Genomic DNA, 576716 nt, shown 5'->3' with positions numbered 1-576716 from the left:
AGAGAATTAAAATAGTCCTCTATAAGTGCCTTGCTTCTAAAACTGGATGATGGGAATACATTTTCCATTATGTGGACTTTTAAAAAAATATATAGACCTACTTATTTGATAAGAGAAACCAAAAAAGATATAAAAACTTCCACTTCTTCTTCACAATATGATGAAGTACAAAGACTTAAGCAAAACACAATAAATAAAACACAGACAGGGGGTTGTGGTGGTGGGTTGGTGGTAGAGTGCTTGCCTAGCATGTGTGAGGCACTGGGTTCGATTCTCAGCACCACATATAAATAAATAAAAAATAAAGGTTCATTGACAACTAAAAATATTTTTTAAAAAACAGGCAAATTTGCCTTACAAAGGAAATTTATTGCAGATAATCTTTCCATATGGATGTAATAAATTATCACTAACAATCTTGGAAAAGTTTAGAAAATGTGTTCAAAATATTTTCAACTAGACGTATTCACTTTACCTCTCATTCTTCCACCTGTTCAAGCAAAATTAGTACTTGCTGGTAAAAAATAAAACAATTAAAAAAATAGTTGTCAATGAATTTATTAAGGCAGAATTTTTCAGAGGAGTAAAGCCATCATCTTTTCAAAAAACTATACTCACCTGGATAAACATATTTCTTTAAGATGTCCAGAGATGTGCCTGTTTTGCACAATTTGGATATGAAATATTTTTTAACAAATAAATATTGTAGTAATTTAACTTGTAATCTGACCATTTATTAACTGCTACAGTTAAATATTATATTTAATTTGTTACTTTTCCAGAATAGAAAAAAAATTTCATACTAGCAATATGAGAAATTCATAAAATATATACAACATTGAAGATATAATAAGAAGTGTAGAAAAAGCATATTTAAAGAGGAAAGTAGGAGAAACCCCAATGAATGCAGTTAATGATGGATGAGTTGTTTTCCACCATAGTGAATCAGGATAGTCAAAGTCAGCCCTGTGTATTTTTTGTTTTGAGACAGAGCCTTGATAAGTTGTTATGGTTTAGATTGAGGTATCTCCCAAAAGCTCCTACATGAGACAGTGCAAAGGGGTTTAGAGGTGACATGATTAAGTTATGAAAGTCTTAACCTAATCAGTGTATTTATCCACTGATAGGGCAATTTTAGGCAGGTATGGTGTGGCCGAAGGAGGTGGCTTTTTAGTCGCATGCCTTTGGGGTTTATATTTTGTGAGCTGATCTCTCTCTCTCTTCTCTCTCTCTCTCTGTCTCTCTCTCTCTCTCTCTCTCGCCCCCCACCCCCTGTCTCTCTCTGCTTCCTGGTACCATGTCCTGAGCTACTTTCCTGCACCATAATCTTCCACCATGTTTTCCTGTCTCATCTCGGGCTCAGAGCAATGGGGTCTATCATCTATTCACTGAGACATATGAAACTGAGAGCTAAATAAACTTTTCCTCTTTAAAAAAAATTTTTTGTCAAGATCTTTTGGTCACAGCAGCAAAAAGAAAAAAAAATGACCAAAACAATTACTGAGGCTGGCCTCAAACTTGCCATTCTCCTGCCTCAGCCTCTGGAGTCACTGGGCTTATAGGTATACACCACCATGTTTATCTGTTCCAGCTTTGGAGGAGAGGTTTAGCAACTACAGTGTGAATTTCTCTTTTTAGTCATCAAATGCTGAAGGCTTCATTGACTCTAAACATTTAATTGGGTTTCAGTCATTGGAAATCCCTGCAAGAAAATTCATATGGCTACTTAAACCCTCATTCTCCTTAGTTTCTTATATATTTAATTTATTTAGACTTACACATTGGCTGCTTCCTTCTGCCTAAGTCCATGCTTCCAAACAAAGTCTCATGGGGTTTTTTTTTGGATTATTTCTCTATTTTCTTTCCATGCCTAAGGGTGCAAATGACTCCAGACACTCAAGATTATGAGATTTTGCATTATTCTTCATTTATTTTCTTAAACTCAGTCTACACCTATGTGGATTTTTATTTAATGAAACTCTCATAACATTTCCTGATTAGACTATAACATCTCTTTCTGCAGGGTTTCTAACCAATGTAGTAATTAAGAAGGCAGACCTTAGATTCAGATGAAATTGGATTCCAATCTAAGCTTGATGCTACTTAATAGCTTTGTGACATGGCAAAGGTAATTAAGTTCCAAAGCCTCAATTTCATCATCCTTGATAAATCCCAAGAATTTACTATGTCAGGTACCATGCAGGCACTGAAAAAGTGTAACCCTTAATCGAATCCAATGAGCTTAATCTATTTTTGTTCATATTTGATTGTTACCAGTAACTTAATTAACTCATCTGAATTTGTACAGCCCAGAGGATTTGGGGTCTTTGAAGGGAAGTCCTGTTCCCAGAACACATGTACTGCTTATTGTCCAATGTACCAGTGCCCATTTTCAAGTCTTCATGTGAAAAGACACAACATTTAGGAAAAGAAATTGCTCAGACTTCCCTGAACTAGGTCTCATCATAAGCTCTTCAATTCATTATTTATAATTTTCAGCCCTAATAAGATAGTTAGGCAAGAAAGTATAATAGGTACATTTATTTTAATAAGAAGGCTTCTCTTGACTAGAAATAAAAGTTACTTTTTGGAAGAATGAGGAGCTATAACATTTTGAATTAAAAGTTATTTCTACTGGGTTATCAACTAAACCCCTCAAAAAAAGGCAACAATAAATTTGAAATATTATCCAAAAATTCTAAAATGATTCATAAGGCATAGGAGAGTCCCAGGAATAGCCGCCTTTAGTAATTTCAAAATGGTATAATCAGAAAAAAATATATATTCTTTTCATACAATATACTATTTTAAAGGTTTAATCTGTTCTCAACCTAATTTGACTTTAGCCTTATTTGAAAATTAGTTAAAGTTTAAATGAAAAATAAGACAGGTGAGTCATGACTGTTCCTCTTTTAATGTTTTTGCAACATTCACAGACATAATTTTTAAATATAGAATATTTCAAAAGAGTTTTACAATTTTCCAAAAAAATGGGGATAAAATAGATGCTTTTCAGTATGTAATATTGTTATTATTTGAGTCTTTGTCTTAATATAATTTAAAAGAAAGAGTTGACTTTATATTTTCAAGGTTTATTCAGAATTTAAACTAGTTTCCTCAAGGATGATAAACTTAAAAAATCTGAAAATATTTTTTGAAATGTTGCTTTAAAGTCTTGAAAGTACTGACAAGATAGTAAAAATTCAAGATAAAAAATAAAATAAATATAGAAGCAAGAAGAGCATTCCCCTGAGCGCATTTGCTGGTCTAAAGAATGTGGTTTTATATTTTGAGACTTTCTATGGCACTTGGGAAAGAGTCAGAATCCAGCTCACCTAAAATTAGAAAAAGAAGAAGATTCCTTTGCTCATTAAGCTGGAGTCAAAATGCTGCTACCTAAAATTAAGAGACAACTTCCACCAACAAACAATAATAAACCTACATATACGTACACACATGGGTGGGCAAGAAATAAAGCTTGACCCTCAGCAAAGCAAGGTGAAATGCTGAAACACTGCTTAATAATGAATCTTCTAAGAGATTTTCCCACAGTTTTGCAGAGTTCTCATTAGAAACAAAAATAATTCAGATAAGTTCATTTTGCATAGGTTTAGACTGATAGCACCAGGAACTTAATATAAGCATTCGTAAATCTGTTGATCCCCCTCTTCTCCTTGTTCCATTAGGATTTTTTACATGCTGAGGGACTCTTGTATAAGCTCCTGTTGGTGAGAAAGCATCTATAGAGGTGTTCCATTCACTATGGCCTCCAGAGACTATATGAATCTCTTCTCAGGACCAAACAATAAATACATACATACATACATACATACATACATACATACATAACCTCTCAAGTTTCCAAGGCTATTACATGTTGAGGACTTATAGAAAGAAGCTGCAACCTCTCTGGTCTGCAGAGCCTGCATGCAAGACGAGTTAATTCACTGGTTTCAGTGAATACATAGGTTACAGGCTCTGTTGTGACTCAGTGTCTGCTAAACAATCCCATTGAACTTCATCCCTGATAGGTGATATTCTCAATGATCATTCTGAACAAAAATTTAAGTTTTAGAAAGTGTTTTCCAAAAGGGCCAATCTCTAGCAGTCTCCTCTCTATTTCTGGACAGGGAGAAGTGCCCTTGGCAGGCCTTTGGTCATGTGATTGCACCTACAACGATGACTGGGATTCTTGGTTGTTTCTGTTTCTGAAGTTCAATATATTTTGTATTCCATTCGTTAATACCAGTATTCTTCCCTTTGAGCATCATCTACACCTAGGTAATTCCCCAGTTAAAATAGATGGAGGTATCTGCGTTTTTATTTTGGTACTTGAAGGCCATGGAAAACCTTCTGGTCATCACTAGGGGACTCTCATGGCCTAAATATACCATGAAATTATTACTGAACTCCCATGTTAAAGTTCTGACTCTGGGGCTGGGGATGTGGCGCTCGCCTGGGTTCGATCCTCAGCACCACATACAAACAAAGATGTTGTATCCCCGGAAAACTAAAAATAAATATTAAAATTCCCTCTCTCTCTCTCTCTCTCTCTCTCTCTTAAAAAAAAAAAAAAAAAAAAAAAAAAAAAGTTCCGGCTCTCTGGGCTGGGGATGTGGCTCAAGTGGTAGTGCGCTCGCCTGGCATGCTCTGGGCGCTGGGTTCAAACCTCAGCACCACATACAAATAAAATAAAGATGTTGAGTCCACCGAAAACTAAAATATATATATATATAAATATTCCCTCTCTCTCTCTCTCTCTCTCTCTCTCTCTCTCTCTCTCTCTCTCTCTCTCTCTCTCCTCTCTTAAAAAAAATAAAATAAAATAAAAAAATAAAGTTCAGACTGGGGGTGACCAACGAATTAGGTCCAGTTACTCATTTCCTGTTGAAAACAGGAAAGCAGTTTTAATCAGTGTAGCTATACTGGGAATACAAGAAGGACTGGTATTCTTAGTCCTGTGTACAAGGGACTGACAATGATTTTTAGGTTTTATACATTACTTTTTGTGTGTGTGTAGTGGGGATAGAACCCAGGGGTGCATTACCACTGAACTACATCTCAAGTCCTTTTTTTTTTATTCTGAAACAAGCTTTTGCTAAGTTATGGAGGCTGGCTTCAAACTTGTAATCCTGCTACCTCAGCTTCTGGAGTCACTGGGACTACAGGCCTGCACCATCATGCCCATATCACTTTAAGGTTTTATAGAAAAGGGAATGAGGGCAAAGGCTGGGAGTTTGCACGGCAAGAGGGATTGCACAGTGGCCAAAGCACTTGATCTTGGTCAGGCACGGTCTGTGGGTCATTGTGTCAGGATTTGTGGCATGGGTCCTTGTTGTGCTAAGAACATTGCCAAGCTCTTGCCTCAGCCACAGTTTTGACTCTTCTCACGAGATGTTGATTCTTAAGACAAGCTGTCTTAAGACAGCTTAAGCTTGTCCCTGGAATCCAAGATGATCACTGTGAAGAATGACTCAGAAGTGGAGGGAAAAAATGGCAGAAAGACAAGATGGAGTCAAAATGGAGTTAGGTCAGAGACTAATCCCTTTTTCAATACCATTTATATATAATACTGAGTATCCAAGTGTGGTTTGGGGCATATTTAGATGTAGAATCCCACTAGAATTTTATATTGAATGGGTTACTTTCAGATTTTTCCCTGAATCTAACTATTGTTATCAACAACTCACCCCTCTTACATGTATTTAGGCCATATTTGGAAGAAAATTGCATATCCTCTTCAAGTTGTAGCCCCTATTTTTACCCTAATCATTAATTTTCCCTAATCTCTGATTAGGCCTCGATGTTTTCCTCCACACGTGAAGTTCAGAATATTTTCCTATCTCCAGTGACAAAATTACCTATACTCTATCCTCTTTCTTACTCTAACACTTACTGTAAAAATTCTGCCTTGAGTTCTGTAAACTCCATACTTTCTGACATCTAAAATATAAAAATAAAGAAAGAAATAAAAAGGCTATCACTTTTTCCAATGATAGCCCTTGCTTTCACGGCTATTTTCTCCAAAATCGATTCAACATCTTTTTCCAGAAATTGAAAAGTGAACATTCTCTTGTATGTTCTGGGTTCTGATGTTCCCTAACAAGTGGCTTCCTCCACTTGAGTAGATGCACTGTGTCTTAAAAATATGAGAATAGTTTGCGTGCAATGGTGCATGCCTGTAATTCCAGCAGCTCAGGGGCTGAGGCAGGAGTGCCAAGAGTTCAAAGCAGGCCTCGGCAATTTAGTGAGGTGCTAAGCAATTCAGTGAGACCCTGTCTCTAAATAAAATACAAAATATTGCTGGGGATGTGTCTCAGTGGTCAAGTTCCCCTGAGTTCAATCCCCAGTACCCTGACCCCAACAAAATAAGAATATAAGCGAATGTATATGCTGTTCCAGTTCACAAAGAAAACACAGCAAGTGCTCTTTTTGAGAAAAAACTAAGACTTTTGGAGGACCACCCCACCAACACTGGGGCTACTCTAACAATGATTGATTCATCCACTTAAGAGATTTTCTAGACTTACAGGTTAATCAAAGCAGTCTTAAGGTTCTCTCCTGCCTAAAGAAATTTTAGAAAAAAAAAAAAAACTGTCTCTAAATCTTTGACTTCTCTTATAGCATTTATTTCAGAAATTTTGTATAAGAAATTTTTATCTGTTTTATTTTTTCTTTTTATTAACATCCAAATCTTTATAAATGCCTCTTACCTGGGATTTAACCTGCCTGTAGTGTCTTTCTCAAGGAACCAGAGAAGACCATCTCTTCAAAATGTAATTATCAAGGAAACAACTGCTGCTTTAACTCTTAGTTTCTGTGGAGGGTTGATGAACTTCCGTTACCTTGCTCCAAATTGTAAAAAAAAGAGAAAATTTCCTGGTGTGTGGTACATGTCTATAATCCCAGCTACTTGAGAGGGTAAGGCAGGGAATGTAGTGAGACCCTCTTTCAGAATAAAAATAACAAGCCCTGGGGATGTCACATAGTGGTAGAACACTCCTGGTTTCAGTGGCCAGTGCAGGGTGAAAAAAAAAATCTAAGAGAAAATTTATTTATCCTTCAGGTAAGTCCAATTAGCAAATACATGGCTTATGTCTCCCATCCCAGCTCTTCAAATCTCTCCAGTAGGTTGTTTTATGGAGGTGTCTAGTCTTGCTCTGGGGTCTCTCCCCTATTACTAGTAATAAAATCAACTTTTCAGTTCTTTTGTCCAGTGTGATAATATTGCTTAACAGAGATAGATCATGTGTGGATATTTGAAAGCTAGACTTTTGAAGGGAATGGTTCTATCAGATATATCAAAGGTAAGGTTTTATTTTTATGTATCAACTATGAACTCACAGTCAGGCTGAGTACAACCATTTGCTGTAATCTTTTTACTAGGTCTGAATATTATTTTATTAGAATATCTTTCCCCTAGAGTTGGAAAGGTCTGGTTTCTCAAGTGTGCCTTGAATCCCAACTGTAATAACAATTTCAGTTGATCTAGAGGTCAGTTAAGAAAATTATTTTTGTTTGATTGCAATGTAATCATTAGATGTAGATCTGAACTCAACAAGGAATATAGCTCTGTGTTTTAAAATATAGAGATAATTATGTGAACCATTATAATTGCTAAGATTGAATGAAATATTAAGTAAAAGTTATAGAATGTCAAAGTTAGAAGAGCTATTAAAGTGACACTTTCAAAAACAATTGCTTATATTAAGCATCTAAACTAGAATTTCTCATCCTCTCTTGGTCAGGATCATGTTTTCATACCTAGGTTCAGTCCTGGAAAAGTAGCTACATTATTCAAGGCATTACAGGTAGTAAGAAAATAAGTATGTTAAATGTGGGTATCTAACATTTGCATCTATGGACTCTTTTTTAAAGTCCTTAACACTACAGATATCCAATACATTCCCTTTTCCAAATTGTGACTTTTGAAAATATATATTTGGAAAACATTATCTCCCTACTCATATGCCTGTCTAATTAACACATTCATTCTTCACAAAAGAAAATTACGTTTTCTTGGAAATTATCTCTATATACTCCTCTAAATGTTTTTCATGAAATTAATATTTAAATTACTTAATTAAGACTCTCTCAAATGTAATGCCCTGGAATTTCCCATTATGATGTTTAAAATTAGTAATGAGAATTAAATATAACATCCCCAGGTATTTCTGAGCAGAAATATTTAAATGGAAATAACATAGTTGGTTGAGTCCTGCTGTATTTCAGGCTGAGCTTGTCTGATTAGCATTCCTGAATCCCACATCACAGAATAACTCATATGGAATTTGCTGTCCTATAAATCACTGAAGCATTTTTGTCACATGCTGATGTTAATTCAGTACTGACATCATTTGCAATTTGAACAAAGTATGGGATCTTCCACGTATGCATCTTTACTATATTTAATTTACTCAATTCAGCTCATCATTATAGGTCATAAGGATTTCAGGATTGTTATTGTTCTGCAGTGTATTCACTAACCCTTCAAGCTTCCAGTGACCCACAGATTCAATGCACAAATAAGCTCACTCTCTGTTTACTCATCCAAATTTCTTATTAAAATGTAAGAAGGATCTAATGTGCTTGAATCGAATGTATCTGGGTTTCCTCTGAAGAGACAGAGTTCTGAAGCCTCTGTTCAAAATTATAATAGTTTTGAAATCTTTGTTTTTGGTAATTTTACATTTTAATAAGTTATTAATGCACTAATTAGTAGTCCCTGCAATTAGATTACATGATGAAATGTGTGCAATAGTAGATTGGTAATAAACAGTGAGAAAGTTTTCCATTAAAAAGACAAACAAATGATAGTTACTGATTTTTTTATAGACTTACATAAAGGATCTATAAACAAATCAAATGACAGGTGAATATCAGATTTTAAACCAATGGAGGCCATGGCTCATGCTAAGCTGTTCTTAAAATACTGGATTCATATCCATGGTTCTAAGTTTACACAAATATATGCATTTTGGGGAAAAATTGACTCTACACACTTGATATATTTCATATACATTTTATAACCTGGGGTTTTACTCTTGGAAAGATTTGAAAGAAATGTCTTTAAAAATAATAATACTCCCCCAACTACACCCTATGGGAAATTCTGATATTATTTATTGCACCATGAGCAAAAGTGATATGGGATATAACTTTGTAACGGGGGGAGAAAGATGACAATATATTTTAAAATAAACTCATTTTACAATATATTTTTAAATAAACTCATTTTACAATATATTTTAAAATAAACTCATTGTATATACTTGAACTAAATAGCCTGCTCTATTGTTCACATTGTAGCACTTTGACCTTCAACAAGTCTGCATTTAATTCTTTGTCATTTATTCTAAGTATGATTTTTGAGCTATGTTTGAATCTAATGTGCCTCAGTATTCTCATCTTTAACATTGGGATGATGAAAACACCTATTTCATAAAGAGTGTGAGCACAATGTCACAAATGTCTGTAAAGTGTGACGCAGTGACAGGCCTAGAAGAAGGGTTTGTCATGAGCTTGCCTCCTCCAGTGTGTGTACTTTTAGTTTTATGATGTACTTCTTCCATTCTTTATGAAGTCTCTTCCTCATGTTGGTTAGTACTCAGTGTCCAGAAAACACAGAAAGCAGAGGATGTCAGGGCACAATGGACATGGATCAAGTTTCTCAGGTTTTTCATGGATTAATAAAATAAATATGAAAACCATATGGCTTTGTCTGATTCAGGGTTCTGATCCTACAAGAAGATTTGTGGTCCATTGGTAGATACCCTGACACACATACATGCTATGTGGAAACCATGTAGGGGGTACATGTGGGGCCATGATTTGTCACAGTTATTTCAACAAAGTGTTTTATAGAGCACCTGTTCTCAAGGTTGGGTCTTTAAAGACCATCAGAGAATCGCAACAGATCACTAAGTCATCTAGGTTGCTTAATACTGTGCCGAAGTTCTTCATATTTCAGTACATTACCCTAAATAAATAAGCTTTTATAAGCCCTTACCTTAAGTATTTTAGTTGAATTGTGTCCTTTAGTATCCCTATTATCATTATGCCTTATGGTGAAACTCTCAATCTACAGAACTCTGCCCATGGTGATTTTATAAATCTTGGTCTGCATCCATCAAGTTGCCTTTCAGAGATAATAGGTATCAAAAATGAATAATGTAAAATTTAAAATTATGAAATGTAGCAAAAGTATAAATAAAACCATGATTATTTCTAAAAATCACTATCTAAATATAAAGCAGTCCATATGGTATTTATATTGTTTAAATATTTAATGAGATTGTATCCCTAATTTCTATTCTTTTATTTTCAAATGAACAATGATTTATCTAAATTACTTGGCTATCATCTCCTTACATCCCTATGTGCCTGTTGCTTTTATTTTTCTCTGAAATACCAATAATGTGTAAAAGAATATTATTTAAACAATACTTCTCAATTTATCACTGGCAACAGCTTTTAAAATAGATGACTACTTTATTATGTGCAAAATACTATATTGTTTCTAACAGTCACAATAATGAATGTTCCATAATTAAGCACTTTCCTTAAGCATTTTATAAGATAATTGAGAAAAATATTCACAGTTTAAAAAAGAAGGTTTCATTCTCACAGATAGCAAATACGACTTCTTTTGCAAGAGTCTCAACATTTTCTGGGCTAGAGTATGGAAATAATTGGATATTCATGCAGAATATGGTTTGGATGATAGGAACTTCATTTATAAAGTTAAAATTAATTTTTGGTTCATTTATTCATAAATTCAATGAAATACACTGGACTCCTGCAACAAAGACAGCTGGTTGTATACCTTTATCTATCCCAAAGATTTTTTTTTAATATATTGCTCTAAAGAAGAAAGGTCTGTCATTCATGTTTTTATGTATAGAACATAAAACAGTACATAGGATATAGAAGATGCTCAATAAATGCTACAGAAACTAATTAGAGTAAGAAATTGAATCTAAAAACCATATGATTTAGAAATTTTGTGAGTTAAATGTTCTGTAAAATATAAGAATAATTATTGTCATGAATGTTTATTATTTTCTAAAATATATGCTGCAGTAAAGGCTGTATACCATCAAGAACGTCAAGGACAAATATTTGCAGCATTTCTCTGCTTTTTTGTGTAACAAATATGAGCCAGATTTTAAGACATTGCTGCCTGTACCCTATATTATAACTAGGCAAATCTAGTTATCATTCATTTCACATATTCTGCCCTCTTCTACCTCTGTTCTTTATTTAAATTGTCCTTGACATTTGGAGCAAAATAATCCCTACATCTTTTCCCTTCCACAGCCCTGTCTTCTGCAAGCACTCAGCCCTCATTTTACTTATTCAGAGAGCAGTCTCTCATTAACCCAGGCCCAGGAGCCTTCTCATGCTTATCAGAGAGAACAATCAATTCTAATTTATATGCACAGGGATGTCTGGCAGACAATGCTTTGGGCAACCTCAGTTTTGCCCATCATGGTTTTGAGACAACAGTGACTTGTATTTGTCTACACCAAGTTTTATATCTGCAGTTATCATATCATTCACACTGGTCCTTTTGAAAAATCAGCAAATATTAGATCACTCTCTCTTTGGTTACCATGTGAATAGACTAATGGCCAAGACTATGGAAAAAGTTGAACTAAAAACGTTTGATTTAAAATCCAGTACACCGTTAAATGGAGGCCAGATATTCATTTTCTTAAAACGGTGATTCCTTTTAATTTAATGTACATTTTCATTATTGTTGTGTGACAAGGGGAAGCAGATGTGCAGAAAGCATTTAATACCAAGCTGAGAGCACCAAGACAATCTCCCTCAATGACTAACCAAGCGTGTGTAGGAGTTCATTTTAAAAACCATGATACTAAAGCTCTGAGGAGGTAATCAGGACTATTTTTTTAAGTATGTACATTCTAAGAATGTTATTTACAATGGTAAAATTACATGTGTATATACATGCATGCATGAATGCATACTATTAAATATATGTGTGTATATCAATATCCATGTGATATCAGTAACATATAATCAGTTGCTCTTTTAAAGTTTCTTTCTCCTGCACAGTCCATATTTTATGAAAATTGTTTCTTTCTCTTTGTTTTAACTTTGTCCTCTGTGGGCCCACCTACAATGTCTGGCTGTGTTAACTGTGTACTCATATTTAACCTGGTCATTAAGAAGTTGGTTGTGCATCTAACATGTGGGTGAGAGTCTGGGCATCTAACATGTGGGTGAGAGTCGACAATAGTTATCTTCAGTGTAGAATTATCTAACTTGGCCTCTGAGAAAAAAATCATTTCAGGATTGTTATCAGAATCTTTCTGGCCATCTTAGAAACTGAGCTAAGTTCTACTGTTTTCATTTTAAAAGACAATGTATTTGTCTGCAAGGAATATACAGATGCTGGCCCTAGAAGTCCTGGCTCCTTTTGACATAATAAGAAGTCTCCCTGCACTCTGGAAAGGAGGCAAACACTAAGAAAATGTTTTCTTTCTTTTTTTGTCCTAATATCCACTTTCCCTGTTTAAAAGATTTTTCTTGTCCTGGAGCTTTTCTGAGAGTGAACCAGTTTCTTCTATCTTCTTTCAAAACTGGCTTTGAATAACATTTATTTTACTACCAATTTGACTCAATTTTTGGAGCAGCAAGTGCTAAAGCCTCACTTTTTCCTCCTTGGGTGATATTAAAGCCACCTGGTATTAGAAGTAGAGAATTTTTTCTTCTACAGATTAATAATTCTGCTGTCGTTCATCCTTCTCTAACCACCAGCTCTTACATTTCCTGCTCATTTACTCTAGAGCACTGATTCTCACTACATCCTCATTTAGTTTCAGTACATCTATTCTAGGAGTTGACAAGCATTTTCCATAATGGGCTAGACATACCCATTAGGCCCAGAAGGTACAACATCTGTCTTTCCTCTCTTCCTTGTTTTCTTTCTTCCTCTCACTTTCAACTCTCTCTTTCTGTATATGTACATATGTTTATAAATATGCACATATACATATAAAATAAAAATTATATAATAAAAGACAATATATACTTATATTTATACATAAACATGTAGAAAGGTGCCACAAAATAAAAATGTCTAGGGTTCTCTAAAGTAGACTGTAGCTCTTATGTCAAAATAGCTAATGTTTTACTTTTTTGTGGGCTGTGTGGTCTTTACAATTGTATTATAAGATCATTCATGCACATTGGTAAACAAATAGGTATCGTTATGTTTCAGTAATATGTTATTTATAATAACAGAAGATTGATTGGATGTGGTCTGTGAGTCATAGCCTGCTGACTCTCTCTTATGTGTTCATCCTACTTCCTTTCAGGATCCTTATTATATACTTGTTCTCTTGTTTCCTTGGAATAAATGTCATTGTCAGTCAGTTGAATTATTCTGTGGACTACATATTTATTCCTTTTCCCTTTATTTACTCCATTTTTTTCTTATTGAGTGAGCAAAACCTCACCTCTGGCTAAATACAATTGTATGCCTACTCTGTACCAGAATCTATGCATCAGGTGTGAAAGCAAACTAACCCAACTTTGCATTCATGTCTGGTCCCACATTAAACATATGGCCATCTGAACTGGGCTCTTAATGCTACCAGTTGTTCCTACTGAATCTTCCTTGACAAACACACTACCATTCTCCTAGATGTTAATTTCACCACATCTCCTTCACCTAACACCTACGTTTTCCCCCACCTCACTCTTAACTGATGATATTGGATGATTCTTCACTGAGAAAACTGTAGGAGTTGGAACTGAAATTCTGTTAGCAGGTAGATTCACATATTTATTCTCAACATTTTGCTCTGTACTATAGTATCTTTGAAGCCATAGAAATATGGTATTATTTCTCCCATTTAAAAAAATCTATGTAAATATTCCCCTCTTGACTGATTTTCCCTTTACCTACTTTTTTATTCATTTGTATCAGACTTCTCAAAAAAAGAGCTTGTATTTGCTCACTTAATTACTTCTTTCTTTTATTTCCATTAATTCTGCTTTCTCCACTGCTTCACTAATGACCTCCAACTGCTAAATCCAATAATTTCTTAATATTCTCTTATGTAACCCATCTGTATCAACTGACATTGGTGATCACTTTTTCCTCCTTGAAACTCTTTGCTTGGCTTCCATGAGAGCAGCATTTATTTTTTCCCCTGTTGTTGCCCTCTCCTTATAAGTCTCTTTTGCAAGTTTCTTCTCTATGTTTTAAAAGTTTAAATGTTCCAAGGTGCATATCTCTGATCCACTTCTCTATCTACAACTCCTCCTCTGTCATCTCACGACCTCACGACCACAACCTCAGGACCTCAATTTTCATTGATTTATTGTCTATTTAATTTCTGGCAAGTTCATCTTCCCAGCTGCTCAGGACAAAAACATTGAAATAATTCCTTTTTAATTTTTTTTTAAATTTCTCTGCAATCTCAAACCTCACTTCCCAGAAATACTTGCTTCTAAAATAGTTTAGAGTCTAAAAAGTTCTCGTTTCCTTCAATGCTATACCTTTTCCAAACCACCACCATATTTCCTTTAGATTGCTGTGCCAGGTTGTTAATAAGATCTCTGCCTAGTACCCTGCAATGACTTCCCATTTAATTGAATGAAAGTCAAAGTTCTTGCGCCTCAACAAGCCTTTTGTGTTCTGGTTGGTGCTTACCCTGACCTCATTTCCTTCCAATTTCACTTTTCTCCCCTTCACCAGTTACCATGGCCCCTTTGCTGTTCTGTGAATTAGGTAGGTATATTTCTCTATGATTTTGCACTAGATGTTCCTTCTGTTTGGGATGTTTTTTCCAACAATATTTCTTTGATTAATTTCCTTGTTATACTTTGAATCTTTGCCATCTTCTAAGTGATACCATGAACAACCCAGCTAATACACCAAACCAGTCCTTCCACTTTCCCTTTTCCTGCCCTCACTTATGTCTGCTCTATTTTCTTAACAATAACCTTGTAACAAACACATATTTATATTATTCATCAGATCTGTTTATTTTCAATACCCTATGATATAATAGTAATCTTTCTGAAAATACGGACCTTGCTTTTTTGTTGTTGTTGTTGTCTCTGGCTGAAGTGACTGACCAATGCTGATCATTAAATAAGTATTTATTGAATGATTATGTTTAAACAGGCTTACATCAAAGAAAAAAATAATGAAATTAAGGATAGATGAATAAGTGAAGAATCATATCATTTGTTCTATTATCTTTAATTTGAAAATTGAAATTAAAATCAAAATATTTTTATTTACTTATTTCTAAACACACACACACACACACACACACACACTTTATTGCAGCATATATTTTTTAAAGTACAGGAAAAAAACCCTTGGGGGGACTAAGCATCTCAAATCCTCTATTTTGTTTATTAGTTTGTTTGCTTATTTATCTATTCCTTATTCAATATCATCAGAACTTTTGGATTTCTTTTCAGCCTGAATGGAATAGATAATGAAAATGACTCATGGAATCTAGATGAGGAAAGATTAAACAACTCAAGTTTCACCATGAAAGCTTTACAGATGTGTATGTCTGCTAAATATGGATTGCTTTCAGTCATCAGAAATATTGAAGTGACTTAAAATATTACAGGTGACAATTCAGTTTTCACTTAATATGCAAAGCAATCATGCCATGGCTGTTTTAGCTTTCAACTGGCTGCAAAATTACTCCTATCAAAAGAAAGACTGTCTTAATTTTACTTGACTTAATTCAACTAAAAATTGCTATGTGATCTATGGTCCAGGTTACTGAAAAGGGGACATGTTCAGGTACACTCAATAGTTGAAGCATTCCAATATTTATATTTCTCGTTGCACATGATAAAATTGATACTGATATGTGCTAATAATACTCAAAAGCTATTCCAAACTGGTACCCTAGAAATCATTACATATATTAAAAGGTATGATAAAATTATGCAAAAAGATAAAACAAAAAAATTTTTTGACTATCATTTTAGTAATACAATTTTCATTGAACTTTTATTCACTAAGCTTTGGAGTATGTTTCAAATTGAGATTGATGTTAAAATTACTTTTTACCTGTTTCATTCTATTTATAATTTTGGATTCATCTTAGAAGATGTCCATAATGGAAGTATATGCTCTTCATTTAAAAAAAAAGTAAAAGAAATAAAGAAAATCCTTTTGGCTATAATGCCTGTTGGAACTCTGTAATAGTGTCTATAGGCCAACTTGTGAATCTGTGTTGTCAAGTTTACCTTAAGGATTTCATACATGTACATTCCTTGGATTGTCAGTCTTATGTATTGTGAAATTACTATACATAGTTGTATGTATGGTGCGATCAGACTTTACATGTTTTTAATTTTGAGTTTGCGTCTGTTTATAATATAGAAGAACATTAAGGATACTGACTTCATACCTGTTTTGTGTGAATATTTTCAAGGCAAAGAAAAATTCAAATCAACAGTTGGGTGCTAACCAGATGCACATGCCTGTAATCTAAGCAACTTCAAAAACTGAGGAAGTAGGATGATAGGTTTGAGGTCAGCCTCAGCATCTTAGAGAGACCCTCTCTCAAAATAAAAATAAATAAATAAGCAAGTCCAGGGATTTAGCTCAGTGGTAAAGAACCCTTATGTTCAATCTCCAGCACACACACACACACACACACACACACACACACACACAAGCACACACGTACAATGTATATGTAATACTATGCTATGTAATACTTTAGCTCCATCCAAATTAAACTGAATGAGTATGAAAGTGCACACAATAAAAGAACAGCAAGAGAAGAGAAGGAAAATCAAACCAACCAAATGTTTTTGTGGCGATTCATATACTCTGTTCTAGACATTAAAATGATAGGTTAGTTAAATGTTAACAATACAGTTTTAAGAGGTTTTTACTAACCTATCTAAATGTTCTGGCATAGCATAAATAATGCACAGTCTAGTCTATCTCACTTATATATAAGTATACACAGTTATCTAATTAATATCAATTATTTGATTTCCAAAATAGGTATAAATTGACTATTGTTTTTATCCCTGAGAGTTCAAGTTTACATAAAATTATGTCATTTACTATATTGGAAGATTAAGGAGAAAAACTACCAAATATTTTTGTGAAGTAATATAAATAATATTATGTTCATTAAATTGAAAAAAATAATATAAAGTATAAAGAATAACTAAAACCTCAGATTCTTGGTAGGCTAATGAAGAAGGATCATAAATTTGAGGCTAGGGCAATTTAGTGAGGCTCTGTCTTGGGGGAAAACAAAAAGATCTTGGAGGTGTACTTCAGTAATAATGTTGCTGAGGCATGTTCAGGGCCCTGGGTTTAATCCCCAGTACAGCAACAGAGGGAAAAAAAAAAAAAAAACAATGATAAAGGATAATTCAATCAAACGGAACAAAAAGTAAGGATTTTGTTTTCTTATAACCAAAATTATTTAACTGCATTTTTTTCCATACCAAGGATTGAACTCAGGTGCATTTAACCACAGAGCAAGGTTCCCAGTCCTATTTTGTGTTTTATTTAGAGACAGGATCTGAGTTGCTTAGGGCCTTGCTTTTGCTGAGGCTGGCTGTGAACTTGTGATGCTCCTGCCTTAGCCTCCTGAGCCTCTGGGATTACAGGTATGTGACACCATGCTCAACTTTTAACTACATTCTTTAACCACAGAAATATCTTCCAACAATGTCCTATATTACTTGCTAGTTAATGCTACCAATTTTAATTCAATAGGAATTCTCTAGTGTTTTTTTTAGATATAGAGAGTTTGAAATTAAAATGACAAAATATGATTAGAGGAAGATGAAATATTAGTTTATATAAAATCTGTTTGACAAGTTATTCACTATTAGAACCAATATGTAAGCTCAGGATAAGTCTACATTAAAAAAATATTACTAATTTGTATTTAAATCCAGTAGTGTCTATATGCATAACTAATACTCAGTTTGGGAGAAGTAGTCACAAAACATTAAATTAAAAGGGAATGAGTATATTTAAAAGATGAGCAAAAGTCCTTCTTGTTACAAAGTTACAAAGCACTGGAGCCAGAAATATAAACTATATAAATTACTATAGATATATTCTAATTTAAAAGGTGGAGAAATTCAAACTCATCAACATGTTAAATCTGCAGTTAGCAACTGTATTAGTTTTATATTGTTGCTGCAATAGATTACCACAGATTTAAAGATTAGAACAATATGAATTTAGTACATTACCAGTTTATAGGTTTTAAGAACCAGTATCACTGGACTAAATTTAAAGATTGAAATCATTATTTTCCTTTCTGGTTTTCTAGAGCAAAATCTATTTTTTCAATCATTTTTTAATTTCTAAAAAAATTTACCTCCTATTCTTTGACTCACTAGTCAATTCCACCATCTCTAGAGCGGACAATGAGTAATGACCACTCTGACCATTTTTCTCTGATCCACCTCAACACCTCACAACCACCAGGGTATTTACATTTGTATACTTAGTTGTCTTAACCTAACCCAGCAAAACCTGGGGCAGTTGTTCAGGTGTAACTGGAGAGATACCATAACTCAAGTAGCCTGGCCCAAATGACTTAAATATGACATAACATATGCTACATTTATATGAATACACATAAATGATAAGAACAACAAATAAACTGAAACTCTCCTGATACATGGTAGAAGTGAAACAAATGGTACCTTAGTTGGATTTTGTTTCTGACAGGCTTTTTCAGCTACTAGTGCCCTCCTTCTGATCTGTAGGAAACTGAAGCTGAAACCAGATTTTCAAAATACCTTTTCCTCTGTAATTCCCAATTAGAGTTTGTCAAAAAAGAAACTAGGGTGAAATTCAAATGTCATTCCAAATAGAAAAGGCTAGATATATCTGGCAGGTGAAAGCAACTGTGATTCATGGTAGGTTCCTGCCAATGACTTGAGCATCACTTTGAAGCTGCAGTCTGAGATAGTTGGAAGAAACTCAATGAATCTTGAATATTGCTTCAGGTTCTTTATGACTGTAGGAGAACCATAACATTGAAGTTTTCAGTTAAAGGATCCAGAATTTGCTTTTTTTACCTTCCCAGATGCATCTTCCTTTACTTCCTTTGAGTCTCCTCAAACTTCACTCTTGCAGGACTTCCTGTAAATTCTAATAATCATTTAAAATATTTGTTTAAGAACAAATCTAACTGATATAATATCTGGTAGAGAAATGATAAAAAAATAGAAAGAACAATATCATGCTATCTGGTTTAAAATGATCTGTACTTCTTTCATATTAGTAATAACTAAAGCTCCAAGTTAAATAATTTCTAAATCTGAAAAGAACTATTTATTTTTAGCAAAAAAAAAACATTTTTAAACATTAAGAAGGACAGAATATTAAAACAGAAATAATAAAGCAGAAATTATGAGTTAAAAATCAGTAAGCTTGTAGAAAACACCCCTTATGTCTGTATCTACTATTAAAAACTATATAATTTTAATAATTATAAGGGTCAGTATTAAATGCAACTTCTTTACATTGATGGTACTGATTTCAATTTTGATAATGTTGAATAATAAAAGTTTTAGTAATTTGGATATATATAGTGAATTGTTGTATAAAATTTTGGAATTTTACAATGTTTTTCTTCAAGTAAATAGTCTATCTATCTGTCTGTCTATCCATCTCTCTTTCTCTCTCTCTCCTCCATGTAGCTGTGGTTTTGAGATCTGGAAACACTAAAATGTCATGTGTTGGAGAAGTGGTTCTCAATACAGCACCGTCTGGAAGTGAAGCTTTTAGATCATGAAGAGTCTGACCTCATCAGTGGATTAATCCACTGATAGCTGAATGGACTCCTGGAAGGCAATTAAAACTGTAGGAAACAGGATCTGGTTGATGGCAGTAGATCACCTGGGGTGTGCTTTAAGAGGGCTTTTCTTTTCCCCAGGCCCCTTCTCTCTCTCTCTCTCTCCCTCTCTCTCTCTCTCTCTCTCTCCCCTTTCCAGCTGTCATAAATTGAGTAGCTTTCCTCCATCACATCCTATTGGTGCATTATATTTATACATAATGATGGGATTTTTGTTACATATTCATACATGCATACAATATAAACATAATTTGGCCAATATCACCCTGCAACACATTCTCCCTTCCTCATCATCTCTCATCACCTGGTCCCTTTCTTCTACTGATTTCCCACCATGCCCTTCTGCCCTGCTGTTCTTTGTTAACATTTTTAATTTTTTTTTCACATTTGTTTGTCATATTAATGAAGAACATTGACTAACAATATATGTATTCTTCATTATAACAGTATATGTGTTCTTCATTGGCAAACAATATATACATGTATATATAAATATATATGCACATACACATATATACAAAGAACTATACACACACACACACACACACACACACATTTATCATTTATATTTGTGGCTATGTCACTTCTCTTAAAGGATGCCCTTGTAGTTTACTCCTGTAATTAAAACATTCATCATTGAAATAGTAATTAAATTTTTATGTAATTTTATCAATTGGTCTCAGGTATACTTGCTATATAGGTAAAAAAAAAAAAGGCTCAAAAGTTATTGATACTGAGTATACTTTTCAAGGCATGCGGAAGAGAAGTGAATTTGAAAAGGATTAAGACAAGAGTAACAAAGTTAAACAACCCCAAATATCAGTGACACATCATGACATTCTTGGTCCTGTCATGGCTGAATATGATGGAAGCAGTAGGAAAGGAGTAAGGGCTCTGTTTTAGACATTAAGGAAAAAAAAAATCTCCTTTGATCATGAGGTTCTGCAGCATCTGGGCTTGCCTGCTCTTACATATGGTCAGTCAATGGTGGTAGAGAGTGAGCAGCATCTTCTGTGACCTTGTCTTGAAATTGTGTATGCTACCTGGGGTAGTACCTTATGGGATACAGATAGTTTCATGGGAGCAGCTGAAGGCAAGGAACACTAGGGAATAAGATCTATAGGTAAGGAAACAAAATGCAACACTGGATTATATGTATAATGATACATTTATAGCTTCCTAGGTACATTTATGTTGCATATGCATCCATTTTAGGTTTGTAGGGGGGCTAGAAGAAATTACAACAAATTTAGTGGATTAAAACATGACAAATCTACTATCCTCTGGTTCCATAGGTAGACATTGGGTTTATTTCTTTGAAGGTCTTAGACAAAAGCCATTATTTTCTTTATTTAATCTTCTAATGGCTGCTTGCTTTCCAGGCTCCATGTCCTTTCCTCCATCCTTAGACTCAGTAGCACAGCATCTTCAAATCTCTCCTGGACTCTTGACTCTGGCCTCTTTCCTCTTCTTCAGTCTTCCATTTTAAAGGACACTGTGATTAAATTATAAATCATCCTCACTATGATTGGGCCCTATAGGATAATGTGAGGGTAATTTTCCTATTTTAATATAATAATATTGCAGACAAATTTACTTTAATTTAGAATCTTGGTTCTTCTTTGCCATGTCACAGATCCTACCGGGAGCTTCCAGGGACTCATGCATATTTTGGGGAAGCCATAATTCTCCTTATCATATCTATATAAAGTTATGGCCTGATATAAATAATTTGTAAAATTAATTGTCCCCCAGCAAACAAATTCCTAGAGTACCTTGTCTTTATAGTTTTATTTTTATTTTAAAATATAGCTATGGATAAACTGTTATGGAATTATTGGTTAATTTTGGTAATATGTTCATAGCATGATATTTACCTTTGAATTTTGACTCATTTTAATTAATTGAAACAGAACAAATCACATCTCGATAAAAATGAGTGTTATTTATTATAAATGTTTGTTGATAAATAATTCAATAAAAATGAAGAAATTCATCTATCTTCTAGATATAACTTATCTGTAAATTTTAGTGCAATAAAAGAAGAAAAATAACAGAAGAAAAACAAAAGTATTATTATTAAGAAAAAAGCCATGTCCCCAAAACAAATAACATATGGAAATAACATAAATAACATATGTAAATATGTTATTTACATAAATAACATATGTAATCTACAATTAATGTGTAAATAATATAAATAAATACATATCTCATTTTAATTCTTCCTTGAAGAATTTATTAAGTGTCACTCAAATAAAAAGGGTAAGAGTCACATGTGTGTAACTTGAGATAAAGATAGCAAGAATTGTCAAATACATTTAAAATGGAAGAGAATACACAGAGAAAATTCTACCTTCACTTTGAATTTAGAGTTCCTTCTGAGCTTCAGGGAGGGGAATTTGTAGCACCTGGGAAGGAAGAAGTTCAATTATAATCCGCACATTTTCCCATCTCCAGCAGGAGGCTTTTGATCTGAGGTTGCCACACATGGTTTATGTTCTGTGAAGGGCAGACCTACAAATAGAAAGGCTATGTGCTAATCCTGGACAAATGCCTTGAGAAGGTAGGAGGGTGGCATAACAAGTCAAGTTGTTGCTGTAAAGACAGGATGTTTATGTCTCTTTGTACCAATACAAATGACTTTTCTGCAAAAGAGGGAGAAATATAAGGTGAAGAAGAATAAAACAGCACAAGAATCCATTTAAATTATCCTTACCTTATATATTTGCAAATTTTGATATAACTGTAGACATTAAAAATATGCAACATATATTTACACCTCAAAATGAATTATTCAGATAGTTTTCTTTACAGATATATCATAGAATTTAAACTTCTTATAGTCAGTTTCACATAGTCAAAATAATTAATTTTAATGACCTTAAAAGAAAGAATTATGTTCATATTGAGATTTTTCTGCTAAAGTTGTTAAAAGCTCTTAAAATTTAGTTTGAAACCTACTTGTTTTTTGAGGTGGAGGTTGTAGCTTAGTGTTACAGCACTTTCCTAGAATGTGCAAAGGCTTGGGTTCAGTCCCCTCCTTCACTCACAAAAGCAAAATGGTAAAATAGTCGGGGATCTTTTGGTGACATGTCAAGTTTCATTATGACATAGAACTCTAATGTGCTATGAAAGTATGAAAAATGATACTTCTTAAGTAAATATAAACTTGACAGTGAGATCTATGTTGTGTTTTCATAAAAATATTTAGAGCAGTTTTCAGACCCTTTCATTTCTCTTTAATTCTGTTCAGGTTTGGTATCTTCATTGCTTTGAAGACTCTCAATGACTATTAAAGATCAACCTAAGAGATACTTTTTTCACATGAATATTCACAGTGCAACTATTTCAACCTTTTGTTTTTAGACTGCTTTATAAAAACAACATAAGTGTAAACATTAGGGTAGTTTATTTATCTTTATTCAGGGAAATAACTGAGATATAGGGATGAATATGGACATTCCATCTTTAAAAACAAAAGGAAATGTGGAGTTTCTATTCATCACTTTCCTATTCCTTTTGTTTTTAATTTTGTTACATACTCAGCAATATCACAATTTATAAAAGGCCTGTATTTAAAACTAGTTGATAACAGGGCATTTTTTTTCTTTTTTTTTTTACCAGGAAAATTTGATTCTATTTTAGAGAAGATAAGAAAGAAAATATAAGAAGACACAACACAATCATATAGCTAGTTAAATTAGTTATTATTATTATTATTATTAACAATAATAATAATATAAAATTAAAAAGCATAATCAAGAAATTCTGCAAATGTAGGGTGACAAATGGAAAAAGAGTGGTGATTTACTCTGAGATCCCAAGAAAATTAAATAAAAATAAAAAGAATTAATCCAGAAGCATTTATTTTCCCTTATACTAGTTGTTTTTTTTTAATGATACCTAAGATACCTTTTTTAAAGGGTCTTAAATTATTGCCATTTTTAAGCTGTGTGGTCAGTTTGGCACACCACAGTTCACACCATCGTTTCTGTTCTTCATGTTCAAATCCATCCTGTGATTGCCTCACTCTTTGGTACTCCTTATATGACTTCTATTTTTACTCCCTCCAATTCTTCTGGATGCAACTGTAAGAGGCACCGTTTAAAAAATATAACTTGGCTCATGTCGTCCCTGGCAAAAAAAATGATTCTAACTTGAAGTACATTACACTTGTGACTTTGGGCATTATCAAAAACAACATAAACCTTACAATTTATTATCAGGAAACTTAAGATAAAACATTGAATTTGATGAATTTCAGAACCAGGAATGGGAGAGATGTGTGGAGCTTTATTTCTGGTAGATAAGTGACCAGACATGCAAGGAACCAGAGCCGAACTCACAATTCTAAATTCCTCACTGGTGATTCCCTACAGCACGCAGGAACAAAGGCCATCAACAACCTTCAAGTGGGCCCATGGTTAGGATTTAAAACAAAAACAAAAATGTGGAAATAAAAACTTTTTATAACGAGTAATAAGCAGGAAAATAAAGATTCCAAAGCAAGACAGAAAAAAATTAATAGTTAAAAAGAAAGCCAGGAAGAAAAACAGTTGAAATTTTTTCATAATTTACATGAAAGTAATTTACATGCAGTTCAATAAAAGAGAATATGAACATGATTTTAAAGTAAGTACATTTATATTTCTTAAACAGAAGAAAGGTTAAATAAGGTGCAAAATATCACATAAAGATAGAAATCAGGAAATGGCATAAAGTAAAGGGAGCTTAGAGATAATGGTAGAGAAACAATTATCTCCTACTCTGGAGAACTGTGCTGAATTTAACTCTCACATCGCTCCTTAATTTGAAAAAGCTAGCGAAGAAGAAATATCATTAATTTGGACAAATTCACACACTTAGAGACAGTAACACGCACAGGACACTGTGTCCAAAGAAAGAAAATCTTGAAAGATATTTTTAAAAATCCATAAAAAACAAACCACTGGTCTGAAAGTCTTTAGTGATGTTTCTAGGAGGCTCTTGCTCCTCTACCCCCATCACAGGACTCTGTCCCTTGGACTCTAGCCTGCCATGCTATCTTTGCTCTTTTACCAGAGTAGATGGAGTCATTGCAGAACCCAACATCTTCCTCTATGCCATTTGCTATGGCAGACTCATACCTATTATCAAACTTCTCATAACTAAGTCCCATCTATCCATCAGATTTCTGCTTAGTAGTTGCAGTCTTAAAAGAAAGCATTCTCAAAAAAATCAATTTAAAACATTTTCTCACTGATGCATTCTTACATTATCTCATAGAATCCAGACCTTTTCCTTTACTTTGATGAATAGAATGTTTAATCACTCAATTGTGTTCATATTTTTAAGAGATAATTGCTTACGAATCATCTGTCAAATTGTAAGATTCATCTGTAGTTAAACATTTTTGTTCATACTTATTCAAAGTATGCTTTCTCTTTGAGGATGGAGATATATCCTTCTCTGACTTGGCCTAAGTTTCAGACCTTCTTGCTCAAGTCTCAGAGGAAGGTGACTTTCATAGGGAATTTTATTTGGTGGAGGGGTATTGGAGATTAAACTCAGGGGCACTCAACCACTGAGCCATATCACCAGTTCAATTTTGTATTTTATTTAGAGACATGGTCTTACTGAGTTGCTTACTGCCTTGTTTTTTGCTGAGGCTGGTTTTAAACTCACAATCCTCTTGTCTCAGCCTTCTGAGCTGCTGGGATTACAGGCATGGATCACCGTGCCCAGCAATAGGATATATTTTTATTCCTGTTCTTTTTATATCTCAGTACTTCTCAGTACTTCTACCCAGTGTCTTTATTGTTCTGCTGATTTTCTGACTTCTTACCCAGTGTGTCTCATTTATGGAGGCACAAAGTGGTGTAAACTATATTTTTACATGAACATGTAATCTCTGATTCCATTTTTTTAAATTTAGGATATTGCAAAGTAAATCTAAGTTCCTCTAAATGGAGTAAGGACAATGCTTTTAGCTTTCTATTTACTATAAGCATATTTTCTTATGGATGTTCAACTTTTTAGCAAATCTATGAATCTATATTTCTTTTATAAGATCTCATAGATACTTGTGCATGGTGATCATACTCTCTTACCATATTATCAAGAAACTTATAATTTTGAGTGTCTGGATTTAGCCAGAAGTTACAATGCACAGATGTTCCTCTCATAGATGGGATCTGAGAGCTCAGTTTATAAATTCTTTAATGCTAATGAGGCAGAATTCAGCATTGAAATATTGTTTGTCAGGTCCTTGGGATTTATAAAAGTGTGTCTGATTCTACAAAGCTATAAGATACTTGCTATAAGATACTCCTAGGAAAATCTCAGATCACTAGCCAACCTTAGAAGAACATTGATTTCAATAACTCAGGTTTTGGGAATCTGTTTCCTGAGTTAGATTTACTTAAAGGGAGTTTCTTTTTTCTTTACTAACACAATAACTAGATGACAGTGTTCATGCATATGTCTGTATTTTTTGGACTTCTTTATCACATATGCCCTATCATAAAAAAAATTCCTGTTCAATTTTAAATATTTTCTTATCTCTTGAACAACTTTTTCTACAATAAATTCAATGTAATAGAGACTATAATTTTGCAACCATTTACATTTACTACTCAGAATACAATAGGTACTCAATGATACTTTGTTATGTATACATTCTAATCATTTTCCTCTCAGTGGGCCTCCTGTAACTCCTGTTTTACACCTCACACAATTTTACACAGTATCATCCAAACACATTTTGCTCTTTAACTCATTTGCAAAAATGTCCACCACTCGCCTACTCTGAGTGAAATTAGTGACTCCTCCAATTACAGATGCACTTTCAACATTTCGCTCAAGCTTCAGGCACTGCAGTCCTGAAGCAGCACTGGTAGAATGCAAAAATTTCCATCCACCCCATGTCAATTCTCACCCATGACCATGACTTTCTACTCAAGTGCATTTTCCACAAAGCATCCAGAAAGGAAAGAAGCATCCTGGATGACCTGGGCAACTGAAATAGAAACCAGTTAACTCCTTGGATCTCCTTTTCTATGGCCAGCCTAACAGTGGAAAGAAAGGCCTGAGAAACGGACAGTACAGGGGATGGACTGCATAGCTTGTCATCAAAACAGGGGCACTCGTTAGAGTGAAAAGGGAGGAAGAAATTAAACAATATGAGCTAATAGCAAAACATTTTGTTTTCACCACTATATTAATTTACTACAGGAGAGAGGGTAGTAAATCTTTGTTTTACAACCTTCCAAAATAAAATAATTTCTGATACAGAAGCACAACATTGTCAGCATAGTAAACAGATTTTAACAAAACTTCTCAATTTTGTTTTATTAGCAACAAGTTAAAAATAAAATGAGAATTAGTATTCTGCATATTCATATTCAGATGAACAAATCAGTTTCTTAGTTCTAATTATTTCTACGATCTAAATTGCATTTTTCTTATAAATCCATTTTTAAGATGACCATATTAGCTTGTTTTTATAAAAACACAAGAAATCATCTTCAAATTTCTATTTTATTTTTGTAAAGTGTGAAACTATTTTATGTCTAAACTATGTTTTTATTGAAAAGACAATCTATATAAAATTGCTAAGCTGAAAGAAACTTCTACTAATAAACTATTTTTTCATAATAATTTTTTTTTACTTTAGAATACTTTAGAATGTGAAAATTAGCATTTTCACAGATGTTAAATTTTTTCTCCCCTTAGAGTATGTTTCTTTGATAAATATTTTATAAGATTACCTTAAAGTGTTTTTCTTTGACAATTATTATAAGATTTTTTTTGGTGTAAGATTTGTATATTTATGATTATTTACAACTTTTTCCAGAGTTGCATGCTAAGAAGTCAAAGTCTTTCTCAGTATTTTTTTTTTTCCCCATTTGTGTAGTGAGCTGCTCTGTTTGAATAGGTGTTCCTCAAAGGACATTGGTCCTTTGGTGGCAGTATTAGAAGATGCTATGGAACTATGATAGCCGGGGCCAAGGGGGAGACCCTTAGGTCCCTGGAAGTTAGACCTCCAAGCCTTTGTGACACTCCACTCTCCTCTCTCTCTGCTTCCTGACTCTCACTGACAACATTGCTCCACCAGAGAATTCTGCTGTCATCAAAGGCCCAACCTTATTCGGCAGACCAATGTTGTACCTGAACCTGCAAAATTAAGAACCAAAATAAACTTCTCTTCACTTTTTAAGTAGCCTTTGTTAAGTATTTGTTATAGAAATGTAAAGCTGGATAATACAAGAATATTCCCCATTATAATTAACAAAAAAGTGTTCTCTAAAAAATATTTTCCCCACAATTTGTGATATTTGAAATTAAAACAGGCACTGTATCTGAGTTCTCTTCATTTAGCATTTTCAAGTCTTTTTGTTTGTTTGTTTAGGGAAAGCTGTATGTGGCTTTCTGTTTGAAATAATTGTTTTAATAACTATAATTCATGGAAAACTTCAAATTCCATAATTGTTAACATTTGGAATTATGGAATATTTAAGAGGTATCTCATACTGACATTGAATGGAAAACTACAAAAATATAGAGAACGACTTTAGCAAAATATACATGCACCAACCCTGTAGCATGTAGATTGATTTATAAGAGCTTTCCAAGGACTGAAATATTTCTAAATCTGATTGATGTCAGGCAGTAAAATGAAAAAGCATTGTTACATTTGAAATAATCATTTAAAAACAAATTTAAATCTCTGCTCATGGAGACATCATCCACTGACTTCTATTGTTGCACTATGCACATTTTTGAAAGAAAGCCTGGAACAAAATGTGAATGTAATTGTTTTAGAACAATAATTATTTGATCTAAGTGGAAATATAGGGTTCAAAAAGTTATGTGTACAGACAACTTTTACAGGATCTTACAATCATTCTTCCTTGGAGCCACTATTTTAAAATAAAAGTTACCATTTCCTCTTAGTTTTTTGTCTTCTAGTTTTCCTCTGGTCAAAGTCATTCCTACAGCTTCCAAGATGGATGTGAATGAAAACATTTTATTTAAAATTTGAAATCTAATATTTAAGTTTGAATTCAATGCACAACTTGCTTTTGCAAGAGAAATTTGCATTATTTTGTATCTGGAAAAGTTTGGAGAAGGAAAGAAAGAGAGTCTTGTTATAAAAAGAAATAATCCGGAAAAAAAAAAAAAAAGCCGAACAGGAATTTAGGACAACATTATTCATTATTAAGAAGTACTAATAATGAATTTTTTTCTGCTTTGCACTGTAATGTGGTATTTGAAAAAAGAAAAATCTTTACCTCTGACTATTGCTTTCATGTAAAGGTATAAAAACATGATTTAGTGGTAAAAGAAAGCAACAATATTTATTAAAATATGTGATTTGATAGAATTTTTTTTAGTATTTACTCTTAATATCCAACACAAGGTCTTTAATTCTCAATTATTAAATTTCAAAATCCCTATAATATATTATCTCCTAAAGTTACTACTGTGAATTACAAGGTATGGCACCTAAATTAACATGTGGAGGAAAAGAATCCTAAATACCCCATATTTGGAAACAAAACTTTATTATCGAAATGCCATTAATAATCTCCCATTTTCGTGGCTCAGCATCATTTTTAAAAAGATACACAGAATTTTAATTTGGAATAGAAGAGTGTTTGTGAACTTTTATTTCTTATTCTTTTTATTTCATTTCAAGGACTATCCTACCAAATGCAGAATGAAGAATAGAGCCTCATGTAATGATTTGATTATAGCTTGTTAAGAATAGGCTTGCTTTTCACTCATCATTCCCTCTTCAATTTTTCACTGAGCTGTGCTCTTTTAGAAATTTTGTTGAGTGGGAAGATGTGAGCTTATGTAAACACGCATTGAACAGCTGAACTGAAATGTTTATAGCCCCAAACAGGAGATTACTCCCTGGCGCTGGTACAATGCACAGGCGTTTTCATGCTTGGCCTGTAATTGCAATATTGTATTTGAGGAAAAAATGTGTTTGATAAAGAGTGAAAATGACTACAGTTGCTCAGGAAGATCCCATTGGTTAAGTTAAACGATTCAATTTTGCATATACTTATTTATATTTCATAAGATTTAGGGAAAATCATTTTATGAATCATATTGAAATTTTTAATCATAGTTAAACAAGACTTGGTAAAATTAATACTAGTTTATCTAACTGAATCTAAAACAATGCTTCTTAAATTTAATGTATATATAAATCAGTATTATTTGTACAGAAATAACTCAATTGCTTTGATTTGCATTTTACTATGTTTCCATTGTTGAAAAAAATATTATCAATTTTAATCCCAGTGTTTTGATCAACTTATTAAAACACTTATTTTTTCCTAGAAAAACACTGAAATCACATCCCCTCATTTGAGTTAAATTAACTTGATTTGATTTTCTCAGAGATTTTTTTAAAGATGGTCACTTAAATTTCAAGATTATATTTAAAAACAAAAGGAATGACTAATTTGATCAATATATTTAACTTATAAACTATTTTTAAATGTCTTCTAAGAAAAGATTGTGTGTAGTTTTCAGGTTTCTGTATTTCCTCTTTGTAGTTTTTTTTTTTTTCCTGTACTTGGTATAGCTTTTAATACAGAAGAATGAGGAAAGAAAGAAAGAGAGAGAGAGGGTGGGGGGAGGGAGGGAGGGAGGAAGGAAGAAGGAAAGAAGAAGGAAAGAAGAAGGAAGGAAGGAAGGAAGGAAGGAAGGAAGGAAGGAAGGAAGGAAGGAAGGAAGGAAGGAAGGAAAGAAGGAAGGGGAAACAATAATAAAATGCATCACTGCAAGCATTAGTCACCACCAACTACAGTGGGGTAAGTAAAGAAAAATAGAAAAAGAAAAAAATTCTAGCCCTGAGTGAGAGTGTAGGTGTGAAAAAAAAATCACTATATAGCTTAGAGCAGAATGAATGAGACAAAAGAATTCATGCATGAATTAGAAGACAGAATTTTAAAATTACTAATCTTAATAGCAAAGAGGGAAAAAAATAAATAGATGCAAACAATGAACAAGTCTGCCAGACTTGTAGGAGTATAACAAAGAACATATTATTTGTGTGATTTGAGTTCAATAATAAGAAGAGAATGAGTATAAAAATAAGAACATGAAGAAAGAATAGTCAAAAAATCTGAAATATAAAAAAAATGATGTAGAAACCAAAAGAAATAAAACAGACATAGTAAACCCCAAATGGAAAAGTCCAAAGAAATATATACCAAGGACATTATAATCAGCTTGATAAAAAAAATGAACACACAAGAAAATCTCAAAAGCAGAGAGGAAAGACATCTTACTTATAGGGGAAAACACCATAAATAAGATCAGATTTCTCATCAGAAACCCTGGAGATAGGCAAATGGTGCAATGCTCTTCTAGTGCCAAAGGAATAGAACTGTGAATTCAGGCTACAAACTCTGTCAAAATCCTTTAAAATGGAGGTGAAATTCAAGAAATAATAAAAAGAAGATAATTTCAGAGAACTTGCTGCCACTGTGACCAATTAAAAAACAAATATCCATCAAACCAAACTGATGTAAATGATTGCATAAATAGATTGAGATACTAAAAACAAGACCTTTCTTACAGAAGAGTTTTAACCCATAAATGCAAATACATGAATGAGTTAAGTAGAAAAACCAGCCTTTAGTATTTAATAAAAACTGCTAAGGGCTGATGGTCAAAGACTTTTAAGGAGATTTAGAATAGCTGCATAGCTTCAAATAATCTACCTCTAAATATTTAATTATAAATTTAATTCCCTTCTTCTGTATGGATTGAACTTAATAGCTTGCTTCTACAAAATAAGTTTGGAAACACTAATGTTAAAAGAAGAAACCTTATAGATGCCGTATTAACTAAGTGAGCAGGGTTATGATGACCAATCATGTGTCATGGTAATGTCTTGAACCTCCTATTGCATTGGGAGGAGAAGACACATTTCTACAGCATACAGACATGTGCAAGTAGAAGATGGTTCTATTAATTATCTGACCAATACCCTCAAATGATCATGGGATAAGAATAGAGACAAACTTGGATAGATGAAGGAAGCTAAGTCAATATGACTTCTAAATGCAGTCTAATATCCTGTGAATTACTGTACTCAGGAGAGAAGAAAGGACATTCCTGGAAAAACTAGATAAATCAAAATAGAGCTTGTAATTTAGTTATTATTATTGTATCATAGTTATTACTAAGATTTGAAAATCAATAATTTAAACCTAAAAAATCAATTGAGGATAAAACCAAGGAAATACATTCCAGGACATATTATTAGACTTTAATAATAATGGAGGCTGGGAATGCTGTTTTATCTTTGCTTTTCTAATAAATGACAACATTATTTGTAATTTTTTTAAAGTTTAAAGAAATATTAAGATGAATATCTGTAGTGTTTCCATCTGCAATAGTTTTCCTTAATCCTGTTCTCCTACCTTTTCCTTGTTTTTACTCCTTTACTTAGTTAGATTTGAATTTTGAAATCAGCAAGAAATCTTAATCTAGAATTAATTTCTACTCTTTTTCTTGCTTCTAGTTTCAATTGATTTCACTTTCATATGGATCACTAAAAACAAATAAGAAGAAATAAAGAGGAAAATATTTCCTCTGTGTGAAGTGTTGCACTTTTTAATGTCTTATTCATTCATATGTTTACTTGGTAATGTGAATTTATTAATCTGGCTTTGAAGAAAAACTTCAAATATTAAATGCTCTAGTAGTTTGCTGTATTTCACATTCTTTCTTGAAAATTAGTAATTTCTTGCAAGAATTAAGATTTCTTCTATCTAAAACATCCCTCACTGCTAAAAATGCATATATATGTTCAAATATTAGTTTTGAAAATATGAATAGATAACCAAATAATTTGGATTATGGTTTGAAGAAATCAAACAATATGTAGAATGTAAATTATTGTTCAAGCACAAATGAAAATATTTATAGAAATCATGAGACTTGTACACATTGATAGATTATGCTAAATTTATATTATAATTGCTTTGGTGTTCTAATACAATGCTCTCCTATTGCAAAGCTCTGCAAATAATTAGTCTGTAGCAAATGTCTCTGTCACCCACCAAATCTTTAATCACCTATAATAAATGAATGGGATATTCAACTGAGGTTTAATAAAGCCTTATTAATTTCTTTCTGCTTTAGTATTTTGTTTGTTTGTTTTTAATGTGGATGACTTTTTAATCACAACTAGGTCACCCATAATTACTTTTATTTCCCCCAAACATGGATCAGTTCTTATTATCACAGTTGATTTACTGGAGCAATGAAAAGAAAATTAGTTCATGATGTATTTGTCTGACTTATCTTAGTGAATATTTGCATATATTGATTAGCACTCGTGAGAACAGCATCCTAAAACTCTTTTCAGAAGGTCAGGGCACTATAGTGAACACCTCTGGTACAACTGAGAATAATGGGGAATTTAGCTTATTAGAGAAATTAAAGCTCATGCCTACTCTACATGTGATTTTCTTCATATGTACAAAATCCTTCTTCAAATTGATTTCACAGAAGCATGGGAGACACTGAAGACACTGATCTTATGTGCTTTCTGAAATAGTCAAGAGTTTGTTTTGTTAATTTTCCAAGCTCCCCGTTTTAGACAGCAATATCATAATATTTACCATGAAACTTGGCATCCACTAAAATCTGATGTGTGAGACAATGCAAGGGAGTTCGGAGTTGAAGTGATTTATTTATTAGAGACTTAATCTAACCTGTCCCATAATCCACTGGTATAGATTAATATGCAAGTAACTGTAGGCAGATAGGATGTGGCTGGAAGAAGTAGGTCACTGGGGGCATGTCTTTGGTGTTTATGTTTTGTTGGTGTTAAGGAAAGGTCCTTCTCTCAGCTTCCTAGTGGCCTTATCCTGAGCTTTTCCTGTGCCACACACTTCAACCATGATGTTCTGATTCACCTTGGGGTCAGAAATGACCATGGACTTAGACCTCTGAAACTGGGAGCCCCAAATAAACTTTTCCTCCTCTACTTTGCTTTGGTCAGGTCTTTTGGTCACAGTGATGGGAAAAAATAATAATAAACTGACTAAAACAGTTAGGGTTGTTGAATATACAACTCAAGTTAGATGTTAGAATGAAATTCTTAGAAATGATAATCTTTTATTTAAGCCCTTAGCATTTAACTTTATCCAAAAAAAATATCTTTAGGAAAAATTCATCCTGAACTATCTTCACAATAAATGTGTCAATAGGGATCATACCTCTTGCACACACATCTACGGTTTAAAACATATGTCCCTAAATAGAATACAGTAATTTTAAATTTTGCTTTGTATTAAAAATGCCATTCACACTCCTTTTCTTATGATTTTCTTTCTTTTTAATTAGTTGCACATGACAATACAATGATCTTGACATATAATACATTTGAATCAAACGGGGTATGATTTCTCATTTTTCTGAGTGCACACTCTTAACTTTCTTTTTATTTTATAACCCACCCTTGGTTTAGGTTATATGCTATCATTTTCCACTTATTTTACAGTACCTTCTCTCAACTCAACTCTGTGAACTCTTTCTGTACCCCTCCTTAAGTTTTTGTTTTTCTCTGTTTTTGCAAATTTTCAAGTTAACACATTTTCCATTGGAACATCCATATACTCCAATTATTTTGAATCAAGCATCTCTCTTTTCTTCAACAGTTTAGAACTATCCTTACAACAAATATTTATGTACAGATATTCAGACACAAGGCATCCTAACTTTTGCCATCAAAGCGCCAAGCTCTCCAAGTAAACATACCTTCCAAAAACTTGGTACTCTACTTATGATTCCATATCAGTTACCCACCAACAATCTTTTTATATTTAAAAAGAGTCTGCAGGGGCTGGGGATGTGGCTCAAGAGGTAGCGCACTCGCCTGGCATGCGTGCGACCCGGGTTCGATCCTCAGCACCACATACCAACAAAGATGTTGTGTCCGCCGAGAACTAAAAAATAAACATTAAAAATTCTCTCTCTCTCTCTCTCTCTCTCTCTCTCTCTCCTCTCTCACTCTCTCTTTAAAAAAAATAAAAATAAAAAAAATAAAAAGAGTCTGCACATCTTGTAGTCTTTGTCTTTATTTCACTCTGTGATTATCTAATCAATAGAAATCTTATCATTTCATTCTTCAATATCTATAAAAATATCTTTACAATTCTTTTAATATTCAGATATACTTTACTGAACAAGACACCATCATTCCATTGGAATTTATTTTCCATTCTGCACTTAGAATAATTATTCACATAACGTCAATTTATTAAGATCAACTGAAAATTGGTCTCTCTCTCTCTCTCTCTCTCTCTCTCTCTCTCTCTCTCTCTCACACACACACACACACACACACACACACAATAAACTTGGACTATAGATTATATTTTTATTTGTAATTTATATTTTTATTTTCTTTGCACTATAAAATTATATTCTGTATAGTTGAGAAAAGTACCTAGGTTTAAGAAGATTTTTTCTGGATATAAATGTTTCCATAGATTAATTCTTAAGTAGTAATAATAAGTGATAAAGGGTTCCCCACCTCCTTTCCATTCAGGGGTATAATTGGTTCTAAATATAAAAATTATGCTTCAAGTTGAAAAAAAACATGAAGTACAGAATGAGATATCCACTATGAACTTTGGAGTTACAAAGTCTTGTTTCAGTGTAGACTATAAAGTTGACTTTGAACAAGCTAGACGGTATTTATTCCCATAAGTAAAATGTACATAATGTTAAATAGACTGAGTATTTTGCATTTTTCCTGAGTTAGAGCAAAATAAAAGAAATATTTGTTGGAAGGAAAATACTTTCTTTATTTATGACTTCAAATAGAAAGGAAACTTCAATTTATTACTGCACAATAGAGAAGGTGTAAGATGTAACACTTTGAACTGTTCTCTGCTCTCTCAGAAAAAGAAATATTACAAACTAAAAAATTTATATTTTCTAATGCTCACTGCTCTTGAATGTTGCAAGCTTTTGCTTGTAGGACTCACATGAACATTTGTAATTATAACAGGAGACAAAGTTGCTTCTGAGTTTAACATCGTTAACTCCACTCTTATATTCCCTAGATTGCAGAAAGAGAAAAATTGATTTCATGCCTACAGAAATATATAAGAATTTTGTAGTACACATAATGGTCATAATTGTTCTTGCCCACACTACACTATAAACAAAATGTGCATTTAAAAATATATTAAGAAACAAAAAAAATATTCTTCACTGTGGAATAAAATATATATTCAACAGGGCAAATATGTCCTTTCACAAACTGGATCTATCCTTTATTTCCAGTATTATCGCTGGGTGTTGTTTCAGTTATTCCCTGGCCATTTTAGACTTTCAGATTTTAAAATTTGCTGCAAACATGTTTACCTTCTAGAATGTGTTATGTAGCTCTGAAAGTCTTCCAAACACATAATTTGTTGCAGGAATGCCATATTTTTTGCTATGATTGGTTCATGTATAATTCCCCCATACAGAGAACTGTTAAGTCACAGCAGATTAGACTACATACTTAAGTTTCTGGCCTCAATTACTGGACTCCCACACACATGTAAATTCAAGATTTTAACAGGCAATTTGAGAGCTCAGGCTGTGAGAATAGCTCTCCCACCAGAGTTTGAATTATTCTTTGAAGACTTGCCCATCCATTCTGACATCTCTACCAAGCAACTTGGATCTTGCGTATCATAGTGGATCTCCACTGTGTTTGTCAAAACTCTTCTTCTGGGAGCCTCTCATAGAAATGTGTGCCTCAAACAACTGGTGGATTTTACATCCACAGAGCACTGCTTCCGTGTTAATTCAGTAACTAGATGTTAACAATTGGATCCTAAACAAAATTGGAACCTATTCACTATGTGGTTAACTCACCTCATCTACTGAGTTTTTTTCTGTTTTTTCTTTTCTTTTTAATTTGTTCTCCTTATTGTCTCCTTTTAAAAAGTATTAAAAAAATAATTTAAAATACTGTTCATATAGCAATAAGTCATGTGACTTATAAATTATGTTTAGACCGTATCCTTATTTAAACTTTGGGAAAGAGCATGCTTCTAATTTTTTTTTTTTTCCTGAAACTTGGGAATGATGTATTGAGTGAAAGGAATTGAGGTGTGTAAGCTTTTAGTTTCAAATGTATGTGGTTGGTAGTTGAGCTTCGTTTATTTTTTGCTGTAGGTTATGTGCCAGAGGCTTAGATTTTCTTAAGTATCTTTGTTTTGGTCTCCCTGGCTGTGTATGCATTTTCCTAGAGCTTCCTAAAGTGGAGTCAGATTTTGCAGGTCTTTTATCTGTAATAACTTGCTGTCATAAGAAGCTTTATTGATGTGGGGGTGAGTTGTCGGAAGAAGAAAAGCATGCTATAATTTCATGGTTAAGTCTTGGTCTTTTGGTCTTTCCATCTATCCTGAGTTGGATATTTGAGTAGCCCATGTGTGGACTGAAACCTCTGAAACCATGAACATAAAGTAAAATTTTCCTCCTGTAAATTTATTTTCGTCAGGTCTTTTGATCATAGTAGTACAAAAGTTCACTAAAACATTAAGTTTCAGGTAAAGTAGTTCCAATTCAGAAGAAGCATTGTTAAGGAGAAAGAGAACGCTCTCTTTTACTTTTCTTCTCCCTATGCTTGGTCAATATGGGATTTTTCTTCCAGTTGACTGGTGAGAACTGTTGGGGCTCCTAGGTTTAGAATGTTGAAAAGTGTGAAGGCCCCAGAGACTGGGACCCCTTGGAGTATGTGACTCTCAAGCTGTTTTACACTTAGCCTCCAGAAATTTATCACGTACAATTGAAGTCTTTCTACTGATGCTGGCTAAAGCTCTGGGCTTTTTTTTTTTTTTTTTTTTTAATTAATCTTAGACTGTAGAATAGCTGTGTTCTCCATCCACCTGTCTGTGGCTCTAGATTTGAGGAAGCAGTTTGTTCATTGATGTCAGATACCTAATTGATTATCATATAAAAGAGCTGTTGAGTTTCATTTTTAAAAAATGTTTCTCATGAGCTTTGGAGTGGAACTTTCAAACTTCTTTACAAGTCAAACCAGAAACAAGTAGAATCTTTTAAATATTTGCTATTTATTTTCCACACTGTCCACCTAGATGAGTTGTTTCATTTGTTTGTGAAGAGTAGTACAGAATTCATTCAGGTTAACTCAAATAACTTAAAACCATTAATTTAAGGTTGCATTTAGGAATAAAGAAACCAGGAACTCAGACGCAAGCCAGAAATAATGAAGAGAAAATGATCAGTCATGGCTAAGAATATACAGTTAGTAGAGTGCTTACCTTGAATGCACAAGGCCCTGGGTTCAAATCTCTAGCACCCCCCCAAAACAAACAAACAAACAAACAAACAACAACAACAACAACAAAAAAAAAACCTAGCGAGTACACAAGTACAAAAGAGATCTACTAGTAATGTTACTGTTGTTGTTGCTTTTCTTTCTTTTTTCTTTTTTTTTTTTTTTTTTTTTTTGGCTTTTGTGGTAGGATAGTAGTTGACCCCAGGGGCTTACATGTACAAAGCAAGTATTCTACCATGGAGAGATGGTTTTTAGCAGCAATCTCCTCCTCCTCCTCCTCCTCCTCCTCCTCCTCCTCCTCCTCCTCCTCCTCCTCCTCCTCCTTCTCTTCCTTCTTTCTTCTCTCTCTCTCTCTTTTTTTTTTTTTGAGCTGATTTTGCTAAGTTGCCAGGGCTAACTCTGAATTTGCTATCCTCCTGCCTCAGCCTCTTATGCCTGCCTATTAATATTTTTTCTAAGTGCCAACTCCATCATCTTCATCACAAGCACTCTCTTCTGTGGGCTAAGTTAAGTCAACTAACTGTTCCAGTGGTCTTTCATTAGTATGACTCAATGATTTCTACTTCTGCTTCTCCTGTTTTCCCACAAGATCAAATCACTCTTCATCTTTAGCTTTATGCAGCTTTTTTCCATCAATGATTAGGTTCTTTTTTATGCTTTTTAATGTTGACTCTGTTGGCAGCTAATAGCTCTCTCTGTATGTTTATGTTCAAAGCATTGACTCTTCATTAATGTATTCAATCCAGCATGGATGGAAACACAAACACATAAAAGGAAAGATACAAGAATATAAAATATAATGACTCTAATCAGAGTATCAGATAAATGAATTCCAGGTAAAGAATAGAGGAGATGGACTTTGAGAAAAACTACCATAAAAAGTTAAAGAAGGATAGGGGCAGAGCGGTGTATTCCTCTAAAAGAGGGGTGAGGGGAAGTAAATAAAAATGAATTATATTTTTTCTTTAATATAAACAACATTTTAGGAGAACTTAATGACATAAACACCAGATTGATGTGATCAATTTAAAAATAAAATGGAAGGAAAAATTCTTTGTTTTGCCATAAAAGGGAAGTTGAATTCATCACAGCACAAAACAGGTGTTAGATATAACACTTTTTCTCTGCTCTCTCAGAGAAAGAAAAATAACAAACTAAAAAAAAAAAATCTAGCAGGAAAAAAAAATAAAAATTAAACAAGAAATCAATGCTAAAAAGAAGCAGCTAGCAAAATCTGCTATAATTTTGAAGAGCAGTGAATAGAAGATAGGGTATGTGTGAATGGGTGTCTGTGTGTGTACATGTGTGCATGTATATGGAGCATTGGTATGTACATGAGAGAAATAGAAAGACAAAGAGATGGAATAAGTGAAAAATATTTGCTGTTTTCTTTATGATCCTATTTGACTGGCTGGCATCTGTGTTGTGATATTGGGAACTAAAAGAAGGCAATGTAATCCTACCATGTCATCATTACAATAAATATTTATTTTTATTATCAATGTAATTAATGCCATTTAGTTTATAGCTTTTGTAATTGTATGTAATTTTTAGCTAAAACTAAATTTTAAATAATGATGAACAAAGAATTGAAAACACAAATGTTAAAGTGTTAGAAACAGAGAAGTAAGGAGAGTCAGTTTATTCTTATTGGAAGATACTCTGGAAATTAAATTTATAGATCCCCAGTTCCTAGATTAGAAAACAACTATTCCAAAGGTTTAGCTTTAGAAAATTAAATTATTTCTAACAAAGATTCTTTTGTAGCTGGAAATTCTTTTTGCTATAATTATGTAAAAGTGAATGAAATTTCATGGAAAAAAGACAAAAAAGCATTAAATTGAAATATAATAAAATGAATGTAATACTTAGACTCATGAAACTGGAAAAAATGCACATAAACTTTATGAGGTGAGCAGAAACAAATCAGGAGTAATGAAATCATTAAATTAAATAGTAATTTTGTCTACAGGTACTTTGAATTTTATTTTTATTTAGCATGAAAGTCAGAAATAAAAATGATATGCTTTTTCTTAGTGTTAAATATTTTTCAGGGATAATTTTATTGTTAGTCTCTTCTAAATTTAAAAGAGGTGATAAACAACAAGATTATACATTCATGAATAAGGACTAGTTTTCGATAATTGTAGCAATAATATCTATGGAAATCATAGGAAACCTATTCTACTAAAGGCAATTGACCTCTTTTCTCCAAAGTGTCACCTGCATCACAGTCCTCTGTCCAGCACCATAGTCACAAAATCTCAGACATTTATTTTTCTCACAATGACTATTGTTAAAGTAAAATGTAACTAACTTTCAAGTATGACTTCTATAGATTTCATCTTATAGTTTCATACAAAATACTTCCAGTAATAGTAGTATTACTCAATGTGGAGTTTTGAACATACCTCTATTCTCTAGTTTTGTTTTGCTTTTTTTCTTTTGAGCAACAATCTGTGAAAATAATCATTTTAAATATTTATCATGGTAGACAAGATTTGTCACATACAGCAAATGATTTTGCTGAATAACTTAAAGAATCTATATGCAAAAAATAGGATAATACATATAATTTATTTATTTTTTTTCTTTTTGTCATTTCTCAGTGCTAGGGATCAGATATATGGTCTTGTGCGTTCCTGCAAGTACTCTACCATGGAGTTGCATTCTGAGTCCTCAAATAATTTATTCCTATGCAGCACAGTCATGGTCATAGTTTAATCTCCAAAGAACTCACATTTTGGAAGCTTGGCCCTCAGTTTGGTGGTGTTGAGGTAGTGGAGTTCTAAAGAGATGAAGCCTTGTAGAGGAGGTCTAAGTCAGGGGGCTGTTCTTGACAGAGAATACTGGAGGATTGCATGCAGTTCAGTGTCAGAATACTTGCCTAGCATCCCCATCCATCCCCCCCCACCAAAAAAAAAATGAGAAGGAAAGGGAATTTTGATATAGTGCAAGTAGTCTATAGAAGAGTGAGTTTCTTATAAAAAAGAGCAAAACAGGTCACTACCCACTTTCTGTTTTCCACCATCTGATATCTCCTTCTTGCCTGTTCTTTCCCAATTATGCTATCTGTCATCTTAGGTTGACAAGAAGTCCTTCAGCAGGGCAAAGCAGCCATTGTGACTATGTTCTTAAACCTCAAAACTATAGGAAAAAATAAACTTCTTTTTTTAATATATATTAAACAGCCTCAAGTATTCAGTTATAGCAGTGAAAAATAGATTAATACAAGTAGGGACATTCTACAAAAATAATTATTATTCTCCAAGGAAGATTTTCTTGTCATTACCTCTTGGTTTCTATAGGAAACTAATTTCTGTACTTTAGAAGCAAATTTTGTACTATATTAATTACTTGTTAATTATGCTCAAATTACCTTTTAACCAGTGTTGACCCCTAATTTATTTTGGATTTAAAATCCATTAAACTTTGTAAATCTTCTATTAATATTTATCTTTATTGCCATCTATTTTAAGCACTAAAGAAACATATAATTAGACATTATAAGTTAAGAACATATATTTCAACACAATTTTAATAAATTAAGAATTTAAAGTCCCTTATTCTTGCTTAATTTACAAATTTATATTTGCATTTTTAAATTATATGCAGCGATGAAAAGACAAGGTGAGATAAAACACCATTTTCTTTGAATAGTACAATGTACAATTTCCAGGCTCGTTTCTCTTAAAATACAACTGTCCAAATTTAGTAAGGGGAACTTTTCAAGATGTAAAATAATTTTTAAATTATTTTTTCTTACAATATAATTTCAAGGAATCTGCAATAAAATGTGGTGAATTATTAACAGCAGAAATGATTCAGGGCTAGATGGTACCTATGTTTATCTACTACTGTGTTAATATGTTTATATAAAGTTATTTCAAAGTCTACCTAGATTTCAACCTGAAATAAAAAGACTTAAAAGTAATAGTGGATGAGAGATTACAAACCTCAACTTACTGACCAATATCTGAATTTCTCTGTTGCTCACTGATACGTGACCGGTAGCAATTTTTTATCTGCTCCAGGGCCCGATGACTGTTTTCTAAATGGCACAGATAATTATGTGAAGAATTTAATAGTTACAAAATCATATAAAATCATAATATACTTAAAAATTTATTTCTAATAGATCTTGTTTTGATTTCATGAAACTCAATGAATGTTTATTGATTTTTCTGAATAAGAACTTTTAAATATTAAATGATAATTATTTTCTTCTTCCAAAGAAAAAGAATTCTCTTAATGTGATTCCTCTTTAGATACAAAAACACATATGCACAGAGCATGTGTATGCCTATGTAACATCGTATTACCACAAGGAAAGCCACAAACATTGACATCAGCCCTGGATAATTTGTTTCCATTTTCTTCTTTTTTCATTTAATGAGAAATGTCTATAAAGACTATAAATTTTTATTCTGTCAATGATATTTTATTGATACATCCCATAATTATCTTGTAGTTTCAAGAATTTTTAAATTCATTCTATAAAGTCTATTATTTCCAAAGGAAATCAAATATATCAATGGGATAAGGAATAGATGGATTCGAGCAGTGGGAAAATGTAGTTAAAGGGATACTTCTATAAACTAGGCCTACTGTACTGACCCACAAATGATATTTGTAAAAAAGCAATTTACCTTCAGTATTGCCTGACCCAAGTTGATAGAATATGTTATATTCCTCAGCAAATAACCTGGTATATGCAGGAGAAATGCAGACCTGAAATACCAAAAAAAAAAAAAACAAAAAAAAAAAACAAGTTACCCTGAAGGGGGGAACAATTGTGACCCTTACATAAACCAGATCCCACTACTGTTGGATATAAGGATAAGTCCCACAGCCATAAAATTGGTAAGAACAGGTTCCAATTTGTATCAGGATGGGTCAAATGAATTAGAGTTATCATAAGGAGTGGGAACTTGAAAGCTGGGTGTCATTCTGCTACCAGTCAATGTCAAAGGTAGACCTGGACAGGGCTTTCTGGAAACTTCTCTGGGACCCCCAATAAAACTGGAGGGCAGGAGAGGCATTCCACCCCTTTCCTCTCTGAAAGAATCCACTTTCTCCCTGAGAGTGTCCCTTTTTACCCTTTCCTATCCCAAGAATAATCATCAGATTTTCTTTGGTTCTTAAAAAATGGTTTATTGGTTGTCACTGAAATTTATAAGCAATAATTTGAATTTAGTATTGATAAGTTATTTTTTAGCCTATGAATAAACTAGAATAACTGTTTTAGATATAAACTAAAATATTGCCCAGAGAGAGGCAATGAATTTTAAGCTATTAGAAAATATTTTCTAAATAAAAAATTATATCTTTCTTTCCTCATGAAAACTATAAATTCATAAACTTAGACTTACTTAGTAATATATGTCTATTAAATATATTTTCTAGTGAAAAATGTTAAAATTTGGGGCACTTGTTAATATAAATTAACAATATTCCAAAAATTACTTTAATGTTAACATATTAATCTTAAATGTTTGTTTCCAAACAAATAGTATGTGAACATAAAAAGTGTTTGAGATTCAAATTATATGCATGTAATAACTGAACTATATATTCACATTCAGATAAACACACATCTTGTCAAAACATGCAGGACATAAAAATCCAATTTTCTTTTTAAAAATTTTCTCATTATTTTTTAAATTATTTTACTTGTCAATGGACCTTTTATATGAATTTAAATGTGGTGCTGATAATTGAACCCAGTGCCTTACACATGCTAAGCAAGTGCTCTCCAATGAACTCTAATCCCACCCCAAATCCATATTTTCTTGACCATAGAGTTATAAGACACCTAGAAAGGATTCATTGCAGAACTTGGTCAATCAACAATTTAAGTTCAGAAAACATTCTGGGAATGACTTTATATCCTCTGTAACTGTTTTTTACCTCATGTAGGCAAATACTGATCAGAAAAAAACCAGAATTATCTAGAAACTTTATTCTCAGATTTCCTGATTGTCATCATACATATTACTTTAATTTCTTGAATAGCTCATGGAGAAACTTTCATTTGCTCAAGAACTAGTAGTATGAAGTGCACATTTGTACTGTAGTGTTTATGCCAACTTCATGTTACACACATTTTTATTTTAGCAAAAATAAAAAAAAAGGTTTTATAGACTGCTCACATGATAAAAGTGACTTGGATTCTGTTTTGCTTTTATAAATCTCTGATTCTTTGATTTGAGTTAATTTGAATTCAACTTTCCATTATGACAGCACTTTACTTTGAAGTGGGATATTTGAATGTCAAGAATAAAAATCTCCTCCTTGTTGGTTGACAATTTATTAAAGCAAGAGGTCTCAGGAGATTAGCACACATAATATTGTAAGACATAATGTCATAAGGCTTGTCATTACAAAACAAACAATTTAATATAGATCAGAATGCACTTGAACTTCTCTTTTAAAAGTCAAAAAAGCTATTTAGAAGGATAATGTTTACTATTGATATGAATATATTATATTTTCTTTTGAAAAGAAAATGTCAAAAGTATAAAAAACTTTTAAGTATGCATGCATTAAATCCTATTCAAGTCAATAAAAATTGGCCATGTTCATACTAAAAAGAAATTTTCTGAAGAAACTTCAATAATGGGTTATCTTGCCTTTCTTTCCCACACAGAATTTTAATTGGGCCTCACCTGTTCCCATCACCAATATTATACTTAAAGTTTTACCATATTTGATTACCAATCATCTCATATTTCTTTAGAATAAGTCGGATGTGATGATTGTCATAATCCAACTTGTTTTATACCACTCAAGTAGCAAGTTGAGGACTTAAGCTGAAGTACAATTTGAATTTGAATGTAGAAATGATTGAATTGCATAGTCAAGAATTGTGCTGTTATGCTGTAGCAGATCCTTCACTTTTAGGTTTGTTAAAGCAAAAAAATCCATCGATATATGGATATATTGCCTGAGCCATACTAGAAAAAAAAAGATTATTCAGTGGTCATCAGAAGTGCATTTGTATGTTACCTCACAGAATTACTGGAGTTAGATATTTTAGGAGATTTATAAAGAAACTGGGTGGATTTGGGTGACAGAACCTTTAATATGTAAGCCATAGTATTGGATAAGTACATTTAACATTGTTTCAGTATAAGGTCAAGCACTTAGACTATTTATCAAAATAATAAAGAAGCTCTCAAACTAGGTTTTATTTATTAAAATAGTGTAATACCAAAATGTACATGGGAATTTATGGGGAAAATCATAAAATAAACAAACGTGTTTACTTGGTCCTTGGTGTTTCTTTTTTTCCCTATGTAGCTATTTCATCTATTCATTATTTTTTTAATTAATATATGACAGTGGAATGCATTATAATTCTTATTACACATATACAACACAATTTTTCATATCTCTGGTTGTATACAAAGGATATTCACACCAATTTATGTCTTCATACATGTACTTTGGATAATGATGACCATCACATTCCACCATCATTTCTAACCCCATGCTCACTCCCTTCCTTTCCCATCCCTCTGCCCTATCTAGAGTTCTTCTATTTCTCCCATGCTCCCCCTCCCTACCCCACTATGAATCGGCCTCCTTAAATCAGAGAAAATATTCAGCATTTGTTTTCTTTAGGATTAGCTAATTTCATGTAGCATTATCTCCTCCAACTCCATCAATTTACCTGCAAATGCCATGATTTTATTCTCTTTTATTGCTGAGTAATATTCCATTGTGTATATATGCCACATTTGTTTTTATCCATTCATCTACTGCAAGACATCTAGGTTGGTTTCACAATTTAGATATTGTGAATTGTGCAGCTATAAACATTGATGAAGCTGTATTCCTGTAGGATGCTGTTTTTAAGTCTTTGGGGTATAGACCAAGGAAAGGGATAGCTGGGTCAAATGGTGGTTCCATTTCCAGTTTTCTAAGGAATCTTCAGTGCTTTCCATATTGACTACACCAATTTGCAGTCCAACCAGCAGTGAATACCTTTTTCCTCACATCCTCGCCAACACTTGTTGTTTGTCTTCCTAATAGCTGCCCTTCTGACTAGAGTGAAATAAAATCTTAGAGTAGTTTTGATATGCATTTCTCTAATTTCTAGAGATAATGAACATTTTTTCCATATATTTGTTAATTGATTGTATATCATCTTCTGAGAGGTATCTTTTCAGTTCCTTGGCCCATTATGAATTAGGTTATAACTTTCCATCTTCTAAGGTCTTCTTTGATTTCTTTCTTTAGGGTTCTGTTGTTTTCATTGTATAGATCTTTCACCTCTTTCATTAATTTGATTCTTTTTTTTTTTCGAGGCTATTGTAAATGGGGTAGTTTTCCTCGTTTCTGAGAATTTGTCACTGATATACAGAAATGCCTTTGATTTATGGATGTTGATTTTATATCCTGCTACTTTGCTGCTTTCTTTTACTAGTTCTAGTAGTTTTCTGGTGGAATTTTTTTGATCTTCTTGGTACAGAATCATATCATCAGCAAATAGTGCCAATCTGAGTTATACTTTTCCTATGTGTATCCCTTTAATTTCTTTCATCTGTCTAATTGCTCTGGCCAGTTTTCAATAACTATGTTAAATAGAAGTGGTGAAAGAGGGCATTCTGTCTTGTTTCAGTTTTTAGAGGGAATGCCGTCAATTTTTCTCCATTTAGAATGATGTTGGCCTGGGGCTTAGCATAGATAGCCTTTATGATGTTAAGATATGTCTCTGTTATCCCTAATTTTTCTAGTGCCAAATGACTTTTCTGTGTCTATTGAGATGATCATATGATTCTTATCTTTAAGTCTATTGACATGATGAATTACATTTATTGATTTTGTAAGTTATACCAAATTTCCATCCCTGGGATGAACCCCACTTGATCATGGTCCATGATCTTTTTGGTATGTTTTTGTATTCGATTCTCCAGATTTTATTGAGAATTTTTGCATCTATGTTAATTAGAGATATTGGTCTGAAGTTTTATTTCTTTGATGTGTCTTTGCCTTGTTTTTGAATCAGGGTGATATTGGCCTCATAGAATGAGTTTGGAAGTGCTGCTCTTTTTCTATTTCTTGAAATAAATTGGAGAGTATTGGTATTAAGTTTTTTTAAAAAAGGTCTTGTAGAACTTGGCTGTGTATCCATCCACTCCTGGCCTTTTCTTTGTTGGAAAGCTTATGATGGTGTCTTCTATTTCATTGCTTGAAATTGATCTGTTTAAATTGTGTATATAATCCTGATTCAACTTGGTCAAATCATATGACTCTAGAAATTTGTCTCTGCCTTTGGTATTTTCTATTTTATTGCAATACAAGTTTACAAAATAATTTCTAATTATCTTCTATATTTCTGCAGTGTCTGTTGTGATATTCCCTTTAACATCATGTATGTTAGTGATTTGAGTTTTCTCTCTCCTTCTCTTCTTTACATGGCTAAGGATCTGTCAATTTTATTTATTCTTTCAAAGAATCAACTTTTTGTTTTGTCAAATTTTTCAATTGTTTCTTTTGTTTCAATTTCATTGATTTCAGCTCTGATTTTAACTATTTCTTATCTTCTACTGCTTTTGGTATTGGTTTATTCTTTTTTTTTTTTTTTTTTTAGCGATTTGAGAATGTGTTGTTAAGTCATTTTTTTGTTGTTGTTGTTGACTTCTTCTTTTAAGGAATGAACTCCATGCAATGAACTTTCCTCTTAGAAGTGCTTTCATAGTGTCCCAGAGATTTTGATATGTTGTATCTGTGTTCTCATTCACTTTTTTTTTTTTTAATCTCCTCCTTGAGGTCTTCTGCAACCATAGTTCACTCAGTAGCATATCATTTAGTCTCTAGGTCTTGGATTGGATTTTATTTCTTACTTTATCATTGATTTCTAATTTCATTCCATTATGATCTGATAGTATATCTCCTTTTTTATTTTTGCCAAGAGTTGCTTTTTAGCATAATATATAGTCTATTTTAGAGAAGGATTCATGTGCTGATGAGAAGAATGTGTATTCTCTTATTGAAGGATGAAATATTCTACGTATGTCAGTTAAGTCTAAGTTATTGATTGTATTATTGAGTTCTATAGTTTCTTTGTTCAGCTTTTGTTTGGAAGATCTATCTAGTGATGAAAGAAGTGTGTTAAAGTCACCCAAAATTAGTGTGTTGTGGTCTATTTGACTCTTAAACTTGAGAAGAGTTTGTTTGATGAACATAGATTCTCCATTGTTTGGGGCATATATATTTATATTTGCTAAGTCTTGTTGTTGTATGGTTCCCTTGAGCAGTATGCAGTGTCCTTCTTTATCCATTTTGGTTGACTTTAATTTGAAGTCTACTTTATTTGATATGAGAATGGAAAACCCTGCTTGCTTCTGCAGTCCATGTGAATGGTATGATTTCTCCCAACCTTTCACCTTCAGTCTGTGATGTCTTTTTCTATGAGATGAGTTTCTTGGAGGCACCATATTATTATGTCTTTTTAAAAAATCCAATCTAATAGTCTATATCTTTTTTAAAAGAGAGAGAGAGAGAGAATGAGAGAATTTTTAAATATTTATTTATTTTTTAGTTTTCGGCAGACACAACATCTTTATTTATATGTGGTGCTGAGTATTGAACCCAGCACCTCGCACATGCCAGGTGAGCGCACTACCGCTTGAACCACATCCCCAGCCCTAGTCTATATCTTTTGATTGGTCATTAATATTTAGGCCATTAACATTCAGGGTTATTATTGAGACATGATTTGTATTCCCAGTCATTTTTGTCTATTTTTGGTATTTAATGTGACTTTGTTTCTCCTCTGATTAGATTTTCTTTTAGTGTAATACCTCTCTTTGCTGATTTTCATTCTTGTTTTTTATTTCCTCTTCTTGGAATATTTTGTTGATGATGATCTGTAATGCAGGCTTTCTAGTTGTAAATTCTTTTAACTTTTGTTTATTGTGGAAGGTTTTTATTTCATCATCAAATCTAAAGCTTAGGGGCTGGGGATGTGGCTCAAGTGGTAGCTCGCTTGCCTGATATGCATGCGGCCCGGGTTCGATCCTCAGCACCACATACCAACAAAGATGTTGTGTCCGCCAAAAACTAAAAAATAAATATTAAAATTCTCTCTCTCTCCCTCTCTCTCTCTCTCTCTCTCTCTCTCTCTCTCTCTCTCTCTCTCTCTCTCTCTTTAAAAAAAATCTAAAGCTTAGTTTTGCTGGATATAATATTCTTGGTTGGCATCCATTTTCTTTCAGAGCTTGGTATATGTTTTTCAATTATCTTCTGGCTCTGAAAGTCTGGGTTGAAAAATCTCCTGAGATACAAATTGGTCTCCATCTGTATGTGATGTGATGTGATTTCTCTCTCTTGTGGCTTTTAAGCTTCTATTATTCTGTATGCTAGGCATTTTCATTTTAATGTGCCTTGGTGTAGATCTGTTGTAATTTTGTACATTTGGTGTCCTGTAAGCCTCTTGTATTTGGATTTCCATTTCATTCTTCATGCTTTGGAAATTTTCTGATATTGTCTTATTGAAGAGATTGTGCATTCCTTTGGCTTAAAAATCTGTCTTCCATCCCAATAACTCTTAGATTTGGTCTTTTGAAGCTGTCCTATAATACTTGCATATTCTGTTCATGGTTTCTTACTGTCTTCACTGTGTGATCAACTTTATTTTTCAGATTGTATACTTTGTCTTCATTGTCTGATGTTCTTTCTTCTGAGTGATATAGTGTGTTGGTTAGCTTTCTATTGAGGTTTTTATTTGGTTTATTGTATCCTTCATTTCAAGGATTTCTGACTCTCTTTTTCTTCAGAGCCTCTCTTTTTCTTGAAGTTAACTTTTGCTACCTGTTTTCTCCTTGTTGGAGTAATATTTTTTTTTACCTGTGTTTTCTCATTTAGTTCATTCTTAAATTCACAGATCATTTTCATTATGAACCTTCTGAACTCCTTCTCTGACATTTCATCAACTTTGTTGTCCATGGGTTCTGTTATTCTCGTATTCTGGTTGGTTTGGGGCACTTTCTTCACTTGTTTTTTCATGTTGTCTATGTGTCTTTCTTTCTTTCAGTGTGAATCCTGGACCTGGGTCCCATGCAAGTTGGTGAGGGCAGATATGTTCTGGGCCTGCCCTCCTGGTAATCTGTTGATTGAAAGGGGCAGTCCTGTTCCAGATGCTGGGCTCCAGAGGGTATCTGGCAGTGGCGGGATCAACATGGGCCCAATGTGAGCCTGGGTCCAGTGCAAGGCTTGTGTGGTGGATATCCTTGGTGTTTCTTTTACCACAGTTAACCTTGATAATAAATTTTAATTCAAATTCCTTATATGTAAAATTTATGTTTGAAAGCTAATGTACAGTTACTAATATATATATAAAAGGTAAAGGATTTACAGTAGACTATTGTTATTTGAATTATGCAATAGCCAGTTAAACTTAAATCTGTAGATTTGAATATATTAGTGAACAATTAATCTCATCTACTTCTACCAAAAATGGAAATAGAATTATATTCAGGTACTTAGTTTTTCCCTACACAACACTCATGCCTGCTCTGCTCTTTCCTTTTCTCTCCCTGTCTCTCCCCTCACATCTATTTTAGTAACCCTGGACAATATAAACATTTAATTCAATAAAATGTATTAGAGAAAATTTATATTTAGCAACTATTACCTGTCAATAACTGTAATAGATGTATATCATATATAAAAATATCAGGAGTAAATTGCTTAAGGTTGTCATTGATGTGTTATATATCTTAAAGGTATTTATGCTCTATATTATTTGAATTTCAAGCCTATGATCATGCTTAATAAAAAATTCAGGATCTATTTAAATGTGGAGAAAGGTTAATCCAAATGTACTAATTGGTGATTATTGGTGTAATTAGACTGCATCATTTTATTAATTCCATACTTATCAATTTGTACATGTGTTAATCTGGATATGCAAACTGGAACATCATTGGACATCATATAACTAATAGTGAGTATATAATTATCCAGTCATTCAACAAATGCCACAAAAAATCTATTAGATTCTAGTTATATATACATTTACATATGTGATAAACCTACTATAAATTAGTTTTCAGTGTGGAATATATGAAAAATGAATGAAAAATTTAACATATAAAATTTGACATAAAAGTATCATCATCTTTATCAGTCATAAATGAATAGAATTTAGTAATATAAACATTACCAAATAAATTTAAGAGCATATACAACTAGGAAAGTTGTCAGAACCAACAATATAAATAATAGGAAAGTGTATTATAACTGTGAAGTCACTACTAAAACTGTAGTTTCTATATATTTAAAAGCTTTACATACAAATAACTATAATTTTTACTGTATTCAATAGTCAGGCTGCAGTCAAAAATACTGACCTAACTAAATGAATAGCAATTTTAAGTATGAAATTAAGGCTGCATATTTAACGGTTTATTTTATGTTTTAATTGGCTGGACTATAATATGCTCAGATATCTGGTAAAATATTATTCTGCATGTATCTGTGGGAGTGTTTCTAGGTGAGATATCATTTGAATTGGCAGATTTAGTAAACTAAATAGCCCTCTCAAATGGAGGTGGGTTTCATTCATCAATTGAAGAATACCAGAAAAGTTCATCCTTCCTGAATAAAGGGAAAACATTCCTACCTTGAACTCAAACTTTATTTCCTCTTGGGCTTTCAGTCCCCTTGAACTTAAACTGGATCGATACCAGTTCTGGTTCTCAAAGTTTACTGACTTTGAGTGGAACTTTGTTCCATTGACATTTCTGTGACCTCAAACACCATCCCAGAGTCATTGAGACATGTCAGCCTCCACAAATGCATGAACTAATTTCTTATAATTAATTTCTCTTCTCTCTCTTTTGATAATATTTATAATGGTGTACATAAATAAATTCATATACGAATATGTACATATTCCCACACTCATGTAGTAATTATCCTTGTTTCTTTGAAAAATTATGTTATGCTATAAAGATCATTCTTACAAAGAATGCATACTGCTCCTTAATAATATTTGTTTTCCTAGGTCTTCATCCATTTCTTAACTAATTAGCAATTGCTGAATTAGAATCTCAGAAATATATTTTTATTGATAAAACAAGTCTACCTGTAATCTCTTGTTTTAATGTAAATTATAATTGTCAACAGTCATTGGCAGCATCTCTTTTATTCTGTTCTAATTTTATATACATTTTTTTCTATCACCATAAGATATTAACATAATCAATACTTAAGCAAATTTCAACACACATAGTTTAAAGATTTCTCAGCATGATTCATGAAAATTTTTAAGAAATGGATTCTTTTTTTGTGTTTAAAGCCTTTGGGGACATATATGAATTCAGTTTTTACCCTAGGAAACCTTGATGCAATGGACAAGAAATTTATTTTATCCAAAAGTATGGAACATAATTTAGTGAAAAATTGTTCACTGTAAAAATACTGATGCTGAGGAAATGTATTGAATTTGAAAATTTGTCTCTAACATTTAACTCTGCTGTGTGTGACTGCGACTTAGGAAAGTTTTATGAGTTTCCCGAAGATCAAAAATTATTCACTTCCTCTAAAGAATTCTTATTTTTTAGGCTTAGAAAATTGTACAGTCTTCCATTAAAAAAAAAAATACAAATACTTTATCTACAGTTTTTGTTGTTGTTGGTTTTTTTTTTGTTGTTGTTTTTTCTTTTCTTTCTTTTATTGATTGTTCACAAAATTACAAAGCTCTTGACATATCATATTTCATACATTAGATTGAAGAGGGTTATGAACTCTGAATTTTACCCCAAATGCAGATTGCAGAATCACGTCAGTTACACATCCACAGTTTGTTTGTTTGTTTGTTTGTTTGTTTTTTACTGAGAGAGTTTTCTTCAGTATTCCAGGGGATCAGTAACGTCTCTTGATTAATCTTGACTCAATTGTTAAGGACTGTTCTTAAGTAACATATGCTAAGAACATTATTTGAAACTATATTTTACTCTTAGTTAATACTATTATATTTAAACATCAAAAATATTTGCACTAATACATACAAATTCAGGAAAGTGAAATTATAAAAAAATGTTAACATAAAACATAAACTTTAGTTTTTAGAAAATTAAAAAGTAATAAGTATTAAAATTGTCTTAATTTAATTTCATAGAAGATTATGTTAATTAAAATATGCACATGATATCTATAAAATTTTGCTTATTTTTTTCCTAAAGTGGAATAAGTTGAATGTTGTTAATTGTTCCATGGAATCATGAAAGGGGACTATTTTGAAGGTACTGGCAAGAGAAAAAAAAAAGTAATTGATTATAAATTAAGTATACAGGCTGCAAAGAAATTATGGAATTCAGTAACTATGTCAAGACTTATTTATTTCCCTGAGAAAAGATCTCTTTTCCACTGTAATTGCTGGCAAAAGTAAAGGAATGTTAGTGCAGATATTCAGTTGTAAATTAGGATTCAACAATATTGAATTTACACTTCTCTGCTGTCATACAGACTGGAAACCCAAGAATAATTTTACTCAGAATTCTAACCAACATAACACTAGAATCAAATTCCCACATCAAGAGGTATTTATGTAATATATACTAATTGAAAACTATAATTTTCTTCCAACAGGATAAAAATCCCATGAAGAGAAAGTAGACATTAAATTTTGCCTTAGTTCTGATAATTCTTTTGGAAATAATCTCTGTTATTGCTATTAGTGACTGAGACCATTGGAGAGCGTTTATGTTCTGAATTCTGGTAGCATATTCTTTCTATCACTCAGGTGGCTTTCCTTTAGATTTGCCAAAGCATAATACATTATATATCATCCCTTCCAGTTTGATAGCTATAAGACAGTTTGTGTATTCTTAACTCAATATTGATTGATGAAGGAATGTGTTTGCAAATAGATTTATCTTTAAAATGGTTAAAATTTGAAGCAGTTTTCATATGAAATGTAGGAAGCAAATTTTGAAGTAAAAAGAGAGAGTTAAACATCTATAATCCACAATATTTCCTTGGATAGAATAAAGGAGGAAAAATACTAAAAAAAAAAAAAAAACTAACTTGTCAAACATAGTATAAGTCAACAGACATTAAGAAATAGATAAACATGGAATTAGTAAATAGTGACAAAATGTAATTGTTTTTTCAGCAGTAATTCCCCTAGAATTCAAAAATAAAATAAGGAAAAGGATGTGTTGGCCAGGCCAGAAAAGCAAAGAAGTTAAAAATAACAGATCAAATGATGGATGACATGCCCCCAAAAAAGTAGGCCCTAATTTCAACATGTGGGATTTAGGTCCCAACTACCTTAATATGAATCCCATAGCACAAGAATTTAAACCAAGAATTAATAAATGGGATGAACTCAAACTAAAATGTTTCTTCTCATCAAAAGAAACAATCTATGAGGTAAATAGAGAGCCTACATCTTGGGAGCAAATTTTTACCCCTCACACATTAGATAGAGCACTAATCTCTATGGTATATATAGAACAAAGCACCTAATAATAGTAATAATAATAATAACCCAATCAATAAATGGGCCAAGGACATGAAGATGATATATAATCAATCAACAAATATATGAAAAAATGTTCATCATCTCTAGCAATTAGAAAAATGAAAATCAAAACTACCCTAAGATATCATCCCACTTCAGTCGGAATGGCAGCTATTATGAATCAAACAACAATAATTGTTGGCAAGGATGTGAGGAAAAAGACACACTCATACATTGCTGGTGGGACTGAAAAATGGTGCAGGCAATATGGAAAGCAGTATGGAGATTCCTCAGATAATTGGGAATGGAACCACCATTTGACCCAGCTATCCTTGTCCTTGGTCTATACCCAAAGGACTTAAAAACAACATACTACGAACACAGCCACATCAATCTTTATAGAAGCATAATTCATAATAGCTAAACTGTGGAACCAACATAGATGCCCTTCAGTAGATGAAAGGATTAAAAAATGTGGCATATATACACAATGGAATATTACTCAGCAATAAAAGAGAATATAATCATGGCATTTGCAGGTAAATGGATGGAACTGGAGAAAATAATGTTAAGTGAAGTTAGCTAATCCCCCAAAACAAATGCTGAGTGTTTTCACTGATATAAAGAATCTGATTTATAGTGTGGTAGGGGGTGGGAGCAAGAGAGAAATACAGGAACTCCAGATAGGGCAGAGAGGTTGGAGGGGAAGGAAGGGGGCAGGGGATTAGCAATGATGGTGAAATGTGATGGACACCATTATCCATAATACATGTATGAAGACACGAATTGGTGTGAATATACTGTGTATACAACCAGAAATATGAAAAATCATGCTCTATATGTGTAATAAGAATTGTAATGCATTTCGCTATCATGTAGTTAAAAAATAATATAAATAAACAAATAAGCAAATAAATAAATTTATAAATAATATGATAGATGACAGACAGAGAACATGGGTTTCCCAAAGGTTAAAAGTATATGTACTTTGGAAATAATCAAATTAGTACACGTAGAGCATTAAGAATTATTTAATGTTAGAGTCTCTAAACAAGTCTGGATGGCGCCTGGCAAAATGCCAGAGGGATTGGTTTGTGAGGTGATGCCAGCAAGCCATCAAGTGTGGAGATTCCTTATTGGTTGACTGCTGTATGTATTTTATGTTAATTAAGAAAAGCTGTGTGGAATGTATAAATACCTCTGTTGTCCTACAATAAAGGGCTCCCACTCCTGCTGTATCAATGTACACAAGTTGTTCGTCACCCTCCAGTTATTTTGCTGCAGCCGGACTGCGGCAATTTAAATATTTTTAGATTTTTTAATTAAGTTTTTATTTTTTTATTTTTTGACCAGTATTTTTTCAGTTGTTGACCAGTGTTTGGGGGAGGTCAAAACCTGTAATGCTACCACAACTTTGGTGACTAAAGTATACCATAAGCAAACTGGTGAAGTAAAGGAGTGTGAACCTAGATTAGTCACTGAGAATGACTCTGACAGTTGTAAAAGACAGAATGTGACATGTCATTTCTTATTAAATGAGGCAGAACAACTGGGGAATCTAAAATTATAGAGTGTAAAAGGTGAGCAAAATTGTGGCTGAGTAAGATCCTGCACCATGTTTCTCTTTACAGATGCAATGATTTGAATAACTATTCGTCTACCAAGCTACCCTAAGGAGATTGGAAAATTAGTCAGAGGACCATAATACAAAGAAAAATATACCAGAGAAGGCAAGAAAAAATTGTTGAGTTCACCTCTACCCCAACATCAGGCAGCTTAAAGAGAAGGAACTAAATCCAAGCCTTAGACTTGAAACTGACTATCAGACCTACCATAGTGAAAAACAGTGCCAGGCAACAGACCCAAAACTTGGTTGATGCAAAACAGCTCTTGCTTTAAGGTAAAAGAGAAATAGTTTGTCCCGAGTCAAATATAACAGAAGAAAAACAAAGTTTCAAGTTCTCGTGAGTATTCTGCTCTGCTGTGGTGGATGATACATTCATTTTTATAGGCACAGAACAAAACAGTCATAAATTAATATACTCAACAAATACTTTAGTGAAGACTTTAGGCAAACTAACAACACAAGAGGAAAAATTTTTCTATAGGTTACCAATGTTATAATTCAGGATTTTTACTTTAATGTTGGTGGAGGCTAAAAGTCTTCTAAGCTTAACAATATTTCCTGAGAGATATACCCCCAATAATTATGAGAATATAGGTCAAATACTGTTTTGGTCAGCCTTATGTCATTGTGACCAAAAGACCTGAAAAACTCAACTATATGTTTCTTACTAGAAACTCACTACAATGCGAAGGACACACATAGAGGGAAAGTGGATGGATTGATTCATATACTCCTTATAATTAGAATCTAAAGTAATATAGAAGTAGACATACTTATATAAAAATAAGTTTTAATCAAAAGTTATAGAAAGAGACATGGGATGTCATTATTTAATTATAAAGGCATCAATTCATCTAGAAGAATTAACAATTCTAAGTATGTATGCACCAAGTATCAGAGAAAACCAAGTACATTAAATAAATGTTAATAAACCTGATAGAGATATAGACTCAAACACAATAATATTAGAGAACTTTAATACTCCACTTTCAACAATGAACAGATCATACAAACAGAAAATCTACAAAGAAATGGCAAAGTTAATTTGCAACCCAAACCAAACAGACTTAACTGATATCTACATAAACGTTCTACCCAAGATCTTCAGATAAGCTTCTCCCTAACAAATGGAAAATTCTTCAAGATATACTACATATTTCTCACAAGACTATTTCAATTGAAATTATGTTGTTATATATTTTAACACAATTCAATCAAACTACAAATCAATAACAATAAAAGCTAGGTACTAGATAAATGCATGGAAACAACACTTTTACTTTTGGTCATCTTATGGATCAAAAAAGAAATTAAAGAGGAAATTTTTTAAAATCTTGAAACGAATGAGTATGGTAACATGGAACACCTAAATCTATTGGAAACAGCAAAACCAGTATTAAGTGAGAAATTATAGTATTCAGTGCTTACAGAAAAATACAGAAAGACCTGAAGTAAAAAAGCCTAACACTGTATCTAAAGGAACTAGACAACAAGAACAAGACACACCCAAAATATATAGGAGGAAAGAAATAAGATTAAAAAAGAAATAAATGAAACTTTAAAAAAAAAACCTCAAGAGATCAATAAAATGAAGAGCTGTTTCTTTGCAATGATGTTAGAGAAATCCTACCTAGACTATCTAAAAAAAGAGAGATTTAAATTAATGATGAAAAAGATGTTTAAAAATGACAATGCAGATATACAAATGATCGTTAAAAATATTTTGAACAACTAAATTTCAACAAACTTAATAACCTAGAAGAGATGAACACATTTTTGTACATATTCACATTACCAAGATTAACTAAAAAATAAATAAAAAGCAAAACACAGCAATAACAAATAATTAGATTGAGTTACTAATAAAATGTCTTCTATCAAAGAAAAGTTCAAGACCAATTGGCCTCACTGATGAGTTCTATCAATCATTTAAAGAATAATTTGTACAGAGATGGGGCTGTAGTTTGGTGGCAGAGCAATTGCCTCGCATAAGTGTTACACTGGGTTCTATCTTTAGCACCACATTAAAATAAACAAATGAAATAAAGGCATTCTGTCCGTCTACAACTATTTTTTTAAAAGAATAATTTGTACCAATTTCCTATGAAAACATCCTGTCATGACAGGATTGCCTGATACCAAAAGAGTCAGACATATAAGAGAAGTAACTATAGGCCAATATCCTCCATGAAAATGGATGAAAAAACTCCTGAAAAATACCAGCATGGAAATTCAATACAAACTGAATTTTTTTTTCACCATGATTAAGTAGAAGTGATCCCAGGGATACAGGATGGTTCAACATATTCAAACCAGTAAATAGTATGATCACATCAACACAATGAAGGACATAACCATTTAAAATGATATAAATACATGCAAAAAAGGCATTTGAGAAAATTCATCACTGCTTAGTCATAAAAAACTTTCTAAATTAGATATAGAAGGAATGTACATCAACATAATAAATGACATATATTATAAATCAACAACAAACATTTTGCTGGATGGCAAAGAACTGAAAGTATTTTGTCTCAGATCTGGAACATGACAAAGATTTTCATTCTACAACTTTTATTCAACATTGTTCTAGTCAGAGCAATCAGATGAAACAAAATTGTTACTATTTGAAGATGACAATACCTTCTATAAAGAAAACCCCAAAGATTCCTGTACAAACAGGTAAATACTAATAAAACAAAATCAACAAGTTGCATGATGCAAAATCAGCCTATAAAAATCAATAGCATTTTATATACCAATAGATGTTTATCTGAAATAGAAAGCAATTTTCCACTTACAATAGATTACAAAAAGTAGAACAACTGGAAAAAAGTTTAACCAAAGAGGTGAAGGTCTAGGTAATAAAAACTCTGAAACATTGATGAAAGTAATTAAATCAGACACAGAAAAATAGACATCCATTGTGATGAGTTAAAAGAATCAATATTATTAAAATGTACATTTACCACAGTGGTCTACAAATTTAATAAAATTCATATTTTTTACAAAACTATGAACACAATTAAAATTGTTTATGGAAAAACAAAAAAAAATCCTGATTTATAAAGTCCTCTTCAGCAATAAAACAATGCAGTTAAACTACATGAGTTCAGTGTATTTCTAAGGTATAGTAATCAAAACAGCCATGGAATTTATATACAAACAGTCTCATGCAGTAATGGAACAGAATAGAGGGCCTAGACATAAATGCATCCATCTATAGCCAATTGATTTTGACACATGGTGGAGAAATAAATCTTTTCTATACAAGATGCTGTTAAAATTGGATATACACATCCAGAAGAAACCAGAACCTTAAGTCTCATCAGTTATAAAAGCCCATTTAAAATTGAATAAAGGCTGGGTGCAGTGGCACACACCTGTAATCCCAGTAGCTGGGGAAGCTCAGGTAGGAGGACTGTAAATTCAAAGCCAGCCTCAGCAATTTAGTGAGGCCCCAAGCCACTCAGCAAGCCCTGTCTCTAAATAAAATACGAAAAAGGGCTGGGAATATGGTTCAGTGGTTAAGTGCTTCTGGGTTCAATCCCTGGTATCAAAATAAATAAATGAATAAATAAATAAATTTTAATGAAGATTGAAATATAAGACATTATGCAAATACTAGGAGAAAATGATGTAGGAAAAAATGATTCAGGAGATTGGAATAGGAAAGTTTTTTATTTGGTTGGTTTTCTTTCTTTTCCTTCTTTTTATCTTTTTTTAACAGTACCCCAAAAGCAATAGATGAGTTTACATCAAAAATTTTTGGCCCCCAAATAAGCAATTATTAGGAAAAACAAACCTGAATGATGGGAGAAAATATTTGCATATTTCATATCTAGCAAGCAGTTAATGTCCAGAATATATATAGAAAATACAAATAGTAAAAAAAAAAAAAAAAAAAGCTGGTTAGAATGGATAACATATCTAGCAGACTTTTCTGCAAAGAAAATGTGCAAATCACTACAATGTATATGAAAAAATGCTCGCTATCACTAATCATCAGGGAAATTCAAAACTGCAAGGAGATATCACCACATCACAGTAAGAATGTCTATCATAAAAAAGACTAAATATAACAAGTACTAGCTAAGATGGGGGAAAAGGGATCCCTGCAGATTGTTGGTAAGATGCAAATAAGGACAGCTATAATGGAAAACAGTGTGGAATTACTTTAAAAATTGAAAGAAATTCCATGTGATCCTGCAGTTCCATCCTTGGGTACATATCCAGAGGAAAAAGCATCAATATGTTAACAGAAACCTGCACTCCTATTTTTACTGTAGCAATAGTCATAATAAAAATGGAGACTAAAGTGTCCAATTGATGAATGAACAAATAAAAAGCTGTACATATACGCAGTATAATATTCTCGTACCATAAAATGTGAAATTTTTGAAATAACAAGAATGGAACTGCAGATCATGATGTTAATAAAATAAGCCAGACAGAGAAATATAAATTCTACATGACCTCATTCATAGATGAATGTAAACAAAATGATCTTAAAGATAGTGAGAGTAGAATGGTAGCTATCAAAAGCTAGGGGGAATAGAGGGAACAGGAGGATGGATTGATTGTGGTTTCTAAACTGTAGTTAATTGCAGCAAGAAATCTTGTTGTGATATTGAACAATGGAGGGAAAATAGGTAACAATTATGTACTACACTGTTTTTTTTAAGAGAGAGAGAGAGAGAGAGAGAGAGAGAGAGAGAGAGAGAGAGAGAGAACTTTTTAATAGTTATTTTTTAGTTTTCGGCAGACACAACATCTTTGTTTGTATGTGGTGCTGAGGATCAAACCAGGGCCGCATGCATGCCAAGCGAGCATGTTACCACTTGAGCCACATCCTCAGCCCATAGAATACTTTTTTCTTTTCTTTTCTTTTCTTTCTTTTCTCTTAATTCATAGAATTTACTTTTGGGTACAGTTAGTTCAAGGAATAAGTAATGTTTTCTTATCATAGATGAGAATTTTTATATTCTTTTAATTTTTTGTTTCTTTTTAAAATTACATATTACTTCAATGAGACTGCATATTTCTTCATTAAGTGGTATATGGTCCAAGTTATGGTTCTGGCATTCTAATTTATTAACTGTATCTTAAATTGAAATTATATGAATAATAGTGATTTAGTTGCAGTGAGTTGCCTTGTAGTCAAGACAAGTGACAATAACAACCTTAGAGAGTATTAAGGGCTCACTAAAATGGCTGATATATTAAGATGGCATATAATGAGTATATAAATAAGAACATGTAAGTTTTCATTAGGTACAACAGATCATTTTACTGAAGAAACATTACCATATATACTTTCACTCATATTCTACATGAAATATTAAACTCTCAGAGATACACCTAGCTAAACATTAACCCAAGAAATATTGTTTCTGATAGTGGGGTCAAGTGCCAGGAAAAGTACTCAAATTATATGAAAGAAAGATGGGATTTAGGAACAATATCATTTCACCACATGATTCAAAGAAAGAAGAGTTTCTATTCACATGGGCTAGACAAATTCCTCTCTATGCCTTATCTAGGGAATATGACTCCTATTTTTCTCTAATACATATTTCACGATCTTAGGTACAAATGGAACTTGAGAAATATTTGTTAGTAGAATAAAACAGTACTTAGTTTCTATCTCGATTGTTTTTCCTACAAGCTATCTGACATCACAGAAACTAAACTTTGTTATCTATTTGATCTTTGATTTTCAGATGTAAAAATTTAGTTAATAAGAATGCATAAAATTATACTGTAATTTAAGTGAGATAAAACTGTAAATCACATTAATAATTAATAAAGCATAGTAATTTTCTAATTCCCTTTAGTCTCATTAGTAAAATAAGTTTTACATAAGGTGAAATCTGAGAAACTAGCAGGCATTTAAATTCTCACAAATTCAGAGCAGAGTGTTCATTACTCAGTGAAATATTTTCCTATAGATTTGTTTAAAAATTCATACTGAAATTTGTTTTAAATAGTGTGAAGACACTTTATATATCACATAATTTACATATATTTGTAACTGTAAAAAATAAATAAATATTTTATATATCACATAATTTATACTGTAATTTTTGGATTGTGTACATTTAGATTTGTTAGTTTACTATTTATATTTAATGTGTATTTTTGAGGGTTTTTTTGTGGTTCCATATTTTCTTTCATGACTAAAGTTATTTAAAAACCTTGAGTCATAACTAATCTTTTGTGTTTTTTGTTATTATGAATATAATTGTAGAGTCCATCTTTAGAGGTTGCTGTAGAAATTTATATAAAGAGTTAACCTCTTAGCATACTTAAAATAAATATTTATAACTATGAATGGAATACAAATTCTATGATTTTTTTTCTCGATCGTTCACACTGTAGTGATCTTATGTATGTGTGCAAAATGTATGTGCATGTGTTTATATATAAATGCACATATGAGCTAGCTACAGATAACATTTACATCTATGATAGGTATATGTATATACTCTATTTCTATTACTATTATAGGTATACTATATCTCTATTGTTATATCTATGTCCATAGTAGGTATATCTACTTCTGTATATCTCTATATATCCATATTGGCAGTAGGCATATCTATATGTGTATATGTATATCTCTATACTGATATGTATACTTCATGTTACTTGCTTGGTTAATTTTCCTTTTCGTTTTGGTGTTTTGGAGAAAGTGTGTTTGTCTTTAGTTTTCAGTAATTTAATCAAGATATATTTGAATGTATATATCATATAGATGATAAAGAAAAATAGATATATGTATAACATAAAATTTTATATATTTTTGTTTTAAATGTCTCATGTATTTTTAGTAAAACGATAGTATTTTATATAGACCCCATCATTTAATCACTCCATTGTTCTTCTTTTAATGCTGTTTCCCTCCCTTTCCACTTTGTGTTATTATTCTTCCTTTAGAAATTATTCTAGTGTATCTGGTAAAACACTTTTGGAAAACATTCTTTATCTGAGAATTTCAATAGATGTGGGACTTAGGGATGTCAGTTTCTGTTTTGAAGGAGTTGAAAATATTATTCAACTTTATGATTCTTGCTACATGAAGTTCCCTTTCCTTATTGGTTCTTTGTAGATATTACTTTTTCCTTGTTTTTCAGTGGTTTAATGATGATGCATCTGAGTGTACATTTTTAACATTTTTTGGACTTTACCAAGCTGTGTAAAATTGTAGGCTTATGTCTTTTGCCTAATTTGTGAACAGGATAGCCAGAAATCTTTCAACATTCTTTTCCTGTTATGCATTTTTCTGCTTTCTTTCTGAAACTAAAGAAACATAAATTTTAGAAATATTGGTGGTAACAGCAAAGTTGTCATCATCATCATCATCAATACCACCAAAATAATCACTGTATGAGCAATGGTTCTGCCAAAATTCAGGAAAATTAAGATATTTATTATTAAATAAATAAAGTATAAATATGTAAATGATTAAACTTTATTACATAATATATGTTTATTGCTACATGGGCCTCATTGCTTAAAGAAGTTGACACAAAATTTACCATTATTATAACCATTATTCTTTATTTTCTGAATGCTCTGGTCATTTGTGAAAATATCCTTCTCTTTAGTTTCTCAGATTGGATAATTTCAATTATTTCCTTACTACATTACATGACCCTTTTCTCTATCATTCTAATACAAGTATTAGATCCATCTTTTGAAAACTTTTAGTTCAGTTATTAAGTTTTTAGTTTGCATATTCCATTTGGTACTCTCTATTTTCTTTGTTTTGAGACTTTAGTTTGCTGACAATTTTTATCTTTCTGTTCATTTCAAGATCATATATTCGTGCTTATTGTAGCATTTAAAATATTGAAGCTACCGTAAGTTATTTATCAAATACTTTTATATCTATTCCATGTTGCTGTTTGTGTTTTTTTATTGCTTTTTCCCCCATGTTAAGCCAGAGTTTCTCAATTGTTGGTAGGTTGAGTGATTTGGTATTATATACTGAACATTTTTAATATTTAAAAAATTAAACTTTGTGGCATTTTAAGTTCCTATAGATTGTTATTTTTTTAAGAAAAGCAAGCACTTGATCTGTTTGATTAAGTGTAAGACATATCTTTGATCTGCTTCTAGGTTGTGATTCAGCTCCATTTTCAAAGCTGTGTTGATATGCACATTGTTCATACCTGTGTGACATTCTGTGGTCATTCTATTACTAGAATGGTGATCTGTCTATGAGTTCATTTCTCACAGTTTGTTCTATTCAAGGGCATGTCCAAAACTGAGTAGCCTAGAGGGAGAAAAACAAACAAACAAAAAACTATAAATAAGTTTAAGTTTTGCTTTCCCAAGTTCTTTCCTCAGGACCATTTCTCTGATACTCAATGTGCCCTGAAGTACTTCCATCTCATGTTCAGAAAGGTAGAATTTTAGTTAACCATTTCTGTTGTATTTTCAACAACTATGTTCATGTTTGAGACAAAACATTGGATAGCAAATTTTCAAAGCAATGGAGGTTCACCCCATACTCTTTGGGTCTCTGTTCCTCAATCCTCTGGTCATTGTACATGAAACAACAAAGTAAAAACAAAATGGGATGTGTTAGCTCAGCTTGCAATCCCAGCATCTCAGGAGGCCAAGGAAGGAGGATTACAAGTACACACCAGTCTCAGCGACTCAGTGAGGCTCTAAGCAAGTTAGCAAGACTCTGTCTCAAAATAAAAAAGAATAAAATTTTAAAAAAAAATAAGGGCTAGGGATGTATTTCAGTGGATAAGTGCTTCTGGGTCAAACCCCCAGTACCAAAACAATACAAAAACTGCAACAAAAGAAAATTAGGGAGTTCCCTATTATCTCTGAGCACCTGGAGTTATAATCCCTACCTACAGGACCAGATCTAAAGGATTTTTGCATTAGTTTCATGTGTATTGGTAAAAAGTTACTTAGACTTGGTGATTTAAAACAGAAAAAAAAAAAAAAAACATGTTCTCTCATAGTTCTAGAAGAAAAAGTATGATATGAGTATTATGTGCCCAAATTGAGGTGTTGGCCGTGTTAGTTCCTTCTGGAGAGTCCAGGGTGTCATCTATCCATTACTTCTTCCAGCTTCTAATTGGGCTGGCAAATTCTCCTTTCAGGGTTTCCAGGGATTCCTATCTGGTTATCTATTAGGACATTATTCATCCAATTATAGCTTCTACTGGAGCTCTGATATCAGAAGCCCTGTACTCACTTTTGTTTATAAAGCCTATTGCAGTATAATTAGCATACACAAATTGCTTGAATATATTCAATTTATTGTGTTTAGAAATATACCATCAATTTATTACCACAAATATATTTAAGTCAAATGTTCTTACTACAAGACACACACACACACACACACACACACACACACACACAGATAAGATGAAGTTCTGGAAGTGTGGATATTTACGGGTACACTAATAGTTTTCAGATATTAAACAAACAATACATTTGTGCTATAATCCCATCTAAAATTATTTAAAAACTTCATTTGAAGAATACTCCAGATCCAAATATCATCAATGATGCACTACTGTAATTTTAATGACAAATTAATACCAATCTTCCTTAATTTAAAAATAGAAGAAAAGGAAATAACCCCCACTATATGTCACTAGGCCACGATTCTCATGATTACCATAATACAGAAGTAACCAAAGAAGACTATAGAACAATATTCCTCTTGACTGTAGAAAATGAAAATCTTCAGCATAATGCTAGTAAGTAATATATAAAAAAAGTATTTTATACATGTGCTCACTTTGTGGTTGAATCTGCACTGAGTTCAGACAAAGGTGTACTGGAGGGAGAAAAAGGCAATTATAATTCATTCTATGAAACTTTGAATTCTGGCCTTCTTCCCCTATGTGCCTCATGCTATTTAATTTTAAAGTGGTTGCTTCTAGTCTTCTGTACAAGTTTAAGAGCACCATGTAGTGGAAAAGAAAGAGCAGTACCTGCTTATATCATCTTATCAACAATTAGAACTTACCAGATCTATTTGTCAACTTTTATTTTTCAATCAATATAATGGAAAAATAAAACTTAAAGCACCAAATACATTTTCAATGGTTCAAATTCAATCAGCAGTTCCCTATTCTATCTTATCTCTGACCTGACATCTGCTAACCAGATGCTACATTTTCTACATTTTTTGATTTTTTTTATATATAAAATCCATATTTCTGAGTATGTGTGGCTTTTCAAAATTATATGTTAGTACTATAAAAAAGCCATTAGTGAAACCTTGTAAAATTTCCCAGTGTATCCTTGCACACACGCACAGGCATAGCTCCATTCTCCTTTCCTCCAAGAGGGAATAAAAAAAAGGCAATAGGATTTAAAAAAACAATTGTTTTTTATACTATCATTACTATATAAATTAGTATTTACTACTAAGCATGATAAAAATAAAACCCCAGTGAGTAAAATATACACTGTGACTAAATTGCCTTTAATTTATATTTGTTTTTTTCTGGAGAAAATTATTTTTAAACTTTTATTATTTTTTCTCTGTACTTTTCATTGACTATTCTACAAAATTTCCATAAACCTTTCTTGTTCTTTGAACACATTCTGATCTGTCTTCTCATATTTCAGAATGCTTTCTCTCTCTCCCTTCCCACCTCTCTCTCTCTCTCTCTCTCTCTCTCTCTCTCTCTCTCTCTCTCTCTCTTTCACACATACACACACACACACACACACACACACACACACACACACACGCAATATCACCTAATCTCATTCATTTTTTAGTCAGGAAGTCATGTACTCATTTACTTTATAAACCTCTGTTTCAAATAACTTTCCCTGAAAGTGAGATGGGATGCCCTCTTTTCATGAATATTAACATCTTTTTAAAATGTGTTTATCTATAGGACCAAAACTAGAACACATGTTCTCTTTCTTCCCTCCATGTCTCCCACTCTCTTTCATTTTGATGTAAATAATTTTATTACACCATATTTCATTCCAAGTTTCTATGTGTCATTTGAATTAGAAAATCACAAATGTTTTATAGCAATGTAACATTTTTCAGAATTGTATATTTGATATATGCACATGTTTTTCATTACATCCCTTTTAACTGAGACAAATATTCTTCGTTTGAGCTTGTGTGCTGCTGAAGATAGAACCCAGCTCTCACATTCTAGAAAAGCAAACTGCCACTGAGCTACATCTTGAGCCTTAAAACATGTTTTTCATGAACATTTTATTAATAGTGTGCAATAATGAATGTCTATTAAGTAATCAGTGATGAGAGTACATTAACAAAGCATTGAAAAATATAAAACATCAGATGTATCTAGGCTTTATAAGATACTTCTTATATTAAGATAAAAAGAAAATGTAAGTTTCATTGTTATTGAATATCAAGTATTATGTCAAAAAATTGTTTCTGCCATCTTTAACACTTAAAATTGATATCAAAGAAGTATTCATAAAATCTCAAACATTAGCAATCTGTTTTTCATCTACTGTAAATATACATGCATTTTTGTGTGTGTAGATGTGGGTTGTATTTCTTTCTCTATTACTCATTTGTTCATTTTTTTTGTTTTTCTTTCGTTTTAGTGAAGTAATTTTTGACATGAAATATGGTGTGTTACAGACATATTTAGTTTCCATATCAAAAATTACTTAGCATATTGGTTTCTTAGTTTTATTACTCAAGGCTACAAAGGGTGGAGGAAGGGATACATTATCATGGAGATGTCAAAATAACCTATAAATGTAATGAGAAATGTCACTTTCATTTTAATTTCGCTTACTGGAACTCCTCTGACCTTGAGATGATTCTAAAAGACATGAGGAGTCCAAGGCTAAGCCTGTTGGAATTTTCTCTTTCTGAGACATGATCCTAGAAAGAAAAACCTCAAATTGCTTTAAAATACAGGATCAAGAAGGCCTAGTCATAGTATTAGTCTAAATCATGGTAATATGAATAGATTTACATGGAATGTTACTAAAAATCATATTATGAAAGGTAGGAGAAATTACTTCATCACAAACATTCTGAATTAATGACTGAAAAAAAAAACATTAATACACATAAATGTAGCAAACCTTTGGGAGAGTTTCAAATTTTTGTATTGTTTTCTCTCAGGATCATGAAAAATGCAAGCAAAGTCTATTTAAATTACTGTTTAAATTTGTTAATCTCCTTCCACATGCATTACTTCATTTTTACATCTCTCTCCATAAAAATTAGCATTATACATACAAGTGTCCTAACTACAAGTGTTACCAGTAGTAAGTATTATAGGAAACAGACAATGATTTAAAGTTCAGAGCACACTTATACCGTTGCCTATTTGTTAAGAAGAGAAATAATATTCTGCTAGGGTACAATATTCACTTGCTATGGATGTCATCATTTGTTATATGTATTCCTATGGATCTAGAGAAAACAGGAAAAACCAATGAGACTACGAATGTATTTTGCAGATGGGTGATCCATGGTGGGTCTATCTGTTCATGCATCATGTCTGTGTGTGCGTACGTGTGTGTGTGTGTGTGTGTGTGTGTGTGTGTGTATACGTACGTATGAATATTAGGAAGAAGCACCTGCATATACAGAGAATGGATACTACTTCTTCATAAAACTGCATGAGATATTTCATTTGTGAGAACATGAGTAAACATGGATGACATCATATGAAATAAAATGAGCCAGGCACAGAAAGATGAACATGGTATGATCTCACTCATAATGTGAAATCTTTAAAATGTTCACCTCATAGAAGTTGAAAGTGAAATAGTTATTACCAGAGAGTGCTGAGATTAGCAGGAAAGTGATGTTCCAGGTTGATCCACAAGTACAATGTTGCAGTTAAATGGAGGAATGCTCTGGAGTCTATGGCACAGTAGGGTAAGTATGGTTAACAGTACGGGGCATACCTTGAAAAGGCTGGAATAGAAGACTCTAAATGGACTATCCTTAAATAAATGATAAAAATTTAAGGTGATGATTAAGCTGATCACTATGATTTAGTCATTTCTCAATGTATTCCTGAATCTAAAGATGACATTGTATATAACTCATATGTACAATTATTATGTAACAAAAAAATTTTAAATAATAATAATAACCTTTGGGGAGATTTTAGTGGGTTTCATACTTTGTTCCCCAGATGCATCTTGACCTCATGAATCAAATGATCTTCCTGCCTCAGTTCTCAAGGAACTTAGATCACAGAAGTATGCCACCATGCTCAGATTAACTAATAGTCTTCAAAAATTTGCATCTTTATTATAGTTTTTAAACATAGGCCTAGCTTGATTCTTTCTAAAAATCTTTTTTTGCGGTGCTCTTATTTTGTAATAACTTGATACTTTTAATATACTCTTGTCTCTACTTGTAGCACATAGATCTTAACACATTCTCTAAATTAAAATGCAAGGAAAAGATTGCATTATAATTATCATTTGCCTGTATCACTATCATGATTTGATGATTTTAATATTGGCATTCCTTTTCTGTTTGAGCAGTAACTTACTAAACTTTATGAATATTAGATCATTTCATGTCATATTTTATGTGCTAAGTCAGTGAACATTTTGTAGCAATAATCATTGTCTCTCTTTTCTAGAAAAGAGTGAAGCTCAGGATATTCATTCTCTTGTTTATTATCTTCTTTTCCCTATAGCATATAGCCTGGTAATTGGAAAAATGTTCAGCCACCCCAAACTCATTTTACATGTGCTTTTCCTTATCACTGATTAATGATTCTAACTGTCTCTTTTCCTCTAATGTGTGAAATTAGGTCTTCTTATTCTGACATGGATTGTTAAAAGAGAGATAAATGCTACACTCATGTGGCATGATGAGTTCCAAGTATCTTGTGAAGCAATCATTTAAAGGGTCAGGCACCCTGGGTCAAATCAGGCACAAAGGTATGGGAGAACTGAGCAATGACATCTAAAGTGAAATGATTTTTTAAAATTATGTTAATTACTCGATTTTTAGAAGTCACAGAGGGCTATGAGTAAGGCAGGGACTACATCAAAATTCCATTTTTCAGAGCATATTACTTGAAAATGAAAGGTCACAATGTGAAAGTGCCTGGGGCATCCTATGGTTTTAAACTGGGCTGATTCTTAGATACTTAAGATACATAAGCTTCTACTATAAATTAGTTTTTGAAATAACCACTTAAGTAGACACTAAATTTAAAACAAATGTATAACATGAAGTTTGAAAGTAGATATTAGGTCAGGGGACTAGATGATGTATTTTTACAAACCACTTTTGATTTTTTGTGCAAAACTTTACAATTTGGAAATGAGGGTCTAGCATATTGGGTAAATAGAACATCTTTATGTGTCTGTCAACAACCTGCACTATATTTTTATATGATAATGTGAATTTTTCTTTTTTTTCAAAATTAAAAGTCATGTTTTACACAGTAACTTTTTCTAGGCATATGATAAAAATAAATTTTTTATATAACATCTTGCATTTGTAGCATGGGTACTCAGTGGGAAGGTAGAAGTATTTATTGAAATATGCAATAGAGAAAAAATAATATTAAAAATTATTACTAATAGTAAGAAAAGAAATCTAAAGGTCTTGAACTTATAAATTATTACTACATTTCCAAAGAAAATAGAAACATCACACATAAAAGCAAATATAATTCAGTTAGGTACTATATATTATTAAAGATATATGAAATATAATTTGCATAAGAAAAATGGCAGAATAAAATAATATAAGATAATATATGAGTCAACCATTTGAAGATGAATACTCTGAGTGTGTGTATTAGCTAGAATATAAATTTCTCGAGGAAAGAAATTTAACTATTTTTCTGTAACTCATAAACATGAATAATACAGGTATCAACAACAATGATTCATGTATCAAAAACATTCAATGAATTAAAAAAATTGTTTTTTTATTACAACTTAATTTTTATTTTCTTTTACTTAGCAATTTGTCAGTTATATCAAAACATGAATTTGTGTTATTATTAACAATGATATATTTAACCACTGGTAACATGAATTCTCACTGTAATGCAAAAGAAATCCTTGTATTTCTTTTAGAATTTAGAATACACTATCCAGCACTAAGTTTTTTAAAAATCAAGAAAAAAAGATTATTATATCTCAGTATTAGAAATACAAATTTTCTTGAATAAAAACACCCAAAACTGTAAATTTTTGAAAAGCAAGATCAATCATTCATTCATTCTTTCATTCATTTAATAAACATATGATGGTCAGCTATTGTGCTTTGATACAGAAAGTAATGTACTGTTTTCTTAGTGGATTTACAGGTCAGTGGAAGATGAAGACAAATGAACAAATAGGTATAAGTGGTAGGAAATGATCAGTGTTACAGGTACTTAAAGGACTAGTCAACAGTGTATACTGACAGCAGTAGAGACAAAGAATCAGAGAAAGTGGTGAGGCTTCATCCAAGATTTAAATGATAAACAAAAATAAGTAACAGTCAAAATCACTTCAACATATATAGGTAAGAGTGTATATTTATATTTTTAAATTAGAATTCATACATGAATGTACATCCTCTGTACTCTTTATAGTTAAGAGCGCTTAAGACACTCTTCAACTCTCAAGATTATCCTAAACAATAATTTTTTTATGGGTAATTCTAAACAATTTAATCCCTATCATAAATCTTACCACCATTCTGGACTATTTCAATGTTATTGTGGAAAAAACAAGCAATCACTCAACCAAACAAAGAAAAACCTTGTGCTTCTCCTTGTTCTCAGTATTTTGAGATAATTCTTCATATACATTTTACTCAAGAAATGTCTTCTGCTGCTTGTTGGGAACCCTATCACCTCCACTTGTGATTTCTTGTCCTGAACTATCAATTTTGGTCCACAAACACTCATTAATTATCTAAACCAATTCTGCATTCATAGTTATTTTGTGTTTCACAGTCATCTTCGGTTCCTCCATGTCCTTATTTTCTCTTTGGTATTTTCATTTCTTTCCTTACACAGCTTGAATTCCATGGTGCAAATTTTTAACCATTCTCTTAATTTGATCGACAGTTTGTTCCAGAGTTGGTTTATAGACACTAAGTAGGATTCGGAAAAGAGTGAAAACGGAGCAAGGAGAAAAGAAACAAAATAAAGCAAAAAGGAATGGAACCCACATTATTTCAATAAATAGTGGTTCCATTCCAAGTTTTCTGAGGACTCTCCATACTGCTTTTCAGAGTGATTGCACCAATTTGCACTTTCACCAGCAATGTATGAGTGTACTCTTTCCCTCACATTCTAGTCAACATTTACTGTTACTAGTATTCTTGATTGTTGCCATTCTAACTGGAGTGAGATGAAATCTCAGTGTAGTTTAAGTTGCAGTTCTCTAATTGATAGAAAAATTTTTTTGTCATTTATTTCTTGAGCATTTGTTGAACATTTTTTACATATTTGATGACTATTCATATTTCTTCTTTTGAGGTGTCTGTTCAATCCCTTTGCCCATTTATTGATTGGATTATTTGGTTTTTTTGGTATTAAGTTTTTTGAGTTCTGTACATATCCTTCACATTAATGCTCCATCTCAGGTGCAGGTGGCAAAGATTTTTTTTCCCATTCTGTTGTCTCTCTCTTTATGCTCTTGGTTGCTATGCAGAAGCTTTTTGCTTGATATCATCTCATTTATTGATTATTGATTTCATTTCTTGTGCTTTAGGTTTGAATGTTGGCATATCCCAAAATTATTATGTTGAAATTTCAACACCCAAAGTGATTTTATTTGTGGTCAAGGATTTTAGTGATATAAGTGAAGTTAAATGAGGTCATGAGAGTGGAGCCTGATTCAGTAGCATAAATATATTTATAAGAAGGCACTCTAAAGATCTTGCCTCCTTTCCAAGCAAGCACAAAGAAGAAGTTGTATAGACAACCAGGAAAAAGTCAATCAAGAAAAAAGCCCTCACCGGAAATATACCCATCTGACATTGATCTTGAACTTCTTGCCTCCATAATTATAAGAAAATAAATATCTGAGGTTCAAGGATTTTTGTCTATGATATTATATTTTTGTAATCTAAACCAATTAATAAAACAAGTATCAAGGAAGCACCTAAACAAGTAATCTATAAATGATTATAGTTGGAGATTTTTTTGAGAAGTCAACATGTTATTGACAAAATAATTCAAATTATAATATGGACTGAGTGGTTTCTAAAATTTTTTTTTGAAAAAAAATCATTGAATCTGAATCTTAAGAAGACTATGGTTTACAGTGGGATGGATAAAACAAAAAATGGTACAAATATGAGAAAAAGAGAGGTGGTTGACAACCTTGACAATTAACCAAACATAACAGATGTATAGCAAATATGAGGCCTACCTAGATACGGTCAAGAAAATTTGTGTTCATTTTCCTCCCACATAGAAACAATATTAGTCAACTGAAAATGTGAGCTCAGTCATGATACATGGATGGCATTCATAATAGCACTCTACTTCCTGTTCTGAATATTCTTTCTCTTGGAGTAGGCAAGACAATTTGCCATCTGCTTTGTTGTGTGACTAGTAAGGTCAGGTTAAAGGTTTAAAACTGCTTGAGTACAAAATCCCAGGAGAAGGAAAACACATGTTCTGTCTGCTTGCAATAAGTTTGAAAGGTAGAATACCAGTGGCCTGAAGGCTGACCTCCAAGTGAGCAGGGCCAGCATATAGCAATATGGGTTCAGAAAACACATTAGTCAGGAACACCTTGGAGAAGAGGGCCCATCGGGGTGGGATCAGGAAGGTCAGCATACTGTTTGCAGGAGGGATATATTCCCACAGAAGTCAGCATATGGTTTTCTTATATAACAGGAAATTTAATGCTGTAATAACACTACTGAGGAGCACCACAACCTTGTTGAATTATCTGGGCTTAGCTATTTCTTCAGTGCCTTTGGTTTTCTTTTTTTTTTCATTTAAATATATCAGATTTCATTGCTTTTTGGTTTTCATATTTGAGATTTTGAAGATTATAGGATAAATTTTCATAAAGAATGAATCCCAAACAGGAAACACACACACACAAATAATTAATTCAATAGAATTTTATTTTTTTCAGATAAATTTCCTGTATAATGTTAAGTGTAAAATGACCTAAGCCCAAACAAATACCATCAATTCTTTATATAGCACACATCCTTGGGTTATACCATTGGACAAGTGCTCCAGTCAGAAAGTTGGGTCCCCTACATTCATATGCTGAATCTAAACCCAAGGAGGTGAAGATTTCAAGAGATAAATAGATCACGAGGGAAGAGCACTCAGGAGTATACCTAGTGTCCTCATGAAACCAGCACTACATAATGCCCGCAGAAAGTGAACCCTTACCAATACCTTACCTTACCAATACCAGAACTGCCTGTGTCTTGATACTGCACTTTACTTCCCCCAGAGCTTGGGGAGATCAACTTTTGTTGTTTAAAAGCTACTCAGTCTTTGGAATTTTGTGGAAGCAACTCAAAAATCTTGTAGCCAAATTAATCATTTAGAGTTAATGTGACTTTGAGCTTTCCTTGTAAAAAAGCATTCCTGAGGAATAGTTGAATTCTAGATAAGGAAGAGGGGAGGGAGGGAGAGAGAGAAGGAAGGGATTAACAAGGATGGTGGAATGTGATGGACATCATTATCCAAAGTACAGGTATGAAGACACAAATTGGATGTCAACCTACTTTATATTAAAAACAGAGATATGAAAAATTGTGGTATATATGTGTAATAAGAATTGTAATGCAAAAAAGTACATGTATGAAGACATGAATTGGCATGAACATATTTTATATACAAAGATATGAAAAATTGTGCTCTATATGTGTAATAAGAATTGTAATGCATTCCTCTGTCATATATTTGAAAAAATAAAATTAATAATAAAAAAAGCATTCCTGTGACTTAGACTGAAGAACCCCATGAAATCCTACTGGTTTTCTATTCTATCAGTATCCCAACAACTACTACTGAGGAGCACCACAACAATTGGGTGAAGCCACTATCAATGAAGTAATTTTAATTTGTAATCCTATGCTTTAACTTAAAATTCTTAAAATCACCATAAAAATATACCAGATAAGCATAAAATTAGGATAAGAAAGAGATGAAAAACTAAACTTCTTATACTTTCCAGGGTTAAAATCTTTCTCAGCTGGATAGGTAGAGATGCATTTTGAAATTCTGTATTTCTGTGAATAACACTTCCATGCTTAGTAAAATTTCCTTTGGTAGTTTTTGTTTCTTAGATATACTCTTGTGAAGATCAAATTCCCATGTTGGTTTATGGTCAAATTTTCACTGAGGGTTCTGTTGTTGATCACACGGACAAGTTATCTCCTCTATAATGTATTCATTGATTGATTGTGCTTAAAGAGATCGATATAACTATTGATGCTTTCTAGCTATTAATACAAATAATCTCACCAAATTTTTAAATGAGACTATTAATTATTTTCTTTAAATTTACAATTGAAAAACATGTACACATATATGTATCCTGCTTTATACATTTATTTATGTAAGAAATCCCTGTTGTGCACTCTGGTGAACACCTGTCATCCCAGTGGCTAGGGAGACTGAAGCAATAGTAGAATCACAAATTCAAAGCCTGCGTCAGCAATGTAATGAGACATTGATAATTAAAAAGATATGGGGATGTTGGCTTTGTGGTTAAATGTTCGTGGATTCAATTAATGGTACAAAAAGAGAGAGAGAGAGAGGGAAAGAGAGAGAGAGAGAGAGACTACAATACTGATAACTTCAAAAATCACTCAATCAGAGAACACAGATCTGCAGCAAATGGCATTCTTCTCAGGATCATGCAATCAGCAAAAATTACCGAATTTCTCCATTTTGAGGTCAGCAATGAGTTTTGTTTAATGTATTTGTACTTCCAATTTATGCAGAAATATATTCTGATGAATTATCAATATACTTGTAAAATTTTATGCAATGAAATATCTTCAAGAAATGAGTAAAGGGGAAAATTGTCAAAACAAGATTCTGGAACTAACAGAGATAATTATATGATAATTAAAACTTTCTGTTCTTTATAAAAGTATTTAAGAATTAAAAAGTGAACATCTTAAACTGATCAAAACTCATTCTATTTTTTTGTTGTTGTTTTCTATGATATTAAAAAAGAGATCCATTCATAACTGGCTTGCTCTTTGGTGTCTAAAACTGAGGGAGCATTTCAGTCAGTTCTGGTCTCTGTGCCTGAGCAGCCCATCCTTAGAAATCTGGGAATCAGGGGTTTGAAGTGTTCAATAAAAATTAAGTCTCTAAAGCGTATTCCCTAATTTGGTTTTGCCTAAAAATGTATGAATCGGTGTCCACTCGGAAAGATGTAAAAGGCAAATCTATTGGAAAGGTGTCAGTCATTTGCATCAATTGGGTTTATGTTAACTTCTTTCTTATAGGAGATGAAGGGAAAATGATAGAAAGAAGAACCAAAGCCCACCTGTTTTTTTTTCCTAACATATTCAAATACAGTAATAAGCATCATCATCCACAATGCCTCCTTTTCTCTCTTTCTCACCCACTCTAGTCCCAAATGTAGCCAATTTATAACATTTCTCATTTTTTGTACATTAAAAGTAGCAGAAATCTTTAAGGAGGCTTCCACAATTCTTCATATTGATAGTACAGTGTTTCCTTTTGTATTTCTGTCCCCAAATTTCTCTTTATGTCTCCCTCCTGTATCCCTTTTCCCTTTTCCCCCCTCTCATCTTCATTTATTTCTAATACAAGTCACTTAACCTTTTCATATACACAGGGATTAGTGCTGTTTTCATTCTGGCATCTTGGTTCAGAAACTTTCACAAATCCTCCTGAAGCATAACAATAGTTAAGCTAATACCTTGGCTTAACAGACTTCATTAAAATATTGCAGTCAAGAATACTGTTCTCAGAAAACTAAAAGCAAGGTAATTACCTTTCCCTACAGAACCCTGCCTGGGAAAGATTTTTTCCTATGAAAACTATGATTTTAAAGATTTTCAATTTTCTTTTCTTTTTCTTTTTCTTTTTTTTAGTGCTGAGGATTATACCAAGGGGAGGGAAATCTACCACTGGCAAATAGTTCCAGTCCTCTTTACTTTTTGTTTTGAGACAAGGTCTTGCTAAGATTGGTCGTAAATTTTCAGTCTTCCTGTACCAATCTCCTGAGTTATTGCTATTGCAGGTATGTATCACCACATCTGGCAAAACATACTTTTATAATAGCAAGAATAATGCAGGTTAAGTAAAACACTCTTGACTTTAAAATGCTTACCATATATTTTTTTAAAAAAAATAATATTGTGACCTATCTTATGAAATGTAAAGTAAAAACTTAAAATAACCATGCTGTATTTGGGGATACATTGTATCCTTCCACATCTCATATTTGAAATCCTAATGTCTAATACCTCAGAACATGACTTTATTTAGAAATAAGGTTACTATACACGTAATTAGCTAAGATAGAGTTGTGCTGGAGTGCACTCTAAGTCCACCTGATTGGTGTTCTTATCAAAATAATGAAATGGGGAAAAAGCAGACATGCACACAGGGGGGATGTCATGTAAACATGAAAATGGAACTTGGGGTGATGATATGCATACCAAAGGAAGTTGAAAAGTGAGAAATTCACCAGAACTCAGAGAGATGCTTGGAACAAATTTTCTTCACAGCCCACAGAAAGAACAAACCCTATTTAACATCAGATTTCTAGCTTCTAAAACTGTGAAACAACATGTGCCTCTTGTTTAAGCCACACAGCTTGTGGTACTGTGCTATAGTAGTCCTAGGAAACTAGCACAATTTTGATTTACTTAAGCAAACACCTTATTGGTAGGATACAAGTCTAGTTAATAATTCAAAACATGATATAAGAAGACCTCTTCTCCCAAATATTTCCATTATTCCAGTAAGAAAAATGTCAAGCTTAAACATTACTTTTGAGACAACTCATAAGGTTACTTGGATATAATTTTGATTTGATGATCAGCAAAAAGCACTATTGGCTTTAACATGGCTGACAAAATCATTTTTTTTAAATTGTTGGTCGTTCAAAACATTACACAGTTCTTAATACATCATCTTTCACAGTTTGATTCAAGTGGGTTATGAACTCCCAACTTTTCCCCGTATACAAATTGCTGTATCACATCAGTTACCCTTCCATTGATTGACATATTGCTTTTCTAGTGTCTGATGTATTCTGCTGTCAGTCCTATTCTCTGCTATCCCCCCTCCCCTCCCCTCCCCTCCCCTTTTCTCTCTCTACCCCTTCTACTGTAAATCATTTCTTCCATTTGTATTATCTTGTCTTACCCCTCCTTTCCTCTTATATATCATTCTCACTCCCTTTCCCTCCCACCTCTCATCCCTGTTTAATGTAAATCTTCTTCTCAAGCTCTTGTCCTTACCCTGTCCTTGTTTACTCCCCTTATATCAAAGGAGTCATTTGGTATTTGTTTTTTAACGATTGACTAGCTTCACTTAGCATAATCTGCTCTAATGCCATCCATTTCCCTCCAAATCCTATGATTTTGTCGTTCCTTAATGCAGAGTAATACTCCATTATGTATAAATGCCACATTTTTTTTATCCATTCATCTATTGAAGGGCATCTAGGTTGGTTCCACAATCTTGCTATCGTGAATTGTGCTGCTATGAACATCGATGCAGCAGTGTCCCTGTAGCATGCTCTTTTTAAGTCTTTAGGGAATAGACCGAGAAGGGGAATAGCTGGGTCAAATGGTGGTTCCATTCCCAGCTTTCCAAGAAATCTCCATACTGCTTTCCAAATTGGCTGCACCAATTTGCATTCCCACCAGCAATGAACAAGAGTGCCCTTTTCTCCGCATCCTCTCCAGCACTTATTGTTGTTTGACTTCCTAATGGCTGCCAATCTTACTGGAGTGAGATGGTATCTTAGGGTAGTTTTGATTTGCATTTCTCTGACTGCTAGCGATGGTGAGCATTTCTTCATGTACTTATTGATTGATTGTATGTCCTCCTCTGAGAAGTGTCTATTCAGGTCCTTGGCCCATTTATTGAAAATCATTTTTTTATATGATATTTCATGACATATTTTCAAAGATTCCTACAAATGTATTATAATAAAATGTGTCAAGTGATGATTTTTCACCACAACATACATGAGACAAGTCTCTCAAATGAATGTGAATAAAAATTTAATGGACTTAATTTATTTAGAAGTAATAGAGTTAAAAACAACTTAGAAATAAATTCACTGTTAATATTTTGAATAGTATTAAATGTATTATCAATGTATTAATTATTGATAATAATAGAAATTAATGTATATCAATGTATTATATCTATTTATTGAGGAAAAATAAATAAGGCATTGTAATGCAAATTTAATAATAAATATCACCAACAATTCTACAATCTAATAATTATATAGTATTTGTAATAGGCTCAGCAATAACATAATTATTTATCTTGAGATATCTTATATGATAATGGTTAAGTTATAAATGATAGAACATACATAATTTTTAAAACTCTTTAAAATTACTTTAGAAGTACAGTACTTCTATGAACACTCAGTCATAACATATAAATGTATATCTCTATATTTTTTTTCAAATGATGATTATGTTCATGTTTATGTCTCCAATGTTTTAGAACTCAGGTAATATATAAACATTTTAAATGCTGAAATGTTTATTATGCTTTCAATTATTTTCATTTATGATGTATCTAATGGAATACAATTTATTGACTTTTTAAAAATTTACCATCTAAAATATTGACTTTTGTTGTATAACTTCATAAAATTTAAAATTAACAACTTAAATGTGAATATTATAAGATTATTTTTTGGCCCCTAAGTAGATAGTGTTCTTTGACCTATCAATTTGATTTAATTCCCATATAAACTAAATTTTTATTATTAAATTGTGTTTATATGCCTGAAGTAAACATGAGCTTCCTGTCCTCTTGCATTTATACAAAAAATGTACCTAGCTGGGTGAGGTGGGAATGCCTTTAATCCCAGTGGCTCAGAAGGCTGAGACAGGAGGATGGAGAGTTCAAAGCACACCTCAGTGAAAACTCAAAGAGATCCTATCTCTAAATAAAATACAAAATAAGGCTGGGAATGTGGCTCACTGGTTGAGTGTCCCTGAGTGCAATCCCCTGTACAGAAAAAAAAAAAAAAATTACCTAATGCTTCAAACCCTACTTTTTAAAATTCCAAATACAACATAAAACTTAATGTGCATCAGTAACCTGTATTACAGTCCACAGTTTCTGACTTTACAAAGGTTTGAGTTACAATTTTTCAATTTCATGAATCTTTGAGAGTTATATGCATTCACATAAACCATACTGTAATTTTGAGTTTTGATTTTTTTTTTCCCCTGGGCTAATACATGTGGTAAAATACTGTCTTGCCATGCTCTTCAGTGACAGATAGCCTCAGGTCCCAGTCAGTCACATGATCCCATGGGAAATAGTAATCCTCTATAGTGCACTGTGTTCCTCTTACGATGTTCTGTAGGTTAGGTGTATTAAATATATTTTTTTTATTGGTTGTTCAAAACATTACAAAGCTCATGATATATCATCTTTCATGTTAGCCAATCCTTAAAAAAAATGCCAAATGTCTTCTTTAATATAAAGAGAGTAACTAAATACATTTTTGACCTAGAATATTTTCAATGTGCAATTAACCTATTAAGACATAATCCCATCTGTAAGTCAAGAAATGGCTGTCTTTTGTATTATAAAAAACTATTTGGTAAAGTTTATACTTTTCCTTTTGAACTATATAAAACTTCTCAGAGGACTAGGGAGAGGGCTTAGGGGAAGAAGGAAGGTGGAGATGGGATACAAGAAGAGTGCATGGGGCTTGGGGTGTTAGCTCAGTGGTAGAGCACTTGCCTAGCATGTGTGAGACAGTGGGTTTGTTTCTCAGCACCACTTATAAATAAGTAAAATAAAGGCCCATTGACAATTAAGACAATATTTTAAAAAGAAGTGGGGGTGGACATTGTCAATACATGATACCTTCATGTATGGAAATGTCACAGTAAACACCATTAATTTGTACAATTATGTGTTAATAAGTGTAATTAAACATTTTCAGAAATTTTTAACCTAGATACTTTCAGGATACGTTTTTTTTTTTCTTTAGAACAATCATGTTATATTATCTGGGTATTTATAGCTTTACATAATCTTTCCCAAATAAATTTATTTCCTTGGAAGGGTTCAGAACTTGTGCAACTTTTGTTTGTGTAATGTCTAGCATTCTTTGTTGTTGATAAAGCATACTTATGGAACTGTGTACTGACTGATAATCATTCTTTTTTCTTAAAGAGAGAGAAAGAGAGAGAGAGAATTTTTTAATATTTATTTTTTAGTTTTCGTTGTACACAACATCTTTATTTTATTTTTATGTAGTGCTAACGATCGAACTCAGCGCCCTGCACATGCCAGGCGAGCACACTACCACTTGAGCCATATCCCCAGCCCGATAATCATTTTTCATTTTTCCTTCACTGCATTTTTTGTGCTTGTGCACCTGTACCCTTATGTACAACTGCTTCCTCTATTCTTATGGTGGAATAGATCCCTCAAAATGAAACTGCAGGTTCAAAGATATTTATATTTTCCATACATTTTTTAAATGTATGGAAAATAGAAATATCTTATTTAGAAATAACATTTATACCAACATGTAAAAAGTACCATTTTTTTCATAAACTTAATGGAAAATATTTTTCTCTCATTTAAAACTCTAATTTCAATAGGGCAGACATCAAAAAAATGGACAAATCTATCTCACCACATTAAAAAATTTTTTGAAGTGTGACCACATATATTTGTTTACTATTATTTATGCCTGATTTCATACTTCAATGACATAATTTACTCTATGTGAGAGAGATCATATGGACTATAAAACCTAAAATATTTCTAACCCTTTACCAAAAGAATTTTTCAGCCTCTAAGATAGTATATGATTACTTTACTGAGAACAAATTTTGTCAATTGGTATTTTTAATTTTTTTTTTGCATTTAGAAGTAAAAAATGAACATTTATATTTTTATATTACTTTATGGCTTTTTCTTTCCATTTTAATAAGGTTTTTGTTCATTGTATTTTAATAGTATTTTTGGTATAATTGTATTCATTAATTTATTTAAGAAAAGTACTCAAATTGCTATATTTTGTTGTGTATTATTTTCTCTCTTCTTTCAGATACCTGGTTCCCATGGATGAACTGGAGGTTTTACTACTGACTTATTACTCTGTCGTGGTTGCTATCAGGACAATATAGTGCCTTGGATATAACAGTTTCCAGGATGTAATCAGAAGCAATGATATCAACATTTTGTAGTCTTGGGGTGGCACCAGGAAGAACCACATCTCCTCATGTGTGGTAAGAGAAAGAACTCTTCAGGCAAGGCAGTGCTGGTAGTTTCTCCCAGAAAAATTCAGTTAGAAGAGCAAGGCTCTTGCTCTCTTGGTTCCTCTCATGTTAAAAGAGCTAACTCTGTGATTTTCAATTGGGAAGTTACAGGAAAAGTTAATTTGCAATACTATAAGAAATTGCAGGTATCTATAATTTTTGAAAATTTCTGTTCAGTTGTTCAATTTTTATCGTTGTATTTTATAAAAAACTTGTGGGCCCTGTGAAATACCAGTTTTACCCCTGAGTTTGAAATGGAAAACAAATTCAGCAATACTCACAGATAAAACTTGGTAGTCATGAGCACTGTAAACAAGTATCTGTACATGTAAAAAGAATTATAAAACTTCAAAACTACAATGATTTAAAATAGATGAATTTATTTTAAGTTTGAACTAAAATAAAATGAGTCACTCTGATATATAGAGAGTTACCTGGGTAAGAGAAGGTTTTTCCTATAGTTAAAAAGGAAAAATTATGGTTTTTCAAAATTCACATTTATTTGTATACAGATCAACAATTTTTACTTTAATTAATTAACCCTCAGGGTGCTAGCCATCAAACCCATGGAAGTGTTCTACCACTGAACTACAGCCCCAGCCCAGGAATTTCATGTTTGGTGATGTACACTGTGTTTCCAGAGCAAAGGACAAACCTGTTTTTATACACTCTTATATCTCAAATATTTAGCACAGTATCTGGAATAACATAGACTTTTAATACATTTATTTTAATATTAATACTATGTATCTAATATAAAACTGCTCAGAACATAAAATAGTTAACACATATTAAACTATGCCTGGAAATATACTGTGAATAGGGTTTGCTTATAAAACTTAATGGATTGCAAAATAAATTCTTACCAAGAAAAAATAAAATAATTTCCTTTTAATCACATAAGAGAAATATTTCTGCAGAGAAAATAATAATAAAATTATCATTAGTATAGCCATAATATTTGAGTCCATATTCAGTGCCAGATGTGTTCCCAAATCCTTAATGGGCATTACACATAAAATTATGTGCAGCTAAGCACTAATTGCAAGAAGAAGGTGGGGACTGATATGAATGTAAGAAAAGTAGTGAAAGTGATACTTTAAATTTGGCAGCTTATTCATCATATTATGATGAAAAAATTAAAACACAGCAGCTGGGAGACTGGTGACAGTTTTTATCTTTAGCCAAGTATTTGTTGCCCCAGAAAAGAATAGAGTAGAAAGCCTTTGACTAGTTATTACTACATCCTCTGTTATTGCAAGGACATAATATGCAGATTGCTTCTCACATTTTTTTAAATTTAAATCGCCTTATTATTTTATTATGTGCAGCATAAATATAAATACATAAAATATTTATATGTCAACAAGCATAATTTAGAAAGACAGAAATCTGTTTTATATCTCAAATTTCTTGTACAATATGGAAGATAAGTGATTATTAAACAATGAATTATATACTATATTAAAAGCATTATTTGTAGAGCTATAAAAATGTCTAAATATTTAATTGTTCTGGAAATGATACAAACATTTTAAAGTAAAATTAGGTTTTATTAAAAAGAATTATTGAAATATGTCAAAAATATTGTGAAATTTGCCTTTTTAAAATATGACTCATTAATTTGACAAATGTGTAATTATGTGACCAATATCAAATTATAAAAAAATGATTTTTAAAAATTAGTTTCTTGCCTCCAATCCAAACTGTGTTAGCTAGTGTTCTTAGTTTTTCCTTGCAGCTTTACCCTTTCCAGAATATCACTGGAACAAAATCATAGTATAGTGACTTATTTGATGAGTTTTGCTTGCCCACTTTGAAATATATCATGTGTCTTTCCATAGTATTATAGTGTCTTTGTCAGCTATATAGTATTCTATGATATAGATGGTCATACTGAAATATGTTCAGGCTTTATCACAGGAAGGAGGTTTTTCTTCCAGTTTATGGTAATTTTGAATAAAACTCTTATATACTCAGATACTGGTTTTTGTGCAGATGTCTCTTTTTTTTTTTTTTCTTTCAGGTAAATATCTAGAGACAGAAGTAAAAGGCAATATGGTAAATACAAACTTGCTTTATGAGAAATTGATCATTTTCAAAAACACACATTCAATTTTAAACTGCCATAAGACAGAAGTAACAAAACTCTTAGTTACTGCACATTTTCTCCACTACTTCAAAGCTTCAATGTTATGGATTTCAGATATCCTAGTACTATTAGTGTTATTACACAGTGGATTAATCACCACATACATAATGATTAATGATGCTCACTCTCATCTCATTTTACTAAAAATGGAATATATAAATACATATAATATTTATATGAATTTATATTAATTATTTTATGTGTATGTATATGTGTATATATACTGGGATTGAACTCAGGGGCACCCAGCCACTGAAAAACACTCCCAGCCCTCAATTGTATTTTATTTAGAGATAGGGTCTCAGGGATTCGCTTAGCACTTCACTTTTATTGAGGCTTGGTTTGTCCTCTGGATCCTCCCTCCTCAGCTTTCCACATGGCTGGGATTAAAGGCGAGTTCCACTGTACCAAGCCATTGTTTTCAAATAAAATAATTCATCATGATGTTAAAGTATAGATGGATGACACAGTTTCTCAACATTTTTTACAGTTACTTTATTAATCTTTGTGCTGAGAGTCGGAATGGCCCCTGGCATTTTGCCAATAGTATTGGTTGAAAGGCAAGCCATTAAGATGATGCTGGATTGATTCGGTTGTATATTAGACCTTTACTGTCTGCCTTGGCCTTCTACTTTGGAGTTCTCATTGGTTGGGGAAGTGCGGGAGGAGGGATTTCCGGAAGAGAGATTTCTGGTTCTTGGTTCCTGGAGGAGCCACGTGGCGTTCGGGAGAGTTCCTGGGGAGCGTGTGTGAAATGTGCTGGTGGAGTTCAGAAATAAAGTTTGTTCCTGCTTGAGTGGCTCTTGATTTGTGCCCAGCCAGACTGCGGCATTTTGGCTCACTATTTAGTTTGAAGAGTTTGCCATCACAGTAGATTTTGGGGAGGAGAGGGGGGTTGTATTAAAATGATTTCCTGTTTTTTCTGTATTTGTGGATGTCCATTAATATTTACTTATTCTGCCCTAAACCAACTGTTGTTTCTTAATCTTAGGACTCATGTTTGTCATTGCTTCTAACATACTCTATCTGGATTATATCTCCAGTTTTCCAACTGGAGTTTCTGTCATATGCTCCAATGTATTCTTCCTGCTTTTAAAGTAATTTTTAAGCCATAGTTTTGAATCATGTTGTTCCCTTTCTTTTAATTTTCCAAGACCTCTCAGTAAAGGTAAGGCAGAGTCCCTCCTAGGAAGCACAAGTCCTGGCTTAGCCACTGGCTGCACTAACGCCCTCTTGCTCATCCCAGCTCTCCTCACACTTATGTTCCTACATGGCAGCATCAGTCATATCTTCATAGGAGATAATCCTGCCAAAACCCAGAAATGTCTACTTGGAAGAGTTTTAATTATATGTAGGTTATTATTGACTGATATTGGATTTTAAAAGATGAAGTAATTAGACAATGAACAAATCAATAAAAGGGATTATATCTAATGAAATTTTATTGTCCTAATCAATTTATTGTCCCAATATCTGGTACATGATAGGTGCTTAAAAAACCCTGGTTCAAGGGAGTGTGATTGACTTAAATGAAAAATGATTTTTAAAAAAAAGTTATGTATAGGTAGCAGGAGATACAGGAATACATAAAAATAGGTAACCTGAAAATTATAAATAGAATGTTGCAAAACTTTAAAGAGATTATAAAAATTGATGGAAAATTTTAAAGGTATTAAAATGCATGCAAATGTGACTAAAACAGCAAATATTCTTAATAGTGAATTTTATAAAACATTCAACTTTTAAGCCTATTGGATAGTGTGAGAAAATTATATTTTAAAATTCATAAATATCAGTTTTTGAGATGAAATACACTTAAACTTACTTTTTTTTCTTTAGAAAATGATGAAACGTCTATTATATCAGAGTTCTGATTTCCCTGCATAAACTGTAGTGGCAATTACTATAAAAATATAGAGTACCTGATAAAAATGAATCCACTGTTTGGAAAAAAAATCATGCTTTTTATTGAAGTCAAAGTCATCACATTTCTTCTCCCTAACTTTTTGAATAACAAGTTTCTACTTTCTTTAATGTTCTAGAAATATCCTTTCTGAAAACCATAAAGACATATTTTCATGCAGAGTAAAAGATGAGGTCTTATATTGTGAATATGCTGTAATATTCCATTTAAATAAAGTTGATTCAGCACAAGTCTAGATATTAACAATTTAATGGCGAAATAAATGTAAGATACTTATCTCGGTTGGCTTTTTCATTAAAAGCTTTTCTTCCATGAAAGACTTATTCAGAATTGCTCTTATATTTTCAAAGAAAAAATATCTTATTATTTTTTTTTTGAGTTCTAAGTTAAATGTACTCAAATACACCATTGGCTATTGTGTTAGTCATCTTTTTTTTTTTGCCTGGGAAAAAATAATTCATACAAGGAGAGGTTTATTTTGACTTATGGTTTCAGAGGTTTTCACTTCCAGGTTTGAGAGTTTCATTGCTTTAGACCTGAGGAGAAGGGAGGGTACTAGGGACTGAAACCAAGCCCACCTCTTATAAAGTCAGAAAATGGAGGGAAGGAAGAGAAAGAGAGAGAGAGAGAGAGAGAGAGAGAGAGAGAGAGAGAGAGAGAGAGAGAGAGAGATTGGGGTTGGGGAGAGAAAGGGCCAGGACAAGATACAGTCCTCTAAAATAAACCTTGAGGACCCAATTTCTTCCACTAGGTCCCACCTCCTGTAGTTCCCACCAACTCTCAATAGTCTATTTAGCTGTGATTTCACCATGAAGCCAGATCCAATCATGATCTAATCCCTTGCCCAAAGTCCCATTTTTAAATATTAATTTAGTGAAAAAACAAACTTTCAAAGCACAAAAATTCCATATATAATCCCCAACAGCTATTAAAAAACAGTTGCAAAAATAATATTCTAATGGTGCCCTTACTGACATTGCTAACCATACTTATTTTAATTTTTATATGTTCATTTTTCTATTATCTGTTGGAAATAAGTTTTTGTTCATTATTCAAAAACTCAGGATCTTAGCTTCATTTCTTGTTAGTTTCAACATTGGATCTCTGGGCTATACAGGGGTCACTCCCTTTTCTGTGGTTCTGAAGTTCACAGTTGCAGTTACCTGATGTCAGCCTTGATGTGAAAACAGTAAAAGGAAAATTTCACAAATAAACATTTCACAACTTTTAAATAACAAAAAATGACAGTGATATTGGACCCAAATGTTTATTTTGCTTACTAGTTTGAATCTTCACAATATTTTCATAAATTTATTTCAGTTTTGAATATGTCTAAGAATAATTAATTACATTCAAGAGTAGTCTAAATTGTTAAGGCAATCCTATATGGTATCATTTTCCTACATTATATTGACGAAATTTAATTACATTACCTATTTGATATAATGATAAAAATTTTAGTATATTTTAAGGACAAATATCTTTTTTCATAAAATGCAATTAACAAATTTATATTAAAACAACAGATGTCAAAATTTTAGTCTATGGAGTATATGATTTAGTGAGTGTTTTCATCAGTCTTTTTGCTGCTATGACTGAAAGACCTGACAAAAACAAATAGAGGAGGTAAAGTTTATTGAAGCTCATGTTATCAGAGGTCTTAGTCCCTAGATGACCGACTCCATTGCTCTAGGCCCAAAATGAGTCAGAACATCATGGTGGAAGAGTGTGGTGGAGAAAAACAGCTCAGAAGATGGTCATCAGGAAGCACAGAGAGAGGGACAGCTTCCCCACCATGGGCAAAATATATACCTCAAAGGAAGGCCCATAGTGACCTATGTCCTCCAGCCATTCCCAACCTGCCAACAGATATCACCCAGTTAAGCTATCCAAGTGGAGTAACGCAATAATTAGGTTAAGGTTCTCATAACCCAATCATTTCACCTCTAAACTTTCTTGAATTGTCTTACCCATAAGATTTTGGGGGATATCTGAACCATAACAGAAAATACAATTCAAATCAAAAGCAAAAGACAAGTCCTGTCTAAAAGTGATGCAGTGAAAGTGAAACAAACTGTCCACACTATTTCTTTATTGGGGCTGGGGTTGTGGCTCAGTGGTAATCTATTTCTTTACTGGAATATTTATGAGTCTAAACATTCAATAATAAGTCCAAACATTAATACTTGGCAGAAAGCACTCTATACCATATACATTTTTATTTTTAAACTTAAATTAGATATAGTTTTTAACTAATCTATAACAAAAATGTTACAAATTTATGGGGTACCATGTGACATATTGATACATATAGGCATTATATAACATCTAAATCTTGATAAACAACATCTATCTGTTCAAACAACTACCGTTTTGTAAAGTTAAAAACTTCATAATAGTTTCTTATTTCCTCTTCACTTTTCTCCTCCTTATTCTCTGCTTTCTCTCCACCCCTCCTCACCTTCTTCTCCTTCTTCTTTTCCTCTTCCTCTTCTTTCTTCCTCTTCTTCTCCTCCTCCACTTTCACCCCCTCTTCTTCTTCTTCTGAATTAACAATGAGAATTATTATTCATTCTTTAAATGTTTGGTTGTATCCCATAGTGAAGTCATCTGGTTCAAGGCTATGTGTGTGAGTGTGTGTGTGTGTGTGTGTGTGTGTGTGCGTGTGTGCATGAATGCACATACACCCTACTGGGGATTTAATCACTGAGCTACAAATTGTTTTAATTTTTATTTTAAGATAGGTCTCACTCAGTTATTGAGGCTGAACACAAACTGGTGATTCTCCTGCCTCAGCCTCCTGAGTAACTGGAATTATACGTATGTACCACTATGGAAGACTCTGAGCTATTTTTTTTAATGAGATCATTTTATCTCCATTTTTTTTATACAGAATAAATCTTGGTATTTGTTATTGTTCTGTTCAAGTGTTCAATTTTTTCATTAGTCAATTTTGGTAAAGTGTATGTCACTTAATTTGCCCATTTATTCTACACTATAAAATTTGTTAACATAGAGTTGTTCTTAATAATCTCTAATTATTCTTTCTATTCCTGTGATGGCAGTTGTATTGTCTTTGATTTCATCTCTAATTTTAGTTGAATATTCTGTCCTTTTTCTTAGAAGTCTAATTAATGGTTTTGTATATTTTATTTATATTTTGAAGAACCTCCTTTTGTCTGTGTGTATTTGAAATACTCTATTACATGGTTTTATGAACCATGTTTACAGTAATAGAGTATTTCAAACTCACACAGTTTCTTTTACCACTGAGTTTTATACCTTCCATTGTTTTATTTTTACTCACTAGCATAACTTTCTTCAGTCTGAAAAACTTCCTTTAGCATTTCAAAAAGGATAGGTCTGGCAGAGATACATTCCCTCTGCTTTTGTTTGTCTGGAATTGTATTATTATTAATCTCTCTTTACTTCCAAATAATAGCTTTGTGGAGGTAGTGTTCTTGATTGACAGACTATCTTAACACAAGTGCAATCCTACTGGGCTACAGACCTCCTGGTGCCAGGGCAGATACAGAGGTTCCACGTAGAAGCACTGGCCTTGGATAGCTGAATTACTTTAGACGCAAGAGGGATATTGGAGATAGTCTCTTCATTACCAAGGCTCCTATTAAGCTGGGTTTTCCTGAGTCTTACTACTGCAGGGACATGTGTATTCTCTTGGGAGTATGATCCATATTCATTTCAAAGCTGGCAATGGTACAAACCAAAAATATGAGTCTGTTTCAGTAGGGCACAAGTCTCTGAAGGATGGTGGGCACATTTCCAAGCTCCGTCTGTGTGCTGTTTTGTGTATTAGTCTTTGTTATATGACTAGTGCTTGGTCTCTCTGAAACTGACCCAGCACTGAACTCCAGGCAAAGCCCTGTGCTATCATTTATGCCCTGCTCCCTCTCTGGTCTTCCTCCCTCTGCCCCCACCTGACTTTGGCAGAAGAGTGAAAGAGGCAGTCTCTTTGCTTAGGGTCCAAGGAAGATCCAGGGGACAGATGTCCTTGATCTCTCCCTCATTCTGGGTTTCACTGTGGCAGGCCTAGTACTGGGTTTTAAGTTTATGTACTGGGTTTAAGTCTCTCCCCAAACCAGGAGTTATATCTCTCCAAGATGCTTGGAGTTGGGAAAATGTTTCCCCCATCCACCTTCTTCAGTGTATCTTTTCTTTTTTTTCTTATATGAACACAAGGCCCTATGGCCATTCACCTGTCTTCTTTAGCTCTTGGTAAGGTGGTGTGATGTGGGAAACCTCTATGTAGGTTTGTCAGTGGTGAGATGCTCACTGGAGAATTTCAGCCACTCTCTTGCTTTGCCTCTATTCACACATTTTACCATACAAGTGGGTGGTAATAAACATTACCCATTTAGCACTTGTCTTTTCATATCAGAAAGGATATTATTATTAATATATTAATTACTATATTAATTACTTGAATTTGAGTAAATTAATACACCTCTGATAAATTTATTACATTTAAATTTAATGAGAACATTAGTGCTTACTTAAGTAAATTATGATGGGGTTTAATTGATATGTGTAACCCAATAATGCTGCATACAAATGAAACATTCAATGTATGTTAGCTTTTTTAAATCAATAAATATTTTTAAATCTCTACTTTGCCAGATAATCTTTTTTATGAAAGCATATAAAATTAGTAAGTGTTGCCAAATTGAAAAAGGGTGAGAAACATAAATTACATAAACCTTAGGCTCAGAAATGTCACATCATTTAAAATGTGAAATTAAATGGAAGCTTATGCAAAACACTGCTGTTTTCATATACAAAGACCTACTAGCAGAACTTTGGTCTGCCTGGAGGTGGTCCATTGCCAGGTAAAAATATTCAAGTGTTTCTTTTTCATGAAACCAGATTTGGCTATATTATAGAATGTTGGTCAATAAAGGTGTTAGTAGTAATCCTTACTGTAATCTCATTAGATTTAATTTTCTTTCTATACATAGGGGTAGTAGTAGTCATTTGGTAACAATAATGTGACATATAAGAAGATGAAAAATAACAATTAAAAAGTCAAGATAGATAGAACCTCGGTCTTTGTTAAGCAACAGCACCAAGGCTGAGATACCTATACTTAGAACCCATGATCTTATAGTATACACTGTATGTTTAATTACAACAAAAGCTTCTGGTTTTACAGATGAAACTAGTCTTACTTCACATAAGACTGATGGATGAAAGAAATGATAAAGGTGCAAAGATATCCCATATGTAAACTAAAAATTTAACTCTTTCTTACATTAACAGTGCTCTGTCGAACAGTATTCTTCCACTGTTACTATTTTACTGGTCATTCATTGGAAATAACACCTCACCTGGCTTCATTTTCATCTGAACCACACATTAGTTATCTGTGTTTAAATCTTTTTTTGGCTAGCTTTATCTTCTGCATGATCACTGAGGATTGTGGCAAATTATTAGAGAAATAATCCTGCTGTATCATGTTTTCTTGTATTCAAACCCATTTTTAGCTTCCAGGATAGCCACGAGACTCTCTTCAGAAAGCTAGACATTGGCAAATATGATGAAGAAGTGTCAGGAGTTGTTATTTGAATCATGATCTCTGACTGGCAACAAGGGTGTGCCTACACTGGGAACTTCTTGTGAAAAGCAAGAGTCGAGACTGCCCAGTTGCTATGGTGACACCCTGCTAAAGGGAGATTCTATGCATGCTGAAGTTGTACTATATAGTTAGATTGTCTCCATTACTCTCAAATGAATATCACCAAATTTTTCTCTCTTTTATTGTACAGTACATTTTCAACTGTTTTCTCAACATCTTTGTATGACTGTGACCTGTACAGTGACTTGAAATTAAACATCAAATATTTATTACTAAATCTTTTTAGCACCCATTGAAGACTGATGTATGTCTCCTATCAAAAGAAACCACAGTTACTAAGCAAATAGATTAAACAAGAAGCTGTCAATTGTTATTGCTGTATTTAACCAACTTACAAAGTTCTCTAATTTAATGAAACAACTCCGATTTATATCAAATTCTCCAACTCCATTGCTGATACCCAATCAAAGTGAAATTACCTGTCTTCATATCTATGGCAATATGTATATATATACATACACACATACATAAGTACTATATATATATATATATATATATATATATATATATACTTAATGGCTGTATAAATCATTTTTCTTCAGCTTATTCTGGAAACCATATAAAAATAAATTATAAAATGTATTTATTTTATTATTAGTAGTAGTAGCAATAGCAATAATAGTAGTACCTGGGATTAAACCCAGGGGTGCTAACCACTGAGCCACATCCCCAACCTTTTTTATTTTTATTTAGAGATAGGATTTCTCTGAGTTTCTAAGTACCTCACTAAGTTGCTGAGGCTGGTTTTGGACTTGTCATCCCCTTTCCTCTGCCTCCCAAGCCACTGGGATTACAAGTGTACACTATCAGATGTAATTAAATTATATTCCATTATATCTGTTGCCTTTCAGATAAAAGTCAAGATATTTGTGTGGTTGGGAATATTTTAGAAGAGTTTCCCTGTCCACTTACAAATCTTAAATTTCAGCAATTGTTTAGATTTTTTTAAGCTTTATTGGACATTTTTTCATTATAATTAATAATCATGCCATTTTGTATATCTTTGCTACTTTATCTTCATGCTAGTTTATCTACCAAGAAAATTCATCTATCAAAATCTATTTCATCTTTCTCTTACTACTCAACTTGAGCATCACTTAATTCAAGAGACTTTTACTGAGATGTTCTTCAGTTTCTGTCCATGAACATTTTACATTACAAAGGATAATGTGATAAGGATATTTAAAATCAGCTCTTATATGGTAAAAGAAAAGTATTTTCAATTTAGCATTTATCAACTTTTATGGTGCACATACCCACAGCATGTTTGATTTCAAATAACATAACATGATTTCAAATAACAGGCTTGCAACATTCTTAAAAAGTTAATAATTCCTGAGCATTGAACAGTCTGTTCTTATGCACTGCTACATGTCATCTCCAGTATATCAGTTACTTCAGAATTGTATGTTTTTCTGCTAGCATACCCAGTGCATTGTTAATATGAAATTTCATCATGTTGGAGTCCATTTCTTTCCTTCTCACTTTTGAATTCCCTGTGTTTAGCATAGTGCTTAACCCACAGAATACAACATATGAAAATGTAATGAAAAAAAAAAAAAGGAATGCATGAATGCCAATGCTTCCTTGTTCTCCAGTGCTATACATCATTAGAGAGCTAGAGAAGTGACTGGAAGCAATGATCTTCATCCCTACTCATATTTGGGAAAGAAATTGAAATGAGTAACTATAGGAAGAATTTCTCAGCTAAAGATTTCCAGTATTGAAAACAGTATTTAAAATCAGATATTTTTTGATACATATACCTCAATCAAAGAGGATATAGTATGAAGAAAATGTTTAAGACTATTTTGAAGTCATATTATGCAAAGGTTTTGTGTACTTACTATCAAGACAGCTGAGTTTTTCAGTTATTAATTTGCACACCTAAATGACTGGAAAAGAAAAAAAATTAAAACTAAATGATGCTGGATGCATAACTCATTTTTAACCTCGGTATCATTTGTAGTCTTAAGTGTGTGTTTGAAATAAAATGATCCAGATTACTTTAGAAATACTGGTGAAATATGCTATATTTAAGAACTAGTTTTCTACAAAACAGGAAGTCAATAGAAGAGGTAATGACTATAAGTGTATTTTTAAGCACTAGAAAAATAAGTCAAATTGAATAGCACATGGTCTGATGACCATACAATTAATGTTTAAATATTTACTTTCCATGTTTGAAAGTTAAATGATACAGATTTCTTAAGGAACAGTGAAAATACCATTTATCAAATTGTGATATTTTCATGATTCTAAGGAACATATTTTTAATTTTCATCACTCTGAAGTTCATGTGCAATAAGTAAAAGAGTTTAAATTTTAGTTTACATTGTAGGGTTTGCTTTCATATTTCTAACACAAAAAAAATAATGCATTGTTTAAAAGAAAAATACAGTAATGGTTTTATGTTGTTCTAGATATTTTACAAACAGTAAGTTATACTACAATGTTTGTTTTTAAAATCCAAAACAACAAAATAAGATTTGAGGTAGTAAATAAAGGGTTAAAATTAAAACATATTATCAGATTATCATGATTTGGAAATGACTAGATCTTCTGAGATGTAACCTAATTGGTGAAACAATCCATTTGATATGTAATTGGTTTGATTGGACTACTGGACGGTAACTGTAGTCAAGTGGGGCATAGCTGGAGGAAGTAGTTCACTGGGAGATTATCTACTGTTTCTGTCTCTCCTGTGCGCCCCCTTCCTGACTAGCATAAGCTGAGAAGACTTCCTCTGCCAAATAATCTGTCATGATGTTCTTTCCACACTGGGCCCAGAGCAAGAAAACTAGCTGACCAGGGACTGAAACCTCAGAAAACACAGGCCAAAAGAAACTTTTCCTCTTCTAAGTTGTTCTTCTGTTATTTTGTTCACTATGCTGAAAAGCTGCCTAGAAACCATGACAGGTGAACATATAGTTATGACGATTGCAATAACCTTTCTGTAGTTTCTGATATGGTTCTAAGGAATTTTTCAAAAAATGTTTGGTGCATACAGTAACTTCAAAGTTCTGGATTTTGTTTTGTTTTGTTTTGTTTTTTGCTAAAAATAATCTTTCATGATTAGTTTATTGAAGAGGGAGACAGAAACAGAAAACGATGGGGAAGAAAACAGGTTTTATTGACCTAAGTGTTTAAAAGAAAAGAAAAGATGGGCCTGGGCATTTAGGATAAGTAGTATTTCTAAAAATGTCTACAGGAGTATCTATTGTACTAACTTTATGTGCTTGTTAAAAAATGACAGAATCTCTGACAGAATCCTAAAAAATCAGAAAATCTGTTAATAGTAACTAGAAATCTTCATTTTTAAACAAACTTCCTAGCAAGTTCTATGCACACTAAATTTTAAGAAAAATGATTTTTGTAGAAAAAAAATATAGATAAACCAAAGATTCAGGCAAGCACAATTACAAAGCATGGAATATAATTTGCTTTAATTCATTTCCCAGCATTTTCTCTTCCCTCTACCTCCCTCACCCTGCTCCCCTCTCTCTACTTTATTGATTTTTCTGCAATTGATTTATAGTTCTTTTAAGTTAGTGTCTTGTGTACTTACGTGATGTTGGGATTCACCATGCTACATTCATGTATGTACACATGAAAGTTCAGTCAGATTCATTCCACTATTCTTCTCTTTTCTGGTCCTTCCTTTCTTCTCCTCAGTGTCCTTTATGTATTCATCTTTCTTTCAGTTTGATAAAATTTCCTTTCCTTTTTTTTTTCCTTTCTCTTTCTTTTTCTTTTCCCATACCCAATCCCCAACTAATTTGGATTAGCTTCCAAATATCAGGAAAAAAAAAAAAACATTTGAGTCTGGCTTATTTCACTTAGCATGATAGTCTCCAGTTCCACTGATTTACTGGCAAATGCGATAAATTCATTCCTTTTTATGGCTGAGTAATACTTCATTGTGTGTGTGTGTGTGTGTGTGTGTGTGTGTGTATATATATATATATATATATATATATATATATATATAATCTCACATTATCTTTAGCATTCATCTGTGGAAGGGTACCTAAGTTGATTTCATAGCTTTGCTATGGTGAATTGTGCTGCAACAAACATTGATGTGGCTGTGTCACTGTCATATACTGAATTTAAAACTTTGGGACATATACTGACTAGTGGGACAGCTGGGTCATATGATGGTTCCATTCCTAGCTTTTTGAGAAATCTCCATTAAACTTTCAAGAGTCATTGCTCTAATTTGCAGTCCCATCAATGATGTATGAGTGTAGTTTTTTCCCACATCCTGGCCAACACTAATTATTATTTGGATTCTTGATAATTTCTGTCCTAAACTGGAATGATATGAAATCCAAATGTAGTTTTGATTCGAATTTCTCTAATTGTTACAGTTGTTGAACATTATGTCATAAAATCTGTTGACCCTTGCATTTATTCTTTTGGTAAGTGTCTACTTAGTCCATTTCCCACTTATTAAAATTTATGGGGGGCTGTTAAGTTTTTTTGAGTTCTTTGCATATTAGGAATATTAATGCTTGGAGGATTTGGTGACAAAATTTTCTTCCATTCTATTGGCTCTCTCTTCCTGCTTTTACTTGTTTCCTTTGCTGTGAAGAAACTTTGTAATCCATCCAGTCCTGGGCTTCTGTTTGTTAAAATACTTTTGATGGTTACTTCAATTTCATTACAAGAAATTATCTATTTAAGTTCTCAAATTAAACTCATTAATTTTTTCATCCCACTCATTAATTTTTTATTTTATTTGTGACACATTAGGAATCTTATTAGGGAAGTCAATTTCTATGCTGACATACTGAAGTGTTGTGCCTACATTTTCTTCTGGCAGTTGCAGAATTTCTGGTCTAATTCCTAGGTCTTTGATGCACTTTGAGTTGGTTTTTGTGCAAGGTGAGAGGTAGGGGTCAAATTTCCTTCCTTTATATATGGATTTCCATCTTTCCCAGGACCATTTGTTTAAAAAGGCTATCTTTTCTTTTATGTTTTTGGCACCTTTGTCTAGTATCAGATAACTGTATTTATGTGGTTTTGTCTCTATGTCTTCTATTCTATCCCATTGATCTTCATGTTTGTTTAACGCCAACCATACTGCTTTTGTTACTATAGCACTCTAGTATAATTTGAGGTATGTTATTGTAATGCCTCCAGCCTTGCTTTTCTAAGGATTGCTTTGTCTATTCTGGGTCTCTTATTTTTCCAAGTGAATTTCATAGCTCTTTTTCTAGTTCTGTGACAAATGTCATCGGTATTTTGATGGAGATCATGTTGAGTCTGTACAACATTATGGCAATATGGCCATTTGGCAATATTAATTCTGCTTAGCCAAGAACGTGGGGCATCTTTTCATCCTCTAAAGTCTCATTCAACTTCTTTCTTTAGTATCCTGTAGTTTTCCTTGTAGAAGTCTTCAATCTCTTTTGTTAAATCGATTTCCAATGATTTTTTTTTTTTAGGTTATTGTGAATGGGATAGTTTTTCTAATTTCATTTTCTGCAGATTCATTATGGGAGTGCAGGAACAAGATTGATTTATGAGTGTTGCTCTTGTATCCTGCTACTTTGCTGAATTCATATTTTAGAAGTCTTGTGGTGGGGTTTTTTGAGTCTTCTAAGTATAAGATCATGTCTTCAGCAGAAATAATTTGAGTTCTTCTTTTACTATACATATCCCTTTAATTTCCTTCTCTTCCCTGATTGCTCTCGCCAGAGTTTCAAGAATTATGTTGAATAAAAGTGGTGAAAGTCAGCATCCTTGTCTGGTTTCTGTTTTTAGAGGAAATGCTTTTTGGCTTTTCTCCATTCTGTATAATATTGGCCCTTGGTTTGTCATATACAGCCTTTACAATTTTGAGGTAAATTCCTTCTATTCTAAATTTTCTTAGTGTTTTAAAGATGAATGGGTGGGGTACTTTGTCAAATGCTTTTTAGACATGTATATAGATAATTCTGTGATTCTTGACCTTGACTTATTTATGTGGTGTAATAAATGTATTTATTTTCATATGGTGAACCAACCTTGTATGCTTGGGATGAAACTCATTTGATCATAATGCACCATCTTTTAAATGTGTTTTGCCAACATTTTATTAAGAATTATTGCATGCATGTTCATCAAAGATATAGGCCTGAATTTTACTTTCTTTAATATGTTTCTGCCTAGCTTTGATATCAGGGAGATTCTGGCTTCATAGAATGAGTTTGGCAGTGTACCCTGTTTTTCTACTTCATGGAATAATTTGAGGAGGATTGGTATTAGTTCTTCCATAAAGTCTAGTAGAACTCTACTGAGAATCTATCCAGTCCTGGGCTTCTGTTTGTTGAAATACTTTTGATGGTTACTTCAATTTCATTACAAGAAATTATTTATTTAAGTTCTCAAATTGAACCTCATGATTCAATTGGGTAAGTTATATGTCTGTGAATTTGTTAATACCTTTAAGATTTTCTATCCTATTGGATTATATTTTTCAAAATAATGTCTTATGATCCTCTAGATTGCAGTCATGTCTGTAGTGATATTTCTTTTTTTCACCTCTAATTTTGTTAATTTGAGTGTTTTCCGTCTTTTGGTTAGTTTGGCTAATGGTTTCTCATGTTTACCCTTTCAAAAAAACGACTATTTTGTTCTTCTTTTGAATATTGTTATTTTATTCACAGTTCTATTGATTTGGGCTCTGATATTAATTATTTCCTGTCTTCTACTGATTTGGGTGCTGGTTTGTTCTTTTTTTCCCTATGTCCTTGAAATGAAATTATATATTATTTATTTTGTATTTTTTTTATTTTGGTGTGTGGATTTAAAACTATAAAGTTCCTTTTAGAATTGCCTTCATACTGTCCCAGATTTTTGACATGTTGTTTTACTATTCACATTTACTACTAAGAGTAGAATTGAGTATATCATCTAATTTCCATGGGGTACACCCTAATTTTAATCATACAATATAAGCTTTCTAATAAATATGCTACGTAAGAGCTTACACGTTCACATGAGAATCTATTTGAACATGTGTATACTCAACTGACTCATGAATAATCACATATAGAAACAGTGGTAGCAGAGTGTTCAAGATCATATTAAACTGCATATGTTAATGACAAATTTGACCTATTGCTATATTCATTTACTCTTGAAGATTTGAAATTCATTGAATAATTAAACATACATTGTCACTTGCTTTAAGAAGAATTACATACTCACAAAATGTTCACAGTATTGCAACTTGTGTGTTTTGTTTATGTGGAGACATTCACAATACTGCAAATTATAAACAAACCCAAAATATTATGTCTATATCAGATTGTTATTAATACTCTATTCATCATATATAAAATATTATACATTTTCAAAGTAGGAGAACCAGCGACCCACAGGCAGGTCAGGCCCAGCAATCTGCGAAGAGACAGAGCTGACACACGCGCCTGCAGGGAACAGGGTCCTGCGACCCACCAGCGGCCTTCTGTGGGGCAGGCCCGTCCCCTCCCCCAGTGCCTGCAAGGTAGGAGGGACTGTGACCACGGGCAGAGCAGGCCCAGCGGCTGGTTGGGGACGGAGCCGGCCCCACCCCCAGTGCCTGCAAGGTAGGAGAACCGGCGACCTACGGGCAGGCCAGGCCCAGCAATCTGCGGACAGACAGAGCTGACACACGCGCCTGCAGGGAACAGGGTCCTGCGACCCACCAGCGGCCTTCTGTGGGGCAGGCCCGTCCCCTCCCCCAGAGCCTGCAAGGTAGGCGGGACTGTCACCTCTAGCAGATCAGGCTTAGTGGCCTGCTGAGGGGCAGGACAGTCCCCTCCCCCAGTGCCTGCAAGGTAGGCGGGACTGCGACCAGCGGCAGATCAGGCCCAGCGGCTGGTTGTGGGCCGGAGCCGGCCCCACCCCCAGTGCCTGCAAAGTAGGAGAACCGGCGACCCACAGGCAGGTCAGGCCCAGCAATCTGCGAAGAGACAGAGCTGACACAAGCGCCTGCAGGGAACAGGGTCCTGCGACCCACCAGCGGCCTTCTGTGGGGCAGGCCCGTCCCCTCCCCCAGTGCCTGCAAGGTAGGAGGGACTGTGACCACCGGCAGAGCAGGCCCAGCGGCTGGTTGGGGCCGGAGCCGGCCCCACCCCCAGTGCCTGCAAGGTAGGAGAACCGGCGACCTACGGGCAGGCCAGGCCCAGCAATCTGCGGACAGACAGAGCTGACACACGCGCCTGCAGGGAACAGGGTCCTGCGACCCACCAGCGGCCTTCTGTGGGGCAGGCCCGTCCCCTCCCCCAGAGCCTGCAAGGTAGGCGGGACTGTCACCTCTAGCAGATCAGGCTTAGTGGCCTGCTGAGGGGCAGGACAGTCCCCTCCCCCAGTGCCTGCAAGGTAGGCGGGACTGCGACCAGCGACAGATCAGGCCCAGCGGCTGGTTGCGGGCCGGAGCCGGCCCCACCCCCAGTGCCTGCAAAGTAGGAGAACCAGCGACCCACAGGCAGGTCAGGCCCAGCAATCTGCGAAGAGACAGAGCTGACACACGCGCCTGCAGGGAACAGGGTCCTGCGACCCACCAGCGGCCTTCTGTGGGGCAGGCCCGTCCCCTCCCCCAGTGCCTGCAAGGTAGGAGGGACTGTGACCACCGGCAGAGCAGGCCCAGCGGCTGGTTGGGGACGGAGCCGGCCCCACCCCCAGTGCCTGCAAGGTAGGAGAACCGGCGACCTACGGGCAGGCCAGGCCCAGCAATCTGCGGACAGACAGAGCTGACACACGCGCCTGCAGGGAACAGGGTCCTGCGACCCACCAGCGGCCTTCTGTGGGGCAGGCCCGTCCCCTCCCCCAGAGCCTGCAAGGTAGGCGGGACTGTCACCTCTAGCAGATCAGGCTTAGTGGCCTGCTGAGGGGCAGGACAGTCCCCTCCCCCAGTGCCTGCAAGGTAGGCGGGACTGCGACCAGCGGCAGATCAGGCCCAGCGGCTGGTTGTGGGCCGGAGCCGGCCCCACCCCCAGTGCCTGCAAAGTAGGAGAACCGGCGACCCACAGACAGGTCAGGCCCAGCAATCTGCGAAGAGACAGAGCTGACACAAGCGCCTGCAGGGAACAGGGTCCTGCGACCCACCAGCGGCCTTCTGTGGGGCAGGCCCGTCCCCTCCCCCAGTGCCTGCAAGGTAGGAGGGACTGTGACCACCGGCAGAGCAGGCCCAGCGGCTGGTTGGGGCCAGAGCCGGCCCCACCCCCAGTGCCTGCAAGGTAGGAGAACCGGCGACCTACGGGCAGGCCAGGCCCAGCAATCTGCGGACAGACAGAGCTGACACACGCGCCTGCAGGGAACAGGGTCTTGCGACCCACCAGCGGCCTTCTGTGGGGCAGGCCCGTCCCCTCCCCCAGAGCCTGCAAGGTAGGCGGGACTGTCACCTCTAGCAGATCAGGCTTAGTGGCCTGCTGAGGGGCAGGACAGTCCCCTCCCCCAGTGCCTGCAAGGTAGGCGGGACTGCGACCAGCGACAGATCAGGCCCAGCGGCTGGTTGCGGGCCGGAGCCGGCCCCACCCCCAGTGCCTGCAAAGTAGGAGAACCGGCGACCCACAGGCAGGTCAGGCCCAGCAATCTGCGAAGAGACAGAGCTGACACAAGCGCCTGCAGGGAACAGGGTCCTGCGACCCACCAGCGACCTTCTGTGGGGCAGGCCCGTCCCCTCCCCCAGTGCCTGCAAGGTAGGTGGGACTGCGACCAGCGGCAGATCAGGCCCAGCGGCTTGTTGCGGCCGGAGCCAGCGCCACCCCCAGTGCCTGCAAGGTAGGCATACCAGGGACCCATCGGGAGGTTAGGCCCAGCAACCTACGGAGAGACAGAGGTGCCCCTCGCGCCTGCTGGGTAGGCGGACCTTCGACCGGCCAGCAGAGCAGACCTAGGGCCCGCCAGCGTGGTAGACAGATCGCACCAATTGGTGGAGGATCACAGCCACCATCTGTCCTGCAAGGGAGACTTTTTCAACTATACAAGAGCAATATAAATAAATAGAGGGAAAATCTCAAAAACACAACAGCTTCACCAAGCAGTAAGAAACGCCAGCAGTATGAAAAGACAAGGAAAGAAAGGACCACAGGCAATGCAGGTCAACTCAACTCTAGAAGAGGTAATAGCTGCAACAGATGGAATGTCAGACAGAGAGGTCAGGATATACATGCTTCAGATGATCTGGAGTCTCAAGGAAGACATGAGACAGCAAAATCAGACAATGAAAGATCACATTGACAAGGAACTTCATAAACAAATCCAGGAAGTAAAAGATCAATTTCACAGGGAGATAGAGGAAATAAAAAACAAACAAATACAAATCCTAGAAATGCAGGAAGCAATAAACCAACTTAAAAACTCAATCGAGAAAACTACCAGCAGAGTGGATCACTTAGAAGATAGAACATCAGACAATGAAGACAGAGTATTTCAACTTGAAAAGAGCATAGACAGCTCAGCAAGTCTGCTAAGAAACCATGAGCAGAACATCCAAGAAATATGGGATAATATCAAAAGACCAAACTTAAGAGTCATTGGGATACAGGAAGGCACAGAGCTCCAAACCAAAGGAATAGACAACTTATTCAGTGAAATAATACGAGAAAACTTCCCAGACTTGAAGAATGAGACAGAACCCCAAATCCTAGAAGCCTACAGGACGCCGAATGTGCAAAATCATAAGAGATCCACACCTAGACACATTATAATGAAGATGTCCAACATACAGAATAAGGAGAGAATTTTAAAAGCTACAAGAGAAAGGAAGCAGATTACATTTAGGGGTAAACCAATCAGGATAACAGCTGATCTCTCAACACAGACTCTAAAAGCTAGAAGATCCTGGAATAACATATTTCAAACGCTAAAAGAAAATGGGTTCCAACCAAGAATCGTGTATCCAGCAAAATTAAGCTTCAGGATGGAAGATGAAATTAAAACATTCCATGATAAACAAAAGTTAAAAGAATTTGCAGCTAGAAAACCATCTCTTCAAAAAATCCTTGGCAAAACACTACAGGAAGAGGAAATGGAAAACAACAATGAAAACCAACAGTGGGAGGTAGGACAGTAAAGGGGGGGAAAAATCAAAGAGAAAAACAAATCAGGTTTAACAGCATTAATAAACAAATATGGCTGGAAGAACAAACCATATCTCAATAATAACCCTAAATGTTAATGGCTTAAACTCACCAATTAAGAGACACAGGCTAGTTGAATGGATCACAAAACAAGATCCAACAATATGCTGCCTTCAGGAGACGCATTTGATAGGAAAGGATATACATAGACTGAAGGTGAAAGGTTGGGAAAAATCATATCACTCATATGGACTGCGGAAACAAGCAGGAGTGTCCATACTCATATCAAATAAAATAGATTTCAAACCAAAGTTAATCAAAAGGGATAAAGAAGGACACTACATACTGCTCAAGGGAACCATACACCAACAAGACATAACAATCATAAATATATATGCCCCAAACAACGGTGCTGCTGCGTTCATCAAGCAAACTCTTCTCAAGTTCAAGAGTCTAATAGACCACCATACAATAATCATGGGAGACTTCAACACACCTCTCTCACCACTGGACAGATCTTCCAAACAAAAGTTGAATAAGGAAACTATAGAACTCAATAACACAATTAACAACCTAGACTTAATTGACATATATAGAATATACCACCCAACATCAAGCAGCTACACTTTTTTCTCAGCAGCACATGGATCCTTCTCAAAAATAGATCATATATTATGTCACAGGGCAACTCTTAGACAATATAAAGGAGCGGAGATAATACCATGCATCTTATCTGATCATAATGGAATGAAACTAAAAATCAACCATAAAAGAAGCAAGGAAAAATCATGCATCACTTGGAGAATGAACAATAGGTTACTGAATGATCAATGGGTTTTAGAAGACATCAAGGAGGAAATTAAAAAATTCTTAGAGTATAATGAAAACACAGACACAACATATCGGAATCTATGGGACACATTGAAAGCAGTTCTAAGAGGAAAATTCATTGCTTGGAGTTCATTCCTTAAAAAAAGAAAAAACCAACAAATAAATGATCTCATACTTCATCTCAAAATTCTAGAAAAAGAAGAGCAAAACAACAGCAAAAGAAGTAGAAGGCAAGAAATAATTAAAATCAGAGCTGAAATTAATGAAATCGAAACAAAAGAAACAATTGAAAAAATTGACAAAACGAAAAGTTGGTTCTTCGAAAAGATAAATAAAATTGACAGACCCTTAGCCATGCTAGTGAAGAGAAGAAGAGAGAGAACTCAAATTACTAGCATAAGGAATGAAAAAGGCAAGATCACGACAGACACTTCAGAAATACAGAAGATAATCAGAAATTATTTTGAATCCTTATACTCCAATAAAATAGAAGATAGTGAAGGCATCGATAAATTTCTTAAGTCATATAATCTGCCCAGATTGAGTCAGGAGGATATAGACAACCTAAACAGACCAATATCAATTGAGGAAATAGAAGAAACCATCAAAAGATTACCATCTAAGAAAAGCCCAGGACCTGATGGGTTTACAGCAGAGTTTTACAAAACCTTTAAAGAGGAACTAATACCAATACTTTTCAAGCTATTTCAGGAAATAGAAAAAGAGGGAGAACTTCCAAATTCATTCTACGAGGCCAACATCACCCTGATTCCGAAACCAGACAAAGACACTTCAAAGAAAGAAAACTACAGACCAATATCTCTAATGAACCTAGATGCAAAAATCCTCAATAAAATTCTGGCAAATCGGATACAAAAACATATCAAAAAAATTGTGCACCATGATCAAGTAGGATTCATCCCTGGTATGCAAGGGTGGTTCAATATACGGAAATCAATAAATGTTATTCACCACATCAATAGACTTAAAAATAAGAACCATATGATCATCTCGATAGATGCAGAAAAAGCATTCGACAAAGTACAGCATCCGTTTATGTTCAAAACTCTCGAAAAACTAGGGATAACAGGAACATACCTCAACATTGTAAAAGCAATTTATGCTAAGCCTCAGGCTAGCATCATTCTGAATGGAGAAAAATTGAAGGCATTCCCTCTAAAATCTGGAACAAGACAGGGATGCCCTCTCTCACCACTCCTGTTCAACATAGTTCTCGAAACACTGGCCAGAGCAATTAGACAGACGAAAGAAATTAAAGGCATAAAAATAGGAAAAGAAGAACTTAAGTTATCACTATTTGCAGATGACATGATTCTATACCTAGCAGACCCAATATGGTCTACAAAGAAACTGTTAGAGCTAATAAATGAATTCAGCAAAGTGGCAGGTTATAAAATCAACACGCATAAATCAAAGGCATTCCTGTATATCAGCGACAAATCCTCTGAAATGGACACGAGGACAACCACCCCGTTCACAATATCCTCAAAAAGAATAAAATACTTGGGAATCAACCTAACAAAAGAGGTGAAAGACTTATACAATGAAAACTACAGAACCCTAAAGAGAGAAATTGAAGAAGACCTTAGAAGATGGAAAAATATACCCTGTTCATGGATAGGCAGAACTAACATCATCAAAATGGCGATATTACCAAAAGTTCTCTATAGGTTTAATGCAATGCCAATCAAAATCCCAACGGCATTTCTTATAGAAATGGAGAAAGCAATCATGAAATTCATATGGAAGAATAAAAGACCCAGAATTGCAAAAACAATACTAAGCAGGAAAGGTGAATCAGGTGGTATAACGATTCCAGATTTCAAACTATACTACAGAGCAATAGTAACAAAAACAGCATGGTACTGGTACCAAAACAGGCGGGTGGACCAATGGTACAGAATAGAGGACACAGAAACCAACCCACAAAACTACAACTTTCTTATATTTGATAAAGGGGCTAAAAGCATGCAATGGAGGAAGGATAGCATCTTCAACAAATGGTGCTGGGAAAATTGGAAATCCATATGCAACAAAATGAAATTGAATCCCTTTCTCTCGCCATGCACAAAAGTTAACTCAAAATGGATCAAGGAGCTTGATATCAAATCAGAGACACGGCATCTGATAGAAGAGAAAGTTGGCTACGACCTACATGCTGTGGGGTCGGGCTCCAAATTCCTCAATAGGACACCCATAGCACAAGAGTTAACATCTAGAATCAACAAATGGGACTTACTCAAACTAAAAAGTTTTTTCTCAGCAAAAGAAACAATAAGAGAGGTAAATAGGGAGCCTACATCATGGGAACAAATCTTTACTCCTCACACTTCAGATAGAGCCCTAATATCCAGAGTATATAAAGAACTCAGAAAATTAGACAATAAGATAACAAATAATCCCATCAACAAATGGGCCAAGGACTTGAACAGACACTTCTCAGAGGAGGACATACAATCAATCAACAAGTACATGAAAAAATGCTCACCATCTCTAGCAGTCAGAGAAATGCAAATCAAAACCACCCTAAGATACCATCTCACTCCAGTAAGATTGGCAGCCATTACGAAGTCAAACAACAATAAGTGCTGGCGAGGATGTGGGGAAAAGGGTACACTTGTACATTGTTGGTGGGACTGCAAATTGGTGCAGCCAATTTGGAAAGCAGTATGGAGATTTCTTGGAAAGCTGGGAATGGAACCACCATTTGACCCAGCTATCCCCCTTCTGGGTCTATTCCCTAAAGACCTAAAAAGAGCATGCTACAGGGACACTGCTACATCGATGTTCATAGCAGCACAATTCACAATAGGAAGACTGTGGAACCAACCTAGATGCCCTTCAATAGACGAATGGATAAAAAAATTGTGGCATTTATACACAATGGAGTACTACTCTGCATTAAGAAATGACAAAATCATAGAATTTGGAGGGAAATGGATGGCATTAGAGCAGATTATGCTAAGCGAAGCTAGCCAAGCCCTAAAAAACAAATGCCAAATGTCTTCTTTGATATAAGGAGAGTAATTAAGAACAGACTAGGGAAGAAGAGCACAAGAAGAAGACCATCATTAAACAGGGTTGAGAGGTGGGAGGGAAAGGGAGAGAGAAGGGAAATAGCATGGAAATGGAACGAGACCCTCGGGTTTATACAAAATTACATACAAGAGGAAGTGAGGGGAAAGGGAAAAATAATACAAAGGGGAGGAATGAATTGCAGTAGTGGGGGTAGAGAGAGAAGAGGGGAGGGGAGGGGAGGGGAGGGGGGATAGTAGAGGATAGGAAAGGCAGCAGAATACAACAGACACTAGGATGGCAATATGTAAAGCAATGGAAGTGAAACTGATGTGATTCTGCAAGCTGTATAAGGGGCAATATGGGAGTGCATAACCCACTTGAATCAAAATGTGAAATATGATATATCAAGAACTATGTAATGGAGGGGTAAGACAAGATAATACAAATGGAAGAAATGATTTACAGTAGAAGGGGTAGAGAGAAAAGGGGAGGGGAGGGGAGGGGAGGGGGGATAGTAGAGAATAGGACTGACAGCAGAATACATCAGACACTAGAAAGGCAATATGTCAATCAATGGAAGGGTAACTGATGTGATACAGCAATCTGTATACGGGGTAAAGTTGGGAGTTCATAACCCGCTTGAATCAAACTGTGAAATATGATGTATTAAGAACTGTGTAAGGTTTTGAACGACCAACAATAAAAAAAAAAAAAAAAAAAAAAAAAAAAAAAAAAAAAAAAAAAAAAAAAATATTATACATTTGTTACATAATACTGAATATTAGCCAGAAACTTTGAGTTAACTTGTTAACACCAGGTTACATAAGAATTTCAAAACAGAAATCATTAAAAATATTCTGTTAAAGAAACATAGCGTGGTATGTAGGTAAAAAAATAATTTTAAAATAAAAATAGTCTTTAATTAATCAATTGAATTTTGAAATACAATTGTGAAATGTTATAAAATACAATACTTTTGTCTCAATTGTTAAAACTCATGCACTACATTATTTCTTAAACTACATAAATTAATCCTAATGCTTTGTACTCAGTCTAATCCCATTTTCTTTCACATCCCAGATGTGGAACCCTTATAAAAATCGAACTTTAGCATAAAAAATGACATAACTTTTATCATGTATATGTAGCAATAAAATAACTTATGAGAAACCACAATTTTTTCTTAATTTTTATAAAATGCAATGCAAATTCATATCTATGTGAGTCGGCCATTACTTAAATAAAAATGTTTTCTTCACCTAAGCACAGGTTAATATTTTAATTTTTGTTGATATTAAAGTATTTAATGTGTATGTCTTACATTAGCACAACTACCAATGAACTACCAATGATTTTAGTACAATTAAGGAGATTTAAATTAGCATTGATAACCTTTATTTATCTGAATTTTACATGAAGAATCAAAGACAAGAATGAAAGCTTAGTGCAGAAAATAGGATGTCTTTGGTCTCTATTTACTGAATAGATATTTGATCAATATCATGTTACTCTTATTTTTCCTAGACCAAGATCAAGTAAAGCAATGTCATTTCAAGTCAAGATTATGCAAGAGTAATATTAGATGTGAATTAGTGCAGATAAATTTCTAACCATTTAAAATTGTTCAGAAATGCATTAAAGCCACGCATGTGAAAGGGAAAATGTTTCCAAGCCATTTTTTTTTTCTTGATTTATGAGGAAAAGCAGGTAAAAGGAAGTCAAAGCTTAATTGAATTGTGCCTTTTGTACTTGTCCTTATTTAGTAGAAATATTAAAAGTATAATCCCAAAGACATAAGAAAAATGGCATTAGGACATTAGTAGACATTGCTACATTTAAATAATTATGTATTTTGACACTTATAACAAGAAGATTTAATACAGTTTAGAACTAAAGTGAATACTAAAGTCATTTCTATAGAACTTTGCCCTTGCTGATGGCTATAAAAGTTAATTTTAACTTTCTTACACTGTGTAACAGATGCATATATGTACATTCACACAGGTGAATATGTGAGCACACACACACACACACACAGGGACACAAACAAGCACTTGAGTTTTTCTATTTTATCTTAGATTTAAGAATGCTGCTGGACATGGTCTTCTGTTTTACACTTCTACATCTATTTTTGAAGTAATATTGGTGTAAGTAGTATAAAAAGCAATTTTATAAAAACTAGTTCGTATATCAGCAGGCAATGTGGAAGTTGGTAACTGGAAACATAATTGTTGTATTGCTCTTTTCAAAGATTTTTTCATAGATTATGATTTTCAATGAAAAATCTACCCATCTTCATTTCTCATCAGCAGACAATATCATACATGTACAATGTCATTATCATATAGAACACATTTGAGCTCTTTGGAGAATTCTGCTATTCTGCTACATTATACCAAAGGGGTTGGGGGAGACTAATAACACTTTCAGCAAAACCAGTATCATTCCAATCTTGCATGTCATTAGTATGAATGTTAATGCTATATCTTTAAGTAAATGTTTCTAAAATGATTCTCATTACTTCTTTTACATCAAAAATATTAATAAATCACAAAATTCACTTTATAGAATTATGTGTTTTTTTTCACTATGAATGTGAATGACTTCATGTAGTCAATTCAAACTTTGTTCATGAGAAAATTATATCTTGGGACTGTCAAAGAAAGATTGCATCCCATGGATTTAAATAGGCATGGAAGACTTTGTTCATGACTATTACAATATGGGAGAAAAAGTAAACCCATTTCTGCTGAAACAAATGGCAGGAGAGTTATTAAACCCTGGGGTAAGTAGAAGTACTGGAAATATTAGGAGAGACTAGGTGTGAATAGACCATCTAAGTTAGTTGATTAGGGCGTTTTGAAGTTATCTATTCCTGCCATTCCATGGAGACTAGGAGGTAGGGCCCTATACTCCTTGGAGATCACATTTCAAAGGGATGTCTCCCAGGTCACTAAGAAAAGCATTAGTAGATTATAAACATGGCCAAAGGCTGGCAGAAGATGTACATCTCAAAGAACACAGAAAAATATAAATTTGAAATTTTTCTTAAGTAAATGCTCAGGAAAAACAAAAGAGATAAGGAGGCTAGAGTCAGGAAGAAACTTGTCTAAATGTTTGTTAGTTTAACTAAGGAAAGGTTAAGGCCATCTTGCTGAAATCAGGAGTATGGAACCTTTGGCTACAAAGCAATTTCATTATGTACTGCCTCTACAGAGGATACTAGCGGTAGGTGGTCCCTGAGAACACAAGACAGGTCCCTGTCCCTCCATGTCATTTTTCTCCACCACATCTCATCTGTGAGTCATTTAGTTGTTTGCTTTTCACTTTCGTTTTTTTTCTTTTCCAAGAGACCTTGAAAATACTCACAGGCTCTTCCCCAATCTGACTTAAATATTCTTTCTCTGGACAACGAATTAAGAGTATCTTTTTCAAAGTTCTCATCATGAGAAATTTAATTTTACAGGTCACTTTTCTGTCTTCCTTATTACACATAGGAATTCTTAAAGCAAACTATTGATTTTAATTTCTGAATCCAAGCAAGTACCATAGGTATATACTCAATATGGGTAAATTAAAGAAGCAGTCATTCACAGTAGATACACTTTAAAGTTTGGTAGGGTGAAGAGAGTGAAAGATGGGCAAAGGATTCTAAAACGTCCATAAAAATATGAATTTTAAAACAGTTTTTTTTTGTTTCTTTGAGCACTGAGGCCAATCTTATTAGGGAACATTATAAATGAAAAATATGCACATTTTTTTATAATAGCCCAGTTTTAATGTGGATTTATAACAAAATCAAATATGAGTTTTACTTTGAATTTCTTAGCTTTTATGTTTCAAGTTAAATCCATGATACTATTTGAAAGTATCTTTTGGAATGCAAATTACCACCACTACTGCTGAGCATAGTAAAAGTAAGTGAGACTAATAACAGAAAGGATCTTACAAAGTCTACCTAATTCTGTTTTAACATAGTAAAGTGCAGTGAAGGTGGTTTTTATTTGTATTATGATTAAGTTTAACATGCAATACAATCCTACTTATCATTTAACCTAAAGTAAAATCAGGAATAAAACAAGTTATATAATTTGTAACAGGAAGAATATATAGAATACAGTCTAAAGAGTTAATAAGATGAATTTTACATTTTACCTAAGAGATGGTGAGAGTTAATAACTTCAGAAAGTTTGTTTCATAGAAAAATGCTTACTGTATTCTGAACTTATTTTAATCACTTTTTTTCCTAAATTGTTTATGAATTATAAACTACATGAATAAAGCTTTGGACATTGAAAGTCATTTTTGTGTTTTAATATTCTTATATCGAAGTGAAACTTAGAAAAGTAATATTTCAAAATTTACTAAGTTCAAACAATCATATATGTGAAAAATGATTTCAATTTTTAAATAAATAATGATTGAATCTATTATTGATAATCTATTGAGAGACTGGGGTTGAGAGGCTCAGTGGTAAAGCGCCTGCCTCGTATGTGAGGCAATGAGTTCAATCCTTAACACCACATAAAAATAAATAAGGATATTGTGTCCATCTACAACTAAAACAAAACAAAACAAAAATATTTAAATAATTTACTAAAACCCCAACAATTATTTTCATCATAGTCATTTCTCATGGATTTATTTTTGCTCTAATCAACAATATGATTTATCTGTCTCTGCTTCTATGACATTTAAAAGATGATGATTTGTAATATTTCCCAGAAAACAAATGCTTTTTAAAATAGAAAATGTATTTTAAGTATATTTTAATCCTCTACATATCTGTGAACATTTTAATTCAGTGAAATTTAATTTAAATGGTGGAACTATCTTTTGCCATGCTCAATTTGTACACAGACTTATTAGAAAGAGACATTTTTATTCGTATAAGCTTCTGACTTTAAGATTATATAAAATACATACCAATTGAAGAAAAATATCATAAGAGAGAGAAAAATAAAATGCAAGAAAACTAGAAATTTAACAATCACACACACAGGGCACGTACCTTCCCTATTTTTGACTTGTGTTCTTTCTCACAAAATATTGTTTGTGATATTAAAAATTATAGGTATCAACATTATAGATATCTATGAAAACATAGATTTCAATGGTCTTCTAATATTTTATGTAATAATCAAAAATCACCTATCTAGTGATTCCACTAATGCTGCAAATTCATATTATTAACAGGAAATTATTAGTGTATTTTCATTCCTGCAGTGTGTTAAACTCAGCATTTATATAACAATTTTATGGCAGAAAAGTCATTGAAATACTCTAAACAATGAGGACAGAAGCATGATAGTTACTCAATTGTTTAGTTAGGAAGTTTGAAAAAGTCATAGAGCATTTTTTGTCTGTGAGACATGGTTCTTTGCCTTTATATTCCAGTGGTCATGGGTATCATGTGCTAATAAATTCATCTACCAGCAGAAAGTGTTTCCAGCCTAGAAAGGAAAGGCTCCTATGTAACCTTCTTCAGAAGAATAGCCATTAAAATTCCGGAAGTCTTCCCTCACATAGCACTGGAAAGACTCTCAACAATGATCATGTCCAACACTCTTTGTTTGGTGCAAGTTTCCACAGTGACGTTTTAGAATAGTGAGATTCCACACCTCTAATAGGACCAGGCCCTGAAACTTGTCAAAGGATGTTAGGAGAATGGGGAAGAAAATTAGAGATCCCATACATATGTCTGTCTTCTTAGTTTTGGGGATTGTTATAATAAATTTCATCATGGTTTGTAGGGCTTACATAAATAATAAATATAACAAATTTAGACACTTTTACAGAAGTATATAGAAACAGAGTTAAAGTTATTTTACTACATAAGATGGGAGAATTTTATAGAAATTAATATTCATGAATTTTACTTCTAATGAAAATGAGCCAGGCTGTTTGCAGTGTTCCTACAAGTTATAATAAACAACTCACTCATTGCCTTATAGAATATTTTTAACATGACCATAATTAATATAGTCATGTTTCTGAATTTTTTAGCAGAAATACTTTAGAGTAGGAAGGAGCATTATGAAAAATGACTTGCATCCAAGTTAGATAATGCAAAATTTTTAATCATTTGACTCCAGCTATTCCTCTCCTCATAATATACCCCAAAATCTTAAAAACAGCATACTCCAGGGACACAGCCACATCAATGTTTATAGCATCACAATTCACAATAGCTAAACTGTGGAACCAACCTAGATGCTCTTCAATAGATGAATGGATTAAAAAAATGTGGTATATATACACAATGGAATATTACTCAGCAATATAAGAGAATAAAATCATGGCATTAGCAAGTAAATGGATAGAGTTAGAGAAGATAATGCTAACTGAGGTTAGGATTTGCAGGTAAATGGATGAAGTTAGTAAATACTGTTTTGTTACTATTGTTCTGTGGTATAGTTCCAGTCCCAATTTTCCAAGAAATATCCATACTATTTTCCATATTGGCTGCACTTTGCAATCCTACCAGCCGTGTATGAGTGTACCTTTTTCCCCACATCCTCACCAAAACTTATTGTTGTTTGTATGCATAATAGTTGCCATTCTGACTAGAATGAGATGAAATCTTAGAATGGTTTTGATTTTCATTTCTCTAATTGCTAGCAATGATGAACATTTTTTTAAATATTTGTGGATTGATTGTATACATCATCTCAGACGTGTCTGTTGAGGACCTTGGCCAATTTATTGATTGGGTTATTTGCTTTTTTGGTGTTCAGCTTTTTAGTTCTTTATATACCCTAGAGATTAGTGCTCTATCTGATGTTATGAGGGGTAAACATTTGCTTCCAAGATGTAGGCTCTCTATTCACCTCACAGATTGTTTCTTTTGCTGAGAAGAAACTTTTAATTTTGAGTCCATCCTATTTATGGATTCTTGATTTTAATTCTTGCTCCACAGGAGTCTTATTAAGGAAGTTGGGGCCTAATCCCACATGTCGGAAATTAGGGCCTACTTTTTCCTTCTATTAGATGCAGGGTCTCTGGTTTTATTCCTAGGTCCTTGATCCATTTTGAGTTGTTTTGTGCATGGTGAGAGATAGAAGTTTAATTTCATTTTTTTTTTTTGCATATGGATTTTCAGTTTTCCCAGAACCATATGTTGAAGAAGCTATCTTTCTTCAATGTACATTTTTTTGTCACATTTGTCTAATATAAGATAATTGTGATTTTGTGGGTTAGTTTTTGTGGCCTCTATTCTGTACCATTGATCTACCAGTCTGTTTTGGTGCCAATACAATGCTGTTTTGTTACTATTGCTCTCTAGTATAGTTTAAGGTCTGGTGTAGTGATGCCACCTGCTTCACTCTTCCTACTAAGGATTGCTTTAGCTATTCTGGGTCTCTTATTTTTCCAGATGAATTTCATGTTAGCTTTTTCTATTTCTCTAAGAAATGTCATTGGGATTTTGATTGGGATTGCATTAAATCTGTATAATGCTTTTGGAAGTATGGTCATTTTGATAATATTAATTCTGCCTATCCAAGAGCAAGGTAGATCTTTCTATCTTCTAAGGTCTTCTTTGACTTCTTTCTTTAGGGTTCTGTAATTTTCATTATATAGATCTTTCACCTCTTTCATTAAGTTGATTTCCAAGTATTTTTTTTTTGAGGCTATTATAAATGGGGTAGTTTTCCTCATTTCCACTTCTGAGTAATTGTTACTGATATACAGAAATGTCTTTCATTTTTGGGTGTTGATTTTATATCCTGCTACTTTGCTGAATTCTTTTACTAGTTGGAGAAGTTTTCTGGGGAACTTTTAGGATCTTCAAGGTATAGAATCATATCATCAGCAAACGGTGCCAGTTTGAGTTCTTCTCTTCCTATGTGTATCCCTTTAATTTATTTCATTTGTGTAATTGCTCTGGCCAATGTTTCAATAACTATGGTAAATAGAAGTGGTAAAAGATGAAATCCCTGTCTGGTTCCCATTTTTAGAAGGAATGCCGTCATTTTTTCTCCATTTAGAATGATGTTGGCCTAGGGCTTAGCATAGATAGCCTTTATGATGTTGAGGTATGTTCCTGTTATCTCTAGTTTTTCTAGTGTTTCGAACATAAAGGGGTGCTATATTTTGTCAAATGCTTTTTCTGCTTCTATTGTGATGATCATATGATTCTTATATTTAATTCTATTGATGTGATTAATTACATTTATTGGTTTCTGTATGTGGAACCAACCTTGCATCCCTGGGATGAATTCCAAGTGATCGTGTTACATGATCTTTTTTATATGTTTTTGTATTTGATTTACCAGAATTTTATTGAGAATTATTGCATCTATGTTAATTAGAGATATTGGTCTGAGATTTTCTTTCTTTGATGTGTCTTTGCCTGGTTTTGGAATCAGGTTGTTATTGGCCTCATAGAATGAGCTTGGAAGTGCTGCCTCTTTTTTTTAATTTCCTGAAATAAATTGAAGAATATTGGTATTAGTTCTTCTTTAAAGGTCCTGTAGAACTCGGCTATATATTCATTTGGTCCTGGGCTTTTCTTGGTTGGTAGACTTTTGATGAGATCTTCTATTTGGTCACTTGAAATTGTTCTGTTTAAATTGTGTACATCATCCTGATTCAATTTGGGCAAATCATAAGACTTTAGAAATTTGTCAATGCCTTTGGTATTTTCTGTTTTATTGGAGCTTAAATTTTCAAAATAATTTCTAATTATCTTCTGTATTTCTGTAGTGTCTGTTATGATATTTCCTTTTTTATCACATATGTTAGTAATTTGAGTTTTCTCTCTCCTTCTCTTCATTAGCATATCTAAGAGGGTCAATTTATTGATTTTTTTCAAACAGCCAACTTTTTGTTTTGTCAATTTTTAAAATTATTTATTTTGTTTCAATTTCATTGATTTCAGCTCTGATTTTAATTATTTCCTGCCTTCTGCTGCTTTTGGTATTGGTTTGTTCTTTTTCTAAGGCTTTGAGATGTAACATGACTTTTTCTTCTTTTTAAGAAGGATCTTCATGCATTAAACTTTTCTCTTAGATCAGCTTTCACAGTGTCCCAGAGATTTTATTATGTTGTATCTGTGTTCTCAGTCACCTCTAATTTTTTTTTAATCTCCACCTTGAGGTCTTCTGCAACCCATTGTTCATTCAGTGGCATATTATTTAGTCTCCAGGTGTTAGAGTGAATTTTTTTTTTTTAAAGAGAGAGTGAGAGAGGAGAGAGAGAGAGAGAGAGAGAATTTTTAATGTTTTATTGTTTAGTTCTCGGCGGACACAACATCTTTGTTGGTATGTGGTGCTGAGGATCGAACCCGGGCCGCACGCATGTCAGGCGAACGCGCTACCGCTTGAGCCACATCCCCAGCCCTGAATTTTATTTTTTATTTTATCAACAATTTCTAATTTCATTTCATTATGATCTGATAGACTGCATGGTAATATCTCTACCTTTTTATATTTGCTAAGAGTTATTTTGTGGCATAGTATATGATCTATTTTAGTGAAGGATTCATGTGCTACTAAGAAGAAAGTATATTCTCTTGTTTAATGTTGGAATATTCTGTATATGCCAGTTTAGTCTAAGTTATTGATCGTATTGTTGAGTTCTATAGTTTCTTTGTTCAGCTTGTGTTTGGAAGATCTATCTAGTGATAAAATAGGTGTGTTAAAGTCACCCAAAATTATTGTGTTGTGGTCTACTTGACTCTTGAACTTGAAAAGAGTTTGTTTGATGAATGTAGATGATCCATTGTATAGGGCATATATATTTATAATTGTTAAGTCTTGTTGGATTATGGTTCCCTTGAGCAATATGTAGTGTCATTCTTTATCCCTTTTGATTGGCTATAGTTTGAAGTGTACTTTATATGAGGATTGAAACCCCTTCTTGCTTCTGCAGACCATGAGTTTCCCAACCATTCACCTTCAGTCTGTGAATGTCTTTTTCTATGAGATGAGTCTCTTGGAGGCAGCATATTGTTAGGTCTTTTTTAAATTTTTTGATCCAATCTGGTAGTCTATATCTTTTGATTGGTGAATTTAGGCCATAAACATTTAGGATTATTATTGAGACATGATTTTTATTTCAAACTATTTTTTTGGTATTTAACATGATTATCATGTAATATTTTTATTTCATCATTAAATCTAAAGCTTAGTTTTGTTGGATAGAAGATTCTTTGTTAGCAAGAATTTTCCTTCAAAGCTTGGTATATGTTTTTCCATGATCTCCAGGCTTTGAGGGTCTGGTAGAAAAATCTGCTGAGATACAAATTACTCTCCCCTTATATGTGATCTGATTCCTCTCTCTTGTGGCTTTTAAGCTTCTATCCTTATTCTGTATGTTAGGCATTTTCATTATAATGTTCCTTGGTGTAGATCTGTTGTAATTTTGTACATTTGGTGTCCTGTAAGACTCTTGTATTTGCTTTCCAAATTTGTTCTTTATGCTTGGGAAATTTTCTGATATTGTCTAATTTAAGAGATTGTGCATTCCTTTGGTTTAAAACTTTGTGCCTTCCTCTACCCCATTAACTCTTAAATTTGGTCTTTTGATGCTGTCTCATAATTCTTGAATGTTCTGTTCATGGTTTCTTACTATCTTCACTGTGTGATAAACTTTATTTTCCAGATTGTATACTTTGTCTTCATTATCTGATGTTCTTTCTTTCAAGTGATCAGTCTATTGCTTATACTTCCTATTCAGCTTTTTATTGATTTATTTTATCCTTCATTTCAAGAATTTCTGATTTTTTTCCCCAGAGACTTTATCTCTCTCTTGAAGTAATCTTTTGCTACCTGTATTTGATCCCTTATCTCCTTGTTGGCATGATCTTTTTTTTTTGCCTGTATTTTCTCTTTTAAGTCATTCTTTAATCCACAGATTATTTTAATTAGGAACTTTTGAACTCCTTCTCTGACATTTCATCAACTTTGCTGTCCATGGGTTCTGTTATTAGAGTGTCCTGGTTTGTTTGGGGCATTTTTCTCCTTTGTTTGTTTGTTTGTTTGTTTGTTTTCAATTGTCTTTGTGTTCTCCTTTCTTGCAGTGTGGATCTGAGATATTACAGTTTCTTCCCCATGTTCTTAGAGTACCCATGGAGATCACCTGTACCTTACTTTAATGTTGGGCTTCCAGACTCTGCTGGTGTAACTCAGTGTATGCTACTGCATCTAAGGTTGGTGGCGGCAACAGCAGAGGCAACTCCAGATAATAGTTAAGGTATCCCAAGATGCAAGTAATATGTTACAGAGATGGGGCTGAAAGAGTAGGCCTCACACTCCCTTTGGGATGCCTGCTCTGAGATGCAGCTGTTTGTAGCCCCTGTTTGTTGTCAAAATGTTAGGGGCTACTGTTTGGGGAAGGCTATGACAATGAATGCAGGGTCCCAAGATGGAAGTGGGTTAGGCTTAGGCTCCCAGGTGGGGAGGGGGTGAACTACTATCTATCGTAGACCAAGGTCCTGTTCAAGTCTGTGTGGACAGATTTATGTTGGCCCTGGATTCCTGCCGTAGTCTACTGATCAGAAGAGGTAGTCCTGTGCCAAAGGCTAGGCTCTGAGGGGTATCTACCCTCCTGATGGAGGGGTGGACCAGGGCCTTCTGTGAGCCTAAGTCCCATGAGGGCTGGTGTGGGCGGTCTGTCACCAAAGTATTTACACTGGATGGTTATGTACCTGAAAAAAATGACTGAAGGCACATATGCAAAAAATGCACTTATATGTGTGAATATGAAAGTGAATGTGAATTAGTTAAAATATATTATATGGTGACTAAACCATAAGCATAAAAATTTCTGAAGTTAATGCACACAAACTCAGAGTGGAACTGTGAAGGAAACAGACATGTAAGTACTAATTTCTGGTCTTTATAAATGAATGTTTCACCTTTACATATGACAATGAGAGGAAAATTCATACAAGACTTTCTTTGAACTTGAAGGAACTAGAAACAGAGAAAAACATGGGGAAGAAAACATAAAATCGGTTTCCATGCATTTGGCAACTGCAAGTGCAGAAATATGATTTCCAACAGAAAAGAAAAGAAATGAAAACAAATGCTATAATTTTGTCCATCCTAGTCTTTATAAAATTTTTCCTGAATTGAGGTGCCCAATCAGAGTCTTGGGGCCTTGTACAGTTGAGATAGCAGGTTGAAATTTAAAGAGCCCAGGTTAGTTTGTAACTTGTAGAGCAGAGCAGAGCAGTAGAGAGAGCTACACAGAATAAAGATTCCCTGAATTCTGCACAGGGTTCATTAGATTCTTTAAGTACCCACCAACATGTATGTTCAAGGTGAGAACACACATGTGAGTGGCATTACAGAATCCTAAATTTCCTGTAAGAAAAACTGGCTGATTACAGCTACTTGGGAGCTAATGTTTGAAATGATCCCCAGAAGGTACACAAGACTTGGGAGTAGTTCAATTAACAATGCTGTTGAACACCTATGATCTTCAACAGAGACAACAGAATTTTCATGGTGAAACTAGATCAAAGCCTATATTTTTCTTTTGTTCCTAATAATATATTACTACAAATTTAATAGCATTAAAAGCTACATTGCAGTATTTTATAGTTGTGGATATCTAAAGTTTGAAATGTGTTGTGTTGGGTTAAAATTATGTTATTAGCAATATTACTTTCTTTTGTGGAGACTAGGAAAAATCTATTTTATTGCCTTTGTCAGCTTCTAAGGGTCACCCCCATGACTTGGTCATGGTCCACTTCCTTTTCTAAAGCTAGCAGTGACCAGTTGAGTCTTTCTCACATCTCACATCTTACTAAAGTGGCAGTGACTACATTTATTGCTTCCCTCTTTTACTTTTATGGATCTGTACCATTACATTGGACCCAACTGAAAATTCAGAATAATCACCTTGGTTTAAGATTAACTGATTAGCAACAGAAATGCAGTATTAATCTTAACTCACTCCCTTCAACACATAGAATAATATATATTCACAGGTTGTGAAAAATAGTGTATGAACAGCTTGTATAGGAAAATCAGGCATTTTTCTATCCTCTGCTGTTATTTTTAGCACATATTAACAAATATTGAACAGTTATATTAGAAAGTTAAAATAATCCCTATGTAATTTGGCTTCATGACAAAATAATTTTCAAATCATAAAAGAAAGTTAAAAAAAGTCACTTCCACAAATTGCCAATATTGAACTTAAAGAGGATACTGTAGACTTTAAAAGGATTATGAAGACCTCTAATGAATAATTTAAAAGCAATACTGAGTTAAAAAATAGAAAACATGAGTATATATACAAAAGTTTAAAAATTGAATTTATAACAATACCTGACCACCAAGATTCACAAGCTACAGGGGTGAATTCTTTTATTCATTTATTTTTAAAATTTGTTTTAATTAGTTATACATGACAGTACAATGACCTTGACATATCATACATTTGAATCAGATGGGATATAATATCTCATTTTTCTGATTATATAGGTTGCAGAATCACATTGGCCATGCATTCACAAATATACACACAGTAATAACAATGTCTGTTTCATTCTACAAGGGTGAATTCTATAAAAGTGTGATGAAGACATTCTAAAAATCACATATCCTAATTTCAGAAAATCTAAGAAGCAGGGAAAATGTAATTTTTATGAAAATCGATGCTATATTTTGTACTACTGTTTATAAATATCCTTTAAAATATATTTAGGCAGGCTAAAAAAATGGAAGCTTATTTTAAAAAAAAAAAACCTCTATGATTCCATGAAAAAAAAAATTAACCAGTCTTGAAATTGTAGAAATTCTTTAAAAGAAATAAAATGAAAAGACATTAATAAATTTGGGAAGATGATATAGGTGCTACAAATGTCAAAACCTAATAAAATGAACATTTTAACATGTATTTAGAAAGAGGCCTGGAGCTGAGAGAGAACCAAAGGTGGCGACTGGGCATGCCCTTGCAATCTGCACCAGACATTTGGAACTAAACACCATCCAGTCTAACCCCTTTGGAAAACTAGCCGTTTCTTCTGAAATTAAACTGTACATTTATCCTGCTGCATGCAGAAGACCTGACTAAAACAAATTTGGGAATCCCTGTTTCAGAATTTTCAGTCTATAAACATCCAGCTCTATTCCTTGGGGCCTGAGGAGAAGCAGAACATCATCATAGAAGAGTACAGGGGAGGAAAGCAGCTGGAGACCTCACACCAGGAAGCAAAGAGATAGAGAGCTCTGCTCTTCAAGGACACAATATGTACCTCAAAGGCACACTCCCAGAGACCCACTTCCTCCAGCTACACCCTACCAGCCTCAGTTATCCCTATCAGGGGATTAATTCACTGATTAAGTTAAAGCTCTCATAACTCAATTATTTGATTTCTAAGCCAATTTCTTGCATTGTCTCATACATGAGCTTTTGGGAGACAACTAACATACAAACCATAACAACATCATTAAATTTAAGTATAAATTTATTACCATAAAATATAAAAACTACACTATTCTTTAACGATAATGTTAACCATATCTATATGAGACCTATTTTTTAATAAATGTGAGCTATATGGGCAATATATGTATAAAAACCAACCTATTATCATTGTTCATCAGGGATATACAAAATAAAACCACAAGGAACTATAATTAAACATCCACTAGAATGGTTAAATGTAAAAGGAATAACAGTTTATAATGTGATCCAGGATAAGAATTGAACTCATATAATACTGTTAAGATACAAAGTGCCAAAACTGAGCTGTTTGTCATTTTCTTGTGAAGTTAAACATACTCGTTTTAACAGTGCCACTCCTAGGCATTATTCCAGGAGAAATGAAGACACATGTAAAAGTGATAGTTGTGTGTGAATGCTAATAGCAGTGTTACTCCAAAAAGGCCCAAACATAAGCAACCTACATTCATCAACAAATAACTGAGTAAGCACATTTTTATATATTTATTCACAACGCCATGTAGTGATAATCAAATATATATGCAAAAAGGTGAGTCTCTGAGATATTATACAGAGTGGAAAAACCATAAACAAAACAGTAAATATTGTATAACTTCTTTTATTTGAAATGAAAAGACAAGTGAAATTTATTTCTTATGGTAGAAAGCAAATCAGAGAAGATGCATATAAACTGACTATGGATAGGAGCTGAAAATTCACCTCTGTTTTCAGCAGTTCTTTTTCTACTGAGCCTGAGAATTAAATTTACATATGTTAGCTCAATAGGATAAAAGCATATAAATTTATTTAATCTATATTTTACATGGCTCCGGAACCATTTTAAGAAATGAAGACCCCAAATGGTAGGTGGAATCAAGCATATTGAATTGGACAATAAGTGATGAACAATGGAGAATTGATCAAGCAAAGGCTCTTGGGCAAAAGTAGTTAATTGGCTAAGGAACTGGCCAAGAAGACAGGGCTGTTGGTAAAAAATGTCGTTGTCCCAACTTCTTGTTCTTGATAAGTACATTATTTTCATAAGGAAGAGCGATGTCACATAGAAATTTTGTGTACTGCTTTTAATAAGCAGGACAAAGGTCAGTGTGATCTTGCACCTGCTTCTTTTGATGTTACTTTAGCTCAAAATAATTCTTATTACAAAGTGCACTCTTCAACTGTTAGGTGACATGTGTAGGGATGATAGTATTGCACTCTATCTTGATTATTGTGATTGTTACAGATACATATATGTATATATATGTTCAAGGCCTTCCAATGATACCCTTCTAAAACATTAGCATTTCAAATGTTTTATGTTTTCCAAAACATGCCTTAATAAAATTACTTTAAAAAACAGGAAAACCAACTTGACAATAACAGGAGTAAGGCATCAATAAAAATGTGCAAAAATGTTGATCAAAATAATAAATGATTATTTATAAGAATATATGAAGAACAAGAAATATTATTTATTTACTGTTTGATTTTTACCTGAAATTATCATAATATATAGACAACTTTTCCTAGAAAATAATTAAAGGAGTGTATTTTCTCTGTGTTCTGCTGATGTAGTCTGGAATCCAGAGCAATTATCTATGAAATAGATATTAACAATTGATGACTTGTTTAACTTTTTTCCCTTCAGTAAATCACCCCAAGGGTATCTATTCAAATAACAGCCAAATTCTCCTTGAAAGCAAATTTATCCTATTTCTCCCACAAAATATTTTGCAAAGTTGAAGTTCATACATATCAAACATAATTATCAAAAAAATTAGTAAATCTTTGATGATAATCTCTTCCAGGTTTATCAAGTAACCTCTTCGTTAACATGTAGCTAATAAATCCAAGTATATATCTATACAAATTTTATTCAGTAACGGAATAGTCTTACATAATGTTTGACAAAATAATTTGGTGCTTTAGAAACAAAACTTCATAATAATGAATATTTTAAATTGGCCAGACATTTTGTTTGCATTCAATAAAATGGGCTTCAACGTTTATCCCTGCAAATGTGTTGTACTTATTGTCTAACAGAAAACAGAGACTCAGCATTTATCATGAAAGAAAAGAAGGTAGGATCTGTTGAACTAGTATATACGACTCCATTTGTCTAATATAGTGTTGTGAAATTGGTGTGGGATTAACTGGAATTTTCTTACAGGATATAAACTATTCTAAGATAGTGAAATGTTTATTTCTCACTGAAGTGGGCTTATTCAGAGGCCTAATAAATTGACAAATTTCCATCAAAATTAGTTATTTACTGAAAGTACAACTTAATGTATAATTCACATCACTGTAGAGATTCACAAGTAAAATATGAATTAATAACTTATGACCTTATTTCATATGTAATATAGAATGCATTTCATATAAATATTAGCATTCATTAAGACATTTTTCTTTGCAGGCATTATGTACCAGTTATTTCTTATGATCTTCATAGCAACACTTTGAATCGTTATAATTATATTCCATACTTTACAGATAAGAAATTGAAATTCAGAATTAAGTAACTCACTCAAGTTGGCTACATGGGCCCTTGATTGAAGGCCATGCAGTGCTCTTTCTCAGGTCACATACGTTTAGCTTTTGTGTTTTTGAACCCCGAAACTCCCAACATTATTTTGCTTACTAATGTATATATATGAAAACTTTAGATTATTTATGCATTCAAAGTTTATGCTGTGCAGGAAAGACTTTCTTCTTTGTCTTTCTTTTGTAGGTGGTAGTCAAGTTTCCTGTCAAAAATTTACCAAGACCTTCCCTGAATAAAACACTCAGGATCTCTTGAACTAACAGGCAGTGGATATAGTGAACAATTCGTTTAATATTTATGACCTTGACCTTGAACAATTCTAGTGACCAAATGGTTTAACAAGTTTGGTAGAGCTTCAAACACCCTAAAAAATACTAGAAATCTGATGTACCGTTTTAACAGAAGAAAGGACCATCATAATAGATGGGCCCCAAGCCTACAGGGAGTCATATAACTATTTTGAGATTCATCCATGTTATGATATATACTAATAATTGATTATATTATTGCGGAGTTCTATCATTTGATGTATATACACTAGAATTTATTCAGTAACCTATTATTGAGCACATGAATTGTTTCTAGTGTTTGACTATTGTATATGTAATTCTCATTAGCATTTGTATTTCATAGAAATATGTTATTCTATTTCTTTTAGATAATTTCCTAGGAGTTAAATGATTCTCATATATGAATGAATGGATGTATGCATCACTTCTTTTAAAACTGCAAAAACTATTTTCCAAGTGAATGTTATGTTTTTTATTACTTTCATCAACATATGGTAGCTCTTCTAAATTTATATTCTGATAAACATGTAGTATGACCAGTCTTTTCAATTTCCGCTGTTTTAATCTGTTTGTGGTGAAAACTCATTGAACTTTTAAATTGCATTTTCCTAATGCCTAATGATGCAAAACTTCTTTATTTTATTTTCCATCAATGTATCTTCTTTGGTAAAGTGTAAAAATCAATGGCATTTTGTAAAAACTGAGTTGTTGGTTTTGCTATTGAGTTTTGACATATCATATCACTTTCAGTTATGAATGGCAAATATTTTCTCCTAGTTTGTGATTTTTTCATTCTGTTAAGTGTCTTTTTTTATTCTTTTATTTATTTTTATGTGATGCTGAGGATCTCGAACCCAGGGCCTTGCACGTGGAAGGTGAGCACTCTACTGCTGAGCCATAACCCCAGCTCCTCGCCAGGTTCTGAACAGGTTGAATGTTTCCCTGAAGTAAGAGAGGGCAATATAAAAAGTTGACCAATCCAAAGGCCAGTCTCATGTGAAAACACCTTCACAGACATACCAAAAATAATATTTTATGTTTTTCTCTTATAATTTCTTCTAAATATTTGATATATTTAGATTTTGCATTCTGGGCTATTTTCCATTTTGAGCTAATTTTTGTGTAACTTATAAGGTATGGACTGAAGTTCATAGTTTTCTATGAATAATTATTCAAAAACACTTTGTAAAGACTCTATTCTCTATGTTGAATTGCTTTTATACTTGAGTAAAATTATTTATCTATACATGATGGAAGATGTTTCTGAATTCTGTACTCTGTTCTGGTGATTATTTGCCAAAATTTACAAAAGTTCCACATTGACTACTGTAGCTTTATAATAAACAGGTAAATGAAATTAGAGTTAGTCCTCCAACTTTGTCTTGCTTGTGAAGGATGGTTTGGGTATTCTAAGTTTCATTTCCATGTACTTTTTGGAATGAATTTTTCAATTGCTCCAAAAGAAACTGATGGGATTTTAACATTTTATACATAATTTTTTCGAATTTACATATCAGTTTGGTGATATTTTATATTTTAATTGATTTTTTTTTGCATGTGTGTAGTGCTAGGAATTGAACCTAGGGCCTACTGCTTTCCAGGCAAGCATTCTCCCAATGATCCACTTCCCCAGAATCTTAATTGATAATTGATTTTTAATATTGGACTTCTGACTTATGAACAAAGTGTAACTCTTAATTTATTTGTTTTTTTTATTTTTACAGTGATATTTTGCAGTTTTCTATGGATAAATATAGTTAACACCCTTTGTGAAATTTACCTCCTGCCTTGAAGATAAAAAAAATTATTGTTTTTAGTTATATCAAGAAAAAATAATGAACTAAGAAAACTAGAAAAAATATGTTTATTAATTTATGTTTAGTTTTATAAATCTTCATAAATATTTATACTACAAAATAAACTAACAAATTAGGTAATATTGATCATATGCTTCTCAAAATCATTTTCCTATTTCAATTTGGGTTCAGATACCTATATTTTATACATATATATATATGATATGCTTATCACATAACATTGTCATATAATATTCTCTAAATACATTTATTATGTTAATTATTTAACTGTGTTCATAATTATAGTTATTCTTTTTATTAAAAGTTCCTATTAAGATATTATTAATAATTCCTTCTCTAATATTCATTTATAAAACAATAGTAGTAGCAAATTGCTCAGCCATCACATATACTTTTGCATACAGTTTTTACTTTACTTAAATTACTTTGTTATCGAAGTGATGTTTTTCTTACTTGCAGTTACTGTTTTAAAAAAGTGTCTCACCAGTCTCATTATTTGCACATGTGGCAGGTAAAGAATGTCTTTATAAATGAATAGAGAAAATGACTATAAAACCACCAGCACATAACGCTAGACGTCTGCATGGTAATAAGCCAATTTTTGAGGAAATGAACTCACTAATGCTAAATTTTTGCTGACTTCCAACTGATCCGAAAACTGCTTTACAAAATCCAAGATGCCTCATGAATTGTAGAAGAAATGAGGAGAAAGGGAATGAGCCAACCATAGCTAAGCATGTTTCATTCATTTGGCTCCCTATAAACTCCCCTATAATCTACAGTTGAGAACTGGAGGAAAAATGAATACAATTGATGAGGGTAACCAAAGTTTCCATGAGAGTGACACCTGAAGCTTCCTGTAAAGCCATGCAAAGGAGTTTAGTCATCATGTGCGATTTGGCTTTGATTATTTATTAGCATTATTGTATCTTTCTTTGCACTTCAGATTTTCACACATTACTCATGAAAGTGTCAACTTTCCAGAAGCAGATTTCAGTGAGCAGAGGAAACACATTGAGGAACAAATACAACTGGAAAAAATAAATATACAGTACATATAAGACTAAGAGGAAAAATAGATTTATTATGTTTTATTACAATACTTATTTAAAAATCATCTTAAAATACAGGATAAAATTGATAATTTTGTCTATAAACATATAATTCTATAATTAGTAAAATAATTTATTTAAATAAAGATAGTTTTTAAAAGAACTGATATTCTATGGCTATGATTATTTTTATATAAATATCTCAATACCTATATGGTCTGTTTTAAAACACATCAAAAGTTAACGCATGTTAAAAGGATGGATCTCAAATATATAATTTTCAACATTGTAATAATCAAAGCAATCAAAAACTTGGTCTTTTCCAACATATCTTGAAGATGGGATGGGAAATTGTTAATCTACTGCAAACCTTCAGAACCTATTCCTTGGAAAAGTAAATTCAGAAAAACCCAACTGTATTTTTTTCTTTGTGTCCAAGGTATCTGATTGAAATTAACTGATTTAAAACTAAGAGAATTAAACTGCCAACCAAACATAATATTCTGGGCTAAGGTGCCACAATTGTTTCTATTTTTATTTACATTTACAAGGTGTAAAAATTATATGGTACAGTTAAAATAAGATGGCAAAGATTGAAAAAATGTCAAGCAAAAGGAAATGCAATTTCAAGTAATCCCCTGGATCTAAAATTCAGCTACTATACACGGAGACGTGATTGAAGTTAAGCTCAAGACCTCCAAGACGCTATTAAAATTATTGGAGGATCTAAAGACATTTTCTGGTAAGTAAGTTGGCTAGTCAAAATTTGTTTGAACAAGTAACTTTCAAATTTCTACAATATATGAAATAATAGTATAAAATATCTATCTAATAGTATGTGCAAATAAAGTTATTAATAAAAATGAGATAGTCACTAATGAAATTACTAAAATTTAAGTTAGTTAACTAAAAATATTTCAGTTATTTTGTTAATCTCAGTCTATTTGAATATTAGTGTATTCAGTATCTTGAATATCATAACAGCAAAGTTGATGTACTTTAATAAATATAATTTTATTACATACATTAATTACAACTCATTTGTTAGACATTCAAGGAAAAGAAAAGTAATTAAGAAATGTGTGTCTGGGTATCATTACCCAATTATTGAAAGGATGCAATATGCTTATCTTTAATGTACTCACTGTCTCCACCTAGACTTTTTTTTTCTGTATGTCATTTTTTTTTTCTGATCCTGTATCCCAATATTTCTTCGCAAATTTGTGTTTAAATATTGTTTTTGTTGTGCCACTATTAGCCCCTTGCTTTTATATTAGCTGTATTATTGGCTTACTTTATTAGAGGTTGTCTTAAAAATAACAATATATAAAAGTTTATTTCCTGTTAATAGTGACCTAATTTTTGTCAGCACCTATATTGCTCTACTGCCTTCTCCTCTCCTTTCTATTATTGTGATATAATTATATCTTTACATATTATATGTCCACCAAAAAAAATTTAATAACTACTCTTGTGTGGAGTTGGTTTTTAGATCAAAGAAAGAAATGTGTTTTAAACTTTCAAAATAAAGCACGTAGAGTTACTTTTTATTAGTACCTCTCCTCTCTTCTCCCCTCCTCTCCGCACCCTTTCCTTCCCCTCTCCCCACCTCCTCTCCTTTCTCCCAGGGTATTTTTTTTTTCACTTCAGCCTGAAAGAATCCCTGTGATAGTTTTGGAAATAGGTCAACTAGTGCTGAATTCTTTAATTTTTTTTTCTTTACTTGATGTGGTGATAACTTATTTATCCCTTCACTTTTTTGGATAGTGTGTTAGTAGGCTTTTCCTTACTATGTCTAAAATACCTGACACAAACAACTTGGAAGAGGAAAGGTTTGTTTTGGCTTATGGTTTCAGAGGTTTCAGTCTATGGCTACCTCTATTTTTTTCTGGGCCTGAGTTAAAGCAGAATATCATGGTGGAAGCCATAGAAGAAAGAATCTTCTCAACTCATGGCAGCCAGAAAATCAGATTGAGGGTGTGAGTAGTGAAGGACTTTACCAGGGACAAGACAAACATTTCCAGGGCATACTCCTAGCTAGTTACTTCCTCTAACTAGGTTCCACTTGCAGTCCATTCAGCCACAGTGGGTGAATCCACTGATGAGGTCAATCTTTTATCACTTCTCAAAGCTTCACCTCTGGACATCATTGTTTTGGGAACCAAGTATTTAAGTGCATGTTTTGGGGAACATTCCAGATCCAATCACAACAAATACTTTTCCTGTATAATGATTTTACTGCTGGCTATCTTTGGGCTCTTTCAAGGTTTCACCATTTTATTTTGGTCTTCATGATTCCTGGTGAGAAGTCAACCATTAGGCTTTTTGTTTTTAGAATCCCTTTTGCAAGATAACCAATTTCCTTTCTTCCTCCTCCTTTCAAGATTTTTTTTTTCTGTTTTTGGTACCTGTTAATTTACTGATGATATATATTATGGTGGATTTTTCTGAAATCTATCCATAATATCCAAGTTGCATTATTGTGCAAAGAAACTAATATAGTTCATGAAATTTCTTTGATTTGCAGATTAATGTACACAATCATATCTTGGAAGTTTTAGCCCATGTTATTTTCTTCTGCAGTCTTCCTCATTTACTGGTAAAACTTCCATTTTGTTGGTGTTGGTACATTTCTTTCTTTGTTCTGGAAGCTCAAATAAGCTAGAGATCTTGTGAGTTTTTTTTCTTTTTCTTTTTCTTTTTTAATTGGCCTTGCCTATTCTCCTTATTTGTTCAGTTCTTTCTGCATGGTTTCCTATAGTCATTTGAACTTATTTTAAATAATTAATTTAAAGTAGGTATCTAGTGATAATCAAATCTGTACTTTTTAGAAGATAGTATCTACTGACTTTATTTTTATTTCATATGCTCTAATATTAATAAGTGAATAGGAAAATTAAATAAAAAACTGAAAAGCTTATTATTCTTACCCAAACTCTGCAATTTATTTTTAATAAATCCTTCAAAGATTGTTGTAATACTTTGGGAATTTCAGAAGTCTGAAAATGTTGATTTTGACAAAATGTGCTAGTGTTCTCTTTGCATTTGTGGTGGAGTATGTGCTAGTGTTCCCTTTGCATTTGTGGTGGAGTAGATTTCCAGAGGTCCACACTGTACCATTCCAACCAATGTTAGTAACATTTGTTTTTAGAGAGATTTTAGGCAAAAATATTGTCTGAATTATGCCAGCACATCAGAGGACAGCAGGGTAATTAACTTCTTATGTAATAAAATACCACATAAATGAGATAATACCATTTGTTAAAGCAATTCAAGAAAGATTTGGTTTTCCTTACATTCTTCCAAATAATATACAATAATCTTCACATTTGTTGCCAGTAGAGATAATGTAAAATGCATTAGTCCCAAGTCAGTTGCAAATTATCCATGCACATATGAAATAACAATTCAAACATTTCATGAACAAAAATTAAATCAAATCTTGTAATGATTATTTACGAAGTATGTATATTTATACAAGGACAAACAACACACTAGTAAATAGGATGGTATGGTAGCTAGAATTAAGATTAAGTATTTATACAATTTGAAAGAGAATTCTGATCCTACTACTTACTAATATAGAAAATTGACAGTGTTTATTAGTAAAGTGGGTTTTTATTCTTATTGTTAATCTATGTAATACATTTATCACAGAGTTGGATACAAAGCAAAATTTAGAAGAATATTTAATCATTGCAATAATTTTGAAATTTTGCACTTGTAGGCTGATGATTATAAATTAAGTTTCTTTATAAATATGTCAGTCAAAATAGCTAGTTAACTACTCACCAAATATCTGTTAGGAACTGTAGTACATATTTTTTTTTATTACTTTCCCTTTTTTCCCATCAAAATAACCCTGGTATCAATATATTGGTTTTGTTAATTTGTTTTATGGAAAGTAGTAATGTGAAAATTTACAATCACAAGTTAGTTATAGCTCCTCAGTAACTCCTTCTCAGTCATGCATTAATTCTATGAAATTTCCCAGGAGCATTGAACCCATTGGTGGAATGAAGGGGCCTTATTTAGAAAAGTAAAAGCTAAGAAAGTAAATCAGAGAAGATGAACTGTTTATGAAGGCTTATTTTCACTGAAGTGCCTGTCATATAATATCAAGGCATCCCCCCTACCCCTGGTCTTTTTTGCCATTTATAAACTATGTACAAATTTTAAAATATTTCTTACAATACTCCACAAATTAATGGAGGTAAATTTTATGTACCCTTAGTCTTCAAATTCTCTGAGAGAGGGAGGTAATTCATTGAAGGACTGGAATTGGAATCTTAAACTGAATATCTGTTAAATCATACTTCCACGACACTCAAGCCAACTTCTCCTGAGGGTAAAGACATAAAATATGACAAGAGAACTCTCACTCCACTCCAGTGACAGGACTAGCCCAGATATGTTAAGGAATCTTGAACTTTTAAAAATCATCTTAGAGGCAAGGGTGCAAATATTTCTTTGTAAAATAAGATCAGAAATAAACAGATTTTTTTTTTTAGAGAAGGGCAGAGCCCTACTGTGCATTTCATCACTCAATTTTCAGTGTAAACCAATGTGAAGAAAGAATCACATTGTGCTGTGAATGGATAATCATGAATGTAATGCACTCCACTATTATCATGTATGTAAGAAATAAATAAAAAAAGAAAAAAAATATTCCACTGTGTATAGGTGCCACATTTTTTTTATCCATTCATCTATTGAAAGGCATCTAGGTTGGTTCCATAGTCTAGCTATTGTGAATTGTGCTGCTATAAACATTGATGTGGCTGTGTCCCTGTAGTGTGCTGTTTTTAAGTCCTTTGGTTATAGACCAAGGAGAGAGATAGCTGGGTCAAATGGTGGTAGCATATATACACATTGGAATATTGCTCAGCATTAAAAGAGAATAAAATCATGGCATTTACAGGTAACTGGATGAAATTAGAGAAGATAATGATAAGTGAAGTTAGCCAATCCCAAAAAGTCAAATGCAGAATGTTTTCTTTGATATAAGTAAGCTGATTCATAGTGGGATAGGGAGGGGGAGCATGGGAGCAATAGACAAACTCTAGACAGGGTAGAGGAATTGCAGGGGAAGGGAAGGGGTATGGGGTTATTAATGATGGTGGAATGTGATGATCATCATTATCCAAAGTATAGGTATAAAGACACAAATTGGTGTGAATATACTATACATACAACCAGAGATATGAAAAATTGTGCTCTATATGTGAAATAAGAATTGTAATGCATTCTGCTGTCATATATAAATAAAAATTTTAAAAAAGAAATAAAGAAAGCATCACATATTATTTAAGAAACAAAACAAAACAAAGAATAAAAATTTTAGTGGCTCCCCATAAGCTGACGTGATGAATTTTAAGAAACAATCCACACACCTACTCTTTTTTATTGAACTTTTACATATTGCATGGATATGTCTAAGGATTGGGACATTGTCAGGGCCTACATGAACAGGAGCTGAGCAGGTACCCTTAGCCTTGAGCGGTGTAGGTGTGGAACTGGCTTCCACTCACAGTGTGAAAGCAAGTGGACTTTGCCTTTGCTCGGCAAAGAATTACAGCTCTGGGAGTGGGCATCACCCATTGGGACTGGGCTACAAGCCCCTGAAACCCAATCCCTTGCCTCATTTAAGTGTCTTCTCCTCAATAAATAGGGCTTCAAACTTGCTCTCTCTCTCTCTCTCTCTCTCTCTCTCTCTCGCTCGCTCTCGCTCTCGCTCTCTCCCTATCTCTCTCTCTTTCTCTGTTTTGTCTGCTCTCTTGTTTCCCTTGTGGGAGCTGTAGTGGAAGAGCATCACTGGACCCCAAGTAAAAGGTACTTTCTGTGTCAATGTGATTAAGTGCAATCCCAATTCATCTGGAGTGACCCTGTCATGGCAGGACATCACTACAGGGTGCAGAAATATCCTACTTCCCCCAAAAGTAGGACTTTCATTCATTAACTGCAAAGTCATACCTTCCTAAGGGAGGAAAAGGTCTGGACACGTAAGAGAAAAATCTCAAAAGGTGCAATGTACTCAGACCACACACTCCTACACATCCTGTATTTGCACATCTTAATGTCCTGACTCAAGATGCAGCATTCACTCTTGGGGAGATGGGTACATTGAAATTATTTTCAGTCCATCTTGTCCTCCACCTATTCTCAGGCCAGTGGACAATGATGTAATTAAAAAATAAATAAATAATGTTGCTTATGACTTTAAATGTTGGCCCCTCTAAGCCAAACACTTGACATTTTATCTATGGTTACAACTCAAGTGATTTCACCCATTTTAATTAGAGCAATATTCTTTGTTGTTTTAGTTCATTGATTCACAGTTTTAAAGAAAGCGTCATGTCACTGGAGATACAGAGGATGTTGGAAACAAATAATTTTTAATTATTTTGGTAAATCATTTATGTATATACATCTGTCAATTTTCTTTTAATAGCATGTTGTATGGATATATTATCACTATACTGAATGTATTCAGTGACAGTTTATTGAAAATATGTATTGATCACATCATAAAATATTTTTGCTTTTGATTAGATTAACATATTTTTGAAGAAATTCATATATTAAAATAAAAATTTGGTGTATTTACAATAGTTTATTCTGCTGGTGATGACAAGGGGTTTTTTTTGGCTCTTTTTAACTACAAACTAAAAAAAAATACAGTTTTCAATTTTTATATGTGCAAAACATTTCTGGATGAGGTATATTTTTCCCTCAACTAAAATAATATTCAAAAGTTATTAAATCTGATCTTTTATATGATTTTATTGAGTTAATAAAAACTTTAGCATAAGAAATATAGTGGAGCCTGTCTTACCCAAGAATGTTCTTGGAATTTAGGAAAATATTGAAAGTGATTTTTTTTTAATTTATTGTCTTGATCTCAAGAGAAAACATAGAAGAATAAAGACTTTGTTACACAATTTAATCATGTCTAGATGGTATGGTTTTGAGCACAGTGAGAACACTTTTAAATTCATGTGTCTTCATCTTCATAGGAGCAGATATATATATTTGCTTAAAATTCTCACCAAAGCACAGTGAGAGTCTATTCAGACTACAGCTTAATCTATTTTTTTTTTGAAAGGGATGTTTCTTTGACATCATTTTTTAAAAAAAATAAGTCATACTCAATGTATGTATACCTTTATTTTATTTATTTATTTTTATGGGCTTCTGAGGATTGAACCCAGTGCCTCACATGTGCTAGGTGAGTACTCTCCCACTGGGCTACAACCTCAGCCCCAGATTCATTTTTAATAGGCTGGCTCTGAGAGTACTACCTGGTTGCTTGACATTGTCCCCACAGTGATAGCCATTATGTAATGGTTCTTTGGTGGTCAAAACTCTTGCTTTACGAATTCTTTTTATTTGGCTGCCTCATGAATATCTTCCAATCCAATACAGATAAGCTGAGACAGAATTCCTACAGATATTTCTACTCAGAAGACAAGTTGACATTCTTTCTCTGGATAAAGGGGGTCTGGTATATTGTGTGTAGAAAGGCATTTTTTAGGGGAGCAAAAGGGACTTCCATGTGTGTTCAGATTAAACCCGAAGGTTGTGCTTTTCTATAGTGGCAAATCCTTTTAGTAACGCTGATTTGTTTCCTAAAATTTTAGAGCTTAATTCCCATAAGTTAGGCCCTGCAAGTCTTGGTTCCTCTATTGGGTTGTAATTTTACTTTCTATTGGGTGTTAGAAATTTTCTCTCTCCATTTTCATAGTAAGATTCTTCCCTATATCAACACTTAAAGGAAAAATAAATCTGGAGGAACTGAATAGTTGGCTATAAATCTGAAAACTTAAAGAAAATGAATCGATCTTTTCTGTTTATGGACCTGGAGCGTTCTCCCTAGACCTGTTTTAATTTCCTGGTAAGCCGGAACTGATTGGTTTAACATGGTGTATCTCAGCTTATTAAAATCGCCATGGTTGCTTTTTAAAAATACCCAATTCACTGCATCCTACCTCTGGGTGATTAAATCAGAGTCTCTGGCAACAGGGACCAGGCATTCTAATATGATTCTAATGTGACACTCAGCTTGATAACTGCAAATCAAAGCATGTTGCTGTCCCTGAAGTAAGATCTCTTCATGAGAACATTTTTGCTTTTATTTTGGAGACAAGTGAGGGCAGAACTGATCCTCTTCAGAGACCTAAATTCTAATATTGGTGAAAGGTATATTGGATACTTTCCTCTGGATAATCAGTTTAGATAAAAGTATCAAATTACATTTAAAAATAATGGCTCTGAGTTCAATGATATGATATAAATGCAAAACATTTTCAATTGAATCTCCATTTTGGAACCTGTATGGTACATTCCCTCATAATTATTCTTTATATATTGCAAGCTGTGTAGGATTACACTAGCCCAGGTATAAAGTGGTTTCTAATTACAGTTTTATAAACATGTGGAGACTTATGTTAGGAAGAATATAAGGTTGGGGCATTATTGACTGTTTCCAAGTCTTTGATATGGGAGTAAGCAAGTTACAATAAGCTGAAGGAAAAGAGTCAAACAGAGGCCTCTGGATACTGATGCTTCGAAAATAATTTGATATTCATGGAAGAATCGATGCTGATGAAAATCGTTTTTGATGAGTCAAATAGCAGTCTTCACTAGAGAATTCTATCTCTCTCACCTTGTAACTCAAAAATCAACTATAGTCTTCTGTTTATCAAAGATCCTAAAGTATAGATTATAGTATATAGTGTATACTTTATTTGTAATTATTATACTACAGTCCTTAACTGGCTTATGTTAAATAATGAAATAAAAGAATGTAACCAGTTTTAAGCCAGTACTTCATAAAATAGAAGAACGGAATATGAAGATAGCATATTACCACCCCTTCAGAATTGCTTTTACTGAATTTTAACTGGAAGTTAACTTTAGTAGGAATGTAATTTTCTTTCTCCTAAGGATCTAATTTGATTTTATTACTATCATGAATTATTTACTGTGCTATCTTTATTGCTTTAAGTTTGAGATTGTTTGAGACAATCTGTAATCATTCAATATATATAGATTTGGAAAATATATATATATATATATATATATATATATATATATATATATATATATATAATATAGTGTGTGTGTGTGTTTTGATTTATATAAATCAAAACACACACTTTGAGCTCCCTATTGGTTTTGTGTGGTCTCTCTCAATGTCATTTTTCTCTTCAATCCATTTATTTTCCAAATTATTATTTTCATGTGTCCTTCTGTTCTGTTTCTAAATCATGTTGAATTCTTTCTGAAACAAAGTGAGACCTCGATAAATAAACGGAATAACCTCAGATTGTAAAGTAAAATCGTCTTGAAAAGACAGTGAAATTTCTGCCTCAAAATGATCAATACTTGAGAAAAACGTAAAGAATTGATTTCCTATATTTTTTTCCTTCTGGGAATTCATTTGTCAGTAAGAATTTGAGATAATTTTACTGGGGTTCAAACCCGATTATAATGGTTATCTACAGTACCAGATGTGCAACTGTAATCAGCGTTATCCAATTGCAAACATATTCTTGTTATGTTATACATGCACATTACTAATTAATTGTGGATGTAATTGAATTTGATCTGTGAAAAATCTAACAGCCTTCATGCTTAGAAAAATAATCTGTTTTCAAAGTTGTACTAGAAAGGTGATGGGGAGCCAAGAGTCAGTGAATCAAGTCAAATAGCAAATGAAGCTGAAAATAATGGAAAGAACAACAGAAGGAAAAATGATTTTCTCTCAGCACAACAATTTAAATAAATTGAATGCACTATCAGAAAGGCAGTGTGCTATTTTCAGGAGTTAGAAATTGTCAGAACAGCCTTTTCTAGATTTGCTTCAAGCTGCTGGCAGCCTCATTCCATTCACCCATTAGGCTGAGGATGAAAAGCAAGCCAGGTGGCTTATGTATGCATTCAAAAACAAAGTTGTTTTATCCAAATGTGAGAATGGACAAGAAGTGAAAATAGTTGTGTGATCTGCAAATGAGAATGGGACTTCTTTCAAAAAAGACTTTTTATGTTGAAAAAAAAATATTGAAACAGAAGAAATTTTTGCTGGCAAAAGAGAAGCTGGCTTATTTTGGCCGGAGAAGGACATGCCTGCCTAAAATGCCTTTTCAAGTTTGTGAAGGCTTACATGTATTGATTTAAAACAAATTATAGGGGCATATTTGAAATACTTGCCGATTAACTTTTAATTACCTCTGTGTGTCATTTGAAGTCAAAAGGACGATTACTTTAAAATGAAAATGCTTCCTGCTATGATGACTAAAACAATAAAAAGTGAGAAATATGAAATTTTGAGTGGGAATATGGACTGTATTAATTAATATATACATATATAAAATCTAGAAATATTCCTTTCCTTTGCAGTATTATTCATAAAAAAACATAAGCTGTCTGGATTGTAGAAAACATCATGATTGAGAACACATCTGATTTCTAGGGAACCTTGTATTCCTTGCAATGTTGACAACATTTAATTTTTACTATCTTATTTACATCATATTTATAAAATTCTTAGTTTTAAAGAGAAAAGTAGAAATTAGGAAAAAAAACCATAGTTTTGATTTCTAACTCTTCAAACTAAACTGAGTAGCTCTTAAAGGATCAAACGCTGCAGCTCTCCCAAGGTCTCCTCCATTATACATGTTTTAGGCAGAAATAGTCATTGCTTGCCCTGCAGGTGGTACAAACACATAAGAAGTCATGGACATTTGCAAAGGAGAAGGGATCAAAAGTATGCTAAGCATAAAAAAAAGTAGAAAAATAAAACAAAACCAGAAACAATTTATTTTTTTTCCTAGTTTTAATCCTGCAAATATTAGAATCCATGGACATTTGGCATTATGACTCATACCTAAAGCAGCATGGTGACAGGAGAGGAAAAATACAACAGAATTTATTTCATAATATTAAAATACCTACTTGAAAATATTTTTAAAAAGTTTACTTGCTCAGTTAAGTAACTGAATAGTTCCTTAAATCAACAAAATCAAGCACTGGTTCAGGGTCAGATCTTTTAGAACTTTTATGTGCTAAAAGTGTAAATAATGTCTTGTGGGTAGAATCTCGTTCTAGGACTGCATTGTGCAAAGTGTATTGAATTTTTTTCTCTTTCCATATGTCTTGTCTTCTGTCTGCCTCTCTGCCCTTTGTCAGATAAATGTGCTACTAAATTCTTAATGTTGAACTACTGAGAATTTCTAACTGGGATTCTGTTGTGATACTCTATTGTGGAAGGTTTCCTCCTCCCTGCTTTATATTGTTATTGTGAGTAAACCTTATTACCACTGCTGTTTCAATGTCATTAAAAGGAATTGAAATCTTCTGATGAGACTGGAAAATTCTGAATTTATAGTTTTAAATCACTGGACTTACCCTTTCAATATTCCAGTTTAAAACTTTATCACCTTTTTAGGGCACAGCGAGGAATTCAGATTTCTGTAATCATAATTGGTAATATTCACAAGCCTTAGTCTCCAGATACTTGGCATGTCCTTCTTATAGTAACTTCTCTAATCCTGTGCTTCTCTTCAGCTGCTGTACAACTGCACTGGTGATCCCTCCACTGACCTGAACATTCATGAAAAGAAAATTATTTTATTTATGTTTCTATAAATTCTTAAAGGCAAAAGATTTCAGGTCACAGCTAAAATTTAAAATGAGAAAGACAGAACTATGAGGAGGCCATGAGTAATTTAATATACTTTTATTATAATTTAGAAATAAACTTTAACCTCAATGCCCCAAATTACCATATTCCATGTTTGAAGTTTCATGGATGGTTAAATTTTAAGAAAACTTGAAGGTGCATAGGTACTACCTACTTTCCTTCACTGTAATTTTTAGATATTTAGAAAAGACACTGAACTTAAGCCATTAAAAATATGAGTGCCTCAGCAGGGACTACACTGACGTTTCTAACTCATGACCCTTGTGTTGCTTCAAGTAGAAACATACCCACATAAAACCTCTCCCCACCCCACTCCCCTGCTACACACACAGGTCACAGTGCACAGCTAATACATGTTCTGCCATAAATCCCTTTCAATACTACTCCATGGTTGACAATACCACAGATTCTGCAAAAGGTTTTTTGAGTCATTTTCTGTGCCCATTTCAGGTATTTTAATACTGCTGGCCAATAATTGACAATGTGTGCATATGTTGGAAACATTTCAAATGTGGAGAAATTTTTTTAAAAATCTAAAAATATGAGTTCTTTTCTAAAATTTGTGCTACTAGATGTGGTACTAAATTCCTAACATTGGACTATTGAGAATTTCCAACTGGGAGTCTGTCACAATATTATAGAAGGTTTCCTTCTCTCTGCTTTATACTACCATTGTGGGGAATACCTTATTACCACTGTTGTTGTTTCAGTGTCATTAAAAGGACTTGAAATATTCTGATGAGGTTTCATTGTATTTGCATTACTTATTACCAGTGTATGAGTATAATTAAATTTTAAATTTCCAACTTATTTTATTTAACACATAGTAAACTATAAAATCAATCAAACCCATATTTTTTTCTAACTGGCTTTTTTAAAATATTCTTTTTAGTTGTAGATGGACACAATGCCTTTTTAAATTTATTTTTATGTGGTGCTGAGGATCAAACCCAGTGCCCCACATCTGTGAGCTACCACTGAGCTACAGATCTAGTTCCTCTAACTAGTTTTGATCACTGTCATAATTTCTGTTTGTTTGCTAGTCTTTGGGATTCCACCCACCCTGTGGTCAGAAAATCTTTCATATGATTTAATATGTAAAAAAATAGAATAAAAAATAAAAGGCAAAAAAGAATTTTCCTTGAGGAATTCCTATTTCTATCACAGTGCATCCTATTTTATGTTGGTTTTGAAATTATTTTTCCAGGTGCTAGCACATTTTCAATATTAGTATAAAATATTAATGTAAATCACATTTTCCTTAATGTATATTCAAAGGCCTTCCTTTTATTATTTGTGTTAACTGGAAAGGACTATTTATGGTAAATGTTTGAAAATATCCTGACTATTATTTAAATTAATTATTTAGCTTAGCCTGGTGTTTAGGAAGGTGAAAAATGCAGCTGTCTGGTTGTCAGCATGCAAATCTATAAGAAGATAAATCCTCTCTAACATTGTTTCTGGTAAGATTACTGTCACTGATTTTTCAAAAAATAGCTACAGCTCAAGACACAAATAGAGCTAATAAACTGATGGTTTTAGTGCAGTGATTTTTAAAAAGTTGACCAAATGTTATCAGTTTATAATAGGTCCATCAAGGGAACAGAAACCTGGAGTCTTAGCGGAATTTAATTTGGTCCAATTACTATATGTAGTTCTTAACAATAGAACAGAGAAGGCATACTATTTATCATGGTTCTGCTGTGTAAGAATGTTCATTGTAAAGAGATTTTTAATTTTCCAAGGGTATTTAATTTGCTGCCCCTGGATTTTGTACATGAACTGTCAGATCAGCCTCTAACCCTTTAGCAGATAAGGGATTAACAACTCCAAAAGTTTGGCTCTATCAACTGCAAAGCTAATGAAAACAAACAAACAAAAAGTTTCATATGCTCTAGCTTTTATTTCATTATCTGCTGCTTTCAGAAGTGTATGGCATTGTAGGATCTAGAAGTAAAGGTTTTCAAGTAAAACTAAAATCATAGAATCATAAGAAGTTGAGGGAATTTAAGCTTTCTTCTATTTTTTCCTAACGATCCAAATAAACTAAACCAATTCAACATACAACTATCATAAAATTTGTTAAAGTCTGACTAAACACACTTGTTTAGGAAGTAAAAACCACAGCTATGCAAGTTTTATCTGCTCCGAGGAGAGAAAAGAGGAGCGATCTCCTTTATTTATATCAAAGCATCCCTTGTATGAATGGCATCTACATTTTTTAATTAAAACGTTTTTATTAAAGTTTAGTTGTAAGTGTAATAACATTGTGATAAAGTATTATTAATAACAATAATAAAAAAGAAAAGAAAGTATCCAGCAAATTCTGAGAATATATTAATGACATCCACATTTGAGTGTGACCCATTTGCATTTGCTGTTCACAAATCTAGTTTAAGCAAAAGTCATTGAGCCATGGTTTCAAAATACAATTATTGAAATGCCACTATATAATTTCTCTCACTTGTCTCTCTCTCCTCCACAAAGCCTTTAAATATTGTCTTTAAGCTGGTTTCGGTCTCACCTTTTTTACCGCAGGTGCTTTTGTTCCTTAGGTTATCACACTACCTCAGTCAGCTAGTTGCCTGCATTCTACCTGTCCTCTCCATTTCAGTTCACCTTACATGCAATGACCTTTATAAAGTAGAAATCTTAGGTAATTGTTATTCTTGGAAATGGTCAGGTTACCTTGAAAATCACTGACTAAACCTGCTGCTTGTTATCCGACTTCCAAATGCCACAGAAATGTCTAGAATATATCTCTGTACTGGCTCCCTTTATCTCTTTACCTTCTTACAAAAGTGATTCTAACCAGGGTCAATTGTTTGCTCACACTCTACACGGAACTTCTTTCCAGTTTCTGATTTCTGTGCTTGAAATATTTTCTATTCTATCCATTCTTTATGGTTCTGATCAAGTGTCCCTCTTATTTGTTTATTTATTCATGATGTATTTGAAGTGGTGAATACATTTATTATCTTAATACATTTATTATCTTAATGCTGTCATAGAAGTATTCACATGTCCAAACATAAAGTTTTAAAAAAATTAGATCTCTTTTACTAGAATAAATATTCTGTTTTAAGATTTCAAATGCCTTCTTATGTATTTAAGACTCAGCATAAGAGGAAATCAATAGAATGTTATAGTATTTATGACTAAATTTCTTTTTTTTTTTTTTAAAGAGAGAGTGAGAGAGAGGGGGACAGAGAGAGAGAGAGAGAGAATTTTAACATTTATTTATTTTTTCTTAGTTCTTGGCGGACACAACATCTTTGTTGGTATGTGGTGCTGCTGAGGATCGAACCAGGGCCGCACGCATGCTAGGTGAGCGCGCTACCGCTTGAGCCACATCCCCAGCCCTTATGACTAAATTTCTAACTTTCACCTTAATGGAAGATCCTTTCTTCTACAATGTACCTTTCAATGTTATCTTTCAATGTATCTACAATGTTATTTTGGAGATTGTTTTTATGATCTTCTTAATGATCTTAAGAGGTATTTATGTCCTTTCAAAAATTAAAGTGTATTTTCATATTAGATTAATACAATGGATATTCTAAGATGTATTTGGAAACCCACTAAACATTTATATTAATGTGTATATGTGTATGCAGGGGGATTCATTAAACATCCAAGAAGCCAATACAGACTTTTCCAGTCCCCAACACATAATGAATGTGAAAATATTTACGTAACATACATGTTAAATAATTAATTCTCACACACACAGACCCCCCCACACAATTAATACTAAGTAATCACAAGAAATTTATTTGTAGAACAATATCCTGTTCTTTTTTCAATATCTGTTTTTTCATTGTAGTTGCACACAATACCTTTATATTTATTTATTTATTTATTTATTTATTTATTTGTATGTCATGCCTCTCATGTGCTAGGCGAACACTCTACTGCTGAGTCACAACCCCAGCCCCCAATATCTCGTTCTTTAAATGACCATTTCACAATTTTCACTACAAACTTTGATAAGCTCTTTTTCTAACATCGCTCTCAGTTGAAGAACCTTTATGACTAACCACCTGCTCAGACCTCTGCCCGCTGTCACAGCTGATTTCTTCAGATTCTGAAACATTCCTTCCTCCTTACACCAGAGTATACCATTTTAGTTTATTTCTGTATAAATCACTTCAGCAATTGCCGTTCTATTTTGTGCACCAGTTTCTCTTTCTTACTGAATTATTCTCTTCAGCATGCAAACCTGTTCTGATGTTTCTCATTTTTGAACAAACAAAAAACAAACACATCCTCTTTATTTAGTTTCCTGAGTTACTCTCACATTAACCCCTTTATGGTAAAACTTCAAAAGTAAATTTACTGCATTATCTCTGTTTACCCCCCTTTTTAATGTCTTTTTAGAGCACACTTTCATTGATGTAATAAGCTAATCAACCAAAACAGCAACTAAGAACACGGATATCCTTCACACTCCTAAAGTGAATTCTCTCTTCCTCTCCAAAAGACAACTTCTTCACGTTTCCAGCATACCACTTGAAATTCGTTAAATCTTACCTTGCTGGCTCTTTTCTGTTTCTTCCTCTGTTTCCTTTTTATCTCCCCAAAACTTCATAGTATTTGAATATTTCTGTTTCCAGTATTAGTCACGTTCATTTGATCTACTTACCCAGTAAAAAGATTTAATGTCTGTCCTGATAGCTCCCAAGTGCATAACTCCATATAAGAAATTCCTTCCTAGCTGGGTGCAGTGGTGCATGCCTGTAATCCCAGAAGCTAAGGAGAATCTTAGACAGGAGAATCTTGAGCTCAAAACCAGCCTCAGCAAAAGTGAGGCACTAAGCAAATAAGGGAGACCCTATATCTAAATAAAACACAGAATATGGCTTGGGATATGGCTCAGTGGTCGAGTGCCCCTGAGTTCAATCCCCAATATCCTCCCCAAAAGAAATTTCTTCCTAAACCCTACATTCATTTACCCAAATCCCAAATCCCTATTGGACATCATTCCTTGAAGAGCTAATTGATCTTCTAGGTCTAAAACTGAAATTATGACTTACATGGCCTCAATTCTGTAATAGCTTGGCCTTCCCTTTCCTACCTAACAGTAAATAACAACTCCAGTTTTATAAATACGAGGTAAAAGGTACAGTCATTTTGACTCCTGTTTTTTTCTCTTATATTCTGTATCAAAAAAATCCTATAGGCTCTGTTTTTAAAATGGAGACAGAATCCAGCCTCCTTATTATATTCATTCACTACTATAATGATCCAGAGCTTTAATACCTTTATTTCATTTATTTATTTTTATGTGGTGCTGAGGTTCAAACCCAGGGTCTTGCATGTGTAAGGCAAGCCCTCTACAGCTGAGCCATGGCCCCAGCCCTGTGTTTTGGTTTTTAACAAAAGCTATTATTGAATTTCAATCCTGTTCTTGTGCTTTCTCTGAAAGCAATCAGCATGATCTTACTAAAACATTGGTTGCACACTTGAAGTGAACTGTGTCTTCCTTGAGAATATTTGGTAATCATTTGGAGAAAGATTTGCTGTTATCTTTCATTGTCAAAATTGGTTAGAAGCTAGTGGGTAAAGGCTCAAGATGCTGACAAACATTCTCTAGAGCAGGAAATGTCCCTTGCAAAAAATAATTATTCTTCCCCAAATCATATTAAGAAACTCTATTTTAAAATAGGCTACATTCTTTTCAGGGCCATCTAATGATTCCTGTCTCCCTCCAAGTAAGAACCAAAACCTTTGAAATTAGTTGCTTACAATACAATGTCTGGTCCCCTCCTTCTCTGATCACCTTCTTTTATGATATGGTACACCCTTTCTGTAGCCATATCATGGGATGTATCAGAAACATTCCCACCTCTAGTAGGTCCTTGCATTTACTTCTCTTTCTTGTTGGAATATTCTTTGAAGATCATTACATAATTTTCCCACTAACTTCTTTTAGGTATTGATTTAATATTGCCTTCCTAGTGAGACCTGGGAATAATTTATAAAGGCTATAACCAAAATCACCATGCACAAATATAGTTGTCTTTCTCTGCTATCTTTCTGTGTTTTATTGATTGTCATTACTTCTTACTTAATACATTTACTTTTAGTTTAAGTCTTTTTTTCTACAATATTGTTTCAGTGAGATTGTGAATATTTCTTCCCTCTATTTTATTTCTTGAATACCAAGAAGGATGCTTGGAATAAAAATTGGTGTTCCATAAATATTTGTTGCGTGAATGAATGAATGAATGCATAAAATGATTGAAAATTCATGGATATTTGTCTGTTGGAATAGCATTTGATTAAACTTTGCTTAGCTTGAATCAAGGGAATCAAATTTATCAATTTTGCACTAAAGGAGCTTGAGTCCACTCGTATTTTATTTTGATTGCATTAAAGTAGAGCATCTAATAAGCTTTTTTTCAGTCAAAGGAAACATGGAACACATCAGTAAGATAGAGATCAAAGGGCACAGGGGCTAGAAAGAAGAATTTAAATGTTATTTCATTTTCTCTCTTACTTCCCATTGATAAGTAATTAATGGGGTTAGTCTTCAGTTCTTTGATTTACTTTAAACCAATTTTAAAAGGAACAAATTACCTGAAACCTTCACACAGAACACTGCTAATCAGCAAAGAGTAGTTCATAAATTCCCGATGCAAATCCATGTACCGTAAACAGCTCATTCCAAACCTAATAAATTCAAATGTGTTTTTGTTGAGTAAGTTCACTTGAGTAGCTCATCCCTTCTGTTAGCTCATACTTTCTACCTTTGTTTCTCAGTCTTATTCTGTGGTGTACACAGAGAAATCAGATAAATTGTTACATTTTAACTTGACATTATAACTCATCCTGATGTTTAGGTTTATAAGTTGAATAAAACCTAGTTAAGAAAATTTAAACATGAGAAATGCCTTCTATGGCATGTTTTTGTTAAACGCAAAGCAAATTTAAACTAGTTTACATTATAAGGAAATGCATTATATGAAAAGTTGAGGAAATATATCAGAAAAAACTGTTCCTCAATGATGATGTTTATTATAATGTGTATCCTTCCATTGATCTTGCTGAGACTACTGAGCTATTAAGTAGTGAGATAATAAGAAAAAGCAGTCTTAAAATTCATATGGAAAAATAAAAGACCAAGAATAGTCAAAGCAATATGTAGAAAGAAGAGTGATGCTGAAGACATCACAATATCTAATCTTGAAGTATACTACAGAGCTATAATGATTTAAAACTGGATGGTATTGTCATTAAAACAGACAGGAAGACCATGGAATAGAATAGAAGATGCAGAGGAAAAGCCACATAGATCCAGTCATCTGGTACTGTACAAAGGAATACAAAACAAACATTGGATAATATATAGCATTTTAAAACAAATAGTGCCAGGAAAATTGTATATACATGTATAGACAAATAAAACTAATCCCTATAACTCAACTTAAAATGAATCAAACATACCAGAAACTTTACAACTGCTAAAAGCAAACATAGGTCAAAACTCCAAATAATTGGTGTAGAGCTCATCTTCTTAACAAATCCTCTAAAACTAAAGAACTAAAAACAAAATCAATAAGTGGGAAACAATTATGTAGAGAGAGTTTAGAGAAAGTTAGAACAATCTTTGTAGGTTACAGTTTCGCAGTGGTTAATATCCAGAATATTTAAAGAACTCCAAAAATTTAATACCACAAACAAAATCCCCAACTGATAAGTGGGCTTAAAAGCTAAAAGACACTTCTCTTAGAACAGCAGTCATTGAGAATACAAGTAATAATAACTGAATAATTACTGGTGAGAATGTGGGGAAGGACACTCATATATTGGTGGTAGGACCACAAATGAATGCAACCACTCTGAAAAGCAGTAGGGAGATTCCTCAAAAGACAAGAAATAAAACCATCCTGGGATTCAGCTGTTCACCTCCTTGGTATTCATCCAACATAACTAAAGTCATCATACTGAAGCAGGCTTATCAATGTTTATAATAATGCAATTCACAATAATCAAGATATAAAACCAGCCTAGGTATCCATGAACAGATGAATGGAAAAAAAATGTTGCATCTATACACTATGGAATTTTACTCAACAATAAAAAAAAATGAAATATGTCGTTTTCTATTAACTGAATGGAATTGGAAAATATCATGCTAAGTAAAATAAGACAGATGAAAATCAAAGGCCAAAGTTTTCTGTTATATGTAAAAGCTAGAGAGAAATAGGAATTTTTTAGAAGGGGGTAATCCTATGAAAATATAATGAGAACAATGGAGTAGAAGAAAAGAGAGAGAGAGAGGGAGGAGGGGGAGGGGAGGAATGGGGAGGAGAAAAACTAAGGAAGAAAATTGACCAAGTTATTTTACATACACATATGTATATATCTTATGTGTATATGTAATGCATCAATTTAAAAAATTAATTAATTTATAGAAGGAAAACAAGTAGAAATAGAAAAAAGGTAAGGAGGCTAAGGTAGGAAGGGAGAAGTGAAAGAACTGGGGATTGAATGGAGTAAATTTTTTACATGGATGTACGAATATGTCAAAATGAGCCCCACTATAATGCACTAATAAAAAAACTATAATGCACTAATAAAAACATTAAAAATTTGTGGTGTGGAGACTGCTGTAAGAACTATGCCATGTTCAGCAGCATCCCAGCTGCTACCTACCTGATGACACTCATGTTATGACTATTAAAACTATCTCTAGATGTTGCCAAATATTCCCATGGGTACAAAATCATAACCACATGAATGCAATTTCTGTCTAAAATCAAAAATTATCCCTGTACCCAGACAGTTCTTAGCTCCCATTCAGGCACTATCACTTGAGATCCAGGTTAAGTTCTGGCATTTGTGTCCAATTTCTTAGTGTATAAAACATTAACTATAGGGAAATTTGAAAACTTTATATGGACATATATATTGCATAGCATCATCCATAGAAAACAATTCAGGTCAAGTATGCCCTTCCTGGTTATTTTTTGTTGTCTTTGAGCTGCTACTTTACAACTCCATGTATTACAGAAAACTTATAAGGTAAATAACTATTACTCAGAGAAATCTATTTGTTTATTCTGAAATGCAACTGGTTAACTGACCTGAAGGTAATAATGTTTTTCTTTGTTTTGCATTTTTAAAAATTTATTTGTACATTTTTTGTTTTACTAAATGTATTACTACTGTGGATTCTCCTTTGAAACTCTTACAGCTTCTTAGTAATTTCTTCCTTAATTGATGAATAAAATAAAGTTTTGGATTGGTATATATTTTATATCTACATGTCAGTTGTGTGTACATACATTTTAAATAATTATAATACTTAAAGGTTTGAAGGTGGAATCATTTTTAAATATAGACGTAAATTTGATAGTCAGAATTCAAAAATAATTACTACTATTGTTTTCCAAGCATTAAATAAGCATTGAAGGAGAAGCAAAATAACTAAAGAATTAATTTGTGAAAGTTCAGTTATTCATTATCATACTCTCCAGATCATGATTTTTATAAAAACATGAAAAGACTAAGAATATTTGTTTATTTCTTGAACATATGAATGGTTTTAGACACTATCTAAATTATTTTATATTACGGGCACAGAAAGAAATTTGTTGGCCAAATATAATCTGCCCCAGTGTTAGATGGGAAAAAGAAATATACATTTGGCTATCCTAAAAAGGCTAGAAAGGTTACATTTCTCCCTCATTATCCTACAGTAAATTTGTTCGTGGACAAGGCTGATCAACTTACAAGTACAATTTTTGTTGTGAAAATGAGGTGCTTTCCCTCAAGCCGATTCTTATTGGATAGTAGGGCATTTCTTTCCTTTTCTTTTTTTTTTTTTTTTCCTTCACACAGAGATAATTCTAGTATTGGGCTCTATTTATTTTCTTGTTTATTCAGCATGGAAGAGATTATCTATTCTTAAGTACAGATTTAGAAGTAGAAATGGGGTGTGAAATATGACTTCCTTCCTTCTTCCTTGTCTTTGGGAACCAAACTGCAGATATTTTACTGTAGCTCAAACTTGTCCATTTTAGATAGCTTATATCACAAAAATGGATCTGACTTCTTCTGAGCAAATTGTGGAACGGGAAGAGTGAGTCTCCAATCCTGGTACTTACACTTGAAAAGCCCACCTGGAAGAGATATAAAACACATTATCAAATTAATTTAAGCAGCAGTCACTATGATATTTAGAACCTCCAGCTGCTTTTTTGAGGAAATTCTAAGAGCTCAACACTAACTTGGGATAAAAGAGAGGTATTATTTCTTGACATAAAGCCAATAATGTTGAATTTATACCTTCAATTAACAATGTACAAGAAACCAAGAACCATGCCAAATTTGGGGAAAATAAAGAACACCAAAGAGAGGAAACAGGTGCATATCAGGAAATGTAATTAGGAGGAAATGATGATATGTATAATTTCATTTTTGCCTGACCATTGTAATACTCTAAAAGTTACTGACTTTTCATGTTACACTATTTTCTGTCTTGAGTGGCTCATTTTTATTTTCATAGCTCAATCATAGAAGAAATAATTATTAAATAATTAAAGTACATATTAAAATATAAATTCCCCAATACTTTCTATTATCATGATTCTATTATCATGATTTTTCTATTATCATGATTCTATTATCATAATTTTTCTATATTTTGCTAACCTTTTCATGTATTTAATTTTATGTTATAATGAACTTCATTTTTTCCTTATGACTTTTAAAAAAACAGAAGTACAGGGGGATAGGCTTGTAGCTCAGCGGTGGAATGCTTGCTAAACATGTGCGAGGCTCTGAGTTTGATTTAGCACCAGATTAAAAAAATATATAAATAAAATAAAGGTATTAGGTCCAACTAAAACTACCAAAAATTTTTTTTTAAAGTCCATTTGTATTTTTTTTTGAATTGTTTATTTCTTAACATGTTCCTTATATATCACTTGTACTTGTAAAAGTAGAAATCCTTAGGTTAAAAAGAGAGAAGATAAGCAAACTATTCAAATTACTACAATAGATAACATTCAAAAGTGACTCCCAGAGCAGGTGCTGGGTGCTCAGTGGTAGCACCCTTGCCTGGCATGTGTGAGGCACTTGGTTCAATTTTCACCACCACATATAGATAAATAAATAAATAAATAAATAGGTAAATAAATGAATAAATATAATAAAGGTCTATCAACAGCTAAAAAATTAGAAAAAATTTTCCATAAAAAAGTGACTCCCAGCGAAAAATTTGTATTATTATATGTTTATTTATTTATTTATTTCCATTGAGCACCTAGCCATTTTCTAGTTAGATTGCAAATGTCTATGATAATATATCTTTTAATATGTTGTTGGGGTCAGTGACTATTGCTCATCTATTTTCTTACATTATCTACCACCTTGTGATGGATAGACAAAAGCATAGTTGAAATATATTTTAAATGGAACTGTGTAAGTTAAGTCTTTGTTTAAAAATAGCGTACTCTAGCACCTTGTTTAGAACTAGAATAAGACCATAAATTGGATTAAAATGACAATTATTAAAATAAAATTAATGGTAATGAGAGCAATATTACATGTGAACATTTTTATCTATAATCTTCTGGGATTAAAATACTAATTTGCCTGGAAAACTAATTTCAACATAATGCTTATTTACTATATTTTTCTTCTTAAAAGCAGATGGATCAAAAATATGTGCTTGCCTAGATTTTTGACAAGTGATATTTTATCAACACAAAACAGAAAACAGATGATGCATAAATATATTCAAATTTCACATTAAGCGGTAGAAATAGGAAGACACAGTTTTTGTTCATTCTATGATTTCTGTATATCATTTAGCTTGAAATAGCAAGTAATCCCAAAGGAAACTCAACACAAATTATATTTGTTAATGTTCCATAACCTTAAGGCAACAACATTAAGCATTTATAAGACAATAAGGAACCTAATCAACAGTTCTATCACCAAGACTTTACATCTGGTTGGAAGCTTTAAATATGAAGGAAAAAAAGGCTTAAAAATTAAGTACAAAATTTTATAGAATCAAAGACCAAATGAACATTATAAAACAGTATCATAAATATGATATCTAAAGTAAGTTGAAGTTGATACAGTCTAATAATTCCATTGGGGTTTATTGTATACATTATACAATCTACTCACACTATTTTCATTTTTAGTACAGTGAATACCTGTAATCACTCTGTCATTGAGGTTTGCAGCCCTGTGCTCCTTAGTTTCATCTCACCCCGTTTTATTGATGAAGAAACTGAATTCCCAAGAGTTTAAGTAGTTTGCCTGAAATCACTTAATGTGAAAATGACTCAATTAGAGCTTAATCCAAGTTTGTTTAGCTCAAATGCATAAGCACTTTTCCTTATATCATACCCAAGAACGGAGAATCCTAGTTGTCAAACAAAAAAGCTTCTACAGAGCTAAAGAAATAGTAAAATGAAAATGGAACCTGTTTATTGATAGCAAATATTTGTAGCCCATTTGTCTGATAAGAGTTTAATATCTAAAATAAATGAAAAAGTAACATAATTCAGTTGACCAAAAAAAAAAAAAAAAAAAAAAAACCCTACTAAAAATGTAAAGGACCTGAATAGACTTTCTTTAAAGACATTAAAATGGTGAAAAGCTAAGTTACTCATATCAGTAATCTTCAGGGAAATGCAAATCAAAAGCAAAAGGAAACAATTGCCCCACACTATTAGAATGATTATGACAAAAGATACTAGTGATTGTAAATATTTACAGGTATATAGAAAAATGAATGTAAATTGCTATAGCTAATATGAAAAATAGCATCGTGTTCTTCAAAATAATAAAAAAAAAATAGAAACATCACATGACTCTTCAATTCCTCTGCTGAGACCATAACTGAAAGAAATGAAATTGGTGACTTCTAGAAATATGCATGTTTTTTAATGTTAGTTGTAACATTGTTCACAGTAGCTAAGATGTGAAATCAACTTAAAAGCCCATTAACAGATGAATGAATAAAAATAGTCATATATGAAATCTTCAAAATGTGAGAGTAGGTAAAAATTGTAAAATGATTATCTTTTAAAGTATATTATTATTTTAAAGATTTTTGGATCCTAAGAACCATACAATATTAAAAATGAGATTTCTTGTGGGAAGAATTGTCTAATTCATTTTTTAATTCTTTGACTTTTCCCACATTATTTACAGTAATGGCTAATAAGTCTCTCATTGATCAATTAAAATTATAGTGTATATAAGTAATTATATTTCAATGTAATCTCAATATTGAATGTTTATTTTAAAACAAATGTTATGCCTATGTAACTTTCATGTATTCCTTAGTTTCAAAGATAACAAACGCAGGGGCTGAGGTGGTTACTCAGTGGCAGAGTGCTTGTCTAGCATGTGTGAAGCACTAGGTACAGTCCTTAGCACTACATTAAAAATAAATAAATAAAATAAAGGCATGCTGTCCATCTACAACTACAAAAAAAAAACCTTTTAATAAAGATAAAATATGCCAATCTTCTAACTAATCTCTTAACTCTCCACATTTTTTCTTAATATATTTGACCTCATTTAAATAAGTGAAATATAAAAAAAATGATTGTTACTTTCCATAGATATATTTACAGCTATAGAGTATCCTGATAGCCCAAATGTTCTGAGTAAGGAGGTCCCTCTGGGTGAACAAATGGATTATTTGTTTGTTTGTTTATTTATTTTAGTGGGTAGGTAAAGCTTCCAAGATATTAATAAAGAATGAACTCTGATAATTTAGAATTATTCAAAACAAATTTCAGGATCACAGAGAGATTGCAGTGAGAAAACAAATCAATAGACTCATCTGTTTCAAAAAAGTAGCTTTAGGAACTCTGGGACCAAACTACTGCTCTGTTAACCTTCAAGGTGAGTTTACCATGAAAATAAAACTCCTGGTATTGCTCTTTCATCTTATATTTCTCTAAATATACTTACAAGATAAGGGCATTGGCCTGATCCCTTGAGAATTGTAGTAAATGGATGATCGGTATCCTACTAATATTACATTATAAATTGTATTATTGCATGTTGTTTCTCTATTTTACTAAAAAGTAGAATGAGTGCCCACAATTTATTCATTATTATCTTGGTTTGTTTGTGCTACCACAGACTGGGTAATTTATGAAGAACAAATATATTTCTTTTCTAGTCCCATAATTCTGGTGTCTAGCATGTTCAAAAATCAAGCCACCTACAGGCTTCCTTGACTAATGTGGGGTTTGTCTCTAAGATGTCACTTTGTTGCTGTATGCCCATTAGGAGAGGGAAGCTATGTCCTCACATGATGGAAGGTAGAAGAGCAGGAAATATTAATGGTGTGTGAAACCTCCCTTAACAGACTCTTACTACTGTTGATGAGGTGAGGGACACTCATGAACCAACTAAATGTCCAATTCTTAAATGCCCCACCTCTTATTACCATCATATGGCCATTAAGCCCCATCACTACCTGAATTTTGGAGGGGACAAAATCACTCCTTAATGACAATTAATTTGAGTATTAATTTGCCTTAAAATAATATTTCATGATAAGTTCATAGCCTATAACAATTGCTGAGTTTCATAGCTATTTTATATTAAGTTTCATCTAAAGTTTCCTTCCATTTATATTTAAATAAAATTGAGAACAACTTATAATACATTTGACTTGAAGAAGACCTTGATTTTTCAGGCATTATTAAGATTGTTTGAGGATACTGAGAATTCTAAGAGTATGTTTTCACATATTTAAGTAAAATTACATTTATCTGGAACAATTTACTAATTTAAAAATAAAAAATACAAAGGAAGTATTGAGTTAGGAGTTAGTCAACAACAAAGATATTTTTGATGAAAAGTATTAGACAGTGTTCTAAAATGTGAGAGAGACCCCAGTAATATGGATTTGCTCTAATAAGGCCCAGTGAGCTAAATAGAGACACAGACACAGCAATTACCAGTCTTCATGTGTACAGAATGTTAGGGAAGTGGTGCAGGACTAAATCACCCAGACACATCAAAGCTAAGCAGAAGTAAGTTTATTGTCAGGAAATCTGACAAGGCTGCCTCTGCACAGAGAGCAGCAGCAGACTTCCTCAGAAGTAAATTTAAGGCAGAGCCTAGATTATCCATTGCTGATGGGCTTATCCCTTGCTAGAGCAGGTAGAGAACAGGCTTCAAAAACCTCAAGAACCACAAAGGGGAGGGGGCAGGAGGAGCAGGCACATTGTCACCAGGTCCTGGAATTAACAGGCCCCTGTGCATATCAGAAACTCTGTGAGTGCTGTGGTCAGGGTGCAGGTGAGTAAAGGTGTCAGCCTCTGGATGAGTACAATCTTGCAGGAAGGCAGAAGGGGAGAAGGGGAGGAGGAACAGGGTGAAATGTCTGGGCAGAATGGTGTTAACTTGACTTAACTTTCTTGGTTAAACCCTCCTTATGTTAACAGGCTAACAAAGAACCCATAAGGTACAGAAGAAATTAATTCTATGAGAAAAACAATAGTATCAGTTTTACATTTCAGTATACAGCTTTTCAATTGTTTGTATTGTTTAGAAAATGACCTTGCCAAGTACTAAATGAAGCTTCTAATTGCATTCCAGTGGCAACTAACAGAGGTCAATTATATTTTAAACTCTAAGTGTGCTATTTGGTAAAGGCCACTTAGTAGTTATGTTTAATAATACATTATATTTTAACACTTCTGTGGAATGTATAGAATCTGAAAGACGCTTCATCAATAATACAGTTTGACATAAAATACATGTTGTTTTTAATAAGCAACTCATGTTTATTTCACAATTTGTTTCTGAAATGAATATACACAAAATATTGATCTTCACTAGACACAAATCTATAAAAATATATCTTTGAATATCTCAATATGTCATACCAAAATCAATATAATCTTCTGTTTTTTAAAATGTAAATCGTTTTATGTAGGTTGTTTTTCAATAATAGGAGCTTTAAAAATATATTTTTAATAAGCTATGAGACACAAGTTTATTCGTATTTATATGGATTTTTTTAAGGTTTGATAATGGACTTTCTTCCATGAAGTCTGAAGTTTCAGAGAACTTTTCATATAAAGAAATTTTCTTGTTTAATAGATTTGAGTTGGTTAGGTTGGGAGTGAAAAGTTAAAAGCAAATTATAAATCTTCTACTTGATATAATCCTCGTGTTATTCTTAAATTTGCTTCATACATGTTGCTTCTTTTCACATCAAACAGTCTTATAATATGTTTTTGAATCCAATATCATGGGCAGATGATATCATGACTTTATGTATTTTAAGCCTGGCCAAGTCTGTGTCTCAGATAGATAAAACAAATCAAAATCTTTATCAAGCCCATTATAGTGGTACCAAATAGCGCCCCCCCCCAAAAAAAAAAAAAACATAAAGAAAGAAAGAAAAGAAAAAACCCTATAGAATGCATAGAATAGATCTATTTAATATGTATATATATATTCTGTTTGAGTTACTATAAACAAAAGAAAAGAAAGGAAAACCCAGCAACTCCAGAGGCTGAGGTAGGAGATTCTTGAGTTCAAATCCAGCTTCAGCAACTTAGTGAGGCAACTTAGTGAGACCTGTCTCAAAATAAAATATACAAAAGGGCTGCAGATATGGTTCAGTGGTTAAGTGCCCTAGGGGTCAATAACTAGTACAAAAAATAAATAAATGAAATAAAATAAAAAAGAAAAACAGACTGTTAGACTTTAAAAGAACACAAATTTATACACTTGAACACTGTGAAGTCCAAAATCAAATATCTGGCATTTTCAATGTATGGTCAAAAGACATTTCCTCATTCATAAATAGTACCTTCCATGTTTTCCTGGCCTCTTTTTTAAAATTTTTTATTACAGCGGAATACATTTTGATTCTTACTACACATATAGAGCACATTTTTTTTCATATCTCTGGTTGTGTACAAAATATATTCACACCAATTTATGTCTTTATACATGTACTTTGGATAATAGTGTCCATCACATTCCACCATCATTTCTAGCCCCATGCCTCCTTCCTTCTCCTCCCACCCCTCTGCCCTATCTAGAGTTCATCTGTTCTTCCCATGTTCCCTCTCCATACCCAATTATGAATCAGCCTCCTTATCTCAGAGAAAACATAAAACATTTGTTTTTTGGGGGGTTGACTAACTTCAGTTAGCATTATCTTCTCTAAGTCCATTCAATTACCTGCAAATGCCAAGATTTTATTCTCTTTGATTGCTGAGTTTTCTGGCCTCTTTTAAAAGGGCACTAGTTCCATTCATGAGGGATTGCCATTAAGGGAAATAATCCCTGATGTGTTCCCCACTAAATCATCTGTTGAAATCTAATCCCTGGTATGAAGATAGTAAAACCTGAGGCTTTTGGAAAGTGATTAGGGCATGAGGGTGGATCCCTTAGGAATCCTATTGGTGTGTCTATAAAAACAAATCCCAGAGAATTTATTCACAACTTTGCACCATGGAATGGCAGTGAGAAATTGGCTCTCTGTGAAACAGGAAGCATGCCCACACCAAACGCAATGATTCTGACACCCTGGCTCAGACTTTCCAACCAGCAGACTTGTGAACAATACATTTCTGTTGTTTATAAACTCTGCAGTTTATGATATTTGGTTATAGCAGATTAAATGGACTAAGACATCATCACTTTGATGATCAGATTTCAATATATGAATTTGTGTATATATGTATATCAAATAATAATCTGAATGTGTATTTATTATATATTGGTGAATAATTATTGCAACCCAAATTTAGCAGCTTAAACAACACATATTTATTATCTGTGGTTGTTCAGAAGTCCAGGTGTCCTGGGATAGTTTGTTGTGTGCTCTACTCAGGGCCTCGGAAGGTGATGCTTTAGATGTCAGCTGAGGTACGTTGTCGTCTGTAAGCTCACCCAGGGGAGAATCTGCTTCTAAGTACATTCATATTCTTGATAGAATTTATTTATATAGGTGAGTATGACAGATATGCTTTTACAGGCTTTTGGCTGTAGACCACTCTTGAGTTCTGGGAGACTATTCAATGGACATTGAGGTCGCCCTCACTTCTTGCTCCATTAACTTTCTCAATATAGCTATTTATTAGGCCAGTAAAGAGAATCTTTCATTTCATTCTGCTGAGATGTAGCACTGTGTAACATAATGAATCATAAAGGTGACAATCATTTATTCCATATAATGCAAGCAAATTGAGGGACTTTTTTGAAGTAACAAGTCTTTCCTCAATTTGTAAGAATTAAGCTCCACAAAAGGTCAGACTTTAAGAAGATACTAATGATTAACTTAGCATCCATCCACTATAATGTGTGTGTCATTTAATTGCCACTAGTGTTTCAAAATACATGAGACAATGAATTTTAAAGAGTGAATATTTATTTTGGCTCACAGTTTTAAAATTTTCTGTCCATGGTAAGTTGGTTTTGATGTCTGGGCCTCTGCTGTCTGTCATAGCATGACATGGCAGAAAGGAGCAAGCTGACAGAGTCACAAAGAGAGAGAAAGAAAATGAGCCTAGCATTCTATTCTCCTCTTCAAGGACACACCCCCAATGAATCTGTGATCTCCTGCTAGGCCTCACCTCTTAAAGGTACCACCACCTCCACACAGTGCCTGGATGGGGGTTTAACATACGGGCTTTGGAGGTGGTCATTTCAGATCAAAATTATAGCAATTCAAAATAATTATTTTATTAACTTAATTGGCCGGAATTGCTAAGTATATATCTTGTTTCAGTGGAAAGAACTATAGAAAGAGTATGAATAAATTAATTCCGGAAAGTGTGCTATTTTCTGCTATGTCAAATTTTGATAACGTCTTATGTGTTCCTATGATAAGAAGTTGAGAAACCAGATGGCCAGTACTCTCATTTTATAAAGACTACAAACATGCATAGATCATTTAACAATTAATGCAGAATGTAGTTTTGTCTAGAAAATACAGATGTCTCTTTAATAGATTAGTTTTAAAATTCTATTACAGTATAAAGTGCTGTCATATTCAAAGGGGTGTTTGAAAATTTTACAGATTGGTATTTTCCCAGGAATTAAAAGTCTCATTACATATTATTTTATATAATTTCACTTATTTCAAATTATCCAAAGACATTTAATAGAAAAGTTACACTATTCATACACTTTCTTTGTACATATGGAAAATGTCTGAGTCACATTTAGTTTAAATTTCAGAGAAAATCTTTTGCAATTTTATTTTACTATTTATCATTATTTTGGAATTATGAGTACCTAAAAATGATATAATTGAGTTAATACATGTGACCATACTTGAATAACATAAATTAGCATCAAAAAATAAAATAAAAATGATAACACTTAATTATTCACGGTGATCTTAATATTTAATATACTTTGCCTTGCACTTTGGTGCAAATGCTTATTATGCTAGTTACTGGGAATTGAGTTAATCTATTGATTTGAAATGCTCTTGTCAACATAATTAGGGAAATGCACCTCTACATTTACTGCTCAGTTAGACATATAAGTACTTTTCCTTAGAAGTTTAGGTTGATTAGCTTTTGAAGTTCCAAATATAGACAAAGGTTTTAGCAGCAAAATGCTCTTAGCAAAATCAAACAAAAATCTATGTGATTGCTCTCAATCGAAAAACAGGAATGCATATCTTTTTACAGATACAAGTGTGAATACATAATGTGTAAACTACTAATGAGCAGTCATAAAGCAGGGGAGAAGAAAATGAGACATTTTTCTTTTCTATTTACTCCTGACAGAGAGGAATATTCAAATGACTTCTCTGCAATACAAAAAGGCATTTGGGTATGTTCTTGAAGGCAAATGGATTAAAATAGATGAATACAGCCTCTTCCTTCTCTATTCTAGGCAAGTCATATCTTAAGATAGAAATATTCATTATGAAACTATTTCTCCACTATCAAAAAGGACAAATTGTAAATTGCCTTCATGGTGTTATTTGGATGAGAGAGAAAGGCTTTCTCAATGATATCAGATCATGTGTGAAAAGTCTGTTTACCATCTGTCAATATGTTATTTGCCTAATGTAGCCAGGTTCTAATATGGAAAAACTTTGTATATGGGCTGGTAAAGGTAAGGATATGATTCTTCCCCTTTATGTGCTGGAAGTAAGAAATGAATGTTAAGTTTCAAAGTTATTATCTTCCTTCTCTGTGGGTTTTACATTCTTTCAATCAGTTTTCTTAACTTAATATTGTTTCATTAACCTTAAAAAGTCATTCCAGTATATCACCTTTGAATATGTGTGTGTGTATATATATATATATATATATATATATATATATATATATATATATATATTTACTGAAATAACATTCCTTACTTTTAGAATATGTATATCATGTGAGTTTTCATTCTGTCAACTCCTATCCTCCCTGGACCTACATCTACTTCCCAACAATCATCGTATCTCTGCTTCCAGTTAATTGGAAATATATAGAATTGTCTTGCCTGCCATGAAAGTTGCTGATACCAAGATGAAGTCATTTTTGTCAGACCCAGACAAAATTAGAGTGGAAAATAATACAAGACAGCTTATGCCTGCCTATATGAGATAAGTACTATTTCAACAGCTTTCAAAAAAAAAACACAAGAAACTCATTCACTTTCTACATGCACCCTACACTTTGAACATCTTGCATACGTGCAAATATTTCTGTAACAAAGCTTATCTTTAATAGTCTTTAAGACTGCAGCAATTCAGATAAGATGCTCCAGCACAACACTTCCTCAGCAATGCCACCTCCATCAATGAGGTGATACCAACTCCTGCCTCTGGTCTCCAAATCAGTGAACTTTGTATTCAAGCAGTTCATGCAAATTTCTTCATTTTTGCTAATAAAAAGTTTTCTATCCTCAACATTCTTTAATATATCCGTAGTTTATTATGACACACATGCTTCTGTTTTAATGCTCTACAAGTCTCAGGTAAATATCACTGTTCTTTGTAATATATTTATGTGATTCCTCCTAAGCTTCACATTGCTCCCTGGACAAAATAGGAATATGAAATCTATGAAATGATGAAGAAGAGCAAAAAAAAAAAAAAAAGAAAAAGAAATACAGTTGATATACAGATGATATTCAGGATGAGTTGAATAAAAATGATGCTGAGATAAAAATATCTGTCAAAATATAAAACTTGAATTTCTAATACTTTTTTGCATTCATTATTAAAATGATAGAGAAGATTTTGGGATTATATTTTGCCTGAAATAAGAGATTTATTTAATATAAGAGACAATGGTTAGTCTGTTTGAAAAGAAAGAATAAAATAGAATACTCCTAATGGTTCAGAGTCAACCTTATGAAATTTTATGAAATATATCACTAAAGTTTTAAAATAATGTTCAAGTTCTTATTCCTTCTGCTTAAGGAATGAAGATATTGTATCTTTACTGTAGATAAAAGAAATGAAACATAGGTTCCAACTTTTGTATTGCATGTGGTCTTTCACCTGTATTTACTCAATAATAGGTATTCAACAAATGTTTAATGACCTCCTTCTCATGCAAAATATTTTGTCTGTTGCTCCTAGGAATAGATGCATGAATAATTTATTATTCTAAACTAATAATTCCAAAAAATTGTATGGAAATAGAACATCATAAAAACAACTATTGTATTGAACAGAATTTATTAAAATGCAGCAAAATACCCTTTGGGAACCCAAAAGAGGATAGAAATCCTTGGTCTATTATAGTCAAAACAGACTTTTGGAGAAATTGATATTTGCTTTTAGCTTGTACAGTCAATTTTAATGTTAGAGGAAGGTTAAATTTGAATGTGTAATGGCATACCAGCTTAGATCTTTCAGTAAGGAAATTTAGTTAAGTATCAGCTTAGATCTTCAAGGAAATTTAGTTGCATATCCTTATGCATCTTTCTGATACAAGGAATCTTAAAGACAAACAACTATATTTAAATGCACTAGTTTAAGTTTTGAGAGTCAGTTATTGAGGATATTTTTTTCCAAAATACAAACAAGTTTTTTTCTTTCTCTTTTTCAAAACTTTGTCTTTTGTTTAAAAAGTCAATATAAGGAGCATTAGAAGATCTTCATTTTGTTATATTGGGTGTCTAACCTGCAGATTTATAGAGAACTATGTGGTACTAAATGAAGATACATTCTGAGAAGTGTGTTGTTAGGCAGGTTTAGAATTATTAGGAAAATATTCCTGTTTATATTTTATTGGTTTTTAGCTTTTATTAGTTGTTTAGCTTTATCAGTTATATATGAATTTTATAGCCTTCTGTTTTAACTTGTAATTCCCTATTAGTGAAATAAATATATTTATGCACTCAGTGATAGTTCAGATATTATTCCTTGTGTATTACACAAACTATTACACAATTTGTCTTTCTATGTTGATTTATTTGTATGTATTTATTTGTATAAGATATTTTTAGTTTTTGAATCACAATTCTTCGTCTTCTCTGGTATAATTTTTTTAGATGCACACATATGCAATTTAGTTGTTCAATTATTATATAACCAGAGAGAATTATTATAATCTTATTTGGTATAGTTAGAGAATATAGTATACTTGAAAATCCTTATATTTTTTATTATAGTATTAAAAAAGAAAACTGATAAAATATTTCCCAGTCTTAATTAGTCTTTTCATATTTTATAATGGCTAGTTTATGTAGCAGTGAGAGATATGTTTTTTTTTTTCCTTACCATTTTGCTCAACACTTTGAAATTCATTAATGGCCCCTGTCACTCACATTATGTGTGTGTCACTTCCTCAGCATTGTATTAATAACATGTCATTAATATTAAAATTACAAAAATTAAGTCCCATGAGAGTTAGGATCTGATTTGGTCCATTCATTTCAAACAAGTGAACACTTTCCCTTTTCCTTCAGACTTTCTATGCATCATCAATCCTACAAGTTCATGAGAGAAAGGGCTGGAAGAATAATGAAATAATAATTCCATTATTATCAATATTCTCAGGGTCTCTGTAAAACAGCTGTACTAGTATCCGATGATATTTAAATCACACGTGCAATGTGAATATTACTATATTGGCTTAATTCAATTAATATATAAAATATTCCAACAGTGTAGTCATACATTATGAAGGTTTTACACATTCCACCAAAGAATTTATTCTTTATAACTGTGCTTTTGTCAGATAATGATGCTTAAAAACATAAACAATTTCAGAAAGATAAATCTAACACTAAGGGTCAGAGTAGACAACAAAACCGTGATGTCATATTGTGTAATTAATTTACATCCTATTGCCGAGATTTGTATAGACTTTTTTTTCTACAAATGTTTTTTGTTGTTGAATAACTTAAATAATAAAGTCTTTGTTCATTTGAGCTGCTATAAAAAATGCCATACAGTGAATGGCTTAACCACAGACATTTATTTCTCATAGTTATGCATGCTTCGAATTTCAAGATATGATGTCTGGTGAGGGCTGGCTCCATACTTCATAGACTGCCATCTGCAGTTTTGTTTCCACAGGAAAGAGAAGAAGGGAAATATCTATCTGTGTTCTCTTTTATAAGGACTTGTCACATTAATGAAAGCTCCCACCTCACACCTAATCACCTCCTAAGGACCCCACTTCCTAAGGCCATCCTTCCTGGGGATTAGGATCTAAACATATGAACGTAAGGAGCACAAACTTTAAGTTCATAGCAATGTATTTGTTTGAATAATAATTTGGGAACATTCAAGATAGAGGTCTAGTATCACTATGTTGAAGGATGGAGCCATTGAATGTTACTCTGATGTTACCCAGACTAATTTGGTATTTACATTGAAGATCAGTCACAAGTGACTTTTAAACACAAACAGAACAAGAAACAGCAGAAAAGAGTTAAATTATAGCATTCTTTCCTGAGAGATGAACAATTAATAGAGTCCATGTGCTCATTAATGCAGTTTCTCCTATAAGTGTATTTAGCTGTTTGCCTTCATATGTGCTTATAGATAGAATGTAAACTATCTACAGTACCTCAGGTTTCACAGGATATTCCCATTTAACTATTGTCTTCTTGGTATATATATATATTTAATTAATACCTTATTTTACTTTCAAAACAGCATCAGTTTAGACAATAAAATATTTACTTACTCTACAAATATAAAATATAAATAAAACACATTTTTACTTTTGGATACCTTTGTCTCCAATCAAAAAAAAAATATTTAGTATCTTTAGCATGAGAACTATTAGAAACAATACATTAATCCTGAAATTTCACTGAAGAAGTAAGGTATTTTTAAATTAGTGACCGGAAATTGTTCTAAGATTATATTTTCCAGTACATTTTATGTCTTGTAAACAAGTAAAGTTCTACTAACATTACATGAGGAATAATATGGATTAATGTTTTGGAAATGCTCAGGTTCTATACAGACCTAAGATTTCAGAAATGAAACTGAGTTTGGGAGAGTTTAGACAATTGTTTCAAAGTGAGGACTAAGGTCAATACCTTGACCTGATCAATTTACATTTAGTGCAGCATAGGTCTTTACTCATTAAACAGTAGCTGTGTCATAGCTAAAAGAATCAAAACAATATATCATTTTAGCTTTCCTCTTGCATGTGGTATGGTAACCTGCAAACGTTCTGTAGAGAGGCAGTATAAATGAGGATTTTTTTTTCTTCCTAAAATATAATTATTTCTGAATAGTATTCTTTCTCAGGAAACCATACTACTTTGGTACATGTTTTAATTAAAATTACTCCCAATCTGCTTCCCTTCTAATCATTTTAAAATGCTATGTTGAGATTAATTTCAGTGGTATTAATGTATATAATTGAATTGAAAACATGAAGCCAAATTACCACAGGCTTATGCAATATTTAAGGAAAGCAGCTTACATTGGGGAAAAGTGGAATTAAGTGCTACGTATTATTGAAATGTGTAAGTTAATTCTTCCCTACTGTGTTAAGTAAAGGGATTGGCATTAAATGTTTAATTCTGAATTAAAGTGCTGGGATTTTACATGAAGAGTAACTTGGGTGATCCAGGTAGGATTATCAAAGGAACGAAACAATAGTTTTTCTTTAGGGAGATTTTAATAGGGTTTAGCAAGCACTTTCAAATTGTTCCTTTTCCTTTTGTGACATTATATCCAACTGCTAATTATTTTATTTTATAGTAATTACATTTACCTTGTTCTTCTTGTATAGAAAATAGCATAATTTTTCTATTATTATATGTAATTGTTGAATGGCAAAGGGTGCTAATTTGATATAATGCAGTAATTTGCGTTATTAAATCAATAATTGAACAATAACCAATGTCAAGAAAAGAAAGTTTAATAATAATAATAACATGGTCATTCATATGAAATATCCACAATAGGCAAATTCATGAAGACAGAAAGTAGATTAGTGGCTGCCAGGGGCTGGGGATAGAGCAGAAGGGGAAGTACTTGCTTTTGGCTGTAGAATTTCTTTTGATGGTAATGAAAAGGTTCTGAAATTAAATTTTTGAGATTTGCACACAACTCTGAAAATATATCAAAATAATTGAATCAAAAAGTTATACATCTTTTTTTATATAGAGAGACAGAGAAAGAGAGAAAAAAATTTAATATTTATTTTTTAGTTTTTGGCAGACACAACATCTTTATTTTATTTTTATGTGGTGCTGGGTTCGATCCCCAGCACCTCTCGCATGCCAGGCGAGCATGCTACCACTTGGGGCCACGTGCCCAGCCCCAGATATACATCTTTTAAAGCCAAATCTTACAAAGGTGGCAATTTCATTGGATAAAAGTGTCACAGGCCTTAAAATACTAATATCTTCTAAGCCAACACAGCTCCTTCTCAAAGCATTGTCTAAAAGAATAAATGAGGATTGAAGATAGAGTTATAACAATATTTAACTCATTGCTACAAGAGTATTTACATAATAAGTACTGTTGAGAGCCACAGCCGAAGGGGCCCCAGCAAACTTCCAGCTGCCAACAAACTTCCAGCTGACGGCTAATGATTGGCTCACAGCGGCCCCAGCAACATCTAGCTGATTGGCTCCTCTGTGGTGATGCTCATTGGGCTGTTTCCCTGCCCTTTCAGACCACGGAGCTGCTCATTGGGGGACTTCTTTGGCTCCACCCACGTGACCCAGCTAATCGGTCTAAAAAGCAGGAGGATTGTGGGAGTGGGAGAGGCTTGTGTGTTTGTGAGAGAGTCTTGTGGGAAGTCAGTGGTGGCAGTTGGGCTCTGAGGGTTTTTCCCGAGGAGCTGTTTTGTTTGGCATGTGTGGTTCAAAAAATAAAATTAGTTTCTTTTGACAAGTGGCTCCTGAATTGTGCCCAGCCATATTGCGGCATTTGCTGGGGCCCCTTCGGCTGTGGCTCTCAACAAAGTACTTATGAATAAAACTTTGAAAGTCAAAGAATAATAGCAAGGATAAAAGTACAACTTGGAACATTCACAAACATAACAAATGTAAGCAAAGCCATATGTATAATGTTGCACATAATTTTTCATTTCATTTCATATGTTGCTACCAATTTATGTGAGGATTCATAAAATTACTTGAATGGTACCTCCACAATGTTATATATTAAAAGATTTCTTAGTGGTAGAAAAATGCAATATATCTACTTCTATGGATTTATATTTTAAGATTTAAGGTATGAAGTAATTGGTCTTAGATTGATAAAATTTAAACACTGATTTTCAAGTAAAATTGTATTCTGAGAAGTTTCAAGCTGAGCTTTGAGGCACAGAGTATGTTGAAAGTTCCTGCATATGCTGGAGAATAATTAAACTTCTTATCTGCATCCTTACCTGGGATTCTCTTGAGGAAAGGAATAGGTGGAAGAAGTGTCTTTGATTCAATGGGATGTGAAAGATCCTATTTGCATGTAGAAATCTTAAAGTTTGAGTAACTTAGCTCATAAATGAAAAAAGGAAATAGTTTCCTTCACCATTCTTGAGAATTTTCTAACCTGAGAGTCCTAAAAAATGTTTCACGACTTGAAAGATCACAAATTTCAACCCCTGTGCTTTGTGTGGAGGATTTAACTTGCCCTGTTTGAAGAATTCAACGGATCAATTATCATTTCATAATTATTTTGAAATCTTACATTGCTATCAAACCCATAATTATTATTTTTAATATATTATTTTAATATATATTTTTCAATTACCATTCTGGATTCACTTAGAAAGCAGTTCATGTTCCCTGAGACTTTGGCATTTTCTTTCAAAATTATCTAGCTATATGACTGGCATTCAATGCTAATAGTCACATGTTGTGGTTTATTATGTATCTCACATCAGCTAAGACTCCTACTGCAAATCTCCTTCTTTCCTCCTAGAAAAACTCTTCAACTTATTTATTAATGATTGATGAAATACAATGAATTGATAATAACATGCAGGTTTTGAAAATATTTAATCAGAAAAATAAATTTTGTTGGAATTTCACTTAATTAAGATGTCTGACAGTGTTACGAAGTTTGCATTTTTGAAAGAGTTGTACTTAGCACTATCTCTTTGTTTAATAGTTCTCAGATTATTACAGCATAGAAAAATACATTTTATGAGGATGTCACTATAAAAAATCACAGAAGTTTAATTGTGAAGGAAGATGTTAGAATAGAAACTGCAGTTAGGAGGCAGGTCAATGTAGGAAAAATTAAATACAGAATTAAAGATCTGGAAAAAAAAAGGTTATTTGTAAAGAATCTATGCATGAGTTTATAGACGAGTTTCCTGAATGTCAAATATACTTGTGTCACAAAATGAAGATCCTGTTCTAGGTCATTGGTGAGTTCTCCTCAGTTGATTTGTGTGAACCACCCAATCATATTGGGAAAACATATAGTTACAGATAGAGAACTCAAGGAACAAATGGCAATTTTGATTGCTGATTAGAAAGTAGGCAGATAAGGAAAAGAGTGCAGTCCCCATTCTTGCTCAAGGGCCCACTGGTAACCATTAGGAAGAACTCCCTCCACATTTCACTCAACCCTGAATTCAGTATAAGTACATCAGTGAATATAACCCCTATAGATATTCTCTGGTTGCATAAATCATTCCTAAGAATTTGCTAGGAAATATTGTAAATTGTAATTAACTAAGATATTTTAGAGCCATGTCTTTGGTCAGTATGGTTAGGTTTTTATAGCAACTTATTATGTTTTACAATTAAACTAAAAGCTATTAACTACTCTACGGTGAATTATGTACTGAGAATATTATTTTGACACCTTGACAATATCTTCTTTCATTTTTAGCTTTAATAAAACCATTAAATTCGTTTGGACCTTATACTTTTATATTATAAATTCTAGGATTTTGAATTAATTAGAGCACATATAATAGTGAAAATATCTTAAAAGCAAAGCAAATGAATAAAACCCTGTATAATGCTGAATGTGCTTTGAATTAAGAATCCTTGACTCATTCAACAGCTTACAAAGAACATGGGATATTGGACTACAACATCGAACTTCTTATTCATGTAAACATAGTTCATGGGAATTATTGTAGTCTTCTAAAATGTTCTTGTTTATTCATTATAGGTAATCCATTTAAAAAACATGTTTGTCATACTCAGATTGCAAGACCCTAGTTGGGAATAAAAAATGAAAATAACTTCCTATAAAATCAATTTTACTTATTCACAATTCCAATGCCAAAAAAAAAAAAAAAAACTAGGCTCTTCAGTTAGTCGTCTTTTAACTTAATTAACTCAAGGAGATTGCATAGAATGGACACAATCACCTATGTATGTAACATATAGAAAGCAAATCTGAATAGAAAATCTACTTTTACCTCAGAATATATTATATAGACCATCCTAGAAAAACTTTACCTACAATCTTCCCATTCCTTTAATGTTACATATTAATTTTCTTTAAAAAGAAAACACAAAACACCTAAAGGTTTAAGTTAATGTAATTTCTTTTAACTCTAAGAAAGATAGTCCTGTTTGGAAAAGCAATGTGTTACCTAATATTAGCAAAATCATCTGCTGCTTTCAAAATCAAAATGCTAATTTGAATTTTAAAGAATATTTCTTTACTTTTAATTATTTCTAGAAAAATTTTCTTCATCAAAAATCTTATAAAATTTTTCTATCTAAACTTTAGTCACTCAGAGAAATAAGAAGACATTATTTGAAACAGCAAAATCTCTACAATTTCATCATTACCGTAAATATGTAATTCTAGGAGAATAGACACAAAGAAAAACTCAAGGCTAATCTTTACTGTGTTTTCTGTGGTATGTTTATGTGGTATTTCCCAAATTATGATCCTTTCTTGAGTAACTTATTCAATTAAAAGTTTTGATCCTGTGCATCATCTCTAGTTCTTTTATATTGGTTTTTAGTCCCTTCTTATTCTGCATTTCTGCATTTATAATTTTCTTTCTTTCTTTTTTTTTTTTTTTCCTAATCTAGTCTCTGAAAATAGTGGACCTCAAGAAAGGAACTTTGTGTTTAAGGAGAAAAATATAATGTAATTGATGGAACAATTTATCTGAATTGGTAAATTGGAATAGTGAGTCTATCATTGTATTGGAAGGAAGAAAGCAGGTGGTTTTGAGTTGGTGGGCATAAGGGAGAAGCAAGTTTCAGTGTGACTTGACAGATGTAACATTATAAACCGAAGGACTGGGGAGAAATATGCAGTCAAATTTCATATCATTTAACTGCAAGGATTATAGTGATGCAGTGTTAAACAGTTGAAGCCAGAATTAGACAGGCAGTCAGTATAGATAGGTAAATTGAGTCATGTCAATCAAGGAGGCTAATTTGAGTGAGGCCCAGAAGTGGGAGACTGCCTGCCCCCTGAGGGACTGAAATGTTAATTCCTTCAGACCCCTTCCTCTACCCTTATCAAGAACCTGCCCTTGCTCCAACCTTTTACTAAGGTAACCTGTTCCAGGAATTGCCTCTCCCTACAGGGAGTTTAAAGTTGTAAATTAAAGTGTCTTGGGCTGCTCCAACTGGCCCTTCCCTGTCCAGCTGCTTCTCATCCTTTTGGCCATCCCACTGATCATCTCCTGGGCCTATGCAGGAAGGAGAGAGATAAAGGGAAAAGAGCAGAACAAAGGAAGCCCAGGACATATAAAAAGGCAAAACATCTGGCTTCTTGGGATACCAGGCTATGAGCTATGACCCTCTTCTCCCTCCCAGGAGAAGTTTATGTTACCCCTTTAAGAATAAACCCTGCTTTATATGTTTGGGCATGCTTGTCTAATGTTATACTTCAACATGTGAGGAAGCAGGTCTCATCACCGGTAACCGGCGGTGTCACAGTCACAATGAATACGGTAAGATTTAATCAGATTCCAGATTTTATTTAAAGCATTTTACTGAGAATATTTTTAATTATTTAAAAAAAGAATTAGGGCTGGGGATGTGGCTCAAGCGGTAACACGCTCGCCTGGCATGCGCAGGGCGCTGGGTTCAATCCTCAACATCACATTTAAAAAAATAAAAAAAAAAAGATGTTGTGTCCACTGAAAACTGAAAAATAAATATTAAAAAAATTCTCTCTCTGTCTTCCTCTCTCTCTTTAAAAAAAATAAAAAATAAAAATAAAAAGAGAATCAACATCCAGACCTCACATCCTGCTCACCATAATTGTACAGTTTTGTTTCTCCATACTGGCTTCATATATTTCCCTTTTTCCCCTTGGCCTTTTTCTTATTGAGGAATCTTAAAACAACTCTCAGGTATCAAGAGTTCAGCCAGCCCGTGACGCTTGATTATATACATCAAAACATATAATTATTTTTATGTGTATATTGAACATCTAAAATCATTAATAATGACAATATCATCCTATGGCTAGTAAATATTAAACAATCCTGATTCATTAACATTTTTATAATTACGGAAATCAGGATCTAGTGAAGTAAAATGCTAAATTTGATTTTTATGAATCTCAAGTTTCAATGAATCTAGAATTTTCCCACTTTTAAATCTCATGTTATTGTCTTATAATGATAGCTTCATCAATTGACATTCAGAGTATCCCACATTTTAGTCATCTACTTGCTTTCCTATAGTATGGTTTAAATCATATATATATATACATACATATACATAATTAATATAAGATGTTTTCATAATGTTTAACTCAAGTTTATTTTTTCTGTAAGAAATTTTCATAAGTTTTTCTTTCTATGTTCTTTTTATAGAAACAACCAACAAGTTATTGATACAGTATTTTTATTGGGCTGGGGTTATTATTCAGTTTTAGAGAGTTTGCCTCACAAGCTTGAGGCACTGGGTTCAATCCTCAGTACCACATAAAAATAAATAAATAAAAATAAAGATATTGTGTTCATCTACAATGACAAAGGAAGTATTTTTATTTATTATATTATTTTTACTTATTGAGTACCTTCACAAATGCTTTGAATATTTAGAGTATTTGGGGAATGAAAATAAAAATAAGAAAGAGTCCAGATTTGTTGGTCTGAGCAACAGGAAAAGGTTGCCATCAAAGAAGATGAAAAAGTCTCAGCTGACCAAGTTTAAGATGAGTGTCAGGAATATATTTTTAATATTTACATGTGAAATGTGACATAGTGGTGTTATGTATACGGTTGCACAAACACCATCAGAATGAAAAGAAGAGAATTGGTCAGGAAGTTTTAGAAAATAATCACAGTTATCAATATCATTGAATGCCTTTAGAATACATGGGAATAGATCAATAAATACAGAAAAAAAAGAGAAGTAAAATTAAGATATCTTTAATATTAAAAGATCAGGGAGAATAGCAGGACTCACAAAACCAAGTGAAAAAGAAAACCCAAGTAAAAAAGTGGCTTGGATACCTACTAAAGAGCGTATTCCTGGGGGCTGGGGGTGGGTGGATAAATAGCTTTGCAAATCGTCTTTATAGGTCAAATAAGTTGAAGACTGAGAAATAGCTATTCAATTTGGTATATATGTGAAGGGCACTGCTATCATTCAAAATAAAATTTTATTGTATGTTGGAGACTAAAGGATGATTGAATAACTTCACAAGAGATTGCACAGAGAAATATTAGAGATATCAAGTATAGAAAATATTTTCAAATAGCTTATTTTTCAAAGTATATTAGGAAAATGGTGAAAGATTGGAAGAGGAAGTTGCAGTAAAAAATGAACACAAGAGAAGTTTATATATGCTCCTGATAAATTTCAACACAAATCATCTTTCTTCAGAGTTTCTCACCAACCTGGAGCATTCTGCTTAATGGCTTGGACATTGCTTGTGACCTTCAAGCCTTTACTTTCAGCATCAGAGAGAATATTAACAGAGAATCACCTAGATATGAGCTAAATGTCAAAGTGGCATTCTTACTTCACGTTAGAGTTCTCTCAGATGACCATATCAATCTCAAAGGACATAGGAAAATCTAGTCTGATCGTGTAAACAGCTGGAAAAATCAATTACTTAGTGATCTACTAGATAGTTTCCATCGAGGAAAGATTTTTGAAATGAGAGGGATTGGAAAAATTGTCTAGGAAAGTAGGAGACTAAGAGCACTCTAGAAATATTACATGGTAGGGTTGGAGATGTGGCTCAAGCAGTAGCGCGCTCGCCTGGCATGCCTGTGGCCCAGGTGCGAGCCTCAGCACCATATACACACAAAGCTGTTGTGTCTGCCATATCTATATGTATACTTGGAGTAGCTATTGGGCTGATAGATTAGATTCCAAGTCTGCTGGAAATTACTGTTGTTAACTGTGTGTCTTTAAACAACAGAAATTTATTTTCTCCTAGTTCTGTTTGCCAGAGTTCTCATTTGGGTTGTCAGTGGGATTTTCATAATGGGAACTCAGATACACACTGTCTTATGCATGTCCCTGACCTCTGGTGCTTGCCCTTGGGCTTCCTTAGTTTGTGGCAGCATAAGTTCAATTGTATCTGTTAGAAACCATTGTTTTCTTTAATTGTCTTTGTGTGTGTGTGTGTGTGTGTGTGTGTGTCTGTTTTATCTCCTTTTAAGGAAATATGCAATGGAATTATTGAGTTCTCCCATTGGAATGCCCTACATTTAAATAACTACACTGTTAAAGATACCATTTTAAATAGGGTTACATTGACTTGTACTAGGACTTGAAACATACCTTTTTGAAAACATACAATTAAACTCAATATTGTTATCCTGCACCACATTTACCTTTTGCCAACCGAAAAACAGGTTTGAGAAAGAAACAAGAAAGTTGTAGGTGAATACTTAGAAGTGATTTTCATGATTTATCTTGGAATTTTCAAAACGTACATATGAAAATGAGAGAAAATACATTTATAACATGAGGTAATTTTAAAATATGGGTGAGTCATTGAATATGAAGTTCTAGTTTAGTCAAATATTTCTTGGCAATGGGATACTAAATAATAGTAAAATACTAAATAATATGTTTTACAAGGATGAGTTTTAGCAATGTCATGATGAGAGTAGTGAAATTGACAACAAGAAGGTTTTCGCCTTTATTCTTTTTGATGACTTCCCCAATGCCTAGGAATCCATCAATCACCTTTTGGCTTCTTGCTTAAAAGAACACTTGACCCCTCCAAGAGTTTTATTCCCTTGTCTCTCCTCTGGGAGATGATTATACTATTAATGTAATGATTTATGTATTATTTGTCACCAAGAACTTGAAGAAGCTAACTTTATTTTTCTCATTTATAATTCTCTCTGGTGATTTATGTATCCTTACTCAGAGAACAAATTTTACACATGAAGAGAAATTGCCAAAGCAAACAAAATGGTTATGATCAAGAAAAAAGAGAATTCACTCCCAATCACTTATCTCAGGATGGGAGATGCTTTGCATTCAGCACTGTGATAACATTCTTCTGGAAAATCTGTTAAAGCATCTTTCCTTCTCCTCTCTAAAGTCTTATCATTTCCATAGTCCTGCTCTGTCATAAGAATAACTGAAATGACTGTTAAACTGTCCTTTTAGAAATTTCTGAAAATATAGGGTGGTGACTTGACTTCGGTATCTGATATCCACCAGAGGTGACTCCTCAAAGAAAGGTAAGAAATTTTCAATTAAAAAATAGCCATAACATTTTTTGAATACAATATTTTAATGATTAATATATGCATTTCAAATTCAATCAGGTACAAATAATTTACACCTTGAAAAGCATCCAGCTTCATAAAGAATGACCAAGAGTAAGCCAGACAGAACTATACAACTCCCAAAAGTATATAATAAGATTTGAGCAATTGGAGGAAAATATTATTGCCATTCAGGTGCTGTGGTTGGTATGTGGTTTTTCTATGTCAAAATTGTAGTTGGAATTTAATTGCCAACATAAAAATTTGAGAATGCTGAGATTTTTAAGGGGTAACCAGTTTGTGAATAGGTATTAATGCTAATAATCCTAATTTTCAATGCTCATTTTCCAATTAATTTATCACTTCTCCCTAACTTCACTAATGAGACATACTTTATACATTCAGTCCTCATCTTTTTCATAAATATACCCTTCTTTCAATTCACAGTATTTCAACATGAGTATTTCTTGATTAAACTATATTAAATCACCTCTCAAGATATCTTTATGTATATAATAATACTTCTAGCATTATCCTCATTTCTATATTCTGAGGTAGAAATTCAACATTAAAAATTTTTGTCCTTTTTTAAACCCGTGAGAGCTTCTGGTTGCCTTGTTAAGTAATGAAGTTCACTTCATAATCAGCTTTTCTTTGCTTTTGCCACTTTATGTACTCCTGCATATCTGGGCAGTTTCCCCAAATTCTTTACACCATCTCATGCATTTGTATTATGGCTCTCAAGCTAGATCCTTTCTTATCACTCAGTTTCTCTTCAAAAGCACCCACCAATGTCTCAGGATACAGTTAACATGTCATTCACACTGTGAGGATTATTTCACACTTCTCAAGCACAAATGAAACTGTTATTCACAGCATACTTTGTTTCATTTATCATTTATTTGCCTCAAGGCTGATTGAGATTCAGTATATACATATTTTTTTTTCTTTTTACACCTGTGTTCTAATAGAATTGCATTAAAACAGTAGTTTTTCAGTGCATGCATATTAAATGCATGAATGTTTTAAATATAGTGAGGTGTATAAATACATGGATTTATAAAAATGCTATCATTCTTCACTCTCCTAAATTTCCTATTCCATAAAATTTTATGCATGCTCTGATGTTTCAAAGTTGTGAGTAGATGAATGTGCTATAGTAATACAAATTCCTCCTTCCTAAAAGTATATATTCTCAATTATTTCTTCAATTCCCAGAGGTTTTTTGCATATCCTAGAATGAATCTTTCACTTCTGGCTCCGGGGATCTCTTCAAGTAAAAGGGTTGCCCTCTGGGATGGCATGGAAGTCTCACATTTGAAATCACTTCAGCTTATGATTTAGCTAGCTTGTCAGTTCAGAATTTTTCCAAAACGAGCTACAAACCCAATTCCAAAGATCTGCTCAAAGATTTTGTTTCTTCCCTCCCTTCTGTGTTTATGCAACTTAATAAAGTTTCCATCAGCTTAAAGTTTTAACTTCTAAAATATAGTTTCATAATTTCACATCAGAGTGGAAATTACAGAGGAAGTTGTTGTCTTTTTATATCCAGAGCTTCCTCTATTCAAATTCAGTAGTCCTACATTTTAATGGCATGAGTCTAAAACAATCAATAATGCAGGACTAAAATTTACTGTTGAACAATTGACAGTCAACTTAACCTGAAATATTTAATTAAATAGATATAATAGTTTCTCCATTTCAAGCTAATCAGGAATAAATGGTTATCTGTTCTTAGATATGATGATACTATTTGAAATCAACAAAAATGGCATTTTACTCAGTATGATATTGCTCTTTTATCTGTAATTAACATCTACAAAAGCTATTCTTGGGAGAAAATGGCACTTAGTTATCATGCAAATGATAAAGTATCAACATAGAGTACACAGATTAGATATTGGCACTCATATATTGAAAGGAAATCACCAGAATCTGACTACACACAGCTGGGTTTGCCTCATTCGAAAACTGACACGCTTAGTATGTTAACAGGGAAGTAGATGTAACAGCATTATTAAAGCCTTTTTCAAATTATTTTTTAAAATGTACTCTGTTTGCAAAGGTGTGCATTTCTGTGTGATAGGAAGCTGCTGGATATAGCTATGGTACGGTGGAAGTCTCAACCTGTGGAAGACAACACCGGGAAAGCATGTTCCTAGGTAGAAAAGTGGGCTTGTTTCAAGTAGGATAAGATGAGGAAAATATTAATACAAAGCAATGTATAATTTAGAAAACAAGGTTGAATAATGGAATTAAAAAGACAGTGAGACACAAGCTAAAAGCTGAGGACAAACCTTGACACCGAATGAAGGAGTTACTATTTGAAGCACTGCCCACATGGACGCACACAGGCAATAGAAGTGTCCCTTCCTTTACTCAAACATTCAGAAAATAATATTTTAATAAATAACTGTAAGGTTTGTATTAATTGGGTCATGACACAAGTACAGACTAGTTAAATTTGTCTTGGCTCTAGAAGCAAAGAAAGACATGGCAAGTGATCTTAGCTCTTTCTCTACCCTGCTAAAGGAGGTGGAACTGTCCTGAGGATGTGGATCCAGCCACCAGTGGGTCAAGATGAGACCTCATGGAGACAGAGGCATTTTCTACTCACATATGTACTCTCTCCTTTTATATTTGTTTTACCATTTTACAATGTCAACTACTCTGTAATATAATAAAAATATTTTAAAAACTAAAAGTCAATTTTCCTTTTATTCTCATTCCTTCCTTACTTCGAAAGATACAAATTTAGAATACAAATAACATTCATTTCACTATTACTACTTTAATGGTATTTAAATAACCCTCATGAAAAATAAAGATAAATATTTCAAAGCAGAGAAAATGTATTTAAAATATTTCATATGTGGGTTTAATGCATACTTGTCACCAAATAGAAAAAGAATAGTCATTGTCTTTAATATTAAAAAAAAGCATTAGATAAGATCAAATGTAAGTCATTTTCAAAGGTAAATATAGAATTTTTAATGGAGTAGATTGTACTCTAGACAATATATATATACATAATTTTAAGATAAACATACAAAATAAAATAATAAAGAAGTGCATTTTTACAAATTCTTTCTTTGTCAAGAGATTTGTGACTGATGAATTGTTTAGTTCAAAATGTTTTCTTCTGGATGTACTTTTTATACATAACAGAAATCTGTATTTACTTAATTTATAAATGAAATATGCATTAATATGTCATCTAGTTTATACCAACTGAAATTGTATGAAATTGACAAAAATTTTATGAAATGGTATGATTTTCCTGCTAATATAATAAGCTAGAAAAATATTAAAATTCTGTTAAGATAAAGTTTGATAACTTCTGAATTTTTACACTACTACATTATACTCAAATGTTCTTGAAAATATTAATGTTATATTGTATGAGCATAAGGTATATTTTTATTTTATTTGCTTTAAAATACTTCATATAAAATTGATTAAATAATTTAAATGGATTTTTACACTAATAAAATGGAATACAGTGGAAAATTAAATATATTTCAGGCATAAGTAAAAATATTATGGAACAAGATTTATTTTTCATGTATTCTGTTAGTTGTCAAAATAATAATCTTGCTGGATGATTTCTCAGAATTCTATTTCATATTCCTTTTGTAGACAAATTTAAAATGATAAAATATAAAAAATATTAAGAGTCCATCAGTCTTGGATTAACAGAATTAATGAAGATTAGAAAGAGATATTTACTGAGTGATTATAGATCAATTTCTACTTCATATAAGAACAAAATTTTTATTTTCCCTCACACAGAGAGACTAGTTGTAAGTATATTAAGAACTATTTTAAACAAGGCAAAATCATAGAATATTGTAGTCTGTATATTTGTGATTGGTATAAGAAAAAAAAATTGCAAGACAAAAATCATAAACCTGGGGCTGGGGATGTGGCTCAAGCGGTAGTGTGCTCGCCTGGCATGCGTGCGGCCCGGGTTCGATCCTCAGCACCACATACCAACAAAGATGTTGTGTCCGTCGAGAACTAAAAAATAAATATTAAAAATTCTCTCTCTCTCTCACTCTCTCTCCTCTCTCACTCTCTCTTTAAAAAAAAAATCATAAACCTTTGAATAAAGTGTTGACATAGTTCACTAAGAACTCAACACATCAGAACTCACTCCATAAAAGAAGACAAAACAACTGAACTAGAAATGAGAAAAATATATATTTGTAAAAAATTTAACAAGAAATTATGCAATAATTTCTATAACATTGTTGTGATAACCAATCAAATAGAAAAATAGGTCAATTCTAAAGTTTAATTTTATGGAAGAATCTGAACCATCAATAACCATCTGTAAATATTAAAATACCAGCAATGGGAAAAATGGAGATTAAAAATAAATAATTTCATTGAAGTCAAGCAAAATGTTTAAGTCATTACAATTTCTGAAGTTGGAAAAAAGTGAAGTAATAGAAATTGTATAATTAAGAAGAAAATGTAAATTTTATAAACCAGTTGATTTATGATTTATAATCACTTGGTAAATTTAAATTTGCTTAGGAAACAACCTACTGTACAAATGAATCAGAAGACAGTTCTGTTCACAACAACAGTGTTTACTGTAGCAAAAAAAATCAAACCAATATAAATGTTCTACCACAGAAAAAGAAAGAAAATCAAAGAATGAATGTTGACTATATATATATATATATATATATATATATATATACATATTTCAATGTATATAATATTCAAAGACCTAAAACTCAAGAGTATGTTGTTTATGGATACATATTTATGTGAAAATGTTCAAAAAGCAATTGAAAATAAGTATAAGATTTATTAAGATTGTTATTTCATGTATGCAGAAATAGATAAGATCAGACACAAAATTGCTTTCAAATCTGCAGTTCTTTGTTCCTCTTTTGTAGATACAACAATATCAATTTATTGCTGTTCTTTAACAATATTAATTTCGAATTACTTTATATTCAATATTAGATTAAAAATATTCCATGATAAAAAAAAACTATATAAAAGACTTTATGGTACCTAGGAGTAAAATGTGATCCTCATATATTTAATCATTCTTTTGTATTTTCATATATTTTCAGTGTTTTTCATCATAACTGTCTTTGTTGACAATCAATCCTTCACGTGAATGTCATGTGTCAATATATTTTTTCAAGCTAAAGAAATTTAATACATAAATATAAAACAAACTACTTATGTGAACCTCGATCTTGTAAATTTAGGATATTCTATTCTTTACAAGTTGATTTTTGAAAATTGAAATCCATAATTTATTTCTTGAAAAGCAAATATCTACAGTGAAAGCAAAATATAAATCTATATGTGTCATTTAATTCATACAAGTGCCTAAGAAGATCTTTTCTGAGAGGAATACTTCATTCATGTCATTCTACTGGCAATGATTTTTAGAACAATAGCTAAAATAGAAGCAGTATTTGACCAGGTAAAAAGTCAATGGAGGACTATTTTCAGAAGACAGCGTGGAGTATTTGAAGCCTTAGACATGGGCAAGAGCAGCACGACATTGAAGAAAGTGCTGCAGTTCAATGTGTCTGGAAAATGAGAGTGAAAGAATAACTTCAAAACAATAGAATTTCAGGAGAAGACACTAGAGAGTATGAGTTAATATGCACAGATTTTGTAAAGACATAGTAATATGTTTAGATACAATTTTGAAAACAATTTTTAGAGAGTGCTTATAGTTCTTTTATAATAGAGTTATGTGATAAACTGGACTTAAAATCATATTGTGCATGTAAGCTGTAGGGTAGTATGGTAAGCACAGAATAGTTAATCACATTCTGTTGCTGTGTGCCAAGCATAAACAATGGTACTGGGAAGGAATATAAACTAGATGATTAGTGGAAAATGTTTAATTTCAGAACTTAGTGATTAAGTGAATGTGAAAGTGCCAAGATAGAGAAAGGTCTCCCAAATATCGTCTTTCTGGTTTAGATGAAGTGGATGATGCATAGGGATGGGATACTGGAGGAAAACCAGAATTGCCGAAAGTCATTTTCAGATGGAATATACAAATAGGTATGTTAAAAAGAAATTGGCAATAGAGGTCCAGATTTCAAGGTAGAGACTTGATCAAGAAAAACAAATGAAAGTATCATAATGTAAATGGTAGGAAACAAGACTAGGAGTACGTTATACAAACAGAATAAGAGAAGAAACAACAGAATGAAGAATAAGGCAATAAGAGCAAGGCCAGAGATGCACAGAAAAGATGGAAAATAATGTGAAACACTTTTAAAGATCCAGTTAAAGCAAGGATTTTAGAGTCCTATGACATTTATCTAAGTTGATTTCTTTTTAATTGGTGTCTTATATAGTTACATGTAAAACCAGAATTGATTGTGACATGTTCATACATGTACATGACATAGCTTGATTAACTGCATTCTGCTCTTCCTCCCCTGTACCATCTCACCTCTCTCCCTCTTGTTCCACTTCCTCTACTTCACTCTTTTTCCTGCTATTTTTATGAGGTCCACTCCCCCATAATTTTTAATTCTTCATTTCTCTCTAGCTTCCCCAGATAAAGCATTCGACCATTTACTCATATTTTAATTGGTTCTTTTTAAATATACATGACAGTAGAATCCACTTGGTTAAAATTATACAAACATGGAATACATCTTATTCTAATTAGGACCCCGTGCTTGTGGGTGGACATAAAGGTGGGATTCACTTAGGTATTTTCATATATGTACATAGCAAAATTGGGTAACATTTATTCAACTGTCTTTCCTATTTCTATTTTCCCTCCCTTTCTGTTGTTCTCCTTTGTCTAATCTAATGAACTTCTCTTCTCCCCAGACCCTTTTATTGTGGTTTAACTTCCAAATATCAGCAAAAATATTTCACCTATTTTTTGGGGGGGCAGGGGGATTAGCTTATTTCACCTAACATGAAAGTCTTCAAATCCATCCATTTACTGGCAAATGTCATAAAATCTTTCTTCTTTATGGCTGAATAATATTCCACTGTGTATATCTGCCACAATTTCTTCATTCATTCATCTATTGAAGGTCACCTAGGTTGGTTCCATAGCTTGGCTATGGGAAATTGTGCTGCTATAAATACTGATGTGGCTGTGTCACTATAGTAGGCTGATTTAAAATCCTCTGGACATATGCCAAAGAATGTGATAACTGGATCAAGTGGTGGTTCCATTCCTAGTTTTTGAGGAATCTTCATACTGCTTTCCAGAGTGATTGCACCATTTTGCAGTCCCACCAATAATATTACTGTTAAGTCTAGCCTTTTTCATTCAGCATGATATTCTCCATTTCTATCCATTTACCAGCAAGTGACATAATATTATTTTTCTTTATGGTTGAGTAGAACTCTCTCTCTCTCTCTTTCTCTCTCTCTCTCTCTCTCTCTCTCTCTCTCTCTATATATATATATATATATATATATATTACAGAATATATATTATATAAATAATATACTGTATTTATAGACCAATTTTGTTTATTTAACTCCTTATTGAGTTCCAGAACATTTTAGTTTTATTTTGTTGGTATTGGAGATAGATGTTTCAATGAAATAATAATTAAGAGTGACCTCAAATAACCATAAATACAGAAGTGGTGGAAAGTGATTAAGTGGGTTTATGTTCCTCCACCCTGCAATTTGGACTGTTATGAAGACAACAAACAATTATTTTGCATCTGGAAGAAAACTGTAGTTGCACAGGCCCCTCCTATGAAGTGAGCAGGGATTAAATACAAATGTGACGAATCCATGAAAAAGCAAGAAGCTGAAAACAGATAACAACTTGGTAATATTTGAAAAGAGCCCTTTGCGAAGGACTTTTAGGAAGTAATCAATTGTATAGATGAAGGCCTGGTTTCTACTCATCAATGAAAAGAAATGAGAGAATAATTGATGTAGAAACCTATCTACCTACTTACCATGTCTTTCCATATTATCGTTATTGATGCAGACTTAGACTATCATAAAATTCACCAACTTAAGTTATATTTTCAATTGTTTTTTCATACATTTACAAATTTTTGCATGTACCATTACTATCTTATTTCATATTATTTGATTTACCCTAAAAAGAAATGTCAGAATCAAGAGTAGTTACTTTTGATTTCCCACCATTCACACAGCACATGGCCCACATTAATGTGTTCTCTCTTTTTAAAATTGTCAATTCTGGATACTTTGTATGAATAGAATTTTTTATGTCTGACTTTTCTCACTTAACATGATATTTTCAAGGTCCACCCATATTATGGCATGTAGCTCTTTATTTTTTATGACCTATATCTTTAGGCTAAATCTGCCGTAACAAAGTGCTGCAGTTGGATACATTAACAATAGAAATGTACTCATAATTCTGGAGTTTAGAAGTCAGATCAAGGTTTCAGAAGGGTTGATTATTTTGAATTGTCTGCCTGTCACTTTTAGGTGGGTATCTTCCTGTATCATCACATGGCTATTCCTCTGTATATGCCTGTGTCCAAATTAATTTTCTCATAAGGCTTCCACTTATACTTGATTAGGAGCTAAAATAATGCCCTCATTTTAATGTAATCATATCTGTAAAGTACTCACTTCTAAATACAGTCACATTCTAAAATAACTGGAGTTAAGACTTCATCATGTGAATGTGGTGGGAATACAATTAATCCCATAATATACCAATCAAAAAAGTATGGATAGATGTATCACATTTGCTTATTCATCTATAAATTTCAGAGTGTATCGGTGGTTTCCATGCTTTAGATATTTCAATTAGTGCTACTATGAACATATAAGGCCAAATAATTTTTAAGATACAGAAATTTAATTCCTGAGCATATACCTCAAATTGCTGGGTTGCATGATGAGTCTGTGTTTAACATTTTTAATGACTTCCAACTGTGTCCTAATGTGGCTGTACTTTATCATCCACCAGAAATGTATGAAGGTTCTAATTTCTCCACATACTCATCTACAAACTTATTGTCTGAATTTTGGAAATATCCATTTTTGTGGGTGTGAAGTAGTATTATACTGTGATTGTGATTTTTCTTTCCTTGAAGTCTAATAATATTGAACAAACCTTCATGAACTTGTTGATTATTTTTATATCTTCTTGGGAAAAACACCTCAAACTCTATTGTATAATTTATGTGATTTGTCTCTACATTTTAGAATTGTAAATATACTTTACATACTCTGTGTCTAAGAGTCACATAATATGATTTATTAATATAAGTTTTTAACATATTTTCTCAATTCTGTGCTTTTTACTTTGATATTTGATGGTGTCTTTTGAAGAAATATTTTAAATTTTATAAAGTTCAATTTATTTTTTCTGTCAATTGTTGTTTTAGAGGTATATCTAAAAAACTACATTATTCAATGTAAGAGATTTATTACCTTTTTGTGTTGAGACTTATAATTTTATCTTTTGCATTTCAGTCAGTGAGGTAGTTTTTGCATATGTTGTGAGAAAAGGGGTCCAACTGTATTCCTTTCCCTTGGAATAAATATTGTCCAAAGATTGGTCTTTTATAAGACTATTCTCTCTCATTAAATTATCTTGGCAATATTGTTCAATTAGAACACAGACTTACCAGATTATGTTTACATATTATCCCATTCCATTAATCAATATTTCTACTAGGTACCAGTTTCAAACTAAGTTAATAACCATGACTTTCCAAAAAGTTTTAAATCAGAAAATGTAAGTGCTTTTGTTTTTATTTATTTAATTTAATTTTTTTATTTCAAGGCTTACTTTTGGAGAGGAGAGATGCTACTGAATTCCTTGAGTATTTATATAAATTTAGGATCAGACTGTTAATTTCTGAAAAAAGAAGGTCTGGGATTTAATTTGCATAGCATACCTTTCTTATTATTTTTTTCTTATTTAATGAATATGCAGCACATTACTCCTTATATAGGTTTTCTTTAAGTTATTTCCATGGTGCTTTGTTGTATGTATTTTCTATGATTCGGATTTCAATGTGCCCTAAAAGATCAATGTGTTAAATGATTGGACCTCAGGGTGCTGCTGTTAGGAAGTAGGGACTTTGAGCAGGTAGGGCCTAGTAAGACATGCTAGGATATTCGAAGTATGTATTCAAAGGGGATTGTCCTGGTCTTTTCCTCTTTCTCTTTCCTTTCTTGGCACATGAAGTGAGAATTTACTTTGCCACATGCTGCCCACATGATATGCTGTCTTGTTTGAAGAACAAAGTAAATACCATGAATTAAAATAGAACTTTTTTTCTGTGCAAGTTAGTTGTTTCAGGTATTTTGTTAAAGCAATGGAGAAATGACTTATATAGAGGTCTTGCTCATTTTTTTTCTTAAATTTACTTATAATATTACTTTAAACTTTGATTCTTGGGAAAATAGTTTCTTTAATTGAAATTTTAGATTATTTGTTGATAGATCATTGAAATACATACTTGATTTTTTATAAATAATGCATCCCCAAATTGTATTGAACTTTTGTATGTTACAATGATTTTTTATAGACCTATTAGGATTTTATATATATATATGATCAAGTTATCTGTAATTAAAGACTATAACTTCTATCATTAAAATCTGGATGCTTTTGTTTATTGTCCTTCTTAAATAACCATACTGAATCCTACAGTACACTATTGAATTGAAAGGATAAATTTGGACATTCTTTTATAAGTTTTTAACAGGGAACTATTTTTTTCTGATTTTTAAAGTGGAGAATGTTCTTTTCTAATCCTAGTTTTGTTTTTTTTCTTTTTAATCACAAAAGATTTTTCAGTTTTGCCCAGTGCTTTTACCACACCTATTGAGAATATCATGTGCTAGTTTCCCTTTGTCTTTTTTTTTTCTTTAAAGAGAGAGAGAAAGAGAGAGAGAGAGAAACTTTTTTGTAGATGGACACAACACAATGCCTTTATTTTTATGTGGTGCTGAGAATCGAACCCGGGTCGTGCCTGCTCTAGGCAAGCACTCTACCACTGAGCCACAATCCCAGCTCTCCCTTTATCTTTTTAATATGACATTTTTCCATTGACTTTTCTTTATATGATTAACTAATTTCTCATTTACAGTAATAAATTCAACACTGTCAAAGATCATTATACTTTCAAGTTTCTGAATGCTACGTTTTTAGTATTTGGTTACGGATTTTTGCATTTGTATACTTAAAGTCTTATGCCCCTGTAGTTTTCTCTTTTTCTGATGCCTTTGTCTCATTTTGAAATTTACTGGATGCATGATGTAGGCTTATAATCATTTCTTCCTCATATAATTTGGAAGGCTTTTTGAAGGCTTGATATTTTTATTTTCTTCAAAATTTAAGGTTGATAATTGATCTGACATCTTTTAAAAATAGGTAATTATAGCAATAATTTTTTACTGACTATCAATTAGCTCTATTGTGTTAGTTTTTATTTTGTTATTTTTGGTGCCAGGGATTAAGCCCAGGGCCCCATGCATGCTAAAACATGTTCTTCCACTGAGTTACACCCCCAATGCCTGGTCCATCACATTAGCTCTATTTTATAATATTTTATTTTTAATTATCTAAAATTACATTCTATTTCTTCTAATTTTCTCTTTGGTACATTACTTATTTAATAAGTTTGTCTTTTAATATTCACATTATAAATAAAATCTGAATTGTTATTCTGCTATTGATTCATAATATTGTCATTTCCTCTGGGAATGCCTTTTGGTTAGTCGCAGTCCTTTGAATTTATTGTGGTTTATTTTATGACCTCTGATTAGACCTATCCTAAAGAATGTTCCATGTGCACCTGATAAGTATATGTATTCTGTTCTCATTGGACATAATGTTGAGCAGATATCTGTCAATGCCAATTAGCTTACAGTGTTTAATCATTTTTTAAAAATTTCAGCAATAGTTTTAAGTCTTCTTGTTCTACTCATTATTTAAAGTAAGTAGGATAATGAAGTCCCTAAATATTGTTGAATTTTACATGTTTCTCTTGAATACTGTCCACTGTTTTTCAAACTGTTTTTCCCCATATTTTTATTGGTGCATTTTAATTGTATATAAAGGTAGGACTCATTATTACATATTCACACAAGCACACGATATGATAACATAATTTGGCCAAAATCATACCATGGCATTTCCCTTTTCTTGTCTGGTCCCTTCCCCTACTCTGCTGATCTTCCTTTGATTTTAATGAGATCCTCCCCTGGTAACTATTTCTATGGGATGTATTAGTCAGTTTTTCATCACTGTGAGCAAAATACCTGACAAGAACCACCAGGAGGAAATATTTATTTTTACCTCATGTTTTCAGAGGGCTACGTAGTTTACAGACTCAATTGCTTTGATCAAAGATGAGGCATGAAAGAAGGGCATGGCGAAAGAAAGCTGCTTAGCTCAAGGCATCCAGGGAGCAGAGAAACGTAGACAGGGGCCAGAGAAAAAATAGAACCATCAAGGTCATATCCCTAGTAACTTAATTCTTCCATCCATACCTAATATCAGAAATCTATTTAAATTATTAATTCAACAAGTGAACTAATCCACTGACTAGGTTCTTGCTCTCAAAATCTTAAGTATTTCACCTCTGTTTACCTATAAACATCCTTGCATTACATAAGGTTTTGGGTTGTACCTCATACCCAACTCATATAGTTTCATATATTCAAAGAATACATTTCCCATCACATTTAGTATTTCAACCAGAAGTGAACCTCTTATACTCAGCATGCAATTGTGTTTTTTTAATTAAAATCATTTTGCCAGTCTGTTTCTTTTAATTGAAGTGTTTATTTAATTCACTTAATAATAACACAGAATTTTTCAGCTACCATATTGATATAATTGTGCATATGCTCAATGTCATTTTTTTCTGTGTTAAAAATGCACTACATTTTTAAAAAATCAATATTTTCTTAAACATTTTTTATTTCATATTTTCAAAATTTCTTCATATGATTGTTTTTCTGAGAATTATCATAATCATAAACTAGGTTGAATAAATCAGGTTTGACTTTAAATTATACAAACTTTGCTTTAATATATCTCTATCATCTTTTTAACTATTATTACCAAACAAACCACATCTTCATATATTTTAAACCTATAACCAGTATTATAATTATTGCTTTATAGAGTTCTTTCTTGGGTTACATATCAGAAGAAGAGTATTGCAAATACATTTAAAAATGCTTTTTATTGTATCTAGGTAGTTTCTGTCTCTAATAGCCCCTTAGATCCCTCTGGTTTGAATTTACTGTCTAGTGTATTTTCTTTTCTTCATGAAAGATATTCTTTAATATTTCTGGTAGGGAAAATTGGCTAGGTACCAATTCTATTAGCTTTGCTGATCTGCTGATCTGGGAATGTATTAATTGCACCTTAAGCTTTGAAGAATAGTTTTTTGTTGTTGTTGTTGTTGTTGTTTGTTTGTTTTTGTGTATGCAAAACTTTGTTGAGTCTTTTTATTTTAGCACATTGGATATGTCATCCCACTGTCCCACTGTCTCTGGCCAGAAGAGTTTCTGATGAGAATTAAGCTGTTAACCTTATTGAGGATTCTGTATATTTAACAAATCAGTTTTTTTTCTTACGGTTTTATAAATAATCTATTTATATTGGGCATTAGCCATTGAGATTAAATTTACAGTTGTTTTTTTTTTTTTGAGATAAGGTTTTACTAATTTGCACAGGCTGACCTTGAACTTGTGATATTCTTGCCTCAGTCAGTTGTGATTCACTTGCACAATTGCACCTGGCTACAGATAGTTTCCTATCCAAGAACTGGAATAACTATATAACCACTTGAAAATCTTAGAGATGGGTGCTGAAACATTAAAATGTATTCACAGGACCCAATCACTGTTTATAATAGCTCCAAACTAAGTCTATTTAATGATAAACTCAAATATGAACACAAACTGGAAATATATGAGTATATATTTTACTGTGTATTTTTTAATATTTGTAGTTGTTGATTGACCTATATTTTACTTATTACATGTGGTGCTGATAATTGAGACCAGTGCTTCACACATGCTAGGCACTGAGCTACAACCTCAGCCCTCACTGTGTGTTTTTAATTGTATGTATTGCAGTGCATGTATTTTAAAGATATACTTATCTATCTTTTATTGTATGTATTAAGGTGAGGAATAAAAGGACATTTATCATAGGAGTTTAAACAAGAGTTCAGTATTAAAGATTAAGTACAGTATTTTTCCTGTTCTGAATATAAATAAGGTTCTGGGGAAAAAAAAAACATAACTAAGATTATAAGCAACTAAGAATAGCTTCCTAAAGATAAAAACAGAAATACTCTGGTAATAAGAATAAACTTCTTGTCATTGTTTTTTGTTTGTTTGTTGTAGATAGAAAATGTTAAAAATCAACTAAAAAAAGTAGTGGGAAACACTCTATAGAGACATACCGAAGTCAACTCAAAGGGATATAGAGTTCAGGAAATTAAAAAAAAAAAAAAAAAAACGACATAGAGTTGAAAATTGTCCATCATTTTATGTTGATTCCTTGGAAATTTGGGAGTGGAACCACCATTTTACCCAGCTATCCCTCTTCTTGGACTATACCCAAATAACTTAAAAACAGCATACTACAAGAACACAGCCACATCATTGTTTATAGCAGCACAATTCACAATAGCTAAACTGTGGAGCCAACCTAGATGTCCTTCAGTGGATGAATAGATAAAAAAAATATGGTCTATATACACAATGGAATTTTACTCAGCAATACAAGAGAATAAAATCATGGCATTTTCAGGTAAATGGATGGTGTTGGAGAAGATAATGCTAAGTGAAGTTAGCCAATCCCAAAAAAACAAATGTCGAATGTTTTCTCTGATATAAGGAGGATGACTCATAATGGAGTAAGGGGAGGGAAAAGGGGACAAGTAGATGAATTCTAGAGAGGGAAGAGGAAAAGGGAAGAGGCAGGGAATTAGTAAGGATGGTGGAATGTAATAGACATCATTGTCCAAAGTACATTATGAAGACACAAAAATTGGGTGTCAACCTATTTTATATACAAATGGAGATATGAAAAATTGTGATATATATGAATAATAAGAATTATAATGCAAAAAAACAAGTACATGTATAAATACATGAGTTGACGTAAATATACTTTATATAAAGATATGAAACATTGTGCTCTGTAGGTGTAATAAGAATTTTAATACATTCCACTGTTGTGTATTTAAAAAAATAAAATCAATTAAAAAAAAGAGAATACAAACTAAATCTATTAACTCTTATGGCCATTACACATAACACACAATAAATATTGATGCTCCTAAATAAAATTACATTTTATTTCTATTGAACTGTGTTTTATCTTGCAATGGATAGTAATTATTGAATAAGGACATAGAGTTGAAAATTGTCTGTCATTTTATGTTGATTCCTTGGAAATCTGGGAATGGAACCACCAACCACCGTTTGACCCAGCTATCCCTCTTCTTGGACTGTACCCAAAGGTATACTATATCCAAACAATTACAATTTACCCCAAAGTTTGTATTTGAAGAATATAAGCTTCAGTAAACTTGGAAACAAATTAACTAAGAATGTCTAATTCTGTAAAGCTCAATATATACATGGTGTATATTATTATATTTTACTTATAACTAGATTACCTTATACTTTATAGTAAGATAATGAATTTTCTGCCACTTTGCAATGCTTTAAACTTTGCTTTAGCCAGGTATGTTAGTGCATGCCTGTAATTCCACCGGCTCCCAAGGCTGAGGCAAAAGGATCCCAAGTTGCCTCTGCAACTTACCAAGTTACTAAGTGACTTAGCAAGATCCTGTTTCAAAATAAAAAATGAAGAGGGGTTTGGGATGGGACCATCTCAATGCCACTCAGTTGTTGAGAGTGTCTAGTTCAATCCCTGCTTAAAAAAAAAAAATGCTTTAAATTGAAAAAAGGGACTTACTTGTAGAGAAAGTAAGTCATGTGAAGGATAATCATAATTTTTCCACATGGATAAGTGATATGCATAGCATATACACAAAACTTTCTTTGGTAATATTGATTTTGGAGATTTCATTTTTATAGCAAATAATAGATGTAAATGCTGAAATGTTTGAATGATTAAATAATTTAAATATTCCATATCTGGTTTATACCTTACAAAATACTGGAAATATGCAATATTTTTATGAAAGATGATATTAGTTTCTTTCTTTTTATCATGTCTATTAACTACAAATATGAAATACAATAAAAGCAATGTCTGTATACTTATGTCAACTGTTTTTCTAAATAACTCATTTTTTTTCACATCAACCTTATTTTCTGAGTTTTATAAACACAGAAACAAGTTTTAGGGAGATTAGTTATATTTTCCACTGTTTGACTTACTAATAAGAGCCACAACTAAAATCCAGGTGAATTGTTCCAAATTCAAAGCCTATTTAGCTTAACTTCTATAAAATTTTCTCAACTTCATTCTAGTCAAGATAAACACTATTTTTTTTCTCTTCTGGAAATTTTATCCTTTTTGTTTAATACAATAAATTTGAGATTTGCTATCTTTCCCAACAACAAAGCTGTTAATTATGGATTATTTTTAAATGCATATACTAGTGGATTTATAAACTGGTATTGAACTTAATAATTTTAATTTAGTCAATGTTAAATAATAGTAGGATGTATTAGTACATGTATTTATTCAATCAGTAAATATTTATCAAGTACTTACTATTTGTTAAAACTAAATTAGATGTTAATATTCATTAATCTTTCAGAGCCAATTGCCAACTAATTTTTAATTTATACAAAAAATAATAATTGAGTTTACAGAAACAACTACAATTTACATGTTGATAAATTGGACACAAAGCACAATATAATCTATTTTACCATGTTTGCTCAATGCATGTCTCATGAAACTTGAACACATATGAGGAAGTGCAATATGAATTAAAATCCAGATTTTTGTGCAACATCCAGATCATTTTAGTTCAATTGATACAATCTAGTCATTGAAGCTGTAGGCAACTCATACCAAGGAATAATTTCATTAGAACAATTTTAGAGGAAAAATAGATGATATGTGAATATGTTTTTAACTGATAAAACAGCCGGATAATTACTGCTATAGTGCATATTAGAGACCCACTAAAATCAAAAGAAATTATTTTTTTAAAGTTACATTTTCTTCAAATTCATAGCAAGGTAGAAATGATTTTTTTTTATTGCTCTAGTTCTTAATAACTGCCTGAACAAAAGAATGCTAAAATCTCTATTATTTTGTTTTGTTTTTAAATACCATTAAATATATATTCTTTAAATTTCAGTTTATTTTCATTGATAAAAATTCATAACTTAAATATATGCTAGTTATATTTAAGAGATCATTCATGGAAAAACAAAGTTGAAAAATAGGATTCTGCTCACATATATGGAATGTAAGCTCATACAAACTAATGTCATAAATCAATTGTCAGCTTTGCTAATACTGAATATGTAAAGATCTTTTTGATTTAATTATTATAATTTTCATTTTATTTTATGTGATTATATTTGTTTCATGTGACGCATTAAATTGACCTTCAAAAAAAGTTGTAGGACTTTAAATGCTATTTATGATGAGTTATCACAATGTTAAGACCTTGTTATAAGCTTAATGGCTGATTTAGTTATAAACTTATATTTTTAAAAAGTTAAATTGTCAGTTAATGTCAAAGCAGAAATATTTTAAATATAATTTAAATAGTGAATTTAGTTTTACTTTAAAATTATAATGCTTCCTTAGCTTTGTAAAATTGTATTTTTCTCACATTTTAAGCATATATTAATTTATAATAGGTCACTGCAGAAAGGTAGGATATGTAAAATTATAAGAAAATATTCAAATTATACATAAACCCAACATTAGAAAAGTGTTAAAAATTCTACTCAAGTAATTATCAGAAATATAGTATGCATACAAGTATAGAATATATTTAAATATGCATGTAACTAATATTATATTTATATGTATTTTTTTGAAATTATACATAGCTCTGTGTAGAAAGAATAATGTAAATTATTTGCTCCACTTATTTAAGAAAATTAAGTCCATCTGTCACCTTTACTTACACTGAACAAAGATTATTTTGTCCCTAAATTATTATTGTTAACTCAGAGAAAGGGCCACCAAAATGTAGTGAAGGAGAGGTTATTCAGAAACTGATGAGTATGAAAATGACAGTTGACAGAGAAATAATGCAGGTCTCACTGTTAAGTAGAAGTGCTAAAAGAGGTTTAAAATACACTTCTTAACTTTTGACTGTTTTATGTGTAAATATGTTTGTTTCATGAATAAATTATTTCATGAATATTCATGTTTTGAATAAATTAACTTAAAATTTTATTATATTTTAAAGATTTTGATGCATATGCAATTGTACTGAAATTATACATAAATATTTAACAGCGTTTAAATTCTGTGAAGCTTTTGAAAATGCAAAATTGAATTTCATACAAAAAGGTCAATCACAATAATTACAAACTTCTCCATAAAACATGAGACATCGGACCATGGACTTTATACCAAATATTAAAACTTGGAGCTATCTTCATGAGCCTATCCATTTAGAAGAGGAAAAAAGAAGAAGGAAGAAAAAGAATTTTATAAAAGGAAACAAGCATATAATGTACATGGTAGATGACAGTCTTGAAAAACACTATGAATTCAGTGTATTTGTTTATGCACTGCCCAGATTTTTGACAATAATGAAAAAATGACATGCAAAGGGTCAGTGATATAAAGAATAGGTAAGGAGAAAAAAAACATAATGTCTGTTAATTTTGAAACATGAAAATGAAAGGAGACATGAGAGAAACACAGCAGATACTTTGATATATGTCATATAGGAGAAGTTAAGTTACCTGTGTTTCTTACTGTTGAACCCAAATGATGCTCGGGAATTGTAAGGATGTGGTGCCTTAGAAAACACAGATGGGGAATGGGATAAGAAAAAGAAATTTATTCAAAGTTTGTATAAGTATTGAGAGCCACAATTTTACACATACTATCTCTGGGGATATGATGAAGCATTTGGAAACTAGAGTGAGCCTTCTCAAAAATCTAAAGTGAGCCTAAATAAGCTCCCATATACCACCAGGAACTTGTTGCACACCTCCATTGTCACCACTTATAATGTTGTACTTTTTTATCTTCCCTGTGATAGATTGAAAACTGTTTTCTGGTGCAGCAGAGTGCATATCTAGATGGACGCATTTGTTTCAGTAAATGGACCAATTCAATCTCTGATCACTCTATAGAAAAGTCTTCTACATTTCATCCTGATTCTATCACAAATTCTGATCACGTTTTTCAGAGTCTCCCTCATTGTTCTATTTAGAGAATTAAGAATGACTATACATTTTAGAAAATCTTTTATCATTAATTTCAAGAATAACTCTTTCATGGAAAAAATAACAAATATATATATATATATATATATATGAAAAATGCTTTTATCCTGATTAATCATAATAATTAATAACATACAACATTTACCTATAATCATGGTCCTAAAATTATATATATATATATATATATATATATATATATATATATATATATATATATATATATATGTGTGTGTGTGTGTGTGTGTGTGTATGTGTTTGTGTGTGTGTGTGTGTATAATATTAGTAGCATGTGCATCTTACTACTATGTATCAACAATTGACAAACATCATGTCTAGGGTCATTCCCTAAATTTGATAAGCAGAAGAATGTTCTCATCATGTATAAAATGAAAATCACAAATTTGAATATATATAAGAAATATTAATCTTTATAGTTACACTTAAGTTATAACCAATATACTGTAGGAATTCTGTGTTTGGGATTGGGGTCTATAGACTTTGTGAATGTGACATGCTTGGTGACTAGGAAGTTTCTGTGCAAAGGCACAGAATGCCTGGCTGCTAGATAATACCTGGTTACTGGGAAACTTCTGTGCAAAAGAACAGAATTCCTGGCTGCCATAGCTTTGTCCTTCATAAGTTTGTCTTGCTTCCCAGGCCTAGGATGCCCAGCCTCCCACCTCTGAGGTAATAAGATAACTATGCAGGCACTTTCTGGTCTCCATGGTGATGCCCCTGGACAATGGTGGGCCCCATGTTTGTTCTTACCTGGACCTTATCTCAGTTAGCTAAGACTCAGGGTTAAAGAAGTACTAATTAGAATGTAGTCATGGTAACTTGGGAGGTATGTGTTCTTTGAGTTGATAAACTCCCAGGCAAGGAGGAGCAGACACTTCTGCACTTCTTCACCGCTTCACTTCACTCCGCTCTGCTCCTCCTGTCTGTCTGCTTGTATTTTTGTATCTGTGTCTGTTTTTTTGTGTGCTTCCTATACAGGTATTCCTCTACAGGTGTTCTTTTACAACATACAGAATAGAAATTGTTTTTAAATTAAAATAAATTAGATTCTCAGTGTTTCTAACTTAATAAGAGCAAAATACTATCCTGCTATGATTAATTCAGGGTAATGACAGATGTTATTTTTTTATCACACAGATTTTTTTATAAGTATATTGAAAAAGTTGTAAAGAAGTATGTAAAACAAGTTTGTATATATGTTAATATACAGAAAGATTATAGTCAAATGTATAACAAGATCAATAATACTATCTGTGTTTTTTAGCAGTGTTTACTTTTTTCTGTACTATCTTTAATTTTGTTCTGCAGTTTATGTTATAGTACAGTGTCTATACCTTATATTCATAATTGAAAAATATAATATATAAATATATTTTTATTAGTCTTATAAAGGAGAGAGAGAGCAAGAGATAGAGAAGGAAGAGGAAAATAAGGAGTAAAGGAGAGAAGAGAGGAGGGATAAGTCAAAGGTAAGAGGACAGTAAGGAGGAGAAGTGTGATGATTTAACTCATTCTCCTGATTTCTACCTCTGAGTTTTGGTATAAAGAAATTAAATGGCAGGTAGATGCCCATTGTTCTATTTCTGTTTTCTCATTTTTTAATTGAACATGCTTCACAGCTGTATAAAAACTTAGAGTTGTCTAAGAGGTATCTAAAGTCATTGAAAGTAACTGAAATTTTGGTTCTGAAAAATGATGAAGACTTTTGGGTTGTAGATTACAGTAAACCAAAAGATTAGAACATTGGCATCATTGGGAATGGTTAATTGTTTATTTTATATCATCTTCATCAACTATCTATGTCTTCCCTAAAGAGTAAAATAAAAAAATATGCAGGCTATTTTGCTATATTTAATGAATCAGAATATCCAAGGTAGAATCAAACAATTTATGTCTTTAAGAACTTCCTGGATATTTTGTTTGCACATTTAAAGCTAAAAGCCTACCATCTAAATACTTTGACAGAGTTTTACATGTAGTGCACATTTACTTGACAAGTTACACACAAGATGCATACAAGGATGCTCCCTACAAGGAAACATCCCACTGAAAGATGCCAGAGAATGTCAAGAAAAGGGTGTCATACTTGAGGGGAACTTTTAACAATGAGAATGAGGCAGGCATAAAAGAAGGGAGTTTAGGTATATAAGAGATGTTGACACAGTGTGGAAATGCAGAAAACATTTAGCTAGTCAGTTACTTTGTTGTGGCTGGAGGTAAAGCATGTTGGAAAATGGTTAGAAAGGAAGCTGAGACAAATGTTATACAGAATTCAGGGCAAGAAAATAATAGTCCTATGTGGAATACCCTAAGTGATTTTAAAATATGCAATACCCCAGTGCAATTGGCAATACTTTTCTGGCATATTTGTTTCCATCCACCCATCCATTTATCTACTTTTCCTTCCATAGACTTAACTACTTGTCTAACTATAATCAACTTCCTTCACATCAAAGTGAGGAGAAATTATGGTTGAGAATTAGCAATTGAGAAAAGCAATTTTTCAAGTTTCTCAAAAAATTTTAAGAATTAACCATAAATCTATTATTTTATCTCAAACCAAGTTGCTTCTCTATATGTGTAAGTTGTTTAAAGTAAAAAGCACCATTAGTATAATATATAATTAAGCAAACTTGGTCTCTATGTCTTGTACCTCTTTTTGATGTTACCAAATGTCAGAAAACCTAACAAAATGTTATGCATTACTAAAAAGAAAGAAAAGTGTTATTTTCTATTTCCAAATACAGCAGAGGAGGGAGAGAGCCATTTCTCTGATTTTCCGTTGATCTGTCTTCAGTAAATGAATGGATTTTTCTTCAGCCTCTAATGAATGTTGGATGGTACTTTTTTCCTGTGATATCCTTTTTCTCTCATTCTTGCTTTATATCAGTTTTGTTATTATCATTAACAGAAGGTAAGAAGCAAATTTTTTCTTTAGATCATCTTCAGATGGCCTTTAATGAATTATTGAAGAGTTCCAAAAGCATTAGTAACACCACTCCAATCAAATATGCAAGATTCATACACTATACTGTGTAATAGTCAAAATGATATATTGTATTGGTACTGTAATCGAGGAGCATAAATAAAGAGTTCTGGGAATGAATTTAATTTTATCACATAATGTTAAATTATGTACATTAATAATTAATGTATTATTCTCAAATATAATTTGGGTTATATAAATTCCCATAGAAATTCCATCTTATATGATCCTGATTAGCATTTAATAAGAATCAAATAAATTATCCAACCAATTATTTTTAAAACACTCATTTATAAATAAAGCAGAGTATGTCAATAATTAATAAATATTTTCAAATAATGGTTACTTTACATGGTATAGTGCTCACACAGAAGACCATAATAATTTCTGCATTCCTTTGTAACACAATTTTACAACTTTTGCTATCAGGAAATTGGAGCTTATATAATCCTTGAATGTGAGCTGGTTTAATGACTTGTTTGTTCAATGAAATGCTGAAAAGTTGCCTTCCTGGATTTCTGGACTTAGCTGCTTCTGCTTTCATCTGCAATGTGCCCCTGAAATCAATGTGAAGATCCTTATTCTGTCATATAGAAGGCTGAAAGGTCTCATGAAGAACTTGCCAATTTCAAAGGAGGTAATGCAGCTATATTTAATCACTCTACCATAGATGAGTCAGACATGATTGAATCCTCATGAGTTACTCTAGCGGAGATAGTCACAAGAAGAGCTCCCCTGTACCCAAATTGCTGAATCTCCTGAGAAAATAATAGGGTGATGGTTTTCACTACTAAATTTTATATTCAGATGCACCTGGATGACATTTTATTTATATTTTTCAATTATTTTAGGATTTTTAACTGATGTGCAAAACACAAAAATATAAACATTAATTGGGCACCATGCAATGTTTAATACATGTACACATTGTATAACGTTTAAATGAGGTTGAACATATTTATCTTCTCAATCATAATTTCTTTAAGGTAAACACTTTTAAAAATCTTTGTTTCAGCTTTTGGAAATGTACAATTCATAATTGCTCTTTAGAGTAACCATACTGTGTAATAGTACCTAGTATTTTCTTGTTTCTATCTAAAGGTGATGTACTATAAACAGTACTAAGTACCAAACTTTCATATTCATCTTCAGTTTTTATAAGCTCAAAAATTTAGCTATAGTGAAAAAAACATTAGAGCTGGGGCTGTAGCTCAGTGGTAGAGCATGTGCCTAGTATGTATGAGGCACTGGGTTCAATTCTCAGTAGTGTGTATAAATAAATTCATATAATAAAGGTTCATCAATAATTGAAAATGCATTACAATGTTTAATAAAACAAGTATCAGACAAAATAATCCTATAATAAACAAACTATATAATATTTTGTGGCACATATTATGTGTGAATAACCTCGAAAAATGTTTCATATTTATAATGAATAGTCTCATATAACAGAGACATAGATATGATTACATGTACATGAAGCTATACTGACTTATGTAAGCAAAAATGAAGGCATAATAAATACAGATGAATTAAACAGAAGAACATACACAGAACTGAAAAGCAAGCCCAACTGTGTCTGATTTCAGAGGATGATTTTCCTCAGTAGAACAAAATATAAGTAAAATTGTAATTTTCCTTTATGTTGCTGTACATTGAAACAATTTCCATGTGGTATCTCTATAAGTATATATTGAAATTCTATCAAATATTAGGCATTAGCAATATCTAGTGATACAATTGTTAACAAATAGAAATATTATCAGAGCCTTATTAAAATTATACTCAAGTGCTTATAAGCATTTTTAGTCATAAAATTAGAATATTTCCATAATAGCTGGTATTTAGTTATATATTTGTATTTAGAAACATAATTTAAATATTCAGGCAACTAAAATGCAGCATTTTAGGCATGAATACTCACCAGATGTTAATTAGGGTAAACAAGAAGTGAAGAATATTTCAGGTAGAAAGAACTGAAGTTTTATGCACCTTGAGGTGGAAAAATCCTGGTACTCTCAAAAAATTGAAAATCACTGAGAATGATGGAGTCAGAAAAATGGGAAGGAAAAGGTCTGAGAGGGAGAACAGAGGAGGTGGGCAGAGGTCAGATACAAGGCTTTGAAACACAGAGTAAACATCACTGATTTTCTAAGGATTGACAATTAACAATGAACTTTAATCAGGATACTAAAATACTATATATAATTATATAATTTAATATGTTAATTATGTTACAATAACCTTAGAAGAATAAATATATCCTTCAATTAATTTATAAGAAGTGGGGTTACAAGTGGTGGTTCCATATACATAGCCCTATATCATCCACTTCAATATTACACAGACATCAGTAAATAGCACCATAAAATACATACAATGGAAATATAAGTTTTTTTCAATTTAAAGTTGTATCACTTGTTATGAAAAAGTATTGTTTTTCTAAGCAATTCTATATTTCTCTGAGCTTGCTTGTTTGTATTGATGATAGACACAGGATGCTTATTTACTAACAAGAACCTTCTGCTTTTTTGGAGGGATGTGAGTAGGTTCTATTTCCTGACTTCTTGAGACTAGGTACATTCATTTGAATTCTGTTGGATGGAGTATGAGCAGATTCAAGGCCCTCATGATGATTATTCTTCTTGTTTCCATATCTTCTACTGGATCAATGGAAAAGCATCCCCCAAGAAGTAATAGCCAAAAATCAAAATCTGTGGCTTCATAAGGACGAAAATAAACATTATTATAGATGCTCCTCTCTTTTTTTTTTACCGGATAGGAAGGAATTTACAGATGATAGAACTAGATGTACTTTTTTAAAGCCCTACACTTTTGCATTTTTTAAAGTATATTTACATATTGATGGGATATTGTGGTGCTTTAATACATGAATACATTATGTAATGTTTAAATAAGATTAAACATACGGATGTTCTGACACACTTTTCTTAATGGCAATAATTTTAATTTTTAACATTAGTATATAAGAAGAATTTATTTTTATTGAAAATTTATTTTTATTATTTAATATATTCATAATTTTTTGTTACTAAGAGTAATTTAAGTAGCAAAAAAATTATGCATTTTATAGACAACTAGTTCACTTTTATAAATTACTTGTTACTAATATTTCTTTTTTAAAAAATATATTTTTATTTATTCTAATTAGTTACACATGAGAGTAAAATGCATTTGGACATATGATTGCATGACTTGTGTACCTATTGTACATGATGCATGACATCATGTACAATAGAAGAACGAGAAGTCATACTCCATTTGTGTATGATGTGTCCAAATAAGTATTTATTTGCAAGGTGATTATACTGATTCATAAATTCAACCACAGCACTTGAGTACTGTGATTTCAAGTTTCTATCAACAGAGTTTGATGATAAAATTTAGTCCCTAATCTTATAATAATTACATATCAATTTCTCTTACAAACTTTTACTTTTTCTATAAGTTGAGATCTTAAAAATTTTTAGTATTTTATTGACTATACAGATAGCCTTTTAACATATTTGCACACAAAAGTTAATTCTAGGTTGATTAATTAATAAGTATGAATAAGCCCTCTTAAGAAAAATATTTCTATACAAAGTAGAATTATTTTGTACTTTGCTTATATTGATTGACAATTTTCCTGATACCATTTGAATAGTCTTTTTTCCTTGTTTTAGTTTTCTATTCCCTGATAGCCAAAAAATCTTTGAGGTATAAAACAACATACATTTACTATCTTATAGTTCAGTAGGTCAGAATTCTTATATGAGACTCCCCAGAACAAAATGAAATGTTGACCACCCTCATTCTTTCTGAAGTGCTAGGGCATAGCTTTGCTTCTTTCACTCTGGTGGTTGATTGAGTTCATTACTTTACAGCTAAAATGTCAAAGTTCCTCTTTTCCTGCTGGGTCTAGGTGCAAAGCTGTGTCCAACTTCTAGAATATGCTGCACTGCCTGACTCCATGTTCAAATCCAGAAGAAAAGTGTTAAGAACTTTTCATGTTGGGTCATTTTTAACTGAAAAATAAAATCTCCATTTTTAAGCATCATTATGACTAGAGTGAGCCCACAGGATAACATAGGGCCATCTTCTCATCCATGATTTATCCCCTTCATCACACCTGCAAAGTCCTTTGCTCCAAGTAAGATAACAAATTCTCAGGTTATAGGGATTGAAATTTCAACACTTTGAAGAGGCCATAATTCAGCCTACTGCACCCCTCCAGTGAAATTCAATGACTTCTCAATGTAATATGTGATGCCCCCATAGGTGAGTGGGCCTCTTATAGACATTCTGTTCCTTTCACTATTTTATTTGAAGACATAGTAACTGAGAATTTCCTCAAAACTTATGAAAAATAAATCATTCCTCAAATTGTAAAAAAAAAAAAAGAAAACAAAATCAGATAAATACAAAGAAAATCATGACTTAGTACATTATAGCCGAACTACTGAACAGCAAAGATAGAGAAAATATTCTTAAGAACAATTGGAGAAGAAAGACATAGTACTTTTGAGGAACATGTAAGAATGATGGCTGACACAAAGATGTCATAGTCAATGAGATGGTATTTTCAAAGCACTAAAAAGACAAAAACAAAAACTGCCAAACTAAAATTTCACACTTTGTGAACTTTGTTTTTCAAATGAAAGACATTTCATGCAAAACAAACCAAAAAGAAAAAAATTTCCACAAATACTGCAGTATGAGAACTATTGAGGAATTTATTCAGTGCAAAACATTATAATCCTGTATTGGAGCATGAATCTATAAGAATGAATGAACCTTGGAAAGGATGACTATTAGAATCAAAGGCAACAAAAAAGGGGTATCTGCAACAACAAATCTTTATTTTCATGTCCTGTTATTTATGTATAATTTGTACCTGATGGTTATGAAGCTTGTCACCCATTTCATAAATCCACAAGTACTATTGCTTATTGCAAATAACTGTGTATCTGCTCAAGCAAATATAATTTGAAAATTCACCATCTTTTCATACTGTATTCTATCAATTTTGAAAATCCTCAAATACACAAAAATTGCAGTGTTTTTGATGATCAAGTTCGATCCCACAATGACCCAAGATGATATTCCCTTCTCTTGACTTTTCCTTCTCTGTATTTAAATTTTTGTGGCTTTGTTTGCATTTCACAATAGCGTTCTCCTTGCAGTCTTGCCTCGATTACTTTGTTGTTTCTGATGCTGACACTTTTTTGTTTGTTTGTTTTTGTTGTTGTTGTTGGGTATCTGGGATTGAACCCAGGGGCACTTAAGCACCAAGCCACATCCCTTGTCTGATTTTGTATTTTATTAGAGACAGGGTCTCTCTGAGTTGCTTTGTGCCTCCTCTGGGATTACAGACATGTGCCACAATGCCAGGCTCTTCCAACAACTTCTTAAAAGCGCCTGTTAACACTATCCATTGTCAAAGGTTTGGAAGTGTTGACTTCTTCACATCAAATACTGTACTCTGCATCCAAAGCATCATCCTGAATAAACTTTTGTCTTATCAGGTTAGACCACCATAACAAAATAACTTAGACTGAATAATTTATTTTATTTGTTCTTTTTAGATATACTTGACAGTAGAGTATATTTTAACATATTAAGCATATATGCAGTATAACTTACTCTAATTAGGATTCCATTCTTGTGGTTGTACATGATGTGAACTTTCACTGATGATATATCCATATATGAACATAGAAAAGTTACGACTGATTCATTCTGGTGTCTTTTCTATTCCTATTCCCCCTCCCTTCCCTTCATTCCCCTATGTCTAATCCACTGAACTTTTAGTATTCTCTCCCTCCATTTATTGTGTATTAGCATCTGCATACCAGAGAGCAGTTTGACATTTGGATTTTTGGGATTGGCTTATTTCACTTTGGGATTGGCATGATAGTCTCTAGATATATCCATTTACTGGCAAAAAGTCATAAAATCATCCTATTTTATGACTGAGAAATATTCCATTGTGTATATATACACATTTTATTTATCCATTCATCTGTTGAAGGACATCTAGGTTGGTTCAATAGCTTACCTTTTGTGAATTGAGCTTCTGTAGACATTGATGTGGCCACATCACTGCAGTTAGCTGATTTACTAACTACTTTGAGTATATACCAAGGAGTGGGATAACTGGGTCAAATGATGGTTCCATTCCAAGTTTTCTGAGAAATTCCCTTACTGTTTTTATAGCGATTGCACCAATGTGCATAGACTTGGGAATTTATAAACAGAATATATTCTTTCCTAGTGGTTCTGGATGCTGGAAATCCAAGGTCATAGTGATGCAGATTTGGTGTCTGATGATGGTAATCTGCTTCACAGACATAAATAATGGAAAGAGGAATGAGTCATCTTTAGGCCCTCTAATAATGGTATTAATTCATGAGAATGGATCCAACATGGGTTAATTACATACTAATGGCTTATTTTTACTCCACCACGGTGAGAGTTCAGTTTCAACAAGATTTTGGAGGGACACAAATTTTTATACCATAACATCTGACTTTGCAGCAAGATACTATCTGCTCTATTTTTTACTTCAGACACTCACACCCTAGGATGAAAAGCACACAAGAAACACAACTACATGATTGAATTACACACAGTCAATAATCTCCTGTGACTGCCTGTCACTGTTCCTAAACTGGCATTCTTGCAAGAGGATGCTCTACTACCAGAGAATGTGTTCTCACCCAGCTAAGAAACATCTTGCAGATAGGTGGGGCAAGGAGACTTATTGTTTCAATTCAGAATGGCTGGTTCTAATGTCCACAGGGCACAACACTGAGTCAGAAACACTTCTGGGATTTTTTTCTTTAGTAGATGTCATGTCAAATAGGCTCCCAATAGATTTTGTTGATAGCTCCGTCCTGAGATGACCACATCATTATCTATACCACACTTGCTCCTCTGCCAGGAATACTCCCCACATCAACGTGAAAATTTTACCTCATACTTACTCTGCCTCATTTGTAGCTGTCAATGCCTAAGGGCAGACATGCCTGCCAAAACTATGCATATCTTTTTGTGATTTGTTTCCAGACTACCATGTTCTGGTCCATTTTTACTTATCTCAGTCTTTCTGTTTGTTAATATCTGCATTCCCCAGAAGTCTTTTAAGAACATAAAGACAGAGAATCTTCACTTGCTTGCATTGATATTTTGCATGACACGAATAAGAGACTCAGTGAATATTTGTTGAATAAGAAATAAGGCAGCAACATTTAGAACACAGGTGAAAAAATATTAAAAAGAGTTTATATTGCATGTTTAATTACTGTTACTGATTTGTTGTTTCTCCAGTGTAACAATACATACTTCAATGATACATGCATATAATATCAAAATATAAAAAAGCCTTTCTCATGATCATAATCTCTTCTTTTATCATGTCAGTTGCACTTTGATATCAAACTTGCTATAATAAATAAAAGTTAGTGATATTTTTATTTGCTCATAATATATATTATATTCCTTGTTTCTTGAGATGAGATTTTCCCTTATATTTAGGTTAATAAATTTAAAATATTTTCTTACTATTGTATATTATATATTCAATGCAATAATTTTATCAAATGAATTACAAAAGGACATAATTTAGTATCTATGCAGTTTTTCCAAATTTAAGTTATATTTTGCATCCAAATATTAGAGTGTCATAAAAGTTTTCAATTTTCAAGTAATTTGAGCGGACATTTTCTTATGTGGAAAGATGTAAAACATTGTATTAAATTATCTCTAGTCACAAAATTAGGTTTTCTGATAATTATTTGATTTGGCATTTTTCAGCCTAAATTTCCCAAGTGTGTGTGTGTGTGTGTGTGTGTATGTGTGTGTGTGTGTGTGTGTGTGTGCATGTGAATTTATATGTCATTAAAGCAGAGTAACAATAGCCTAGAACAATTATATACATTTAAAAAGAAGTTTCTCCTTAGTGAGAAGACAAATCATTGAATCCTCTTAAAAACATAGAGTTTTCCAAATTTATAGATGATAAATTATGAATGCATTAAATACATATCTATAATATAAAAATTATAGAGCTTTTAGGGATTCTCCACTAAGTCTATGCTTGCTAATTTTAATGTTGATTCATTTTTACATTTGTATTATTCAGGGAAGGGAGTGTAGTCTCCTTTTGAGAAACTGTAATGCATTATTAATAGTAATTACAGGAAGTCAAAATTACAAATACAAAAGAATCACAAATGAAGATCAAGTAGTGTGTTTGGAGTTAGAACATGTCAGGAAAGACTGCGGGAGCTTTGGTGGAAACCCTAAGAGGTTAGAACAATTACAGCAGTAATCCTGTTGTGACCTGTAGTATCTATTAGAAATATTATTAGCTTCTCTTTTCATCTGGTTCCTGATTCACAGGTGAAGTATGAAGACTGTGAAGAATGGGGCTCCCTTGTCCTAAAGATAATACACAAAATTTTGAGTTTAAAAAAAGGATGTGTTTGAAATTACTAATCATCATAATAGAAATGTTTAAATGTGACAATATTCTAACTTTAGCTCTTTAAATTAATAAACATTATTGAAACATTTAAAATCAGGAGCTTTTTTATTTTTGGAAATATATATTTGTTCTTCCCATATATTTGAAATACCACTGTGTCATACAAGCTTTTCCTTCTGTTCCTCAAACTCTGTTTATAACACTTCATGATGCTAAGAATTTATATCAAACTGGAATAGAAAGACAACACAAATTAACTGACTCTCATAAGATTTTAAATATGACAATTTTCTTATTCCTATTAACTAAGATGAAGTCAAGGTCAAATAGATAAACTGTGGACTTGTTTTGATTTTTAAAATAGATTCCTTGTTAATGCAAAATACTAATTCTCATTCATGTAACCCATCATATTTCTTTAAATATCTAAAATCACTTTTGAAAATATATTTAAACTTACACAAAATTTAAGAAACAACTGGTTTCTATTAATGAAGAAAAGGATTTTTATTATAGTTTAGTTTTTTTACAAATATATTTAAAATATAAAATAAACAGTAAGTTTATAAACTTATTAAAAAACATACATTTTTATTTCTGGATTAGGCATGATTCAAAACCCTTCTTTTTGCTGCATATTTTGAAATTAAACAGGAATCAATTAAGAGATAAAATACAGGATCAAATTTTGAAAAAAAAAAAAAGCAAACAAACTTGTAAAAATTCAAAAAGCAACAAGATGTAAACTGGTAACATCCCACTGGACCACATGGATATGGGATGGGAAGAGATTTACTCACCATAGAAAAATAAATGTATATATTTGTATGTTTATGTTTATGTATAACACATATATAAACATATATAACATATTTTATGTAACAGTTTATAAACATATTTTATAAAACATTTTATAAAATATATAAATATATAAACATACAAATATACAAATATGTAAAAATACAAATATATTCAAATGCATGTGTATATATATATATATATATATATATATATATATATATATATAGTTGAAGTTTTTGTATTGTTTTGCTCTGCTTTGTTGCAGTTCTGGGGAGCAAACCAGAGTTTCACTTGTGCTAGACAAGAGCTCTAACATTGATTTGTATCCCTAGTCCCTGTCACAGAAGATTTTGTCAGGTATTCTGGCTTCTCTTGAGGAAAGCAGCTGTATAGCGGCTGTGCTACTGCTCAGACATTCCTCCTTAAGATAGCTTCTACAGATAGACACTTTACTATATTTGTCTACTTCCTAAATTGAAACCCTAAGTCTTCAGGCTATACTCTGGAGCTGGTTCTGGAATCATATTGGACTAGCAGCAACCTTTATAGCATGTCCATGGTCCCTAATCTGGTTCTGGTTGATAGGTTCTTAACATGCTATTTAAAAGCCAGGTACAACATCTGTGGATTAGTCAAAATCATATTTCATCAAATCCAAAAATGCTTTATTATGTGAAAGACACTTGAGTGAATAAGAAGGCAAGCTACAGACTGTGAAAAAATGCAAATAATTTATCTGACAAGGTTATTATCAAGGTTATTATCTTAAAACCTCAATAATGAGAAAACAAACCACTTCATTAAAAAGTGGCAAAAATATGGACAGACATTTCACCAAAGAGGATATAACAGAGAGAAAGAAGTACATGAAGATGGTTTAACATAACTCTTACCAAAACAAAAAATTTAAAACAACATAAAATATTAGTGTCATTACATGCTTAATAGTATAACTAAAATGAAATAATGCTGACTTTATTAAGTCTTAGGAGGTTGTAGAACAAGTCAATATCTCAGAAATTGCTGGCCAGAACATACAATTATAGACATTCTGGAAATTCCCTTGGCATGATTTATGAGGTTGCTTCTCTGTATTTATCCCAAAATAAATTTCTATAAGAAAAATTTTAATGATATTTTGTAGACTATTTATATTGCCAAAATGAATAAAAATCCAAACATTACACAAGAGGCTAATGAATAAGCAAATGGAGAAAGATGGACAATTGAATGAAATAACATCCTACAATATAAAATGAGCACACTTCTGATAGATGCAGTAATTTGAATAAATTTCAAATGCATTATGTTTAGTGAAAGAATCTGGTCTTAGAGAGTGTATATTGTATCACTTCATTTTATTACATCATTGAAAATTAAAATATATAAAACTTTAGGATGATAGGAATTGAGACTAGGTTGCCAGGAGTTATGGGGAAGCAAAGATTATTTATGGAGGTAATAGAGCTGTTCAAGTGTCATAACTGTGGTTATTACACTAATCTATGCATGTGTTAGAAGTTGTACAACTGCAAATGAAAAGGAAAAGTCAATTTTATATCCTAATTTTAAAAAATTCAATAATGAAATAAGAATGATATTTCACATAAGCATTTAATTCACCTTGTTAAAATGTTAAATTTTGAGTTGAAGTTATATAGCCATTATTCCTCAAGTGTCACAAGATTCTCTGAAGAAACTTTTTAAATTGACAGTTCATAATAATTTCTTGTGAAATTTCAGCTAGATGTTTAGTAATTTGTCTAATAGAAAAAGTTTAGAGAATTTAAAATAGCAAAGTGAGAACATAGGTCTTTAGACAAGATAATCATTTTGGTCAAAGCAAACAAATGTGACAAACTACTTATCACATTAATGTTCCTTATTTCCTTTGATTGTTAAAAGGTAGCTAAATTTTATCTTTAGGATCTTGGCTAAAGATAGAAATCTACAGTTACAGATCAGTAACTGACAGTGATCGCCCTGACACTTTCTCCCTATATTTTCTGTTATTGTCTTCTCTTCTTTTAACTCTTCAGCAGAAAAAACTTTGTTGTAAATATTTTCTGCTTTCCCTGATGACTGCAACGTGTACCGGGTTACTTTACCATAGGCTTTATTTTTCTCTTTCTTTTTAATTTTTATTTCATTCATCTTTAATTCTCTTTAGTTAAAAAAACACACTATCTTATTAAGGCCAGACTGCTTTCTTTATATAATAAATGTCAATAAATATTTATAGTATACTTATTATCCACTCAATTTTATTCACAGCACAAATACATACTATTTTCACATTTTATATGTGATAAAATTAACGAAAATTCTTAAAGCTCATAGAGTCTGATAGAAAATATAAAACCTTATTGGGGTGATAGCAGATTGCTTTCTTCTATTGTTCCTAGTGCATAATTATTTTATATAAATATATATGGATAATTATATATAATGTACCATCTTTTCATATTTTTGAAAGGATTAGATAAAATATATTTTACCACAGACCTGGAAAAATCATGTAAAAAATAAGCAAAATATTCATCTAAATAAAAAAACAGGTTTTAAAGATACTATAATAATTAAATAAATGTGACAAAAATCTTATTTTAAAAATTTGCCCATTATTGACCTGATGTAGAAAATATACTTTCATTGTGACAACCAAATAATTTCATGAAAATGCTTAAATGATGTAAGTTTGCTGAAATCCAGACTAGCAAGTGCCTTTCTTGAGCTGTTCAAATTGAGCTTTTCTAAAATCCTCTAAGCAATTCAAATCTAAAAATAACCTAAATTATTCAGATCTTTAATAATGTGCAAATACAATTCCATCCTTTCTAAGCTCTAGGTATGTGATAATTCCTATCATTTTTCATTAAAGGCTGTTGGATTTTGAACATTTAAAATTCTAATCTCATTTCCACAAAGGGATGAAATAGCATTAAAATCGATCTCAAAAGAGATCACACATTTCATCTGCTTGGAGGAAGGACACACTCCAGAAGCCTCTGGCAGAAGGAGTGGAGGAAGAGAGAAACACGACCGATATGCCACCAGGAAGGTTGAAGATGCTGGGGCATCTGCACTACATGATATCAAAACAAAACAAAAAGTATGCAGAAATTATCCTGCACACTGAAAATTGAAGGGTTTTTTGTCCATTTATTTCCCTTAGGAAGGTTTATAATTTTTAAACTAACCTATTGAAAAACAATTAAAAAACGCATAATATACTTAATAACATTTGACAATTTAGATAAAAGTGAGAAAATGTTTTATATATCTGAAATCATGGGAGTTGAGGAATATGATCTTACCAACCTAAATGGAATAGAAGGCAAATAATGTCTTTGTGTCAGAATAATTTTACTTTAAAAAATTGTTGAGAAATATCAGTTACATAATTTATGTGTGGTTTTAATGGTCAGACTAATATAAGTAAATACCAGACTATGTAAACCATAGCAAATATTATCAAGCATGGTAGTTACTATATTATTTCTTTTTGTTTTGAAATTTAATCTCTCTACTTTTTTGTGAGATTAATATATTTAAACTATCAAAACATTCCTTATGATTCATTTCCTGAGGCTGAGGCTGACAAACCTTATTAGCAACTTTAGTTACTCTTTGCTAACTTTCAGAACTATGATTTCACTTTTCTTCAATAAGTCTTCACCCTCTAACTTTGAGAAAGGTAATGTAAGGCCATGACAAACTCCATACAAGACAGAAAAAATGCAGACAGTTCAGCCTCACTGCAATTTCAGTGCCTTGCAATTTCAAACCAAGAAAACCAAAGTACCTGGGAATTTTTCATTTCAGTTATCTTCTCTCAGCCTATATGATGAGGCTCTTCATTCAGGTGACACCTATTATTGACTTACAGTTGTGTGCACCTGAGTATTGAGTGTACAACCTAAACAGTAGGTCTTCCTCGCTCTTTCATATATTTCATCATAAATATGCATTTAGAATTATTCAGGTAACATGAGGAAACTTAGAGTCTGTCTAAGAATCTAATTATAGGTGCATAGCTTTTGCAAATGCTTCAAAACATTTAGAGGGTTAGTTCTCTTAAACTTTACAGTAAGTAAGAAGAATTTAGGATGATTTTTTTTTTTTACGGTAAATATTTTTAAGCAGTATAACACAAGGCTTAGGTATTGAGCCCAGAATCACCTTAGAGAGTTAAAAACAACTAAGAAACACTGTTCCAGGAATTAATTTCCTCTCTGTGCCTGTGTAAGGAACATAGTTAAGGATCTCTGTTATGGTTTAAATGTGAGGTGTCTCCCAAAAGCTCAGTGTGAGAGAATGAAAGGAAGTTTAGAGTGACATGTTTGGGTTATGAGAGGGATATTTTTTTAACCTTATCAGTGCATTAAGTCCCTGATAGGCATTAACTGGGTGGTAACTGTAAGCAGGTAGGGTATGGCTGGAGGAGGTAGATCAGTGTGGGCATGCCTTTGGGTTTTTATTTTGTCCCTGGTAAGCAAGACCTCTTTCTGCTTCCCAATTATCTTGTCCTGAGTTGCTTTTCTTTACCATACTCTTCCATGATGATGTTCTGCCTTACTCAGGCCCAGAGCAATGGAGCCAACTGTCTATGTACGGAGCCCTTGGAAACCAGAGCTCCAAATAAACTTTTCCTCCTCAAAACTGTCCTTGTCAGGTCTCCTAGTCACATTGGCAGAAAACCTGGACAACTTTATCAAAGAGATTACAATTTTGAAATTTCCCCAAATTCTTAACAATGACATTTTCCTTCTGTCTCCTCCCTCTCCACTCTAAAGCAGCTCCTTTTCTCTTTGTCTGTGGCAACTACTGTCCCCTTTGATCCATAAGCTTCCATTCCACCTCTAATTTTGTGTCATGACTTCTTGTCACCATTTGTTTTGTTTGAAACAAAAACAATGAATGTGGACATAAAGAAGTTATTCCTATTTCAGGTTAATTAAGAAACAGGGAGATGTTTAGCAGGTAGGTATAAAGTCTGGGATTTAAAACCACTCACTGGGTCTGTGACCTTAGAAAAATACTTATCTCCTTTTAACTTAGTTTTCTGTCCTCGAAAGTTGGGTAATGGTCATTTGGGCTTATTGAACTGATTTTGCTCGTAACATATCCTCAAAAATAGCAACTATTTGTTTTGGTAGTTTTTTATTGTTTTGAATTTTTAAAAAATTATGTTGTTGCTCACCTAACTATGTAATAAATAACAAATGCATGGCCACAATTACAATTTATTCTCTAAAACTGTCAAAATCCTGAGTTTTCCTCTGGTATGTCTCTACAAACCATCTTTTTCTTTCAAAGCTGATTATAGACATAGACATGGAATCAACTGGGGCTGTGCCTCACTCACTCTATCAGAATACTTGTCTTTATCTCTAGTCCTCCTTTTGCCCTTCAGAATAGGAGTTTGATTTTCCAATTAAGGTTCTATGATTTACATTTTAATCTGAAGCACAGAGCTCAGAGGTTTTCAATACTCAAGTATAGTTTTCCCCCGTACTTGGCATTAGGGATCATGGCTCTTGCTCTGATATTATGGATTTCCATGTTCACTGTCCTGGTTTCCTCAGAGTGTCAGATAGGTCATTTTCTTTTCACCTACCATGTATGTCTTTTTTGAAATCTGTCACGTTTTCTGGGTCTGTTTGAATTCAGGCAGCTGATGATCCCCTTGTGGACATCCATGAGTTTCAATTTTGAATGTTCCATGTGATAAAGGCTATAAGCAATTTTCAGCCTTGCTGTATGTCTCAATCAGTGGCCCAGCGGTTTCTCAGACTATAACAGCTTGAGGTTAAAGATTCTTCATTTTCAGGTTCACAGGAACACATCAAATTTAAACCACTGGTTAGATAATCCCTAGGCTAAATTGATCTAAAAGTTCTCAAAAACTTGTACTGCTGAACTTGGCTATAACAGTTTTTAGGAGGCAAGGGAATGGGAGTCGACTGTGAGTTTAAGAAGTGAAATGGGGGCAAGGATATAAAGAAAGAAAATGTTCATTTCATTAAAGAAACGTACCTAATGGAAATGGATAGGAGGTACAGTTGCATAGCAAAGACTTGGGGAAGGAGCAAGTTAGCATGAAGATGCAGCTGTGGCCTTTCACACACCAGTGCAGTTCTTCAAAAAGCTGACTGAGAGTTCTTTCTCATTCCAGTTCCTCATGCCCATGATGTGTTAAACTAAGCTTGGCCTAACGTTGTCCCCATACTGGGGAGATAAACTTTGGTCCAAATTGGCCTCTCTTGATATTAAACTGTACCTCATATTCCATGTAAACAAATAGTAATGTAAAAGCATGCACTTGTAACCAAGCAGGTGAATCTCATCCTGTCATAATAGTTGAACTTCAACCAATCACAGGCTTCAAACTGACCAGAACACATCTATGTAAAGTAAATGTCATCTACTACAGCCAGTCAGGGTGTTTCTGAATATCATTTTCTTTTCTCTGGCTCTATATGCAGTCTGTATATGTGGTGGGGTGGAGATATCTGCACAAACTTTTATCCAGTGTACATTTATCCAGTATACAACAGGTTCTAGAACCTGTTGCGTGGTCAAGTAAACTCTAAGAAATATTATTGTTCTCAGTTCTTTTCTTTTAGCACATAGTATGCTCACAGTACCACAGCATCTTTCTTGGTCATTCAGAATAAGACCAACACTTTAAATGACCTATATATCCTCTCATTGCTCTCAGCAATGTAGTTTCTGTGAACATGCCAGGTAATTTTCTGCTTTAGGGACTTTGCACTTGCTGTTCCTGCTGGCTAAATGTCTATCATTCAATCATTACCATCTATTGCTTTCATGCTTTGTCTAATTCTTTGCTCACATATCATATTTTCAATGAAGTTTCCCCTAAGTTCACACCCTCAATACTATCTTCCACCTTTTCCTATATAATTGTATTCTTGTCAGTATATGATACATTTAACTTATTCATTTTTTAAATTTTGTGACCCTCTTCCTATATTCCCACCCCCGTCTGCAAAAAAAAAAAAAAAAAAAGAAAAGAAAAAGAAAAAGAAAAGGAAAACAACAAAATTTGGGATTTGTCTGTATTATTAACTCTGGCATTACTTGAAACTATAGGTACACAATTAAAAATTAAATTTAAGATGAATTGCAATGTAAATTGGTGATCTCTTATAGATACAAAACCATTTTACTCAGGCATACTCCAAAGCTGATCAATTTGATTATCAGTGAAGAATGCTGCTAGTGAAAATTGCATTCAAGCACATCTACTTGTTAACAAGGAAGGTGACATTGGGTTGAGTGGGAGACATTAGGACCAAGGGCACACTCTTTCCATGTTTCTACTCTGCTGCTTTCAATAGTACTTAAAAATGCTTTCAAAATTCCAAGAAGGATACACGAGACATTTTTACTTGTTTTCAGATTTCATTTAAGTTCTAGAAAGTAAATTGTCTCCATTATTATAAATTGGTCACAACTCACTCATAGATCATGTGTTGCATAATGAGTAAAATTGTGAGAACCACATAGGACAGTCATGATTCATCCATGGGGCTGGCTGTACTGGCTTCAAAATAAGGAGACTGCATTTGGGACACGATTGGGATAGATATCTTGTAGATCACCTAAGGTCTAACAAAGTTTATGAAGAATAGCATTCTATGATTGGTCCTTATTGAGCCTGTGCTGTAGATAAACAGACAATCTTTTACACATTTATTCACACTCATTGATGGTGTCTTTCAAAAATCCCATGAAATAGCAAGTTTCAAAATGAAGTTTTTAAAAAGCTAGTTGCTGGACACATGACTGACAATTGAAAGATGAGTTCTTGATAACCATGGAATCAACATTGCCAGAACTCATAGATTTTTATTTCATGTTATTTATTGACTATGTGGAATGTGACAACCAACTTGCATTTTGAGTTTTCAGTCAGTCACATGCTTTAACGCTAACACTGCCACCTTGAAGTTATATGACACTGGAAAAATCACTTCTCTAATTTTTTCTATAAAGTGATGTTTTAATTAATAGACAGCCTTCAAATTTAATGAAAAATTAAGGATGATGTTTCAGCATGCCTTTTTTTTTAAGCACAAAGACGCTAAAGACAAATAAATGTTAGATTGCCTGATACAATTATTAAAACACTTCATTGCATCATTTAATAAGCAATCAAATTTTAAACCCCTATTCTCAATATAATTTTGCAATGATCATTGAATACATACCATGAGCAGTGATGCAAAAACTTTATTCTATTCAAAACATTATCATTCGGGAGAAAAACTCTTAGATAAGGTTTGTTTATTAATGTTGCAGGTATATTTTTAGAAGTGATGATCCTAATCATTTTATAAGCCATCATTTGTATTCAGATGAGAGAATTACAGAGTGGGACCACAGGAGATGTAGGATTTGAGAGTTCTGAGTTCTAGTTACCTATAGCTATTTGACAAGTAAAATTTTCAGCATTTTAGTATCATGATTTCTAATATGAAGACAAAGCCAGGCACAGTGGCACACACAATTAATCCCAGCAGCTCAGTGACTGAATTCAATCCCCAGTACACTCCCAAAATATAATTAAAATAAAATAAACTGAGGACAAGTCTTCTGTAAATATCCCTGTTGATGAATCATCTATTATCTATCTACTTGGAAAGCTTGGTATCTTGTAGGGGTTCAATAAATCCTAGCTGTTCGATTTGTGAATATACCTATATTTTTCTGCTTAACATGGTGGGGAGAAGTGATAGACTTTGAAGTGGGAGAAGGGGTATATATTCGAAGCAATTACTTTCTCATATATTTTCATAATTTCTAAATTGATAAAAAATACTTGTTTCATCATATAAATTATGATGGACAGAAAAATTACATTCTTCTCTTTTTTTATTTCCCTTTAAGTCTAGGTCACAATATCTGGAACATTGTAAGCATTCAAACATATTAACAATTTTTACCTATTTGAATTTTGCTACCTTCTCAGTGGAAAGGCCCTTCATTGATGCACAACGTCAGTTGTAGGAAGGAGGATAGCTTCTTACTAAATGTGACCTCTATCATAACAGGAACTGTTATTTTTCTCACATATCCATCATCCTCTGAGTCTTGTCTTTGTGCTACTGAAACCCCAATGCTGTCAACGTACAGTTTAATTTGTTTCAGAATGTGGAGGTGAATATTGTGAAATATTTGAAAACCTGATAAATTTAACTGATTAAAACCCAATGACAAATTGTTTTTAAAGAGCTATTATATAGAAATGATATTATGAGTCATATGAAGTCTATTAAAATAATTTTGATATCCTTAGTGAGTTGCATGCAATTAACTGTCTACTTAAAAATTTCATTTGAATTCTATATTAAAATTTAATTAACAGATTACACAGCATTGTGCCTTTATGTCATTACATGAATTATTTAACTTTTTCAAGTTATTTTAGATGTTAAATCAAAGCAGTTGATGATTTTAAAAAAAGGCTCTGATTTATGGTCTTCTCTCCCGCGCGTGCTCTCTCTCTCTCTTTCCCTCTTTCTCTCTTTTGGTTTAAAGTCATAAGGGTTTAGGATTTTTGATCAGAGTTATAATTAACATGTCCATGTATTTTAAAAATGTTACACTAAACAAATATTAGTTGAGTCCCCTCAATAACTCATAGGTGGTGTGCTGGGGCTGTAGCTCAGTGGTAGAGTGCTCATCTTGCACATGTGAGGCACTGGGTTTGATCCTCAGCATCACATAAAAATGAATAAAGATATTGTGTCCAACTACAAATAAAAAAATAATAGCCCATAGGTGGCTTCAAAGGGTACAACGGTTTACCCAAGTTATTGGAGTTAGATTTTATGATTTACAAAATAACATGAAGTGAAACAAAGCAAAATAAAATAGGTAGTTAAAGACTAGTGAGATGAAGAGAAAATGTAGTGAATTAAGGTCACAAATACAGGTAAAGACAAAAATATAGTTCTTGTGGACATAGAAAAATATGCATTAAAAGGTATGAAGGAAAGAGGAAGAATGTGTGTAGAAATATCTCTATTTGCATTAAATTTTATTTTTTAAGCAGGTTATATAAAAAGTCAAAAATTGTGGTTGGCTTAGTTAAACATGCAGGAATATTCCTGTCACTGAGTCACAATCCCAGCCCACTATTGGTCCATTCTTTAAAGGACATCTTTAGGACAGTAAGAAAAAAAAATGAAAGACTTTATGTTTAGAGCAATTTGAAGATAACAGAAAAGCTGAGCAGAAAATACACACACTTTCCATATATTCAATTTCTAACACTCATTACTAAGGGCATCAGTAATGTCCTCTTAAGGGCATCTTAATGATAATTTATTGTTATTCACCTGGGTACTTCCTCACATTGCTACAGTTTATTCAGCATTTTCTTAAGACACAGAATGTTGCTAGTTTACTTTTGTAAGAGTAAATATGGATTAAACTAAGATGAAAAAATAAGGGAAGAGATTTCATCTCCTTTTTCTAAGAATATTTATGTTAGAAAGCTTGTAATTATAAGATCTTATCTAGTTTCTGAAATGTATATAAACCTTTTCAAAGGCTGATAAGCCTCTTACTAGGTTTTCTACCTATGACCCTCTTCCTCAGGAAAAGAAGAGACCTCAGTTTCACAAGCCTCAAGGAAGATGGAATCATTGTAACTTTGGGAGGTCAGGATGATCACATGAGTTTTCACCTTTATTTGGTTTATGTGGTGAACTTTATTAATTTAATTTCAAATGTTATAGCAATGACTTTTTCTGGGATATATTTTATTCAATCATATCATATCATCCTTGGAAAAAAACATTGTTGAATTCTATTTATTGATGTTTTTCTAAGAAAGAATCCAATAACTTTATTTATTTATTCTAATTTTCAGATTTTGAAATGTATTTCTCAGGTATTGTAATCATAGTTATCCTTGGCATAATCTCAAAATGGATTGGGATGTACTTTTCCTGTATTTTTAAAATAATTTCTGTAGTATTGATACTTTTTCTTTCATGCATTTTTAATACAACCTTCATGGAAGTCAGATGGGCCTAGGATCTTAAATTTATTTTCCATTGAAAATATATCTTTTTTTTTTGAGAGAGAGAGAGAGAGAGAGAGAATGAATGAATGAATATGAATCTTTTTTCTAGATGGACACAACACAATGCCTTTATTTTTATGTGGTGCTGAGAATCGAACCCAGTTAGCGCAACAATCCCAGCCCGAAAATATATCATATTTTTTATTATGGGACCATATACAAAATATATTTGAAGCTGGTTGTAGTGACACATGTTGTCCATCCAGTGACTCAAAAGACCCATTCAAGAGGGTCCTAAGCTCAAGGCCACCGATTTAGCAAAACCTTGTCTCCAAAAAAAGGAGGGGGCCCTAGAGAAGTAGCTCAGTGGTACAGTGCCCTGGATTAAATTCCTAAAACCACATACAAAATAAAGATAAATAAATAATTTGAAAATAAAAAAAAAAAAACAACCCAAGAAGCAGTTTTGAGCAATGCAAATTTTCTGGTGCTTTTTATATTTGGCCTATTATTAGGCTGTTTTCCTTTAAATATGTACAAAATATTTAAGTTGCCAGATAGCTTACATATTTTATTATGTTTATATTTGTATCTCTTTTTAAAACCTTTTCAGCACCTTTATATGCTTATAATTGTCTTGATCACTGACAAGTCTTTTAATTTTTTTGCTCTGTTTTTCTGAATTTCACTTATTTCACTTATATATCTTTATTCAAAAGATTTTCTTCTAAAACAGTTTTGAGCTTAAATTGCTTTGTTTATTCCTACTTTTCATAGATGGAAACTCACATAGCAATGTCAAATTTAAAATATTTTTATGTTGAGCAGAGAAAGCTATATTTGTTTCCAATCAAGTTTAGCAGTATTGAGCTGATTTATTTTTTCTTTCCATTATAATTTAATGTATTTGCAAGTAAATTTTCCTGTGTTTTTGATTCATTCATTCAATTTTATCTAATATTTGAGTTTTTTCAACTTTCTTAATATTTATCATAATCATATTTAGTTCTACTGAATTTATTTCATGTGTCTTGTTATTAAGTCAATATACATTTGAATTGTTTATATTTCCCATGATTTATCCTTTATCATTACAAAGTCTTCATATCTTTGTCTGGCAATACTTATTTCTTTGATACCTACTTTCTCTGGTATTAATATTTCCACTCTATTTTTCATAAGCTTATAATATGTCTGAAATATTTTTTTTTTTACTTTTAAACTTTTTGTGTGTTATACTCAATGAGTACTTCATCAGAGTTTGGAGAATTAAATTGTTCCTTTAACTCTGACTGATAATTTCTATCTTTGCTGCCACTCTAGCCATATAATTTATTTGTTGATATGATCGGATTCAAGTTTGCCATATCACTATATGTTATTTGTATTAAAAGCTGGGTTTTTTTGCCCATTGTGGAATTAATATAATTTATTTCTCTCTTTTCATTATTCAAATTTTTTACATCCCCTTTAACTCTTTTATTTATACTTGCTCTGTAGATGACAGTAATATCCTTGACTTACGATAATAATGTCAGAGTTAATATTCTATACATTCATATAAATTTTTAAAATTACAGTAGTAAAACTTGATTTGTGTTCTGGCCTCTGTGCTATTATTGATACATATTTCACACAGCCTTAGATGGTGTACGCTACCCTGCAATGCTAATAGTTTTCTTCCCAAGGGTCAGGTTTCTGTCAAAGATATCAGAATGAAGAAAAATAAAAAGGGCTTTCTATATTTTTCTGTATAGCTACCTATTAACCATTTTCAGACATTTTTTCATTCCTTTATGTAGATTCCAGTTTCTGCTTGGCATAATTTCCTTTCTTCTCTTGAAATGTAAGTATGAGGTCAACAATTCCTCATTACTTTATTTTCTATTTTCCAAAATATGTATAATTCCCATAGAATTCTGACTTTAAAATTTGTTTTTCGCTTTTAAAATATTTCAATTCATTACAATTTGGACTCTATTGTTTTTCATATGATATCAAGCATTGTTCAAGTATTTTAATGCCATTCTATATTTAATGCCATTTTTTCCTTAGATGTTTTAAATATTTTATCTGCATCTCTATTTTCACCAGATTAGCAAGAATTTGACTGTAAGTGGAGAAAGTATCACTATTATTCTGGACATAGTTTTGACATTTAAAATCCATAAATGGAGAGAGAGGAGTCTTCAGAATGTACTTTAGAACTTTTGGTTTATTTTAACTTTAAATCTTGTTGTTGCATTTAGGAAAAAAGATCTGGTACTGAATTCAGATTGACAAATATCCTTATACGCAATTGTGTTAGTCAACTTTTCATTGCTGTGACTAAAATACCTGAGAAGAATAAATTTTAAAAAGAAGAGTTTATTTTGGGATCATGTTTTCACAGGTTTTAGTCAAGTGCTCTGAGCCCAAGGTGAGGTAGAAAATGATGGCAAATGGCAAGATATTCCATTTATGGCAACAAAGAAGGAGAGGGGGGAGAGAGAGAGGGGGGAGAGAGAGAGAGGGGAGAGAGAGAGAGAGAGAGAGAGAGAGAGAGAGAGAAAAGAGGTGAGGGGAGGAGAGGAGGGGACAGGAGTGGAGTGGAGTGGAGCTAGGGCAAGATGTAAGCTCCAAAGGGATATCCCCAGAGATTTACTCTTCCAGCCACACCCCACATGCCTTCTGTTACTATCTAATAAAAGAATGCTTTCAAGTTATTAACTCATCATTTGGATTAATCTACTGATTAGTTTGCAGCCACCTCTGATTACTCTTACATTATCTCATACATGAACTTCTGGGAGACACCTCATATACAAAACATAACAGTGATTGAAAAATAACAATTATTCTCATAGTTTATGACTAAGTTGATACCATGTATTCATAAAATCATTATTATTTACTCACGGGCACTTGATACCTTAGCTGTTAACAATTTCCACTAGTGTTCTCCCCTCATGTTCTTGCTCTATAATCAGTATCAGGCAGGGAGCCTCTCTGTGTAGAAGGAATGATCTTAGAATCACCATTAGTCGGTCAAAGGGACAAGAAACACGTGCCTCAGAGTATGTGTAAGAATACTTTGCAGGAGTGCTGAGTCACTAATATTTTGGAGTTGTTTATTATTACACTTACCATTATTTACTATGACTAATACATCACTAATCATATAATAAAGCCACCTACTTTACAAAGGGACTGCTTTAGAACGTTCCTTTCCTATTCTCATCTAGCCTATGCCTGCCCATCTGCCCAGAAAATTATTCTATTTTTATTTTGAAAGCTGATATAAAGCTATACTTTATTATCCTATCTACAGATATAAATCTGAAATTTTAAAGCATCTCAGTTTTAGGTATGCTAACCATTTGGAAACAAAATTTTTGCAACAATTATATATAATTATTGTTATTTCAAGTGACATGAAGCATAAGCACTGTTGTCATATGTGGAAGATTCTTCCATTCCATAGATAGAATAATTTATTATCCTGTTTTAAAATTTCTAACAGAATGAAAAGAAGTGTTTACCACTAAGTTAGTATGATTTTCCCCAAACCTTTCTTACAGTATTTTTCAGCATTGATAAATTGATTAAATTCATTTATCTGAAAATGATATCTGATTTCACAGTTAAGAATAAATACAGAGAGCCAAATTGCCAAGGTTTTAGTAGACTTACTCTTTCTAAAGTACTGAAAGCAATGTTAAAAGGTTCACTTCCATAAAACTTTCAGTGAGATATGTAATTTGCTTTTGGAGATCAGGAATTCAGATAGATATACAATACTGCCCTAATCCACCAGAGACACATTCAAAGTCCTCCTACAGATTTCTGAAATTGTGGGTAATACCAATCTTTCTCCCAAATTCTCTCTCTCTCTCTCTCTCTCTCTCTCTCTCTCTCTCTCTCTCTCTCTCAACACACACACACACACACACACACACACACACACACACATACACACACACACACACGCCTCAGGTTATTTCCTGTACATAGTTGTGATAAAGTTGAGAACTTTCACCTTTTAGATTATAGAAAGTGCTTAACAATTTTTCTTTGCATATCCAAATTACCCACATTATTAACTATTCTTCCACTATTGCATTTGGGGACTATCAGAAAGTAAACAAGGGCCAGTTGAACACAAGCGTATTAGGACAGTCAATCTGGTAACCAAAATGACTCTAAGTGACTATTGAGTGGGTAGCATATACATTGGGCAAATGGATGACTCATGACCTGAGAGGGGTGGAGAGGGATCCTACAAGATTGCTTCCTGCTATTCAAAATGATGCACCATTTAAAACTTATAAATAATTTCTTGAATTTTTAATAATATTTTTAGACTATAATTCACCATCTGTAACTTAAATCATAGAAAATAAAACCATGAATAAATGGGATGGTGTGAAGGAACTATTTTACTTATAGAATACACAAGAAAAAGCTCATACTCTACTTAAGGTCATTCCACTTCAAAGTTAAGCAAATGTGAGCAAAGATAATTTTTTAGTCTTGAATTATTCATGTATATAACTGAAATAATGATTAAAAGTTTGAGTTTTAAGCTAGAAGAATTCCACCATACTTAAATTAAATATCTAACATTTATTTTATTGTCTACATTATTGAATAATGCTTTTAAATTTGCATTAAATTATATTATTGAATACAGCTTCAGATGAATAAGAGCAAATATTATATTTTCCCCATCATTGAAAACCCAAGAAAATGTGATCAACACTTGTTACAAATGAATAGTAACATTGGTTGCTAGTGATATAAAATAACCAACAATGTTCTAATATCATAATACATATAATTGATTTTGGGGATGGATTAAATTTGTTGTGAGAACAAATATAAAAGCTTGATAAATGATTTTTTTCTCTAGTTTTTACTTTCTGTTAGTGTTTCTCAAATCACCCTTTCTTAGTTCTCAATGTCTTTTAAGCATTAATCATAGTTTTCTGAATAGTCTGACATATTAAAAAACATTTCTTTTTAAATCAAATGTGAACTCTACTCTCACATCCAAACCTCACAATTTCCCCTGCTTCTTCCATTTAGAGCACTGAGCTTCTGAGTTTGTCAGAGCCTATAGAGTGGTAGTCATTTATTTATCATAACTTCCATTTTCTCACTCACTCCTCCAGATTTGAAGGAATAAGTATTACAAAAAAATAAAAATAAAAATAAAAATAAAAATGAAATCTTCCAAAGATGCCCACGTAGAAATCCTTGGAACCCATGTCAATAAGCCATATGTGGCAAGAGGAATATTACAGTGTGACAAGTTACCACCTTTAAGATAAGGACATCATTCTACATCATGTGAGTGTGCCCATCTGATTATGAGAGTCCTTCAAAGTAAAGCAATTTCTCAGCCATAATCAAAGAGAGAAGTAGTTATTGCTCATTGACATATGTGACATGATTTGGGATTGTATAAATCAGCTTTGAAAGAGTTTCTTTCAGCTATAATGCCTGTTTGCTGAAACAGTGTGGGTGGGGATGGGGTGGGGGGCGGGATGCAAACCTTTCCATATTTAAATACATTATACTAAAATCAAGTTTAAATATATTCTAGAGTTAAAATAATAAAAGATTATGCACAAGATGTTGTTGCCAGATTCTTTCTATTGTGATATGTTTTATTATATCGAACAGGCCAAGAGAGGAACTATACCATTAAACATTGGCAGTGAAAGGCTGATATTAAACCTAGTTCTTTCCCAGGCTTCATATTCTGCAAGTTCATCCTCTAGGTAACCAGATTGCAAGTGATTTTCCCTAAAGACATGAGAGTTTCAATTAAAAACCATTAGCTGTTTCTAGGGACAATGAAACTATATTGAAGAAGAGGTCAGAAGAGCATGAGTGGACAGCTGTCTCCTTTCACCAGAAACAGGACCTTAATATGTAAGTGCCACTGTGAAGTGTCAGGCAGCTTTCATTAACAGAAAAAGGTCTGAATTGTAGGAAACAAACTTTTCAGGGAGTGGGAAAAAATGCAAAAAAAAAACATAGATCATATGAACTGAAGTGATAAAAGCCAGTTTGTGGTGCCTACTCAATATACTTTTTTTAAGTTCCATGTTTTTGTATGTCATGTTAGATGGGGAAAGAGTCTACTTAAGAATGCTAAAACCAGGTTCTAAAACACCAATTTCTCAAACTAGCTTTTGCTTTGGGCATAAATTGGAGAGCCCACATAAAAATTCCTTTTATGTCTTTTTATTGTAAAAAAATTTTGAAATGTTAAGCTGTGTTTTTCTTTTTCTGTTTACTATTACAAGATGACTACAATGGAGCCCAATAAAACAATGTTCAAAGGCAGTAATAAACTTGTCATATGAATGGATGATACAAAAATTCCATTTCATTCTTATTAAGATTTTCATAACTTCCTTGTCTGGGAAGAAACCAATATTAGCACTGCTGGGAATCAAACTACCTACTTGAAAAAACAGCAGAAACAGTAGCAAGGACTGTGGAAAGATTGAACATGAAAGGGATAGATTTAGAGAATCAATCAACAGGAAACTGTCCAACATTCTTTCCCTGAAGAAAAACCAGCATACCGTCCTGCTGTCTCTATTATCTAGCTTGGAGCAGCTCTCACAGTGGGTCCAAACTTTGTTTACTTTTTGATTCCCTCCCCCTTACCACCTGCTGTTGATTCCTGGCAGGATGCCATGAGGGTATTTAAATCCTTTTAGATCTCTGTCAAAAAAGAAAGTGCAGTAAACTCCATTGAAATAGAAACTATTAAGACATCTTTCATGTGAAACGGGGCAAAAAAAAAAAATCATGCAAAGAATAAGCCATTTGGGAGAGGAAAGGGATAGTTCTTAAGAGTAGCTAAATGATCTGCATACTCTGGTATATTGTGCCAAATTATAATAGAGCAGCAATAATAATATCATTGAAAGTTGTGTAAAATAGTTTTATCATTCTGTGCCTAGTTATTCTAGGACAGTAGATGTATGCTAAAACAATCCTTTAGTCTCCTGTATTTTTAAACCACAAAGTTCTAGTAGCACTACAAAACAGAAATGAGTTCTCCTGTTTGGGCCCTATGATTATTTCTTTATGATAAAATAAAAATTTTACTCATATTGCATTTCAGATATTAGGTCTTTTTTTCGTATAACTTAATAGTTCTTTGTGATTCCTCAATTATCTATGGAAGTGATAAAATTTAAAATTAACAGCTATATCTTGTTCCCTTTCAGTATTAAAAAAAAGAAAACACTTTGCAGGTTAAAACAATATTTTTCATATAAATTATAGATATTCTTCCTGTATGAAATTTGAATCCTTAATCTTGATAATTACATGCATTTTCTTTGTTCACAGAGAAATACTCTCAGGCTTTTATCTGGATTTACTGGAGTGGGAGCTCAGTAGTGTGATTTCTTCTTTCAGGAATATGTCTTTGAAAGGGATCAAGAAAGCCATAACCAATCAATTATACCTTATTTTTGAAGACACACAAATACAAATACACACACACACACACACACACACACACACTCCACTGGTAGAGCTTCTACTTGGAGAAAGACAAGAAATCGACTTAAAAGACAGAGGTGGAGTAATTTAATAATTGAAATGTGTGCCATGTCATGTTTCCATTACAATCTCTTATTGCTTTCTTAACATCTGAAAATAAAAATAGAATACTGTAGTGTTTCTTCCCAGAGGGGAAAGAACCTTTAAAAACTATGTACACTGCAGCTCATATGACACTAGGAAAAAAGTAAATCATTTAAATAATTCAATTCTCTTCACTAAACTTTACAGAGAAGCTGACTCACATGGGCTCTACCATCTGTTTGGGCAAACTTATAGATTGGTTGAAAAATACAAATAACAGAAATTAGAACATTCATCCACCTGTAAACCATTTACTAACTTATGTCTTTTTTATTTTTGAAGCAGAGATTCTCTTATGACAGAGTATGGAAGGAAAAACATAAGGAATGACAATCATATCCTTCACTTAAGTCATACATTCAGGCCAGCAATTGCCTATTTTTGTTTGTGTAGCAGATTATTTATTCAGGTGTTTGTTTTTATTCACTGATCAGACTTTTTTAAAATTATGGGTAAATATGAAACATTACGTGTTCGAAAAACCATTTAAAATTGAAGTATATGTTTAGTTATATCTGTTTGTTTTAATGCAAAAGAATGTGTTCCTAATTAAAAATCAGACATCTTTTAATTTATTTTTTCATTAAAGGATTCCAACCAATTTTTGTAAATAAATATTGCTAACATTATAACTCTAGTATGATAGTCAGCAAGATGCAGACAGTGATAAGGGGAAATTCACTCTGTAAGGCAAATAAAAACAATATTTATATTTTCTTATACCTGAATTTGGTACTGGATCCTTTGCAAATTTCTCCTCGATATGAATAGTCTTGTACAAAGGTAATTTCAGACTGGCCAAATTATATAACCTAAGGGCATCAAAGTTTAATGCCATCTCTTCCACTACCCTTAAAGTGTTTCAACGATACACATGGTTCATTCAGTTTAATGATCTGGGACAATGGGAATGGCACTTATTGGTTTGCGACTTTCTGTGGGTAAGTCATTCATGAGTGCAGGAGGACACGAGCCAAGTATCACCATTCTCCTTCTTACAAAAAGCTATTAAGCCCAAATAGAGTAAATATAGAAATGTACTTTAATAAACTGTGTTTTCATCCTGGATCCACTTCAAAAGGTGAAAGCAAAGCAGAATAATTTCCTAGCAGTACATCTTAACCAAAAATTATTGATATTTTCTACTTTAAAACATTTTTAAATGGTTTGCTTTCAATACACCAATGAATCTGATATTGCAGCCACAATGATGCTATGAAAGAAATATGGATTAGGAAATAATCATAGAATTGCTTTTTTATTACTCCTGACAAAATTCCTGACATCAATCAGAAACAGCTTTGAGGTAAAAGAAGTGATGTGTGTAGTAATGGAATACTGTGGTTTAATTTTGTTTATCATTCAAAAATAAAACTGGAAGCAATGTAGGATATAAAATGGAACTATTCTGGGATCACAGAATTTCAATGTGCTAAATGATTCTGAAAGCAAATTTTTTATTTTTTTTTTTAGCTGGTATTGCTTAAATTAAACTTGGTTTTTTTTTTCCAATTTGGGATAAAAAATATACAGATGTGACAAAAATAACAACTTATAATTTTTGCACATTTTACAAATTCTTTTACCTTTATATCAAATTAGCCTAATAACTTAAACATTTATTTTATACTCTTTGAAAGCATACAGTAAGAATTTTGTTTTTTCTTGTTTTGGAGAATGTATTAGCAATGCCATATAATAAAAAATTGATTTTAAAGTTTTTTAAAAAGATACATATTGTTAGCATGATGTTCTACAGCTAACCTGTGATATTTAATTCTTTACCAGTCTCATCCTGCTTCTATTTGAATGTCAACATCCAAACTAAGATATAATTTAAAAATGTTCATGCAGTATTTGTTTGATATATCTATAAAATATTGCAATGCTTATTCCATATGGTATGTTTAGTTTTTTGCTTATAAGTTCAATTTCAAGAGTCAGGTCTACCATTTATATCTGAATAATGAGCTTGTAAAATGTTAGTTAACTTCTCTACCTTAATTTAATCATTGTTATTAAAGGATTATGATAGGACCTACAAAAAGCAAACAAAAACCAGAATCAATATGTTGTGATTTTTAAATCAAACATATGAAAGCACACATATGCTATATATATACATATATATATGTTTTAATTATTTACTTAATAAGTATGATATGACATGAGAAAATTCTATAGCTATTGTTTATTATTGTAAAAAAATAATATAAATACCAACAACAACAAATCTCTGCTCTCTTAAATGCAGGATAATATCTAGGATATACAATACTTAATTATAAGTTTACTTTGGGCCCCTTAGCTACTATTTTCAGTAACAAGTATCTGATTTAATAAAATTAAGGCCATTAAGAGTTGAAGTGTTCTACAAAGAACTTTAGAAAACTTAGTTCATAAGGGACTCAACAAATGAAAAGAGTGCTGCTCTTCACAATAATGTGAAATGTTAATTCTATGGTGTAAAGGGGGTTTTAAAAATTATGGAACAATTAGGATAGTTTTTATTTTCTTCTTTAGTGATTTAGATTGTGTGAGTTTGCCAAATTAATAATTATCCATGACTCATAAATGTAGGCAAAAAATTTAAAATGTATCCCCTGTAGACTCTAGAATTAATTGACTTCATGTGGATATAAATTAATACAAACTTTGTAAGTACAAATATGTTGGCTCTATAATGCTAATGTTGAATAAGTATTTCAAAAATAGGTGTGCACCTATTTTAATTTAATCTGTATATGTAAGTAGTCTGAATTTTTTATGAATAAATAACTTTCAAATTATTGTAGCATTGGATGTTACACTATAAAATACATTACTGCCATTGTAAACAATGAAATGGAATTATATATACCTACTCTTTTTCGGGATCAAGTGAATAATTCAAGGTAGTATAACGGTGATACACTAATTTTGTGAAAACTTATATACTCCAGATCTCTCTCAGGTATTTTAGTGGTATGCAAATACATCTGAAGATTCAGAAAAAAGCTTTTAGGACTTCACACATGGTATCAATGACAGCTAAATCCTCTGGGGAAAGAACTAAGGAAGTTTTTATTCATAAGTTTAAAATGTTATAATAAGTCTAGTACCACTGGCTGTAGAATATTTTAATCAGAAATTCTCCTTTAGGTTTGTTCATAGAAAAAGCCTCAAAGCTTTAAAAAAGAAAATTCAAATACCAGAAGTTCAATAAACTCTCAAGAGAGAAAAAAGGGGTCTAGAAGTCTGTTCATTTAATGTTCTAATATGATCCAGTAAGGTCAGTATTTTAGTCAGCTTTTTTGCTAATGTGACTAAAACACCTAACAAGAACAATTTTAAAGGCTGAAAATTTATAGGGTTCATGATTTCAGAGGTCTCAGTTCATAGATAGCTGACTCCATTCCTCAGGGTTCCAGGTGAGGAACAACACCATGGTGAAAGAGTGTGGTGGAAGAAAGTGGCTCAAGACACCACTCCACTCCAGAGAGCAGAGATTGCACTCACCACATAGAAAGCATACACTCCAAAATCATGCCACTAATGACTTGCCTCTTCTGGTCACACCCTGACCACCTTCAGTCACCATGCATTTAATCCCTATAAAAGGTGAATTCACTAATTGGGTTAAGGCTCTCAGATCCCAATCATTTCACCTCTAAAACTTCTTTCTGCTTTTGGGGGACATCAAAAATCTCAACCATAACAGCAATCTGAAAATATAATCAGAAGGGTCCTTTAAGGTCACCATCTGAAAAAGGGAATTAGGAAATCCATAAGAATTTTTACATGTCAGATAAAAACAACATAGATATTACAAATCTGGAGATAATTGCATTGACACACATGAAATTTGAGAGAGTAGCAAAGGGTCAAGCTTTTTGTGAAACATACTGCACATAATTAAATTGTGTAAGTCTCCTGAGCACCTCTTTTGAGAAAACCTGCATTAATGACCCACCATTAACAAACTACTTCCTTAAGTGGCGGTGTTGTTTCCATGAATACAACTTTATGCAGAAACCATGTCTGTGCTAACTCACTTCTGATGAGGTTATACTGGGTCTTGCAGTTGGGTTTTATTTGAGAACTTGAGCTAAATTAGTACAGTATATTATCTGTACTGTGATTCAGTGTTATATTTCCAAGGTTATAGACTTTATGTTTCTATCCTTGAGCAAGAGCTGAATTCCTTTCTGGAAGCTCTAAAGAAGAAGGTTCATTTGCTCATTCTGTCAGGCAAGGACCACATTTCCTTGCTAAATCACTGCTGGGGGAACTCCCACCCTCTAGAGGTTGCCAGATTCCTCAGCTCATTCTTTTCCTTCATCTTGAAATTTGAGGAAAACAGCCTAAATCCTTCAAATCTTTTGACTCTTCTCCAGTAGCTATGTTTTTCTTTAATTCAGCCTTCGCTTTCCATTTTTAAGGTCCTCTGTGATTAGGAATAAGATTTATAAGGATTTGTGTGATTATCAAGGAGAATCTCTGCAGTTTAAATTTCATAAATTTAGTTCTTGTGCTTACATGCGAACACATGTAGCAAACACAGAAGTCTCATCAATAATTTCTGGGGGCAGGAGGCAAACATATTGCTCAAGAAAGCATGTGACCTTTTTAGTAGGAACAGGCAACTATTCCTTAATAGTTGAGGTTCAACACTTGGTAAATAATGCAAAATAACAGAGGGGACTTTTAGACAGTGATGATCATGCTTTTGTTTGAGTTTTGGCTGATTTGAGAAATGAGGATGAGGATGTTCACAAAGAAGTACAATTCATTATTTTTAAATTTGCCATCTATTCTTGAAAGTCTTCAAAAATAGTTGGTTTTTAAACTAAAAACAGTATTCTGATAAATGCAAAAATAGTATTCTGATAAAAATGAAAGAAAAAAAGTAGAGGGTTAATTTGTATCATATTTTTGCACTTGCTTGCAAGTTACAATGTTAGAAAAGTTGTCCTGTCATAACAACAAATGCAGGATTTTTATTTCTCAGTCATACCTGTGATATTCAGGTATGACTTAAAATATGGTCAACTCTTAATTTTTTTGCTCTAGGAGTAATGTTTAAACTATTACTCATATGAAGAATGGAAAACCAGTAAACATACACAATCAGGTAAAGTAATTCACTAATTACCAATTGATGGCAATAAAAGGAGAAAAGAATTAGTTCAGAGAAAAAAAAATCATGATTCTCTAAATGTATTAAAAGTAAATTTCTATGCATACAAGAATAGGAAAAATATAAAATTTCTATGTGTTTGAAATTATAACTATCAATTTTCACAGAGACTTCATTGAGTCTAAAATTTAAGAGACTATGCCCTTTCACAGACTGTAAACTTAATCAACAATATTCTAACTGCTATTGCTCCACTAAATTTCAAGGTAAAATCTACAGACTTCAAGTAAAATTTAGAGTCCTGGGAAATCAAAGTAAAATCCAGAATTAAAGTACCGCATGAGTTAGTCTATAGTTTTTTTAGATTAAAACTCATGAACATTGGCATTATCTCATGTGGTATTGCTACCAAATATTTTCTTATTGTCATAGCTGCCTACCAATCTATTTTTTATAATGAAGAAATGAAGAAAAACACATGGAATGCATGATTATATTTCATTTGCAAATTAAAATGGATGAGGAAAAAATAATTTTGAGAAAACACTGGGAGCTTTCCTAAGCTTTGTTGTGTTTGTAGAAACCCAGTTGTAGAGTCTAAGACAACATAACTTCACTTCAGACAAGAAAGAGGTGTCAGACAATTGAAAGCAGAAGTGGACCTTAAAAATTAGATACATAAGAAAGTCCATTGAGCAGATATCAACTTCTTTGCACACCCATTCATTTTACATAAGACCATATGCATAGAATTTATGAACACAGTGACTATTATGACAGGGATTGAGATCATTCATAAACTCAATAAAATGGACTTTGTCTTCTCAAGGCAAATGCTGCTAAGTGTCACTGGTGTGTGTGAACATATCCAGAACAAAGATCAACATGAACACACAATATGGAATAATTTCTCAATATATCAGCCAGAAACCAGTTGTACATTGTTTTTATTACAAAAATTTAATCATGGAAGGGCAACAGATTTTTTTCCCCCAGCTGCAGTTGAAACTTTGCCTGGATATGCTTTTACCTTTTTACTAGCTACACAGCATTGTTTCTAATTGCAGAGCTCAATTTGCAGAAAATGAAGATCAAGACAGAGTTTATGGTCATGAATTTCAAAGATATATCTATATCCTAACTAAGTTTAAGTGACTGCCTGAAGGAACATGTAATGACCTTGAAGATTAGTTTTGGCTATAGAATGAGGGTGATGATTTAATACGGAGTTGGGAAAATGGTATATGCTCAGCATCATTGACTTGTATTCACCGTTGTCTTCTTTATCGAAGCTGGGACTCTCAGGACAAGGAGTCAGAGAGTGGAAATGACATGGCTCCTGTGAGAATCATGCTTTATGATGTAGCAATGAAATGTTTCCTAGCCACCTGTCCAGGTTGGACTCCTCATACCGATCAACACACACACAAAAAAGAATTACCACACTGAGAGTGGTAAATTAAGTGGGAAATTATATCCTACTACCCAAAAATTATTGGAATGCATAGATTCTCTGGGCTATTTTTTGTATTCCTCCATTATGATTTTAGTGGAAAAAACTCTGACAAGTAGTTTTCCTAGTAACCAATACCTATTAGGAAAGAATATTGAGATCACCCTATTAGGTAAGGAATCAAGACCAATTGAGGGGGACCTCAGAAAAAATAGAATAAAGCAATAATAATAAAAATATCTCAACAGTTACGATCACATGATCAGATGTAAGAAATGAGGACTCTAATAATAAATATCATTGCTTTATTTTTAAATAAATATATTAGTTTGTTTTCCTTTTTGTGTTCTTATTACCATACACTTCTCATATAACATTAGATCAAGGTTTATTTACATTTGAGTAATACAAACGTGATCAGGTGAACCCACCTATAATTAAAATGAGCATATCCTTAAAAAACCCAAATTGGGTCTGGGGTTGTGGCTCAGTAGTAGAATGCTTGCATAGCATGTATGAGGCCTTGGGTTAAATTCTCAGCACTACATATAAATAAATAAAATAAAGCTTCATTGAAAAAATAAACCTTTTTAATGTACTCAATTAAAAAAAGACTTAAATTGCTCTATAGGATTTTATTTCACCTTGTGTTGAAATATTTATTGTATTGTGATTTTATGAAATGTAGTTATATCATGAAGAGATTCATTCACATTACAGCAGTCATGATAGCTTTTAAGGAAATGACCATGTGGGTTTGATATGGTTTAAAGATATATTTTTAAAAGATTAAGTTGTTAATGTATATGTATGATGCTGAAAAAATACTTTGAGTTTGCATTCCATTATTTTCCTATTTATTATAATATACTGATATGCTAATTAAATTGTTTCGTAATTATTACATTAGATTTCTTTAAACTTGGAGTTGTTGTTTCTTGAGCTTCCATTAAAAATTTATCTCTATAATGGCTACCTACACTTGCATGTCTTATCTGTATTTTAATTACATAAATTTAAAAAATATCCCTAAAAGAAAGCATTATTATATCAACTTTTCCTTCTTCAATTAAAAAAATAAATTAATAAAATAACCCAAAGTTTGTATGTAATCTTCAAATATATATTAATGTTGGAAACTAATATATAATTTTATAGTGCTATATATTATGATTCATTACCTAATATAAATCTAATCAATAATACACAATGTTTTAGTACATTGATTTATCTAATTTAATATATTAATAAATTATTATAATTAGAGACTAAGAATTGAATAATTTCATCCTATTAATATTTTATTTCATTTAAGAATTAAAACAACAGTTTCTATGGACATAATTGCACCTAATCAGCGAATAAGTTATCTTTAATCATTTTTCCCTAGAAATTTAGAAAGACCTTTTTTTCTTTGTGTTTTGATATTTAAGTATTTCACTATGCTGCTTAGAAAATTTAAAAACTACAATTATGAAAGTAATCATGAATTTAAAGCAGATTTTAAAGATATTATTAAAGTTTAGAAATATAGCATGAGATTGTTCCTTTTTCAGTAAATACATATTTTAATATAAAATATAATTTTATATATTGTACTTTTATACATTTTTTTCTAAATATTATCTGAAAAATTCAAATAAAATTTTATCTACACCACATAATATATATCATACATATCATTTGATCTTTAAATTGAGAATTTTTAGGTTCATCTCACTTCCTGTTAGAATAATTATAATTTTTTTGTTAGTTCTTTCTGTAAATACATGTCTATCCAAATACGTATATACATACACATATACATCTATTTAAATTTAGAGCTAAGCGTATCAGATAACAAGTTCTTCATATCTATCACTGTTTGCAAAGAATACATACCTGTACATTTTTCAATGCTCTTGACTTATACAGAATAATTGTAATCAAGTACTTAGTTAAGCATTGGTTCACATGGAATTTCATCCATATTTTGCAAGGATAAAGGAGGAAATTCATGCCCTATCATATGAATTTACTTATATACTCCAAAGGTTTTTCTTGTCTTATGCTTATCTACCAGGTAACAGAGTCACATATGCATTGAAAATCTTATTGTTAGAATCATGTGTTTAACACTGAATCATTCCCTTTCTGGGAAGAGTGGGTAATCTATTGAGATACTGAATTATTTCTGATATGTCAATGAAAGGATTGGGAGAACAATAAAGTTGAGAGACTTTTTAATAAATTGAAATACTACTCTCAAATCCACATTTTTACTTTCCACAATTTAAATTACCTACAATTAACCCAGGTCTGACAATATCAAATGGAAAGTTTCAAATATAACTCCTAAGTCTTAAATTGTGCACTACTTTGAGTGGCGTGATAAAATCTCATTCCACCCTACACCACTCTAGGACCTGGATTCAGTTTTTATGCAGCTTTTAATTAGTATGATAAATAAGAAATCTAAAAAATTATATTTCAGATTATTTATCTATGCAATTGTGATCATCTAACAGCTGAGTATTTTTGCAACAATTTTATTCTTTTTTGATTAAGCTTTTGGCATTTTGAAGTAATAGAGAGTAATATTTCTACAGATATCCCAATACACACTTCCCCCCAAATTTACTAGTTTAATGAGCTGTCAGGAGTAAATGTACGTCACACCTTTTCTGGGACAAAATTTTAATGAAATAATACGTTGGTAAATCCACAAAGATGTTGCCATGACAATGCCCAGAGAAAAACAGTGGAATTCAATGTTAACAGATAATTGAGGATATCTATTAGTTAATTTCCTATAGTCACTGAAAAAAAATTAAGGCCAATGTATTCAGGAATAATAGCAGACTTAATATGTTTTTCTTAATTCATGTAGATATATATTCTTAATTACATTTCTTTTGCCTGGATATCAAATTAGTTCTGACATCTTGTAGATATTTGAAAATAGGTTTTCTTGGTAATTTTAGTTCTTTTGTTTCCTCACTCAAATTATCTTTTCAGTAAGAAAAAAAAATTAATACGTATTTTGGTGAGTAATTTGAATAGCCTAATTGTACAGCAAATGGTAAAAAAAAAGTAAGAAACACAAAATAATATTTTTTGTACTAATAAGAAAAAACATGTATTTTAATTGAATGAAATTGCATGGTATCGTAATTTGTATTTCTTTGGATTACAGATAAAAACACTCATAGACATTCATACAGGTTTTTAATTCAGTTTGTTTGAATAATATTGAATATAGAAATCGTAGTCCTGGAAAAAGATACATGTTATTTACCCTCAATTGTGAGCTAATTTCTTATACTTTTTTCTTCATTTAATCTTGAGTATGTTGGTTGATATATGAAGTATGCATTATGTATTGTGTTTTACACATTTTTAAACTAATTCAAATAAGGGAGACCTCAGTATGAATTTCCTGGATTACAAAGACTTTTATACAGACTTTTGTGTTTCCTTAATTAAAAACTCCATTTTCTTTGTATGTTGGCTGATTTTTAACTTATTACTAAACTTCAAGATTTATTAATTATAAAGTGAATACAAGAAAGTACTTCTCTGCCTATCCAAGTAGAAATTATAATTACTCTAAATTTGTCTCAAGACATGAAGAGGGGGAAGCTTCCTACAGCAGAGGAAAATAAATCCAAGATATTCAAAGTAGGAACTAAAATCATTTTGGTGAAAACTAGAATAATTCTAACACTTTTATTTTAGAATTTTAATGTATTTTATTAATAGGAGCAAAGTTTATTATATCTATGTTTAATTCAAGTAAAATTGTTTTTCTTACTTCCCTAATAAAAATGATGAAAAGAAAAAAAATAAGGATAACATATTTAGGGCAAAGAGTAAGAGAAAATGCTAGAAATATGTATTCAGCTTTATCTTGAGGATCTTAATGTAAATGTGAGTTAGCCTGATAGGAGGTAGCCATTCATGGGAGGGGCATCTGTAATATGCCAAATACATCTTTGAAATAGGACTCTTGGAAATATCTTGTCTGCCAGGTAGCTGAAATTTTGTCAATTTGTTTTCAGATTGTCATGAACTAATTCTTACATTTTACACCTAATGTGAGGATTTAAAACAATCCTGAAATATCCTCAATATCATGAAGGGACAACATCATTTCACTATTCTTATATACCTAGCACAATTTGGGCAATTTGTAGCTATTTAATGTATGCCTTATTAAACAAATTAACACAAATCTGTTGTTATCTTTTCCAATATCCTGATGTCTTCTCTAGGTATTACTAATGTACAGGTCTAGGAATGGTTTGAGTTTTATTTCTTTACTTTCTAGAGATCCTTGTGACCAGCACTTGACTATTAAACTAAAGTAGTTTACCTACAATAATGTTTCTCAAAAAAGGAGGAATTAGAACCATAAAATTAATCAGATCTTTTAACTTAATCATCACAGATTACAATATACTTCAAGTTAAAAAAAAAAGACTATTAGTCATAGCCTCAAATATATTTATTTATATCCTTAATGTAGTAAAATAATCTTATAAAATTTTCACCTTTTGGGCCTGAGTTACTGCTTTTATTTTTGTATTATGAATTTAGTCTTTGTCATTATTTTTATTTATGTAAATTTAAGGAATTCATATTTAAAACTTGGATCTCTCTCTTTTTTTTTCTCTCTCTCTCTCTCTCTTTCTCTCTCTCTCTCTCTCTCTCTATATATATATATATATATATGTAATTTCTCTCTACATATATACATATATTCATGAATCAATCACTGCTGATTAAATTTAACCATCAATATTTTAGCCATATATTGTAATATGTTATGTTTGGAAAAGATATTTAAATATCCTTTCATAAGAAAAAATGGAATTAAAGGAAATAATTTCAATAAATTTTGTGTATATTCTATTATAATGATTTGTATATAAATACATTATTTCTAAATACATACCCATATGAATGCATTTTATCTGGGAAAAATTAAAAAATCCAACAGAAGACATTAGAAATAACATCAGTTGAGAATTCACTTAATAAGGTCTTTACTTGATGTAGTAAACTGACTCTGTTTGGAACAGACCCCATGCTATATATATTCCTACAAATGGTGCAGTTTACACAAGATCTTTGTCTCTAATCCCTTCTTCAACCCAGTGGAAAACATACTGGAGGTCAATCCTTTCAAACTTATGCTACTATCACATATTTATAAGAGAAAAGAGAATTATTCAAAGGCTTGCCCAACAGAAAGAGGACAAAAGAAGGAAAACTGAACAGGCCATAAGCCAACAATGCCTCCCCCATATCATTACCCCTCCAAGGTGTGTGTACTTTTTTCTCTACTTGTTCAAATATCTGCACATTCAAATATATTAATTTTATTGTTTTTATATTGGTTAAGAATAGGAAGTTAAGAATAAAATGTAGATGCATAGTTTTTGAATTATTTATCAAACTTGAGATTGCTTTCCTATCATTAAAATATTTCTGTGACGTTGCTTTTGTCTACATTGGAATGAGGTAAATTCGGATTTTGAAAGAAAATTTATTAAATCTATTTTGGCACTGTTCCTTTTTTTGAGATAAGTTTAAATGAAGAATATAATTTTTTTCTTTCTGCTATTGAAGACACAAAGGCTTCAAATTTCACAAATACCTCGGATAACCTGTTTCTGGGTTTCATCATTGTCATCATAAATAAGGCTATATTTTTACTGAAAAAAAAATCAACTAGGTTTTTAATAAAGCATACTCTTTCCTTTAACTAGTCACATGAAATAATTATTATCCTCTTTTAAGCTATTAAATCTATTGTAATTTAGCATTTTTTAAAATTGAATGTATGGTTTTGCAATATTTTTGGTTTATAGGATTCACTGGAATATAATACATGGTATTAGATGTGTGATTTATTCAATCCTGATATTTCCAGTTTGTAACTGAACAATGTCAAGTCATTTAACCTTGCAATGTTAACTGAAATTTGTATAATACGTATTTTTAATTTACAGGGTTATTGTCTTTAATTAAATAGAATTGCATACTTAAATCTACAATATGATATTTCATATATGTTCAATATATTGGATTCATATTATAATCTCAGTTCAATTTTTTATTATTATTTTTAATAGGATTAATTTGTTAAAAACTGTAGTCCACAATATTTTTCTTTATGATATGGATATTGCAAAGTATGTTTTTAATAACAGTTTCTTATCTTTTATATATCTCATGACACATAATCCATTGCTTCATTTCAACTTTGAATTTTTTTATTTATATTAGTTGTGGTATTTCTTCTCCAAAATTATATGATATATCAATAGGGCTAGTTCAGAATATATGATATAATTCTCTATCTTTTAAAGTTTAATATCTTATTCTGCCCAAAATGACACAAAAATACATATCATTTAAGGTGTTCAGTTTCATCACAGTTATTCTTTCTATATAAATATGATATTATTAATATATGTATTTTTAAATTGTGTTTAGTTAACTTAAGTGTCCCATTTCCTATTGTCAGCTAAGTTGGTATTTTTAGCAGGTTTTGATGCATTTTGTGAGAACAATAATTGGTAAGAGACAAACACTGTATACTAACCATGCAGGAAGAGTTAGATAAATTGAAATTTCCAATTCCCTTCCCTTTGGAAAAATGTAATTACGATGCTTTAAATGCAAAAGCATCATACAAGAGTTCTTACATTTGCCAACCTTTCTGGAAAAAAAAGAAAAAGATAATGAGGAAAGCAATGTAAATTTTCAAAATATTACTTTATTAATAACTTATATCGAGATCAATCCCTGGAAAACCCAGCAATGATGATCATGGATAGAGCTTCAAGCAACTGGATACTCTTTCAATGCTGAACTGTCTTGATTCCTACTGCTGTGTCCTGGTTTGAGGAAGAAAACAGTAGATCTAAGATGTGGAAGGTAAGCGATTACTAAATGAATAAGTATGTGAATTCTTGAACTAGGATTACATATTGACACTACCCCTATATGTATCTTGTTTGAGTTGTCCTTTCTCAACTTCATTGCCACCTCCTTAGTGGGACAGTAATATCACAGATTAGTAGAAATTGAATGCTACGACACAGCAAAAAGAACAATATTATAATTCACTAATTAAATATTTATTGAAAAACAGCAGAATGCAAATCATTGTTCTCTGTGGTCAGATCTCATCAGTGAACAAAGTGAAATAGCAACATTTTGTGAGGATGAAAATAACAATATCAGTGATTGTTATTATTGTAAACATAGCTAACAATTACACAATGCTTAATAAGTGCCAAATGAAGTTGTATGTATTTATATGTAGCTCAGTTAATCCCCACATAAGCTATGACATAGGTATTTTTATTTACTTGTGATCAATGCTTGAGGAATTGAAATAGAGTGAGATTAAGCAATTTGCCAATTTCACGAATTTATTAGATGGCAGAAATTATACCAAGATGGAATCTGTGTCAGATCTTCCATAACAGCATGCATTCACCAGTTATAACTATGTTTCTATTCGTTGATTCTCTCCATCTACAATCTAAAGAATTTTGACAATTAATTACTATAAAAACACACTCAAAATAGGATATCAGTTATTATGTCTTAAGTAACAAAACAAATTCAAAAGTTTTTACCCTTCATGTGAAGGATTTCAGGTTTTGTCTTCATGGTTAATAGCAGCCTCATTGAAAGTAATTCAACGCACATTACAGGATGTTAACAGTGTACAGTGTCAGTTGTAAATATTAGTTCCAGAATAGTGCCCACACTGTAAAAAGAATCATTAAAACAACACTTGTGTTTAGATTGCTTTAACTCAAAAACTAAAATGAAAATAAACCTAAAAATATTACAGTTGGAGAACATAATCATTTAACTTGTTAAATTTCACTTTTAAACTATGATATATTTTCCCTCAACTTATTGGGGCTATTTGATTAATTTAAAAATATGTTATCTCATGTATTATTTTTGTATTGATGACTTGTAGGACAAAAAATTCCCACTGTCATCCTCCTTAAAATATGCTTAAAGTGGACTCTTATTGATTGTAAAAGTAATACTCAAAAAGTATGTAATTTTAAGAAAAATTTAAACACTAAGGTTGAATGTAAAATATTTTTATCGCCAATCATGTGCATATTTTCTCAGTATGAGAATTATATTTTAATAGATTATACAAAAGAAAAATGAGGAAAACATTTTTCTTTTCAAGATAATTTATAATGTCAAGTCATGCATAAGAGTAATGAGATTAATAATAGAAAGTATAGATTTATTCATTCTCTGGATGATAAATCATGACAAGTCATTAGAGTCATTTAATTCTGATGAAGTGAAACCATGTGATGACTGAGAGAATGGATGGCACTATTTAGAAGAGTACATGTCTAGTTGATGAGTTAAAATGAAGTCAGAGTTGTTAGTAGCGTTATAAAATTGTATTACATTAATAGAAGTCTGGCAACTTTGAGTGAATGTAAATCATTTAAGAACTGAATACTCCCTCTAAAGATTCTAACACAACATACTCCAAGGCAAGTTACTCTTTCTTATAATTTATGATTCATATTGATTAAGCAATTACATGAAATACAACTGGCCCTAACAATTAAGTTAAACTGTAGTAATAAATTTAAGAATATGTATTTCATTTATATTCAATCTATAGCTCTGTATGTTTTATCATTTTGGGATAATATATCCTTTGCTTATTTTTATAAATATTGTTTAAAATTATACAAACATCAGACACAATTAAAAAGGTACAAAGGGATTTTTCTTGCTTGGTTCTATCACCAACACACCTAATTAACTCTTCTGGAATTACCAGGTTTATGAGTTTTGAGGGTGACATTTCCAAAATACATCACACACACACACACACATATATATATAATGTGTTAAATGTTTTTCATTTTGTTTTGCTGTTATTTAGTAAGCATAGGATACTGTTATGAATATCCAAAAGTTTATGTGTGAGACAAGGCAAGAAGGATTAGAGGTGAAATGATTGGGTTACAGAGAGACTTAATCCAATCCGTGAATTTGTCCACTGATAGAGATTAACTGAGTGATAAATGAAGGCAGTTTGGGTATAGCTGGAGGTGGTGGGTCTTTGGAAGTGTGCATTTGGGATATATATTTTGTTCTTGATGAGTGGAGACCCTTTCTCTGCTTCCTGATGCCATATACTTAGCTGCTTTCCTCAGCCACATTCTTCTGCTTGTGATGTTCTGTCTCATCTCAGGCCTCGAGGAAGGGAGTCGGGCATGTATGGACTGAGGCCTCTGAAATTGTGAGCTCAAAAATAAACTTTTCCTCCTTTAATTATTATTATTAGGGCTTTTTGGTTACAGCAACAAAAAAGTGACTAAAACAGAGAGCATTTCATATAATACATTGAAGAGTCCCTTGATATATGAAAAGTGACCCATTTTATATCATAAAACATTTATTAAAGCAAGATATGTTTTTAAAAATATTAATTTATACAAATACTCAGTTAATCTCAATTTACTTTGTGTTGTATACTTACATTTTATTGTATATATAACAAGAAATGATCCTTATAAGTTCTTAATGAATATTAAAAAAATAATATAAAATTAAGGATGTATAAATCATCAGTTATTCTATACCCACAATAATTTTTAAGATTTGTTATCATTTCAACATTGTTAATTATTTGATTAACAACAAAAACACTGACTTGATTTATTGAAAGTATTTTCTCTATTATTATTATTGAATTATTACAGTGTTCAAACAGCTACATCACTGAAAAATAAAATTGACCAAGAAAAAATTAGTATTTTAATTATCATTGACAACTATAAATTCAAATCTTTTAAATATATTGAAATATAACTAAGTTCAGAAGTTTGGTTAGGTTACATTTAGACTTTGGTACATATAAATAATGGATATACTTCGTGCATAAATTAACATAGTTCATAATTCTATTAGTATATATTCAGCTTTATAGAAACATCAATTTATTGGTAGATAAATTATAAAGTATTCTCACATGAAACACGAAAACTTATTTTTTTTCAAATTATAACTAAGAAAAATAAAATATTCTGGGTTAAAAAATTTTCAGCTTTCTATGGCAAATACTCAATCAAATGAACAATTTTTAGTAAGACTCATTAGGCCTAAGTTTTTAATGTTATATCTCTATACTATTATTGATATACTTTATTTCTATGTTTCTTGTGCACTCTACTCTGTATAAGATCACATGTAATTAGCATGTACTTTTCTTTTTTTAATTGATTTTCTGGCTTACAATGTTGCACAAACTAAATGAACATGGGGAATAAGAGACAATTCATGTATTTCTTTATGTAATTCAATCCTGATTACTTATCTGATACATAATAGGTTTTATCTATTTCTACATTTATATCTATCTATCTATACATATATATGGAGAGAGAGAGAGAAAGAGAGAGACAGGAGACAGAGAGACAGAGAGAGAGTGTGTTTAGTTAGTGTTTACAATTGTATTAGCTTGTTCCAAATTTATGAGCTTCTCTTAACTATCTATACAAATACTTAGTTAATCTCACTTTAATTTATGTTATATATTTACTTTTCATTGTATGTATAACAAGAAACGGTCTTTATAAGTGCTGAAGGTTAAGTATGACCACCTCTAACAATACTAGCTTTCATTAAAATCCCTATTCATACTAAGTATAGTATTACCCTGGCACTATTACAGAAATTCAATTCATAAACTTGCACTGTCACCAGGCTCCATGCTTCAGGGACTACTACACAGGGCTCAAACTTTATTTATTTATTTTTTTGATACCAGGGATTAAATTCAAGAGAGCTTAACCACTGAGCCACATCCCCAGCCCCCAGCCCTCACCCCACCCCTCGCTTTTTTTCATATTTTATTTAGAGTCAGGGTCTTGCTGAGTTGCTTAGGGCCTCCCTAAATTCCTGAAGCTTTGAACTTATGATCCTCCTGCCTCAGCCTCCCCAGTCACTGGCATTAAAGGTGTGGGCCACCATGCCCAGCCAGGGCTTAATTTCTTTTCTTTTTTTAATATATACCTTTTAGTTGTGTAGATACACAATACCTTTATTTTGTTTATCTTTATGTGGTGCTGAGGATCAACTCCAGTGCTTCACAGGTGCTATGGAAGCACTCTACCACTGAGCTGCAACCTTAGTACTGACAGCTTAATCTTAATAATTAAAAATTCTGAACTCTAGAAACCTAGACTGGCTTTAAAACAAGTGTAAATTTTGCCTTTCCAAATTTGATTTAGCACCTTCACAGGATAGTTATGCTAATTCTGACACTTGTTCTAACTACTGTGCCAAAAATACACAGATCTTTCATTCCTTCCAGCAAGAGGAATGGATTCCATGGCAAATAAATTACAATACTCCAGAGACTCTGTTTGGCTCCAGATGATTGGTTCTTGTAGATAACAACACACAGAGTCACTTGGCAAGCTTTTAAAGATCAGGTCCCCAGGTCTAATACTCTGTAGTTTGATTCAGACATCAAATATGTTTAAAATTTCCCAGGTGCTTCACATGTACAACAATGGTAGTTGACCAATATTCTATCCTTGTTGGATTTGCTAAGATTCCAGTCATTTTTTAACCCAAACCTGAACAGTTACTAAATAATAAAGGTTTTTAATTCAACTGCTATTATAATTTAGCCATGTACACTTCACCTGTAGTTAGTTGTCACACAACACAAAGAGAAAGTTGCAGGTTGCAAGAGAGTATAACAATGCAGGCAAGAACTTGCTTTTCCCTGTTAGGCTAGTGCCAAATGACCTGGGCCAAGGTTTTATCTTTTCATTACAAGGTACAAAATTCTATATGCCACAATACAACTCCACTGTGATTTCTCCAAACATTGCTCTACTTTAGTGGTCACCAAGTTGTCATCTGAAAGTTAAGGAATAGTGAAATCTGAGTCCCCCAAAATATTAGCCTCCAGTGGAGCAGTTTGTGTCTGATTTTTCCCACATGACATTCCCAGTTCTGGAATTGTGCTTGACATGTAGAATTTCACATATGAATGAGATCATGTTTTTCCGTGTCTAACTTATTTCATATAAACTAATGATTTCCATGTCTATTCACATTGTAAATACGTACAATGTTGAAAACTATTATTTTCCTGGGGATGACAGTTGGGATGCTGAGATTTCTTTTTCTTTCTCTTTTCTTTTATCACTCATAAGCCTTAAAATAATACATCCTTGACTACACGCAGCCAAAAATCATGACAATGTGATATCATTCATATATGAAATCTAGAAATATTTATCTCACAGAAATTGAGAGAAGAAAGGTGATTACCTGAGTGGCAATGTGTACTAGGTCCCACATGCAAGAAGCTCTGTTGTGCTATTGAACAGTAGTAGTGTGACCATATATGACAGTAGAATATTACACATTGTGGAAAACTTGTAGTCTGTTATGAACAAAATTGCTATAAGTATTCATGTAAAATTTTTAATGTGAGTTACTTTCCTTCATTTCTCTTGATTATATATTCAGGGGTATAATGAAAGGGTCATAGAGCAACTCTATGGCTAGCCCTCTGGAACTGTTAGACTCTCTTCCAAAGTGGCTATGCCATTTTACATTCCCTCTAGCAGTGTAAGAGAGTTCAATATTTCACTATTAAGATCAATATTAAATAGTGTAGCAGGTAGATATGCAAAATATTTTCTTTTTAAAATGTAAAAACATTTCTGGTTAATGAAATTTTTAAAATTTGTTTATTTATTTGTATGTGGTACTGAGAGCCTAATCCAATGCCTTTAATATGCTAGGCAAGTGCTCTATAACTGAGCCACAATCCCAGCCCCCAAAATATTTTCTTATATTAGTATTATTTTGATAATGTCACTTGTCATGACTCTCCATCACTTCTTATTTTGAGAATTTAAGACTTCTTTTTTGCTTTTCTTGGTCAATCTAGCCAAGGGTTTATCAATTTTGTGGATTATCATAGTTTTTTTTTTAATCATCAATTTCATTATTTTTTATTCCAATCCGTTCTTAACCTTGATTTAGGCTGAATTTCCCCTTGGTTTTTTGAGTTGAAATATTAAAATATTAATCCACTATCTTTCTTATAATAAAATACATAATATATTCACAGCTGTAAAATTCTGTCTATACATTTTTAGCTACATCCATTCAATTAGGTAATGTTTTGTTCTATTTCCATTCAACTTAAAATAATTTTTACTTTCCTTTTCTTTATACCTAATAGCAACCAGGAAACTCCTCTATTTGATGTCAATGGAAGCTGAGAAGACAACCTGGAATTTAGTCACTTCAAAACAACATGAGAAAATAATGACGATATACCTAACACACTCACTATCTGAACATGTCAAAGATAGCCACCTGAAATATAGGGTGTAAATAAGATGCAGAAACACATAATAACGAAATGTCCATCTTTTCACGGAATATCACTTAACATACCAAGAACCAGGAAGACCTCAATCCGATCATAAAAATTTATATTCAGTACCTGATGACATTGAGAAAATAGAGATGTTTAAATTATTTTGACACAAATTTTAAAAAGTAATCACAATATGAAGTATCAGAATATTCTAAGATTAGAGGGATCAAGATAAGTTGTGATAGTAGAAAGAATGAAGGAAGTTTTCTTAATATAAAATAAACAATGAAAGAAATAATACTGGGGCAAGGTTTGTGGCTCAGTGGTAGAGTGCTTGCCTAGCATGTGTGAAGCAATGGGTTCGATTCTCAGCACCATATATAAATAAATTAATAAATAAAATAAAGGTCCATCAACACTTTAAAAAATATTAAAACAATCTTGGAATGTCAAGAAGGAGGAAGGGTTTCAATATACCCTTATATGTTTAAACAATTGATTTTCCTTCTTGTCTAGAGTCATCTACATTATTATGAAGGATGGTCCAAGCCAAAATCACACCTTTTGTGACAAAGTTTTAAATGTGGGTAGAAGAAATATTTAAGCCAATGTTATATAGTAAAATTGAAGTCAAAGGGATGAAACCAGATATGATGTTTGTAACTTAATTTTGAATTACTAAAATGAAAATGCCATTTGATGATGATGATGATGATGATGATGATGGTGTATGTACAATACAATATCCAGAACAATCATTAAAGTATTAATATTAAAAAGAAAATACAAGTTGAATTAAACCTCAGAAAGTTAAGAAAAAGAAAAGAAGAAAACAAAAAAGAGAGAGAACCAAGAGAAAACAAAGGGTAAAATACAAACTGAACCTAAGCCATGTTAACATATATGTTATATGCAAGTTATTAATATTCTAAACCATAGAGATTTGCAATTCAACATAAAAACTAAAGCTTTATCTATAGATGATACAGGAGAAATGGATATTTGTGTGGAAAAAAAAAAGATCTAACCTCATACCTTTAAAAACTAACTCAAATGGATAAAGAACTTAAGGCTAAAATGGGAAAATATAAAAGTAACAGTTTTTTTTTTTTTTTAGATTTACAATGAGGAAGGGAGGGTTTTTTTAAATATGACATTAAAATCATGATTCTTGAAAATGAGGTGATAAAAATATATTACACATTCTTCACTGAAATAAATCCTATGTATTAGAGATATTACATCCTATGGTATTAGAAATGGATTTTTTTTTAAAAAAAGTAAATTAATTGAATGGCATTTATGAATGATAATCATGAGGGGTTGGGGTTGTGGCTCAGTGGTAGGGGCCTTGCCTAGCATGGGTCAGGCACTGGGTTGGATCCTCAGCATCATATAAAAAATACTAAATAAAGGTGTTGTGTCCACTTAAAAAAAATGATAATCACGAAAGGATGTTAGAAAAAGCTATTGATTAGGGAAATTCAAATTAAAGCAGAGTGAGATATCTAAGCTATAATTATAGACCTATTAAATGGACTAAAAATAACTAAAAAAAAATGCCAAGTCCAAATGCTGGCAAGGGTTTTATAGATACCATACCACACAAGAATTTCTGGGTGATGCAAATGCTAAGAAAACAGTTTGGCAGCTTCGGAAAAAAAAAAAATAGGCAACCACTTTATGATTTAACAATTGCACTCTCCTTGTTACTTTTTGCAGATGACTAAAAACTTATATTCACACAAAAACCTGTACACAATGTTTATGGCAGTTTTTTTCTAACTACTCAAAGTTGAAAACAATGCATATGGCTTTTCATGTATAAATTGTTAAACAGGCCATGTTATATCATGCTTTCAAATACTACTCAGAAATAAAACAGAACCAGATATGATGTGCAACATCCTGGATGGATCTCCAGGAATTTTTGTTTTAGTCTATTTGTGATGCTTTAACAAAATATTGTGGATTGAGTAGATTATAAACAACACATTTTTTTTTTTTCTCAACGTTCTTGGAAATCCAAGATCAAGGTGCCAGGAGACTCAATAAATGCTGAAGGCTCTCTTCCCCTTAGAAGGTACCTTCTAGCTGAGTCCTCTCATGGTGGAAGGGGGAAGGCAACTCATGGGCCTATTTTGTAGCAATACTGATCCCTTTCACAAAGGTTCTACTCTCCTGGTGTCAACCCCCAAAGTGATACCTCTTACTACTTTGGCATTGGAGGTTAGATTTTGACATTTTGAGGAAACTTAAACATTCAGACTATAGCTTATGCTGTGAGGAAAAAAAGGCCATTTCCAAACATTATATATGGTATGATTCCATTTATAAAAACTCACAGGATGACAAAATTATGGAAATTTTAGTGAATGCTAGAAAATAAGCAGAAGATGAGGGAGTGTGAGTAGTGGGACTGGAAATAAAAGGTCTTCACAGTAATCCCTGGGGTGATGGAAATGTTCAGTACATTGACTTTACAAAGTCAATATCCTGGTTATTATAGTGTACTAAACATAATATATCCACCTGAAAGTTGCATTCAGAATAAATGGGCAAAGGGTACACTGGAGCTCTTTGTATTTATTTTTATTTAATAATTTATTTTCATTGGTAAATAAAATTTGTATGTATTTAAATTGTACAACATGATATTTTGATAAATCCATATGCTGTGAAGCTTTATAATTGAGTTAATTAACAAATTCTTTATTCCAGAAAATATTTTTTTGTAGTGACATCTTTTGAAATTCTATTTTGATCACTTTTCAAATGTACAGCAAATTACTGTAGATTTCAAGATTTTTTCCTGCCTAACAGAAACTTTGCATCCTTTTAATAAAATCTAACCATTTCCTCCTCTCCTCCAGCCCCTATAACCAACCTTCTGATTGGCTTCTATGAGCTCAGTATTTTAGATTCCATATGTAAATAAGATCATGAAATATTTCACTATCTGTACCTGGCTTATTTCACATGACACAATATGCTCCTAATTATTCCATATTGATGTAAATGGATAGATTCTCTTTTATATTTAGGAATGATCCTTGCATCATTTGTTTACACTCTATGTAACTCTATAATTATCTTAAAATTAAAAATGCAAATAAAAATGAGATAATATGAAGTGGATTGACTTCAGATTTTCTATGAGCAATATACATTAACTCTTTTTATAACTAACAAAAATCCTTACAAATTGTGTTATAGTAAGTAGGAAATAACCTGCATTGATTTATCTCTGTAAGTAATTATATCAATTACAATGTTTTAACTAGGAATTTTACATCTATAAATATCATTATTTTTTAAATTTTGGTTCTGTAAAATAATTTACACTGTAAGTTTTCTACTTGTTTTAATGCCTATTACATATTATTACATTAGCACTAAAAATAAATTATATCTCCCAAGGATGATTCCACAAATAATTCATTTAATTATAGAGAGTTTATTCATTTTGAAATTATTTATAGTACAACTAAGAAGTAGATAATAAACAGAGCAGAACAAAATAAGAAACATAAAATAGCAGAATTAATTCATTCCAATTATTCTTATATTGAATATATGTTTGCTACAACATGCCACTATACCTGATTTATGCATCTTTATTTTTTCCTCCACAAAAACTCTGAATGCCAGAATGTTAGATATTTTTTTCAGGACTCAGAGGAAGAGAGATGAGGAATTACTTACTGGGTACAGAGGTTCTGTTTGTGAGTATGGAAAAAAAAAATTAGTAACCGAAAGTGGCGATCATTATATCACATCATGAAAGTAATTAATGTTATTGAATTAGACCTTTAAAATGCTTAAAATTAGCCAGGTGCAGTGACACACTCTTTTAATCCCAATAGCTCAGGAAGATGAGGCAGGAGGATTCCAAGTTCAAAGCCTGTGTCATCAATTTAGCAAGGCCCTAAGCAACTCAATGAGTCCCTAAATAAAATATAAAAATGGCCTGTGGCTATGCCTCAGTAGTTAAGCCCTTCTGGGTAAAATCCCTGACCCCCACCCCAAAGACTTAAAATTATATATTTACTGTTTTATATATTTTTATATGGCAAAAAAAAGAAGAAAATCATGTATTTTTACTTGTACTTCATAGTAATAAATGTAAAAAAACCAGATTTCATATATTTTGGCAGAAACATTATAATTATTTATTATTAATTGCCACTCAGATCCTTCTTGTAGCTACTTCCTTTAATTTGGCTACATTTTTAAACATTTGTACTTTGTTTTCGAAATGTGTTGCATTTAATAACTAAGTGGCATTTGACATGATTTGTTAAAATAAAGAACACTAGTAATAAAGAGAATATTGAGTGCCAAAACATAAAATCATTTGACCCAACATGGAATAATGGTGGAAGAATTTCATAACTATAAAGTCTAATGTAGACTATGTCTTCCTGAAGATATTCACCTTAATATTTTCAAAAATCAGCATTGCTGTCTGGCAGAAATATATTAACAATGTAATTTGGTAGAAAATGAATTATTTTCAAAAGATTGTGTGCAAAATAAATTATTATTTATTCATTCTACTTTATCACAATAGAAAGTGTTGGAATTTATCAAACAATGCTTTCACAATAATATCACTTAAATAAAAGTGAATTTATCTAATATATTATATAGATCAAACATTTGGTTCATGCAAGTTTGTAGCTGACTATGCATATAACTGTGTGCAGATTACAACTTGTCTGTAGATTGTATCTAAAGCCTATTAGAAAATTTTATTGACTCAAACTTAAAATGGTTTCCCTGAGGATGAAAATAACATTAAAGGTCTCATTATAAGTACATAGTTTTACACTTGTGCAAGGGAAGAATAAGAAATATTTTTAGTTAAAACATCCCTAAATAATATTTAATATTGTATTTATGGTTCTTCTATTTCAAGACTTTTTTCATCTTTTATCTCTTATTCATCACCACATAAATAATTTCAAAATTTCTCTCCCAGAGTTACTACAAACTATTGTATATTATTTATTATAGTACTTTCAGTAATTACAGCTTTGTTGAGTGACTTCAATATTTGTTTCATCTGACAAAATTATTCCTTGTTATACAGTAAGGAAGAAACTGGGTTTTTCAAACTGAAAATGTACTTAATTTTATCATGTATGAAAATTACCTGCAAAACTATTGATTAAGATTTAATATTTTCATATTAATTATTGCTCCTTTAATAAGAAGAACTTTAGGGCGTTAATTGTATAACAATTATCTTTCTTAAGATTATCTTTATACAGATCTACATAAATATTTATGTATATATCTGCAATCAAAGTCAAAACAGTTTATTTCTTTAACAACGCATAATTTTGACAAGTAAAAATTAATGTCAACCACTTAGAAGTTAATCTTTTCTTAGAAAAGTGTATATTGAAACATTACACTCTTAAGATATTTTTTAGGAACACAGTAGTTAATAAAAATTATAGTTAGTTGACTTGATAATTATAGGTAAGAATAAGACAGTGACCTAAATGTGTAGAGATTTGTTGCTATGTAATGGACAAATATCAATGAACACAATTTCACCTCAAGTGTGTTGTAGGGTGCATGTCAAATACAAGAAATTTTTTTCTTTTTCCAATGAGTGTTCTTTTGGATTATTTAACCTGTTATCCATATCACTCCCTCCCCAACAAACAGAAACAGATGGTCTATCAATCCTTTTTGTTCCTTGTTCACAGTACCCATTCTCCTTTCCCAGTAGCCTGATATTCAAGGCACACATGCATGAAGTTCACATGCTAGCTAATAATCCATAGAAATAAATCTATGTTCCTCCAGATATAATTTATCAACTGTTTGAACGTGGATAAATTATGACCCATGAGGCCATAATCTTTCTTATGACCAGCTTTTACTTTAAATGGCATAAATCATTACTGCAATATATACTATATTTTAAAAAAATCTATATATTCTTGAAATTGCTAGCCATTTTCACATACAGCATAAATAAGAATAGATTAACATTAATGTGTAGATATAAATCACCTCATTCATTAATTTATTCAATAAGCAGTGGTATTAATATCTATATGTGTAACAGTCTTCTAAAGATACATGTGACATGATACATGTGACTGACAATCTTAATTTGCAAATTATTTGTAAATATTATCTTTTCATGATGCTTTAAATCACCAATATAATTTTGGATATGGGCCATAGTATTCATTAGTTCAATCACCCCTCTCTAAGAAATTATGCTACAATATAGAAAGAGAAACATTACAAATAAATTAGAAAGCCATATGTACTATTTGTAAAAAGCCTATGAATTCCATTGAGAAACACATTTCAGCTCAATGGAAATGGGATATATTGAGAAAGTTGTTCTTCATTCAGTTATTTATAAATAATGTATTTATGAAAGCCCCAATATTGATTGGTATATATACAAGATCACTGCTATGCAACACTGAATAAAAGAGCTAAGTTCTGTTCCATACAAAGCTTACACCCCAAAAAGTACTGTAAATAAATGAATAAATATGTAATAATAATAATAAGTATGCAATAGTGAGAGGTGCAACAAAAGAGATATGAAGAATGCAAAGGGAGGACTCTAGTGTTGTAGCTCAGTTGTGGAGCACTTGCTTAGCAAGTGTGAGGCACCAGGTTCAATCCTTAGCACCACGGAGGAGAGTATTTAGTGAAAGTAAATCATAGGCAAAACCTGTGAGGAAGAAAGAGACTGTGCTTAATGTCCAATGTCAATGAAGCCAGTGGATCCACATGAGGAAGAGTCACAGAAGTAGAGAGCAGTTAGGGATATGCATTCATGAGGATGTAAGTCTTCTATTGGGTTGTAAAATATAACCAGAGACTTAGTGGTTAAAAGCCAAACAAATTCATTTTCTCATACTCTTGGAGACTGGAAGTCTCCTACCAATATGCTAGCAAGGCTTTATTGATTTGGAAGCTTCCAGGGACAATGTGTTCCCTTTTAACAAATTTAAGAAAGCAGAAATATTTCTTGGTTCATGGTCTTTTTTTTTTTCTTTTTTCTTTTTTTTGCATCAATTCTATCCTTTTTGTTCCACTCTGGCCTATAGTTTGCATTCCATCTGTTTCTGTGTGATTCTGAGTCCTGTGGGGAAACTTTTTAACAAGAGTCCATTTGGTTACATTGGTCCCATCAGATGATTCAGAATAAATCCTTCACCTCAAACCTTTATCATGGTTTCATCATCTCAAACTTGATCACTTGTGCAATTATTATTTGTCAATCATATAATATTTGAGCTGGGATTCTGGCTCAGCGGTAGAGCGCTCGCCTAGCACTCACGGGGCCCTGGGTTTGATCCTCAGCACCACATAACAAAAATAAATGAATGGAACAAAGGTATGGTGTCCAACTACAATTAAAAAAAATAAATATTTAAAAAAATAATATAATATTTGTAGGACATATACAGCTTTTAAGGGAATGCTACTTTACGGAGCCCATCAGTGGGCTCATAGAAAGACCATAATGTATGTTTTTTATTTTTTCAGGATGTTTTCTAAGTAAGGAAACAACACATTGGGAAGATAACAAAATAAAAATAAGAAACTAGGCCTGTGTATAGTGGGAGGAAAAGAGTTCCAGGCACAGGAAACATCAAGGTAACAGAATTGTACAGGGAACAGCATCCAAGGTGAGGAATAGCAAGGAGATTATGCTGGAATGCAGTGAGCTGGAGGAGATCATAGGAGTTTAAATCAGACAAGTAAAGGTAGCAGAAGTTTAAATAGAAGAATTTACACACTATATTAAGACCCCAAACTTCACTTCCATTGAGAAAAGATGTCATCAAATATTTTCTCTTGAAGTGGCAAAAAATATAACAAAGTATTGGCAAGGATGTGGAGAAAAGGCATTTTCTTTTTGGTACTGATGGCAAGAATCTAAACAGGTACAAATATTATGTAAAATTGTGGGCAAGTTCCTCGGAAATTAAAAATAGATTTGATGTATGATCTAGGAACTTCTTACTGGGTGTGTATTAAAAGAAAATAAAATTATTTTCTCGAAGATAAGTTTCTACTCCTGTCTTCATTATGACCTTAATCCACAATATCTAAGATGTGAAAGCAACCTGTCAATATATTACTGAATAAATACAATATAACATATAAAATGGAATATTATCCATGCTTATAAATAAAGGAAGCTCTGTGGGTTTTGATAGCATGCATGACATTGGAGGATATTATGTTATCCCCTTATGTTCCATCATTTTAAATAGAAATGAAAAGTTGGGACTTAATGAGTTAAGTGAAATAAGCCAGACAAAGAAACACAAATGTTGCAGGATCTCACTTATATATGAAACAAACACAGAGAAGCTGAATTTATACTCACAGAGGCTACAACGAATATTAGTTACCAGCAGATGGTAGCTGCAGAAAAATTGGGAATACTAACCAAAAGATACAGAATTTTAGTTAGGCATGAATGACTTAATGAAGTTCAGTTTGATGACTAAAGTTATTAATGAAAAGGGAACTTGAAATAACCCAGAGAATCAAATTTGGAGGTTCTCTGGAGATCTACACCCACGTAAGCTCCTCTCCACACTTCCCACATCTGTTTGAGGTGCATCTTTCTGTCTCTTTGGAGGTTGGTGGGCACCTGTTAGCTAGTTGAATGCAATAAGTGCAACTGCCAGTGTTCAAGACTGGGGTACAAGGTTTTTCAGCCTAAGCAGTTCTAAATCACCTCTTCAATACAGAGTAGGCATGTTGGGTTTTGCTGAAGCAAACTGTTTTCCTACTATTCTGTGTTGTCTCAGAGAGCAGTCTGCATGAGTACACAGTGTCCCTAGTCCCAACCTGCTTTGAATTCTGTGGAATTCTGGCCTGGGCTACACTCAGGTGTATTCCTAAGGTTCCTTCTCTTGAACCCCCTCCAAACAGCCCTAAGGAGTATCTAGGGTGATCAGTCAATGAATGGCACTGAGGAAAATTATTTTAAATACAAATGAAAACTTGGGACTTAATGAGTCCCAAGGCTTAATTACATTTGCCTCCTAGTGTGACATGCAACTCTCCCCACCCCCACATTCATTCCCTCCTGGATACTCCCCTTCCTTCATAGACCAGAAACACTAGAAAATCAGATCATAGGACTGAGAGAAAGATATGGAATGATTAGTAAGAAAACATTCAAGTTCCTTTGTTCACATAGTTAGCCTTCACAAACCAGTTAGTTTAAAATCTCCCATTACTCTTTCCATGCTCAGATGTACTACTGAGTACATGTATTAAAAGAAAAAAAATGCTGCAAAAAGGAGCACTCTATTTTAACCAACCTCTCTCATAAACTCTTCCAGAAAAGGGTATTTTTTATGTACCTAACAACCAATAGATGTTCTCTTCACCTTCTGGAGATTCCTTTAGTCTACAGGACAACAATTAGGCACAGAAGTTTAAGACATACAATTATTTTTTTTAGGGGTTTTTCATAATCAGGAATTGTAGTGGCAGAGAGGAAAGTCGTAACTCCCTTAAGTCTGAATCCTCCAAGAGTCTTTGTCATCGGGCAAATTGAGACCCTAGCACTTTGCCAGAAGAGACCAGAAATAACTTTGGCAAAGCCAGGTGATGAGAGATGGGTTTTCTGGACAGTAATGAAGCACAAGCTTAGGGAGATGTCCCTAATAGAATAAATAGTTTTCTCTGATGTGGGAGAAAACTTGAATTTTTCATCACTCTGGGGGAGCTTCTCTCTCAAATCAATTTATAGATTGACCACTAGTCTACATACTAGGAAATTACAAATGATCAGGAAAAGTGCCTCATTTTTATGAGTTGTCAGGCTGTAAGGGTCTGTCGGAGTGTCGGAGGGAGAGACCACACAAGAGACCAGCTTCATGCAATTGCAGGGGGGAGTTTTATTGAACCAGCATGCTGGGGCTCAAGGCTCACTCAGGAAGGGAGAGCAGCCCAGAGCCCAGAGCAGAGGTCAAGCAGAGCTTAAGTACACTTTTTGGAGAGGGTGGGGGGCTTTGCATACATCAGAACAAATCATCTTGAGGCACCGGAAAATTGAACAACAACCCTGAGCCATGATTAGTACATCTATTGGCGGGAACAGTCTGGGCAGAGGTGATTGGTCACCCCTGAGTGGGGTACACATTTAAACTGATTGGTTTTGTGGCCTGGATGCTTACGTCTGAGCTATTTGGAGCCCTTAGCTAATAAACAACCAGGGAATCAATGGAAATATTTACTGGGCAGTTCAGGTATTGTTCTAACAGCTACAGAGATTACAGGTTCTGGGGGTAGCAAAGGAATTTTAACAATACCTAGCCTATTATTATTATTTTTAGCCCAAGCCTTTCAATTTAGAAACCTTACAATCCCCAGTCTTTTACACTTTAACTCAGACTCTTGCAGCTTAGAGTCAGCTTAGAAATTTTACCTTTACAAGGCTTAATCTCAATCTCTACCATGAGGGAAGGCCTTAAGAAATTATCTACTAAGCAAAATAAATTAAGGAGACTCCCCCAACTTAAAACAGATGAAAACAAATTCAGGGAGATTTTTGGAAAATCTAAATAAATATATTGGGATATTTCAGAAGTTATGCCAGGTGTTTGACCTTACCTGTGAAGCCAGAATAGACAGTGTAGATAGGTAAATCTAGGCAGGTCAGGTCAAGGAGGCCAATTTTGAGTGAGTCTGGGAAGTTGGAGACTGTGACCTGAGAGATCTTATCAGGAACCTGTTGGGTGTTCCTACCTGTTGCCAAGGTAACCTGTCCCAGGAATTTCCCCTTCCTACAGGGAGCTATAAGGTTGTTAATGTGTCCTTGGCTAGTCCACCCTGCCCTTTCCCCCTTCAGCCCACCTGTTTTCCACCTTTTGGCCCTCCTACTGGAGCATTCCTGGGCTTAGTCCTGGGCCTAGTCCTAAGCCTAGTCACCTACACAGGAAGGAGAAAGATAAGAGATGGGGGAAGGCAGGAGAACAAGGAAGCCTACAATATACACAAAGGCAGAATACCTCATTTCTTGGGATACCATGATACTGTAAAGGTAAAATTTCCAAGCTGATTCTAAGCCGCAGAGCCTGAGTTAAAGTGTAAAAGACCAGGCATCCTAAAGTTTCCAAAGTGCAGGGATTGGGTTAAAAAGTAAAAGACTAGTATTGTTAGCGTCCCTCTGCTACCCCCAAAACCTGTAATCCCTGTAGCTGTTAGGACAATAGTGGAACTGCCCAGTAAATATTTCCACTGACTTTCTGGTTGTTTAATAGCTAAGGGTTCCGAGTTGCTTGGCACGTAGGTATTGCAGGACCTAAACCAATCAGTTTGAATGTGTACCCCACCTGGGAGCACCAATCACTCCTGCCCTAATTGTTCCCGCCAATGTATGCACTAATCCTGACTCAGGGTTGTTGTTCAATTCTCCCGCGCCTCATGATGATTTGTTCTGATGTATGCAAAGCCCCCCACCCTCTCCAAAAAGTGTACTTAAGCTCTGCTTGAACTCTGCTCTGGGCTCTGGGTTGCTCTCCCTTCTTGAGTGGGCACAGAGTCCCAGCGAGCTGGAACAGGATCCTCAATAAACTTCCCCCCTGCGATTGCATGAAGTGAGTCTCTTGTGTGGTTTCTCCCCTCCGACACTCCGCTGCACCCCAACAATACCAGCTATGGCCCCCTTCTCCCTCTTGGGAGAAGTCTATGTTATCCCTTTTTAAATAAACCTTGCTTTATTTGCTTGCCTTCACATGCTTCCCTAATGCTCAAATTTCAACATGTGGGGAAGCAAGACTCATCACCAATAACCAAGGGTATCACCTGGAAAGATATTATGTTATTACTCAGCCAAACTTTAGCCTCCATTATGACAGGGCCACCCTAAAGCAAGTAGCTAAAGAATTTGGGGATAAATCTACATCTTGCCCATGCCCCAGCACCACAAACTAGAAACATACCTAATTATTCATCTAGAGCACAGACAATTCCCAGAAACAATTCTGGCTGGGACCCAAATGATAAACAGGATGCTTGGAACATTACATATTTCCAAATGTTGGTCTCATTGATGCCCTCAGGAGGATCAAGCAAAAGCCGATTAACTATTCCAAGATCTCTGAAATTACTCAGGGACCCCAGGAAAGCTCTGCTATTTTCATTGAGAAACTCAGGAAGGCAATAAAAACAAACCATCTTAAATCCTGAATCCATAAAGGTGAAGCCAGATTTAAAAATAGGTAGTCAGTGTAGTTAGGTAAATCAGGTCTAATATCCAGTAAGATCCAAAATGGAGGTCATGTTGAGAATGAAGTTCGTCTGGGAAAAGCAGAACAACTCTTGGAATGTTAATGTCCCCAAGGCCCAGAGCCCATCCCAAAGAAGTGTTAATGAAACAGCTCCCAGCAAACTTGAAGATGCTGAACCCCAAATCCTTCCTGCCCAGATTACTCCTTTGGCCCACCTGTGCCCCATGCTTAACAGAACAAAAGGACAGGAATGTGACAGGAATGTAGGAAAGCTAAAAAAAGACCTTAGCTATTAAAAGGAGAGACAACCACCCTTCATTCTACCTCTTGGGTCCCCTTCTTCCTCCAGGAGAAATCTTTTCTGCTGTCCTTTAATAAAGCCTCTACTTTCCATTCTGATCTTGCCTCTGCATGCTTCTCTAGTGTGGTACTTCAACATTGGGGAAGCAAGGACTCATCCCCGGTAACCAGCCATAACAAATGTCCACCTACTTTAAAGGATAAATTTACCAAAAAGTTCACTCCCCTCTGAGTTAAAAACAGGTTTCGGAAGCCTGTAAGACATTAAAATGGATCTTATTTTGAGTACCTGTGCTCAAACACCTAAGGAGCAAGATTTAACCTGTTTGTCCCTGAGAGAGGAGGAATAACCCTAGGAATGTTCACACAAAATAATGGACCTGATCAACAACCAGTAGCTTATCTCAGTAAGGAGCTTAAAAATGTAGCTTTGTTCTCAAAAGTAATAGAAACTAAGGTATCAATTTTCATCCAAACCAGTCTGATTATCAACTTAAAAAAAAAAATGGTTAAAATGCCTTGGGTATAAGGTTTCTGCACAGAACTGCAGTTTCCCCCTACTCCTTCCAGAACTCAGCCAGGACTTACATTGAAATGCAAATGGGAGAAGCCTGCAGGCTCAGTAGGAGACCCATCTAAGAAAGAGAAAAAAAAAAAAGTATAAGTGTCTTTTACCTGAACTCACACTAAACTAAAGCAAAAAGGACTTTTTATGGTACTTTACTGATTATGGACCTGACATTTTTTCTAGAACACTTTTTTTTTCTTTAATTCCATATTTTTGGGGCTCATCATTTTGATCATACAGACCTAGGTTAATGTTTCTCTGATCAGTCCTAATTTTCATTCAACTATGGAGTGTTTTTGTTGTTGTTGTTGTTGTTTTTTAGCATCCATATCATTGCAATGGAGATTCACCTGGGAAAATCTACAAGGCCTTTACTTTTGTATGTGTACACACTGTGTATTGTGTTGTCTGTCCATATACCATGTACATGATATCAAAATTGGCAGATAATGACAGCTCATAAATTAAAAATCCAAACACCTTTAATTCGTGTTGTTATGTTCAAATTCAGGACCCCCAAAAGACCACCAGAGACCAAGATGTAAGCAGCAAAGAGGTGTTTATTGTGATCTAGCTCCTTCCTCTGCGCACACAACAACTGATGACCCTGAGAGGCCCTGAGCCCAGGGTTTGCAGCAGTTTTATACACTCTCTGGGGAAGGCAGGGACTTCACATACATCATAGCATCTCTTAGCAAATCATCACACACTGTGGGAAAATCATAGAACAACTCTAAAACATGATTAGCACAATCACTGGCGGGAACAAGTTGGGTAAGGGTGATTGGCTAGTACAATAGGGGGATTCGTTTGAAGCCATGAGGGGAGTATGTGCTGAAGGACGTGGTTTCCCAACAAGTTATCAACCACCATAAACTACTGGGGGGTCATCTGGCATCCCAGGTATTTCCCTGTCTCATGCTGATTGGTGGCTGCTAGGGAGTTGCTCTGGGTCCCCACCTAGCCTGACTGAGTCAGGGACACCTGGCATAGCAGATCTCACCCATTATTTGACCTGCTTCATCTTAAACACCTAGCAAAAACAGTTAAAAACCAAAACAGCCATTCCTGGGCATTTAAAATAATAGTTAAATGTAATTTAGGTATACACTTTTGTTAGCCCCCAAGAATAAGTAAGATGAGGCTACAAGAAAGATTCTTAGGAAGGAATGCCTAATAACTATCAAGTGAAACTGCCAAGTCAGAAGTTTTTAGTCAGTGTATGGCCTACTGATCTTCCTAACCTCCTACACAGATAGGACTGATATTTGCTAACATGATCATCTATCCTTAAGTAACAGAAATAACAGGGTTCTCTTCTAGACACAGAAGTCATACAAGCACAAAGATTTTACAAGATCAGATGACACTAGGTAGCTTAACTACATATTATGGGGATAAACATCTGTAACATTAAAAGTTAAAAGTGTTTACATTCCTGATAACTCTTGCTATGTTAAAGATTTTTATCCCCAAATAAAAGCCTTATCCTCTCTAACCTTGTTATGGGGATAGCTTCTCAGCTCTCACCCCTCCTGGTGAAAGAATTTCTATTATCTTCATGGTATATATTGACATGTTCCAGATGCTGCAACATTTATTTAGTGCTCATGTCTTTTGTTTCTCTCTCCTAGAAGCACCCATACCCATGACTTTACAACCTGTTCTTTCCACCAGACTTCAATTCAACCTGTTCTAAAAGGGAAATCCAAAGCTACTTGCCTTACCTCACATCAACCCCTCTCAGCTCCATAGCAGCCAGAGAAGGGGGTGGGGAGAAAATGAAGCCAGAATTAGACAGGAAGTCAGTGTAGATAGGTAAATTGAGTCGGTGGTTCAAGGAGGCTAATTTTGAATGAGTCCAGGGAGTTAGAGACTGTCCCCTGAGAGATTGAAATGTTAATTCCTTCTGAGCCATTTCTCTAACCCTTAGCAAAAACCTGCCCCTGTGCCAACCCTAAGATAACCTGTCCCAGAAATTGCCCCTCCCTACAGGAAACTATAAAGTTGTTAATTAATGTGTCCTGGACTGCACCATCCTGCCCTTCCCCCTTCAGCCCACCTGTTTCCCACCTTTTGGCCATCCCACCAAGCATTTCTGGGCCTAGTCTCACACAAGAAGGAGAGAGATAAGGGGAAAAGGGCAGGACAACAAAGGAATCCTAGGACATATAGAATGAGCAGAATGCCTCACTTCTTAGCATAACAGGATACCAACTATAGCCCTCTTCTCACTCCCAGGATAACTCTTTGTTATCCCTTTTTAATAATCCCTACTTTATATGCTTGCCTCGGCATGCTTCTCTAACATTCAAACTTCAACATGTGAGGAATCAGAACTGTTACCAACAACCACTGACATCACTAGTAAGTTTTGAATATGTTAATTACAGCAAATATAATAAGTATAACATAATAAATATTATATTTTTAAATTTTTAATTATTTATTTTTCAAGGTACCAAAACTTGAACAGAGGGTGCTCTCTCACTGAGCTATTCCCCCAGTCCTTTTTATTTATCTTGATTATTTCAAGACAGTGTCGGTGCAAGATTGCTAAAACTGGTCTCAGACTTGGGATCCTAGTGCCTCAGCCTCCTGAGTAGCTGGGATATGGTGGACATACTCCACAATGCTCATGTAGATATTTTGATTAACTTGATTTTGGTAATTTTTCGACAATGTATAAGTATATCAAATATTTACCAATTTTCCCAAGCTATCATTTGCTTGTACTCAATAACATATAGGTACAGAAAATCATCATGCATCTACATCTTATACATCTTGGATGTATACATTTTTGATTATTAATCATACCTTAATAAAGGTGGTAAACAACTCTAATTGTCCAAAAAAAAATCATGGAAATTTCTCTACTTGATTACCTACAGTATTTGCTCATATTCTTATTGCAAGCTCACTAAATATCAATAATACAACTTAAAAATCATTGTCTTTATAGAATATACTAGCTATATCTATACTCTGTCAATGTAATATATTCTTTTTTAAGGGGGTACCTGGGGTTGAACTCAGGGGCACATGACCCAATCAGAGTCACATCTCAGCCCTATTTTGTATATTGTTTAGAAACAGGGTCTCATTGAGTTGCTTAGCACCTTGATGTTGCTAAGGTTGGTTTTGAACACAAGATCCTCCTGTCTTAGCCTCCACAGCTCCTGGGAGAAAGATTTGGGTACCAATGACACACCCAATACCACGGGTTCCAGTTTAAAATAAATAAATTTATACTAGGTTAACATATGAAAACTATTTAAATTATAATATATTATTTGAAAATACTGTCCCATATCTAAGAAAATGAGCATACTTGTATTAATATTAGTATTTGACAGGTAAGTGAATTAGTCTACTATTCAAAAGATTTGCAGATTAATAAATTATTGATTTTTGGCAGATACTATTTTAAACTTTTTCAACACTAAGGGAAATGATACAACATATTTTTTTAAATTCTTAAATATTATGTTTTTATAACAGTAAACTGAAAGTATGAATCTGATAGAAGAATTAATGTTGTCTCCAAGAAAATGGTAAACACATGCAAAATTCTGTGTGCAATTTCATATCATTACCAAATTCTCCTGAAAATCAGCTCCGGATCCTCTCCAAGAACTCCATCCCTTCAGGGTCTCAATCAAAATTCTTGGACTTGTATTTGTTTATTTTATATTGCTAATAGAATTGGTTTTCTTCAGTGAACAACTTGGAGATTTATCTGACACAGTTAACATGCTTTGCCAATAGCATGTCTTATGTTATTCCTATTAAGCAAATAATATTTTGGAAAATTGTTTATTGTTACTAATCATATTTTTAAGAAGATTAATTTTGTGAATCATTGTATGTACACCAGAAAATGTTTTTTATTGTAGAACACCGCAATAAAATCAATAAAAAAGTGTTGTTTCAAAGCTAATATTATATGCTTCACTGGAACTGCCTGTTTTGAATATTAAGATATTACAAATAATCTAAATAAACAAGAGATAATTTATAAATATTAAGTAAAACTGGGAGAATGTTTTTTCTCTTTTAAATACATGATGTATTAAGTATCCTTGAGAAATTGAGGGTATCAGTAATACAATATTCACTAAATATTAAGGGAGTTTAATTCTAATACATTTTGATATTATGGCTATATTTACTTTACAGTGTAAGAATTTACAACACATTTAGTAAAACAAAGACAATAACTTCCTGGAGAAGTCAGAATCCTTTGCACATGATGTAATCAATCCTTTGTAAATTTTGATGAAGTTTTTTGGGAGTATTAAGCTCAGTGGTTGAGCACTTTCCTAGTATGTTTGAAACCCTGGGTTCAATGCCTAGCATCATAAAAATAAAATAAAAACAAAAATTTGGTGAAAAAAAAATGCACTTAAAATTCTTTACATGTAAAAATTCACACTATACTTATGTCTCAAAGAAAGGGATTTTGTCAAATATTACAATTTTATGATGTTAAGAGCAGTCTACATTCCAGAAGAATATGCAATAATTATTTTACAAATTGTTCATTCTGCAAATTAAAAGTATCTTGCAAAAGTACAAAACAAAGTTTTAAAAATATATTTGCATATACATTTATTTCTTTAAACTTTTGGTAACTTTTTTAGACAAGATATTTAAGTCTGCATCATGACTTTAAAAAATTATAGTCTGAATTTCTTCATGCAGCTGATTTTTGATGATTTCACAAGGACAAATTTTAGTCATTTGAAATTCATCAGTAGCATTTTCCCAAAGATACATCAATAGTGCAGTGAAGCACTGAATTCATTTTAAATGAACTAATCATAAAATCATACCATGATGAAATACATGTCACAAAATAGCATAGCCATGCTTATTTTAAAGCAAGGATAGTCATCTGTAGTCATTACAGATAGTTTCTGAAACAAAATTTCTATTTAAATATAAATATTCTTATTTACTCCATATATAATGACCAAAATGTAACTCAATACATACCTAAACATCTATAAGGGCAGAAACAATGCTAAAAAAAGCAAATGTGGTAATCTTAAAAATCACCAGAAAAAAAAAAAACATTTTTTCCCATGAGAAGAACTTTGATAATGCCCTAATGCTGTGGCAGGATGTGTTTTTAACCATTGTCAATATTAGCTAGAAAATGTGACACTACTGTTTTATAATATTGAGCCGAATGAAATTATTAATAAGTGGAATAAAAATAATTTTTAAGAGTTTGAAATATTGGTTATATTAAAAAAATCCTGAACAAGAAAATATAAGATGAATAACACTAAAATGTAAGCTATAAATTGAAGAAAAATAATTTAAATCATATAACTAACTCATGATTTGGATTTGAAGTTTTGATCAGAGTCCCATTTGAAAACTTGGTCCCCAAACACAACAGTGTTCAGAGCTGAGACTCTTGGGAAGCATTTGCTTCCTGAGGGCTCATCCTCTATTGAGAGATGCATAATCTGAATAGACATCTGGGAGGCATTGGAATATGTAAGAAGGGAGACCTAGTAAAAGTACTGGATTCTTGGCAAGTGGACAATATCTTGTCCCCAGCTCCATTCCCTCCTTGCTTTCCAGCGGCCACAATGAGAACAGATTTCATTTGCCATTTCCTTCAATCATTGATGTTCTGTCTCACCCAAGGCCCAAAGAAATGCAGCCAGCAAATCATGGAAGGAAAACTGAAAGGGAAAGCCAAAATAAATCTTTCCTTCTTTCTTTTTCTCATGTATTTGTTACTGTAATAAAAGAACATGAACACATAAATCAAGGAATGTTATCTAAAGTAAGGTTAAAAAATATTAGAAGCTTACACAGGGCATTAAAAAATGTACACATACACACACACACACACACACACACACAAAGGGAAAATGCTGATTATTCCATAACTATTGAAAAGAGTTTGAAAGAGTTTGAAAAAATATAATTTCACTCACAACAGACTGATAAACATTAAAAACCCCAAATCTCCAAGAATCTCATTGATTTTAAATGAAAGAAAGAAATATTTATAGACTAGTGGTAAAAATATAAACAATTATCAACATTTGAAAGACAGATTTTAATAAGGTTTACATATGTGTTTGGGTGTGTGTGTGTGTGTTGTTTATGTGTATATATAACATCATTTAACTCAGAAATTACATTCCTCATCTTTCTCTTTCCCTTCTCTCTCTTCCTCTCCCACCCTGTCTCTCTCTCTCTCTCTCTCTCTCTCTCTCTCTCTCTCTCTCACACACACACACACACACACACACACATCATGACACACTGTTCAAGAGGAAAGGAGAAAGGAAAGATTCTAACAATTTATGTTCTTACACTTTGTAACCTTGATAACAAAACATGAGAAACAGGGTATAAGTCAAATTTTGAAAACCTCCAATATTATCCCATCAAATATTTCTTCTACTGCATTCTCTAGTTTTCCAACTCTAATTATTTAGATGTTTAAAACTGTACCATAGTTATTGGGTATTCTATTTTACTTTCCTTCTTTTCTCTTTGCATTTATCTGTGTCTGGAAAGCTTGAATTGAGACTATTGCCAAGCACATTCATAACATTTTATTTTTACTTTTATTTCTGGAAGAGGATTTCTAACTTATAGTATTTTCTTTTGATTCTTTTCATAAAATTTCCATTCCTCTGCTTTTATTATACACATTTTTTTTCATGTTCTCTATCCACTGGAGCCCTGAACATATTAGTCATTTTCATTTCACCTTCTGTGTCTGATAATCCCAAAGTTTTCACAATGCCTGAATCTTGTTTGTGTTTGCTTTGTCTTTTGAAACTGTTTTTCCTCTTGCCTTTTAAAGTCAGTCGACATTTGAAACTTTCTATCTGGTCATTCTGTACAGGGTAGTAAGAACTGAAGCAAGTAAGAACTGATTTTTGAGTGTTTTATTAATCTAGCTAATGCTTGGATTACCTTTAAATTCTCTGTAGCTGTGGGTTCAGAAGTTTCACTTTCTTGTCATATCTGCTTTCACCTCACTTGTTGTCCCTAATCTTTCTTCAAAAAGCTCATACTTTTTCTGGTATTCCAGCTGTAATATACTTTTTTAAAACTGCAGGTCTGTGTTACATTGGGAAGATGTGTGCTGGGGATAGAGCTCTAATGTTAACTATATCTCATAGCATTACATGTACTCTTTACAGGAAGGAAATCTAAAAGCACAGAGGTAGAAAAATTTCCTCCCTCATTAGACCAAAGGGTCCTGGCCTTGTTGTCCTTTCTTGTGGAGAATGCTCTGAACTTATTTCATAAGACTCTCTTTTCTTGCCAGTGTTCTGAGGGACTGTCTTAGATTCTTAACAAGACAATTTGGTGGAGCTCAAACCCTTGAAAGTATGGGAGATCCATAAGACTATGGTCACATTAATGCTAGTCCATATTGACTTCTCACATTAATGCTAGTCCACTTGGACTCTTCAAAATTTTATAAAAGATTACTGTTTTTGTGTTCCTGGTTATTTATGGGTCTGTAGTGTCTTATGCTTCAAAACAAAACAAAACAAAACAAAAACATCCTGGCTATTACTTCATGGATTTTCGTTTACCCAGATTTTGCAGATAAGCTCAAGTTTTCACTGAAAACTCAGTTTTCTGATAAATCTAAGATAGTTTATTGAAAAATTTTTGGATTCTTCAGCTTTTTTTTTTAGTTGTAGAAGGACACAATACCTTTATTTTATATATATGTGTGTGTGTGTGTGTGTGTGTGTGTGTGCGCGCGCGCGCACGTGCGCACGTGTGTGTATGTATTTTTATGTGGTGCTATTTCAAATTCCAGTGCCTCACACATGCCACGCAAGCACTCTAGTACTGAGCTACAACACCAGCCCTAGACTCTTCAACCTTAATTGTTGTAATAGTAACAATTCCTAAGCAGTTTAAACTAAGAGTCTGCTTTTTGAGTAAGCAATGCTGGTATAATTTTCTCTTTAATAACTGAATAATGACAATTAGTATAAAGAGTTAAGAAACCTATGTAATAGTTATTAAATTTTGAATCATATATGTAATGGTTCAGAAATTCCATTTATAGCTCTATATGCTTAACAAAAGAAACTCTTGTATAATTACATACATAAGGCAGAATGTTATCTATAGATATAATGCGTCCCCCAAAGTTTATATGTGAATCTATACAAGAATGTGCATAGGCAAAACCATCAGATTATGAGAGGTATAACCTAATCAATGGCTTAATATACTGATATAGAGTATCTGGGTGGCAACTGCAGGGAGATAAGGTGTGGCTGGAGGAGGAGGACACTGTGGGCATGCCTTTTTATCCCTCATGAAGGGAACTCTCTGCTTTCTTGTTGCCATGCTCTGAGTTGCTTTCTTGGCCACCCCCTTCTGTCATGAGGAGCTGCCTTACCTCAGTCCCAGAGCAATAGAGTCTGGACCTCTATGGACATAGACTCTAAAATCCTGAGTGCAGAAATAAAATTCATAAGGAATTTAGCATTTATATCTTTAGATATGTCATCCATAAACTGAAGATAATAATAACCTCATAAGTTTGTAAGCCTTAAATTTTACATATATATATATATATATATATATATATATATATATATATATATATATATATAGAGTGAGAGAGAGAGAGAGAGAGAGAGAGAGAGAGAGAGAGAAAGAGAGAGGGGCTGGGGTTGTGACAGTAGTAGAGTGCTTGCCTAGCATGTGAGAGGCCCTGGGTTTTATCTTCAGCAACACATACAATTAAATAAAATAAAGGTATTGTGTTCATCTACAACTACAAAAACAAAACAAAACAAACAAAAAACATTATATAGAAAGTCACTCAAATTTGCCTAGAATATATTAGACATTCAGTACTTACCAGTTATTATATTATGATAAAATCATAGTCTCTTAATTCAGCATATAGTTACTGATCTTAATTTTAAATATATATTTATACCTATTGGCTTGTTTTTTAGTTTTATGAAACAATTTTTATTTAATAATAAAAGATGAATGAAATAAAACATTCAAAGTAAAGAAAGAAGTCTTTGGTTCCTTAGTGAATTTTAAGTACTGCTAAGGCTATTTAAAGAATTGGAAATAATGCACTATTAATGATCATGATCACATGACCACAATAATAGAAACCAATTAGAACTTAATACTTAAATAGAGGTTAAAAAATTTTTCATGAAGCTTCATATGCTTCCACACTTTTGCTTATACTCTAGATCAACATTTGTGGTGACTCTTCTATAGCTATATAGGCATGACCCATAGAATTTGGATATATACATTAATATTTCGAAAGAGAGGCAGGCACACCAGAGATTTTTTTCTCCCAGTTTTCTCCTTAGCGGCCTGCTTTCTTTCTTTCAATAATGTTTCTATTGGAAAATCTCTTTAATTGTAATCACTTAAATTTTCCCAGATAGTAGTACATCTCAGGTCTGTGTCTGCTACTCCAGCTTTTCTTTAACTAGCTTCAGTAATTTCAGCAGTTGCTGAAATTTCTACATATGAAATATGTTTGTTTAACCAAATCTACACAAAGAATACTGAATTATAAACATATGTCATGGATACTATATGGATAAAGAAAATGGAACCTCTTCGAATTTATATGGCATGCTTGAAACCAGATTTAGTAACCAGAAAAACAGATGCTAAAATAGTTCATTTAAATACAAATGCAATGCCACATCTATATGGAACTCTTAAATTAAAATGTATTTTAATACATATATATGTTATAATAATTCAGCTTTATTATATCACTCTTTTCTGACATTACCCTGCATAATCTGTGGTCTGCTGAGAGATAATTTATTTCATATGACCTGAACAGCATTTTCCATGTACAAAAGTCCCATTATACTAAGTTATCTGAGTAAACTGTCCTGCATTTCACTTTGAAAGAGACATTATTGTTTTGTGTCTCTTCAGGGTATTACAGATTCAAAAATACAAAGCTCATTAACATGAAACAGCTCTCTGAGGAGATGTATTATGTGGTATCCAATGCTTACAAACATTTATGGCTCTATCCATTTCAAGTTGTCCATTAGTTGGCAGTAAATCAGCATGATTTGCATTGAAATACTCTATTTACCTTTAGTGGCCATGCAGCAATATATATACAGTCATGCAACCCATAATGATGCTTTGGTCAATGATAGGCTATGTATAGTACAGTGATCCCATAGTATTATAGTGCCTAATAATGTCTTACTTGTATAAATATAAATATTTAGTATAAATATTATATGTAATGGTCACACAATGATTAAAATTTCTAAGGATGCACCTTTCAGGAGTATATCAATTATTAAGTAGTGTATGACTCTATATGATATAGAAAAATACAATTGTTCAATGTCTTTCTCTAAGTAAAATTAATCCACAAAATAAATTCAAAGGAAGATATATCATATATTTGTTTTTGTTTTCAATCCATTGACAGTTTATGGGTTTCATTGTTAATAGCTAATTATTTGTAGCTAAGGTTTTTCCAAAATCAAAATTATAGGCATTATCTTGAATTCTAAGAAAGACAATATGACATAATTATGTTACTCCAGAATGATAATATTTAATATTTCTTTCTGTGGTGAATGCGTCTGAATTATAGCAAAAAGAAATCATGATTTTATATTAATCTATATATTTGGCAACTTATTCTATGTATATAATTACATATATAAAATTATCTGGTTACACTATTAATTTTCAACACTTATTCAATAAGCTCATTGATGTTGTGTGTCATAATCATTATAATGGCTACAGATGTGAAATAAAGTGTTTCTTTTTTCTTTAAATTATATTAAAATAGTATACAAAAATTAAAACTAAATAAAAATTAGTGAGCAAATATAAAAGGCTACTTTGCAGTTGAGAAGATGGAAATCACAGAGAATACCCACATTTAAAGAGATAAACTTTAAACTCAACAAAAATTGACAAGCAATGTATTTAGAAAATGCCACCCCAAAGTGGAGAAGATGAAAATATAAAGAAACTGTGACTCTGGATTCCTTGTGATGGTTGGTTGAGGCTAGAAGCCCTTATAGTAGGAAACAATGCTAGCAAATATAATCAGAATTAGAAAAATTAGAAGTGAGTCTATTACACATTTTGTACGTGGACAATATCAAGTATATCAGAATCAACTTGAGTAAATGAAGGCTATACAATTTTCTTTGCTTATATTTTTCAAAGCAAATGATTTATTCTTAAGTTATCTTGTGAATAAAATAATATTTATGTTAAATCTACATAAAATCATAACCAAGTCAATGTTATCCCAAAGCACATGATCTCTGGTATAATATAATATGAACTTATATTAAAATACACATCCATGGGCTCAGTAGTAGAGCTTGCCTAGCACGCTTGGAGTCCTAGGTTCAATTTCTGACACTGTAAAACTTATTTTATTTATTCATTTATTAATAAAATCCACATTCACTTATAAATTGAGCTTTGTTTCCTTTGGTATTTAACTTATTTCTCTAATCTACTTTACTATATGGGATAAATAATATTATATCTTAGGGTATTGAAGGACCTATTAGTATTTATTGAAGAATGGTGGTAGGCAATATGGAAAGGAGAAGAAAAGTATGACTTCCTACATTTTGGTCTGACCTCATTGACTAATGATCTGGAGATCAAAGAAAGGGGTAGATGTGGAGGAGGTGATGATCAAAAACTTACTTTAGACACATTATAGTCAAGAAGCTTTTATGCTTCTGGGAAACCTTGTAGAGTCATGAATGGAAATTGCATAGCAATTATAGCTGTTCAGTTTTGGAATTTTCTGTCATATACATGGTCTTCACAACTTTCAACATATAAACAACCAGAGAGGCTCATGTGGGTGGAGGAAAAGAATATAGAATAAAAAGGAAAATGTAGTATTAAATTTTGGGGGAACAATTGCTTGGAACCCACTTAAGGAGAAGCCTATAGAAGAAAATTGACAAAATGTAGCCATTGAGCTAAGAATCCCAGGCAACCATTAAGAACTGGTTATGTGAGGAGAATGCCAGATGAATGAACAGACAATTCAAGAAGATGAATATTGTGCACTGAATTTCAGATTTTGAGACAACATTAACAAAAGAAATAACTTTGGAATAGTAGAGATGAAAGTTTTTTCAGAGAAATGTTTAAAATATGGGTTTTGAGAAAATAGAAATGCCAAGGATAATCAGAACTTTCTAGAAATGTTACTATGAAAAAACAAACAAACAAACAAAAAAAGAGTGAAAAAGGGCCTGCATTCTGAGATTGGATTTTGTCAGTTTTTATTATCACTATCATTATTATTAATTTTATTACTACAGAAAAGACAACCTGGAACTGATTTTTAGGACACTCAATTTATACAATAATTCACAAGAAATTGATAATGTCTAAAACTGAAATTTAACTCATGTGATAATTAGTGTCACAGATTCTCCATGGAAGGGGCTGTGATCAGAAGAGTTAAGTTGAAGATATTGGGAAAAGATTAAGAGATGGATGGAGAAAGAAATCGTGGTAATTTAAAAGAAATAAATATTGGGGTACAAAAAATGACTGTTAATAGGTGATATATCAATAGATCATACAGAGTTATCTTAACAGGTTTGGAGTAATGTAGGCTATGGGCAAAATAAGGCATTCTATATATTATTGTAAGGATTGGATTCTTTGTTCTGCTCTAGGAGACAATTCTTGTATATCACATTCTATTCCATCTTGCAAGCTGAGGCACTTGAAGTGTCTTTCTAAACTGCCTTTTCAATTATGTGTAGGGGAATAGTATTCTGGAGAAAGACAGCAGATGCCATCTGAGAGATATGAAATACAGGAGTTATGTTCAAAAGTGCAAAAGAGAAAAAAAAAAACTCCTACAAAGCAAATTGTCAACATTGCCAAGTGCTTCATAGATCAAGTAGCATGAAAACCACATAAACCAATTCATCTTAGTAATTAGGAAATTACGAGGGTGATCCACAGTCATTTTAGTGGTGCTAGACTGGCATGGGTCAAAGAGTGAGTTTGGAATAAAGAATGGGAGGCCAAGATTTATAGTTAGGCTTTAATGGAATTAAACAGCCTTCTCATTAAAAAGACATCCATGTTCAGGGGAACGTTGTTTTTTAGAAGAAAAAAATTAGATCATGTTTTTATGATACAGGAAAATAATTTCTAGAAAATTTGTAAAAATACAGGATAGAGAATAACCAATAGATTAGCAGTTCATAAACCAGAGAGTCCTCTGAAAATGGAAGAAAGGAAATGTAAAACTAAATACCAAAGAGCTTGTGTGTATTATCATTCAAGTCTGGGAAATTCTAGATGTAGACAAAATGACCATTTGCAAGGAAAGAATTAACGTGGAACTGAATGGGGAATTTAAGGCTGAAAAAGATGCCTCTGGTTTTGTGCTGAAGACAAATCAGTGTGATCCATGGCATCGACCAAAAACATTTTGCTATTTGTATTCCAAAGAATTCCTCAATAGAGAAGAGTATTGGAGTTGTAGAGAAATAATATCAAATATTTATAGAATATTTTGAGCAAGGAAAAAAGGAAATCAATAATAAGGACATTATTTTCTTAATTTTCTATCTAATCCTAGTATTTTATAAATTCTTGAAAACCTCATAGAAGAGAAAGTTCCTCACTTCTGAGAAAGTAGCCCCTAGAGGCACACATCTTGGAGAGGTCCGGTTAATTGCCTGGGAATTCCTCCAGGCCAGCAGCAATAAATCAGTGAACATTTGGGGAGGGATAGTAGTGCCAATTCCCTTTGGCTATAAAAGAGTTTATTGGAACAGAAGATTTAAGTCTCTTTTCAGCTAAAAGCATTTGTGATTTGCATAGAATATTCTTCATGTTATAGTGCTGTGTACTCTATGGGTCTGTATTCACTCCTGAAGTTTATGCTCTCTTAGGAAAGGGTTAGGTGTTGTTCATTTATTTCTTAGTCCAGAAACATTCTCTATTTCTTATTAAAAAAATTCATGTTCAAAGCCTAAAATCAGGAATGTTAGCAAAAATATAAGTGATTTGTAAAGGGGAAAAAACAAAGTTCGGAGAAAATACCCAAATTGTATTAACAAGACATCATTTCTGCTCAAGTACTAAACAGACAAAATTACATAAACTTAAAAGATTTAATGTACATCATTAGGTAGATGTAAAATTTTCAAAAATATCTGAGATGTATGTAAAAGAAGAGCTATAAGTGGCCCTTAAGAATTTATAGACTTGCCTTCTTTATAGTGAAATAGTTTTTAAATCAAATATTACATATACTATATAAAATTTATACAAAATATTATCAAGATTATTATTACTTAGTTTTCACACAAGTATCTTCTTGAGTAACAAAACAGCTGAAATATTTCTTATGGTACTAATGATCTCTACCTTTTGAACTACTACAAGAAATTAATGAAATTAATTCTTAAATGCTTTGTATTGACTTTGGTACAAGATGAGTATAAAATAAATATAAACCATTAAGTTCGTTTACTAATGTTGACATAAGAAAATATCACAGAGCAGAGGATGTAAAAAAGCAAAATGTTATTTCCTCACAGTTCTGGAGGCTGGGAATTTCAAGAATAATGTTTTGGCAGATTTGTTTCTCTTAAAGCATCTCTTCTTGGCTGTATATGCTGCATTCTTGCCAATTCTTCTTATGCACGCCCCCCCCCTCTTTTGTGAGGGTATGCATCACTGGGGTCTTCCTGTTCTATAAGGAAACCAGACATATTTGCTTAAGCCCTGTCCTGAATGCCACAGTTCAATCCCTTTGAATGTCCTATACCAAATAGAATTATGTACATCAGTGCTCACACATATGACCTCAGCTAGCCTCAATCACCTTTTAAAAGGTCTTATTTTCAATTATACTTACATTCATGGGCAACTAAAAATTTATCTAAGAATATATCATGGTTAGTATTTTAACACATGGATTCTGTGGACACAAAATGTAACTCATAATAATTTTGCTCTTGTTAAGTTTTTGTTATTGGATAACTTTGCCTTCATTGATATCAAGAATGAACTCCTGTGTGCTTCTTTAAATAGGAAGCAGTTTATTTCAATTATATATTCTTGTTTAACAAGCTATCTGGAAACCTAATGACTTGAACCAAATTTGTTTACTTCACAATTGTGCCTTCATAAATTTGGGAACAGTTGGATTAAGCTGAACTTTTGGTTGACACTGTCACTGGAGTGACCTGGCCTGAGAGTTAATTTCTAGAACAGCTGTTACTTTCCATCAGGCCCTTTTGAATGCTCTCTTTAAATTTTTCCACATGATACCTCGTCTCCAGGGCTGTCCCTCTGGCATGGTTTACTCACAGCGTGGTGATTATAGGTTAGTTGAATTTCTTACATAGCATCTGTTTTTCATGCACAAAGTGAATCCTGCTATCCCTAGAACTAAAGTTGCCTCACTTCTTCTATCTCCTAATGATCCAGACAATCACAAAACCTTCATAAAATCCCGGGGAATAAAGAAATGGATTCCACCTCTTGGTGAGATTTTGAAAAATTACATTGCAAAGAAGGTTGCAGGGTGGAAATTGTTCTACTCAGGCACCAATTTTGGAGATATAAATTTGAAAAATCATCAGGCCCCATGTTGAACTTGAGTCAAAGCGTTGTATTCAGAATCAGAAAAGACAAATGGCAGTTGATCCTAAAATTCTACACAAGATGCAAATATCATATGAATGGCTTTTTTGAATAATTATGTAAGTCTTAAATGGAACTCTTTACTTTCATTTGTTTAAATTATTTCTTACCATTAAACTTTTCTTGCATCTTTAGACACATAAAACAGACACATGCACACACACAAACTAACATTTTTTTGGCTCATTGCAATTTGTGTTTTATGTGTCAGATTCCATTTATCAGAAAAGAATAGCCAGTATGTCTGTTTTTACATTTTCACACCACAACTAATAGAAACATTACTCTTTTTACTACCTGACTGCAATCTCTATGAGGAGGAGTTCTCTTTCATTCACATTCTCACCATTACTTTTTTTTTACACTGCCAAGGGTATAGCAGATATTTAATACATTTTTATTGAAAAATTGGATGAATAAATAAAGTGCTATTGCACAAACCGAGTTTTTCAAGTGTTCAATTCTGGTCAATAGAAAATGGAGACTTAATTCCATAAAATTTTCTTTCATATAAAAAATAATTACTATTGGTTGAATTTCACTTTTGTAGACATGCTTTGTGGTATTATTACAATTACTCTCAGAAACTGGTGAGTGGGTTGGTTTCAGTTTACCTACTTTAATTGAATAATTTTCTTGCTTTTGAAGTGTTGGTGATTGCTAACTAACACTTTTACTTTTAAGTATTCTAAGAGTTCAAATTTTTGCATTGAATTAATTTCAACCAATTATTCCATTCCTTTTATAATTGACAGAATTAATATAGAATAAAAATGACCTTTGTTAGGATAAGCAAATCAATGTCTTTGATGAGATAGTTGATAAATTTAAATTTTTACTTGCTCCCCAGTTTAGTTTTCAAAATAAATATTTTAGAATAAATTCAAATACTCATTTTCCTTATAGGGAAATTGAAGAACAAATTAACAAAGAGGAAACAAAAATTATGTCAGGAATATTTAATCAGAAATTCATGTATACAAAGTATCTCATATGATATCACAATGTAATTTAAACAGATGTGGTCCCTGTCTCAGATTTTTACAATATACATCAGAGAACAGACAATGGTCTGTTATATTTTGCTTAATATCTTTGCTTAAAGATATTAAGCAAAACCAAATCACAAAATGTTTATTCAGTGCAAGGAAAAATATAGTCATACATGACCTTTTTGTATTTTTATAATATTCACGACAAATAATTACTTAATAAATTCAGTTTTAGCTTTTGGCATATCTTTTATTCAAATTTGTAGTACAAAAAATAACAATCTACAAATGTTTGTGTATTTCACAAAATAGGAGAGGATCTATAGGCTAGCTATTAATTGAAGTGGAGTACTGGCTTTGAATGACTAAATTAATATTTATAATTTCTTTAGAGGTTAAATGATATAAAAGTGTTAATATGGAAATTAAAAACTTGGGAAAGCCATTTACAATCTATAGACTGTGATTTGAAAATGTGATATTTGTGGTGAAATACGTTTTGCAAGTTTTAGGTTTTTCTGGTATATTCAGGAAAACATTACTTTAACATTCCAAGGAAAAGTCAGGTTAATTTTCCAATATCTACTGATGAAGACAGACTTTGAATTTCTTTCTTCCTCCCTGACAATTGTATAAATTCACCATACATGGAATAATGTTTTAAAGTGCAGAGACTTTGGAATGAGTAAATCTAGCTAATTAGCATGTGTGTTGTCTCACATGGTTATCATTTTTGTGGGAAAAACTCATTATATTTATCCCATTCTTAGAAGATTTTCAGAATACAAGATATTGTTAACCATAGTCACCATATTGTACAGCAAGTGATTTTAATGTATTTCATCTATGTAAATAAATTTTGTAGCCTTTGCACTTCCACACCCATGCTCCAACCACTCCATCTTCTGGGAAAAAATACTCTGCTTTCTCCTTCTATCACAAATAGAACAGAATACAAAGCACAGGTATAAATTCACATATTTACAGAAAACTATTTTTATCAAAGCCTCCAAGATCACACAATGGAGAACAGACAGTCTCTATAATAAGCAATGCTTGGAAAAATGACACATAAAAGAATAAAATTAGAACTTTAACCACAACATATTAATAAATCATTTAAAAATGGAATAAAGACTTAAATGTACCAAACTATGAAACAACTGTAAATTTTTGAAATTCTGAACTGTATTTAGTAGATGATACATTTAATATAATGCAAATCAAAATAGTTTTCCAGTAACTATAAAGCTAGTTTGAAGACCTTGAAGTGAAAAGAAACACTTGAGAATTCAGTAACAGTACAAATCTGTTGAAATGTAGTGTTATTTTTGTTTTTGTAAACTTGTTTGACATAACAATTTTTTCCTCTATTTGATAGATATTGTTCATGAAAAGAAAGTAAAGAGAGGGCCTTACATCCTAGAGTAACAATTTATAATAATTTACTGCCATAAATTAATTTTGCTCACCTCCAAAACGTGTATATTATTGTAAAAGTTAATTATAAATATTAGTTATTTTCAGTTTACAATATTATTCATTCCATTTGGTATAAATTATATCTGTGTTTTATGTAGTCAAAAATCTAGGGATATAAGAATTCAATTTATAACATAATACAAAGACTGCATTTTTAGATTATCTTGTTTTATAAGTAAGTTTGTTTTGCAACAATCCCCCCCCACACACCCATATCTCTGTTCCCTTATGAAACTAAGTAAATCTAAGTATTCTTTTTCAAAAATTGACTTTATTTTACAGGGAATGCTGCAACATTGACCAGGGTAGCCTGGCTATAGTTTGAGCTGGCAACACACTAAAGGGAACTGGGAGATGGACTGAATTCTGCATTGTGATACGTGTATGAGCCTTTTGGGGCCAGGGATGAAATGTGATAATTCAATCTACAGTGTTTCTCAAAAAGCTCATGTGTTAAAGACTTTGGTCCCCAATGCAGTGATGAACAGAGGTGGGGTTTTTAGGGAATAATTAAATCATGCAGACTCTGATAATATCAGTGTGTTACTCCATTTAGTGGATTAATAATTATTTGAATGGAATTTTAAATGCTGACAGTAGGTAGAAGCAACATGGATATAGGAAGTAGGTCACTGGATATATACTCTTGGGTATTGTCTTATCCTGGCACTTATCCCTGCCCACCCACACCTTTCCAGCTGCTATGAGCTGAGCAATTTCTTCCAACATGCCATTTTACCATGATGTTCTCTCTCACCTCAGGTCCAAAATTAAAATGGAACTGGCTGACCATCCACTGAATCCTCAGGACAAAATAAACCTTTAATCCTCCAAGTCATATGTGTCAGGTATTTCAGTCACCATGACAAAAAAAAAAAAAACTAACACACTATAATAAATCTAAGTTTAGTTTTTAAGAAACTATCAACCTGCCTTACAAAATAGCATGATTGTTTTGCATTCACAACAGCAATAAATGGGATTTACTTTGTTCCCTAATCCTCACTTCCATTGAGTGAAATCTCTATTTTGCATTTTTTTACAACTGGAATGAATGTGGTGGCATATTCTTATTGCTTTAATTTGCAATCACCTAATATTGTATAACGTTGGCTGTCTTTCCTCTATGAAATATATGCTTTTTCTGTGCTCATTGCCCTTTGCATCTTATTTCATGGGGATAACCTTCAGAATTTTTGTCGTTTGTATTTTAAATTTATTTCTTAACATTGCATTTTAAGGTTGTTTTATTTAAGCCCAATATTATATATGTGTTTTGCAAAGATAGTCTTCTAGTCTTTCATCCTCCCAAGTAAATATTGTTTCATTTAAATTTAATGTTGAAGTTAGTTTTTCTTGAAGATAAAATATTGATTTTCATTATCTATTATATTTTATGTACAAAGAAACAGCTGGACAAGAGTTAGTTTGCTCCAGAAAGATGAAACTTCTAATTTTCACATATGTATAGCATCTCTATTTATTGGTTTCATGTAAACATCAGAAAAATTTTGAATATTACTTCTCAAAAATTGCCAACATGTAAATGGTTGCATATCACATCTAACTATTTATAATCTCCAAAACAGAAGCCTTAAGTGACAGTTTTAGAAAATTTTTCTTATGCTGCTGTGCTCATATAATGAAAAATATCAGGAATTGAAAGGAAATTGCCTATTACACATATGTGAGTTTGATGTCTTAAAGAGAAAATCGATTGGATAATAGTTTAGATTGCTTATTTTGACATCATACTAAAAAGCTCCTATTTTTCATCTGAGGGTTTTTAATTGATTGAAAATGTTTTTCTGTTTGGAAGTCTGCCCCTGTTATTATTCATTCTCTGCTTTAGTACTGGGATTTATTCTGTTTTATTACAGTGAAATCTGACTTTATAAGAATGGGCCAATCTGTGATAAACTTCTTTTTGATAATATAGGTATCCAATGTGAATATTTCTCATGTATAATAAAAAAAAGCTTACTGAATTAATTGCATGTTTCAAGTAAAATTTTATATTTTCCAAGAAAATATCTATTAAGATTTGTGCCTGTAATCTCAGCAGCTTTGAAAGTTGAGGCAGGAGGATGTTCAGTGCCAGCCTCAGCAACTTAGCAAAGCTCTAAGAAATTTAGCAAGACCCTATTTTAAAATAAAATTAAAAATGCTGGGGATGTGGCTCCATAATTAAATGTCCCTGGGTTCAATCCTTGATACAATAAATAAATAAACAAACAAATAAACAAACTAATACATTAATAAATATAAAATAAAAATATTCTGAAATCAATATTAAGTAAAAATGTATGACTGCTGACGATGATTCAAATGGACATTTATTTGTATATCTTACTTTATAAGCTGCCTAATATCATGCATTTAGTGTGTTTGGACTTTCAATTTAAAAAGAAATAACAAACTTTTATTTGGGAAATTTAAGAAATTAGGAAAAAATTAGGAAAATATTATAATGAAACTTCATGCACAAAATGGTTATTATCTAATAGTCATAATTCCTCTATAGTGCTGGGGTTATAGCTTAGTTAGTACAGTGCTTGCCTCGCATGCACAAGGCCCTGGGTTCAATCTTTAGCACTATTGAAAAAAAAAAAGAAACCAAATTCTTCTATAGAACCTGATGTCTTTTCCCTGCTCAAACCATTTCTCACCATTCCAATTTTTTTGCCAGTTTATTTTGAAATAAATTTTATACATATCATTATTTCTTTTAAATATTTCATAGTATACATTAAGGAAGATAAAACTTCAAAAACTTATATACAATGGCTTGTAACCCTTGATGTTATTACCAGTGTTTATATTTTTGTGGATATTATTTTTTTGCAGTTTCCTTTTCTTAATTTCCACACAGTTATGAACATATGGTTTCCTGTTTTCTGAAATATCCATTATATCTGGACCTGACTTTTTCTTTGCATCTGTTGACCCTGCTTTGCTATGTCTGTGTCCAAATTTCAGCACTTTTTTGCATAGCACAATGTTATATTCTTGAGGGTGTTTTGGTTTCTTAATTAGATTCAGAGACTGCCTAATTCTAGGGAGATTTTACTGTGGTACACAAAAAGAAATTTCCTTCTAATTTTAGCTTGTGTTGCCCAGATCTTTTGTTCTAATGATGTTTGGACTTTTTAAATGATGGAATATGATAATAATATGTTGGATACTTGAATTCGAAGACTGTGACAACTTGTTTTACCACCTTTCATTTTTCTAGCCCAATTCTCTGTCCATGAGATAGGCTAGACTGTAGTATTTTATTTGGTCCTTGTAACTTCATATTTTCAAGTTTGTGGAGCTATGTTATTATCAAATGTATTATTTTCTTATAGTTAGTTTAGTAAATCACTGAATACTTTGTAGTATATAGCATCATAAATCAATCTCTCTCAATTTTAGGTCCAGAAATCCACATTCAGGTTAACTGGACTAAACTCAAATTGTCATGAAGGTTAGTTCCCAATGGAGACACTGGGAAAGAATCTGATTCCTTTTCCAGGTCTTCCTTGCTTTCTGGTGGTTGTCTACCATCCTAAGTTCATCCCCATTTCTTCATGTAACTTGAAATTTTTTTTTTGCATTTTTATTAATTTTCTATTTCTGTATCAAATCTCCCCCTATCCCTCATAATCTCCCTATGCTTAGCTTTGTTGTTGTTTTTACTAGGGATAAAAATTCAAGAGTGCTGTGCCACTATCTATGTCTTTTTTTTTTTTTTTTTTTTTTTGGTAATTGTCTATGGACAGCATGTCTTTATTTTATTTTTATTTTTATGCAGTGATGAGGATCAAAACCAGGGGCTCAAACATGCTAGGAAAGTGCACTAACACTGAGCTACAGCCCTAGCCCTCCATTCCCTTTTTAATGATATTTATTTATTTATTTATTCTTTTGAGACAAGAGTTCAAGCTTATGGTCCTCCTGCCTGAGGTTCACTAGTCACTGAGATTGCAGTATGCCACCATGTTCAGCTCTGCCTTGCTTTATTAAATTCCTGTGACTACATTTGGCATTAGACTATACAATTCAGTCATGTTATTATCTCTTGAGATTTATTTTCTTCATAGTTTTTTAAATCCCTGTCCTCATATAATGTAAGGTAATGTTCATCAGTTGTTGTGATTCAGATATGGATATCTTTGACGATTAGGACTCAGATATTTTTTTTGCCCTACCACATGGAATTTCACTGTAGATTTTATCCATGGTCTTTTGGTTTTGTATTCCAACTTGTACTTTTTTATTTTGTAAAAAAACAATCATTAAGATCTGAACGTAAATATTTCATGTACTTTTTCTCAAATCATCTTTTTTTTATTTATTTAATGAAAATTTCTTAGAATTAAAAAATTGCTTTTTTTTATAAAATATCTATCTAGTTTGTTTCTACCATTAATGGAAGAAAATGTAACAAAAAATATGTACTAACTTAGCAGGAGAATAGACAATTCAGACAATTCATATAAAGAAATACTGTTTCGATTCTTTTTAGGTGTTAGTCACAGCACCTTATATGTTGAAAAGAAAATTCTAATAAAATGTGTACGCATATTTATACTTACCAAGATGAATTCAAATATTATGTATTAATATATACTAATAACAATAATAATAATCATTCTGTTTTGTGTTCTCTATTGATAACATTCTATCTTCATATTAGTTTTCTCCCTATAACCTAACCTACTAAGCCTTATTTTCACATTTTTAATAGTAACAAAAGGTTTTGGTACACAGACAATATGCTTTGTTAAAGGGCTAAACGTAAATTTCTTTATTATTACCCATTTTTGTTCAGATTAAGTATTTCCCTTATTATAAACAAATAAAAAATTATTATAAATAAACCAATTCAAAAATTGAATAGTTGCTTATAAATTAACTAGTGAGAGCATTTCTACAGTTATGGTTAAGATAACTTGCTTATTGTCATCAGAATGGATTAGATAATCTTCTAGAAGTTTAATTGTTAAAGTTTATATACTTTGCTCAATCTCAACATTATTTTAGTATTTGGTCAAAAGTAAGGGTCCAACCTAGTTGTCTTTCCATTTGAATCTCTTTTCCAGTACTATTTTTTATTAAAGCATTATAGTTATAAAATAGTAGTTGGTTTATTTTGATAAAACAATACATGCAAGGAATTTCATTTTAATCCCCATTCTCCCCTATCCACTCCTCCCTCCCCTTATTATCCTTCCTCTATAATATGTTTCTTCCTTTTGCATATTTATTTATTTTTATTGATATTTTATGCATATGCATAAAGGTAAATTATATATATATACATATATATATATACACACACACAAACACAATGATTTATGTGTATGCATTTATATGTATATATATGCATACACAATGATTTTGCGTTTTTATTAATTAAAATTCATTCTCTATTTCCTCCCCTTTCCCATCCTCCTTCCTTCCCCATCATTCTCCTTCTTCTATTTCATATATATTATGATATTAGATTTCCTCTTCCACTGGCTTCTTTCTCTTATTTTGTTCTAGTTTCCACATATAAAAGAAAACATCTGATACTTTATTTTCTGAATCTGACATTTCATTTAGCATGATAATCTCTATTTTCATCTATTCATCAGCAAATGCCATTATTTCATTCCTATTTATAATTGAATAAAACTCTATTGTGTATATATACTACATTATCTTCACCCATTCATCTGTCAAGGGGTCTCTGGGATGATCCTGTCATTTGAATAATGTAAATTATGCTGCTATAAATATTGAAATGACTCTATCACTATAGTCTGCTGATTTTAGGTGTTTTGGATAAATATCAAGGAGTGAGATAACTGGTCTTTTGGTGGCTTTATACATAGTTTTTTTGAGGAATGTCTATACTGCCTACCAGAATGGCTGTATTATTGAAGTCCCACCAACAATGTATCAGTGTACAGTTTTTCCCACATCCTCACCAGAATTTATTATTATTTGTGCTTATGATAATTGACATTCTAATTGGAATGAGATGCAATCTTAGTATAGTTTTGTTTTGCATTCTCATGATTGATAGAGATGTTTGGACCATATTTTTCATAACTTGTTGGCTGTTTGTGTTTCTTTCTTTCTTTCTTTTTTTTGAGATAATTCAATTTTTTCTTTTGCCTATTTATTGACTGAGTTATCTTATATATTCTGGATACTAATCACTTGTCAAAGTAGCAACTGGCAAATATTTTTAAGGAAAAGAATCATATAATCATTTCAATAGGTTCAGAAAAGGCCTTTGGTAAAATTCAGCACACATTCATGTTAAAAATGATGGAGAAACTAAGGATAGAAGTGACTTACCTCAGCATTACAAAGAATATATTTGAAAAACAAAAGAAGATAAAAATAAAAAGCATTTTCTCTAAAATCAGGAACAAGACAAGATTGCCCATTCTTATTACTACTTTTCATTATAGTTCTTGAAATTCCAGTCATAGCAATAGGTCAAAGAAGGTAATTAAGGAGATAAAAATAAGAAAAGGAAAAATTGAACTATTTCTGTTTGCTGATGACATGATTTTATATCTAGAAGATACCCTCCCTCAAAACAACTTCCATCAGAAGAGTTTTAAGACTGATAATTGAATTCAACAAAGTAGAAGGATACAATATCAACACTCATAAATCAGTAGTTTTCCTTTACTCAATAGCAATTTTGTTAAGAAAGAAATCAGGAATGTCATCCCTTTCACAATTAACCTAAAAAAAATGGGAATAAAACTGACCAAGAAGTCAAAAAATCTCTAGGATGAAAGCTATAGAATATTAAAGAGAGACATTAAGGAAGACCTTAGAAGATGGAACTCTCTGTCTTATTTTTGAATTGGCAGAATTAATATTGTCAAAATGACCATACTACCAAAAGCAATATATAATTCAAGCACTTCTGGTCAAAATACCAGTGATATTTTTTACAGAGCTAGAAAAATCACTCCTTAAACTTTTTTTTTCTTTAATAAAATAACAGATCTCAAATTATACTTCAGAGCTCTAATAACAAAAACAGCATGTTATTGGCATCAAAATAGACTTGAAGGCAAATGGTACAGAATAGAAGACAAAGAGCAAAATTATACACTTACAGTCATATGATACTTTTAACAATGGTGCAAAAATATGTACTGGGAAAAAAGATAGACTTTTTAACCATTGCTACTAGAAAAACCGGATATTCATACGTAGAAAAATGAAATTAGCTTCTATCTTTTACCCTGCACAAAAGTCAAATCAAAGTGGACCAAAGATTTATGAATTTACCAAAAAACTTGTAACTGATACAAGAAAATTTGGGATAAACATTCAACCATATAGGTGCAATCACCAACTTCTTCAGCAATACTCCTGAAGTACAAGAAATAAAACCAATAATCAATAAATGGGATGTCATCAAATTAAAAATCTTCTGCACAGCAAAGGAAATGATTAAAAGCATGAAGAGCTAGCCTATAGAATGAGAGAAAGTCATTTCCAGCACATTTTTTTTTTGGATACTATTCTTTCCTCTTTGGATTTGTTGGCATTATCACAAAAAATCAAAACATAAATATAAAGATTAATTTTCCCTTGGCTGCTATTTCATAGATGGGGTTTTTAAGGAATGTCGTTACATTTTATAAACATTTGTTAGAAATCACCAAAAGTAAAGACATATGGAATTATACTTCCATCGATGTGAGAAGTTTAAATCTTTCCATGAATTTTCCCATTGTATGTAAGCTGTTTTTTTTTCTTTTTTTTTATTGGTTGTTCACAACATTACAAAGCTCTTGACATATCATATTTCATACACTAGATTGAAGTGGGTTATGAACTCCCAATTTTACCCCAAATGCAGATTGCAGAATCACGTCAGTTACACATCCACAATTTTACATAATGCCCTATTAGTAATTGTTGTATTTTGCTACCTTTCCTATCCCCTACTATCCCCCCTCCCCTTCCCTCACATCTTCTCTCTCTACCCAATCTACTGTAATTCATTTCTCTCCTTGTTTATTTTCCCATTTCCCTCACAACCTCTTATATGTAATTTTGTATAGCAATGAGGGTCTCCCTTCATTTCCATGCAATTTCCCTTTTCTCTCCCTTTCCCTCCCATCTCATGTCTCTGTTTAATGTTAATCTTTTCTTCCTGCTCTTCCTCCCTGCTCTGTTCATAGCTGCTCTCATTATATCAAAGAAGACATTTGGTATTTGTTTTTTAGGGATTGGCTAGCTTCACTAAGCATAATCTGCTCTAGTGCCACCCATTTCCCTGCAAATTCCATGATTTTGTCATTTTTTTAGTGCTGCGTTGCCAAGGTCTCGGCTTGGCATCAGAATCACGAGGCACTCACAGCTTTGTAGGTTCAAACAGCAATTCTTTATTCCTGCTCTCACACCGCCTCCACACAGGTCCAGGGGCAAACGCGTTCTCCTGCCGTCTCCCGCACACTTCACCTACTCCCCGAGGCTCTCTCCAAATCCCATTTTAATCTCACGAGAACTCAACGGGAACAAGCAACAGGAACACCCTAATCCCAGCAATAATCTTCAATCTCCAACTTCCCTAAAACCCATTATCTTAAACTGGCAACGCCTTAAACTCAAGGAGCCGGTTACTTCCTCAAACCTGATCAGCTCTAAACCCGGATCCGCCTTGGTCCTTGAGCAAGGTCACCTTATTAAAGCATGCATGCAATGTCCCATCGAATGTCCTCTAAGCAGCATGGGGTACGCTTGGCAAGGAAATTTCGATGCGTCATTCCTACTTGGTAATGGCCCTCAGCACTGCGTAATATTCCATGGTGTATAAATGCCACATTTTTTTTTATCCATTCATCTATTGAAGGGCATCTGGGTTGGTTCCACAGTCTAGCAATTGTGAATTGTGCTGCTATGAACATCGATGTGGCAGTATCCCTGTATGTAAGCTGTTTTTTTATCTTTAATTTGTTTTTATTTATTTTTATGTGGTGCTGAGGATCAAACTCTGTGCCTCACATGTGCAAAGCAAATGTTCTGCCACTGAGCCACAACCCAACCTGGCTATCAGTTTTGTTTAGATAAAATTTTCATAGTACAGTCTTAGTATGTTTTCACATGTCTGTGTTTATTTCTGCCAATTCTGTAATGATATTAATGCATTCATTTGTGACTTAAGTAATTCTTACTACTTTTATAGTAATCTGGATTTTCTATATTATCTCTATAAAGAAGGGTATAATTCTCTTCAGCAACGATGTAAAAAATAGGCAATAACAGGTTAACACTGGACACCAGTTTTTGTGAATGATGCAGGCTGTGACATCAACATATTGAGGAGGTCTTAAGAATTTCCAGAGGAGTATGGGAGACCAGTTCACTATCTATCAAGTACAAATGTTTCTCAGGTTGTTCGTAAGTTGTACTACTACATGGGTGGTACTCAGCTTTTGAATAGCAATCGTGGTTATTCTGAAGACTCTTTTATGTGCAGCACTCTTGGATATGTTCTGGAATGAGATAGTGGTAATGTTTACACTGGTAAACATAATTTCAAGAATGCATTAAATTTTACACTTCCAAGTAGATAATTTTTGATAGTTAAATTACATTGAAACACAGCTATTATTAAATATATTAAATAGTAAGGTATATATATTTCACACAATTTTTAAAATAAGTTACTTTAGTTGTTGATGTACCTTTATTTTATTTTATTTAGTTATTTATATGCAGTGCTGGAAATCAAACCCAGTGCTTCACACATGCTAGGCAAATGCTCTACCACTGAACTATAAACCCACCATATTTCATACATGTTTAAAATTTAGAATATTAACTTATAAAGAGTATAAGCCTAGTGCCTTTTGGTCTGAATGTTATTCAATAAAGTTAGGTTTGTTAATGATTGATCTTTTTCTGAATTAGGGGGAGTCAGGCATAAACAATTTATAGTTTATTTGAAATATACCCAAACTTTCTGCAAATTCTTATATATGAATATGGCTTTAAAATTATACTATGCACTTTCTTTCACTTCTTAACAACTACAGAAGTCTTGTCAGTAAATCATGGTTAAGAAGTGCTGAATTGTCTTCCCAAACCATGAATGATTTACTTCTAAAAGAATGACATTTAACTATGCACCTTTCAAGGGTCTCCAGTGTAAAATGAAACATAGTGTTCTTTGTTGATCTTACTTGGTACCCCTGTGGAGATTAGTGAAAAATTATTATCTTTCTTGACTTAAAGAGCTATTTCTTATGTTAATGGTAAAGTGAAAGTAACATACTTCATATGGGTTATAAAAAATATTAACCTTTTTTTTATCCTCAAGGAATTATACTCAGCCATAAACTCAGTAAAAAGGATGAGATCATTACTTAGGTTGAGTGAGATCATTTTAAGCTAAGAGATGTGAAGACATGAAAACCTGAGCATGTCAAGACTGTTTGAAAAGTTAACATTAAATGACAAACTTAAAAGGTATCTATTAAGAAAACAATATAGGTTTAATAAAGTGAAATACATAAAAGCTGAGTTCTTTTCCATATTTTTTCTCTTGAAAAGAAATACAAAAATCATAAAAATAAGTTCATGTTGATATCATTTTATTTCAAGACACAAATATATGCGTTATTTGACCATTCATTAAGTTGGCAAACTAACAAATTATAGATAAGTACTTAAGTTTGAGATTTGAAGTAATTAATAATTCTTCAAATGATAACCCAGTGCTAAAAGTTAAAAATTTGCTTATCTTTTGAATTAAAAAAAAAGCCTTCTTGAGATAAAATTGCTAAACCAAAAGTGTACATATTTAAGGTGTACAAAATTATGTTTTAATATATGTATACATTATGAGATTATTATGGAAATTCAGCTAATTAGCATCTTTCACTTGACATGGTTACTGTCTGTGGTGTGATGAAAACATTTAAGATCCACTCTCTCAGCAAATTTAACAGTATTATTAACACTAGCTATCATGTTGGATATTAGATCTACAGAATTATTCATCTCATAACTGAAAGTTCTACTCTCTGACCAACATTATCTTATTTCAGCTACTCACCCTAATAAAATCACTATTCTACCCGCTCCTTCTGTGCATTTGCCCATTCAGATTCCACACATGACCTCTTGCAGCATTCTTTCTTCTGTGTTTGGCTTCCTTCAAACAGCATAATGTTTTATTCATGTTATCACAATAATACTCTTTTCCACACTTTTATGAATAACAATCAGTAATAATAAATAAAGGGTCATTAGCTTAATTATGCTTGTATTTTCCTATGTATCTTAAAACAGGATTCCATACACTCACTATCATTACCACCACTACCACCACCATCATGATCATCATCTCTAGCATATCACTTCTTGCATACCATGTTAAGTTATAGATCTTTGTTGTGGTATCATCTGCTACAATCTGTACCACAGTTCATAATAAATCAATAGTGATGTGGCTATAATTAGAAGAAAGTAATGTCCATAAAGTTTAAATAATTTGTGGACTTCCATCTAGATAGTACATATTTGTCTGGTCACCATTTAGCTTCTTTTAAAGCAAGTTTATGTCATGTAAAAACTCATTGGTCTGGAAAAGAAAGTCGGAAGCTCTTATCCCTCTAACTTTATTGCATGCGACAATCACTTCATGATCTATACACACATGCATATTAGTATGTACTTCATTAATATCTTTCACTCCATAAATTCTGATCAACTTTTGTTCCTCATAAAACATTTCAAATATATCTCACAATACAATTCAACTGACTTGTTGAATATTACATATTTTTCTATAATGCTGTGGACAAAACTAACGAAGAGTGTTCATAAGAGAACACAAAACATCTACATTAATTTTCTCTCAGTAGACATGAAAGGTACTTGAAAACAGAGTCAATTTTACAGAGTAAGAAAAGGAAATTCTGACAGAGTCTCTGGAAAGTGTTCTAGTACCATTTAGAAACCAGAGAATCTTTCTAATTGATCTGTCCATGCATTAGATGCTCCTTTCTGTAAAAGAGCAAATAAGCAGTTTGAGAACATTTCAATAGTGGAACAATTTTTTTATATCAGAGTTTATTTTCTGTGTCCAGTCATTTTTTGCAAGAAGTGAAGATCAATAGAATATTTTAAGTAGTCAAACTACAGAAATATTCCTTAATTAGGATGAGGAGAACTACATGAAAGTAGTACCTCCTTAAAAATATTTAAAAATCATAGATTTAGGACTAAGGTACTTACTTTAGTGATACTCACATAAAGTAAATATAAAAATTAAATTATTATACAGTAGTTTTAAAAGAAATTGTTTAATAAATTTATTTAACAAATAAATTATTTAAACCAGAATTTCTAGAACCCATAGTAAATTGTATTATAGATGTAAAACATATGTAATAGTTTACGAGCTTCATGAACCTTAAAAAATATATATGAATAACTGCAAAAATTTTCTTACTGATGTTTTCATATCATTTCACTAAGACAAGGCAAGGATTAGTAGCTTATTTTCTGGTTGATTTAATTAATTTCCCAGCTTTACGAATTTCTAAATATTGCTCAGATTGTCTCTTGTCTCTTTAAGTGAATTTACTGTACAAAATCTTTGGTCATTGTTTAAATAGTAAAACACAAAATAATTATATTCACCGGTGATATTCTCATTGTTTTCAAGTTACTATGTCATAATTTAATATGTGTGTGTACATTCTTGTTCTCGTGAAATCATTTAGTTCATGAATAAACCATGTAATATGTCAGAATGACAATAATAAACAGCATCATTTCACTGTATTTCCCTCATATTTCATCAAGCTTCTCCTCTCATTCTTCTTGTCATTTCACCTATAGACATGAAAAGATTTTGCCTGGTAAAAATTAAATAGTGAACGTTTACTCTTGCTTGTAATCTTAAAAAAGAAAAGAAATAATAGTTTGCAAATGCAAGTCTTTAAAAAAAATACACTGTTTTTCCTTCTTTAAAAAACAATATGTTTTGTATTTTAAGTGCTGTGAAGATGGGTTACCCTAAATACAATTTATTCATGTGCAATTTCCACCTTCCAAGAATATGAATTCAAGAGATTTCTGATGGATTAAATCCTAGAATTGTCAATGTAATGGTTGCTGGTAAGGGTAAAGTGCTATCAATTCATAAAACCCTGATGTTCTCAGCTAAAAAGGAGCTTTGCTATTTTATAATAATAAATCAATAAAAGAGAAAGAATTGTTCCTAGCAATTAAAGTTACTTTCTAAATGGCTGGATCTTGCATGATTATGGATACAATTTTAGAAAACAAACTGTTAACATTTTATATTTCTCAGTAAGTATGACAAAAATTAAAAGAAAAACTACCAAATTTGATTGTTTAAATCCAAACATACTTTGTTAACTTGAAGATTGCATTTTGTTCATCACATATTTGTTCTATTGTTGTTGGTGCAAGTTTATGTAATGTCCCCAAACTGGAAATATTAATAAATTTATGAAAATATTAAATAAAATTCTAAGATCACCTACATATATGTGCACTCTAATAATATATGGTCAAAAGTGTTTTTAAAATATTGTGAAAGGCTGGTGTTGTAGCTCAGTGGTATAGTGTCCCTGCACTCAATCCCCAGGATTGATAAACCCAAACAAAACAAAACAAACTTTGAGTGAACTGATAAATGACACAAAAAGCATAAAAAGTGTATTTAATCTATAATGCAATTTATAGACAGTTATACAAATTAAATAACAATTGCTAAAATATGTATGACATCTAATTATTAGTAAATAATAACTTTTAATTGCCCATATTAAAGGAAGAAAACTAAGACACAAAGAAATAAGTAACTTTTTAAGTTCAAATATTTATTAATGAAGAGCATGTACTGAATACTCCCAGGCTGCTTCAGTGTCAATTGCTAAACAGAGTTAGGTGAGACTTTTCCAAAATTTGTATTTGATTTATTATAACATGCTTGTATTTACTACTCTGTGAAATAATATCCCAGGAAATATTCTGCTATGTTTAGAAAACTATCATAATATATTTGTGTTTGGGGACTTATCTCACACATGAATAAAATAAAGGCTCTAAGATACACAGAGGTTAGAAGATTGTTTATGCTAGTAATCCCTAAAGTTATTTCAACTTGGAACAGTATTTTTTATGAAATTAATGAGAGAGTTATCCTTAGAACAATAATATCAATAATTAATTTTAAGTTATTTGCACTTGTTTGAACTTGCAAATGTGAAGAACTAAAACAAATGGAAAACAAAACAGAACAAAACAAAATGAATTTACACTAGGAAATGCATCTAGCATAAGAATATCAGTACTGACATAATACTTATAAAAACTTCAGAATGGATTGGGAAATTGAAAAATCGGCAGGTAGATTGACAGCATGATGCAGCAGAATGTTACAGTGGTCAGCATTACAGCCAGTTGGTCAAATTTTGTTTTCTATATTCACAAACTGGTCATATCTAATAATATATTTATTATCTCTGTGATCAGTAAGACTTTTTCAATATTAATTTCATTAAAATATTTACTCTATTTTTGTTCTCATGAGTTTGCACTTAATTGAAGACCTATTCTCATCTTTATATTAGTCTTATGTTTATCAGAATTCTTATCCTCCCCTGTTACATTACAAGTAGGTGAAGATGATTTCATATTCCTTTGGTCTTCCCCTATTCCCCCATAATGTTGTCATGCATGAAACATTTAAATCATAGATTTTGATATTTTCTCTTTTAGGTGCATTCAGTTCTGACACTCTTGAAGTAAAATTTGGTTGTAAATGAAATAAATGTTTGGGTTCAAAGTTGTTTTTTTTTTCTTTTTTCTTTCTTTTCTTTCTTTCTGTTTTTTGTTTTGTTTCTTTTTTCTTTTTTTGCTTTTCTTTTTTTGTTGTACCTGGAACTGAATTCAGGGACACTAGACTACTGCCAAATCTCCAGACCTATTATTATTTTAATAAGAGACAGGGTCTTATTGAGTTGCTTAGCACCTCTTTTTGCTGAGGCTGGCTTTGAACTTGCAATCCACCTGTCTCAGCCTCCCAAGCCACTGGATTACAGGCTTGTGCCACCACATCTGGTGAAAGTTGATTTTTATAAAAGAAATGAAAAATTATTCCTCAATCATCTTTGTGACTTCACTTATTATAAGGAATCTGATGCCAATCTGCTTTGTGTTCTGTGTAGGTGATTTGCTTTACTGTACAGAAGCATTTATGATTTCCTCAATTTCTGCATTGTTAGCATTAAATTTTACAATGAGGACAAATTGAGATGTTTTCCTTATTATTCATCTAAGATATTACATGAATTTTTCAACTTAAGGAGATCTTTTATTTTTCCTCCAATTCTGTATTTTCAATTTTAAAGGATTTTCTAAAGGATTTTCTAACTAAATTTATAAAGATCTGTTGCAATATTTCTAACCCTATTCTAAAGATTGTTTGGTTTGTCTTTCTAAATTAGTATTATACTCTTTGATTACCTAATTATTCTAATTTTTCCATAACCCACTTAGAGATCAATTACTATACCTATTAATAAGTGTTACATTAAAACTAACATTGAATTGCAACCTGAATGCATTTCTGTGACTCTAAGTTGAAGGGAGAATACTCTTTTCACTGTGGCAAGTTACATCTAACATTTCTGTTTGATATAATTTCACAAGGTAATTATTCTGGTCTGGGATATACCTTTGTCCCTGTACAGAAAACTAGAAGGGATGAAGGGAGATTATCTTAAATTGCAATTCACAAATGTAAGAAATTGAGAGAGCAGAGAGAAGATTGAGTATTTAAAAATAATATGCATCTCTGAGCAATGTTGGGGTAAGGCCAACATCAGATGCTACATACTTTGAATAACCTAATCTTTATTTGATAAACATTCTTTGATTTTATTGTATTTTTTATTTGTTCTTTTTAGTTATACATGACAATAGATTCTATTTTTATATATTTACACAAATATGAATATATCTTATTCTAATTAGGATCCCAGTCTTGTGTATGTACACTATGATGAGATTCAATGTGTGTATGCATATATGTACGTAGGAAACTCATGTCAGATTCATTCTTAACTTTCTTGGCACTATCCTCCCTCCCTTTTTTCTTTTAAGTTTTATGTCAATATTGCTTCATGTTGCTTCTGCCTGTTATTACCTACTTACCTCACACACCACACAACACCATAACACAATGTTATGATTTATGCAGGTTTTTTTTTTTTTTTTTTTTTTTTTTTTTACTTTGAAGCTATTGGTGGTGACATTAGAGACTGGTCCCTGATATCAAGTTTCCATATCCTTTCTATGTTATTTTCATATCTGATTGTAGATTCATAGCTGATTGTAGGTGGGGTAGCCAACACTCATTATTTTTTGTGTATCTTGATAGGCAGCAAAATCTTAATACAAATTTAAAATGAAAGTCTCATATACATACAATAGCTGTATAGGTGCTAAATATATTCTAAATTAACTGAAAAATCTTGTCGATCATATTATTCTTTGTTTGATATCAAATATCACCATTAAAAGATATTAGTTTTCTTAACAATATAAAACATTAGATAAAATATATTCTTACTAATGAAGATATTTTGATAAAATTGTAAACATGTTTAGTTTAGAAGACTTAGAGAAATACAAGCAGGTATTTCATTTCTGTACAAAGTCATCCAAGGAAAATTTTAAGTCAATACCCAAAATAAATTATTTTTTATGCAAATTGACCATAAGAATTTAGATTTGGAATGTCCCCCAATGGCCCATATGCTGGCCCTCTGATTGACATTCACTATCACAAGGAGGTGAAACTTTGAAAAGGTGGTGCCTACAGATGCATCTTAAGTCATTGGGAAATTTTCTCACACAGAATAAGGAAACCCAAGTCTTCTTCCTTCTGTTTTCTTCTGTTTTTTCTCTAGCCAGCAGGAAGTAAGTAGATTCTGTTCCCACATGTTCCTGCCATGATGTATTATCTCACCATAGGCTCAAAAACAAAAGGACAAAAAGACCATGTGCTGACACCTCCAGAACAAGGAGCCAAGCCATTCCCAAGGAAGCTTTTTTTTTACAGTAAAGGAAGCTGTCTAAAATACAGACATAGTTCTTCTGTGATAAAAATATGTGAATCAGACTGTCTGTCTTCAGATTATAAAAATATGATACATTCAGACATAAAATGGACAATGTAGATGTATAATTTATAGGATTCCCTGAAATCAAAAAGTATAATCTTTAAATAAATATATAAAGACAAATATGCCTGTATATATGTATTTATGTATGTGTATATTTCAATAAAGTCATGATTGCAACCAAACTGCAATTAAAATTACATAATTTTACTCAATTTAAACAATTTTATTAATATCATTTAATACTTTATTATTAAAATATTACTATGACTATGAAATTAACATAAGCAATGAGAGTATAATTAAAAATGGACATTCTTTTGCCATATAAAATATTATATGACTTGAATTGCATAATACTAACGTCGAGTAATATAATTTTTCAAGGGTAGAAATCTGTCTACAGGGGATTTAGCTCTATTTAAAGTCTTCTGCCATTATATCAATTTTCTGGGTTACATTAGATTATATTAAAAGGAGACCATTACTAGATTTATTATAAAATTATGTTTATAAAAACTTTACTGTCTGTAATAACTTCTTGACACCATAAAATAATATCATAGAGTGTGTAACCATATAAGGTTTTGTTTCATTGTGGACTATTATAACAACTACTAATGGAGCACCAGCAATGTCAAAGGAAGTTTATGAAAACGACTGAACTCTACTCGTGAAGACGAATGAGCAAGACATTCTGAACAGTACAAAAATGAAACTTCAAAGCTGATTAACTAGAAGAACATGTGGGTACACAATTTCTAGTATCCCCAATTTATGTTTGTTACATTTTGACTGACTGGCCAAAATACAATTACAGGAAATGACCCTGAAAAATATACTAAAACGTGTTAAAAGTATAGAAGCAAAGTACCGCATGTCTCATTTATTAGAAATTCTTTTTCTTCCCTTTTCTGGTTCTACATTGTTGGTAGTTAAGTTTTGATGGTAGGTAATTTTCTTTCTGATCTAACCAATGGAATTCCAAGATTTCAGCTTAATAAACCGGGGAACATCTCAGAGAACTAAAAAGAACGTCATGATGGCTTCTTTCTTATAGATATGAAAATACAGACTGTCTCATATATCAAGGAGCTAGTTTTCAAAAACTGGCTTATTGAGGATATTGACAAAAGTACCAATTGTATTCATCTCTTAAATGTGAAAATTTGTATGAAAATGTATCACCTGTTTGAGTCAATGTTTAATAAGTTCATAGTTTAAGACAAGTCTTCTGCAGAGATCATTAATATGTTCTCCAAGATACAATCTGTAATCACTGAAGGTTTGCTTTTGTATGTCATTCTTTTCTTAAAAGTCAGTGTGTTAATATTTGAATAGGGATATGTACCTTTATAAACTTTTAAATACCTGTTAAGCCTGAGATGAAACTTTGGATTTTTCTTTCTCTCCCTTCATATAGAACACTATTATCTCTAACATTGACGGATTCCTTTTTTAAAACATAGAATTTAATACACTTTCATATTTAATTCAACAAAGTAAAGAACTCTGTGTAAATGAAGTCCCCAATTTTGAGAAAGCAAGTGAACTGTAAATTTGTTGTTGCCTCTCTTGCATCACAAGTGTTTTCTCATTTTGCAATAGCATTTAAATTTATTCTGAGAAATACTTGTAACAAGTACAGCTAATATATACCTTCTATAAGTGATGAAGCATGCCTGTTTATCCCTGATACCTATTAGAGTTCCTGACAAACAAAAATCATTCATTAGGTATTCACTTAATAAAAATTAATACTAAAATGTATAAATTATTATTTCATTGAATATTTAGAATTTGAGCTAGTATTTTTAAAGAATACAAATAGAGAAATGACAAGCACATGAAACTGTCTTCTTTTAAACATTACAATATTTAAAGTGCATGACTAAATTATAGTAATTTTTAGGATTATATTGTTTCTTAAGGTTGGAAAATCAGGTTAGAAGAAACTTTTTTGGACACAAGTTCCAAACCAAAAGAGTTCTGAAATTTTAATTTATATGAATAATATATTTAAATAAATATTTTAAAAATATTTAAATTTCTCCTTTAGAAAAGAGTAATATTAAATAATATAGAATAAATTCTAGAAACTGAAGAACTAGAGAAGGTAACTTCATTAAAATTCTAGTTAAAATTAAAATGTATTAGGTAAATGAATGTTTAAAACCTAAATGGTTTCTCAATATGTTATGATAAAATCTACTATGGAATCAATTTACTGAAATATGAAAATTACAAATAAAGGTATCAGAGAGAGAAAAATTATGTCATGAAATTTCTTAGGCACAATTAAAATTTCTAAGAAGTCAACATTCTCCTAATTTCTTAAATCTAGAATTTAAAGCCACAAAATGGTAGAATTCACCTTATTCATAAGTGCTTTACCTCCAATGCTTAGACCACAGTAAATATGTGGTCATTATTTATTGAAAAATTATATAATTTCTATAAAAGTTAAATATTTATTACTTATTACAGGTGCTCAAGTAATATTTATGAAACAAACTTCTTAATATGTAAAGATAAATACATAAAATTTTTAAAATCCAGAATGAATCTTTTACAATCTAATTCCTATAAAAATAAATGTCATTTATGTAAATTCAGAAAACCTTCCTTTCATTAAATTAATTTATTTTGTTTTTGATAAGTGCTTTACTTCTCGGGGTCCATCACGTATATTTCTTCTAATTCTTTTAAAAACTTGTAAAACTTTCTGAATAAAGGTAATATTATTATTTTGACTAATATTTAATTAAAAGATAACTTAGTCTTGTATGAGTGTAAGAAACTAATAAAAAATATAGTGCAGAAAGTATGTCAGTGAAGGAAAGAGATTTGCACAGGTACTGGTAAGTTGAGGAATGGGCTGTTTGGTTCTTACCTTATGTTCTTACCTTATGTTAAAAAAAAGGAATAAAAACATGACCTATGCAATATCTTAAACAATACAGAAGATATTTTAAGAAGAATGTCTTTGAAAAGTTGAATTCTCATATTGACCAATCTTTATGGAAACAGCCAATACTACCAGAAATTATGTTTCTTTGAATGTGATACAAGTTGCACTACTTATCCTAAGGGAATCCTTAGAGTCAGTGACTACTACTAGTCTGAGCCCACAGGGGCATATGTAAACCTCATATCACTGCAGATGAAATTTCCTGGTTCAAAATTTCCTAATCCAGTCTGGATACAAAGCACATACTGACCATAATATGTCAAATCCAAATATTTAAGTAATTAAGTTTGTTAAATGTGTTGCCTGGATTATTAAAAAAACATCTCTTGTTTCATTTTAATGAAGAATGCCATCCCAGACTGAAGCAAACAGAAATTTACTGAAATTTATTGTTAAATCTCAAGAATACGTGTTTTTTTTCTAGAAATACATTAAAAATTTAGTGAGAGGCAAGATACACCAAGAAGATATACACAAATCAAATTAAAATGTCTGTAAGTGTGAGTAAAAAGTAAAAACTAAAGAATTAATTGTCCAGAAAGCTGGGGACAGGAGAAAAAAAGTAGCAATCAAAAAAAGCTTAACACAAGATTTCTGAACTTGGCACTATCTTTGACAATTATCTGGCATTTTGCACCAGATATTTTTGCACAGAACTGTCCTGTACAATATACAATATTTCCAGATGTCAAATGTTCCCTGGATGTCAACATCATCCCTGGTTGAGATGGCTTAAGGGAAGGAACTGAACAATGGATTAAATATTCAGCTCTATTTTATATATAGTAATCAAAATTAGATCAAAATAAAATTGGGCAAACGATGCAGAACACTTGCCATACCCCATTTTTTCCAACCAATTATCACAGTATATACTAATTACAAAATAATGATTATTAAGCTTCTTTTAACTGTGTTATATTGCAACTTCAAAAATGACATAAATATGATTTTCACTCTAATATATCCATGAAAAAATAAGGTTGATAGGAGTTAACAATCGTCAAAGTCATACAGCTGATAAAAAACATTGCATAAGTTTCTGAATTAGAAAAAAAACTATGAATAAGTATTAAAACATGTTGCTTTAAATTTATTGTGTTTTCTGCTTGGAAAGAAAGTAGTGTTTAGACATTTTAGATCCACGGTATAAGAGATGATAAAGATCAGTATGAGGGTTGTGGGATTGCAGCTCAATGGTAAAGCACTTATCTAGCATGTGTGAAGCACTAGGTTTGATCCTCATAAATAAATATAAATGGAAAAATAAATAAATTAAAGGTATTATGTTCATATACAACTAAAAAATTAAAATATCAGTATGCTATTAGGTGGTTTTTAAAAATATCTTTATTTTTATTTATTAATTTTTATGTGGTGTTGAGAATTGAACCCAGGGCCTCATGTGTACAAGGCAAGCATACACTGAGTTACAACCCCTGCCCCTATAAAGTGGGTTTTGGCTATCATGTAATTTTTAAATTTGTGTTTATTGCCATCATTATATTCCATTGCATACACTTTATATGTACATGTATATATATACACACACATATGTGTATGTTTCTTGAGACAATCTCAAAGCAAATATTGGAATGTATTGAAAGAATATAGGCTTTGTGTATAAGCTCAAAGAATGGATTGCAGAAGCACACAAATTAATGTAAAATTTACACATAAAACTTAAATATAAGTAAATTTTTAAAAAATTCCTGGTTGAACACTTCAAATGTTTTTCCTGATTTGCAACACACATACCACCTCTGCTATAATTTTGGTAATTTTAATATTATATTTAGTTTGAGAACTTATTCTGGCCATGTAGATATTCAAGTTAGATGAATTACTTCTGTTAATTTTATGACTGTTAAAATAATAAAAGAAAATAAAAATAAACATATCCTTAATGATAAGATCCAAATTAAATAAAGTATCTATATTGAGGCCATTCTTACTTGACCTTGTCTCTTCTGTTGATGAGTTATTAACTTGAATAAAGGTAATATTATTATTTTAACTAATATTTAATTAAAATATAACTTAGTCTTATATGAGTATAAGAAACTAATATAGCTTTATTTTGTGGTTTATGATAAATACTGTAAAAGTTTGAATGTTTTTTGCTTTTCTTGTTTTTTGTTTGTTTTTTCAAAGTGAGATTACTGTTATTTTTGACTCATTCTTTTTGGCTGATTTTACAGGGTGAATAATGCATTCACTTAAATAACTGGGTAACAAAAAAATTTTAAAAAACAACTTAAATATCTGGGTAATAATATTCAACTGTTCACTTAGTGGAAATAGTGCCAGTATGCATGCAGTAACATAGTGTGAAATTAAAAAAAAATTAATTGGACTTCAAATCTAAATTTTTCCTGGCATCAAGTTATCAATCAAGTATTATCATTAAATAAGTTAAATTCTTAACTATTTCATTTATGAGAAATCAAATTGATCTGAAGGGGAATAGCCTCTTAATCAATATTTATTAAAAAATAGAAAATATTTTGTTAAAATGAATAATAAATTTCAGATATGTTTTATGTCTCAAGGGTCTTAGGAATGTTAATATTGCTGCTATAAGCTAATCACATTATGGAGGCCTGTATGTTAGGTTTTACTGAGATTTTGAAGAGTGTATGCATGTATAACCTGACAGAATTGAGAAAATCTGTATCTATAAGAGGGCTACAATAAAAGGCTGGAAAAAAAGAGAAGATTGAAGAACAAATATTTAAAGAAGGCAGATGTAAAAAATAATCTGGTAGTATTATGTCTAATGAATCTGAATATATATATATATTTATATATATTCTGAATATATATATTCTGAATATATATATACTACATATATACATATATATATATGTAGTAGAGAAAGTTCAGAGGCAAGAAAAGCATGAAATTTATTGCAATTATTCAAATATGAAGTAATAAGGGACTGAGCTAAACAAATGGCAGTAGAATAGAAATGACAGATGTGAAATATTGCACATGATGAATCAACGTTTCTCTTTTCAATCTCCAAAATAGCCCACTAGTTAAATGTGCTGATAATACACATTTGTGGGAGTGGTAAACATGAGGCAATGTAAATGAGAATTTGAAAAGGCCTGAAATGTTTTGATAAACAAGCTAGTTGGCAAGCACATATAAATGACAGCTCCTATGAAGAGAAATATGCTCAATAGTAATTAAGCACCATCAGGAATTAATGGTTTGTTTCATGTAGGAACAGTGTTTGTCTTACAGTCAAGAGAATTAATAGTTATATTTATCATCCACACAAAATAATACTTATCATGTTTTACAATTTATAAAATATTTTTGCATATATTATATCAGTTGATATTAAAAGGACACTGTAAGGAAGACATAGTTCATATTAGAATGTTCATTTTATAAGTGTGGTCACTCATTAATTTCATTTTGTGGACACTTCCTTATCTTACATGGGAGTGTATTTGAGGCTGTGTAGAGGAAACACATAAGCAGAGACATATTTGCAGTTCCATAATTAAGAGGTTGTATCAGTCTTAGTCTTGGCTGGAGAAAAAAATGCTACTGAGGTGAGTTTAAAACTTAAATGTGAAAAGTACTCAAAGACTAATGAAGGCAAGGAGTTTTTGTCAAAGGTAAGAGAGGAAAGGGGCTATTGTGAATGGGATAATTTTCCTAATTTCTCTCAGAGTATAGGAATGAAATTGATATATGAGTGTTAATTTTGTATTCTGCTACTTTGATGAATCCTTAATGAGTTCCAGAAGTTTTCTGGTGGAGTTTATTGTGTCTTCTAAATAGAGAATCATGTCATCAGCAAACAAATGTAGTTTTAATTCTTCATTTCTTATTGGTATCTCTTTAATTTCTTTCCTTTGTCTAATTGTTCTGGCTAAAAATTCAAGGACTATGTTGAATAGAAATGGGAAAAGTGTACATCCTTGTCAAAGTTTTTACAGTGAATCTTTCAATATGTTTTCATTTACAGTGATGTTGGCCTTGGGTTTGTTGTTGATGACCAACACTCAAAATATTGGCTCAGGAAATGATTTCCTTACCAAGAACTCCTAAAAGCATAAGAAGAAAATCAACATTCAATAAATGGGATGGCATCAAACAACAAAAAAGTTTCTTCACAGCAAAACAAACAAAAGTGTGAAGAGAGAGCCTAGAGAATGGGAGAAAATCTTGACCACTTGCATCTTAGATACAGCATTGAGTTCCAGGATATATAAATAACTCAAAAAACTTAGCACACACAAAAAAATAATCCAATAACCCAATCAATTAACTGGCAAAGGAACCAAACATACACTTACAGAAGAAGAAATATGAATGTTCAACAAATATATGAAATAATGTTCAATAGCTCTAGCAATTAGAGAAATGCAAATTAAAACTACACTGAGATTCCATCTCACTCCAGTCAAGAATGGCAATTATCAAGAATACAAATAACAATAAATGTTGGCAAGGATGTGGGGGAAAAGGTACATTCATACGTTACTGGTAGGAATGCAAATTGGTGTGACTTTTCTGGAAAGCAGCATGGAGTATTCTCAGAAAATTTGGAATGAAAACACCATTTGACCCAGTTATCCTACTCCTTGAGATATATATATCAGATTTAAAATCAGTATACTACATAGATGCAACCATATCAATGTTTATAACAGCTCAATTTACAATAGCTAAGCCATGGATCCAACCTAAGTGCCCTTCAAATAAAGAATGGATAAAGAAGAAGGTGGTATATATACACAATAGAGTATAAGCCATAAAGAAGAATGACTTGATGACATTTGTCAGCAAATGGGTGGATCTGGAGACTATCATGCTAAATGAGATAAGACACTCCCCAAAAAACAAAAGTTAAGTGATTTCTCAGGCATTTTCTATTTCCTGAAATTTTTGATAAGGGTACAATTCTTCATACAAACAGAATGACTTTAGAATATGAAATATGCCATGTTTATTTCATTAACAATTTTTCAGTTTGTATATGGTACATCTGCTGATGAATCTTTTTAACAATCCTTGTCTCACCTACTCTTAATAGTCTGACCAAGTTCTTTTTTTTTTTTTTTAAAGAGAGAGTGAGAGGAGAGGATGGAGAGAGAGAGAATTTCCAACATTTTTTTAATTTCTTAGTTCTCGGCGGACACAACATCTTTGTTGGTATGTGGTGCTGGGGATCGACCCGGGCAGCACGCATGCCAGGCGAGCGCGCTACGGCTTGATCCACATCCCCAGCCGCCTGACCAGGTTCTTTTCTGGAAAAAGCAGTGCTGCGTTGAAGCTAATCTATACCAGTTCATGAGAGTCAAGTGTTAAATTATCAACAATATTGCAACCCAATTTTTAAACAGACTAATAATTAAATCATGTAAGAGATGATCTTCAAATGCATCCTTTTTTTACTGTTTTTTTCCCTTTGCTATTGTTTGTGCTCCAGAGGTAATTTATATTGGTTGCATAAAACAGCAGTATGTTTTATTGAACAGGTGTGTATTTCTTCCAAACTTCAAAATCAATTATCACAGTTTAGTAATTTGAAACGAATTATAGGAAGATTTCAAACACAGAAATGGGCAAATACTACAAAGCAAGGCTGAATTTATTCCTTTCTCAGATTATCTAAGTTTATGAATTTGATGCAGAAAATATTAATATAACATATTCAATTTAAAAATGAGAATGTCTGTTCACCAATATGAACCAACATATTGAGAAGATATTCTCCCAAAATTCAAATAACCATTAACTAATTAAAAAAATATTTTTTTTCTTGTACCATTGATGAACAGGCAGGGTTCTGACATAAATTTTCACTGATATATTTTATTTTACTCATAAACGTAAATAAAATTGCCAACCAACATTCATGGAAGGACTATAGCCTGATATTGAGGTTTTAAACATTTGCTAGATCATGACTGCATACAATTATCTCATTCAAAAAAAGTTTTTCATGTATAATCTTTCAGGAAGTTTTGCATCATTATACAAGTTTTAGGTACTGAGTATGTCTTTCCAAAACTCATATTGAAGCCCCCAACCCCAACATGATTGCATTTAAAGAGACGGTTTGAAAGAAGATGATAAAGTTTAAATGTGGACATTAGGACTATAATACAATAGCGTTGATACCCTTATAACAGAAATGGACCCCGGAGCCCAGTCTCTCCATCTGCTCTCTGAGGACAGTGAAAAGACAATGTCTACAAATCAGAGAGATAGCCCTTTCCTTAAACAAAGTCAGTAGGCAGAATTTCCTTGGACTTTCCATTCTCCAGAACTCTGGGGAAAAAAAATATATTTTCAGTCACCCAAGCTCTGGCATTTTTTAATGATACCCAAGCAAAGTAGATTATAGTTTGATATGATTCATGCTCTTCTTAAATATCTTTATTTTTTCTTTAGCATAATATTGTAGAAGAAACTTTTATACTCTAGTATAAATGATTCTGTTTGTGACAGCCAGTATAACTAATTATTATATATTGTGCAGGTAGTACTGCTAATGTAACAGCTTTGAATAAGTCAAAAGTTCTTGACTCTTTTGGAGATTGTACTGTGGTGCTAAGAGACAAAAAAATGCATCAGTAAAGATAAACATAGGAATGATAAAAATGAAAAAAAAATAAGCAATGTTAAAAAATAGATTGTGGGAAGAAAGAATATTGTATAACAGATAGTGATAATTTGTTCTCTGAAATGAGCATCTTGGTTTGCTCCCCAAATTCCCAGTTTTCTGCTTTCAAATATGAAATACTTCTTCCAATTATTGGGAGGGTTCAGAACTCATTGTCATACCTGAGATGTCCTCAAACAATTGGCTTTTGCTGAAGTGCTATTGTAAATGAAAACTCTCTCCCTTTCTATAATCACACATCTAATGACTAGATGATAAATTTTTAAAGAGACCTGATCCCCTTGCTAACTCATATCAATTTTGTATGGCCATTCCAGCTCCAGAGCTTCCCATGAGACTAGCTGGAGTTATGTGTCACTGAATCAGTAATGAATTTTTCTTGTACCACTGCATCATCATCAGCAATTACCTTATTTGTCTGTCCAATCCTACTTCCTTCACTCCCTACAGCTGCCATTGCTGGAAAACAAATTCTTCATTGTTATATCACCATGCAAATGTTTGTCTCAGAGTCTGTTTCATGAGGAATTAAAATAACAAGAAGTGGTAGAAAAAAGTGAGTGCTAAAATGAAATTTTTAACTTGGATCAAAGTTTTCACGGCATTAAATGTTGACTAGTTGACAAAGAACTTTCCTTCACTGATTATAGGTGAACCATTCATAACCTTTAACATGGGGCAGTACTGCAAATGTGCTATTATTATACTTCTATTGTTTTCATAAGGACAAGGACTACAGAACTGGATGACCATTCCTACAGGGAAATTGATAGTGTGGAGAAAGACAATAAGAGACAGAGAATGACTGATCTCAGCAATTACACATTAACAGTGTAAATATCAGAAACAATCCTGGTGGCTAATAAGTGGACTCTCAACTTAAAAAGCAGAGTGCTGAAAAGGATGAGCATCTTGGATTAAGGCTTGGTTACATCATTAGCAAACTCCTGATAAATTTGAATTTTCGGATATATCTGTTACAAAGTGGTCAAGTACTAACTGGGAAGAAATGGGGAATTCAGACATTAAATGAAGATTCATTTTGGAAGCCGTCCAAAATTATGACACTAAAATTTATATCTGATTCCTTGGAGAAATGGCCCAAATCTATCATTTAAATGCAAGAAACTACAGCTTATCTTATTTGAAGGGAGTGTCTTATTAAATAACACCCTTGCTACTGAGGACCTGTCCCTACATGCCCTCTTGACCACTAAAACAAATTTTAGGATAAAGGCTTAACTACTATGTTGGAGGGGTGCTGAGTTCACTAACAGAAAATTTATTATCCTCATAAAGAGGAGCAATGACAAGTCAATGCATATTACTGGGAAGTTGAAAAATATAATTGGGATTAAATTTTGCGGGTATTGGATCAAAGAAATGAAATATAAAATTGGTCAGGGAAGTTTGTTTGTTTGTTTGTTTTCTGATGTTTTAAGAACACTCTCCCAGGATGTAGTCACTGATATTTTGTACAGTATGCATGGAGAGAATGGTAAAATGTCACTAGGATTTGTCTGAGAAATTTGGAGAAAGCAGGTCAAGTAGCTTTTCCAGAATTATTATAATAGATTGTTTAAGTGGAATTGTAAAGGCAGAGAAAAAGAACATGCAAAAGTGATACAGCAGACAAATCCAACACATCCACAAGAGAATTATGTTTCTTTTGCAACACCCAAAGGAAATTCTGTTTACCAAAACATTTAGAAATGTGACTGTGAGTGAAGTAAGAGTGTGGCTGAGAAGCTTCAATGTTAATTTGTTTGTAGATGAGGACTGAATAGAAAATGTTGACGCACAACTTTGTTCCATGTTCCAATTAGCATGATAGAATCCTCATATTGGAGAAGCCATATGGCAGCATTTCAACATCAGAAGAAAGGTGGGTGGAATTATAATGATGAAGAGAATATAGCTGAGGAAGAGGTGACCCACAGGGAATTATGAGATAGTTAACAATGCAATGTCATAGGAGCCAAAATAATGTTTTCAGTCAATAAGAGAATAGTTCAAGCTGACAAAATATATTTAAATTGCAGAATTTGGAGATGCAGAGTAGCTACTTCAATTAAAAATCATATTTTCTAGCCCAGTTCATAACTATATTATAGATTCAGAACCCATTGGCTGAGTGAGAGGCCATGTCTCCCAGAGAAATAACTTTGGCAAGTAGATATGGTGGTGATAATACTAATCCTTCTTGAACTTGAAATTATTTATTTGAGTAACCAATACTGAGATAATTTTTCAACTCAGAATCCAACTGACACTATACTCAGGGACCCTTGTTTGGGTATGCAGCTAAAGAAACTTCAAATAATAATCAATGTCCTAAGATAGATTGGACTTCTGCCAAACTCTTTGGCCATGGTGTTTTGCCTCACCTCTAGCAAGCCCCAAGGAATGGAGCTGAACTTCTCTGGACTAAGACCACTGAAATCATAAGCTCTCAAATAAACTTTTTCTCCTCTATGATTTTTCTGGTCAGATCTTTGCATTAGCTCTAAAACTTATGGTCATTTCTCTTTTCCAAAAATGTTTAATTGATATGGACATTTGTGGTAGCAAGAATAAATCCCCCACTACTTGGGATTTAGGGTAAGATCTGTAGTTGTGCAGAAAAATCACCAGAAGGATTATTAATTGTTGCTTCCTACCTAAGTCATAGCAAGAATACCACATTGTCCTATCATACCATTTGCATCTTGATAATCTGATCAAATCAGAAAATAACACGTGTTTGGCCGGAATCTTTAGGAACCATGGAGCATTCCTGGAGATCTCTCAAAAACAATGTAAGATTACTGTATCTACTTTCATCTACTATAAGAAACACTCCTTGAGCAGAAAGAAATCAGTTTTCTTACTAATATTTCATAGTTAACTTTTTTTTTACTTTGAGAAGAATGAATCATAGTATGCATTAGAGAAAATATACCAGTCACTTATTACAGAAATATTTAGGAAGTTTCTCAGATGGGAACAATAGAAATTGAGAGGCTTAGAAAAGTGTGCTATGGATTTCCAAAGTTTAACTAAAAATTCTTCTATTATATTTGAAGTAGGAAATAAAATAAATGATGAAGATTACTATAAAAATTCTAGATGTGACACCCAGTTAAACAGTAAATTTGAAGAAATATTTAGAACACGTTCAATTCAATTTCCTTTAATATTGAAGTGAGAAGAGTAAGTAGGAAATAGATGTCTGAATCTGAGATGTGATATACAGGTATAAAAATTATAGCCTAAGCAAATATTTAATATTGAAATCGAGGAGAATGAAAAAGCTTACTTTAGTTTAAGAAGGAAGCAAATCAAGAATGACTCTTCAGTTACTGCAGTGGAGTTGGATAAAATTTTAGGATGGACAAAGAATACTAAAGTCAGAACTTAACTAGGAGAACAATTGGCAGTGATAAGTTATAAAATCAGGAAAGATATGTGCAAAGGGAAAGTGGTGGCATAAACTATGTTCAGGACAGTTAACAGGTGGGAGAAAATACACACTATTATGGCTTAGATGGGTGTCTCCCAAAAGCTCACACATGAGACAGTGCAATAAGTTTTTGAGGATAAATGATTAGGTTAAAGCCTTAAGGTCCAATCAGTGAATTAATCCCTGATTAACTGAGTGGTAACTGGAGGCAGGTGGAGTGTAGCTGGAGGAAGTGGCTCATTGGGAGTGTGGCTTTGGGGTATATATTTTGTTTCTGGAGTGTGTATGTGTGTGTGTGTGTGTGTGTGTGTGTGTGTGTGTGTGTGGCGCTGGGGTATTTTGTATCTGGAGAGTGGATTCCCTCTCTCTCTCTCTCTCTGATTCCTGACCATCTTGTAAACTGCTTCCATCTGCCAAACTCTTTGGCCATGGTGTTTTGCCTCACCTCGAGCAAGTCCCAAGGAATGAAGCTGGCCTTCGATGGATTAAGACCTCTAAAATCATAAGCTGTCAAATAAACTTTTCCTCTATGATTGTTCTGGTCAAACCTTTTTGTCTGAGTAGCGAAAACTGACTAAAACATGGAAAAGCTTGATCATTAGATTTGACTTTGAAAATGTTGTTTTCATGTTTCATGGAATGATGAAATAGGAAGAAAGCCAAATGTGACATATTTAGAGATTGGCGATGTAATTGAGATATTAAAGATACAATGTACTTTACTTGGGAAAATTTTGCTGCAAGAGGGGAGAATAATGATATGAGAGCTTTTGAGATCAGAGATAATATCAATGACAGGATAGTAAAAGATTTCTGTTCGCTTTCTTTTAAAATTTGGAGACTGAAAACATGTTATATGTTGTTCAAATATTTAATATATGTAGGTATTCTGACCCTAGAAATAGACAGGAAGTGTTCCCCTGGTGAGCAAACTCTGGGGTGGCGGGGAGGTAACTGGTACCATGATTCCCACGTTTGGAATGCCCAGCTATTTCCTTCTGAGACTATTAAGATAACTATGTGGATGCACTTACCTGGTTTACATAGTGACATCCTTTGAAGGAGAGAAGCTCTGTGTTTGCATTAACATGGACCTTATCTTAGTTAGCTAACACTCAGGGTTAAAGGAATATTGGTCAAAGTGTAGTCATTGGTGGTGGGCAATATCTAATTTGGGGGGTCATTAAAGACAAAGGCAGAGAGGAATAGGCATTCCTTTTGTCTGCCATTCTTCTGTCTGTCTGCACCTTCCCTGTGTGTCTGTGTCTGTCCTTTATGCACCTCCTCCACACATCTTCCTGCACAGGTCTTCCTTTACACGTATAAAAAGGACAAATATGCAAAGTAGAGTGAGAATAACCATAAGAATCATGTCATGAATTTTCAAAAAGTGAATGGGATAAATTCCTAAGAAAAATGAAATTATTACATTCCCATAATAACAATATGGGAAACAAATCATATGCAAGTTAATGTCTGTTTGCAGTTATACCTTGTGTAATCCACCATGAATCATTTTACTGTGATATTTTTATATAGTTCATTTTTATTATCATGGATCTTTTAAATTTTACATGGAAGGAATTTAAATATTTGGTACTAATTTTACTTTCCTAGATTTTATTTTGTTCCTATTTCCTCTGGATAAACAGTAGTATCCACCCACATAGCACATCAGCTTGCCTCATGACCATCAGCAAAAACAATAACAACACAATACCATCTCTTTATTCTCCAAATTTCATATGGTCTTTGTACTGTAAATATATATTTTTAAATTTTTCATATTATTTTATTTTTTCCAATTGTCCATCCAAATATGTGAATACTTACTCTGCTTGCTTAAACATGTCCTGTTTTATATGCCTTCCTATCTCATTTACAATAAAGTTTCAGTAGAGACTGTCCCATGAAAGTTGCTGGACATGAGCAAGAACTTTACATTCATACAGTATTACTAGATTCTCAATGTGTGAAACCTTTCACTTGCCATTCTATTTTGTGCAAAACACACTGATGCCACAGAATGTTTTCTAAAGACTTAAGCCTGTCAAAGTTGGCGTGGGAGGTGCTTTTGGTTTAATTAAATGCCAGGAATTTAACCAACTACACTATACTATATAAAGCATGCAATTTTCTATATGATCTTCTTCTATGTAACCATACTAGCTTTTAAAAATCATAAAGTCCCCAAAAGAGAATTAACCTCTTCTTTCAATACAGTGACAACAACTTCTGCATCTCAGTGCATTTTTAGTCATTTCTAAGTAAATTAGTAAAGGCCAGTTTTGCAAGCAAATAAAAATACACAATTCTTATTCCTTAGCAGCTGTTTTCATAGAAATAAAGAATGTTAAAGAGTACATAATGCATTTTAATTAAATTTTCAACATTTTATGAATATGCAAGTATTTCACTTAAATATTTACATATTTTGATAATGTTGAGTATGCTAAATCAATGACCTATTATTTATTTTACAATATCACAATGTACATTTGTGTGGATAAAACATTAGCTGGAGCAGTCACAATTTCATTTGCATATTTGTAATAGATCAATTGAAATGTTAACAATTTCAAAGTGAAAATTTTCATGATTAAACAGACATAAATAAAAATATTCTTGAGATTATAATGCTACATTAATATTAGTTATATTTTGTGACCTGTCTATGAAAACTAAGCCAAATATCTAAAATCAAATAAATTTTATTAAAAAACATTTGCAATATTTCTCTTTTCATTAGGGATATTTTAATAAAGAAATATGTTAATTTTTTTCTTGATATTGGAATTTTATTTATGTATGTATTTTTAAAATAAATGACAGCAGAATGCATTACAATTCTTATTACACATATACAGCACAATTTTTTATATCTCTGGTTGCATATAAACTAAGTTGACACCAATTTGTGTCTTCATACATGTACTTTGGATAATGATGTGTATCACATTCCACCATTCTTGCTAATCTCCTTTTCCTTTCCACCCCTCTGCCCTATCTAGAATTCATCTATTCCTCCCATGCTCCCCCTCCATATCCCACTATGAGTCACCTCCCACCCCTTATATCAGAGAAAACATTCAGCATTTGTTTTTTGGGGACTGGTTAACTTCACTTAGCATTCTTTTCCAAGGCCATCCATTTACCTGCAAATACCATGATTTTTATTCTCTTTCATTGCTGAGTAAAATTCCATTGTGTATATATGCCACATTATTTTTATCCATTCATCCACTGATGGACTCCACAGTTTAGCTATTGTGAATTGTGCTGCTATAAACATTGATGTGGCTGTGTCCCTGAAATATGCTGTTTTTAAATCTTTTGGTTATAGACCACAGAAGATATATATATAAACTATATATATATAGTTTTGGAATCAAAAATATTTTGAATCATTGACTTGTTTTAGTTTTATAACACCATGTTTATGACACATTGCATTGTTATTATATAAATTTAGGTCACATTTCAGATGCTTACTAACTTTATTTCCCTAATTTTGCTTTTTCTCTTTCTCTTTAGTGGTACTCCTTACTTATCTTTAGTTAAAAATCCCATTGACTATGAATTATTCTCTCACTGAGGTGACAATCCCATTATTATTTAGCAAAGAGAATCTGAAATGTCAACAAAATGTAGTGCTATAGTGATTTTAAGCTTTTTTTTTTTTTTTTTTTGTCCCTGGACATTGAACACAGGAGCGTTTTACCACTGAGCTACATCCCTAGATTTTTTATTTTATTTTATTTTTCTAGTTTGAGATAGAATTTCATTAAATGGCTTAACTCCTTGCTAAGTTGCTGAGGCTGGATTTGACCTTGTGATTCTCTTGCCTCAGTCTCCATAGTCACTGGGATTACAGGCTTGTACTGCCACTCCCAGTATGATTTTGGATTTTTTTTTCCAAGAATGAAAATAGTAGTATTTATTCAAGTGTGAATAGAAACAGAATTCTTGTAGGGCCAAGAGGGGACCCTCATAGTGGTTGTCTATAATTTTGAACTTCTGAGAACTACATTCACTTCTATTTCACAGAGTAAACAAATAGATACTCTTATATTACATAACAACCACAAATACAAGAATATATCAAAATAAATATTCAAAAATGAATGAGTATGTATTTATAAAATTGATTGGTATTTGGGTGTGTTATTATACATGTATGCCTGCTAATATGCCCTTTAGACACTAGAAATATCAGATTTCCTTCCCTCTATGACTAGTAAGTAATATATGCTTAATGATAACTTTGGAGATCTGGTCTCACACAATACTTGTAGGAGTTTTGTTATAACACTAGAATAAACTTAATTTGTGGTATCATAATAAAATTCCTGAAAAGTTTTATAGTTAGTGTTTCCTGGAATATCATCAAAGCTGAATGCATCAGATAATATGACATATGAAAGAAAATATGTGTTTAATATCTTCACATTACTGGTATATTCAATAATGATAGTGTCATGGCTTGGAACTTCAGTGTCCCCAAAGGCCCATATGCTAAAGGTTGGATCACCTGTCAGTAGCACTATTGAAAGATGGTGGGACATTTAGGAGGTAGGAGGTAAGGTCTTGTGGAAGGAAGATACAACCTTGGGTCCATGACAGAAAAAATAATATTGGGACCCCTGACCCTTTCTTTTGTCTTATCAGCTGCCATGAACTGAGAAAGTTTGCTTCATTTATGCCATGTTGTACTGCCTCACTGCAGACCCAAAACAACTGTTTCAGTCCATGTACTAAAACCTCTGTAACTGTGAGTGAAAGTCAAACTTTTCACCGTTTTAATTATTTATAACAGGTATATTGTCACAGAGATAAAAAGTTGATTAACACACACTGTTTCTTCATAAGAATATTATTTTTTTATTGATTGTTCAAAACATTACAGAGCTCATGATATATCATTTTTCATACATTTGACTCAATTAGGTTTTGAACTCCCATTTTTACCCCAAATACAGGTTGCAGAATCACATCTGTTACACACTCACATTTTTACATAATGGCATATTAGTGACTTTTGTATTCTGCTACCATTCCTATCCCCTATATCCCCCCTCCCCTACCCTCCCATCTTCCCTCTCTACCTCCTCTGCTGTTGTTCAATTCTCTCCCTCCTTTTTTCCCCTCCTCCTTGCCCCTCACAACCTCTTATAATTTTGTGTATCATTGAAGGTCTCCTACCCTTTCCATATGCTTATTATTTAGGTATTGAATGTATTTATGTTTTTTCAAAATCATTGTTTTTGTTGTTGTATAGATATTTATCCAAGAGCTTAGCGTGTTATACCACCAATCTACATCTCCAGCTTGTTCTTGTTGTTGTTTTAATTAAGTCTATTCTGAGTGAGGATCTCATTAAGTTGCCCAGTGTGGACTCAAGTTCAAGATACTTTGCCTTAGTCTCCTTAGTAACTGGGATTAGCAGCATGTACTACATGAATCAAACAAAAAAATTATTAATCCTAAATTGTTATTCTTCTTTAGTTGATTTCAATTAAATAATTTACTTATCATTTGGTATAACACTACATAACTATAAGAATAAATAGACTTCTGTTTTCCTTTTCTTCATATTTCAAAATATAATTCTTATTGGTATGAGTAATGAAAACAAGTAATATAATTTTATATTGTTCAGAAAATGCTTTTGAACATTAGAATAAGAAGAATTGAGCTTTTTTAATGCTTTGAGCTCTAGAAGATTATAATAATCTGATGGACTTATGGACATATTATACACACACACACACACACACACACACACAGGCTATTTTTGCAGTTCATTTTTTTTTGAAATATTATACTTACTTTTGTGACATAGTCCTGATAGATTAAAGCAAAATCTTTTCAATTATATTTGGCAATAATTTATTAATTTAACAAATACTCATTATTGTGCCCCTACATAAATTCATGGCTTAATGTCATTTTTTTGGAGGCGGGGTACTGGAGATTGAACTCAGGAGCACTGTGCCACTGAACACTCTACCATTAGTCCTTTTGTTTTTTATTTTGAGATAGGGTCTCACTGAGTTTCTTAGGGCTTATACTAAGTTGCTAAGGCTCACCTGGAACTTGAAATCCTCTGGTCTCAGCCTCTGAAGTTGCTGGGATTTATAGAAATATGTCATTGTATTCAGCCTTATCATCAATATTTTTATGCACTGTGACATCTTTATTTCCTTAAATTCTTTAAAATTTCAAATAGTATAATATATAATATTTGAAGATAAAACACTGAGATAGGGATAAATATTAAACAGCATTGAAAATCAAATTATAATAAATCAGATTAAATGTGAATAGGAGATTAGTATTTTCAAACACATGGAGAGGTGAGGAAATAAGACAAAATCAAGTAATCTAATTAATTATCACTGTTGAATATGTTCTGCATTTGTGGGAATGGACACCACAGAATTTCACAGAAGTAATTATAATACAGGTCATTAAAACTCTGGATACCTTTAAAGAAATTGGCTTTAAATATAAAAAGAATAGTAAGAAAGAAAATGACAGGGTCACAATTGTTTACTTGAAATATCTTCTATGGAATCATTTTTTACTAATTGCCAGGTAAGGTGTCTGTGGATACAGATGCCATTATGAATTTGTTACAAAAAGATAAATATTTTGGAGACTATGAACAAGATATATTCCATGATTTTATAGTGATGTCAAAGTGGATTTTACTACCATGTATAACTAAAAAGAACCAGTATAATATTAATCAATTAAATGTAAGTATAAAACAATTAAAAATTGCACCAAATATAACTGTACACAAATACATACATATGTATGTACACATGTATTCCATCAAAGTTCTTGAATAGACAAATACAATTGTTTATTCTTTCATGAGTATTACTTTAACATTTAATTTTTGAATTTAATAAGAATATTTGTGTACATCACATTTAAACAAAAATCAGTTGGCTGTATATACAGGGTTTTACTTCTATCCTCTCAATTTTGTTCCCCTTCACTATGTCTGTTTCTAAGCCAGTACCATGCTATTCTGATTTTTAAATCTATGGAATATGTTTTCATCACACATAGTACAATGCCTCTTTTGTTATTTTGCTGTAGATAACTTAGGCTAGTTGTAATGTTTCATGATATCATTTAAATTTGCAGATTGTTTTTTCTTACTTTGAGAAATGTTTTTGGTATTGTATTTAATCTACAGATCACTTTTTGTAGTATAGACACCATAACATATAACATTATTGGTTCCTCCAATGCATGAATATGGATATCATTGTATGTCTAGATGCATGTATGTGTGTGTGTGTGTGTGAAGTCACTGTAATTTCTTTCATTAATGTTCTTTATTTGTTCTTTTTAGCTATACATAAACACTATGATTTATTACGATATAATTTTGAAAGCATGGAATAGAATTTGCTCTTATTCTCTCCCCAATATTTCCCCTTTCCCTCTCCTCCTCCTTCCCTTTTCATTCCCTCTACTCTGCTGGTCATCTGCTGTTTACTTCTAGTTATTTTGTGTTGTTGTTATTTGCTTATTTATTTATTTTCCTGTATATTTCAACTTTTATTTATTTTTGAATAATGATGTTGCTCTCTTTATAAAATATATTACAAGTGCAATACAAAGTGTACAAACTGTACAGAAAGAATTCCAAATTTCATCACCCAGAAATAAGCATTGAATTAATATTAATTACAATTCAGATTTCTTTGTTGTATGATAATAAAACAAAACTAAATAAAAATAATAGTTTTATTAAAATGAAATAATGTGATGGATGTTGATTAACAATAAGACACATTAATTTTAATTTATTTTGTAGAAGAAAAGAAACATGGACGTGATAGGAATACCTAACCTTGTTTTTATAATAGAAATTATTAATTTCTAAAAGATCTCTTCTAATTAAAGATAAAAAGATTATGAAAATTCTAATCAGATTATATTAAAATCAGATTATATTACTGTATTGTTCAGTTTTATATCACTGATACATTTTTTTAAATGTAAAACATCTGTTTATGTTTAATTTTAGATTCATTACATTCAAAGTTGTGCTCCTGAAATTTTTCTTCATGAATTACTATATTCTTTTGTTGTTGTTGTTGTTGTTGCTCAGAGGCAAATGACCACTGAGCCCCATCCCCATCCCTATTTTGTATTTTATTTGGAGACAGGTTCTCACTAAGTTAAGCAGCCTTGCTTTTGCAGAGGCTAGCTTTGAGCTCATGGTCCTCCTGCCTCAGCCTGTTCAGCCTATGGAATTATAAGCTTGAACCACCATGCTTCGCTGTGAATGCCTATATTAAAAATTACGATTTATCTGGGACTAAAATTTTTGGTCACATATTATTTAGTTTGGCTTTTGTAAATATTTTGGTTATATCATTTTTGGCATTATGTGTTTGTTTTGTTTAAGTTTGTGTCTTGTAGCTGTACATGACGGTAACTCTGGTACATTTATATATGTACATAGAAAAGTATGGTTAGATTCATCAATATTTTATTGTTATATTCTTTTACCACTCTGGTGAAATTCATTCCTGAGAATATTTTTGTAGACATTGCAAATGGACCCTTTTTTTAAATTCCATTTTGCATCATTGGCTACTGTAGAAGATTAAGACTATTTATTTTACTTGTTAATTTTATATTCTGCAATTTTGCCAAAAATATTGGTCAGTTCTAGTAAATTGTTGATAGAGCCTTTAGAGCTTTTGAATATATATGTGTGTATACATATATATATATATATATATATATCTTCTGAAAATGGTGACAATTTTACCTTGTGTTTCATAACTATTGTCTCACTTATTCTTTAACTTGCTTGATTACTCTGGCGAGGGTTTACAATACTGTGTTTAAATAAAAGAGATAGAGATGTTATACCTATCTTGTTCCACAAGTTAGACACAGAGTTTTCAGATTTTTTCTATACTCAGTACAATGTTTCATATGAGCTTATTACATATAGTATTACTATGTTCAGGTATGTCTCCTCATGACTAATTATTTGAGTGTTTTTATCATGAAAAGATATTGAATTTAATCAAATGTTTTTTCTGCACCGGTTGCACTGATGACTACATGTTTTGGGGGCTTCATTCATTTAATATGCCATTTGACATTTATTGATTTCATATGTTCAACTATTCTTGAATCCCTGCAATAAACCTCATTTGATTGTGGTAAATAAACGTTTTAATGTGCTGTTGAATTTGATTTTACAGTGCTGTGTTGAGAATTTTAATACCTATATTCATTAAAGATAATTGACTTTTGATATTGTTATTTTTGTGTCATTTTTGTGTATTTTTGTGTAATGCTGGTCTTATAAAAATTCTTTGGAGGAAGAATATTTTTTTCAACTTTTGGAATATACTAAAAATAATTAATATTATTTTATTAAATATTTATTGAAGCTTTCTAGTGCTGAAATTCTCCTTGAAGGGAGACATTTGCTAACTAATTTAAACCCACAACTACTAATTGGTCTATTTGGGTTTTATATTGGTTCATGATTCAACTGTAGTAAGGAGTATGTTTATATAAATTTGCTAATTTATTCTAGATTTTCAAATTTGTTGGCATATACTTATAACACTCTCTAATTATTCATAGCAGTTCTGTTGTCAATTATAATGTGTGATTTTTCGTCTCTGATTTTATATATTTGATTCTTCTGTTTTTTTCTTAGCTACTAGAGCAAAGAGTTTTAAAATTTTGTTGTATTTCCATTGAACCATGTTTTCATTTCATTTTCTGGAAAATTGGGTACCCATTCACAGAAGAATCAAGCTAGAATGCTATTTTTCATCAGTTTCAAAATGAATTAAAAAGAGATTATAGATTTAAACATCAGTCCCAAAATATAACACTAATAGAAGACAGCATATGGCAATGCTTCATAACATTAGGATAGGCAGTGATTTTGGAATAAGAACTTAAAAGCAAAGGGAATAAAATGGGAAAAAAAGAAAAAGAAAAAATAAGACTTTTGAAATAGTTCTCCACATCACTAATCATTAGAGAAAAACAAAGTAAAATTTCAATGAAGTATTGAAACAATGGACCAATGCCTATTACAAAAAAACAAAACAAAACAAAACAAAAAACAGCTAGCAATTACTGTGAGGATGTGCAAAAGAGGAAAGACTTTCATATGCTGGTGGAAATGCAGACTAACATAGCTGCTATTTATATGCATAGAGGTTCCTTAATACATTAGAGTAAAATTATCCACCAATCACCTCACTGTGTATATATTCAAAGGAAATTAAATAGGATATCAACAGTACTCATGTGTTCCCATGTTCACTGGACCACACTAGTTATAACAGTGAAGGAATAGAAAAAAGCTGAGTACAACAACTGGTAAATGAATAAAGAAACAGTAGTACATATCCGCCAAGAAATACAATTTAGTCATGAAAATGTAATCTCGTCTTTTGTGATATTTTGGTTGACAGAATTGAAGACCATCCTGTTAAATGAAAGAAACCAGGCAAAAAAATATCAGTAACACATGAACTTACCCTTATGTGGCATTTTTAAAAGTTGATCTCATAAAAGTTAAAGTAAAACAGTGTGAAATGACATGTGCCAGAGTTTGGAGAAGTGGGTAGGATAGGTAAATTAGGAAGACTTATATTATTTATGTAATATTTTCCTTATTTTCTATCAGTAACTTTTGACTAATTAATTTTCCCATTTGGGTTTCTACCACTTCTTTATTCTATCTTCCAGCTCACTTTCTATCCATTACCCCACATATAAATCATCATGGCTTCTTTCTACTTACATTTTGTACAGTCTTTCCACTGTTCTCAGTGGATGTTTTCTTGGAGTAGCCTATGAAGCCTTTCAATGTCTTGAATGCTCAAAACTCTTTAGCACAATATTGTGTGCCTTTTTCCTTACTTTTCTTACCTATGCTTATGCAATATTCAGTTAACTGCACTTTAATTCATTAAATGTTCATATATTTATTCCTTAGTCTATGCCCTTGCTTTGACCAAGTTCTCCATTCACAACCTTAGTATTCCATCTGGCTAAAAGATACTTAACTTCCAACACTCAATTGAAATTACATCCCCATCTTGCTGTACTTTCCAATAGACTTTGGAATATCTAAATTATATTTTATATGAGGTCCAATGAAGCTTTAGAACAATAGATGGAGCTTTTCAACGTCTTATTAAATAAATTACAGTATAATTTTAAGTGCCTTAAAGAATAATCTCTCATAATTTATTGATATCTTGTAAATTCCCATCACTTTTATTCTTAGCCATCTGTTTGGAATCCATTACAAGTGCATCAATATCAACTTTAAATTACTATCAAAATATCTTCTTTAAAATTCATGCCTACCCTCATTCCGGTTTTCAAGTGTTCTGACCTCTTTAGAAAGTATGTCCTGAAGAGATGAGATAATGTTTAATAAGAAAGAAAATGCAAGATTATGAAAGAATCTTCATATAGTTAGATAAAATCTTTATTATTTTCAGTCTACTGAGGATACAATCTCTAATTGACATTATTGCGTGAGTATCTTATTTTCTAGAAGAAATTTATTCATTGATGGTATCCATTGTACTAATGACAGTTTAATCTCCATAAAATTTTCTTTTGTTAATTCACAAACTACATGAAGATCCTCAGATTACACCATTTTATATCCACATAAACTTAGAGTTTTATATCATTAAGATTTAATCATTAAATGATAAACCACATTTTAAAATGAAACAACAAAAGTAAAAGTCTTTTCTATGTATTTTTTGGAACACATAATTTCAGGTTACAATTTACTACACTGGGATTGTGGCTCACTGATTTTACCAATAATAAAATATTTATTTGAAATGAAAATTAGTTTGGAATATTTTTCATCCCACAGTGGATGAATTTATAAAAGCTTTACCAGATAATTTCAGTTGTTGTTCAGTTTAACTTTAGTTACATATTACAATATCAGACTGAACTTCTAAGATTCTGAGACCTTTTCAAAAACCTGTTACTCAAGGATGTTTCCATTTCAGTCTTGAAAGGCCCTTACAGTGTTTTTATGGATTTCCTATAGTGAATCACACTGAGCCTGGGAGAACAAATATGAAATTTATTATAGCCTAAGTATTGTCAGTAAATACATCTACATGAACGCTTCAATAGATTTCTGAATGATCAAATACATCAGGGAATTACCTTCATATCCCTTACATTTCCTTTTTGACAAACCTGAATTTCTAAATTGCAGTCAGGCTACATATAATATTCTTGTATCTAATCCCCCAGTTATAAAGAAAAATACCTAAGAGAACATTTTAGGTGTACATATGTTATGATTTCCATGTGAAATATACCCAAATCTCATGTATTGAATGTTTTGTCCCAGATTTTAGTTATGTTCAGAAGTAAGGTTTACATAAAGTGCATCATCATGAATGGCGATCACTATGCAGAAACATTAATAAATAATTCTGTTTTCATTTTGATGCTTTGAAAACCTGTGCTTTCAAAGGTGAGATTATTGGACTGGACTTGCAGAAGTCTAAGGACTCAATATTAACCTGTTACTCAAAGAGAGCTGCATGATATTATATTCAACAAGAAAGTCTTTTTCCGAAGTGATATACACTATGATTTAATCATATGTATGTGTGTGTGTGTGTGTGTGTGTGTGTGTGTATATATATATATAGTCATTACTCTCCCATATTGATCAGGAGAATATTACTTTTAAAATATGATCATTAATCATTCAGAACGTGGTTAACAATTGTTTGACTGTTTTAAATAAAATCTTTCCATAGCATAAAGAATGGAAAATGTTACATAAAAGGTAGCGTGTGAAACATTCTCCAGAAAAAAATACACAGTAATATAAGCAATATTGAATTTCTTAGATCTGGATAGAATCTTGTTTTTAAGGAAGATTTTTATATTCTTATTGTTTTAGTAGGTGAATTATTTCAGTATTTGAACAACTTTTTGTGCTATAATGAACCCTACAAGCATTTTTTTTAGTTTTTACATAAACCTAAATTTGTTTTTATACTAATATTACAAATATTCCATTTTGAATTTTTATATATTTAAATATTTTATGTACATACATCATACATACTTATCTATTCTCTGTTTATGGCATACAAGTTATTTATCAGGTTCATATTTTAGATGTGTGTTAGATGCATATATTCTACTTTTTGTAAAACACAAGTTATAGGTATTTAATACGTTTTTGTTTTATACTTAATAGTAATAATTTATTGTTAAGAATTAGTCTTTAAAATGATCAATGTTAAACATAGAATGTTACAGGCTTACACCTTCTGTGACTGTTTGTGATTGTCCATGGATTTTATTCTTCAAAATTTAAGAGACAAGAACCCACAGATAACTGGCAAAGAAGGAATATAATCCCATCTCAAAACTCAAGTTTTAATACTATGCATTTGTATTTTAATTATGCATTTAAAAATGTATACTCTCTCTCTCTCTCTCTCTCTCTCTCTCTCTCTCTCTCACACACACACACACACACACACACGTAGTCTATAAATGTCAGTAGATAGCCAAAAGGGTCACAGTGCATATACATATGCCTACCATCACACCCAACTTTCAAAACCTCTCTTCTAAGTTTCTAAAAGGTGAAAAGGCAAATTTTTCAAAAACCTTTTGCTAGTTCACAAACATAATAATAGTAACTACTATATATCAGGTGACTAACAAGATGTCAAGCAGGAACTTTATATTTACTATTCTAATAGAACAATTTTATAGGCTGATTGTTTTCATCTTTAGTTTACAAATATAGTTCCAAGAACACAAATAAAAATGCAGACGATAAGAAGTTGGGTTAGAAATTATGGCTTTTTAAAACCATTTTGTACAGATCCCACTTCTGAAGTATTTGTCTCTAACTATTTTTCCTCATTGAAACATTCTGTATTATTTCTAATAGTATTCCTTATTTAATTTATAAGACCTTAGAGAGTAATTTCAAAAATAACAGCCAGTTCTCAGTATACTTATTTCTTAACAAGAACATACCTTTCTCTAAATCAAAAGAAGTATGTTTTGTTCACTGAGTAAAAATTCATAACAACAAAGAACTCTTCAATAAAATGCTTTCTAGTCCTAGAGTTCTTCTATTGTCTGAATTAGTCTTTCATTCCTTAAGACTACTTTCTGATCTACTTGATCACAAGAACATTAATAATATATAATACTTTTCTTATCCAATCAATCATTTCTAAATTTTTACATAGCAAGGAAATACTTATCCTGTAACTCATTTTTTCTTTTAATAAAACAATATATCTTAGAGGTAAAATGAATTTACAAAACTCTTATAATCTCAAGAACCTAAGTGTTAGGGATCAGATACCCATCTTTCCAGAATAAACAATAATTTTGTGATAATAAATCAAATTTATTGATGGTCATGGTGCATATACACATGCCCACCATCATACACATCTTTCAAAACAAATCAAATGTGTTGACTTATTTACTTTGAGACAATCACTGTAGTGCGTATTTTAATCAAATCACTTCAATTATGTCTCACAGAATTTCTATGTCTTTCCTTGATTAAATTTTTGATTAAGTAACTAACAAGTTGGAGATTTCAGAAAATTTTTCTAGTTATGAAGGTAGATTCTGGTTTATGGGTACATTCTTAGATAGGAATTGATCTGTGAGACAAACTAGCACCTATTTAGGTGCTCTTGCCAGTCGAATTTTGTTACAATCTTTATATAAATCTTTTTTTAATTTTGTTTACACAGAACAGTGGTATATTTTTTTGATCAGTTTCTTTTCCCCTCCCTGAGGCATTTCTGATAGTAACAATTGTTGACTTTACTGTTGGCTAGACAATTTTCTAGTTGCTGGGGACAAAGTTGTCTCATAGAATAGAAGAATATTGCTCTATTTACAGACATTTAGAGCTTTTCTAGATTTTTAAAAACTGACATTTTACTGTATTTCGTAGTGACTGGATAACACATTGTATAAATTTTGAATCCATTTGAGTAATCCCATCAACACTAGTTATGTGCAGTATGTGTTTTATTGTGACAAATATATACATATGCTTTAAAAAGAAAGTTTACTCTGTGGTTGGGAGAAATAGTGTTCTTTAAATATCAATTAGTTCCAAGTATTATTCTTGTTGTGCTTTATTATTATTATTATTATTTACCTAGTGATTATATTTAACTGCTACAAAAGTAGTGTTACAATCTTCTACTATGCTTGTGAAATTGCCCATTTTATTTTCTTTTTCTTTCTGATTTTGTTTTAAATAATTTCTGGTTCTCATATTAGGTAAGATGAGATAGACCTAATCATTTTTTTTCTTAATGACTATTTTATCACTATGCAATACCTCCATTTACAAAAGACAAGTGTTGACAAAGATGTGAAGAAAAGGGGATACTTACACTCTCTAGTTGGGAATATAAGGTAACATAGCCTTTATGGAAAACAGTAAGGATATTTCTTAAGGAGTTTAAAACAGAATTCTTATAAGACTCAGAAATGCCAATGCTAAATATATATTCATAAGTAATGAAATCATTAGGTTGAAGGCATATCCTCAGTCCTATGTTTATTGTAGTACTATTCACAATAGTCAAGGTATGGAATCAATCTAAGTACCCATCAATTTATGGATGGGTAAAGCAAGGAAAATGTGATATGAATACTCACACACTAAATAAACAGTAAAAATGATGAAATCTTGTCATTCACAACAACATAGATTAACATTGACAATGTTATACTAAGCAAAATAAACTGAATATAGAAATATCAATACTATATTATTTTATATACTTCTATTTTACCTTTAAATATTATGTTATGTATAATATGTCTTACTTATTCACGTATGTGATAGTCTAAATGTTTTAGCTAGTGTCAACAAATTTTTATTATACCATTATCTTAGACTCAAAACAGGATTATTTTAACATTTAATTTTAATGGTTTCAGTTCTTAAACTCTAAATATTTCCAATGTAATTGGGTTATTATATTTTCTTCATAATATTGAATCAATTCAAATTAAAATCTGAATACCTGTGAAGGGTTGCAACTATCTACCATCAACTTTCCATAGCAACATGAAATATATAAAATAGAAAAATACACTGTTGGCGCAGTATGAAAACGTGCTAGTATAATAAATTGAATCTCGTGATAGAGGAATTTGAATGAGTATTATAGATCATTGTGATAATGGTGACTACCATTTTTTCCTTATCAATTACATCCTTTCATTTCAATTGTTAAAGTCTCTAATTCAGTTTGAAATTCATGTTTTTTTCACTGTTAAAAAATGCTGTTCTGGATTGGCATTTTTCACTATTTCAAATTAAAGCAATGAAAACTAAAAATCATAGCATTCACTGTGTTGAAATTACTCTAAAGTGTGCATAGTGATTTAAAATCATTGAAGGGCTTTACATTTTATGAGTACTCCACCGTGCAATTTAGAGCACTACAATAATCTTGAATTACTCTTCACTATTCAAAGCAATTTTAAATTTATTGGAAATTAAATCTGGAAGAGTTCAAATTCTGGGCAATGTTGTACATATTTTTTGAAAATTACTAAGAGCACTTAAGTGTTTTTTATAAGCACTTAATTTAATGGTAATCCAAGCTTTGGTATGGAATGATGTAGAAACATTTGGAAGTGCTAGAGTAGTAAAGTTTCAATTCTAATTCAGAAAACTAAATTACTTCAATAAATACATTCATTTGATATTAACTCTTAAGAAGTTCATAGCATGATGTTTTTTTGTTGTTGTTGTTTTGTTTTGTTTTGTTTTGTTTTTAGAGAGAGAGAGAGAAAATTTTAATTTTTATTTTTTAGTTTTCGGCAGACACAACATCTTTGTTTGTATGTGGTGCTGAGGATGGAACCCAGGGCGCACGCATGCCAGGCGAGCGCACTACCGCTTGAGCCACATCCCCAGCCCCTCATAGCTGATGTTAAAATGTAAAAATATATTTTAAAATATTTTATGTATGTTTTCCCTCAATATTTTTCAAAAATTTTTTCAGAAAAATATGTGATGTTACACTGATTATAATTTGAAAAGCTCATGCCGCAGTCCGGCTGCAGCATAATAACCAGGGGGGTGACGAATAACTTGTGTACATTGATGCAGCAGGAATGGAAGCCGTTTATTGTAGGACAACAGAGCTATTTATACATTTTGCACAGCTTATCTTAATTAGCATAAACTAGATACATCAGTCAACCAATAAGGAATCTCCACACTTAATGGCTCACTTTTGTTACTTCTCAAACCACTCCCTCTGGCATTTTGCCAGGCACCATCCAGACTTGTTTACGAACTCTAACATTTCCCTGGCAAAATACCAGGTGTTATTTTGACTTGTTTACAGACCTTAACAATTCCCCCTTTTGTTTAATTTAAATAAGGACCATAGTGGTTTTTACATAAACACCATAAATAACCTGTTACAAACAGAAAGTGAGGATACAAAATGTAACAATACCAAGCCAATTAATGGCTCCATGCAAGAAGCCCTTGGAAAAATTATACCAGCAATGACACTGTTAACAGATATCAAGTTACAATTTGTTGTACATTACAGTTTGTTGTCTCAGTCCAGGTAAAGCAGTGTCTCAATAGAGTAACTCACAGTCCAGGTAAATCATAGTCTAGGTAAGTTCTGCAGGCAGCTAGCTTGAATCACAGTCCAGGTAAGTTCTGCAGGCAGCTAGCTTGATCCGAAGTCTCGTCCGTTTCTCAGCCAAAGTCTCCTCTGGTTTTCAGGTTTTCAGCAACACTGGAAATTCTTCCTCTTTCCTTTTCACTGGCACTGGGATGAAGGCAGGAACTCTGCAACGCTGGCTAAAGAAAATCTTGTAGCATTCTACTAGGAAAACAACCTTCTGAACAATTTAGTACATTATCTCAAGGTTTTTTACATTTGAAATAAGCCTTAATAGTGCTCATTACTCATTAGCTTCCAGGTGTTGGAGAACCATTGTAGTTTAGTTATTGGCATTGAAAATGATGAAACATCAGGGACACTGGTAGCGTCTTCTGCCGACTGTAGCATCCTGGGCAGCCCCAGATGGCCCTGGGGAGTGTCCTGGACTCAAACTGCTTCTGAGCACAGGGAGCAAGAGCCTGGGAGACTGTGCCTCCAGGTCAGGTCTAGATTTGGGCTCTTGCAATGGCGTCCCACTCCCCGGGGAAGAGCCGGCTGCCGCTGCTTGGAAACTCCTTACTACACCATGATTTGCTCCTGCACATGGCAGCCGCTGCACCAATTCACGCACCCTCCGGTAACGAAAAGTATTTAGTAATAGCCTTTTGCTGCAACTTTTTTTCTGATAATTTTTTTTCTTCTGAACTTTCTTTTTCTTTCTGACTAGAGTTTCTGGGCTCTTATCAACACATGCCCTAATTATTCTTCGTTCCATTGGGGTGCCTCTTTCCCTTATCAATTTACTTCTCACCCCTTCCATATTTTCATCATAAAGACAATACAATACACTGAGACAAAACAAGACACAAACATACTGCATCAATCTTCTCCATTTTCCTGAAATGGCCATTTTTCCTCTCGCCCTATCTCCCTAGGGACGAGCAGATTGCTCCCATCCTATCTATGGACGGGCAGCTTTTTTTTTTTCGTCACTTACCCCCCGAGGGTCCCGGGGCTCCCCGTAACGGGCCACCATCTGCCGCAGTCCGGCTGCAGCATAATAACCAGGAGGGGTGACGAATAACTTGTGTACATTGATGCAGCAGGAATGGAAGCCGTTTATTGTAGGACAACAGAGCTATTTATACATTTTGCACAGCTTATCTTAATTAGCATAAACTAGATACATCAGTCAACCAATAAGGAATCTCCACACTTAATGGCTCACTTTTGTTACTTCTCAAACCACTCCCTCTGGCATTTTGCCAGGCACCATCCAGACTTGTTTGACTTGTTTACAGACCTTAACAAGCTCAGACTTAAAAGCCAAAAGTTCAGATATATTCTGATGCTATTAAAATGGCACCACATATCTACTATGTTTTCATTACACCCACTAAATATCACCACAAGAAAGCTCATTATTATGCAAAGAAATCAATGCCAACAAAAAAGTATTTATTATAAATACATTTATAATTTTATTAAATGACTTGGATATAAAAATCATTTAAAAAAATTTGTTATTTTTAAAAGAATAAATGTCTCTTTAGTTAAGATTTAGTAGCCTGAAATGTGAATAGGATATTCAGGGATAGATACCACCTTCAAGTTTTGAAAAAGTGAATATTGAGTGCATGTGCTCTCTTATTTTTCAAAATTTTAGTAGTACATTTTCTCTCTAATGTAGGTTCATGTTTATGACAAAGCAGCATGCTGAAGAACAGCAGTAACTAATCTATGGTTTTGTCTATAGATTATAAGAAATGCTGTAGATGAATGGACCTACCCGTGAACAATATCCCTCTGCACCTTAAAGAAAAGGGGATTTTTTTTTTTCACCTTGGTGAAGTAAGCCCTAAAGCATGTTGTCAGCATTTCAGAGTGATGAATAAGCTGGCTTGAAGTATTTCGTGCATGCATTTTAATGATTAAAAGAGACTATAATTCTTTCTAACCTACCTAAAATTCCATAGAAGGCTTACTTCTGAAACTGAACCTGTGTTATCTGGTAAGCATCTTTATAAATGAATCTCGAAATGCTGTTCACAGTATTTGCCTCCAGTGACATTCAATCTAATTGAATTGTAAATGAAGCATTCAAGGTGTAAACTAACCTAAAGCTTTCTTCTGTACCAAAGGGCAGAGAAATTCAGTGATACTGAAATGACATTGAGAATTGTCCATTCTCATCATTTATGGGAAGACCTTCAATTCAAATTGCCTATATCTCAATGTATTCACTACAGCATCCTTGATGCAAAGTGAAATGAAAGTGAATTTTCACAAATGTCACAAGAGAAACATTAATATTGTGATCTATGCAAAAAATAATATGTATTACCTTATTAAAAAATATTAGGAAAGCACAAGTTAAATGCCTTTGACTAAATTTGAAAGATACAAGTATCGGTCATTCTGTTGGAGATGGCAAAATTGATTTTAATTTTGATTTCTGGTGGATGGTCTCAGCATTTGATTTCAAAGTTAAGCAAATAAAGCAGTATTAGGAGAGACACTGATATATTTATAAAACACACATGTACCAAATGTTAGAAATCCAACTCAACATCATAGACTTGTGATAGGAATATATTTTTAAGTCTGACTATTGAGAAATTATTTTTAAGATTTAAAAAATGTAATTTTTTAAAAGAAGTAATGAAACCAAATAGACTAACAATAATGTCTTTACATATATAGAGTTAAAACTTTCTCTTCTATAATGAATACTCACATGATATGCTATTTGGGGGAAATTAACTTTTAAAAATATTGTTTTTCAAATCTGAGAAGTACTTTGTATATTACTATTAAAATAATTTGCCATAAATTATAAAAAAAATTTTGCAATATTTTTGAAACTGACAGGCTATAAAAGTGGTAAAACTGTTAAATTAGTTGTTTAATGAAGATTAATAATGAAAATAGTAATCTTCACTTAAAAGTAGTATTGGTATGTAGACAAAATAACTGACTATGTTTATTTTTTTGTTTCTTTCAGCTATTGAGTGAAGAGTTGAAAGGTATGTTAGAAAATTAATAGCAATGTAAAAAGAAGTAATACAATTTAGCTTTACACAAATCAATCCCATTTTATTGCTCATATCACAGGGAATTTTCTAAAAAAAATTTATTTTGTAGATTTACATTTGCCATTTACTTCATATTTTTTCCCTTACACTTACCCCTAGGAGAGAAACATTTTTATTCCATTTTAATCCCTAAATTATCTTATGGAAAAAATATAGTTTTTTTTATTGTTTTTTTCATGGAAAAAATATAAAACTAGCTTTCTATTAACTACAAAATAATTGTATCTATTTTCCACACTGGATGTCTGCAAGCTAACTCTTGCTGATCTGTTGACAAGCCTTGAAATGTGTTTCATAGGGTGTAAAAAAAGCAAATCACAGTGAAAAAAAATAATAAAGTTGAATGAAAGAATTTCAAAAATCACACCATGTACCTCTTAAATGTCCTCTCTAATATCTCTGAAAGAAGAAAATATTGTTTAAGTAATGTTGAAAGATAGTGTATAGCACTTGATACACGACACAAGAGACAACATGTTCCAGGGAAAGGCATGAATGAGAAGGTCTGATGATAAACTGATAATCCAGAGTTAGTTGTACAAAAAAAAAAAAAAAATTGTTGTTTGAAGTAATAATAAGTCACATTAGATGTGGATATGCTGAATTTTCAGAGTATCAAAAATTTCCTCAATTGAAATATCTTTATATGAGGAGTTTCACTGAATCCCTACTATGCAGACAAAGCAAAACCTGTTTTTACAAAGCCTTATTTTTTCACATTAATTTTCTATGCTATTTCAGTCACTTGCTACTACTGAATGCCTCTAAATGCATAAATGAATATAATCTCAATTATTAATTATTGTCATATCTGACTTTGTGTCAACATTTTATTATTTTAAATATTCTAGTTTTATTATTATTATCATCATCATTTAATAGTTCCAGCTTTCTCTCACCTCATTCTTTCTCAAAAATATCAGATAATGACGGTTCCATTTTTTTTTAATTCTTTTTTTTCCTTTCTTTTGGTAAATCTGGAGACCAAACCCAGGGTCTCACACATGCCAGCTAAGTGCTCTGTCACTGAGCTGGATCCTCAGCCCTGATGCTTTCTTTAATAATTTGTATAATGGATCAGTTTGTAAGTTTAGGGGTAAAAAAATATTTAATGATATTTATTCAAATTGTTTTCAATTTATAGATTAAATTGGGTATAATGATACTTGTTCTGTTACAATATATGTCAATATATTTTCTTGTAAATAATTCTAAATTTTCCTCAATAATTTTTTTTACATTTTTAAAAACAGACTTAACATTTATTGAAGATATTTGCATTTCCCTTATATATTTTTTTACTTTTTTGGTTCTTGTTTTATATAATTTTTACATTTTATGTATTGGTGAATTTTAAAATAGTATGTATTCACTTGAGTAAACAGATTATATTCTAAGTAACAAAGGAAATTTGAGCGTACTCTTTGTAGACAAATTATATAAGCATTATTTCTGGTAAAGTGTGTATTTTGAAAATCTATTCTCCAAAAGTGCTTTTAAAAGTCAAAAGGAGAGGCTGGGGTTGTAGCTTAGTGATAGAGTATTCGCTTAGCATGTATAAGGTATTGGTTTGATCCACAGCACCATATAAAAATAAAATAAAGATATTGTGAGCACCTAAAACTAAAAACAAATAAATTCTAAAAAAAAAAAAAAAGCTAACATAAGGCACCAAAGCACAGTTATGGTGGAGGAATTATTTTTGGATCTCCATATTACAGTAAGATAACAGTTGATTGAGACGATCTGTGATATATTTTTAAATGACTAGAAGAGGAGGAGGTTATCATCACATAAAAATGATTAATGTTTGAAGAGATAGAGAAGCTCATTACCCTGATATGATTTTTACACACTGTATACATGCATTGAATTGCCATAATGTTCTCCATAAAGATGTACAAATATTATGTCTTAGTATTAAAAAAGGAATGTTTATTTTGCTTGAGTTTTATATATTTGTTTCAGTCTGTTCAAATATTCTTTCTCCCTTCTTCTCTGATTCCCTTCTATTATTTACTCATGCATATGTGAAGACACTCTGCAATGCCCAAATAGTCTCTAAATATTTCATGTCTTTAAAATGTAGTTCCTGTGTAGTTCATAAGTAGATTCCTTGTTCTTCTCAAGTCTTTTCTCTTTGTGCTTCCATTTGACCAGTTGTTATTGATACTTAATTTCCTGGTCATCAAGCCAACTGTTGAGATATTTGGGGTAATTAAAGTTATTTCAGTGCTCTTAGATTCACTATTGCACAATGCACACTATTTTGTGAGTTTTATTTCATATATATTTATATTATCCATTTTTTAGGAAAATTCTGTTTTCTACTTCCTTTGACGTTAACTATTTTAGATTTGATAATATTAATCTGAGTTTCAGTTTTGCGAGGCTGGCTCAACTACATTTGCTTGTTAGACTGTAATATTTCAGAACACTCAACTGAAATGTTTAATATAGAGACGGTCAATATTTCTGGCTAGGGTTTTAATATCACAGCTTGTGTTTTAGGTGTGATATCTATCCTCTCATGTCTTACTCTGGTTTCTTGGTTTATCAATTTCAACTTCATTGATGGTTCTACAGTGTCTTCAGATTGCTTTAGTTTTATATTTTATTTAATTTAGAATTTTATCCAGCTTTCAATAAAATAATAATTTGGCAGAAATATTGATCTCACAAATCTAATTCATAATAGCCAGAAGCCAAGTGTTGTTTGTTGCTTTAATCAATTTGCATATCCCTTCTTTGTAAATGATTAACAGTAGTATTTCTCTTCTATTTTTTAGCATTTTCTCCCCCTTCCAAATTTTCCTTGTATCCCTTTTCAGCTTTTCTCATATTCAAAGGAAACTTTCTTATTTTCTTCAAAGTAAGAAAATATAGTTGAATGTTATAGATGTGGATATATATATATATATACATTTATATTTATATTTATAATATTTAAATATTATCTGTATATATTTCATTTAGAATACTGACTCTAGCCAATAAAAATAAATAAAATAAAACAAAACAAAAACGTAAGTAAATAAAAACTTACAAACTAATCTTTGATATCTTATGCACCTAGAGTTAAGTTGGTCAGGAACGTTGGAAGAAATTCAACAAAGAAATTGCAATTAATAAGTCAAGAAATGACCCTGAAATAAAAAACAAAAAACAAAAAACACATTTCTGTTCAATGGCTGCTAATACTAAAATTTATTCTCTTCTGAGGGCATAATTCTACTATATTTCCCACTGGTTGTGCTGTTAAGTAAAATGACATGAGTGAATTTTAACCAAAAGAATATAAGCAGATAGGTGACTTTTACAGAAATCATCACTGAATATCTCCCACAGATATCCTCCATTGCTTTTCATGTGTGAAGTAATGTGGCATCCTCGTAGTAACAGGGGTGTCACAGGTCTTATTCCCAAATCTCAATGTAAGACATATTGATAATATTCTAAGTTTGGGAATGCTTCCTTACAGTATTTAGCATCATCTCACTAATAATCAATTTTTATGTTTAAGATTAGATATGTTTAATTTAAAAATGCATTCATAAACTTAAATATTTATTAAATGTTCAAAATATCATAGATTAAATTCAAAGCACTAGAGACTAGAATTAGCAAGGAAAAATACAAAGTCCTTTGGCAATCTAAAAATTGTATATTTGTTGGATAAGTACTGTTTTACACGGATATATAGAACTGCAAGTGACTTTGATAGTTATAAATATTAGACAATATTTTCTGCTTCAGAAACAATAAAATTCTAAAAACAATCCTATTAAATGAAGTAAATATTTAAAAATTTACCTAGTTATCTACTTCAAAATATATCAAATTGTAAAAACTATTTATTTATTTTAATTAGTTATACTTGACAGTAGAATGCATTTATGCACTTTGATATATCATACATAGATGGCCAGAGGATTTAAAATCAGCATACTTCAGTAATGCAGCCACATCAATGTTTACAGCAGCTCAATTCACAATAGCTAAACTATGGAACCAACCTAGGTGTCCTTCAATAGATGAATGAATAAAGAAAATGTGGTCTATATAATCAATGGAATATTACTCAGCTTTAAAGAAGAGTGAACTATTGGCATTGGCTGGTAAATGGATGGAGTTGGAGAATATCATGCTAAGCTTAACAAGCCAATCCCATAAAACCGAAGGCTGAATGTTTTCTCTAATATGCAGACACTAATTCACAATAAGTTGGGGGGGGCACTAGAGAAGAATAGTGTTACTTGAGATTAGGTAGAAGGAAGTGATGGGAGGGGAGGGGAACGGATGTGAGGATAGAAAAAGACTGTAGAATAAACGATTTATTTATTGAAAAGCTGTCAGAATGTTTCAAAATTTTACTTACAAAATATAAATGATCCAAGTTTTCTTTTTGATGGTTTTTAGTGTGAGATAAAATTTAAAAAATCTGTAGTGGCATCTTTATTTTTGAGAACACAACAAACTATTACTCATATATCATAACTCATATATCATCTATATATATCATAACTCATATATCACACATATTCTTTTTTCCTCTGGTTTGTTTTTTGAGAAAGTTCTTGGTTGAATGGAAAAAGTGTAATTGAGATTATAATAAAAAGAAAATAATAATAAGACAAGATTTGCAATTTTACTGATTCAATTTCATTTCTGAATAACTAGAATTACTCATTTATTCAGGTGAATTAACCCCAATACTGACCTTTCACATTACTGAATTTCTCTACATCATATATAAATTTCTAAAAAATTTACTGGTAAGAAACAAAAACAAATGTAATTTAATTAGGCATTATTCTATGCCTCATGTGCTAATGGCATAAAGTTGTTTTTTTGTTTGTGGAAGACTTTCTCATTGGATGGTTTACCAATATAGATTTTTTTTGTAATGTGAATAGCAAGTTTCCATTCTTCTACCAATGAAATCAAATAAAACTGAAACAGAGAAAAAAGAAACATAATTAAGACTTCGGCATGAACAATAAATAAATGCAATATCTCATATGGTGACAATACTCTTTTTCAAGATACTTCTTGCATAGCTGCAAGGAGCATGACTGTGCCCTCTGTCTTCTTGAGTCAAACATTGCCCAGGGACTGACCAGAGTATGGTAACAGTGGTGAAGTTTTCTCTGGAGTGGCCTCTGGAATGACTGACTGCAAAATCACTTGTTCAATAGTTCAGCAGTTATATACAGGAGAGCTTCTGCTGCAGATTTCTCCTTGGAGTCAGCACTGTGTCCAGTTTGCACTGTGTTCTGACCACTTCCCCGTACATTTCTGAGTCTTACCTGTTCAATTCATAGTGCTACTCTCCAATATACTTTTAGCACAACTCGCTCTTTCTAACCCTTATATATTCCAGAGTATATATAAAAAATTCCACACAAAAAACAAATATCTTCTGTATTAGGAGACAGAAAATATAAAAATAAAATAAAATGTATAGTTTAATATATTGGAGTTTGAAAAGATTAGTTTTCCTTATTGTCATAGTATAACATCATTCCATGATTTTGGAAAAAACTTGATTAAGTATTCATTGAATTTATGTATGTTTCAATTTCATTATTTCTAAAGACTGAAAAATACTAAAATTCCTAATATCTTGTGAAACGTTTTTAGCTTATCATCTGATGTGAAGATCTTATGTTTCATATTCTTTGTTTATAACATTATTTCTGAACTGACAGTTTTGACTATAATCTATGCAATATTGTATGGAAAAAAAATTATAGTATTGCTGTAAATTTGCACTCTAGAAAAGCTCAATGCGCAGCAAAGAACATGAGCATAAATAAGACTAGAGAAATTTGATACTATTTTAAATTAAAATAGTACATCAAGAAAAAATAACCAATTCAAACTTTATAATTTAAAACCTTTAGAAAAAGATGTCACATAAGGTAAATATTAATTTTGTCATAAGGCAAACAAACATTATTGCCATTGTCTTACTTTGAGAGGACACAATAAAGATATCAAATGATATCTAATAAGCAGAAGCAAAAACAGAATAATGGAACAGTCTAAAATATTTTATTCAAAGTCTCCTAATGTAATGTCATAAAGGGTTACCTAATGCTCATAGTACTAATTATCAATAAATTTACATTTTATCATGCTTTTCAACTAGTGATTTATATTGTATCCATCATACTAAATATCAATTGTGCCAAAAAGCAGGGAATATCAAAGTATTTTCAGGAACTGGTATTGGAAATAACATTATATCACTGCATGCTATATGCTTGTTCAGTGTACTACTGTAAAACTTCAATAGCAGAGAAATAGACTCAAGGAATTGGTATTGATTCTCAGATAAAAGCATCAAGTTGTTGTCATGACAATGAACCATAGCTACAGTTTGTGTTCTCATTAGAAATAATACAGCAAAGTTCTTCACAGCACAGTACAGGCGCCACAGCTAACTCTGCTTACATGCAAAGCCATAAAAGAAGGATACAGTCAATAGAAGCTTTATATCTGTGTACCAGTTGCAAATTGGACATCCTCTGCAAAATTGGCTGCTTGTCAGCTCATATGACCTGTGTATCCGTTCTCAGATTGCAATGTTCATCTGGGGCCACCAACCTGGCACTGTTGTTCTGTTTTTTTTTTTTTTTTTTTTTTCCCAGACTACAAAAATCAAATGGATTATCCTGACTGTTTATATAATGGCATATAAGCCAATTTAGGTAAAACAAGGTAATTCTATTGCAAGGATAATTATACAATGCTTTTAATAAATTTCTTTTTTTTCTGAGAGAGAGAGAGAGAATTTTTTAATATTTATATATTTTTTAGTTTTCGGCAGACATACATCTTTGTTTGTATGTGGTGCTGAGGATCGAACCTGGGCCGCACACATGCCACATCCCCAGCCCTTAATAAATTTCAATAGAAAATATTCTCACACAAAATTACTATATATATATATATATATAACATTTTTATATATTATATATATATTATATTTATATATATTACATTTTTATAATATATATATATTACATTTTTTATATATATATATTACATTTTTACATGCTTATAAAAACAGCAGCTTCTCCTGGGCATGGCTATGTTTTGTAGTATTTTCTCTTTCAAGTATGTTTAAATACTTACAGTTATGCACAGAGTATTTGAAGATAAAATTACTATTTTAAATGAAGTCAGGTATCATTTCTATATTATAATGAGATATATACCAACTTTTCTGAGGTAGCAATAACACAAACTTAAAAAAAACTATTTTATACAATTAATTATTTCTTTTAAATCTGAAGTTAAATGTTTGTTTCTCTAAAATTTCTGGTTACAACTGGACTGAAAATTTCCTCTTTGACCAGGAAAGTATATCAAATGTCTCTCTCAACAGAAGTTGTTTAGGATGAAGTGAACATAACACATTTAGCCTGTCAATAAAAGCAAATAAACATTTTGGCAGAGAATAACTCTGAGCTGAAAATTGTGAGTGGCAGTGCTTTTATTGAAAATAAAATAATGTGAAATCTGATTTTACTTCTGTGTCTCTTGTTTTTTGATATTTATATCACATATTATTCTTCTCTAAGCCAGTTTAAAACACTTTTGATTTTATTATATTGAAACTTCCTTATTTTTCAAACTTTCATATTTTCCAAGAAAATAAATAATTCAGTAAAACTGGAATATTCATTTTAAAATGGTGGTTGAAAATGGGAAGAAGGTTTTGTATTGATTTTAATATTAAAGTCCAAATACAATATTATTTAAACAACTATCATAAACACTTAAAAATAATTTATTGCAGTTAAAAATTTTAATGATTATTCATACATTTTTATAGAATATCTGCTTTTTTATTTTAGCTCAAACTGAAAAATCTTTTTTTTTCATTTTTTTCTTTTCCTTTTTTTTGTTTATTTCTTTTTCTTTTTTTTTTTTTTTGACACTGTGTATAAACTCAGGGATGATCTACCACTGAGCTATATTACATTATATTTCTATTTTGACACAGGGTCTTGCTAAGATGCTGAGGGTCAGGATAAGTTGCTGAATCTGGCCTCAAACTTGTGATCCTCCTTCCTCAGTCTAGCAAGATTCCAAACTTGGTCACTTTGCCTGCTTTGAAGTATCTTTCTTCATCTGCTACTAATTTAATTGTACTGATGGAAATAACATGCATATTTTTTTCAAGGTAGTTTCAATTAGTTTTAGAAATGTTTCTACAACTCCATTTTTCTGTGTTATCAAATTAAATGGTAATAATTAATTATAAAATTTTGTTTTTTCAAATATTAAGTATTTTATACTCATGGACACTTAAAAGTAACAAATATATAGAAATCTGTCTTTCTTTTTAATAATCCCAATATGAATTTCTAAAAGAGAAAACAGGCAAGTAAGAGAAAAAGAAATCAAAATTTTCATATATTCCAAAATGTTTTTAGGTGAATAACTTTTGTTATAGAAACACATTGAAAGAGGATATTGCAATGATGTGAATAAAAGGGGCAAACAAAGTTGCTAGAAAAAATTTTTTCCCTTTTTAAAGAATGAAAGCATACTGTTTTCCTGGAGAAAAATAACACCTAATTATATACATACAAATTTACATATTGAAATATTAATTTCATTAGATATAAAAGATTACTCATTTGACCATGAGGTATCTTGATAGCTTCATGGAGGTAAACATGAAATAGTGATTTCTATTAATTAAAAGCCTTTCTCTATGAAAGATTTATCACTCCATGAAGTGATAAATTAATTCTTCTGAGTAGATTATTGTAAATTGTTGTTAATTTTGTGCATCTATTGAATTAGAAGGCAATAACTCAAAGAAGATGATGGCATTGAAAAGGTTAACTATTTATATTACAAACATATCCATAATTCACAATTTAGCATGGGAAAGTAAGTTCTTTTGAAAATGTTCTTTCTTCTTAACAATCTTAAATACAAAACAGTGCAAGTTTTTAAACAACACATTGTGAACCCAGCTTTTTTAGTGAATCTGAACTCAGGGCCCTCATACTACATAAAAAGTGGCCTTACTATTTTTATTCAGTATGGTACTTTTTCATGTTATCTATTTTTTTTTTATACAGCCTCCATTAGGTGAAACAAGCTTCTAAAGATAAACAGGAAGTGTTTCTTATGTTAATTCATCATTTCATTACCATCACCCTGCTATTTAACAGGGACACAGTAAATACTCATAATAAGTTGCATTTAAAGAACGAATGAACGAGTGTATGAGCAGCCTTTAATAGCCCTTAGGAGTGGTTAGGAAATTCAACACTGCTCAACAAACATAAAATTGGTTGATTTGAAAATTAATATTTGGAGAACAAAACCTTCTTTGGTCCTGTGATTACGATGTTTTCCTTAATTTAGTATTACCAAGAGATTTGCACTTTGAGAATGATGAGTTGCTTTCTTCACCCATTTATGAAATGCATTTTTATCACACTTCCTATTTGCTACAAACCAGGATAAAATTAAGTGGACAGAAAGTTTTATTTACACTAATATATCCTTCTCCAACCTACTTTTATCTTTAACTGTAGGGATATGATAACTAAAGAAGTTCTTCCTAAATAATTTGAAAGATCATGCAATTTTATTCTTCCAATAAATATTTATCTTAAATCTCTGATTTTGCTCTTGGGTAAAAATGGGAATTGCTTTGTTTTCTGTTTTGGAGACATGACCAAATCTGAAGATAGTTCAGGACACAATGCTATCAGCCTCCCAAGAAATGAAATGGTCTTGGATCTTTGGAAGCATTCTCTGACTCGGAAAAGCATCACAGAGGATTTTATGTTCTTTTCAGTAACTCATGTAGAGCCTTACTAGTTGCTTCCCTTAAAATAATAAAACTGACTCATGCTGGTAATTAGGAATAACCCAAACCTTGAAATTTCTCATGAAGAAAAATATGTCCAAAGATACTCTGCTAAAAAATGTACCCAAACCCCAAAGGTGTATTGTCAGTCAAAAAAAAAAAAAAAAGCCAAAAGGTAAAAAAAAATTTTGAGTGTCTAGATTCAAAACACAAAACAAAATTAAATTAAATTAAATTATTTGTAGTTTTCTCATGTGGAACAAACTGTAATCCTTTGTTAAACATTTTTTAAACACCATCATAACCTATTAATAGAGTAGAAAAATAGAATGGTAGGGAATCATTAATATATTATATTAATTTCATAGATTTTTTTATATTCCTATCTGTGAAACACAAATTGAAATACAGAAATATGAGACTGAACAATACACATTTATTTTTTTCTACCAAGCAGTGACAGAAAATAGAGGAAAAATAAAATCATTAGAGTTATGTTGAAATTTAAAATGTAGTATATGATAACGTTGTGGCCAGGAAAGACTTCTCTAGGGAGAGATGTATCTAAGACTAACCTAATAAGAAAAAGAGTTATTTATATAAAGATTTGTGGAAACAAACATTCTCAGAAGAGAATTCAACTGTTATAAAGATCCCACAGCATGTACTAGTTTGTCTTTTTCTGTAATATAAAAGAGGGGAGCAGAAAGTAGTCTGGAAAAATAGGTAGAAAGTAAACCAAGTGGATTCTTTTATGACAGGAACTCTTTATTTTGTTCCCAGTCTCCTCTCTTTCTTCTTCCTCTTCCTTCTCTTTTTATCCTCTCTTCCTTTACCAATCCTTTCCTATTGTTTCATCTTCATTTCATTATATAGGAAGATATTTTGATATTACATATTTATATTGAAAGAATTACTACAATCTAAAAAACAAACACATTTATTACTTCTCATAGTTGTGTATAGGTATGTGAATAAAAAAGTGTTTGTGGTAAGATTATCTAAAATCTACTCAGCATTTTTTTCAGTATGATATGCAATATTATTTGTTATAGACCTCAAATTGTACATCACATCTCTAGTCATCCTACATAACTGCAGGTTTCTATCTTTTGACCCTATTCCCATGTCCTTCCTCTTTTAGTTTCTGGCAACCAACATTCTATTCTCCGTATATAGATAGTACTTTTAAAATTTTTTTTTTCAAATTTAACATATAAGTGAGATCATGCAGTATTATTTTTGTCTGTGTCTGGCTTCTGTTCTCCAAGGACATATTTGCTGTTAGAACATTCCAGCTTAAACTCGCTCCCATTCTTCCTTTAAGCTGGCAGGGATGGAGAGGTGCACTTCAGAGACAGGGTTTATTGCTGTTCTCCCATTCAACAGGGATGACATAGTTGATATCACATTGTGGTTTTGATTTACACTGACCTGATGATTAGTGCAGTTGAGAAACTCCTTATATGTTTGTTGATCATTTTTATTTCTTCTTTTGAAAAACATGTAATCAGATCCTTTGCTCATTTTGAAATTCAATTATTGTTTTTTTATTTAACTTTGTGGGTTTCTCAACTGTTACCCTTATTAGAAATAGTCTAGATAATATGTTCTCCTGAGTGTATGGGCTAACATTTCACTTCATTGATCATTCCCTTTGCTGTGCATAGCTTTTTAATTTGATGTAGTCTTATGTGTTTATTTTGCTTCTCTTGCCTGAGCTTCCAACGTGATAGCTAAAACATCTACTGTGGTCATTTTCAAAAAGCTTTCCCTCTATGTTTACTTCTAGGTATTTTGCAGATGTAAATACAAGTTGTAAATAAATAAATACAGATGTAAATTGAAGTTCTAACTACATTAGAACTTCAATCCATTTTTATTTTGAAGACTGATGTGGTTTAAGTGTTCATTTCCATTCTTCTGCCTATTCATATCAGTTTCCCCAACAGCATTTTTGAAAACAATTCTTTCACCATTAAATCATCTTAGTGGTCTTGGCAAAACTTTTCGACCATTCATTTTTGAGTTTATGGCTGGCCCCTCTATTCTGATTTCTGCTTCTTTGTTTTACATGTTTGCTTTAATTCTGACACCATACTAATGTGGTTATTGTGGCTTTGTTATATAATTTGAAATCTGGAAGTGCCATGCCTTCAACTTTGTTTTTATTTATTTATTTTTCTTCAAGATTATTTTGACTTTTGGGGCCCTTGGCAATTTCATTTGAGAATTAATTTTTTCTATTTCTTTGAAAATTGTCTCTAGAATTTTGATAGAATTGTGTTAATCTTTACATTGTTTAGAGTAATATGGAGATTTTGACAATATTAATTGTTTCAATAAGTAAACATGAGAAATCATTTTATTTCTTTGTGCCTTCCTCAATTAGTTTTTAATCAATATTTTACCATTTTCACTGTACAGAATTTTGCTTCCTTGGTTAATAATAATTCTATGATATTATGAATATATTGTTTTCTTGAGTTCTTTTTTCTGACTATATGATTATCAGTGAAAATAAAAGCAACTCTTTTTTACATATTGACTTCATGTCTTGATGTTTTACTGAATTCATTGGCTATCTACATTTTGTTGTTCTGTGGTAGAACATGTGTGGTGTTTAGAATTTTTCTCCTTTCAAAGACTCATAAGCTAGAAGTCATTTTGACATCATCAGGAATTAACTTACTCCATAGGTTGAAGTCCAAGGGGGAAAATTAAATTACATGCAATTTAAGCCTTATTTGACCAATGACTGCAAAATTAAATGTGCATATATTAATTTGGTTGTCAGAATGATTCATTTTAACAGACAAAAAGATTGGATAATTTTTTTCTTTTTAGTTGCCAGTTTCTTTTACAAAATTCTGTGAAGAAATTGATTGGATTTTTTGTTGTCCTAAGAAAATCTTTGTTCATAGAAATACCTCAATCAAACTGAATACCAGTGAGGGAGACCTTCCTTCTTACTCCACTATTCCTTAATACTATTAGGCAAGTACGAAAAAAAAATTGTATTATTTATAGGGACCTAATTCATGATATAGAAAAATATTCTATATTTCTACTGTTCTGTACTCAATTTTATGAAAGTTCATGTAGCAAACTGCAATAGAACATAGATTTGTAGTGAGATTGGCTGAAAAATTAAACAAAAATAATCTCTTAATATGGAAAGTGTAACCTCAATGTTTCCTTTATAGCTTGGGCAGGACTGTTTGAATCAGTTAATCTAAAATTATAGGCCATTTTTTTTTTTTTGAGAGAGAGAGAGAGAAAGAGGGAGGGAGAGAGAGATAATTTTCTTTTTTAATATTTATTTTTTAGTTCTCGGCAGACACAACATCTTTGTTTGTATGTGGTTCTGAGGATCGAACCCGGGCCGCATGCATACCAGGCAAGCCCACTACCGCTTGAGCCACATCATCAGCCCAATAAGCCATTTTTTATTAGATAAATGATGTGAAAATATTAGCTTTAGAAATAACACCAAGATAAAAAATGATCACTAAAACAATTTTTAGAAATTTAAAAGTAGAATTCCAATGGCTATTAAATTTACATGTTAGGGTCTATAAACAAGTCAAGATGGCTCCTGGCATTTTGCCAGAGGGAGTGGTTTGTGAAGTAATGCCAGCGAGTCATTAAGTTTGGAGATTCCTTATTGGTTGACTGCTGTGTCTAGTTTATGTTAATTAAGATAAACTGTGTGTAATGTATATATACCCCTCCTGTCCTACAATAAATGGCTCCCACTCCTGCTGTATCAATGTACACAAGTTGTTCGTCACCCCCTGGTTATTTTGCTGCAGCCAGCATTTACAAGCAGGTTAAATACAAGCCAGGGGTATAGAGATTAAGGAAAGATTTTGTAAGATAAATAAATTTGGTGAAATATTGTAGTGAATCCCAGTCAATGCAAGGATGAGTGGAGGAGTATCTCTACTACCAGACCATCCTCTGTTTAGATTAGTCAGTAAAGCTTCAAAGAATCTCTCCTGAAAGAATCACTAATATGCTTCCTGAAATTTGGGAGCTATATCTATATTTTAACTATCTATCTATCTATATAACTCTGTGTATATTTTCCTAAAAATTTGTAAGGATATGCTTGGGGTGATATTTAAGGTTATCTGACATCTAACAAAAAACAATCTAAAAATGCTAATGTTAGCAGAATGTAAGTTTATTATTGGATTTTAAATCTACATATTTCTGAAAGACAGTTTAACACTCTATGATATACTGACATTATCTATTTACCTTTCTATCTATATGTAATGACTAAATTTGTATTCATTTCTAAGTGTGTGTCTCCCTGGAAATTTGTAAGTATATGCATAAAGTGGTGTCTGAACATATCTAAACAATCTAAATTTGCTAGGGATAGAAGAATATCAGTTGTTCATTATAGGATTTAGACGTCATACATCTGTGAGATGTGGTTAAATATTCCACATAGGCATTATGTGCTGATTAAGAGTTCACATTGAAGATGACAGTTGTAAGGAGTAATTGTAACCTATTAGAACAAATTGAACTTTTATTTGTCTCTGTGATTTCTGATTTCTTTGGTACACAGGTTTTCTTTGTTACAGAAATATAGTTGAAATCTTGTTCAGGATTAGAAGTTGGTGAAGGACGAGATACATTGGACACAAAATTTTGGTGAGTAGCCCAAGCCAAGGAGAGCTGGTAGATGAGGAACAAAATATTCAAGCTACAAAAATGCGTGCTTCATTCCTACTTTTGGAGCAAAATAATGTATGATGTTTCAACTACATCATCCACATTAAGAAAATTTCTCTTGTGTTCAACCCAAAGCCAGAGCCAAACAGAAAATGATATTGCTGGAAATTTAGCTTTGAGTAAGGTAGGCTGATAAAGTACAAAGCCCTGAAGGCTGCGAAGGAACACTGCAAGTCTCTGTCTTACAATAGTTCCATTTTACATTTATACTTCTGTTGAGGTGGTAGGATGATCTGCTACTGAGTTTTATCCCCAGTATTTTTCTTTTTTTAATTTAATTTTAAGTTGTCAAAAACTGGCCTATAGCTTGAAATTCTCCTACCTCAGTCTCCTTCGGATTGTAGGCATGTGCTACCAAGCCCATAATGACTTTATCACTTTTTGATGGTGCAAAGTTGATAAGCACTCAATAGAAACTATATATCAGATTTTGAATTTGAGTATTTTCCTAGTTTACAGATATGCAATATGATACTCTTTTATGATGTTTGGCAGAGTTGCAAGATGCACCTCTGAGTTCGCCAAATGATCAAAAAGGGGACCAACTGATATCCCATGCTGTACTGTGAGACAAAGCTATAGACTTTCATAGGTTAGTTGTCTTAAATTAGTTTTGACTTTATATTATCAATTTATGAATTAATCAGGAGGTAATCCCTTCATAACTCAAAGATATTCTGGTATAAATGCCTTTTTTCAATTGAGTTGGCCAATGTTTTGCATTTTGAGTTATTGTTAACCTACTCATCTGCTTTGTTTTTGAATGCAGAGCTTCCAGTGAAAAGATAATTTGAAGTTGTAAAAGGAAATCCACAAAACAAATGAATTTCTTTGAGCCAGTTCTGATTTCAAAAATTGCATGAGTCACTTTTCATTGCAAATTGATGTGTTAATTAACAGATTGGACACATTCAATTACCAAATTGATGCTGTGTGGTTGCACCTTAATGTCACCATAAGACATTATTGTTACCAAAGAGTGATGAGAAATTCATGGAAACGTACACAATTTTCATTAGGAAGTAAGGAAACATTATTCCTTCCTGAAAAGCTATATAGAAACAAAAATAAAATCTCTCCTGGATTACATTTCAGGATTTTTGCAAATTTAATATGAATACTTTACAGTATATGAAATTAAGAATGCTATTATATCTTACTATTACATCACGACTTGTTACTTACCCATGTTTATATTATTATAACCATTTGTATTTTCAAAATCACTTTAGAATAAACATTTTAAATTCAGGATGAAGTTCTAATGCTTCCCTTGTTTTAAGGTTTGCTGTAGAGTCCATCTTCACTTATGAATGCATAAAGAGATGAAATAAGGGGCTTTCAAAATCTGTGATCACCTGTGCTGGCAGGGAAGAGTTTAAAATTCTACCACTTACGACCTCATTAGCTGAGGTTATTATTGAGTATGAATGTAGTTAAATGTGAACAATAATAATAATTCTTAGAATAAAATTATTATAACAAATCTTATAATTACAGGGTATGGTATTTCTTTCCTAGCATTTGTTCTATCAAAAATTACTGAGTAAGAACTCAGGGTCTGGCTCAGTGGCAGAACACTTGCCTAGCCTGTGAGAGGAAGTGGGTTAAGTCAGGGTAAATATATCTACTTCCTTATACATTTACATTTCTTTATAATGAAAACACTCAAAATCTTTTTTTTTTTTTTTTGCTAACACTACACAGATAGACACAGAAACACACACACACACACACACACACACACACACACACGCACACACACTTACACAATACAGAATTCCTGAGTAGTTAAAGCATAGAAAATGTGACACTACTACTACTAGGAATGTTGTTGAGTGCCTATAGTCCCAGCTCCTATGGATACTGACTAAGGCTGAAGTCTCACTTAAACTCAGGAGTTCATGACTAACTTGGGCAACATAGCATTATTACATCTCAAAAAAAAAAAAAAAAAGAAAAGAAAAGAAAAGCTAATTAAAATAGTAGCAAAAGTTCTAAATAATATAATGCCTCATGAATTTTAAAATATCACATACTATTTTTCCCTTACTTTGCTGTATATAGTCTTCACTTCTATTAATAAAACATAAGTCCTAGAATATATTGGCATGGTAAATACTCTCTTAGCTTTTCTTTAACATATCTCAAGTAAATGAGAATCTTCTTTTTATTGTGTAAGGCAGGTTGAATATGTCTACTTCCTTACACATTTATTTTTTATGTATAATGAAAGCACTAAAATTATTTTTGCTAGCTTTTAAAAATAATAGCAACTTCCTTTTATCTCAAGTCACTTTGTCATGAAATAACACACCATAACTTCTTCCTTCTATATAACTAACTTTGTACAAAGTTTTAAGCACTTTGTAAAACATATCTCTAATAAAGTTCTGAGATAAGAAGTAATAGTATTTTGACAATGAACATTGATTCTGGAATAAAATCACTTGGTAATTGAGCCTGGAGAGTAGTAACATTTTCAAAGTTCACTGAGTAACTATATTTTCCCCCCATATTCATGTAGCATTTTCAACTGATCTGATTTTTCTTTTTAATTTCCAGTCCCCAGGCCACTTTTTAAAAATATATATAACATGGTATCTCCTTCTAACAATATATACTAACAATATATTCTTACAATAAAACCCTCATTAAGTCAAAATGCATAAGGTATTAAAAGGAACAGTGAATGATACAATAATATCCTCATTGATATGGTGTGCTTTTCAATGCTTTATTAACTTTAGATATCTTAAATTTATCCATTATTTAAAAAGTTTAATTATTTGCTCTGCTAAATTTTTAAACTCTTGTTTGATTGGATAATCAATATGATTTGTGGGAAAGAAGTGAAATCCAAATAAAGTCTAGAATCCCATTAATAGTAACCCAACATGCTGTTTCCTTGTTGTGTGTGTCATGATAATGTAAAGGGCCTAACAGAGGGATCTGAGTGAAGGGCATATAGAACTCTGCACTATCTTGGTAACTTTTCTGTAAATACAAGATTGAAAAGTAAAAAATAAGTACTGGTTCATATGTTTATATATTTTATGTATAATAAATTTATTTATACATGATATATGATATTATGTAGATAATATAGTTATAACAAAAATAAAAAAATGTAATGAAATTACTTTTGGAAGAGGGACTTTTATCTGCTTTGTAAAAAGCAGTTCATATAACTAGTTATCTCAAATTATTCACTTGGTATAACTATAGTTCATACATAGTTTATCTTGAAGAATATGTGAGCAGTATTTTTTCCTGTTGAACAACTGGTAATATATATTCAAGTTCATTTTGAAAAAAGAAAATATATGCTGAAAATTAGTTAATTTTTTTCTTTAATTAAGTATAAAATTATTAGGACTCTGAAATATGGAGTGAAATTTTTGTGACCTGTGACTGAATACTTGCTTGCTTAAGCACATTTAAAGTGATATTTTGAGAGGTCTTTGAGCAAAGGATGGATTAACTTTCTTACAGGCAAATGCATCTTTTAAACAACTAAACTTTGACTGAAAAATATCAATCTTGCTCTCACCAACCTCAGTTCTATTAGTCATTCAAAGACATATAACCGTTTTCCACATATAATACTATATCTGTGCAACTAGCTATAGACCTTTCTGTATATCATTATAAAAAATTAAATGCAGATTAATCAAATTCTAATAAGTAAACTCAGAATATATTTTATGTGTATATATTTTTCCTACACTGGAAGTTAAATACCAAATACTAGAATAATTTTAGCTAGATATAAATAGAGAGCTGTGAGTATTGTTGAAAGCTCCATGGTATTCACTAAGGAATGATTGAATGACAAAATTGCCCCCCATCACCTAGTCCACCGCCATTGGAGATACTATATATGCTGCTTACTAACATCAGATCAGCAAACAGATACTGATACAGGCTAATGGAATTGAGCATCCCACTCTGCACACACATAATCCATGCTCTAAGACACACGTTTGCTTTTTCTTTTCATGAAAGGCATTTGGTACCATTCTATTAACAATGAAAATAACTATTGCGTATTTCATTAGAATTTTGTACAAGATATATTTAGTTTTATCTGTCTTATTTATGAATATGTTTATTTGACATGTATCTGCATTTTTTTGTATCTTTACCACAATTGTATAGCTAAGAAGATTTTCTTTGTTTCCCCATAGAAACACACTATAAAACTAAGTATCATTCCATCCGATAAGATCACGCTTTATTCCATTTAATATCCTTCCAATTTCTGGTTTATATCTCAAGTGTGCATATTCAACTTATTTCATCTAAGTTTTCATTTTTGTTACATTGCTTTGTATACATTTTCTTATTTAGGAATAACCTGAAGTTCAGTGTGAATCTCTAAAAGAGAAATTCTGTTTTTTAAATTAAACTTTAATAATGTAAACTCTGGAGATTCAATATATTCCCTGCTTGTACAAGAACACTTTATTTCCACATAGTTGTTATATTGCATCCATTTTCAAAAGAAATTAAGAAATCAATAGAGGGTAATGCAATATTAAGTATGAAAACATAGTTATTTGTTATATGAAAATCATAAAAATTGTCCATGTTGTCCCGTTTTCATAAAATAGCATGTTTTAAATTATAAATGAGAAATTATAGATTTAAGATTTTTCTGAACAAATAGGTCAATTAAATTTAAATATTGTCTCTTAAAGAAGAGGTGCATATTTAAAGGGCAGGAATAAAAACAGAAATCAATCTCTATCTCTCTCTCTCTCTCTCTCTCCTCTCTCTCTTTATTTATTTATTTATTTATTTATTTTGATTAATTTTGTTCCTAGAGATCACTTAAAGCTAGTTAGTTAGCACTATAGGTAATAATATTCTTAAGGATACAAACCATGGCTTGAGTAGGAAGGAGCCTTTAAGCTAATCACAAATGACTGGCCCTAAAGCACAATAATTTTGTTTTAACTGGTTACCTGCATTGCTGTTTTGTACTTATGTCATGTGTATTTATTCTGAGGGAAGAACTGAAGAACATGGGTGGATAATTTTAAAATTCTCTATAATGATGTATAACTCTGGTTGCAACAACAAATGGCAGCATTTTAATAATGAACATTGTGATTTATTGTATTATTTCTTGATGTTGGAATGATATTTTTCACACTGATAATTTTTGCTGCCATGTCTTGTTTGAGATGAAGAAATTCTCACACACAAATTAGTCCTTGTACTAATCATGTATATTCCAGGGCTTTAAAATAGGTACTTGACATTTCATGAAAACAGCTTAAGGCATACTTATATTTTTGATGCCTTCATAATTTATGATAATAAAAAAATCAATATTAATTATAACTAAAATATGATGCATATCTGGAAAGGAGATATTTGTTTTCCTAGATCATTTATCCATGACTCTTGCCTCTCCACTGAAAATTCATTCTATTTAAAAGACATAGTGGTAAACAAAATACATTTCAATCAACTTCAGAAATCAAAACTTTTATTAATCAGTTTTGTTAGCAATGTGTCCAGGGATGGACGAATAGAGATATCTCATCTAGTTGTAGTCAGATACCATCTATTTATAAATATGAAAAAAAAGAATCATATCTACCAGGAAGAAAAGAGTTAGAAAAAATACAGAAACAACAGATATATTGAGAAAACTAAATAAAATAGAAAGTTTCTGTTACGTGAGCTTATGAACCACAGAGCTATGTAAATAAGCTCAGCATGAAAGTTCAAGAAGTTCACCATCTACATTCTGACCTCAGGCTCCTCTCAGTCCTTCAGAATTGTATGCCAACACAGAAGGAGCATGAATATTAACTTCACATAGATTCCTTCAGGTCGGTTGCGCAAAGCAAGAATAGCATTAAGCATTCTCTCTGGAGAGGCAGAGCATTTACCTACTATTCACGCTACACACAATGTTAAATGTCAGGGCTGGAGAGAATACAGATATACAAAGCGTTGGTTAGAGAGGAATTCGAATTTCTTTTTGGTGATTTAATTTGCTTTAATTTACTCATTTATTTCTTTTCCTCTGCATATAACTTTCAGAAATGAGTAATAATGATTTTAAGCAAGAATTCAGAATGATTTTCAAAATATATAGTTAAAAATTGTATCTCCTAGCATTCCCTGTTTTCTTTTCACCTACTACTATTAATCTGAGTAAAACAAGATATTTTCTCTGCCATAATTAATTTATTCTTTATCAAAGTATTCTATATTTGTCTTAGAAAATGCTGTGAGTTTTGACTAGCTCTAATACCCACTGTACTTTAATCTTGTAATGAAATTTGTAATAATACTAACCATCTATTTTTCCCTCCGATTTGGAGTTAAGCATAAGGGAGCATAAAGGAAATATCTCAGTTACCCTTCTGTAATAATATACATATACAAAATAAATAGCATCCTCTTAAAACATTACCTTTATAATAAATGCAATTAATTATTTTGCTGAAACACTGAACTATGAAATAATTTCCTACAATTAATAAAATAATTAATGAAATGATAACCTCTACTTAATATTCCATTGTATGGACATATCATCAGATATTCTAAAAAGTGCCTTATACTTTTTTTTCATAACATTTAAAATATTTGATATTAGAAAAATATTTTGTTTTTAATCTCAGGATATGTCTCAATTAAAGAATAAGATAAGATATCGAAAGCTCAATTCTCTGTCAAAAATAAATATAAAATTTCACCTTAGGCACAACGAGTACCTGTTAAGTGCAAGAATATCAAGTGAATAAAGTATCTGTTCTCACATGTTGTCATGTCTGGATGAATGATGAAGCCTGGAACAATTTGGTGTTACATAGATATAGACTTAGAAAGTAGATAGCTTTGCAGGAGTGTAAAAAATGATGGTCAGGCATGATAAAAAATGAATGACCGTTATGAGTGATACAGATGAAAGAGGTGGGTGTTTGTAAGACAGGTATCTAACCAGGTTAAGAAAGTTTATTTACAAAAGCCCTTACGTGAGATGATGAAAAGTATTTTCTAGATACTAAACATTGAAAAGAAAGAAGCAGAAAGGTTAAAAAAATGAAAAATATTGGGAGAGCAAGAGGCTATTTTATGAGTCTACTCTTCATCATCACATTGAGCTTATGTTGATTACTTTGGAGCTACTGAGTGCTTACAGAAAAGCAAGAGTGACATGATGCCATCCTTTTATTTATTTATTTATTTGTTTTGATATTGGGGATTGAATTCAGGGGTGACGTCCCAGCCACTTTTTATTTTATATTTTGAGTCAGGGTCTCTGAAAGTTGCTTAGGGCATTACTAAGTTGCTGGGGCTGGCTTTGAACTTACAATCCTCCTGCCTCAGGCTCTAAATTCACTGTGATTGCAGACAAGTGCCTGTACCTAGAGTAATGACATGTTAAAAGGTGGGGTGTTATGTAGTTCCAAGAGGTATATTGAAGTAAGGAATGAAAATGGTCATTTGATATTTGACTCATATCAAATATATATACACACACACACACACACACACACACACAGATGAACATACATACAATATTTTTAATGATTTGAAAATAGCTTTTCAGAGTCATAGTTTGTAAGATGTCTATATTTGTATGACAGTGAGTAGAAAATTAGTATGATATTAGTGAAGACAAAGTTATGCAAATACAGTTTAAAAAATTTACTGGGATAAAAGAGGAAAGAATACGTAGAGAAGAGCAATAAATAGATCAGAGGAGAGCTACTTTATTTATCCATTGTTTGATTTTACAAAAAGGACTAACGATGCATGGTTAAAATGCTACTGAAAAAATTCTAAAGATTTCACAGAGAATGAGAAACAATGAGATGGAAATTAAGGGGATCATCCAATGACAAGCTTTCCCTGTAGGCCAGAAGGAACATGATCAGTTTAACATTTACTTTATTTAAACTTAAGAGAATCACTTAATTTATTGTGAAAATAATATGATTGAAAAACATCAATATGCACTGAGAAGCTAGTTATGAGGTAGGTTGTAATACTTTAGTATGTATGCATGTGAGTTTATGTTGCTCTTGGATGACTTTTCATGATGTACAATGGAGAACCGGCTGCTCAAAGAAGAATATGGGATAGAAGAAGTTCGGGTTTAACAAACAAACAAACTAACAAAAAATTATGCCATAAACTGAGTGGAACGTGACAAGGATAAGTTAACAGAGACAGGTAAAAATATCCGCTAGTTGACTTTTATACCTCTGTTGGTGCTGGCTGTTTGAATTTATAACAGAATCAGAGCCAGTGGCCTAGTGATTTTCTCTAAAAATACTTTGCAACTTTAACATATTCAAAAAAGGAGAGGGTGGATCTATCAACAAGATGTTTCCAGAAAGGTGGAAAAAAAGGTGGATCAAGTTTACTGAAATAAACAGATTGGCTGGAATTTAGTTGGGAAACAATTTAACAGATAGAACTAAAATCATTAATAAAAATGAGAGTCATAAAAGGATGGACCATGGCCAAGAATTTAAAATTTGAAGCAGTGTGTCAAATAAAAGAGGACTGAATAGATACGAATTATCTATGACAAAAAGTGTATATACTTGAATTTAAGGTCTCCAGAGTAAATGTTTTTAGTGATTATTCATGGTCAAAAGAAATTAGATAAATGTCAGTAAGCAACATCACAGATAGTATATTAGAAATGTTAGCCATATGGTTGCTGAAATGAGTTTGAAAACTGTAACTATAGAGTGATTGGCTAAAACTGTGGATGTATAAGAAACAAAGCAATGAAGTTTGACTCTGCAGGAGGACATATAACCCACTGACTGAGTGGGTTTGGAAAGATGTACTTGATCATTGAATGAGACAAGTTCTGTGTCCCAGATGTGTTCACCTTTTTTTTTTTCCCAAGTGTGTTAGTCATAGTGGAGCTCTGATGCAAGTTGCCTCATGTACCTGAGTTTTAAAGTTTAATACACAAACAGGGAAGGTGTTCTATGATGTTCACTTTGAATTCTCTGACTCTAGTCTGAAGTGGAGAAGACAATAACCAACTTTGCGTTTTCCATCTGTTCAGACACTACAGGAGGAATAATTTAAAGCTATGTTAACTATAAAAATCAATGATCTCTTAACCTCAGATTACATAATGGTTAATGGGTTCAAATTTGTGGGTAGACAGATAATGAACATTATGTTTTGAATTCTATAAGGGGATAAATAAATCAGTAAATAAATATTTATCTTGAGCAAAATGTTAAACAAAAAGGTTCTGAATGTCATGAATCGCCAGTCTTTCATATACTGATTTTATTGAATACATACAGCAACATAATGAAATTATTACAATTTGTCTACAGATGTAGTAACAACTAAGTCAAAAGTTAGAACTTGCAACAGAGCAATCCAACTCTTAAGGCAATATAGTTTCTATTATTTCTATTTGCCTTTCAAAAAATTGAAGGAAATCAAAATATGTGTGCTTGCTTTCATGGGGTTCACAATTCAGTATGGACAGCAAATTTATGTGGAAATGTTGACTTTAATTTTTATTCTGAAAGCCATTAAATGAAAGCACAAAGTTTCCACGTATATTGCAAATCTTAATATAAAGGCAGAAAAGTATAATGAAAGTACCCTGAAATTTACACTCAAATATTGTATAAGCAACAAATTTGCTCTATAACTTTGGTCCAGTTAATTTCATGTGCACATAAAAAGAAATATATAATTGGTGACTTGAAGAATCATTTTAAAGATTGTTAAATAGTGGTTATAAAAGCTTTATTTTATTTTAGAGTCTTGGAAATAATAGGCATTAAATAAATGATAGTTCACACTAATGACAACTGAAGATTATCATGAACTGTAAAAAATACAGTTCTTATTGAATTAATGCATGGATTTTTTACAGTACTATGAAAATACTATTCAAACAATATTTAGATGTTTAATTCATTCAAAATTTATAAATTCCATGTCTATCTTTTTCCTACATTAATTTTAACATAATTAACCTTTAATGATACATGCATACATTTTTGAGTGTAAAGCTAGTATTGTATATATAATTTATTAAACATGTAAATTTATATATATAATTTGATTCAGACTGCTTGACACAAAACAAATAATATAAAATTCAAATAAGACTTAGAAAATCTGAAAAGAAATGTAGTTAAATTTTATACTAAAATTTAAGAATTAATATTGGCTTAAGTGTAATTAACTATATTTGTGTTATTTATTTATTTATTTTTTAGTTCCAGCTATCAAGGATGACTTTCATTCCTGTGGCTACACATCTTTCATATATAAGGACAACATTCATAAAATTTGCAAGTGTGCACTCAGAGCATTTTGCCTGACAAGATGGTGAAATAAATAAATTAATAGAAATAATCAAACTATATATAGCTGGTGAGTGTAGTGAATTAAAATTGTTTACTTTACCTTCAAATATCATTTCAATGATATTCAAATAAACCATACCACAATACTAAGTATAACTTGGAGAAATAATTGGTTTGAACTTTATACCTTATATAAATGAATTTAAGCAAATTATAATGTTTTACATTTTATATAAATAAATTTAAACAATATTTAATGTCTTATAAAGAACATTTTATTAAAATGTCTAATATTGACTTTACCATTGTGGAATAAAAAATAGCTGATTTCCTCAACACATCAAAGTATTTTAAGGCAAAGTTCTTATACAGAATTATGCTCTGTTTTAGTTTTTATGTTTTTTTTAAAGAACTGCCCAAAATAATTCATTTTCACATTTTATGCATAAATATTATTAGCATACTTAACTTTATTTCTCAGAGTGAAGGTTAGGGAAAATGCATTTAAAGAGATGGTATGTTGTCAATGAAGTTTAGTGCCTCACAAATTGAATTAAAATAGCAGAATTCAGAGCAAAAGTGATAGCAAGAATTAATTGTTTCATATATTTCTTTATTAGGCATAAGTTCGATTTAAAATTCTTTCTTAGTTGTTCATGCCTAAAGGAATATGCCCATTAGGTAACATGGGAATCAAAGTATCTACTGTCCTTGGAAAGATAATGACCCAAATATGAATATTCAAGAGACACCAGAAATCATTATACATGGTTTCACTTTCTTTTTAATCTTGATATCTGAATAAATTTTTTCTTATACTTAGGAAAGATGGAACATCTGAATGTAGTTAATTTATAACATTTCTGGATTCTAGCACAGTTTTACTTTTGAAACTTCACCAAACTCATTTTAAAAATGTTAAAAACTGTATTTGGCAAGACAAAAAAAAAATTGACCCTAGGAACATATAAGATGGTATTACCATTTTACAAACAATTCCCCCACCAAGAGGTTGAGTCACTTTAACAGTGTTTGTAGTTTATCTCTCATGTACTTTTTTCCTGTCCCTACTAAAGAACATTTGGTAATTTTTTCCTAATAATATTCTATTTATCTTCCACCACTTAAACAAATGTGAGATGTTGTTTTCTTAATCATTTTGTGGAACTGTCACATATTTCTATTGTATTGTTTTGTTCACGTGAGCACAATAAATTATTAATGTTGAAGTTAAAATTATCAACATGACCATTCAGTTAATTAAGTAAAATATGGGATTATAATTTTGAACATGCTGTGAAATAAAAAAACTATATTGAATTAGATTCCAATACATATTTAAAACAATATCTCTAAATATTTTAATGATGTGTTATGCTATCCTGTGTACTTTTAATATTTTATAAATCAGACTAAGTTTTGGTTAAATAATGAGTATACCACCTTTTTACATCTTTAAATGAATGGAATCATCTAGAGAAATTCATCTTTCTCTTATAATAGGAATAAGACATGATAGCTAGTACCAAAATGAAAAGTAAAACTCAAATTATTTTTGTAAATGCAACAGTGGTTTTATCTAGTTTCTAAAATTCTTACCCCTTGTTTTTCTGTAGCTGTTTTATTTTTAACCTAAGATCCACACACATACATACACACACACACACACACACACACACACACACACACACACACACGAGCATTTGTTGACTTAACCACAATAAGGTGGGAGGATAGTAGCAAGACAACTAAGGAAAAAAGTCTCACTTCCCTGAAATTAAAATTAAAACTGATTGTTTTCACTTTTATTTTGGTTCAAATTTTTTAATAAAATACTTGAATTTTCTTTCAAGGGTCATGCAATACTGTGCAGTTTGACCACTGAGATGTTGGCTAAAACCTTCTTGTGTCAGAGAAAAGAAAATAATGCACTTTTGTCTTTTCCATTAGCCATTTAAGACAAATCTAGTGATTGACAATGCAGATTAAAACGTACAGTTTATATCAAGAACCTTGGTTTCATAGACTTGAGTTTTGCAAATTAGTGTTTAAAAGAAAGGCTCTCAACATCAACAGCCAGTCTGCTTCAAAACTTGTGCTGCATACATCTGGCTGATTATTTAACCACCTCATACTATTCTGCTTCATTGAAATACATGGAGTTTTACTTGAACATTCCTCAGAAAAGTGATATGGCAATGAATAAGTCAAAATGTTCCTTCATTTTAACTTTTCAAAGGCTGTGTAGACTCTTTGGAAAGATAGTCTGGGTAATTACATGTAAGTTTTTGAAAAATTCCAAATATGTTTTTAAAAAGGCTAATTATTTACAGGTCATTGGCAAAAGTAAGAAAAATAATATTGATTTCAAAATATCATATTCTACTAATTATAATACAGAATATATTCTAAAACATCTAATATTTTAGGACATAAAAAATCAGTGCATTTGTGTTTGTACAAAATATTTTAATTTGCTTAAAACTGACAGCCTTTGTTTACAATCTGACCCAAATTTCATAGTTTAAAACAAAATTTCTGAGAATTGTGATTTATAACTGCTGCCTCCAATTCTTATAGCATCCATCAATTTAAAACCAGCAATCTATAATTACCTACCAGCAACTTGGTCAACATCGACAATATTTTCTTAGCTTTTCCTTCTTTAACTGCTCCATAATTCTTGAACTTATTATTTAAAGTTCAGCATTTGAGGAGCTGACTTTGGACTTTAAAATTAGTCTGTGTAACTTTTGAGATCGTGTACACCTCTCTGAGACATACTCCTTATGATTAGGAAAATATACCATACTGCACCTAGATGTTTTAAGAAGTAATAATGTTTTTCCAGTGCCCAGGAAACATTACATATGCAATAAATTAAAGCTGTTAAAGTTGTCATAGTACTTGTCAGTGTTTTTATTGATCAAGTCATTTACCTCTGACATTTTTCCTTTGGCTATTCTGATACTCTTATTTTCCCAACACATTTTCAAATTTATAATTTTCTGAGAACAACCTCTGTGACTTATTATTCTATCTGTGCTAGATATTTTCTTATGAACTTTACAGATTCATTCTTGATCAAATGATATCTGTAATCCAAGAGCTCTAGCTTTTTAGTGGACAGCCTCAGTGTCCCTAATGCTGTGTCTATTAATTGAGTCTTGCCACTTTGAGGTAATTATCTATCTACTAATCACCCTGTCAGATCATTACATATTTGCTGTGCTTCTCTGTCATAAAAATAACTCATGGGCATCAATTCTGAAAGAACCTTCTTTCACTATCATTTCAGGTTTTCAGTCATAAAGTTCTAACTGCTCCTGTCCCTGGGAACCATACCATTGCTTGCAGATTTTTTCACCCACTTACGTGAAAATAGCTCCTTTCTCAAAGACTATTTAATTACTCACTTGACTTTGCAATGTAGATTATTAGATATCTGACTCATAAGATAATTGACAACAAAATTTCAGAGAAAAAAAAAAGGCTTCTGTGGGTTATGTTGGATTAATCACCTGGGGGTGCCATTGGTAATCTGCTAGTTGGTTAATTTGATGACTAAATTAATGGAGTAAAGTAGATTGGTTGAATTTTTGTGTAATTTTTGAACAGAAAGAAATTCATAGAATTCAAGAAAATATGAAATGTATCTATGATATGGTTCTTATTCAGTTATATCCTACAATAATCCTATAGGGATGTGATGACTGGACTCTATCTAAGGAATCCATTGGAGACATAGCCACCAAATTTATTGGAAATATCTGAAGTGGGGGTTCTCAGTAAAGATAGACATTAAGATGAATGAATCATGATGAAGTTGAATAAATTATTAATCTCAATAGAATTCTTAGTATAGGGATAGAGGCTGGGTTTTATGTATAACCAGCAAAATCAAGATCACTTAATTATCATAGTAAGTAACAGAGCCAAGCAATTCTCCTTATGTTTTTACCAGCAGGGGTCTGAATAATGGCTGCTTGATAAGGGGGTTCCTATGAATCAACTGCATGGGCAACTAATAAGATTCTGCTTCATATGTAATCAGAAAATTACTGGAGAGAGAGAAATCTAATAAGGTCTCATAAATTAAGTATACTATGGTCTACCTATTTATAAAACCAGATGTCAAAAGCAGTGTAGTATTATAAAATTGTTAAGGTCTGTAAACAAGTCAAAATAACACCTGGTATTTTGCCAGGGGAATGTTAGAGTTCATAAACAAGTCTGGATGGTGCCTGGCAAAATGCCAGAGGGAGTCGTTTGAGAAGTAACAAAAGCGAGCCATTAAGTGTGGAGATTCCTTATTGGTTGACTGATGTATCTAGTTTATGCTAATTAAGATAAGCTGTGCAAAATGTATAAATAGCTCTGTTGTCCTACAATAAACGGCTTCCACTCCTGCTGTATCAACGTACACAAGTTATTCGTCACCCCCCAGTTATTTTGCTGCAGCCGGACTGCGGCATAAAATAGAACTGGCAAACATTAAACCAAGCCTGATGATAACTAAACTGTATTTGAAAGAGTCCAGACAAGTGGTGTATTGGTGACAACTAGCTTTCCTTTTAGAGATGGTCTGAAACCCTAATTAGTAGTAGTTGCTCATTTCCATGGAACACTACTCCTAAACTGGTCAATACTTGGAGATTGGATGAGAGTACCTAATTGACTTGTGGAAGCATTGTTATGCCAGCTCCAGCATACCACTGAATCAAGCTCATGTGACAGAAACTTGACCTGGACCCTTGATAATTTCCCATTATCAGAAGGTTAGCTTATAGACTAATGAAGTAATGCTCAATAATCACATAGGTCAGAAACTGGCAAACCATGACTATAGACTTAACCTGTCACACTGTTTGGGTAATTTAAGTTTGATTGAAACACAGCCTCATTTATTCATTTACATATGGTCTGTGGGTACTTTTATGATTACAACTGCAGATATGGGTAGTTGTAGTAAAGTTGTACAGACAACAAACTTTACATATCTGAAGTCTTATAAAAAAAGTTTGTCTACGATAAACTTTCATCTATTTCTCACAGTAGATTCAAGACAAAACAATTTGTCTGAAGTGTTATATATGCTACATAGTATTTACACATTGTCATCTAAATCTTGTTTAAGAGGTCTATGGAAAATTATGTTGTAGTGGCAAAAAATGAGCTATGCCTGGATTGACCAATATTCTATTTTTTTAATACCTTTATTTGTTTGTTTTTATGTGGTGCTGGGGATCGAATCCAGTGCTTCACACATGCTAGGCAAGCCCTCTACCACTGAGCCACAACCCCAGCCCCCAATATTCTATTTTTGAGAGTTTGTTTTCCCCAAACATTGACTAAAAATTGGCCCATCAATAGGAAAATTTTCTCAGCCAAGAAAACTTTTGGATTTTACTAGATCCTTTTAATGATAGAATGGTGATTTGTCCTACAAAAATTAGATCTGTTATTTTGAATATAGCTTTGCCTTTCTTGTCTGCAATATCTCTGCCATCACCATTATTTGTAATTACAGAATACTAGCCAACTGTCTCTTTTTATGGAAGTAGCAGTAGAGCAATAGACTTAAAGATGGATTTAAAATTCCAGTGCTCTAATATCACAGAGTAACTGGTTTATTCTAAGGGATACATGTTCTGCTGAGGTTTCTATTATAGTCCCATTGGAAGATACTTGGGGGGCTTTTACTTCACCATTAAAACAAAAGCCTTGCAGTCAAAATGCAGAGACATGGAATGAATGCAAGATGGTGGGCCAGAGGGAAGCAGCAATTAGTGATGCTCCATGACCTGGGTCTCAACTAGTGGTAATACTGCTTTTTTGAGAGTGATAGAGGACACCTCCACAGATGCTCCTACACAAGAATTGGGGTTTCCATGCCCTTGCAGGACCCCGGGCCTCGGCTTTACAACAGGACTCCTGACTCCTGACTACTCACCCACGCAGGTCTCAGTTCTCACGAGTGCCTTAGTGGGACTACCAGCATCAGCACCAGTGCAGAATTCACAGATGCAGCTCCCACACAATATAGCCAACCACTACCTACATATAGGAACTCTGGCCACCACTCCCATATGGACACACATCTGCCAAAGTCGGGCTCCCCTGGTTGCCTCCATCTTGGGACTCTGTGGTATCTTGAGACTTATGCATTACTGCCACAATCCCCTACATGGTAGCCTACCTGTATCTGGGGACATCATAAGCTCCAAAGACAGCCTACAGCTGCATGCCTCAGAGTTCATCTGTGAGCAAAATGCCATCGCCTAGCTTCCTCTACCCACCAACATCCCATCACTGAAAGCAGCCTCCTCCATCTTGGATGACCTCCATCACCATCTTTAGTTGGGGCAACTACCAGTTTGAAACATTGGATAGCCAGGTACTTATAGTTTTCTAGTTCAAGCCACTAACCCCATACAGCAACTGACCAATATAATATAGACCTCCACGACTGATGCTCAGCCAGCAGAGTATAACACACAAGACCCCCAGAAATAAAGGTTCCTGATAAGAAAGTAGAAAGGGAGGGGATAAGAGAAATAAAACTATAGAGACTCATTTAGAGGCCAGGAACTATGTGAGGCCTATAGGCAAGATTAGTAGATAAGACCAGGCACCCACATCACATGAGCAGGCCCCAAAGGAGATCCTTGAGGTGCAGTCTTCCATAGGAATCAGCAGGCACCATACCCCAAGTCCAGGTGCTCTGCACCCAAGACCAACCTTCACACCCTCGTAATGCCCACTATCCTGGGGGCAGAGATACCAGCTAAGAACAAACAACAACACCTATTGGATGAGAAGGGAAGCAGAAAAGATGCCAACCAAAACAATTCATGTTTCTTCCTTATAATTTTTTTCCCTTCTCCCTCACTATTCTGCCTCCTTCATATCCCCAACATACCTGAAACCCAGTACTGTGCATGAATTAGGATACCAAGAAATGGGATGTTTGAATATTATATTACAGTTGTGTTATATATTCTTTTTCTTTTCTTTTTCTACTGTTTTTACTATTTTTACACTTTTTTCTTAATATTTATGTGTGTGTGTTTTATGTACTCTAGTCTCTCCACTTACTTGTCTACCCAAAATTACTTCCTCTCTCTTCTCCTTCTACTAATCTTCTTCTTAAGATTCCTCCTTCACACTTTCTAAGATATAATAACTATATATCTTCACTTTCTACCTCCTCAGCATATCATCTTACACCTCACCCCCAGTTTTTTTGTCCACCATTGGGAACTGTAAACCCATTTGAAAACCTACTGTTTATATTGTAGGCAATAATTGAATTTACCATTTCTGCATATTGTGACCAAACTGTAAATGTCTTAATAGTAACTACTAGGTTTAAGATTGCATATTGTATGTATTGGGATCTGTTAACATTGTTCTTCCCCTCAAAGGAGAGATACTGGAATGCTGCAGGGGCTCTATAAGCCTAAAGGGTAAAATGGTAATGCCTCAGATGCACAGTGCTAGAAGGGAAGACACATGAAAAACAAAAGACACAAGAGAAGAACGTATCCCAAACAAATCAAGATACTACATTATTAGAATCTATGATCAGCACAGAGGCAAAAATGACAGAGAAGGAGTTCAGGATGTACATAATTAAAATGTTCTGTGAATTAAAGCATACATGAGAGCAAATACAGGCAGCAAAATATCATTTTAATAAAGAGCTACATAAACAAATAAACGAAGCAAAAGATTACTTCAATGTGGAAACAGGGGTTCTAAAAAAACAGAAATACTTGAAATGAAAGAAACAAACAAAAAAAAGTTCAATTGAAGGCATTACTAGCAGATTAGACCACTTGGAAGACAAGACCTCAGACAATGAAGACAAAATATATAATCTTTGAAAAGAATGCAGACCACACAGTGAAGATGGTAATAAATGATGAGCAGAACATTCAAAAATATGAGATGGCATCAAAAGACAAAATGTAAGAGATATTTGGGTAGAGGAAGGCAAAAAGTTTCAAACCAAAGGAATGAACAATCTATTCCATGGAAAAAATATCAGAAAATTTCCCAAACATAAAGAATAAATTGGAAAGCCAAAGATAAGAGGCTTACATGATGCCAAATATACAAAATCACAACAGATCCACACCAAGACACATTACAATCAAAATGCCTATCATACAGAAGAAGGAGAGAATTTCAAAAGCCATGAGAGAAAGGAATCAGGTTACATATAAAGGAAAAACAATTAGATTATGTGAAGATTTTTCAACCCATACTCTGAAAGCTAGAAGATTCAATCCTCAACACCATATAAAAATAAATAAACAAAATACAGGTATTGTGTACAAATAAAAAATAAATATTAAAAAAAGAAAATGCTTGTCAACCAAAAATCTTATATCCATCAAAATTAAGCTTTATATTTGATGATGAAATAAAAACATTTCATGTTAAACAAAAGTTTAAAAAAATTACAACTGGAAAGCTCGAACTACAGAACTTCCTCAGCAAAATATTCCATGAACAGAAAATGGAAAATAATGATGAAAATCAGCAGAGGGAGGTACTATACCAAAGGAAAAACCAAGACAAGTTAAATACCAAAAATAAACAAAAATGGTTGGGAATACAGTCATGTCTCAATAATAAACCTGAGTTAATGGCCTAAACTCTCCAATCAAAAGACATAGACTAGCAGATTGGATTAAAACAAAACAAAACAAAACAAAAAACCAGTATGTTGCTTCCAAGAGACTCATCTCATAGGAAAAGACTGAAGGTGACAGACTGAAGGTGAAAGGTTGGGGATAAACATACCAATCATATGGACCACTGAAGCAAGCACAGGTTTCCATCCTCATTATAAATGAAATAGATTTAAGCTAAAGTTAATCAAAAGGGATAAAGAAGGTCATTTTATACTGCTCAAGAAACTATACACCAATAAGACATAACAATTAAAAATATATATTCTCCAAACAATTGGGCATCTACATTCATCCAACAAAGTCTTCTCAATTTCAAGAGTCAAATAGACCACAACATAATAATTTTGGGTGATTTTAACACGCATATTTCACCATTGGATAGATCTTCCAAACAAAAGCTGAACAAAGAAACAAAGAACTCAACAATACATCAATAACTTAGATTTAACTGACATATATAGAATATTTTATCCTTCAGTGAGTGAATACACTTTCTTCTCAGCAGCACATGGATCCTTACCTAAAATAGACCATATATTGTGCCACAAAGCAACTCTTAGCAAATACAAAAAAGGAGAGATACCACCCTGCATTTTATCAAATCATAATGGAGAGAAATTAAAAATCAATGATAAAATTTAAAAAAAAAACAACACTGCAACACCTGGAGACTAAATAATATGCTACTGAATGAACAATGGGTTGCAAAAGGCATCGAGGATGAGATTTAAAAAAATTTTAAAGCAAATTAGAACACTAATACAATATACCAAAATAGGGCTGGGGATGTGGCTCAAGCGGTAGCGCACTCGCCAGGCATGCATGCGGCTCAGGTTCCATCCTCAGCACTACATACAAACAAAGATGTTGTGTCTGCCGAAAACTAAAAAATAAATATTAAAAAAATTCTCTCTCTCTCTCTCTTAAAAAAAAAAACAACAACAATATTCCAAAAATCTCTGGAACACTGTAAAAACAGTTCTAAGAAGAAAGTTAATTGCATGGAGTTCATTCCTTAAAAAAAAAAAAAAAGTTAACAAATAAATGACCTAACATTACATCTCAAAGTCCTAGAAAAACAAGAACAAATCAACACCAAAAGAACAGAAGACAGGAAATAATTAAAAACACAGCTGAAAACAATAAAATAAAGAAAAGAGAAACAATTGAAAAAATTGACAAAAAAGCTAGTTTTTAAAAAATAAATAAATAAAATTGACAACCCTTAGACATGGTAATAAAGAGAAGGAGAGAGAAAACTCAAATTATTAGCATACATGATGAAAAAGGAAATACCACAATAGATACTACGGATAACTAGAAATTATTTTGAAAACTTGTACCCCAATAAAAATAGAAAATATCAAAGGCACTGACAAATTTCTAGAGTCATATGATTTTCCCAAATTGAAATAAGGATGGTACACACAATTTAAACAGCTCAATTTCAAGCAATGGAATAGAAGACACCATCAGAAGCCTAACAACCCAGAAAAGCCCAACACCGGATGAATACAGAGTGGAATTCTAGAAGACCTTTAATGGAGAACTAATACCAATACTCTTCAATTTGTTTCAGGAAATAGAAAAAAAAGAGACTACTTCCAAACTCTTCTATGAGGCCAATATCATCCTGATTCCAAAAGCAGGCAAAGATCATCAAAGAAAGAAAACTTCATACCAATATTGCTAATAAATATAGGTGCAAAAATTCTTTTTTAAATTTTTTTTTATTTTCTTGGTTCAACATACTTAGTTTTTTTAAAAATTTTTTTTTATTGGTTGTTCACAACATTACAAAGCTCTTGACATATCATATTTCATACACTAGATTGAAGTGGGTTATGAACTCCCAATTTTACCCCAAATGCAGATTGCAGAATCACATCGGTTACACATCCACAATTTTACATAATGCCCTATTAGTAATTGTTGTATTCTGCTACCTTTCCTATCCCCTACTTTCCCCCATCCCCTTCCCTCACATCTTCTCTCTCTACCCCATCTACTGTAATTCATTTCTCTCCTTGTTTAATTTCCCATTCCCCTCACAACCTCTTATATGTAATTTTGTATAGCAATGAGGGTCTCCCTTCATTTCCATGCAATTTCCCTTGAGAAAAGGGTACACTTGTACATTGCTGGTGGGACTGCAAATTGGTGCGGCCAATTTGGAAAGCAGTAGGGAGATTCCTGGGAAAGCTGGGAATGGAACCACCATTTGACCCTGCTATTGCCCTTCTCAGACTATTCCCTGAAGACCTTAAAAGAGCATGCTACAGGGATACTGCCACATGGATGTTCATAGCAGCACAATTCACAAATAGCTAGACTGTGGAACCAACCCAGATGCCCTTCAATAGATGAATGGATAAAAAAAAAAAAAAGTGGCATTTATACACCATGGAATATTACGCAGCCCTAAAAAAAACAAAATCATGGAATTTACAGGGAAATGGATGGCACTAGAGCAGATTATGCTTAGTGAAGCTAGCCAATCCCTAAAAAACAAATACCAAATGTCTTCTTTGATATAATGAGAGCAACTCTGAACAGAGCAGGGAGGAAGAGCAGGAAGAAAAGATTAACATTAAACAGAGACATGAGATGGGAGGGAAAGGGAGAGAAAAGGGATATTGCATGGAAATGAAGGGAGACTCTCATTGCTATACAAAAAATTCTTAATAAAATTCTGGCAAATTGAATAGAAAACATATCAGAAAGATAATGCATCATGATCAAGTGGGATTTGTCCCAGGAATGCAAGGCTGGTTAAACATATGAAAATCACCAAGTGTAATTCATCACATCAATAGACTTAAAAAATCATATGATCATCTCAATATATCTAGAGAAAGCATTCAACAAAATACTGTACTCTTTCATTGCCGCAGTCTGGCTGCAGCAGAATAGCCGGGGGGTGACGAATAACTTCTGTACCTTGATACAGCAGGAATAGGAGCTGTTTATTGTAGGACAACAGAGCTATTTATACATTTTGCACAGCTTATCTTAATTAGCATAAACTAGATACATCAGTCAACCAATAAGAATCTCCACACTTAATGGCTCGATTTTGTTACTTCACAAACCACTCCCTCTGGCATTTTGCCAGGCACCATCCAGACTTGTTTATGAACTCTAACATTCCCCTGGCAAAATACTAGGTGTTATTTTGACTTGTTTACAGACCTTAACACTTCATGTGCAAGTAAGTAGGAAAACTAGGAATAACAGGAACATATCTCAATATTGTAAAAGCTATGTATGCTAAGCCCCAGGTCAACATCACTCTAAATGGAGAAAATTTGAAAACTTTCCCTTTCTGGAATAAGAAAGCAATGCCCTCATTTACCACTTCTATTTAACATAATTCTTGAAACACAGGCCAGATAAATTAGATGAAATAAATTAAAGGGATACAAATAGAAAATGAAGAACTCAAATTATCACTATTTTCTGACAATATGATTCTATACCCAGAAGACCAAAAAATTCCACCAGCAAACTTCTAGAACTACTAAATTAATTCAGCCAAGTAGCAGAATATAAAATCAACACCTATAAACTAAAGGCATTTCTGTACACCAGTGACAAATCCTCTGAGAGGGAAATGAAGAAAACCACCCCATTTAAAATAGCCTCAAAAAATAAAATTAAATACTTTGGAACCAACTTAAAGAAAGAGGTGAAAGATCTATACAATGAAAACTACAGAACACTAAAGAAAGAAATCAAAACAGACTTTAGAAGATGGAAAGATCTACCTTGCTCTTGGATAGACAGAATTAATATTGTCAAAATGACCATACTACAAAGAGCACTATACAGATTCAATGCAATCCCCGATCAAAATCCCAATGACACTCCTCATAGAAAAAGAAAAGGCAGTCATGAAATTTATCTGCAAAATAAGAGACCCAGAATAGATATAGCAGTCCTCAGCAAGAAGAGTGAAGCAGGTGGCATCACTACACCAGACCTTAAACTATATTACAGTGCAATAGTTACAAAAAGAGCATGGTATTGGCACCAATGGTAGACCAATGGTACAGAATAGAGGACACACAGACTAACCCACATAATTATAGTTATATTAGACAAAGAAACCAACAACATACATTGGAGAAAAGATAGCCTTTCAACAAATGGTGTTGGGAAAACTGGAAATCCATACACAACAAAATGAAATTAAACCCCTATCTCTCACAATTCATAAAACTTAACTCAAAGTGGATCAAGAACTTAGGAATTAAACCATGGACACTGTGCCTGTTAGAAAAAAAAGTAAGCCTTAATCTCCATCATTTCAGATTAGACTCTGACTTCCTTAATAAGACTCCTATAATTCAAGAATTAAAATCAAGAATCAATAAGTAGAATGAATTCAAACTAAAAAGCTGCTTCTCCACAAAAGAAACAATTAGTGAGGTGAATAGAGAGCCTACATTTTTGGAGCAAATTTTTACCATATGCACATCAGATAGAGCACTAATCTGTAGGGTATATAAAGAACTCAAAAATCTTAACACCAAAGAAACAAATAATCATAAATGGGCCAAGAAACTGAACAGACTCTTCTCAGAAGATGATATACAGCCAACAAATATATGAAAAAAATGTGTAACATCTCTAGTAATTAGAGAAATGCAAATCAAAACTACTCAAAGATTTTATCTCACTCTAGTCAGAATGGCAGCTATTAAGAATACCAACATCAATAAGTGTTGGTGAGGTTGTGGAGGAAAAGGCACACCCATACATTGCTGGTGGGACTGAAAATTGGTGCAGCAAATATGAAAGGCAGTATAGAGATTCCTTGGAAAACTTGGAGTAGAACCACGATTTGACATAGCTATCCCATGCCTCAACCAATACCCAAAGGACCTAAAAATAGCATACTACAGGAACATAGCCACATTAATGTTTATAACAGCACAACTCACAATAGCTAAACTGTGAAAGCAATCTACATGCTCTTCAGTAGATAAATAGATAAAGAAAATGTGGTATAAATACATGATGGAATATTATTCAGCATTAAAATATAATAAAATCATGGCATTTGCAGGTAAATGGATGGAGTTGGAGAACAAAAAGCTAAGCGAAGTTAGCCAATCCCCAAAAAACAAATGCAAAATTTTTTCTCTGATATAAGGATGTTGGTTCATGAAGTGGTTGTAGCAGGGAGCATGGCAGGATTAGAAGAACACTAGATAGGGCAAAGAGGTGGTAGGAGAAAAGAGGGGACATGGGGGATAGGAAAGACAGTGGAATGAGATGGACATCATTACCCAAAGTACATGTATGAAGATATGAATTATGTAACTCAACTTTGTGTACAACCAGAGATATGAAAAACTGTGCTCTCCATGTGTATTATGTATTGTAATGCATTCCACTGTCATATTAACAAATTAGAATTTTTTTAAAATGCAGAGGTGTAAAACATGAGAGGAAGTTAAGAGTAGCCCAAAGAATGGTTGATTGTTTTTATCAATCTCTCTCTCTCTCTCTCTATCTTAGATAGATAGAGAGAGAGAGAGAGAGAGAGAGAGAATCTATCTATTCATATATACAAATATCTAATTTTAAGCAGAAAAGCTATATATATAATATTTTTAAAGAAATTTTAAAATTTTAAAGAAAATTACAGGGATAGAACACAAATTTTTCAGTGGATGCTATGAAAATCTCTATGAAAGTTGTCATTGGGATCAATTTGATTTGCCCAAATTGAATCAGGATAATATACACAATTTAAACAGCTAAATTTTAAGCAATGAAATAGAAGACACCATCAGAAGCCTATCAACCAACAAAATCATATATGTATATATATATTCTTCTAATATGGTCATAGGAACTATGTCTGGAATTAGGTTTACTCGGGAAGCTACTCTGTAATATAGTCACTATTTTAAAAGTTCTTGTTTAAGTACAAAAATACAACAAACTCCAAAATAGGGTCTCAGATATCACAGAAAGAAAGAATTGCATCATTTCTTGATGTCCTCAATTCTCCCAAGATGCCTAAAAATTTTAATGAACAATTGCAAAAATAAAAGTTATTTAGACTTTGTGTCCTGATAAGAGCAAGAGTGACAATAATTACTCCACTTATTTTAAATATTTATTTCCTTCTTTTGTTTGCAATGGCTTACATGAAAGTCACTGGTGAAAATTAATAATTTAGGATTGAAAATTATTATGATTGAATTGCTCTTACCACACAAAATTACAATAGTTGATCTGACTGTGCATTGGGAAACAATATCTCAAGGATGAATAGGGATGAGCTGTATTGCATTATTTCCTTTGCAGTCTTCACAAACTTTGTCCGTTGCTTCTTGTTTTCTGCTCAGTGTCTAATAAAACTACTTTTCTGCACTTTATTAATGAGCTCCCTTATGATCTGACTTCCAGGTGGGTTTTTCTGAGAGCATTATTGGCAGGAGTAGGAATGTGGGAGGACAGTGAGGATACTACCAATTCCTCCAACACTCTTCATGCCAGATTGCCATGCATCAGGAAACCCCAATTTATAGTATCTACAGATTCTGGTAATTTTTTTCTTTCTCAAATACAGTTATTAACATGATTCTGTTTTTCTTATTTATTCTGTATAATTATTCAATATGTTTCAAAGAACTAGAAAAATTTTAAAGAAAATCTCAGGGATAGAACACAAGTTTTGCAGTGGATGGTATGAAAATCTCTACGGAATGTACATTGACATCAATTTCATACTTCTGTAATTACTGATCTAACCAGTACAAATCAAACTTTAAGCAAAACTTTAAACATGACTATATTAGAAATTGATTATATTGAATACAAACAGAGAGTAGTTGGGAGTTCTTTGTAACAGTAACAGGAGGAATTGATGTATAAATGACACACATGCTTACTACTGTTATTGTTTTATAATATCATAGAAAATACAATATGAAAAAATATCTATGATTCTGAGAATTAAGTGACATTATTGCTTTCTAGTGATATGCTTGGCTGCTTGGTATACTCAGTAGATTCAACAAAGAAAATATTAAAATTGAATTCAATAAGGAAGTCAATTAGTATGTGAAAAACATTCTTTTATACTGAATTCTAAGAGACATTGTAGTTAGAATACCCAATTCAAAACAGCAAAATGAATACAATACAAATGGTATAAGGAGTTCTGGATTACTGAGGAGGGCTGATGTAGGTCACAAGCCATTATATGGAAAAAAAAATCTGAACACTATTTTTCCTCAGGAAAAACTGGTGTGAGGTTGTTTTATGTTTTACATTGAGACAATGACAAATATATAAGAAGTAAATTGATTAAGTAAAGAAAAATGCAACATTTTTTGATTTAGGCTTTCTAGTACAAATGATTGATTTTTCTCAAATGGTTTTATAAGTATGATCATTTTTACATTAAATATCAATAAATTCTCTTACCCAGCTGAACTATTTTCCATAGTAAGTGGCCTTTGGAGTTATAAGGATTTAGGTGTGCCCTTGAGTATTTGAATAAATTCTCTGATCAAATTTACTACATGGTCTAATAATCTTTTGTTGTAATTTAAAGAGTATAAATTATAAATGAAATCACATACATAAAACACACAACTGTGTTTGTCAGCTTTGTGTTGCTGTGATGAAAGTACCTGAAGAGGAAAAGTTAACTTGAAATCGTGATTTTACAGGTTCAATCCATGGTCAGCTGATTCCATGGCTCTGGGCATGAGGTGAGGCAGAACATCATGGCAGAAAGCCATGGTGAGCAAAACCATGCTGCTTATAGAAGCCAGGAAGCAGAGAGTGAGAACAAGGAGCCAGGGACAAAATATAGTCCCTATAGATAAGCTCCCAGGTGCCTATTTCCTCAGTCCACACCCCACTTCCCTGCACGCACCACCCAGTAATGTATTCAAATTATTACTTCAGGGGTTGGGGATATAGCTCAGTTGGTAGAGTGCTTGCTTCGAAAGCACAAGGCACTGGGTTCAATCCTCAGCACCACCCAAAAAAAAAAAAAAACCCAAAGCAAAACAAAAAATTACCCCATCAAGTGGATTAATTCAATGGTAATCATCCAATCATTTCATATAAGTTTCACTTCTGAACTTTGCTGCAATAGGGACCATGCTTTCAGAATATGGGCATTATGGAGGAGAATTCCAGATCCAAACCATAACAAATGCATTGTATTAAGAAGTCCGAAAGTGCTTTTTCAATGTTGATTTCGTCTTTTGCTTCATATGTATCATATGTGAGAGAGCCAACTGTCCACCAAATCCTGTGATTCTTTGTAAGGCATTGTCAAAAGATTATAGATGTTCGGCAAGGGACTGACTATATTCCTCAGAATACTTTGCAGCCAATTGGAGCCATGTTAATATTTTTTTGCTAATTATATTGAGACCTACTTTATGTGCCTCTTCAAAAAGAATAGTAAAAGTCAATGTGTCAGACAATCAGTTTCAATTCTAACATGTGCACAAATTGGAAGTTGCCATTCTGAGATTTCAGATAGAAAATAGATAAGCCAACCAAAATTAAAGATTTTTTTCCTTTAATCCATCAGAGAATTTAGGTCACAGGACACATTACAACCACAAAACTAGAGATAAATGTGAATAAAAATAATTACATCCAGAATCAACTAATAGTGGAACATACTAGAGCCACAAAGTGGCATGAACACTTCAATAGTACTCCATTATAGCAGAGTGTAAACTCCTACTGTGTGACACAGAAATTATCCAACCTCTTAAGGTCACAGCACATTTGTACCAAATGTTTCCATGGAAACCTCTTATGTTCTGGCAGAGTAAGGGGAAAAGTAAATATTTTGAATCCGTTTGTCAAGGAAAGCTACTGCAGGGAAACCTTATCTAAGCAGAGAAAGGAACTATTATACAACCACACTCCAGCTAACTCATCCAACTCAGTTAAGATATGGGAAGGGAAGGACACATACTTTTTAAGGTCACTGCAGAATTACATAGGTGCTCTAAAAGACTCTTATTAAACATAAGGTTGTAGAATATTTTCCATTTTCCAGTTTGGTTCCCACCAAATAAATAGGTCTGCAAGTGAAAGGGCTGCAAGGCACAGACCCCCATTTGGGAGATGTTCTTTGAAAGCCTAAAGACAGGAAGTGTGACAAAACACAGGATGTCAGAGGAGTTTGAAAGCCTCTGGCAACTGCAGCAACAAAAACAAAATAATAATAAAATATTAAACAAGGGTATTACCTAATGAGGTGAATACAAAACAACAAGCTAAAACCATTTATCCAAGTTTCTATTCTCAAATATAGCAAATCTGGATTCCAAAAATGTTTACAACACATGACAAAAGAAAATGAAAGTCTGGTAGAAAAAAATAATGAGGAAGTGGAAATACCTGGGACTGAATTCGAACAAATTATAATTCATGCTTTTATAATTATGTCACAATATATTCTATTGTCATGTATAACTAAAAATAAATAATAAAATATTTGGTAATAAGTAAAATGTTAACACTTAAGAACACTTAGCTGAGTGAATTTTGTTTTCAAATATAAAAGAAATGAAAGTAACTATTATTAAGAATATTTAGATAAGATGTTGAATCAGTTTTAAATATAAAAAAGTAATAAAAGGTTTAACAATAAAATTTTAACAATAAAAATGCTTACAAAAATTTTACATTTATCTTAAAATAATGGATATTATATTGATATGTAACATATTTTTGGAATGTAGGGGAATAAAATGTAAAATAATTATGATTATTATATTACTGGATAAAGTTTGCAATATATAGTAACCTGAGTTGTTTAATCACTACTAATAGAAAAAGTCTTTTCACACAACATATATACTTAAGAAAATGTATATAAAAGTGACAAAGAACTTTAAAACTCAACAATAAAATCCGTAAAGACCCAGGCAGCAGTTCTGATAGATATGAATCTAAGCTGATAGGAAGATGGCTAATAAACATCTGAAAAGATGTAAACTATAATTTTTATAACAGAAACTCAAACCAAAACAATAATGAGATAATACTAGCCACCTAATAAGATGACTAACAGAAAAACTGATAATGTTAACTGCAGGTGAATATGTGAAGCATCAAAAGCCCACATTTTTTGCTGCTTATAATACAAAGAGCACAGATACTTTGGATAACAGTTTTCATTTTCTTATAAAATGAGACCAGTCTTAACACATGATCCAGTACTGTACCCCTCAGAATTTACTAAACTAGTCTTAAAGGTTATGTTCGTGCAAAGTCCTGCATGTATGTATTTCATAGCAATTATTTATGCTTATCAAAAAACTTGAAGCAAACAGAACATCCTTTGATAGATAAATGGATAAAAAGAAATGTGCATACTGCATACTTTTCAGCAATGAAAATAATTGACTATGGGAATCCTAGAAAATCATTGATGAACTTTAAATGTATATTGTTAGGTGAAAGAAGTCATTCTGTAAAGGCTGCATAGTATATGATTCCAATTATATCATATCTTGAAAATATATAATATTAAAATTATTTTTTAAAATAATAATTAAAAATAATAATTGTTGAGATTTCAAGGGAGGAGGGATAGTTTAATAGGAGGGCATAGGAAATTTTTAGGAAGGTGAATATACTCTCTATTATAAAGAACTACTGGATTATAATACAAGAGATGAAATAAATGTTTAATAGTGGATGCTGTTATAAATAAATTCTTGAATAAAGATATGAAAGATAATGGACAAATCTTCTTCAGGCAGAAGAAGTCTAAATACTGTCCTAGATACCCTGAAATGCCTCCACCATCACCATAAATGCAGGTTACATAATTTGTTTCCCTTCAAAGAGTGCAAAATTGGAAGATGAAAAATGAATAAATTTATAGTGGAGAAACCTGACAAACACTATCTTGAGGTCAATACAAGAAGTGGAAAACAACATTTATAATAGACACCTTGATGTGATTTGGTTAAACTGCATTTACCTCTATTGTATTCTACCCCCCAATCCATATATGTAACACCCCAAAATAAGTAAAATATAGAAATTATAACTGAGGCATATTGTACAAATACTTGAGTGGTCAAAGTTATCAAAAACAAGAAAATAATGTGAAACAGTCACATTCAAGAATAGACTAAGAAATATATTCACTAAATTTAAGGTGGCATCCTCTATCTACTTTGTGATCAAGGGACAGCTAAGAATATTTATTATGGTATGGACTTTATTTAAAAAACAATGGGCCAATATCAGTTAAGTAATCTTAACAAATACCGTGGTAACATAAGGTGTTAATAGATGAAGCTGATTGTGAGTGTATTGGAAGTCTTCATAGTAACTTCTCAAAGTCTTCATAAAATTATTCTGAAAAATAATGGTTTTTTTTTGTTTTCTTTTTAAAAACAACTATATTTTATGTTTTGAAATCTACTAACTGTAAGGATGCAGAGGACCTGTGTATGAAACCCCAATGCAGAAGTCCTGTATTTATGCTTATCTCTGGATTACTATGCAGGCACACTAGAGAATATAATGCCATAGCACTGTTATTTGAGTATGAAATAAATGTCTATAACACCATGCCAGAAAAATTTATAGATTTACTTGTTCCAGTGGGTAGAATTATCCTAAGAGCTGTAATGCTTTATTTTAGCTATAATGCTAAGTTTAGCTCTAAAATCTTTAGTATTTTATATGTGATTGTAAATGATTGTGGATAAGAAAAGTTATTTTGAGCCCATTTTAAAAGTTAGTCACATATGTTTGTCTCTGGGGATACAGTATTGAAGAAGGAAGAAAACATGTTCCTACTATTAGTACAACAAATTCAACAGGAAGAAGAATGTGGAGGATGAGGAAGAATCTAAGAAGGAAGAAAAAAGTTGTGATGTCAGTATGGGGAGCATCACCTGGTAAAATTCAAATGAGTTACTTGTTGAGAAGAAGCTATTAGAGAATGGAATCTAAAGTTTCACTGTGCTATTTCTTCCTGTCTATATTTCAAAATGTAATCATGAAGATGTCCTAAAGCAGTAGAGCTTATGAACAATAAAAGGTGTCTTTAAATATATATTTCCTTAGGATGCTGAGTACACAATGGCATACATATACTTTCCAGAAGAAAGAGAATTGTTCCTGAGGGTAAAGGAGAAATAAAAATGAATTCATGTTTAATATAACTAATATAAGGGTCTCTAATAATATAGCATATAATACTTATGTCAATAATTAATTATAATTAACTATAAAATGTGACATGTTTATAAAATCATTTTAAATAGGCTTATTTGAGGAAAATAATGAATGAGAAATTGGTAATAACTTTTGCATCTTTGCTTTATTTTCTTTTTATTAACAGGGAAATAATAATTACCTTTAATTAGAGTTTGATCTGATGTTGAGTTAATTTTAAAAAATTTTTCTTAAAGCATTTAATTAATTAGTAAAAAGTCAGCTTTTGGACAATGTGACTCATTTATAAAAGTGACTAATGAGCCAGGTGTAATGGCTCATACCTGTACTCCTAGCAGCTCAGGAATCTGAGGCAGGAGAATGGCAGGTTTGAAGCCAGACTGTGCAATTTAGCAAGGCTGTAAGTATCCTAGTGAGACCCTGTCTCAAAAAATGAATAAATAAATAAATAAATAAGGACTGAGGATATGTCTCAGTGTTTGAGTTTGCCGGGTAGAGAAAAAAAAAAAAAGACTTTCAATCAAATAGCAGGGTCTGCTGCTGTATGAGGAAAACATTGACAACTGATTGATTGGCCAAGATATTAAAAAAAAGCTTTAATTTCTCCTCTGTATGAGCTATTGCTTTGTGAAGGATTTCAGAATGTAGAAAGTATTGTATGATTGTATAGACATTTTTGTCTTTTGATACATTTAGTTTTTTTTTTAAAGATACCTTATTAAGGTTGATCCTCAAATTAGAAGAAACTTTTTATGAAATTTTAGAATTGAAAGGTAAAATACAACTTAAATTTAGGTCGTTTAATTTGTTCTAAGAGAAAATAACTGAGTGAACTTTTTTAGGTGGTAAAATTGCTTTTATGAGCTGTAATACACATAGTACATCTGAATAAGTTCAGTTAAATTTTCAAGAAAAAGAGAAGAATGACCTCACACAATCAAGAAAATGAATAATTTTAAAAATTTATAAGCTAAAATATGACAGTAATTTTCTGAAGCAGTCAGGCACATTGCCCTTTTATATTACCAGGCCCAATGAATTATGAATGTTGGCTGAATAAAAAGCCTGAGGGTGACAATGGAGCCACGTTTGTCATTCGCACTTACAGAATGTTCACTGCCCTAGCTGGATTTGCAAATCTTACCATTATTGCTGGATACTAAAGATTTTGGAAAATACATGAGGAATACTTTGAGGGCTGAGAAGATGATATACTAATTGCTATCCATGGAACTAAGTCTAAAGCATGCTGATTCTTCAGTCTTTTGAACTATGTAAGTAGTCAAGCTCAGCACACTCCTCTTATTCTAACCTACCTGATCATGTAAAAGCAAAAATCAAAATAAAAAGGCAGTTTTCAAGTGCATACATCTCATCTGCAGGAATCATGAGTGGGAAAAACAGGTGTTCTGAGAGATTCTACAGTGCTTCAGTTGCTAAGGAAACCACTTTCATCAATTCATAAAGGCTGATAACCTGGACTTTTGCTGCCAAATTGCTATCAACAAAGGTTGGAACTGATATGAACATATATACGCAAATGAAAACGATGTGGATGTTTTTTTTAAAAAACTCAATGATAAGGTTGCATTGAGAGATGCCTGGACAATCATATATTAAACAAGAATGGTTGCATAATTGCTAAATAATTTTAAAACGATTCGCCCAAACTGATGATTTCAATTAAAGTATAAAAACAGAAAAGTTAATATACCTATAAATGTGGCAGATATAGCATTAATGTAAAGTCATATATGCTTTAGTAATTACATAGAAAGCTTGAGTAATATTTTAATGTAATGTTAATTATATAAAATAGAAGTGAGTCCTGGTTAGTTTTATTAGACAATAATATGCACTAATCAGTTATTTCCTGATTGATATTTCCAAGTTATATATAAGACAAAGGAATTTGTGTATAAATGTTGTGATTGATTGTCATTGTTGGGAAAAAATATATGATTACATAATATGTACCACTCACATATTTTGTGTCAAAAATTGGCTAATAACAGTATTATATAATCATCCTTGTTGAAGTATTTATTGAATGCATTTTCTTTTCTTTTCTTTTATGTAACACTAAATAACATAACAGAGGGATGAGAGAAGGAATTAGTAAGCGTGTTATGAAAGAAATCCTCTCTTCTTCCCCAAATTTGATTACTGCAAAAGTATATGTATTCATTTTGCATTTCCTATATGAGACCTATACATCTTTTACCCTATAAATAAATAATTAGGATTATGGCTTATATACACCTTAGTAAAATTTACTGCTTACACTAAGTTTGCATTTCATTATTTTCTTTAAAATTTCAAATTTTTGAAAGAAAAACAATTTAATAATATTTTTAAGAGATTCAGTAATGTCATCAAAATTTCAATGGACTGTTTAGTCACAAAGTATGATTAGATTATATTAAAATTACCAAATCTATTTTTAATTTTAAAATAAAAATTAAATTTTATCTTTCATTATGTACCAATTTCTAAAATTTCAAGGTAGAAAGAGAAATGGCATTTTCATTATATTTCATTTTCATCACAGTTTGTTTTAGAAACAGTTACATAATTTTGGCTTAGTTTGACAGAACTGGAACATCTCATCTGCAGATAATCATACAATTTGATATTTATAAACTATTGAGTTTTCTATAAATACACGGTTCTAGTTTCCATGGAAATTTAGTAATCACTAAAGCTGATTTTTGTTTATCTTTCTTAGTGGAATTAAATAATGCTATTTGTAGAGCTGTATTTCAAAGTTCTTAACAATTAACTCTTTGATTATCAGTTCTATAAAACCAACATACTTTTTTTGTGATTTGAAAGTGTACATACATATTGCAATGTAACACCTTTAATTAAAAGTTCCAGATGTAAACAATCAAATGAAAATTATTTGTCTCTGGTGTTTTATTCTTTTTTAATATTTTTTATTTGTTTAATTTTGGTTTTAATTTGTAACAAGAGCATATTAACCCAAATTACAACACAAAGTTTTAAAAATTAAATGAGTGTATGTGAACAGTATTTAAAATATGCCTTGTTCATGTTTAAGTGCTAGATAAAAGTTTTTATGATAATGAAAATTCTAGGAAGGAAAGGCTCTCTGAGAGTACCTGGTATACAGTAGACATTCAGTAAAAATTAATAAATTCATTAACTCATGAATTTAATAACTGTTTTTCTACTGGTTTTATTACATTAAATACTTATGGTATTTTATTATTCTATTTATTGAACTATTTTATTATTATTTCTAGTATTATAATCATTGTTTGATACTGATTATATTTATTTATTATAGTAAATTCCTATTATAATATTTGTTATAATAAATACATATTTTATCATAGTAAATGCAGACTAGAAAGCCTACATTTCATACTCTTGGCTTTCAAATTGGTAGAGCTAATAATCTTTATTTATACACATTTTTGAAGGTGTGTGTAAGCTGAATATTCTAAGTAATTTTCAAATAGCTACTGTATATACTACAAGTAACAAAATAAAGCAAAAGTTGATTTTTGATATACTAATTTTTCCATTTTATACTCAGAAAGTATTTATTTTTAATTTACATTATTTAACTATAAAGTTTTATATTGGAGGATGAGAGTGATAAAATTACTTATGAAATATTCTATTTTTTATTTTTCAATAGTTATCAGAACATTTCTCTTTGTTTTAAGATATCCTCTGTGTCATTATATATATATATATATATATATATATATATATATATATATACATATAAACAAAGGGAAATGTTCCAATTTTTTCAACTGTACTAATTAGGAAATCATCAGGTTGTCTCTTGGGTTCTTTTGATACAGGTTATTTTTTATTTTTTTGCTTCTGAAAACAAAGGGTATTTCCCATATACATCTTGTCTTATACTTCAGCACAATCAAGAATCAACTACTTTCTAAATAAGAATACTGGTTCCTTCATTGAACAAAGGTATTTAGAAATCAAGGTAAGATATTCATATTAGATAAAGGCAGTTGGAAAATAAATATGAGTTCTTTGAAAAATTATTCAAATTTTATAAACCCCAGATCATTTTGAAACTTTTAAAAAGTTTAAATATACTGATGTTAGTTATAAGGAATAATTATCCAAAACTTAGAGACAAAGGAATAGGTTGATAGAATGGATTTATAATGTCATGCTAAAGAATAACAGAGGCAAACATGAATAATTTGTTCTCTGCAAAATGTAAATATGGATTTCCATATTTCTGTTGAAATATATCTCAGGCATTGGGGAAATTATTTAATTGATTTATTATGTAATAGAAAGTATAACCTGAAGGCCAAAGAACAGAGTTCTTGGGGCTGGGGATGTGGCTCAAGCGGTAGTGCGCTTGCCTGGCATGTGTACGGCCTGGGTTCGATCCTCAGCACCACATACAAACAAAGATGTTGTGTCCGCCGAAAACTAAAATATATATATATTCTCTCTCTCTTTCTCTCTCTCTCCCTCTCTAAAAAAAAAAAAGAGTTCTGATTTCCCTATGCAAAGAAAAAAAAAAGAGAAAGAAAGAAAAGAAAATCCAACCTGAAATGTTCCTTCATTTAAAATCAGTACAGTTTCTAATTTTTGTCTGCTGGAAAATTCATTTGAGTCCACAATTCATCAATTCTTCCTTTGGACAAACATCACTATGTTACTAATTCTCTACTCAAGGAGTAAAATAATTTTGTTGTGCTCGTTTTATTTTTTAATGCTTTATAAAATTTATTGTACTAAATTTTTTCAATTATGAGTAAATTAATTATTCATATTAATGATAATAGCTATACATTGAAAAGTTACCTTTTGTACATATTTTGAATAACATTGGAACTAATTTAAAATACAGCATTTCAATTTCCATTAATATGCTGCATATTCAAACATATTTAGTGGGGAACAAAGGAAATGCTGAAATGTTTAATTTTTTTTTGTCTCCTTTGCTGATATCAAACCACGAAGTGCCCCTGATTGAGAGTTATCTGATCCAATCAAAAATATTGAAGAGCATGTGGTTTTGTACCATACGCACATAGTGTCTTGTCTATCTATCCTAGAAATATATTTCGAAAGTGTAATGGTTGCCATGATATAGTTATTAATACATTTATTTTAATAGGCAAAAGTATATTTTCTCAAATTTACTATCCTGAAATTCTATTAAGAAATTTTAAAATGCTGTTGAGATTGTATATCTTCTGCCTCAATGTAGTTTTAAGTAAACTTTTCTGGTTTTCTTTTTTCTGGTGGATGTTCAGAGAGTCAGTACTTGTCAGTCTCTGGAGGCTCCATTCAGATCCAGTTATTGCATCCCCAATGCCATCAGTTTGAAATAATGTGCTAAGAAGTCTCCAGATTTATACTCCCAGATGGTCAAAGTGAGATTAAAGTGAAAAGTCATACTGTGGAGAGCAGACTGTTCAGGCTCTGCCCAAATCTGAGTTATTCCATTTTGTAAAGTCATAGTCTGCCATGAGCTGCTTCATTTTAAGCAGAAACTCCAAGCTGACACCTTGAGCTCACATTCAGCAAATCAAACAGTTGTCTGTTGGGACCCTTTGTTTTGAAAACACTGGAGAACTGATTCAATAAAATCTGTATCTTACCACCTACAGTAACTCTAATTCACCTCTTTCTCCACCTGTCTTCTTGGCTCAGCATTCTCCAACTGGCCATCCTAACTCTTTCTTAGTCTTTCTGGGATCTATTTATATATAATTGTGTGAATTGTGTTGTGCAAATTGAGTGTTATAGATATTATAAATTAAAATTATAATAATAATAAAAAATCTTGTGTTTGCCCAGCTTATAACTATCAGGTGACCCATGAATATTCAGAGAACTGCCTTATGTGGGGTAGCCTGTGAATGTATTGTTATCCAATACATTCTGACACTGTGGAAAGACACAAATGTGTTTGGTTAATGTTAGCGACAAAACTTGATCACGACACATATATCTAATCTATGTTGCAATAATGGAATTCCCATGTACTCTCACATCATTTTGTCCCTTAGGAAAGAGAACTTTAAAAACAATCACTAGATTAAATGATCATATTTCAAAACTCTTTTCCTTTGAGAAAATCTGGCTTGTCCTACAGCACTACCATCTGTCTTTGTGTCTATTCCAATTATTGTCAGCTATGTGTTTAAAAGGGAAAAGAACTGGCAGAAGATCAACATAGTCTTGATGGCCTATCCTTGGAGTTTCTCAAAGGTTCTCATGGGTTTAGTAGGCCCTTTTGCCCAGAATTAATTTTTCAAACTTTTCAAAATAATGCAAAGACTTCCTTTAATTTAATCATTAATAACTTTGAGACCAGTTTTATTTTGTTGCATTTGCCCAGTGCTGAAAGACTTGTTTGACACTGAATTTGTTATGGCTTAATTTTGACCAGAATGTGTAGAAATAAGATTTTTACAAGCATGATTCTATTCACATTGAAGTTCTCATGTGCAAATCTTTTTGAAAAGCATAATTCTACTAAATAAAATACTGAAAATTCCATGACTAAGGGACATTTGATTGCTCCTTTGATGAATGATTAGACAAACAGTAATGTAATTGTCATGAGGAGACTTCTTTATTATGAGTTAAAAAAGAGGAAATTATAGTAGTTAACATGAAAAATATTCCATTCTTTCATTTCTCTACCTTGTGGTACACTTATATAATTTTATTTTGTTAATCATACAGCAAACAACAATTTTCAGAAGAATGTTATTATTTAATAAAACATAATGTCTTTCTTTCTTTATGCATGTGAAAAAAATGGGTCTTTCCACAAATAATTTCTTTCTCTTGCTTGCAGAGAAAAGTTAATGAGCTTTTCAGATTGCTAATTATGTATATTCCTCTCTCAGGGTCAGGTATCTTTTTCTTTTCTTTTTTGCAATTTTTTTCTTAATTTACTTTCTAATAAGAAACTTCAGCAATGTGATAAATATAAGAAGTTTTCTATCATTATATGCACACTCTAGAAATATCTAGTGAGAGAAGCATTTTATACTATCTGTATAAAATTAAATTATAAAAACTTTTTCTTTTACTGAAAACATACCTCAGAAGAAACAATTTAACAAGGAAATTGTTAATAGTCTTCCTTCCTAGATAAGAAGAAATACAAGCCACTTTGAGACTTTCTCAGGATTTAAAGAATTTTAATGATTTAATCATAAGACCATAGAGTTTTAGTTGTAAAGGCCTAGATGTAATTCATATGAGTTGATAATTTTCAAACAAATTAGAATGATTTCTTTTTTAGATTCAGAAATATTGTCTGGCTTCTAATAGATTCTATTATGATATAAATGCCAGCATACTCTTTTAGTTAATTATAATATGTATGTAATGTGATAGAAGTAAATTCTGTCATTTCATCTTATTTACTATAATTATAACCATATATTTATGTACCTCTGTGCACACAAACACCTATATATACAAACTTATTAAGATCAAACACAAAGTAATATATAGTAAAAATTAGTTTTAAAGAGTTGATATCATTGTAAAAAATATATAAAATGACATGTACTAGTCTAGGCTTATCTTATAGATAAAATTCTTAAAAGAAAAACTAAATTACTATATTTTGTTTGCTCTTACTCTTATTTTTTCCACATTTTAACTGGTTTGTTATAATTGTACAAAATTATGGGATTTGTTTTTACATATTTGTACATGCACTCATCTAGCAATATAATTTGGTTAATAACCTTCCCCAAAACTTCTCTCCCCCCCCCCGACTGTATATATTAATGTTAATGGATAATAAGAGGTGTACTGGACAAACAAACAAACAAAGTAGCTCTGTGAAAGAATAGAGAAATTCACACCCGGATTTTCCTTAGGGAGAATCTCATTTATTTCTTCTACATATTAATAACATTTGTGTTTCCCCAGACACATGACTAGTATATATAAAAAGACTTAGTTTTATGAATGGAAAGATGGGAAAAAAGCTTGTATATTTGTTCTACATTTTAATTAACTCAAATAAATTGTGGTACTCTTTCATTTATAAAGCTTAGGAAAAATGTCAACATATTTAAATAAATGCAGTTTTTAGGAATATAGCCTTGTTCAGATAAAGGAACAATACAAAGTGTTTGCTTGAATGACTGAATAGTATATCACTACCAAAAACATTAGCACAAGTTAATAAACCTTGTACAAACACAATGTATGATCCCAGAAGCCCTCTGGGATAATGGCTGTAGGTATAATTTGTGAGTTTTTTAGTGAGGGGATGAGGGTACCAGGGTTTAAACTCAGGAGCACTCAAGCACTGAGCCAAACTCCGAGCCCTATTTTGAAATTTATTTAGAGACAGGTCTAACTGTGTTGCTTAGTGCCTCCTGCTTAGGCTGGCTTTAAACTTTTGATCCTCCTGTCTTGGCCTCCTGCAGAGATTACTTGTATGCCTTGTGACTTTTTAGTAACATGAGAATTCCACTGTTTTAAGATTTTTATCTGAAACCAAATATGGTAAGAGATTCCAGGAAACATCATTCCCTATTTAATATGAAACTGATTATGATTTATGATTCTCTATCTTGTTATTTAAACCACAGTAATATAAAATATGAACATTTAATAAGTGAAAAAACCCTTTTACCAAAAATGATTTTCTATTTGTCAGAATTTAACATGGATAAAATACTGACTTCCTTAAAATTAATTTAAGGAGATTCAGGAATTTTTGTCCCATAGAAAATACCTATTACTCTCAAAATAAAAATAGTATGTATCAGGCTTGGTGGCAAATGCCTGTAATCCCAACAGATGGGGAGGCTGAGGCAGGAGGATCATACGCAAACAACTCTGTGAGGCCCTTAGCAACTTAGTGATACCCTGTCTCTAAATAAAATATTAAAAGGGGCGAGAGGGGTTGGAATTATAGCTCAGTGGTAGAGTACTTGCCTAACATGTGTGAGGCACTGGGTTCAATCCTCAGCTCCACATAAAAATAAATAAATAAATGTACTTTGTGCATCTACAACTAAAAATATTAAAAAAAAAAAAAGGTCTGAAGATGTGGCTCTCTGTTTGAGCACCCCTGGGTTCAATCTGCAGTACCCTACCACCCAAAATGGATACACACAACAATATCACAAAATATTGGAAGACTCAGCACTCAACCTAAATAAAAAACAAATATTTGAACTTAATACTTACGATATTATCAAATAGCATATTGTAATTTAAAAATTTTCACTAAAATTTAGGGGTGTGTGTGTGTGTGTGTGTGTTTGTGTTTGTGTTTGTAGGTGAGGAGAGAAAGAGAGATAGGAAATTAAATCCTCCAAAATTCAATTCCTGCATAGAGAAATTGATAATCTTCTAGAATTTCTTATTTTTTTTCATTTTCTTTTTCTTTACAAACAGGATATATATTTAGTAATATAGCTTGGTTATCACACTAAGCTAATTTATATAGGCCTACCAAAATTTTAAAGCTGAAAAACAGGATTCAGTACTCTATTATTAATATATTATAAGTAGCCTTTTTTGATATGTATATTTGTTTTGCTCATTTAAAAAATATTAAAATATATATCAATGAACAGTTTGTTTATACTTTTTGGATTATTGATGAATAAAGCTTTTGATTGATTGAAGTCTAAATTTAATATGGGAGTATGAAACAATGTGCAAATGCATCTGTAATAATGATGCAATTTATTGTACTTTATAAGGAAAAAAGACACGATATAAAAGAATATGACCTGCCAAAGACTCACACAGAGAAAAAGTCAATAATAAAATCCAACACTTTATTGTACTTAATAGCAAATGTGTAGGGCTTTTGGACTCCTTTGCTTTGTTTCTATGCAGGATATAAACAAGTTTTGAATATTTCATTTACTTTCCCATGATATTGTGCATACGTACACATAGCTTAGAATATAATATATAAAATTCAAAATTATTAATTTTGATTTGAATACTTTCTTTTTTAAATATATAAGGGTATAAAGAATGTGATTTTTTGCACATTTTATTTGTCTTTTTTATTAGTATTATAGAAAATTATTATGTAGATATATAAATATAATTTAATTAGATTCCAGTTCTTTAATTTCCTCACTTCCAGAAAATATAAAAAATCCGTTTGTTTACCTATTCAATAAGTACTTTAAACAATTTTTATTGGTACCTGAAACCAAACTTAAGAAAGATGCAGAATAACATTTTTTAATTCAAAGTAAATTCTGTCACATAAGCTTAGGTTTTCTTTAAAGAAAATGCTAAATATGTATTTGTTAAATAAATTTATTTGAGGAGAAAAAGGCTTCAATATATTTATAACATAAAGATGTGAAAAATAATGACAAATTGATGTGAAATGGGGGTTAGGCATACCTCCATATTATCATCTACATCATTGTGTAACACAGCCAAAAAACTAATTTAAATTCTTTTAACGACAAGAATATTGCTGTATTTAAAATAAGTGTTCCTTATTTCAACTTAATTTAATTCAACAAACTATTTTCAGATATTACTATTTAGCAAACATTGTGACAGCTTCTTACAGTATAAAATATTATATCTATTTCAGATGCTTAAGTATAGAGAAAATATAATTATGTTAGGAAATTATGAGATGATTCCATTTTAGTGGTGTAAACTTTAAGAAAGTGTTCAGGATATTGCAGCAAAAGGATAGATAATTTTTGAAACTTGTAGCATTGCAATCAATATCTAACATATGCATGTTGGTCATATGGCATATTTTTAGGTTATACCCCTGTATTCCTTCTTTTGTTTGCTTAATTCTCACTCTGAATTCTTATATGTAATCACCTCTATTTTGTAAGAGCCTGTTTTTTAATAAAGAATATAAGAAATAGAAAGACTCAGTGTCTTCTCTGTAGTTCCACACTTTGTGAATGGTGGAGCAGGAATTATAAAATACATTCATCTAACCACATTTCTTATTGAGGTGATACCTGACTCAAGTCAGAAGTATAGATTCTAATGTGTTTTATAGAGTGATAAAGTTGTCAGTTTGTGGGTTGAAATGATGTCATGGTCATGGTCATGGTCATATGCCTACACAGTAAAAATAATACATAAAACACAGAGAAAGAGCTGGGCACAGTGGTACATGCCTGTAATCCCAGCAACTCTGGAGGCTGAGGCAGGAGAATAACGAGTTCAAAGCCAGCCTCAGCAACAGCTAGTCACTAAGCAACTCAGTGGGACCCTGTCTCTAAATAAAATACAAAATAGTCCTGGGGTTATGGCTCAGTGGATAAGTGTCCCTGACTTCAATCCCCAGTACCAAAGAGAAAGAGAGAGGGAGAGAGAAATTTAAAAAAAAAAAATGCACAGACATAGTTATTTTAGCTTGTAGAGCAAAGTAAATTTTTTAATGATTTTGATGTGAAAGTATTACAAGGACTTCCAGTTAGACCAGTAGATGGAAAGCACTCAAGGTAGGTAGTATATAATAAAATAGGAGAAAAATCCTATAGAAAAATTTTTTTAAAAGCTTGATATTTTCCTAAATGATTTAAGGAATAATTGAAGTGCTTGAATAAAGGTAGTGAATAGAACAAGTTTGTGTTCCATAGTCCTTTGTGATCACCATATGAATAGAATTATTATTTATGCACAGATAAATATATTGGAAACACACTTAAATAACAAACTTTATAATGCCAAGAATTATTTGATGTCCCTAACAATCAAATTTATTTATCATTATGCCTGGGCAAACAAATATACAAAGTAACCCAAAATTAAAAATAACTCAAATGTTTATTGAGAGAAGACTGGATAAACAACTTGTGCAATGTATTATTTATGTAATGTATTAGAATTAATCATATGCATCAAAACAGAAAAATTTAAGAAACATTATGTTGCCTAGAAGAAGACAGGAATAATAAAGAACATTTACATGAAATTCTCAAGCAGAAAAAATAGCTATAGAAAAAGATTTTTAATCAAGCATGGGTGTTTAAAGCATGGACATTGTTTATATAGCTAGATAAGGAGATCCTTAACTAAAGAATTTATAATAATTTTCACGAATATATTAGTTGGGAAAACATTTGAGATATTCTATGTTTTTGAACTTGAACATTTCAACCAGACCAAAGAAAGAAAAAGAAAAATATCTGTCTCAGAGTGAAGTATTATTGAAACCCATATTTGAATTACAATTATATCATTTATTAAGTCTAAACCTGTTAAGAAGTAATTTAATCTTATTGAAATCTAGAAATCTAAAGCTGAAGTTAGAAACATCACCCCACCTGGCTCCAGTGATCATCATATGTCATGATAAATTTAGAATAAACTAATAAAGTGACTAGCACTTTGCACTTGGAGTTAATTTACATTTCTCACACCCAAACAAATAACCAACCAAACAAAACCCTTTAGTGCTTTAATCAGTTAGTTGTAGCTGGAATGGGATGTATACATTACATGGGAAGTGTAAAGTGTTGATGTGTAATTATCACAAAGTGTACAATTATGTACAACAAAGATGGTTACTTTCTTATAGTTCCAAATATATTTTTTTCTGAATGAAAGTAATCAAGTACATTCAATTAATTGTAAATCTTGATGTCATTAATGAGTTTGTTTTTTTCCTACCATGTAGGACAGTAAAGATGTGAAATCATAGGTGTTTAATTTTTATATTCATTACACTTTTACAGCATATGATGGTAGTGTTCTCATATATTATTAAATTGCTCAGAAGTTACTCAGAAGTATTTTTTTCAGTTTAACCATAAATATCTACTGAATGGTTAATTAACCCTGAAGAAAAAATATGCTTATTTTTCCACTGTTCCTAAAGTATTTTTTTTATCAAAAATGAAATATTACAGCCCATTAAGAATTTGATACAAAATTGCAACATACAACACTATTAAATTCACATGAAAAATAATAAGAAATGTGAGATACCAATACTAGACAATTTTACTGCACTGATCCTATCCATAAAAAAGAATATTATTCTAAACAATATTAAAGCTTTATAAAAAGTGAAGGTATTCAAAAGCTTCTCTCAGAATTTTAAAATAAATCTCCCATCAATGCTGTGCCATGGAATTTTCCTTAGTGATGGAAATGTCTATAATTATGGATTTTTCACATGACTGTCACTAGCCAGAAGTGTCTTTTGAACACTTAAAGTTTGATTAACATGACTGTGGAAATGGCTACTGTATTGGAAAGAACAGTTTAGGGATGATAATAAGAGTTATTTCCACATCCGTCTATTATCCACAGCAGGCATTATTAACTGTGATCAGGGACAATGAACTGGAATTTTGTCACTTCAGACAAGAACCATTTTCTATTCCCTCACTGACCTAAAAGACTTGAGAAAAAGTTGAATCATTTTTTTAAAGGATTCTTCACAAATCTTTGTAAGAATAGCTTTTTCTTATGACATGAGAAACTTTTGTTTCCATGAGTGGTGTTATGAATTGAAATCATTTGCATTATAGACTAATTAAATTTAACAAAAATGGACCCCATCCCATCTACCATTACCATTTATTTATCTTGGTATTGTTTCTAGACATTGTTATGCAAAAATTTAAAGCTAGAAACCAGTATGTAGATTATATGTTTGATTCAGGGAAATCACATATGTTAATATACAAATCTATTGCCAATTTAGGCAAAACACTCTATCAGAAAATTTTTTGAACACCTGAGTTGTCAATTTGGTCTTTGTATACTGTGAGCATTTCCTATCTGTTTCTACTATTTTAAAATTTTATGTCTATTTGGTAATAATAGTTAAATTCATACTTTGGAAAGAAATTATCGTCCTTTTGTTTCACTCTTCTCCTCTACACAATGGGGTATTAATACTACTAATACCATGTGGTCTTAAAAGACTGAATTAATTGATTCATAAGATTTATTTAATTTCCTTCTATAGAAGCTCTCAAGAGAAATTGATCATTTTAAATGTTTATTCCCAGTGTAATATGTCATAAAATTTCAATATTTCCCAATAGAGTGAAAATTTCATTAAATGTTCAGATGAAGTAGTATTTGACTACCTATGGGAGGAACACTGTTGATAAAACTTTTGCTTCAGCTTTTGTATTACTGTTGTTCCACCTGTGTATTCCAGCACATTCTTTTATAAAATTTTTTATTTTTAGATATAGTAACCAAGTTTTACAAAATGAATACAGAAGAATAGGACCTGAGATTGGACATTTAAAGCAGGTTTATTTTAGTATTGTTCTGAGATAGTATTTACAGTGATGGCCTATTGCCAATTCTAAAACCAAATAACTAGCTCTAGAAATAAAACAGTAACAGTGATATAATAAGAGGAAATATACTAAGAGCCATTCAATTAACATGAGGCTTTTTGCAATAGATAAAGTATTCAATGCAATAAAAAAAAAACAACAACATAAAACAAGAGGTGGAGCATCTCCAAAACCTGGCCTCTTGATGATGCCATTGTCTCATTATATGTGATGATGCTAGCTATTTCAATGAGTTTATTTTAGGTTTTTGGTGCTTATTGTTTTAACATCTTCTAACTGAACTGAAAACTCTATGCTTGTGTTAACTAACTCATCCATAATATTACATGGAATTAATAGATAGTAGGCATAGCATATTCTGAGTGATTAGTAAAACAATAATCAAAGGGTAGATATTTAAATGCCATTACCTATCAGAATGAGACAATGTTTATACATTTCTAATACTTCTTTGTATAAGTAGTCACTAATTTTGTAATTTCACCTTTTTTAGATTAGGATGTAAACTGTGATGTCTTATAATCATTTCTCAATACTCTTAAATGAAAATGCAATTATAAAGGGCTTGCCAAACCAAATGCTGAACAAATTAAAACATTAATAAATACTTAAACATTTCATTTCAAAATAAAGCAAGCAAACACATCCACACTGAATGAAAGCAAATGCAATACACATTCAACATGGAAGGACAGTGGCAAAGTATAGGGTAGGGTATTAAATACTAAAGGAAAAAAGATATCATAGCATAAAACAAAAATCTTCCAATATCCATGCATTTTTTAAAACTTGCTACTTCAACTTGTATTTTCCTTTCTGTTTGAATTTGGGGTGTCTAGATAAATGAACAGGCAGTGGGCTAAGTATAGAAATAATGAGAACAATCCATTTCAAACCCTGGTCCTTAAACTTCCAAAAAATGAGATCCTTCATATTATCTTTCTCTGTATATTCTGGTTGAATATGTTAGGGCAGATTTCAGGTCAATGGTAAAAATGGAAAAAAAAAAACACTGAGTAGGTGCAATACTGAGCAAACATTATCCTCATGCTACTTCTCCACATTAAAGTGTGATGTATGAAGAACAAAACATTTGTCTTATTAAGCTGATGAGATTTGAGAACGTTCAGTAGAATGCTTTGGGTTAATTTTACGTACATAAAGATTTGGGGGACTATCAAAATACTTTTTAGCTTTGAGGTTCAGCCATGTACCACAGTCCAAATATATAACTACCAATAAGCAAAAACATGCATTTTTGATTCTAGACTTTGGCCCAGAAATCCCTGGGATAAGAGGTGATTAAAATAATATAGGATCATGCAGGACACTACAATGACATAATGTCTGTACTCTTTTCAGTAAAATTATTGCACTTATCAGCTCTTGCAATGTTCCTCTAGCAGAAAAAATCTTCACTAGATAATACCACACTCAACTTTCTGTGAAGGTCAACTGGATATGTTGAAATAAAATGGGAAAAATAGTGGAATGAATATGCAAAAGACTGGAGCTTATTATACTGAAAAAGGAACGTACATTTCAATTATCATATTCTGATTATGGGAAATACAAATTCAACTTAATTGACACCTTTATCAAATTCTTCAGGTCTATAAATTAGCTCCCTGGGACACATACTTCCAGGAAAATTTAACAGAGGCATCTATAATTGATGTGTTAGCAGTCTCACAAGTATGCCAGGGAGTGCATTTAGGTGTCATTGGGAATTTTCAGCACTACTGGAGACGAACAAATTACCCAGCTGCAGTTCCTATGGAGTTTCACAAAAGATCTATTTTAAATTTTTATTCACTTTGAGAAGATTTAGGAACAATGTGAGATTAATGAGTTATACAGATAATAATAACAGATTTTTTATAATGCAAGAGATACCATCACTTATTCAAGTATATTTGTCTATCAATGCAAGTTCCTTATCACCATAGAAACTCATAAAGACATTATGAAATCGTTTTATGCTTAGTGATTTCCTACAAAATAACAGGCTTTAATAGCAAAGTCTAAATTTAGTTGATATTGTCATTTTTCAGGTGTATATAGACTTTAGATTGGATAACAACATAGAAGTATACAGGGAAAATTAAATATAAACTATTATGGGAAGGTAAGTACACCTAAAAACAATTAAATATAAAGTATGTGCATTTACACTTGTGCCTTTACCAATTAACATATGTGAGCCTTATAATTAAGGTATTGCCAAAGTGCATTTGTCATTATCAAGGAATGAGAACTACCACAAAAAGGTAAGTTTTCTTTCTCTCATATGTGTAAACTAAAAACAAAATATAAAGTGACCTGAAAATAGAAGGGCTATTAGGAAGGAAAAGAGCCTGGGTGAAAGGGGGAGAGAAGAAAGGAATGGTGAGGGAAGTATAGGAAGGGTGGATATGATAGGAGCATGTTATTTGCATGTATGGAAGTGTCACAATGAAACTCATCAAGTTGTATGATTCATATGATTGAATAATTATCATTAAAATAGAATGAGTCCTACTTTGTTAGCATGAGCATGAGAGCGCCACAATTTTAATTGATGATTGTAGAAAAGCATTGTTTCTCTTCATTTATTTTTGGGATTGCATAGCATTTTTCACCAATGAAAAAATTATTTAAAATTTGATTATTATCATTTGTAGCAACTTTTGATAAAGTTTAAAGAAAAATAGAATGCCAAAATGCTTGCAAATAAGTCAAAATATTTGAAGTATAATTAGTGAATTGTCTCATTTTCCTAAATACTGTGTTTTCCCTCATGATGAGGACTCTAAGTAATAATGTAATAATTTGCAAATTGTGTCATTTATTCATAAATTTATTTTTTTTCTTTTTTCATAATATTTTTAGGCTATAATCCCTGGTTTCTTTAGTTTTATTAAGTCTGATTTTTGAAGAATGCTAGATTTTTAAAAATCATTAGAAAACAAATATATTTTATTAGTACATATATTTTAATATATTAAATAAATAAAACAAACTGATACCTTTCTATTTTGTCTACTTGGCTATACTTACCTGGATCTCCTAAAATATCTTCTCTGAGTAATTCCTGTAGAGATGGATCAGAAGAGATTCTTGTGTGATATGAAAGTCTAAATTACCACAACATCATTTCATAGGCCACATAATTCATTTCTCTGCTTGCTCATCTTTTATCCACAAAATCAGAAAAGCCAAGACTAATATCAGACAGCTTGTCCTGTGAATTTCAGCTAATGTTTACAGGTTCAAGTTGGTTTTTGTCCTCATCTGCCATGGCCAAGGGTGAGCAAAGGCAAAAGAGGGCACCAAAATTTAAGACGTCCTGTGTAAGGATGATAACTAGTGCAGGTGCAGTGTTTCTTTCCAAATTTGATCTTCAAAACATAAATAAAATTATTAAATAAATCCCTGGTCTATACCCAAAGGAGTTAAAACAGCATACTACAGGGACATAGCCACATCAATGTTTATAGCAGCACAACTCACAATAGCTCAACTCTGGAACCAACCTAGATGCCCTTCAATAGATAAAAAAAACAATGTGGCACATATACACAATGGAATATTACTCAACAATAAAAGAGAATAAAGTCACGGCATTTGCAGGTAAATGGTTAGAGTTAGCAAAGATAATGCTAAATGAAGTTACCCAATCCCAAAAAAGCAAATGCTGAATGTTTTCTTTGACATAGGGAGGCTGATTTATACTGGGATAGGGAGAGGGAGCATGGGAGGAATAGAAGAACTCTAGATAGGGCAGAGGAGTTGGAAAGAAAGGGAGGATGCACGGGGTTATTAGTGATGGTGGAATGTGATGATCATCATTATCTGAAGTACATGTATAAAGACACGAATTGGTGTGAATATACTTTGTATACAACCAGAGATATGAAAAATTGTGCTATATATGTGTAATAAGAATTGTAACACATTCTGCTATCATATATAAATATAAAAATAAAAAATAAAAATAAATAAATAAAGCAAGGGATATTTTGTCAAAGAATTTAGTGAATTAATAGAGTACAATATAATAAAATATTCTCTTTTTTATACTGAAATATTGATACTGACATTTACAACTTGTTGTGTGTGTGTGTCTGTGTGTGTGTATACGTGTGTGTGTGTGTGTATATATATATATATATACACACATATATATAAACTAATTTTTGAATATGGTATTGGGAATTGAACTCGGGGGCACTCAACCACTGAGCCACAACCCTAACCCTATTTATATTTAATTTAGAGACAAAATCTTACTGTGTTGCTTAGTGACTTGCTTTTGCTGAGGCTGGCTTTGAACTGGTGATTCTCCTACCTCAGCCTCTGGAGCCACTGGGGTTATGGGTGTGTGCAACACTGCACCCAGCCTAATTAATTAATTTTTTAAGGTGGAGTTTGGCATAAAACCCCAGGGGCTCAACCATCCTCCTCCCTCAACCTCTTGAGTAGCTGGGAGTGCAGCGCACACCTGGCTTATTTTTTGTTCACCGTTGTGAGATAATAAGTGATTAATGTTATGTACCAAATAAAGAAATCAAACTTGGGGCTGGGATTGTGGCTCAGTGTTAGAGCACTTGCTTAGCACATGCGAGGCCCTGAGTTCAATCCTCAGCACCACATAAAAATAAATAAAATAAAGATACTGTGTCCAACTGTAACTAAAAAAAAGGAAATCAAACAATCAATGTTTTAAAAGTGAAATCATATCCATGGAAAAACCTTTATATACATTAGATAAGCACTTTACTAGCCCTCAATAGTATCATAATACTTTTCAAAATGGTATTTTTGACCCCAGAGTTTTGTTAGATTAACTACTTATAGGACTGGGTTTGTAGCTCAGTGGTAGAGTGCTTGCCTAGCATGTGTGAGGCACTAGGTTTGAATTTAGTACTACATAAAAATAATGATATTGTGTCCATCTACAGCTATATATATATATATATATATATATATATATATATATATATATATATATATATTTACACACACACACACACACATATATATATATATATATATATATATATATATATATATATATATATATATATCAAGTTATGGATAGTATACAATCAAGTTGAGATCACCATTTTTCTTATGTCCTCAGATCCCACAAGAGCCTAAATCTATACCATTTGGTTTCTGAAATGTAACAGGGACTAGCACAGAAAAAATGAACCCCTGTTTAATTCTTTCTGAGAGTCTCAGCCCTCTTGCTTCACAATTGTAGAGTATTGAAAATTTTGGCTATGAACTCAAGTATATTATTGTTTTCTCTGATGAACTGAGTTTCAGGTGTTTTCTCTACTTACATAAGTAGTAGACCTATCCTCATAAATATCAAGTGTGTGGGTGGCTTAAGTAGGAGAAGTGGAGAAAATTCTTGAAAGTAGTGAAAAGTCCTTGAATATGACAGGAAATTACAGGTCTTTAGGAGCTTTTGATCTGGTAATTTGATTTAGAAAGGGGGTGCTTCTCTTCTAAGTTAGGTAAAATAGAGAAGGAATTAAATGTTAATTTTTGAGAGTACAAAGGTTTAAATAAGTGAAAGTGTCTGGGAGGAATTAGAGATCTCAGACCTCTCAAGTAGACTTGGAAACCCAGTGGAGGTAGTAAGATGTCATACTTGGATTTACCTTTAACAAAGTAGTGTCTCTGCTATTCAGAAGCTCTGCCTTTTTTTTTTTTTCTTCCCTATTGTTAGAGAAATTCCTTCTTTCTTGCTTAAGGGAATATATGCAAGTTATATGATATGTTCTTTCACAGTTACTGCCTGAAATCTCATAAGGTTCTTCCTCTTTATTTTGGCAAAATTATTTTTTAAAAGCACCTATTATTTCATAATATCTGCAAACATTTATATCAAATGAAGTATTTTCTAATTGTTGTCAATGGAGTACATGGATCACATTGCTTTATTTGTAGAATAAAAACAATCAATTTAATATGAATTTTATTTTATCTGTTTTTGCAGATATTTGCAGAGCATTGATGTTGTAGATTGGTCAGGGGGGACATTTGCCAATCTACCTATTTTTTTTTTTTTACAGGCTACAATTTCTTATTGCAAATGATTCAAAAAATTGTGGGATGTTCAGTGGAAATATCCACACAAAGTCTACATCTAAAATATGTGTTGACTAAGATAGTTTTGGCATTCCTTTTATTTTGCCTTAATTTTAGACAAGTTTCTTCTGCCCTATAGTCTCTCTAATAACCACTTTTTTAGAGCATGTATTTTAAAAATTTGTAATTTATAATGTTTTCCTCAGTTCTGTTTGAAATATATACAACTTCCTTTGAAGTATCTTGCCAGTTTTAAGTCCCAGTGAATGTCCTTCTCAAGAACCTGAGAATTATCTCTTTGATACATAAACTTCCAAGGGATAATTTCCCCTTCTACCAGGCACCTTGGGAGAGTAGGACCTAACTAGTTGAGTATTTCCTCTAAATTAAAAAAATACCTAGGAAAAGTACCATGAAAATGAGAGAAAATTATTTTTTTTTTCATAGGGTAAAGACTATTAGCAAACACAGTTGGCCTGTAATTTCTCTAACCCTAGTTCTAAAAGTTCAGTTTGTGGTGGGTTGTTATGTGTGTGTATGCATGTGTATGTGTATGAATGCAATTGAGGTTAATCCCTATCCCCTATTTCAATTGTTTTGAAAAAAGATAGCCTTGCTTGTTGGATTTTGTTGAATACAACTCTTACTTTGACAAGGTCTAAGTGTATTTTTCAAGTATTTTTTGAAATTGCCAATTTATCTCATTCATTCATTCTTTATAAGACTATGTTTAGGTACAACCATTTTGTAAGATAAATTTGTGAAATTTTCTTGGAAATGTTTTATCCTATCTCCTGAACTCTTTAAAGTTCATTCTCAGATTGGTTATATCTATGTACTTCCGTATCATTTCTGGGACTTCTTCTTTATCCCTGATCATTCTCCCTGTTTAATTTTTGGCTATTGAGTGACCATTGACATTGTCTACTCAATTTTATAAAAATCAGAAAACAGGAATTTTAACGGCCTTGGAGAATTTAAATTCCTGATTTTCTTTCTTTATTCTCATGCATTTGGAAAGTTTTGAAAACATCCTTCAAGTTTTTCTTTGATAATGTGCTAGTTAACTCACGTGTCATGAGTTCCTGACCTTAAACTACTATGCCAGCAGATGGCAGAGGATTGTCAATGTGAATTAGAACTCACTTTTGGGGGACTTGAGTAAATGTGGAAAAAAAAAATCTCTGGACATGGAGTCTTCTGAAAGGAAAGCCACTTAAAGGTTTTTACCTTGTTTTTTGTTTGATTGATTATTTTTACATATTTTATTTACTAGTATGCACCAGAAAAAATATTTTTTAAAAAAAATTTTTAGAGTCAAAACTAGGTTGTAATTTTCCCCTATACCATTCATAAAATTATGATCACTAAATATTGTATATTTAAGTTCTGTTCTAAAGAATCTAGAAGACAATGCAAGTCATATCAAAATTCTCCCTAAATAGCCACAGCAGAGCAAAGTTTTTCTTGTTAAGAATGTGCAACTTTGAAAAACAGAAATGCTATTTATAGCAATGACAAGAGTTAGATGCACTGCAAAGCTTGAGTTTATCGAGATAGGGTGCAGGCTTCAGCTGAGACAACTCTGTGAAAGCATATAGTTGGAAAGAATGTGTTGCTTTGCACTTTATGGGTCTAGATCCTGGCCTAAACTCACTGTCCTCACCTTGGAGAATGACAATGTGCACTTTCCAATGAATGGAAAATCCCCCAAATCTAAGAGAAACAATGAGAGGAAAGGAAAGCTTTCATAAAGTTTTCAGTGGTGACCCAAGGCTGTGTCCAAAGAATACTGGTGCATTGGAACATTCTTCTTGGTATGCTTTGGGGCTACTTCAAATTGCTAGTCTTATTAAAAAAGTTCCTCCATCCATGTGCCATTTTATATAATTGATCACAAACAATATAAAGTTCAGCTATGAAAAAGGGAAGAAGGCAATAAAAAATTTAAAAATAGGGCCACATTTCACCAGGTAACATTAAATAACACAATCAGAATTCCAAGTTGTATACACAGTTATAGGACCAAAACCAAAAGTAACACAAGACTGGGTCATATTCAACATAAAATTTAGTTGTCAAGAGCCAGGTGGTCTCTAACACCTGGAAATGTACAAGTTTCAAACATGAGAATTATTATTGAGTTCACCCACAGAGGACACCTCTGCTTATCATTGTGATGCTCATCTTACAGCATGAATAATACTTAAGGAGACTCATATTTATATGATGCTTTGGAGAAATCTTTCAGTTATGTATCTGTTATTGTCAATAATAAATTAATACTCTAAAGATGCCTGCCAATAGCTTGGGATTACATCAGGTTATACATTTGTTTAAAAATATCCTGGAGGAAATGAGATATAAAAAAAAACAGGATTATAAATTCATATCACAAAAGATCAACAAGTCTAATGTGGTTTTGCCACAGCAGCTTTTTTTTTTCATTTCTTTTTTTTCTACTTGGTTATCCATTCATCTTTTGAGAGGCATCTTGTTTACTTTCATACTTTAGCTACTGAGAATTGACTACTACAAACATTGATGTGGCTGTGTCACTGTACTATGATGATTTTAAGTGCTTTGGGTATAAACTGAGCAGTGAGATAAATGAGTCAAATGGTGGTTCCATTCCAAGTTTTCTAAGGAATTTCCATATTGCTTTTCTTAGTGGTTGTACCATATGCAATCCCAACCGGCAATGCATGACTTTACCTTTTCCTCTACATCATCACTGACACTTTTGCTTGTAGTTTTGATAATTGCCATTCTGACTGGAATGAGATTAAATCTTAGAGTAGTTTTAATTTGCATTTCTCTAATTTCTAGAGATGATGAACATTTTTTTCATGTGTTTGTTGACTGATTGTATTTCTTCTTCTGTAAAGGGTTTGTTCTTTATCCCAGTTATTGATTTGGTTATTTCTTTTTCTTTCTCTCTTTCTCTCTTTCTTTCTTTTTCTTTCTTTCTTTCTTTCTTTTATTTATTTATTTTGTGTGTGTGTGTGTGTGTTAAGTTTTTTTGAGTTTTTAATAGGTTGGTATAAAATCAGTACTCATAAATCAAGTGCATTTCTATACATAATTGATGAATCAACTGCAAGAGAAATTAGGAGAACTACCCCATTCACAAAAGCCTCAAAAAAAAAAATACTTTGGAATCAATCTAACAAAAGAGGTGAAAGACCTATACAATAAAAACTACAGAACCCTAGAGGAAAAAATTGAAAAAGACCTTAGAAGATGGACAGCTCTCTGATGTTCTTCGATAGGCAGAATTATTATTGTCAGAATGGCCATGATACTAAAAATGCTATACAGATTTAACACAATTCCTATTAAAATTGCAAATGACATTTTTCATAGAACTAGAAAAAGCAATCATGAAATCCATTTGGAAAAATAAGAAACCCAGAACAGACAAAGCAATCCTCAGCAAAAATGAAGCAGGAGGCATCACAATACCAGAATGCAAACTATAGAGTAATAGTGACAAAAATACATGATATTTGCAACAAAATAGACATGTAGACCAACTGTACACAATAGAAGAAATAGAGACAAACCAACATAAATACTGTTAACTCGATGCTGTGGCTGTGGCTCAGTGGTAGAGCACTTGCCTAGCATGTATGAGGCCCTGGGTTTGAGTCTCAGTACTGCATATAAATAAAATAAAGGTTCATTTACAACTAAAATAAATATATATTATAAATAAATAAATAAATAAATACTGTTACCTCATAATATAAAAAGGTGCCAAAACCATACATTGGAGAAAAGATAGCCTATTCAACAAATGGTGCTGGGAAAACTGGAAATTCATATGTAGCAAAATGAAATTAAACCTCTATCTTTCCGCCTGCACAAAACTCAACTCAAAGTGGATCAAAGACTCAGGAACTAAAACAGAGACCCTATGCTTAACAGAAAAAAAGTAGGCCCAAATCTTCTTTGTGTTGGCTTAGGACCTGACTTCCTTTGCAAGCCTTTTAAAGCATAAGAAGTAAAATTAAGAATCAATAAATGGGATGCATTCAAACCACAAAGTTTTTTCTCAGCAAAGGAAACTATCAATAACATGAAGAGAAAGGCCTTCTTTTAACACTACCTTATATTTAAGTGTTCTAAGACAGGCTAGAGCTCATATACTATAGCTCCAAGCACTATAGTTACTGGTATTTTTCTTTTATTCTTGTTTTCTCTTCCAGAGAAATATAATGCACAGATCCCCTTAGGGATCTGTGATTTGCTCACATATAAACTATTTAATGTGATTTAAAAGTTATGTACATATTGGTTTATGCTTGAAATGGGTTTGTATTCTCCAAGTGGAAACTATGTGGTTTCATCCTTCAATATCTTGGCTTATTCTGTGTTATCTGATAGAATGGCCTTATCCACAGTATTTCCCAAGGAAGAGAACACTTATCGATTTAAGCTGTGAAAACTTTTACATCATCTTAGTAAAATTCAGCATTTCCTCTTCTCCATATCTAATGTATTCTACTATTCTGTCTACCACTATGGCATATACTTTATTTATTTATTTATTGGTATCAGGGATTGAAATCAGGGGCATTCGACTATGGAGCCACATCCCCAGCCTTATTTTGTACTTTATCTATAAACAGGGTCTTACTGAGTTGCTTAGCACCTTACTAATTCCTGAGGCTGGCTTTGAACTCAAGATCTTCCTGCCTCAGCCTCCAGAGAAGATGGGATTAAAGGCATGTGCCATTGTGCCCAGCAAATGGCATATTCTATTGTCTTCTCCATATTCTAGGAGATATTGTAACATCAACTAAATGTAATCTATATTTTTGCATATGTGTCTTAAGCATTTCTTAGAATATACAACATATTCTAATTAATGATTTCAAATAAAACTCAACATTTTCTCATCATCATCAAACAAGACTGTTCATATACAATCTATTTTATACAGTCCAATATGATAAACATGAAATGCAATCTTCCTGAGTAGCAACAGTGTGACTGATCCTATAAACTATACCATAATTTTAAACATATCTTTTTTATAAGAACCATATTTCACATCAAGATTGAGAGTATTCCTACATTCTGATTTTATATTTAATGTTTCTATAAATAATTTTTTTACAATTCATAAATTAATTGTAAACTTACTAAAGGAAAGTAAAATGTGATAGTCTACGGTATCATATTCTGGAGTCTTGGAAATCCAAAGTCAAGTTTTATTTTTAAAAAGCTTCAAATTACTGTGTTAAAAGTATGTTTCATTTTTTAATATCTCTGAAATTATTTATCAACCAATGGCATTTAAAATTGCTATGTTTGTGCATGTACATTTGGCTGTTAATCTTGCTGCTGGGAATGCTGAACTGTTAACAGACTAAGAAGCTGAGAAAGCAGATGTATGAGTTGTGGTTGTTATGTGAACATGTTCATACACAGAAAACACAGATTCAGAACAAGCATCAAAACACTAAAAGGATGCCCACCACGTAGAAAAATAATTAATTAAATCTGTGGATGAAAACCAGAAAAGAAAAAAAAATTATACATTTTTGAAAAGACGTTGCTGCATACTCAGATTCCTCTACTGGAAAAAAAATATGTGTATCTATGGCTCTGACTTAAAAATTTATTCACATGTCATTGCACAGGAAAGCACTGCAGAGACAAATATCAGAACGTTCCCTACTCTGTTTTCTCCTAGAAGTTTTAGTTTCAGTTCTTAAAGATTGTTTTCCATGTTGAGTGACTTTTTTGTATGCTATAAGAGTTCAATTTCACTTATTACATGAGGATATCCAGTTTTCTGATTACAATTTGTTAAAGCAACAATACTTTCCAATTCTGTGTTCTTGGTACTCTTGTTGAAAATTAGTTAAACGTGTTTCTAAACTTCCCATTGTATTACTATACTGTCTTAGTCCTTTCAAGTTGATATTAAAAATTCAATAAACTAGGTGGTTTAAAAGCAAAACAATTATGTCTCCCTATTCTGGAGTCTGGAAATCCAAAGTTAAGGCTCTGGCATATTTTGCATCTGTTCAGGTCCCTTTCTAAATAGACATCTTCTTACAGCAACGTCTATTGACCAAAGGGGTGAAAGTGCTCTTTGGTGCTTCTTATCAGAATACTTACACCAATTGTAGAGGCTCGACCCTCAAGACCAAATGACCTCAAAAAAGCCTCATCTCTTAATTACATCCCATTGGGGGGAAGAATTTCAACATATGAATGGGACAGGCACAAACAGCCTATCAATACAATTGTTCTGTCTCTCTGTATTTATACCAGTATCATTGTTTTAATTACTGTAGCTTTGTAATATATTTTGAAATAAGAAAGTGTGATGAGTTTTGTCTTCATTTAGTCTCAAGGTTTCTTTTGCTATACTGAATTTTATATGGTTTTGTATAAATTTCATGATGGTTTCTTTTTTTTATTAAAGTATCATAGAAATTTTGATGAAAATAAGATTGTATCTGTAGACAAGTTTAGGTAGTATGGGAATTATAATGATGCTAGCTCCTTCAGAATATGAGTTTGAGATGTCTATCCATGCATTTTTGTCTTTAATTTCTTTCACCAATATTTCTAGTTTTCATTGTACACATCTTCCACCACCTTGATTGAATTTAGAAATTAATTAATTAATTAATTTAGAAATAAAATAATGTACTTAGAAAGAAGTACATTATTCTTTTTATGGTATCATAAAAAGAATTATTTTCTTAATATTATCTTCATGTACTCCTGATTAGTGTATACAAATGCAACTGCCATTTTATATCATGATTTTTTATCCTGCAACTTTACTCTTATTTATATCATTTGTTTTGTGTAGAATTTTTGATTGCTACCTGTAGGGCTTTGTCATCTGTAGAGATAATTTCACATTTTCCTTTCTGATGTGAATTTTTTTTTCTTAATTTATCTGGCTAGAAGTTCTGGCATTTTTGAGGAGCAATAGTGAGTGGAGCCATATCTTATTCCTATCTTGAAGGAAAAATCTTTCAATTTTTTTATCATAGAGTTTGATGTTTACTTTGAATTTTTTATATATCACTTTCCTTATGTTGATCTACATTCTTCTTATACCTGTTCTGCTTAATTTTGCCGTAATTTTTTATTACATGATTTTTCTATTTCTTTTGAGATAATTGAGCAAATTTTACCCTTATTCTGTTAATGTGGTACAACATATTTACTATTATGTGTAGTTGAAACATCCTTATATCCCAGGCTTTAATTCCACTTCATTATGATGTGTGATTTTTTGTGTGTACTATTGAATTTGGTACTTTAGTATTTTGTTGAGTATTTTGCATTTTTTTTCTTATGAATATTGGCCCATGCTTTTCTTTTTCTGCAAGTGCAGAGCAAAGGAAACAATCAACAAAATGAAAAAGGAACTTATGGATCAAGGAATAATGTTTGCAAATCATGTATCTGATAAAAAAGATGATTTTCAAAATACATGAGGTAGTTATATTGCTCATTATGGTCTGTTTGTTTTCCCCTCAAGTTTATACACTGAAACCTAATCACTAATATGGTGACATTAAGTTATGAGGGCTCTGCTTGAATAACAGATTCATTTCCTTAAAAAAAAAATTGACCTTGAGCTGGGGATGTGGCTCAAGCGGTAGCATGCTCGCCTGGCATGCATGTGGCCTGGGTTGGATCCTCAGCACCACATACAATAAAGATGTTGTGTCAGCTGAAAACTAAAAAAAAAATAATAATAATATTAAAATTCTCTCTCTCTCTCTCTCTCTCTCTCTCTCTCTCTCTCTCTCTTTTTAAAAAAAAATGACCTCAAAGAGCTATCTAGTACCCTTTTCCAAGTGAGGTTGCAGTAAGAAGACACTCATCTACAAAGAAAGTTAGTTTGTACGAGAACCTGACCATGCTGATACTCTCATCTACTTCCCAGCCTATAGAACTATGAGAAACATTTCTGTCATTTATAACTTGCAATATTTTGGGCATTTTTTTATAGCTGCCCAAAAAGTCTAGGATATAATTCAATAGCAACACAAGGAAAACATATTAAATGTCCTAACTTGATTTGAAAATTAGCAAAATATTTGAACATCCATTTTTTCCATATAGACATACAAATGGCCAGTAGATATCTAAACAAACAAACAAACAAAAAACAAAAACACTAGCCATCTTTTATTATCAAGGTAGTTTAAAAAATGCAACAAGATGTTAGTTCATATATACTAGACTGGCCATAATTTTAAAAATAGGTATGCATGAGGATGAAAAAAAAATAATAGACCACTGATTTCATTGCTGGTGGATATGGTGATGGTGCAGCTACTATGGAAAGTTCTATTGAGTTTTTCCAGAATATTAATAATGGAAGTACCACAAAATCTGACATTACCACTACTGAGTACATATCCAAAATGTGTTAGTCTATTCCTGCTGCTATAGTAAATGCATGAAATGTGATAATTTATGATAACCAAAATCAATTTTCTCATATTTGTTGGAAGATGGAAAGCCCAAGACTAAGGTACCAACAGATTTTGCATCTGATGAAAGCTGCTTTGTGCTTCTAAGGTGGCACTTCTGGATGCATTTATGGGAGAAGAGATGAAAATTTCATATATATATATATATGGAAGTCACTAATCCAATACAAAAAAGCAATGAATTATATCTTTCCATTTGCAACATGAAGTTGGAGGATGTTAAGCTAAGTGAAATAAGCCAGTCATATAAGGACAATTATTTCAAGATTCAACTTATATGAGTAATATGTAAATAAAATTAATTATGTTATACACTATAATAGATAATTTTATAGAAGCTGAGAATATAATACCAGTTGCACCAGATTGGCAAGTAGTGGAAATGGGAACTTGTTCAACGAATATAAAGTTTCGATTACGTTAAATTAATAATTGCTCTCTCCCATAAACTTGATACCTATAATTAGCAATAGCAATATGGTACTGTGCACTAAAAAATATGTAAAGGGAGAAGACTTCACATTGTATTCTTACCTTCTCCCCTCAAAAAAAATCTGAAAACCCACCAAATAAACAAACAATAAGAGACACAAGGGCACATGTTTATTATCTTGATTGTAGTCATATCAGATTTGTGGATTTTGTACTTTTGCAACTGGACTGAATTCATATATTGAATTTGTTAATTTTAAAAACTATATAAGATGTTTAAATAAGTAGGGGGAAAATAATCCAAATGTGATTCAGGAAAGGCAGAATGTAAGAAAGTTTTAGAACATCATAACTATTTCATTATTTCATATTTTTCTTATATTTAATTACAAAAGATACAATACTATCATCCTATCATCTCTAAATAAAACTAAAATATTTTATTATGAATAATGGTTTAAGTAATTGACATTTTATACTAGATAATATGTGATGACAGTACCTTAAGCTCATTAGCATTTATCAAGCTTTTCATGTGGCTATAATATAGTCTATAATTGACAATAATGTCAGTAACTTAAGTATAAAGTCACAAATCATTACATATTATATATATATTCCATGCTCACAACAACTAATTCCTATAGCCATGTGTGTGGGTCTCATTTTCACACTAATAAGAATCTTGTTGAGGCAAATCACAAATTTTCACTTCAATTTTCTATTATCTAAATGTCTTGAACTTTAATTTTCAGAATTAATATTTACCTGTTCAAATTGGCTTTCATGTTTGGTGTATATTTCATAATAATCTTTCCAAATTCTAATAGCAAAATCTAACATATTGTATGGGATAATTAACATTTTTTCCTCTAATTTCCATGATATCTGACAATGAAGCAAGGCTCTATGTAATTTTTTTTATTGTTTTTCAAAAATCCCTATTGATTTACATGGAGTTTTGGAGATTCCCTTTTATTCACAGCCTAAATTATTACTTTATGTTTTTTGTGGCTGACTTGGGGTTAAAAATATTACTTATGAAATTTAGGAATATGCTATTAGGGAAAAATCCCATGACTGATTATTATATGCCTTTAGGAATTTTTTTTAATACAACTAGTATAACTACTTACATCTATATGTTAGCTAATTTGTATAAATCATTTCATTTCTGAAGAAGTTTACAATTGAAAATTATGGGTCTCCTGAAAAATAGATGAGAAATTTCATCTTTTCATTGCAGATTTCTACCTATATGTCATTTGCCCAGTTACCTTGCAGTTATCTTTGGTCATGTGACTGAGCTGTGAAAAACATAATGTAGTAAGAAGCTATGGGTTACTTCTAAATGTGAGTCTAGTCCTGGATATCTCCCAAGAGTGACTCTTGTACTTTATGCAACCTTCTTTCTGAATTCACAGAATGCTGATTTCTGAAGGAGGGCACATCACACTGGGGATTGAACATGGGTCCCTGATTATCATATGAAAGATTCCTGACCAAGAAAATCCATTTCAGGTTCACATGAGTAAGAAAAAAAAAAAAAAAACTTCAGTTGCATTAAACTAACAAATATTGAATAGATACATTAAAACAATAAACATTTTTTTAAATTTAAAAGATATTGTCACACTGCAATTTTCACCTTCACAGAATTATGCATGCCTTCCATCTTCCCCTACTATTGGCAGCTTGCCAAACATAAGGAATGCAGATAAGCTAATCCGGTGGACACTCATTCTAAACAAACAAAGAACAAAAACAAACCTGTAAGTAAATTGCAGAAACATCTGAAGAGTAGACAAAGGGGTACAGTGGGAGGGAGGAGGGAAGGGAGGCAATGCTAAAGGCTGAATTAGAACAAATTAGGTTCCAGGCTTCTGTGATTATATCAAAATATATCCTAAAAAGAGTCAATAAAAAAGGGACACTTCTAGACAACTGACAGAAAAATAATTTTGAAATTCATTTAAAATAAGCCTTCTATATAAAGGTTTAAATTAGAAGACATTTATAGTTTTAGACTGATTTCTTATCAGCATAATTTACCAGCCCCAATAATCTTTATTTATGATATTCCAAATATCTTTATTATTTTCCTTTGTGGGGGGAGGGTACCAGGGATTGAACTCAGGGCTACCTGATCACTGAGCCACCTCCATAGCTTTATTTTGTATTTTATTTGGAGTCAGGGTCTCACTGGGTTGCTTAGCATCTTGCTTTTGCTGAGGCTGTCTTTGAACTACATATGCTCCTGCCTCAGCCTCCGAAGTTGCTGATTTTATAGGTGTACACCACTGTGCCTGGCAAATATCCTAATTATTTTCTAAACATAATTTTAAAATAATTCATATAAAATTTTTTAAACATTCATCATATTTATTTTACTAAATAGTATGATTCAACAACAAAAACAACAACAAAATCTCAGATAACTTTTACTTAAAACTAGTAACTAAGTGGATGGTTCTGTCCCAACTCATCTCCACATTCATTCTATGTATAAGAAGCTGGAACCATATCAGACATTGAATTTTTTTTTTAATTTTTTTTAGTTGCTGATAGATCTTTATTTCATTTATTTATATGTGGTGCTGAGAATCAAACCCAGAGCCTCACACAAGCCAGACAAGCGCAGTGCCACTGAGTCATAGCCCCAGCCTCAAGACAGTGAACTTTTAAAAAACATTTGAATTAGACATTTAGCCTACTGCTTCTACAGTTCCTTTTTCAAGAGAAAAACAAATCACTTTAAATATGCCATCCTTATTTACATCATCATGCTTATTTTTTATATATCTTTATTTATTTTTATGTGGTGCTGAGGATCCAACCCAGTGCCTCACACGTGAGAGGTGGGTGCTCTGCCACTGATCTACAGCCCCAGCCCCTTATGCTTATTTTGAAGCTGGCTTTGAACTAACTATCTTACTTCTTCCCCCTCCCAAATCTCTGGAATTATAGGCATGGGCTGTCTTTCCTGGAACACACACACAAAAACAAAACAAAAAAAACCAGAACCCTAATTTCTTGTTTTCTGTTTGGTCATGGCGCATAACTAATTTCTCCTTTAAATCATGGTGGAGTTGTACTTCTGCTCCACTACTGAACTTCAATATTCAATTATTTTCTGACCTTCCTAATAGCTAGTTCCAACTATGAAAATATTATATTCTTAAATAACTCTGAAATTCTTCCACAGTCTTTAAAATTTGACATTTATAGCTAAATATTGAATTCAAAATCATTATATAATTTAATTATAGATGTAAACTTTACATGTATTATGAAAATGAAATAAATGGTTATTTTTATGAGTCTAATTGAGGCACATGGTACTCAGATATTTAGTCAAATATTATTCATTTTTTAAATGTGTTTTTTTTTTAAGAGAGAGTGAGAGAGGAGAGAGAGAGAGAGGAGAGAGAGAGAATTTTTAATATTTGCTTTTTAGTTTTCGGCGGACACAACATCTTTGTTGGTATGTGGTGCTGAGGATCGAACCCGGGTCGCAAGCATGCCAGGCGAGTGCGCTACGGGTTGAGCCACATCCCCAGCCCTAAATGTGTTTTTTTTATGAGGTAATCAATTTAATGAGCAGATATATAAAGCATATCCCCATCCCTAATATAAGAGAATCTCATCTGTGGGAGGCCATCCTGGCACATGATTTGAGTTACCTCCCTGGCAGGGTGAGAGATGCTTAGACACAGCTGTGTCAGAGCTTTCCCCACCCTTCTCCAGGTCCAAGGGCTTGTTAGTGCAGAGGCATGTCTGGCCACTGCCCTGAAGACCCAATCATTGCTCCTGACCTTGGGATGCTGACCCCCTTAACCTTCGTTGGATGAGATTTTCCCCGGAATTTTTTGTTCCCCAATAAAAGTCCACTCCCTGACATGTTCTCTCCCTCTCCCCCTCCCCCTCCCCCTCTCCTCCCTGCCTCCCTCTCCCCCTCCCCCTCTTCCCCCTCCTTTCTCTCTCTCTCTCTCTCTCTCTCTCTCTCTCTCTCTCTCTCTCTCTTCTCTCTCTCCCTCTCCCTCTCCCTCTCCCTCTCTCTGAGACCTCTCCCCCTCCCTTCCTCTCCTCTCCTCTCCTCTCCTCTTTCTATCTCTCTCTCCCCCTCTCTCCCCTCCCCTCTCTCTCTTGCCTCTTCAGTAAACCTTGCTACTGCATTAGTTGGCTGGAGGCTGGAGCTAGGAGAAGTTGTCTTGGAGCTGGTTTTAAAGGTAATTAGACTTGTCTCTTTAATTTAAAACTCTCTAGCGTTTTACTCACCAATCCAATCTTCTTTAATGAAGCCAGCACTGGTCGCTTGGCAGACTCATCCAATCTAGTTGAAGGCCTGAATAGAAAACACAAAAACAAGAAAAATCAAATGACTTCTCCACTAAGAAAATTTTTTTTCTGATGAAAAACTTTTGAACAGTAATTTGACAATCCCTCACCTCCAAATACATTCTGAAGCAGTGTAACTTGTTGGATCTTCAGCCTTCACTTGCTGAGGCTGGTTCTCCAGGCTCTCAGGCCTTGGCACTCAGAGCAGAAGAAACCAGTGACTCTTCTGAGTCTTCAGCTTTCTGACTTACTCTACAGAACTTGGGACGTGATCCCACATTGTATGAGTCAACTTCTCCCCCCACCCCCATTCCTTCTCTTCTTTGTTTTCTTCCTTTCAAAATGGAACTGGGCAATTCAACTCTGGGGTACTGTATTCACTGGCCTATGTTACCTTGTTTTTTTCATTTTCATTTTGATATATTCCTGCTAATTTGCCCAAGCTGGCTCAAATTTGCATTCCTACTGCTTCAGCTTCCCAAGTTTCTGGAATTACATGTGTGTGTCAACATGCATGAGAAATCAATCTCTAATGGTAAACCTCTCTTTCTCTTCCTTTCTGTCTCTCTCATCTCTCTTATCTACATCTAGAAATATTTGTATCTATGTGTCTATGTACATACCCATGCACTGTGGTTCTATTTTTCTGGAAAAGTCTAATACCACTGTTCTAACATAGTGATTCTTAGAAGAATAACTAGAAAACATGAGATGAAAAGCTCAAATACTATTTTCTTAACATAGCTATTTATACAACCAGATAGAAAAAAGATAATTGCATTATATCAAAGCATAGCAAGAAAAGTAGTAAAATTCTATTGAAAGATCTGAGAGGTTTCAGGCTGAATAGAAATTGAGGTATCTCATTAATTAGCTTCCATTAAGAAAGAAATCAATAAGTAAAAATGAGGAATCCAAAAGAAATAAAATGTAAAAAAAATCATTAATTACAATATGCCACCTAATTATTTTTAATTTTAAAATATTGCCACACAAAATATATTTTTCTTCAGTTAATGCAAGAAATGAAACTGTCTGGTTAATTCAGCCATTTCCAAGTTTTGATTTAGCTTGTACTAAATGCTGGGTACTAAGTGGAAAATTATGTAAAAAAACAGAATCTGGTTTCAAGTGCACTTCAGCCTTGGTGAGACAAAGTTATATTAAAATGCGTAATAGTCAAAGTGAAAGTATAGTTTTATAAAAGGTATAATTCCAGGACGTCATGGAGATGTGAAAATTAAGAAGTACATCTTTCTTGTCTGGAAAAAAAGAGAGTTCTGAAAGGGTAAGAAAATTTATTTGAGTGGAATCTAGTAGACAAAGTCAGCATTGGTTTGGTAGATAAAGTCTCATTGTATAGAAGATGAGGAAATAAGTAGTATAAGAAAATAAAGAGACTGGAAAATCATATTTGGAGATGACAATTTGTGTATATAAGTGCAAATTTGTGAGAGGAAACATTGGGTTCCAGGGGAAAGAAAAGAATGAAGACATCATTCACTGTTTTTTGGTTTTTTTTTTGTTTTTATGTTTTGTGTGAGGAACTATTTTTTAATGCTAGTTATGTTTTTATTCCTTTATGTTTTATTTGTTTGTTTTTTCCTTTTTTAAATGGGCCTTTATCTAAGCTCCTCATTTCTTTATTAGATTGAGTAAACCTCATAATACTTTTCTTCATTCAATATTAGGTTTGGTTTTCAAACTTATTCACCTAGATTTTATACTTTTTTTTTTTTTTACATCATAGGACTATTTTGCCACTATATAACAAGTAATTCCATCTGTTCTATCCTATCAATGAAGCTCCTCATACTTGAAACTCAATTTCTCAGCCAGTGCCACACATTCAGATGTTTTATACATACAATAACCAATTACTGAAACAAATATGGTGACTAGTAAGAGTGGATGAAGTCATGCTGCAAAAACCACTACCACAATGACAGCAGCAAATGCAATGAATTTTTATAATAAAAAATTGTTTTTCACATATAATGTCAGAGGTAGATGGGCAAATCTGTCATTGTGAGATTTTAGGCATGGAGAATTTATTGTCTTTTAACTACAGCTCATGGGACATGCAACCTCCTCCATCATGAAGGCAAAGTAAGGGGAATGAAACACAAAGATTGTTCTGACACTTGGAATTATAATATTTGATTTTTGCTTATATTTCATTATCCAGGATCTTTCTGATCACTCCATCTAACTGCAGTGGGCTGGAAATTTCAGAGCAAGAAAGAGTATCTGAATCTCTGGGAATATTATTTATTTTTGTTTGTAAATAAATTTAAATATTACCCATATTTGTGTATATCAAGTGTTTTCTTTTTTCCTATTAGTTAATTAGATTTCTTATAATCTTTGTGGTGTAGTATAAGAATAGTTTTTAAAAAATATCCTAATAATAAATTTATGTGTTTCCTTTAAAAGTTTATTTAAATCTCTTTTTTTTATGATTTAAGAGTACTGCTTAAGATGTAAAGAACAGGAAAGTTATAATAGAAGATCCTTATTTCTGAAGTTATAGAACATTGTACTGTTCTATTCACTGAAAATTGTATATTTTGAGTACAGTTGTTCCTACAGAGATGGCTGATTCAACTTCTGATCTGACTGTCTCCACTTTACTGAATCTTGTATTCCTACACAAAATTCAAAAATATAGGCCACAGGATTCACAACAAACCAGGAAAAAAATTGTACCATTAAATTTTCCTTTGTTCTGGACCACATCTTCACATGACTTTGTGCCTTTACACTGTAGCTTTGTTTATTTTACTATTACTTATTGACATTTCAAGAAATTCAGTATAGAATTCAAAGACAGAAATGCCATTCTCAAATATAACCCCATATTTAATACCTTTTTCTTTAACTTTTTAAATGGTAGTTTTTAAAGAGCAAATCATTTAAATATTAATACAGTCCAATTTGTTAAATAATGTTTCCAATCACATATCTAAAAATGTTTAACTAACCTGAAGACACAAATAAGACAAATATTTTCTCTTATGCATATTTAAGAAATTTTATTTTTAGATATTACATTTAGGAAAATGATTTGTTTTCACTTAATTTTAGTCTAGTTTGTTTGTTTGTTTGAATTTAAAAGTTTAGAATATGCCAGGCTTACATTTGAAAGATTTTCTTTCTTTTTACTCATCGCACTGAATCATTGAATTTCCCTTGGTGGACAAACAGGTAGTGTTTCTAGGTTATAGATTCTCTTTTATTGATCTATATGCCTATATTTTCTCATGTCACAAGTAGGTGGCAGAGGATTGGCAAACCTGTCCTTCTGAGACTTTAGACAGAGGATGGTTTACTATCTTTTAAATATATATATCACTTGAGACGTGCAGCCTCCTTCGTCATATGGGCAGAGGTGTAGCGGCCCCTGTAACTTTTATTCTTTACGTCCTAACTAGTACCCTTAACTCACAAAAAGAAAATAAATGTTTTAATGAAAACATACAAATTTTTAACTAGAACATAATGAAATCTTCATATAGTCCTCCACAAAGATCATAAGAAATATAATCAACAAGAAAAATAACCAGGTATGCACGATTATAATACAATATTGGGATTAATTAAACTTTTTAATATGTTTCAGTATAGGGTATGGACAACATAAAACTTCCATATATATACATATGTGTGTGTGTGTGTATATATATATATATATATATAGTGTGTGTGTGTGTGTGTGTTTGTGCGCACGCGTGTGTATGTCTCATGCTGGGGATCAAAACCAGGACCTCACGTATGCCAGGCAAATACTTTACTACTGAATCATATCTTAACCTGTGTAATATATTTTTTGGCTTTGTTAATTATTGTTTCATTTCCAGTAGTTTTAGGCTTCACTTTTTCAGCTTTGATGGAGGGCTGAGAAAGAACAATCTGTGAGTGTGCTCCTAACATAGTGTCCACTCTACTGAGTGGTGCTCTCATCGGTCGTGAGACATCTTTAAATATAAAAACACTCTCCCCCCCTGCCCTGGTTATGACAACCATCATTTACTTCATTTTTGTGCACACACATTATTGTCCTAATAAAAGGTTCTGAGAGAGATGATGAATTTCTCTATGTAGATGATGAGATTTTTATAATCTTTGGCTTTCCCTCTTTTAATGATGAATACAACATTTTTTACTGAATTCTTACTGGTGTTTAGTACCACATGTTCCAAGTTGTATAGTATCAGTATCATTTTTATATTTAAAGATGTCTCTTTCTTCTTTCTTTCTTTCATTCTTTCTTTTCTTTTTTAGGTTTTTTGGGGATGATTACCTAGTGACACCATATGTTAAATGAATTCAAGAAAACTGTGGATTTGCAAATGTCCTAGTGTTTTGCATGTGTTTGTTTGTGTGTGATTAAGGAAGGAGTGATGTTTCAAACTTTCTACATCCTACAGTTGCACACTTGACTCTTTGGCCATATTTTAGAGATTTTTGGCACAACAGGACACTGTTTCTAAAACTGAGCTCTGTTCCCTTCTGATTTAGCTGAATGATATAAATCTCTACTCAACACATCTCTCTCTCTTTTTGAAACTGATGTTCTCTAAGATTTTTTGTGGGATCAATAACACAATGCTTCTGAGGGATATGAGACTGTAGGTATATAAATTTGGAGTGAGCCCAAGTGCAAAATTTTTAGAATTCTAATGGAGAAAGTTGTAATAAGACTGTAAAAAGCAATGTTAGACTCACAAAGAGGAAGGGACTTAATTAACAATTGATTTATTTTGGAGAACTTCCAGAAGTAGACAAAGAGAAAAAATATCTGTGTTTCCTCTTTATGCGACTGAATAGTACAGAAATCTTAAGCATTTCAGGATATACAGGTACGTAACAAATTTTGTAATGAAAATAAATAACAGGCATCAGCTGTGTTCTTTGTTGTATGCATGCACCAAGTTATTATATTTTAGATATGTTGCTTTATTGAATTTTTATATTACCTTTCAGAATAGACTTTATTTTGAACATATCTTCAAAGACAGGGAAACAGTCTTATAAAATTGATAGGCATGAGCCTTTTGTGGCAGAGAGTAGTATATACTATAATCCAGGGTTTATATACCTTAGCACTATTGATCTTGTAGGGCTAGATAATTCTTGTGGTGAGACATTCTATGCTTCACAGGATTAACATCCTGGGCTCTACCCACTAGATACTAACAACACTCTCCACCCCTGCCCTGGTTATGACAACCAAAGCTGTATCCAGATAGTGCCCAAATGTATGTGGGACACAGAGCGTGGGGAGGATTTGAGAAAAATCAATCTGTTCTCTCTTACTTTAAATATGGTGCTATTAGCCACCAATGTATTTTGTCTCCCAGAGTTCAAAATTATTATTTTTTTTATTTTGACATAGATTATACATATTAAATACTCATACTTTAAATGAAGAGAGTAGTATAATGTAGCATATAAGTTTCATCAGAAAATTGGGGGAAAAGTGATTTATTTTTAATCTTATGGCATTGCAATATCTTTATTATATGTCTAATTAGTGATACTAAAAAATTCACTATCCCATTTTGTTTCCTGTTATATTTTATAAGCAAAATTAAACTGCTCTTTCAAATCCATAAAAATCCATCTGTCTTTAGTCTCTAGACAGGCATATCTTTTTCAAGGTCATTTTAAGAATTGATAATTAACCTAAATATAGGTATTTTACAGTAAAGGACTTTTGCCATATCTAATTAAAGAAAAAGTTACATTTATATCTCCCACAGATCCTTTTTTTAAAATTATGTTATTAACATTGCAATTTAAATGATGTTACCATTGTTTTCCTCAAGTAAAATGGTGGATGGAAACATTACATGTGTTAAAATAGTAATGTTACTTGCAGCTTTATCTTTTGAAACACCTTTATTAATCACGCATACTCTTTCTGAGTCAAAGATCTATAGATTCCAGACAGAAAATGGACAGAAAAGTCCTTCCTTATAAAAATGAATTCAAACATATAATAAATATATAAACACAAGAGGAATGTCAGGATCCTATTTACATATTGAAACCCACTTCAGTTTAAGTTTCAGGAATTAGAACACAAATATTAAATACTATTTAGAAAAAAAATTAAGTTAATTAAATTAAATGGGTTTAAGTAATAGGAAGATTGATTATTTGGGCACATTTCAGGGCAATTTTTCCTCCATAATCAACTACAAGCTACATTTCTGATTCTCTAACTAGACATACATTTTGGTTGTGTCCTTACCTCCTTGTTTTGACATTGTTTAATATGTAGCATTTATAACCAAAATCTTTTATTCAATATAATGAGATTCATCTATGTATTGCATTTATCAGTTACTTAAAGATATCATTAGGTAATATTCTCTTATGTTGAATACTCCACAATTTACTTCCTTATCTACTTATAGATGACCTATTGGGCTGTTTCCAATTTTAAGCTACTATGGCAAATCTCTTTTGATTGCATGTTTTCATTTTTCTTGACTCACTGCAGAGAAAAATTTATTTTCACACGATGGGTATATTTGTAACCTTGCTAAGATTTTTTTTATTTTTCAAGCAGTTGCAACATGTTATACTTTCACCAGCAATGGTTGATGAGAGCTTCTGCACACTCAAATAATTGCCAATACAATAGAGTCTCAGTTTTTGATGTTGAACTATTTATCAGATTTCATACAGTATTATAATTTTAATCTGTATTTCTCTGACATTAATGCTGTTGGAATACATAGTTATGTGATTTTTAGTCATTGGTATAGTTTTTGTTAACTTTCTCTTCACTTCTTTTGGCCATACTGTGGTGGTCCTTGTATTATAGAATTGTGTGCTCTACAGGATGCTGTGTTAACCATATCAACCTTCTATTTACTACCTTTTTCAGAATTGAAACCTTCATTTCTCTAACCATAACTCTGAGCAGCAGTCAGTATCAAGGTGATTCTCTCTCTTTAGGTCACTCTAGATGCAAGAGAAGATGGTGGGATAGACTGGTGCCATTGCCAGTGAGTGTTCAGGGCTCTCTTTATTGAATACTGCATCTATTTTAACTGGCAAAGGCTGACTCCAACTTTAAGAACAGACTTTGAGAATAAAGAGAGAAACAACCTTGTCAACGAGAGAGCTGGGCTTTCCAAGGTACCTGACCATATAGAAACTGAATCCTTTCAATAATTCTCCCTCAGAGAAGTACAACTTGCTTAAGAGTGACTAGCTCAAGGTGAGCCTGACAAATGCAATTGTTATCTGTGGACAGCCACAGAAATTGCTGGACATGTTGCAGCCAACTCTTTCACCAGCAGTGTTTCAGATGCTTTTGACAAAGTTTGCAACAATTAATCAGAATAATTGTTATGTGCTCAGAGCTAGCTTGAAGATGTTGTGGTTTAAGAAGAAATGGTAATATAATATAATATCAACTAATAAAAATCTTAAATTGGAAGTTTAGCCACTTTGAGACAACAGACTGTCCTATACTAAAATCTATAAAAATTAATGTTTATCCTGAATAGGTCTATTTTATTTTCTATTTTATTTTTCCCAGTGCAAAGTATATTCTGATAGATTTTCATTTTTATAAAAAAAAACACTCTGAGTTACCAAAACATCATAAATTCAATTTTTTCCTAAGACATGCAAATAAAATGTACATACAACATAATGTTGCTTGGGTTAAAAACACCCAGTGTTCTATTTAAAAAGATAGGAAAGAAAATCTGAAATCAATTGATTAAGAAAGCAGAGTTCTTATTTATTTATTTATTAACTTTAGGTGGACACAATATCTTTATTTTATTTTTATATGGTGCAGAGGATCGAATCCAATGCCACATCTCCAGCTTTGCACAGTTTTTAAGGTACCAAATTTTCAATAGGAATTTTGGATAGAAAATTGACTATTTCTGTGAAAACTGAGCACTGACATCTTTGAGAGAACATTTCTTTCTGTTTAATCTCTTTAACATGTGAGGTGAGTTACTGCTCTCTATTAACACCTTCACCTCTATCTGTTCATCCCTCTTGAAATGTTTTAAATCATTGAGCTTAATGTGTTCTGGATATTTATCACTTTTTATATATTTTCATTTTGTTTTGCTATGGGAGATTTTACCCACGGTTGCTGTACCACTGAACTACACACCCAAATCTTTTTTTAAAAAAATTATTTTGCTGCAGGTCCCATAAGTTCCTTAGAGCCTCAATGAGTTGATGAGGATCGCCTCAACTTTGTCATCTTCTTGCCTAAACCGTTAGATCTACTGGGATTACATCACTACACCCAGAAATCTCCTTATACTTTTAACTATGTATTTTAAGCATATTTTAAATATATATAATTTCAAAGAGCATCAGGAATGTGATCTATGACCCTCGTCTCGCTATGTTTCTCCAGTTTTTTCTGCTTATTTTGCTTACTTATAAAACGAGGAAATTGTTCTGCTGATCTCTGAAGTGACCCTTTCAGCTTCTAATTCATTTGGTTCTGTTTACCATCTTCAAGTCCACCTTCACCTGAGTGTATCTGGGCCACAGACCATTTATATTATATTTTGAATTTTTCATCCTTGCCTGAGTATTTCTGAATTGATCTCTTTAAAATGAGATAACTCTTTTATTGATTTTCACGGAAATTATATATTTCTGTCACTACTCTGTAAATTAATCTGAAATGTACATAACCTTTTAGGAACTGAAATGATCTGCTTGTAAATTGTACTTTATTTTGAATGTACTTTCTAATCCTAATTCAGATTTATTAATTTATCTTGTGGTGGGCTGAGAACGAGACCTGATTTTGAAGTAAAGACTTGGAAAGAAGAGCCGGAGCTGGAGCTGGAGGGATCTCTTATTATCCAAAGTCAACAGACTCACTACATGATTTAAAATAATGTCCTGTTCCTTATTTACATCTGTTGTTCTGAACAGCATTTCGCATTGTACAGGTTGCCTGCATTCTGGCTAAAATTCTGTGGACAGATACTAAAAACTCTTATGTGGCTGACTTTATTTTTGCTTACTTACAGACTTTCTTACCTGTGGCCTTGGGTTTGTTGTGGTTGTGACTTGGTGAGGACAGTGTGAAACATGATTCTAGTTTCTGCCTCTGGTTAGCATACTCCCTTGGGTGATTTCAGTCATCTCTTAGTCTCACTGTAAAACTAAAACAGTAGACCAAGAGATTTGAAGTTTCTTTCTCAGGCACTTTCCAATTTGGGGATCTTCAGTTCCTAACTACTACTTTCCTGATGCTCAAACACACTATGCTTTTTTTTTTTTTTTTTTAGGAGTGGGAGACCATAGTCAGTATAAACATGCTAGCTGGTAAGTCTTAGTGATAGGATTCCAACCAAACCAGTGTGGTGGTGACTGGTCACAATTTGACCAGGCAGCGAAGCAATCCTTTGCTTAAGTCCAGACAAGGTTAGAGAGCCAAGGAAGAATAAACGTGGGGAAGGGGGCAAGGGCAGACAACTCAACAATCTATATTATATTACTATGCTAAGTTTCCTTGTAGTTTTTCCATTGATTTCTTAATATTTCCAGGAAAAAATATATCTTATCATCAATAATATTTACTTCACTTCTATCAGATTGTGTGGCTTTTTCTTTGATCTTGTCTAATTGGAATGTCATCCACCATACTGTAAAAAACTATAAATAAAGAAGACAATATATTTTTGATTTTAGTAGAAACATGTATTTGTAATTCCATTAAACAAAATGGAGCACTTTGATTGAAACTATATAATTCTATCACTTATCATTTTATTTAGGGTTCTTAATGTAATTGAATATTCTAATCCTTTTTTTTGTAATTTATGATTACCATTTGCTTTTTCTCTTATCATATTATGATAGATTATGTGAAGCATTAAATAATACTAATACACTTGAATTTGGATTGGTACAAATTCCATTAAGTCACAATTTATTTTTTAACATTTTACTTTCTATATGCTATTAATTTTTTACAATATTTCATTTAATACTGATACACTAGTGTTCATGAATTAGTTTGGTGTATGTCTTTATTTGTTTGTTGTATTTGTTGACAATTTTGAAAATAATTTTATCCTTTCATTTAAAAACTGATTAAAGAGTTTTTCCCATTTATTATACTCTGGGATAGTTTAAGACACATTGTATTAGCTTACCATAGATGTTTTTCTTATATATATATTGATGTTTTTCATATATATATATATATATATATATATATATTAAATTTGGCACAATTAATAATTATGCCAATTATCAGAATGGCTTTTTAAGTGATTAATTAAATGAAGAATAATTTAAAACTATAAATTCCTTCAACTCAGTTTGTGGTGAAGTAACTATAGTAATATGTCTTTGGATGCACTTTTCTTCCAAATGTCCACTTTGAATATATGCAAGTAGTATTTCATTAGTGCTCATTAAAGTGTTAATGAAGTCATTTTGGAATTTTATACAAATTATGTATGTACTATTGATAAATATGTTCACTTACTTTTATACATAAAAACTTTTTAGATTAACAAATTTCTGTAGGCTGTATCTTTCATTACCCATTCCATTATTTCATTCATTTATTTACAGGTACATTCATTAATTTCACATACTATTCTCTATGCTATGTTATAATCATGTGATAAGCATAAAGTTAATTTTTATTTTTCTAATTTAAACTAAAAATTATATGATACAAATCTAAAGATGACTGTATAGCTACTAAGAGTAGGAAAAATGTATTATAACACTGTTTTTTATATATTATATATTAATGAAATTATTCTCAGAATGTTAAAAAACTTAGTCAAATGGGAATTCCTGATGAAACTAAATTCAAGAATTTGAGAAATAATAAAGCTTTATTTTTTAGTTTTTCATGTGGAAATTAATATTATGGCATCCTTATTATTTTGAGTAATATATTGAATTCAACATACTGCTCAATAGTTTTATTGAGTAAACATAGTAGTGTACAAACAATATTAGATCTTAAAATTATTATTATAAGATGATGAAAAACATAATCCTAACATTCAGTTTTCTTGGGTTATGTAAAATCTTCCTCAATTTTAACTGCACTAAATAGTCTGGGCGAGGTATTTAAATTCTCTGTATCTGGATTATTCATTTAGGAAAAGGGTAATGAACAGTAATGGGCTTTCAGAGCTATTTTAAGGATTAAGTGCTCCCTTAGGAAGCACCCAAGTGTTAGCTACAATTTTTTGTTAAACAGAAAATCAAAATGGTCTGATTCAATTTATCTTTTCATTCCAAGACTTACAATGTCCAAGAATTTCCTTTTTTCTGGTTACTCATCCATTTTAGATGATATTTACCAAATTGTCAGTAAGTTGACTTCTGTGTTTACCTTGTGTTCCTTTCCCAGTTCAAGCACTGCAGCTGGCTCCTTAGAGGTGGTTCTCCTTTGAAGCAGATATTTCAGCAGACAGTGTGGTAGCATCTTATTTGAAAGTGTGCAGATCTGGGCTCTCTATCAAGTTTATATCTGGGGTAGGTCCAAACTGTGCTTTTTTTTCTCTTCTTTCTGATACTTAAGGTCCTTGGGGCAGGTGTTCCTTGCTTCCTGCTTCCTCACTCCCAAGATGAAGCCCTACATTTATCACCAACCATGGGGGCCTATTCTCCACCTGTTCATTTCATATAAGAAGTGGAGGACAGAGAGAGAGAGATAATTATTTTAATTCATTATGGAGATGGTTTAGTACATTTTTTATTCCTACATAAAAAGCAAGTTCTCCTATGCAGCTATAGCAGAAATAAGATGCTGTTTTTGTTCCCATTTGAATATATCTATTCAATGAAGTTCTAATTAGTTAGAATTCATTAGGGAGGAGGGGTAATTAATTAGGTTCTCTTGGACCTCCTGCAGTGTAGAAATTAATTAAGTAGCAAATTTAAAAAAACACTTTTCCATATTTTCAAAACTGTAGTATCTCCTTTAGCAAGCTACTTCCTGTCATACTGCTTCCTTATGACTGTACCTATAGATGATTTCAGATACCCTTTTTGGATCCACTTAATTGAACCCTCATTATATACAAATATATTTTTCTCCCAACAAGATACACATTATTTTTCCACTCAGATTTATATTTTGAAAATTTTTAACAATTACTCTATATCTATAAATTTTTAATAATTACTCTTATCAAATATACACATGCAGCTTTTATTTTCCCATTGTGTATGGTAACATTCAAACAGCGATGCTGATAGACTCATTGTGTGTTTAAAAAAAAAAATAAAGAAGAAGAAGAAATTGAAATTAGGCCATGGAGCCAGAATGACTAGCATGTTAATTTTGTTCTGTCACTGACTACATGTAGACACATTGATCATTTATGTTTCAATAATGCATACACTTATAATTCTATTACTTAAGGTTTCTAAATGTTACAAAATCATCAGCTGGCAATGTGTGTATCTGTGTTGAAATAATATTCTGTCCTGTTATAGTATTTAAATAATTCACTTAGCCTGAAAAAAATGAATATCTCTTTCTCTTAAAAAATGAAAATTAAAATCTATCATGTGAACAGTTTACATATGTTGATCTACGTCTATTTAAAACCACCTTGCTTAGAATTTTGTCTGAATGCCAATTAATGTTGTAATTAAATTTCAGAGAATCATTTCTCTTTTTCTCAACATAAATTATCTAAGTATACAGGTGAAAATAGTTTCAAGAGAATAAAAGATTCAGTGCAATATCTTTAAAGCTACCAGTTACCATCTTGAGTTCAGATTACAAATTGAATCTCCAGATAAAACTTTTAGAAATGAATCTAATTGCTCCACAAAACCTTTCTCTATTAGAGTTTGAATCACCACTCGTGCTGATATTATCTGTAGAGGGCTTTATTTATTATTTGATAATATTTCTCAAGAACAAATTTATTTGCACAAAAGTTGTAAATATAATGTAGAACACAAAACAAAATCATCAAATCTACATGATTTTTAAAAGAAAATATATATAATATATAATATTGTGATATAAGAATCATTTATTGATATCAAATTTGTATCTATTGGTTACAAAAATAAATTTAATTAAATTGGGTCCTAATCCCACATGATAGTAAGATTAGGGCCTACTTTTTCTTCTGTTAGAAGCAGGGTCTCTGTTTTTTACTAAGTCCTTGATCCATGTTGAGTTGAGTTTTTGCACGATGAGAGATAGGGGTTTAATTTCATTTTGTTGCATATAGATTTCCAGTTTTCCCAGCACCATTTGTTGAAGATGCTATCATTTCTCCAATGAAAGTTTTTGGCACCTCTGTCTAATATAATATAATTGTATTTTTGTGGGTGAGTCTCAGTGTCCTCTATTTTCTCAGTACTTTTATTTACTTTATGTGGTGCAGCTGAGGATTGAACCCAGTGTTTCACATGTGCTAGGAAAGCACTCTACCACCGAGCTACAGCCCCAGCCCTTGTGTCCTCTATTTTGTACTACTGGTCTACCAGTCTGTTTTGATGCCCATACCATGCTGTTTTTTTTTTTTTCTTTCTTTCTTTTTACTATTGCTTTGTAGTATAGTTTAAAGTCTGGTATAGTGATGTCACCTGCACAATGGAATATTACTCAGGAATAAAATTGTGGAATTTGCAGGTAAATGGATGGAGTTAGAGAACATAATTCAATTTCTCTGGAATACCAGTTAAATCCCCTTAGCCATGACAAGCCACTGTTGAAGTGACTGGATTATTTCATGTTTACCTCACTCAGTTCATCTTACTTAGTTCTTTGACATGTGGCTCAACTACCATTCATTCATGAGTATCCTGTAAGTGACATTCATTACCAATGCCTCATTATCAATGACAGGCAACCAATTGGTATTAACCTTTACTACCCACAACACTGTTCAAAGTTCTGAGACTCATTTCCAAATGTTCAACAGCACATCTCACAGAGGTTATTCACCAGTCACCAAATTGAAACCCCAATTTCATCTTCAAACATCTATTTTTTGTTTGTTGGTTGATTGGGGTTGATATAATAAACAATTGGATAATTTAAAACAACAGAAATTTGTTTTTCACAAATCTGGAGGCTGGAAAGTTCAAGATCAGTGTACCCTCAGATTCAGTGTCTGATTAGAGCTGACTGTTTCTTAAATGGTGCCTTCTAGCTGTATCCTTACCTGGCAAAGGAGAGAAGCAGATTTCTCAGGTCTCTTTTATGAAGACACTGATCCCATAGGTTAGGACAAAACTCTCATGATATAGTCACCTCTCAAAGGCCCAAAAGCCCCACTTGTTAACACCACAACATTGGGGATTAGATTAAAACATAAATATTTTAGGGACACAAACATTTTAACCATCAAACTATTCTTCATATCTAATTTATTAGTTGAATTTTGATTTCTCCATGTTCCACATCATCCTTAATCTTGCTCCATTGGTACCATTTGGGAAAAAAGCTATCAGCATGCAAGTCTTTGGTTCATAATCTTCTTTGTGGAAGGGTTGGTGTATAGCATGAGTGATCACAGACCAAGTTATATTTCTGCTTTAGAAAGATGCTTTTAATCCAAAAGTATCAAAAGATTTCTATTCACAAATATTTGTCCAGTAATATTTTACTAATGTTTCATTCAATCGCCTGGACACTCCTTTACCTATATTATTCTTACTTTGCTGTATCTGGATAAATTTTACTCATTATTATATAAGGCAACATTTATTTAGACTAAATGTTAAACTTACAAAAGTGAGTTACATGTATGTATTTTTTTGTCAACTGATTTGCTAATTAAATTGCCTTTCAGATCTAAAAGTAGCAGTTCTTTTATTATTTTTCCTTTCTAGTAGTTCCCCTCTTTGTAGCTTTTTTATTGAAGAATTTAAGAATTAAGGTAATTCTACTTTCTATGTTCTTTGGATTTCTTTAAGGATTAAGATGATCCTACTTTCTATGTTCTTTATATTTCTTTAATATATAGAACATTGTAATTCATGAGAAACAACAGTTCAGTTTGTATATTTATCCATCCATTTTCATGTGGTTACTAGATTTGTAACTGCAAATTTGTTCATGGTAACTACACGTCCCATATTCTATATCACCTCTTACTTTCATACCACCTTTGTTTCTAAAACAAGAACTTCCTTGAGGTCTCTGAATAAGAATAGCAATGTAAATTGTCATAAAGTATTATCACATGAAAGTGTTAGAGAGGCATCATTGCCCATCTTACGGTTATGGTTTAGATATGAAGTGTCCCCTAAAAGCTCATATGTAAGAAAATGCAAGAAAATTCAGAGGCAAAATGATTGGATTATGAAAATCTTAAAGTAATCAGTGCATTTATCCTCTTGAATGGATTTACTGGGTGAGACCTGTAGACATGCAAGGTGTGGCTGGAGGAAGCTGGTCATTGGGAGTGTGCCTTTGGGACATATAATGTATTGCTGTTAAGCTTCCTTGTTGCCATGTCTTAGGCTGCTTTCCTCCTCCATGCCTTTACACCATGATGTTCTGCCTCCATTAGTCTGAGAACAATGCAGTTGGCCATCTAGGGATGAGACCTTTGAAACTATAAGTCCCAAATAAACTTCCTCTCCTCTAATGGTTCTTGTCAGATCTTTAGATCACAGTGACAAATAAGTTGACCAAAATACATTACTAAGATGGATCCTGAAATTCTAATTTATTTCCATATGTTATGTGATTCTGTAAGTCCATTGTAAACATTACCACATTTAATTCTTGCCTCATTTTACAAATGAAGTAACTGAGGCACAATAATAAACAATATGTATCCATGTCATACAGCTAATAAGTAGAAGTTGCTTGAATAAACAGTCTGAATTCCAATTCCAAATAGTTACTTACATTACCCTTACTGACTGTTTTATAGGTAACACTTACTGGAGACATATTCTGGGACAGGCACAGTGTGTAATACATAAGATGATTTATAACAAAACAGTGCATAATATAATCACAGATGTCACCTGTTTCCCCAAATGCATTAGATACTGAGGAAATTGGAACGGATGTCTACATGTTCATGTTTATTTAAGTAACATGTCACTCTCTATTCAGTTCACTGCTTATCAACACCACCATCAATATTCCAGGGAACCTCACTTGTTTTAATGGTGTAGTAAGCTAACCAGCTTACATAGCATTGTCTTCCACCTCTTCAATTAGTTCTTCAATCCAAAGTCAAGGAAATCTTATCAAGCATGTGCACACGCACACACACACACACACACACACACACACACACACACACATTTATATTATGACCCTGAAATGCCTTCCATTTATGATCCTTCTCAGGACAAAATAGATTTTCTTAATATCACAATCATATGATTTCTTAATACAGATCTTGTTTTATGTTCCAAAATAATGTATTCACATTCTTAGATACTATCTGAAACCATACTAAACTTATTCAAATTTCTTGTGTTATCGTTTGCCAAATCCTGGGATGTGGCATATATTTTTCCTTCAGGATACTAGTCTCATGCAAAAAGGGAACAGTTATGTTTCTAAAAGCCCACCCCATATTCAGTAAACATGTATTACCTGAGAGGATAAATGTGTAATAGCTAAATGATTTTGTTTATCACCCTGTTCAACCTTCAGGTTTAAGCCTATTCAGCTTTCCTCCAGAAAGCCTTTACTCATTTTTCATGGGAGGATCATATATGACTTGCAAGGTCCTGTTATTCAAGAAAACAAAGCACATTATTTGAGTTTTTCTTTTTCTTTTCTCTATTTGTGTAATTTTCACAATTGCACATGTCATAATTTTATATATGTGTTAAGTTTATGTTAAGTGATTCCGTAAGTCCATTGTAAACATTACCACACTTAATTCTTGCCTCATTTTACAAATGAAGTAAAATAAGAAATATATATATATTATATATATAAAATAAGAAATACCAAATTTTAATCTCAGGGTCAACAGGTAAACATGAAACGGAGCAGTGGACATACCTAGGCTGAAGTATCCTTTGTCCAAAATTAGAAAAACCTGCCCAGATCCAAGGGACTAATATCACATTGGCTCTTATCTGTTGTTTTCACATCTTCCATTTCTTCAAAACTAATCCTGAATACCAACTTTCCTCTTATTTGTCAGTTTTAAAATGATGGCAATTTGTTGCAAACTCTTAAAAGATTAGGTCAGTTTCACAGTTTATAACTTTTATTTAAATAATTACAATAGGTGGCTAGATATCCCTTTATAGTAGATATAACTGTAGAATAAGCAACCTTACTGATACTCTAAACAATAATATAGTTATGGTACTAATGACCTAATGTAACCTATTGGTATAAATAATCATGGTCCCTTGAACAAAGGGCAACTCTGCTACCTTCCCTTCCTCTGCACCTTGTCTCTGAGTCTCCCTTTATTATTATTATTTCTTTACAACATTTAAATCCAGTTTTTCCCTTATAGCAATGTCATATTTTGTAATCCATTTGTGTTGATACGTATTTTCGCTACCTATTTTGTACCATTGCATTTTCCTCCCTTAAACCAAATAGGCAAAATACACTGTGAGATCAGGAGTGGACACACATACATCTTATTTACAATCTCATATCTGGTGCATAGCAGATGCCCTAGGACACTGTACATTCTGGACACATGAAATAGAAATATGACAAGAGTGTGCTTCAGCAAATTAATCATGAAAATATTGTGAAGATACTCAAAATATATAGAAGACCTCAAAATCTAATGAGCCATTTTTCCCTCACAAAATTGTATATTTTTTATACAAAATATAATTTTTTTACTAATGTGAAATTGACTATCATTTTTAGGCTCAGCAGCTGAAAAAGAACACACAATTAAATCCCAAACCCTTCGTGAATGAACCATTTTGAATCTTCAACTATTTTCTTTAAGCCTGATGTTTTTTGAAATGTTAGGCTTAGAAGTTCAGTTATAAAAAATGTTCTGTATATAAAGAACGCTCACGCCAAATTATTCCATAAAAATTGTGCTGTGAATGGATAATTATGAATGTAATGCACTCCACTATTGTCATCTATTAATAAATAGATAAATAAAATGGAAAAAATGTTCTGTATTTCAAAAATATAAATATTGTAAAAATGCAAAGATTATGAATTAAATATGTTTTTACTCATTATTTCAATCTCTTTAACACACTCCTAGGTATTTCCACCAAACCAGTATTCCATGTTTTATTTTTCTTTGGATAAACAGAAAACATTTCATTAGTTGCTACTGTGAAGAAGGAAAATAAATTTTCTCTCTCAAAGTGTCAAGATATCTATAGTTAGTTCCAAAGAGGGGTCCTTCATATCTTATCTCAAAACCATAAAATCTTCTTTGTTGATGGAGATGCTGAAAATTTTTTTCTTCTCAATTTATAGACATATCAGGGGAAAGATGAAACAGACCTAAAGTACTACTCCTAGATATGGGGAAAATGTGAAATCAGTAAGCAAATGGAAGTAGGCATTTCTCAGAGTGTATAGAAAGGGAATTTACCAACCTCTGCAAGATCCACTAATGAGGTTTTTACTAGGATAATTCTGAGTAATGACTATGATAATCGGGAGAGAATCAAAAAGTTTTCTGATCCCAGGGAAGGATTGCTCCTGTGTAGAATACAGGGAAGCTAAGAATGTCCTAGGACCTGGAAATAGGTAGTCAAATTCACTAAAAACAAATTGTGGAATTCATCATGTGTTCAAGCAGAATCTGTCTGTCTTGCTACATTGCATAGTAGTTATATTGTTTTCTCTTTATGGAGAATTCAGACTTTTACGATTGAATTTTACCACAGATTATTTAAAATGTTATTATTAATGCACATACTCCTTAATTATTTCTCATTCCACAAGGTGACTTCAAATGTCTTCCAAATTTTCTTCTGTAAACTCTTGAGAGAGAGATTTCAACTCCAAGAATAGTACATTAACTGATTTCAGTAGATAAACTAGCCAAAAACTGAAAAAAATAAACTTTTCCAAAATCTTGATGCATTTTACTAATTTATATACTCGAATAAATCATATCTTCATTTCAATATCTTTTGCATATAACCAACCCATCAAGAAAACCTGAAATGCATATTTTCAAATAATTAATCAATCAATAACTAAATGATAAAAGCTATAATCTGTGTCCACAGAGACTCCTTATTTTTCAAGGAGTTTCAAAAAATTGGTCCTGGTTTGTTAGAAATCAAGAAATTGGTTCACAACTACATATCCAGTGGAAAAAAATAAAATCATTCTGTAGCATAGGAAATAAATGAAAAATATTATTCTGCAAAATCATCAGGGGGATTTAGCCTAGGCAGCAGCTCTTGTAATTACTTTTATGATTTTGGGGTGAAAGCCATAGATACCTTTGCTACTAGTACATCTGTTACCTAGCTAGTTTCAAAAAGTTCTGGATTTCTGGATTATGTTTTATTGGAAAAGCAATATAGGCTCAATAGCAATAACTGCTATTAATAATAATACTTTCTCTAGAGGTTGATAGAGAAACATAATAACAAAACCAATACAACACATTTTGATGTATGTTTTCCCATTAGACTTTCTTATAGGAACTATAAAAAGTTGATATGGAAAAATTGGGGATTTAGTGATTATTTTTGTATTCTTTAATGGAGCCACATTCTTTGAATGTAATTATTTCTCACTTAATCATTTACATAAGATGAGATCTCTAGAAGTAATGAATCTCCGACTATCTGGACATAGCAGGGAATAAGACACCTGTAGACAGTATTATAAAGCTGCAAATGTTTTCAAAGTCTTCTATTATTTAGAAATTAAACACCTTAAATTATTGTATGGAAATTATTACAATTTAACTGCAATATAAATTAAACTGAACTTATTTAATGTAACAATTTTAAGGTACGCTTTTTGTTTAAAAATATATCATGTGGGGAGTTTGACAAAGTGGGGTTCTCCCATCCTAAAACTGGACAATTTGATTTAACTCAACGGTGTTACTCAAGTGTATATTATATCTTCAACTCACCAAAATCTGGCTCATCAAATCTGATGATCTGAATTCAGTGAACTTCCACTTCCTACTGTAATACCTTCCCACTTGACAATTGCAGTTTTGAACAATCCCACAAGGTACAACCAGGAATAGACTTAATAATAAGAAATCTGGCCAGGCGCAGTGGCACATGCCTGTAATCCTAGCAGCTTGGGAGGCTGAGAAAGGAGGATCGTGGCTTCAAAGTCAGCAACAATGAGGTGCTAAGCAACTCAGTAAAAACACTTTCTCTAAATAAAATACAAAATAGGGCTGGGAATGTAGCTCATTGGTTGAGTGTTCCTCACTTCAATCTCCAGTACCACTCCCCAACCCGCAGAAAAAGAAGAAATGTGATATTCTTACCTCTTCTATTCTACAATATGCAATAATTTTACTTAATGTGAATTAACAGAGTAAAACATTTGAAAATTGATGAGAATATAAATTAAAGCTAGTTAACTATTTTGAAAACAAATAAAAATAACCTCATATTTTCATTCAGTATAGTATCAGGTAGCAGTTTTAAATTTTCAGTTTTCTGTTTCCTTTGACCATTTCAACCTGGTGTCACTTTCAGAAGATGACATGAATTTCCATTTCTCATGAGATAATGACACTAGATATAAATTAACATATTTGTTTGCCGCTAAGTGTGTACATTTTTCTGAACCTCCCTCTTCCTCTTGGCTTCTAAACCAAATTCTTAATTCCAATATATGAGTCCCATGTATTTCTGCCTTCCCAAGAGTGGAATTTCCTTACCTAGCTATCAGTTTTTCTTCTGCATCTACTTCCTAATTAGGTCCTTCCCATAAGTTTTAACATTATGTAAGTCTATGCTTCATCAAAAATACTTTGTAATTTTCCCTCTCTCTACAGTTCACATTTTTCTCTTCTCTTTTATAGAAGTAATACTGAAAAATCATAAACGTGCACACCTTAAGTCCAGTATATTTTAAGCACTGCTCTGGGATGATTTAAAATACTCTTCTCAACACCTCTCCTAATCATCTTCCAGTTTCTTACAATGTGTATCTTATCCATTCCTCATTCAATGAAGTTTCTCTATCTGTTAATGATGATTTTCCCTTTCAGATTAACATTCTCCTATATATTCCCATGCCAGAAGGCTTAATTTACAGCTCTCCATTTTCTGTTTATTCATGTAGTGTTATTTATCTTTCCACAAATGTGCATACTGAGCCCTTATTTCTGCTCTTATTTCTTATTTTTTTAAGATCATGTGGGGATGAATACAATAAATAGGGTAAATCACTGGGTCTGACACATAACAACCTGTTAAAAATACTCCATCTGAGTATGAAAGAATACATAGATGCTAGTAAAAAAAATGATGACAGAAGAGGGATTTAAGATGTACAAAAAAGTAAATTTGAAGGCTCTTACAAGGGAAAGATCTCATTGATTTTGAGAATTTGCAAGATTACTATGCCTGGAAAACAATAAATAGATGGAAATAAGTGAAACTTGAATGGAAAACACGACCCATAGGCTTTCATAATTGGTTAAAAATAGAATAGTTCAAGAGAATAACTATGAACATCTGTTTAGTATTTTAAAAATGTAGTCATACTTTTTACTATCTAAGGGTGTGAGATCCTGGATAGGAGGCTACTAAATAGATCAGGGAGACAGCATTGTGTGATGGACCACAGTCATGGCAAATTTGTTTTACATTCTAATATCTTCCTTACCCTTTCCTCAAGCAACTGATTGATCTATCACTCATATTATACTACCTAAAGCTTCATTTTACACATGCTAGTTTTACTCAGACACTCAAAACTATCCAACTAGCCTGGAGTTTTCCCGAGAAACACCCTCTTTGCTTTCATAAGATTTTATACATACTGTTTGGTAGCCCTAGTCACACATGAGGACAATTACCAGCTGACCTCTTCACTTGAGAGCAAATGCTATATTGGGACCAGTAATCACACCCAATAATAACTATCTGCTGTTTCAATCATGCAAAAGATATCCAAACACATGGTGGATTTTCAATAGGATTTTGACAAGCACCAGTTAAAGAAGATCTTCACTTTTACTTTCCTTATCTAAGTAAACACTTTAATTCACCTCATTAATTTTGTCACTTGAAGCCAAACCATTGTCTGGAAGGGGAGAACATTTTTGCTTTTCCTCTTTCAACAATAATTTTAAGACTTAGTACACCGGATGATTTAATAATAAAAGCTTATTTCAACTTGGCTTCTGAGGTATTTAGAATTAACTTTTCACTGAAGCAAAACTAGAGATAATGATTTATCTTAAAAAGAAGTATTTTAAAAGAATTAGAATGTGATAAATGTTATATATTAAACACTGTAAAGTCCATTAAAAAAGAATAATTTATATCACTATCTTTATTCTCAATGTTTATTCTGCTTATAGAGCTAACATTAAGAATGACAAATAAATAATAGTAATATAAGCAAACTCTACTAATACTACTCTTGTGAAAAATACTTAATCTCAAGAATACACATAAGGACAATAAATTTTCCCTTCTTAATAGATAAAGATAGTCTTGTTTATGTTTAGTTGTTGACCACAGCATTGAAGTTGGGACTGGAGAATGGAAGGTTGGAGAGAGGTGAATTGTGGATGGGACAAAAGCAAATCATTGAATTAACATAAGGTCTGAATAATTGCTTAAAATCAATGATGCTGCAGTGAAATGAACATTTTGGATTAAATTGAAATACATTTTGCCAAATGTAAAAAAGCAACATTGTAATGAGACTTGATAAACAAGAGCACGACATGCTTCATATTGGAAGCAATGGAGTATCATGTATATTTTGTCATCTGTGACTTTTTTTTCTCTGCTGGCAGATGGTTAGATAGCAGTTGACTAGCAAAGAAACAAAAAATACAAATTCTGGATCAGAAAATGGAGAGGGAAAGTAATAAGACAATAAAATTCAATGTAATTAAGAAAATGGATTGAAGCTATAATGAACATGTAACTCCTCCATCTGACACGTTAGGAATTTGGCTTTTACATTCAATTTTCTAATAGGGGAAAAGAAAAAAAAAATCCAGTTTTGGAAAGTGATGGGATGAGCAAAGGAGATACTATTTGAAAAATATATTCTTGTTATCATTTTTGTAGGTTCTTTTCTTTTCATATACAGTTATAAATCTATTTTTTATATTAGCCATTGGGATAATTTATTTGTATTTTGAAATATTTGTATAGCTCATTTAAAAATTACATATGTACATAATGAACTTTTCAAATAATATATTAAAGCATAAAAAAAGAAAAGAGAACACAAACAAAGAATGTTAATGTCCAAAATCTTACAATCAATAAAAAGCTAATAAACTTAGATGGCATTTCTCTGGACTACTCTTGATCCATACAAACAGATTGATGAATGGACAACTAGAAGAACTGATGGATGAATGAAGGAAAAATCTTATTAAAATAAGATTATGCTAATCATGCTCTTCTTTTGATTGTTTTATTTATTTACTTATTTTTTACGTAGTGGTCAAATACACAAAATTTGACATTTGACCATTTTAGTGTAAATTTCAGTGACATTAAGATCAAAAACTGCTGTGCAATGCTGTTTTTATATTTACAAAAGCAATGCACACACATGCTTCAAAATAAATAATATCATTATAAATTAAAAAGGAGCTAAAATCTACTGCTCCTTTCCCCACATTTCTTAGCCCTACTTCTCATATTTAACCATATTTAAGAGTTAGTATGCTGATAGTTTCTGGTCGTTAATCAAAATTATTACATTAGCATTTTTATTTAAAAATTTCGATTAGTTTTTTATTAAAGAACAGAGTTATAATGATCAAAACATAAAATTCCACCCAATTTCCATTTTTCTCTAGAGGAAATTATTTTTAAGTCGTTTTCGTTTTGTTTGCACGTGTATATTTTTGGTTTTAGTTTTTATGTCATTGTTCTATATCCCCTTGCTTTTTTATTTAACTCATTCTTTCAAAAAATCCATAATTTTCTAGAGTATAATAATTAATATTTAACTGCCTTACACTATGAAACAAAATTTATTTGCCATTTTTATTAGAATTATGAATCATATCTGTGCATATTCACCCCAAGGAACATGTATTTCTTTACATTAAAGAGACATGTTAAGAAGCTGGAATACCCTGAGTAGACTCTCATCTGTTGCTGACCTGTGTGAACAGGAAAGTTGCTTTGAAAACTTCTCTGCCTCTAATTTCTTATTCATAATATAAGGCAGTGCCAGTAATTACTTTATGACATCATTTTTAAATTAAATAATTTTATAAGCAAATGCCTCAAATAATTTTGGCTCAGATTAACTAATAAATGTTAATTTTTATTTCTAATACAGATTTCATTAAATTAAAGTGAGAGATAAAATATTATTTTAAATTTCAATGATTTACAAGTACTTCCTTTTTAAAATTTTTTTTTAGTTGTTGGTGGACCTTTATTTTATTCACTTATTTGTATGTAGTGGTGAGAATTAAACCCAGTGTTTCACACATGTCAAACAAGGGCTGTACCACTGAGCTACAACCTTAGCCCTGATTTCCAAGTACTTCTAAAATAATTACATAGATTGTTGTCGTTGAGGGTTCCTCAACAATTCACCAAATAGACTCCACTGTTGCAACTTACAAAGATTCTGTAGATTTAACTTATAATATTTTTTGTAGATTTTTATTTGTTGTTTTGTCTGTATCACATAGATTTTGGGGACCTTTTAAAAATTTGACCATTTCTTTAGTTTTTTTTTTAATAATTTGGAGATTTTTCTCTATTTTTGTAATTCTTTTTAAACTTAGTTTACTATGTGCTATCTATATTTCCATAAGTTAGATCTTGCTGATTGTTTACCCCAACCATTGTCAACTATCATGATTCTCTTTCTGCTCACACTTTAAAAATGGAGGAATGATACATCTTTAATAATTTTATATATTTAAAGAGGCGATATTTATAACTAACAACCATGATGTAGGAGGTATGAAAAATGCCACAAATATCAGACATGTTCTGATATTGACTCCTGAAACAACTATTGATAATGGTCTTCCAGACATATTTGATTGTGGTAAAAATATATTGCCAATATTTGAATTATTACTAGTTATACTTCCAGTTTCTTGCCTTTAAAACATTTTGAATATTTGACTTAAATTGTTTTCCTTGATTATTAAAAAAATATGCTCAAAGTCTTCTAATGTTCAAGATTCTTTATGTGTACCTCTGATAACTTGGCCATATAGATCTTTTCAAACCATCGAAAATTTATTAATATATGAGAGAATACTCTTACTACATTTCTTTCTTGAATGCATAGACAATTTTCTGAGCTAAGTTTAATGCATAACCCTTCTTTGTAAATTTAAAATGTCACTATATATATATATATATTAAAATATCATACATCAAAAATCTGCATGTTGTCTTTTGATATTGTTGCATTATTCATTTTTCTATTCTTCTTTAAAAAACACAGAATTTTAATTTTACCTATAATTACCTTTAATTTTAAAATATTATATTTTTCCACATATATTTTACCAGAGAAATGAATAATGCCATTATGCATGCTGAGGATACTGAAATGATGAAGACAAATGATTTAACTGAGGAGTTCATTGTGACATGAAACAGACACAAGTGCAAGCACACATTTATTATAAATAGTGCCAAATAAGACGATACAAAGTAAGTATACACATCATGCAATAGAGATTGGAGCAAGTGGCAAGTTTTGACAGTATTATAAGGGACTATTTTTGGATATAACATTTCAGTGGAAAACCCATTGGGGAGAAGAAGAAGAAGAAGGAGAAGGAGAAAGAGGAGAAATAGGAGAACGAGGAGAAGGAGGAGAACCCAACTGTGTAAAGATCCAAGTAAACCATAATGATTATTAGTCTAAAAAAAAACTATTTAATTTTCATTTCTAGTTGTCACAGATTTTCTTATATCAGATTGAGCCCCTAAACTGATTATAACAGGACAAAAACATATAGAACATCACTTTTTAAGTCACACAAGAACAGTCAAGGGATCAAACATATTAGGAATTTGATCTGGGTGAGAAGGGGAAATAGTTTATGTGACCTCTTGTAACTTGTATTATGATCTAATTCATAGAAGTGTGATGCCAATAAATTAATGAAAACATCAATTTAGACCCATTGTGATCTCATGGATATAGGAAGAAAGACATTAAAGTTCAAGTCTCTGATGGTATCTAATAAAAGATCCCATCCAAAAGAAAAGATATGGGCAGAAATGTGAGCTAGATATCCCTTGATAATTTTACACAAGCATGATGACTCTGCTTGTTTGCTTATTTATATATATATATATATATATATATATATATATATATATATTTACTTTAAGATGGAAGAATGGGATCACAAGGAACAGAATGTTATTGGCTCTTAGTATCAGGAAAGTGATTTTTTTTGAGCCTCCAAAAGGAATTCAGTATTTTATACTCCTTAAATTTCTTCCAAAGATGTCAATTTCAGAAATCTGAACTCTAGAACTTTAAGATGATAAATTTTTATTGTTTTGAATCATGTGGCTTGTTATAACTTGTTACAGTAATAATAGACAACTAAAAAAACTATTATTCATTCAAAGTGCATAAAACCATGTACAAAATCCACCAATAACATTTAGGTGCACATAGAGCCAAGAGTATTGAAGACACATGAGATACAGACCAATAAAAATTAATGAAAGACATTATAGAGTGCAACAAGTAGCCACTTCAGTGAATAATTTGTCTTAAAATGCATAGATAGCCAAATGATACACTACTGGCTCAATTTGTAGGATAATATTGAGTTCACTGTGTTTGAACAATAAAGCATTTAATTTTATAGTAGCATATGTTTTCACATATATAACCAGACAAATGAATGATCATTATTGACTTAAAAATATTAAAGGAAAACTTCAAAAACATTCAAAGAGGTTCATTTATTTTTTTAATATTCCTGAAATTATCTTATTACTAAAACTGATACACATTTCTTGATTCTACCATCAAATGTCTATTTCTCACATGCTGGGCTTATGTGAATGCACATGAGTATATAACCCAATATAGCTGGGGAACAATCTATATTCATTGTCAAATTTGGGGGTACCTAATCAGAATATTAATGACTAAAAAATTTGAAGTGATTACAGGTGCATTTACAAACAAAGTGGTAGAAAATGATATAATAATTTCCATTAAGAAGTATGTATTCCCTCAATTTTGGTAGTAAAAATTACTTTAGAGGTATGTTCAATTCAATAGACCATAATAACAAAGATAAAAATTTTAAAAGAAAGTCAAATGGAGATAGTGCTCTATAAATTGAACAGAAATCCATCCATAAACTTAATTTAATAAAATTAGCATTAATCATCTATAGGATCTTCAAATATCTTATGTGTCCATAAACTTAAAGGATGCAAAGAATCTGGTCTATATACTTTCAGTGCATTACTATTTAATATTTTGATGTAATTATTTTATCTATTACTAGTATATACCAATTAAGAGTATAACTTCATTGAATTAGGCAATTGTGTAAATCAGGCCAAACAAGATTTATGAATACACTGTCAAAGTTGTAATGTAAGATATTTCTTTGTGAAAAGATAAGTAAAATGGTCTTTTCTTAGGTTTGACTTTGCAGTATTATACATTTCTTTTTTTTTCTTTTTTTTAAATATTGTATTTTTTATTTGTAGTTGGACACAATACTTTTATTTTATTTATTTTTATGTGATGCTGAGGATTGAACCCAATGCCTCATACATGTGAGGCAAATGCTCAACCACTGAGCTACAACCCTAGCCCCAATATAAACATTTTTTAGCTTATTTTATTTTTTATTAGAGTATTATGTTTATGCAGAGCAGATGGGTTCATTTTGATAAAATCACACATGCATGAAATCTGATTTACTCCATTTCAGTCCATCCTCACTTTCCTTTTCCTCCCCTCTCCCCACATTCAACATTGTCCACTGTTCATTCTTTCACTCACTTATTTTTGCTTGGTGCTTTATGCATATGCAGAAAGGTAGAATTCACTGCAGTATATGAATACATGCAAATTGTATGGTTTTGTTAAATTCATTTCACACTTCCTCCCCTATCCTCTTCTTCCTGCTTCTCTCTCCTAATCCGCTGGTCTTCTTGTAGCTTTATGATATCTGACACCACCCCCCTTTTTCCTTATTTTGCTTTAGCTTCTGCATTGAGCAATAAAGAACAAGTTTTAATTTTATGAGCCTGGCTTAATGGCCATACTATCCAAAACAATCTACAGAATAAATGCAATACCTATCAATATATCAATAACATTCTTCTATTAATGAGAAAAAGTACTAAATTTTATATGGAATTAGAAAAAAAATCCAAAACAGCCACAGCCATTCTAAGCAAAATGAACAAAGCAGGAAGCATTACTCTATCTGATTTTGAAATACACTACAAAGCTGTAGTAATTAAAACAGTATGGTATTGACATAAACATGGACGAACGGGCTAATGGAACAGAATAAAGATCCTAACTAACTCACACATCTACAGTCAACCAATTTTCAAAATATACCTGAGATTATGAACTGGATAAAGAAGAGTCTTTTAATAAAAGTTTCTAGAAGAATTGCATATCCACAAGGCAGAAGAATGAAACTAGAACCACTCATCAATTACAAAATCAACTCACATGGTTTAAAAAGTTGAACATAGATGGAAACAATGAAATGAATAGAAGAAAACATAGGCAAATGTTTTACAACATTGGAATTTCCAGAGATTTTTTGAACAAAGGTCATAAAAGCACACAAAACAGAAGTATAAGCAGCTGGATACATCAAAGTAAAAAGTTTCAGCCGGGCAAATAAAACAATCAGCAGAGTGAAAGGTCAACCTGTGGACTGGAAAAGAATATATAACAACTGAAAAAGAGTTCTTATTTAGGGCATATAAAGGAGCAAAACTTCAAGGACAAAGACAAATACCACAGTGAACAAAACCCAAATAAATAAGTTAAAAAATGAATGATGCATCTAAATAGACGTTTCTAAAATAATACAAATGGTCAACAACTATATGAATATTGCTCAATTGTACTAATCATTTGTGAATTAAAAATACACCTACAATTATGTATGTCATCTAACCCCAGTAAGAATAGCTATTAGTAAAACATTAAAGATAATAAGTGCTTGTGAGAATATGAAGAACAGGGGAGCCCTACGCTCTGTTGGTGCAACGCAGATTATATAGGCAATATAAAAAGTAGTATGGAGAGTTCTCAAAATTAAAAATAGTACTAACACATGACCCAGTAATTCCATTACTGAGTATCTACCCAAAGGAATGAAATCAGTTTGCTCAACAGACACCTACACCCCCTTGTTCATTGCAGCACTATTGACAAGAGCCAAGAAATGAGAACAACTGAGGTTTTCATCAGATGATGAATTGATAATCAAAATGTGGTACATAAACACAATGGAATACTTTGATCCATAAAAATAATGAAATAAGGCTGGGGATGTGGCTCAAGCGGTAGTGCGTTCGCCTAGCATGCATGCAGCCTTGGTTCGATCCTCAGCACCACACACAAACAAAGATGTTGTGTCCGCCGAAAACTAAAAAAATAAATAAAAATTTTCTCTCTCTCTCTCTCTTAGAAAAATAATGAAATAGTATCATCAGAAAATGAATAGAACTATAGGAAAAAGCCAGGCACACACAAAAAAAGGTACCACATGATTTCATTCAAATGCTGAATCTGAAAATGTAAAACAGTGGGGAAAGTAACAGGGAGAGAAGAATATGGAAAGATTGATCAATAGGTATAAGATATAGTTACATAAGGTCAAGAAGTTCTGGCATAAATGTTTTGAAAAAGGAAAGCCTCTTGAACAAACAGTATGGGAAACTTGGGTATCTACATGCAGAAGAATGAAACTAAATCTCTTTGTTTCACCCTGCACAAAAGTTAGCTCAAATTCTGTTAGACACTTAGGTGTAAGACCAGAAACTTTACAACTGTTATAGGAAAAACATGGTGGAAACACTGCATCACATAGGCAAAGTCAATGACTCCCTCAAGAGTGCTCCTATAACTCAGGAAATGAGGCCAAGAATCAATAAATGGGATGGCATCTAATTAAAAAGATTCTGTACAACCAGGGAAACAATAGTGTGAATAAAAAGTCTGAAGAATGGGGAAAAAATCTTTACCAAGTAGTCCACCAACTAAGGATTGATATCCAGAAAAAGGAACTAAAAAACTTCACTCTCCCTCCCAAAGTAACCCATTCAATAAATGAACAAATCAAACAGACAATCCTCAAAAGAAGTACAAATAGTCAAAAGTATATGAAAAAAAAAGGTGTTTGGCACCTTTAGTTATCAGACAAATGCAAATCAAAACTACACTGAAATTCTCATCTGGTCAGAAAGGCAATTGTCAATAATACAAATAAAAAATGCTTGTGAGAATGTGGGGGAAGGAACATATATACTGTTGGCAGTGCAGTCATTATGGAAATCAGTAATGCAGGTTTTCCCCAAAAAATAAAAATTGAACTTTCATACAATGCAATTGTGTCATTCCTGGTGTTTTCCAAAAGGATTAAAGTCAGCTTACTTTAGAGACACATGCATATCATGTTTTATCACAGCACAATTCACAATAACCAAGTTGTAGAACCAGCGTAGGTGTCCATTTAACAGATGACTAGATAAAGAAAACATGGTATACATAGATGGTAGAGTTTTGTTCAGCCACATCCACAAAAATATGAAATGAAGTCATTTGCAGGAAAATGCATGGGACTTGATAACAGGTTAAGCAAAATAAGCCAAACTCAGATGAGTGTTGTAAAGTTTCTTCTCATATGTGGAATCTGGTTGGAAAAAAATTAAAAAAAAAAAAAAGCAGGGAAGGGGTATGTCTTGAAAGTAGAAGGGAAACCATAACGGTTGAGGAAGGTGTTCAGGAAGGAGAAAGACGAGAGTGTAACAGATAGTACTGGGGAGACAAATTGATCAAATTATGTTATGTTCGTGTATAAAGATGCCACATTCATTTTATAATAAATCACATATACATTATTTTACATAATAAATATGCACCAATACAAATGGTATTTTTTAAAAGTTCTTGTGTGCTATTACACAATAGGGTGATACAGATAGCATTTAGATACTGTACATTTCAAAATGATGGAATACTTTTGAAATCTTTTGTCATAAAGGAACCATGAATGTTTGAGGAGATAGATATGTTCAACACAATTTAAACATTACATAATTTATGCATGCATTGAAATACTATATGATACCCCTTAATCTGTATGATTAGTATGTTTTTATGTATAAGCTAAAAAAATTGTAAAAAGTTAAAAATAAATTGAATTTGCATTGTAAAAAAGCCATCTCATGATAAAGCCATCTCATTTCATTTTTTAGAACTCCTGAAACTGTTTTCAACAAAATAAAACCTCTCTCACCATGTCAGATGTCTCTCTTACTCAGACTTTGCAATTCAGGCTTAGGACTGTCTGACAGGGATCAAAAGACACCTTATCCTCAGTCACTTCTTGCTATTTGCATCACACTTCTATTTGCCTATTAAAACAACAAAATATTACTTCACGTGCTCCTGTTAGAACTTGCTTAGATCACATTTCTTACTGTCTCTCTGTTGATTATTCAGTTTGTTCATATTGCTAGATTCGGTCACAACAAAAACTGTAACTTCTTATAATTCTGTCTCATACATGGCAGGAGATTCTACCCTTGATTCTGAAGAGGAGTTCCATGATTTCAGAGTAGCCCATCTTAAAATCCTTTTTTTTTTAATGTTCATATATGAATACAACACAGTGAAATTCCACATCATGTACAACTTTAAGACTGGAATTCTAATTAGAATAAGATATAATTCATGTACATATAATATATCAAAATATGCCCTACTGTCAAATATATCTAAAAAGAACAAAATAATTTTAAAATAAAATAATAAAATAATTATCATTAATTCACAACTGTGAATATCTTATATTAAAAACACCTGGATTTGATTTATTTGAAATCCTTAATAAAATATGACTTCAGAAATTGGGGAGAGAAGAGTATGCACATGCTATTAATGCTTTGAATATTAAAAAATCAACTTTTATAAATCCCTCATTTACTCTGAAAAAATACATGAGAGACATTTTGCGTTGCCAAGAAAAATTTATCAGGATTGAGATCAGAGCTTGTCAAATTGTCTAAGGCATATATTTTTTATAACAAAACAAAATTGTACTTAGGACTTTTCTAATATGTTGTAGAGCACAATTCTAATAAGATTATAGAGCATAAGCCTAAAAGGTGAATATGATAATTGGGTGGAATTACCTTTACTGGGTAATATGGAACAAAATTTAATGAATAGGTACAGAGAGTCAGTTCTTGTTTTATTCTATCATGTACCAGCATATCTTTTATTTTTAAGCTGAAAAGTCCTTTTATCTTTATTTCCCAGCTTATGTTTATTTTGGTTTCCTTTGTGATTCACAATTAATATTAAGAATATAGGCTGGGAGTGTAGGAGTAGCCCAGTGGTAGAGTATTTGCCTAACATGCAAGAGACCCTGGGTTCAATTCCCAGCACTGAAAAAAAATTCTCTAATATTAAGAATATTGTTAAATAAAATAATTTGTAATAACAAGTAATAACAACAAAATTTAACCAAAAAATATATTTTTAAAATGGTATAATTACATAGGATTAAAATACTAGACAAGAAAATAGTTTCTATTTGTACATTACAATTGACAAGGACAAAGTAGTCACTCCTAATCTCTGTTTCTTTACTATTTTTCCCTTTCTGTCCCTTCTTTTTTCTTTCCTCTCTTCTTTCCACAAACAATTAAACTCCTATTGAATGATGAATTTAAAAAGAAAAAAAATGGTTCAACCATTCTGGAAGGCAGAATGGAAAGTCCTAAAAACCTAAGAATGAAACCACTTTATGACCCAGTTATCCTACTCCTTGGTATTTATTCAAAAGATCTAAAATGAGCATAGTATAAGGATACAGCCACATAAATGCTTATATCAGCATGATTCACAATAGCCAGACTATGGAACAAAACCAGGTGCCTTTCAACAGATGAATGGATAAAGAAATAAAGAAAAATATATATATATATATATATATACACACACATAAAATAGAGTATTATTCAGCCATGACAATGTATAAAATTATGTCATTTACTGGTAAATGGATGGAACTGGAGACTATAATGCTAAGTGAAATAAGTCAGATTCAGAATTACTCATGTTATCTCTGATATGTGGAAGCCAAAATTGTTGAGGGGCAGTTGGAGAGAGAAAAAAGAAACTGGGAAATTCCATCAAAATAAAAGAAAGATCAGATGATTAGAAGAAGGTTGATGGGGGTAGGGACAGTATAAGAAAAACAGAGAAATGAATCTTGCCTAACTTTCCAGTGTACATATATGAAAATATACAATGAATCTCATCATTATATATATATTCCTAAAATCCTAATCCTTTTGAAAAAAATGTAAATAATTAGAACAATCAATAGAGTATAGGGAAGGGAACAAAGGGATGAAGAAGAGGAAGAGAAAGGGGAAATACTAGGGACTTCAGAGCAAAATAAACTCCATGCAAATCCTAATGTTATGCATAACTATTATGTATAACTATTATGAAACAACATAAAAATAAATAAATACCAATTGCAACAGATTTTTAGGAAGCCAAGTATATTAAACTAAGATATAATAATTTTAAGACAGCAAATAAAATTATACAGCAAAAAAATAAAAAAGTCCTATGAAAAGATTCAAACCACATTCATTGCATGAAGAGACAAGAAAACTAAAGAAGAGTTTACAAAACATAAGCATCCTAGGAGCTGGTTTTGTGATACACACCATATACTTCAAAGTGGAAATTTTAAACAGGGAATCTAAGATGGGAGTACAAAATCTACAATGGAAATTTCTTTCCTTCCTTCCTTCCTTCCTTCCTTCCTTCCTTCCTTCCTTCCTTCCTTCCTTCCTTCCTTCCTTCCTTTCTTCCTTTTTTTCTTTCTCTGTCCCATTTTCCCCTAAGATATGGTTTAGTTTGATGGATAATTGAAATTTTCCATTTAAAAAATGTATTCAATTCACCTGAATATTTACTTGACTATAAAATATCTACTCCTGAGAACATGAACAAATAGAGATTTACAAAGGTTGGTTTTATAATTGATACAAAGCTAATGTTGGTTTGCTTAAAGATCTTTTATGAAGGAACATGAGTATGTTTAGGATGAAGTAATATGTATTTTTGGAAATGTTATGGTCATTTTATTAAGTGTTGTTTCACTTCATTGACATCAAATTTTAAATGTCAAGCTGAATTTGAATAAATAGATTTATAACACCTTTATTTTCATATACACTTAAAGCATCATTGTTGATACATACTATTTGACTAAACTTCTATGCCCTGAAATGATTACATCACAGATGTGATAGAAGAGAGTTGTTAGTATCATGCAATTTAATACTGGTTTTTCTCATATTTTACAAATCTTAGATTTATAAATCTAAATTTTCTGTATCTTGGATTCTAGAGAGCATATATAAAAGACACATCACTAGAATTTGGCTTAATATAAATGTGTCAAATTTGATTGATTGCTCTTAATTTTAGTTTATTAGGTAAATTGAAATATTAGATAGGGAAAGTACATAAATTTTACATATACAAAATATACATTATCACAGAATTAACACATCTGTGTTACTATTACTTAGATTTGCAAAATAGTGAAAGGAATATTACTTGAACCACAAAAAAAAAAAAAAAAAAAAAGAAAACATTTTAGATGGTTTCTTTAAACACTGCCCAAACTCCCAAGAACAAGTTCTCCTCTGATTGCTATCACCATAGATTAATTCTTCCCTTTTTACTTAGTATAAAAGGAGTCATAATGTGCATCCATTTATATATCTAGTAGTTTTACACCATTTTGTGATGTGTAATGCCCATGGGAAAAGTTTTCCAAAGTGATTTTTACAAACATTTACTCACAACTCTTGTGTCGAATTCCTTCTGTTTTTCTACGTCATCACCATCGAGCCCGTAATATTTTAATCATTCTGATAGAAGTATTTCACTGTGGCTTTGATTTGTCTAACATAAATGAAGATGAGTAACTTGAAATTTCCATATTGATCATTTAGATATCACAGCAAAGTGTTCATTCAAATCCTTCTCCCCTCATTATTTCTTACCAGATTGTCTTTTGTGTGTGTGTATGATTTGAAGATGCTTGTATATATTATGGCTACAAGAATTTTGTTGCTTGCATGGATATTAAATGTCTTGTACATAATTAAGATATGAGTTTTCATTTTCTTTAGGATCCCTTTGTATTAATAAAAAGTCTTTCTTTCATGTAATCAAATATGTTAATCTTTAATATTATGATTAAAGATATTTTGTTTTATCTTATATTGACTTATCTCAAATTCATAATAATAGTTTTCTATGTTAGTGTCTGATAGTTACTTCTTTAATTCTTCTATATATGTATAGAATAGATGTTAAATTCATATTTATACATGGTATGAGGTAGAAATCAAGTATCACTTTTTTTCCCAATTAGGCATCCCATTCATTTTACACCATTTTAAAAAGATCTTCTTCTCTGATTATATTATAATATTTCCTGCCATAAATTAAATGAGCACACATAGAGAAGATATTCCTGGAATTTCTACTCTGTTTCACAGTTTTGCTTTTTCTGTCTATATAATGTCAAATTTAGAATAGCTTTACAATAATTCCTAATATATGGTCAGATAATTTCTTCAAATTTTTTTCTCAATTAATTTTCCTGTTAGTAGTACTTTTTTTACATATATATTTAAATTGAACTATTAATTTTCTTTCTCTGTCTCTTATACACACAGTGAGACACATGCACAAATATGCTATCATAGTGTTTAGATTCAATTTGTATCTAATATAATATGGATATATTTACATATTGATTATTTCAATACTTGAGCAACACATAACCCTACATTTACAGTTTTTAATGTATCAATAATTGTGCAGATGTAAAAATGTATAATTGCCTTAGTGTTAACTTATTAACATTGTTTCAGAGTCAAATTTATTTGATTTGTGTATAAAATATTGAATTGTATTACTTAATTTTTAAATTTTCTGTTCAATAAAGTTGATGAAAAATTGGTATTTGTATATTGATTTTATGATGATAGATTTCATCAGTTATAAAAGTTTTTCTGGAGATTCTTGAGTATTTAAAATACTTATCCATCTGCAAATAGTAACATTTTATTTGTTTTTTCTATGACTTAAATAGTATAAGTCTAATTATTTTGGTATTACCTGGTTTTTCCATATTAACTGTGAAAGAGATGGATATGTAGTTTTTTATGGAATTCTAGAACCATTAGGGATCTCAGGAAGAGATTTTGCCATTGTTTATAATATTTATTATAATAAATGTAATGGTAAAGAGCCTTTATCAGCTTTCAAATTTGCTGCTGTGACTAAAGACCTGACTAGAACTATAGAGCAGGAAAAGTTTATATGGAATTTGTGTTAGTCAGCTATAACAGTTTTCTGGCATATATTGGACAATTTTTTATATCACATTGCCCTTAAATTTGTGCTTGACCACTTACTTTTAACCTAGAAGTAGAATTGCTAAGTGATATTGTAATTCTATATTAACTTTACTGAAGAGCCACTAATATATTTTGCATAGTGGTTTCAACATTTTATATTCCCATGAGAAATATGAAAATAGTTGCAATTTTTCCATATCCTTGACTGTTCCCACTGTTTAAAACACAGAAACGTGTCATAATTAGATTTCTTCTTATAGATTGAATAATGTTTACAATTATTTAGAGTAGATGAAAAATAAATTGTACCAAACTATTTTTAATAGTTGGGAAGAGTATCAGATCTTTCTATTCACTGGAAGCATTTGTATAAAAGTAGTACAGTTTATTCCTCAAATGTTTTAAAGAATTAACCCCTCATTGATCAGAGGCTGGATTTTTCTTTAAAACAAATTTTCTTCATGTAAATATAGTAGTATGCATATTTCACTGAAGTAAAATACATACAACAAAATTTAACATTTTGCATTTTAGATTATATAATTCAGTGATATTTGGTACATCCTCACTGTTTTACCACAACACCACTATCTAATTCCAGAACTTTTAGTCATCCCAGAAGGAAAGCCTAAAATCCATTACACAGCCACTCCTCACTTGCTCCTGCCCCAGCCTCTGCCAGCCACTAGTGCTTTCTATGTAGATTTGTCTATTGTGAACCTTTCATACAAAATATATATATCATCACACATATCACCTTTGGTGTCTGGCATATTCCACTTAACATAATGCTTTTAAGAATTAAAAAAAATTATCAATTAGTAACATTCATAAATATATCATTCTTTTTTCTTCATGCCAAATGTTAGTCCATCTTATAGATGTAGTACATTTGGCTTATCACCAGTCATGAATATTCGGGTTATTTCTACCTTTTATCTATTATGAATAGTGCTGCTATAGATCTTTTTATACATGTTTGTGCTTGACCACTTATTTTTAACTAGAGTCAGAATTGTGAAGTGATATTTTAATTCTATATTAACCTTATTGACGAACCACTAATGTGTTTTCCATAGTGGTTTCAACATTTTATATTCCCATGAGAAATATTAGACAGTTGCAATTTTTGCAATCTTTGACTGCTCTCCGTGTTTAAAACACAGAAACATGTCATAAATAGATTTATTCTTATAATCTGAACACTGTTTACAATGATTTATAGTAGATGAAAAATAAATTATATGAAACTATTTTTAATGGTAAGTGGTCCATGGATACTTTCAATTTATTTAATTTGTTCTATTTTATTTCACTTTTAATTGTGTGGTGTGTAGCTACATAATAACAATCAGCTTAAAAGTTTTCTACTTAAAGGAGCTGTGACTATGATAACCATAGGAGAGTTTTGAATATTTAGTCGGCTACCCCTGCACAATGTAGTGGATTAGAACTATGCTCAGGAGAACATTGCTCTGCCTGCAGGTGCTCATTCAAGTACCTATGAAATTGATGTCAGATAGCCTTTCATTCAGCCACATATCCTGGCTAGGCTATGCAATTTCCATGAGAGAAGGTCAACTCTATTCTGAGCTTGACTGTCTCTTATAACATGTAGGTCAATATTTATCTGGCAGCATAGAATTGCTTTATTCCAATTACTTGCCAGGGAATACAATCTCAAATTCCCTTTTGCCCAATATCTATCTATCAAACACTCTTCTGAGAGAAGTCTATTTGTGGCACATTTCTCTAAGGCTGTTCTGTTTATCAGTTCTTCCCACAGTCTGAAATCTACTGCTCAGTAGTTCAGACAATAAGAAAAGTGAGTAATTGCATCACCTCATGTTCTTCTGAATTCTCTTGAAATAATTGCAGATATTGAGTTACGTGACTGTGTAAATCCATCTCCATGGAAAGCAATGACAGTCATATTATTTATGGTTACAAAGCAATAGAGATTTCCTTTGAAGAGAATACTCTCTGCTTTGTTTCGCTGTTTCTTTTAATTGAGATTGCTTATGCATTTCCTGAGCAAGTAGATTGGCATTGATCTTATGAACCATTTACATTTTTACCCAGGCCAGGTTCATCTGGAAAGCAAAGAACTGCACTGAAACCCATCCCCAACAAATACATTCTTTCTTACATGTGTAATTTTGTAATAAAATCTTTAGTCTTTGCGCCATTTAAAATGCTGCTTTGTTTTACTCTTTTTTCCCAATCAATTCAAATTTGTTATGCCATTAAAATTATATAAAATTACCTTTATAAAAAAAGAAAACATAAACACGTTGATAAATAAATACAAAATTTGACTGTCCTGAACTCTTTCCTCCAGGTTGTCAAGTTTTATATAATGTTTATATAAAATTTTGCAGTTAGTTTGAGTCTTAAAATTTTCTCATAGTATTGACTTCAAACCAAAATAGAAATGATTGATACATATTATTATACAGCAATAATTTGAAAGATAGTATCAGAGACACAGAAAATTTAAGCAGTTTTCATTGCCACTGAAGTTTTAAGAGGATACCACTTGAAGAACTAACTTTCTTCTGTAAATCCAACATTTGTTTTATATACATATGTGTGTGTGCACGCTTGTGTGTGTGTGTATCTCAAACAGTGGACCATTAACTTAATTATATATCTATTTATGATTTGATGTAGCACAATTCATTAATTTAGGGATCCTAATCACCTCCTCACTATTTTAGTCAGGACAGAGCAATGACTTATATTATATTATGTCTTGGGTTTCTCAGATTGGTCCACTTAGTATTTGGAATTTGTAAAATATAGACTAAACAGATATCCAACTTTGAATTGTATCATTATCTCTAAAATTATGATTTTTGATTTAATTTTACCAATTTTTTAAATAATTCAAGTGAAAACATTCATATTTTTAAAACTATGTGTATGACTGGGAACATTTTCTACAGTCATTTATGAGATATATAGCTAAATGAATACATAAGTTTAATGTTCATAACAATAATTAGCTCATTGAATTCTTAGTATGTATTTGTATATACACATATATCTGTATGTGCATATGTGTATATAGACACACATGCATTGAAAATAGTTGCCTTAATATTGCCTAGATGTAAGAATGACATTACATATAAATAGTTCAGATTCCATGTGATCCTTGCATATATTGTTCAATGTTGTTTTAACATTTCATAGTTATCTTGTATGGAGCTTGATGACAAATTTAGTAAAGTTTTGGTTAAGTGGTGATAATTTTACATTTTACTTCTATACTGATAACATAAATAATATATCATACTTGATATGTAAGTATAAAATATATATACTCCAAAACAATAACATTAAGAGAAGTTTTCAAATATTAAAAGACAAATACCATTAACTTGCTTTCACATTTAATTTTAGTGGTAGGAATAAAAAAAATTTTCATGATTGTATATGTTTATATTGTATATGTACTTATATTTTCATTATAAATATATATTATTAAGTATTTTAAGGTATTTGAACATACATGTATTCTATTAAGTTTAACACATTAGGTTCTCCATATATATTATATGGCCTTGTAATAGTTGATCTTTGATTTCAGTTGTAAAGGATAATATCAGTGATACTTGTTAGGTCAGATATAGCATAGTGACTTTAAGTAGAAGAGAAATGAAGACTATACCATTGAATTATTTATGGAGATATTGGGAATTTTCTGATTCATTTTATGTATTTTGCTCAGAATGCAATTTATGATTTATTTTGCATTAAACAGGAATACAGTATGTATTTCTGGCATGATTTTAAAATGAGTGGTGAATGAAGCAAAATCATTTTTATTTTCTTAAATTTACTTGTAAATAACTTTAAAGGAAAAACTATTTTTTTGAAGTAGTATTCTTTTTCAAGTTAAACACTCAATAGTCTTTCATTAATGTAGAATTACTTTTTGTTAGAGATAATGTCTAGATTAAAAATACCTAGTTTAAAGTAAATTGTTCAGGGTTGGGGTTGTGGCTCAAATGTAGAGCGCTCACCTATGATGCTTGAGGCATTGAGTTATGGGTTCAATCCTCAGAACCACATCAAAATAAAATAAATATATTGTGTCCACCTGTAACTAAAAAATAAGTATTAAGAAAAATAGCCTGAACTTCAAATGAAATAAACTTGATTTCTAAAATTTGTTCAAAGTCAGGCAAAAGCATGAATATTCAAAAAAATATATAGGTTATAAAATTAATTTTGGTTATTAAGTTGAAAATCTGTGCATTTGGTGAAACTATTCTGAATCAAAGTAAGCATTCAAGTATAACTTATGAAGAAGCAACATGTAATAATTTTCATTTTTTGAATTAAAATCCATACTTTCAGGTTAAAATAAATAATGCCTCTGAAGATACCTTCTTTTGAAAGTTGAAAAAGTCACCTGGAAATGGAAAAACAAAGATATTTGTAGAATAAAAGTGCCATTGATCATAATATTAAAACTTCAGAATGCTAATTCCAAATTTTAATCCTTTGGAGTGGGAAGAAGTTATTTACTACCAAATTTAGTATTTCTAAGTCACCATGAGAGGTTAAAAATATACTGCAAATGTTCACTATTTCTATATGAAAGACTCTTCAACTTTTTAAATTATTTTTTTGATGAAGAGGGACACAATACCTTTATTTAATTAATTTCTTTTTTTATGCACTACTGAGGAATTGAACCTACTGTCTCACATGTTCTAGGAAAGCGCTCCAACCCTGAGCTACAAACCCAGTTCAGTTCTTCAACTTTTTAAGTAAGAAGCTGCAGCTAATATTCAAAGTGTAAAGAAAAAAATATTAATAATATATATGTATGTATTATATACATTATATACAAAATAATGCAATATGTACATTATATACATATATATAATATATATATTATTAATATGCAAGATGATTGATATATTTTGCTATTGGTGACTATTTAATTAAAAAATTGAAGATAAATAATTGTACACTTAGAGACAAGACATACAAATTGATTTATAGTTATAGCTATCCTTGACAATATAGTCAAATAGTTACTAGAAATTAAATGATTGAAAAGGTCATCCATGGAATATCATAAGGTAAATAACTCATTGAATGGTTTTGTTTTGAAAATAATCCAAAACACTTCTCAGAGAAACTTTATTACTGGTTTTATGTTTAACATTTAGAGGAGTAATAAAGTTTACTAAAATATGCACAAAACAATATGCACACTTAGCTTTTTGGAAACCAGGACTAACTTAATAGAATTTTCTCTTACATTATGATATTTAAAAGTTATTAATTAAAAAACAGAAAGCAGCATTCAGTCACTATGCTTGATCTGCTCAACATTCCACCTGTAATTATGAGACTGGATCCATGGCCTGCAAGCTCTTGTGTTTCCATTCCCAGCTTTATCCTGCACCAAGAGGATCGTGTGTGAAAACCCTAAACATTATATGCAAAATATACTCAATCTTCTGCAAAAAAGTACATTCTGCCAGCCCCTGGAGTTTAAAGACAGACAATGTTGAATAATCCACATTGCATAAGGCAAACGTATTGGTACATACCATAAAGAAATATTTGATATGGGAGTAAATCATTGTAAACACCATAAATAAAAGGGTTTATGCAATTCATAGCTTTTTTTAAGGGCAAAGAAAATGAAAACTTATAAACTTACAGTTAAAGTTTTAGGAAGGCAAAAAATATATACCAAAATATACATTTTTCAATAGATTAAGGTTTTTGATAATGAGGCAATGGTACAATGAAACTAAGGTTTTTATTTTATATTGCTTCTTCTTAAATGAGATGTAGTTAAATATTGTGTCTGTTGTAATATTTTTATAAAGAATGCTATAATTATATTTCCATTAAAAATAACTTTCTAAGTAGCTTAGAAATTGTAAAAGGTCAAAATAATGCAATTTAGATGCAGAGAACAATGGTTATATTATTTTTTCCCCATTCACCCCTAGCAAACAAGCCAACAGTAGCTGAATGCAAAGCACTTGAACATGACTTGAGTTCAAGAAACTTCAAGGGTCCTCAGGGCCTTGTGGAAATAAGATAAAATCCAAACTCAGAATTATTTCTTTCATGTTTGTCCTTTTTCTAACCTCACCAATTACATAGGCATAGACATTCTAGTTTCTGCACACACTATAGTAAACATTTTTTATCCTAGACATTGTTTTATGACCAATATCCAGAATGGCTTTTAGAAATTTAGACATATTGCATATATGAAGATAAATATTATTTTAAGACCTTAATTATGCTGAATATTTCCCCTTTGGGATAGAAATGTATTTCTTGCATTTTTGCTTTCTTAGACAATAAAATTTAGTTGAAACAATATTTATGTCACTGAAATAAGTATAACATAGCATTTACATGCAGACTAAGATGAAATATTCATTTAAATCTTGGTTATATCACTCACAAATGTTCAACCTTGGAGAGGTTACTATCTCTCATTATTCTTAAATTTGAATGTCTATAAAAAGATATTAAAAAATTGTATTACTTCATAGAGTTAAATCATTTAGGAATTGCTCAGAAAGCTCTAAACACCATATTAATAACACTTTAGAATTATAGAATCATCTACTGACAAGGTAATGATGAATAACTGATACTCACCTGTCCATTGAAGATCAGGAATGGGTTCTTGTTCTCTGGTGTTGAAGATTAAACACCCAAGAGATCCAATGCAAGAGGATGGGGCAAGTTTTATTTAAGAAAGTGATAGAGTCAGACTTCTTCAACGAGAAGTGGGGTTTCAGAGCTGGAAACTCCTGGAATGGAGTGCAACTTGCTTTGGTAGAGACTCCAGAACTCCCCTTTATAATTATTGTCTTTTCTTTGTTCCCCATGTACATGATCAAGAGCAGAGACACAGAAATTAATTGTTAGCAATCCAGAGTGCCCAGGAGTTTGATTGTGGAGGTTAACAACTAATTTTTCTCTCTTTGCTGTTCAGTTGTCATTCTTTCTCCACCCCCATCCTTCATTACCTATGCTGACTGTGCTCATGCCTCAGTGTGCTGAAGCATGTAATGTATCTTGTCCATTTAGGTCAGGCAGGGCTGCAGGCAGATTACATTTTTGGCAAGAAAATATATGGGAGTCTGCAAAATGGTCTCATTTTGTAGAACCTCATGTTCCCACCATTGCCTTCCGTCAACAACAACAAAAGTAGTAGCTTAAACAAAATTAGTAAAATACAACTCATCAAATTCTCGAAGGGAGTTGAGAAACACAAATAAATTGACAATCTCTGCCATGGTGTAGCTTTAAATCTGTTGTGGTCTGGATAAGAAGTATTTCCCAAATTCCTATTTTAATTCAGGAATTTTCAAAATCATGGGATTTTGAGAGATATAAGCTAATCAGTTCATTCTACTTAAAATGGACTGAGTGATATCTATAGACTGGTGAGGTATGGCTAGAGAAGAGGGTCTCTGGACACATGCACAGGAAGAGTTAATCTACTGTGTGTTCTTTGTTTTCTTTATTTCTCTGCTTCCCAGCTACTGTATTCTGAGCAGCTTCCCTTTGTCACACTCTCCCACTAAGATATTCTATCTCATCTTGTGTCTAAAGCAAGGGAGTAGGTTCACCCTGGACTAAATCTCTAAAACTGTAAGGCCAAATAAACTTTTCCTCCTGTAAGTTGTTCTTGTTGGGTATTTTGGTCACAATGATGTAAAGCTGTCTAATACAGAAATTGGTGGGACCATTCCTGTGAATAATCTTGTCATGTGGTTCAGAAGCCTTTTTCAAATGGTTTGTGGAAAAAGTTTGGAAAAGTTTGGCAATACAGGCTGCAGGAGTTTTAAAATAGTGCAGGCTGGGCTGGGAATGTGGCTCAGGTGGTAGCGTGCTCGTCCGGCATGCATGAGGCCCGGGTTCAATCCTCAGCACCACATACCAACAAAGATGTTGTGTCCGCCGAGAACTAAAAAATAAATATTAAAAATTCTCTCTCTCTCTCTCCTCTCTCACTCTCTCTTTAAAAAAAAAAAAAATAGTGCAGGCTGACCTAAATGGTCAATTTTGGTGGAAGTTTAGAAGATCAGAATTCCAATAGAAGTGTGGACTGTGCTCATGAGGTTTCAGATGAGAAAAATATTTCTTTTGGGAATAGGACCAGACAACATATGTGTTATATCCTGGGAAAGAAATTGTATGTTTTGTCTTTGATGTGACACTTTGAGACTAGACTTAAAAGTGATGAACTAATTAGTCTGGTGGAGAAAATTTCAAGGCATAACATTCAGCCAATGGCATGGATTTTGCTGACAGATTTTAGCCAGGTTTACTGGGAGAATTAGGATCAGAATGCAGAACTGAAGGCTTTTAAAAACTTGCATTTGGACATAAAATTGCTTATAAAACTGGGGCCAAAGAGAGTGTGCTTTTTGAAGGGATTATAGTGACTAAAGAGATGCTAAGTCCTTTACACAGAGACAGCAGGAACGATGGTTTGAAGGCATCTTGGTAATTTGCAAAAGCACACTCATTGTAGTTCCAGGGTATAGATGAAAAATTCTTTTGAATAGAGATCACAGGAGTTTCATGCTTGCGACACCCAGGCACTCACAGCCCACTTTAGTCTCCTAATTTCAAGGTGTCAGTTACTACACAAGCTGGTAGCAGATTTTGCAATCATCTATTACTGGTTCTTCTGAGTCTGCAGAAAAGGAAGATGAAAGAGTTAGGGGTCATGAGGGCTTCCACAAAAATTTCAAGAGAAATGCCTGGTAAATATATACCATGGTCAGAATCCCTACAAACTAAACTGAAGAGGGTGATGTGTTAAGCTGTAATGGTGCAACTGAAGCTAGAATAGAGACCCTAGGAATTTATAGATGCTAGTAATGTAGACTGACTGCTGAAAAAGTTACTAGCTGCAGAGATAGCTAAGCTAAAAATGTTGTGTGATGCAACTAACAAGAACAAAGGTGTGGGGCTGCCTAAGCTGTTTGGAGGAGACATCTCACCACTCACTACCTGTTTTAGATGCACAGTTATGGTACCTGTTTTCCTGGCTGGATTTCAGTCTTATTTTGGTCCCATCCATTTTTTTTTTTCCATTTCCCTAGTCCTACCTTTTGGAATGGTAATGTAAACATTATGCCACTGTTTATTGGATACATGAAACTTGTTTCTGATCTTTACTGTGTTTCACAGTCAAGAGTTTGACTTACATCTCAGGACAGATTTTGGAAAATTTTGAGATTTGTGGGCATGCTGAAACTGTTAAGACGATGATATATAATTAATGAATGTTATTTACTTATTTTAAGAATTCTTTGTGTATTTATGTTTTGAGAGTAAGGGTGATGGTTGATACACCCCAACCTAAATGTAGTAGAAAAAAATCCAGAATTTTTTCACTATACAATAGTTCTAAATTGTTTATAACAAAAGAATGTCTTCTACCATAATTTTTATCATTAAATAATATTAATAATATTGACTTTTTTCATGAAATAAGAGCTGCAAGTAGATCTTTATTTGCAGGGCAAGAGCATGAAGAAAGTAAGAATTTGTTCTTAGTTAATGATATAGCATACTAAACAGTGGCCAGCCTTGTGTTATATGGTTTTCTCCCAATATTCTATCTCTTGACTTTAATTAGCTGAAAACACCCAAAAACAAACATTCTAGTTGGTTGCATAGGGGAGGAGAAATTACTAAGAAAATTAAATTATTGCTAATTGTCATTAAGTCATTTTAAATTGAATGTCCATGAGAGTGATGATTGTAATAATTTTAAAAATGAAAACTCAATAATGGATGGCCTTTATAAATGATTTTGCTTCAGTCATATCTTTAACTGTGATCTTGTTGTAAGAATTATAATATGAATTTCCTAAGGACATTGACATATGTATCAGATTACCTTCATGGGTAATTATGATATTATTTTCTTGTTTTGTTATTATCTTGGTTTTTTGTCAAAGTTGTGCATCTAAGATTTCCTCCTCAGTGTCATTTTTCATAAAATTAAATTACTTGATTCAAAGGCTAAAATCTATCTGTAAAATACCCTCTTGATTTTTTAAAAAATTATTCTAATAAAATATGTGTATTTTTGCCAGGATTTTAAGACAAATAATGTTTGCATTTAAACTTGAACTTTTTCCTATTTGTGCACTGAAAGATGTGCAAAAGTTTGTATTAATTAATAATAAACATATACAATTATTTGTTGATATATTTTCAATTGTACATACAGTGTTTGCCTGGAATTTTCTGCTTTCTAATAGTTAATATTCATCTTTTCCCTGATAAAGGGTAAGAAAATTTGATAATATGAGAGGTATATAAATGGCTTATGTACCAGGGTTCTATGTGATAAAGAAAGCCATCAAGTATAGGTGTAGTAATGTATCATGTATTGGTGTAGCAAAACAAACAAACAAACAAAACACTTCTTTTTTTTTTTTTTTTTTTGAGACAAACTCTCTTAGGGCCTCACTATATTGCTGAGGTTGGCTTTGAACTTGTGGTCAGCCTGCCTTAGCCTCCCGAGCAATTGGAATTTCAGGTGTGTGCCACCATGTCAGGTTTTTTTTTTTTTTATTTTATTTTTTTAAATTTGACTGTTTTATACCTTTTTGGTGCCATAACATAGTAGAGTATATTTTGAAATTTCAAATACATAGCTACTGAAATGAGATTCACTTAACAGTCCCAACGTATTTTATCTTCTAGCACAAAAATGATTCTTTAGTCATATGGAGAATAAGGCTTACATAGGAGCAGTATTGAGAATCCAAGGCACTCTAAGCACTGACAATACTGTATGAATAGAATACAATATCCTTGGTTAATTTGCCACTTTTGAAAGCTAAAATAAATCTGACCCAGATTTAGAAAGACAACTTGCTAGGATATCACTTCAAATGGAAGTTTTTGACTCATTGTAGTCCTATATTCACACTCTTAAAAGACTTCGGGGAGAACAGTGAACCACAGGAAGCCTGCTTCCTCACAGTTGGCAAGGACAGCGCTGAAAGAGCTCGCACTGTGTCCACTGCAGCCCACTAGATTGCTGCTGCAGCTTGGCATAAGTTGTCTGGTCATTTGGCATTGATTTTACTCTAAGTTCTGTCACAGAGAGGCCAATCAGAAGTGATTGTTAAATTGTCTCACCTCTAAAACAGACACTGAGCCTGAAATAGGTCCAATATCCATCAATGTCTTTTTACTTTGAAATAGTGGGTAAAGGGTCATCAGAAAGAGCAAGGTCTTCTTCATTCAATAGCTACAACTAAAAATCTGAGGAATTTGAGATGAGTTTACAAAAATAATAAGATTGGTTTAATGTATTATAGTTAGGGGAGTCTTGGTTTAACAGTTGCTATGATTCATCTTTCTCATAATTTGTAGGGAGTGAATCATTTATGAGCATGTCAGTTGATATTCCCAGGCCATACTATAAAAACAAGCTTATTTGTGTGATAAATATTGATCTTGTATTCTGATATAACATTCAATTTTTTCAGTGTAGCCACATCATGTCAAATTAATAGCAGATTATGTCTGACAAAGGTTTATTGATTTTGTTTAAGGATATATACAAAAAAATCATTATTTTGACTTTTTATAAAAGGTAGTAAAGTATGAATAAATTGGTATTTACTTGAGATTCAAATTGCATCTGGATGCTATAAAAATAAATGTAAAAGTGATTTTCTTCTAGAATGAAAGTTAATGTTGCCTAGGAGATTGTGGGTGTTCCAAAATATAATTTGTTTCCTAAGTATTCTTTCTCATGTCTGTGGAAGAAGATGCCAAAGTCCCTTTTGCATTGATACCCCACTGACATCTTCTATAGATGAAGTCATTCCAGGAAAAGGACACTTCTGACCTTTGTGTCCTGGAATCTTCTCACTCAATTTACAGAGAATAATGACTAGAAGGTGCATTCACAGAAGGAAGGAAGAGAGCTGTTACAAAAGGTTTAATTATAAAAACAACATTATATTTTAAAAATAGAAAAGTTATATTTCTTCAGAATACAAGTTTTTTTTTCATTTATAAAAAAAATGATAATAAATCACTTCTTTTCCTGTTGAAAGCTGATAAAATTCAGCAAGATCCTGGACATCTGTGAGAAATCTGACCTTTATTCATGTAAATGAAATCAGGATATCTACTTTGTGAGGCTTTTTTAGTGAAGAGTAAAATTTTGGCATTTATTAAATGCTTGGCATATGGAAGATACATAATAAATGTATTTTTTCTCTCTTTTTGGTAAATAAAAATCCAAACTTTTAAAAACCTCTCTCTTTTTTTTTTTAATGTGGGGTCTTTATGGGGGTCTCATTTTAGTGTCATTTTAACCTGAATCAAACTGTTCTGGAATAAACAAAACAAATATTTGGAAAGGGTTCTTAATTTTCAAAGACAGGGTTTTTTTTTCCCTCTCAATTAAGAAATAGATCACAATCTTTATATGACAATAATCAATAAGTTACTATTAAAAATCAAATAATGATTACTTGTTTTATCTGTAAATTTAAGTTATAATTTCCTGTTTTAAAATTTAAAAAAATATATTTTTATATATTTATTTTAGATGGCATTTTTATTTCTAGTATTAATCCCTAATGAATTAAAACATTCAGAGCTATTGCATTAAATCAATTGATGATACATTATCAATTCTGATTAAAATATCTCACCTGCCATTGAAGGTTTTTCTTTATTTGATATCATTGGAGACTTTTATGTATGTGATAAAAGAAAGTTAAAGATACTTTTTAAAAATACCTCATTATGATTATATGAGCTGAAACTGATCTCAAGCATTAATTTAAAAAAATCATTGTCAGATGTGAATGTCCTGTAAGATTCAATTGAACGAATAATATCCCAGCTGGTAATTATCATTAAGTCTGTTCCAAGTTTGATTTTCCTTGTAAGGGCACATATTAGAATCACTGGTCTTCTATTTCACATATTCTTGTTATATAGTACACCATCCCACAACTTAGTAGTATAGAGCAATCATTTTATTGTATTTATGATTTGTTGGACAGATATCCAGGCAAAGTTTTGGAAGAAAGGTATCTTTTCTACAAGGTTTGTGTTCTCAGGGGACTTCTCTAAGGGCTAGATAACAACTTGACTGTACTAGCCTTGGGTCACTAGGCCTGGGAAGTTAGTTCTACATAATGTCATAAATGCTGGGGCTGGAATGTCTAAGATGGGTTTTTTACCCCTATGAATGGCACCTGGAATGAGATGTCTAGAATTGCTTGTTCTATAGACACATGTATGTCTTCATCCACAATTTATTATATATGCTGTTGTAGCTATCTGCTGCTTCCTCACAGCATACTAATCAGAGTAATAACACTGCTCACATGAATTTGGGTATTTACTAAAATGTTTGGTGGCATATACTGATTTATAAGGTTGATTACTATTAATCCATGTTATGTTTGATGGTAGAATAAAATGAATATAAAAATCCTTCATAAATATGTAAATATTCATATAAAATAATACAGAAAATTGCTAGGTATTACAAATTTTTGTTTTTGCAGTTCACATGTAATTGGAGTTGGTATTTATGACTACCCTGCTCTAACTTCCAACTTTGTATTCCTTTAGCAATTACCTTCAATAACAGGACATTGAAGTAATATGAGGTGCTCTTAGGAAAGTCTAAATTTTAAATATACTTTCCCATCACCTCTCATATTTAGCAACCTTATTTCTCATTGACAGTCTGGTAGCCTCTTCTTTGTTCATTGGTTCAGTGACCTGAGGGGAATATGGATGGATGAATGGCCCAACTTTCAGTTTAATGGAACTGCAATTGTGTTCCATGTGGAAACCTTCCTTTTTCAAAAGAGAGAATCAACAGTCTCTGTTGGAAAATAGAAATTACACAAAGGGTCAAGAGCATTAATAGCCAGTGGAACTCTTCCTTTGGGTATTGATTACTGGAATCATGAATTATGATTATTAAAAAAAACATATATACATCCTGGAATATAATAATCCAGCTTTCCATTGTGTTGTCCTTTTCCCATCCCAGCTGGTCCTACAGATGAACTTTCAAGGAGGAATTACACTCTTTTTAAAATTTAATTTGTTATACATGACAGCATAATGATTTAAAATTTATATTACACATATAAAGCACAATTTTTCATATCTCTAGTTGTACATAAATTAGATTCACACAATTTGTGTCTTCATACATGCACTTAGGGTAATGATATCCATCTCATTCTCCCATCTTTCATATCCCCATGCCCTCTCCCTTCGCCTCTCTACCCTTTGCTCTATCTAGAGTTCATCTAATCTTTCCATGCTCCTCCCACAACTCCATTAGGAACCAACATTCTTATATCAGAGAAAACATTCAGCATTTGTGTTTTTTTGGGGGGGTGGGGAGTACTGGCTAACTTCACTAAGCATTATATTTTCCAACTGCATTCATTTGGGAATTACAGTCTTTTCTCAGGAGAGTAGCTTGTGGGTGCTGTGATTTTCAAGGTCTTGTTGCACTTCCTATGATATGATATGTATGATATGTATGTCTTCATCTGAACAAGTGCCCAGAAGACTTTATGATAAGTTCATTATTTTTTATAGATCACTGAGGTAAAATTTACTTGTAATAAAATTTACCCATTACAACTTTGGAATTTGTTGCTTTTTTAGAAAAAATTAAAAGTTCTACAGTCATTATTACAGTCATGGTGCATTTGATCACACTAAGTCTTCTCCTTCTAATTTGTGGTAAATCCTCATCTACATTTTTCCACCTCATCTACAGTGTTATCACTAAGCAAAAGATTGTCTGCTCTCTGCCTCTGTTGACCTACTTTTTCTAGATATTTATGTATAAACGTAGCGATGTGTTTGCCTGGCTTTTTTCCACTTAGTATTGAGTAGTATTCCATTATATGGATCAATAGATTTTGTTTATACATTCTCTGGTTGGTAGATGTTAACAGTTTTCAGTTTTTATCTATGAATGTGACTTTGAACACTTACATTTAAATATTTATATAAAAAGTTTAAAAGGTTTATTTTATTGGATAAATATTTTGAATTCTTACTGATAGGTCATATACTAAGCTTATTCTTTTTTTCTAGCTGACAAGTTATTATTAAAGTAGGTGTATCATTTCAAATTTTCACTAGAAATTTAAAAAAGTCAAAATTTTACATATTCATACTAAGAATAAGTAGTGTTCTTTCAGAATGGTCATCCTAGTGGAAGTATAAAGGTATTAATTTACATTTACCTAATGGCCAGTGATGCTAATCATCATTTCATATGCATATTCCAAATTCATATATATTAGTTTATGGTAATTTATAAAAATGCCCAGATTCAATTATTTTGTCTTTTATTATTGAGTCATAAGAGTTCTTTATTCCTTTGAATACAAGTCCTGTATAAAATATATGATTTGTAAATAACTTCTCTAATTCCATGGCTTATTTCTTATGTTCTCACTGATGTCTTTTGAGAGACTGAAGGTTTAAATTTGATAAAAACTAATTGAAAATTTTATAATTTTCCTCTTAATCAATCTTGGTTTTGGCAAATTATCTGAAAATGCTAACCAATCTAAGATAAGAACTAACTCAGATTTTTCCACCTCAAATTTTATATTCTAATTTTTATGACCCAACTTGCACTAATATTTGTTATGGTATGAGATATGAGTCATTTTGTTGTAAAAGGACATATAATTACCTTAGAACTATTTATTGAAAATAACTTTCATTCTTTATTAAATTCCTTCTGGTAATTGGTCATGGTGAATTTTTTCATGAATTCTCAATAAGAGCAAAGTTTCAGAAAACAGAGAGAAAATAGCAAGGGTATGGACCATTGACATTGTGCCACATGCTTTGGCCGTTTGCTGCGTCTTTTTGTAATGCCTGAGTCCAGTTGCATGTATTTTACTTCCATTTGATGATGGCATGCTGCAGATTGCACATGCATTTAAGGTTTGGTGAATCAGCGTTAAATCCGTCACAAACACAGATTAGTTGTATGGTAAACTGTTGTCTCATGTTTGGAGCCCTCAGTCTCTACTACAGAAATCTGGACTTCAAAGAATAATTGATGTGAAACCATAAAAGTTTTCCTATGATTTTTTAAAAAAAAAAGTCTGCCAATGTATCTATAAAACATTACTATTTGCCACTGGCAGGTCTCTAACCCCATCTTCCAGCTCATAGAGTGAAAGTGAAGAACAGCTTGCACAGAAATCTTGACTAGTGGACATATTGCTCTACAATAATATATCAAGGAAGTTCTGGCATTTATACTTTATGTAATTTTAAGTTATCTTTTGAGTCCAAGTTTTAGATAATCAATGCATCTAACTTTTAGCCATTCACTTTAACACAATGAACCAAGAATCTGATAAATGAATCCGTATCAGGAAATTAACATGCAACACTATCATACTCTCCAACAAGATCCAATACCTCTGTGTTATTTCAACATACATGTTCTCCAGGTTTTAGTCAACATAAATTGGCAAAATCTCACAATTATTTATGTCTTTATAGTAATTATCCACTATATATATATATATATGTTTTTGTTCGTTTGTTTTTTTACTTTACTGTTTGGGTACTGCTGAAATATGCATCTGATTAAGGTCTAGGGAGAATGAAAAATGGTAGGACTCTGTCCTCAGAAGTGTTAGCAGCAATTCCTTCAAGGAAGTTACCTTAAGAGAGACTATTACACTGTCTTCAGATAAGTGAAATTCATGTCCTCAGAAAGGAGGAGTGGTAGCTACACTGAGACAAAGTCTTGAGACAATTTAGTGGACCAAGGTATAGGATTAATGAGAACTTTCCCCTATCACCCCATCCATATGAGTCACATAACTGGAAGGTAAAAGAGAAAAGCTTTTAAGAAAGAAATTAACATAGTGAGCAAGGTATAACAAACTAGGAAAATAAAGAGGTTTAAGGAGGACAGAGTGACAAGTGACAATACACTGCTTCAGAGAAAGGAAAATCAAGAACTGTTTGTTCAGAGTCCCTTTTTCTCTATGCTAAAGCTTTACAGTATCTGTACCTTCTGAAACCCCAGTTATTTTCCTTCCAGTGTTCTCAAATTCTCTGTGACATTCTTAAATCAAAGCATGCAGAGTTATATAAAGCTATTTTATTGTTTATGACATAAACTACACAGTGCGACAAAAGACTACTAGCACTGAGATAAAGAACAAAATACAGAAACTTACTGAAATGCAATGTGTTCATTTTCATAAGGGTTAAGAATTTCTAACTGGTGTAAGAAATATCCTGTTAGTACACATTTAAAAAATATATAAATACTAAAATATAAAACACTATTATTGAATTATATGTGAGCTAATACTATAAGGAATAGAAATTATATTTGTGTAACATTTTGTATCTGGAAAGTGGAGTCTCTCTCTCTCTGCTTCCTAATCATCATGTGAGATGCTTCCCTTTGTCATACTCTTCCAGCACTATGCTCAAGCCCTAAGGAATGGAGCCTGCTGTCTATAGATTGAGAGCTTGGAAATTCTGAGCCCTCAATTAATTAAATGTTTATACTGTACAATTATATATTGGATATTTATAAATTGCTTTTGATTTTTACAGGAGCTCACAATGCAAGATTGCTTTGAGTCTCAGAGAAGACTTTGGACATGAACTTTTGACAATCTTAGAACTTTGAATCTATGGGGACTCTTGGAAATGGACTAAATGTATTTTGCATTGTCAAATGAGTTTGAGTTTAGGGGTGGAAAGTTATGTTTGGGATGTAAGGTATCTCCCCAAACCTCATGTTTGAGACAATGCAAGAAGGTTTGGAGAAGAAATGATTGGACATAGCCCTAATCTAATCAGTGAATTATTCCCTGATGAGATTAATTGGGTGGGAATTGGAGGCAGGTGGGACACGGTTGGAGGAAGTGGCTATTTGGTGGCATGGTTACAGTGCACTTTGTATATGTAGAGTGGAGTGTCTCTGTTTGCTTTTTGATCATCATGTGAGCTAGTTCACTCTGCCATACTCTTCCACCATGATTTTCAGCCTCATCAGAAGCCCCAAGGAATGGAGCTGTCTATGGATTGAGACCTATGAAACCCTGAGCCCTCAATTAATCTTTTCGTCCTCTACAGTTCTGCTGGTCAGGTCCTTTAGTTGCAGGAGAGAAAAAGCTGATGAAAACACTGAGTAACATTGTATGTGCAACTAATTTTGACCTACTCATTTGGTATAATGAGAAAAGTAAAAGATCATTGTTTTGATTAGACCACAAAATATATTTGGTTGTTAAATTAAAAATGTGTTGTATTAAAGAGAAATATGGTTTGATAACTGATGTCCTACTGAAAAGAAGCCATAAGAAAAAAGCACAACATGAGACCAAGTACTATTTTATTTGCATAGAATGTCAGATCACATAAGAATAGCTGAAGTAGGTACAGCAAATGCATGCAGTTTGTATGAAATTAAAAAAAAAAAATGCTTACATCCTATCCATTATCAAAGCTAACAGAAAACAGGGGCATACAGAAATACAACTGTGCATATTTGTCCATGTGTGAACATGTGCATGAGTATATATTCATGCAAGGGTGTCCTGTCCGTCAGGACACATCAATGTGGGCAGCGAACCTAGATGGGGAGGAATGAAGGGACAAGAGACACGAAAGGTGACAGCAAGACAGGAGTCTGATCAAGCTGCAAACTTTTATTGTTCACACAGGGGTATTTATATGCTGGGGATGGGGAACCTCTCTAATCAGCAATTGCTGGGTGTGGGTGGTAAAACTGCCAGCTGCAAGATGTCTGATGATCCTGATAACCTCAGGATGTTCCAGGGAGATAGGTAGCTGCAGGATGTCTCCCAGGGGGCTGTCAGGCTATTCTTTGAAGGAGAATTTCCTTCTAGTCCCTGACACAAGGGTATATAAATATATAAAATACATAAGTTTACATATTTTGAATGATTTTTGTAATAAACACTTGTGTGAGGTTTTTTTTTCATAAGAAGAGTTTCTTTTTTTAAGGTGCTGATGTTTATTTTTATTAATTTCATATTTTACTGGTATATGAAAACTATGTTTATGGAATTTGTTGTTACATATTTATGCATGAATGCACTAAAACAATATTATTTCATCAATACCATTCCCCAGTAACTCCCCTTTCCCTTTTCTCCCTATTCCTGGTACCCTAATAATAATAATAATAATAATAATAATAATAATAATAGGGAGATTTGTAGAGTAAATCAAGCTAATGTTGGGAAAAAGAATAAGAGAGAAAAGGAAGGTATTAAGTAATGAGATTGATCAAATTATGTGTAGATATGAATATGACATAATTTTCAACAATAGATATAAATATAATGTACCAATAAAAGATATAAAAATTCATTTCTGTTGATTTCAAAGATGTTTTTTCTTAGTAATTTTGTTTAAAGTTTTCCCAAACATCAATCCTGGTTATCCTATTTTTGTCTTAATTTAGGCATAACTGATAGATATTGACTCCTTTCAAAGAAAATTATTTAACTCTGAGTATTAGAAACATTTAACTTTACTAAAAGTAATGGCATGGAAAGAAGTACATGTCAGTAAAGATACTTATTTTTAAGAATAAAACTTCTGATATGGTTTGGCTTCTTGAGCTAAAAAAAAATAAAAAACCCTTATTGAGATTAAGTTGACATAATTAATGGAATAGAAATTTTGTATCATTTCTGATAAAATGAAATTAGAAATGAAGATCTTTGAAATTTAATAAGACATGAATATGTTCAGAGACTGTGTAATGAAATACAAACAAAATAACTAAAAACCAGCGAGATAATGAGATTTTAAAACTACTTCAGAAATATTTACTTACAAGATACAAAACCTTTGGAGATTTAATCACTTAAGTACACATTGCATATTATATATGTGGTACACATGTACAATCAGACTCTGATCTTATAATCATTTATGTTTTAATAATCAGAAACATTAGATACAAAGTATTCAAACTATAGGGCCAGCAAGTGTCAGCTCAGTGGATTCAACACTGGCCTTGTCATTTTTTTGTTGGTATTGTTGTTTATTTTACATTTTTTTCTTTCCTGAAAGTAATGAAATGCTGATGTTTCTGATAACACCAGAAAACTAGCTATTAAAAGACGCCAACCAGCACCTAAATTCTTTATGTATACACAAAAAAATAAAACAAAATAAACTTTTCATATTCATATTAAAAGATCATATAAATTTTTAAAGTAGATTAAATATATTTATCATTGTGCAAAAATACCATATATAACTGCATTATTTAAAGTCCAAATCTTAAGTGACTGAAACTTGATTACAGTGACAACCTATCCAGCCAGAAGAGATGAAACAAATAACATGCAGAAGAGAAAGTTTAGTATGAAGACAATTTCTATATAACACTTACTTTGGTATCTTCAACTCTTGTGCCTTTGTTCTCACCAAATAAAACATCTCCTTTGTTTTCCATATTTTATTTTTTATTTATTTATTTATTTATTTATTTAAAGAGAGAGTGAGAGAGAGGGGGACAGAGAGAGAATTTTAAACATTTATTTATTTTTTCTTAGTTCTCGGCGGACACAACATCTTTGTTGGTATGTGGTGCTGCTGAGGATCGAACCCGGGCCGCACGCATGCCAGGCGAGCGCGCTACCGCTTGAGCCACATCCCCAGCCCCTCCATATTTTATTTATCTAAATCTCTTCCTATAGTTTGTAGTATAGAGATTGTTATCCTTATATTTTATTTTAATAATTAATTTAAAACTGTTCATTCATTTCAGTATTTTTGCAGCAAGGACAAGTTGATCTTCTGTAACTAAGGCAAATGCAACCATGTTGGAGTGTTGTAGGATTATCATTACACCACATAATTTGTGTTACATTTATTGTTGTTTCCTATAAGTTATAAATACTATCACAAAGTACCATGCTAGGGTTATATATTGTCATATATGATGTGAAAAATCACACAAATACTAATATTAACATGAAATAAGAAAATAAATTAAAAGTAGAAGGTAAAAGGACTGCAAATACTTTGCATTCATGAGCAATCTGGGTCTGCTTTCCCAGCCTCATCACTCACCAGAGTGTGTAACTGTGGCATTTTGATGAAGGTTGTCTTGATGTGATTGGTTGCTTTCATTTTTTAGATGTTAGAAACAGTCCAAGAAACAAAATAATATATCAAACTATGCAAGAGAAAATGAATTCAGGAACTTTATGCATAGTATTTTGAATGATGGAGGCAAACTTGCTAGAAAACAAAATTATGCTAGCTAATATATAGAAGGCTAATAAAACAGAAGTAATTCACAAGTATAAAGTGAGATTTCAAAAGATGAAATAATATCAGTACTTGCACAGATTTGTTCAATTAATGTTAGTTTTGGTACTTTATCTTATAAAACAGTATCTTATTCACCAAGACACACTTTATCTCTCCAGCTTCCAAACTTAGCAAAATGTCCAGTAAACAAAAAACAACATGGAAAGCTGTCTATCCTGTATAACTATTGAAATGTTTATTTATTTTATAATTATCTTCACCTATTAATAACTGCAGAGATCTTAATGAGGTGACATTTTCTGGTTCTTGATGTAAATCAGATATAGTCTTGCCATTATCTCTGCCTTGAAAAAGCCTCCTAAAACTATTTTTTTTAAAACCTAATTTGGATGAAGTAGCAAAAATTAATGTTCATCAACTTCTTAGTGCAATTTTAAACTCAGAAATAATCTCAGAGATTATGTGATAACACCATTTTATAAATAACAAAATAAGTGAGTACCAAAGAACCGATGACTCCCTCATGGTAGTACAGTATCTACTTAAAACAGGAGGAAAAACATTTGTTTAGGGAGCGATCAGTAGAAAATTAAAAAAAAAAATGAAAAGATTTTCCTTAAAAGTCCTATTTACAAAAAAAAAAAAAAAAGAAAAGAAAAAATATTATTCTCTTTGTAGATTCAAAGGGTGTTGATATTCTATGTATTGAAAATTAAATGGCCCTTACATCATTTTCAATTAAAATTATGTAATTTCAGAACTATTCAGTGAACAGTTAATGAATTAACCTTAAAAGGAATAAAATAAAATATTGCTGTAAACAATATTTTGTATACTTTAAAATAATTGAGTTTTATTGAATTTAAGAATATTCGTTTAGCCATGTTATTTGGAGCCCTGATTGTACAGATGAAAGTGTTGAGTGCTTATCCATAGAAATCTAGTTCTACTATCATAAAATATGAATGGTTTAGTATTACAAGCAAATGATTAACATTTTCTAAAAAACACTATAACAAAGATACTTACATAAACATTTTCTTTCCATTGCAACAGATATTCATTGAGTGGGAATGTTTTAAAGACATTATTCTTTGGTTAAAACTAGACTATGTTGTTTTAGTCTGTTTATACTTTTATAGTTTTTGTCTTTTATTTTTACTGTAGCTTTTAGTTATATAATCAAGTTTAATTTTTTTGAGTAAAAAAAGTTGAACTTCTGGGACTTTGTTCAGAAATCAGTAGAATTATAATTTTGGTGATGTATTTCTAATAGTTTTCATTTGAGAACGACTTTAAGGTTTAATATGAAAAGTAGGATGTCATTGTAATCTACTTTTGAGAGGAAAATATTTAGTAGATAAACCTTTACTAAACTACACTTTTATTGAATTTTTAAAGCTGAGATAAAAATGAAAAGTACTTTCATAAATAATAGTTTATTATTTACCAATAGATTTAAGACAAGTTTTTAAAAAATTATAACTCTGGAGGATGCCAACTGAGAAAGTAAGAATTATGATTTCTTTAGGAAAAAACATCAGTTCCAAGACAACATGAAGATCACACACACACACACACACACACACACAAACACACATACACAACCACACTCTTATGCCAATATTTCTATTTAAAACTGTGAAATAAATGTTTACACTTAATAATTTAGACACATTTGCATCTTTCAGAATATTTTAATATTCTTTCTAGAAACTTCCCGTTCACTTTACACTTCTCTTACATCTACACAGTGCCTGTGCTACCATCCTCTTTATTGATCACATTCCTTAAATTCAAACATAAATGTTATTTTCACATCAACATTAATATTTAACAATTTTAAATCAATTTTTCTCCTGCCTTAATAATTATATTTATGTAATGTCTAGGTTACAACACTAAGTTACTTGTTATTTTAAATTAAAAAAAAACTTTTATTCTTTAATGATGACCCATGATATTTAGAAAGTGTAATGAGTCTCAGTTAAGCAGCAAGTTTGGGGAAGGAACTACAAGGAGATATTGTATTTGAGTGCTTATACATTTGGGTGATAAGGATCATCTGGAAGGGTTTACTAATAACAGAGATTCTCAAGGTAAAACAAAGATTTAATGAAGTTAAATTCTCCAGGGAAGAGTCATGTGAATTATGTTTTTAATAAGAGTCTCGGATGAGTTATATAATCTCATGATTATATTTGAAACTGAAGTTTAAAGTTGGATGCATGTCATGACTGACAATAATAAGTATGAGGGTTCTCTTGTCATGCTGAGATATTTAATTTTCACAGTAGATGAGGAGTTATTGAAATATTTTGATTATAAATGAAGGAGCAAACATGTATGATAGGAGAATAACTCTGAAGGGTGGCAATGTGATAAATATTGCTTGATACTAGAAGCAAGAAAACCAACGAACATTTGTGACCCAAAGAAGTAGATGCCTATCAGGACAATGAATATGGCCTTCAAAAGGAGGGATGGTGTTTTAGTCTGCTTTTTCACTGCTTTGTCAGAAAGACCTGACAAGAACTATTAGGGAAAGAGAATTTTAACTTGGGGTTTATGGTTTGAGGTCTTCATCAATAGATAGCCGACTCCCTTCATCAGGGATCAAGGTGAGGCAGAACATCATAGGGGAAAAGTATACAGAACAAAACAGGTGAGAATATGGTCATGAAGAATCAGAGATAGTCTCCACTCTCACTAGATACAAAATATATACCCCCCAAAACACACCCTCAGTGACATACCTCCTTGTGCCACAAATTGTGTGCCTTCATTTACCACTCAAGCAATCCATAGGAGGGGATTAATGCACTGCTTGGGTTTAGGCTCCCATAACCCAATTATTTCACCTGTAAACCTTCTTGCATTATCTCACACATGAGCTTCTGAGGGACACTCATTTCTAAACCATAACAGATGGCTTTGAAAGACATAAGTAACTTTCCTTTGACTTGCTGAGTAAATGTAAGAGATAATGGTAATCTACTTTCTCAGACTGATAAAACTGTGTTAACAAAATACCACAGACTGGATGGCATTAAAATCAAAAGTTGATTTTCTCAGAGTTTTGGATACTCAAAATCTCTGACCAAAGTATCATCAGGCTGTGTTTCTTCTAAGGTCTGACTTCTTGGTTTGCAGATGTCAGCCTTCATTGTCCTCATGTGGCCTTCCCTCTGTGTGTGCACAATCCTGATATCTCCTTTGTGTGCACAATTCCTCTCACCAGTCACCAGTCAGATTGGATGAGGTTACACCTGAAAGATCTTCTTTTCAATAGAATTGAAGCCAGATTTAAAATTAGGTAGTCAGTGTAGTTAGGTAAATCGGGTCTAATACTGAGTGAAATCTAAAATGGAGGCCATGCTGAGAATGATTCTGGGAAACACAGGACAACTCATGGAATGTTAATGAAGTCCTGAAAAGGCCCTAGGCCAAAGTCCATCCCAAAGGAATGTTAATGAAACCCAGAAAACAGCCCCCAGCAGATTTGAAGATAGCCCATCACAAAGAAGTGTTAATGAAGTCCTTCCTGCCCAGATTACTTCTTTGGCCCACCTGTGTCCCACCCCTGGGGCCTTCCAACCTACATTCCATCACTGAAAGAACTATAAAAAGGGGAGACTACCACACTTCCACGGATTCCACCTCTTGGGTCCCCTTCTTCCTCTGGGAGAAGTCTTTTCTGCTGTCCTTTAATAAACTTCTAATTTCTACTCTGACCTTTCCTCGGCGTGCTCTTTGGTGTTATTCTTCAACATTGGGGAAGCAAGGTCAACATCCCCGTCAACAGCGGTAACAGAATCACCTTTTTTAAGGGGCTCTCAATATAGTCACTGTCTGAAATACTAGTGTTACCACTGTTTACCAGTGATGAGTCTTTGCTTCCCCAATGCTGAAGTATAACACCAGAGAAGCACACCGAGGCAAGTTTAGAATAGAAAGTTGAAGCTTTATTAAGGGACAGCAGAAAAGACTTCTCCCAGGAGGAAGAAGGGCACCCAAGAGGTGGAAGGGGGAAGTCTTCCCTCTTTTATAGCTAAGGTCTACTTTCAGCTTTCACACATTCCTGTTGCTTTCCTGAGCTTTGTTCTCTGTTATCTTGCAGTGATGGAATGTAGGTGGGAAGGCCCAAAGGGTGGGGCACAGGTGGGCCAAAGGAGTAATCTGGGTAGGGAAGGCTTTTGGATTAGCATCTCCTTGTTTGCTGGGAGCTGCTTTATAATTATACAGAATCCATGTAAGAGAAAAAAAGTGTGTCACATTAGATTGGGTAGAAAGAAGGGGAAGGGAGGGGAGGGGAAGGGGGAAGGGAAGGACAGCAGAATAAAATAGACATTATTATTGCTGTATATATATATATACGTGACTGTATGACCAATATGATTCTGCAACCTGTACACTCAGAAAAATGAGAAATTATACCTCATCTGATTCAAATATATGATATGTCAAGATCATTGTACTGTCATGTGTAACTAATTAAAACAAATTAAAAACAAAACAAACAAAAACATTTTCTTGAGATGGGCTCCGGACCTCGGGGACATTTTCAGTTCCCCCTTTCCTGGACTCCATTCTCAATAATGGCCTTCATTCTTGATTTTACTTGATATTGGACCCGATTTACTTAACTACACTAACTACCTATCTGTAAATCTGGCTTCACTAGGATTTAGATTTTCAATATATGAATTTTGATAGCAAGGACAAACAATTTGATCAATAAAGTACATAGAGATTAAGAGATTTCAAGAATGATGGCTTTGGGAACTGAGTAGTTGCCAGTGTCAATTTTGAAGATAAGGACTATGTATAGGAGCCAAACAGATGAATTATAGATCTATTTTAATATATTATGTTTGAATTGCTTATGCAAATTGAAAGAAGCTGGGAGTGGAGGCACATGTGCCTATAATCCCAGCAACTCAGGACACTAAGACCAGAAATCTCAAGTTCAAAGCCAGCCTCAGAAAAAGCGAGGTGCTAAGCAACTCAGTGAGACCCTGTGACTAAATTAAATACACAATAGGGCTGGGGATGCGGCTCAGTGGTCAATGAATCTGAGTTGAATCCTCAGAACCTGCTCCCCACAAAACAAAGAGAAGTGAAGGAAGAGATTCTGAGAGAGTAGATATGCATGTGTCTCTCTCTCCATGTATAGATTAGTTACATATAATAATATTCCTACATTTAAAAGTATATTATAAAAAAGAAAAATTATATGATAAATTCTTCTTATATTATACTTCAAATATTCAAAATTGATATCACTGATACTGTAAAATTAATTAATGTTTTAAAATAATTAATTACCATTCAATTTAAAACTATTTTACTTATTCCCAAGCATCCTTATTAGTTGTATAACCAACAACCCTATTTCTCCTTAGTGATAAACACTTAATTACATAATTTATTAACTTAAGTTATAGACCTTACTTAGGGCTTCTAGTTTCCTGCTTTGTATTGTTCCTTATTTATAGATGAGTGAAAGTATAGAGTGGTTAGTATATTTTAGTAGTAGTACAATCTCTATCACCTAGATTTTTTAACTAGATCAATTAGTTTCTCAGCCATTTAATACTTTTAAGGTTTTTGCCTTGTTTTGTATATATTCTTAAAAAATATTTAATAAGAACTTCATTTTAACTGAAACATGCAACATCATGTGATAAAACAGCTTTTCAATATGATCTGTCAAAAATTCATGCATACATGAGATGATGAACTTCCAACCCAAAATTGAATAGCTCAGAAAATATTGTAACTTCTATCCATGACAAAAACACTTATAAAGCAATATGAAACAGAAAGTATTGCAGAAAATATATTAAGGTAATATCCAGTTATTGTTTCCTGTGGATGTGTGAGACAATCTTCACAATTTTGAGTCACCAATTTGCAAAGAAATACTGGCAATACAAAGCCACTCAGTAATGCAATGTTATTTTAGGAGAGGAATTCTTTATGTATAAATACTGCTTTATTAATATAAGAAGCTTTACTTTTAATTTTATTATTTTATTTTTTATGAAAACAATATAACTTTTTGCACTTAAAATAGGTTAGAAAAAAATTTTAAAGTGTCATACAATGAAATAGATCTCTTGTTTTAGAATTTTACATTATTTCTAGATTTCTTAGCAATAACAGTATCTTCATGATTTTTTTTTATATCCCACTTCCACTAAAATTTAAAACCTTACTCTGAGTTCATACCAACAAAGGTATAAATTTATAGATATAATATGTGAAAAAAATTTGTATATTTTCATTTGTGTATTTTGGGTATATTTATTTGCATTTCTTTTGAAAATAATATTTCTTAAATTGTCAAAATTTCATTAAGGCGTACTTTATTTTTGTTGTCTTTAACTTTCAGACAAGGGCAATTCTAACTCATGTAATAATAGTATAAGAATATTGCTATTAAAGAAAATATTTGAGTTTTCACATTAATTTCTTTCCAATGAGGATATGGACAACCGATTATCAAAGTTGAAAAATCTCTGAGACTTCAAGGGTAACTTAAAATTTTTTTGTCATTATTCAGTTTAGACCATCTGCCTGGTGGTAATAGATCAGTAAAAGACAAGAAATTTGCCCATGTGTTTCTTAAAAATGTATTTCAACCATCCTACTCCCTCAAACTGTTTTCCTCTTTCTGCTGGTGGTGATATTTAAATAAATATGGTGGGGAAATCATGTGTCTTCCCAGCTACGGTTATCTAAAATTGCTTTCTTGGTGAAAACTTTTCCTGGCTTAAGGTCAACAACATTCCTTCAGTGTACCAAGTCTGTATATATCCTTTGTAGATAAAGTTGAAGCATATTTTTTGAAATTTTTTCTTAGTTTTGACTACATTCAACATTTCTTCTAATTTGTACAAAGCAGGAGAATAAAACTATATTACCTAAATTCAAGAAGATGACAAAATCCAGCAGAGGCATGCTACTGAGTTGCTAAAACACTAGACAAATATTTGTTTATCTGGATGTTTCTGAGATGTTGAAGCAGCTTTCTAATTCCTACTAGATACTCACATAGGAGTTTCTAACATATATCTGTGAGTGTGTATGTGTGTATGTATGTGTGTGCTTCTAGTTAGTTTTATATTAACAGAGAATAAAAAAATAATAAGCTGTTGATGTTAAAAACAACAACTAAATAGCTATTGTTCATGTTGGTAATGTGCATGCATAAACTCATATTCAGAAATGCTAAATAATGTTACCGCTGTTTACTGGTAGTCTTTGCTTCCACAATACTGAAGTATAACACCAGAGAAGCACATCAGGCAAGTTTAGAGTGAGAAGGTAGAAGCTTTATTAAAGGACAGCAGAAAAGACTCCCCCCCCCCCCAGGAAGAAGGGAACTCAAGATGTGAAATCCCTGGAAGGGGGAGGTCTTCCCTCTTTTATAGCTAAGGACTTCTTTCAGCTTTCCTGCATTTCTGTTGGCATTGCTGTCCTTTGTTCTGTTATCTTGCAATGTAGGTGGGGAAGGCCCAAAGGGTGGAGGACAGGTGAGCAGTAATCTAGGCAGAAAGGGCTTTTGGATTAGCATAAACATGTTTGCTGGGAGCTAATTCATTAACATTTCCTTGGGATGGGCTCCATCTTCATCTTACTCCATATTGGACCTGATTTAGCTAACTACACTAACTACCTATCTTTAAATCTGGCTTCAGTAACATGCCCCAAGTTAAGGACACTGATTTTGAAAATACGACTCACATAGCTCCATAATTATTCTATCCAGAATACTATGTTACCTATAAGAAAGACACATGGGATAGTATGATCTAGAATCTTATTTTTAGTAGTCTGGGATGCCATTTAATAATACTTACGTACTGATTGTTTTTAGCATAATATTTTTTGTGATGACTACTATTCTAATCTAGATTAGTATTGATGGTACCTTTAAAATAAACCCTGAATTTTTTTAACATTCTGTATATGCTTCAAGTTTTCAGTAACATGAACTCTGTATATAAACTTTATATGGATGCAATATAATTTAATTCACCCAGAAAAAAGTATTTTGTGTTAATTTAACATAGTTTAATAGTTAATACTCACCTTCCCATCTGTAATGAACAGTAATTACTACCTCCCCATCTGATAAGAACAGGAGTAATGATACTTTATTTTAACCTATTGAGTTTTAGCAAATTTTATATTTTATGAATATAAGTAATTGGTCAAAACAGTGAATGTTTGTTTTACTTTTAACTTTTATATGAAAAAAATAATTATGTTTCAAAAAAATACCTCAAAATCTGAACTTTTCTTTTTTCTGGACTCATGCAGTGAACTAGATTTTAATGTTTATCTCCACCCATATGTCTAAAATTTGCTTTCAACTTAACATGTATAAAATAGAAATCTTGTTTTCTCCATCTCCACATCATTAACAAAAGGCTCTTCTCCCACATTTCCACAAGCTGGTAAATGGCAATGTTACTCATCTGTTTCTTAAAGCCAAAAACTTGAGACTCAACTTTGATTTATTTTTTCCTGACATCTCTCACCCTCATAAATTCTTTCTGCTTTACAATAAAATATATCAGAAAATTTTAAAATTGTACTTTGTTCTAGACACATCAGCATTTTTATTGCTATGTTAAAGGCATCCACTATTTTGCCATTTTTCTTTTTACCAGAGGGACTTGCCTGAGATAGTTTTCTGTGGTTTGAGTCCCAGGTAAGTCTAGCCATGACCAGAAAACCAATTAACTAACTGAGCAAACTACCTGGGATTAAGGATGTATCACTTCCCCAAATCTCCATTTGTGAACATTATAACACTGGGGACCAAGGCCATCAGCTCATGAATCTTTAGGAGATAATTTATATTCAAATCATAACATATATCAAGGAAAACAGGAAGATGCCTCAGATAAATAAAATCAGAGCTAAAAATTAAGACATTACAAAATACACTAAGAAATACATAAGATCATTAAAGATCATTATGATGAACTACATGCCTACTAATTTGTTAGCCTAGAAGAAAGAAATAGAAATATTCCTGAGCATATACATGTCATATTTAATCTAAGAAGCGAGAGAGATCTACAACAAAAATTATAAAACATTGACAAAAGAAATTTTAAAAAATACAAAAAGATGGAACTATATCATGTGTTCATGAATTAGAAAATCAAGATTATTAAAATTTCATATTACCAAAAGTGATGTACAGGTTAAGTTCAGGCCCTATCAAAATACCAATGATAGTCTTTATAGATCTAAAAAAAGCAATCCTAAAATTTATATAGAGCCACAAAAACAGTCATCTCGTCAAATAATCTTGACATACCACTTAACCTCAAAATATACTAGAAAGCAGTAGGAATAAAAACAGCTTGCTACTCACATAAAAAAAAAAAAAAACAAAAAAAAAAAAAAACAAAAAAAAAAACAGACACATACACCAGTGGAATAGAAAAATTCCTGAAAGTCAACCTGCAAATTTACAGCCAAATTATTTTCAACAAAGATGCTAAGTACACACATTGGAAAAAGGACAGACATTTAAAAAAATGTTGCTGGGAAAATTGGATATCCATATGCAGAAAACTGAACTAAAATTCTATATCTCATGAGCTGCAAAAATCAACTCAATTGGCTTAAGAAAAGATCTGAAACTATGAAAATATGCTGCATATCTATAATGGAATACTATTGTTTGCAACATATATGAAAAAAGATCACATGTCAAGTAAAATATGCCCAATACAAAAAGACAAGTACCACAGAAACACCCTCACAGATGGAATTTAACTTGATCTCACAGAAGTTGTGAGTATAATGGTGATTACCAGCTGATCAAAAGACAGAAGAAGGGACATGAAGAGGTTTATCAGTGGACTGAATTAGAGCAAATTGTATTCCATACTTGTATAACTATGTTAAAATAAACCCTAATAGTATGAATAACTAAAATGAACTAATGAAAATAGAGGTTTAACAATGGATTCTAAATTAGAGTTTAATAGGTGAGAATTTTTGGTCTGCTATTTCATTAAATGGTAAACAGAGGTAATGATAATACACTATACATTTCAAAAAGCTAGAAGAAAGGATTCTGAATATCTTCACCACAAAGAAATGATAAATGTCTGAGAGGATATATATGTGTAGTGTGAATTAAACTTTTCATAAAACATATGAGTATTGAAACATCATGATAACATGTAAACATGTATAAGTTTATGTTTTATGAATAAGCTAACATAAATTTCACACTAATTACACACTCATATCTTCATATTAACTACTAAGACAAAATAGAGCAAGCATGTTAGTCTGTTTTACTGTTTTCAACACTCAATAGCTACCATAATTCTTTCACATGCACTTTAATGTAGCAATTATAATAAACTTTATTATGTTGATATAATGACAACTATATTCCACTTATTCTTGTATTCCACTGCAGTTTTAAAAAATGTTTTTCTTTTGTTGACGTGAATACTCATAGCTCTTTTATCATGTGCTCTTTTTATCATATTTGAATATTTTATGACTGAAAATATCTTCATCACTTTTGTAACAAAATTGGAGTTGAACTAATTATACTATTTAGTATTCTCAGCACAAGTAATTTTTTTCTGGTATTCTGTAATTTTTGCATTAGAATTGTTTAGCATCCAATATTGTTCATACATACCATTACTTCTAAGTAGTTATCAATCATCTTCCTATTTTCTCAATCCATTTGCCAATATCTTCCCTTCTCTGTCTACCACTGTTGAAAATTTCCTGTTTTTCCTTGATGTTTAGATTTGTACATGGATAAGCTTTGAAATAACAACAACAACAAAACTTTCAGAAACAAATGTATGCTCTCACATTAAGAAGTGACGGTTTAATGGTTCTAATTTTCTCAAAGTTTATGACCTATACCTTTCCTATTACTTTATTTCTAGGAATTGTTTTGTGCAGATTTTTTCCTTTCTCACTTTATTCCCCAGGGTTAGCTATTTTTATGCTAGATATTAGTTCAGCTTTAATTTGGGATATTTTCCCACATAAATTTACTGTCTGATTGATTTCCCCTTGTGATAGGGCTATTCAGGTTATCTAGGATTTTTCTAAACATATTTTTAAAGAAAATTATTAAAATTTAAATGTACCTGTAATATTATCATATTTTTATTTTATATGTGTAGATATCTCCATTTTCCTTGTGCAAATATAAATGGTTTTAATGTCTTACTTCAACTCTGTTTCTTTTCTTTTTTTTCCTGACTTTCACCTGCATTGATTTCCTTCTTTGTATTGCTTTTACTGTTTGGGATAGTTCACTTACATTTTCTCAAATATCCTTTTTTGTTTTCTGGGCTATTCCAAATTTGCTTTCGAATGTTCAAAAATTATGTTACAGTTTTTCTTTTTCCCCCAAGACTTTCTACTGTATTTGAGCACTACTATCATAGAAAAAGTCTAATAGTTTCTAAGCAGAAAATAGTATATTATATCTTTTATAAAAAGAAAAAGAAAGGACAATTATGAGAGAAAATTCCCTTTCACGAGTGTTCTTTCACAAAATTATAGAAAAAAAAGTGTAGTGATGAAAAATCTTGTCTAACCTTACAAATGGAAATAAAATCTATCATAGATATTTCAAACCTAAAGTTATTTATACAACTTGTTGTAGTATATGATTACTCTTTATTCCAAGTTTCAAGAACTTTTCATGAAACTTCAGTAACCCACTTTCTGTTGTTTATATAATAACAGTGGTAAATCTTATTGTTTTGAAAAAAACTGCTAGTTTGAGAAGTAATGCTCCAAAAATTGAATTAATATATACCCAATTGATGGCTTTGAAGTAAAATCCATTTAATGTGTTCCAAATTTAAATATCTTTCTTGGTAAGTGGATTATGTACCTCATCACTTAGTACCCAACCATCAATTTTGCTTTCATCTTTGAGCAGTAATGTCATTTATGACATATAAGCAAGCTTGCATTTGGTTAGTAAGTTGGATGAGAGTCATCTATATTTACTGTCAAAAGCAGCAGCAGAACTCTCGCATCTGTGGAAATAAATTCATTTCCAGTATGAAACTATAAATCTCTTCAAAATAGGCTTTTAGAAAAAGAATATAAAAGCAGCCCACATCACATTGCTATATTAATTATGGAAGTAGTAGCAATCAGTCGAACACCACATGATAAAGTGATGCATTGGATCAGTTCAGATGCATTTTGACTGCAGATATAACCAAAGCAGAAATTTACATTTTGACAGGAAATAAGTAGGAGAGCAGAAAGGTGAATGAAGTATCCATTTCAGAAATATTTTGAATGTTAATAAGAGATATTGATTCTTCTAAACACTGTGTGTGTCTGTGTGTGTCTGTTTGTGTGAGTGTGTGTGTGAATGTGCATTAAATGCTCCAAGTAAAATGGCAGAATAACAGGGAAGTTGAATTCAAGTCCAAATAGTTATTCAAGTCGCAATTTCCAGAAGCATTGCAAAGGCATGAGAGTGAGCTTATAAATGGTAATACAGAAAGAACGTCCTATGATTTTTGTTGAAGCAAATCTGGAAGTTTGCACATTAAATGACCTATTCAGTGTTATGTGCAAGTTATTTTCTTCTGTGTTCTTCAAAAGCAATTTAAAATCTCTACCAGAGGAGAAGATTTAATTGCTTGAATAAATACATTACTTTCTCCTCATTTAGCTACTTTTATGAAGAATAAAATCTTCCAAGAGAGGTCTGGAAAAAAGAAAAAAATAGGAAAGAATGTAGTGATGTTTTTGTCATATAATGGGGATAATTAAAAATAAATTTTAAATTAAAGATAAATGGACAACTGCAGTTCATAAAAGTCTCAACTATAATGGTCATCTGTAGATTATCAGTTTGTTAATTGAATGTACATTAATTTAACAGAGTTTGAGATAAATGTTTCTTTTTACAGTAAAAGAAAGAACAATCTAGATTACGATATTATAATAACAATAAAAGTCAATGATTTAAGAATAATTGAAAATAAGGAAACATTAAGATAGTTGAAGTGAATAACAGAAAATAAGTTGATATTGTGACAGAGATGATGGTGAAATTATATCATGGAGACAAAAAATATCTCTTCAAATACTTAAAACTTTGGAGTTAAAGCACATTTAAAAGGAAGTCCTTAGGCTTAAGTGACAAAGGTAACTACAAATACAGGAACTGTTAAAATGAAAGAGTATCGATAAAGGGGCTAAAAGCATGCAATGGAGGAAGGATAGCATCTTCAATAAATGGTGCTGGGAAAACTGGAAATCCATATGCAACAAAATGAAACTGAATCCCCTCCTCTCGCCATGCACAAAAGTTAACTCAAAATGCATCAAGGAGCTTGATATCAAATCAGAGACTCTGTGTCTGATAGAAGAAAAAGTTGGCTCTGATCTACACATCGTGGGATTGGGCTCCAAATTCCTTAATCCATAGCACAAGACATCCATAGCACAAGAGTTAATAACAAGAATCAACAAATTAGACTTACTTAAACTAAAAAGTTTTTTCTCAGCAAGAGGAACAATAAGAGAGGTAAATAGGGAGCCTACATCTTGGGAACAAATTTTTACTCCTCACACTTCAGATAGAGCCCTAATATCCAGAGTATACAAAGAACTCAAAAGTTTAGACAATAAGTTAACAAATAACCCAATCAACAAATGGGCCAAGGACCTGACCAGACACTTCTCAGAGGAGGACATACAATCAATCAACAAGTACATGAAAAAATGCTCACCATCTCTAGCAGTCAGAGAAATGCAAATCAAAACCACCCTAAGATACCATCTCACTCCAGTAAGATTGGCAGCCATTATGAAGTCAAACAACAACATGTGCTGGCGAGGATGTGGGGAAAAGGGTACACTTGTACATTGCTGTTGGGCTGCAAATTGGTGTGGCCAATTTGGAAAGCAGTATGGAGATTCCTGGGAAAGCTGGGAATGGAACCACCATTTGACCCAGCTATTGCCCTTCTCGGACTATTCCCTGAAGACCTTAAAAGAGCATGCTACAGGGATACTGCCACATCGATGTTCATAGCAGCACAATGCACAATAGCTAGACTGTGGAACAAACCCAGATGCCCTTCAATAGATGAATGGATAAAAAAAAAATGTGGCATTTATACACCATGGAGTATTATGCAGCACTAAAAAATGACAAAATCATGGAATTTGCAGGGAAATGGATGGCACTAGAGCAGATTATGCTAAGAAAGCTAGCCAATCCCTAAAAAACAAATGCCAAATGTCTTCTTTGATATAATGAGAGCAACTAAGAACAGAGCAGGGAGGAAGAGCAGGAGGAAAAGATTAACATTAAACAGAGACATGAGGTGGGAGGGAAAGGGAGAGAAAAGGGAAATTGCATGGAAATGGAAGGAGATCCTCATTGTTACACAAAATTACATATAAGAGGTTGTGAGGGGAATGGGAAAATAAACAAGGAAAAAAATGAATTACAGTAGATGGGGTAGAGAGAGAAGATGGGAGGGGAGGGGAGGGGGGATAGTAGAGGATAGGAAAGGTAGCCTAATACAACAGTCACTAATATGGCATTATGTAAAAATGTGGATGTGTAACCGATGTGATTCTGTAATCTGTATTTGGGGTAAAAATGGGAGTTCATAACCCACTTGAATCTAATGTATGAAATATGATATGTCAAGAGCTTTGTAATGTTGTGAACAACCAATTTAAAAAATAATGAAAAGAAAAGAAATTTAAAAAAAAAAATAGAAATTAATGCTGGGTGCAGTGGCACATGCCTGTAATCCCAGCAGCTCAGGAGGCTGAGTCCAGAGGATCATAAGTTCAAAGCCAGCCTCAGCAAAAGTGAGGCACTAAGCATCTCAGTGAGATCCTGTCTTTAAATAAAATACAAAATAGGGCTGGGGATGTGGCTGTATGGCCAAGTGTCCCTGAGTTCAATCCCTAAAAAAAAATTGCTCTCTCCCATAAACTTGATACCTATAATTAGCAATAGCAATATGGTACTGTGCACTAAAAAATATGTGAAGGGGGAAGATTTCACATTGTATTCTTACCTTCTCCCCTCAAAAAAAAAAAAATCTGAAAACCCACCAAATAAACAAACAATAAGAGACACAAGGGCACATGTTTATTGTCTTGATTGTAGTCATATCAGATTTGTGGATTTTGTACTTTTGTAATTGGACTGAATTCATATATTGAATTTGTTAATTTTAAAAACTATATAAGATGTTTAAATAAGTAGGGGAAAAATAATCCAAATGTGATTCAGGAAAAATAAAGTGTCTTAAAATAGTTAACAGTTCTGCTAATCTAATTAACAGCATTTAACAAATGGTATTCTTATACTGGAGAAAAAAATTTAAGTATAATAGAAAAGCCTTTACATCAAATTTAGCAAGTTCATCTCTCATACCATATGTGCACCATTCTGTGTGAATGGCATGGGAGTCATTCTTGCCCTTTTCCAAATACAGATTGTATATTGTGGACTTCTGTTAAATTTTACCACCCACTCCTGCCAAGCATCTGCCAGTTCTTTCTATCTAATAACATCCTATTTTTTTTTGGAGGGGGGGTAGGTACCTCTTCCCAATTTTTAAGATCTTCTAATCTTTTTGAGAGAATAAGTTCTGGCACATTCAATACACCAAATATAAAGTACTCTAGTGTTTCATTCTGAGCTTTTTGAGGAAGTTGGTGAAGAAATAAAGCAAGAAGTAAAGAAATTGTAGTTTATTACATCTAAGATAGAATGCATCCAGATTATTAGTACTACAAGGAGAGGAGGATTACTTCTAAATGCAAAGGTCCACACCTGTTACCATTCTCAATCCTATATCCACACATCTGTAATCATTCTCAATACTATTACTCACTCTCCCATCAGGCCATTTAGATTGTGGTTTTACATAGTTTATTGGATATATCTACAGAAATCTGCTAGCTAACCTCAATTAACTATAATGGTAAAGGTTATATTGTGATAAATGTGTATAAAATCTCAGAAACTTTTCTATCTGGTTCACATTACATGTTCAAGACAGGACAGGACGTCTTCTCATGACAAAATAATAATAATAATAATAATAATAATAATGATGATGATGATAATAATAATAATAATAAATATAGGCTCATGGAAACTCCACCTTTTAAAATTTCACTATCTTATTCAATAAGAAACTTTAGAAATTGTCCCAGTAGGTTAAAAAAATTAAAAAAAAAACTTTATACGATAAAGTGCATCAGCGATTTTTATGTGTCATTCACAACCCATAGAACAGAACTGGGTCATAAGCTACTCTCAACTCAAAGTGAATGGATGTTGGATTTTCCAGTACCTGAAAGGAGAGGGAAATTGGACACATTTGAGCATTGGAAGTCATCATCACATCACAAATTCATAAATATTACAAAATAATCTACATGTCCTAAAGAACAATCTTAAGACTCAGAAAACAGGGCCTGTTTATTTTATTTTATTTATTTTTTTTAAATTTTTTTTATTGGTTGTTCACAACATTACAAAGCTCTTGACATATCATATTTCATACATTAGATTGAAGTGGGTTATGAACTCCCAATTTTACCCCAAATGCAGATTGCAGAATCACGTCGGTTACACATCCACAATTTTACATATTGCCCAATTAGTAATTGTTGTATTCCGCTACCTTTCCTATCCCCTACTATCCCCCCTCCCCTCCAAACAGGGCCTGTTTAATCAACTCTTCAATCTCATGTGTAAAACTAAATGTCTTATTTATTTACTATTTTAAAATAATAAATGGAAACATTGTGTTTATTCTGAAATAAAGATTAAAATAAATTGAATTCCTTTTGACTTGTATTCCATTCCAAGACTCTAACCCAATACATTTCTTTTACTTTAGGTTTTTTCCATAAGACTACTTACTGGGAGCACCAGTTAAGAAGTAACACATATTGTTAATTCTCCCATGGGTATGGTTTAGGCTTAAGTAATTAAGCCACAATTTTATTCAGTTGGATCCCTAAATTCTATTTGTGCATACCAGCAATTGCAAAAGTTTCAATTATGTGAGGAAAGAGTGAGAGGTAATATTCCTCACCAGGCCAATACAAACCCCAAAAGCAATCCCCCATGACCCATTTCCTCCAGCTACACCCTACTTGCCTACAGTTACCACCTAGTTAATTCCTGTCAGGGAATTAATGCACCAATTAGATAAGATTAAGGTTCTTATAATTCAATCATTTCACCTTTAGACATTCCTGCATTGTCTCACACATGAGCTTTTGAGGGATACCACATATCTAACCCATAGCAGATTATCAGTGTAATTGTTGATTTGAGTATCTATATTGGAATTTGGCCACAATGTATATATCATGAACAGATATTCACAGAATAAACAAATTCTAGTATAAACTCTTGAAAATTATGTTGTTGTTTTTTAATAAGAATTAAAGAAGAAAAGCTATTAGACACCCTGGAATTCCATAACATTCTAAAAATATAAATTAAAATAAAACTGTTTTCATGTATAATTTAAGATAAATATTATCATCATCATTATTTGAAATTATATTTTATTGATTCCTGTACTATCCACATTTAACTTACCTGCATATAAAGATAAATTAATCTTAGAAGATTGTAGTCACTTAGAGATTTAATGGATGACATGTTTCATTATAGTCTCTTTCCTAGGATAAACAAAATCCTTCTAACCTATTGTGCAGTCATTTGTTAACTATTTTCTTTTACTCGCTCAATAAAAAAGTATAAAATGAAGTGCGTTTTGCTGCAGCATAGTTGCTTCATTTAGATCTATGCTGCAATCATTCTGCAGGGAGCTTGTCTATCTCACTATCTGAGAGGATATTACACTGATCCAGTATGTGGATGTCAGCAAGCTGATGAGTCCTTGGAAACAGAAAATAGCAATCAACCCACATCATCTGGTGAAAAATATTTACACGATGGATAGGAGGATAAAGTCCCCAAAACACAGATATGCTAACCCCAGTGAAGTTACTATGATCTTTGATTTAGAAGTGTAACAATATGTCATTGCAAAATAAAAACCATAATTGTAATCCCATACTCCTTAATTTTGAGAAAAATATAAAATATTCTATTAGTGTTGCTTGATATTGCTTAAATGTGTCATACATTTTGTTGTGCTTATTTATAAGGCTCCAATTTTTAAATAAGATATCGGTAAAGAAGTTTTTTTTTTCCCCTCCCTCACTTATTAAGGATTTGTGCAAGAAATAGCCAAGTTATCAGGTATAAGTGTTTCTGATGATTTTCAAAGTGTCTATCACATACCAGTATATTCCATGGATCCTTAAAAATGCCATGGACTACTACATAACAGATAGTACATAACCTTAGGCTTTTCCATCAAGATCTTATCACTATAGCAATTTTGGAGGGATTACATATATCTAGCATGTGAAAGAAATCACATATTTGTTTCCTGAAACCTGGAATATGTTTATTATAATAGGAAGGGTTAAATGTGAGTCCCCTAAAACTTCTCTTTCACTATATCCTAGAAAGCTAATTATTGGCAGAAGCACCATCGCTTCCATGAAAAAGTGCAAGAAAAGCACCACTATCTTACATTTGAAGGAGGCGGGAGAGTGGCCTCACTCTATCTGCTTTCGACTCATCTTGTTTGCCCTCTGCAGAAACAAGGGGCATTCTATGGTAAATTACTATTATGTATTTAACCACATCTTTTCCTGGTCACTGTTTAAAATATGGGATCTTTTCAGAATAAGAATAACCTGGCTTCTGGTATTTGGTATGTGCCAATGATTTTATGAATGCTTTCTTTTTCTCAATCCACATCAACAGGGAAGATCAAGAGAATGTCTTACTTATGTGGAAAGGACCACAGCAGTGATACACATTCTTTGTTTTACCCTATTATGTCTTACACTCTCCTAGACTCTCTCCTAAGAGCCTAAAGGGCAGGACAGTATACTGATATATGCAGATTACAGCTAATCAGTGTATATATAACAAGTGATAGAAATGTCTTTCTAAGGCATATACCTATTAGAAGGTTGAAGACAAACCCCATGAACACTCAGAATATTTTTACTTAATTATGATTCTTAAGGTCCAATCAGCAGCAGAATTCTGTACATCCTCTAAAAGCCAAATGATACATTGTAGTACCTTATAATTCTACTAATTAAAAAATTTGTTCAATTGTGTGACAAGGAAAAAGTGCAGAATATTTAGCATTCAGGGATACAGACTTAATTGAAATTATCCAATATTTTGTTAGACTGCTAGTTCTGTGTGCATCATGGAAAACTTGAGTTAGGAACAGCTCTGTCGATGATACCATATGATCTGTAGGATTACATTGTTATGGGCCAGGCTCTATGGGCAATGACCAAACAGACTCCATTTTACCCAGAGATTCTACGTCATATTAGAAATGCTTCTCCCACGGGAACACTCTGCCTCTGTACCTTATCAATAGTTGCTTAGCATAGCATGTTCCGAAACACAAAATGGCAATTCTTATACAATGTAAAATTGTTTTCTTTTGTTCCATGTTTTTGGGCAATGTACCCTATAAGTGATTGATTGTCTAGATGTTAGTAACCATTTTCTAACTTGCACTCAAGTAGGGTCTTTTAACTCATTTCCCTTCTGCTTGCTTGCTGCTATCTATGCCAACCTGGAAAGTCCCATGGAAAATATCAATGTATCCTTTGCATTGTTTCACTAACTGCTCAATTCAGCTTCTGAACCCCTGCTTGATAGCAGCTATGTTGACTGGGATATGAACTTTGTGATTTCTGTCTGACATGCTCAGGTTCAAAGCTGTTCCTTGTAGAGACACATATGGGTCCTATGGGGAGTAGTTGCTGGTCAGCCAGCTAAATAAAGACTCTAACTCAGACAGAATGGACTTGGTACGTTTTCTGAGCGGTCTGCCTCAAAACAACATGAAGTTGCAGGTGACAATTATGAGTAAGATATGCAAAGAATCTTTATCAGGCCCAAATGGAATTTGATACAAGATCTCTCATGGTTCTGGAAAAAGTCTATGCTATTCAGATCCAAGAAATATACACTTTGTGAATGTATAATTTGTGTCCCTGATATCCCTCAAACCTCATGTGTTAGAGACTTGGCCCCCCCATGTAGCCAATTCCAGCAGTGGGACTTTTGGTAAATAACTGTATCATGAGAGCTCTAACCTCATCAGTGGATTAATCAATTTGATAGGTTAATAATTTGAATGGACCAGAGGGAGGTGTCAAAAACTGTAGACAGATGGGTTATAATTTCAGAAAGTAGGTCAGCAGGAATATGTCCTTGAGGATGATAATCATGTCCCTAGTCCTTTCTCTCTACCTTCCAGCTACCATAAGCTGAGCAGTGTTCCTCCACCACACCCTTCTGCCATGATGTTCTGCCTCATCTCAAGCTCAAAGTGATTGAGTCAGTAAACCATGTATAGAAACCTCTGAAACTATGAGCCAAAATAAATATTTTATACCACAGGCTGTGTTGAGTACTTTGGTTACAGCAATAAAAGCTGACACATTCAGAAACAAATGGAAAAAAAAAGTCACTGGCATATTATTGAGCCTTGGAAAAGACAGCATATCCATAAAGTGTCCTTATGTAACTATACAACATTAATTGCTTGGTTCAAGTGGTGAGGCTTATGCTGCGGAAAACCACTCTATGATAAGAGTATTATATTTGTGATACATTGGAAAGGACTCAGAAGTTGTAAAAAAATTACAAGAATACTTGCTCCAGACAGTCATAGGATCTGACTCTTTTACAAAACTGCTTTTTTTCTCAATCCACATCTTTGGACTCACAAAGATTTTCCAAAAGACTTAACTTGTGCCTGATTTATGGTAGCATTAGTGTTAGATGATGGCACAATCGTAAAATGAACTTCTGATCTATATAGTTGACACTTGGCATATAAAGGTATAGGAAAAAAATTGATTCCTCATCTGCAGATTAAAGATTTTCATAGACCATACACTCATGAAACACTCTTGAGAGAATCGAAGCACCATGGAAAGTTTAGAGCCAGTCATTAAAAAAAGTGAGGCAGTCATTAAAAAATCCCCTCTAGTAAGACAGCTTCCACTGGTAACACAGGTGGGAAAAATGAAACCTGCAGGACTCTGAGGGTAAGCAGAGCTTCAACAGACACCCCAAAGGTGAAATAGTAAATAAGTTGACCCTAAACTACACATTCAAAACCTAGGAGAAGAAAATATGTGCAAAATTTCAGACATACAATGTGTTAGCCTTCATAACTATTTGTTCTAACACATATCCAATTGGAGAAGAAGAAAATGGAGAAGATGAAAATCAACAACAAAATGAAAGACAAATTGAAAGTATACAAAACAATCAACAAAACCAGAACTAAAAAAAGGCACAGATGTTAGAGGATTGAATGTAAAATTTTGTAATAAATTAAAGATCTGGTGAAAAATATGAAAAAAAACATAGAAAACTGAGAGATGTTAATTATAAGGAAAATCACATGAAAATGCTAGAAATGAAAATTACAATGATAGAAATAAAAAATGACCTTTATAAGATGACAAAAAGGAATCAATAAACTAGAGATAAGTTATTAACAAATATATCAAAATATAAATAGAAAAAAAATGTGAAGAAAATTCAGAAGGGTGGATGGAATGTGGATAAGGAGTAGATAGCAAATGATGCAATAATACATGCTTATGTAGATCTAAGTAGAGTGAAGAGGGGGCAGGGAGTGAATGAACACAAAGGAAATGTTGTAAGGAAAGAGAATGAGATTCTTCTAAAATTAATGGTGGACACCTTTTTCAAACTTCAGCAAAAAATAAAAAATGTGACAAAACAGTTCTGTTATGTACCTATGTGCACACACATAATCACATATGTCATAGTAAAACTTCTTAAATCCAAAGATACAATTTTAAAATGATGAATGAATGAAGTCGGAGTGGAAAATGCATGTCAATATACACAATAACAAAGAAAATAATTATTGTGGGGTTTTCCTCAGAAGCCAGTATTGAAGGAGGATGAAGATGAATAAGACAATGGAGTAATTAATATATGTGAAGCCTCTAAGGGTAATTTTTTAAAAGTTCTTTCAATGAACAAATCTATACCTAGTTAAAATATTTTGCCAAAGCAGTGATAATATAAAAAAATTAAAAGTTAAAAAAATCCATTGCCAACAGACGCGCAAAACAAAATTTTAAAGAAAGTTTTTCAAACAGAAACAATTTACTTCCAACAATTTTTGATGTATACATGAAAATAAAGAGAACTAAAAATAGATCTTTTAAAGTTTTTTTTCTTACTTTTAACTCTTTCAAACTTAATTATCTAATGAAATAGTGGAGACCCATTTTGTGAGTTTTTTAGAGTAGCTAATTATAAACAGCACAGAAGCACAAAAGTAGTACAGAAGTCTTGAGGGAATAATGGAGAATACAGTGCTGTGAAGTCACATAAAGTACACATAAAGGAGCATATTATGTGAAGATAAATATCTGGTTAGGTTAAAATGAATATTGCTAATCATAGGGCAGTAATTAAAATACTAAGAAGGAAGTAACAATAATGAGTGGGTAGTAGGGACAAAATAAATTAAATAAATATCTTATTTAACCTAACATAGACAAACCAATGAAACAAATACAAAAAAAAAACTAGCAAGGTTTAGAATTTAATACAACCACATAAGTAATAGCATTACATGTCAATTATTTAAATGCTCAAATTAAAAATATATTTTTTCTCATTGGATATAATACAAATCCTAATATCAAACCATATGATATTTTTAAAGCACACTTCAAATATGTAAACAAAATACAGAATATCAAAGATACACATGGCAAACACTGATGCAAGGAAAATTAGAGTAGTCGAAACAAAGTAAACTTTAGAATGTGAAATACTACCAGAGAAAAATTGGAAAAGGATATTATGATCAAGTGTAATTCTCTAAAAATTTCAAATACTTAAAGGTATGTGTACCTAGCAAGAATGCCAAAATTCCTAAAGTTAAAACTGATAGAAATGAAAGGAGAAACAAATATGTGATATAGTTATTGATTTTCCAGTAATTATCAGGCCAAAGGAAAAGAAAATTAGTAGAATGTAGAAAATCTAAAAGACACTACAAACAACCTTTACATTCAATGTTACAGAACATTCTTCTCAATAACAGATTAATTCTAAATACACTTGCATACACACACTGACAAAATTCAGGGCCATAGTATAAAAGTAAATGAATAAAAAGAAATCAGTAATGAAAACTCTTCTAAATAAACAATCAAATATAAATATATATGAATGATATAAAATTCATGTGTGTGTAGAAAATATAATTTTCTTTATTTAATTAAGAAGAACACTGTATCTGGGCACTGTGGCACAGCACTACAATTCCTGCTACTGAGCTACTCAGGAAGCCAGGGATTACAAGTTCCAGGCCAGCCAGAGCAACTTAGTACTTCTCTCAAAGTAAATAAATGCATAAATAAATAAATGAATGAATAAGAGTTGAATATGTAACTCAATGGTAAAGTGCTTACCTACCATGCATGAGGCCCTGGTTGAATCACATGTACTGGGAAAAAAGTTTGTTTTTCTTATTTCACCTATGTGATTTAAAAACAGATTTAGATTTATTTAACAGAAATAAAAATAACAGCACATGAATTCTAATTTTTAAAAATTTACTTTTTATGTGGGTACATTGTTGGCGTTTATGTAAATATACCCACTATGAAAAACAGTATGGATGTTCTTTGAATAAATAAAAATAGAATTAATGTTTGATCCAGAAACTGTACTGCTTGGGATTTATTCAAAACAAATTAAATCAGTATGTTGAAGAGACATTTTTTGCATCCATTTGTATTGCAGCAATTTTTATAATAGCCCAAATAATAAAATAATCGAAGTGTCAATTAATTGATAAATGATAATTAAAATGTGATAATACACACACACACACACACACGCACACACACTGTGAAAGTTTTCAGCCATACAAAAATGAAATCCTGTCATGGGTAACAACAGGAAAGGAACTAGACTTCATTATGTTGAGAGAAATATGCCAAGCACAGAAACACAAGAACTGCAGATTCTCACTCATATGGGAAATCTAAAGATGATCTCATGAAAGTTGAGAATAGAATGATGGTTTCCAGAGGATAGAGAAAACAGGTGATGGTGGCAGGATGGAAAAAAAAATAAAATAATAAGATTAAATGAAACAATTTTTAAAAATTATAAAAACAGACAAATAATTTTTTTTAAAAAAATGTTATTAGATTATCCAAGAGTACAACTAGAAAACTTGCTTTCTGTCTCATATAAAAGTCATTTATATTCCTGTGATAGTTACTTTTAATAGAGGTTTGTGCATGAATAAATTCTTCCATAAATTGACCTATGCAATATTTGAGGCATAAAATTCATTATGATAATATCTTTATTTTCTACTAATTATATGAATTAGATAACTTATTTGGATAATGCACCTTCAACTACTTCAACTATTTTAAACAGGTCTCTGGTATTCCTGGATACTTGGTCAGCAGCTGTTTCTGGATGTGTTTCATTTTTATTTAAATAGATAGATAGATAGATAGATAGATAGATAGATAGATAGATAGATATAGATATAGATATATAGATATAGATTAGATAGATGATCATTTCTAATTTTGTGCTATGACCAATATTAAAATGGAGAAGCTTATCCATACTTTGAAGTGTTTATTGGTAAATATTTTTGCTTGATTATTACAAGTAAAATTCCTATGCTAAATACTTGCTCACTTAAGCATTTTAATATATGTACCAATTTATACTTTCCCCAAGAAATTGTTCCATTATGTCTTCTTCCAAAATTATATGAATGTCTATTTTTGCACATTCTACTTAAACCTAAAATCATCAGTTTGAAATACAATGTGAGAGATATCTCATGTGTAGGACAGAGTGGATAAGGTTGTGCAGAAATTCAGAGGCTTGATTTTACTTGTGCTGCAATTGCAAATCCGATAATATTTTGTAAAAGGGAATAAGCTTGAATAGTACATAAGTGATATAATCATGATAAAATGTATCCATTTATTTTCTTACTCAAGCCAATAGTGAGGCTAAAGCTAAATTTTACCAGGCACAGTCATGCATACCTGCAAAACTAGCTGAGCAGCAGGCTTCTAGGCCAGCCTGGGCAACATAGCAAGACCTTGTCTGAAAATAAAATAAAATTGGCCTAAGCTAAGTATGTAACTCTATGGTAGATGCTTCCAAGACCCTGGATCTAATACCCAGTTACAAAAGAACAATAAATAAACCTGGATTCATTTTGCACATTCACTTGTGTTGTGGTGAAATTGTTCAGATAATGTGGACATCCCCTTGGTGGTATATTTATTTCAATAAAATTTCCCAAATTATTATGCTACTGACATGCAGGACATAGTACTATTAACTATATACACATTGTTATGAAAAGCAGTAAAAATATTTCTGTATGTATTTCAATTAGTCTTTGTAACAACACAATTGTGATTCACTCATAATGCTCTAGTATATATCATCCCTTGAAGCATTTGCTCCTCCATGTTATGTTAAAAATTTCATTTATCTTTTGTTTTAAGAATAGTTAACTAACACCCAACAATAGTGTTTTGGTACCCTATAGGGCACCTCAGTTCACTTGTCAAAACCTGTCTTAGATTCATTGAGCTCTACTGACAATTGCTATTCATTTCATATAGAAACATAGGATAAATAATAACAGTGAACTCAAAAGTAGTTTTGCTTTGAGTGGTTGTGGGTGGTAGAGACTTTCTGTGCAATCTGTTCGTTTTTTAGGTTTTAAAAAAATGATATTCATATTTACAAAATACCCTCTGCCAAAAAAAGAAGAAACTGTTAATTACCAAAATCATTGTTATGTCTTAACATTAAAAGGGAATCCAAATTAATGGGTAATGGCAGAAGCCCAAAATGTTTTCCATAAAGATTTATAAAAATGTTGTGCTGTTGTGTCACTAGAATTTTGTATTCATCCCATCACCTGATATCATATCATCATTACACTGCAGTATACAAATGATTTCAACAATGAAGCCATCGATGGTGACTGGAAGGTGGGAATACAACAACATATGTAAAAGTATTCTTTCTAGACCTTTAGTCTGGAGGCTGCACCCAATTTGCCCTTCTTAATGCTCTGTCTGTGAGAATTCATATTTCAATCCTGGGCCTATCTTGATTCCAGCAAATGCAACTCTGTCCCTGATCACTCAAGGACTTGGCTGTTATTCTCTGCCCCAAAACACCGGGTCATTTATAAGCTTTCAGGCTCACAATTTTGGGGAAAGAAATATAGATATTACTCAAAAATAATGCAGAAGACTGACAGGCTAATACATGTGCTGCAAGAAATGTAATTCTGAATGTCCAGGTTTCATTACAGCCACAGATCTAGGGAAAAAAGAAAAATACAAATTCAGCGAATCATTTGATACATGTCCCTTTCATATGAGAAAAAAACAATCTATAAGTATCTATGCCCCTGATTATTATCCTGGAGAGTTTAAAAATAAAAAGTAATCCATTTCAATTTGAAATGATTTGGAAGGGAAAAATGAAAATAGTTTGGAACCTATTAATTCCATAGCAGAGGCTTTGTTTTTGTAACCACAACCTTACTTCACTTGCAGAAAATATTGAGTGATTTGAGTTGAAGACGTGATAAAATCATTTTACTTTTTTATGCAATTAATTGTGACTTACACTAAAATTTATAATTATAACACATTTCTTATACCCTACAAATTAGATTACAAATGAGGAGGAACCAGTAATTTTAGTGCATTTTCTAACTGTGTGCTCTACTATTTTTATTTCACAAACCATCTTCAAACACAATTACATGTATTTGTGGCACTGACTCACCTATGTGATGAGGGGGTTAATTTTGTGTGAAGTGATGCAGTTCTGTCCAGATCATAACTGAAGTAGGCAGACAATCATTCACACATGCATAGTAAGATCAGAGAAAAACTAAGGCTAAGGTTTTTTTGTTGTTGAAAATCTGCTTCTTTGTTTATAGCAGATGGAAGCAGATTTTGTCCTGAAATTCCCCAAGTCAACTTGAACTTTCAGTATAAAATTTTAACATCCATAAAAGATGTTCCATATTTTAAATAGCAGATTGCTTTTATTCATTTCAACAGTCATGGTAATAGTAATGTGGAGTGTAACCAATATAAGAAGTCAAATGCACATTTTATTCTTCTGACATGTTAAAATATTTATAATACAGATTTTTCACATTTCTTCCCCTGAAGCCTATGGTTCCAAAATGTATGATGTGCTTACTTAGATGAAGTAAATCATAAGGCAAAATGTAATTATTTTCTATCAAAAACTTTTTTCAGTAAGTACTATTTTAGTCCACAGAAAATAAATGAAGTCTTTAGCTTAAACAAACCCAAGAATAAAAAACAAAATGAAAATAATATAAAACTCATACTCCCAAATCTCAACAGATGCTGCTTCCAGTCTCAGTCCTATTCTGCTATGATTTACATTTGAATTAAATTTAGAATTTTACTGAGTGACATGAAATCTAATAAAATAATCCCCACATCAAGGAATTATAAATTATATTAACAATCTGACATTATCAAATATAAAAAAAGAACTTTACAAAAGAGTATACAATTGTGATTAAGATAAATATGCTTCATTTTTAATATAACAATTTTGTGCTTTTGAAAATACAATATGTACACAACTGCAACATTTTATAATAATAATAATAATAATAATAATAATAATATAGTACATAACTTCATCAAATTGCAAAAAGTGTCTATATGGAGAAGCAAGGAGACAAGGCATAGTATGAAAATACAAAACAATGTGATCTTTAAAACTCATGAGAATGATTGTCCATGTGCTTTGATAAAGAACAGTTATAGAGAAAATGAGCATCACATCACTGCTTTAGAAACTATTGTAATAAACTATACATAAGAATTACTTAAAATATAAAAGTATGTTTAAAGGCATTACTGAGAGTGTACTAGTGAGTCTGGAAAAGGGATGAAAGCAGCAGCATGAATCTCATGCAAAAAACCCCATAAAACCTCTTGAATAATATGATCAGACTAGCGGGTTGCCAAGATAAACCTACATGAGCCCTATGATATCACCATGTTGTGAAAAATCATTAGACACATGATGTTTATATCAGAAAATCTAGTCTTTGCCAAAGAATTTACTTGAGTTTAAATTCAATTAGTAGTCACTCCCTACTTTCTGTCATTCTTTCATTTTTACTATCCTTTGTTAAAAAAAATTTTTTTTTTGAGAATACTTTTTTATTTACAGAACAATTGTGAACAAAGTAACTAAAAACAACCATGCACCCTACACTCATGTAGTCCCTATTATTTATGTCTTACCGTCAAAGAGTGCATTTGGTAAAAATAATAAAATAATATTCACCTGGTATTATTAATTGAAAAATCATAGATTATTCAGAGTTCCTTATTTTTTTAAAATATTTTTTGTAGTTGTACACAATAACTTTATTTATTTATTTTTATGTAGTTCTGAGGATCAAACACAGGGCCTTGCATGTACAAGGTGAGTGCTCAACCACTGAGCCATAACCCCAACCCCAGAGTTCCTTAGTTTTTAGCCTGTCATTTTTCTGTTCCAACAGAAAACCATATTATATTTATTCATCATGTCTCTTTAGCATCCTCATGGCTGTGAATTTATAAAACTATTCTTATTTTTAATGATCTTGAAGGTTAGGAGAAGTCATAGCCCTTTGGTAGTAGACACTTCCAGCGGAATGATACTTGCTTTTTCATGATAGCCTGGGATACGTCTAGAAGAACATGGAGACCAAGTGCCATTTTGTCATGTGACATCTGTTCAAGGATCTGCATTTTATCACTGGTGATGTTAAGTTCATTCACCTGGCTGAGTTATTGCCGGTCAGCCTTCTCCGTGGCAGCTGTTCTCATTTTTCCTTTAATTTTGTGATCTTTGAAAGGAAGATTTTGGTTAAGGAGCAGGGATTTATGCACCACCTCCTTGAGAATCTACCTAGAATTAGAATTCTTACATAGTTTGTATGTTTCCCCAGGTGACTTCTTTATTAATTATTTGTTTATATTAACTGGGACACAGGAAAATTTATTTTATTCTTTAATTAATAACATGTTATACTTTGAGAGGATGTGTTGCCTGAAAATCTGATGTGTTAGGCAATTCAGTAATATTCAGAGGTGAGATGATTAGATTATGAGAGTTATAACCTCATCATTGGATTAATCCGTTTGATAGATTACTAATTTGATGGATGATTGAGTGATAACTATAGGCAGGTATGTGGTAGGAAGAAGTACATCAGTGGGGCTGTGGCCTTTCACTATATCTTGACCTCGGTACCTCTATTTCTTTTCTATCTCTGCTTCTGAACTATCATGAGTCAAACAGTTTTCCTAGGCTGAGCCCCTCCACCAGGATGTTCTGCCTCATCTCAGGCCAAGAGCAATGGGGTACACTAACCATTGACTGAACCTCTTAAATCATGAACTCAAAATAAACCTTCACCACTAATTTGTTCTTGTCAGATATTTTGGTCACAATGAAGAGAAAGATGACTAATACTGTTTGTTCATTTTGTTGTTAAAATTGGGGGAGCTCCTTCAGTTGGCTCCTGTGTCTCTCTCAGTTTTTTTTGTTTGTTTGTTTTCTTTTTTGTGTGTGAGCTTCCTTATTATCTAGGACTATATGTTCCAGGATTATCTTAGGTATTTAGTGTCCTAGTCTAAGAATGAACAATTTTTCTCAAAAGCCCTGGTTTCTTTATTGGAAAATAGTATCAGAAATCAGGACCTAGGATCTAATTATGGTTATTCATGTTGTGGTGTCATTCCTTCAAAGCTCTCTCAAATAATGGCATAAGGAAAAGTACATGTGCTTTTTGAATAGAGTAGACATATACAGTATGTAAAAATATTTGTTAAGCTAAGTAGGAGCTCATGCTGATGTCTCTAACTCAACTCCTCTAAGCCACCATCAGCAGGCTCCTTCCAGCTTCCTGTCTTGCTTATCTGTGAACTTCCTCTCCAGCAATGAGAAGGTTGGATTCCACTGTCCTCCATCTGTGTAACTGCTCAATTTCAAAATATGTATAGTACTAACAGAACGGTTCACCTACACCAAGTGGAAGTATACTTGCTTATGAGATTTCTTTCACTTTAACCATACAGATTCCAGTCATTTCCATACATATATATATATATATATATATATATATATATATATAAGATATCCCACTGCCTGTCTCCCCTCCCCTTATCCAGCTCTGTGTTGGTCTTTCATATCAATATAGATGGTTTTCATATGTTTCACATTTTATTGTAAGTTTTCAAAATTCTTAAATAAGGTTTTTTTGTTTTAAAATACTAAATTGCAAAAAAAAAAAAATACTAATTTGAGTCCCGTGCTTCAAAATTCTGAATATTTTTACATCTAGAGTTTTCTTTTCTCTCTTTCTTCTCTTCCCTCTACTCCCATCTTTCTTTTCCTGTCTTTCTCCCTCCCTCCTTGGTTTCTTTGTCTCCTTCATTCTTTCCTCCCTTTCACTCCCTTTCATTCATTTTGTTTTTTTTAAAGCATAATTTCCCATTTATGTCAGTTTATTGAAATAGAGTAATTGCTTAATGTTGAAGACAACACCAAATATTATGTATATTAACTATTTTGTAGCTTTTATTGTTCTCAAATTATTTGTTAGAATTAGACTGTCTTTTCTTATTTTTCACATGAAATTATTGCTATAGAAAATGGAGACAGTGGACATAAAAAGGAACTAAGACATCATCCTCTGACATTTCAGGTAACAATACGTATTTTAAGAAAATATAGTATGATTTGTATTTACTGTTGAGCAAATTGGGATGTCTGTGTGTGTGTGTGTGTGTGTGTGTTTGTATGTTGTGTATGTACTCATGAGCTTCCTCCCACTTTTCAATCCCGTATTAAATAGTATCATGACTTTTTGCTGAAAGTGAAATGCCAGCTTGCCCTGAAAGCCTCTATTAAGGCACCTTAATAGAGAAGGAAGAAGATAGAACTCAGAGGAAAATGTGGATTTTGATGTGTAGGGTGCCTCATGCCCAACTGCCCTGGGGTTAGAGAGATGGTGAGCAATCTGTAAGGACCTCTGAGGAGGCATTAGAACTGGCTGTGTTAGAGTTAAGTTCTGAAGCCACCTAAGGAATAATGTCTAAGTTACTCGCAGGGTTTGTGGAATATGAACCTTATAGGTTACTGTTTGCCAGATACTAAAATACATCCTCATGTGCAGAGGAAGACATACTATACTACATGGCAGGACATGAGGGGCTGGACAATAGGGACAACTTGGTGCACAACAAGTGGAACAAACCTTGGTAGATGGCCATTCTGAAGGAAGCCCACAGGTGGGGCTACTTGGAATTGCGTGACTTAGTGAAATACAGCAGAGGACCAGGTGTGCTCACTGACCAGACAACCACCCCACCAACACAGCACAGCTCAGGCCAAGTTATTTAAATATCCTAGAGGAAGAATCAATTAGAGGAAGAACAGAGGCAGAAAGCACAGAATCCTCAAATTCACTGGGTTTAATACTTTAAAATAATACCATTTGACAGAGGCTACCTGAAAATGGTTAGAAACATCTGTGATCATTCAAATTGAGGGTTTGTGATACAAATTAAGTCCAGTTATATGAAAATTATGTTACATGCTTACACATCTGAATTTGAAGCCTGTGGAAGTGATACCTCTATTTTCTGCTTTGCCTTCAATAATGAATTATTTAATGATCACTTTAAGCCTTGCTGTATAAATTCATTTTTATGAGGAGCTTGCCTTCTTTCTCTGTGCTTTGTTAAATGCTGACTGGATGTTTTGCCATTTAACCTTAGAAAAGCTTATCTCTCCAACTTGAGTGTTCTTTGTGTGTCTGTGTACTATGCTGTGATAATTCTCTGCCACATTATGGCCAAGAGAAGGACTAAATCACATTATCTCTGACAGAGAAAATCACTTCCTTATTGAGGTTAGATCTGAAAAAAAAGGATCTCATATGGTGCCTCTCCTGCTACAGAAAAGAAGAACTCTTTAACTACTCTTTACCCATTTTTGTAGCCATCAATATTCTTAACAGACAATTGATCAAAATTTACGTTTGTCCAGTTGAATACTTTTTTTATTTCTACATTATAGATGTCTGTTGTACAATTATAAATGTAGAAAATTGGTCAATTGTCTGTAGAATACAAATATTGATGAAATTTTAGAAAAGTATTGTTGGATAGAAGGCTCTCTGCTTTCCCTATTATTTCTACAAACTTCATCTTAACCTCCTCAGGCAAACATAGCTTACTCATAGTTGCAGAGTTAGAGCAGATTCAAAATATTTTTTTTTAATTTTTTCTTTTAATTTGAAGTTTAGCTTATTTTAAATATTGTATTAGATATGTTTTCCTGTCTCATTTAAAGCTATAAAGAATATCCAGTCTTAGCACTTCTATATTTCATGAAAGTGCACATTTTGCCATGAAACTAATGATTTCCTCATTTGTTCACATGATCTGTGAAATTTCCACAATAAATCTGCTATCTTTTCACCAAGGGAACTTGATACAAGCCCTCTAAGTACTTGTTATTACCTTTAAGTGACATTATTCATAAAATCACTCTTGTTCTCCATGAATAATTAATTATTCATTCACAGCTATAAATTGAAATATTGTGTTAACTTTTTCCAATTCGAGTGATCTTTCCTTTAGATTCCAACTTTTCTTATCTATACTACCAACATTCCACTATTCCACATTACTTTTTTATTCAATTAAATACCATAGTAGTGAAACAGTTTGTTTTCTTTCCTTCTCCTAAACTATTTCATCATATTTTTCCTCTAAGTCAAATGTATTCCATTGTAAACAAAATGAATTTAAATTTTCTATGAGAAAAAAATTGCTTTAACCTTTTATATCAAAAATACTTGATAAGGAAGACATTCAATTCCAACTTTTTATTTTTGATCTGGGACTAAGAATTAAGATTCTTTATTCTAATAAGAGAAATATTATTATTTGCTCTATTGTAATATGTAACATGGAAAATTTCAATAGTAATAAAAATAATTTTTCGCTCACTTTTGTAAGTTGTGAAAAAATTATTTTATGAGTAAAATAACCCAAACCATGTCACACCTTATTCTGCTAGTAGTTATCTATCAAATCCATCACTAAGAAAGGAGAATAATTACATAGAAAATGACCAGGAATCTGGACTTTTTCTAGAACTCTCACAAGGGTTGTTGTAGGCAGAACTTTACCACACATGGTTTTCAATCTATTGAACATCATGGGCATTATTTTGGATTATCTGGGTGGACCCAATGTAATTACCAGAATTACTAATATCAGAGAATTTTTCCTTGATTGTTTTCAAAAGAGGAAGACAGAGAGATTCCAAGTTTAAGAGGGAGTAACCCAAAATTATTGGAGGGAGCTGCATAGAAAGTATGGGGTGAAATAGGATCAGCATCCAGGAGCATTGACTGGACCCTGGCTGACAAAAAGCAAGAACCTTGGATTTCAGTTTTTTTTACCTGCAAAAACTGAACTTAATCAGAATGATCATGTGAACAGATTTCCCCAGGATTTCCAGTATGGAACACAGCCCAGCTAACACTTTGCTTTCAGCTGAGTCAGACACCACTTGGGGCCATTCAAGACTGCTGATCTACAAAGGCTCCTGAGATGTGGTATGTCTGTGTTGTTTTTAAACTTCTAAGTGTATGATAATTTTTCAGAGTGGCAATAGAAAAATAACACACTTTTGTCTGTCTTTCCTTGCAGTTATAGTTTAGATCTGGAATGTTCTCCACACACTCATTATGTTGAAGGTTGGTCCTCAAATGCAGTGTTCAGTGTTCAGAGGTGGGGCTCTTGAGAAGTTACACTACCTTGAACACTGTGACCTCATTAGTGGAATAATGCACTGAAGAGTCAAAATTTGCATGAACTATTGGGAGGTGGTAAAAGTGTAGCAGGTGGGACCTAGGACATGACAGTGGCCATTGGGGGACTTGCCCTTGAAAACTACTCTTTGTCCCAGTTATTCCTCATGGCTCCCTGCTTCCTGTCATGAGCTGAGCAGCTGTCCTCCAACATCTGCCATGATGTTCTGCTTCTTCTCATGTCCAAAGCAATGGTACCAGCTAACTATGGACTAAAACCTTTGAAACTGTGACCTAAATAAAGTATTCCTCTTTTAAGTAGTTTACAATAAATATTTTGGTCATAGTGATGAAAAGCTGTCTAATATAGTTTTATTCTTCTTTATCACTTTATTTTCTTATTGAAATACTATTCAATTATTTTGTTGTTCATCTCATCTTTCATATGCTTGATCTTCCCATTCTGATAAATTTATTTCTATTACCAGTTCTCTGTGCTGGTGTAACAAATATGTACACACTTGTATTTCTTTCTATACTATAATGTTAGAGTTAGCTTCATAATCATCTCTTCCATTCATATATGTATCTCTTTTGTTTCCTAGCACAATGGATAGTGCCTCACAGACTTTTCAAATATATGAGCCATTGAATTGAAGTACATGCATATAATTTATTCCTTGAATCCTTCATTTTTTCCCCAAATTATAAAAATGTTTTCTTCATCTCATTAACTAATTCTTACTTATTTTTTGCAATACTGGATATAAAACCACAGCCTTGCACATGGTAGGCAAGTGCTCTGCCAATGAGCTATTTTCCCAGCTCCCCTCATTTACTAACATTTATTGTACAGTGGAATAGGTTCATAAGGAGAAGCTCCTGAACAGCAGAAACATGGTTTTTGACTTGGGTTATCATTCCAATAAGTTTCAAAGAGGAAGAACTTATTATTAACAGATTAATGAAAATGATAATCTCACATACTGTGGATCAGTCAGTTGGTATGATTAAAAATAAGAAGAGAATCTTTAATTGGGAATAAGGACAGGCTTAGGGCATGACCTGAATACCGAGGCCAGAAAACTTTTAAGGTGCCGGACACATGGAGATCTGACCAGAGAGATCTCCAACCTCCGGGAAAGAACTAAATTTCATGTGGAGATCTGACCAGAGAGACCTCCAATCTCAGGGAAAGAGCCAAAGTTGAGAGAAAATGCTCAATGAAGAAAAGTCTTTCTGAGTATCATGAAGCCACTATGCCAAGAAAAAGATATTTCAGCTTTTCTCAGTAAAAAGGGAGTAACTGTTTCTTGTTTATCTCTGTGCTGACAAGGCCTAACAAAGGAATTATACATGAACATATGCAATATGGACCTTGTTAAATGAATCTAACTGGACTCAAAATTGAGCCAAGATAAAAGAGCTAAAATAACCTCTTTTTGACCATACTATGCCCCCAATCAAAGACCTTTGTTATTTTTAAGTATTTTTAATATATTTTTGTTTTTGTTGAGAGTAAAAAATGATTAGTAAATATTAGTAAATACTTTTTCTACAGAATTATTTTATATTCACACTTTTTTTCTTAAAACAGTATCCTTCTCTGCCTAATCATGAAAAGATATTTGAATGAGTTGCACTATGACAATTGAGTAGAAATATTCTAAACTAAGTTATTTTTTAGGCTAAGTAGGTTGTTAATGATAGTGATGATGATGTTGATGATATTTCTAATCAAGAGGTTAAACAAAGTACTCTTAAATCTTCTTTTAGCTTTATATATGCATGTATCATTGACCACATTTTAACAATAATCTTCCTTTTAACAATATATGTGTATACACATAAGATAAAAAGAGTTTCTAGAATTGCAGATTTAAACTGTTTCTATACCATGAGAATTTCAACATTTCTGGGTCATCTGTGCATTCAAAGTTACAGGTTTCTGATTTCTTGACAAAAAAAAAAAATTCAAGGATTTGAGAAACTCATACGTGGGTCAAATGTTTGACTATTCAGAATCACAATAGTTTCAGCAAATAATTGTCAGTTTGTTTGCATGCTCTGACAGATTCAATCATTAAGTTAAGATAGCAATTACCCAGTTTAGGATTATTTTCCTCCCTCATCTGTGCAGGTCTTTCAATAACTTATTAACATATTTTACCTAAAGTGTTTTTTTTTGTTATTGTTGTTTTTGTTTGTTTGTTTTTTGCTAAAAAGCATAAGACTTTAGAAATTGATGTTGGAAAACAGAATGTCATGTTTCGAAAACTTCAACTAAGAGATGATTTTTAACCTGATTTGGTGGCCGGCAAATTTTCCTGTTAGAAACAGACCATGTAATTTTCTGCAAAACAGTATTTCTGGATTTTTGCTCTCCATCATATCTGATCTTCATGCTTGTTTGAAATTTGTGGAATAGTTAAAAGAGTGAAGATGCCATGGCCTAAGGGCAATGTCTCACATTTGCTGTATTTCTGGCACCATGAAACCTTTGTCAAAATCTCAAGTTTCACCCTTTATGTTTCCAGTGGGTTGATGTAGAACATCTGGGAACCACCTGCTGAAATGCCAAGGGTACACTTGGAGTGTCTACTAGCCTGGGACATATGGCATATGAGTCGACTCCATCCTGCACTCGATACTTCAGTTTTATCTTTCAGGAACTTTTTGTCTCATAATTGAAAACTGCCACATATAATAATTGAATAACTACATACATCAGATTCATACAGCTAACTGGCAGGCCATCCTTCTTATGTTCTTTTTTATTTTTCTTCCCTTTTTTGTTATTTTGCTTCCCCCCCCACCCCCCACCCCCCCAGAAAATGTGAGGGCCCCATTTAAAATTTTTTTTAAAATGTTTAATCTTTCTGGAAATATCTACTATTTACTTTCCTGTTTCCTAGAAGATAAAGCATTATAATTTTATTCTTAGTGTGAGAAAATGGCTTGCATGCAGTATTTTATTTTTCTGTATTTCTTTTTTAAAGAACACACAATGGATTTGTGTCTGTTAATGTTTGACCATTAATCATAAGTATTTCACTGCCCAGAAGTCCACAACACAGTAAAAAGTCGCACTTTAGAACAGCAAGAACAAAGTCACTACTGCTAATATGTGTCCATGGGTTTTTACAATGCAAAATAATCCCTGGAGCTTAGTTATTCCATAGTTGATAATCATATTTTCTGATCTCCAAAGTAGACTAAATAATTTGGAAATATATTTAACAATCATACATTAATTTTTAAAAAATTAAACATAAAGAAATTAAATCAGACTAGCTATCCTCTTAGTTATTTTATTGTGCTCTCAGTTGTGAATTTGTTAAGAGCAAGGACTCTAGAAAGAGACCTTCAAATTGAAATCCTGTGTTTAGGATCTAAAGATTTATATTATTGTAAAAATTATTATGTATCACATCTCAATTTGTTTTTTATGATAAAATTGATAAAAGTAATAGCTAAATATAATATATATATATATGTACACACACACACACACACACACACACACACACACACATAGAGAGAGAGAGAGAGAGAGAGAGAGAGAAAGAGACAGAATGAGAGAGATATGCACCACATAATAAATTTTTGCCAAAAATAAGCCACATATATAAGGTGATCTCAAGGAAATCACTATGGAGGTTCCTCAAAAGATAAGGAATGGAACTTCCATATGACCATGTGACCCAGCTATGCCACTCCTTTGTATTTTTCTATAAGAATTAAAGTCAGCACACTACAGCAATACATGAATACACACATTTAAAGTAGCACAGTTCACAACAGCCAATTTATGGAACTAGCTAGACTAGATGTCCATCAAGAGAAGAATGGTAAATGGTAAAAACACAATGGAGTTTTATTCAGCCATAAAGAATATGAAATTATGTAATTCGTAGGAAGATGAATGAAACTGGGGAGCATAATCTTGAGTGAACTAAGTCAGATTCATAAAGTAAAAGATTATATGTTCTGCTTCATAAATGGAAAATAAATAGAAACATAATTTTAAAAAGACTTTATGAGAGCATAAGTAAGACAAGCAGGGCTGAGGAAAGACATGGAAGGAAGAAAAGAGAAAGAGGAATGGCAAATACTGGGGAAATAAATTGACAAAATTATATTATGTGCATTTATGAACTTTTCACAATGAATCTCAATATAATTTTAATAAAGCAATGATAATAAATATAAAAATATAACAATAAAACTGAAAATTATTATTACCTGGTAATGTAGCATATTACTCGTGTGTTTCTGCTGATTCTAGAATAAACAAACCTAAAATTATGTGAGTACCTAATCCTTGATAATGATAATGAACAAGTATTTTTCTGGCTTAAGTATGTAGCAGACTATAATTTTATTATTATTTTAGAGTATACTTTGATTTGTAAAAAACTACTGTAGAGAAGTATACCGTGTTACACTGGAAGCAGATTCAGACGTCTCCTGTTCATTGCTTCTTTTGATTTCACCAAGAAGTGGCATTTATTGATTGACCCATACCATCTAGGTTATACAGTACACTCTGGGATGATTACAGAACACTGAAATTGAGTAATGGTACATTGCTCAGAATGCATCCCATCAGCTGACACATGATTCAGTGTCACATAATAGGTGATCAGAACTCTGCAGGAGCTATATGGTACTTTAGGTTTAACAGAGATGACAATATACAGTGTATTTCAGAAAGTTATGAGAAAATGTTTGGTTTTCACCTAAAACAAGTGACAAATATTTGAGGAAATAGGTATGTTATATTTAAGCATTTTAGAATATATGAAACATCACTTGGTGCTAGCTAAATATGTACATATTTTATGTTTCATGTCTTGGTTTAAAATAAATTTAATTAAAATTTGGAAAAGAAAAATTACAAAAAATATATGTGATCTTATCAACACTGGACATATGAGATAAATAGCAGTTTCTCGGTCAAATACATTCTGCTTCTTAGGACACTGTACTTCACAGGACAATTTAGGGATTGCATTTGGAAATAGAGTGTTATACTTTGGATGTGAGGTATCCCCCAAAAGCTGACATGTGAGACAATTCAAGAAGGTTTGGAGGAGAAATGATTGAGTTATATCCTTAACCTAATCAGTGAATTCATCCCTGAATAGTTAACAAAGGGATAACTAGAAGGATAGGGTGTGGGTGGAGGAAGTGAGTATTTGGGGGCATGGCTATGGAGTATATATTTTGTATCTGGAGAGTAAAGTTTCTCTCTCTCTCTTTCTCTCTCTCTCTCTATCTCTATCTTTATCTCTCCCTCTCTTTCTCTCTTTTCTCATCATCATGTGAACTGCTTCCTTCTGCCACACACTGCACCATGAACTTTAGCCTTAACTCCAGCCCAAAGGAATGGAGCTAAACGTCTATGGACTAAGACCTCTGAAACCATAAGCCCTCAAATAAACACTTTCTTTTCTACAATTGTTGTGGTCAGGTGTTTTATCACAGTAGCGAAAAAAACTGACTAAAACAAAGAGTGAAAACAACAGTTGTGTGAGGCAAGTTTTGTGTCTAAAGAGGTGAGGTGGACTCTGGTTCCTACAAAATGAACTAAGTGTCTTCTTTGAATCACATTGAGGACTGATTGGGAAATCCATTAGATTATCCAACTCACTGGGAAAATAGCTGGATGGAGGGAAGAGAGTATAAGCTAAATACCTTAGTTTTTAGGGCATTATAATCTATCAACATAGGTGTAAGGGAGAGGAGGGGAACAAGATTGGGAAGCGCCAGAAGTCAAACTGCATTATAAACTCAATAAAATCTTGACCAGTTTACCCACAGTGGTCCTACAGGGTAGGTTGTTTGCACACTTGCTGTATGAATCCTTGAATATGAGTTACCCATAGGGATGATGTGCCCATAGCCAAATGAGATATCTACAGCAAGGAAAGCCCTAAAGGATTTGGCATCAGCTTGCCAGCAGCACTGCCAACACCTGGCATGCTAGTCAGATATTTGTTACCGTGACAAAGAAACACTTGAGGAAGAAAAAGTTTCTTTTGTGCTCATAGGTTTAGAGCTTCAGTCTATGGGTGTATAATTCCATTGCTCTGGATCTGAGGTGAGGCAGGTAGAGAGCATCAAGGTGGAAGGACATGGTGGAAGAAAGCTGCTTAGCTCCAAATAACAGAGAAGCAAGAGAAGGGTAAGGGGCCAAGGACACAACAGAATCCACAAAAGCATGCCTCCTGTGACCTACTTCCTCCAGCCAAAAGGTGGAAGGACATGGTGGAAGAAAGCTGCTTAGCTCCAAATAACAGGGAAGCAAGAGAAGGGTAAGGGGCCAAAGACACAACAGAATCCACAAAAGCATGCCTCCTGTGACCTACTTCCTCCAGCCAGACCCCTCCAAACTACAGCTGCCACTCAGTAATCCATTCAAATCATTACTTTATCAAATGGATTAATTCACTGATTATATTAAAGTTCTTATAATCAAATCATTCCACCTCTGAACATTCCTGCATTGCCTAATGCCTGAGTTCTTCAGGAGACACCTCATATCCAAACCACAATACCTGTGTAATGAGTTCCTTTATGATAATGCAAATCCATGCCCCTAAAAGATTATTTTTTTATAACACTAGGGTCTATAGCATACATTTGGGACAAGCTTCTCCAGGATTCCACAGGCTTCTCATCTTAGAGTAAACTTAAAGGAGAAAAATTCAAAAGAACCATCAGTTATTCTATAAGGACACTTGCATATTTAAAACGTACAATTTTTAGGGTTGTTGAGTTTTTTTTTTCATACCACTAAACATTTCTTGAACAATCTACATAATGGGCAGCATGCCATATCCTTATTGAAATTTTAAGCATATTTAATATACCTAGTTTATAAACTGGGCTAATGGACTGAACATGTAAATAGAACTAGAAAGTGACACTTAAGGCTTTTGATTTGGGTATTAAATTCTCAGGAAAAGTAATTTAGTGTTTTCAGTAGAACCTGGCTCATTACATAAGACCAAGCTGAGAAGTGCTGGTATATTTTCTTCGTCCTTGGTGCTCTATTATAGCATTCTTTGACAGTAAAGGATCTCGTGCTGTGACAAGTATTGATCTTATTTTTCCTTTGAGACTCCTAACAAGCCAAACCATAGCTTCTAAAATATTCAGCTGAAGCAGTGGTTTGTCAGAAGTATGAGTTAACAAGAAATTTACTTTCAGTTTCTATGAAAAATAAAACGCAATTAGTGTTTTCCATGTATTTAATGATTACATAATTACTTTATCAGCTAAATTAATGAAGGAGCTAATAATCAAAGGCAATTTTTTTTCATTTTACTTAAGTATATGTGTACATTGGTCTATAGAAAAGAATAATGATCAATCTCAATCATGATAGAATAAAACTGAGGAATATTTGCAAAGTTGAGAAAAACTTCAAATCTATTATGAAGTAGTATTTTAATGCCATTTTAAACTTGTTCCTACAAAAAATTTTGATATTAAACAGTTTACTTAAGTATGTATCTTTAGTATTCATACCATGCTTTTATAAATATTGTAAAATTATAAAATGACAGAAAATGTGAGACAATTTAATATAGTTTTGGCTTCAGATTTAGTTAGGATATTAAGTAGGTAAAGATTACATTAAATTATAATAGTAATATTTAAAATGCATTTATTAATGACATTTTCATTTGAGAAACTATTATAAAAATAGGAAAATCTTTGAAACACTAGAAATTTCTCTATTACATAACAAAACAAAACAAACTACAATAACAACAACAACAAAAAAAAATATATGGCCTATTCAAGAAAATAACAAACTGCAATGGAAATCCAACTTTAAATGACTATTTTAACTTTTGTCAATAACAAAATTGTGCATTTTATATTTAAATTTGATAACAACAGTGTGCATTCTCATGTCTCGAAATGATATTGTTTATGTAACTAAAGGTATTTAATTTCTACTTAAAACAATATTCAGCAGTTAGTAGAAATAAATATGGAAATGAATAATATGAAGTATATTATTTATCTTTCACTTAGGTATTAGACAGCAACATTCTAAATCATACTAAAGAGAATATGTTCTACTTTTAAAAACTCCAGAAAATTAGAGAAAATTGAATCTATGATGGAAGATAACAATAATGTTGATCTAAAATATATAATATGCCTTTTAATAATTTATTTATTGAAAGATTATTTTCTTGTAAACCTTAGATGTTAAAATGTCATAAACTTTTATATTGCAGAATATATTCTCTAAAATTTTAATTTGATTTAATTGAAAATTACATACTATATATAATAAGTTTCTGTCCTTTGAAGAGAAACTTCCAAATACATGTGCACATTTGCCAGAAAAATATAGTAAGAAATAACTCACATTTGATTTCATACATGCAGAAAAAGTCTCAGTAATCATATTGATATTTTTTTAGCAGTGAAAATTCTCAAAATATCCATACATTAGAATAAAATAACTCTGAAAGCCTTTTCTTTTTTTTTTTTTTAAATACAAGGTCTTTAATTCTAAGCTGGACACCAAAATAACAGTACAATTGTATCCATGTCAAACAAACAAACAAAAACTTGAAAAAAATCACTTTTATTGTTTTTCTAGAGAGTTCTTAACATGAATCTTCTTTGTCAATCACCCGAACGAATATTTACTACAAGAAATAGACTCTCCACCCATGTCTGGAAATTATCTAGTGTCTCTTGTAAATTTTTCTTTTTGGTTCAAAGAAATATAAAAAGGAACCATGACCAAAATATTCATTATATTACTACAAAAACTACAAACAGCTAAAATCTCTAAAAGGAAACATACGATTTATGTAATTTAATTATGGAGAAAACTGTAATCCATATTTCAGAAAAAAAATTGGACTTCAACAATGTTATACTAAGTGCTGCATGACATAGTCTTTACTACAAATTTAACACAATGCTTAATGTACACAGACACAAGCAGTGCTTCAGATGTCCTACTTAGTACATCTAGGAAAATAGGAAACAATAGTTTCAATTACCATCACTGATTTTTTTCTGGTAACTCCTCAGTAGAATTCATATTTCTTATTTTTGGGGACTCCCAAATATAATTGGTGGATTTGGGGGTATTTCCATTTATTACAAAAATTTTTAGAAGATTAATACAATTTCAGTGCGTCTCTATTTAACGAATAGAAAATAGTATTTATTCAAGGAAGATAATTCTTTATAACAGTATCATTTTTGTGACTACTTTTTCATCTTATTTTGTCATTTAAGGGTCAGTTTTAGGGTCAGCTAAGGGTCATTTGATTTATTTACTCCTGACTTTCATCTCTTCCTCCTCTCTTCCTTCTATTATCCCAGGAGAAAAGAGAGAATATATGTATACACTCCAGAAATTGCCATGAAATTTCACATAAATAATATTTTTAATCACCTATTCATTAGAAAATATCTAGTGCTATTTGGAGACAAAAGCAGGTAAGGCGTAATGTGTTTTTCTAAATACCATCTATAACATAATTAACTTAAATATGCTCTTATGTGTGCATCATCACACACATCCTTTAATTTGCTTTCTTTTAATACCTCTTAAATTTAGTACATATAGAAAAATTTGAATTTATCATTCTAATTAAATATTTTTCCTAACACTTTATTGTCAGTGATGTTCAACTCCAAATAAGCATTTCTCCTATGTTTAGATATTAATACAAATAAAACTTCATAAATATATCTTACAAAGTCTTTGAAATTATTACTAAGAAACAAGAATAGCCTCTGAGCACATATTGATTGCCTAGTATCCAAAGAGGTTACAAAGAAGAATTATGTTGATAAAGTTCCAGGTCATTTTAGAATCTCAGAAATAAGCATAATAAATGGATAGAACTCATAGTTTAATGAATTTCTAATGATGTGTTATTCAGTAATTTTACTTATAATGAAAAATAAATAAATAAAAGTTAGCCCTTTCCATCACTTCAGGCTATAATTAAAATTAGTTTTATTTCATTCAATTTAATTATTTCAGAAAATATAACTCTGAAACAGAATGGAAAAATCTATAAATAACTCATATAGATATTTCCTCCCTTTGGCTTAATGTAGCTAAATTAACTTTCCTTCATTCATCCTTTTTTTTTTTAAATAAAACTTTCCCAAATATTTCTTTGTATATAACTTTCTTTAGTCAACACAGGACAATGTTTCCTGCTCCTGAGGTGTTCAAAAAATAAGTCTTTGAAGAAAATCGATCTGAAAACAGGTTTAATGATACTCAATTTCCATAAACTGATGATAGTAGTTTATCTGTAGATATAATTTTCATTGTTGTTGTTTTTGTGGTGCTGGAGTTCGAACCTTGAGCCTCATGCCTGACAGACAAGCAATCTACCACTGAACTACATCCTCAGTCCAAATGTTATTTTTAAGAAACACAAGTTGAATTTTTAAGAAACACAAATTTTTAAGAAACATTGTTTTATATTAGAATTCACAAAAAAAAAAACCATATAACTAACATTTAAACATGTTCTGGTTTTACAATGAGTTAATTACCAGCAAGTACAGTTTGAGGATGGACAACATCTTCATATTGAGACTTGTTGTGAGATTGAATAATTAATACACTCAACTTTCATATTTATGTAAAAAGGACAAATAAAAAAGATGAATTCAAACTATTACTTTCATTTATATTTTTATCTGTATGATATATAAATAATATAAACAGAACTCATTAAAATTTTTCTAAGACTTTTTATTAGAGTCAAATATTCAGTAATGCAGTTAGATAGCATTTCATTATATTAATCAAAGCATAGTATTGATTGTACAAATAACTATTGTGCAAGTTAGTCGTAATAGCTCTTCTACTTCTCAATAGTAAAATGCACGTCCTGAGACAATTAGCTTTTGAAAAACAAGTTAAAAGTGTTATTTTGTAAAGTGTATACACAATTTTATATAGTAACTATTACAAATGGATGTATTTATAAATATAAAATTGTGTATTTAATTCGTTTTGAAACACATTGTTATATACAAAACCCTAATGTCTAATCACGGCATTTTTTATATGATATTAGCACACATGTTTATGTTTGATGAAATTCTAAAAATTCTTAATTTCACATAAAAAATTAAAAGGAATTTAGAAAGAAGTGTTCAATATAGGTATACAAGAGTTTATGCATTCTCTTCATATATCCAGTACTTTTAGCTTCAATATCCATTTAAACAATTAGTAAACAAAAGAAAGAGAGAGATAGACAAAGTTACACTATTAATGAATATGTGACCTAAATTAAATGAAGGACAACACATATTTGTTGCATAACTGCACCTATTTATAACCATTTAACCTTTAATGATGAGTAAATTGTTCAAGCACTTATTTCACGTTAGAGGCATTGTTATTCTAGAAAAATACATATTATTTTATTATTAACTTAATTTTTTCTCTTAAAGTGATTTTATTTTTGGCTTTTTATATTTAATTATAAATTCAGAAATTTTAATTATACATATTTATAGGGTACAGAATATGTACAACATGAAATAATGAAATCACACAAGTGAATATTTCCACAACCTTAAACACTTGAAATTTTTGTGTAAATATCTTTTGAAATTTAATTTTTTAATGATTTTGAAAATTACAATAATTAAATTTATTCTATATATTCAGCATGCTACACAATATGTCGCAAATAATGAAAATATTTCTCTTTGCCAATTCAGTATTCCCTTAGGTCTGGTAATTGCCATTCTAACTCTCTGATTCTTTAAGTTGAGTTTTTGTAATAAAGAATCTGGATAATTTTGTTTTTGTGCCTGGGTAATTTCATTTAGCATACTATTCTCCAATTTCTTTCATGATTGCAAGCAATAAAATTTCTAAGACACATTTTGAAGTTTCAATTTGCTACACATCAAATTTCTATATTTGCTTGATATCTTTCATAAATAGTATTATACAAAGACTACATGTCAATTTTATTTTACTTTGTTTTGGTTAACTTCTCTAGAAATTCTCAAAGACATTTAAAATCTGTTATGTGCAAGTTTATAAGTTGTAGAATACAATTCACCAAAATCAGCTAAAATAATATTCACTTTTTTTAAAACTGTCCCTATAAAACCTTTCAATATTACCAAAATAAATCTGCATGTGGAATCTAAACTTTGAATTGATGTTATTTCTTTTTCTTTTGAAAAGCTAGAGAGATTGAATAACCATGAGTTAAATCATGTCTGATGAATAACATGAAGATGAGTGGCTAACAAATTTAGAAATTATTCAATTTTGAATTGAACTTCCTCTATTGTCAGCCTTGTTAACTTGGGCAATCAATTGAATTTCTCTTGACACATTTTCTTCATCTGTAACATTCAGTTGTTTCCTACTATTCTTTATTTAATATACATGGAAATTTTAATATCTTCTCAAAACACTTTATATATTGAAAATTATGCTAAATTAAATTATGTATGTTTGTCAATGTTAATGGAACAATATCAATGTGTATTGATCAACAAACATGAAAAAGTGTTCATTGTCTCTAGCAATTAGAGAAATGCAAATCAAAACTAATCTAAGATTTCATCTCACTCCAGTCTGAATGGAAATTAACAAGAATTCAAGGAATAATAAGTGTTTGCAAAGATGTGGGGGGAAAGGTACGTTAACACATTGCTGGTTAGACTGCAAATTAGTGCAAGTACTATGAAAAATCGTATGGAGATTCCTTAGAAAACTTGTAATGGAACCACCATTTGAACCAGTTACCCCACTTCTCATCTTATATCCAAATGACTTAAAATCAGTATACTACAGTGACACAACCACATCAATGTTTATAGGAACTCCAGTTACAATAGCTATAGAACCAACCTAGATGCCCTTCAACAGATGAATGGACAAAGAAAATGTGGGAGATTTACACAATGTAATATTACTCAGCCTTAAGGGAAAATGAAATTATGGCTATTGCTGGCACAATGGATGAAACTGGAGAACATCATGCTATGCAAAATAAACCAAACCTCTAAAAACCAAAGGGTACAAGTTTTCTCTGATAAGAGGATGATGACCCATAATGGGTTGGGACAGGGAACTTTGTATTGTGCAGAGGGGAGTGGAAGGGATGTGGGGAAGGGAAGGACAGTGAAATGAGATGGACATCATTACCTTATATACATGTATGATTACACAGCAGCTGTGACACTGTACCATGTACAGCCAGTTTCTACTTTCATGTATAACTAATTAGAACAAATTAATTCAGCAAAGTAGCAGGATATAAAATAAACACCCATAAATCAAAGGCATTTCTCTGTATCAGTGACAAAGCCTCTGAGAGGGAGATGAGGAAAACTACCCCATTCACAGTAACCTCAAATAAATAAATAGATAGATAGATAAATAGATAAATAAATAATATACTTGGGAATCAACTTCATGAAAGAGGTGAAAGATCTATACAATGAAAACTACAGAACCCTAAAGAGGGAAATCAAAGAAGACCTTAGAAGATGGAAAGATCTACCTTGCTCTTGGATAAGCAGAATTAATATTATCAAAATGACCATACTACCAAAAGCACTATACAGTTTTATTGCAATTCTGATCAAAATCCCAGTGGCATTCTTCATAGAAACAGAAAATGCAATCATGAAATTCATCTAGAAAAATAAGAGACCCAGAATAACTAAAGCAATCCTTATCAGGAAGTGTGAAGCAGATGGCATCACTATACCAGACCTTAAACTATACTACAGAGCAATAATAACAAAAACAGCATGGTATTGGCACCAAAACAGACTGGTAGACCAATGGTACAGAATAGAGGACACAGAGACTAACCCACAAAATTATAATTATCTTAGAAAAAGGTGCCAAAAACATGCATTGGAGAAAAGATAGTCACTTCAACAAATGGTGCTGGGAAAACTGGAAATCCATATGCAAAAAATGAAATCAAAACCATATCTCTCACCATGCACAAAACTTAACTCAAAATGGATCAAGGACCTAGGAATTAAACCAGATACCCTGCATCTAAGAGAAAAAAAAGTAGGCCCTAATCTTCATTATGTGTGATTAGGCCCCAACTTCCTGATTAAGACTCCAATAGCACAAGAATTAAAAACAAGAATCAATAAATGGGATGGGCTCAAACTAAAAATTTTCTTCTCAGCAAAAGAAACAATCTGTGAGGTGAATAGAGAGGCTACATACTGGGAGCAAATTTTTACCCCTCACACATCAGAAAGAGCACTAATCTCTAGGGTATATAAAGAACTCAAAAAGCTAAGCACTAAAAAATCAAATAACCCAATCAACAAATGGGCCAAGGACCTGAACAGATACTTCTCAGAAGAGGATATACAATCAATCAACAAATATATGAAAAAATGCTCATCATCTCTAGCAATCAGAGAAATGCAAATCAAAACTACTCTAATATATCATCTCACTCCAGTTAGAATAGCAGCTATTATAAAGACAACAATAAGTGTTGATGAGGATGTGGGGAAAAGGTACACTCATACATTGCTGGTGGAACTACAAATGCAATATGTAATTTTTTTATGAATTGTGGTCACCATATTGTGATGAATGACATGTGAATTTATTCACTATATGTAATTGTGTTTTGGTTCCTTCTTCCTTCTCCAATTTCTTCTTTTCTACCATTATTCTTGTCCTACCCTCCTTTCAGCCTTTATGCTTTCCGCATTTTTCCAGCAAATAGCATTCTGCATTTCCTACAGATAAAAGATCATTTTTAAAACCTAAAATTTTAGTTTCAATTATAACACATTGTTCTTGATGTTTGTAGGGTAATTTATACATTTTTAAAAATAACTTATTTTATGAGTATATAAAATATGAAAAAATGAAAATTTGTTGAGCAATTTTATCTGATATTTTGATCCTATTGGGGGTAAAAGACTAATAAAATATAAGATATTTTTAAAAAATAACAAAAAACACATCATGGGAATTCAGCATAAATGTAAAATTTTCCTGACTATTATGGTTTGAATGTGAAGTATCCCCTAAAATCTCACGTCTGAGACAATGCAAGAAAGTTTAGAGAAGAAATGATTCTTAATCAGTGAATTAATCCCCTGATGGGATTAACTGGGTGGTAACTGGAGAAGGTGTGGCATTGGGGGCTTGGCTTTAGGTTCTATAGGTGTATCTGGTGAGTAGAGTCTCTCTGTTCTGTTACTCCTGATCATCCCATTAGCTGCTTCCCTCTGCCATACACTGGTCTATGGTATTTAGTCTCATCTTGAGCCCCAAGGAAGGGAGTCTACTTTCTATGAACTAAGATCTCTGAAACCATGAGTCCCTAAATAAACCTTTTCTCCTCTACAATTGTAAAACAGAAACAATTGAAATTTGTACCAGGAGTATGGTCCTTGCTGTGACTAACTTGACCATGTGATTCAGAAGCTTTTTGAGTTTTTGGAATTGTTGGGAGTAATTTTGAGATATTTAGCAGTATAAACTGAGAATGCTTTAGATTCTTGTAAGGGGAGCCATAATGGGTGATTCTCTTGGGAGCTGAGAAGAACAGGATGCCAATAGGACCATGGACAGTGAAGACAGGGCTAAAGAGGATTGGGATGAAAAAAAGGACAATATTGATAATTTGACTAGAAGCCATTCCTGTTATTTTCTGTCTGTGACATTGTCTGCATTTTGCCTGTGTCCTGAGACTTCCTGTGAGACTGATTTTAAAATGATGGACTTCTTAATCTAACAGAAGAAATTTCTAGGCAGCACAGCATTCAGGCAGTGGAGACATGAACATTGCAGGTAGCTTTTAGCCAACTTTATTGCAATAATCAGGAGCAGAAAGTAGAGCAGAAAGATTTGGAAAATGTGGACTTAAAAGACCAGAGTAAAACTAGGGCTAAGGAAGTGATGATATTAAAGACACTACTGCCACTAAAGAAATGCTAAAGACTTTGCTGAGATACAATAAGAAAAATGGCTTGTGAGATTCTCTGGAGCTGGCAAGACCACACCCATTTCATGCCAAAGGGAATAAAAGTGAAAATTCTCTTCAGGCCATTGGGGCACTCTTGTTGCACAAAGGGGCCTGGGAAGTTTTCTCAATGTGCTCAGCCACATACTCAGAACCTGCTGCATCCATGGTCCCTGAAAGCTTGGCCACTACTTTTAAGAGGGTGGCAGACCTTGGCATCAACCATGTGTGCTGGTTCCACAGGAATGCAGGATACTGGAGTTAGGGGTTCGTGGAGGCTTCCACCAGGATTTTAAAGGAAGGCCCGGTGGGTATCCCCTGAGAAGTCAAAGAGTGGAGCTGTGAGGACGAAACCAAAGCTGCACTGGAGACCCCTGGGATTAAGAAGTGCCAGTAAAGTGGAAAATAATCTTAGGGAAGCTACAGGAATTGAGCAGAGAAATGCCAACAGAGAAGCCACTTGGGCTGCAAGCAACAAGACTACAGAGGTGAAGTTATACTGGCCCATTGGAAAGGACATCATGCCACGTGCTCCAGACGCTGAACACAGAACTGTAGGACTTGTTTGCCTAGCTGGATTTCCATCTTGTTTTAGACTCTTCCCTTTTTTCTATGCCCCTATTTTTGTACATGTAAATTCATGAAAGGGTTACACTGTACCTTTATATATTGAACACTTTGAACTTGCTTATAATTTTACAAGAGCTCACCATGTAAGATTGCCTAGAGCCTCAGAGTCGACTTTGGACTTAAACTTTGAACAATCCAGGAACTGTTGAGACTATAGCCACTCTTGGAAGTGGAAAAAATTACATTTTGCATTGTGAAATGGTTTTGAGTTTTTGGTGGCTCATTATGGAACATTACCATTTGGATGTGAGTTGTCCTCCAAAAGCTTATGTCTGAGACCATATGAGAAAGTTGAGAGAAGAAATGATTGGATTGTGAGAGTCTTAACCCAATCAATAAATCAATCCCTGATGCAATTACCTAAGTGGTAATTTGGAGGAGGTGGGCTCATTGAGAGCATAGCTTTGGTTTGTATGTTGGTGTCTGGTGAATAGAGTCTCTACTCCTATCTGATCATCATGAGAGCCACTCCCTCTACCACCCACTCCACCATGGTGTTTAGCCTCATCTTGAGTCCCAAGGAATGCCGCCTGCTGTCTAGGACTTAGATATCTGAACCCGAGAGAGAGAGAGAGAGAGAGAGAGAGAGAGAGAGAGAGAGAGAGAGAGAGAGAGAGAGAGAGAGAGAATTTTAATATTTACTTTTTAGTTATCGCCAGTCACAACATCTTTGTTGGTCTGTGGTGCTGAGGATCGAACCCGGGCCCCACGCATGCCAGGCAAGCGCGCTACCGCTTAAGCCACATCCCCAGCCCCTCTGGTCAGACGTTTTGTCACAGCAGCAAAAAATAATGGCTTATTGCTGCTTTAATATGTAAAGCTGACCACTAAGTTGACATGGGTAGAAGAAACAAAGGCATCAATATCAAAAGAATAGTGTAGGATATGGTGAAGTCATGATGCAGAACTGAGATAATTTAATAGAGCTTCCATAATAACAGAGGCATTCAGAGCAATAGTGTAGTTAATTGACACAGGTTTTCAGCTTCAGAGTCAATCCTGATAATCCATATTGAAGTTGAAGTAGCCAAAGCAGTGATGCACAAAGAGCACGAGCAGCTCAGATATGGGCAGAAAGTAAACAGAATAATTCCTTTGTGTTATATAAAAGGAAATGGGTAACAAAAATACTTGAAAAATGTATATATTTAAAGAATTCAAAGATGTTTTTGTTACTATTTATGATTTAAGTTTACATAAAATATCCAATAATATATTGACAATTTAAAAAGCTGAAATTTCTTCAAGGGATTCATTTAGCATATAATTTTAAGTGATTATCTTCATCATCCTAAAAATATAACAAATGATATTTTATACCTTTTTAATAGAAAATAGGCATATTTCATGACTTCTAAATTTCACAAATTCATTATCTCACTTCCTTACAATATATGAATATAGTTATTTCATAACTACTTTATAGATGAAGATTCTGTAATTTAAAATTAGATAATAGCAAAAGATCATGTAATTAGAAAGTGATATCATGGAATTGGTGATTTCTAATTTACTAGGAACTAAATTGTTAAAATTTTAATAGGATATTTTATTAAAGCAATTTGCAAGCAGTAGATTAAAAGATAATGATAGCTAATGTGTCCAAAAAGATTTTAAATTTTAAAAGGATAATGTAATATACCATCCTATTAGTGAAAAGTAGTAAATAAACTGAAAATATAAAAATAAATTTTAGGCATTCATCCTGTGAATATGTTTTTATATTCAGATTTTTACTATAATCTATAGGCTTAAGCTATTACCCTCAATCTCTATAGAGGCTAACATATATATTTAGTGGAAAAATAATATTATATTGAAATGAAAAAATTAACTGCGCCAAAGACAAAATAAAAAATACCATGATATTTAAAAATATCTTACGTTAGCTGACAATTCATACTGTAACTTATAACCTCTCACAACACCAGTTTTATTTTTCTACTTCCTAGACAGAACGAGTTCTGCACTTGGTGCCAGATTTAGGAAATGAAATTAGTAATCTTAATTTCATCTTGACCCTATTGATTATATATCAATTGTCCCTGTGGCTGTGAAACATGGAGCTAGAGCTACACGAAATTAAGCAATAGCAACCAAAATAAAAATAAAATTATTATTTAAATTATATTAGTCATCTATGTAACCTGAAAAAATATTTTTAAATATGGGATTAAAAGAGAAATATTGAAAATTTAAATTTTGAAAATAGTAAAAAGGAAGAAGAAGAAAATCAGAGGGTATTTTGAGAAAGAACAATGTAGTTCTTGGGGATTTTCTAATTTCCTGTGGCCTCTTGGATGATTTAAGAAGATACCACTAAAGCAGATGAGGTATTGTTCACCCATAAAACCCAAGTTTTATTTGTCTTGATATTTATTTTCTAAGAATTTAAAAGTAGAAGCTGATAATGTACTGTGGAATGCATCATCTAAGTCTACCATGAATGAAAATCTTTCTAATTCTACTATAAATTAAAATGTCCCCAGGTTTAGAAATGAATCAGACAAGTTACTATTGTTATGGTCTAATACAGAATTTAGTGAATACATTTGGACCTCTTGATATCTAACTAAACTTCATTGTTTTAGTCACTTTGTTCACTGCCATGAACAAAAGACCTGAGAAAAACAAATAAAGGAGGAAAACTTTATTTGGGGGCTCATGGTTTCATATGTCACAGTCCATAGATAGCAGAATATCATGTCAGAAGGTTGTAGTGGAGGAAAGTAGCTCAAGACATAGAACTAGGGAGCAGAGAGGGAGATAGAGAACTCCTCATCATAGACAAAATATAAACCCCAAAGGCATGCATTCAATGAGGCATCTACCTACAGTTACTGACAAATTAATCCTTATCAGGGGATAAATGCACTGATCAGTTGAAGACTCTCCTAAACCAACCATTTCAACACGAATCCATCTTGCATTGTCTCACACAAGAGCTTTCAGCAGACACCTAATTCTAAAACATAACACTTCCATGACCTTAAGAGTCTATAAGACAGTATGAGAGTTGAGCCCAAATTTATGCAAACACTTAATATCTTTACTCCATTTCCAATTTTAACAAAAGACAAAAATTACTCAAAGGGAAATAAAGTGTAGTTTATAAGATTTCAATTGTTTGCCAATGGAGCTCTAGGGTTTTAGTCTATATTACTCAGATTATTTCAACTTTTGAGATCAAGAGAGAAAAGGACTATCTAACAGGAAGTACTTTCTGAAGAAAACTGCTACTGGTTAGAAGATTACGCATCCAAGTTTTCTAAAGATGATCTTTTTTTTTTTTTTTTTTTTGGTCAGGTAGAATGGAAATTAAGAGAAAGAGAAATGGAGGAGATATCCTGGCAAGAGTATGGTACAGTCCCACTTATGTCAAAGTGTCAAAATGAGTCAGCTTCCAAGTTATAGCACATTTTTTGTCTGGTACATTTGGGGGGAAAAACACAGAATATGATGGTTATAAAAATAATACATTTTCTAAGTATAGTAATATTTGACTCACTTGTTTTGCTTAAAATACTAGTATGACATGTAATATTTTAGCATGTATGTCAGGGACTTCTTGTGGTCTAAAGTACTGCCAAGATAATGATTATGGTATGGCATAATATGTATTTGGAATTAATGATGAATTTAATATTGATGAAAATGTTCTTTGGGAGTATAAAGAGTGAATCATAAATAAATACAAGTATGATATGGACATTTTTTTAAAAATAGGATAAAACATGGGAAAAGTTGTTTGACTTTATATTAGTTTATATTATTAAAATCATTTATTCACCAATGCATACTTTGATAATAATGGGCCACTACATAAATAATTTTCAATTTCTTTATTACCCTTTGAAGTAACTGATGATTTATGGGTTCAGAAGACAATTAGGGAGCCTACTTTGATTCTCCAATTTTGTAGGTTATGACATACAGAAGCTGTTATATTGAATATGAAAACACCAAAAGAAAAAAAAAGAACCTCTTTAATATTTTAAATGGCCTCAACAGATTAATTAGATTGCTTTAATGTTTAGACACTCTATTTTTAATGTTCACATAAATAACTGGACTATCTATCATGAATTTTTAGATTTATACACAGGTTAAGGTTACCTCTAGATATACTAATATCAGAGAAAAGCTATTTGATGCCCTATACATTGTCTAGGCTTTCTTTCTTTCTTTCTTTCTTTTTTAAGAGAGAGAGAGAGGGAGAATTTTTTAATATTTATTTTTCAGTTTTCGGTGGACACAACATCTTTATTTTATTTTATGTGGTGCTGAGGATCGAACCCAGCACCCCATGCATGCCAGACAAGCATGTTACCACTTGAGCCACATCCCCAGCCCTCTAGGCTTTCTTAATTTCTTCATGTTACTCAAAGATAAAAGGATTAAGTGTTTGAATTTTTTTTTTTAAAGAGAATTGCTCTGCCTGTTTCATTGTCTGATACTCTGGTTTCAGAGGTACAATGTTTTCTATTAACCTTTTTAATTTTTTTTTTAATTGAATGCTCTGAATGTGTTGGTTCTGACTGAAACAAGTTCATATCTGTACCAATCTTACCAGTGCCTGATCTTCTCTACCAAGAGTATTCAATCTAGAAAGATGTATTAGTTGAGGTTCTTTAGAGGAACAGAATCAATAGGAAGTATAATTATAAAAAGGGGATTTATTAGGTTGGCTTACATGTTCAGAACCTGGATAGTCCACAATGGCCACCAGCAGGCTAGAGAGCGGGAAGAATCAGTAGCTAAGCAGTTCAAGAGGCTGTAGCCCCAGAACAAGAGGGATTAGCAGTGCTGTGTAGTTTGAGACTGAAGACTTCTGGAAACTCCCCAGAAAATCAGTAGCAGAGTTTGGTATGGAAGAGTGAAGAAGTGAGAATCCAATATCCTCAGATGATTGCAGTAGCAATCAAGAACATGTTCAAGAAGAATCAAGCTTGCCTCTGATGCTTCTTCCTTATTCTTCCAACTTTTATTCCATGAAAGTCATCATCCTATTGGACAGTGTTTCCCATGCTTAAGGAGGGTCTCAAATTTAGTTGTCTGTCCCACATGCCAATCATTCCTAGACACACCCTCACTGACACACCCAGTCATTGGTCTGTTTTTAATCCAATCAAGTAGACAATTCAGATTAACCACCTCAAAAAATATAAAATATTTTGCTGCAGAATGTTTTGGAAGACTGTGGGGTGCTCTAACTTTAGCAATTAGATTTTAGACATAAGTTTCTCAATGGAATATTTAGCTGCTTTGCTTGAGCCACACAATTTTGCAAGATGTGTTAGCTGCCCAAAGACATGGGCATATCATATCGTTTCACTGACACATATATCATTGGATAGTGGACATTTCAAAAGGCAGTGTCCATGATTCTTAAAATTGATATGCATGAAAACAAATTTTATTTTTCTTCATATCTATATCTATATATATGGAAAATCAAACCATCATCCCTCAAGATACTAAATAGAGAATGACCATAAAATTCAGACAATAATTATTTATCAGTATAAAATTAAATAGATATTTGAATTAGAAAAAATAACTATTGCCCTAGTTCTTCAGGTTTTCAGGAAAAGTCTTGGAAGCTGCTATTGATGGAGTACAGATACTCCAAATTTAGAACCAGTTTTCACGAGTATTTACATCAAGTATTTACAAGTCTGAAAGCCTTGAGGTCTCAGGGGCCATGAACACTTCTTCACACTCTTTTATACATATGTTTTCATAATTCATGACCCAGAACAAAGCATATATTTTGCATAAAATATTTCCTATATAGTCCCAGTCAGAATTCATTAATGAATTTACTCTCTCTATACAACATATACTGTTACCATAATAATTATTAGATTCTTTGATATAATTATTTCTTATAGTGACCTCATTTTCCTCTCCCATTGGAATCTAGCAGAGACTTACTGAACAATCATCATCCACAAATTGTTATTTTTCCATTTATATTAACAATGCAATCAGTTTTCAGAATCTTCTAAATTCAGGTCAGATTTATTGTTTATGTACGATACATGTCTGAAAATATAATCAAACAATTTTGGCACAATATGAAAATACCATGATTTATACACATAATCATATATATTTAGTAGTTGCTAGTAAACACAATGCCCATTATCTGGGCATTTGATGAAACAAATTAATCTTGATGTAAGGAGTCTGACTTTGGATATGTGCTGTAGAAATTTTGTGATCCTAGTTGGTATTCATTCTATAATTTTAAAACATAGTCTTCTGAAAGTGGTAGTATTCAGGAGTCACACAGATATCCTTTTAGAACCCGCAGTTGATAAAAATAATATGACGATATTTAAGCTGCAGGGAAAAGGCTTAAATTGACATAGTGTAATTGAAAGGGAAAAAAAATAAAGAAAATCCTCCCACTCCCAAATGACATATAATCAAAATTTATGTAGTTTTAACAAATGCAACTGACATACTGTGTTTTTGTTGTGTTGCTAAGAAAGCATGCTGGCAAATGACCTTTGTGTTTACTGCCTGTGAGCATGAGACAGTTCAGGCCATGTCTGTCCTGTTAGCATGAGAGGTCATGGCTATTGTGTTGCCATGAACATAAGGATGCAGATACCTCCCTGGAATACTGAAGAGAGAATGATGGATTTTATGGTACTTTTATTTCCAATATTTTGAGGAATCATGATAGGATTTTTCATATTATCAGCAATCAATTTACATCCTGAGTAACAATGTACAAATGTCTCCTTTTGTTTAGTAACATTAGTTGTCTTTTGACCTTTAGGTAATAGGTATCACAACAGTTGAGACATGATATCTCATTATGGTTTTGATTTTCTTTTCTCTGATCACTTTTGACAAGATTCTTTTTCATGTTCCATGTATTCTTGGAAGAAGTGTTTATTTAGGTCTTGCCCATTTTTGATGGAGTTATTTACTTCTTTATTCATGTATTTTGCTATTGAATTCCCAGATTTCTATATTTCAAATATTAGCCACTATCATATATATGTTTGCAAATAATTTCCACCTCTTGGGCTTTCTTTTCCTTTGGTTAATAATTCCCTTCATCTCTTCATTTTCTATGACTGCTTTGTTTGCTGTGAAGAATTGTTTTAGTTTGATGTAGTCACACTTCGGTATTTTTGCTTTCGTTGTCTAACTCATTTTCAACATCAACATGATGAAGCGGTTGCTCTTACATTCTTTTCTCACAGTTTTAACATTTCAGGCCTTGTATTGAGGTCTTTAGTCCTTTTGAGTGGCTTTCTATATTTGTCTAAGATAACAATTCAATTTCATTTTTTATATTGAGATTCAGTTTCCCCAAAACCTCTTATGAAAGAGATCATCCCTTCCCCTTTGTGCATTTTCAGTACCTTTTCAAAGATGAGTTGGCTAGATATGTGAGTTCATTTCTCTATTCTATTCTATTCACTTATGTGTCATTTTTATTTCAGTACCATATTGTTTTGATCACCTTAAACTTTCTTACACCTATTCTTCAAAAGTGGCTGTTTAGTTATTTTCTGGACTATCTATTCTATTCCATCCATGTGTCAAAATATTCTTTTATTAATAACACACTCCTTTAATAATCAGATTTTATACCAAATAGATGAGAATCGTTCTCAATATTATTTTTTGTATTTTCTTCCAAATAATTTTTTAAATGTGAAAAATACTTTTTTTTGGATTTTTATCATGGTTTATTGACGTATACTAGAAAAATAAGAATTGGATATATTTAAGATGTGAAAAGTGATATTTTGATATACATACACATTGTGAAATTATTACCATAGCCGTATTAACTAACTTATCCAACAGTTCAGATAGCTTTAATTTTGTGTGTTTAGGGAAACTTAAAAACAAACAAACCAACAAAACACTATGCTGCCTAATAGGTATTCAGAATTAGCTTGTCCCACATGACTATTTGGCCACATCTCATTCTTTAACTCTTTCACCTCCCAGACTCTGCTTTCCACCATTCCACTCTCTGATTTATGAGTCTTATATTTTCAGATTTCACATGTGAAACCATGCAGTATTTTCCTGTGACTGGCCTATTTCACATATTATAATGTCCCCCTTTATTCATGGTGTCAGAAATGTCAGGATTCCCTTATTTCAAAAAGATAAGCAATGTTCCATTGCAATGTTTGATTATGGGTAATCAAAGGCCCATGTGTTAAAGGCTTGGTACTCAGGGTGGTGCTACTTTCAGGTAATTGAAACTTTAGGAGGTAGGGCCTAGAGTAATGTTCCTAGGTCATTGGGGTATGCCCTCAAACTGGACTGTGGGAGCCCAAACTCTTTCCTTTCTTTTTTTTTGGAAAATTATTGATAACAGGCGTTTAAAATCTATATATTTGATGAAATGCTGATATATGCATTTTTAATTTTAAATTTACTTGTAGACAAAGGTAATAACCCCCAAACTGATAGCTTTAAGTATTTTCAAATCATTATTTTTTAAATATTTCCTTTTTATGTACTTACAACAACGATCAACATTTCTAAGACAGCGCAACCATAGAATGATATTAACAAGAATCTCATTTTGATTCTAATTTTATTAAGAATATTTCAAGAATTTCAAATTGTTAAAAATATAAATGTTAAAATAATATGACATTAGTCTTTATTTATCTTTAAGTTTTACAAGTACTTTTATTTCCAAAGTGTTATATCTTAATCAAATAATATTTTAGCATCATTTCAATTTTGTCTGAGCAGTTCAAAGTGATATTTCATGTAACATTACTATTATTATTTATTATTGTGATTATTGACACATAGTTTGTAAATGTTAATAGAAAGATATTTTATAAATCTATATATAATGCATTAATCATGATCTTGAAATAAACACCATAATAGAGGCATGTTTCAAGTAATTAAAAGATTGATCTATTAAATCTTTTGTTATTGTGCTGACTGGACTCCATCATTTCCCTCATCGAAAGCATAAACTCTATTCTCCTTCATGGCTTGAATTTTTTTGTTTGTTTGTTTATGCCTTTTCTTCTTTTTCTTCTTTCAATTTTCAATTCATTTACCTTTTCTATTTAATTTCCCCTCTTAGATCTTAAGTATATATCTTAAAGTTACTTCCTAGAAGACTTTCACTTTGTTTACTCTACTTACATATTTCATAGTATACTGCTTGATTTTATACAATAATGTATAATGTACATCAAATATTAAAATATGTATTTATTTGCTAAGTGCATTATTTTATACGTGTGTTAAAGTTCCCTGAGGTGAGGATCCAGGTTTGACTGCCTTTGTGTTTACATACAGAATGTGCTTAAATCATAATGACTAAATAGCCAGGTAAATCACAGTGACTATAGAGTTGCTCAAAATGATGGAACCTTTTGTAATTGAGGTCAAAATCAATTTCAATGGGAAAGACAACTCATATAAATGCATAGCATCTATGAAATGCATAGGAGCTCCTGAATGGTCAGAGTCTAACATATAAAAAACAAAACAAAAACAAATAGAATGATCTTAGCTAAAGTAAACCTTTGTAAATTCCTCTGTGTAAACTGCAGAATGAACACAATGTCTGATAAATAATAAAACAGATTTATGTAGACATAAACTGAAAAAAGGTACTAAATTTTAAAAATTATTTTCCACATTACTTGTCACATATCATATAATTGGATCTCAAATTACTGTAATAGCACCACCACTAGTTAGAACATTGTTCTGTGTGATAAGAGAGGACATTTATAGGAGATATGACAGACTAGAGTAGAAAACACTTTTGCTAAAGAAGATTAGGAAATGAAGGATAACATATTCCAAGACCATTTTAAATGCATAGCTCAACCTGTAAATCATAAACAAAATCTCTAGAAATGAAGACAAATTTTAAAAACTGCAAGTGTGGTCTATCTTTGAGAAAATTGTTAAACTTGATACCTCTAAGGATGGTGTTTTAATTGCCACACAAGCCAATAATAACAATTAGAATACTGAATTTCTAAATACTGTGTAAAAATGGAAATCTCAACACAATATGCCATTAGTGGAAGTGTAAACTAGAAAATTCATTCAACATTTAGCAAATTTTAAAATATGGAAACTTGTCCGAAGGCTATGTGAATTGGTTAAAGCAGTCAAATCTTATCCCTTAATAGTAATATATCATTTGGCTATGCATGAAACAAGGAAAATAAATGTTTAATTTTTCTCAGTTCTAGCAATTTCCAAGTCAATCAATTTTCACTTCTCTCTGTATCTCTGTCTTTGTACATTTCTTTTTCTCTCTCTATCATACACACACACACACACACACACACACACACACACACACACAAAACTTACAACATATATCCTAGTATTTTGTTACTAGGCAAATTGAAAAAAAAATTTTTCATTTTCTAAAGGATGTAATCTTTAAATAAAGCATCAGGATTTTCCTCAAAATAAATCTATCACCTAGGAATATGAGCTAAGATTCCACATTATATATACAATTAAAAAGCTTCCATGGACAATCATGATCAGAAACAAAAAACATCAAATTTAGACACACAGGTGATTCAAATGCATTATGTAAAATTTAAATGCAGGAAGAGAAGGAAATATCATCAATTCAATCAAAGAGAAAATCAGTTTATTCAAAAAGGCTGTAAAAGTTTCTGTAGTTGAAAAGAAGTGTGAAGGTCAAGAAATAATATGTTAAAATGGTGAAAACAATTTTCAACCTCATCTTTCATAGCAAGCTAAATTAGCATTCGGAACAATATTTAAGGAACATTATCTTTGTGTTACCATACCTAAGGAAATGTACAATAGTAGAGCCTCAGTGAATCAATCTTTAAATGTTATCTTTCAGGAGAAAAATGAAGTCAAACCCCAAGTCCAATCTTGCATGCAATTAAGAATATATCAGGGGCTAGGTTGTAACTCAATGTCAGAGCACTTGCCTAGAATCGGTGAAGCATTGAGTTCAATACTTCTCATCACATAACAAATAAAGTAAAGGCAATATATTAATCTGCAACTACAAAAGTATTTTTTAAAATAATATATCAGTAATGATAAAAAAAAAAATTACTAACCAGGTATGGTGGTACACCCTGTAATCCCAGCTGCGTGGAAGCCTAAGATAGCAGGATGAAAACTTTCAGGCCAGCCACAGGTACTTAGTGAGTTACTGTCTCAAAATAAAAAGAAAAAGGCTGGGATATAATTCAGTGATAGGAGAGTCCCTGGGCTCAGTTCCCAATACTGGTGGGGGTGGGCAGAAGCTTTTCCAATTTTAGGGAGGTAGTATGAAAATAATAAAAATATCACAAACTTATTTTTTTTTAATTTTTTATTTTTTTTTATTGGTTGTTCACAAACAAACTTATTGATTAAAGTTTTCAGTTGTCTATTTCTCTGGTGGTAGGCAGGGAATGTTCTTTGTTGTTTTTTTTTAATATAAATATGTCATATCCATACCCATGAATCATTAAATATAAATGATTTAGTGCAGAACACATCGGTCAGTTAATTCCATTTTTCCTATATTTATAGGTTTGCAATAAAGTGTAGCCTCCTTTTCTTTTTCTTTATTAGCATTTATACAAGTCAAAAGATATAAAATACAAGTGTTAGGAAATAAAGTATACCATGTCATTTGAAATGTGTTTTAGTCAGCTTTTTCACTGCGATGACTTAAAGACCCAATCAGAACAACTTTAGAGGAGGAAATTTTATTTGAGGACTCACAGTTTCAGAGGTTTTAGTCCATCGAAGGCCAGCTCCATTCCTTGGGGCTCAAGGTGAGGCAAAACATTATGGCTGAAGAGTGTAGTAGAGAGAAGCAGCCCAGAAGATGAACATGAAGCAGAGAGAGACTCTACTTTCCAAATAACAATATATACATCCAAGCCACACCCCAATCCACACCTCCTCTGTCCACACCCTACCACTTCAGTTAATCCTATTAGGGATTAATCCACTTATTAGGCTAAGATTATAACCCAATCATTTCTTCTCCAAACCTTCTTGTGTTGTCTCACATGTGAGCTTTTGAGGGACACCTCACATCCAAGCCATAACATTCTTCCCCTGACCTTTAAAAGCTCACAACCACCTCACAATGCAAGGTAAATTTTGCTCATTTCCAAGAGTCCCCATAGACTCAATCATTCTGAAATTGCTCAGAGTTCAAGTCCAAAGTCTTCTCTGTGGCTCAAGGCAATCTCACATTGTGAATTCCTATAAAATTAAAAGCAATTTACCAATATCCAATATATAAAGGTACAGAATAAACATTTCTATTCACAAAATTAGGGGCATAGAAAAAAAGGGATAGAATCAAAGCAAGACCAATATCCAGCTGGGCAAACAGGTCTTATAGCTCCATGTCCGGCAACTGGGGCAAATGGTACCATAATGTTCTCTCCAAAGGGCTTATGTAAATCTGCCCCTCTGGTCTTGTTGAATGCAGTCCTAGTTACTTTTCTGTTGGCTTCTCTCTATTTAATTTCTCCAGGTTTCCTAGGACAATATCCCATATTACTAGTATTTCTTAGGGTCTTGATTGCAGCTTTGGCTTTCTCCTCACATCTCCACAATTTGACTTCTCAGGAGATACCTGCAGGGACTTTGACCCTGTTGCACTTTGTCTGCTTCCTTTGAAATCTTGCTGGAAGACTTCATGAACCCCTAACTCCAACATCCTTCATTCTTACAGAACCAGCACCACATAGTTGATGCCAAGGTCTGCCACCTCTTGAGCAGTGGCCAAGCCTCCAGGGACCCTGGCTGCAGCATCCTCTGAGTGTCTGGATGGCTGAACACATTGAAAAAACTTCCTAGAGCTTCTGGTGCAAGAAGAATCCCCCAGTGGTTTCTTCTCAAGAGAATTTTCACTTTTACTCCCTTGAGCATGAAATGGGTGTGGTCTTACCAGCTCCAGAGATGCCTTCAAGCCATATTTCTAATCCTATCAGGAAAAATTTTTAGCATTTTTTTAGTGATGGTAATGTCTTTAATAACTGCAACTTTCTTTTTTTTTTTTTAAGAGAGAGTAAGAGAGGAGAGAGAGAGAGAGAATTTTAATATTTATTTTTTAGTTTTCGGCAGATACAACATCTTTGTTTTGCATGTTGTGCTGAGGATCGAACCGGGGCTACACGCATGCCAGGTGAGCGCGCTACAGCTTGAGCCACATCCCCAGCCCTTCAACTTTCTTAACTCCAGTTTTTCTCAGGCCTTCTAAGTCCACAGTTTTCAAATATTTCTGCTGGGCTTTATGCTTCTGATTATCACAATAAATTTGGCCAAAAGCCACCAGCAATGTCTATGCCACCCCATGAATACTATGCTGCCTAAACATTTCTTCCACCAGATTAAGAAGTTCATTCCTGTTTAAATCAACCTCATAGAAAGTCTCAGGACATGTCCAAAATGAAGACAGTTTCTCAGCCAGAACATAATGTAAATGGTCTCTACTCCAAATTTCAACAGAGTTCTTCTTTTCTGAATCCTCTTGAGCCCTGCCTTCACTGTCCATAGAGCTTCCACTAGAATCAGCTATTAAGCTCCACTGATGACAACCTAAAGCATTTCAAGCCTGCACTGCTGAACATCTCAAAATTCTTCCCATCAATTCCCAAAAGCTCCAAATGTTTATGAACCCACATAGTCAAGTTAGTCACAGAAACAGCCCCACTCCCAGTACCAATTTCTGTTTCAGTCAGGTTTTTGTTTTGTTTTGTTTTGTTTTGTTTTCCTGCTGTGAAGCAAGGATCTGACCAAACTATAGAGGAGGAAAAGGGCTCAGGGTTTCAGAAGCCTTAGTCCAAGAAGGCTGGCTCCATTTCTCAGGGCTCAAGATAAGGCTGAACATCATGGTGGATTGTGTAGCAGAGGAAAGTAACTCACATCATGGTGATCTAGAAGCAGAGAAAGAGACTTTACTTGCCAGATACAAATATATACAACAAAGCCAAGCCCCAATTCCCACCTCCTCAAGCCAAACCCTACCACCCCATTTAATCCCATCAGGGATTAACTCAGTGACTAGGCTAAAGCTGTAACCCAATCATTTCTCCTCCAAACCCTCTTGAATTGTCATACCTGTGAGATTTTGGGGGACATCTCACATTCAAACCATAACAAAATACACAGCTTGAAATGAAAATTCATGAACACATATTTTTTGGAACCAGAATTGAATTTGTAGTTAAATGTGTGCTGTGCTTTTCAGAAGTTTATTAAACTTTTTTATGTAAGGATGAATTTTTCTCTCCAAAATTTGTACATTTAATATATATCACTTTGTGTCCTAGAATGTGAATGGTTTTAGAGAAGGACTATTAAAGAGGTAATTTAGAGGTAACTAGCTAATATGAGAACTTGCAGAGTGGGCCTTAATTCTGACCAGTGATCTTAAAGGAAAATAAGGAAATAAGGACATCTACAGAGAGAAATTAGGAATTCATGCACACAGATGAAGAGTGTACTGTTAGCCAAGAAGACAGACCAGAGAAGAAACTGATTCATTGACACCTTGATCTTGGACTTCTAGTCTCCATAATTGTATAGAAGTAATTTCTGTTGCTTAAGCTGCCAAATATGTGGTATTTTGTTATAGTAGTTATAGCAAATTTATGTGAAAAAAATTATCTTTGGTTAAAACTTATTATCAGCCAAGTGAAAATCTATAAACCAAGCAGCTCAGGAGGCTGAAGCAGGATGATCACAAGTTTGAACCCAGCTTCAGAAAAATATCAAGGCCCTAAACAAATTGGCCAGATTTTGTTTCTTAATAAAATACAAAAAAAGTGCTGGGGATGAGCTCAGTGGTAGTGTGCCCCTGGGTTCAATCCCTAGTACCAAAAATAAATAAACAAAAACCCTATTATCAATTTTACTTTACTATCTATTGATAACATGAGAAACTTAGATTAATAAATATTGTTATATTTGCTTCTCCCAATAAACATGTTTTTTCCTAGTTTATTGAGTTTGTGTGTAATGGTTAACTTTACATGTCAAATTGATTAGGCTCTATTGGTTATCCTGGCACTATTCTAGATGCTGACGTGAAAGGACTATATATGTGTGACTATAATATTTTCAGTCATTGGCCTTTTAAGTATATCAGATTACCCTCCATAATTTGGTTTGGGTTTTCTCAACACATGTAGTCCTTAAGAGCAAAGATTAAAATTCTTCTTTACATAAACACATCAAACAAACTGATTACATTGCTTTTAAGGTCCATGTAGTTGTAGTGCTTGATATAGACCTATTTGGGGTCTCTTTTTAATGTAGTTATTTATTTGGTCTTTATTTCCAGTCCAATTTTACATTTTCCCAGGAATCCTATTTACTAATAATCCATTTATATTACAAAATCATTAATTTTCAGGTATAATTCAGGGACTTTTTAAAGTACATACTTCCAAAGTACCCAATACAAAAGCCAAGATATAATATTTCTAACATTCTCAAAAGTTTTCTGATAGTCCCTTTCAGCAGAGTCCTGTTTTTTCATAGACTATGTCATAGAAACTTTGTAGTTTCTGCCACTATAAACTTAAATTACCTATTCTTGACCTTTTGTAGATGGATTTATTTTTTTAACAATACTTTTTGGGAATCATAAGATTGTTATGTGTACCAGTAGTATATTTTTCTTTATTAATAAGCAATTTGTTACTAAATAAGTGTAGCACTTCTAGTGACTTTGAAAAAATAAAACTTGTAACCTTATTATCAAACAAAAACAATGTATTTGGCAACATAATGGTTGGTAATTAGATTGACATGAACAAATTTGGTTCTATGTTTGCCTGACTTTGAGAACCTGGTATAATGATACTTTTAAGACTGTGAAGAAAGACATGTAATCAATGAAGAACACATCTGTCTAACTTAACTGAATGGCAAACTAATAAATTCTATTTACTTAAAGTAGTGAAATCTGTAGAACTTGGTATTACAGAGGAGAAGTTTGAGAAATCTACATGGAATCACAACATACCCAGAGCAGAAGGCCACATGTATAAAATAAAACCCTACAAAGCCTCTTGGGAGAAATTATTTTAGATCCAGGAAGTGAATAAAAATGCCAGAGATCAAAGTAAATGTTGAATATTGGGATTCTGGCTCAGCACATTAGAAAAACATTCCTGAACACTTAGGCATTTGAATGGTGTCTAGAAGAGGCCATGTCTCAATAGTGCAGAACAGATATAAAACAGAACACTCTAGAACTAAAAATAAGACTAGCATTGGTTCTTTTAACTAAAGGAAAAGTCCAGAATTGATGAAAATAAAAGAATCTGTCAACAATTTTTGTGTCAGAATAAAACCCAGCACTCTTAAAATCATATGAAGTTTTGGGCTGGGGATATAGCTTAGTGGCTGTGTTCTCTCCTAGTGAGCATGAGGCTTTGAGTTTGATACCAAATGCCACACCAAAGGGGGGACATAAACACACACACACACACACACACACACACAGATATATAATACTTAAATATATATATGTATATATATGCATGTATATGTATACCCATGTATATAACATAGAATTTCTGAATAAACAAAAAATTTTATATATAAAAAAGATAAAAAGCAATAATTTGGAATAGATAATTAGATACCTCAAATGTTTGACCTATCAGAAACATTGTGAGGTTAATTTTAAAAATGTGGTACTTAAAGACAAGGATATGTCCTGAGAAGGGCATTATTAGTAGTATTTCATCCTTGCATGATATTCAAATACATAGAAGTGCATTTGTACAAACCTTGATGGCATATGTCAAGTACATGATGCACCTGTTGATGCAACCTGAACACATAGTGAACAGAATATATGAAACTGATACCCATGCATCATGTCATACTATTTTATGGTAATTTCTCTCTCTCTCTCTCTCTCTCTCTCTCTGTCTCTCTCTGTCTCTCTCTCTCCCTCTGTGTGTGTGTGTGTGTGCGTGTGTGTGTAAGAAGGAGTAAACTCTAAAATAAAGCTAAAAGATGTAGTGAATGACCAAATCACAATATAAGCATTTAGTATCCATATCAAATATTATGTACTGTAGATGTTACACTTTACAATGACTGGCAGTGAAGTAGGTTTCTTTCCATGAGCAACATTACAAGCACTGCACTACGTGAATGTTACAATGGCTAAAGTATCACCAGTCTGTACTGACCTAAAGCCCTGTGTGGTGCATGACCATGTGTTCAAGAATTTCAGTGAAAAATAAGACACAATGAAGGAAACTATAGCAGAGAAGCAAATGCAAGTTTTAGAAATGTTAATTACAACAACTGTAATTTAAAAATTTAATTAATGGGTTTAACAGTAACTTCAAAACAAAACATCAGAGAATATAAGAACAAAATATTGAAAATTACATGAAGAAATGAGCAGAGAGAAAAAAATGAGAAAAAATCGAATAGCTTCAATGTTATGTAAGACCCATCAAAAATTTCTACATATATATAATTGTAATTAAAATTTAAGTATAACATCTGCAATTTTTAGCATCAGAAGCATCTCAGTTTTTTTTTAGATTTTGAAATATCTTCATACATTTCATTGGGCATTCCTAATCCAAAATTCCAAATTTCAAAATTGTTTGAACATCATGTAGACAAACAATTTCAGATTTTGTAGGACTTGGGAATTTGGATTTAGAATTTTAAGGTGCTGATCATGTATAAAAAGAATGAAATTAACATAAAATGTGTTTGAAGACCAAATGTTTAAAATTCTAAAAAATACTTTAAGAAACAAAAAATGAAGCTACACCACATCTAAGATTAGGAAGACCTACTTAGTGCTTTAATGTTATAGAAAACTAAGGACTTGTTCCACATGCCAATCCAATAATGTGGGCACAGTTTTGAGAGAAAAGAAAAATATTTATTGCTTTGCTGGCAAATGAGAAACACAGAAGACTTGTGTCCTAGAAGCTTGATTCTGCCCCTAAGCAGTAACAGGGGGCTTTTAAAGAGGTGATTCAAAAGCTACACTCCACATGTTCTCAGTTGGAGTTACAATCTACTTGTTAATTTTGGAAATAGTGATTTCTGAGATCTTCTGGTATCATCCCCCAAATCTGAATTACTTCTTTTTCATAATGGGTGTGTACTCAAGAATAGATAAATCTGCCAAAAATGGAGAAGAAAGAGTAATCCAGTAATCATGTTTCCCTGTGATTAGAGAATTGTAGAAATTAGGAAGGAACAGGGAGAGAAGAGGAGAGAAAAAATGTTCTTTAAAAAATAAGTTGCAGTAGCAGAGCAGCAAGGGCTATATTATAAAGTACACCACTATTACATTAATGAACACACACACACTAGTATATCTGGATGTTCCTATAGTCAATGAATTCGTAAACAAAGTTTAAAAGAAAATGTCAAATATATTAAAATTAAAGAAACATAGTAAAGTAAACCAGTATGAGTGGGTGAGAGGCACACTGATTTCAGTGAATCAATCATATGAATGACATCCACTTCTCTTTAGAAGCAATGAGAAAACTATGTTAAAATTATAAAGGAAAAAAAACCCCTCAGAATTCTGTATTCTCAAATTATTTATTTTAAACTGGGATAATATAAGTATACAGAAAAACTGTAAGATTTTTTTTTTTCAACAAATCTGCATCGTACAAAATGCTAAAATATGATCTTCGGTCTGAACAGAAAATATACCTAATAGAATTGTGGATCTATAGGAAAAATGGATGACATCAGAATTATAAATATGTGGTAGGTGAATGTCAAACCATATTATACCCCCCTACACAATTTCTTTAAATAGAACTCTTCAAAGGAAAATAAATAAAGTGCTCTGTAGTTTATTATTACTTAGAAGCAAACTATTAAATAAAAACAATCAATCAATGATGGTCAATCAGAAATGAAGGATCCCAATTGAAGTCTTGTTCAGAGGCAGAAACCACACCTGAAGGTGAAAGGGTAGTAAGCACCATCAAAGGCCTATTTCAAATATAAAAGACCAGGAGGCTCACCTCATTTGTCCTCTTCTTTGTTCCAGCAGCAGACAACTAAAGGTGGGAAAAGAGAAGGTGGGAGTGAACCCAGATGGGAGTTATACAAAAATTTAAACTAACAGACACAACCAATAAGCCTTGATACTTTGTCAATGCCTCTTTTACATAGATTTTGACCAATTATTTTTGTGCTGTTTTCAATGCCTATTTAATATAGACTTTGCTCCAAGCTCTACCCAAACCATATATAATCCCCTAAGATAGCACACCAAAATGGCTATTTCTGCTATTAGACCAACTCCTACAAGTAGGGAGTTCTATCTCTTTTTGCTTAAATAAATCCTGCTCAGTTTACTATTCTATTCACTATCTGTGGATTTTGTTATTCAAGTTTTGCAAAATAAGAATCCAGAAGAAAATTGGCAAAGCAGGGAATCTTGTCTCATCTCACTATGATAAAATACTACAGAGTATGGGAGGTTAAGAGAATTCTGTCATTCTAAATTGTAACTTTTTATATCAAGTGGCATGAAATCATTCCACAGCATAGTGGAACCTATTGCAAGCACCAGAAATGTTACAGAAATAGAAATTTATTTACCAACCAAAATTTGTCATGAGAAAGAGTAGTAAATAAATTTTTCTCTAGCAAAAATAACACAAAAAAGAGTAGAAAATGAGAAGTAAAGTACAACTAAAAAATAATGACTAGAAAAGTCAGAATAGCTTTCTTAAACAAAATCATATCTGTAAATGTATTATTTTAGGTCAAGTAGGGAACATTAGAGTATTTTCTTACTTATTTTGACATATAATCCACTTTCCACATTATAAATTATTTAAAAACTAAATCCTTCTTGGAGGAGGATTTTCTAAATACAAATGACTAATACTATGATCCCTAAAGGAGTGTTATATAGATTTTGGAAAGGTGGACTCTAGAGTTACCATGTTTGAAAAAAAAAATTAAATGAGAAGTTGACACACTGTATTTTGTGACAGTCTTCCAGAAAATAATATCTTATACCATTGTAAGAGGACAGGTAGATGAGGGTGGTAGAAACACTTCATTCTATAAAGGGAGCCCACTGTAATCACTCCCCACAATTTCTTTGCCAGAAAGCAATCTCCATGCAAGCCCATCTGTTCTGAGTGAACAGGAAATGTCACATTCCTCAGCAAACTGAGGCACAGGCAAAGATAAGTCAGTAAGTGTAGGTAATGCATGATGGGGGTTGAGAGGTTGAGGGCTGGTTGTTAAAGAAAAGACAACTGGACTAATCTCTAGGACCCCAGTTCCCAGTTCCACAGGTTGCTAATAGTTCCAGGATTGCTCTTCCTGGCACAACGGGTTGCTATCTCCTGTGTTCCTACCCTTTTTGGCCCTTAGGACATATGGAGAAGAAAGGAAGACAAGGATTAAAATGGGGGATTCTGGGATCTATAAAAATCAGGACATACTGACTCCCACAGACAACCAGTTCTGGGGCCCCTTCTTTTTGGAGAAGTGTATTGCCTCTGTCCCTCTTTAAATCAAAATTGTTTTCTCTGCTTGGTTCAACATAGGAAATAACAAGGACCCATTCCTTATCTGCAAGACCCATATCAAGGTGATGGATGCAAAAACCGGGGCAGGTTGTAAAATAAAATTATAACAATGCTTTCTTGAAAAAATGGTGCCTGGAGAAAGGGTTAGTTCTTCTCCCCTTCTGTCAGTCCTTCTTCAGGAAAACTAATTAACCATAGGTCCCTACTTTTTTTGCTTGTAAATAACTATCCCTAACTAGTCTCACTACTCCCAATTGAAAGTCCTGTTGATGCTTTGGGAACAAAGCTAGAAATTCATCAGAGGCCTGGGAGAACAGCCAGGTTTTCCCCTTACCACAGTCTGCTTCTGTGAACATGCATTCTGCTAGAAAACCCCCCATACAGACTTCTATCCTGTGGACCAGAAATTTTATTGCACCAGAGAGCTTATAAATGTTATAAGAAACTGGGAATGGAAGCTCCAGATTTGGAGTTTGATTTCCTCTGGGCCAGCCAGCAGAACATGAAGTTTGTTTTCTCCCATTCTCCAAATGCCATTTGCCACTTCTTGACTGGTCAGATTCCTGCAACATCACTGTTCAGGAATTTGGGCAACTCAGACTTCAAGTTCTAGTCTATTTCTAGTTATATCTTGTTTTTAGTTAATGGTTTATGCAGACTCCCAAATTGATCTGGAGTGGTCATCAAACTCACTAAATTTTAAAGATTCTAAACTTAGATTCCAGGCCTGTGATTCTATGTTTAGCTATGCTTATCTTTGCAGATTTGCCAAGACCACTTTCCATATGGCACCAACACTAGTCCCACTTGTCTTTATCTGCATTACTGTCTTGATTACGCCACCATGTATCATAATGGGCTGCATAGTGCTCTACTGCTTTTTACTAGGTTTTAAAAATATGTTCAGCCTTTGTTTTTGTAGGTTTATAGGGAAAAAAAACTTGTCTCCAATTGTGAATAACAGAATCTAAACTGATTTTGTTCTTTAAAAGAAAGATGCAGAAGAAAATTCAATTCAATTTTGAATCTGTGAACAAGAGGAAGGAGGTTTGTTTTCCAATAATGAAAGTTTAATCATTGTGTTTCTATAATAGCTGTAAAATTTTAAAATAATTATAAAGTTTTAAATAATTTTAAGATGAAAGAAATATAACACAAATTCATTTTGGTTAAAATTTTATTGGTGATGAATGAGCAAAGATACTACTTTATTAATTTATTTAGAAAATTTAATAAATTTCTACTATGTGCAAATTCCAACTATATCCTGCTCCTCATTGTATAGTCATAGTTGACTGCAAAGTAAAGAGTCACAAAAGGAATAATCAAAACATCAAATACCTTAGAGGCTACACAAAATATACCCTAAGAGGAAGTAATTACATACAATTGTAATAAAAGATTCTTTGTTATAAAATTTTGATGAAACAGTAAATATGCGAGTTTTACAAACCAAAGGTTGTCCACAATTGTTGAACTGCAAATTGTTCATCACTTTCTTTATAATTTCAACTTCCTGTTGGAGCAAGTTAAAAGCCACAGTAATTATTATACCAACAAAAACATGTTATTTCTTATATTGCCCCAAAATGTGAACAATTATATATAATTCTGTATTGGATTTTATGGTAGTTATATGTTTAGTATTTTGAGAAATCACAATATAGTTATATTTATAATTCTCTCTCTCTCTCTCTATATATATATATATGTGTGTGTGTGTGTGTGTGTGTGTGTGTGTGTATAAAACATATATGTTTATATATTATTTTACATATATGGAGATACAATCACATACACACACACACAGAGACTTGTTTTAATGCATACAATTTTGAGACTCAGAGAATTGCCTTTAGTAATGTCCACTCTCCAATGGTGGATGTGTCAGTGACATGATGTAATGTGCCCATGGCTTTGGGAAACTAACACAGTTTACTGTCTGTGAATTGTAACTGAAACAGAGCAGGAAGGGGAAGGATTAAGGTTTGTTTCATTCTTTAAATTTTTTTTCTCATGAAATATTCAAGCAACTTTTCTCAATGTATATCTTAACCACAACCAATATAAAATTGCACAACCATTTTACTGATAAGGAAACTGAGCAGTAAGTTAAAACACTTTTCTAACTCAGAAGAGTTAAAATCCGATGTCCAAGGTTTTAAACTCCAGTACATCTAACTCTAGAGCCTACTTTGTTCCCTGCTGAGGAGCATTCCTCCAGATATCAAGCTTAATACTCATTTTTGTTTCTAGGCAATCATCTTCCTGGAAAGATTTATTTTGTAGAATGAAACAGACATTATTACGCTTTATATATGTATGATTATATTACTGGTGTGACTCAGCACCATGTACAGCCAGAGGAATTAAAAGTTATGCTCCATTGGCATACAATGTGTCAAAATTCATTCTATTGCCTTATATAACTAATTGGAAAAAATTTTAAAAAAACGATTTATTTTGTTCCCACTTATTCCATTTAATAGTTTTCTTTTATTATATAAATTAATATCTGAAAAATCTATCAAATATTCTATTTTTTGACTTTTGATTAATTCATAATCTCATTTCATTTTATTTATCCTCTTAATATTGTGAAATATGTTAATTTTCAACTTTCTTTTAATATTAAATTTATAGAAACCTGAACAAAGATTAAGAAAAATAAAAATGAACAAAATCCACATATTAGGCAATGGTGAATGATATCAATTATATTCAATTTTGGGGTGGGGATTTTTTAAACCTCTGCATTTTGCCTGATTTTGAACCTTTCAGAACACTAAACCAAGCACTCAGGGACACAATTTAAAAATCTCTTCCTGTTAACAGTGGTGCCACTAACCCCTATAATCACATTTGGTTATTTTAATTTTCTGTCATCAATTGCTTTTTCTAAAATTGTGGTATTTAATATCCATACATTTGCTCCTAAATTGAATAGTCTGATTGATCCTTCTATACTAAAAGACATTCAAATAAGCATAATTATAAATTCAAGGTAGCCTCTACAGTTTAATTCCTTATGTCTAGTTTAAAGGGTAAAAGAAAGCACATTTATCAACATCTGGCTACAATTATTGTTGTTGCCTTTTTCCACTTATATGTGCCATTTGAAAACAAAGCAAAGCAAAAGCTGAATAATTTATAATTTATTTTAAATTACCATGCCCTTGACCTTATTAAAAATATTTTTAGGGGTCTGAGGTTGTGGCTCAGTGATAGAGTGCTCACTTAGCACATGTGAAACACTGGGTTTGATCCTCAGCACCACATAAAAATAAATAAAATAAAATAAAGGTATTGTTTCCATCTACAAATAAAAAAATTAAAAAATTAGTATAATCACTCAGGTAATGAATTATATATTATTAGAAGTCAAGAAAACATTTTTTATGATTGTAAATTAGGCCCATAATTTTGAGGAATTCATAGCCCCATAGCACATAACGGACAGTGATATAAAGATTTCATTTCATTAAATACCTTCAGTATTTAGTAGGATTCTAGCAAAGTATCAAAATTTTTGGTAGTAAGTCAAAACTGATATTAAATTTGACTCTGGATATGACTCGTAAATATCAACCTTTTCTGAAGGTCTCTATTAATCTAACTTTGCTCTCCAAACAAAATGACGAGTACACTGGAAAAATTAATCCAGTCAGAAATTGTATATGGAGCAAGATTTTTCTGGGAAATTTGAGAGAAAGTCAAAAGCTTAATCTGAGAAGATGTAAGAAAGCAAAAATAAATAAATAAATAAATAAATAAATAAATAAATAAATAAATAAATAAATAAATCTATCAAGTTAATAATCAAAGACCCAAACAAAAATAAGATCAACAAAATAAAAACTAATCCGCTCTACTAATCTCAACAATGATGAAAGCCACAAGCCCCTCTGTATGAGACCTGAAGGCTGCTAATATAATCCAATGTTCCCAGCAGTATGCTGTTTTTAAGTCCTTTGGGTATAGATAGAGGAGAGAGATAGCTGGATCAAATGGTGGTTCCATTACCAATTTTCCAATAAATCTCCATACTGCTTTCTATTTTGGCCGCACCATTTTGCAGTCCCGCCAGCAGTGTATGAGTGTACCTTTTCTCCCACATCCTCACCAACACTTATGGTTGTTTGTATTCCTAATAGTTGCCATTCTGACTGGAGTGAGATGGAAATCTTAGAGTGATTTTGATTTTCATTTCTCTAATTGCTAATGATGATGAACATTTTTTCATATATTTCTTGATAGACTGTATATTATCTTATGAGAAGTGTCTGTTCAATTCCTTGGCCAATTTATTAATTGGATTATTTGTTTTTTGGTGTTTAGCTGTTTGAGTTCTTTATATACCCTAGAGATTAGTGCTCTAACTGATGTGTGAGGGGTAAAGATTTGCTCCCAAGATGTAGGCTCTCTATTCAGCTCACGGATTGTTTCTTTTGCTGAGAAGAAACTTTTTAGTTTGAGTCCATCTAATTTATTGATTCTTTGTTTTAATTCTTGTGCCACTAGATGCACTTCAGTAGATGAATGGATTAAAAAATGTGGCATATATACACAGTGGAATATTACTCAGCAATAAAAGAGAATAAAATCATAACATTTGCAGGTAAACGGATGAAGTTAGAGAAGATAATGCTAAGTGAAGTTAGCCAAACCCCCAAAACCAAAAGCTGAATGTTTTCTTTAATATAAGGAGGCTGGTTCATAATGGAATAGGGATGGGGAGCATGGGAAGAATAGATGAATTCTAAATAGGGTAGAGGGGTTGGAGGGGAAGGGAGGGGGCATGAGGTTATTAATGATGGTGGAATGTGATAATCATTATCATCCAAAGTCCATGTATGAAAACACAAATTGGTGTGAATACACTATGTTACAACTAGAGATATGAAAAGTTGTGCTCTATATATGTAATAAGATTTATAAGGCATTCCACTGTCATATATAAATAAAATAAGTAAATAAATAAAATACAGATAAAAAATCCAAGCACTCAAGATTCTTAGTCTTCATGGCACTTTTAATTTTCTTCAGTGATTTTCAAAATGGTGTTCTCTTGTGTGATACTTAGAATTGCTATCCTTCCCTATACTTGTGCTATAGTTTCTAATGTTGACTGCATCTGATACAGTAATACACTTATTTTGCTTCTGTTGCTGTTGTAGAACTCTAGTTACAAATATCACCCTCTAACTAAAATATAAGGTTTTTTTATTTTCTTTCTTTCTTTCTTTCTTTCTTTCTTTCTTTCTTTCTTTCTTTCTTTCTTTCTTTCTTTCTTTCTTTCTTTCTTTCTTCTTCTTCTTTTTTTTAATCTCCACATCCACATTTCTGCTTAAGAATCAAAACCTCTCTGGTTTCAGCAGTACACATCAGCCCTGGTAGAATGTTTTATAAATCTTCCTTAAACTCTCAGTGCTTTTGTGTGATGAATTTGAAATATATTTCTACTGAGAGGTAAGACACCCAGTCTTTCCTATTTTTTTCTGCCAGTGACTCACTATGCACAATTCAAATCACTCTAATGATCCACAAAAGAGATAACTGGCAAAGATGAGTTGTGCTGTAGGATCCTGCTATTCAGAAAGATTTACAGAAAAGGTTGGAACATAAGTGATGAATAATAGATATGCATACTGAGTTATTGATAAATAATACTTAGATGCATAGATGCACAAAAGAGATGGATGGAAACAGTTATGTTTTATAGAAAAAAAGACATTTATAGTATCATATAAGTAGCACATGCCCTTTAGACATAACTGTTACTCCACTGGTCAAATGTATAACTTTAATCTATCAATAATCTTACTAATTGTAAGTAATTGAATACAAGGTCATTAATAATTATAACAAGAACACTTTTGAGCATGGAAAATATTATTATCATTTTTTGTTAGGTAAAGTAGGAAATTAAAAAAAATTCAATTCTGAACTAGACTGTTGCAATCATTGTAATACATGTGTCATTGTTATGCTAACTTCAGCTTTTTGGATAGATATCAATGAGTGATAGCTGGATCATCTGATAATTCCATTTCTAACTTTTTTGGGAATCTCTACATGCTGCTTTCCAAAATGGTTGTACTAGTTTGCAGTCCCACAAACAATGTATAAGTGTTTCATTTCCCCTAAATTCTTAACAGAATGTATTATTATTTATATCACAGATGTTTGCAGTTTCACTTATGGTGAGAGGAAATCTTGAAATATGTGTGTGTGTGTGTGTGTGTGTGTGTGTGTGTGTGTGTATATATATATAAGTAAAATTAATAAGAATGCTCAACATTTTACATGTTGTATTACTTGGCCATTTGAATGAAATTTTGTCATTGGCTGGTAAATGAGTGAAACTTAGAATATTTTTCTAAGGTAAGTAAGCCAGACTCAGAATATCAATGGTTGAATGTTCTCTTTTATATGTGGAAGCTGGATAGAAATAAGGAACATAAAAAAGAGACCTCGTGAAAATAGAAGAAAGAATAGTAGATTATAGGAAGGGATGTGGAATGGAGAGAGAAATGTAATATAATCCATAGTGAAACAGAACTATTTATGCTATATGCATGTATGAATATAATTAATTCCTCTTTCATATATAATTATAATGCACCAATTAAAAATAAATCAATGAACAGGAGGAAGATTTGTGGAGTAAAAGAAAGAGATCTGAGAAAAAAGAACAGTGGGAAAGATGGAGTATAGGGTATTGACATGAAACAAATTATATTCATTTATGAATATGTCAAAATGAACCCTACTAATATGCATGACTATAATACACTAATAAAGTCATTTAAAAAACCAAAATTTGTTTTTTAATTTTACTTTCTAAGTGATTGATCAGGAAAAGTCTCCACTGTCATTCCTACCTTATCATCTGGTTTCTTTTTGTGTTCTTTGTTTTTCAAGATGTGCATTGAACCATGAAGTAGCCTCTTCTGGAGACTGATCTAACATTAATCCTATTAACAATTTCTAATAAAATGGATGTATTAGAACATCCTTCAGATCATGAATAGTTTCTCTTCTGGTTCATTGCTTTTTGATGGGATTACTATTTTGTTTTGCCTATGAAAACTTATCCTCACCTCATTTTGTGTTATCCTCTTTCTGCCTGGCCTTTTGACTTTCTGATAAGCATACGTTTTCAATGTGACAGTAGAAAAGCCCTTTAGTTTCTACATTTATGGGTATGGCAGAATTGTGTACAGAGGCATTTGGAAGGATGCTATCTAGATAAGTCTTAATCTACCATTGACAGAAAAATAGAATATAAAACATAGGGCATTTGACATTCTGTATTATTATACTCAAGACATTTTTTTTCAGAATTATGGGATTGCTCAGACTGAGCAAACAAGTTCCCTTTTTGAAATTTCATGTAAGCACTTATTTTTGCAGCAATACCTCTAACATTGTCTCAATGACTTTCCTGCCCATTGGTATGCCAGCTTTTCTTACCTTAATTACATATCTAAAATATATGTGATATTTCTTTGTTATACTATTGCTTTTCTTTGACACTTAGCATCCTGTTGTGATGGTGCTATCACACATTGCCTTCTTTCTATCCTCCATCACTTTAAATTCTGTGATGTCAAATGTATTTAAACATTTTGGTAAAAGTGCTCTGTCTCTGAGAAGTGACATCATCAAATATGACACCTTCATATTTTGCTTTGCTGTACTTAGATTAAATTTAGTGACTAGTTAGCATTTTTATATTTATATCTTCTGGGTTTTCAATTATTGTAGTTTTGAGTACTTTGAAAATTTCTTGGCTAGATATGTAGGTATTTCCATTAGGAAATACCTGAAATATTGAGTTGGGTGTTTCCCAAAGTGGATGATTCATTATTTGGTGTCAAAATAGTTCATGCCATTTGAATTTTAAATGGTAAATGACTCTAGAACTTTTTTTTTGTATGAATATAGTTGAAGTCCTCTAATGGGGGTGTTAGATAAAGTCTTTGAGTTTGTAGATGGCTAAAGTCATATTAACCATCCACAATTTACTTTGATTCTCATTTGGAATTTTGGATGCATTAGAGAAAAGAAACTCTCCTAAAAATCCCTCAATTAGTTGATGTACTGAATTAAACCATTCAGATAAAAGATTATGATGTATTGAAATGAGATACTGAGGTGACCTAATTTTAGGATACACACATCTTTCTCTACCAATTGTCAAAAGTCAGAACTATGGTTGTTCTTTTCTAGTTCTATTTATCTTATGTTAATTACATTTTCATGAATAGATGTACTTAGGTTAATGATGTTTATCTAAATCCACCATCTTTTCTATTCCCGTGCCCCCTCACTTGCCCTCCCACCCCTTTGCCCTAGAGTTCATCTAATCCTCCCATGCTAACCCTATCTAGCCCACTATGAATCAGCCTCCTTATATCAGAGAAAACGTTTGGCATTTGGTTTTTTGGGATTGGCTAACTTCACTTAGCATTATATTCTTCAACTCCATATATTTACCTGCACATGCCATGATTATATTTATTTATTTATTTTTCTGAATAATATGACATTGTGTGTATGTATGTGTGTGTGTATGTATATATATTTATATATGTGTATGTGTGTGTGTGTATATATATATCACATTTTCTTTTTCCATTCATCCACTGAAGGGCATCTAAGTTGTTTCCACAGTTTAACTATTGTGAATTGTGCTGCTATAAATATTGATGTGGCTGCGTCTCTGCTTTAAGTCCTTTGGGTATAGACTGAGGAGTGGGAATGCTGGGTCAAAAGGTGGTTCCATTTCCAGTTTTCCAAGCAATCTCCATACTGCTTTCCATATTGGCTACACCATTTTGTAGTTCTACTCTCCAGGTGTTGGAGTAGCTTTTATTTTTTTTATTTTATCATTTATTTCTAAGTTCATTCCATTATGATCTTGTAGAATGCAGGTTAGTGTCTCTAATTTTTATATTTGGTATGAGTTGCTTTGTGGCATAATATATGGTCTATTTTAGAGAAGGATCCATGTGCTGCTGAGAAGAAAGTGTTTTGATCCATTGTAGGATAAAATATTCTCTCTGTATATCAATTAAGTCTAAGTTTTTGATTGTATTATTGAGTTCTATAGTTTCTTTGTTTAGCTTTTATTTCGAGATTTAAGCAATGGTGAAAGAAGTAGGTTAAAGTCATCCAGAATTACTGTGTTCTGATCTATTTCATCTTGAACTTGAGAAGAGTTTGTTTGATGAATGCAATTGCTACATTGTTTGGGTAATATAATTTTTTTATTATTATGTCTTGTTGATGAATTGTTCCTTTAAGTAGTATGAAATGTCCTTTTTAAATTTCTTTTGGATTAACTTTGACTTGAAGTCTGCTTTATTTGATATGAAGATGGAAACCGCTGCTTGACTCCACATTTAAAGTGAGTGTTGATTTTTCTCAACTTTCACCTTCAGTCTGTGGAAGTCTTTTCCTGTGAGATGAGTCTCTTGGAGGTAGCATATTGTTGGATCTTGATTTTTTAATCCAATCTGCCAGTCTATGTCTCTTGATTAGTGAGTTTAGGCCATTAACATTCAGGGTTATTATTGAGACATAATTTGTATTCCTAGCCATTTTTATTTTTGGTATTTAAATTGACTTGTTTTCTCCTTTGATATTATATATATATATATATACATATATATATATATATGTATAATGTACAGTTTTTTTAGCATAATACATATATATACACTTTTTTAGCATAATACTTACCTTTGCTGATTTTCATTGTTGTGTTTCAATTCCACTTTATGAAATATTTTGCTAAGAATATTCTGTAGTGCAGGCTTTTGTGTTGTAAATTATTTTAACTTTTGTTTATCATGGAAGGTTTTCTTTTCATCAAATCTAAAGCTTACTTTTGCTAGAAATGAGGTTCTTGGTTGGCATCATTTTCTTTTAGAGCTTAAAACATGTTGTTCTTGGATCTTATAGCTTTCAGTGACTCCGTTGACAAATCTGCATATAATCTAGTTGGTATCCCCCTGTATGTAATCTGATTCCTTTCTTTCCTGGCTTTTATTATTCTCTCCTTATTCTATATATTAGATAATTTCCTCATAATGTTCCTTGGTGTGGATCCATTGTGATTTTGTACATTTGGTGTTCTTAAGCCTATTGTATTTGATTTTCTAATTCATACTTCATGTTTGGAAAACTTTCTGATATTATTTTATTGAAAAGATTGCTCATTCCTTTGGTTTGGAACTCTATGCTTTCCTCTGTTTCAATAAGTCTTAAATTTGGTCTTTTTCTGTTATCCCATATTTCTTAAATGTTCTGCTTATGGGTTTTTTTTTGTTTGTTTGTTTGTTTTTGTTTTGTTTTGTTTTTTTTACCATTTTCACTGTATGGTGTTCATTCTTTTCAAGATTATATATTTTGTCTTCATTGTCTGAGGTCCTGTCTTCTAAGTGGTCTAATCTGTTGGTGATGTTTTCAATTGAACTTTTAATTTGATTTATTGTTTATTTCATCTCAAGGATTTTTGTGTTTTTTATTTAGAACCTCGTATCTCCTTATTGAAGTAATCTTCTGCTTTCTATATTTGTTTATGTAGCTCTTTGTTAAAATGATCTTTTGTTGCCTACATTTGCTCTCTTATATCATCCTTTAATTTACAGAACATTTTAATTATGTACATCCTGAATTGTTTCCCTGTAATTTCTTCTGTTGTGCTGGCCATGGATTCTAATAATATGGTATCTTGATTTGTTTGGGGCACTTCTTCTTTTATATTTTTATGTCACTTGAGTGCCTTCCCTTCTAACACTGTGGAACTGAGGTGTTCCCTTTTTTAATTCTATGGGCTTACAGTGCCTCTGTAGGGTTTCAATACCTCTCCTCTGAGGAGAAGGACAATGTTAGCAGATCCCAATATGAACAATGTACACCCTAAAAATAAATATTTGCTATTAAGATGTTTACAGTTTGGTCATAATGTTCAGAAATGGTGAATTCAATTATTACCTATAATACAATCACTAGGTTTGAAAAGGGTCTACAATTTCTGACAGTGGAGAAAGAACTGGCAGTGAGGAGTAGGATGATATGCTAAGGAGGTAGGAGGTGAGGATATAGTGTTATTATATCTTTGGAAATGTGAAAGAGAAATCTAAAGAGAATGATTAGTAGTAGGAGAAGAGAAAGGGAGTAATTTGGGATAGACAAGTAAGTGGGAAAGCATTAGAGTATGTACACATTCATATTTAGAAAAAAAAAGGTTAAGATAGTAAAACTTCATGGAAAAAATGAATAAACAACACAACTGTCATATACTATTAAGATGTTCTAGTCCTCAAAATCCTAATTAATGCAAATTACTTGGTTTTCCATATGTTGGGGATGTGAGGTTGGGAGAATAGAGAGGGAGAAGAAAAAAAATCTTGAAGGGCGAAACAGGGATTGTTCTGGTTGGAGATCAGAATCTTTTCTTCCCCCTTCTCATCCAGTAGGTGGGGATTGTCTGTTGTGAGCTGGTATCTCCCCCCTCAGGATGATGAAGGCAACCAGGGTGGGGGAGTTAGTCCTGTTGGAGGGCACCTGAAGGTGGGGTGTGGGACCCTCCATTCCCTAAAGGGAGACTGCATCTCAAGGATCTCTTTTGGTACCCACTCATGTATTGTGAGCACCTGGTCTTATCTCCTTATCTTGTCTGAATACCTTCCAGTTTCTGGTCTGTGTGTTAGTCTCTAAACCGTATCACTCACCCTCTCCCTTACTACTTCCTAACCAGGGAACTTTCCCTCTGGGCTCTTGAGTATGGCGCTTTGTGCATGCTGTGAACCTGCCCTGCTGACAGCTGTTTTGTGTTGGGCACTCCCTGTGCCCAGTTAGCAGCTGCTGGGGAGAGGGAGGAGTTAGAAGCTGAGTAACTGGCCAGCAAGAGTTTCAACCTGGGAGTTGACCCTGCTAAAGATGGTGATGAAGATTATCCAAGATAGAGGTGTGCTTTCCATGATGGGGTGTCGGTCTGGTGCAGGGAGATGTGCACCAGTGATGGCGTTGAACGATGACTTCAGAGACAGCCTTGTGGTATGCAGTGTATAGCTTGTTGTCTGACTTTAGAGCCTGTGTGTAGTTCCAAGGTGCAGGCAGGCTAAGGTATGTAGGGGAGTATTGCCATTGCTACTGAGTCCCCAAATAGAGGCGACCAAGGGAGCCCTACTTTGGTAGATGTGAGTCCACATAGGAATGTTGGCCAGAGTTCCTTCATGTGCAAGCTGCTGGGTGTCCTGCGTGGGAGCCTCATCCAGCATTTCCACTTGGATGGGTGGCTGAAAATTCTGTGTGGTTGCTGGGGCCAATGGTTCCTTTCGGTACCAGGTAGTCCCTGCATGAGAGAGTAGTTGGGAAACCTACTCTGATGCTGAGGACTGCATGGGCACAGTGGCCATGATTTCTACACAGGAGCAGGAATATTGCTAGCAGAGAAGCAGTATTCTCACTAGTTGAGTCCCAGGTCATAGAGTGACACAGAATGCTGCCTCCCTCTGGCCCACCACCTTGGGTCTAATATATTTATTTTTAACTTTTTGAGGAATTTTTTCTACTCTTTTTCATAATGGTTGCACAAACTTACATTTTCACCAACAGTGTATAAGTACATTTTTTTCCCCATAGATCCTTAGCTAGATCTGGTTTTCTTTAGTTGTTTAATAATGATATTTTGACTACAAGAGGTGATATCTCACTGTGGGTTTGATTGACATTTTCTTGATTTTTTGAGCATTTTCATATATTTGTTTGGCATTTGTTTATCTTCTTTTGATAAATATCTACTTAGGTCCACTGTCCACTTTTTAATTGGTTATTTGCTGGTTTTGCTATTGAATACCAGATGTACCTTTTATATTCTACATATAAATTGCTTGTGTGATCTATGGTTTGAAATATTATCTCTCATTCTGTATGTTGTCCTTTTACTTTAATAATTGTTCCCTCTTCTGTGCAGAAGCTTTTTATTTTGATTCAATCCCATTTGTATAAATTTTAGAATCCATCAATTCATATCCTCTTTACACCTAATCTATTTTTTAGTAATTTTTAAAGATTATACTGTTAAAATATATGGATTTCCATTTTATTCTTTCTCTTATAAGTCCATTAATGGGAGAGAGAATGAGGGAGGGAGGGAGGGACATTTTCTTATCCACATTCTCTTAATTTGTGGTCTTTCAAAAGCAGATCCTGGGATAAACATTTGCAAGCAGCTATTTTGCTTAGAAGTGAAGGAGAGAAAGGAATTAACCTAGCAAAGTGTGTTGATGAGCAAATTATTGATTTGGGCAATGTGAACACAATTCTTTAAGGGCATTCTGAGAAATCGTTTGGAACACATCTGATCATTGCCATTTTAAGATGACGAGACTGGGATATCATTCACTGCCTCTGATCTCCTATTAGTTGAAGCTTATAACAACTGCATCACCTCCCCTATATTTCAAAGTAGTATTTTTTCATTACCAGATACTCTGTTACCTGAGAAAAGATTATGAAGAACAAAAGAAGAGGCATGCAATGCTAAATCTGGGACTCACTGCCTTCCAAAGTATGTATAGCATACCTACAGGCGAGCACATAGGTAGAATGAAATGATTCAGAACACAGAATCAGTATCTGCTGCAATCATAGTAGAACCATAAATGTGTCAATCATCTATGTGCTTGAAGATAGAAATCTGGGATCATCTATCATTCTGTTATTCATGATAATAATGGATTTATAAACTATCTCTGGCTCATTTTTCCTTTTATGATTTGTGGCATTCATTGTCTTAAAATAAACAAAGCTATTTCAACTCTAATATAACATTTTTTTCTTAAAATCATTATTAAATTACTTATATCCCATATCTCATAATTAATTGACTTGGTAACAAAGAAAATTCATTTTTTTTGTCATTATTCCGTAAATTGTATGTACATACTAGTGGTCATAAAAGTTGTCTTTGAATAGTAGATGGGTAAGTGTACCAAACCATAAAACACATTTGCATCTCTATCAGGAATATTTTCAGTTGTATCATCTTAACCCTGAAAAATATTTACATTGTTCTTAAACAAATAATTGTATAGAGTACGAATCACAGTCTATTGCTTCAGTGATCTAATTATGCACAAATTCTTATTTCAAAACTTCACATTTTTTTGTCTGTTTTCTTTTGTAGGATTTGTAACCATTGCTGGCATAAAATTCATAGGATCCATTTTGAACACCTTTAAATCAACAGCTCTAAAGCATGAAGGTAAAACAGACAACCTACAAGGCTTAAGGGAGATATATGCCAGCTAATATTTAAAACTAGACAAGAAAACTCTAAGTTACAAAGTCGAATATATTATAATGCATCAGAATTGTTGTAATATTTTTATTATATTTATTCATTTCTCTCCTCCTCTTCCAGGCTTAATATTCAACAACAGCTGTGGTGTTGCCAGAACTGTTATTAAAGAATGGGTCTTCTTTTTAAAATATTCTCCAATTTAACTTCAACTTGAGGACAGGTTAAAACAAATATAGGTCTCAAATTTAAAACCGGACTAAAGTGTTGTGCTAATTTAGTGGTTAAAAATAGCAGCATGTCTCAAAACTTGATATCTGAAACCACACTGGCTGACAGCTACATGGTTTCAAGCTTTGTTTTTCCTTTGCATTTTCAGAAGTCAGAACACTGAGGCATTATTATTTCTTAGTTGATGGATAGTTTGTATTTTACAAAATTTTGAACAATTTTTAAAAAATGTTTCATTGCTACCATGTGTATATTAGTAGGCATTTTGTGGAAATTTAGCTTTTATTTTTATTAGATTTGGTCATAGTTATGCTTCTAATTTGATACACATAAAAAAAACAAGAAGCCATCACTTTAATAAGCAACTTTGTACATAATGTTCCTCCATTTTAAAAAATATCATAGATGATATCAAGCTTCAGATGCTGTAATTTGTCTCCAGGCAACATCTTTTGCTCAGCACAGAGGAGCAGTGGTCAGATTAAAACAAAACAAAACTCTAATTTTTGTACACCGAGATTATCTTGAGTTAATGTACTATGTAATTTTGCACTATCACTCATGTAAGTAATTACAGGAAATGTAAAATGTCATCAAAATAATAATTTAGTTTTTTTCTTTATTTTTAAATATGTGACATACTTCCTTTCATAATTTATTTTTTTGTGTAGTTGAGTTGAAGAATTAAATGCTCAATTTCATCTGAACATCTGAATTCAAACTGAATATAAAACAATACCAAAAACTGGCTGAAAAGCAGAAAGCAGCACACAACTTACCTGAAGATGATAAAATCTTAGAACTGGAAGGAACACTACCCCATCTCCAATGAAGAAGTTTACAACAGATCCTTCCAGTGACTTGTAGTAAAATCAAAGATTAAATGCTAGATGGGGCCAAGAATTCATATTTCAGCAATAAAATTCATCATTAATTTTAGTATTTTCAGAAACAAAACTACGTGTGTATATATAGCTGAAATGGCCATTTAGTGTTTTGAATATAGAATCATAAGGACATAGAAACTATAAATATATAAATTAACTTTCATTACAAAATATTCAGGTTAACTGGAGAACCAATGGTCTGCTAGAAGTGAAGAATAGTGTTATTCTCTCTGTTTACAACTGTTGTATTACAGAAATACTGTTGTATTTCTTGGACAAAGAAATTCTTTCTGTCTCTCTTTTTATCATATTGGAAACTTCTGAGCAAGCGATAATATTCACAGGTTTACGGAAGAAGTTCTTTGTATTTTTAAGTAACATTAGAGATTACTGCAGTGCTCTATCATTATAACTCACTATTAAGTATACAAGTTCAAAAAATCCAATTCATTCCTTATGTTGTCAATCATTACACAGCAATTCTGTGAGAATCAAAATGGATTCACAGAACTCTATCCTTGATGGTGATGAGACCATGAGGAGGATGAACTTACAATTCACTATCCCAAACACATATTTTATATTTGAGATGTTTTACACATAGTTGCTTGTGTATGTGTGTGTTTGTGTGTGTGTGTGTGTGTGTTTAAAAGAGAGTGAAAGAATATAATCAGTCACAAAATTATATGCAGATGTTTTCAAAATGGGGACATTTCTGAGGACGTTTAATAGAAAAGCTACATTCACTATTGGAATGGAATATCTATTAATTACAAAAATACATTGGCTATTATCAACAATATAAATGAATTTAATGTTTAGTATGTACATAGGGCTTACATATCATCCCTTCATGCAAACTGCAAATTTTTCATTCACTCTTATTCTATTATTGGCACATCTATCACACACATTTCTGTGATACCCTAAGTCCAATCCCTCTATGATTCATTCTTTATATTTTTTATTTTTAAAATATTTTTTTAGTTGTAGATGCACATAATATCTTTATTCAATTTATTTATTTGTATGGAGTGCTGAGGATTGAACCCAATACCTTACACATGCAAGGCAAGTGCTCCATCACTGATCTACAACCCCAGCCCCTTGATCTTTTCTTTTAATGAATTTTCCAATTAATTAGTTGTCTATTCAAGAGTTCTTAAACCAATCTTTTGAGTTTTGATTTCATTTAAATTTAGTATCTTTTATATTTCTGAATTTTGTATTAATCTGTTTATATTTTCTTATTTTCTGGTCAAATTATCTGTATTTTAAAAATATTTACACATTAATAAAACATTTATAGTTCCACTCTATTCTCTAGTTTTTCTTGAAGTGTTGCTTTAAACTTTTAAAATATTGATTGTCATAGTTTAAAGTTTTATCATCTTACGTGACAAATTAATGATAATATAAGATTCTGATGATTTTTGTCAACCTCATGAGAGAATATACTTTGTTTATATCTAGCAATAAAACTAGAAGCAGGTTACATTAATACAATGAGTTGAGCCCCTACTGTTGTTTTCATGTGTACCCAAGGAACTGTCTTTCAAAGTCTACTGCAAGTTGCTAATTTTACCAGAGTTCCAACTTTTCTGTAGGCCCTCAGCTTCAGGTTGTTGTTGTTGTTTGTTTTGATAAAAGGTTGTTCCAGACAAATTGGCTCCAAATTGCAAAGAACAGAATTTGGTACTTTTAATTGTTTGATAGTGCCAAAAAGAGTACATCATTTTTTCAGACTAAGATTAGTTCTTGAACTTCTTTTTAGTATTTTAGTATTTAAATATATGAAAGTTAGATATAAAAAGTTATCAACCTACATACATATATACACATATGTTTATTTATTTGAGTTGCATTTCAATCTTCTGAAAAGATGTTTAAATAGGTGTATGATGCATAGAAATTTAGTCAGATCATAATTAGATATCAATGGTAAATATAATTATCTGTAAAAGAATCATTTCTAAATGCAGAAATTGGATATTACTGTAAACCACATGTATCTTAAGAAATCTTTTGTAAGTACTTGGATATAATAATCTTGCATGTAAAATTATATCATTTTTGGATGTATGACAAAAGGTTAATTCATACAGATGATTAACAACCAATTAAAATGAAAAGTTTGACGATAGAACTTCCATGATTTGGTATAGCTATGTATTTCTATAATAAAGGGAAATTATACATTTTTAGCTTTCTTTGGAATAAAAACTGCATCATTTTTTAAAAGAACACACAAATAAATAAATGTAAAGCAGTCACTGAGCTAACTACATGTAGAGAAGAACAAGTGCTCCAATGTGAGTTAAAGGGAATTCAATACATTCCTAAGTGAAATCTCTCTCAAACTGCATTGTTGAAAATCTGCATTTACCCTTTCTGAGTATTCTCTTAATTTTAACTCAGTTGGGGTAATAGTCTATCTAGGAGGGACAAATCTTTGTAATTATTTTATTATTAGGGGAATGCTTATCAACAACATGGATTATTCACTTTATGTGGTAATAACAGTGCCATTCATTTGTCAAATGTTTTCCTCATGTCAAAGACATATACACTGTGCCTAGAACCATAGGCACACATTCACTATGTAGGATCCTGTCTGCTGGAGGGATCATAGCCTTTCAGGATGCACTTTCCAATTAATTGCCTGTGTGTGTGTGTGTGTGTGTGTGTGTGTGTACACGCACGCATGCAAAAATGTATAACAAAAGATCTATGAATATATATGTATGTGTGTATACACACACACACACACACATATGATAGTTGTGAACACAATCATTTGCAGAGACCACAAATATTTAGCAACCCACACAGCAATTATGAAAATATACTTACTTTTTTTTTTATATTTACAATGGAAGGGCAAGAGGTTTAAGAATTGGAGCGCTTTGATTTACTTTACATGCTTGTGGGATAGGTCAATGTGTCTCAGACTAAGTACACTGACTCCCAGTAATCACAGGACAGATTTCATAGAAAATTTTCTGCACTTGTATGATTTTTTTCATCTTCAATTTTTATTTCAACACAGTCTCAAAACAAATAATTATATTTTAGATCATATACATCATAATCTCTTAACCAATTGCTAAAGAATTTGTTCTTATTTACAACTGAGTTACACTAAGTAGGAGTATATTACTTGAGTTAATAGGAAAAGAAAATCAGAGCAGCATTAATCAACATGATAAATACAAGTGAAAATTTGTCAGTCACTATCTGATATGAAATTTTATACATATGCCAAACTCAAGGAAATTCATATATATTTATACTTTATGTTTATAAAGATGTAATAAGGGAAACAATCATGAAATCCAGAAATTTATGTTGCTTACAAAATTAGTATTGTTAATTAAAATTTTGTTGTTTCACATTTTTGGCAATCAAGTGCCATTTAAAAAAATTAATAGTAATTATTAGCGTAGAGCTCATCTAGTTTTAAACTAACATATATTCAATACTACCAAAATAAAATCTAATTTAAGGCAGCTTCAGAAAAATGAGAAATATTCTTTTAAAACAGATTAACATATTGATCTTATTTTAGATACCTGGGGTGGAAATAGTTAAGTTTGATGAAGTGGAACACCAAGGATATAAGGTACTCAAGCAGGTGGGAACCAATTAAGTGAGAAAGCTCAGGGTCTCAGGCACTTATCATAAGAGACCTTAAGGTAATTCAGGATCAACTAGGGAGAATGGGAAAGATGGAACATACCTGTACCACTGCTTATTATTTTTTTAATATTTAATTTCAGCAGCAGACTCCTTTACAGTGTATTACCCAAAGAGAGAATAAAGTAAAACTTCTATTCATCTTTAAGGTTATTTTTCTTATAAAACATTACCTATTAGGGAAACACACCTTGAAATTTTAAATTATTTTCTTTAAAGGGCAGAGATGAAGTTAACATCTCAGCATAAGGTAATCTGATAAAGTATAATTACTTATTCATAAAAATAGTCAGATATCAGAACAAATAAAAATAAATACACTTTGCATGACGTGCAAAGTTTTCAATACATGTCAAATTATTATACATTTAAAATACTGAATTCTAAAGAAGTACCAAAGGGTCACATTGCAAGTCATTTTGCATTTATGGCATATAGAAATAAAATTTTAGTGTTTGGAATATATCATCTTCTAACCCTCTTTTTAACTGCCCTCTAAGTGACAATCCTTTCATCATTTTAAGTAGGTATTCAATATGAAATATAAAAGTTCACAGGTTATTGATCAAGACAAGTGAAACGACCTCTTATTTATTTTGAGATTAATATTAAACTGTTTCTGTCTGTTTAATAGATACATTTCTTTTTTTTAGACTCATTCAAACAGGATTTTTCCTTTGTAGAGATATATACTTGTAAAAGATTAGATACATTTTAAGTGTCAACCCCGAAATAGAAGAGAAGTATCCTGTTGCAGGGGATGTGAGTTTGACTTTTCCTTGAAAATTCCTGTTTTAAAAGTAGAGGATGCTGTTGTGCTGATGAGGTTGAAAAATTGGATTGCATTTCCCTTACTTGCCAAAACCACAAATAAGCATCTGGACACATCCATATAGTAACCAAAATATTTATACAGTGAGTATTAAATTGACTGATTACTACTAATTTCTGAAGCCTGAAGCAACACAAAAGGATGGGTAATTTCTAATATAGTAGATAAAAATATCAGAATAAAGTTTTTTAAATGTATGATGCTATAGAAAATGGAATTATGGTATGAATTTCATTTTTTGATAGAATCTCAGTGTAGTTTTGATGTGCATTTCTCTGATGGCTAAAGATGCTGATATACATTTTTATATAATTTATTTGTATTTTCTATTTTGAGAATTATCTGCTCAGTTTATTTTTCCATTTATTGATTTTTTTGTATTGAGTTTTAATAATTTCTTACATATTCTAGACATTAATCCTATATGAGAGAGGCAGCCAAATGTTTTACTTTTATAGGTGATCCTTTCATGCTGTTAATTGTTTCTTTGTTTTGAAGACACTTTTAAATTCGATATATTTCATTTATTCATTTTTATTATTATTCCCTGAGCTATAGATATCTTATTTAGAAAATGATTGCCTTTGCCTGTATATTGGAGAATTGACCTTGTGTTTTCTTTTAACAGTGAAACGTTTCTGACCTTATTCCTAAATGTTAGATCCATTTTCAACTGATTTTTATACAGAATGACAGGTGATATCTGCTTTCATTCTTCCACAATAGACATACAATATTCCTAGCACCATTTATCAAAGAGAATATCCTTTATCCAATATATGTTTTTGGCACATTTGTCAAGAATTAGATGACTGTATTTGTGTGAGTTTTTTTCTATGTGTCTTCCATTCTGTTCTGGTACTCTACATATTCATTTTTAAGCCACTGAAGCTATTTTTACTATTTAATTACTATGACTTTGTAGTAATTAAATTTGAAATTGAGTATTGTGCTGCCTGCAACATTGATCTTTCTGTTCATATTTGCTTTGACTATTCTGGGTCTGTGGTTCTTTGATGTGAAATTGTAGGTTTCCTTTTTTTGTTGTTATTCTAGTCTTGTGAAGAATGCTATTTATATTTTGATTAGGATGGAATTGAATTGAATGTGTATATTACTTTTTATAATGTGCATTGTATCAATATTCATTCTATCTCTTCATGAACATGGACTTTCCATCTTTTTGTGTCGTCTTCAATTTTTTTTTTAGAATTCTATGATTTTCTTTGATAACGTCATTTGCCTCCTTGGTTGGATTTTTTTTCTTAAGTATTTTATTTTATTAAAGCTAGTGTGAATGGAATTGTTTTCCTGATTTATCAATTATGAGATTCAGCAGGTTCATTATTGTTATGTAGAAAAGCTAAGAATTATTGTATGTTGATTTTATATACTACTTGTGTGCATTATTTATCAGTAGTAGAAGTTTAATGGTAGAATCTTTAGGGCCTTTTTAATATAGGCTAATATCATCTTCAGATAGAGATAATTTGATTCCTCCTTTTCCTCTTTCTGTTTCATTATCTTTATTTCTCTTGCCTAATTGCTCTGGAGAGGAAAGAGTGATTATCATTTTCCTGTACCTTTTTTAAGGGGAAATGTTATCAGTTTTTTTTTTTCTCATTCAGTATGATGCTGGCTTTGGGTTTGCATATACAGTGTTTTTAAGTTGATGTAATTTCTATCCATGCTTTGTATTTTCAAAGTTGTTGTCATGAAGTGGTGTGAATTCTGTCACTGGTCTTCTATGGATCTGTTGAAATGATCCTGTGACTTTTGTCTTGTGTTCTATTCATGTGGCATATTACATTTATCAATTTGTGTATGTTGAACCATCCTTTAATCCCTGGAAAGAAACTATCTTAATCATAAAATATTAATTTATTTTGTTGAATTTGATTTGCAATGAATTTTATTAAGAATGTTTTGCACATATATTCATCAATAATATTGATTTGTGTGTTTTTTTTCTTGATGTGTATTTATTTGGTTTTGGTATCAGACTTTATAGAATGAGTTTGGAAGCAATCCCACCCTTTATATTTCATGGAATAATTTGATTGTGTTTTATGTCAGTTCTTCCTTAAATACTCTGGTAAAATTTATCTATTAATCTGACAGGTTCTTTTTTTTACATTTTTGAAGGAGACTTTTATCACTGTGGCAGTCTCATTACTTACTATTGGTGTATGTAGGCATTCCATTATGTTTTGGTTCAATTTGGTAGGTTCTATGTTTCTAGAAATGTAATCATTTTCCAGAAAATTTTCTAATTTATTAGAAATATATTACAATTTTCACTATAGTTCCAAGTTATGTTCTTAATTTCAGTTCTGGCTATTATAAAAACCCATTTTATCTCTAATTTTCTTAAATTAGAGAATTTCTTTCTTTTTTTTTTTTTAGAAGCTTGCTGAAGATCTGTCAAATTTGTTTACATTTTTAAAAGAACCAATTCTTTGTATTACTGATCTTATTTATTTTTATTTCTATTTCATCTCTAATTTTTACTATTTCTTTTCTTCTACTAGTTTTGGATCTGGCTTTGCTTATTCTTGTTATATTTGTATTTATGTTTTTATTTATTTGAGGCTTTGAGATGATATTTTAAGGTAGGTTCCCATGGCTATAAACCTCCCTCTTAGTGCCTGCACTGTATTCCACAAACTCTTGTATGTTGCATTGGGAGGTTCATTTGATTCTAAGACGTTTTTAAAAACGATCCTCCTGATTTTCTTAATGACATATTTATTAATCAAAAGTGTATATTATTATCTCTATCCTACTTGCATAGTTTTGTTTTTCATACTTTTTTATTTAATTATTATATGAAAACATTCAAGAGATTATTTCTTTTCTTTTACTTTTTATTATTTTATTACTTATTTTTATTGTTTTTCTTTTTCTTTTTTATATTTTCCATGATATGTTTTCCTTATCAATGTATGATCAACTTTGGAGAAAGTTCTGTGAGCTGCTAAAAAGAATATGCTCAGGTGCTGTTGGATGAACTACTCTGTAGATGTCTTTCAAGTTCATTTGATCTATAGTATAGATTGAATTTTCTGTGTCTATGTTGATCTTATTTCTTAATGATCTGCTTCTTAACAGTGGTGTACAGAGCTCCTCCATTATTATTGTGTTGAGGCCAATCTGTTTCTTTATGTGAAGAAAACTGTTTCATGAAACAGAGAGCTCAACATTTGGTGTATAATTATTGACCATTATAAACTTTTTGTTGGATTGTTTCTTTTATTATGAAATAACCTTCTTTTTCTTTTCAGATTTTGCCTTGAAGTCTGCTTTATCAAATATGAGAATAGCAACTCTTGCTTGCTTTTGGATTTCATTTTCATGAAATATCCTTTTCATTCTTTTACTCCAGTTTGTTAATATCCGTAAGAGACTTATTTTTTTTTTTTTGGAGGCAATATACATTTGAGGTATTTTTTAATGTTCAGTCAGAGAGTCTATATATTTTAATTGAAGAATTAGATTTTTAAAGTCAATGTTATTGTGTAGAGGTTTGTATTACTTCCTGTCACTGTTTTATTTATCAGGTGTTAATTCAGTCTTCTAATGAAGTTTATTCTTTATCATACTTTTTTGGTTATTTTGAATCTTATTCCTTTTGTAATATCCCTTTAAATATTTTCTGCTCATAAATTTTCTCATCATAAAAGACATAAATACTGTCTTTCAGGGTTTGAAATACAGAGTATTTCATGCCTTCTGGGCTTTAGAGCTTCTGCTGAGAATTCTCCTCTTTTATATAAATGTGTTTGTTATATAAATGTGTATATATATATATATATATATATATATATATATATATATATAACACCTACATATATGTGTGTGTGTTTCTATATAAATGGCTTTGCATTTCTCTTGCAGAATTTTAAATTCTTCCCTTGTTCAAAATTCTGACATTTTTAAAAATATGTATCATGGAGAATTTATTTTCTGGACCTGGGTATTTGAAGTTCCAAACTGCCTTTGGTACTAGTATATCCATTTATTTCATAAGATTGAGATAATTCTCAGCTCCTATTTCAGTGAATAATTTTTCCATTGTATTGGTGTACATCTTATGTCATTCTGCAAGACTTATAAATATTGAGTTTGTCTTTTTAATGTTGTCACAGAGTTCTTGCACACATTCTTTTCATAGTTTTTTACTTTTTCCTTTATTAATATTGTGTGGTCCAGTTAGTTTATCCATCTTTTCTTTGGTCTCCAATTTTTCTTTTGCTGTTTGATTTATTCATTTGGTGATACCCTTCATTGATTTTTAAATTTGATTTATTGGATTTTTTATTTCCAAGATTTGTCTGGTACTTTTTCACAATCTCTGTCTCCTTATTGAAATGCTCTTTTGGGTTATCTGGTTTTTTTTTTCTTAGTTTATTACATAGCCCTTAGTTCATTGATCATTTTAACCATCAATTTTTAAAAATTCTTTATCCATCATTTCCTCCACTTTGATATCTTTAGATTCAGTCTTTCCAGAGTAATGCAATTTTGAAGTAATTTATTACCTGTTTTCTCTTCTTTCTAATGTTTCTATTTGGGATATGTGTATCTGCTGGAAGTTTGTCTCATTTACTTTTAGGTGGTGTAGTTTAGTGAGAAGTTTTCTTTTTTCTTTGTGCTCTGGGCTGGGAGCTCATCTTAATGTCAAAACACACATTCATGTTGAAAATTCTTTGATCAATCCCCAGAACTTATTTGAGAGAAGATAGTAATCAGCAACTAAGATCATGTGAGAGCTAACTACATAGTGTGAAGGCATAAATCTTATTAAAAATGCTCTCTATAACTTCATTAATCCAAAGGGGAGAGAAAGTCTCTATTGTAGATTAGACCAAAATACTGATATTAAAGAAAATGAAATTAATATTTATTTATTTGTCGGTGTACTGGAGATTGAACTCAGGGGCACTCAACCACTGAGCCACATCCCCAGCCCTAGTTTGTATTTTATTTATACAGGGTCTCACTGAGTTTCTTAGCCCCTCACTTTTAGTGAGGCTGGCTTTGAACTTGCAATAATCCTGCCTCAGCATCCAGACCATTGGGGTTACAGGTGTGCGCCACCATGCCTGATTGAAATTGATATTTAAATAAACCATTAAAATGAGAGGGAAAGATGCAAAAATGGAGTTGACACATTTTCCAAATGTATTTCACAATGTCACAAGAAAGGATTAGGTTAAATTTTTATCTGTTGTTATGATTTAGATCTGAAATGTATCCCCAAATCTCATGTACTTGAAGCCTTGGTCACCAATGTTGCAATGCCCACAGATGGACTTTTGGGAAATTAGTCTAGTGGTCTCTATATTAATACTGGTTTTTTGTAAATGCCCTGTGAAATTTAGAGAAATTTAATCTTTCCCTGTTGTCTGTATTTCATAATACATAGACTCAACAACAGATAATTCCACCTCAAAAAGGAAACATTGAAAGTAGGTGAGACACAATACAGAGCCAACAGTGCAGCAGAATACTAGGTTTTCAATGAAGGCACTACTTTTCTTGTTATTATGTCTTTTAAAATCTTCCCTGTCCTAGAGTTTTGATCAAATTGATACCAAAACCCACTTATGTAGAATATTTATGAAATGCCCAGAGACATTATCATCTTTAGTGCATATAATCCAAAAAGGACTAGTTTTATCAGGATTTGGTATATTGCATGCAATTTAAATCCTCATTTCAACAGGTTTAAATAATAAATATGCCAATGATCTACAAACTTGAAATGTCACAAAAAAGAATTAGGTTAAGTTTTGATTTGTTATGATTTCGATCTAAAATGTCTCCCAAAATCTCATACACTTGAAGACTTGGTCACCAATGTTGTAATAGCCGAAGATGGACTTTTGGGAATTAAATGGATAATGAGAACTCTAACCTTATCAGTTGATTAATCCATTTGATGGATGAATAATGTGAATGGACTACTGGGAAGAGATAGAAACTGTAGGTAGGTTAGCCATGGTTGAAGGAAGTAGGTCACTGGGAATATGTATATGGAGAATTATGCCTTATACCTGACCCCTGTGTGTGTTTCCCTCTCTCTCTCCTTCCTGATGGCCATGAGCTGAGAAACTTTCCTCTGTCATATCTTCCCAATATGATGTTCAGCTCAACTCAGGATCAGAGTAATGGAGCGGACTGACCATGGATTAAAATTTCTGAAACCATATGCCAATATACACTAACACATTTTTCAACTTATTAATGTCACCAATATTCTCCCTCCCCTTCTCTCTTTCCTTCTAAGCACCTTCTCCATTTTATCAATTTCATCTTAAGTTAGTCTCCCTTATGGACACAGATGACTTCTAAAATCTATAAAAGACATAATTTTTTCTTTTTCTTTTTTTTGCTTCTTCTTCTTTGTTTAATTAATTAATTAATTTATGTGTGTGTGGTATCAAAGATGGAGCAACTAAATCACACCCCCTTTTAAATTTTGTTTTGAGGCAAGTCTGAAACTGACTGAATTTGCATTCCTCCTGTCTTAGTCTCCCGAGTCTCTGAAATTATAGGCATGAGATACATGTTTGTTTCAATCTAAATAAAGGAGGAAGACATCCACTTTGTCACTGTGTGCCTTGAGGACTGTTCTAGTCCAGTAGACATAATTAGCATTAATTGTAATGGTTTAGGTTACAAGCTTATTCCTATTCCAGGCACTGTGGAAAGTGATGTGAAATGCATTAACTTGGCCATCTATTTTATTCAGATCCAATGTGCAAAAATCCAGGTTTACAAATCACGATGACCCTCAGATGTGAGGGATAAGGATTATACTGTTAAGATAAAATCAACAAAGAAATATATTTTCCAAAATAAAGCAGAAATCAACAAAAATGTGTCAGATTATCTCAAGGGTCTAAATAAATAAATAAATAAAGCTAATGTAGGAATTTAAAATAACTTAAATAGAGATTTAAATAATATCTAGAATTTCTTTTTTCTCAACTTCTGTCTTATTCCCATTTTCTCTGTTACATTGTAAATTTTTTTTCCCCAAAAGACATAATTCTTAGCTCCTGAAAACTTATGCCAGTTTTTAAAAACATTACTGCATTAGCCTTGTGACGGAGATTAATTGAAGTTTTCTTTATTCCCAATATCAAAAACCTTTAACAAGGATTCATTAACCCATCTTATGGCTGCTGAAATCTTTGTTCCATTTGAAAGTGGCCATGGGAATTGGGACACATGAGAAGAAACAGCTCCACGGAGAACCTAATGATCAGACATAAATAAGGTAGTAATTAGAAAAAAGATTACTCTGCACAAAATCAAAACATGTCCATTCTAACCTGGTTTTGACCATAATAGATTTGCTTTTTAAAATTTTTATCTGTACTCTCCCCAGTTTATCCATGTCTTACTTTTATTTTCCAGTATTAACCAATGTACTAGTATTAGATCATTTAAAGACTTAGGAACATTTTATCTCCTATCAGATTTTTTTATTTTTAATAGCATAAGCATTTTGAATAAACTTCCTTGAATCTATTATAATATTGAATTTAACTGTTATTTTATTTCTTCCTCTAATTAGGAAGGAACTATGTCTTATTCATATCTGTCTACAATGCTTACAGAAGGGTAAATATATTCACATGGTAACATTGTGATTTTTTAAATGTTAATTATTATGCTTTATTGAATTCTAGGTATTTGCCACATTTGTAAACAGTTCCAATGACCTCGTTTTACATGTAAATTATAAATATATAACAATGTATTTTTTAAAATAATAAATAATTTCCTTTGCTCTTTGTAGATCCATTGTTTGATCTAAATATAGACTACAAGTACTCCAGAGTTCCTGGTTCTTCTTTCCTCATGATTCATTCTGTCAATTTTCTCTCTATGCTCCTAAACTTCAGAGCCTATTCCTTACCCTTTGAAATTTTAATGACTAAAAATACATTCTTTAAGTTTCATTGAAAATAATTATCACATAACTTTTTGACATGCAGCTGCTCTTTTTCTTCTTCTCTGCTTTTTCCTACATTATTCTTTACACTATGTTTTCATTTACAACAGAGAAATATAGTCTGTATTTTCAATGAATAGTAGGGGAGGAAAAAAAATTAAGATTGCATAATATTAAAAAAATCACCAGTTCCTTCTCGCCTTATTCTTCGTACTGCTGATTCCCTGTCATTCTGTGTTCTGCCTGGTTGATCCCCTTTTAGTCTGAGTCTTTGAATCATTTTCTATCTCCTGCAGCCTCTCTCTTTTCTCAGGCGTGGTTCATTTGTTTCTTTCCACAGTCTGTGGGGTGAACAGCATAGGCATTATGATTCTCAAGTGAATTCTGAAGAACTTGTTGGAGATGTTGAGGTAGTGAAGTATCAAGCAGAGTGAGTAGAGAAATGATGCAAGAAAATTTCAAGCATTATTTTTAAGTGTCACTAAATGGTTATACTATGTTAAAAATAACATTTGAGAAAATCAAAAAGTGGGTTTATTTGAGTGGAAACACTGTATAACCTGTGAGTATACATATTCAAATCTAATTTAAGAGCTATAACATATGTTCTTTTCAACACATTACACTATTTCTACAGTTAGATGCTCTTGGCAGGCATAGGAATAAATGTATCTTGACACATACTAATTGTGATTTGATAAAATGGGTTTTGAGGGAGCAGAAAAATCATGATCTGTTGCAATCCTAAAGTCACCCAGATTGCCAGAACACTTTTGTTAATTCTACTATGCCTGTTAAAATGAATAACGGTTAGACTCTACTTATTCAATCTTTCACACAATTCTTACTTTTACTTTTTTAAGAAATTACTCAAGGCTATTATCCTTAGTACATTTGTGTTTGTTTATGTGTTTAAATATGACCAAAATTGGGGAGGCTAACTATAAAACCATCCTCTCACATATATTTGCTTAATGTTCAGTTTTTCCTTTTGCAATGATTAAGGGTTTACTTTGTCATTGATACATTAACTTTGATAGGGTGCTAAGACTTAGGCATAGGAAGGTGTTTATGTTTAATCGATATCATCTCATCCTTAAATTTCTCTACCTCTCACTTTTTATTTTGCCTATAAACATTTTGGATTTCTAGTTGTTTATCAAAATGCGTTATTGCATTTTTGCAGCCATGTCTTTGTTTGAACATGTACGTCATTGGTAACATTTAAGTTCTCTAGTACACCTTTATGTATTTTCTCATGAAATTAGTTGGAGATCCATTGACACGAGGCTCTGATCATTAAACGTGCTTCTCACAGGTTTTACAACTCCAGGAGTTGAGCATTTGCTATGCAAAGATGAATGTACAGATAAGAGTGCACAGAAATAGAATCTCAGAGACAGATATAAAGAATGAAAATTAACCATAGTCACAATGCAGTGAAAAAGTAGCAGCAATGTCACAGGTAAGCTTATTCACTTCACAAGGACTGTCCATGAACATGCATGTGCTGCAATCAGACAGAGCCATTTAAGATGTTATGTCAGCAGAGTGAGGGTCAGGAACTACATCTTTGAAGGAAGCAGTTTAAGCATGAGAGGAGTTCTGTACATTGACTGTGGTCCAACCTTTCGGTTAAAGCCCAGCAGCTTTAAGTGTCTTGTTTTTCCTCACTTCCCTGAAAAGACATCTAATAATCTAGAATTAATTGGGGTAACCAGAGCCTGTGGGAAGCCGCCTAGAAATTATTTGAACATCTTCACTCAGCCTTGAGATAGGAAGATTTAGGTTTGGCATTGCAAACAGTTTTGTGGCTCCTCTCCCTCAAAGGGTTGCACAATGCACGAGACCTCTGTCTTCAATTGGATAGGGAGACCCTATCATATGCTCTGGAATTGGGCTTAACTTGTTGGAAGGTAGACAGCCCACCTCCTACCTTATTTGGCAATGAACCTTCCATTAAAACCATTGAGGTTTCCCTCATATAATCGGGGCAAACTGAGGTTCTTGCTCTCTCTTTCCAGTGTGGAACCTCAAACACTAAGATTGAAGAGCCGTCCCACCCCTGCTTTCTAATAGTACTTTTTGTGTCCTGTGATTTCTTTGTGGCTTTGTCTTTCTTACCTTTATTTCACAGCCAGCCTGCTATACACAGTGGAAACCCAAATTCCACCACCTGCGTGGGACACGGCCAAGAAGAGCCCTCTTTTTTTTTCCCATCAATCTTCATAAATTCAAATAATACTATAAAATGTTCAACGAATAGATTTGCAGGACAGAAAAGAAACTTCTTTGTCAAGTGGAGTTTCAAACTCTAAAAAAATACAGACTCAAATATCTAAATGCAGACATTTAAGATATTACAGTGCAATGGGTTTTAGATTAACTGAAGTATTTCATCTGATTTTGTTTTTTCCAGATATTTTCATTTGCTAATAACACAAAGCATTAATGGTGAGGGAATTTCCTACAAATTGTAGGCTCTCAATATAATAACTTAACTGCAATCACTAGTATGGAGATGCTCAAAGTAAAATCAAAATTCTTGTTGTAAAAACATGCTCCTAGGTCTATGCTTTTCATATGAAGGACACTAGAAGAAAAAACTGCTATATGATGATATGGTTGGAAGGATAGTATCTCCTTCCAAAATTCATGCTGAAAATAAAGACCTCATGTAACAATATCAAGAGAAAGGGCTTTGAGGAGGTTTTTTACTGATGAGGGTTCTGCCATCATGAATGTCTTATAAATATACTCAAAGTTGAAAGGACCTCTCTCTTCCTTTTCTTCTCCTTAGACTATGTGAGAGCACAAGATTCGTTTATACCTCTGTGACCCAACCGGGACAACTGTAGAGGAGGAAAAAATTATTTGGGGGCTCATGGTTCCAGAGGTCTCAATCCATAGATAGCAGGCTCCATTCCTTGGGGCATAAGCTGAGGCTGAACATCAGCGCAGAAGAGTGTGGCAGAGGAAAGCAGCACACATAATGATCAGAAGCAGAGAGAAACTCCATTCACCAGATGTAAAATATATACCCCAAAGCCACCCTCTAAATGCCCCACCTGTCCCAGCCACACCCTAAGAGCCTTCAGATACCCCTCAATCAATTCCTATCAGAGGATTAATTCACTGATTGGGTTAAGGCTCTCACAACCCTATCATTTCTCCTCTAAACCTTCTCCATTGTCTCACACATGAGCTGTTTGGGGACATCTCACATCCCAATCATAAGAATACCCTTTGAAAGGTGAGGTATCAAAGCATTATCTTGGACTGGGAAGCAGCCCCCACTATATGCCAATTCTGTGGTTCATTGATCTTGAAATTCACAGTCTCCTGAACAGTGAGAAGTGCAATCCTATTGTTATGAGTTACCCAGTTTGAAGTATTTTGCTATAGCATAAATGCACTAAGATAGTGATAGAGGATTTAATATTCAAAGACTGTGTATTATTCTTGTTGTATAAACATGCTCACAGGTCTATGCCTTTCAAATGAAGGACACTAGAAGAAAAAACTGGTATAAGATGATATGGTTGGAAGGATAGTATCTCCTTCCAAAATTCATGCTGTTCTGTAAGATATAACTAATTCATACAATTAGGACCTGCTTTCTGAAATACTTATTTTTAATTTCCAATATGTATTCTAATATATATATTATATATACATATACACACATATATATACATATGTATATATGCAATTTTATAAAAACAAATGTACAATGATAGCACCATTATGTTATTTTTTAGAATGTTATTTTTTAGAAAACATATATTAACATAATTATAGTGGGCTTACTGAATAAGGCTCATGAAAGGTATCAGAACATGAGTTACAACTAAAGAGCATTGCTTCTCAAATATATAAAGCACGTTATAGAACTTAAATATTCTATGATAGTTAATAAATACTTAAAATCAAATAATAAAAGAATTTTAAAAAAATTATAAGTGGCCGGGCACAGTGGTGCACATCCATGATATCAGTGGATTGTGAGACCAACGCAGGAGGATGGTGATTTCCAAGCCAGCCTCAGCAACAGTGATGTGCTAAGCAACTCAGTGCGATCCTATATCTAAATAAAATACAAAAAAGGGCTGGGAATGTGGCTGAGTGGTTGAGTGTCCCTGAGTTCAATCCTTGGTTACCCACTCCCCACTATATATAGTATATCCGTGAATCATTCCTATTGATAATTGGTTAGTAAATTTGTTTTAAAATGTGTAATCAAGTGGGCTTTCTATGCGAAAGAAATTAACTTTATGTTCCATATTTATAAATTGGAAACAAAATGATAAAAGGGTTTTCCTATTCTCCATGATTGGAAAATCAATTGATATAATTTCTTTGTTTTGATAAAAGAGTAAAAAACTTGTCAAGTTAATGCTACTAATGTTCACTTGAACATTATCCTTTTAAAGGTAAATTTAGAGGTCACTGCTACTACCATCATGAAAATCAAGATATCAGGTTTTCTTCAAGTTACATTTAACAAAACATTTCTTGTATAATCAGATTAATCATTAATACTTTCAAAATATTTCTGTAACATATAAAATATTTTACAGCCTAATTAGGTGAACATTTTGGTCTGCATTTGGCACATACCATTCCATTAAAATAAAAAGTCTAGTTACTTTATCATACAATTTTTAGTATGAATTTTATACAAACAATGATCTTAAGATTCTGAGTATTGTCTAATCTTTGTTTTTCATATCTTCTAGGTATCATTAGTGTAATTCTACAAGTTTGCAATGTTTGTGGGTTATTGCTGCATTTATTGCCAGTATAAGTTCTGCATTTATTCCTCTATATATCATTCAGCAATTCTTGTTGAAAATGTTCTGGATATACCTGTGTCTCTACACTTTTAGCATGCATCAGAGTCACTCCAAAAGCCTCTGTTAACATGGGTTATTAAGATTGCCCCAGGGTTTCAGATTCAGTAAATGCCTGAAAATTTGCATTTCTCACAAGTTCCCATATAAAGCTGCTGCTGGTCTAGGACATACATATTGAGAAACCTTTCTATACAGCAAAATGTTTCTCTTCTTTTTCTCATCCTTTCCACATCATTTGGCTCATACCTATATGGTATTACCTCTCTTTATACCCAAAACATTATAGAAAATATCCAAAAGAGTGCAACTAAAAGCTATTCAAATTTAATACTTAGGTCTAGTTGGAGAATTTGTCTGTATTCCATGTTACAACAAAATAATCATGTCTAGTCTGAAATGATACTCTAAATATATTTATTAGTACTTCTTGAAGTCTACACTGACTGCCTTATAAAAATATTTATTTAGATATATAATTTTAATTGTTCTTACTTGATAAAGGTATCACTACTTCTCCTACTAAAAATTTTTAAGAATTTATAGAGCTAATATTTTGATTAATGTAACTCAGATGTGAAATGAGTTTAAACTTATGTCAAGTTCATTTTCATTAAAAATGTTCAAAAAAGAACAGAATTAGAATTATGTTCAAATCACAATTGTTTAGCACTTTAAATTATTATCCCGTTAAAAATCAGAAATACAAATATGCACTTAAGTGATTAATGACCATGTTTTACTCCAGGTATTTTCAATAAATGTATCCAAAGCGATTCCCCTAAATCTATCACTTTAGGGGATTTCTTACTGTCAACCACAGTCAACGTAATTTGTCTTAAACCTTAACCAGTTTACATAATTTCTCCCAAGTATAAATTTCCCATTCACTTTAGCTTTTTTCAAATATGGACATAGTTAGCTTTTTTTGTAGATGTTAAGATATACATTTATTAATTGTGAGGTTAACTTTTCTTTTACTACTACAAGATTATCTTTGGTGAAGCTGAATGTCATGAATCAATTTTGCAACAGTTTTGAGACGAAAGCTTTCTACTAGAAAAAATGTTCCTCCTACTTTTTGAGTCATAAAATTGATTATTTTTACCATAATCTCAAGAATATCATTATTTAATATAAGTAGCATGTGTGTGTACTCAGAATTATACATATATAAAATATATACATATATATGTGTGTGTATATATATGTGTTTTACATATATATATATATATATATATAAAACACATAAATGTATGTATATACACACCCATACACTTAGAATGTTTTACAGCTTGAGTCTTAAATCCAGATGCTCATTGACTTACTCAATTAAAGTCACTATTAAGTGAATTTTGAAAAAGGTGGTTGCTATGCCAATATCAGCTCTCATTTATAATGGAGTGCTAATTTTATCACACAGCAATGTGTGTTTTAAAGGGATATTTCCCAGTGTATACTCCTCCATTTATTAGACACATATTCACTACTTATACTGTGGCTGGCACCGTGTTGAGCAAAAAGTTATATCTGGCTATAAAGAATAGTTTTTTTGACTTATCCCTATTTTTCTATTTCTTTTCTTTTCTTTCTTTTTTTTTTTAATCCAGGAAATTTGTGAGTTCTTTATTAGGAGTAATGTTTTGAGGGCATTATTATATCTAAATGAAACTTTATCACTTAATTTTAACAGATCTCCTCGAGAAATGTCTTCAGAGTTGCAACAATTTATTTGGGACAACAGTGAAGGTAAAGTTATCTTTTTGGAGTTATAGTATTCATTCCCTTTTTAGAGGACATTCATTTCCCCCACTCACACCACCAAGCAGCAGGATTCCGCTTTGACAACACTTCTTGGCCCATCTAATGAACTGAACAGGATAGCCAAGTAAACCTGTGACACTTTCCTGCCCTGGAATTCATTTGGGAAACTTCTGAGAAATGAATTATGATGATCACTTCACTTATGAGTTTAAAAGTGTGTAATCATGGTTGGATCAATAGATTATAGCTTGTCTTGTTTGAAAAGAGAAAGAAGGAAATCTAGCAGCTTACCATGAGAAAACATGCAGCTCCCTGAGGAAAAGTCAAGGTCCCTAGTATCCTCATATCATAATTCCATGCACTTTGTCTTGACTTGAGAGGATTTTCCAATTTTTCTTGAAATTAAAAATTTCTTCACTGTAAAAGGATGAATTTAGTTTTGGAAAGCAGCTGGAAATGATGAAACAAAGCCCACTGAACACAAATTTAGTGTTCAATTAAATAATCTACCAATCTATAAATTAAAGGATTTTTTTCTATCCCCAAACATATATTGAATCAAGATACTATATCTTGAATGTTTTTTTTTCATCACAACAAATAAAAATGCAGACTACAAGCCATCTTCTTTTAAAACTTCTAAATAGAAGGAGGATTTGCAATCTATTTTGAGAAATGGCTTCATTGTTAAAATAACTGTAAATTTTTCTGAAAGTGACAATACCGCATTGTCATGAGTATATTTTGGAATGCTTTTTGAAACTGAAGAAAAAAAACTTATTGTTGGTTTAATGGTCATTTTCTGTAGGCAGACTCAGAATTTTGGTCTTATCAAATTTCAGCTCTTATGTATGAGTAACCTAAAACATAAGGGCCAATATATTATGTTCTAGAATGTGCCAGTAAAATTACATTTTGAGTCAAACTACATTCTCTGTTAAGTTTTTCATAGAAAGAAGTGTTTATCATCTTTTTAAAAAAGAATATATTAAAAGTTGCTGAGTTTCCACAACCTGTTCCTGACAGCTATTTCAGTGTAAGTAATACATCACAGGGGTGATGGCAATCTGATGATGTATTGGAACTATACATCATTGTGGTGACTGTGCCTTAATGACAGATGAGTAATACATCTTCAGGTAAAGCTCTCAAATTTAGGCCTGCCTGGAAAACAGTTTCTGGAAGAAGAAAACACCTTATCAACTTTATGAAGGAACGCATGTAATAAAACATAGTTTGCTAAATCAGAAGGCTGTAAGTTGCATGCAGAGATGAGATGTCTTAATAATATCCATAACTCCTTTTTTATTATGCAACATGTTTATTGCAAGTTAAAAATGCCCTCTGCACAAAAAAGAAAAAAAAAGTGCTACCATTTATTTTTGTCTCCTTAATACTTTTGTTTATCTATTGTTTTTACATGTATCATGATGTATTTCTTTCTTCCTTTTTTTCTCCGGAAGTAGAAAAAAAAAATATTTTAGCTGAATCTTGTAACAGTGACAAGTCTTCTAACTCATGAGAATTTCAATTCTACTCAAGTGTAGATATGTATATAAACTTATTTCTACTTTTTATATCTTTGATGAATTGTCCAAACCCATATTTAGGGGTAGTTGTAGTTTTTTTTATAGATTTTATTTATTTTTTCTTTTTTACATGATTATGAAGAGCAGTGTTCTCATGCCATTTGTTGTACCCATTAAGGGGAAACATTTTTTAAAAAGATATAAGAAAAAAATGCAAGCAATATTGTATGAAAAGTGTACATATTACTATATTTAAATAATCTGATGTTTAAGATTATTTTCAAATTTACTTTTAGTGCATATATATATATATATATATATACATGTGTATATATATATGTGTGTGTGTGTATGTATATATATAATGTTTATGTTGCAATACAAAAGTATATTTATATTATACAACCTTAAATATTCTTGAAATGTTAGAGATTCTGGAAATTTACAATTAATATTAAGGCACAGAATGAATATTTAATTGATCAATGTATTAATGAGAAACTAGAATTGTCATAGCATAAATCCTTGATAATGTTCAATAGTTCTTGGAGCTGATAGCATGTGCTTCTTTACCAAAACATTATAATTGGATTGGCTATAAAACGTAAAATGGACAGTGATGATATGGGCCATGTGCCCAGTTCTGTGTGTGACATGTTGGAAATGTTCCCTGTCTCATCCTGTGAATCCTTTCCCACCTGTGCCTCTTTGTCTGTCATATTGATGTGTTTTCCAAAATGAAAAATAAGATCATTTCAATAACCTACTATTGAATTAACCAATAATATAAGTCTGGGATTAGAAAATAGACCTATTGGCTTTTTTTCTGTCTTTGCATTAAATTAAATCAAGATCAGAGGTCTGGGTTTTTTTTTTTTTTTGTTTCTCTTGTTCTTTAGTGAATTGTTTCTAAAGAGGAGAGAATCTGGGCAAAGAATACAAGAAAATGTTACAGTTAGTGCTTGCTAAGGTGTTCTATAATAAAAGAGTAGAGAAATGAAGAGGTAAATCACTCATGAGCAAATATTGATTAGCTGATGGGAAAATCAGAGATATGGTGTGAATTTCAGTTTCAACTCTGAGATATATTAAGCTGGTGATTATGGAAGGATTCCAAGTGGGTCTTCCATGAAATTTTAAGATACATTGCACTGTATGGGATATTACAAGAACTTTTAAAGTGTACATTGAAAAGAGAGCATGGCATATGTGATAGTATCAGTGAGGATGCTATAGAAATTACAGTAATAATTATAGTAACTATAAATTATGGTATGAAAAACAGGTAAATTTTTATACAGACTCTTGAGTAAATCCAAAATTTATAATGGATTGTAAAAAAGTACCAAGAGGAATAAACTAGTGTGGTCAACATAACCAAATCAACAAATTAAAGAAGTCTGACAAACTTAGAATCTCAAAAATTATGCTTTTTTTATTTCTTTAATTTAAAATCAAGTCTTGCTCTATGGAACCAGGATTTTGATCTAGAAATTTTTGTATTCTAAAATGAAGTTTATGGGGACAGGTATACTTATCTTTCTTCATATTCTCAATATTTTGGAAGATAATCCTTAACTATTCATTTGGCTTCAAAATATAGCATCTTGGGAAACATAGTCAAGCACAGTGGTGCTTCATGATGTGCTGAAATTAAAAATGGAAAGAAAATGAAAGCTAGTTATTCCCTACCACTCCTTGTGCATTTTTTAAAAACAATATGCCAGATTTTTATGCGTCTCTAGCAACAGATAACCCACACAAAGTACCTAATTTCAAATGAATCATGCAGAAATAAATTTGTGTTCTTACCTTTTAAAGTAAAATTAATTAAAGAGAAATTTCTTGACCATGCTTAAGTCCGTTGTGAAGGTTTTTCCACATACACTATGCTCTTCATGCTGAGGTTGTGTTGTATAGACAGAGTTTTCAGAGACAATTCTAATTTGGAAGTGTTTTTTGATAAAGACGTTTATAGCCTGGGTTACTTTATCAATATTTCTACTATAAATATCAATGCACAGTGTTGTTAAAATAGAATCACTGTAGAGTTTAAAACTTTATACCTAAGCTCTCTGAATGATCTTAATGAACACAACGTTAGGAAGCAGTAATATTTAGAAAGTTCATATTATCTGATCTATGAATTACCTAGCTGCAATAAACATGGGAAATCCACTGATCTGATGCTGAAAATCTACAATTTAAAAAACAACAGAGTTTGAATAGTCCCATAACTTATAGTCATTATAGCTAGGTGAATTAATAAAACATAACATGTTCAAATTAAAAACAAAACTTTTGTAGAAGGGAATGGTTCTGTGTCTACAATAAAAACAATTAAGAGAAGGTACCATTTATTGATAGGGGAAAAAAGTATTAATGCATATCTCAGAATGCTACTTGTACAATGCACAACTCTACAAAAATCACCAATAAAGAAAAATAAAAACCTGAAAATTAAAGCTCATTTTAAATAGGTTAATTTAAATAATTTAATAATTTAGTTCTAAAATGCATATAAAATTTTTATATGTGTCCAAGAGATAAAATTGTGTGCATGCCTCTATACATTGTAATTCCTTGGTTCTTGATTTCAGTTGGTCCCAAGTGGCTTTTTGCCTTGCCTTTTAAATTTTAAGGAGAATAAAAAATGTGTAATGCATATGTATTTGCATATTTGGAATGCAATTTAAACTGTTAAAGGAAAAATTTACTTAAGACACTTGTTAAAATAGTGGTAAAGACTGTATTCTATGCTATCAGGGTAGGTATGTGGTTTACTGCAGTGAAGTCTTGCAGTTGGACAGAATTGGGGATCAAATGCATAAACAAAAATAAAAATGAGCCAGGCTCAGTTTAGCACACCTGTTCCCAGCAGCTTGGGAGTCTGAGGCAGGAAGAACGCCAGTTCAAAGTCAGCCTCAGCAAAATTGAGGCACTACAGCAACTCAGTGAGACCATATTTCTAAATAAAGTACAAAATAGGGCTGGAGATGTGACTCAGTGGTTGAGTGCCCCTTAGTTCAATACCTGGTACCAATCAATCAATCAATCAATCAATCAATAAATAAATAAATAAACAAACAAACAAAATAAAAGTGAACTTATTTGTACAAGGAATAGCCAAGAATTCAGTGGATGGAAATGTACTAACCGGAAACCAGGGATAAAGGCAGACTTTGGCTAAGCTGCCTAATAATCAGGCCAGGTTGATCAGTCAAGTGTTGAGGATCCTGGCTAAACAAACTTGACAGGATACTTGTTAAAACTGACTTTTGGAGGACATGATCCAGAACAGGGCCTAATGGGACTCAGAGGAGCCTGCACTGAATTTGGTCCAGGAGAATATCTTTGCCAAAATCCATACAAATTTGAGAAAGAACATAAATAAATTGTAACTAGTAAAATGGAAAATTAACTAAAATAGTTTTGAGTATTTGTGATAATAGATTTAGCTTTTGTTAAACATAAAAACAACGGAATTTTCATGTCACTATAGAAACATACTAATTTATTTTTCTCAATTTCCTGATATTTTCTCAAAATTCTAGTGTGACTTATGAGCCTTCATGAATTTAACATATACTATATGCATATATATATATATATATCATTATGTATCATGTCTAAAGAGGGAAGATGTTTATAATAAAGATATTCTATCACGTAGCAGGTAAAATATAAGAAAAATCAACATACAGCAATAAAATTAAAATAAAAAATGAGAATTTTCTAATAGTAAATTTCATTAAGGTAAAATGAGAAGTTATAGAAAATTACTTAATACTATGTGATAAAAATGCACTATAAAAGCCAAAAGGTCTTTGCCTAATCATCCATTTTTAAGACAAAAAAAAGTATTGTTTAATTTTTGCTTCCTCTTTTTTTTAAGAGAGAGAGAGAGAGAGAGAGAGAGAGAGAGAGAGAGAGAGAGAGAGAGAGAGAGCATTTTTTTAATATTTATTTTTTAGTTTTTGGTGGACACAACATCTTTATTTTATTTTTAGGTGGTGCTGAGATCAAATCCCCAGTGCCCCGGGTATGCCGGGCAATATTCCAAGCCCCCAATTTTTACTTCCTCTTTTACCATTAAACTATTGATAAATTTGTTTAATGTTATAGTAGTTTAAGTAATGACCGCTAAGTGATTTGTGTTTCCTAATCCCAGTAACCTCTGAATGTTATCAGAAAAGATTTTGTAGATACTTCGTTAAGGATCTTGGTATGTACAAATCATTACTGGCTTTTCTCCGTATTCTCAAAGTACAATCACAGGTTTCTTTATAGGAAGGAGACAGAGAGAGATCTGACAAATAACATAAGACAATGTGATCAGGGATAAAGATGTTGGAATATTTTAGAATAGAAGAAACTAAACAGTAGCAACCAGGAACTGGAGGAGACAAGGAACAAATTCTTCCCTAGAGTCATCAAATGGGTACAGTCTAGGTGCCTTTCTCAACAGCAACCCTGTGATAATGCATTTGGATTTTGGAACTTTCTATACATGCAATGTCCTTCACTTGGCATAATCCTTATTCTTGCCTTACAACAGGTGGTCTATAGACCATACTCTTGAACATCCTAAAAGCTCATCTGCTGCTTTTTTCAGCCTTAATTCAAACTCATTTAAACTCAGTTTATTTTTATCACCTGCAGTTTCTTTAGCTACAATAAAATGTGTGTTATTTAAGAATCAACAAACTCAAAATGTTACCTATGAAGTCAAACAACAACAAGTGCTGGCGAGGATGTGGAGAAAAGGGTACTCTTGTACATTACTGGTGGGACTGCAAATTGGTGCGGCCAATTTGGAAAGCAGTTTGGAGATTCCTGGGAAAGCTGGGAATGGAACCACCATTTGACCCTGCTATTGCCCTTCTTGGACTATTCCCTGAAGACCTTAAAAGAGCATGCTACAGGGATGCTGCCATATCGATGTTCATAGCAGCACAATTCACAATAGCTAGACTGTGGAACCAACCCAGATGCCCTTCAATAGATGAATGGATAAAAAAAATGTGGCATCTATACACAATGGAGTACTATGCAGCAATAAAAAATGACAAAATCATAGAATTTGCAGGGAAATGGATGGCACTAGAGCAGATTATGCTTAGTGAAGCTAGTCAATCCCTAAAAAACAAATACCAAATGTCTTCTTTGATATAATGAGAGCAACTATGAACAGAGCAAGGAGGAAGAGCAGGAAGAAAAGACTAACATTTAACAGAGTCATGAGATGGGAGGGAAAGGGAGAGAAAAGGGAAATTGCATGGAAATGAAGGGAGACCCTCATTGCTATACAAAATTACATATAAGAGGTTGTGAGGGGAATGGGAAAATAAACAAGGAGAGTAATGAATTACAGTAGATGGAGTAGAGAGAGAAGAAGGGAGGGGAGGGGAGGGGAGGGGGGATAGTACGGGATAGGAAAGGCAGCAGAATACAACAATTACTAATTGGGCATTATGTAAAATTGTGGATGTATAACCGACGTGATTCTGCAATCTGCATTTGGGGTAAAATTGGGAGTTCATAACCCACTTCAATCTAATGTATGAAATATGA

This window comes from Ictidomys tridecemlineatus, chromosome 1, assembly GCF_052094955.1.
Source record: "Ictidomys tridecemlineatus isolate mIctTri1 chromosome 1, mIctTri1.hap1, whole genome shotgun sequence".
NCBI lineage: Eukaryota > Metazoa > Chordata > Mammalia > Rodentia > Sciuridae > Ictidomys > Ictidomys tridecemlineatus.
The sequence above is the reverse complement of the archived record's forward strand: the minus strand, read 5'-3'. Positions refer to the sequence as shown.